Consider the following 549,159-nt stretch of genomic DNA (forward strand, 5'->3'; position numbering starts at 1 on the left):
CTGGAGCCTGCTTCGGATTATGTGTCTCCCTCTCTCTCCACCCCTCCCCTGCTCACACTGTCTCTCTCTCCCTCAAAAATAAATAAACATTAAAAAAATTTTTTTAAAGAACGAGGACCGGGGTGCCTGGGTGGCTCAGTCGGTTAAGCATCCAACTTCAGCTCAGGTCATGATCTCGCAGTTTGTGAGTTCGAGCCCCACGTGGGGCTCTGTGCTGACAGCTCAGAGCCTGGAGCCTGTTTCAGATTCTCCCCCTCTCTCTGCCCCTTCCCTTCCCTGTTCATGCTCTGTGTCTCTCTGTCCCTCAATAGTAAATAAATGTTAAAAAAATTTTTATAGGGGCGCCTGGGTGGCTTGGTCGGTTAAGCGTCCGACTTCGGCTCAGGTCATGATCTCAGGGTCCGTGAGTTTGAGCCCCGCATCAGGCTCTGTGCTGACAGCTCGGAGCCTCGAGCCTGTCTCAGATTCTGTGTCTCCCTCTCTCTCTGCTCCTCCCCTGTTCATGCTCTGTCTCTCTCTGTCTCAAAAATAAATAACGTTAAAAAAAAAAAAAAAAGATTAAAAAAAAATTTTTATAAAAAAAAAAAAAAGAATGAGGACCCTCGGTATGTAGTGATTCATAATCATCTCCAGTATGTATCATTAAATGAAGAAAGTAATGGACAGGACAGTGTGCACAATATGCCACTCTTTTATAATAAGGAGTTACAGCTACACAAGTACGATTTATAAATGTCCATAGCTGCTCATACATGCACAAAATCTTGCTGAAATGATAGGTAAAAAACTAACCGGTAACACTGGTTGCCACTGGAGGGAAACCCAGAGGCCGGTGGAGGGGAGCGGGAGGGAGACTGAGAACGAACCAACCACCAAACCAAACAACAACTACACCAAACCACCACCATCATCCTCCCATCTCCATAGAATGGAAAAACTGTCGAGGGGCGCCTGGGTGGCTCAGTCAGTTAGGCGTCCGACTTCAGCTCAGGTCATGATCTCAGGGTTCGTGAGCTGGAGCCCCGCATCAGGCTCCGTGCTGACAGCTCAGAACCTGGAGCCTGCTTCGGATTCTCTGCCCCACCCCTGCTCGTGCTCTCTTTCTCTCTCTCTCAAAAAAAAAAAAAGTTAAAAAAAAAAAAAGAAAAAAACTGTAGAGATAATTGGCAAAACTGAGAGCTGGTTCTTTTTTTTTTTTTTTTTTTTTTTTTTTGGAAAGAGAGAGAGGGAGAACACACATGAGCATGTGAGCAGCAGGGGAAGGGGAAAAGGGCAGAGGGAGAGAGAGAATCTCAAGCAGGTTCCACGCTCAGCACAGGAGCCCAACCCAGGGCTCGATCCCACCATGGGATCATGACCTAAGCCAAAATCAAGGGTCAGACGCTCAGCTCACTGAGCCACCCAGGTGCACCAGGGCTGGTTCTTTGAAAATGACTGATAAATAGAAAAACCTATGGGAAAAGCTGATCAAGGAAAAGAGAGAATGTACAAATAGTATTTGGTGAGCTGTGTTCATTGTTGGTCCCCACCTATTGTGTGTCAAGGCTGTGGGTGACTTCCATGTCACCTAGAACAGGTCAAGGCTTTCTTGGTAAAGGGATCACTTCCAAAGCCAAGCTGTCAAGAGAAGGCAGGAGTCCCCTCTTCATCCCACAGAGGCATGCCTCAGTCCCCACAGTGTGCATCTCTTCCCCTTGTAACCTTCCCTTAAAAATGCAAATGTAGGAGCAACCTTATCAGTGAAAGAACAAACGGATCATTCGGCATCAGGAAAACTTGAAAAAATAAAAAATTATTAGAGAAAAGGAATCAATAGTTAATCAAACTCTGTCTTCTGTCCTCTCTCAATAAAAGGAGAGATGGTTTTAGAGATGTGTTTTACAAACTAGAAATGGATCATTAAAAAAAAAAATGGAAACTGTTTTAGAGAAGAGATGGAGTCAGAGAGAGAGAGAGAGAACTATGATACTCATTTATATCCCCCCAATTTTGACATATTGTGTTTTCATTTTCATTCAATTAAAATTTTTCTAATGTCTCTTGTAAATCACTGTTGATGTGTGAGTATTTAGCAGAGCATTGTTTCATTTCAAGATGTTTAGAGATTTTCCAAATACCTTTGTTATTTACTTCTAGCTTAATCCTGTCGAGGAGGCCAGAGGACATGCTTGTAATATTTCAGTCTTGTTAAATGTGTTGGGATTTGTCTTATGGTCCAGGATATGGTCTATCATGATGAATGTTTCATGTGTGCTTGGGGAAAAAAATGTATATTTTGCTCTTGTTGAGCGGAGTGTTCTATATATGTCAACAAGGTCAAGTTAGTTGATAGTATTGTTCAGGTCTTCCATATCCTCATTGATTTTCTGTTTACTTGCTCTATCAATTACTGAGAGAGGGGTGTTGAGGTCTTCAACTATAAATGCATATTATCCTATTTCTCTTTCTAATTCTAACAGTTTTTACTTTATCTATTTTGAAGTTCTGTTTTTAGATGCATACACATTTAGGACAGTTACATCTTCTTGCTAATGTGATCCCTTTTTCATTGTGTAATGTTCCTCTTTATCCCTGGCTTTGTTCTGAAGTCTATTTTTTTTTTTTTTAATACTAATATAGCTCCTCCAGCTTTCTTTTGAGCAGTGCTTGCATGATTTTCCTTTTCCACCTTTTTACTTTTAAACCATTTCTTGTTTTTAGAATGAGTTTCTTGTAGACAACATATTTGTTTTGTCAGAGATCTGGCAATCTCTGTTTTTTAATTTAGGGTTCTCTCTGTCACTGTCCTTTACATCAGTACTAGGTGAAGGCCCTTGGAAAAGAGCTTGTGAGACACCCTGTGTCTGGGTGTCCACTGTTCTAAACCACTGGCTCTCAATCAGGGGCATTTTGCCCCCCAAGGGATATTTGGTAATGTCTGAAGACACTTTTGATTATCACAACTAGGGGAGTGGGTACCACTGGCATCTAGGAGGTAGACACCAGGAATGCTGCTAAATATTCTACAATGCCTGGGACAACCTTTGACAACAAATAATTATCCTCCCCAAAATATCAATAGTGCTAACGCTGAGAAACCCTGTTCTAAACTGCATGTTAGCCCACACTAGGCCTTAAGGAATTCATTAACATTTTAGCTGCTTTCTTCCTACCCACTTTCATGGCAGCCACCTCTTCCTCCCCTGCTTTAACAAAAGTGAAACAGTTCATGTATCCCATGTTTCTTTCGAGGGTCTTCTCAGTCTTCAGACTTCAGTTTGCATGGTTGCTTCAGCTTTCTGATGGAGTCTAGGAAAGTTATGATTCTGTAGATGATCTATATTTTTTCATTCCTAGGGTGGGGATTGATATTTTCTTGTGCCTTTGTGCATTCTAAGTGGAAGCTAAACTTCCATTTGTTTGTTTTGAGAGAGAGATGGCACAAGTGAGCGAGGGGCAGAGAGAGAGAGAGAGAATCCCACAAGAGGCAGAAAGAGAGAGACAGTGAGAGAGAGGGAGAGAGAGGGAGAGCGACGTGGGGCTCATGTGAAGCAGGACTCTAACTCATGAGCCATGAGATCATGACCTGAGCTGAAGTCAGATGCTTAACTGACTGAGCCACCCAGGTACTCCCCCGCCATTTGTTTCTTAAATAATCAATTCTATACCAGGATAAGGACAATTATCAACCAGTCTCAATGAGGAACATAGATGTAAAAATTCCAAAGTTGTAGTAGCAGTATATAGTATATACAAAATCGAGAACAGCAGCTGGAAGTTGATCTCATCCCACGTTCAGAGATAAAAGGCTTAACCATTAATTCCATTATTTTCTGTGGATGAGTCCTTTTTTCATACTGAAATCTGATGGCAATTAAATTCTGATATTTTTCCAAGCTACTGTATGAAGGGGACGCTGAAGGCCATCACTATACAGTATACTGCAACGTAAGGACTCTGCTGTTCACCAGTCCCGGTGCAGTAGTATGTACAAAATAAATCTTGGCCATGTAGAGAGTATCCCAAGAATACAAGGATGTTCACCAACAGAAAATTTATCACCATAATCCAGTTTCTTAGGAGATCAGAGGAGCAATCAATATGATCATTTCAATAGAAGCAAAAACATTTTTTCTATAGAATTTAGTATCTATTCAGGATGAAAAAAAAAAAAAACCTCTTAGCAGACTAGGACTAGAAGGGAATTTTATTAACCCAATATAGAATCCTAACAAACATCTATAATAAATAGCATTTAAAAATGAATCCTAACTATATTCCCATTGAAGTCAGTAATAAGACAAGGATGCCTGTGTCACCCCTACTATTCAACTATACTGGAGGTTTTAATCAATATAATAAAATAAGTGGAGGTAAGATGTAAGAATTCATAAGGAAGAGAAAAACTCAATATTTGCCGATGCATAAAATCTATGACAAGATATTAGAATAAGTCAGCAGTTTTCTAGGTGTAAGATCAACATGCAAAATCAGTAATGTCCTACAACATAATAACCACTTAAAAATATTAAAGAGAAAAGGTACCATTCATAAAATCTTTAAGATATCTAAGAATAAAAATAACATAGAATTTTCTCTTTAAAAAATATACATATAGAGAGAGTAAGCATGAGTGGGGAAGAGGGGCAGAGGGAGAAGGAGAGAGAAAAATCTCAATAGTCTCCACACCCAGCGCACAGCCCCAAGTGGGGATTGATCTCACAACCCTGGGATCATGATATGTGCCAACTGGACACTCAACCGACTAAGCCACCTGGGTGCCCCAGAACTTATTCTATCTTTATGGAGAAACATATAAAATCTTTTCGAAGAATAAAACGAAGATCTGAGTAAGAGGGGAGATATGTGTGGAAAGGCTTGGTAACATGAAGATGTCCATTTGACCCCATTTTAATTTATGAAGTCAATGTAATTCTGATCAAAATTTCAATAGGTTTTTTTAAGTGGAATTCAAATGGAAGAATGAAACTTCAAGAATAGCAAAAACAATTTGATGAAGAAAAAAAGATGGGAATACTTGCCTTACTGTATATCAAGACTTACTAAAATGCTGTGGTAAATAAAATAGACAAATAGACCAATAGAACAGCATAGAGAGCCCAGCAACAAACTTTCAGATGGATGAAAATTTGGGAAATGACATGAGTGAGCTTATACAAGTTTATGGAGGAAAGGAAAGACTAGCCAATAAATACCAATGGCATGATTCGTTTTCCACACAAAAACAAATTAGATCCTTATTTCAAATCATATACAAAAATAAAGTCGAATTGAAACTACATTTGAGAATACAAAACTGTAAAACCTTTCTATCTTCCTTCCTTCCTTCCTTTCTTTCTTTTCCTATTTATTATGTTTTAATTTACAGCCAAGTTAGTTAGCATATAGTGCAATAATGATTTCAGGAGAGGAATCCAGTGATTCATCCCCTACATATATCACCCAATGCTCATCCCAACAAATGTCCTCCTTAATGACCCTTGCCCATTTAGCCCTTCACCCCACCCAAAACCCCTCCAGCAACCCTCAGTTTGTTCTTTGTATTTAAGAGTCTCATACACTTTGTGCCCCTTCCTATTTTTATGTTACTTTTGCTTCCCTTCCCTTATGTTCATGTGTTTTTTATCTTACATTCCACATATAAGTGAAGTCGTATGATATTTTTTTTCTCTAATTTCACTTAGCATAATACACTCTAGTTCCATCCACGTTTTGCAAATGGCAAGATTTCATTCACTTTGATTGCTGAGTAATACTCCATTGTGTTTGTGTGTGTATGTATGTGTGTGTGTGTGTGTGTGTGTGTGTACACACACACACACACACACACACATACATACATACACACACACACCACATCTTCTTTATCCATTCATCCATTGATGGACATTTGGGCTCTTTCCATACTTTGGCTATTGTCGATAGTGTTGCTATAAACATTGGGGTGCATGTGCCCCTTCAAAACAGCACACCTGTATCCTTTGGATAAATACCTAGTAGTGCAATTGATGGATTATAGGGTAGTTCTATTTTTTATTTTTTTTAGGCACTTCCATATTGTTTTCCAGAGTGGCTGCACCAGTTCGCATTTCCACCAGCAGCACAAAAGGGTTTCTCTTTTTCCACATCCTCGCCAACATCTGTTGTTGAATGAGTTGTTAATTTTAGCCATTCTGACAGGTGTGAGGTGGTATCTCATTGTGGTTTTGATTTGTATTTCCCTGATGATGAGTGATGTTGAGCATTTTTTTCATGTGTCTATTAGCCATCTGGATGTCTTCTTTGGAGAAGTGTCTATTCATGTCTTTTGCCCACTTCTTCACTGGGTTATTTGGTTTTTGGGTGTTGAGTTTGAAAAGTTCTTTATAGATTTTGGATACTAACCCTTTATCCAATATGTCATTTGCAAATATCCTCTCCCATTCTGTTGGTTTCCTTTTAGTTTTGCTGATTGTTTCCTTCACTGTGCAGAAGCTTTTTATATGGATGAGGTCCCAATAGTTCATTTTTGCTTTTGTTTCCCTTGCCTCCAGAGACATGTTGAGTAAGAAGTCGCTGCAGCTGAGGTCAAAGAGGTTTTTGCCTGCTTTCTCCTCTAGGATTTTGATGGCTTCCTGTATTATCTTTAGGTCTTTCATCCATTTTGAGCTTATTTTTGTGTATGGAGTAAGAAAGTGGTTCAGGTTCATTTTTCTTCATGTTGCTGTCCAGTTTTCCCAGCACCATTTGCTGGAGAGACTGTCTTTATTCCATTAGATATTCTTCTTGCTTTGTCAAAGCTTAGTTGGCCCTACATTTGTGGGTCTATTTCTGGGTTCTCTTTTCTGTTCCACTGATCTATGTGTCTGTTTTTGTGCCAGTACCATACTGTCTTGATGATCTCAGTTTTGTAATACATCTTGGAGTCTGGAATTGTGATGCCTCCAGGTTTGGTTTTCTTTTTCAGGATTGCTTTGGATATTTGGGGTCTTTTCTGGTTCCATACAAATTTTAGGATTGTTTGTTCTAGCTCTGTGAAGAATGCTGGTGTTTTTTTTATAGGGATTGAATTGAATATGCAGATTGCTTTGGGTAGTATCGATATTTTAACAATATTTGCTCTTCCAATCCATGAGCACAGAATATTTTTCCATCTTTTTTTGCCTTCTTCAATTTCTTTCATAAGCTTTCTATAGTTTCCAGTGTATAGATTTTTTTACCTCTTTGATTAGGTTTATTATGAAGTACTTTATGGTTTTTGTGCAATTGTAAATGGGATCGATTCCTTGATTTCTCTTTCCGCTGCTTCATTATTGGTGTATAGAAATGCAACCTATTTCTGTGCATTGATTTTATATCCTGTGACTTTGCTGAATTCATGGATCAGTTTTAGCATTTTTTTGTTGGAATCTTCTGGGTTTTCCATATAGAGTACCATGTCGTCTGTGAAGAGTGAAAGTCTGACTTCTTCCTTGCCACTTTGGATACCTTTTATTTCTTTGTGTTGTCTGATTGCTGAGGCTAGGACTTCCAAGACTATGTTGAATAACAGTGGTGAGGGTGGACATCCTTGTTGTGTTCCTGACCTTAGCAGGAAAGCTCTCAAAAAACTGTAAGAAAAATAATTTGTCCATTTGTTCATTCATTCAGCAAATATTTATTGAGCTTCTGTTACATACCTAGCCTCGTACTGAAGATATAGCAGTGAATAAAGTAAAGTCGATGCTCTTGTGATTGTTTGCATTCCCAACAAACAAATAAATATATGTCAGGTGATGGTAAGTGCCAGGGGAAAAAGAAAGTAGGATAATGGGATAGAGTATAGAGTGGGGCTGCTATTTTATAGGGGTGGCTGGGGAAGGCCATCCTGATAAGGTGAGTCTGGCATGTGGGAATCCAGGAAGAAATTTTCAGGCAGAATGCCCAGGCTGAGTGGTAGCTCTGAAGCAGGAGTATACCTGGTCTTGAGGAACAAGAAGGCCAGCGTATCTGGAGGAGGTAGGGGGAAAGAGTGATAGAAGATGAGGTAAAAGAGGAAATAGGGGGACTGGGTATGCAGAATCTTGAAGGCCATTGATAAGGACATCTGAAAAGTGTGGGAAACCACTGGAGGATCTGAGCTAAGGGATGACAAGATACAGCCAACAGTTTATAGATATTACTTTAGCTACCGTGTGGAGGGTGGACTAGGGAGGGGTAACGGTGGGGTAACGGCGAGTAAGTCATTCTAATAATCCAGGCAAGAGACAATGACTTGCCTCTGGATGATGGTGGTAGAAGTAATAACAAGTGCATGTGTTCTGATGTAATTTGAAGGTAGAGAAGACAGAATTTGCTGACACAGGGTGGGAGAGAAGGGGAGAAGTCCAAGTGTGGAGACTCCCAGGCCTCAGCAACTGGGTTAACAGTGGTGTTTTTTTTTTTTTAATGTTTATTTATTTTTGAGACAGAGAGAGACAGAGCATGAACGGGGGAGGGTCAGAGAGAGAGGGAGACAGAATCTGAAGCAGGGTCCAGGCTCTGAGCTGTCAGCACAGAGCCCAATGTGGGGCTTGAACTCACAGACTGTGATATCATGACCCGAGCCGAAGTCGGACGCTTAACCGACAGCCACCCAGGCACCCCAATAGTGGTGCTTTTTAATAAGATGGTGAACTCTGCAGGAGGAAGAGGCTTGTGGGAGAGAGCATTAAGAACCTGACTGTAAGAGAGGTTAACCTGGTTAAGTTAGAGATGCTTATCAGACATCAAGTATAAGTATCAAGTAGGCCGCTAAATAGTATGTGAGTCTGGAGTTCAGGCAAGAAGATGAAGCCAGAGATGTCAATCTGAGTGGTCAAATTCACACACATATGGTGTGTGAAACCATGGGCTGGATGAGATCCCCTAATGAAATACTGTTCATAGAAGACAGGAGGTCTGAGGCCTGAGCTCCAGGGTACTTTAGTTTTATATTTTTATTTTTGTATAAAGCTTATTTATTTTGAGAGACAGTGCAAGCAGGGTAGGGGCAGACAGAGAGGCAGAGAGAGAGGATCCCAAGCAGACTCTGCACTGGCATCACATAGCCCGATGTGGGGCTCGAACCCATGAACTGTGAGATTATGACTTGAGCTGAAACCAAGAGTTGGACACTTAACCGACTGAGCCACCCAGGTGCCCTGGGATACTTTTGTTTCAGACCTGAAAAGGAAGAGAAGGAACCAGTGAAGGAATATTCAATGCATTTTGAAGAGAACCAAAGAGAAGGAGGCATTTCAAGAAGGAGGGAACAACTATGTCACATGCTGCTGAGAGGCTGAGTAAGATGAGGATGGAGCATTTGTCATTAGCTGTGGCAAAGGGGAGGTCACCCACAGCACTGCTGATACTTGCAGCGAGTAGCAGTAATGAAAGCCCATTGGGACTAGTTTCAAGGAAGGACAGAAGACCAAGCAGAGAGGATGAGTATAGATGATCTTTTTGAGGAGTTTCCCTGTAGAGGGAGGAGGGAAAATGGGATGGTAGTTGAGAGAGGACATGTATTAAAGGAATTTGGGGTCTTGTTTTTCATTTTTTAACATAGGAGACATACAGAGTGTATGCCAATGGGAATGATCAGTACAGACAGTATCTTTGAGGAAGTGAGAAGGAAAAGGACCCAGGGCAAAAGTGTAAGCATTGGCTTTGCATGGGAGCGCTGACAGTTTATCCAATGTAAGAGAAGGGAAAGAAGAGGATTGGGGTTGGTAATACATTTTAGATTGCTTCTATATGCTTCGTACATTCAGAAGCAAGGTCATCAGCTAAAAGTGAGGACATGGAAGGAGTTGGAAATTTGAGGGAAGGGGAAAAGTTATGAAGTAATAGTCCATGAGGATTCGAGACAGTGAATCAATTAGGGAAGTGGAGCAGGACTGAAGGACAGCACTGAAGACCCTCCTGAGGGAGGTCATGAATTCACTGTGATTGTGTGTTTTTCCCTAGCAAATATCATTTGCTGTTGTGCTATTGGGGAGTGAGTGGAGAGTTATATTTGTTCAGTGTTGGGGGTTTTCCAGAAAAGTTCAAGGGAGAAAAAGAGAAGAAAGGGAACAACCACACAAATAGGGAATGGACTATAATGATGGATGGTGGATTCTAAGCCAGACAAGATCAGAGGTAAGTACTTGAAGGGGTGTGGGATATTAAAAACTGGCACGTCAATGGATACCAGGTTCCATTAGAGTTGAAGAATTATTGAAGCCACTCTTTTGGAGGCCATGTGCTGAAACATAAGTACTGAAAAAGGGGGATGCTTGTCATCAAGACAACGGAGGGAATGTGATTATTGATAATTGGCGAGGTCAGGCATGACTGGAAAGGGGTGACTTAGGAAAGGGTGAAGACAGGATCACTGGGAGCGAGGGGATCAGGAACCAAGAACATCCTCATAGGTATTGAAATCCCTAGTAATTGAGTACTGGAAAGAGACAAGGAACCAGGTACTAAAACCTTCAAGGAATAAGGAGTGACAACCTGGAGGTCAGATGACTGCCAAAAGTAGGAGTAAAGTGAGTAGTCTACTAAAACTAGCACTCAGAATGTGCAAATAACCCTTAGAAATGAATGAGAAACAGCGGCGCCTGGGTGGCGCAGTCGGTTAAGCGTCCGACTTCAGCCAGGTCACGATCTCGCGGTCTGTGAGTTCGAGCCCCGCGTCGGGCTCTGGGCTGATGGCTCAGAGCCTGGAGCCTGTTTCCGATTCTGTGTCTCCCTCTCTCTCTGCCCCTCCCCCGTTCATGCTCTGTCTCTCTCTGTCCCAAAAATAAATAAACGTTGAAAAAAAAAATTAAAAAAAAAAAAAAAAAGAAATGAATGAGAAACAAACAGCCCAATAAACAGCCCAATAAACAGTGGACAGGGAATGAACAGCCCATCAATTTACAAAAGAGTTACCCTGAATGGACATTGAACATGTAAAGAGGACCAACTGCATTGGTAATCAGGAAAATGCAAACCAAAATGAGATGCTATTTCACATCTAGGAGAATGATGAAAATGGAAATGTCTGAGAATACAACCATTAAGAATGATGTGGAGGAATAGGTGCTCTCATACAGGTGTAAGTTGGTACAACGGTTTTGGAAAACAAATTGGTAATATACAGTAAAGATCAAGATGTGCGTGCTCTCTGGCCCATCTTCCCCTTCCAATATAAACTCTATGGTGTGGGGGTGCCTGGGTGGCTCAGTGGGTTTGAGCCCTGCATCCAGCCCTGCGCTGACAGCTCAGAGCCTGAAGCCTGCTTCGGATTCTGTGTCTCCCTCTCTCTCTGCCCCTCCTCCACTCGTGCTCTGTCTCTCTCTCTCAAAAATAAATAAGCATTAAAAAAAATTTTAAACTCTATGGTGTGTGTGGAGATGTGCGCAGGATGTAAGGAGATGTGCACAGGATGTTGACAGCAGCATTTATGGAATAGGTAAACATTAAAGCAATGCAAATGTCCATCAACATGAAAATGGATAATTGTGTCTGTTCATACAATAAGATGCTCTGCTGTATGCAGTGAAAGTGAGTGGACTAGAGACGTGAGTGTTGCGTATGGTACAATTCCAAAAATGTAAAGTTGATGAAAACCAACAATTTGCAGCATGATAGGTACAGTGTGGTAATACTGTTTTTGTTAAAGTGTAAAAACAAGCAAAACAATCCATATGATTTATGAATGTAAGTGTAATAAAAATGTAAAAACGTGGACAAGAAGTATGCACACAATTTTAGGATGGCATCCTCTTCTGGGGAGAGTGGAGGGAGGGGAACAGTATCTTAGAGAAGCACAAAAGGGGATTTCTACTCAATTTGTAATATTTTACTTTTTTTTTTTTAAGTAGGCTTGATGCCCAGTGTGGAGTCCAACACAGGGATTAAACTCATAACCCTGAGATCCAGACCTGAGCTGAGATCAAGAGTCAGACACTTCACCAAATGAGCCATCCAGGCACCCCTGTAATGTTTTACTTTTTTAAAAAAATATATGAAATAGGGAAAAATACTAATATTTGTGAAATATGGGTGTTGGTTGTATTACACTGTTCTTTTCCATTCATTTGAAATATTTTACAATAGAAAAGTCCATGGCATATGTAAGATGACAGCACTTTCAGAGATCAGATAAACATATTTTTAAGGCTCATGTAATCCCGCTGTTCAGCAACAATCTGTCAATTTGTAAGGACTTCTGGAGCACCTAAAAATTGCATAACAGTGCTCCTGGTGTCAGGACAGCCACAGAGGATGAGCAGAATTTGCAAACAGATGTCAGGAATATGAACCTGCCACTTGTGGAAACATAGAATTCATCATGACAAATGTACATAAAGAGGAGATGGTACTGGTAGCTTGGTCTAAAATGGGCTGAAATTGACAAAAACCTACTGAAAGATTTCTCTGTGGCCACAGCTCTCCAGTGCTCCAGTCTGTGACTCTCCTTTCCCCTCAGGCTCTCTCTAGGCCATTCACGGGCATTTGGATACTTGCCTCTCCTTTTTCTGTGTGACATATAAATATTTATTTAACAAATAGATACTTTTGGCTTCCTGTCAGTCTTGTGCGTGTGCACACACACAGCCCATGTACTGTGCACTCCCCTTCCTGGGTCCTCTCCCTATTACTGCAACTATTACCCCATGCCCCCTGTCTGCACTCTCCTGGGAATGTGAAACCTTGTCTTCCTCCTGGACTTTTTGCTACTAGGAATCTAGTTGGAGATGCAGGACCTTGCCTTAGGAGGGGTTATTCAGGGATATTACAGGTGACACTAAGGATATCACATTTTGATTAGCGTTTTCATGACTCAAAAAAGGGCTAGGGAATGTGGTGGGCAGGGAACAGGGTGAGCTTAAGGGGAGTGTCCCAAAAGGTGAGAGGAAATGGGATGAAGCTCTTTTTTTTTTTTTTAAATGAAATTTATTGTCAAATTGGTTTCCATACAACACCCAGTGCTCATCCCAACAGGTGCCCTCCTCAATACCCATCACTCACCCACCCCTCCCTCCCACCCCCCCATAAACCCTCAGTTTGTTCTCAGTTTTTAGGAGTCTCTTATGTTTTGGCTCCCTCCCTCTCTAACCATTTTTTTTTCTTCTCCTCCCCCATGGTCTTCTGTTAAGTTTCTCAGGATCCACATAGAAGTGAAAACGTATGGAATCTGTCCTTCTCTGTATGACTTATTTCACTTAGCATAACACTCTCCAGTTCCATCCATGTTGCTACTCAAGGCCATATTTCATTCTTTCTCATTGCCACGTAGTATTCCATTGTGTATATAAACCACAATTTCTTTATCCATTCATCAGTTGATGGACATTTAGGCTCTTTCCATAATTTAGCTATTGTTGAGAGTGCTGCTATAAACATTGGGGTACAAGTGGCCCTATGTATCAGTACTCCTGTATCCCTTGGGTAAATTCCTAGCAGTGCTACTGCTGGGTCATAGGGTAGGTCTATTTTTAATTTTTTGAGGAACCTCCACACTGTTTTCCAGAGCAACTGCACCAGTTTGCATTCCCACCAACAGTGCAAGAGGGTTCCCATTTCTCCACATCCTCTCTAGCATCTATAGTCTCCTGTTTTGTTCATTTTAGCCACTCTGACTGGCGTGAGGTGATATCTGAGTGTGGTTTTGATTTGTATTTCCCTGATGAGGAGCGATGTTGAGCATCTTTTCATGTGCCTGATGGCCATCTGGATGTCTTCTTTAGAGAAGTGTCTATTCATGTTTTCTGCTCATTTCTTCACTGGATTATTTGTTTTTCGGGTGTGGAGTTTGGTGAGCTCTTTATAGGTTTTGGATACTAGCCCTTTGTCTGATATGTCATTTGCAAATATCTTTTCCCATTCTTCTGGTTGCCTTTTAGTTTTGTTGATTGTTTCCTTTGCTGTGCAGAAGCTTTTTATCTTCATGAGGTCCCAAGAGTTCATTTTTGCTTTTAATTCCCTTGCCTTTGGGGATGTGTCAAGTAAGAAATTGCTGTGGCTGAGGTCAGAGAGGTTTTTCCCTGCTTTCTCCTCTAGAGTTTTGATGGTTTCCTGTCTCACATTTAGGTCCTTTATCCATTTTGAGTTTGTTTTTGTGAATGGTGTGAGAAAGTGGTCTAGTTTCATCCTTCTGCATGTTGCTGTTCAGTTCTCCCAGCACCATTTGTTAAAGAGACTGTCTTTTCTCCATTGATGTTCTTTCCTGCTTTGTCAAAGGTTAGTTGGCCATACTTTTGTGGGTCTAGTTCTGGGGTTTCTATTCTATTCCATTGGTCTATGTGTCTGTTTTTGTGCCAATACCATGCTGTCTTGATGATTACAGCTTTGTAGGAGAGGTTAAAGTCTGGGATTGTGATGCTTCCTGCTTTGGTCTTCTTCTTCAAAATTACTTTGGCTATTCGGGGCCTTTTGTGGTTCCATACAAATTTTAGGATTGCTTGTTCTAGCTTCGAGAAGAATGCTGGTGCAATTTTGATTGGGATTGCATTGAATGTGTAGATACCATGCATACTTTCAGACCATAATGCGATGAAGCTTGAAATCAACCACAAGAAAAAGTCTGGAAAACCTCCAAAAGCATGGAGGTTAACACCCTACTACAGAATGAATGAGTCAACCAGGCAATTAGAGAAGAAATTAAGAAATATATGGAAACAAATGAAAATGAAAATACAACAATCCAAACACTTTGGCATGCAGCAAAGGCAGCCCTGAAAGGAAAATACATTGCAATCCAGGCCTATCACCAGAAACAAGAAAAACCCCAAATACAAAGTCTAACAGCACACCTAAAGGAAATAGAAGCAGAACAGCAAAGACACCCCAAACCTAGCAGAAGAAGATAAATAATAAAGATCAGAGCAGAAGTAAACCATATAGAATCTAAAAAAAACTATAGAACAGATCAATGAAACCAAGAGTTGTTTTTTTGAAAAAATAAACAAAATTGATAAACTTCTAGCCAGGCTTCTCAAAAAGAAAAGGGAGATGACCCAAATAGATAAAATCATGAATGAAAATGGAATTATTACAACCAATCCCTCAGAAATACAAGCAATTATCAGGGAATACTATGAAAAATTTTATGCCAACAAACTGGACAACCTGGAAGAAATGGACAAATTCCTAAACACCCACACACTTCCAAAACTCAAACAGGAAGAAATAGAAAGCTTTAACAGACCCATAACCAGCAAAGAAATGGAATCAGTTATCAAAAATCTCCCAACAAATAAGAGTCCAGGACCAGATGGCTTCCCAGGGGAATTCTACCAGACATTTAAAGCAGAGATAATACCTATCCTTCTCAAGCTATTCCAAAAAATAGAAAGGGAAGGAAAACTTCCAGACTCATTCTATGAAGCCAGCATTACTTTGATTCCTAAACCAGACAGAGACCTAGTAAAAAAAGAGAACTACAGGCCAATATCCCTGATGAATATGGATGAAAAAATTCTTGATAAGATACTAGCAAATCGAATTCAAAAGCATATAAAAAGAATTATTCACCATGATCAAGTGGGATTCATTCCTGGGCTGCAGGGCTGGTTCAACATTTGCAAATCAATCAATGTTATACATCACATTAATAAAAGAAAAGATAAGAACCATATGATCCTGTTAATCGATGCAGAAAAAGCATTTGACAAAATTCAGCATCCTTTCTTAATAAAAGCCCTCAAGAAAGTCGGGATAGAAGGAACATACTTAAACATCATAAAAGCCATTTATGAAAAGCCCACAGCTAATATCATCCTCAATGGGGAAAAACTGAGAACTTTCTCCCTGAGATCAGGAACACGACAGGGATGTCCATTCTCACCGCTGTTGTTTAACATAGTGTTGGAGGTTCTAGCATCAGCAATCAGACAACAAACAAATCAGACAACAAAAAGACAACAAAAAAATCAAAGGCATCAAAATTGGCAAAGATGGAAGTTAAGCTTTCACTTTTTGCAGATGACATGATATTATACATGGAAAACCCAATAGACTCCACCAAAAGTCTGCTAGAACTGATACATGAATTCAGCAAAGTCGCAGGATACAAAATCAATATACAGAAGTCAGTTGCATTCTTATACACTAATAATGAAGCAACAGAAAGACAAGTAAAGAAACTGATCCCGGGGCGCCTGGGTGGCGCAGTCGGTTAAGCGTCCGACTTCAGCCAGGTCACGATCTCGCGGTCCGGGAGTTCGAGCCCCGCGTCAGGCTCTGGGCTGATGGCTCAGAGCCTGGAGCCTGTTTCCGATTCTGTGTCTCCCTCTCTCTCTGCCCCTCCCCCGTTCATGCTCTGTCTCTCTCTGTCCCAAAAATAAATAAACGTTGAAAAAAAAAAAATTAAAAAAAAAAAAAAAAAAAGAAAAAAAAAAAAAGAAACTGATCCCATTCGCAGTTGCACCAAGAATCATAAAATACCTAGGAATAAACCTGACCAAAGATGTAAAAGATCTGTATACTGAAAACTATAGAAAGCTTATGAAGGAAATTGAAGAAGATATAAAGAAATGGAAAAACATTCCGTGCTCATGGATTGGAAGAATAAACATTGTTAAAATGTCAATACTACCCAAAGCTATCTACACACTGAATGCAATCCCAATCAAAATTGCACCGGGATGAAGCTCTTTTTTTTTTTTTTTTTTTTCAACGTTTATTCATTTTTGGGACAGAGAGAGACAGAGCATGAACGGGGGAGGGGCAGAGAGAGAGGGAGACACAGAATCGGAAACAGGCTTCAGGTTCTGAGCCATCAGCCCAGAGCCCGGCGCGGGGCTCGAACTCACGGACCGCGAGATCGTGACCTGGCTGAAGTCGGACGCTTAACCGACTGCGCCACCCAGGCGCCCCAGGGGGATGAAGCTCTTAAATAGCAGAATACTCAGGGTGATCAGCAGAGTTTCATGACTGCCATAGCCCCAGGCTTCCGTTCAAGGATCAGAGAAAGGCACCTGAGTTCATCGGCCCCAGGAGCCTCTATTTCATCCACCAATATCCCTGAAGACAAAGGGCTATAGAGACTGGAGAGGCCAGAACCTCATCTCAGCACAACCCCTGCTTTGAAACGCTTAAGATTGGCTGGGTTGGTGGGTGGGCTGGTGGGCACTGGTCACCACCAGGAGGGCCAGACTCAAGTCCTTATCAGAGGAAGAGCTAACCTCCTTATTTCTAGTGTACCCAGAGATATCAGCTCAAAACCCTACTCCCTGTTGTGGCAGCAAGTATCAGCCATGCCAGAGACACCACAGGGCCAATTGTCCCCATCCTCAGCATGCCAGGAGGGCTCCTGCATGGGAGGAAGGAGAAGGTTCCATCTAAGCCCTTCTGTGAATCCTGCCACCTTGGAATTATGTCTAGATGTTTCCACGGTGTAACGGGAGCATATTATTTCAGAAAGTTTAGGAACAGTCCAATTTTCATGAAAGTTACCTAGAATCTCTAAATGTACAGCTAATTTAAAGTTGTAAAATTTTAGTAACAGATTTTTACTATTCATAGCTTTAATAATCATTGCCAAATTCTATATTCAAAATCCTCTAAGGTATGTATAGTTGGTAAAAAAAAGTTTTTTTTAATTAACTTCTTATTTTGGAATAATTTTAGATTTACGGAAAAGTTGCAAAGCTAGTACACAGAGTTCCTGTACACTCTTCATTTGGTTCCTCTAATGTTAACATTTTATGTAAAACAATGGCACATTCATAAAAATTAAGAAATTCACACTGGTACAGTATCACACTAAACTACCTGCTTTATAGGTAGCTCTCCAATTTTTCCACTAATGTCCTTTAATTATGCCAGGATCGGATCCAGGATGCCACATTGTATTTAATCCACATGTCTCCTTAGTCCTCTCCTTTCCCAGACATTTCCTCAGTCTTATTTTTCATGACCTTAACAGTTTTGAAGAGTATTGTTCAAGACATTGTAGAATGTACCTCAGTTTGGGTTTGTGTGATGTTTTCCTCATCATTAGGCAGAGATGATGGGCTTGGGGGAAGAATACCCCGAAGGTGAAGTGCCCTTCATATCTCATCATATCAGGGAGTACATGACAGCGCATAACTTACATGATGATGTTAACCTTGATCACTTGGTTAGGGCAGTGTCTGCTGTGTTTCTGCACCGTGAAGTTAATATTGTTCCTTTTCTACATTTGATTCTTTGGAAGCAAGACTCCAAGTCCAGCCTATCATCAAGCTGGGGGAGGAGGGATTCCTCTCCAACTCATGCAAAGGAAATATTATTTAGAATTCCCCTAGATAAGGGTGCCTGGGTGGCTCAGTCGGATGAGCATCTGACTTCAACTCAGGTCATGATCTCATGGTTAGAGAGTTTGAGCCCCACGTTGGGCTCTGTGCTGACAGCTCGGAGCCTGGATCCTGCTTCGGATTCTGTGTCTCCCTCTCTCTCTGCCCCTCCTCCACTCATAGTCTGTCTCTCTCTCAAAAATAAATCAACATTAAAAAAAATGTTTAAAAAATAATTCCTCTAGATAGAAGTCTTTTTCTTCTTCATCATTTAGTTATTTACTTAGTCATTTTTTGGTTTCAATATGGACACATATATATATTTATTTTATATGTTAGATTAAAATTCAATACATTATTTAAAAAAATTTTTTTAATGTTTATTTATTTTTGAGACAGAGAGAGACAGAGTGTGAGCAGGGGAGGGGCAGAGAGAGAGGGAGACAGAATCCAAAGCAGGCTCCAGGCTCTGAGCTGTCAGTGCAGAGCCCGATGCGGGACTTGAACTCACAAACCGCAAGATCATGACCTGAGCCGAAGTTGGACACTCAGCTGATGGAGCCACCCAGGCGCCCCAATACTACATGATTTATTTTGTTGCTCATCTGTTTCAGCTTTGCTCACTGGGGGCTCTTTCAATTTGACTCCTTTGCCCTTTGACATCCCTCCAACCTTTTTTTCTTACTTTCCCTTTTTTTTTCCCTCTCTTTTTATTTTATTATTATTTTTTGCAATTGTTTACTTTCTGACAGAACACAATGCTGCAGGCTCACCTTGTATTTTTCTTGCTCCAGCCCTAGCATCAGCCATTTCTCTAAGAAGGAACTGGGTATTTTATTTTATTATTATTTTTAGTGTTTATATGTATTTTTGAGACAGAGACAGAGATAGAGCACAAGTGAGGGAGGGGCAGAAAGAGAGGGAGACACAGAACCCGAAGCAGGCTCCAGGCTCTGAGCTGTCAGCACAGAGACTGACGTAAGGCTCGAACCCTGAACCGTGAGATCATGACCTGAGCCAAAGTTGGACACTCAACCAATTGAGCCACCCAGGCGCCCTAGAACTGGGCATTTAAAAATAGTCGACTTCGGGGCGCCTGGGTGGCGCAGTCGGTTAAGCGTCCGACTTCAGCCAGGTCACGATCTCCCGGTCCGGGAGTTCGAGCCCCGCGTCAGGCTCTGGGCTGATGGCTCAGAGCCTGGAGCCTGTTTCCGATTCTGTGTCTCCCTCTCTCTCTGCCCCTCCCCTGTTCATGCTCTGTCTCTCTCTGTCCCAAAAATAAATAAACGTCGAAAAAAAAAAAAATTTAAAAAAATAGTCGACTTCTAAATATAAAAGCAACGTATACTTTTTATAAAAAATTCTGGGAAGTAGATAAGAGTAAAAAATTCAAGGGGAAAAAAAAATCACAGTCCTACTACCAAAGGAAAACCATCTTTAGAATTTGGTGTATTTCTTTTCCATTCACTTGTTGATTTTCTTTGTTTTCAATTTCATAATTTCTGCTTTTGTTTATTTATTTTTGCTTTTTTTAATTTATTTTTTATTCTTGCCACTTTGGGTTTATTGGTGTTTTTCTTTTACTATCTTCTTGAGTTGAAAGCTCATGCCATTATTTTCAACTATCTCCTGTCTGAAAAATTGTGCTTTGTCCTCCGACTAATGCTTTGACCATACTCCAGGGTTTTGTTCTTCTGCAAAGTGCTGATGTTATTGTTCATTTCTAAATAGTGATTTCTGCTTTGATTTCCCCATTTTTTTTTTTTAAGGAACACATTTTATTGAAGTTTATGGATTATTTTATGGAAGACAAAGATAGGAAGGTCTTTCAAGGGATGGAGCCAGATCCTGGAAAATCCTTTTTTTTTTTTTTTTTTTTAATGAATTCTTCTTTACTAGTGTTTTCCTTTTCCTTTTATTTTAATTTTAATTTTATTTTTTATTTTTTAAAATTTACATCCAAATTAGTTAGCATATAGTGCAATAATGATTTCAGGAGTAGATTCCTTAATGGCCCTTACCCATTTAGCCCATCCCCCCCTCCCACAACCCCTCCAGTAACCCTCAGTTTGTTCTCCATATTTATGAGTCTCTTCTGTTTTGTCCCCCTCCCTGTTTTTATATTATTTTTGTTTCTCTTCCCTTATGTTCATCTGTTTTGTCTCTTAAAGTCTTCACATGAGTGAAGTCATATGACTTTTGTCTTTCTCTGACTAATTTCACTTAGCATTATACCCTCCAGTTCCATCCATGTAGTTGCAAATGGCAAGATTTTATTCTTTCTGATTGCCGAATAATACTCCATTGTGTGTGCGTGTGTGTGTATGTGTGTGTGTGTGTATATATGTGTGTGTGTGTGTGTGTGTATATATATATATATATATATATATATATATATATATATATATATACCACATCTTTACCCATTCATCCATCGATGGACATTTGGACTCTTTCCATACTTTGGCTATTGTTGATAGTGCTGCTATAAACATGGGGGAGCATGTGTCCCTTCGAAACAGCACACCTGTATCCCTTGGATAAATGCCTAGTAGTGCAATTACTGGGTTGTAGGGTAGTTCTATTTTTAGTTTTTTGAGGAACCTCCATGCTGTTTTCCAGAGTGGCTACACCAGCTTGCATTCCCAGATTTCCTCTTCTGAAAGTCATTTTAAAAGGGGACTTAAAATTGTTATCTATATAATATTTGGGGGGGTGGTTAATTTCTGTATTTATTGCATGTAGTGAATGTGGATGACCCACATGATTTCTGCTCTTCAGAATTTATTAAGATTTCTCTGTCAATTATTATTTAAATTCCTCTATATTTTCTTACTTATATCTTGTCTGTTGAAGTGTGATTTCAGAAACATACATGTTACAGTTAATAACCTTGTGAATTTGCCAATTTTAAACTTACATGTTAAGGACATAAAGGTTAATGACTATTATAATTTTTATTTCTTATATATTGTATTAATATCAATTATTAATCAGTTTCCATCTTAATGTTTTTTGCCTTGAATTATATTTTGTCTAATTATACTATTGTCATACTTGTTTGCCTTTTGATATTTGCCTACTATTCCTTTCTTGTCAGTCTTGTGTCAATCACGTCAATCTTCCTATGCCATTTTGTTCCAGCTGTGTCTCTTGTGAACTATATTTAGCTGGGTTTCAAAAAGATTTCATATGGGGGGCACCTGGATGGCTCAGTCGGTTAAGTGTCCAACTTCAGCTCAGGTCACAATCTCATGGTTTGTGAGTTTGAGCCCTATGTCAGGCTCTCTGATGTCAGTACAGAGCCCACTTCAGATCCTCTGTCTCCCTTTGTCTCTGCTCCCCCCTCCTCAAGGATAAATACACATTTAAAAATAAAAAAAAAAGATCTCATTTGAGAAACGTAACTTTTAAATAGAGGAATTTAACCCATGCTCATTTATTGTGAATATTCATATACATTCAGAATTATTCCCTTTTTTTGTTTTTTTGAGAGAGAGAGAGAGAGAGCGAGCATGCGCGAGCATGAGCAGGGAGAGGGGCAGAGGGAAAGAGTGAGAATCCTAAGCAGGTTCCATGCTCAGCACTGAGCCTAATGTAGGGCTTGAACCAATGACCCTGGGATCATGACCTGAGCTGAAATCAAGAGTCAGACACTCAACCCACTGAGGCACCCAGTAGGCCATCCAGGTGCCCCTGGACTTATTCTTAAAATCTTTTTTTTTTTTTTTAATTTATTTATTTTGAGAGAAAGAGAGAGAGCATGAGTCGGGGAGGAGCAGAGAGAGAGGGAGAGAGGGAGAATCCCAAGCAGGCTCCAGCGAGGTCAGTGACTGACAGGGGGCTCTAAACCATGAAACCATGAGATCATGACCTGAGCCGAAATCAAGAATTATAAGCCTAATTGACTGAGCCGCCCAGGTGCCCCTATCTTATTTTGTGCTTTGCATTATGCTTTTTATTTCTTCTTTCATTCCTTTTATTGTGTTAACCAAATTGCTTCTGGCCTTCTTATGATTACCTTCTTAGCATTGATGCTTTTTCTGAAGAGGTGCTTGGCAAAATGGCAGTGATTTGGAGAAGAGATCTAATGGCCTTGCTTCTCCAAATCCAAGTACCTGTGTTGTGACAGTTGCCTAGGCCCCTCCTCCTATGTCTGTTGCCTCTGAGCTTGGAGCTCCTGCAGCTGCTCCTGCTGTTTACTATTGTCCTCCCTGAAGGCAAGTTGGACTGTGGTTTTCACTTGCAAGGTGACCCTATCTATCTTTCAAGAATTCCTCATAATTTTTATACAGTTTTTTTAAACTGTATTGCTTTGGATTTGTTTTCTTTCTTTCTTAAAAATATCTTTTCATCTAGTGATTTGTGGTGAAGGGGAAGGCAAAGTACATATTTAATCTGTCACTTTTATTCCATCACAGCTTATTTACTTCCAAGCCTTTTTCTATGTAGACATTTATGTTAATATAATTTCAGTCATTCTGTACATAAAAGTTTGTGTCGTGATTTTTCAGCTAGCGTTTTAACCGAAGCATTTCCATATTATTATAAACTACTTATAAACACCATTTTTAATGGCTGCATATATCCCATCAAGTGACATACCATATTCAGCATTTAAATTTTATCTATTTTTCACCTGTTACAAATAAGACAATAAATGTTCCTGTTCATAAATCTATTTTTTACATAGAAAATGTTTTGGGTGGATGTCAAGATTTTTGCAGATTCCCAGCAAATCCCAGTTAGGTCATTACAGATCTACTAACAAACAACATGCAAAGACATATCATATATTACACATATTTGTGCATTTATGTACATTACATGTACATAGCATGCATAAAACCTATACACGTATTTCTCAGAACATACAAATCTCTGTATGTTATCATGGTTCTTTTGGATTCTATGTCTTTGAAAACTAACGTAGTAAATCAACTCTATACTAGGCAGAATCCAAGAGTGAGAATGAGAAAGATTATATCGAATGAATGAACCAGCAACCACTGGTTATGTCATTCTCTTTGGGAGGGGGAGATGCAGCAATAGTGACCACATTTTCTGGACCAAAAATGGGGACACATATTTTTATGATCAGTGTCAGAAGATCAGGGATGGAATTTGAAAACACAGATATGTTTGCTTTCTACCACCTCTTGCCATATACCTTTGACATTCTGATCCTATTCTATACTATGGAAGCTCAGTCCATTTTACTTGCATCACCAGAGATACCTTTGCTTCCTTCAAATTTGTGAATCTGAGGCTCACAGTTTCCTTTCTTTCTTTTTTTAAAAAAGTTTATTTATTTATGTTGAGAGAGAGAGGGAGAGGGGCAGCGAGAGAGTCCAAAGCAGGCTCCACACTCTCAGTGCAGAGCCTGAGTCGGGGCTTGAATCCACAAACCATGAGATCATGACCTGAGCTGAAATCAAGAGTCAGACACTTAACTGACTGAGCCACCCAGGAGACCTTCCTTTCTATTCTCTATCTCCTGGATTCTTTTTGTTTGTCAGAAACCTGTAGTGTACCTTTTTCATTAAGAGAAAGGTTGAGGGAGATTAACAGGTAATAACGTAAGGTTATTATAATATTAAGGAATATTACTGAGATTTGTTCTTATATTAGTCTCCTAGGGCCGCCATAATGAAAATGCCACAGATGGGGCTTAAACAACAGAAATTTATTTCTCATAGTTCTGGTGGCTGGAAATCCAAGATCAAGGTGTTGGCAGATTTGGTTTCTCCTGAGGCTCCTCTCCTTGGCTTGCAGATGGCTGCTTCTCACTGTGTCCTCACATGGCCTTTTCTTTGTGTGTGCACACATCCCTGGGGTGTCTCTTTTGTGTGTCCAAATGTCCTCTTCTTACAAGGACAGCAGTCAGATTGGATTAAAGCCTATCCCAGTGGCCCCATTTTAACTTAATCACCTCTTTAAAGACCCCATCTCCAAACACAGTCATACTCTGAGGTAATGGAGGTTAGGGCCTCGATATATGAATTTGGGGGTGGGGGTGGGGGGACACAATTCAGTCCATAACACTTCTTGAAATCAAGATTGTACTTGTTTCAAAACCCAGAGATTTAAGGAGAAAGCGCATGGTTGTTTCAAGCTTTTATGTTGAATACAAATGTGACCTTGTCTGTTCTCAGAGTCCTATGATTTTATTCCCTAAGAAGGGTTAGGTTAGCTATCTGCATTAATGCTCCACTTGTGTAGGAGTTTCATGCTGGTAGAAAGTCTGTGACAAACCACTCAGAAAGTGGAATAAGAATTAAGACTAAAGAAGGAGCACCAGAGAAACAAGTATTAGCTATTTCAGCCACATGCCTCCTTGAGTGTGATCATTTATATAAAATCATTTATCGATTTTTAAAACCTCCATGAGCTTTTTTTTTTGTCCACCAGAGAAAGCCCCAAATCCCATGGCCTTACCTCAGCATCCCACCTTACCTAGGCCCTCTGCTGTATCTCTGCTGGCTGCCTCTCCATCCCACCTCAGGTCCACTCTAACTAGACTCTTCTTGGAGCATTCTCAGCCCTGGCTACCAGGATTAGGTGGCTCATAGCTTCAAGCTCCACCCCATTTCTTTTCACACGTGCTTTCTTACCCCTTCTGGCTCTGGGTGCTCACTCTGAGTCTCACTTCATCTCCTGGAGACCAGGCGCTTGTTTGTATGGTGCTATGTTTCAACAGCCCAGCCTGTGCCTCATTTCCCAGCTCTGTCAAATTGTAAAGACTCACAATTAATGGGGTTCTTCCCCTGTTAAGAGGCAGGGGCTAAATATTGCAGAGTTGATGTCTGCTTTAATAAACTAGTTGCTTTAAAATGATTCTAGAAATATAAAAATAGCCCCGATGGATGAATTTGTATTTTATTCTTCTATAGATCTTAGTTCAGTTGTTTCCTATAAGTCAAAGCCAAGTGCATTTTTTTTTTTTTAATTTTTTTTTCATCGTTTATTTATTTTTGGGACAGAGAGAGACAGAGCATGAACGGGGGAGGGGCAGAGAGAGAGGGAGACACAGAATCAGAAACAGGCTCCAGGCTCTGAGCCATCAGCCCAGAGCCTGACGCGGGGCTTGAACTCACGGACCGCGAGATGGTGACCTGGCTGAAGTCGGACGCTTAACCGACTGTGCCACCCAGGCGCCCCAAGTGCATTTCTTTAGAAGCTTTTAGTTTGAAATAGTTTCAGATTCAGGAGAAGTTGCAAAAATAGTACAGAGAGGTCCTGTGTACACTTCATCCAAAATTTCCTATTTTCTATCCATCTTCTAAATGATAGTACAGTATTTAAAAAAATATTTTTTTAATGTTGGGGTGCCTGGGTGTCTCAGCTGGTTAAGCGTCCGACTTCGGCTCAGGTCATGATCTCACCGTTCGTTTGTGAGTTCAATCCTAGTGTCGGGCTCTGTCCTGACAGCTCGCAGCTCAGAGCCTGGAGCCTGCTTCAGATTCTGTCTCCATCTCTCTGCCCCTCTCCTGCTCGCACTCTCTCTCTCTCGCAAATATAAATAAAACATTAAAAAAAGTTCTGGGGAGATCAAGGAATAATTGTCTTAGGTTGGCCCTGCCAAAAATTTTTAATGTTTTATTTATCTTTGAGGGGGGGAGGGGCAGAGAGAGAGGGAGACAAAGAATCCAAAGCACTCTCCAGGCTCCAAGCTGTCACCACAGAGTCCAACATGGAACTCATGAAGGGTGAGATCATGACCTGAGCCAAAGTCAGATGCTTGACCGAATGAGCCACCCAGGTGCCTAAATGATAGTACAGTATTAAAACCAGGAAATGGACACTGATACAATCCACAGATCTTATTCAGATTTCACCAGCTTCATGTGCAATCATTTGCATGTGTAATGCTGGCCTATTATCACACGCAGATTTGTGAAGCCACCAGTACAAGTGAGATACAGAATTGTTCCAGCAGCACAAAGATCCCTCACGCTACCTCTTTATAGCCATACCCATCTGCCTCATCCTTAACCCCATCCTTAACCTCTGGCAATCACAAATCTCTTCTCCATATGTATAATTTTGTCCTTCGAGAATGCTATATTAATGGGATCATTAATGGAACTGCCTGTTTCACTCAGCATAATTTCCTTGAGCTATATCCAAATTGTTGCTCCTATCAGTAATGTGTTCCTTTTTATTGCTCTGGAGTGTTTTCTCACACCAACCAATTCTGCTGGGTGTCCAATAATCTAATTCAATTGTGACATTAACTAGTTAGTGTCAGATGCCACAGGTTTAAGGGTTTGGTCCCACATAACTGCCTCTAGTTTAGAAACCAACTGCAAGTCCCAAGTCACTCATGCTTCTGACCAACTAGCTATAAATCAGGAATCTCCATAACATCCTCCTCAGGTCTGATGATTTGCTGATATGACCCTGCAAAGCTCAGGAGAACACTTTATTTACTTATGTTTATTGGTTTATTATAAAGGATACAACTTAGGAACAGCCATATGGAATTTATGTACAGGGCAAGGTACAGGTGAGTGAGTGAGTGTTTAGTTTTAATATCTTTTTCTGGAAGCTCTCTGAATCTCATTATTCAAGAGTTTTTATAGAGCTCCTCCTCCAGCTCCCTTCTCTCTCTTCCTGAGGTGGGTGGGTGGAGGTGCCGTTTCCAACTTTCTCATTGTAGATCTTTCTGGTGACCAGCCCCATCCTAAGGCTATCTAGGACCTCCACCTTAAATCACCTGACTAGCATGAACTCAGGTTGTGATTGGAAAGGGACTCCTATGAATAACAAAAGATATCCCTATCACTCAAAAAAAAAAAAAAAAAAAAATCCCAAGGGTTTTAGGAACTCTGTCCCAGAACCAAGGATAGAGACCAAATATATTTTCTTTTTTACCATTGGGTAGATGTACCACACTTGGCTCAACCATTCATTGAAGGACTTTTGAGTCATCTCCAGTTTTGGTTAATACAAATAAAGCTTCTATAAATGTTCATGTGCATGATGTTGTGTGGACATATGTTTTCATTTCTCCGGGATAAATGCCCAGGAGTACAATTGTTGGTCATATGGTAAGGATATGTTCATTTTTAAAGTTTAAGGGTAGCCAAGACAAATATATAAGTTCTGTAGGCTCAGAACAAGTGGCCCCTCCCGTAGAATTTAGATATTAAAATTGCAAACTATATTCAGTAGACTTGGTTTTGAACCTGAGGTTTCTCTTTCTGGTGAGAGATTGAACAATTTATCTCTTTGTTTCTGTTCACAGTTCTGCAACATGTGGAAGATAACTGTCCGTCGCTCAAAATGCTATCATGAGTATTAAATTTAAAAAATCATATAAAGTGCATAGCACTATGCTTATGGTGTAACGATCCATAGATGTGAACTATGTAACAGACGCTGTTGGTGCCCTGCTTACGTCCCCTCAGCACTCACCTTGCTGTACATGGAAGCCCAAAGTCCAACAGCAAGCAGCTGTGACTTTTCCTGAAGGTTTCTGAGCACAGGAGGGGCAGGTTGAAAGTGCTATGGGATTAATGCTGCTCAGGAACAGTCCTCAACAAATGACTGACAGGAGTTGGATATAAACTCTCATGAGATTAACCAAATGTCCTGGTTTGACTAGGACTGAGCAGTTCCATGGAATATGGGTCTTTCCATGCTAAAACTTGCAGTGCTGAGAAACTGGAATGGTTGGTCACCCTAAGTCCCCATTGCCCATGTCTTTTGGGTGGGATAACTCTGAAACTCAAAACTATCGCTCGGAGTTCCTCAGCCCAATTGACTTTCAGATCCCCATCGAGGTAACTCATTTGATAAGGCACCTCTTATGGACAATCTTCCCTTCTCTCTCTCCCTCCATTCCCCTAACATTGCTTCCCCAGGCCATCTGCAGAGCCAACCTAAGACAATTATTCCTTGATCTCCCCAGAAGGGGGTGAAGGATATGGACTGAGCGAAAGTTGTGGGAGAAACGATGTGTTGCTGATGCACTTGCAATGACGTAGGTGTCATGGGATCTTTGGCAGGTGGACCAGAACTGTAATGGAGGAGGGGTGAGGGTAGAGACTCCACAGAAGTTTTGGAACCAGAAGAGAGTGGTTTTATCTACAGTTCAATGAGAGTCATTTGTGATGGGGGGGGGGGTAACCAACTTGCCTGTCAAATGCTGACAAGTTTGGTAAACCTGGTGCAGGGGCTAAAGCTGTTGCTTCAGTCGGGAGCTGAGAAAAGAGGAGGTTGGGGCAGATTGGAGAGATGACAAGAGCTTGGGCCATGTGGTTGCAGCAGGCTGGGGAAAGTTGAGAAAAAGTTCAAAGCTGTTTTTTGTGGAAGAATGGATGTGTGGAGGGAAGTACAGAGGTGACTCTAAGAAAAATACAGTGATATTCCTTGTTTGGGGGTGTGGAGGAGTTAGGCAAGTATCACTCAGGCATCTACCAGGATCCCAGTACCATGGCTAGCCACATGTGCTGTGGAGGTGTGATTCACTATGACGAGGAAGCCCATTAGGGGATAAGTAGTGGAAAGGCATGAGATGCTCTACCACCCTGGGAAGTTTGAAGGATAGGTAGACATCTATCAGAGATGTCAGTGGAGCCCTCCTAATGTATTGCACAATGTGATTGTCTTCCCAGGTTTGTCCTTAGTGTGGGTACAGATGGAGAAAGGCCAATGATCACCATGTTCAGAGAGCTGTGTCGTGGGCCTTCAGGGGTCTTCATTGCTTCTCGATCCCTCTCCCAGCAAGAACAAGCAGCAATATGGCAGACAGGAGCTGTGCTCCAGCTGAGAAAGTGGCTGTGATCACTGGGTCCACAAAGGGGTGAGCAAATAGGAATCCCTCACTGGTGTACTACCACAAGATGTTAGCATCCCCATCCCAGAGCAAGCTCCAAAGTCAATGGCCTTCTCACACATCCCTGCCTGACACCCCCACAGCACTAGCATTTACAATGAACTCTTCCCTTATCACCAGCTCTCACCTCTGAGACCTTACCCCCTCCTCCTTTCCTTCTCACCCTTCCCAGGGAAATCAGAAATTGAGCAGGATACTTTCTATCTGCCCCTGCTTTGCTTATTTTTTATCTTTCAGGTTTCAGATCAAACAGAACCTTCTCTGAGATACTTTCCCTTGATCACCCTATGTAATGTTGCTCTCACTTTCTATGTCACTTTCTATAACATCATCTGCTTTCTTTTCTTCACAGCATTTTTAACTCTTTGACTTTACTTGAATGTTTGCTTGTTTGTTATATACTTTATTCATTCAAATGTAGGTTCTGTAAGACCAGGCATCTTGTCGGTCATGTTCATAGCAATGAACACTTTGCATAAAAAGATGCTCAATAAATATTTGTTGAATGAATTCACTGCCATCTTCCATTCTGGCTCAGGGTTTCTCCTTCTCGTGTTTCAGACTGAGGCTCATCCATCTACTCAAGGTCATCTACTAAAGGTCATCACAAATAGATGAAACACTCATTTCTGGATTGGCCAAGATTTTTCTTTCTCTGATGTCCCACCTTCCAATATAATTTTGACTTCTAATATCATCTGGCAATCTTTCTACATGGTCTTACTCAGGACCATCTCCCTTTCCCTTCAACGTGTATTGAAACAACAGATATTTTTTTCCCCTCACAGTTTTGGAAGTTAAAAGTCTGAGATCAAGGTGTCAGCGGGATTGATTTCTTCGGAGGCCCCTCTCCTTGCCTTGCAAATGGCTGCCTCTTCCCTCTGTCTTCACATAGTCTTTCCTCAGTGCACCGCTGTGTCCTAATCTCTCCTGATAAGGACACTGGTCATCTTGGGTTATGGTCCCCCCCTCCCCGAGACCTCCTTTTACCTTATTTCCCCTTTAAAGACCCTATCTCTGAATATGCTCACACCTAGAGGTGCTAGGGGTTAGGACCTCACCATAGGAATTGGAGGTGGGGACACAGTTTAACCTACAACCTCAATCTCCTCAAGTCCACTGCTGTACCATCCCAACCCCATATGCATACAGGAGGCAGAAACAATGACTTGGGAGCTCCAACTTCTTGTCCCTCCTGCTGCCTTATGAATTTGTCTGTGAGAAGCTCTCTCCCTTCCCCCCTCCCCTCAGTGAAGGGCGCCCTCCCCCATTCCGCCCTAACCCAAGGTGACTCCCGTCTCTGCTCTAGCTGGTCTTCTCTTCCCATCCCCTTGAGGTGAGTGAGCTGCCAGTTACTCTCTTATGTGTTTCTTCAGGACCTCAACTGGCAAATTTCAGCCAGAGTGCTTGATCTACCGCACCTGGCTCCACAGATCTCTGTACCCATGACGGGCCCTTTTCATGTTATTTTGTGTTTGGGACGCTGCTGTGGGCTATGGGCTTCTTGCCTGGAGCAGGTGTTCCATGCAGTTATTTCCCCACAGTGTCTCGGGAGTGGAAGGAAGCTCACCTAATGGCTTTTCCCTTCCAGTGCCTATATTCGCTCTCCCTTTGGGGATGAGGGTAGGTGGGGAGGCCCAGCTGGGCAGTTCAGTAAGTACTAGCTCACTCCTGGTTTGGGGGGCCTCTGGCAGTCACTCTTCTTCCTGAGTCAGGAGGAAGAGCTGTGGGCTCCCAGAACTTTTTGCTCCCTTCTTGGCTTCCTCGTTTCCAGAACCAGCCATACTGTCCCCTCCCGTACAAAACCATGTTCATTCCATGTCAGAAAAATCATTTGAAATTTGCAAATAGGCAGAAGAGCTGGCAGGATATTTTCTGTGCACTGCTGGGCTTGACTTACTGTCATCTCTGAGCAAAGGATAACGTGGAGGTTTTTATCAGAGATGAAAATCATTCTATTAGAACAGATGATTCCAAAAGTTACGGTTTATTGTCTTGTTGGACATCAAGCAGTTTTCTAACCCCAAAATGTTATTCTAACATTCTCTATAAGACCCTAACTTCTCAAATGTTCTTTGAATTAATCTTAACATTTTATTGGTTCTCCCACTAATTGATGAGGTGAAGAAGATTTTGACACCTGTTCATTTTATATTTGTATGAGAGTCATGATATTATTATTTTTTTTTTTTTGGAAAATTACGTTAACACTGTTTTATTGTATTCAGGGATAAACAAAAAGGAGAGGGTTAGACTTTGCAGTATAACCATTTTTATAAATTATGCTGCTGAACTTGTCTCTTCCTATTATTTACTTTTCACATGAAAAATTGTTTAGGGGCGCCTGGGTGGCTCAGTCGGTTAAGCGGCCGACTTCGGCTCAGGTCATGATCTCACGGTCCGTGAGTTCGAGCCCCGCGTCGGGCTCTGTGCTGACAGCTCAGAGCCTGGAGCCTGTTTCAGATTCTGTGTCTCCCTCTCTCTGACCCTCCCCCGTTCATGCTCTGTCTCTCTCTGTCTCAAAAATAAATAAACGTTAAAAAAAAAAAAAAAGAAAAAGAAAAATTGTTTAAATCCTCTTTTCATTTATAAAGAGAAAGCCCCCAGTAATCCTCTACCATTATGTAGCTGCCATATAATACACCCTTTCTTCGACAAAGTGGTTTTAAAAAGTTGTGTGAGTTGTTTAAAAAGTTGTCTCAGACCAAAATCTAAGGCAATCCATGAAAAATATCATTGAATATACAAAGTTAGCGGTAGATGGGTGTGAAAATTTTCATGCCTACGTGAGGTAATTACAACGACAAGAAAGGAGTTCTTAATGCTTTCCCACTGACTCTGCTGCAAAGTTTTGACCTCAGCTGGACAGTTTCAGGATCTCCACTGACCCTTTACCTCAGTCAGTTTTAACTACCTCTCATAGTAAGTGAAAGTTTCCAGTTGCAACACCTCTGCACAGACTTTCTCTTGTATCACCATAGAAACAAGACCCTCACTGTAGGGGAAAAAAGAATCCACATTATAATGAGGAAGATTGCTGTAAGATATGGATTAATGAGCTGAACAGCAAACACAGTGGAAGTTGTAGCAGGAGGGAACCGAGTGACAGCAAGGACGGTTGGAGGAAGGAGACAGGATGTTTTGTTGACCTCGGAAGGGAGAGACAAGATGTAGAGTCTAACTCCTGTTCTGCGCGCCTGAGTTCTCACACATCGCGATACTTACAAGGAGGCTCCCGCTATGGTGATGGACCAGTGATAGCAAGAAGCATACTCATGACCCTGAGTGGCTTCACATTATTTTGGGGGATCCGGCAAAACTGATACATGCGATTTAATAAGTGTTATGGACTGAATGTTTGCGTTCCCCCAAAATTACATGTTGAAATCTAATCCCCAGTGTGGTGGTATTTTGGAGGTGGAGGCTTTCAGAGGTAATTTGGTCCTCCTAGTGAAGCCCCCACAATGGGCTCAGTGCCCTCTAAGAAGAGGACAGAAGGCTAGCTTGTTCTCTTTCCACCCTGTGAAGGCACAATGAGAAGTCAGCAATCCGTAACTGCAAATAGGGTTTTCACCAGAACCTGACCATGCTGGCACCCTGATCTCAGACCAACAGCCTCCAGAAATAGGAGAAGTAAGTTTCTGTTGTTTGTAAGTGACCCAGTCTATAGCTACTTCCTTATGGCAGCCCAAATGAAGACAATAAGCTTAACAAAGAGAGTGTGCAAATTAACAAGAAAAATAATTTTTAAGCAGACAAGTGGGCAAAATTTATGAAAAATAGTGCATAACGAGGAAATGTAACTGGCCAACAAACATATGAAAAAATTCAACTTAATTAATAATTAAGGAACTATAAGTAAAACTCACAATGCCTTACCATTTTGCCCAACAAATCGACAAAGATTTTAAAAGGATAATATTTAACCGTGACGAGGGATGACATGAGTACATTCATACATTTTTGGTGGAGATGGAATCTCTGCAACTTTTTGGGAAAGTGATTTAGTATTATAAGTCAAGAACTTCAATCCACTTATTTGTTTGTTTGTTTAAAAGTTTATTTATTTTGAGGGGCACCTGGGTGGCTTAGTCGGTTGAGCATCCAACTTTGGCTCAGGTCATGATCTCTTCGGTTTGTGAGTTTGAGCCCTGCGTCGAGCTCTGTGCTGATAGCTTGGAGCCTAGAGCCTGCTTAGGATTCTGTGTCTCCTCCTCTCTCTGCCCCTCCCATGCTCACGTTCTGTCTCTGTCTCTCAGTAATCAATAAACGTTAAAAAAAAAAAGGGTTTATTTATTTTGAGAGAGAGAGAGAGAGTGTGTGTGTGTGCATGCACTCGTGCACACATGCAGGGGAAGGATAGAGAGAGGGAGAGAGAGACTCCCAAGCAGGCTCCACTGAGCTGCAAGCGCAGAGTCCAATGTGGGGCTCAAACTCACGAGCCATGAGATCATGACCTGAGTTGCAATCGCTTTGGAGACTCAATCGACTGAGCCACCTAGGCGCCCCCAAAACTTCAATCCATTTAACCTAGGATTTCCACTTATGGGAGCCTATACTAGAGAAATAATTTATGAACTGTTGAGTGTAAAAATTATTTATAAAATCAAAATATTGGTAAAAGCCTGAGTGCTCCCAAATAGGGAAACTGTTCATTGTGTATATTTGCCAGTCTCCCCTTGCTCACTTCACTTCAACCACGTTGCGCCCCAGCTTCTCTGTGAGCAGGACAGGCTTGCTCCAACATTAAGATAATTGCTCTTGCCGTTCGCTTTCCTTGGAATACTCTCCCCCACAGATACCTGCGTGGTTGGCAACCTTCCCTCATCCAGGTCTTCATTCAAATGTCATTTTCTATGTGACACCCTTTTAAAAACTGCACCCCTCTACTATATTCCTTTCCCTGGCTTCATTTTTCTTCCTAGCCTTTATCCCCATCTAACATGCTATGTAGGACTTCGATTACAAGTCAATCTATCTACAAAGTTCATCATTGTCTAGTAGCCTTGAAAAAGGTTTTAAATTTTAAAGCCCAATTAAATTCTACATTTCATTGCACTGCAAGTTATTGCATGTTTCTAAAAATAAGACAGAAAGATGGACCTTTGAGTCAAATCAAGATTTAAAAGGGCAGAGACTCCAAAATGTGAAATTGGCTGAGTGAGAAGCCATCTTTCCTTGTGATGTGATAGTGACGTAGCTGGTTAAACTATTCCTCGCTGCAGTCCAGGATATTAGAAAATACTGGCTGCGTAGAGGAGGAAAAATAAATTTCCCTCTATCCTCCTAGGTTTTCGGCTGAGATACCCCCCTGGAACAAAAGAGAGATTAACAGGAGAAAAACAAATTTAATTTCATACCTACAGGACCCCAGAGATATGAGGCCCAAAGAAGTGACCAAAGCAGGCAGGTTTTATTTTATGTGTTGACAAGTAAAGGATAAATTTGTGAAGAATGGACAAGACAGAGAAGTTAGAGCTTGGGGTAAATTAGAGAGAAAGTAAAAAGGTTTGTTTACACAGTCTTCTCAGCTCCAAATTCCCTGTCTCTGGTGATAAGGACGTTCCCTTTCCTCCTAGCACAAAGAGGGTACATTTCCCAGGGGAGATTTCTTTTCTGCTTTTAGGGAGACAAAGGACGGTCAGAGTGTCCTTCTTATATGGGCTGTTTCTTACGCAACTCTAATTCAAACTAATCAATATGCACATTTTGGGGTGGCCTGCCCTGAATCCCCTCAGCTGTTTCTTGCCGCTTTTAGAAAGGTCTTACAAAACAGAAACAAGCTTTGATCTGAACTGACCTGGTTGAAAGCAGAAAGGAGACAGCACACAGCTTTGTTAATAGAGACCCCTCTGCCCATGGCAAGATTGCTAAGGCTCAGTGAGTTACTTATGCTTCTTGTGGAACTGCAAAACCCAGACTTTCTGCCCTGTTCTAAAATTAGCATAAAAGGCAAGCGGTGGGGGGAACACCACAGGGACACCTGAGAGGCCAGAGAAATGAAGGAAGCCAGATTCCTTGGGCCCTTCCCACAAACCTTCTTCTTGGAATATGATTTAGGTAATCCTTCCTGCTGTCAGGGTCAGACAGTGGGCTATAGCCTGATCACAGGCACAGATTATTCTGCCTCAGCTATTGTTTCACAATGCCAAGAGAGAAACAGTTGGATTTATAAGAGCTCCTCCCAACTCCCCCTTTCCTCCATAAAAGAGTGTTCCTCTCTTTCGTTCTCCAGACTTGCTGATGGTTTTGCTGTAGCTTGCATGTACCAAATTGCAATTCTCTGTTATTCCCCAATAAACCCATCTTGCTGGTCGAATAACTGTCAGTTTTATTTTGATAAATTTTCATAAATTTTATAAACTTATTATTTTCTAATAAATCCCTTTCTTGGTAAATAAATTTGAGTTGGATTTCTGACTTGTAAGAGAAAGGCTCCTGCCTCATACAGTAACTAACCATCCGATCTTCCATGTACCACAACCTGGCTTTGGTCCCAGGATGTCCACAACTGCTCTTGCCATTCACCATTGACTTTCTGGTTTCTAAATCTGATGAACCCTTTTCGATCTTTAACTCCCTGGATCTATTTATTGAGTTTGATGCTATTTATGACTTTTTTTTCTTCCTTGAAATTCTCCTCCATTGACTTTGAAGAGACATTGGCTTTTTTTTTTTGGTGGTTTTTCCTACTTTTTTGTTTCTCCTTAATTTATTTTCCAGACCAGTGCTTTTCTCTAAAATGATTTGCTCCCAGTGTTATGCTCTTGACCTTTTTATTTTTTTATTTTTTTTATTTTTTTTTTCAACGTTTATTTATTTTTGGGACAGAGAGAGACAGAGCTTGAACGGGGGAGGGGCAGAGAGAGAGGGAGACACAGAATCGGAAACAGGCTCCAGGCTCCGAGCCATCAGCCCAGAGCCCGACGCGGGGCTCGAACTCACGGACCGCGAGATCGTGACCTGGCTGAAGTCGGACGCTTAACCGACTGCGCCACCCAGGCGCCCCTCTTGACCTTTTTATTGTCTCATGAGACAAGTTCTCTCTGGGTGACACCGTTCATGTCCAGAGCTTCAGGATCTTTACCTTTTGACTCTTGACTTCTAGACTCATATAGTCCACTGCCAACTGGAGGTCTCCTCTCAACTTGCCTCAGACATCCTCAAAAGTAACATCTCTCAAATCCAATCTCACTGTTTATCAACCCAAATATGCCCTTCTTCTTGCGTTCCAGTCACAGTGACTGGTACCACATTTAAGTATTTGTCTTTGTTAGAAATCTGAGTGTTGTTGCTGGTTCTACCTCTTCTTTAGCCTTTCATCCAATTCTGTCAAATATTTCTCAAATCTGTAGCTGAATCTCTTACTGTTTTTGCCTTAGTTTGGTCCAGGACTATGTAGGCTCTGCATCGCATGACTCCAGGAGCATCAAGGTAACCTCACGGTGAATGGAGTTATGATGGTAATGGCCCTGATTTAGGCCCTCATAATTTCTCACTTGGGCTTCTACTGCTTCTTTCTAATGTGCTCCTCACCTCCAGGCTCATTTCTCTTTAACCCTTTCTCCAGGTGGGGTGAAAGATTTCTTCTAAATGCAAATGGGCGTACATTAATTTTCTGCTACAAACTTCACTGCTTGCCATACTTTTCTACCTTAATCTTTCACCAGTTCAACTTTCTTTCGGTGCTTTAGTCTTACCAAGTATTTGGATTTCCCCAAATGTTCCCTGCTTTTTTCTGCTCGATGCATTTGCATGTATGCCCCCAGTGCTTTGAAAATACATCCTTCCATCTTGCTAACTTATTTAACTACCTTCCTGATTCAGTCAAGGATTAGTGTCCCAGACCACCCCAGTTTGAATTGGTAACTTTTCCTATCTATGTCTTACATTTATCTCCATCATGCACACATCACACTGTGTTGAAATATGTAGTTACTTATCAGTCTTGTCCATTAGATGTAGAAGGAAGAGACCTTGTGTTATTTATCTGAGTTATTTATTCTCAGGTCTTGGTATGTCACTTGGTGCATATTAAATGTTCAATAATTTTTAAAAAATAGTAAAAAGTTAACAATTTTTGGCATCTGGCATCCAGCCAGTCCAGTCACATATGTTGTGAATATATGTATGAAATTATCTATATCTATATATCTATATGACAAAACCCGTAAAATTTAAAGATAAAAATATAAACAAAATTAAAATCTAGAGTAATATTTAGGGATAACCTTAAATTGGATGAGATTTTTTAAAAAAGATTTTATCTTTAAGTAATATCTACACCCAACTTGGGGCTCGAACTCATAACCCCAAGATCAAGAGTCACATGCTTCACTGACTGAGCCAACCAGGCACCTCTGGATGAGATATTCTTTTTTTTTTTTTTTATTTATTTATTTATTTTTTTTTTTCAACGTTTATTTATTTTTGGGACAGAGAGAGACAGAGCATGAACGGGGGAGGGGCAGAGAGAGAGGGAGACACAGAATCGGAAACAGGCTCCAGGCTCTGAGCCATCAGCCCAGAGCCTGACGCGGGGCTCGAACTCACAGACCGCGAGATCGTGACCTGGCTGAAGTCGGACGCTTAACCGACTGTGCCACCCAGGCGCCCCTGGATGAGATATTCTTAAATATGGCATGAAACCCAGAGTTCATGAATGAGAAAGATAAATGCAAAAGATAAATATATTTGGCTACATAACAGTTCAACATTTTTGCATAGCAAAAGACACCATAAACAAAGACAAATGATAGCCCTGGAGCAAATATGTGCAACACATACAATTGATTATATAACGAGCTCCTATAAATCGATTCCCCCCAAACCCCAAACAGTTCAATAGAATAATGGGGAAAATATGAAATAAAAAATTCACAGAAGCATATAATCAAAATGATCAATAAACATGAAAAGATATTAATTTCTAGCAGTAAAGAAAATTCAAATTTAAGTAAATATGCAATACCAGTTTTTTTTTGAGATATATATTTTATTTCTTCTCCTTCCTGATAAAAGCATCCTCCTCCTCAGCCTGCTTTTCTTTTTTTATATTGCCCTTTATCTTATTTTTCCTTCCATTCCCCTATGTTCATCTGTTTTGTTTCTTAAATTTCAGAGATGACTGAAATGATATTTATCTTTCTCTGGCTGACTTATTTTGCTTAGCATAATACCCTCAAGGTTTCATTTTTTTTGATTATGCAATAACACTATTAATGTATGGCATAATCTTCACCCTCTTTCCTAAATCAAAAGGAATCTGAAACTAAAAGCCTGGTGTCTATCTTTTGCAACTTTCTCTATGTTCAAAAATATATGCAAAGTATGATTACAAATACATAGAGTTTTGTTGCTGATTTTTTTTTTAGTCGTAATGATTTATTCGGTGTCTCATATTATCTTTTTTATTGAGGTATGGTCTATATACAATATTATATTAGTTTCAGTGTACAACATAGTGATTCAACTTTTTTTTGAGAGAGAGAGAGAGAAAGAAAGAGAGTACGTGCGAGCATGAGAGGGGCAGAGTCAGAGGTAGAGAGAGAATCTCAAGCAGGCTCTAGCCCAGGGTGGAGCCCAACACAGGGCTTGATCTCATAACCATGAGACCATGGCCTGAGCCAAAATTAGGAGTCAGGCACTTAACTGACTGAGCCGCCCAGGTGCTCCATGATTCAACATTTATATACATTACAAAATGATTCCCATAATAAGGTACATACCATCTGCACCATACAAACTTATTATATTATTGACTATCTTCCTCATGATGTACTTCACATCCTCGTGATTTATTTATTCTATAACTGGAAGTTCATATCCTTTAATCCCCTTCATCTATTTCACACACCTCCCCACATCCTCACATCTGGCAACCACCTGTTTGTCTCTGTATTTATGACTCTGTTTCTGTTTTTTTTGTTTTGTTTTGTTTTTGTTCTTTCAATTCCACATGTAAGTGAAGTCATAATGGTATTTGTCTTTCTCTGTCAGATATTTGTTTTTGTAAAAATGGTACCCATTTCTCTGCAATTTGCTTTTCTCACTTGATAATATATAAGGAACATCCTTATATATAAGGAAATATATAAAGAAATAATATATGCATGATTCATTATTTTGAAATCCTGCATAATAATCTCTTGAGTGGATATGTTACAATGTATTTAGCTTTTTGTTAATTTATCCACAGAAAGAAGAGTAACTAGTTTACAAAAAATAAGAATTAGATTGGCATCAGATTTGTCAGCAATAATGGATGCTAGAAGACAATGTGTTTAAGGAAGGATGTTTTCAACAGATAAAATTTTACAGTTCCTGAAGAAGCTGCAACAGTTATGAACGTTTATGCCCCCAATACAATGGCAGCCTAGTGACTTTTGCAAGGCCATGTAACCCAGACATGACCATACTGGGCTTGCATACTCTGAATTTCTGTGCACATCAATACTAAAATAAGCAAAATTTGAATAGCCAGTGTTACAGATAGTAAAGGAAATGGGTCCTGTTTCCTGTTTTCACTGCTGTTAAGGATAAAATGGTACATGGGGTACCTTGGTGGCTCAGTCGGTTAAGCGTCCGACTTTGGCTCAGGTCATTATCTCACAGTTCCTGGGTTCGAGCCCTGCGTAGGGCTCTGTGCTGACAGCTCAGAGCCTGGAGCCTGTTTCAGATTCTGTGTCTCCTTCTCTATCTCTGCTCCTCCCCTGATCATGCTCTGTCTCTGTCTCAAAAATAAACATAAAAAAACTTTTTTAAAGGATAAAATGGTACAGGCTTTCTGAAAAGTAGTTGGACAGCTGCTTCAAGAATTTAAACTATTCATACCTGTCTCCTAGAAGTTCTACTTATCAGTCTTTAACCTAAAGATTTAATTAGGTGGAGAAGCAAAGCTTTATCAACAAAGATGAGCACAGCATATATGTAATAAGGAAAAACTGAAAAAAATGTAAATAATTCAACAATAGGGCAATTGCTAATTGCAGATCATTTATGAGGTGGCATATACATCTTCTAAAAACCATATTTTTTAAGACTGTCGAATGCTGTGAGGACTGCTCAGGGTACAATATTAATGGTAAAAACAGCAAAACCAAAAACAAACATGGGTTTCATGGCAAAATATTTTGTACCCTGTAAGTATGTTACTGTAATGTCTACTTAATACTTGGTTATAAAATTAAACAAACCATCACAGAACACTAGGACCAACCGCAAACTTAGAAAAACTAGATATTCAAGGAGAAGGTGTTGGAAAATTTCATTGCATATGAAGGTACATTGATTGGTGTTTCTGCAGAGAACAAGAGGGCCCCTTTCACTGAATTGTAGTTTGTTCTGTTAATCTGTTAAGCACCTAGAAGTGCATAACAATATTCTGGGTGTGGTGCTAACACCACACACAAAAAGCAGTCACTGTCTCAAAGGCATTTGATGTCAAATGTCAGAAATACAGATGAGTATGTTACCAACTGAAATAAGTAGTTATAGTCTTTACAAACATGCACTGAGTGAAATAGAGAATTACGGTTGTGTTGGTGGCTTGAACATGAAATGACACTCCTGATGTGGGACTCACATAGCTTCTAAAATCTTCCCATCATTACCATTTTCCTCCCCTAACTTTGCACTTATTCCCACTTGGGGCTCTCCCACTATGAATATGAAGCAGGCTCCAAGCTGTCAGCACATAGCCTGACGTGGGGCTTGAACTCATGAACTGCAAGATCATGACCAGAGCCGAAGTCTGACGCTCAACTGACTGAGCCACCCAGGCACCCCACGAGACAGGCTTCAAGCATAGAATACAGACTAGTTTCCAAGACTCAGTATGCAAAATGAATCATTTTTATATTCATTATATATTTAAATGGTAACATTTTGGATATAATTAAATAAAACATTAAATTTCATATGTTTCTTTTGTTTTTTAATGTAGCTGTCAGAAAAATTTTAATTACATGTGTGTTTGCATTTCTGGATCACATTAATCTATAGCATTTTTAAAATTTGAACTATTAATTTCAGAGATAGGTGTGTTAAATTAATCTGCTAAGATTGGGATTTAACAACTTTGAAGTTACACTGCCAGGTCCCAAAAGATTCATAACATATTACCTTGGGGGGTGTACCTTTTATTAATATAGAAACTATCCTTATTTGTCCCTTTTTAGTGCTTCTTGCCTTGAATTCTGTTTTCTCTGATTTTATCATTTCTATTTGCTTTCTTTTGGTTGGCATTTTACATAGTTATCTTTCCCTATTCCTTTTCAAATGTCCTGCATCATTTTGTTTTAGGTATATGTTTTGTAAACTGCGTACAATTATTATTTTTAAATACAATTTGACAGGCTCTTCTTTTCAATCTATTAATTCAATTCATTTGCCTTTATTGTGATTATTAACGTATTACAACTGGTTCCTGAACATTCCTTTTGTGTTTCTGATTACAGAGGCATTGTTCGCTCTTTCCTGACTTCTGATTTATTGGATCAGTGCCCTTCCCTTCTCATTCTTACATTGGAACTGACACCTGTGCTCCTGGCTGCCTGGCAGAAGGGCAGAGACTAGAGAAGAAACATCCTTCCAATACAGCATCTGCACAGTCACCCTGACTACTGGCCTCTCCTGCTGCCTCCCATGTCTGCTGCTTCCTGGCTCAGAGCACCATAACCTTCTCACCATTTGACAGAGTCCTCTTTTCTGGGACTTGGGACTATGGTTCCATCTTTAAGATGGCTCCTCGTTCCTCACAAATTCTAGATCATCAAGAACACCACTTCATATTTATATGTGCTTCTATTGATTTTGTTAACCTTAAAAATAAAACTGCCAGTTATTTTATCAGCAACAGTGGGTTTATTCAGGAATAGTAGAGAATTGCAACTCAGGACATGTAAACTACTACAAAACCACCGGCAAATCCCAGGAACAAGAGAAGAACACTCTTTTATACAGGAAAGAGGGAAGTTGGGAGCAGTTGGAAGTATCATGGCTTCTCATTGGCTGAGTTGTGACTGTCTCTCATTGGCTGCACCATTACTGGGGGAAAAGAAAATCTTCCTTCTGGTGGGGTTGTAAAGTAGCATAGGCTTGCAAGGTAAGTCTCTTCCTGTTGGTGTCTACAATTGTCAGTGAGTGGTAGGGCTGAGAGTTTCCCTTCTGGCCTCCTGACTCCCCTTTAGTGAGGTTTCCTTTTATTAATTTTCCCAATTTTTTCTTTGTTCTCTTAATATTTTTCACAATATCTAGTGATTTCATGTGGAGAGACAAGCAGAAGTATGGTTTAATTTATTGTCATCTCACTATGATATATTTACTTTCTGCTTTTTTCCTGTATCTGTTTTTTATCTTAATATAATTTTAGTCCAATATTTGCATACATAATTTTGTGTCTTGATTTTCCACTTAGTATTTTAAGTTAAGTATTTTCCCCATACTATTATACATATTTTAAAACTTCATTTTAAATGTCTGTATAATAAATACAGGGCACCTGGGTGGCTCAGTCAGTTAGGCATCTGATTCTTGGTTTCAGCTCAGGTCATGATGTCAAGGTTGGTGAGATTGAGCCCCACATCAGGCTCTGTGCTGACAGCACGGAGCCTGCTTGGGATTCATTCTCTCCCTCCCTCTCTGCCCCTCCCCAGCTCTCAGCTTTTCTCTATCTCTCTCAAAAATAAAAAAATAATAAATGTTTGTCTAATATCTCATTAAGGAAAAATATCCAACATTTCCCTGTTATTAGGAATTAAGGTTATTTGCATTTATCTGCTGTTAAAAATGATAAAGTTACTGGTACATATAGCTATATTTTATATTTTGAATTGCAGTCTTGGGTGGGGTGCTAAGGTTCATATAATTGCTAGCAAAGAGTTTAGGTCTTTCCAGATTTACTCTAATTTTAACAATTAGACAATATATGTGTGTGCTTAGAGCATGCAGGTTTCTCTGTGCTATTGCAGTTCTTTTAGATCACCTGTCACTGAACACCAGGAGACGAGAACAACTCCTCCATAGGCATAGATCTGGATTTGGGATATAGTATTCAATCTATGTGGATGCCCATGGATACAGAGTGTTCTCTGTTTCAAAACTCTCAGAAGGGTGAGTTATAGCAACGTTGACCACATTTTTCTGGACCACAACAGGAACACATCTCATATATTGTCCTGGTCTGGCAAATGTTCTATATCTGTACTATTCAATAGGATAGTCATTAACCACATGTGTCTAGTGAGTGCTTGAAATGTGGCCAGTATGAGTTCAGAACTGGGGTAAATGTAAACTACATACTGGATTTCAAAGACTTGGTATGAAAAAAAGTAAATTGTATCATTAATAACTTTTTACACTGATTACATATTGGAATAATAATATGTGGCTCACCTTGTAGTTCCATTGCCAACATTTTTCTATTTCATGCCATTTGGGATCAGGGATATGTGAAACCATGGATACAGCGGTTTCTTATCTCTTCTTGCCATAACACTTTGTCATTAATTTCCTGAAACTCCCAGTCCACACTGCAGAGGCTCACTCTATCTCACCTGCATCAGGGTCAGCTTCTGCTAGCCCTGCCCCACCCCCACCCCTGATTTTTTTTTTGAGAGAGAGAAAAGCATGCTCACATGCACACACATGCACTTGGGGGGGTGGGCAGAAGAGGGGAGAGGGGAGAGAGAGAGAGAGACAGAGAGAGAGAGAGAGAATCTTAAGCAGGCTCCATGCTCAGTGTGGAGCTTGATGTGGGGCTTGATCCCAAGACCCTTGGGATAATGACCTGAGCCAAAATCAAGAACCAGACACTCAACCAACTGTGCCACGCAGATGCCCCTCTTCTGCTAGCCTTTTAGCTTGAGCATTTGAGAATTTGAGAATCTAAGGATCATGATTTCCCTCCTGCCCTTGACTTCCTAGCATTCCTGCTTGCTGAAGGTCAGTGCAGGAAGTTAGTGGGCCCTAATGTTAGGTGCTGAGAAGCATTCTTAAGTTTTTCTCCCTGAGGTATACAAGTTTGAAATAACTGAAATTGAGAGCTTTAGATTAAAAGTACACAAATACAGAAAGCTCTTGTATAGGAATATGTAGATTGGCCCATTCATTTATTCATTCACTTATTCATTCAACAAATATTTATTGAATGCATACTCTGTGTCAGTCACTGTTCTAGGCACTTGGGATACATCAGTCAACAAGACAAAGAGCTTACTTTCTAGCAGGAGATATAGACAATAAACAGGAGACATTATAAATAAGTAAATTAAATAGTATGTTGGAAATATAGTATAGTGGAAAAGAAAAAGTAAAGCGGTTTAAGAGGAATCCAGTGTGCTAGAAGGAGAGAGGAATACAGAGTGGCCAGGCTTGGCTTCATTGAGAAGTGACATTTAAGCAAAGACTTGCAGAAGAGGAAGGTGATAAGTGTGAAGATATCTTGGGGAATGGCATTTCAGGAAGAGGGAACAGTCAATGAAGCCTTAAGGCAGAAGTATGTTTGTCATGTTTGAGGAACACAAGGCCAGTGTGGCTGGGAGGATAGTAGCAATGAAGTCAGAGAAGTAAGGACACAGCACAGTACATTTAGACCCTTCTAGAACATGGTAAGGATTTGGACTTTGCTATGGTGTGAATGTTTGTGTCTCCTCAAAATTCATATGTTGAGATGAACCCCAAGTTGATGGTATGAGGAGGTGAGGCATTTGGGATGTCCTCAGGTCATGAGGGTAGAGCCCTCACCCTCATGAATGGGACTAGTGCCCTTATGAAAGAAGCCTGAGAAAGCTGTCTATGAACCAGCAGGCTAGCCATTACCAGACACCAAATTTGCCAGCACCTTGATCTTGAACTTCCCAGCATCGAGATGGCAGAAAATGAATGTTTTGTCACTTAGAAGCCACTAGTCAATGGTAATTTTGTTATAGCAGTCCAAGTGGACTAAGACAGACTTCTACCCTGAATGATAAAACTGCAAGTCTTCAAGAAAAGGAATCACCTGGGGGTATCTGGGTGGATCATTTAGTTAAGTGTCTGACTGTTGATTTCAGCTCAGGTCATGATCTCACAGTTCATGGATTAGAGCCCTGCTTTGGGCTCTGTGCTGGTGCTGGTGGCATGCAGCCTGCTTGGGATTTGCTCTCTGCCCCACCCCCACTTACACGTGCCTTTTCTCTCTCTCTCAGAATAAACATTTAAAAGAAAGAAAGAAAGAAAGAAAGAAAGAAAGAAAGAGAAAGAAAGAAAAAGAAAAAGAAAAAAAAGAAAAAGAAAAAGAAAGAAAGGAAGGAAGGAGGGAGGGAGGAAAGAAAGAAAAGGAATCATGTGCTCTGGCTGATGTGTTTAAGGATAACTAGACCCCTGTGTGGAGGAGGGACTTTAGGCAGGCTAGGATAGAAGGGAGAGAGCTAGCGGTGGCTCCCACCAGCTGGTAGCAGTGCAAGTGGTGACAGTATTACATTTCGATAGAGAGAGAGGGGTAGAATCAATAGGATTTCCTGACAGAGTGGATGTGAGGTATGAGACAGAGAGGCTGTTGACATCCTGACGTCCACCTTATAAGAACACCCGAGCCAGAACCACCAGGTCAGCCACTCCTGAATTCTTGCCCCATGAGACTCTGAGATAGTAAATGATTGTTGTCCGAAGTCACCAAATATCAGTGTATTTTGTTATGTGGAAATTGGGTAACTAATACGGTCTCCAGACCAAACTCCTCCTGTTTCCCCCAAACGTGTTCTAGCTGCAGTTTTCTCTACCTCAGATGATGGTGATGTCATTCTTCCAATTGCCCACGCTTCAGACTCTGGAGTCATTCTTGGTCCCTCTCTTTGTAGCTGGCATCTGAAGTGGGGCAGTCTGGTGGGGCCGAGTCCTTACCTCGTAGGGTCTGCGCTAACTCCTGTTCATGTCAAAATTGGATTGAATTGTTGGACACACAGTTGGTGTCAGAGAACTGGAGATTGGTGTGGAAGAATGACAAGTGTTTGGTGTTGGAAAAAACCACAAGTTCAGCGTCAGAAAACATCGCACATTTCCCACCGGGGAAGGGGGAGTCTTTGGTCCCAGCTGGCAATTTGTCCAGGCAGCCAAGAGTGGGGTCCCATGACCATTTTCAGACAATGAACTTGTTATATGACAAGTGTAGCTTTCCTCCTGGGCAGGGTTCTTGAGAGCACTGTAAAAGACTAGGACGGACCATCCAGAATGGGGAAGAAAATTAAATGTATAAAAGATGGACTATAGAAGAAGAGTGATTAGCCACTTCTATTAACTGGGACCTAGAATAAATTTTGAGTATGATGATTTGTCATTTATCACACTGAAGGAGATCAGCGCTTCCCTGACAAGGATCATGCCTTACTTAGTCTGTTCAAGGTGCTATAACAAAATACCATAAACGGGACTGATTAAAAACAGCAGAAATGTATTTCTCACCATTCTGGGGGCTACAAGTCTTGAGATCAGGGGCTAGTGTGGTCGGGTTCCAGCGAGGGCCTACCTCCCCACTGCAGGGGACTGACGTCTCATATCTTCAGAGAGCAGGGAGAGGAAGCAAGCTCTCCCATGACTCTTACTGAGTCAAGGGCACTGATCCCATTCTTTTTTTTTTTTTTTTTTTTTTTCAACGTTTATTTATTTTTGGGACAGAGAGAGACAGAGCATGAACGGGGGAGGGGCAGAGAGAGAGGGAGACACAGAATCGGAAACAGGCTCCAGGCTCTGAGCCATCAGCCCAGAGCCTGACGCGGGGCTCGAACTCACGGACTGCGAGATCGTGACCTGGCTGAAGTCGGACGCTTAACCGACTGCGCCACCCAGGCGCCCCCCATTGAGGGTTTCTACCCTATGACCTTGTCTAATCCTATGACCCCCAAAAGGCACTCCATCCTGATCCCATCATGTTGGGGTAGGTTTCAACATATGACTTGTGGGGGGACACAGACATTCAGCCCACAGCACCCACTCCTCTGTCCTAGCTGGTGAACATTCCCACCTCACCATTCTACAAGTGAATGGTGCCTGGAGGGCCCCACAGCCCTCTCCACCAAAATATATCCTGCTCTTTCCTCAAGCCTCTTCCTGCATAGGCCCTTCCTGCCCTCCATCCCTGGGGGATCACACTTGGCCCTTACACTAGACATTTGGAACATCTGACTAGTTACTGTCACGTTCTTGTTAATCACTTCCCATGGGATCAAATGAGACCATACACGTCCCAAGGGCAGAGAGGAGGCTTTTATGTTGCTTGTCCCCAGGCACCACCTGTTGAATCTCACAGACAAAAGACTGAGCTTGAGCCTGGTTTCTTAAGAAGCAGGAGTTGAATGGTACAAAAGAATAGATGCTTCTTCAAACTAAACAATGGCTTAAATAGATTTTAGAAATATCAGTCAACCCTTTAAATGAAATTTTATAAGGATTTTCTTTGATAGATTTTTTCTTTTTTTTTTTTACCCACAAGTGTTCTACAGGTCAAAAGTAAGTGACTTCTTAGGGTAACAAGGATAGAAAGATCATTTGTAGGTCTTCAGGAAAGGTCGACCCAAGGATTGCACTGCCAGGAGTGAGAGGCCGTATTGAACCTGAATTCTGACTGGCCTCTGGCTGAGTCAGTGCTCCTCCCCTTATGGCTTTGAGAGCTTGAGCAAGTTAGCAAACTTCTCTGAGCCTCAGTATCCTCATCTTTGAAATGGGAGTGATAATGACAATGTCTACTTCACAGGACCAAGGAGAAGATGACAGAAGAAAATGCGTGTGGAATGCTTAGCACGACGGCCCCTCCCAGGGAAAATGCTCAATAGAAGAGAGCCTTTATTATCATTATTACTGTTTTCCAATCTTCTCCAGGAGGCAGGGGAAGCTGGAAGGAGAGGGAGCGGAGCCAGGGCGGCATTAGGAGGGAGACTTGTTTTGAGACAAAGCTGTGAGAAGGACAGCAAACTCCCAGTGGGATCTTGGAGCAATGGGCCTGAGCTGTTCCAAGGGCATGGCCTGGGGTCAGTGGGGGTGGGGGTAGGGAGGAGAGGCCTGGAGGGCTGCCTGGAGCACCCCTAGGAAAGTCTACAAGCCAAGGGGAGTGGCTGGGCTTTGTCCACAGCTGGATGAGAGCCATCAGAGAGGAGGGGATAACGTGGCCCCTGAGGCCCATAGAGAAGACACGTCTGGGGTCCGGGCTGAGGTGAGGATGGTGGGAAGAGGAAGTTGCCATAACATGAGGAGAAAATGAAGACAGGGGCTGGGGCGATGGCTACACAATGTAGAGGAAGGATAGAAACAAGAGATAAGCAGAACAAGGGATGTGGTCAGGTAATGCGGTGGGGGGGTGGCGGGGGTGGGGGGCAAGGAATGGAGAAGTGAGCTCTGCTCCTTGCATGGGACTTTGGTGACCCTCTAAACAAGAACCACTCGGGTGTGACCATGTTCACTCTGATGATGGAGTGGTCCACTGAGAAGTGGGAAGCTGGTCTGAGGGCTGGGTTGAGGACCACTCTGCATATTCCCTGTGAGACTGCAGGGAGTTTAGGGGATCCATGGGAGATACCACAGAGACACCACCATAAAGACACAGCTTCCACCATGCCAACTGCCTTCCTGGGGTTGGGTTCAGCAAGAGGGAGGCCTGACAACTGGCCACCATGCCTGGGGCTGCGTCACAGACTTTAGGGCTCTTCGTTGCTCCTTGGCCTCTCTCTCAGTGAGCATGCACAGCAGCAAGGCAGGCAGGAGTGGTGTGCTGGCTGATAAAGTGGCTGTGGTCACTGGGCCCACAAAGGGGTGAGTAAATGGGAGACCCTGGCTGGCGTGTGCCAAAGGATGCAGTGTCCCCATTACAGGGTGGGCTCTGCCATCAACTCCCTTCTCCCACGTCCCTGTCCAATCCCCCCATTCCATCACCAGCTCTGGTAATCATCATCTTTCCAAGGGTGAGCTCTCTCATTAAACTCTCCTGTATCCCAGGAGCCAAGTAAGAAGGTGGAAAGAGCAGGTGCTTCGGACTCAGACCTGGATTTGAATGGGCTCCACGTTTATTTACCTGAGCAATTTTGACTTTACTTAATCACTTCTGTAAAATATGATAGTAATTGGATAATAATGCCTTTATGATAGAGTGGATAATAGGATGGTATGAAGGCCTATAAATGTTAGTTCTTCTTTCCTGCTCAAAAGATTTGGAGGCTGGGACGCAGGAGAATGTATTAAGATCAGGATCCCAGGAGGAGGGTGGGAGGGGTTTTGTACATGGCTTGGGATGGGTCACGTGGTGGTCAGCAGCCGGAAGCAGCAGAACGTGGACCGGGCAGTGGCGGCACTGCAGGAGGAGGGGCTGAGCGTGGTGGGCACCATGTGCCACGTGGGGAAGGCCAAAGGCTGGGAGCAGCTGATGGCCACGGTGAGGGGCCACAGGGGCCTGGGGGTTGAGATGAAAACACACAGATCCAGTCTGGGGGAGGAGGGCTCTAAGTTAAAATGCTCCTCTCCTTAACATATTTTTGAATATTTACTATGTGCCAGGCATATACTAACACCCTGTCACATTAGTATGTGAAGCACTCGATGTTGTTATAACAGCTTTATGGTGGGAAACAGACCTGGAAAGGTTAAGTGGCAGGGATAATTTTGAACCAAGGTCTGCCTGACTCCCAAATCCACATTCCTAACCACCACTGTGGCTCTGCACCTGGGGGACACTGCAGGGAACCGACACTGGAAGCCCAGTGAAGCTGGGACGACGTCCGTGACAGGGGCAGGTCTGTGGGCTGGACCAAGGGAGATGCCAGGTTGGGGAGCCCATCGTGGTCACTGCAGGAGTGGGGATTGTCCAGATATGTTTTCCAGAGAAGAGGCTCCAGGTGTATGGGGCTTGGAGAGTGAAGATTTTCAGAAATGAGGGAGAGTTAAGAAGAGCCGTCTGCCTGGAAGGACAGAGGGGGAGAGGAGAGAGCTCAGCAGGGCTGGGAACACGGAGCTCAGGTCAAGTACAGGGTGGTGACTTAGGCACTGTCCATTTTTCTCTCAGAGTTAAGTGTTAGGGTGAGAGAAATCAGCATGAGGCCCCATTGGAGGCTGCAGAAATGCTGCTCAGTGTTCTAGGACCCATCCGACAGGGAGCCTTCTCAGATGATTGTGGAGGGAAGGAGAAGGTTTCTGGTCCAGAGTTTCGACTCTTCCTCATCCTCTGTGCTTCCTCTGCCTCGTCCCAGGCCCAGGAGCACTGTGGGGGTGTGTAACACTGAGGTCAACCCCCTGGTGTGGGGGTACCCTGGGGGCCATGGGCAAGTATGGGACAAATTGAGGCCTGGGGAGCATGGAGCTGGGAGGTTTTTCCCTGTCTCCCATCTCTGCTCACACACCTGCAATGTTCCCAGCTGCTACCCGTGTATCTTGGGAGCCCACAGTCCCTGGTTCCGTTGGGTGGAGCGCACCTGGGTCAGTCTGCCCAGGTGGCCAATGATACCGCAGATCTCTTCCAAGATCTGAAGGGACACACCCTGCTCTGGGCCAGAGCTTCTCTGCTGCCTCAGGGTTCTGAGGCTGTCTCAGTCTGGACTCACTGACACCCACTCTGATCTACCCTGGCTGTCCCAGGGACGCCTTACCCATCCACAGACACAGCAGAGAGGAGGGACCCCCATCCACACCTGCCATCCCACTGGAGCCCACCAAGCATTCTAGGGGCTCCTGCTGCTCCTGCTGTCTGAAGGCCCCCTGAAGGGGGTCTGCACAGTCCTGGCCCACCCCCTCTCCGGACCCTGTCAGTAGAGATGGGTCCAATGGTCAGGGTGAGCCATTTCCTCCTCATGGAGTTTTGTTCTTCTGACCAGCCCTGCTGTTCTGTCCTTAGACCCTGACCCACCTTCTCTGTTCAGTTCTCACATTCCCTGGCCTTCCTGGCTTAGCTTCTTGCTCACCCTCCTCAGCCCAGCCTCCAGCTTCTTTAAAAAAAAAAAATTTTTTTTTCAACGTTTATTTATTTTTGGGACAGAGAGAGACAGAGCATGAACGGGGGAGGGGCAGAGAGAGAGGGAGACACAGAATCGGAAACAGGCTCCAGGCTCTGAGCCATCAGCCCAGAGCCCGACGCGGGGCTCGAACTCACGGACCGCGAGATCGTGACCTGGCTGAAGTCGGACGCTTAACCGACTGCGCCACCCAGGCGCCCCATCCCAGCCTCCAGCTTCTATAGGACACTCAAATTTCAGCACCAGCCTTGAACAGTGCCCCACACAGAACTGGTATTTACAGTGTGAATTCTCACTCTCCTTATGAAAGCAGACGTTAATACACCAGCTTTCCTAATGTCCTTTCCTGATACTATTTTCACCGATGTGCTTTTCTGGAGAGTGATGTGCCCTGCAGAGAATCTGTGCAGTGAATAACAGTGAGGGGATTCTTAGGCTAAGAATTCCTGGTGGACAGAGCAGGCCCCTCAGCCCCCTTCTCTTCTTCCACTCTGGGGCCACATGGAGAAGAGCAGTGCACACCCCCAGCTCCCTTCCACAGCCAATCTGGCCTGTGGAACTGCAGGACAGAGAGGCCAGGGTACCTCACAGATCCCCTCTGCCCCCTCCTCTGATTTCAGATCCCAGACATGAAGGTGAAAGCCCAGTCCCGCTGCCGAGCTGGCTGCTGCCATACATGGACAAGAGGAAGTAAGGGTAGGGAGGGTCCATGGAGTTGGGGTGACTGCCTTGATTTCCTCTACGCTAAGGGGACCCTTGGAGAAGGGGCCACTAAGTAGAGTAGCCCAAAGATAGCAGGTCTGGATGCCAGACCCGTCTCCTGTCACCTCCTGAACCACATCTTTAGGGTCCCCAGGGGATGTGGCCAACACAGTGAAAGGGAACATTTGGAGGGAACGTGGAGGGAAGATTCCAAACCCACAGAGGAGCCCCTGGTCATCTCTGATGTGCTCTGTCCTTGAGAATGGCAGAGGCAGCTGCAAGAGACAGGGGCCTCATGGTATAACCCAGAGTGCTTAACCCCTCCAAAGAGGCCAGAGGAAGTATTTCCCCTGCTCGCCAACTTTCTCCCTACTTTTGCTCTTCATCTCTTCCTGTGACCATCAGCAACTAGTTCCTGCTCTTGCTCTCAATTCAGACTTGGAACTTGGGTGACTCTACATGCATTTCCCTCCTATGGGAGTGGCCTTCCCTAGGGCTACTCTGACCTTGTACATGGCTGGCTCCATGTTCCTGGATCTGTTCTCCAGAGATCTAGCTGCTTATTGATCTCTGCTCACAGGACTGGTTCCAGCGAGTCCTGGATTTCCCAGCCAGGGAAACTGTGGCAGCACCCTCCCAGGTCCTACCTCCCCAGAGACCCTGGCACCATCTCCACTCTCCCTTCTTCTCATGCCTCAGTTCTGCCTCCTCAGCACTTGGGAGCCCATTTTCTGGAAGCATTGGGCTTCTCGGTTATGCCTACCTTCTACCTCGTCACACCTGTCTGTCTCCTCACAGGGAAGGCTCTGTGGTGCTGATCACCACTGCTCACCTCAAACAGTGAGTGGGGAGCTTTGGAAAGGGCGGTGTGGTAGATGCCATGGCATAGGGGAAGTGAATACTAATCCTGTGTTGTAATAAAATTCAAATGAATTGAATGCCATCCTGCCCACATTTAAAATTATGCTCACTGCCTTTATCTCATCCAGTCCCCACAACCCCAGGACGACTACATATGATTATGAGGCTGTTCACCATGCAAGAGAATCAAACCCAGGGACAAGCCGGGGCTGAAATCCAGTCTACGCTCTCCCTGCTGAGCCATGCACTGTGACCGGGCACTACATTTGCCAGAAGAAAGGAGATGTCTTTAACATTTGTATTTACCAAGTCAGGCTTCTGTGGAGCTGTAGTGTACATTAGAGAGTTCTTTTTAAAATTCACACGAGGGGAAAAACAGGAAAAAAAAAAAAAAAAAAGGAAAGGAAAGGAAAAGAAATTCACACCAGGGGGCAGTATAGGCTCTCAGTGTCCCTACAAAACACTCTTGTGACTATCTGTAGCAGAGCTCACATATTCCATGTGGCAGATGAGGAAATTGAGCCCTAGTTTGGCTGGTTCCTGGTACAGCAGGGATCCGGCCTCAGGGCTTTGCAGCCCAATTTCCCCGACCTGGCCCGGAAGCTCCTCTCTCTGGGTCAAGGAAACACGGGCAAACATGGCCTCTGCCTGGCTGACTTTTCTTTAAGCCCAGGCTTCACCCAGCTCCTGCTCAGATTTTGTTCCTTGGTACTTCCCAGGGGCAGATTGGGAGAAAGGTCTGAGCAGGGCCTAGAAGTGAGCAGGTTCATCCTCCACAGCCCAGGAGGTCTGGCCGGAGCCTCTCCTCCCACCTCTTGTGTATTTGTTCCGATTCACGTTCCTTCCTAGATGTTGGGGGCATGCACTGCCAGCAAAACTGCCCTGCTATTTACCAAGTCCTTGGCTGTGGAGCTGGCACCAAAGGGGATGCCGGTGAACTGCCCATCTCTAGGACTTCAGCCTTGCTGTGAGGATTCAGTAGCTCCCAGGTCAAACACCCTGTGCGTTTCCCGGCCTAGCCACGCTCCCCGAGACACACGCTTAGGCTGCTCACTCTGAGACCAAGGCCTGCAGACACTGAGACCGGCCACTTCTCACTTCTCTGTACAGAATCACACTTCTGCCAAGGGCAGTCTCTCTTTTGCCCTTCACAACCTTATCTAGTACTGACCCTCTGAATTTTTTCAGGTTGAAGATAACCTGGCACTGCAAAATTCTTTTAAAGAAAAATCTCTATAGATGTAGTAGGGGGGTGCCTGGGTGGCTCAGTCGGTTAAAGCATCCGATTTTGGCTCAGGGTCATGATCTCGTGGTTTGTGAGTTCAAGTCCTGCATGGGGCTCTGTGCCGACAGCTCAGAGCCTGGAGCCTGCTTTGGACTCTGTGTCTTCCTCTCTCTCTGCCCCTCTCCTGCTCGCACTCTGTGTCTCTCAAAAATAAACAAACATTAAAAAAAAAATCTCTATGGATGCAGTGGAAGGTGGTCTCTGCAGAGGAGACAGGACTGTCTGACTGCATGCTTGTTCATTGGCCCTTCCTCTCACGGTATCTGGGGTTGCACAGCCCAGGATCTGGAATCTGGAGGGCAGGAAGGGCCCCACTATATCCCTTGAAATGGGATCCAGGGGTGGAGGGTATGCTGGACCTCCAGCCAAGTTAGCGGGGCCACAGGTCAGAGTTCATTAGCACAAGAGCCAAGACCTCAGGGCTGTCCTCCTTCCATGGAGGCAGGGCAGCCAGAGGACCATGGGGACTTATGCCCTTCCTGGGCTCTCTAGGCACCAGCTACATCATCTGTAGAACATTGTGGGGGTTGGCTTCTCCTTGAGGCCTTGATGTCCCCCACCAGGACTGGAAGCTCTCACTCTGGGTATAGATACCACATTTTGCCCTGGGAACCAGATGGTGATTGGATAGGAGAACAAAGTCCACCTAGGGGGTGTCCCAGCCCCAGGTGCTAGTTGACAAACAGAATTCTGAGACAGATTAGTGTAGGGCATGATAGGTTATGGGACAGAATTGCTGCTGAGCAGTTACTGAGGTATAATCTACCTGATCTTTTTTTACTGGCCATTAACTTGTTTTGAAACTCTTAACCTTGTCTTCCTGTGAGGCTGGCAAATACAAGCAGCTGCTTTGCCTACAAATGCTGGCCCTACGTCAGTGTTCCCTTTCCTCCACTGTCCCCATCCTTAGGAAGCCCTTCCTCCACCCTTGTTACCAGCACTTGAGCATCCTGAGAAGTGGGAGAAGAGAGGTTTTTTTGTTTGTTTGTTTTTTGTTTTTTTTTGTGTGTGTGTGGTTTTGTGTTTTTTGTTTGTTTGTTTGTTTGTTTGTTTTTTGTTTTTTTGGCCTGAGAAGCTGAGGCATGGATAAGTAAATGTCATGCCCACTGGCCCACCCAGGAGCATGAACAAGAGCTTGTCCCTTGGAAGGCTGGTGGCTCTAAGAAGAGATTCATCCAGTTCTCTCCCTCCCCATGCCCAGCCTGGGAGCCATAGAAATAATCCTGGGTTAGGAAAGGGCCATCTTCTGGGAGTCCCTTCTGCTACCACCTTTACCTCTCTGGGCCTCAGTGTCCTCAGCTCTCAAATAAGGGGATTGATTGATAACCTCCATGCCCTCTTCTCTGGCTTTCTGTCAGACTCACTCAGTGTTGCCTGATCCTGTAACCTCTAGGTCATGATAGTCTCAGTTCTGGCTCCCTTTGGCACATGCCACTTAGTCTTGCCATCATTATGAGGTGATGGCCTCTCTCAGAATCAGGTTTCTGTCAGCCTCACCCCACATAGGATTGCCCTTCTGGTCCAGTCGCTGTGAAACTCCAGCCCTTGTCCAGTTCCTCCCCTGAGCTCTCACCACCGGCCCCACCACTTTGCACTAATGCCTTGCTGTGACCCTTCCTTCACGCCCTCCCTTGGCTGGCTCAGCCCCTCAGGTCTCTCACTGTTTTCCCCAATGGCCTTTTAAAACTGCCATCGCTTCCCCACAGCTTCACTTCTGTTCACTTTAAGCAATGACCTTGTTGCATACTTCACAGAGAGAACAGTGGCAATAAGATGCTACGTGTCAACTTTCCCCACTCTGTTCAAGACATACTGGTGTTTGCTTCTATTCTTCTGTGGAAGGCATCGGTGGGAATAGGTGTATCTTTCCTCTGCAAGGGAACCCTTCCATATCCCCTGGGGATCCTACCCTCTCCCACCCCCTCTGCACACCTCATTCCACAAACCATCTTCTCCCTTATCTGCAACTTGATTGATCGATTGATTGGTTTCACTTTAGAGAGAGAGCTCAAGCAGGGGAGGGGCAGAGGGAGAAGAAAAGGGAGAATCCTAAACAGGCTCCATGTTCCACAGAGCCCAAGGCAGGGCTCAATTCCATGCATTACCTGAGCTGAAATCAAGAGTTGGACAATCAACCGACTGAGCCGCCCACACGCCACCCCCGTCCCCACATCTGTAGCTTTAAAGACAAAAGCAACCAACAAACAAAATTCAGACTCTCATCTCTCTATCCTAGAGCTGCTATATTGCTTCCCCCCTTCTTGTAAGTAGTCCCTCTCTCTTGTGCCTCTGTAGGTTTTTTCATTATCAACGCACATGCTGAGGTTCCATTTTCCTGCCTTTGGGGCATTTAGGAATTTAACAAGCAGGTCCTTGCTGCTCTCCACATGCTCAAATACTCAGTAGGGTCTTCAAGGACTCTTCCCCAATTGTAGCCTCCATCTAGCCTCCAAGCCTGTTGCTCTCTTATTTTTTTTTTCTCTTCCATCCCCCAAATTGGTCATTTCTGCACTATGTCTACAGTGTGGCTGCTATCATGGGCGTAACTGCCTGCCCAATCGCCTATTCTATCATTTCAGTCCCACTCCGAGGAAACTTTTCCTAGGTCTCTGGGGAGTGAGGGAGAGGATGTCTGCAAAGGATTTCCTTTGTGGAGACAAGTTAGTGTCCATAAATGTCACTTTCCAGATGAGCTTCCAAGATATACTCCTGATCCTTCTGAAGAGAGTGTAAATCATCCCACCCTTTAGCTCAGTAGGCTCCTCTGCCTGATGTTTCAGGGCCTCAGTGGTCCATCCCTGGGCTCCAACTAGGCAAAGAGGTTTCCCCTACTCTCCCCTGGTTGGTATCTTGAGACTCATGAAAGGGCAGTCTGAATCCTAGGGCCCCAGTGATAAAACATTTTGTCACCATGATTAGGAGTCATGCCTGAAACTGAGAAGCAGGAAATCTCACAGCCACCTGGGAAGCACCGGAATTTACAATGTTAGAATCCCTTCGGTAGGGCCTCCAAAATATGGACTGGGATTTCGAAGCTATCTAGAAGTCTGTGTGTAGAAGAAGGGTCATAACAAGAGTCACAAATCATTATTTCTTGGGCTCTACCCTATCAGCTCCCAAGACGCTCCATGGGCCTCACAGACTTATACAGGAAGGACCTTTCTCATCTTTTCTACATACTCCTGCTTTTGTTCATAAAAGAGGACACATTGTACAGTAATTCAGCCCTTTCACAAATGTTGGTGAGGAAACATCCACCCTTCACTCCACTGCCTTGTTTATCTCTCCCTGTAGTCTGAGGAATAGCTAAACTGATTGGTCCACTTTACTGGTGGGGGCTTACACAAGCAAGGCAGAGTGCCCTGTCTCCTTCCCTTGGGCCACCTGCACTTAGACGTGGCAGGCTCAAGTAACATTTCGAGTCTCCAGCCAGCAGGGTTTGCTTCTGCTCTATCCATCCAGGTCTCTGCTCTGGGTTAGAGACATTTTACCTAAAACTTGCTGGGTACATCAGGTCAACTCTACTCTGCCAATTACCTTCAATTTAGAGAGGCAGTGGTAGCAAGCTTTGCTCTCCAATTCAGTACTAACGGTGTGAAGGTGACCTTGGCTTTGATTCCGTCTCCTCTTAGCTACTTAGAACCCACTAGGGAAGGAGGTAAGTGACTAGCTCCTTCTATGATTATCCTGTGGTAGGACACATTCCTCTCTGCTCCATTTTGATGTTGTAAGAACTCCTGGCTCTGCCAAGGTTGTCCAAAGATGAAACTCCTGCTGGAGCCACCTCTGCTTGTGGCCACAGGCATTGGCACAAATGTGAGGTATGCATGTCTGAGCTAAGTGGTTCTACTTCTCATTTGCTGCCAAAACGTTTCATGCAGTCTCTTATTTTTGCAAAAGCCAAAGGACTTGGCTTCCATTGTCAATGGATACCAGTTCTTGGGAGGGATTGTGTTCTCACACACGGCACCTCGATTTATTTTTTTGTTTCTTTATTTGTTATCACATTACTTCAGAAATTATATAGCTTCGTTTTTGGAATTCCTTGAAGTTTTCAGGAGTGTTTGGACTTAGATTGGAGGAAAGCTAATCAGTGCCGCGCAGGATCAGTGGGAAGTCAAAGTTCTTCTAAGACTGCTTGTTCAACTGGGGATAATCATTGCTCTTTTTTTTTTTTTTTAATTTTTTTAACGTTTTATTTATTTTTGAGACAGGGAGAGACAGAGCATGAACAGGAGAGGGTCAGAGAGAGGGAGACACAGAATCTGAAACAGGCCCCAGGCTCCGAGCTGTCAGCACAGAGCCCGACGTGGGGCTCGAACCCACGGACCGCAAGATCATGACCCGAGCCGAAGTTGACCGCTCAACCGACTGAGCCACCCAGGCGCCCCAATCATTGCTCTTTAGATGATGCGTCTGCTTCCTTTGGGCTGGCCTGCTTGCTTTTCCAGAATTATATGTTAATCTGAATGTTTTTAACAACAAGGATGTACCAGCTCCATCTTGATTTTTCTGTCCTGTAAGGCAGCACTTGGAGAAGCTATGATTCTTGCAGTAAAATACAATGAAATGCAATGAGCTGCAGGGATGTTGCAGAGGCACATATGAACACATGGTGCTGAGAAAAATAAGAAGCAGAGTGAAATCTATATCACTGTATCATTTATGTAATAAAAAATATGGATAGAAAGTGACAATACAGATTTTAATAAGAATGTATACAAATCCAGAGCTACAAATCAAGTATATTAGATTAGAATCCTACGGGTGCCTAGGTGGCTGATTCCTGTTAAGTGTCCTGCTCTTGATTTTAGCTCGGGTCATGATCTTATGGTCAGTCATGAGATTGAACTCTGTGACACTTAAGATTCTCTCTCTCCCTCTACCCTCCCTCTGCTTGCACATGCATTCATGCTCTCGGAAGAAAGAAAGAAAGAAAGAAAGAAAGAAAGAAAGAAAGAAAGAAAGAAAGAAAGAAAGAAAGAAGAGAAGAGAAGAAAAGAAAAGAAAGAAAGAAAGAAGAAACAGAATGGAATCGTTTGAGGAGAGGGAAATGGGAGTGGAGGTTGGGGATAAAAAAAAAGAAGTAAATAAGTAAAAGAACAGTGGAGCCGTGGACAGACCAGTGGTAAGAATGCACCCCAAAGTCAGGAAAATGAATGATAACCCTCTCTTCCTGTGATTTAAAAAAGTTGGAAAGACAGAATAAACCCTGAGTCCTGGGATTGGACATTACAGCCAAATGAGGTCCCCAAACAGTGGAACCATAGAACTTACAACTCCTCCCCTCAGTCCCTCAGGAAGTAAGGATCCTGTTGCTTGGCTGTGGGGCCACTGCTGTACCATGAGAGTTCTAGCAGAACTGTGAAGTGAGAGGAGACAGACTGTCCCATAAACAGAAGGCAGGGAGCTACTGGAGAAATAAAAGCAAACAGCCAGCCGTTGAGAAAAGTTCGTGGGGAATAGGGAGGGGAGAGAGAGAGAGAGAGAGAGAGAGAGAGAGAGAGTTGTGTATATGTGAGAGAGAGCCATCAGTTGTACATATGTGAGAAAATACTGATATGAAGAACTTGAAGTTGCTGGGCCCCAGAGAGCAAGGACCCCAGGAGCATTCTGGGAGGAGAGCAGTAAGACCCACATTCCTTCTTGATGGATTTAAAATCAGGTTACCCAAGACAACTTAATCAAAGCCCAATAAAGCTTCTAGCATGTAATATAGGAGAATATATTCATGATCTCCTGGTAAGAAAAGATTTCTTTAATGGGATAGAAGAATACCAACCATACAGAAAAGACTAAAACATCTGATTACGTTAAAAGTGAGAACTTCTTTTCATCGAAAGACAGTAGTAAGACGGTAAAAAATAAGCCCCTGTATGGGAGAAAACACAACCAAGAAACAACTCAAGGGGCACCTGGGTGGCTCAGTCAGTTAAGCATCCAACGTCAGCTCAGGTCATGATCTCACAGTCTGGTCTGTGGGTTCGAGCCCACATCAGGCTCTGTGCTGACAGCTCAGAGCCTGGAACCTGCTTTGTATTCTGTGTCTGCCTCTCTCTCTGCCCCTCCCCTGCTCATGTTCTGTCCCTGTCTCTCTCAAAAATAAATAAACACTAAGAAACAACTCAAAAGAAAATGGGCAAAAGATTCAAACATTTTACAAACTAGGATTTCCAAATGACCCACAAACATATGGAAAAGTACTCAGCCACATTGGTAATCAGGAAAATTCAAATAAAAAAAACACAATGAGGGGCACCTGGAAGGCTCTGTCGGTTGCACGTCAGACTCTTGATATCAGCTCAGGTCATGATCTCATGGTTGTGAGATGAAGCCCACTGTTAGGCTCCATGCTTGGTATTCTCTCTCCCTCCTCTCTGCCCCTCCCTCCCTCCCTGCCTCTCTCTCTCTCAAACTAAATAAATAAACTTAAAAAAAAAAAAAACGCACACAATGAGATGAAAGTTAGAAAAAACTTGACAATTTCAAGTGTTGGTAGAGCAACCAGAATGCAAATACACTTGGGCCAGTTTAAATTGATGCCACCATGGAAAACAATATAGCATTGTCCACGAAAGTTGAACATTCCTTATGGAACAGTGATTCCACTTCTAGGTACATAAACAACAGAAATGTGTGCACCTATGTAGCTTCGTCTGTAATAGGCTTAAACTGAAACAACCCATGCCCATCAAGATTGGAATGTAGAAACCAATTGTGGTCTAGCCATATAATGGCATACTCCACAGACATGAAATGAAATGAACATGGACTGTTCCTTAACAAGGAAAGAACATATAGTAACATGGACTCTGTATTTTCTCAAATGTAACATTGAGTCGAATTAGTGAGTCACAAAAGAGTACATATTGTATGATTCCATTTATGTGAAGTTAAAAGAAAAAATGCAAAACTAAACCATAGGGTTTAAAGATGCACTGAGGGCTTAGATGGTGGAAATATAAAGAGAAGCAAGTCAGGGCACCTGGGTGGCTCAGTCTGTTAAGCGCCCACCTTCAGCTCACGTCATGATCTCACATTTCGTGAGTTTGAGCCCCACATTGGGCTCTCTGCTGTCAGCACAGAGCCTGCTTTCGATCCTCTGCTCCCCCTTCTCTCTCTCTGCCCCCCACTCCTGGTACCCTCTCTCTCAGGACAAAACAAATAAATTAAAAAAAAGAGAAGCAAGGTAATGACTGCTATAGCCCTCAGAACACTGAGGGAGTTGTTGTGGAAAGAAGGGGTGCAAAGTGCTTAGGAAGGAAGATTCAAGGGCTTTTGGGGTGCTGGCAATTTCTGTTTATTGGCCTGGGTGGTAGTTGTTTGAACTTGATTGTTCATTGTGCTTGCTGTGTATTTTTATCTTGGGCTCTCCTTTTGTATGTGTGCTCTACTTGGCAATTTAAAAGTTAAAAAAATTACCTTAATAACAAAGGAAATACAGTTGCTTGTAGTGGACCTGCTTACAAAACTCTGGTAGTTGTAGGTTTTTGTTTTTTGTTTTTCTTGCGGATTGGTAGGAGAAAGTGGTGGCACTTTATTCTTGGGAGCTGCAGTTGGAGTCACTTTTCTCTCCACCATCTTTCTGTTGGGGCTTTTCAGCACCCATTTGTGGCCTGGAAATCTGGCTCTGAGTGAGCATAAAGGACCTGGTTATTCACCTAAAGAAAATGATCCATTCTGACCATGTTCAGAGTATACATCAAGGATTCAAGTTCTCTAGACATGGCATTATACTCCATAAATGCTGCTCCAAAGTGTCTATAAAGAAACCAAAGCCATTCTCCCAGAGCCCAAGAATAGTGTATGGACATGGAAGCTTGTTGCCTTATAGCATGGCTGCAAATGTTGATTCTGTTGGTTTACATTGGGTCTATGATCTGGTGCTCTGAGACAACAGACTTTGAAATCAAAACTGCTAAAGAAGAAGATGGTAAATCATTCTTAAAGGCTGTACGGTATAGGATTCTTGGAAGTATGGGCTAGCTTTCATGTTTGTCCCGAATGACAAATTGTAGAAAGTAGATATGGAAAGAGAGCAAATTGATTGGGTTTAATACTTACCATACATCATTAGGAACCACTGACCAAAAAGAAATTCCTCTGTGTCTTTATTCCGGTCATATCATGTTTACACAGTGTTTAGGGGAAACTCCATAAGAGAGGACTGTTATCAATTGTTTATACATTTTAACTAATGGCCCGGAATACTTCTTATATTTCACTTTGGGAGAAAGTGATAAATAATAACTGTGACTCCATGGGGGCAGATTAGCTCAGGCAAGATGATAAGCCATCACATTTATGAGCTATTTTACAAAACTCTAAGATGTACTTATAGATTATTTAAAAATAAAATATCCTATTTGTACTTAAGTGGTATATACAATTTTGTACAGTTCAATTACTAACAGTTCAGTACTATTAGAGATTTTGTTATAAATGTTGAAGTGAGAGTAGGTTAGGAATAGGGTTGGTGGCATGGACTGGCTGTCATGAGTGCTGATGTCGTTCTCATGGACTTCTGCCCATCTCATTTTTTGGTCCTTGATCTCCCTCAGACCAGCCTTTGCTACTAGAAAGAGGCACATGTGCCTTAAATAACTGATGTATTGTCAAAATAAATATAATTGATCTGTACATGCCTAACTTACCACTTCTTTGTTTTTATATCTACCTACCTATGCATATTTCTTTTGTTTTTTTTAATTTTTTTTAATGTTTATTTATTTTTGAGACAGAGGGAGACAGAACGCGAGAGGGGGAGGGGCAGAGAGAGAGGGAGACACAGAATCTGAAACAGGCTCCAGGCTCTGAGTGGTCAGCACAGAGCCCAATGTGGAGCTCGAACCCATGAACTGTGAGATCATGACCTGAGCTGAAGTCAGACGCTTAACCGACTGAGCCACCCAGGAGCCCCAGCATATTTCTTTTTTAATTTTTTTTAATTAAAAAAAAATTTTTTTAAACAGGCCTCAAGCCCAGCATAAGCCCAACACAGGCCTCTGAGATCAAGACCTGAGCTGAGATCAAGAGTTGAATGCTTAACTGACTGAGCCACCCAGGCACTCTTACCCAACAATCATATCTATCTTTTTATCTATTTATCTTCTAGATAACTGGCAACTTCCTATGGTTCAGCTAAATGTCTATCCTTAATCCATCCTGCTATTTGTTCAGATAAGGACCTGTTCCCTTTAGGACCCACATGCTCCAAACAGCCATCTCATCCCCTCCTAAGAGGGGTTGTGGAGGGGGGTGATAAAGGCCTGTCTGAGTCTGAGCTCCAGGGCCGCTGCACCTGTCCGTCTTACACCTCACCCTGCCAAGCATGTGTTTGGCACTGAGGGTGACAAGTAATCCACCAGAAGTACCCAGAACAAGTGGGGAGGGATTCACAGGCTGGATGGCTCTGGGAAGAGGAAGTGAGGGTATGTGTGAAAGGAAAAGGGGTGGGTGGAAATGTCTCCAAACTTCAATTCTGTTCCTGAATGGCTTACCCTGTGGGGTCCAGGTCCTAATTAGAGGCTCTCTTTGCTTCCTTCTCTTCTGCTCCTGGCTATTCCTGGAGGCAGGCAGTCACATCCCCAACAGCAGCCAGATGAACGAACAGGAGCCACTACCCATCCCCCTCCCCAAGTATCCCGTCTTCCTAACCTGACCTGGGGCTCCCACCACATGAGCACTGGGAATGTTGTTGTTGTAACATTTGGAGGTGAAGATACCTCAGTCTTAAGCGTCCTCCTATCTTTCTTGCTAAAAGTAAGGTCAAATATTCCATTATGATTTTGGGTAAGAGGCAAAAGACTAGCCCTATTTGTGCCAAATTAGTCAGAATGAGTAGCTGATTGACAATGAGGTTTTTTGTTGTTTTTTGTTTTTTAATGTTTATTTATTTTTGAGAGAGAGAAAGACAAAGCACGAGCAGGGGAGGGGCAGAGAGAGGAGGGTAAGATACAGAATCTGAAGCAGGCTCCAGGCCCTGAGCCATCAGCACAGAGCCCAATGCGGGGCTCGAACTCACGAACCGAATGGTGAGATCATGACCTGAGCCAGTCAGATGCTCAACGGACTGAGCCACTCAGGTGCCCCAAGACAAGCCCCAAGTTTAAGGAAGGCATTTTACTCATCTTTACTAATACAACTTCAACAATTGCAGTTAAATCTTACATGTAGTCAAATGGAGATACAAACTTTAAAAATTGTAGGTGCTGTGAAATTTCTAAATGTTTACAATAGTGATACATTTTTAAACGTTTTTAGGTCAGATGCTTGGTTAAATATAAGGCTGCTTATCATGAACCTAACATAGCATTCAGGGCTGAAACTGGATATTTAACAACACTCACATTTTCTTAAACAAAATAGAGACATATGGTTCAAAAACTGTATGCTTATTTGTGGAGAAAATGGAACAAACACTGGAAAGTGGAACTTTTCTGGGAAAACTGGGTCATATAGTTGTGTATTTTTTAGAGGATCCAGGTGCCATCAGCAGAACCCAAATGGTCTAAGAACTGAGCCTTCCCACTTGGCTTTGTGCTGAGCAAGCCCAAGTGCTCCTGCTGCTCTGGGCTAAGGTGCAGCTGATGATAGGTTGGCTTCAAAGGCGAAAGAAATTAACATTCTCTACCCGCTACTAAAAATTCAAATCCAATATAAGTTATATGTAGTTCTTTTAAATCAAACATCCATAAATAAGAGTAAAACAACTCTTCTACACATGTAGTTGTTGTTATATTCACTAGGGCTTGGATTCTTAGCAATTCACTGAGCGATTTACCAGTTTCTATTGAGAACCAAATTAAGTGCCAAGTACTGCCATGAGGTTTAGGGATATGGAATACAGACTGGTCCCTGACCCTGGGGTGCACCCAATGCACTAGGTAAACAGATATCTTGGCACATCAGAGTAAGTGCTGCAACTGAGGAGTGTGCTGGGTTTGAAGGACAAGCACATAGGAGGGAGTGCCACCTCCTAATCCAGGTGGGACAAGAAGAGTTGGAAGGTAAAAGGTGCAGGCATTCAGCCAGGGAAACAAGGCAGAGAATGGCACTCCTACAGAGGAAATATCACGTGTGAAATCACGAGGCATTTATGGAACTTGCTTTGGTATACCTGGGGCTCAAACACAATGTAAAAGGGGCAGTGGGAAATAAGGATACAGATGAGAGCAGAGGCCAGAGCAAGAAATCCCTTAATGTCAAGCCAGGGATGTTGGACCCAGTCTTGAGGACAATGAAGAGCCAATGGAGGGTTTCTCTTATCTTTGTTTTATGCATGAGACAACCCTCTGTGGCTCCCAGCTTTATGCAAGGAGCTCAGATTGAGTTCTTGGCCATGCTCAGGCCTGAAACATGATCTTCTGCCCCATAGGGTTGTTAAAGCACTAGCCTCTATGTTTCTAGGCTCTCCATTCATTCATCATTGAGTATCTACTCTGTGCTTGGCATCACACTGGATACTGTTGATACAAGATTAATAAGAAAAGTGAATTGACTAATGTAGTACTCTGCTATAGCATATAAACTCTAAAACTGTAATAGCTTTTTTTTAAAAAAAAAATTTTTTTTTTCAACGTTTATTTATTTTTGGGACAGAGAGAGACAGAGCATGAACGGGGGAGGGGCAGAGAGAGAGGGAGACACAGAATCGGAAACAGGCTCCAGGCTCTGAGCCATCAGCCCAGAGCCTGACGCGGGGCTCGAACTCACGGACCGCGAGATCGTGACCTGGCTGAAGTCGCACGCTTAACCGACTGCGCCACCCAGGCGCCCCTGTAATAGCTTTTTTAAAAAAATGTTTGTATATTTTTCAGAGACAGAGCATGAGTGGGACAGGAGCAGAGAGACAGGGAGACAGAATTCGAAGCAAGCCCCAGGCTCTGAGCTGTCGGCACAGAGCCCAGCACGGGGCTTAAACCCATGAACTACAAGATCGTGACCTGAGCCGAAGTTGGACACATAACCGACTGAGCCACCCAGGCACTCTGAACACTGCAGTAGCTTAATACAGGGGTCTGTCTATTTCTATAGATAAAGATTTATGGAACATGGCCATCTATGCTCATGCATTTATGTAATGTCTGTGGTTGTTTTCACATGATGATGGCAGAGTTGAGTAGTTGCAGCTGAGATTGCATAGCTTGCAAAACCTAAATATTTACCATCTGGCCCTTTACAGAAAAAGGTTGCTAACCCTAGCCTTAATATGATCTTAATATGACAGAAGTTTATTTTTCTTTCATGGAAAGTCCAATTGGAGTCAGAGAGTAGTTCTGCTCCACAAAATCACTCAGAGATCAACTGGGCTGATGGGAGCCATTGTCAACATGTCAACACTTCCAAGCTAGCACTGACACCAACGTCTGGGAAGCCAAGAAGTGAGAAGGGGAGAGGAGGACAACGTGTGAAGGTTTTATAGGCCCTCCCCTGATAGGTGCTTCTGGGGTGAAGCTGACTCAAGCTGAGAAGGGAAGAAGCGTTCACTTGGAATAGATTCCAGAAGTTTTATTATTATATTGGACTGAAGCAATCAATTACTAAAGTGAGACTATGCTGTGACTGAAGGGGACTGGAGGGCTTTATTAAGAGGCACTCCATCCAGCATCATCAATGCTGTGCCTCTGAAAGCCAGCTGTCTCTGCAGCCACAGTAGCGGCAAAATGAGGAACTTGTGCGTGCTTATTTCATTCACATCTGGATGGAAGTCTTGCATGGGGTCCTCTGATTGGCAGAGCCAATGCCCATGTCCTACTGCAAAGGAGGCAGGGACGTTGTTTTCTGGCTCATTGGTCAGAAATTCTCCAAACATTAGAAGAGTCTTCAAAAGGTGCCAGGCATCCAGAAAGACTTCAGTGGTCCAAGTTTTAATATGAGTTTAAAAAAATAAGTGTTTATCCAGGATATGTTGAACACAGTTGGTATAGTACAAAGATCAGTGACTCTGCACTCAGGAAGTAGTTTAATCTATTAAAGGAGAGACTGAGCTAAATAATTTCATCCTATCTTCAGAAGGAAAGAGCTGTATGTGCACTTGTCAAACACTTTTAAGCCAATCAGAACCTGAGGACAGGCTTGTGTCCTCCCACAAGTTTGAAAAGGGGACTTGGGGCCTAATGCAGAAATGGGGACAACTTCATCAAAGATTAGTCTAATCTCAGAGAATACGACAGTGAATTATAAGGACTCACCAAATTCTGATTTGCACTTTGAGATGTCACTTAATTTGCATTTGGGCATATCTTTACTGCACTTTTTTTTTTAATTTCTTATTTACTTTTGACATGTGGAGAGAGAGAGAGAGAGAGAGAGAGAGAGAGGGAGAGAGAGAGAAAGGAGGTGAGGGGCAGAGAGAGAGAGGGAGACACAGAATATGAAGCAGAGTCCAGGCTCTAAGCTGTCAGCACAGAGTCTGACACGGCACCGAACCCACAAACCGTGAGATCATGACCTGAGCCGAAGTCAGACGCTTAACCGACTGAGTCACCCAGGCGCCCCTGCAGTGTCTCTTCCATTCACTGCTGGTGAAGACGGTGGTGGCTAACCCACTGAAAACAGAATCAGACTGAACCTTGTTGAGCTTGGTTTTCTCCTCCTCCATCCCCACTCCACCTCCCAGTTTCCGTCACCTTCTCCCACTCCCCAGGAGACCTCTGTTCCCTCAGGTAATTTTAGCTGTTGATTGCTAGAAACTCAGAATTATATGACATGTCGCCTTCAAAGATTATCTTAAAGCAGTATAGCAGAATTCCTTAGGAATAGGGGCAAGAGCTCCTATAAATGCCAGTGGTATCCCAGAAAGGGCTGACCTTTGATTTTGTTTTTGTTTTTTAAATAAAATCATGCTGGACCTTCCTGGTTCTAGAACAGTTCCCTTAGGTCAACAATGGTGATGCACATTGGTCTCTGAGTCTTTGGACAGGAGGGTACTGATGTGGCAAATGAGTTTCTGACATGCAGTCCCCATCCTCCCTCATGTACCTTCAATTTCACACTTGAACTATGGGTCTAGAGGAGTAAGTGCATTGAATGTGCAAGGGGAAGGCACAAGTGACCAAGACTCACTTTTTATGGTCAGGAGGACATTTAATGTTCTGAGTAAGGATGAGATGTCAAACTAATTTTTACCATCAAATCAGTTGCCCAGCAGTGTGGGAAGCAGCAGAGAAGTAATGTTGGAATATGTAAAAGCCTCTTAGGAAGGTGGAAGTCCATTTTAAAAACGAGTTAATTGGGGGTGCCTGGTGGCTCACTCTGTTGATCATCTGACTTCAGCTCAGGTCATGATCTCATGGGTGAGTTCAAGCCCCACATTGGGCTTGCTGCTGTCGGCATAGAGCTCACTTCATATCCTCTGTCCCCCTCTTTCTCTGCCCCTCCTCTGCTCATGCTCTGTCTCTCAAAAATTAAAAAATAAATAAACAGTGAATTCGAATAACTTAGTGGCAAGTGGGGACCTTAGAATTATAAGACACAGAGATGAATTTAGCAAACCACTTTCCTTGATGAAAGTAACTGTAGTAATTTATGTTCAATGCATTTCGAATGAGTAGAAATCTAGTAATACCGTTTAAGATATCATGTCCACAGGAAAGTCATGGGAACTAGAAATCCAAGACTCCATAGTTAATTGGGCTCAAATTATTTCTACATTTTTTGCACTTCCAATGAAAGGCCCTTAGATAAAAAAGAGGAGCTTAGTGGATTTGGGGTTTGCAAAGAATGGACAAATATATATGCTGGGAGCATTGGTAAATGCAAGGGGTTGTTGGTACTTCCTCTGAAGTCATATTTGTCTTTGAAAGAATTTATCATATGACTCAAACCAATGGCAAGAGATATGTCATTGACAATGTCCTCAAGGAAAGATTCCTACAAGAAATACAGTATCTGGTTTCATAACCCCCAGTCTGCTGATTGATCACAGAAGAAAGACCAGATCTGAAGTATAAACATAGAAAAGATATATGCTTATTAGAGGTGTTTGTCAAACAATTCTGGTAGGGAGATAAAATAGGTGAAAGGTGGGATAAGTCCTTCCACACTCATAAAACTGGTCGTTGTGCTCCCAATGATTTCTGTTACTCAGCTCTTTCTGGCTGGTCGGGCAATGCTTGTCAGTCCCTGCCCAATCTCAACCATTCCCATCTTCCCTCCCATGTCTCAATCCTGCTGGTCCATGGATGCGTGTGGCCAGCTCTCCCACCATCTTTCAACCCTCCAAGTTGGCTCAGCCACCAGCCAGGGCCTCTAGGTTCAGGATCGAAATCTAGGACTTGCCCTGAACCCCACATAGGTAGATAAGTTCCTTCTGCCCATGGATAGATAGCCTAGGTCACAATCATGTGACCCATGAAACAATGAAAACAATCAAGATAATCCCTACTGATGACCGTCCCCCAACCACCGCCCCCCCCCCAACTAGAAATGCCACCGCAAGCCCTGGTGTGACTCACATCTTCATTTGCTGTGTTCTTTGCACACTTTACTTCACACACGGAGCTGAACTTTCAGAGTGCCCTTTGGACAGTTTGGTCATGTCAAGAACTTACCCATCATTGCCTTCTAATTACATCAGATATATTTTGCAGGCTTATGAAAAATTTCTTAAAGACTATGGAGAAGTGAGATCTGCAACAGATTCCACCTGCTCTGTGTTTACCTACAGTTGTTCACCACCTTTAGCAAAGGAGGAACCTGTAAATCCTCTGCCCTGTTTGAGAAATGGATCAATGGCCCAGCTGCCAGCATCATTCCAGATTGAGCCAAACAGGTGTCAGCTGGTAGTCATTAAAATAAGGCCTCCCTGTTTGACAATTGTCATTCTATGTAGCTGCTTTCTATTAAAGAATCCATTTGCCCTCTCTCCTCTTATCCATAATTCCAATATTCAGAATTGAAAAGGAATGGAAAAAGCAAGAAAACAATTCAAGAGAAGCTGTTAAATTTGGAGACTGAATTCTCAAATATAAGGGGTTTCCAACAGTGGTGGGGGGAAAGGATCAAAATCAATACTCAAAGAAAACAAGAGAAAACATATTATGTTTGAAAAAAATTCAGAGGGTATGTCCAAAGTCCCAGGCAAAATCAATAACAAAAGCAACACTATGACATAGTTTCATAAAAATTTTAAACTATAAGGGGAAAGAAAAGAATTCTGCAAGTCTCCAAGCAGAAAAAGTAGGTCATTTTCAAAGAGCAAAATATGAGACTAGCTTTGGCTTTTTCCACTGCACTGAGCAATACCAGATGACAATGCGATGACATCTTCCATGGGAGGGGTAAGCTGCAGCTCAAGAATAATGGGCAACATCAAGCCCCTTGTACAGGGAGGCAACAGAAGGACATTCTCAGACAAGCCCGGTTTCAAAAACTGTGGCAGCTGGGGGCCCTTTTTTGAAAAGATTGCTCAAAGCTACAATACATATAGTATGCAAGGCTAAAATTCGAGAAAGAAATTTGAATGGATAATGGCTAGAAAAATGAACCCATGATAATTATTGATACCAACTATTGTTTAAGAAGTAAGGATAACAGTGGAAGAGTTATTTCTGATACCAGGGCAATCATTTGAAGAAAAGTAAGACACAGAAAGCATGAAAGAAACATGAAAGAGAAAAAAGTGAGAACTATCACATTTAATTATGAATGTGAAATTAGAGTAGGCAGTTAAAAGAGCCGACAAAGAGCAGTGTCCTTTGTCTTCTGTACAGGAAAGCAGAGGAGGCTTTTGATTAGGAAAAGAGACCTAGAATACTTATAGAATGTTTTAAGATATTGAACACATATGGCTTTAAAATGGGGGCTTTTTTGGGGCACCTGGGTGGTTCAGTCGGTTAAGTGTCCAACTTTGGCTTGGGTTGTGATCTACAGTTAGCGGGTTAGAGCCCCGCACTGGGCTCTGCTCACAGCTCAGAGCCTGGAGCTTGCTTTGGATTCTGTGTTTCCCTTGCTCTCTGCTCCTCCCCCACTCGTGCTCTGTTTGTCTCTGTCTTTCAAAATAAATAAACATTAAAATTTTTTTTAAAATAGGAGCTTTTTGTCCTCCAAAACATATTAAAAGATAAAGGGGAAAATAGAGTCCATATAACTTAAGAGATAATAAAGATACCTATTATACTTCAAAAGGATCAAAGCCAAGTATACCAAATACTAGATTTACTATAAATAATTAAAACTCACCATTAACAGGCTGCTTCTGCCTAAATCATAAGCAAAATTAATACCCCAAAAGGTGATAGCTAGAAAGGCTGGTGCAAGATAGGTGGTTTCAAAACAGTAAAGAAAGTAACAACAGAGAAAAAAAGAAATTAAAGTTGATAAAAAAAATATCAGATAATAGAGCTGAGAACAAAACTGATTAAACACGATGGAAAGTTTCAATAATGAAAGCTACAAATATCCAATTAAATGCAACTGTAAGACAACAAACGTTAGGAATACAAGAAATTTTCCATTGCTATATTCTACCCTATAGTAAACTAAACCAAGCACAGCAAAAGATTGCTTTTTACTTTCATTGGTCTGTTATATACCTCTTTTGTGATTCTATGGGCAGAAACTAATTATATGAACAAGATGTTATTCTTGGCTATTAATATTTCTACAAACTTGTATGCTAAGCTCAATACAGTTGTGAGGGTCAGGAGGTGGACACACATAAAGACTACAATTGAGTCACGTTGATTAAAGATGGTTAATTTTATAAACTATTAAAAACATCATAGAGTGATGTTCACCAGGCTTTTGGTAAACTTGATAAGTATTTCCATGAACTCTGGTTTAGTTTAGTGCAATGGCCAAAGTGAATATTGAGGTTAGAAATAGATCTTTCTTGTGTATCATTGTATAGGCACTAATTTTCTCATTTGGGTTAATATTAAGGTAACTGGAAAGACAGTATCACTCATTCATAGCTTTTTTGTGTTTTTCTGGGTGGGTGGGGTGGTTGGATAGGAGAATAATATATCTTCACAGGAACAACCCCATTCCATTTACAGAGATTACCAGAAAATAGAGACTCTGCAAAAGAATGACCCTGCTTCTCAAATAAGAAAAACTTTAATTTGAAAGGATAAATGGTTCTGAAACCCATCATTTATCAAGCCCTGAGGCATGTTCCGAAAGAAGAAGTGTGAACAAAGGGGACCATCCAGGGTTCTATATAACAAAGAGCCAGGTCTGGCTTGGGTCAGGGTGAAGGAGCTAAGGGAAACATTCTGCTTAAGAATCTTCATTTAGGCTGTAAAGTCTTGAGCTATAATGTCTGTCCTTGGTAGGTGTGTGTGTGTGTGTGTGTGTGTGTGTGTGTGTGTGTGTGTATGTGTGTGCGCGCGTGCATGCACGTGTGGTCAGTAGTTACCCATGGCATGGTTAGCATTAATGAGAAGATATATAGGCTTCCCAATGCAAGAGCCTCTGGGAGGACAGGCTTTGGAGGTGAATCTCACCCAGACATTTCTACTAGACTTCCTGCTACTAGAAGTGCTTGTGATTATTGACACAGCATAGCCAGCCTTTGGAAAGTGGGCTGTGGGGTTATTACTGTGTCTCACTGATAGGGGGAGAGGGAGTTAGGCCATTAGACCCGGCTTTCTAACAAACATTAAAAATCCAGAGGTAGTGGGGCGCCTGGGTGGCGCAGTCGGTTAAGTGTCCGACTTCAGCCAGGTCACGATCTCGCGGTCCGTGGGTTCGAGCCCCGCGTCAGGCTCTGGGCTGATGGCTTGGAGCCTGGAGCCTGTTTCCGATTCTGTGTCTCCCTCTCTCTCTGCCCCTCCCCCGTTCATGCTCTGTCTCTCTCTGTCCCAAAAATAAATAAAAAAACGTTGAAAAAAAAAAATTAAAAAAAAAAAAATCCAGAGGTAGTAAAAAGATACCAAAAAACAAGCAAACCAGGGCTCCCAGGAGAAATGGTTGATTCCAGGACCGGGATAGGGAAAATACACAATGATCCTGTAATATGTTGCTGGGACAGTAAGTAAGAAAGTTATTAAAAAAAAATTTTTTTTTCAACTTTTTTTTTTGGGGGGGGGGACAGAGAGAGACAGAGCATGAACGGGGGAGGGGCAGAGAGAGAGGGAGACACAGAATCGGAAACAGGCTCCAGGCTCCGAGCCATCAGCCCAGAGCCTGACGCAGGGCTCGAAATCACGGACCGCGAGATCGTGACCTGGCTGAAGTCGGACGCTTAACCGACTGCGCCACCCAGGCGCCCCAGAAAGTTATTAAATAAAAGAAAGTTGGAAATATTTTGAAAGGACACAGAAGCCCACCTGAAGGGGCTCCCAGTGGCCAAAGCTGGATTAATTTGAACAAGAACATCAATGCTGATAGCATTAGATTACAACCCATAGTATAAAATATATGTCCATGAGTCCATATTGATACCAATGAATGACTGAATAAATAAATTAGGGGGGAGAAAAGGAAAGTGCAATTATTAAATGTAGGAATGAAGAAATAGAGACTTATCACCAGGCAAACAGCACAGTATAATTGTTGCAGGCATGATCCGTTTACAGATTCTAAAATTAGTGGGGCGCCTGGGTGGCTCAGTCGGTTAAGCGTCCGACTTCGGCTCAGGTCATGATCTCGCGGTCCGGGAGTTCGATCCCCACCTCGGGCTCTGTGTTGACCGCTCAGAGCCTGGAGCCTGTTTCAGATTCTGTGTCTCCCTCTCTCTCTGCCCCTCCCCCGTTCATGCTCTGTCTCTCTCTGTCTCAAAAATAAATAAAACGTTAAAAAAAAAAAATTAGTGAGCAAGAGTTTCAAGAAAAACTGGATATTTGCATAGTTTCAAAGTATTTCTGCACAAGACAACCGTGAATTACAAAGGGGAAAATATTCTCTGTAATTGGAGAGAAATTTGGCAGACACCATCTTAACCAAGTGATCAAGGTTAACATCACCAGTAACAAGACATTGACATCACACACAACCTGTTAGGATGCACTGGAAAGGGCACAACATCACATCCATGGTATTCTTGCTAAAAAGCATAACTTCAGCCTAAGAAAGCATCAGACAGACCCAAACTGATAGGCATTCTACAAAACCACTGAACAGTACTCTTCAAAAGTATCAAGGTTGTGAAAGGCCAAGAAAGACTGAGGAATTGTTAGAGAGTATAAGACACTAAGGAAACTAGATCAACTGAATGCAGTATGGGATCCTGAGTAGGATCCTGGGCCAGAAAAATCTGGTAAATTTTGAATAAGCTATGTGGTTTAGTGAATAGTATTGCATCAATGACAATTTCTTAGTATCGATCCTTGTACCATGGTTATGTAAGATGTTAAGATCAGGAAAAGGTAGGTACGGGCATATATGAATTCTGTAATAGTCTTGCAATTCTTCTGAAAATTTGAAATAATTTGAAAATAAAAAGTTAGAAATCTAAAGGCATAAACTCTTCTAACTGGCTTTTAAAAACAGCATTAATATATTAAGCACCTATAAATGAGAAGAACAAGAAATTCAAAGATTTATAAAAATCCTTTCTATTTCTTATACTTTAAATATGTAGTTCTTTAAGGAAATTTATCTCCATAAAGCTGTAACAAAAAAGAGATTTTAATTGAGTTTAATTAAAAGTCTCTGTTACTAAAGAAGTAAATATAAATAACTTTAAAGCTTTAATATCTGCTATATAATTGCACACAAAACATGCAATATTCCTAATTGAGGTATCTCTCTGGACAAATTAAACTGATTTACTAATTTTGATTTAAAAGCTATTCTACATCTTCTCCCTGACTTACACCCTGTCAAAATGTTAACACATTCTAGTTTACGAAAGTCCTGGGTTTATTTTCTCATGAAAAGCTTTAGTAATTTGAATTTCCTGAATTTCCTCTACTAATTTTGCTGGTCAAATAAACTAACATCATTTTACATTTATAAAACTGCAAAAGTATGTGTTCAACTCAATTACTTCATAATATGTAATGTCCTAAAAAGAGGTTAATTTTTATGATTCTACAAATGACTCAACACGTCAACTAAAACTGTAGATTCTAAGTTAATTTTCAGTCCTTAAGCCAATGTAAATTTGTGTTAACTAATAAATAATCTTTGGACAACATAATTTTAATAAACCTGTGCTCTTTAATTCTTTATATGGTAGCATCAATCACTAGATTTAAAAGGATGTTAAAATACCTTTGTTAAAAACAGATACTTGTTTTTATAATGGGCCTTCTTGGGGCGCCTGGGTGGCTCAGTCGGTTGAGCATCTGACTTTGGCTCAGGCCATGATCTCATGGTTCATGGGTTCGAGTCCCGTGTCGGGCTCTGTGCTGAATGCTTGCTTAGAGCCTGGAGCCAGCTTCGGATTCTGTGTCTCCTTCTCTCTCTGCCCTTCCCCTGCTCATGCTCTGTCTCACTGTATCTCTCAAAAATAAATAAATGTATAATGGACCTTGTTCGTCACTGCGAGTTAGTACCTGAGAATAGATCTGCCCCATCTTTCATTTATATTTCTGACTAGAATGTAAAACAGTCTGTATAACTTGAGATTTTTGATGTGTGGAGGCTGGATTTGGGAGGACACACAAGTATTTAAAATAATACATGATATCAGGAAGTTTGTAGTGATTGGAGATATTTGGAAGCAAATTTTGGCTTTTGCTTCATTAGAGTATCAAAGAAGAGTTAAGGCTCCTACTACATGAATACCAAGAGCTTCTCTTCCTGAAAACAGGTGCTACACACCCCAGTGCTGGAGGGAAGGTGGTATAGCGTTTGTGGGGAGTCATTTGGCAATATTTATTCTAACCGGTTTGTTGAGTATGCTGGTCTTAGTGGGGTACAAGCTGCAGGAGAAAAATCATGATATTTATTTATTTACAACACTAACTTCCTTCCATGCTACATTGAATCTCCATTCTGTCCACTCTCCACTCTAATGAAATCTTGGGTAGATCCAATAGCTTTTCCAATCACTTCCAGTTATTAGTTGAAATAGTCTCATTTTCCAGGTGTTAACAGGTTTGGTCCAGTTTCATATCAAAGCTTTAATCTTGTCCAGCTTAAAATTTCTCCTCAAGCTCTGGCTTAGTCCTGACTCAGGCTCAGATACCTGAAGCCAAAAAAGGGGGTCTTGGTCTGCTTTTCACTCTTTCCCTCTTGTCATTTTCCTCTATTTCTTCCTTACTCACTCTGTGACCTCTGGCTCCCTGAGGGTTGGTGCCCGGGGAGCAGGACAAGCAAAGGGCGGGAAATGTCCTCAGTGACTGGGATAGGCATGGTGTGGCTCTGGTGCCCTTTGGGTGTGGCCAGCGTCCAAATGCTTCTCTTTTTATGGGATGATTTTGGGTTCGTTGGAGATGGACATTCACCTGAATGTTCCTGACCCTTCCAACACACCACCCTGTTGATTGTTAATGACTCTCACACTCAAACCTTGGCACTCTGCTCCCCTCCCCACACGAACGCCCCTAGTCTGTTCTTGGTGGGATCCTTGGTGATTCCAGCTCCCTTTCGTAGCACCCACATCAGGTCACAGGAAACACACACCTTGGCCCCATGGTTGGAGGAGATACAGCTGCTCCCACACTGCCCACAGAGGTAGCTTTACCACAGATCATGGCCATAGGGTATTCACACAGCAGTGACTCAGGCACTAGTCCCTACATTCCCCACATTCCACGGGAAACACAACAAGTTCTCTGAGTGGCTCTTATGAACCCCCTCCTTGAGTTTAAACTAAGAGGGCAACAAGCTCTGGAGAGGAGAAAGAGCACATTCCTGACAGCTCTCCAGTGTCTCCTCTCTCCTTCTAACCTTCCGCCCTCCAGGAATTCCTAGCCTTGTCTTAGGTAAGCTGGAGGCAGAGGGGACGCTAAGGGTGGAGGCAGAACTGGTACAGGTACCCCCCGCTTTTTGAAAGTTCACCTTACAGTCCCTTACATATATGAAAGATCTACATTAGTATCTGTTTTCACTAAATGACAGAAATAGGTGGTCTGTTAGTTTGGTCTTTGACACCTTTGCTGTAAATCTAAAACAACAGGAAAAGTCACGACTAATATCCTATCACTCTATGAAAATTTAAAATGCGCACTTCCAGGGCACCTGGGTGGCTCAGTTGGTTGAGTGTTGAGTGTCAACTCTTGATTTTGGCTCAGGTCATGATCCCAGGGTCATGGGATTGAGCCCTTCCTCCCCGCCCCTCTCCCCCACTCATGCCCTCTTTCTCTAAAGTAAAAAAATAGATTAAAAAAAAAAAAAAGAAAAATTAAAATGCATATCCTTGAGTATAACAAGGATAAAATGTTATCCTTGAGTATAACAATTCTACTATGCATTTATATTACAGACACATATGTATATGTATGGAAAGACATATGTACAAAGATACTCATTGTAGAGACACCTGGCTGGCTCAGTTGGTAAAACATGTGACTCTTGATCTCAGGGTTGTGAGTTCAAGCCCCACGCTGGGCATAGAGATTACTTTAAAAAAAAAAAAAGTATATTTACTGTAGCTCTATTTATAAAATCAAGTGTTTGGAAACAATGTGAATGTCTATTGATAGAGAATGTATTCAATAGAGAACAATAGAGAATGTTCAATAGAATACTATGTATGCATTAAAAAGAAAGAGGCAGCCTTAGCTTTTGTCTGGGCTGCCCACACGCCATCCAGACTGAGGAAGACCCAGAAACTTCAGGGCCACCAGAGCCACAGCCACATCAGCAAGCGCCAGAAGCACGCAGGAGGCCAGGGTAATGCTGGTAGCGTGCATCACTACAGGATCACCCAGGTTACTGTGGAAAAGTTGGTATAAGGCATCACCACTCAAACAGGAACCAGAGCTTCTGCTCATCTCTCAACCTTGACAATCAAAACTGTGGACCTTGGTCAGTGAGCAGACATGCGTAAACACTGCTCCTATCACTGATGTGGTGATATCCAGCTACTGCAAAGTTTGGGGTAAGGGAAAGCTCCCCCAACAGCCTGTCATTGTGGAGGCCAAGTTCTTGAGTAGAAGAGCTGAGGAGAGGGGCACCTGGGTGGCTCAGTTGGTTAAGTGTCCGACTTCGGCTCAGGTCATGATCTCATGGTTTGTGAGTTTGAGCTCCACATCAGGATCTGCTCAGCAAAAAGCCTACTTCACTTTGGTTCTTCTGCCCCTCCCCCACTTGTGTGCACACGCACGTGTGCACGCTCTCTCTCTCAAAAAAAATTAAATTAAAAAAAAAAAAAGAGCTGAGGAGAGGATTAAGAGGGGTGGGGGGCTGTGTCCTGGTAGGCTGAAGCCAGGTGGAGGGAGGTCCATTAAATGCTAACAAGAGAAACAAATGAACAAACAAATAGAAAAGAAAAAAGCAGCTTTAACCTACCAATATAGTATAATCTCCAAGATACATATTAAGTGGAAAAAGCAAGAGAGTAACAGGAAAACATTTGTGCAACCACCTGTGTATATGAGTGTATGTTGGTAAATACACAGAAAATCATTGAAAAGATAAATAAGAATTTGGTAACAGAGCTTGTCACTGAAAGAGGGAAATAGGGAGGATGTAAAAAGGTGATTTATTTTTCACAATGTACAGTTTGTTATGTTTTAAATTTTTTACCATGTACATCTATTACCCTTTTAACATCTAAATTAATGGCTTCCCCTCCTGTCCCTTGCTAAGCTAACCCTTATAAGGTTCTGCACTCTATTTAGTAGCAGAACTGTTTGCTTATGATTACTGTTTATTTTCCTACCCTCCTGACCTAAGCCAGGTAATGTAGAAAGAGGCCTCAAAGTCCACTTCTTCCTTCTGTCTAAAAGCCTAGATTCTAGGACAATTATAATCAACCCAGTTGGTGGGTTCCCCTGCTACATTCCAGAGTTCTACAGATCTGTGTATCCCTAAATTGTCCCCTCTCCCCATACTTTATCACTCCAGAAGGCAAAGAGAAGGAAAGAAAGTAGAGAAGGTCCTTATAATCTCTTGCTCCAAGGGTGTCCAACTCTCAACTCTTCAGGCTGTCATTGTCCATTAGTGACTTTCCTGTACGTTCTGGATGCCAGAATAATTCTTTCCTCCTCTCCTTAGGAAGGAAGGAAGGTAGAGGATGAAGGAATAGACTAGGAAGCCAAGTCTTGGTTCTAGTCCTGGCTCTGTCTTGAGTTAGCGACAAGTCCTCGTTAGTAACAGTAATAATAGCACATTGTCACAGAAACCCACCCGGGCCAAGCAGTACACCAGGTGTCTTATATATATTACTCACTGAATCCTCACATGGACCCCATGAAATAGGCACCATTATTAATTCTGTGTCATAGACAAGTTGACGACCTTGCCCAGGGTCGCAAGGCAGAGGTACTCATCAGACGTCTGAAACTGTTTCCCCACACTCTCTTGTACTGTCATCGTGTTTGTATGATGCCAGCCTTCTGGGCTGAGCAGGAGAGTCCCATATCTAATATTTGGGAGGCCTCCAGGGACAGAGAAGCGAGACAAAGCCCAAGCTCTAGGGGTCTTTGCATTAAGGTCTTGGCATCGTCTGGGCCAGGAAGGGCCAGGGAAAGCCCTAATGGCTCAGCCCAGACTTCATTCCTCTGACACTTCCCTCTGCACTGCTGACTCTCAGTTTAGAACTCCAGCTTGGCTTGTTTGTTAACTGTGTCTCGGTGGCTTTTTCTTCCCTTTCCCACCAGGTCTGCGGCAGATCTCACATCCCCTCAAGCCTCCCAACCCTCTCCTGTATGGGCCCTGGGTGTGTGGAGATGTTTGAGGCAATCCCCTGGGAGGTGCTTCAAGGACCTCCTCCCCTGAACTTCTCCATGAATTTTTCTGATTACCCAGGCAGAATTAGGTGTTCCTTCCTCTATGACATTTGGCACGTCTCATTCTGTAAGGAAGACCCTAGAGATCATTCCCTGTATCACAGTGAATTCTGGCTGTTTGTCTTTGTCTTCATCAGATTAAGAGATAATTGAGGGCAGACACAGGGTCATGTTTACCATCCTATCACAGCAAATTAGCACGGGGCCCCATACATGGCACAGCCTCAACGGTTGTGGCAGGGATTTGTGCAGCATAAAAAAAGCTCAGTAATAAATGTGTCTTAGAAGAATCATTCTGGCTGCAACGTGGAGAGTGAAATGAGAGGAGATGAGAGACAAGAACAGCCAAAAGGCCATCACCCAGACCCCACATACCTGGACCTGATTAGGTTAGTGAAACGAGGGAGAAGAGTAGAGGGTAGATATAGCAGGATGGAAACATTGACAATTCTTGGAATTAATTTGATTTTGAGGCTGAGGGAGGTGGAACTTTCTACACTGATGCTGTGGTCTCTAGTTTGTGCATTGGATGGATGTGGTTGTCACTAATTGAGATAAGAGAAAGCAAATTTACAAAAAATATCAAATTCAGTTTTAGTCAGGTTGATTTTGAAGTTACCTTTTCAGTAGAAAATTAGCTATTTGGATTTAAAACAGGAGGGGCACCTGGTGGCTCAGTCAGTTAAGCATCTGACTCTTAATTTCAGCTCAGGTCATAATTTCAGAGTTCGTGGGATTGAGCCCTGCATTGGGCTCCACACTGACAGTGCAGGACCTGCTTGGGATTCTCTCTCTCTTCCTCTCTCTCTCTGCCTCTTCCCTGTTCATGCTCTCTCTGTCTTTCTCAAAATAAACTTTAAAAATAAAAATAAAAATAAAACAGGAGAGAGGTTCAGGTTAATATATTTGAAAGTCACCAGTACCTGCAAAAATAATGCTATCAGTAAGAATTTTTAAGGCAGAAGAAAACAAAACCATGAAGAAGTCATGATTGATAGTATTTGATGAAAAAACAAAAAACTAGGCCCTTAGGAAGAGTTTTCTGTTGCCTTATTCCTTTATTGGACAGTCTGCCATTCCTATAAGCTTCTGGCATAAATCATCTAAAACTATGAGAAATGGGTGTCTCTCACCTGAAACAGTTCTTCAGGGACCCAGTCAGATTCCCTTTGCTGGATAGGAGATGTCAGACAGTAACCCAGAGCTCCAGTGAAAAGGCACTTGTCACTAGAGATTCAAAGAATCTCCTTCACAAAAGGAAGGAAGCTAGATTCTGATAAACCAAGTAAGCTTTAATGCTGAAAAGGTTTTTCTGGCTATAAATGTGAAGAAAATGAAAGGATAAATCCTGGCTGACCGTGTGGTTACTTTGCAACGACGACACAATATTGTAGCCAGCGGGTTGTCCCAGACACTTTGTGTACCCTGGACTGTAGCAAGCTTTAAAATGTACTCAAAAAACTTAAATTCCAGTCTTAGCAAATCTGTCTAAAATTAGGCCCATCATTTAGAAGTTGTTGGGACAGACGTCTCCTATCAGTAAGTGGTATCTTGGTTCCAGTACAGAAAAAGTTCAGAGTATTTGACTTTGGCCAGAATGGACCACCACCCCCAACAAAATGCCCATGACATTTCCTTGCATGTATGGGACAGAACACCCACATTTCCAGAATCTGAAGATAGGGAAGTAGATGAGTTGTTAGAAAACAATGCACATAATCTTTTGAATGTCTACACCAATACCCACTTATCTGTCCATCCTCCACAAAGGGAAGTTAAGTCATCAGTTAAGAGGAAGAGGATCCTGACTAGCTAGAAGACTCTTAAAATTGCAGAATTTTGAAGCACAGAGAAATGATGAGATTGTGGGCTCTCTTTGCCATGAATCATGGATGAACTACTGAAAATTGAATCATCTCTTGGAACTGTTTGTAAAAAAGTTAAGGACAGAGAATTTATTTATTTAAGGAGAATTTATTTAGAAATTTTAAACAGCCAACATGCATGGCCTTAATTTTATTACTATAATGTCAGTAGACAAAGTAGCAAAACTCGAAGAAAGAAGAATTTGATGCACCAATGGATGATTTTGGTGGAAAGCAAGATGTGACAACAAATGTGTATTGTTAAATTATTGTGAGAGGAATTTTCAGAAGCAGATCATTTCACTAGCAGAACATTATAAGCACCAACATCCGAAAAGAAATGGCAAATATGGTGCCAGGCACAAATACTGGAATGGCATTCCAAGTGCAGTTTCTAGAGCTGTTATTTCTTTTAATTTTTTTAATATTTAAATTTTTAAAAATGTTTATTTTTGAGATAGAGAGAGAGAGAGAGAGCACAAGCAGGGTAGGGGCAGAGAGAGAGGGAGACACAGAATTGGAAGCAGGCTCCAGGCTCTGAGCTGTCAGCACAGAGCCAGATGTGGGGCTAGAACTCACGAACTGTTAGATCATGACCTGAGCCAAAGCCTGACACTTAACCAACTGAGCCACCCAGGAGCCTCCTGTTATTTCTTTCAAATTACAAGTTTCTCTTATGGTCTCATGTACAACAGTTCAAGTATTCTTAGTGCCAGCTGATACCCCTTCCACACAGGGACACACCTAGCTTGAGCTGCCCATATTTTACTACAAAAGAGGTCTTGCCCTCTATAAGGCTGAAATGACTTTCATCTTGTTACATTCTGTATATACAAAGGATGGTTTCTGGTGTTTCTTCAGCTTTACCCCCCCAACAAATGGATACAAGTAAACATATTGCTTTGCAACTTGATTATGTAGTATCTGGCTACATGGATACCTTAAGTTACTAAAACTTTTATCCATTGTTACATGTTCAGGTTGTTTCTATATTCTGCTATTGTGAAAAAGCTGCCATGAATATCCTCATATATACATCTTTACACACACACACACACACACACACACACACACACACAGACACACACACACGCATGCACACATGCAAGCACCTGCGTGTGCATTACTGTAGGATAAATTCTGAGATGGGGCGCTTGGGTGGCTCAGTTGGTTAAGCATCTGACTTCAGCTCAGGTCATGATTTCACGGTTTGTGAGTTCCAGCCCTGCATCAGGCCCCGGTGCTGACGGCTCAGAGCCTGAAGCCTGCTTGGGATTCTGTGTCTCCCTCTCTCTCTGCCCCTCCCCCGCTTGTTCTCTGTCTCTGTCTCTCTGTCTCTCTCTCTAAAAAATAAATATTTTAAAATAAATAAATAAATTCTGAGAACAGAGATTCTGAGTGACATGTTAGTCACATGCATTTTGACACAAAATAACTGAGTAATATTTGCTTTAAATTCTTTAAGGATTTTGGCATTTGAAATATTCTTTGTTTATATAAGGACTTTGCTGCTATAAATACAAGTGGGTTTTTTTTTCACTCACTCCCATGCCCTAGTTTTGACTAATTAAGAATTATACAAACTTTCTAATAGTATACTCAGAAATATGTAAAACGTGTATTTTTCTTTTAAGAAATACTTAAAAAACAAGACTATTAAAACAACGACAGAGATATGATTTGTCATTTGGTATTAAGCTTATGGCCTATTATGTTTTGTTTTTAAATGTAAAAAAGAAAAATAACAGCTTTAGTTGTACATGCATTAATTAAATAATTCTCCAATGAGGAGCTGCAATAAATTCTAATAATACCTCCAGATTGAAGGTCTCAAACAGTTTTCTCTAACTTCATTTTTCCAAAGCTTACACATTTTACTTGATTTACTTTTACTTGATTTAAAATTAAGTAAATAGGGGGGCCTGGGTGGCTCAGTCAGTTAAGCATCTGACTTTGGCTCAGGTCATGATCTCACAGTTTGTGAGTTCAAACCCCACATCTGGTTCTGTGCTGACAGCTCAGAGCCTGGAGCCTGCTTCAGATTTCATGTCTCCCTCCCACTCTCTCTCTGACTCTCCCCAGCCCACACTCTGTCTCTCTCTCTCTCAAAATTAAATAAACATTAAAAAAATTTTTTTAATAAAACAAGTAAATAAATTCAGGGGAGATACAGGTCCAGAATTACTGGCATTTAGTGTTTAAACAAAAGCTGATACAATACAAATATTGTTGATTGTCTTCATCAACAATAATGAAATTGCTTTCAGTAATTAAAGTATATTATCCTATAATAAATCCAAAAACTACCTCTATTTACATTTATAAAAAGATGACTTTTCTAGTAGTACCCTTGAAAGGAGATGCTGAAGAAATAGTGGTAGCAGGTAGATATGTGAATGTTGCAGTATAAAAATATTCACATGCTTAAATTAATCTTTCATTGCACAGGAAATGCAAAAGTGAAATCATGTTATTTCATACATAAATTTCAATAAGTAAGATTGAGGGGCTAAACTTTTAAATGGAAGAAATCACAGTAAAAGTTTAACTTTTAAAATATTCAAAACTTCTATATGTCAAAAACCCATAAATAATAAAACAGTCTGATATTGGTAGAGAAATAGAAAAGTATAACTATCAGAACAGTCAAGAAACAGACCCAGGTGGATATGGGAATCTAACAAATGATGAAAGTAGTATTTTAAATCAGTGAGGCAGGAATGAGTTCTTTGGGGAAACTGACCACTGAATGGAAAATCAATGGAGTTAGATCCTTACCTCACATCATTTGTACAAGTAAGTCCAAATAGATTAAATATTTAAATGTAAAAAAATCATAGATGTGCTAGGTAAAAATATAGGAAATGTTTTTATAATCCTCAAATGGGCAAGAAATTTCTAAGTATAAATTCAACCCCCAAAATCAAAAAAAGAAAAGATGTATAAGATTTGATTGTAACAAAATTTAAAACTTCTACATATTAGAAAATAGGCAAAATAAAAAGACAAATGACCAACCTGTAACACATGTAAGTGTTAGCTACTATTATAATATAGAAAAGTCATCCTCATTAGTGCTCACAGCAAGTCAAAAGGAGATGAGACATGCAAACTCATTGCAATTTCCATGTACACTTACTTGCTTGGTGTATGCTAAGTGCCAATCATGGTCCAAGGCACTGGTGATACACACCTTGTTAAGACATTGAACTGTATGGTGAGGGCAATAGGGTACCATTAAAGGATTTAAAGGATTCAGCGAGCTTCATGTTTGGATTCGAATTTTAGAACAATTGTGCTGGCTGTGGTGTGGAGAACCAATCAGAGGGCGGTTAGGAAAGGAGGTTTGAGGATTGGAAAACCAACTGAGAAGCTGTGACAATAACCTAGGTGGAGATGATGGTGGCTTATATGGGACTAAGTATGGGATGTGGGGGTGGGGAGAGAATGGTGTGAGCTGTTTAGATGGTAAACTAGACAAGACCTTGTGGATTGCATATGGGGGTTGACGTAGACCCAGGAAGAAAATATGATACACAAGTTTCTGGCTTGAGCAACTGGGAGAAAGTGGTGCTGTTTTATTAAGATGAGGAAGCCGGGTGGAGAAGCGTGTAGGGGAAGATAATGAGTCCAATTGCTGCCCTGTTGAGTTTTTGGTCATGTGGAACATCTAAGTAGACAGGTCCCGAGTATCGCTTAGTAGAGAATCTGGGCTGGAGAGTGATATATCCCAAGTGTCTCAGGTTTCAGCATCCAGGGGGAATAGATTTAGTCCCATTATTATTATTTCCCAAGTTTCATGTGTTCTATCATACACATCTATCATCTGTATGCTTATAGGAATTCTAGGCTCCAGTACTAACTCTGTCTCCAAGAATCTCCAGGAATTCTCATGGGATGCTTACAAGTGCCCAATAATTAAACTGTTCTCATTACCCACTCCTACCACACATACAGTTGGCTGATAGGGAATTCACAACACACAATGCTGGAGAAACTGGGAACTCCAAGGGCTACACTGCAACACGGTCCACACTCAGGCTGCGACTGGGTATTTGAGCATGTCTGTTTCAGTGTCCACACTGAATTATTCAGTGTTTCAGTGTCTCTCCTATAGCACACGCACTCTGGAAAGGTGATCAGATGAGGAGTTCCAGTGTCACCTGCTATTCTCCTCCCAGACCCAGCCCTTCCCTCTGATCTGAGGCACCAATACTGATCCCACTCCTCTTTGCCTGACTCCATGCTATATACAGTGAATTCTCTTCTGGCTTTCTTGATGTCTGTCCCTGCAAACTTCCTCTGAGGCTCCCCTGGCCGTCAGACATTTTTTTATATATCTGAATCAGGGAGCCCTTCAGTCCTTACGGAAATAAATGGCTACAAGTAGATAGGGGAAGAACTGTCATTCAATCTACTTCACCTGCAACATCTGAGCTCAGACTGTTGCCAGGACAACATTGTTTTGTAATTAGTATGACAATGCCTTTGTCTAAGAGTCCTGCTTAAAAACTTCGGAGCCTCCAAAAGTTTCATTCAAGAACTTCCACATTCTGGGGGTCCCTGGTGGCCCAGTCGGTTAAGCATCTGATTTGGGCTCGGGTCATGACCTCCCAGTTTGTGAGTTCGAGCCCCGCATCAGGCTCTCTGCTGTCAGTACAGAGCCAGCTTCAGAGCCTTTGTCTCCCTCTCCCTCTGTCCCTCCCCTGCACTCTCTCTCACTCTTTCTCAAAAACAAATAAAAACATTAAAAACAAAAAAAGAACTTCCACATTCTGGCAGGGGTCTATGTTTACAACCATCCATCCATTTCACATCCATCTGCTGTCCATCAACCCCAGATAACATCCTTTTCACTAATGTGTCTCAGACTCTTGATGTGTCCACGGCCATGGACAGCATCATCCTACTGTGTCTGTTCCTCTGACAGCTACATATAGAGCCAAACGCTCTCATTTCATAGGTCTACAGCACTTAGCTTGAACTTGAGTCACCTTCTCATTTATTCGTGCCACAAATATTCATCAAACAAAATTATTAAAGGCAATTAGTATAGCGGCCAAGAACGCTGTAGTAACATTGTCTGGGTCCACAGCCTGATTTTGCCAATTGCTGGTTATATAAGGTCTGGCAAGTTCTTCATCTCTCTGTGCCTCAGTTTCCTGATATGTAAAAATGGGAATAACAAAACACTTCCCTTTCTGGGTTATTATGAGAATTAAATCAATTCATTCATGCAAAGCACTTACAGTAGTGCCCACACAACTAAGTACTCAGCAAATTTTAGTTGTTGTTATATATTGTATGTTTAAAATACAGCACAGCACCTGCTATACTAAATTGCCCCTTGGTCACTTTCTCTGGGTCAGCATGTAGGACAAATACAAAAGCTTAACATCTGCCTCTGATTGTACTGAACCTGACATGCTTTCTTGAGGAATCCTGTGACACCTTCATTTTTAACAATTTTTACCCTGCAGAGAATTGTCCCAGAATGAGCTGATTTTTTTTTTTTTGTTCTGACTGCATCAACTTTTTCTGGCTTCAATTCTCATTGAATGATAATTATTTGAAACATGCTACATGCCAGGGCTCTGCCAAGACTAGATATGCCATTATTGCAAAACGTCTGTGATCCTGTCCTCTGTAACACTTAAGGGAGACAAGCATCAAATAAATATAAAAATAATCACACAAATAAATATATAACAAAACTGTAGTGAGCACTTGAAGCAACAGGGTAAGAAGGGAGCAAAAGAAGGAGCAACTAATTTATGTCGGTAGAGGTAGGGGGGTTAGGCTTAGGTCATGATCTCAGGGTTTGTGAGTTCAAGCCCCACTTCGGGCTCTCTGCTGTCAAGCCTGTCAGTGCAAAGCCCTCCAGATCTTCTGTCTCGTCTCTCTGCCCCTCCCCCACTCGTGCTTTCCAATCAGTAAATAAGTAAGTAAGTAAGTAAATAAATAAATAAATGTTTAATAAGAAACCTGAAGTTTGAGCAGGAATAGCCAGGTGAGGAACGAAAAGGGGCATCCAGGCATGCGGGAAGTCCATAAGGAAAACAAGAGCTTACTGGGATCAAGGAAATGGATCTCAGCCCAGGGAGTGAGATGAGACCCTAGAGGGAGGTGGGGTCAGATGACATGGGGGCTCTGGGCCATGCCAGGGATTTGTGGTTCTATTCTAAGGGTTTTGGAATGCCTGAAGGGTTTTATGCAGAGGAGTACCAAATAATTGGGTTTAAATCTTTAGAAATTGCTCTGGCTCTGGTATGGAATATGGATTGGAAAGCAGGGAAAACAGATGAATTACAGCTCCCTGCAACAATGGATATGGCTTCCAAGACATATAGCTAAGAAAAAAAGCAAATCACAAAATGCATTCAGATTGACCCCATTTATATAAAGAGCAAAAAACAAAAAACCATCAAGGATCTGTATATATATGCTAAAAATCTAAAGAAATGCAAGGAAACAGTTATCTCAAAAATCAGGATAGTGGTCACTTCTGAGAGGACATGGCAGAGTTCCCGATTTGGAAGGGGCATATGGGAAAGTTTAAAGGCATGGAAATATCCTATTTCTTAAGCTGAGTAGAGAGCACAGGAGTATTTGTTCTTTAAAGTGTTCATTCACACTATATATACTCTTCTCTATGAGTGATATATTTCATAATAAACATTTAGGTTACCTAACTCCAAAAATTTGTGTAAAATGTTAAAATACAAAAAAGTTTGGCAATGGACACATGAGTATATGTTATATTACTCTTTATAGTTGTCTCTGGGCTTGAAATATTCCAAAAATTATAGTAAATAGCAAAGGGAAAATAGATACAAGAAGGGAGAGCAGCAGGAGCAGTGTTGCTCAACTCCCACGGCACCTTGTTGTTGTAACCATTGTGCAGGTGGAGGTGTGAGCCCGGAGTGCTGACACAGGCTGTACGATGTCAGTGCTGCTCCCCGGGGCTCTGCCAGGCAATGGCTCTTTTCACTAGTGAGGATGCCACTAGTGAAGACTAGACTAGAAGTCTAGTCTTTAAATAACAATGACTTGGGTTGGAATGGCAGCATAGAGAAAGAGAGCCATATCCCAGTTATATTTAGGAGGTAGAAGAATGGAATTGATAACAAGTTGGATGTCTCACTATATCAAAGGGGCAGGAGACACACCTGCTTTGTGTCACCTGGCTTTGCATAAAATGTTATTCCAAGAGCTGGGAGCTACTAGGTCACGAATGCTTCACAGAGGCTACCTTGGAGACTTTGAAACTTTGATACAACTCTCCCAGGCTGTGGCTTTTCCAGTCACCCCCAAAACCTGTGAATTCTGTCCTTGGGCCAGATTTCCCAAAAGCAACTGCCAAACAGTTGTGGAGGGAGTGTGAAACAGAGAAGGGACTCCCACAGGACCCCAGAGGCTGGACCGACTTCAAAATACCTCTGGAACTCCACCTGCGTGTCCATTCCTGCTAAGCACCATAGTTTATACTCACATACTTACATCATTAGGTTGTAGGCTTCAATCATTCATACAGGCATGTACTGCAATTCCTGCCCCCCGCCCCCCACTCCGCATGTGCACCCCACAGTTGGTTATCACCTAGTCCTGCTTCCTGAGCCCAAGGCAGCCAGCCCTAGCAGCCATTCCATTAAAGTCAAGACAAAGACACTGAAGGCTACTATCACTGCTATTTAAATTGTGCATGTTCACAGGCTGGAAGACTCAGAATGTCATTTCTTCCCAAACTGATCTATAGACTCAATGCAATCCAATAAAAATCCCAACAGCTTTTTTGGTAGAAATTGACAAGCTGACTCTAAAGTCCATATGGAAATGCAAATGACCTGGAAAGCCTAACAACTTTGTAAAAGAACAAAATTGGAGGACTAACACTACCAGATTTCAAGGCTTACATAAAGCTATAGTAATTAATACAGTGTGGAGTCAGTGTAAAGATAAACAAATAGATCAGTGGAGCAGACTAGAGAGTCCAGAAATAGACCCACTTATACGAAGACAACTGCTTTTTGACCAAGATGTAAAGGCAATATAGAGGGAAAAGGGTAGCCTTTTGGCAAATTGTGTTGGAACAAGTAGATACCTATATGCAAAAAAAAAAAAAAAAAAAGGAAGGAAGGAAAGAAGGAAGAAAGAAAAAGAACTCTAAGCCATACTTCACAACATATGCAAACATTAACTCAAAATGGATCACAGACCTAAGTGTAAGGCCTAAAACTATATCATTCTAAAAGGAAATATTCTAAATTCTAAAAGAAAATCCCTGGGATCTTGGGTTAGGCAAAGATTTCTTAGATACATGCCCCAAGTACTTACAATAATCATCTCTTCTGGGAAGCCCTGACTCATTCCTGGACAGTTTTTTGTTGTTGTTCCATTCTGTTCTTCCTTAGCACTTTATATATGACAGCCATCAAATTATATTGCAAATATCTGTTCATATTTCCCTCCTCCACAGAGCACATGTGGAATAAAGATTATGTCTTAATTATTTTAACATCTCCAGAGTCCAATAATGCTACCTACATGATGTCCCCAACTCCAAGCTTAATCAGGGAGAAAATCTTTCCTAGAAGCCATCCAGTATAACTCCCTATTGTCCCATTGGCCAAAACCAGGTCATGGGGTTACCTCTAAGCAAATCACTAGTTAATGGAATGACCATGATTTACTTGGAACAATTATGCTTCACCCTTTTGGGATAGGTTTCCTTTCCCCAAGGAGCGATGGCTGTTGGGCAGGCTAGCTGCTTAGAACTCAGCAAAAGTATGGTGATGGTGGAGTCGGTAACACTAACCAGGCTGCTTCACTTTCCATGTGAAAGTGTAATTCACAAGCAACCTTGCCTTATGTCTAGATTTCGGAAGGAAAAACTGTTAGATATTACTTTATTTAAAAATAAAAAGAACAACATAGCTCCACTACAGTAGGAAGGAGGAAATTATTCATCTGAAACAGCAAAATTTTGCACGGAGCTTTTTATAGCTTTTTAGATAATGCATCTATAGAAAGAAGCAGGGTAAGCTTTACTGCTGAATCATTTACATGAACTCATACCATTTTGAATATTCATTATTTTTCACAATAGCCATTGTCTTAGAACATATGCTATTATATAAACATTCTTCACAAACCTTAAAGCTAATTCAAATAGAAGTATTTTTATTGTAAGTGTCAGCAGCAAAAAAAAAAAAAGAAAGAAAAAAAAAATCTAGCCAGTGTTGTGAGTATGGGAGTTTGTATTTTCTCTGTGAATATAGGAGCTTAGAGAAAACAGAGTGCAAGAAAAAAAAAATGTGTACATGTTGAGAGTTGTTTCTAGCCTCACAAATCTGGCCAGCAAGCATTTCCCTGAGAAAAACTGGTTTCTTAAAGGAAAAATTCTTATTTCTGATTTTATGTGTTTTTGTTAGTTGGTTTTGTTTTGTTAAATAGGATCTTATATTTTTCTTCCACACTCTGAATCTCAGGCATTATCTCAACCAGCTCAGGCTACGGAAGCACCGGAAACAACCTCTCAGACCAGAGAACAGAAAGAACAGTTTTCAACTCTGGGAACAAGCAAATGCGGGAGAAGAAAAGACTCTGGAGCTCCATTTTCCATCCCCTCGTTCTACAATGATTTACATTTTTGTGCCTTGAGAAAAAAATGTGGATAATCTGTATTCAGCTGCTCTTCCTCCAAGACACATGTCAAAGGGAAATTTCCTAGCTCCAAGACTGAACTTCCTGGCTACTTAGTTCTCCTCAGAACCATCTGGAAGCTCGCAGATGGGTTGAAACTGCCATCAGATTCACCCTAGTGGATCCGCAAGGTTTGACAGGCCCTCCTTGTTTTGACCTGAGCAGCATCAGTAGCCAGGAGTGCTGACCTCACAACAGGTCTATATGCAGCACCACTCTAGAGTGGTCCTCTTGGGACTAAAGGGTCAGCAGTAAGTAGGGTATGTAGCTTCAGCTGTCTCTGAGGAGTTGGGAGAAGGCACAACCTCAAGTAGGAAGACCATGGAAGACTTTCTAGCTTACTGGCCATTCCTTTTGCTGAAGTTCAGGACAGCATTATCTGAGGCTGGAGTCTAGAGGACAAAAGTGGTACTGCCGAGTACCATGTTTCTCCATTGACCCCAGCCAGTGCCATGAGATTTGGGGCCCAAAAGTTGAATGTGTGCTAGACCCTTCACCCAGAGCAGCAGAGCCAGGGGCCAGACCTCATCAGTTATCAGTTTATTCACTGATCATCCAGGATTAGGAAATGGTAGACTGATCATATCATACTCTCCAGATGCTTACAAAGCATCACTGTGGCTGCATTTTTTTCAAAGCTCTAAGGCTTTCAGGATGTCATACTGAAGGATCCTGGGTTCTGGAGGGAAGATGGACTGGACAATGAATCTGGAAAGCCCTGGACAATGATATCCGGACAGGTGTAATTGGTTGTAATTGTTGTGCAGTTATCTTATATTCCCTACGGTAACCAAAGGCTTGTAAAAATAATTTGCAGTATTTGCATAATCCAGATGTAAGATGAAATAACTCTGCCGTTTCAGAGGAAAATAAAATTATATCGAGGGTCACAGCATAAAAACTTGCCTCATCCCTAAAACTATAGTTCTCAATAAAGGTGACTCAGTCAGTGAAAACAAAAACAAAAACTTCCCTCAAATCCTTGGCTATCTCTAGAACTGTGCATGAACAACGCAAAAATCTAAGAAACTCAATGGAAATCAACCACTTGGGTTTATGGCACAGATTTCAACAGTTGTCTGGTGCTCAGGAGAGGGGTTTTCCATTGACCTCCAGAAAGGCCATGTCTTAAGAATATGCTCAAAGACTAAGGACTTTACTCTAGGACAAAGGGTAAAACTGAAATAGCCTTATCCCAATAAAGTTTAAAACCAAACTTCCATAAGATCAAGGTAATCTTCCAATGACTTAACTGCTACTAGAACAAACCCAGCGCTCTTCAAAAACCATAAGAGAATCCACAGTCTCTTACAATATATCACCCATAATGTAAAATAATATTCAGTCAAAAGTTAGCAGATACGTGAAGAAGCAGAATGTGACCCATAGTGAAAAGAAAAAGTGGAAAAAGTCATTAGAAATGGACCCACGGACAACCCAGATGTTTGGATTAGCAGATAAAAATTTTGAAATGACTATGAAAAGTATGTCAAAGAACTTATGGAAAAAGGTGAATAGAATGGGTGAAAACTGGGAACTCTAAAAAAGAATCAAATAGAACTCTTGGTACTGAAAGATACAATATATAAATTTTAAAAATAATTTCATGGATGAGATTAGCATCAGATTAAACAATGCAGAGGAACAGACTGATAACCTTAAAGATAAATCAATAAAAATCATTCCAATTGAAGTACAGAAAGAAAAAAACATTGAAAAAAAAAAAAAAAAGAAGACATGTCTCAAAGACCCGTGGAACAATCTTAAGTAGTCATAACTGGACTCTCAGAAGGAGAAGAGAAAATATATTTGAAGAAATAATAGACAAAATTTTAGAAATTTGATGAAAAACATCAAGTCATAGATCCAAGAAGTTTGATAAACTCCAAGCACAATAATTACAAAGAAAATGACATCTATGCACATCATAACCAAACTACTAAAAACCAAAGATCAAGAGAAAACCTTGAAAGCAGCCAGAGGAAAAAAACACATTATGTACAAAGAAACAACAATAAGAATTAAAGCTGACTTCTTTTTTTTTTAATTTTTGAAGTTTATTTATTTTTGAGAGAGAGAGAGAGAGAGAGAGAGAGAGCACGAGTGCCAGAGCGTGAGTGGAGAGGGGCAGAGAGAAAAGGGAGACACAGAAACTGCAGCAGGCTCCAGGCTCTGAGCTGTCAGCACAGAGCCCGATACAGGGCTCAAACCCACAAACCGCACATGACCTGAGCCCAAGTTGGACGTTTAACTGACTGAGCCATCTAGGCACCCCAAAGTTGACTTCTCATCAGAAATAACAGAGGCCAGAAGAACAGCCTCCTCAGAGACCTGAACAAAAAACAACAGCAAAACTATCAACTTAGAAGTAAAAACACCCTTTGAAATGGAGGGAAAAGTAAAGACATCCAGATAGTCAAAAGCTGAGAATTCATCCCTGGAAAACTTGTACTACAAGAAATGCTAAGGAAAATTCTGGCTGAAGGCAAACAGTACCAGATGGAAACTTAGCACTACAGGAAGGAAAGAAGATCACTGGAAATTATAGATATATGGGTAAATATAAAGACTATTTTTTCTTACTTTTGTTCAATTCTTTATGAAGTAGTTGAGCTCTCGAAGGAAAACAAAAAACAATAACCTGAGGTTTATGATTTATGTAGAAGTAAAATACATGATCACAATTGCACAGAGGATGGAAGGATAAGTTAAATAAATTATAAATAAAATTACACAGTAAAGTGGAATAATATAAAATTAAGCTACACTATAATAAGTTAATACAGAGTATAATCACTATAGCAATCACTAAAAACATAATACAAAAAAATTTTTTTGGGGGCGCCTGGGTGGCGCAGTCGGTTAAGCGTCCGACCTCAACCAGGTCACGATCTCGCGGTCCGTGAGTTCGAGCCCCGCGTCGGGCTCTGGGCTGATGGCTCAGAGCCTGGAGCCTGTTTCCGATTCTGTGTCTCCCTCTCTCTCTGCCCCTCCCCCGTTCATGCTCTGTCTCTCTCTGTCCCAAAAATAAAAATTTAAAAAAAAAAAAAAATTTTTTTTTCTGGTAGGTTCTACACTCAATATGGGACCTGAACTCACAACCCTTAGATCAAGAGCTGCATGCTCTACTGACTGAGCCAGCCAGGCATCTCCCCTTACCCCCCTGCCAAAAAAATGTTTTTGTTTAAAAGCTAATAGAAGAAATAGAATTGAATAGTTTAAAAAAATACTTGACTAACCCAAGATACGGGGGAAGGAGGAAAGTAGGCAGGAACAGAAAGGACAAATAGAAATCAAACAGTGAGTTGGCAGACTTGACTCCAGTCATTTCTATATCTATGTTAAATGTATAGGAATTAGTCACACCATTTAAAAAGCAGAGATGGTCAGATAAAAAAAAAAAACAAAAACAAAAACAAAAACAAAAAACCCACAAGACCCAATTATACATTTATAAAAGACACAAATACAAAGGCAAAATTACATTGAAAGCAAAAGGATAGCAAAAGATATATCTTTAAAATACTAAGCCTAAGAAAGCTGGTGTGGCAATGTTAATGTCATACAAAGTAGACTTCAAAATAAAGAGTATTATAAGAAATAAAAAGATTATTTCACAGTGATAAAAGGATCCATTTATTCAGTAAACATAACAACCCTAAATTATATGAACCTAAAAACAGCTTCACAATACATGGAAATAAAAGCCATAAAGCTACTTGAATTAATAACTAAAAATTAAGTCAATGTTTATGGAATCTCTGGATGGTAAAGCCTTTTAAACAAACAAGCATAGACAGACACTCCATAAAGGAAGATCTGACCTCAAATATTTAAACTCTGATAATAAAAAATAACCATAAACAACAGAAGAAAAATTACGAATTAGGTGGGAAAACTGTAACATCTATAAATGGCAAAAGATCTATGAGCAAAGTCTAGGGATATTGCCAAATGTAGGCTTTTGTCATTTTAGGAAAAATAAATTTCAAAGTGAAGATCTGCACCTGATTCCATCTTAGGCAGGTAATGTCATTACTTCTTTAGTGGTGACAGTACTCACTTGACCACCTAAGAATCATCACAAAAATTTTATCAGTTAGCTACTGCCATGTAACAGACCATCCCAAAACTTAGTCACTTAAAACAACAATCATTTATTATTTCTCAGGAATATACAGCATGAATGAGTGATTCTGCAAGTCTGGGCTGGTGTGACTGATCTTACCGAGGCTCATTCACATGTCTGTAGTCATTTGGCAGGTCATTTGTGAGCCATCCTGGATCATTGAGCCCCAGCCAAATCAGCAGAGACTGGAATGGCCAATCCAGCAAACACACAAAATTGTGAGATAAATCATAAATGTTTATTGGCTAAAGCCACTTAGTTTTGAGATGGTGTGTTATGCAGCAACAGTTAACTAATACACCCTGTCAGAAAAAGCTTTTTGACTATCCACAAGTTATATGATGAACAGGATGATGATACATGAGAGAAAATAAGCATGTCCCTTCTTTAAAGACCCTTACAACATTCCAGGAGACATAAGAATTAACATGTAGTTAGCTGAGATATTTTATTAGAGTCTTTACAAAAGTACATTCTAGAGATAGAAGTGAGCCAGAGATTCTCTTGATTACTTGGAGTATGGGTTAGACTTTATAGAACCATCCATAGGCCGCTAATATATTTCATGCTGGGCTCCCCGCAACCTCACTTGAAGCCCTGCAAACTTCTTTTAGAATAGGAAGAGCTAAGTAAACTCAGGAGAGACGTAAAATCATCCATTAGAATGCAGAGAAAACTACAACTCCTTTTTTACATTTATTTTTATTGCATCTCTTTAAAATTTATGTTTTTGATTAAATTTCATTATATACAAAATGTATCAGTACAGTACTATAAACATAAAATGTAAAAATTTATAAATGCTCAAAATAACTTTAATTGATAGCATTATAGACATCCAGAGACCCCTAATATAGACACATCCCTAAATTTTTATATTCCAGACATCCCAGCACATAGAATATATAGCTTGCTGTAATCTATCTTCGAGAAAATGCTCTTCAGTTACTATAGCCATCACATACCGCCCTCCTGTGCACCTTCTTCTTCTCATGGGTCTTAGAGCTTTTCCTTTATCAGTAATTAATTGAACACATGTTATGTGCTACGCATTGGGTAATGGTGAGTAAGAGTCACAGCCTCTACCCTAATGGAACTTATAAGCTGTTTAGCCTGTTTGGGCTACTATAACAGAATACAGCAGAAAGAGTGGCTTATAAACAACAGAAAATTATTGATCACAGTTCTGGAGGTGGGGAAGTCCAAGATCAAGTCTCCAGAAGATTCAGTGTCTGGTGAGGTTCTGCTTCCTGGTTCATAGACCAGTCTTCTCACTGTTTCCTCACATGACAGGAGGGCAAAGAAGAAGAAAGCATTCTTGTGGCCTTTATACAGGGTACACATTCATCCACGAGGGCCCCACCCTAATGACCTCATTCAATCTTAATCACTTCCCAAAGGCACCACCTCCTAATACCATCATATTGGAGGTAGGGTTTCAATATAGGACTTCGGGAGGGACATGAGAATTCAGACTGTCTCTGATCACAGAACCCCATGTCTCTTCCTGGGAAAGGCAATATATCCATCTTCGTGATGCAGAATTGTGCCTTCTGATCTCTGATCCTGAGAGGGAAGAACACCACATGGTTTCTGTGGAAAATTCAGATCAATTTTGATGCTCTAATGAACCAGCAAACAGGATGCAGAGAGAAAACATAAAGGAAAATTGCCTGAAGGAAGAGAGCAAATAAAACACTCTCACTGTCTGACACTGTCTCACTGTATACCTGGAAGCAGGCTTTCCCTGGTTGCTGTGGACAGGCAGGGGGCAGGGGAATGTTAGGGTTGTCAGAGGACAAGCAAAGATGCTAGCTCCCCCACTCCCATTTCTTTCTGCTCTCATGGGAGGGTGATGCCAGAGGAGCTCACTGAGCACCTGAGTATACCCACAAGCTGAATACCCGATGGTGAAAGATAACTCATACGTGCACATAACTGAGTAGAAGAAAGGAAAGATATGAACGTGGTACCATGAAAGAAGGAGAAAAGTGCTTCCCTTTTTGATGGCGTCAATTTTACTGTCTCTTTTTGAAGGTCAAATGGCTTCTGAGCCACTCAATCACTTCTTCCCTCTCTTCCTTGCCTTTTACCTGTTACTTTCCTTTCTTCTGTATTGTCCCCCAAACCCAAAGCTATACAGGAATGGAAGAAGGAAAACATGGGTTTTATAGGATGCATTTAATGAATATTGGTAGGAAAAAAGACAAATCACTTTGTTTCATTTTCTTCCCACATGCCAAGGGGAGTAAACAACAGAGCAGAGGTGACTTTATATTATAGTATTTAAGTACTGTTAACTTTACATCATGGTGTTTGATTTACAGAGTATCAAAGAGAAGAGTAAACATCAGCCAGGGACTTTGCATCCTCTTCTGGGTAAACAATTAGTTGTGTTTTTGATTATACACAGGATAGTTGTGTCATGTCAGGTGGAAGTATGACCTTGTCATTGTCTTTATTTAGAGATTAAGTATGGTTAAAGGAGACCTGTATGGGGTACCAAGTTAACAAAAGACAGGCTTGTGATTATTAATTGTATGTGTCATCTTGGTTGGGCCATGGTGTCCAGATATTTGGTCAAATATCATTCTGGATGTTTCTGTGAAGGTGTCTTTTGGATGAGATTAACAGTTAAATTGGTGGACTTTAAGTAAGGCGTATTACTCTCCATAATATGGGTGGGCCTTGTCCAATCAGTTGAAGGTCTTGATAGAACAAAGCAACAAGGGATTCTGCCAGCAGACAACATTTGAACTTAAACAGCAATTCTTCCCTGGGTCTCTAGCCTGCTTGCCTACCTCATCAAATTTTAACTTTCCAAGCTCCACAATCATGTGAGTATATTCCATAAAATAAATCTCCTTTTGACATACTTGGCAAGATGCGTAAAGAATTTCTGAAAACCCCACACTTGTGTGAGCTGCCCTCCCAGTCTGCACTGGGTTGCAGGTGCCCACCTGTCTTCACCAAAGGAGAGGTAAGCCTTGGGGTCTGCATGGAAAGAAGACAAGATAGGTCAATTCTCAACCCCTTCTAATTTCTTGTCTTGCCAGTCAAATATCAACAAATGATTCTTAAAATAAAGCTTCTTGCTTATCCATTACAAATCTGCCAAGTTTCACCATTTCCTAACCATTTCAGAATTTTTTAAGAAATTAATAAAGGATACAAAAATATTTTGGGAGACGTTGTCAACATAGAAATACAACAAAAAGGGGAACCTGAGTGGTTTGGTCAGTTAAGCATCTGACTCTTGATCTTGGCTCAGGTCATGGACTCACAGTTTGTGAGATCAAGTCCCACGTTGGGTTCTGCACTGACAGCGCAGAGCCTGCTTGCAATTGTCTCTCTTTCCCTCTCTGCCCCTTCCCTGCTTGCACTCTGTCTCTCAAAATAAATAAATAAACTTAAAAAAAAACAACAAAAAGATGAATCATCAATCAGCAGAAGCTTGCAAAAAGATAACACAGGAACAAAAGAAGTAGAACTTCCTTAAATAAAAAAAAGAAAAACTCCAGAATTGCAAAAAAGAGATCACAAACTGAAAATCATACTAACAGAGTCTCTGGAAAAGTTAACATCACAAGAAATGCTAAGACATAATTTGTTCAACATTTTAAACTTCAAGGAAAGATAAACTGACACAATTCCAGGCAGGAAAATAGGGGTCATGTTCAAAGGAGCAAGCCCTCAGGCTTAGCTGTGGATTTCCCACCTCTCACAGCAATGCCAGAAGATGGTGAGTGATATCTTCCACTCAGGACTGAGTGCCAAGGTGTGACCCACTATACCTAGTTTACATTTTTGTTGGAAGGCAACAGAGAGAGTCTTCATACTGTCTTAACAGAACCTTGGTTGCCTAGCAGCCTTATGCCAAGGGTGCTCAAAGAAGCACGATAAGATACTTAAGTTTGTAATTAGTTAGATAACATACCTTGGCATAGTTATTTTTACTGAAAAGAATGTGCTGGTTCAGTCAGTGGAGCATGCAACTCTTGATCTCCGGGTTGTGGGTTTGAGCCCCACACTGGATGTAGAGATTGCTTAAAAAAATAATATCTTTTAAAAAAAATAAAGGAAAGAATGTGTAATAACTTCCAAATACCATCAGAAAAGGAATTGATTTTGCTTTAAATGTTGAAATCAGTAAAGGTGAAAGGCAAATAAACCAATTTAAAGAAGGGGCGCCTGGCTGATTCAGCTGGAAGAGTGCTGGACTCTTGATCTCAGGGTCTTGAGCTCAAGCTCCACGTGGGGTGTAGAAATTACTTAAATGAATAAAACTTAAAAAAAAAGGCAACCTAAAGGAGAAAAAAAAGGGAGATGAGGAGATACTCAGGTTCTTTTTAAATGTTTTTTTTTTTTGAGAGAGAGACAGAATGTGAATGGGGGAGGGGCAGAGAGAGGGAGACAGAATCTGAAGCAGCCTCCAGGTTCTGAGCGTCAGCACAGAAACCAACCAGGGGCTCCATCTCATGAACCGTGAGATCATGACCTGAGCGGAAATCAAGAGTTGGACGCTTAACCAACTAAGCCACCCCGGTACCCCAATACTCAGGTTCTTAAATCATAAACAGGAAAGTGAAGAGGAGTGACAAAGTGTTGACCAAATGGGCAATGTTGCTTGTATTCCTAAAAAGAAGTGCCCCAGATTGCAACTAATTCAGTAGCTATAAAATTAAGATGATTATGAAATATTTTAAGATATTAATCAGAATTTGGAGGATTTTTTTCTTCAAATGCTTCATAAGGCTAAAGGGAACAGCCAGTCAATGCCCAGCCTAAGAGTCCAAAAGTGAGCAGGAGGGTGGCCTCAAAGCCACTGCTGGTAGCTTCACTTTACAGACAAGAAACATCACCAGATTTGCATTTTAAAATGTCGTAAGTGTGCAGAAGAATGAAACTGGACCACTTTCTTACACCACACACAAAAATAAACTCAAAATGGATGAAAGACCTAAATGTGAGACAGGAAACCATCAAAACCCTAGGAGGAGAAAATAGGCAACAACCTCTTTGACCTCAGCCATAGCAATTTCTTGCTTGACATGTCTTCAAACAAGGGAAATAAAAGCTTTTAATGAACTATTGGGACCTCATCAAGATAAAAAGCTTCTGCACTGCAAAGAAAACAATCAACAGAACTAAAAGGCAACCGGGGCGCCTGGGTGGCGCAGTCGGTTAAGCGTCCGACTTCAGCCAGGTCATGATCTCGCGGTCCGGGAGTTCGAGCCCCGCGTCAGGCTCTGGGCTGATGGCTCAGAGCCTGGAGCCTGTTTCCGATTCTGTGTCTCCCTCTCTCTCTGCCCCTCCCCCGTTCATGCTCTGTCTCTCTCTGTCCCAAAAATAAATAAACGTTGAAAAAAAATAAAAAAAATAAAAAAAAAATTAAAAAAAAAAAAGAACTAAAAGGCAACCAATGGAATAGGAAAAGATATTAGCAAATGACATATCGCATAAAGATTTAGTATCCAAAATCTATAAAGAACTTACCAAACTCACCACTCAAAAAACAAATAATCCAGTGAAGAAATGGGCAGAAGACACGAATAGACATTTTTCCAAAGGAGACATCCATATGGCCAAGACACATGAAAACATGCTCAATGTCACTCATCATCAGAGAAATACAAATGAAAACCACACTGAGGTACCACCTCACACTGGTCAGAGTGGCTAAAATTAACAATTCAGGAAACAACAGATGCTGGTGAGGATGTAGAGAAATGGAAACCCTCTTGCACTGTTGGTGGGAATGCAGACTGGTGCAGCCACTCTGGAAAAGTGTGGAGTTTCCTCAAAAAATTAACAATAGAACTACTTTACAACCCAGCAATAGCACTACTAGCAATTTATCCAAAGGATACAGGAGTGCTGATTCATAGGGGCACACGTACCCCAATGTTAATAGCAGTGCTTTCAACAATAGCCTAATTATGGAAAGAGCCTAAATGTACATCAACTGATGAATGGATAAAGAAAATGTGGTTAATATATACAATGGAATACTACTTTGGCAATGAGAAAGAATGAAATCCTGCCATTTGCAGCAACATGGATGGAACTGGAGGTTTTTATGCTAAGTGAAATAAGTCAGTCAGAGAAAGACAGATATCATGTTTCACTCATATGTGGAACTTGAGACACTTAACAGAAGACCTTGGAGGAAGGGAAGGGGAAAAATAGTTTCAGAGAGGGAGGGAGGCAAACCATAAGAGACTCTTAAATGAGAACAAACTGAGGGTTGACGGCGGGGGGGGGGCGCGGGGAAGAGGGGGAAATGGGTGATGGGCATTGAGGAAGGCACTTGTTGGGATGAGCACTGGATATTGTATGTAAGCAATGAATCACGGAATCTACACCCAAAACCAAGAGCACACTGTGTACACTGTATGTTAGCTAACTTGACAATTAATTATACTTTAAAAATAAATAAATAAAATGTCACAAGTGGACACCGATCATTCCTATTGCTTCATTCATGCTCCTGGTCTCTCACTTGAGCTAATATTGAGATAAGCATGTTTCCTGAATCAGAACATGTATGCATGTTGGCAGCATATCTCTGGGAAAGGAACCCTCTGCCAGTCTGTGGGGCAGCAGTGTCCTTATTGTCACAAAAGATATACAGTAAAACCTCGGATTGCAAGTAACTTGTTCTGCAAAACAAGCAAACATTTCTAATAAATTTTAACTTGATAAATGAGTGATATCTTGTAATACGAGTAGTTATATGACACCAAATGTCACATGATCACAACTGAGCCAATGGTTCTCCTCTCTCTCTCTCTCTCTCTCTCTCTCCCTCTCTCTCGCTGAGGAATTGTGGGTGATCATCTACCATGCTCAGATGCTCAGTCTCAGGCTGTGGTGTTTGGCAGAAATCAGTGATTTTTCAGAAGGTTGGAAGGTGCCCACAACTAGCACTAGTGTATTTTTTGTCACTTCAAAGCACCTATGGGCAGTCCTTTGCTTTTCCATATAAGAGTGAGCTTAGGAATGCTGCGCTTCATTCTAGGTCAGGCTGCCTGCAGATATAGACCTTTTCCTCTGCTGCCTTATTGCAAGTTACATTAAATACAGTATGTGACAAGAGTTTATTAATACTGTACTGTAGTCAACATCCCTGCGAGCATATACAATGGCCCCCATGCAGAAAAAGATTCCATTGAGCCAATAGATTGCAATGATTCCATTAGTGATAATGAAAGTTATCCTACACAATAACCCTCCTCTCTCTTATCTGCCTCATACCTGCCATGAAGGTTTCCAAAGGTAAGTGCAGATTAATTTGTTTTTCTTTATATTTTGTATTTTCTTTATTATTTTGTATTATATTACAGTATTGTGATCATTTTTATATGAACATTTTTGGGTTGTGGAATGAATCCTCTCAGTTTCCATTATTTCTTATGGGGAAATTCACTTTGATATACAAGTGCTTTAGATGATAAACCTGTTTCTGGAAAGAATTATGCTCACAAACCAAGGTTTTACTGTATTGCCTTTAACAACATTGGCCAGTAAGATCTGATTCCAAGATCACCAAACAACCTTTGGATTATAACTAACTTCCCTTATAGATTTGTCCCTACCAAGATAGTAAACTGATCAATAAACATTATTTTTCACTGTAAATCAAAACATAGCATTATGGTTTTATTTTTTTTAAGTGGGCATTTCTATAAATCCCCAATCTGCTGTTTTTCTTTATTATTTTGATACAGGGCTATAATCTCTTATCCACTACTCTGAAATCCAAAAAGAAAGTTGTTTTTTTCATTTGGCAGCAAATCTTGACATGAACAGATGCAAAGCTATTTATAGTCTCTATCCTACTCAATGAGAATACTGGTATATTTTGCTGCAGAAATATAATGTGTTTGATTACAAAGTATCTTTAATCTGTATATACTGAGACATGGCTTTTGTCTTTTTTTCTGCATCTATTGAGATAATGTAGTGTTTGTCCTTTATTATGCTTCATGGTAAATTATGTTGATCAATTTCTTAATGTTTGACTGCACCCTTCCCCCAATTTTTGCCTCTTCTACACCTCTATAGTCCATCAATTGTAGTGAATGTTCTTGAATTAAAGGTACAAATGTGTTTAATGAGACTTCTCACAATACCTGAGTCAGATGCCTTTTCGGTCCAAATCTAGCCTGCTTCTAATGGGGGCTGCATCATCAAGGAACAGGATGTGGCTGTGATTCAGGAAGGCTAGGGATGCGCCTGAGCATCTCTATACAAAACTCTACAGGCATTGCTGACATGCTCCTCCAGCTGAGAACCACTGCTCCAGAGAACTCTGTATCTACTTCTCCCTGTGTCTCTGCTCCAGCCCCTCACTACCAATCAGACATTCCCACATTCCATCTAGCAAAGGACATTCCTTCAAGCAAAGTGGGCAAAAGACTCACCATCCAAGAACCACCTTGGTTCTGGGGTAAATCCCACACTGGGTGAAAGTGTCCTTTGCAATCAGAAGAGCTTAAGTAACACAACTAGTATGCTGTGATGGCTAATTTTATGTGTCAGCTTGGTTAGGCCATGGTACCCAGATATTTGGTCAAACACCAGTCTGGATGTTGCTGTGAAGGCATTTGGACATGGGAGTAACATTTGAGTTAACGGTACTGTGGCTACAGGCTCTATGTATTCCCAGAATAACCGTGTGGGAGACTTGCTGCCTCCAACACTCAGGAACCTGTCCCTAGCTTCTCAGCCCGATGGGGAATGCTGGGGAAGCAAGGAATCCGCTGTATGTGTCTGCTTCTCACTGACCTCCCTAGAGCTCCCACTGCAGACGATAGCACTTCTCACCTCACTCAGTGATTCAGTCATCATGAAGTCCAATCTACCTGCATGAAACACTTTGTCAAAAGGGCAAGGAAGACAAAACTCTCCATTTTTTATTTCCGTTTGAACAGGGTCATAAACATTCCAACTTCTAGCCTTCCTAGTTAAGTGCAGTGAGTTAGTGTTCTGATGATTTAGACAGAAGCTCATTTGTACCTAAATCAAGTCAATTTAGGTACCTAAATTTAGGTACCTAAATCCAGCACCTTCACCATCACACTTTTAAAACAAAAACCTGGCCTTTCTATGACCTCAACTATTTTGATGCAGTAGCAAGAAAATTGTGACTCACACTAAAAGCTACCTTCACATACATCAGATATGTTTACCTTCACCCATTCCTGCCACAATGAGGCTTTGGGAGTTGAGTTGTGGTCCTGTGATATCTAATGCATACATGACCTGGAAATTTAAAACAAAGCCCTTTGAGGAAGGGATTGCATGATAGGTTTGGAAAGCCAAGGCTTTAGGGGAAAGCAGTGCTTGCTTAAATTACAAAAAAAAAAAAAAAAAAAAAAAAAAGATGAAGAACCTCCTTCCTCTTCCTAAGATTCAGGGTGGTTTGGGTATTAACAGTAAGGGATCATCTCTTTTAAAGAAACATCTTCACGAATCTCGTTAGAAATGGAGTATTTGCCTCCCCATACTCTGATCCCTTTTTTATGTCCTCAAACTCGGAGAAAGCTTTTTAAAGTCACAGAACAGGTTTTTGATTAAACATTTTTAAAAAAATATTTGCATATGCTGACCTGGCTTTGGAATTTCTCATCTGCATTATCTTGGTGCCTTGATCAAAATCTCAATTTTAATATCCTGTTAGATAGATAGATAGATAGATAGATATAAACAGATACAGATATATAGAACCTATCTATAAATAAAGGCAAATCCATAAACATAGGAGGAGATCTTAACACATTTTTTGGAAACTGACATCAAGTAGACAACATCAATAAATATATATAAAATATTTAGAAATAACCTTAACAAAATATGCACAAAATATTTATAGGAACAAATAAAAAACCTTATCAAAAGATATAGAACAAAAGGTGAGTGTAAACAGATGTTTCTGGATGAGAAAACTTAACGTTGTAAAGATATCAATTATCCCTCACGTTAGTCTATTAATTCAATGCATTATCAATTGAAACCTCAGCAGGATTTTTAGGGAACTTAATTAGACTGTTCTAAAATGGCAGTGGGAGGGAAAAGGCACATTAATAGTTTAGACAACATTAAAAGAGAAGAACACAGGTATGTGTGTGGAAGGGAGGTCTGCGTGCCCCATTACACCAGACATATTGAAGGCTCTAGAATTTAAAACAGAGCAGTATCATCATGAGAGAAGAGAAATAGTTTAGTGGAACAAAATAGCCTGATGTGGGGCTCAAACTCACAAACTGAGATCATGACCCGAGCCAAAGTCGGAAGCTTAACTGACAGAGCCACCCAGGTGCCCCTAGAATGACCAAAATTTAAAAGATTGCTACTACAAATGCTGGCAAAGATATGGCAGTTATGGCCTCAAATTAATACAATATTTTTGGAAAACAATTTGACACCACTTAAAACTTTAAATGTTTTTACCCTTCAATAGAAGGAGCCATCCATTCTATGAACATCTAGTTAATTCCTCGTCCAAACCAGGACACCCTTGAAGGCCTGCTGACTCTCTTCTTTCAATTTCTGTGACTCAACCTAGACCAGTGGAACTTGATACCTTTCCTTACCTGTCCTGGCCCTGGCCCAGGGCCTTGGAAAGTATAGAACTGTGTCTGGCCTTCACCTGCCCGAAATGCAAAGCACCGTTTGTCTGTATGATTCCAGGCCTGATAGCCACAAAGGTGTCTTCCTGTTGATCAAAAGTATGACCTGGTTCTCTATTCTCAGATCCTAAGCATTAAGGGGAATGTTATCAGGTAATTGGTTTACCTCTCTCTAGACTAGGCAGGGACAGGGTGTTTACATCACCCCCATTCTGCCTCTCTACTCCAAATTCTTCTCTTACACCTGCTCATGGGAGTTTTCTAGCCTATTCTATTGGCTTGCATCTTTTTTTGATCTTTTCTAGGTCTAAGACCAGGATGATCAGCCAGAGTCTAAAAACGTGGTGCTTTATTCACTGAACCTTCCTAATTTCTACTTCCTCACTAGGTGCTGTTTCAAAATATGTTCATAGTTTCATTGACACACCTTCCCTCAAATGGTAAAGCAGAATTCCCAACCCTTCAAGTGTGGGCTGGGCTTAGTAACTTGCTCCTAATGAATGGAATAAAGTGGAAGACAATGTGCAAATTGGGAGAGCAGGTCACAAAAAGTAGAGCCACTTTCTGCTCACTCTCCTTTGGATAACTTATTCTGCAGCCAGCCACCTGCCATATTGTAAAGTCATTCATTCAAGCAGCCTATGACAAAGGCCATGTGGTGAGAACTGAGGCCTCCTCCCAACAGCCATGAGAGCGAGCCATCTTGGAGCACATTACTTTAACTCCTTTTAGTCCCAGTGGTCATCCTGATCGCAATAACACAAGAGATTATGAGGCAGACTACACAGATAAATTGACCTACAGAAACAGTGAGCTAATAAATATTCTTTTAATCCACTAAATTTGGGAGTAATTTGTTATGCAACAATATATAACTAATAACACTGGGGGAATTGGCAACATCTTGTCTCATGGCCAGAATGGAGGTAATCAAAAGGAGACGAGAACCCAGACTGATATTTTTTATGAGCTGGATTGCGTTCTCCCTCCAAATTCATAGTTTGAAGTTCTAACCCCCAGTACCTTAGAATGTGACTACATTTGAAGACAGGGTCTCTAAAGAGGTAATTAAAGTTAAATGAGGTCTTTGAGGTGAGTCATAATCCAGTGTGACTTATAAGTGTCACTTATAGTGTCCTTATAAGGAGAGATTAGGACACAGATACACACAGAGGAAAGACCATGTGAAGACACAGGGAGAAGACTGCCATTTCCAAGCCAAGAGAGAGACCTCTGAATGAAACTAAACCTGCTGGTGCCTTGATCTTGGACTTCTAAGCTTCCAGAACTGTGAGGAAATAAATTTCTGTTAAGACACCCAGTCCATGGTATTTTATTATGGCAGCTCTAGAAAACTGATAGAATATTTCAAATTGTTATTATATCATATTCTCCTATTGGTAAATTTTTGCCTCACAATGTAAAGAACACTTATTCTCATACAGAAAGTTCTAAACTACCTTCCAAATAATTAAAAATTAAGTCTTTGTCTAAAACTGTACTGTCTAATAGATTAGCCACTAACCACATGACTACTGAGAACCTGAACTGTGCTCAGTTTAACTGAGAAACTAAATTTTTAATTTTAATTAATTTTAATTTTAACTTATAACTGACAGTTGTTATTGGAAAACTTTTAGGTGTGTTTGGAACAGCTTGGGTATGTGAATCTACTTTTTCAACAATAGATTTTATTAAATTTAAACACATGCCAAGTATTCCCGGTGAAATTTAGCATCTGAATTGAGATGTACTGTAAGTATAAAATATATCCTAGATTTCAAAAAATTAAGATGAAAAAAATAAATGTGAAGTACCCCATTAAAATTTTTATTTGATTACATGTTGAAATAATATTTTAGATAAATTAAGTGAAACAACATGTATTCTTTTATTTTATTTTGTATTCCTTTAATTCTGTAAATTATCATCTGTTTCTTTTTAATTTTTTTAATATGACCACTAGAAAATTGTAAATTATATATGCAGTTTATGTTATATTTACATTTTTCTCATTGGTTAAATATTGCCCCACAGGGCATAATCTCCCTCCACTTCTTACTAGTAATTGTGTCACTTGGTTCCTCTGGGCAGTGGCACAGCAATACAGCACTTTATCTGGGTCCAGAAGTGATGAGTAAAGCCAGGGCTGTGTTTAGTCATAACCCGGAAATCTCTTGGCAGAAGCAGAGCATCAGAAGGCAGAAACGAGAAGTTGGGATTAGAGTTCAACCCAGAGAATCTTCTGGCCATAGACTAGAACATAGAACTGTGGACCCTGGTGCAGGTCAAGTTGCAGCTGCTCATCACACTGGGTGTAGGAGGTGTGGTGCATCTGCCCAAATTTGCTACCCACCTGCTGCTTGAGAAGCCACTGCCCAGCCACAGCCCTCACGCGCTGGCAGTACCCTCCATGCAGCTGATGGGTATTCACCCAACTTGGTGTGGGATGAGATGAGGAGGACAGTATTTCATTTAGCAGAGGCCTAGGTCTGCAGACAGTGAGACTGAATGAGTCCTGGAGGGGGGTGCCTAACTGGCTGTAGTACGTCCTATGACACATCAATTCCATTTAGAGGCATATACTCTAAAGAATTCTTCATACATATGCATGAAATAGTATGTTAATTACAATATTACTACAATAAAGGGAAGCTGGAAACATTTATCTTTGTCCATCAATAGATAAATGCATAAATAAATTGTGTGTATTCATACAATGAACACTATACAGCAGCTCAAATAAGCAAATTAACCAAATGGAAATTTTAGAACCAAAAAATCAATAAATGGAGACTAAAAACTCATTTTGATGGATTCAATAGCAGAATGGTGATAACAGAGGAAAGAATCAAGGAACTTGAAGACAGTCCTGGAAGGAAAAGAGAAAGAGATCAGTGCTAGGAAAAAAAAAATGTTTAAAGAAATAATGGCTAAAAATTTCCCAGATTTGACCAGAGACATAAATCCACAGATTCAGGAAGATGAGAGAATCCACAAATAGGAAACCAGCAAACAACAAACAAGGAAATCTACACTCAGGCACATCATAATCCAACTGATGTAAACTAGACAAAGAAACAAATTCTGAAAGCAGCCAGAAGAAAACAATGTATTTATTACCTAGAGGGGACAACAACTCAAATAACCATAGATTTCTCATCAGAAACCATGGAGCCAAAGGAAGTGAAACAGCATTTTTAAAGTGCTGAAGAGTGTAACCATCAACCCAGAATTCTGTTTTCAGTGAAAACATCTTTCAGGAACAAAGGTGAAATAAAGATATTCTCAGATGAAGAAAAACTAAGAATTCACAGCCTGCAGATTGGCTCTAAGAGAATTTTGAAAGAAGTTCTTCAGACAGAAGATAAATTATGTAAGAAGGAAACCTGGAACATCAGGAATGAAGTAAGAGCAACAGGAAAGATACTGTGTAAATATATTAGACTATTCTTCTTTTAAATTCTGCAAAATATGTTTGGGGTGCCTGGGTGGCTCAGTTGGTTGAGCATCTGACTTCAGCTCAGGTCATGATCTCACAGTTTGTGAGTTATAACCCCATGTCAGGCTTTGTGCTGACAGCATGGAGCTTCAGATTCTCAGTCTCGCTCTCTCTCTCTGCCTCTCCCCACCCCCCCACTCTCTCTCTCTCTCACTCAAAAGTAAATAAACATTTTAAAAATTCTGCAAAATATGTTTGATGGCTGAAAGCATAAATCATAACATTGTTTAGTGGGATTTTTCATGTATATACAAGTAATACATAAGGCAACTATAGCATAAAGTAAGGAGGGTAGGGGTCTTGTAAGGTAGTAAGTTTTCTACATTCCAATTAATGTGGTAAAATAATGATTCTAAGTAGAGCAAAAGAAGTTATGTATTTTGTAATCCTTAGAGCAACCAAAAAAAAATACAAGGAGATATAATCAAAATCATGATAGAGGAACTGAAATAGAATATTTAAAAGATATTCAAATAACTCAAAAGAAGATAAATATAAGAAAACTAGTTTCTTCCACATGCAGACCATTCTGACAAAATGTATGATGTTTTGTCTCCAATCAGTTTTCCAATTCTCTGGGAATGCCAACTGGGTATCCTACAATTTAATTCAATTCAGACATTAACTACCCCAAATAAGTAAGTGCAGACCCTACAGGTTAAAGACTCAGTCCTACAAACTGCCCCACTTGGGATGCAGACCACAAGTTGAGCCCTCCCATACTTCTGACCGACTGGCTATAAGTCAGGGGTTCCCACATTCCTCTCCCAAGTTTCAGAAATTTGCTGTAATAGTTCATAGAACTCAGGCGAAAACTTTACAATTACTGGTTTATTATAAAGGAGACAACTCAGGAATAGTCAAATGGGAGGGCAAGGTATGTGGGAAGGAGCATGGAGCTTCCATGCCCTCTCAGGGCATGCCACCGTCCTAGCACCTTCATGGATTCACCAACCAGGAAGTTCTCTGAACCCTTTTGGTTAGGGTTTTTATGAAAGTCCCATTATGTAGGCACAATCAATTAAATCATTGGCCACTGGTGATTAAGTCAACTTCCTCCAATCCCCCTCCAGGTGTTGGGTGGGACTGAAAGTTTCAATCCTCTAATCACTAGGTTGTTCCACTGGCAACCAGTCCCCAACCTCCAAGGGTGATCTCATTAGCACACAAAAAGACACTTATCACCATGGAGATCCCCAAGAGTTTTAGGAGCTCTGAGCCGAGAACTGGGGAAGATGATCAACTTTGTATTTCTTACATCACAACATCACAGCAAAGAGGGGGAGACAGAACAAGCAAAAACACATTTATAAAATGATATACCTAAGCCCAAACATATCAATAATTACATTAAAAAGAGTGACATATGTCTATATGCACTAATGCAGAAAAATCTCTATGACATATAATGTAAAAAACTAGTTACAAAACAAAATGTTATAACAAATTTTTAACATATTCCTATATATTCATGTACATGTATATTTTCAGCACAACACAAATGTATTTGAAAAGGTCTGGAAATAGGGCGTCTAGGTGGCTCAGTCAGTTAAGTGTCCGACTTCGGCCCCGGTCATGATCTCACAGTTTGTGTTTGAGCCCCACATCAGGCTCTGTGCTGACAGCTTGGAGCCTGGAGCCTGCTTCGGATTTTGTGTCTGCCTCTCTCTCTGCCCTCCCCAGCTCATACTCGCACTCTGTCTCTGTCAAAAATAAACTTAAAAAAAATTTTTTTTTTTAAAAGAAAAGGTCTGGAAGTATCTTCAAATTGAAATCATTCTTGAAAAGTCAGTGTGATTGAAGAGAAACAGTATCAAGAGGAACTTTTTTCTGTATAATTTTAATTTTTAGGACAAGAATGTATTTATGTATTACTTTGTCAATGAAAATAAATGAAATTGAATTAAATTTAAAAGAACATATTGTTTCACAGTGTGCTGGTGATACCATCTGGGAATCAGACATTTTTAGGTCCCCTGACTCAGGAATGTACCCAACTGTTATCAGCAGAATTTGTGAAATGGAGTTATCAGTGTTTCAATCTATTTCCTGTCTGTGCCATTTATCTTCTATTCCCATTCTTATTCCCCTTCCCAGATTTAAACCCTACAACCCAAGGGTGATGGGTTTGATCTTCCTTTCCTTCACCCACCCCAACATCATGCCACTTTTCTAGAATTTAATATATTCAAAATTTTAAATATTCCTAGGTATGGCATTTATATTAAATACATTAAGCAGTCTTCCACTAACATTTTTAAAGTAACTTTAGAACAGTGTTTTTCAAATTGTAGGCCTTGATCAGTAGTGGGTCATAAAACTAATGTAGTAGGTCTCAATTCACATTTATTTCTAAGAAATGAAATAGAATAGAAAATATCCAAGTTAACTGAAACTGTAGTGAAGCTGAAAATTGTTTTGTGAAATGTTTGTTTCCTTGGTGTAGGTGTGTGTGGTTGTGTGTGTGAGGGGGGCTGGGGGGTGTGGAGGGTGAGGGTAGGGCTGGGGGGTGAGGGGTGGGGGTAGGGGTGTGTGTGAGGTGGCTGTAGAGGAGGGGAGATGTGTGGGGTGGGGGTGTGTAGGGGTGGGGGAGGTAGGGATGGGGAGTGTGGATGTGTGTGTGGGGTGGGTTGCAGTAGAAAATGTACTTCTTTCTCTGGGTTGAGGTAAAGGAGGAAGGAGAAGGAAAAAGGTGAAAAAAAACACTGTTTCAGTGAAAACATTTTATTTATTTATTTATTTGCTTATTTAAGAGGGGGAGAGAGAGAGAGAGAGAGTGAGTGAGAGTGAGAGAGAGAGAAAACATACTGTCAGTGCGGAGCCCAATGGGGGGCTTGATCCCAATGAACCATGAGATCCTGAGCCAAAATCAAGAGTCTGACATTTAACCCACTGAGTCAGTGAGGCAACCGTTAGTGAAAGCATTTAAAAGGTACTTGATGTGGGGTGCCTGGGTGGCTCAGTTAGTTAAGTATCAGACTCTTGATTTTGGCTCAGGTCAGGATCCCAGAGTCATGGGACTGAGCCTCACATAAGGCTCTGCACTGGGTGTGGAGCCTGCTTGGGATTCTCTCTCTGTCTCCCTCTGCCCCTCCCCCGCTCATGCTCTTGTGTTCTCTCTCTCTCTCAATAAATAAAAATTAAAAAAAAAAGAAATAAACTTTATGCAATTTACCTTTCCTTCTGATACTGGCACAATTGTAGATACTCAAACGTTAAACAAATGGCTAGCCAAAAGATTCTTGTTTGTGGGGACCTACAGATGTTAAGCAACTGAAATTTTTATGAACAATGCCATTTAGTCATTCTTACATTCAACATTTATTTAGCATCTATTATGTGATAGGCCTAAGTGAAAGAATCTTTGGAAATTTCAGGGGGAGAAAATAAATCTCCTGAATAGAATAATGAACAAAAATAAATAAGGAGTTTGCATAGGGATTTAAGCTGGTTTTGTTTTGGTTTTTTGTAAATGGATGTTTTTAGGATGTAGTCTAATTCTTGTGTTTTTTTTTTATGTTTATTTATTTATTTTTGAGAGAGAGAGCACAAGCTGAAGAGGGGCAGAGAGAGGGTGACACAAAATCCGAAGTGGGCTCCGGGCTGTCATCACAAAGCCCAACGAGGGACTCAAAGTCACGAACTGTGAGATCATGACCTGAGCCAAAGTTGATGCTTAACTGACTGAGCCACTCAGGTGCCCCATAAGCTAGTTTTGTAATACAGATGTAGCACAGTGAGCAGAGGCATGACCCCTGAGAGAAAAAAGGAGCAATCAAGCATTCATACCCAGACTCCCTGTCTCTGCATGGAACAGGTGGGTGGCCAGAAAGGACTGTGGGAGAAGAACAGGTGCCATGGTGGAACCGCAGCTCCACGCAGCATAGACCCCCTGGGCCAGGATATGGATCTGCTGGAGCCAGAAAAGATTCTCTTCACCAGGGCAGGTGTGGCTCTTGCTTACAAGGCTGACTCAAAAGGGTGAGAAACCATGATGATTGGGACCATCATTTGGAGAGGTGAGTTTTGAAAAGAAAGGAAAGGTGAGGGTAGTGAAGAAAGGGAGACAAACCCACTAGGGAGGTAATGTTGTAGTGATGTGGAAAAGAATTACTCCTGAGAATGGCCTGTGTCATGCCACCATTGTTCTCCCACGGTGACCCAAGGTGAGCCATTATGAGGTTGGCAAAATATGCCAGCTCGTAGCTGAGTTGAAAGATATAGAAAAGGGACGGTCTTGGAATGACTTCAGTGGGGGAAGACGAAAGAAGTTCTGGAGAAGGACGGGGGTGATGGTTGCACAGCAATGTGAATATACTTCATGCCCCTGAACCAAACACCTAAGAATCATGCTACAATAGCAACCATAAAAAAACAATGAGATCTTGCCATTTGTGAGAGCATGGTTCGACCTAGAGGGGATTATGCTAAGTGAAATAAGTCAGACTGAGAAAGACAAATACCATATAAGTTCACTCATATGTGGACTCAAAAAAACAAAACAAACAAACAAAAAGCAGAATCAGACCTATAAATACAGAGAACTGATGGTTGCCAGAAGGAAGTGGGAGGATGGACAAAATGGAGAAGGGGAGTGGGAGACACAAGCTCCCAGTCATGGAATGAACAAGCCATGGGAATGAAAGGCACAGCATAGGGAAGAGACTCAATGATTTTCAAATAACTTTGCATGGTGACAGATGGCAGCTACACTTATGGTGAGTACAACATAACAGAGACTTGTCTGATCACTGCGTTGTACATCTGAAATGAATGTAACACTGTATGTCAACTATACTGAAATTTTAAAAAACTTAATCATTACTATAGTAAATTTTATGTTCTATGTATCTTGCTACAACAACAAAAAAATAATTTAAGTTGAGGCTTGAAAGATGAAAGTGTAAGGCAGACAAGGAAGGGGGACACAAAGAGACTTTTAGGCAGGGGAACGGAATATGCAGCCTTGCGTGTAGAAGTCTTTCAATTATGAGAAGAAAAAAAAAAAAAAAAAGGCTAGTGCCACTGGAGGGTGGTGTTGGCAGAAGGCAGGGGATAAGGTGACAAATGAGGCTGGGAGGTAGTTACTCTTGGAACCAATCAGTCACTAAACCTCACAGACCAAACCAGAGAAACATACCCTGGATCCCTGCTGCCCCTGCTTTAATGGGGACCCTAAACAGTTTTTGGTGGTAGAAATAAAACCATCTCTTAACTGGGCCCTTCCTGCCTTCCAGTCTCCCCTCACTTGGCTACCAGTGGATGTGACCACAGGCTCTGGAGGCAGATGGCCTGGGCTCGAATCCTGGATTTACCACTTGCTAACTATGACCTTGGGCAAATCACTTGGCATTCTTAAATGGCCATGGGTAAGAGTGGCAAATATTAGTTCCTGTGCCATAGTGGTTTTGTGAAGACTCAAAAGCCAATACAGGGGCGCCTGGGTGGCGCAGTCGGTTAAGCGTCCGACTTCAGCCAGGTCACGATCTCGCGGTCTGTGAGTTCGAGCCCCGCGTCGGGCTCTGGGCTGATGGCTCAGAGCCTGGAGCCTGTTTCCGATTCTGTGTCTCCCTCTCTCTCTGCCCCTCCCCCGTTCATGCTCTGTCTCTCTCTGTCTCAAAAATAAATAAACGTTGAAAAAAAAAAATTAAAAAAAAAAAAGCCAACACAAACATATATAAAACTCCGGCCACAAATTCAGGTCTACAAAAAATACAACTTTATTCTCCTGTCATCAAACTTCTTATCTTAAGCAATCATTCTAATAGTTGCCAGAAAGTTAAGTTGTCAATACAAGGCATCCCCGAGGCTTTCATTTCAGAGACTTCCCAGAGCCACAGCATTGGTCTGGCAGAAGCCATCTGATCACACTCTTGAGAGCAGGACTGAGGGAGAGAGGTGACTTCCCTGGAAGAACCGACAAGTGAGGGTGATGTGGGTCATGGAAAGGAAGAAAGGGTGCCCCAATGAGCAAGTAACTGCTTTGGGCTCCTAGTAGGTTTTGCCAGATAAAATACAGAACTCTCAGTTAAATTTGAATTTTGGATAAACCATAAATAAGTTTTTAGTATGTGCGTGTTCCAAATATTGCAAGGGACATAATTTTTTAAAAAAAAAATTTTTTTAACGTTTATTTATTTTTGAGACAGAGAGAGACAGAGCATGAACGGGGGAGGGTCAGAGAGAGAGGGAGACACAGAATCTGAAACAGGCTCCAGGCTCTGAGCCGTCAGCACAGAGCCCGACGCAGGGCTCAAACTCACAGACCGTGAGATCATGACTTGAGCCGAAGTCGGCCGCTTAACCGACTGAGCCACCCAGGCGCCCCGCAAGGGACATAATTTTACAAAAAAGATATTTATCATTTATCTGAAATTAAAATTTAACTGGATGTCCTGTATTTTTATCTGCTAAATCTGGCAACCTTAGCTACTGGGGCTCAGTCCCCATGAGAACCTCTCATGGGGTATGCTGCAGAGATGGAATATGACCCAGAGTTGTCCTCAGTGAAAGGTAAAGCAGATGGGGGTATTTATCCCCCCCAGCCCCATTCACCTTTGTTTGAAGACTCCCCCAGCATTTCTGGCCTCCCTTGCTCCCAAGCTGAACATCCTCTGGTTGGCCAAAGCTGTCAGGCGTCATCACCAGTGCTTGCCTTAGACTGCTGTCTGAGAATGCTGGGTGCTGCCACAATGGTCCTTACAATGTGACAAGGCACTGAGTCATTGCATCCCTATGTTTTCCTTTGGCCCCCAAGGCCAACTTACCCATATGTTTGTGCTAAAATATATATATAAATAAATAAATATTTAGAAAGGAATTGTGGGCCCATGATAATGGACAAGAGTTCTTGCATGACACATACATTCACACCTGTTCTCTCGAGGAAGCAGTCCCCATCCCACCCAGACACTAGCAGTGGCCGTCTGTCCCTTTCCTTCGGTATCATCCACTGCAGTAATCTTAGACTACAGCCACATCACGCATCAGCCAATCAGCCCATCTTAAGTAGAGGGCCTCAGTCAGGCTGGGATCCAGCAAAACAAAGAAGGCTATGAGAGGAGAGGCAGTAGGAACTGACTCTAGTTGTCCTGTTCCATTAGAAGTGACTGTCATTGTACAAGAAGGACCTCTGGTCACAGAGCTGGAGGAATTATCCAGAAGCTGCCTGGCCTGCTATATTAATCAATCTGTCAGGAATGAGGGTTGCCCTCTACGACCCTGGGACCACCCTCATGGAAGACAAGGGGGCACTGCAGCATTGGTCATTAGTCAGGGCTCTCGGCAGAGGAGAAGCACCTCTGTATCCCAAGGAGAAAGGTCTTAGAAGCTTGCACAATGGTTGGAAGGTGTGGGGAAGCAATATGGAGACTGTGGCTGGTTCATGAAATCAGGAAGGGGGTTAGCCTAGGGAAGCTGCTGACAGTAATCCAGCTGTCTACACCAAAGCAGGTGCTTCTTAGGAGGTAGCTGGAGGCTACAGCAAATCATATGTCTACCATATGTCCAAGCATCTGTTCACAATGGCCAACAGAGACACTGACTTGTCTTCTGCCTTCCAAATGTCCTGTGTGTACCTTTAATCGGCAGACTCTAACTCAGAGGCACATAGGAAAGTGATAGGGGAGAACGGAGCTCCAGACTTCCCTGAAGTGCCGAGGACAACGGGGAAAGGGACAGGGATGACACCAAGTTGACCAAGAAAACTTGGTGCAAATAAATTAAGCCATATACCCATATCAAGGGTGGAATGCACTCAGGATGCCGTCAAAGCCCATGGCTCCTCATGTATTAGGGCAGAATCCCTAGAGCAAATTAAGCCCAGGCCAATGTGGTGGCTTTGTAATTCTGCCAGTTTCTATTTCCCTCTCAAATGTCAAACTGCCTGAAAGTCTCAGATATGGATCTACCACACACATAATTCCCATGTGGCACAGGCCTTCTTTCCCTCGGCCTGGTAGTGATCTCAAGTATGACTAGACTCTTCAAAGCCCGGGCCCAAGAGACCAAGGTCCAGAAAGAGAAAGGAGTTTTCTTCTCCCCCACCTAAGTACTCCCTAGGGCATCCCTTTGCAGGGCCCAGAGCCTCCCTGATAATTGACGTAAATACCCAAAGCCATCTGCTCTCAGTAACACCAGAGGGGTATGGCCTGAACCCATGGCCACACAGGACAGCCACGTCATTGTGCAAACACATAACAAGTCACCATAGAAGACATAAGCATACACAGTAGCAGGGAGTTTATTTTGCTACTCTCTCAGAGGTCTCACAGGGAAGACGGTGGAAAATGAGCCCAAGAGAGGAAGGAGATTCAGAGGAGGAAGGTGAATTCAGGGAGCATGCTGAGATACAGCTGTCTGCAGAAGAGCCAGGCAGGTATTAGCAGCAATAGCTTTCTGGAGCCGGGATTCTGGGCATTCTTCTTGCTGAGAATGCACAGTAAGCTCACTCACCACCTTTCAAGTTCCTTAGTCTTCCAGATTCCCTCTTGTTCCTCCAGGAGTTTCCCACCCTAGGGGAGCCCCTGCGGATCTGTCTCATCTCCACCACCCCTTCCCCCATCTCCCCTGGGGGAGAACAACAATAGCCATTCACGGATGCACTGAGTACGTGCTAGGCCTAGGGTACTGAGTATGATAACTTGGTCATCAAAGACCGGCCACTTGATAAATATTAGTTGATTGAATTGAACTGATGGGAAAGGCTCAAGTTGATTAAATTATTTTTATTTAAAAAAAATTTTTTTTAATGAAATTTATTGTCAAATTGGTTTCCATACAACACTCAGTGCTCATCCCAACAGGTGACCTCCTCAATGCCCATCACCCACTTTCCCCTCTCTCCCACCCCCCATCAACCCTCAGTTTGTTCTCAGTTATTAAGAGTCTCTTATGGTTTGGCTCCCTCCCTAACTTTTTTTTTCCTTCCCCTCCCCCATGGTCTTCTGTTCAGTTTCTCAGGATCCACATAAGAGTGGATTTGGTATCTGTTCAAACATATGGTATCTGTTCAAGTTGTTTAAATTATTATACCTTATGCTGTTTCCAGTCAGGGTCAGACTGAACCAAAAGCAGGAAGAGACCAGTTACGCCTGGGATGTAGGCCCTGTACTCTCAAAGTTCCCGTTTGTGCTGCCACATCCAAATCTACCAGCTAGCTGGTCCTAATCCACCAGCTAACTGCTGTGATGTCAAGAGAAGAATGACATCAGGTGACACCAAGGACTGTGGTCATTTCTAGAGTCATGAAGTTCTGGCTCGGGAGGAAGCAAGTCACTCCTCCCCCTCCCCTGCCATACACACTGGCCTGGTTATGCTTTCTCCATGCCTGAGACAAAATGTGGTTAGTAATCTTGGTCCTCTGCCTCCCTTTTAACTTGATTAGAAGGCCATCTCTGTGGTTCTGGTCTGGCTTTTCCTCCCTGAATATAATCAAGAGAAAAGATCCTTACTGGTCTCCACTGTAGGAAGGCAAACCCCAGAGGCCTGAGCTAGACTGAGACTGGCTAGGCTGAGCTCCCACTGTGAGCCTGGCCCTTGGAGGTACAGACGCACTGACCATCTAGTACCTCTCTGCCTCTTTTGGGCGTCTGAAACTCACAGGACAGAACTGAGCAGGACAGAACTTGAAGGCTGTGATTGTGCTTTGTCATTATGTTGAGAATCCAAATCCCAGCCAATACCTGTTATCCCACTATGTCTTGATGGGAGCCTTAGAAATCGGAACTCAAGGCAAAGCTTACATGCTAACACTTTATTGAATGGCAAGGCAGAGAAAGTGAAGGACAAAGGGCAGTGAACGGGGGACGGAGGGCAAGCAAACTCAAGACGGTGTGTTGCAGAACTGTCCACAGCCTCACAGAGAACATTGACAGTTGCTCAGTCATGCACGACAATTGGAAGAGGCTGCAGAGAATCACAATGCTTCAGAACCATCTGTCTGGGACAGAAAGGACAACAACTTTATCTGTCAGCTCCTGTCTCTTACTGGTCCAAGTTCACCCCAAGAGGTATGAACTCTCCTCTATTTCCTGGTTTGTTAGCAGCTTCTGGGGAAGCCAGAGCACCGCCCCCCCCCCCGCCAGGTCTGATAGAATCAGGTTGATTTTCTAGAATTCTTGTGGTCATATAATATGGGACAAAGAACAACACAGTCTTGCTTCCCTTTGCTTTCACCATATTTTTTAACTGAGCATAATATGGGGTGTGCTTGTGATGATATAAGAATCATTCTCCAATAGATCCTTGGTCTAAAGTGTCTGGAGTATTTCTCAAGTACTTGAAAGTACTTAAGTTTTAAGTAACAGGAGAAAATATTAAAGAATCTATTATTTTATAGTACATTTAGGTATTTTTAAATTATACGTATTAAAGAAATTTTTTTTTAAGTACAAAGATGGGGCACCTGGGTGGCTCAGTCGGTTAAGCATCTGACTTCAGCTCAGGTCACGATCTCATGGGTCATGAGCCCCACATCAGGCTTTGTGTTGACAGCTCGGAGCCTGGAGCTGCTTCAGATTCTGGGTCTCCCTCTCTCTCTGCCCCTCCCCCACTCATGCTCTGTCTCTGTCTCAAAAATAAATAAATGTTAAAAAAAAAATTTTTTTAAGTATAAAGATAACCACAAAGTGCCAGAGAGCTGGACACAAGCTCTTAACTCCCCTTTATTCTTTCCGTTGCTGCAGCAATAAGTGTCATGCAGGTGTAAACTGACACCACCTCCCTCAGCTGCACCACATCCCTCTTGCTCTCTTCCCAGTGTGTTCCTAATGCTGTGGCATGGGACTCATGGGTAGTCTGAAACTGCAAGGAGGTTAACAAGCCCTGGGACAACCCTTAATCCATGGGGAAGGGAGCTGGTGGATAACTGATCCTGCTCCCAGCTTTTGAGTGGAGATTCAGTGGATCCCAGTGGCTCAAGCCCCAGCCTCCCACAGTATAATCTGGGAGACTATGTATAAGTGGCTCTTGAGGGTGTTGGACCAAGAGGAGAAAGACAACGTTGGACAGGGGGCAGTTTATGGATTTGGGAGCACTCTTCCATAACTCAGATTTAACATCCTGGCAAGGTCACCTAGTGCTGATTCTATACATTGCTGGGATGGCTCCTTGAAGCTTGGACATGACAATTAGCCTACAATAAGTGTGGTGAAGATGCTGGAACTGCTTGGCCAGTACTGAGAAAGGAGTCAGAGGCTCTGATAGGTGGGAATTTGAGAACAGATTATTACATGAGGCCAGAGAACTACCACCTAGCATCCCAAGCCAAAGTGTGAGTAACTAACGGGGCTTGACTGAGAGTTCTGCGTCAATAGCTAATAGCTATAGTGTCCTGTGGTCAATAGAGATAAACATCCAAGTAGAGTGTTATTTGTCCTGTATAATTCAGCAGGGAGTGTGGGGTGGGATGGAGGAAGGAAGAGGGAAGAACTGTTGAGCAATCACCACAGTGAAAAATCACAATCACTTATTAGTTTCTAGACCCAAAGCCCATTGATTGAAGGGATGACCCATTGTGGAAAGACATGCCATAGCATGCAAACATACATAAGTATTTCCTAAATTCTTCCCCAGTAGAAACTGCAACCATTTACAAAAAGAAAAAAAAAAGGCACTGACAAAAAGGGAATATCCACAACTTTTGAGGGCTATTGAATTCAAGGGGTGAGCTGACACTGAACCAGGGAATCCAAAATACCATCATGGTACTCCTGTTAGAGGGGGAGAACATCTGCTGTAGAGAAGCATTATGGAGGCCAGGTGATACATTGGTGACCACCACCTCACTGTGTCGCCCTTCAGGACAGTGGTGAGGGATGTTCTCCCAGCGGACAGTTCTTCAAACAATACTCTTGGATGTCAATTTGGTATAGACAGAGAAGTGTCATGAGGTAAGATTCCTGGATGATGAATGGCCTGCCTAGTTGGTCAGGGACCTGGAGGTCCCTGTTCATTGTTCTTTGTTCAGCCCTTCCAGAGCAAACTGTCTCAACAACTCTCCTTTTCTCCCTTCACTGAAGACATTTTAATCAATGATCTCAAGACTAAAATATCTAATCTTCCAAGCCACGAAAGACTGGGCAATTTGTGAAAAAATGTAGAATTTCTGATTGGTAATGACAAAACAAACTGAGACAGAATATTCAAAATGCGGACGATAAAAGGACTAATTTCTTCAATGTACGGAAGTGAGGCAAGTGGAAAGCATTAACAGCAATGTAGTAATGCACTATGAACTGAAGTACCACATTGTGGTTTAAGGGGCCATTCTACATGTCACAAAGTGGCAAATCTAAGTACAACCCAAATTTTTATATACAAACTTGAAAAATTATAACAAGTTATGAAGTATTGAAAGACATGGTTGATAGTGGGAAAAATGCAAAAGATTCTCAAGCAATCTGTAAGGAGGAAGACAATAGAAACATGTGGTCCCCATGGAAAATCTCTTACTTGAAATGGATGACAAACTGGCATTCAATTTGAACAAAATGTCTCCTAAAATAATCCAATCCCATATAGTAAGTTCATATTTCCCAAACAAATTTCTGATTAGAATTAGGTTCTCAGGGGTAAAAGGCTCTGACTTGGCTGACATGACATCATCAACCCTTTAGTTGGTAAATTTACGGGAGCAAAATATCCTGCCACAAATCCATTTCAGTAAATTTATAAGCCGGGGCATTTGCCAATGGTCTGAACATCATGAGTAAGAGGACAGTGAGGACCTGGGCCTGCTGAGCTAAAGACTTCAGACTGGTAGTAATCCTACTAAGGTAAGATGTTTCAGGAATCCCAGCGCCAAGCAGAGCAGGTGGTCCCACGTGCTCATGACTTCTCCCTTGGAGATATTTTAGTTCATTCTGTTGCCGTTATGAGAGAAGGCAGGAAGTCCAGGCTCTCTTTCCAGCCACATGCCTTTCCCATCAGATGGAAGTACAGCTTCTTCACATAGGGGAATGGCCAGTGAGGCTTTGCAGAGGTAAGAAAGGTGATAGGAGTAAGCACTGATGATAGTGAAAAGGGACAGGAAGAGGATAACCACTCTGAACCTCTTCTTTGTATTTGTTTTATGGGCCACATTCATATAAACCAAAATACATTTTCAGGTGATTCTGAAAGATGAAATGGTAATCCCAAGGGCTTTCAGGTACAATGACCTAGCATGTGTCACAATATCTGAAGGAGTAACTGTAACAGTGCCAAAGTCTCCATGGACTATGAGAAAGGAGTATCTCTGTATATTGGGTGTGTATGGACATAAGGATTGGGGACAGTAGAGTTCTTCTCTAGGGGAGACACTAGAAGACATTTGTATTAGTTGCCCTGAGACAAGTTCTAGGACATTTTACCACTACAGTGGATTATTATCTAATATAAATTCAAATATCTGAAAGTACAAGATGTCAAGAACATGATTCATGCCATCAACTCCAAACATCCTTGCAGTAGAAAACAAATATTCACACCCTCTATGCCTGAGACTGAGCAGTGGAAGACAGGAAGTTTTCCCAATACTACCTATTTACAAGCTATAACAGAAGAACACAGATTCTCTTCCTTCCTCTAAAACTAGATCTGTGTCCTCCTCTGACACACTCTCTTAGTACACGGGCACCTCCTTTCTCCTCCTCCCCTTTCCCTTCCTCAAACAGACCCCTAGACTGGCAGTATGTCAATCAGATGTGTTTTGTAGACCCAAACAATGGTTTTAAAAGTTGAATTGGTTGTCAACATTTTAGAAAGCACATGAACCCCCATAAAACTCTAGATTTCCAGCCCATTTTATTTTTTAGAATACCTGCCTGAACCCTCTGAAATATTGGAGTTTGAAATCTCTACCCCTGTGGCCGTGTTTGCCTCACCCAAAAGACAAAGTCTGCCTTGTTGTTTTGTTTTGGGTTTTTTTTTTTTTTCCTACTTACTGTTAGCATCATAGACCATTGGGATGGGACAAGACTCTAGAATATTTGTCATCACTCTTTACTTCTTTTAACAGATGAGGAAATTGATGGGTAGGAGATCAGAGAACATGGTCAAGGTTATACACTGATTGGGAGTAAAAGCAGGGGAGAATTTAGAACCTTGTTTTCTGAGTCCATAGCATGTTCCTTAATGTACCCATCATGTTTCAGAGGTGGGAAGTAAGGAAACATTTTTCATATCTCTCTTCATCTGTTATATCCATTTGACATCTGCTGTGCCCCAACCCAAAGCTACCTTTGCTGCCAAATTTAGGCACCAATAATCTACCAGCATATGGCCCACTATTGGGTAATTAAGCAATTATTTTTAGATGTAACCCAGATATTCCTACCTTCTCTAGCTACCAGGGATCATGCTTCCCTCGGTATGAGAACCCTGAATCCCCATCCTGCTTACTTATAGAAAAATCCCATCTTTTACCATGTTTCCAAAACCTTCCTAAATATTTCTGATTATGCCCAAAGAATGCTTAAAGATGCCACAAATCCATCCCAATTGTCCCTTGTCCCCCTTGCCTGTGTCTGGACTCCTGCCCATCTCTGCCACAGGTCCGTCTTTTCATATTATCACTAGCTTCTCCACATAGATAATTCTCCCCTCAAATCACTTTCTTCCAAGTCTGTGTCTCTGTCCACTATTACATTCCTCAGGTATAACACAAAATTATTCCTCAGGTATAATTTCACAAAACTATGCTTTTTATGAAAACAAGATCCAGTAACACTGCAGAAAAGAAAATATAAACTAGTAACTAGTTGCATCTTCTCTAGATTCCCTAGGTTAACCATTCAGAGGAGATTACCCATTGACCAGTGCTCTTCTTTGCACCCCCACCCCCCACCCCGCCCACCTGCAGTACAGTTGCAGGGGCCAATGATTTCTCTGCCTGGGAACTAGAGCTAGAAGGTCAGCCCAGTGAAAAAGAAAATCTAAGTTTAAGGCCAGCTTTCCACCAAATATGGTCATCTGCAATAAGAAGTCTACCCACAAGGAAAACAAACTGCAGAGTTACTTGCTTAAGTTTGTTTCTTTGCTCTCTTGTACCTCTCCACTCCAGAATGGTATTTTAGCTTGGCTTCACAGAATCAAAAAGCCCACTGAAATTTTTTCACAATATCAAACAAGCAAGCCCTCTGCTTCCCAAAGATGAATTCTAACTTGCACCTTTAACAGAACAGAAAAATTGCTGGCATTTTAAAATATTTTCCTTTATACTTCTAGCCAATTAGTTTTGTTGTTGTTGTTGCTTTTCAATTTAGGGTTTGAACCTTAACTAGAAGAACCAAGAAAAAAAACATCTTACACAATTTCCTGGGAAGCAAAAGTTTATATTTTTAATATTTCAAGGTCAACATGGTTTGTGGGGAGTGAGTGATCCCTGAAAGAAATAATCAATAAGGTGGACTTAGTTAAAATAAAAAATTTCTGCTCCACAAAACACAATATCAAGAGAATTAGAAGACAAGGCACCCACTGGGAGAAAATATTTGCAAAAGCACATCTGATAGAGGACTGTTATCCAAAATATACAAAGAACTCTTAAAATTCAACAGTAAGAAAACAAACAACCCAATTAAAAATGGACCAGGGAGGAGCCAAGATGGCAGAACAGCATGGAAGTTTTTTGTGTGTCTCGCATGCATGAAATACAGCCAGATCAACATTAAACCATCCTGCACACCTAGAAAACTGATTTGAGGATTAACACAATAATCTGCACAACCTGAACCACAGAACTCACCAGGTACACGGTGCGGAGAGGTGAACTGGGGGAGAGAGAAGCCATGGAAGACAGGGACAGTTTTTGCATGTGGAGAAAGGACTGAGCCGGTGGGGAGAATATGGGAAAAGCAACCCCCCCCGCGCCCCCCCCCAAAAGCAGTTGGAGAGAAAGTGGAAAAGTTGAAACAGCCTCAGGGACTGAACTAAAAAAGGAGAAAGGAGAAAGGAGAGGGTTTAAGTTCCATTAAGACTCTATAAACCGGGAGCGCAAAGCCTGAAACTCCACAGCACAATACCTGGTGGTGCTCTGGTGGGAAGGGCGAATCCCCAGGAGCAGAGTGAAGTCTGGTGGTCTTCAGGCCACGCGGGGACAGGTGATTCTCCTGCTGGGAGCACATCTGGTAGAGGCTGTGTGGACCCCACAGGAAAAGGCCCCAGTGAACCCTGGAGAACAACCACATTTGCTGGTGCTGGAACAAAGTCGTTGGGGGTGAAGCCTGATGCCAGATGCATGTTGTGATTTGCCATAATCCCTGAAACACTGCTGCTATACTGTCTCACAAACTTTTTCTGGGGTGGGCTGGCACCCGGCCACAGTCTCTGGGCACTGGCAGCAGCCCGGTCCCGCAAATATTCCTGGGTGCAGCTGGCAGACGGCCATTTCTCGGTGAGACCCTCCCGCAGGAGGGCAGAACGGGTCAAAACCGCAGTCCCTCACAAGTAAGGGGCCGGGGGAAAACAGCCGCACCGGAGACAAAAATCAGGAGGGAGGTGCTGCCTGGGGCTTGGTCAGGGACAGTGTAAAAGCGCGGAGTGGACGGAAGACAAAGGATGGGTGCGCTATTGCTGGGGCGGGGAGAGCACGGTTCCAATACTAGAGAACGGGTAGCTGGGCGGCGCCATGTTCATCGGTCCCACGCATGCGCATACGCACCTACAAGCGCCACAAGAATCCACCCCAGTAAGCTAAGCAGCGCCATCTACTGGAGAACAAAGTTGTTACACTAAGCCCCGCCCAACTAGGCCAACCTCTCTCTTCAGGAACAAGTCTCTCCGCCTGCTTAGTTTATGGACTATAAAGCATTTCATAGTTTGACTTCTAGGGGAAAACGAAGTAATTTCAGTAGTATTTCAGTCTGTTCGCCGGTCCATCTACACAACTTTGTTTCTTTTCTTTTTTTTTCTTTTTATTTCTCTTTTGTATTTCTTTTCTTTTTCCTGAATACAGAAAGAGAAAAAATTCATTTTTATTTCCAGTTTTTATTAAAAATATTTTTCTTTAATTTTTTTCCACTGTATTTTTTACTTTTGTGTAAATTTTTTCAAATTCTATGTTACTGCCATCATTTCATTTTAGTCTACTTCAGTGTATTCAATTTTCAAATTCTCAAACGATTTCCTTTTTTTCTCCCCCCCCTTTTTTTTTCCTCTAATCTCTCAAACCACTTTCAACACCCACACCAAAACACACCTAGGATCTACCATCATTTATTTGATTTTTGTGTGTGTGTGTGTGTTTTTAATTTTTTAATTTTAATATTTTTAAAATTTTAATTGTTTTTAATTTTAGGGTTTTTTTTTTACCTCATTAATTCCTTTTCTCCCTTCAAAATGAGGAAACGAAGTAATTCACCCCAAAAGAAAGAGCAGGAAGAAACGACAGCCAGGGACTTAACTAACACAGACACAAGCAACATGTCTGAACCAGAATTTAGAATCATGATAATAAGAATACTAGCAGGAGTCGAAAATAGATTAGAATCCTTTTCTGTGTAGATAAAAGAAGTAAAAGCTAGTCAGAATGAAATAAAAAATGCTATAACTGAGCTGCAATCTCAGTTGCCACGGCGGCGAGGATGGATGAGGCAGAGAATCAGTGACATAGAGGACAAACTTATGGAGAATAATGAAGCAGAAAAAAAGAGGGAGACTAAGGCAAAAAAGCACGATTTAAGAATTAGAGAAATCAGTGACTCATTAAAAAGGAACAACATCAGAATAATAGGGGTCTCAGAAGATGAAGAGAGATAAAAGGGGTAGAAGGGTTATGAAAGCAAATCATAGCAGAAAACTTTCCTAACCTGGGGAAAGACACAGACATCAAAATCCAGGAAGCACAGAGGACCCCCATTAGATTCAACAAAAACTGACCATCAACAAGGCATATCACAGTCAACTTCACAAAATACTCAGGCAAGAAAGAATCATGAAAGCAGCAAGGGAAAAAAAAGTCCTTAACCTGCAAGGGAAGACAGATCAGGCTTTCAGCAGACCTATCCACAGAAACTTGGCAGGCCAGAAAGGAGTGGCAGGATATATTCAATGTGCTGAATCAGAAAAATATGCAGCCAAGAATTCTTTATCCAGCAAGGCTGTCATTCAAAATAAAAGGAGAGATTAAAAGTTTCCCAGACAAACAAAAATTAAAGGAGTTTCTGAGTCAGGGGCGCCTGGGTGGCGCAGTCGGTTAAGCGTCCGACTTCAGCCAGGTCACGATCTCGCGGTCCGTGAGTTCGAGCCCCGCGTCGGGCTCTGGGCTGATGGCTCAGAGCCTGGAGCCTGTTTCCGATTCTGTGTCTCCCTCTCTCTCTGCCCCTCCCCCGTTCATGCTCTGTCTCTCTCTGTCCCAAAAATAAATAAACGTTGAAAAAAAAAAAATTTAAAGGAGTTTCTGACCACTAAACCAACCCTGCAAGAAATTTTAAGGGGGACTCTCTGAGGGGAGAAAAGATGAAAATAAATAAGTAAATAAATAAATAAATAAATACCAAAAGCAACAAAGACTAGAAACGACCAGAGAACACCACCAGAAACTCCAACTCTACAAGCAACATAATGGTAATAAATTCATATCTTTCAGTACTCACTCTAAAGTCAGTGGACTAAATGCTCCAATCAAAAGACATAGGGTAACAGAATGGATAAGAAAACAAGATCCATCTATATGCTGTTTACAAGAGATCCACCTTAGACCTAAAGACACCTTCAGATTGAAAGTAAGGGGAAGGAGAACCATCTATCATGCTAATGGTTGACAAAAGAAAGCCAGAGTAGCCATGCTAATATCACAAAATCTAGACCTTAAAATAAAGACTGTTACAAGAGATGAAGAAGGGCATTATATCATAATTAAGGAGTCTATCCACCAAGAAGACCTAACAATTGTAAACATTTATGCGCCAAATGTGGCAGCACCCAAATATGTAAGTCAATTAATCACAAACATAAAGAAACTCATTGATAATAATACCGTAATAGTAGGGGACTTCAACACTCCACTTATAGCAATGCACAGATCATCTAGTCAGAAAATCAACAAGGAAACAATGGCTTTGAATGACACACTGGACCAGATAGATTTAACAGATATATTCAGAACATTTCATCCTAAAGCAGCAGAATATACATTCTTCTCCAGTGCAATGGAATATTCTCCAGAATAGACAACATACTGGGACACAAATCAGGCCTCAACAAGTACAAAAAGATGGAGATGATACCGTGCATATTTTCAGACCACAATGCTATGAAGCTCAAAATCAACCACAAGAAAAAATTTGGAAAAGTAACAAATACTTGGAGACTAAAGAACATCATCCTACTAGAGAATGAATGGGTTAACCAAGAAGTTAAAGAGGAAATTAAAAAGTACATGGAAACCAATGAAAATGATAACACCACAACCCAAAACCTCCGGGACACAGCAAAGGCAGTCATAAGAGGAAAGTATATAGCAATCCAGGCCTTCCTAAAGAAGGAAGAAAGGTCTCAGGTACACAACCTAAACTTACACCTTAAAGAGCTGGAAAAAGAACAGCAAATAAAACCCAAAACCAGCAGAAGACAAGAAATAATAAAGATTACAGCAGAAATTAATGCTATCAAAATGAAAAAAAGAAAAAAAAAAAACAGTAGAACAGATCAATGAAACCAGAAACTGGTTCTTTGAAAGAATTAACAAAATTGATAAACCATTAGCCAGTCTGATCAAAAAGAAAAAGGAAAGGACCCAAATAAGTAAAATCAAGAATGAAAGAGGAGAGATCACAACCAACACAGCAGAAATAAAAACAATAATAAGAGAATATTATGATAAATTATACACCAATAAAATGGGCAATCTGGAAGAAATGGACAAATTCCTAGAAACATATACATTACCAAAACTGAAACAGGAAGAAATAGAAAATTTGAATAGACCCATAACCAGTAAGAAAATCGAATTAGTAATAAAAAAAGCTCCCAAGAAACAAGAGTCCAAGGCCAGATGGCTTTCCGGGGGAATTCTACCAAACATTTAAGGAAGAGTTAACACCTATTCTCTTGAAGCTATTCCAAAAAATAGAAATGGAAGGAAAACTTCCAAACTCTTTCTATGAAGGCAGCATTACCTTGATTTCAAAACCAGACAAAGACCACACTAAAAAGGAGAAATTTGGGGCGCCTGGGTGGCGCAGTCGGTTAAGCGTCCGACTTCAGCCAGGTCACGATCTCGCGGTCCGTGAGTTCGAGCCCCGCGTCAGGCTCTGGGCTGATGGCTCGGAGCCTGGAGCCTGTTTCCGATTCTGTGTCTCCCTCTCTCTCTGCCCCTCCCCCGTTCATGCTCTGTCTCTCTCTGTCCCCCCAAAAAATAAATAAACGTTGAAAAAAAAAATTAAAAAAAAAAAAAAAAGAGAAATTTCCCCGATGAACGTGGATGCAAAAATCCTCAATAAGATATTAGCCAACCGGCACCAACAATACATTAAAAAAATTATTCACCATGACCAAGTGGGATTTATACCTGGGATGCAGGGCTGGTTCAATATCTGCAAAACAATCAATGTGATTCATCACATCAATAAAAGAAAGGACAAGAACCACATGATCCTCTCAATAGATGCAGAGAAAGCATTTGACAAAATACAACATCCTTTCTTTAAAAATCCCTTCAAGAAAGTAGGGATAGAAGGATCATACCCCAAGATCATAAAAGCCATATATGAAAGACCCAATGCTAATATCATCCTCAATGGGGAAAAACTGAGAGCTTTCCCCCTAAGGTCAGGAACAAGACAGGGATGTCCACTGTCACCACTGTTATTCAACATAGTATTGGAAGTCTTAACCTCTGCAATCAGACAACACAAAGAAATAAAAGGCATCCAAATCGGCCAGGAGGAGGTCAAACTTTCATACTTTGCAGATGACAGGATACTGTATATGGAAAACCCAAAATATTCCACCAAAAAACTGTTTGAACTGATTCATGAATTCAGCAAAGTTGCAGGATATAAAATCAATGCACAAAAAATTGGTTGCATTCCTATACACCAACAATGAAGCAACAGAAAGAGAAATCAAGGAATCCATCCTATTTACAATTGCACCAAAAACCATAAAGTACCCAGGAATAAATCTAGCCAAAGAGGTGAAAAATCTATACACTGAAAACTATAGAAAGCTTATGAAAGAAATTGAAGAAGACACACAAAAAAATGGAAAAATATTCCAGGCTCCTGGATGAAAAGGACAAATATTGTTAAAATGTCAATACTATCCAAAGCAATCTATATATTCAATACAATCCCTATCAAATTAACACCAGCATTCTTCACAAAGCTAGAACAAGCAATCCTAAATTTGTATGGAACCAGAAAAGACCCCAAATAGCCAAAGCAATCTTGAAAAAGAAAACCAAAGCAAGAGGTATCACAACCCCAGAGTTCAAGCTGTATTACACAGCTATAATTATCAAGACAGTATGGTACTGGCACAAAAACAGACACTCAGATCAATGGAACAGAATAGAGAACCCAGAAATGGACGCACAAACATATGGCCAACTCATCTTTGACAAAGTAGGAAAGAATATTCAGTGGAATAAAGACAGTCTCTCCAGCAAATGGTGCTGGGAAAACTGGACAGCGACATGCAGAAAAATGAACCTGGACCACTTTCTTACACCAGACACAAAATAAACTCAAAATGGATGAAAGGCCTAAATGTAAGATAGGAAGCATCAAAATCCTCGAGGAGAAAGCAGGCAAAAACCTCTTTGATCTTGGCCGCAGCAACTTCTTACTCAACACGTCTCCAGAGGCAAGGGAAACAAAAGCAAAAATGAACTATTGGGACCTGATCAAAATAAAAAGCTTCTGCACAGCAAAGGAAACAATCAGCAAAACTAAAAGGCAACCGACAGAATAGGAGAAGATATTTGCAAACAACATATCAGACAAAGGGTTACTATCCAAAATCTATAAAGAACTTATCAAACTCAAAACCCAAAAAACAAATAATCCAGTGAAGAAATGGGCAAAAGACATGAATAGACACTTCTCCAAAGAAGGCATCCAGATGGCCAACCGACACATGAAAAAATGCTCAACATCACTCATCATCAGGGAAATAACAAATCAAAACCACAATGAGATACCACCTCACACCTGTCAGAATGCCTAACATTAACAACTCAGGCAACAAAAGATGTTGGTGAGGATGCAGAGAAAGGATCTCTTTTGGACTGCTGGTGGGAATGCAAACTGGTGCAGCCACTCTGGAAAACAGTATGGAGGTTCCTCAAAAAATTAAAAATAGAACTACCCTACAACCCTGCAATTGTACTACTAGGTATTTATCCACGAGATACAGGTATGCTATTTCCAAGATACACATGCACGCCCATATTTATAGCAGCACTATCAACAATAGCCAAAGTATGGAAAGAGCCCAAATGTCCACTGATGGATGAATGGATAAAGAAGATGTGGTATATATATATATATATATATATATATATATATATATATATATACACACACACACAATGGAGTATTATTCGGCAATCAAAAAGAATGAAATCTTGCCATTTGCAACTATGTGGATGGAACTAGAGGTTATTATGCTAAGTGAAATTAGTCAGAGAAAGACAAATATCACATGACTTCACTCATATGAGGACTTTTAAGACACAGAACAGATGAACACAAGGGAAGGGAAGCAAAAGTAATGTAAAAACAGGGAGGGGGACAAAACATAAGAGATTCTTAAATATGGAGAACAGAGGGTTACTGGAGGGGTTGTGGGAGGGGGGATGGGCTAAATGGGTAAGGGGCATTAAGGAATCTACCCCTGAAATCATTATTGCACTATATGCTAACTGGGGTGTAATTTTTTTTAATTTATATTAAATTTTTAAAAAACATTAAAGAAAATAAAGTTGAAAAATCTAAAAAAGAAAAAAAAAAAACAAAATGGACCAAAGATCTTAACAGACCCCTCACCAAAGAAGATATAGAGAAGGCAAATAAGCAAATGAAAAGATGCTCCACATCGTGTATCATCAGGGAAATGCAAATTAAAACAATGAGACACCACTATACACCTTTTAGAATGGCCAAAATCTGGAACACTGACCATAGCAAATGCTGGAAGGATATGGGATAACAGGAACTCTCATTGCTGGAAGACCGCAAAATGGAACAGCCACTTTGGAAGACAGTTTGGCAGTCGCTTGCAAAACTAAACATACTCTTACGATATGATCCAGCAACTGTACTCCTTGATATTTACCCAGAGGAGCTGAAAACTTATGTCCACACAAAAACTTGACCATAGGTGTTTAAAGCAGATTTATTTATTATTGCCAAAACTTGGAAGCAACCAAGATATTCTTCTGTAGGTGAATGGATAAATAAACAGTGGCATATCCAGACAATGGAATATTAGCCAGTGTTAAAAAGAAATGAGCTATCAATTTATAAAAAGGCAGGAAGGATCCTTAGAGGAATATTACTAAAGGAAAGAAGCCAATTTGAAAAGGCTACATACTGTATAATTCCAATAATAGGACATCCTGGGGGCGCCTGGGTGGCTCAGTCGGTTAAGCGTTGGACTTCGGCTCAGGTCATGATCTCACAGTTTGTGAGTTTGAGCCCCACATCAGGTTCCATGCTGATAGCTCAGAGCCTGGAGCCTACTTTGGGTTCTGTCTCCCTCTCTCTCTGCCCCTCCCCCATTCATGCTCTGTCTCTCTATCTCCCTCAAAATTAAATAAACAGTAAGAAAAAAAATTTTTTTTAAATAGGACATTCTGGAAAAGGCAAAACTATGGAGATAATAAAAAGATCAGCAGTTGTCAGGGCTTAAGGGTTGGGAGAGATATGAACAGGCAGAGCACAGAGAATTTTTAGGGCAATGAAAATACTCTATAGGACATTATAATGATGGATACATATCATACTTTTGTCCAAATCCATTAAATGTACAACACCAAGAGTTAACTCTAAGGTAAACCATGGACTTTGGGTGCTTAGAATGTGTCAAGGTAGGTTCATCCTTGGATGAAAAAAAAAGTAACATTATGATAAGTGAGGCTGATAATTGGAGAGGCCATGCAAGTGTGGGGTCAGAAGCTATATACGAAATCTCTGATTCTTCCTCTCAACTTTATTGTAAACCTAAAACTGCTCTAAAAAAATAAAATCTTTTTTTAAAAAAACCAACCAATATAATTTACCATATGATTCAAGGAGAAAAATCACATTATAAAAATTAATGTAGAAAAATCATTTGCTAGAATTCAACATTTATTCATGACAAATAGCAAACTAAGAATACAACTTCCTTAACCTCATAAATAGTATCTACAAAAAAAAAAAAAAAGAAAAACAACACACAGATAATGAAGCCATTGGAAAGCTTTCCATTTGAAGTCAGAATAAGACAGATACCTGATATTATCACTTCTATTTGAAATTATAATAGAAAAAGTAGAAGGCAAAAATAGATAAATATGAAATATGATATGGTCAAATGTATCAGCCTTTCCTTTTATGGCTTCAGTTATTGAGTCATGCTTAGGAAAGTGTCACACATTAAGAATATTTTTCAAAATATCTTTTTTCTTTTGTTTTCCTCTAGTACTTTTATAGTTTCATTTTTATGCCAACTTGACTTATGCGTAATTAATTTTGCTATAAAACAATGAAGTAGTGATCCAGCTTTCTTGTTTTTCCTAATCTCTAGCCTCTGGAAGAACTGAAAATATAAGGGGGCTGGAGATTTTATTTTTCTTTCTTTTAAAAAAAATTTTTTTAATGTCTATTTTTGAAGGAGAAAGAGACAGCGTGAGCAGGGGAGGGGCAGAGAGAGAGGAAGACAGAATCCAAAGCAGGCTCCAAGTTCTGAGCTGTCCACACAGAGCCTGATGTGGGCTCAAACTCATGAGAGCATGGCCTGAGCCAAAGTCCGACCCTTAACCGACTGAGACACCCAGGTGCCCCGAGATTTTACTTTTCATTTGATATTTTTCTGGATTATTTCATTTTTTATTTAAAAAAACATTTTTTTTTTTTAAGTAGGCTCCATTCCCAGCGTGGAGCCCAACACAGGGCCTGAACTCATGACACTGAGATCAGGACCTGAGCTGAGATCAAGAATCTGACGCTTAACTGACTATGACACCCAGATGCCCCATGGGCTATTTCATTTTTAAAACTGGATATATATATCTTTTATAATTTTTAAACCCAATTTTTAAAAGTGATTCCCATGCTTTTCATATTCTTTACTTGAATGTGGCTAATCTAAGATTTTACATCTCCTGTGACAGTTTTAAAAAGTTTTTTCCATACCTCCTCTCACATGATGGATCTACTAGTTCCCCTGACTCCTTTCATTAGCCCTCCTACTAATGTGAATGCTGAGAAGATGTAGATGAGAGAGATCCGGATGGAAGTCAGGTGGAGGAGAATGAGTCAGGTAGAGGTAGAGGGCCAGAATGCAGATACCATGTCCTAAATCAGGGGTGGGAGGTGCATGCTATTTCCATGGACATGAAACAAAGGCAGAGCTAGGAACTTTCCCCAGATTTTTTCTGCAGGGAGCCGAGAAGGCCAACTTCAGCATGGTTGACTTGCTCAAAGGTTGTGCTAACTCAGGAAGAAAGATGCATCCAGAAGAACTGAGAAAATTTTCCATGAGACACATAAATTCACCTCCTCTTGATGAAGCAAGCAGCTGCAAAGGACTAAGAGTCATGGGAACAGGCCACTGCAACTGCACGCAGTAACATTCATTCTAGTTAAACAGCAGAAAACCCTAGATCGCAAGGTAGTGGAGTGGTTTGAAATATGTGAAGCACTTCAGTCAGCTGGAGCTTCAGTACAGAGAAGAGGATGTTTGTGACAGAGGATTAAAGCATTTAGCCCTATTGTCTTATTCTTCGCAGAAGCTGGTTTTGGTACAATGTGGTCTCACGTCACAGAGCTGAAAAAATGAATCATCAAGAAAGTGCCCCAGTTGTGGTGGCACTAAATGTGGCCTCAGCACCCATAACAACACTGGTGAATTTGTGGACCTGTACATTCAGCAGAAATGGTCAGCCAGCAACCACATCATCGGCACCAAGGGCCATGTGTCCATCCCAATGAATTAGGCCAAGGTTGACAAGCTGATGGGCAGGTTCCAAAGCCAGATTAAACCCTATGCTATCTGTGGGGCCATTCACAGGATGAATGCGTCAGATGACTTCATTCTCCAACTACCCAAGGCCAACAGCTCTCATTCTGACTGGAGAGGATCACAGATGTGGAATACTTGTCAATAAATAAATAGTGAGACACCCTCCGCCAACAAAAGACAAGAAACTGCTCAGTTCATCACACTAACAAATATTCCAGGAATAATGAGAGACACCCTTCCCCAGACTACAACCATTAGCAGCAGACAGGAGGAGGTGAGTGAATAGTATACAGAAGCAAAGGCCACACCAAGGAGAGGTAAACAGGACCTCATCAAGTCCCAGGGTTTTACATTTATTGGTAAAGCTCCTTATTGACAATAATGGTAAAGAAGCAGGAAGCACAGGAATAGCAGGAAGCAGGAGCAGGACTATCAGATGTGTTGATAATTCAGGCAGCCACTAAATGGTTTATAACTCAGCACCTATTGGGGTCAGGTTTATGCTGGGACCCCAGCCTGGCCAGGCTCAGGCTACATCAGGCCTCAGATACCCACCCTCTCTCTGCAGTGACGATGACCAGCAAGGATCCAGAGAAGCAAGGCCAGGTCAACACACAGAGAGACAAACAGAATCAAACAGAGGGCTGAGGACTGCTGTAATTAACCCTAGGTTGGCTCAAACACAGGAAATCTTCACCAGGCCCATGTGCAAGGCTGGCAAGGAAAAAAGTTGCCACCTTTAAGCCATAACTCCATGCTTCTATAGTTGACCACAGTTCTTCATGTTCTGTGGACTCACTGTACCACAGCCAGATTCCAATCTGGGGGCATCTGGGGGCACAGACAGAACTGAAAGTCTCTTCTTGCCTTTAGCTCAGTCTGACCCCTGAGACTGGCTTTTCTTCAAATCTGATATGGAGACACCTAAATCCAAACATCCTTAGCCTTCTCCATTAATTCAATTAAATATTATGGAACAACAACTATGTGGTGGCCATGTTGAGACCTCAGATCTCAATTGTTTATGTGCCACTAGTAAACTAGTACCTTTAAGGTTTGAAAACATCAAGAAAGCTGGTAGACTGTGATGGGGAGAGAGAGAGAGAGCTGCATGAGTGCCTGAAAAACTGGAAGCAGTTGCAGTAACCATGGGGGGTAAAGCCCTGCGTGAACATGACAAAGACTGGATCTGCACTCACCAATCCCATTTCTTCTCCTGCAGAGGTACAAAGGATAGAGCTCCAGCCTTCGGGGCAATTCTGTTGAAGCTATAACAATTTCTGCCTGTGCCTGACCTCTAAAATTTCCTACAAAAACCTTGGCTCATCTTCTCCCTCCTATTAGTGTGGTTGGAAGTGAAGGATTCTGAAATGACTAAGTTGCAAGATGGAAGCAGCCAGAGTCCTTGAGTTGGTATTTGAAGAAAAGCTGCCTAGGAGTGCCACAGAGCCTGCACTGACACAGGCAATCAATTCTTACTGAGTTAAGTCACTAAGATTTGGGGATTGTTGATTACCCAGCACAACCTGGCCTGCCCTTTTACCATGGACAAGTGTAGAGCAGGGAGGGTCAGGCAGCCACTTTCCCCCACCAGTGGTAGTGACTTCAAGAATAAATAGACTCCTTGAAGCCCAGAAAAAGGAAGGAATTAGATTCCCTAGGCAGGTCTTAGAGGGCAGGCACCTCTGCATGGCCATTGCCATGAGCCTCCATGGTCATTGTCACTGGGATGGTCATGGCTTCTCCTCCTGTTTATAGGGCTATGGACTCCTTAATTGCCCTCACTGATATATGGCAGCACCACCTGCCACCAACTGCAGGAGAGAGAACAGCTTTAGGGGAGAAGCAAATTCAGAGACTCAAATGCCGTACTACTACAATGGACAGCTATCCACCAGAACACTGTAGCTAGGAGGCTATTTCCAGAGGTCATCCGAGGCATAAATTAAGTAGATTTCTTTCTTTTTTTTTTTTTTTTCAGCGTTTATTTATTTTTGGGACAGAGAGAGACAGAGCATGAACGGGGGAGGGGCAGAGAGAGAGGGAGACACAGAATCGGAAACAGGCTCCAGGCTCTGAGCCATCAGCCCAGAGCCTGACGCGGGGCTCGAACTCACGGACCGCGAGATCGTGACCTGGCTGAAGTCGGACGCTTAACCGACTGCGCCACCCAGGCGCCCCTAGATTTCTTTATTCCACCTGTTTAGAACTTTCCCTGATCCTCCCAGCTCCATCCTAACTATCCTGTGACTTCATGCCCTGTAGGCATTGGAGCTATAAACAGATTCTCAAGTACACTCCGATGTCCCTGGACACCTGCCTGGTTCTTTTCACTGTTTACCAATAGCATATATACTTTCTAAGCTTAAGGCAGTGTGGGATCATTTGACCATCGTAGAGTTGACAATCCTGTTAAGTTAATATGGACAACTGAGAGAGCATGAGTTAGAAGCACACCCTTAGTACCTTCAAATCAAATCTGAAGAGGAGTCACTGGCCATACTAATCCCAAGGCAGAAAGAGAATAGCCCAGACCCACAATAGGACCAGGGGTACCATGGTCAACTGCAGAGTCATGAAGTTCTGGGTTAGAAGGAAAAAAATGCTCTTCCTTTCCCCAGCCCCTTACACAGTCCTCTTGCATTTTCTGTGTCTGAACCAAAATGCTGGAGATGTAGCATCATTAATACCCTGTGTTCCTGAAAAATTGGCACTTTCTGGGAAGACATGACTTTTCCAGGGAGAGTAAGAGAGACAGAACCCAAAGGCACTGCCCAAACCTGGTAATTTTGTGAGGAACCAATCTTGGTTACCAGGAACGTAACAAGATTTGACAGTGGAGCGATCCATCCCTTTGTGAGTTATTTGCATAGCAGTAAAAGGGTATTAAACTGAATGGGGGCTTGGGTTCAGACTCTATAGACAAATGGAGTTGCATCAGCCCTCCCCAGATGTACCAAATGGAATATGACATATGGTTCCTGAACGCTACCCAGAATCCAAACAAACCCAAACATAACTCTCTTTGCTCTCATACATTTACATGGAAACAGAGCTCCTAAGAGGGGAAAACCAGAGTCCCTCTGACAGCCGAAGTCACTACAGCATGCCTGAGCAGCTGGAGTATCCCTGACTGAGACCAGCTGGCAGGACCACTACTGAGACCATGACAGAGATCTAGAGTGGAAAACAAGGAGGAGGAGCCACTGGGGAGCTCAGTCGGTTAAGCGGTTAAGCGTTCAACTTCGGCTCAGGTCATGATCTCGCAGTTCACAGGTTCCAGCCCCACACCGGGTTCTGTGCTGACTGCTCAGAGCTTGGATCCTGCTTTGGATTCTGTGTCTCCCTCTCTCTCTCTGTTCCTCCCCCACTCACACTCTGTCTCTCTGTCTGAAAAATAAATAAAGAATAAAAAAATTAAAAAAAAAAAAAAGAAAGAAAGAAAGAAAACAAGGAGGAAGTCACGGTGATTCTGACAGCCCGAAATCAGGCTTATTCCTGAGGCTCAGGGCTGCTCTGAGTGGTAATATGGGAAGACTGTGCCCATTGTTATATGCTACTCCTTTGGCCAGGTATAATCCAGGACACACACACACACATAACTATACATAACCCAGTAAGAAGTGGCTCCTCTTACTGGGAATGCGGAGGTGGTGAGGTAAGGGATTAAGGAGTTTCCGGGCAATGACACGTAAATGGATTCTTCACTAGGCTGCTTTTTCTGAAGTCCTACAATGTAATTCACAAATGATTTGAAGCCCAAAAGCGGGGAGAAAGTATTAACCTACTCTCCACTTCTTTTCCTGATTTCTGGATGTTAAGTAGCATGCAATAATTTGTAAGACAAAAATTGGAAAGAATAAAATTTTAATGGCCTACCACTTCTCAGACATTTGCTATTATGTATAAGTGAAAGCAATAAAATACATGGATATGGTTAGATAAGTCAAATATTACAGAAAGATATAAAAAAAAATTTTTTTAACCTGCCAATTTCGCTCCCTAAAGGCAACCACTACTTTCAAAAAACGTTTATGTATCACTCGGAAAAATATTGTGTGTGCCTATATCAGCATGCATATTTATATTTTTTTCTTTATATCAAAAGATTTATGTAGACTACTCTGCACATTACTTTTTGCACTTACTAAATATGTCTTGGGAGATGAACACACAGAGATCTACTTCATTCTGTTAATAGATGCATATGATCCATAATAAGAGTAGATATAATCTACTTAACTAACTCCCTATTAATTAGTATTAGTTATTCTGTTTTGTTCTGAGTCTTGCAATATAAATAATTCTAACATATATAAAAGAATGTATATATAAGGTAAATTTCTGTAACAAATAGAGTAAGGTTTGTATTTGAAGAGATTTCCCATTGCCTCTCAATGTGATCCTTCCCACTCCCACTGTGTAACAGTAGCTCTGTCTTGCCTAATGATCAGGATCAGTTAGTCCTGTTAGGATGGTGAATCCTCTATTTGCCTGCTGTTCCTTGTCACAAGTAGCCCAAAGTTTCCAGATGGCAGCCATAACTTACAGTTCAATAGAATGTTTGCCTTTTCCCAAATCGAAGCATTTCCTCCTTGGGAATGCTTTATATTCACAGAAGCCAGAGGTGTAGGAGTGGGAAAGAGATTGTCCCCAAGTTGGTCACCAAGAGTGATGGCAAAAAGGGCCACTCCTGCTTCTACCCATTGGTTCCCAGGGAAAAATGAGGATTCATAATTCTGGGCTATCACCTCTGACAGCCTATCTCATGTACAGAGTCCCATTCTTTCCCATCAAAGGTCTGTCCTTGGCATAGCAGACTTTCCTCAGTTGGGAGTCAAACCTTCTTTGGAGCTCCTCTACTCTTGTGGTTAAGCTTCAAGCCTGATTCTCAGCTTTCTCTGCCCTCTCACTGCAGGAGATAAGAGCCTCTTTACATGCCTCCAAAGAGGTCCTCCAGGTCTGACACTTAGCTTTTAATAACAACTGACTGATTACCCTCAGCTTTTGTATCCTTCTCCAGAGCATCCATATAGTTGCTATTTTCCCTATGTGTGTCAAATGGCTTGCAACAGCTGACGCATTCCCTTCCACCAGCACACGATCACAGTTCATAACCAGAGGACGATTGCACTGCTACCTCCTATCAGTGCTCTGTCTACCACACGTGACACCAGCTGGGTGCCAGTCATCCAACTCTAAAACCTCACCTCATCCTCATCTGCTTTCTTAGAATATTCCATCCCTGCTTGGGTTTCCCAGGAAGCAGACTCTAAGATTGAGACTAACATGCAGGAGGTTTATTAGCAAGTCCTTCCAGTACCAATACCTGTTAAAGGGATGAGTGGGGAGGCAGAGTGGGCAGAGGATGGAGTCTAGCTGCAATGCAGTCTTAGCGGAATGCCTCAGGCAATCCTGCAGGGGAATCTGAAGATGCTATACCCTGCAGAGCTCTCCTGAGCTGGGGAAAGAGGGCTGGGCTCCATACCACTCATTCGTCAATCATCAGATGTGGGCTGTGAGAAGGGGTCAAGACCTTGGGCATGGTGTCTCCTTCAGCTAAAGAAATCCTGAAGTGTTTGACTGTTGAGGGTTTTCTGCCAGTAGCACTCCCAGCAACTGAAGTAATAAATCCTCTCCTCCTGGAGGATAGTACTAGCAGCAAGTATCAGAAACCACCACATAACCCGAGCTCTGGAAGTAGACATGCCTATTATATAAACCCTTAGGGACTCTTTATCAATAGAAAAGCACACCTGGGGAACATGTGCTCTTATTTCCAAGAGAGGAAAACCCTGAGGAGCACAGTGCCTGACATCAGAGAGCCTGTACCCTCAGAGGTGGTAGAATCTATTAGAGTCATTTCTTAATGGCTCAATCATATGGCTGTTGGCAGGAGGCCTCAGTTCCCCACCATGGGCCTCTCGTTAGGTCCACTGGAGTGTCCTCACAACAGAACAACTGGCTTGCCCCAGAGCAGGTGGTCCAAGAGAGTGACAAAGAGAAAGACCTAATAACACTCAAGTCCTAATCTCAGACATCACAAACCATCATTTCCACCATATTTCATGCTTTAAAAGCAAGTCACTAAGTACATCCTCCACTTAAGGTGAGGAGAATTAGGCTCCACCATTTGAAGGAAGTAGGATCAAATATTGTGGACATATTTTCAAACCACCACATATACAGAGAAGGATATTTCCCAAACCAACAATAATAGATTCTCCCTTCTTAGGAAGGGGTAGACTGGAGGAGTCAAGTAAAATAGGTTTTTGTTCTTTCTTCTGTTTTTTTTTTTTTTTTAATAATAACAGTGTGTATTCTTGTCATACTTTTGTAATTAAACAACAGAAACATTATTGACAATTGAAAATATGGCAACCAGTGAGACTGGAAAAGAAGCCAGATGCTCATCAAAGGGTCAGACTGTGATGAGCTGCCCACCTCTGTCAAGGTCTCTTCTGCCTATCCCCACTCAAATAGACACAGACAACAAGGAACAAAACAATCATTGCTAAGAGCCTCTCAGAGAAGTCATCATTTCCTAGCACACAAACAAAGAGTCAGATGACTGTACTTTATTGAGTAGTGAAAGTTGAGGAAAAAGCATTAGAACCATTAATCTGTTTCCTGCATCCCCATTCTTCATCCACAATTTCATTTTATGCGGAAATCATCCTATTAGCTTTGATGGCTTGATTACAGGCTCTGGCTAGGACATGGACATCCCAGGGGAAGTATCCAAGAGGGCAGAGCTGGGGGATTCTACACCGACGTGGCTCTCCTCAGTCGGGGGCCTTGGGCCCACTGCCTTTCCCGTATCCCACACAGACTCCCATTCTCCAACATCCAAGGCCTGCCTCAATATCTCCAGGCAGTTAGGGGAACACTGTGGGAGGATCTGTCTATGTGCAAGCAGAAAAACTAATAACACAGCAGCTCAGTAGGGACTGTGTCCTGGACCTGATGGCCTATTAGGAATGGTCTCTCCTGGGAGTCAAGATGTCTCTACCCTTCCTGGGCCTTTGCTGACCCCTTCAGGCAAGGGAAGGAACTTCAGCTGTGTCCACACTAGGATAACATTTTCATCTCCCTTACCTGACCCTTTGCATAGGAGAGACCACCAGAATCCCCAGGCTACATGCTGCATGGAGGAAATCCAGCACGTTAGGGCAGCAAAAGGAACAAATAGGATCATCTCCCATGCTTTAGGAGAGTATTTTGTAGATGGAAGCTACCCCTCTCATTTTACAGCCTGAGAACCATCCTCTGGGCCCCAAAGGCATTGCTAGAGGCACCCAAGTTTCAACCACAAACTTCCTAGTCCAGATTCAAGTCTTGCCATTTGTCTGCCTTTTGGAGGCAATCGTACATTGGAGAACTCCCAGTTTGGAGATATTTTTGATTGAGTAGATTTGGGCCTCCTGTGGGTGTAGGCCAGAGTGCAGATCTGAGGCAGCCACTCCAGAGGCTGTGAGCAGCAAGCAACAGCATCTCTCTGATTCCATCCGCTGCCCCGTGGGGGGTGGGGGGGCAGGGCGGGGGAGGGGCTTCTTAAAAGGCAAAGTCTCTTCCTGACCTCATTCCCTAGCACACCAAACCCTATCCACAGCCTCTCCACTCCTCTGAGAAAGCTCCAAGAGGCTAGGGTTGAGGGTCAGCAAAGCCCAAGGGTCCATCCTTTTTTAGGAATGACAGCTCCATCTCAGCAGCTTCTCTAGAAGCATCTCTACAAATGGGACCTGATGTCTGCTTCCTACAGAGAGTGAGGTGGTGAGCATTTTCCTAGCACCTCACCAGTCAGACTGGAAAAGATAGTATGTTAAAGAGAGGGGTGTGATTAGAGACAAGTTAACAAAGGGCAGGTAGGAGCCTGTAAAATAGGGAATAGCTTTGGGCAGAATGGCAACATTTGTCTAAAGGATCATCCTTCCCCTAGCCATCCGAGCCCCTCTCTGCAACAATGCATGGCCCACGCAAGAATGGGTTTGAGAGGTTTAGGCTGCTACACTGGGGATGCCTAGTATTGTGCACAGAAGTAACACAGTTAGTGATTCCCGCCCAGTGCGATTTTCAGGGAGTATCCAACCTGGAAATTATCCTCTTCAAGAGCCAGGGCTACTTATAAATACTTCAGTGCAAAACAGAAAGAGAGAAGCTATTCCCAGACACTAAGCAACATGAATTTTTGCAGAGGAAACAGTACACCATCTGAGGCAGGCTTAGTAATAGTCCCCAAAGATATGGATGTCCTAATCCCCAGAACCTGTAAATGTTTCCTTATATGGCAAAGATCACATTGCAGATGTGATTAAGAATCTTGAGATGAGGAAGCGCCTGGGTGGCTCAGTTGGTTAAGCATCCAACTCTTGATTCCAGCTTAGGTCATGATCTCATAGTTCATGGGATTGAGCCCCACATGGGGCTCTGTGCTCTGTACTGACAGTGTGGAGCCTGCTTGGGATTATCTCTCTCCCTCTCTCTCCACCCCTTTTCCACTCATGTGCGTGCACATGCACTCTCTCTCACACAAAATAAGTAAATAAATAAATTTTTTAAAAAAGGATCCTGGGCACCTGGGTGGCTCAGTGTGTTAAGCATCTGACTCTTGATTTTTGCTCAGGTCATGATCTCACAGTTTGTGAGTTCCAGCCCCGCACTGGACTCTGTGCTGACAGTGCAGAGCCTGCTTGGTATTTTCTCTCTCCCCACTGCTCACGTTCTCTCTCTCTCTCTCTCTCAATGAATAAATAAACTTAAAAAAAATTTTTTTAAAGGATCTTGAGAAGGGGAGATTATCCTGAGTTATCGGGATGGGCCCTAAATGTGATCACAAGTGTACTTATAAGAGGGAGGCAAAAGGAGCTCTTACTACAGAGGAGAAGGTGATGTGATGATGATAGCAGAGATTGGAGCGATGCCCTTTGATAGTGGAGGAAGGGGCCACAAGTCAAGAGACACAGATGACCATTAGAAGCTGAAAAACACAAGGAAATGGATTCTCCTCTGAAAACCTCCAAAAGGAACCAACTATCTGAAACCACCAGAACTATCAGAGAATAAATTTATACTATTTTAAACCACTACATCTATGGTAATTGGTTAATAATAGACCATCTTTAAGCCCATCACTGTGTGTTATTTTTAACAGCTTTATTGAGGTATAACCGCACATATTTAAAGTGCACAATTTGATAAGTTTTGACATGTATACATTTGTGAAACCATCATAAAAAGTTGGTGAACATATTCATTACTTCCAAAAGTTAACCCATGCACCTCTATAATCCCTCTCTCCTGGCCTCTCTCAGCCCCCTGCCACCTTCAGGCAACCACCAATCTGTTTTCTGTCACTTAGTTCATTTTATATAGATTAAATCCTACAGGATGCACCTTTTTTGTCTGGCTTCTTTCACTCCACCTAGTTATTTCTAAAATTTTTTTTAAATGTTTATTTATTTTTGAGACACACACACACACACACACACACACACACACACACAGAGCGCAAGTGGGGAGGGGCAGAGAGAGAAGACACAGAATCCAAAGCAGGCTCCAGGCTCTGAACTGTCAGCACAGAGCCTAATGCGGCACTCGAACCCACGATCATGACCTGAGCCAAAGCTGGACGCTCCACCAACTGAGCCACCCAGGTGCCCCTCAACCTAGTTACTTCAAGACTCATCCGTGTTGTGTATATCTCAATGGTTCATTCCCTTTGGCTGCTAAGTAGTATTCCATTGCATAGATATCCTACAATTTGTTATACACTCACCTACTGGCAGATATTTGAGTTGTTTCCATTTTTGGCTATTATAAGTAAAAATGCTATGGATACTCATGTAAAATCCTTTGTATGCTTTCAATTTGGGGTGAGGGTGGCAAATAACTATCAATGGAATGGCTAGATCATATTATAAATGTGTGTTCTACTTTTCAGGAAACCGCCAGACTGCTTCTCAAAGTGGTTACACCATTTTACATACCCGGTAGCAAGAACAGCTTGCTTTTATATTTTTCAAAACTATTTAAGATTTCATTAAGTGAAACTCATCTCCACCCCCCAAAATAATAAGGTAAATAATGCAGTATTACTGTAATGAAAAGCATGAATATAAATGTCAGAGAGAAAATGAAGATCAGGGAAAAGAGATATACATAGAAATTAAGAATGGTAGTCAGAGGGAGGAAATTAGGGAAGAGGAAAAGGTCAAAGGTGAATGAGAGACAGCAAAAAGAGAGAGAGAGGAACACAAAGAATGGTATCAGACCCATCTAGAAACAGATGGCTCATGCAAACCAGGCTAGTTGAGATTTTGATAAAGGGACTATTTGCAGAGGCTTAGGCAGGGCTTATGAAACCAACAATGGAAACTTCCTACCTTGGTTACCACCTTCTAGGCCTGAAGGGTCTCAGGAAAGGGAGATTCTGAGTACCCACAGAGCACAGCTACAGGGAAAGGGCCACTCATTGGAAGCAGGATGCAGCCATCCCTCTTGAACTAGAAGGAAGCAAGCATCTGGAATACACCTCCACCTCTTTTGCACCCATCATCTCTGTCTCCTGATGATGGCTTCCTTTAGCCAAACCCACCCAGAGCCAGAAGGCATCAGAGTATGTTGATGACATCCATATGGACCAGCCTCCCTGGTTGGGAATGGATAGGTCTGGAGGGGCAAAAAGAAGACCCCGGGTATAGGAGCCAACAGAAGAAAGGGACAAGGAGCTAAGCTGCTTTTCCATCTTCCTCTATTAATGACACGCACAAACTGAGAACACCATCTATAACTATTTAGAAATATGGCAAGGGAAGACAGCGCCTTGTGATGTGCAGGGCTGTGCACCAGAATTTTGAGTACAATTGGTCCATTCCATTTTGAGATCTATTTTGAAGGGGCTATTAACTTGGGCTTTAAAAACAAAACAAACAAAATGATTAATTCTAAAACTGCTGCTGTTGCTGATCTTATTCTGATTGGATCCTTGTTAAAAAGGGAAAAACTCTTCTAAATCATGAAACACAGTACCTGTGGATTTGTGTGAATATGAACAAAGGAAGCAGGTATCTCCAGCATGAAGGCTTGAGTCTGAAGACTCTGGAGAGGCTTCATGAGAAAGACACAAATGTCTTTAAACCTTAGAGGAGATGCAGAAGGTTTAGTAGGACAGGTCCTCTTGGCAGATGGTTATTCCTCCTCTTTGTCAGATGACCTGCCTATTTCTGAGTTAATCATCTCCATTCTATTCGTTTCAACATGAGGACTGCTGGCTAAAGAACAAGATAATCAAGGGAAGAACTCAAGCATCCATCAGATTGACTGGAAGAGCTGGAGGCTTTCTGTGCATCGTTATTTTTTAATCTCATAAAACTTGGAACTACATCTCCCTTAAATTATATCCACATCCCATCTTTTATGGAATCTTTTGGGTGTCCATAAGCAAGTAATTTAAAATAAGATGTTTTTAGAACACTCTCTTTTCTCAGAAGGGAAAACTGAGGTCTTCTTTCTCACTCATTTTTAAAATAGAAGGTATAAACATCAGCGCCTGGTATGGATGAATTCACCAGCCACTTTTTACAAAGTGGACACTGAAGAGAAACCTCTGGATAATTGGTAGCAGTTTTGTTATCTGGATATGCACTCAAGTTCCCTTAATTGGCACTTTTGGGTGATCTGGATCCTTTGCTGTCTTTGCTCAGAACCTCTAAAGGGGAACGTTAAGAAAAATCGAGCTTATTGCTATTAAGTTCTTCTTCCGTTTCTTGCAGTTCCCAGAATCTAATGAGGTGACACTAACAGGACAAGTAGTTTGCTCTGGTTCCACACATTTTGAGAGAGGTGGGAAGACTGTCAACAAAATGTTTCTGTTCATTTAACTCACAAATGTGAGACAGTTCACGGGTAGAGTGGAAAGCAGAGTTAAACACGAGGTAAGAGCTTGATATTCAAATTTCACGTATTTTACCAACTAGCTATATGTGCTCAGGTAGAATTTACCTAATTCCTCTGCATCTGTTTCCTTTAGCTTCCCAACAGAATGATTATACTTGACAAAGCTAATCCACCTGACAGTTGACATAAGACCATTTAATGAAAGCAGCCCCGGGGCAGCTCCAGACAGGACAGATTTAATGGGATGAACAAGAAGTCTCACAAAATTCAGGTAAGAAATAGCCTCAGATAGCACAGCCGTTAAAAAAAAAAAAAAAAAAAAAAAAAAAAAAAGGATAGAATCCAGCACAGAAGGGTCAATGCAGAATAGCAGCATGGGCAGAGTCCTCACACCTACAAAGAGTCAGAAACCATCCCCACGCTGACAAATTAGCAGCAGGCATCTTGTAGAACATCTTAGAGTCTCCTCAGGAATACAACTGGCAAAGACTCTAGAAAAGCAAACTCTGAGGAAGTGCATAAGCAAAGGCACTGTATTAGTCTGCTAAGGCTGCCATAATAAAATATCACAGACTGGGTCCTTAAATAACAGAAATTGTATTTCTCACAGTTCCAGATGCTGGAAGTCCAAGATCAGGGTATTAGAAGGTCTCGTTTTCCCTGACACCTCTTCCTTGGCTTGCAGATGGCCCTCTTCTTGCTGGGTCATCATATGGACTTTTCTCTGTGTGCTGGCTACAGTTTAGAAGACCTATCGGAACCCTCTGTATATCATTTGAAGTTCATTATACAGAAACATGCCCATATCACCTGTCTTCTCATGCTATAACAGAGTTTGTCTGGTCTTTGTCCCAGGTTCCTGACACAGAGCTTCTACAATCCTGGGAATTTCCCAAGTAATAGAAGTGTACTTGTTAGTCATGAGCCCTGGATCACACCTGAGTTTATGCTAATAAGATGACAAGCTGCGGGGGGGGGGGGGGGGGGGGGGGGGGGGAGCGGGGCGCAGGGGCAGCTTGTGGATAGCTTCAGGATGAAGGTTAGTCACTAGAAAGACCAACCACCTCATTAGAAGGTTGGGACTTTGAATAATAGCCCTACCTCCAGGGTGAGGAGGAGGGCTGCAGATCACATTCAATCACTTGGTCAATGATTTAATCAATCACACCTACGTAATAAAATCCCAATAAAAACTGTACACTGAAGCTCAGGAGGGCTTCCTGGCTGATGAGCACATGGCTGGGCCAGGAGGGTGACAGCTTCTGATTCTCCCAGAGAAGGCAGGGAAACTGAATTCAGGACCCTCTAGACCTTGCACCACATGTCTCCTCATTTGGCTGGTCTTGCTCTATATCCTTTTATAATAAATGTGTAGTCCTTAATTATAGTGCTTTGGGCAAATTATCAAGCCTGAGGGGGCTGTGGGAACCTCCCAAATTTGTAACCGGTTGGTCAATAGCGCGGGTGGCCTGGGAACCCCAAAGTGTGCCTGGCGTCTGAAGTGGGAGCACCCTTATGGAGGATCGAGCCCTCAACTCATGGAGTCTGCACTAATTCTGGGTGGCGGGTGCCAGAACTGGATGATAGTACACCAGGTGGGGTCAGACTAATAGGGGATGAAACAGAATCCAGGCCATATTTTGTTTTAGTTATCCTTAATTTCAAATCAAAGAACCTCTTGTCAAAGGGAGTAAAACATCTTGTCCCAAAACTAAGATATAGGCAGATGTGTCCACATTTGAGAAAAACCACTGGCTTTGGGCAGCTCAAAATTCAGATCTTGTTACCTGGTGGCCAGGTAGACTCCATGTAGCCCCCAGAGACTTAGTGCCATTCACGCTTTCTGCATCGGCCCTAACACCACTTGAGGGTGAAGCCTTGATATTCCCACTCCTCGGCACAGTGCAGCCACTGGTCATGTGTGTCTGGGAAGCATCGCCTTCCCTGACCTCAACGTCAGCACATCTGTCACCTCATAATATCCTGCCACAAACTTCCTCCTCAACAACCAATGTGCGCTCGATGTTTAGTGACTTCTGAAATGAAACCACAGCCTTTTATACTTTTCCAAAACCAGCTGATGACAGAAGCAGCATTCACCAACACAAACCCCTGCTTTCACACCCCTTCTGGATCAGCACACTCCGTAGCTTCCCTGCTAACAAACTAGCAAACGTTGAGTTGCGCTTGAGATCGGTTCATCTAAGAAATTTTGTTGAGTAGGGGCGCCTGGGTGGCGCAGTCGGTTAAGCGTCCGACTTCAGCCAGGTCACGATCTCGCGGTCCGTGAGTTCAAGCCCCGCGTCAGGCTCTGGGCTGATGGCTCAGAGCCTGGAGCCTGTTTCCGATTCTGTGTCTCCCTCTCTCTCTGCCCCTCCCCCGTTCATGCTCTGTCTCTCTCTGTCCCAAAAATAAATAAACGTTGAAAAAAAAATTAAATAAATAAAAAAGAAATTTTGTTGAGTATATTTTAGGATTGATTACAGTAAAACTTCAAGTCAGGGGTGCCTGACTGGCTCAGTCAGTGAAGCGTCTGACTCTTGATCTCAGAGTTGTGGTTTCAAGCCCCACAATGGGTGTAAAGATTACTTAAATTTTTTTTAAAAATCTAAAAAACAGACAAACAAAAACTTCAAAGCAGTAGTGAGCAGGGGGAAACCTCCTTTTCCAAAATGCTGTCTTAATAAGGCCTGTTTGGAGTCCAGATGGATCATAGTTTACATATTCAATATTGCCCAAGCAAGGCACATGAACTAGAAAGATCTGGTATTCATGAATACATCATTTACCAAATTCTGCCATTAACACTCTTTAGGCCTTTTTAATCATTTGTATTGTGAATTTGGTTATCAAATTTTTTATAACCAGAAGTAAAATCCCATTACAAATGACTCTTAATAATGCTTCTCTTTCAAGCCATCCACAAGTGGCAATGCTTTGGATCCCACTGGTAGTCTGTGTAATAGTAATTGTCCAGGAGGAAAATCCCCAATTGTGTATTCTCTTTATCATAGATACAGCTGGAAGAACTCAACCAGCCATGCACAGAGCAATTCAATTTTTCTCCCATCGCTTTGTAGCAAATGCTTTCTTAACCACTTTCCTCTGTCCCTGACCACATCAGGCATCCCAACCATTCCTCCAAGAAAAACACATAAAAACCAAATGTGTTTCAATGTTCAGAAGTTGGAGAAAGAAAAGACATGGTGTGGCTAGCACTTTCCTCCTTGTCGTACTGGGTGCTGAGCTCCTGATCATGCACTTCAGGGTCTGAAGCCTCGTCCTGATTCAGCCCCAGGTTCTATAACCCTGTCACCGCTGTCTTCTGCCTGAGCTGGTTTTATAAGAACCACATAAAACCACAGGGTACAGAAAGAGCTAGCAGACCCTCCCCGAGCTTCTCGAAATCTCTCCTTTATTTTGTATAAAGATGAAGTTTATCTACAGGTTCCCATTCTTGGTTGACCTTATCAAGATGTCTAGGGCTCTTTAAAAATCCATCATTACTAATTGTGTTCCTGAGTATATAAGAATAATATTCTCTATTGCAGAGTGGATGGCAGAAAACATATGGCATATATAATTTACACACACACACACACACACACACACACACACACAATCTTATTTACATATTTTGCCTCTGTTTTATTTCTATGAGATTTGGGATTATGCACCTTCTCATATAACTTTCCACTTTTTTCAAAACATTTTCCCTTAACATAGTATTCAGAGATATTTTTAGGTAGCAGTTGCCAGAAAAAAAGGAAGTCAAAGTGCTTTAATAAGCATTTACAGTTTTCATCAAAATGAGTGTTTTTATATACAACTGGTCCTTCTAAGTATATAAATGTAGTCATACTAAACCTGAAAATGTCATTGATGAGATTTTTTTATCCCCCAATAATTGGACCCACTACGAAGCCAACTCAGATTGTTAAGCATAATTTTTTATTCTCAAAGAAAAAAGAATTTTTTTTAAAGATAAAAACCTCTTGGTCACAGCAAGAACCCAAAGGACTACTCCACCTGCCTCTTTGCATGTATTTTCCCTCAAACACACACATACAGAAACCTACTTCAAACAAACCACTACCATTAACTCAAACCTGATCAATAAAGTCAGCAGAAGAGGGCCTCTGTCCATGCCATTAGAGAGAAAATACACCACCATTATTTGGGAGGCCTGGGGAGAAAAAGATCTAAAAAATTCCCCTCCCCCCTGGAAATAGTTAGAAAAGTAAATACCAGTCTCTTAGATTCTGGGAATGGGGCAATGTGGGGTGGAACTTATTATACAGGATCTTCATAAAATCCTTGTGCTACTTTAAATTTAACGTTAGAGTTTTGTTAAGTCTGGTGGTAGAAAGAGCTAAAACACATGCATTGTGAGATGAAACAGTAAATTTTGCTCTGCTCGCTGCAGTGGACTTCAGAGCTGTCGGCCACAGGCCAATTTGTCTTTTCATCTACAGAAAGCACTTGTTATTTCCTCAGGAGCTGGAATAAGACAACATAGCAGTTCTGTAAAGGGCTCAGGATGGACACCAACCAGCATCATTCGATGCAGGTGGAACAGGGGGTGGAGTCAGCAGGGCCAGCGGCCTGCTCTGCCAGCCTCCTGTCCTGCCAGCCTCCTGTTGGAGCAATGTGTGTTGGCGCCAGACGAATGGAATGTGCTGTGGAGATGTCCAGCACAGTGCCCACCCCTTGTTCTCTGCCATTTTAGGAGAGGTGTATAAAAGTGGCAGCATGTGGGGAAATAAACATTTTTTTTCTGAGAGAGAGAGAGAGAGAGAGACAGAGCACAAGGAGGGGAGGGGCAGAAAAAGAGGGAGACACAGAATCCGAAGCAAGCTCCAGGCTCTGAGCCATCAGCACAGAGCCCAATGTGGGGCTCTAACTCAGGAAGCACAAGATCATAACCTGAACTGAAGTCAGACGCTTAACCCACTGAGTCACCCAGGCAACCCAGAATAAATACTTTAGATACGCACACCAAACAGTTTTCATCTTAAGTGCCTACTGTTTAGGGGGATTCTCTAATATGCCTCAGCTTCCTTTGAAAACTTGAGAGCCCTCAGTCCTGTGAACAGTGAGTCTGCGAGCTGGCTCATTGCCACACAACTTAGAGATTCCAGAGGCAGGATCCCACCCTAGATGGTCTTGTTTGTCTCCACTGCAGATAGCTGTACACAGTTGTATATGCATATAATCACAATATATACTAGTATACACTTGTATCGAGTTTTTTTAACAGATTTTATATTTTAGAGTAATTTTAGATTCACGAGTTGTAACAAATGTGCTACTCTGGTGGCTGATGTTGACAGTGGGAAAGGTTGTGGCAGGGGGGACGGGGTGGGGAAGTAGGGGGTATAAGGGAAATCTCCGGACTTTCCATTCAGTTGTGTATTCGTAATGTTCATAGTTCAATAGTTAAACACATATGCTTATACTTGCCCCTTCCAGAGATGTCCCATCATACACATGACCTAAAATAATACAGGTGATCATTGCAACGTGATTTCTTTAATCCTACCTTGAAACTGAAACTCTGGGTCCCCTCAAAGACTCAGAAGAGTTGATCAGCAGCATTAACGATGACAGCCTTGCTTTCAGGCAAAATTCTGAGAGAAGAAAAATTCATTTATGCCCACTGAGCACTTCATACTGTGGTGGTGTCCTAGATGTTAGCATATTGGTTCTTCCCCCTTGTTTCTTTCAATTTTTAATAGCTTTGCCATCACCCTAGCTAGAAATCATAAAGCCATCTTTGCTTTGTCTTCATTCATCAGTACCCCCACCACAGCCAGTCACCTAAAGGTCTAATTTTACAAGTCTCAAATGTGGTCACCTCCTCCCAAGCCCCAATGCTCCCCTTGCTCACACGCTCAGCGCGCCCACCTGGCCTCCTTAATGGTCTCCCTCAGACCCATCTATCCTCCATAGCCACCACTGCTGTCTTTCATTCATTTACCAAATGTGGATTTCTTACCATGAATAAAATTGTACGTCTCTTACTAAAGACACAAGGGTAGATAAGACACTTCCTCTGCTCTCAAGACACCTGGGTGGTTCAATTGGTTGAGTGGCCAACTCTTGATTTCAGTTCAGGTGATGATCTTAGGGTCACAGGATCGAGGCACACATTGGGCTCCGCACTGGCCATGGAGCCTCCTTGGGATTCTCTCCCTCTACTCCTCCCTCTACCTCTGTCTCTCACTTTCTCTCTCTTTCTCAAAAAGAAAAAAAAAAAAACAAAAACACCTCTCAGACTCTCAAGGATCTCGCATCTAAAATGCAAATTCCTGGGGCGCCTGGGTGGCTCAGTCAGTTAAGTGTCCAACTTCCGCTCAGGTCATGATCTCACATGATCATGAAGCCTGCTTTGGATTCTGTGTTTCCCTTTCTCTCTCTCTGCCCCTCCCCTGCTCACGCTCTGTCTCTCTCAAAAATAACTAAACATTTAAAAAACTAACTAAATAAATAAAATGCAAATTCCTTTTTGTCACTCACCTGCCTGAAATTCTTCAGGGGATCCCCATTGCCTGTAGGATGAAATCAAAACCTATTAGCACAGCACAATTTGTCATTGTTCATACTCATGGGATCTGGCCCCCATCAGATGGTTCTGCCTCATCTCCCAGCATTCTGCCACACACACCCAGGCTGCAGCCACCTCAGCTCCCTGTAGCCTGTTCACCCCTCCAAGACTCACGAAAACCACCTCCTCCATCTGGAAGCTCCTCCCTCTAGGAAACTCCTGGAATTTTCTTCAAAACAAACAAAATCTCCCCCCTGCCTCCCTCCTCTGATACAATAGAGTCCTCCTTCCTCTTCATATGTGGCTGTACAATTTCCGCACATGTCTGTCTCCCTGGGGACTGCCAGCCCCGGAAGAAGGGATGAGCAGGCAATTTCATTCATTCATTTATCATGTATCATTTATGCCTGCTGTCTGCAAGGGCTTACAGACATCCCGTCCAGCCCTCTCAACAGTCCCGAGTGGCATTAAGATGTGGAAGAAAGGAAAGAACGCAGGAGGTAAGCAGAGGCAGCCCTCTGGGTCACTGCCTAAGGTCCCCACAAGGCATTACTTTGGAGAAGTCACCATGGCTGAATGTCTTCCTCAGACTTATAGGCTCAGAAACCTGATTCTACCAGCACAGAGAGAATGGGACAGCCTCTCAGGGGTGCCAGCATCTCCGAGACTCTAAGCTCCCAGAGTGCAATGTGGATAAACAAGAGTGCCAAGTCAGTCATTTCCCACATGTACCATAGCATGTGCACAGCACCTACTATGTGCCACGCGCTGAGTACTCTTACATGATTTACCACACTATTCCTCACAAGTAGAAGCCAAGTACTATTAACATCTCCATTTTATAGATGAGAAAACTGAGGCACAGGAAGGTCCAGTCACCTGTCCAAGGTCACCAGCTAGGAAGAAGCAGAGCCAGAACTTTTTTTTTTTAACACTTCCGCTTCTTACTGAACAGGCTACAGAAGAAGTTTAGTCAGACAGACCAAAGCACACGTCCTCCTCAGACTCCTCAGCTTCTTCTTCTTTGCTTCCACTCCCTCCTCAGCTGAGACGGCAGCAGTGCAGGGCACAGGTCCACCAGCCCTGAACTACGCAGATGGGGCTCCAGATGTTGACATCAGCCAGGGCCTTTGCAGACAAGCCTGGCCAAAAAGGTTGAAACCTTTACACCCGCTGCTTCAATAAGGGCACTGATCCTCTCCTCCATGACTGTCACCTCATTGTCATGCAGGATGAGGGCCGAGTACATTCAGGGGAGCTCCCAGATGAAGGCCTTGGTGCAGGTGTGCTAGGCCAGTGTACCTGGCCCAGTGCTAGTCACAGAATGAGGCAACGCCCTCACCCAACGCAGCCTTAGTTTAACTTCCTCACAAAGACCAAGCACCTTGGTGGCAGCTGAAGAAAGCAGCGAGTAGAGCTAGAACTTGAACGTGGTCCCGAAGTTGCTGTTTTTAACTATTTTAGTGAACAATGAGAAACAACTTTCAAAGGGACCGGGTATTTTCCTCCTCTAATGGAAAGGCTTATGCCTGTGGGGCAGGCTATGTGGGAAGCAAACAGTGCCACACAGAGGGTCACAAGAGGGTTACCGTGACTCAAGGCTTTGAGGGGGTCAGAGAAGCCTAATGCATCCCTGTCAGCAAAAAAAAAACACTACACCTCTCCCTCACCCGAGCAGTGCTGAGCCAGTGTAGACACCTGCCACTCTTCAGGGCTCTGCGGTTCCTCAAATCCTGTTCTAACAAGTTAAGGTCTTTATTCAGGCTTCAGTCCATCTCAAGTGGCCTTTCTGCCTCCTTCATGTGACATGGCACTTCTCTGCTTCGAGCTGTTTTGTGCTGATTGTAGGTACAGCTCAGAGAGCACGTAGCTCCCCATTCCCCGGCTCACTGTTGTCCCCTCATTCTGCCTCCAGGTAATATGACCCATATTTGAGGATGACAGAACAATGATCAAGGTCACAGAGCTGGTCCACAAAGCAAGACCTGAACCTAGGCCTTCTGAATGCTAATCCTACTCTTTCTCCCTTGCCAACTATGTAAGAGAAGAAACTGTTAAGATCTGCAGCTACCCTAGCACCACTGGCCCCGGATCCTTGGACCCAGTCAGGTGCATCTGCTTCCTCCCACCTTGCCCTGGCCTCAGCAGCCCACCTCAGAAGGCTCCCCTTGTTCCGAGCCTCTGTGGTGTCCCCCACCTCATACCCCCAGAGGCTCTGGCCCCACTCCATGCCCTACCCTTGGTTTCCATCTGCACCATACCTCATGGGGTAGTCTTGCCTCCCTTGCCACTCGGCCCACACCTCCCTCACCTCCCTCTCCTGCCACCTGCAACACAAGCACTTTGTCACTGGCTCTGCTCACCTTCAACCTCCGCACTGCAGGTCTCTGTTCCCTGGCCTTCAACCCCGAGATTCCCAGATCTCCGCCACTTCAACTGGACTCCCAGGCGGACCCACCCCCTACCTGTTGCCCTCTGTCTACCTTCAGGATGGCTTCAACTGCTCACCCTTCCAATTATTTGGCACACTGACTGAATGCTCTGGATTTTCCAAGGCCACCCTGATTTTAACTATTCTGTCCCATCATCCGACCATTTGGCCCAATTCTGGAATCAGAAACATAGTCAATGGAGATTTGTCGCACCTGGATATCATTTTCAAAATTGGTACCACATGCATAGGATACAAAATTCAAAAGGCATCAAAGAAGATAGAGGATGGGGTGCCTGGGTGGCCTGGTCAGTTAAGCATCCGACTTCGGCTCAGGTCATGATCTTGAGGTTCATGAGTTCAAGTCCTGCATTGGGCTCTGCTATCAGAGCAGAGCCTGCTTTGGATCCTCTCTCTCCCTCTCTCTCTCTGCTCCTCCCCTGCTCGTGTGCACATGCTCTCTCTCTCTGAAAAATAAACAAACATTTAAAAATATTTTTAAAAAGAAGAAGAAGACGACGATGACGACGGAGGGTAAATTAGGTCTCTTCTCAGCCCCGGTCCCCAGGCCCACGGGCCTCAGCTCTCCTACTCAGACACCATGCCTACGAGCACTTTCTCATCCTTCCAAAGAGGCCACAGATCTCTGACCTGGATGGGACTGGCCATGTTTCAGCAACAGCATTGGTCATTTCTTATTTATAAATTAAAAAATTATTTAAAGAATGAAATTAGAAAGATCAGCTTCAATCGCACTCCCTAAATGAATTCATGTCGTTTCTCTGAATGGCATTCCACTTTTTATCTATGTGCACACGGTTTTCATTGTTTAATCAGGGTAATGTGAAAAGTTTAGTTCTACTCCCATCGCTAATTTCATACACACATTTAATTTTCATTATTTTTTAATAGCTTACATAATATTCATGTGGGCTAAAACCCAATTACTGGGTTTTTATTTCAAGTTTTAACAACTATAAATAATATCAGTATAGCCACCTATATAACTTTTTCTTCTTTGCATTATTGCTTTAGGATAAGTTCCCAGACTGGTAGTATTAAGTGTAGGGGATAGTTCCTGTCATATTTAGCCAAATAATTCTTAGAAAGTTGACAGCAGTTTGTAATGCCTCACACAGGAATGAGGATACATCTTACTCTCATTCCATCAAATACAATAATTGTACTTTATCAACAAAAAAATGCTTTCTCATACTGTTCTCATTTACATATTTTTGTAATAGATAATGTAAAAGATAAGAATAGATAATTCAGGTCACTGCCACCTATTTAGGTTTCTGTGTTTAATGCAGACTTCTGTTAGAAGCAGTCCTCAGAACTAATTGGAAAAAGATGACTGGTTGGGTTTCTAGGACCTTGAAGAGGTCTTTGTGGCATCCCACATGGAGGGCAGTTTGGCAAGGTTATGAATGAATGGACACATTCTCTCTCACTCTGTCTCTCTCTCTCTCTCCACCCACCCCCATCCTTGGTGATTATCTTTCCATATTCACCACGCTATTTTTATGTTACTAGAAAGGGCAATAGTCTTTCCAATTTGCATTCTTTTAAAAGTGATCTTTTCCAGGGGTGCCTGGGTGGCTCAGTCAATTGAGCATCTGACTTCAGCTCAGGTCACGATCTCACAGTTCGAGAGCTCAACACCCACACTGGGCCCTGCGCTGACAGCTCCGAGGCTGGAGCCTGGGGCCTGCTTCAGAGTCTGTGTTTGCCTCTCTCTCTCTCTCTGCCCCTCCCCTGCTCATGCTCTGTCTCTCTCTCTCTCTCTCTCTCAAAAATATCTAAACATTTTTAAAAACATTTTTAAGTGATCTTTTCTTTTTGCATGTTATTGTAGATGTTTTTTCCTTAGTATGCAAAATGTACATAAGATCCTCCCACTTCGGAGAGCAAAGCTTGGACTCTTCACTCACTAGTTATATCCCTTGGACAAACCACTCAGTCTCTCAGAGGCTAATTTCTGTCAGCAAAATGAGGGAATAATATTATCTGTCTACCTCATACAGTTGTTGTGAAGGGCAAATGAGAACACGCACGAGTGTGAGAGCTATCTTGTAAATCACAAGTCGCTCTTGAAATGTTGTAAGGACTCTATGAGACCATAGGTTCTTCTCATTTCAAATCTACCCTCTTATTGGTTCTGGGGAATATATTACTGCATCTTTAATTATTGATTTAGTCCCTTTTATTTTGTCTACTTATCCGGAAAATCTAACTATGAAGAAATTGCAATGCTGAGCTCTATTCCCCAGAATGGCCCTCCTGAACTGTTTAATTTCTTAGTTTAGTTTCTTGAAATTCTGGATATATCGCTGAAAGTTTTTTTAGTGTTTTTTAAACTGATTTAAGTGCAATTTCTTCTTTGTACAACTTAAACAACAACCTCAGTTTGTCTTTTGCAATGATCGTTACCTTCATTCTTTTTAATTCTGACCTTCTCTCACTTGAGAGGATATTGTTATTCGTTTCTTTGAAAAGGGGCTCCAACTGTTTTCTGAATTCTTTGTGTGGTTCCCTGTGGTTGCTCTTTTTCAGGATTAATTAAAATAAAGTTTTTTGTACCTCCTTTCTTCTTTTTTGAGTGATGACACTTTTTCAGGGAGGCCACATTAATTTTTCCAGTTTAATGCATTCTCCCTTAAGTTACCTTAGTGACTGATCTCTGTGGTACTGCTGAAATTTCTTTAGTAAAATTTCTGATTGATTTTAATACAATTTGTGATGAGGAGTTTGGCTGGGTTTCTACTCACTCCACCATCTTCCTGGATAATTTTCCTACAATGTCAGGTCTTTCTATCCTCTGGTTCGATCTTTCTTTCCAGAAAGAACACAAAGACCAAAGATGGGATTAGAACCAGAAAGCCAAACATTTTCAACAGAAAACTGGAAAATGTCTTTTTGTGCTTTGTTGCTGCTGTCTTAACAGTTCAGGTGGAACCTAAGAAAAGGGGAGCAAGCATGGAATACTGAAAATCTTACCACAAACCCCTTAATAACTAGACGTATTAACTACATTCCTAAAATTTCTGAACCTTCCAGGCATCTTGCAAGCAGCAAAGTCTCTGTTGGTTTCTCCAGCTATAAATGAGGGAGGTGCTAAATTATTTCGAAGCTCTTTTTCCAGCTCTGAATTTCTTCAACATTAAATAATATTTAAGCTGTAGGTTTAGGCATTGATTGATGTGACCACAATTATCCCCACTCCCTGCTACCTCACCTTCAAAATAACCACATGTGGGGGCTCAGTCCATTGGGCAACTGACTTCTGCTCAGGTCATGATCTCACGGTTGGTGGGTTCGAGCCCCGTGTTGGACTCTGCGCCGACAGCCTGGAGCCTGCTTCGGATTCTCTGTCTCCCTCTCTCTCTCTGCTCCTCCTACACTGGCACTCTGTCTCTCTCTGTCTCTTGAAAATAAATAAATGATTAAAAAAAATTCAAAAGAGCCACATGTATTTATGAACATGCGCAGGAGTGTACACACACACACACACACACACACACACTTCCTACTTTGATTTCTTCATTTGTAAATGTTTTAAATCAACTGTTATTAAATGTAAAATGAACCAGCAAAAGGGACAGTGAGGAAACTGAATAGGAAATTCCTATCTCTGAATCATGGCATCTCTGCTACTCCAGATCAGCTCCAACACATGAGGTGCCTAAGTCTAGACCCCACATAGCAGCGCCCCCATGGAATATGGGTGAGGTACCAAGACTCCACCCAGTCTGGACTCTGAGGGGAGGCCCTGTGGCCCTCTAGTGGACACACTGTAGAATTGCAGCCTTCCATGTCTCCAAAAGGGTGCAGGAGCCCAAAAGAGAAGAAAGCCTCTCAGCCCCATTGACCTGAAACCCTAACCACGCACCTACCTGTGAGGGACAGGCTAGGTCTTTGCCTCAGAAATGGTGACCTGTGTCATTTTGAGGCACGCTATCCCTGTAGCTGCTAGATTTGAGGCTCAAGAAAACCAGGCTGGATTTCAAACTGGGTAATGTTAAACAGCCTACATCTTTACTAGTATTTTGGGTAACCCCTGCAGAAGAACATTTTTTTAACTCAGGCAATTCAGAATGAACTAGGGCTCTTGTCTATCCTTTGAACTTCAGTTACACTTAGCTTACACTGTCCAAACTTGCGGCTCAAGAAGACATCTGTAGCAGCTAGTGGCAGAAAAGTGAGGGGTGGGATAGTTTTGACAGGTTGTGAATGGGAGGGTGTGGCTCCCTTAAATATTGATCAGCCAATACTTAATGCATGTCTCTTTGCCTATTCATTCGTTTTTTCTATTAAAAATTTTTTCATTTGTTTTTGAGACACAGAGAGACAGAGCACAAGCAGGGGAGGGGCAGAGAGAGAGAGGAACACACAGAACCTGAAGCAGGCTCCAGGCCCTGAGCTGTCAGCACAGAGCCTGATACGGGACTCCAACTCACAAACCACAAGATCATGACCTGAACCAAAGTCAGACGCTCAACCGACTGAGCCACCCAGGCACCCATGCCTATTCATTCATGTAAGCAACGAGTATTTGTTACTTCATATTGTGCCAGTCATTGACTATTTGCTCTCAGATCTCTTCCCTGCCCTTCTCCTGCAAATCCTGTTCCCTCTTTACCCTCTCCAATTGCCTTCCAGTTAGAATGGCCCATGGAAGGCAACAGTAACAGGTTGGACATTGGGAAGCAAGAGAAGCCAGGTTATTTTTCCCATCCCTCTGTACCTTGAGTATCATTTGCCTGCAATGGACCCAGCTCCTCACCACACAGCTCCTCCCATCAGGGTCCTTGGCAGTCCTCGCCATGGCACAGCCTCAGTTTCTGATTCTAGTGACACCATCCCTCTCCTGTGTCCTTCGAGTCTCCATGGTAGCAGCAGCTTTCTGCTGGCACTAATACCTGATTATTTCTCCAGCCCATTCAGCTTCTCACGGCTGTCCATTACATGTAATCAACTCCCTGGTTTGTTTTGTTTTGTTTTTTTAATGTTTATTTACTTATTTTGAGAGAGAGCAGAGGAGAGGCAGAAAGAGGGGGACAGAGAACCCCAAGCAGGCCCCATGTGGTCAGCACAGAGCCCAACACAGGGCTCGAACTCATGAACCGTGAAATCATGAGCTGAGCCAAAGTGGACTGAGCCACCCAGGCACCCCTCAATTCCATTTTAAGTCCCCTCTTTGAAGTGTCCAGGAGGAATCTGTTGTACTTGGTAATAGGGATACAACAGTGAGCAAGACAGGCTCAGTTCCTGATCTCATGCTGCTCATAGTCTACAGCAGAAAACCAGTTTAAATAAACAATCTTAGTTTAAGTATTTCAAAAGGGAAGTACATAAGAACATACAGCAAAGAGACCTGATCTAAAATAAGGATACATTTTGTAGCTCCACACTAGAAACTCTAAGTGAATCTTTACACAGAGATGCAGTCCTATAAGCTACGGTTGCAGCATGGCAAGTCTGAATGCTACTTCTCAGCCTCCCCGGATCCAGCCAGGAAGAAAGGAAGGGTCTCTAGCCAAAGAGGGAAGCTGGGGGTTTCAAGCAAGAATGCAGTTATTCTCACAGCCTGCAGGGGCCCAAGAAAACTAGGCTCTGCCTGGTCCATTAAGAGTAGAAACCAGATTCTCAAAGGAATGTATTGTCCCCTGGCAACCTCCAAAACACGGGAGTCAGACAATGTACAGGCCAAGCCTGCATCAGAGAAAATGTTTTCCCGAACATTTAAACTCCAGCATGATAGTATTTCCTAGGCATCCTCCCAACCCAGCCCTGCATGGTGAGAGTGAGGACAGGAGAGCCAGTGGCTCCTGTGCTCTTCTGTACCGACAGGTCCCTATGCTTATCTTGTTGAGCTCAAGGCACCCTTACCTTCTCTGTCTACCCCATCAATTCTGACACATTCCAGACTCACTCAATACCCTGACTCCCTCCCCTTGCCAAATCAGAAGATCTCTTGTATATCAGATGGGGCAGACATACTTCCTTCTCCTTTGTTATTTAAATCACTGTTTATAAGATCTAAAGTGTGCTTTTTCTTGAAATGGAGGTTTTCCAATTCCGTACTACAGAGAAGAGTCATTACTCAAATGTACAGCCATTCCAAGCCACCCTGCCTTGCAGAGCTCCCTGATACAGGAGGGAGAGAGCATGTCTGAGAGTCTTCTCTTTCCAAGCTCACTGCCTAATCTAGGTTCATATTAGACCTTAGTACAGCTAACAACATTATAACTCAACATAATACTACCCACAGGGCTCTGGTCTCACCTTTGAACTCCAATTACTTATGGTCTACATCGTCCAAACTCATGACTCAAGAAGTCATTATGGGTCACTTATGGTAACGGAGTCAGGCCAAGAAAAGGAAGGAGCTCAGGTGTTGCTTGAGACCCTGGTCTCCATGAGAAACCTAAGTCCTAATGCCCTAGGGCAACAATTGTATGTAATAAATTAACTTGTATCTCTTTTGCTTCTAGACTGGTACTAGCTATATACCATCCTTGAGAGAACTGAGAAAATAATCCTTCAAATACTATGCTACAGGCCTCGATTCTCTTCTGGAGCCCCTGTTGAGAAAGGCCAGCACAATAGCAGAAGCTGGTTCCAGTAATACTTCTGTCACTCTCTTGAACCTGCCTTGTTCAAAGGACCACACCCAAATGATGACACTCACAGCATTAGCACTAGTCTGGGAGGAATGTTTATTTTAAGAATATGGGTATAAAGACAGAGTGTCAGAACCTGGAAAAGCAACCAAAGAAGCCCCCAAGACGTCCACACCCTGATCTCCTGATGGCCTTTTATCTTCTTTCAGCATGTGTGAGACTTCGCAGATGCTCATCAATTTAATAAGGTACGTCTGACCCATCCAACGAACCAAACTCATTCAATTTTAACAGAAAACGATAAAAAAACATGAGATCTATTTTTGTCCGACCCATTCACCTTTGCAGGGTCCATTTTCTGGAGATCTCTCCATACGAACCCCTACTCCCAGCCACCCCCCACAGAGCCTTATGGGAAGGGAGGGGACAAAGACAGGTGGACTGAGGAGCGGGTGGGGCACAGGAGGAAGGCTTGTGTTTTGTGCCTAGAGCCTCCAGAGTCCCGCCCCCTGGGGCAGGGGAGAGCTTCCCTGTGGGGAGACTCAATGGAAGGGTAGGAAGAGGTGCAGATAAATAACACTTAGTTTAGCTCTTTTTTTCAGCGGTTGTTTTCTGGATGTTTCATTGACCTGTCGTAGCTCCTCAGTTAGATTGTAAATTCCTTGAGTGCAAGGACTAAGTTCATGCTGTAAATCTTTAATATCCTACAGCGTTTAGCACAATGCTTCTCCTGCAGATGCTTAATCAGCATACTGTTGATTAATTAGAATCTGCTTTGGGGAAAAAATTGTGTATCTTTGCAACAATTACGGTATGAGGTTTATGTGAAAGTACTGTATGAATATTATAAAGCTTAAAATATTTAATACTTGTGCACTATGAGCCAAGGAGCCCCCCACATCCCACCCCACCATGCGTCATAGGAGCCACTCCACCCCACCCTGAATGTCAGACAGAGATAGAACCCCTGAGCTAGGGAGCCTGTCATCACCACTGGAATTGAGCACAGCTTCCCCTGGAGACAGAGCCCAAAAGCTTCTTTCTCACTTAATTTTCCAGAAACAGTGGTCAAGACAGAAACTGAAGACAAAACTGACCCTCGCCCAACACACCTCCAATTCCACCCCTGCTCAGCTCCCTCGAGCCAAAGCTCTCTCTCACCCCACCTGCCATGTGAATGTCCTCTTATGGCTGAATTCTAGAGTCTTACCAACTGTCAGGAACCAGCTTGTACTGCCTGCCCCCAGGTTTTCAGGTCAGCTGGGCAGGGGTCTGATGCTCTTCTATGGTCTGGGAACCTATGAGATCTGACTGCACATTTCAGGCTGGGCCTCTCAGGGTCCTGACCCCTGGTGTGGCTCTCAGACCAATCAGCCAGGAACTTGGATAGTCAACATCTTAGTTCTTTTCTAAAACTTGTGGGGGAATATGATACTGACTCTCACAACTCAAACTCACATGAAATTGATTTAGTCTCAAAAGCCAATGGACTAGGTTTCGGTGGGGAACATTACCTCCCAGTAATGAGAAAATGTATCATCTATGATCCACACCTCCTACCTGGAGTAAGAATCGGAAAGCAATGGAATGAATATGTAATCAGCTGGAAGGGAGTTGGCTGATACTGAAGGATCCTTCAACCAGACCTTGATGGTGCTAATAAGCACCCACCTCCCACACTGCAGCACACCTTTGTGGTGACCAGAATGGCCACATCTACCAGAAAGCATGGCTCTTCCCTGGGACAATAACCAGAGACCCTATAAATTCTTTTTTTTTTTTTTTTTTTTTTTTAAACTACACATACTCTTTTTTTTTTTTTTTTTTTTCAACGTTTATTTATTTTTGGGACAGAGAGAGACAGAGCATGAACGGGGGAGGGGCAGAGAGAGAGGGAGACACAGAATCGGAAACAGGCTCCAGGCTCTGAGCCATCAGCCCAGAGCCCGACGCGGGGCTCGAACTCACGGACCGCGAGATCGTGACCTGGCTGAAGTCGGACGCTTAACCGACTGCGCCACCCAGGCGCCCCGAGACCCTATAAATTCTTAACTCATGGCCATCTTCATCCAAAACTTGATAAGCTGAGCTCTCTTTCCTTTTTTCTTAATCATTCCATTGAATTTTCAACACGTTAGTTCTTTTCTAAATATGGAACCAATCTTATATCATGTACTAACAAATAAAGGTCTTCAATTGACACCATCATGGCAGGGCTCCTGAGGCTTTTCTGGGAAGGTGGGTCTCTTGCCCTTTCTTTGCACTGCCTTCCAGATTTCATGTCTGCTATACTTTGGGAATTGGTGCTTCCTTCTCTCCACTCATGGCCTCCCTCCAGTGGATTCTGGAAGCCACGTCTGCCCTGGGATCGCTACTGATAGGACCAGCAGAAACTTGCCTGATCTCTTTGCTAGGTCTCATTGGCTGTTAGTGAGTATTGTGATATGTTATCTTCCCTTCCTTTAACTGCACTGTCTTGAGGGGTAAATGCAGAGCAATTTTGTACACCCCACCTCTCTCCACCAAAGCCAGACTTAGGGCCAGAGCTCTGGGCTGACTATCCCACCGTATGGTCAGGTATACTGTCTGGCTCTGTTACAAGGCAAACTTGGTCTTCCTATTCCTGCTAGCAGAAAATTAACAATCAAACATCATGACCTTTATACCACATTTGTCAACCTTAGCAAAGGGAAACCTGGACTTTGAAAGCTGTTCGGCAGGCTTGATGGCCCAAAGAAGTTCAAAGAACAGCCTAGTCAATTGTGTCAAAGTTGATGGTGTTCTCTAGACCCATGACTAATACATTTTTATTCAATGTATTTTAAGTCACTGTACTCAAATAGGCAGTAAGACCTGGAAAATTATCTGCAGTTGTGATTGGAGCACCCAGGAAACTTTCCAGTTCAGTGAATTCTACACAAATAGAGACAGTTTAATGTGGTATAGGACAGTGGCTTTCAAGCTTTTTGCCTCCCTCCCCAGTAAGAAATGCAAGTTAAATGGCAACCCAATACACAGACACACAGACAGACAGACAGACAGACACACACACACACACACACACACAAAGACACACACACACACACACACACAGACACACACACACACACACACCTCTATATCACTAAAAGTTTTCTTGGAACAATAATGCCTTAGAGAAAGATACATGTGAAAAAGATTTATTAAGAAATATTTCCAGGGAGGGGTGCCTGGGTGGCTCAGTCGGTTAAGCATCCAACTCTTGATTTCATCTCAGGTCATGATCTCCAGGTCATGATCTCATGTTTATCAGGCTCTGTGCTGACAGCGTGGAGCCTGCTTGGGACTCTCTGTCTCCCCCCTCTCTCTGCCCCTCTCCTTCTCATCCTCTCTCCATTTCAAAAACAAATAAATGAACATTAAAAAAAAGAAGAAAAAAAGAAATATTTTCAGGAAAAAGTTAGAGTAAATGAGGAAGTTGGGCTACATAAGGTGCAATATCAAGCCAAGTCACACAGAGGGTAATTTACACTCATTCCCACATAGGGCTTGGGAGGCACTGTGGGTCACACCTCAAAAGCATCCCAGAGAGAGGACAAGATCTAAAGTATGTGTATCTCATCCCCATCAGTCATTGGTTAAGGGCTGTGGAGGGAGGGAAGGGACACAAATTCTTAGGCCCCTCTGGCTCTCCTGTACCTTCCAATAATATGCTGGCTTTGGGGAATGAGCTCACACTGGAATTCACCTGCTGTGCACAGAAGCAAAGGGATCCCAGGTGATGTGGGCAGAGCTATATTTTCTATTCTAGTTTCTCGTAGGTGTGACTGGTTTTTTATTTGCTGGCTATGGATTTGAATCTCAGTACAGCCATTTATGATCTGTTATTTAACCTGAGTGAGGCTTTTCCTCATTGCTAAAAGAGAATAATAATAACAATCTTGCTTATCGTGGTGAGAATCAGAATTGACACAGATATTCCTAGCAAATAGTAGGTGCTCAACTTGTAGCTATTATGGTTAATAAACATATCCTCAAAATGATTCAAGTAAGGGGCGCCTGGGTGGCGCAGTAGGTTAAGCGTCCGACTTCAGCCAGGTCACGATCTCGCAGTCCGTGAGTTCGAGCCCCGCGTCAGGCACTGGGCTGAGCCTGTTTCCGATTCTGTGTCTCCCTCTCTCTCTGCCCCTCCCCCGTTCATGCTCTGTCTCTCTCTGTCCCAAAAATAAAATAAAATGTTGAAAAAAAAAAAAAGATTCAAGTAAGTAGTACAAAAATTTATTTATGCTCTTGACTGTATTCAAGACATGCATGCATAAACTCCCAAGTGGTGGAGTATGGGCTCCTTCGCAGAGATACAACAGGCATCGGCACAAATATTCACCACCTCCTCCCTCCAAGTCTTTGTTTTTTTATTTCCTTTGACTAAAGAAGCTCATTTAAGCTCCATCTTAAATGTCTCTCTTTCATAAAGCTTTTCTAGACCACCTGAACTAAAAATACCTTCTCCCTCCTCTGAACTGCCATGCCATTCTACTTGAAATTATTTGATGGTACTTTTTCCACTTTCTTTTTTCCTCTCTGCAATAGCTATTAAAATCCCGACTTGAGAGCAGATAGACAAATCAATGGAATGAAACAGAATCCAGAAATAAGCTCAAATACATATGGGAATAATAAAGAAATCAAGGCATGGGGGAATATCTCCAACAATGCTGAGATAACTGGCTAACCATTGGGGAAAACTTTTTTCCACAAAGTTAACCTGGACGTCCATCTCACTTCTCATACAAGAGCAAATATCATATGGCCCAAAGATTTAAATTTTTTTACTGATGTTTATTTATTTTTGAGAGAGAGAGAGAGACAGAGACAGAGACTGAGACAGAGTGCGGGCAGGGAAGGGGCAGAGAGTAAGGGAGACGCAGAATTTGAAACAGGCTCCAGGCTCTGAGCTGTCACAGCACAGAGCCCAATGCAAGGCTCCAACCCATAAGCTGCAAGATCATGACCTGAGCTGAAGTCAGACGCTTAACCGACTGAGCCACCCAGGCGCCCCCATATGGCCCAAATACACACACGAGCGTGCACACACACAAATATTAAATAACTACATGAAAACATGAGTGAATTTTTAATACTGTTAGAGTAAGAAAGGCCTTTCTAAGAACGACATAAAACTCAGAAGCCATCAGAGAAAAGATACAGTTGATTCCATAAAAATGTAAAACATCTAAATGACATTAAAAAGACAAATTCATTAGGGCACCTGGATGGCTCAGTCGGTTAAGCGTCCACCTTTGGCTCAGAGCATGATGTCAAGGTTCGTGGGTTTGAGCCCCGCATTGGGCTCTGTGCTGACAGATCAGAGCCGGGAGCCTGCTTTGTATTCTGTGTTTCCCTCTGCCTCTGCCCCTCCCCTGCTTGCACCCTCTCTGTGTCTCTGTCTCTCTCTCTCTCTGTCTCTCTCTCAAAAATAAATAAACATTTTTTTAAAAAGACATAAATTCAAAAGTCAAACTGAGAAAAATATTTGCAACACATCACAGTCAAATGGTTAACTTCCTTTCATAAAGAATTTATAAGAATAAATAAAAAAACAAAGTAAACAACCTAATAAAAGTGGACAAAGGACATGAATAAGCTGTTTATGAAACAAGAAATACAAATACCTGTAAACATATGAAAATATACTCAATCATCTTAATAAAGAAATGTAAATTTAAAAAAAATTTATTTTCACCCAGACTGGCAAAAATTAAAATGTTTGGTGAAACTATGTGCCGTGAGGTTGTGATGAAATGGACACCTGCACAATGAATTGCCCTTTTGGAAGGTTCCCTGAGACCGGAGAAGGGCAAGCTTTTCTGGAGGTCAACCGCCAATTTCTATCAAATGTCAAAGGCACATACCCTTTGCTTTATGACTTAACTATTTACCTGGGCTTAGTACAAGGTCTTCTAGTTATGTGGACAAAGACACTATTGCATCATCAGCTGTATTAGAGAAAGGCCAAAAACAAGTAAAGCAGACATCAATAGGGGACCGACAAATGACAGTTCATCCAGATAATAAAAGAAGGAACAAGAATGAAATAAATCTATACTGCTCACTAGTCAAAGATCTCCAAAATACACCAACAAGTTAAGGAGCATGTGCACACACTGACACACACACTGACGCACATAAAAATGAGTGCACATAAAAAATGAACACTGTATAGGATCTTTGTCCTAGTTAGCAGTATTGTATCAATGTCAATGTCCTGGTCTTGATATTGTATTACAGATGTCACCTCTGTAAGGTGTCATCATTGGGGGAAGTTGAAGGAAGTGTACACGGAGACACTGTGTACTACTTTTGAGTCTATAATTGCTTTAAAACAAAAGGTTTAAATTTTTTTTTTCAACGTTTATTTATTTTTGGGACAGAGAGAGACAGAGCATGAACGGGGGAGAGGCAGAGAGAGAGGGAGACACAGAATCAGAAACAGGCTCCAGGCTCTGAGCCATCAGCCCAGAGCCTGACGCGGGGCTCGAACTCACGGACCGCGAGATCGTGACCTAGCTGAAGTCGGACGCTTAACCGACTGCGCCACCCAGGCGCCCCTAAAACAAAAGGTTTAAAAAAAAAAAAGGTGCAGAACGTGTGTAGTGTATGATTCTTGGGGGTTTTTTATAAAATATCAAAAGGTATGAACAGTCCCTATGTCCTGACATTCAAAATGAGCGGGTAGAGCACATGTACCCGGAAGGACAAAAACACCCATCCCCTTCACTCCCGAGGGTTTGCTTGAGGTGGAAGGACAATAAATTCTTAAACTACCCCCATTTCCTTTGCAGAGATTAAAAGAAGTACAGTTGTGCTCAAGAATTTGATCTGGCCCAATAAGGAGAAAGCCCTCAGAAGTACACTGCTCTGTCCCTTGGCAAGGCTTGTGACAGGGCTTATTCATGTCATACCATGGGCCTCTCACACAGTTCAAAAAGCAGGGCAAAAGGACTGAAACTGCTTTTGCATAATAATGTCCCATGTAATCTCCAGAGGGTAAGCTGGCACCTCTAGGGACACAGTCCTCTTTCTAAGTGTAGCTCGGACTGCATTATCCCTAAGAATTGCTGTTGGTTCTTGGAAGCTCTGTGTGTGTGTGTGTGTGTGTGTGTGTGTGTGTGTGTGTGTGTGTGTTCAGTTCCTCACAGGAAAATGGAGTATCTCAGGAGAGGCAAGAAAACACACGGAGCTTCAGAACAGGACTTGCACTATTGTACTGGCTTGAGACAGTCAAAGCCCACCCTGCAAGTTTCTACTAATGCCCCCCCATCAGAAAAGTCAAACTGGCAGGAATTAATAGCTTCAGGAAACTTGCTTCAGAGTGCCCTGATGCTCTGATTCTAGGGCAAGGACAGATTCTCTGGGAGAACAACTGTTGTTGCATTGGAAAGATTCTGAAGACAATGTAACTATGCTTTCAGCAGCCCTAAAGGCTATCTATCTTTAACCCATTGACCTGTGCCCTCTAGTTTATAGCTTGACTAATTGTAGCTTCTTAGAGATTTCAACAGAACACTCACTCTAAGGAAATAAGGAACCAGATGTTCTAAGAAGATCAAGTTTGACCACACTAGAAATTAGCCTTCCCTGATGCTAGCCAGTCTGCTTGAGATCATATCAAGAATAATTAACTGCTGTACCATTGCTTGTGGACTCTCACCACTTCCCGGAGCTTTCCCCTTAAAAAAACCCCCCTTTGGAGATGGTCTTTGGACATTAGTCTGCCATCTTCTCAGGTTACCCGCTTCCTAAATAAAGCAACCTTTCCTTTCCATCCAACACTTGTCTCTAGAATATGGGCTTTCAAATGCCAAGCAGCCAAACTTGGGTTTTGGTAACAAAAGAGACTGCCAGTGAGACCTCAGCAAAGCAAACGCCTGGTTGGAGTCAGGAGTCAGAAGGGTTGAGTTGGAGTAATACATGTGAAAGGAGAAGGGGAGGAGGAGGAGCTGTTAGACCTCATGCAGATCTGACAGCAATGCCAGCCCAACAGGAAGCTCTAAAGCAAAGATGGCCTGTTAGAGGAGCCCCGTGTTAGGCAGAAATGGGAAGATCTTTTTCTGGTTCCCAGAAATGTCTGGGGCCAGCCTAAGAAGGTGTTAACTGTCAGCTGAAGGCTGACAGCTAATCAAGCTCCCAAGAGCCAGCACGAGTGCTTTCTAGAAAGAGGATCTGAGCTGTTTTCCGCATCTCTGTATCTGCCACAGGGACTGTCTCTGTGGGAGGAGAGGGGGAAACAACAATTTCGAAAACAGGGCTAGGAATTTGATTGTGCCCATAAGGGACCCAAGAGGAAATCATATGAGGCATCCCTTTTGCAGGATCTGTCCCTTTTTTTATATTGTAATTTGCACTACCCACAATTCCCCAGTGAATTTCTTGGTACAAAGTAATCATGACGAATGAAGGATAAGACATCTGGGGAAGTGCAGCATTCCCCATCTTGTCCCTGTCCCAAAGCCAGCATCTCAGCACCTACATGGAAACCACAGGAAAGCTATAATCCTGGAGTTCCCAGAAGTGACCAGCTGCAGGGAGCCCTGAAGCCCAGGATAGAACCAACTGCTACTTGCTGATAAGACTGGGGACCACCACCACCACCTGTTGCCAAACACAGCAGCAGAAAGCAATCCTGGGCATGAGGGAAAAACGAAGCCAATGCCTGTCTTACAAGAACCTTTTGCCCACTGCCGCAGAGTCCCTGAAAATGATCTGTACAGTGACTGCATGAATGAAACTAAAAGGCGTTCATGAACAATTGCCTAAATACAGAGCCATCAGGGACAAAAACCGAAAAACCAGAAATTGAATAAGCTATACAATAGAGTTATGAGATTCTAGATAAATCAATTATCTCACAAAATTAATAAGCCATTGCATGTATACTTTTTTTTTAGTTTTTTTCTTTAATGTAAGCTCTACACCCAACATGGGGCTTGAACTTACAACCCTGAAATCAAGAGTCATATGCTCTACCAACTGAACCAGCCAGGTACCCCAAGACATTGCTTTTAAACAGGCACAGACCAAGTCAGTCTCTGGCACAGACAGATACATTCATTGCTTTAGTTTGGGGGTTTTTGTTTTGTTTTACCTTTTAAAAAAATAAATAAATAAATTAGTTGCCAACATTCAAAAATCAAACAGTTCATATTAAAATCCAGATTTCTACCTTCTGTTTAAAAAATCCTAAGATCTGGCAACACTGGCTGGCATCTTCAGTGGCAAATATGGACGGAACTGAGTATGCCTCAGGTCTGCAAGTCACAGGTCAGGAGTGCTACAGGATTTTTTTTACCTCAATATCCGGGATTCATTGTCTCACTACTTCAAAAAAGAAGAGGTGGACACAAAATAAACAGTAGGCAAAAGTTTATTAGAGAAATAGATTAGAAAGGAAGAATAGTAGGAAAGCTCTCTTTACAGAGAGGAGACATTCGAAAGCGAATGCCTGAGGACTCCAGGTGAGAGTTCTTGTTTTATAAGGTTCTGGTTGCCCACCGCCCCCCCTTGCCCCCTTGTTCCTTCTCAGGTTCTATCTACCCTTACTGACTGGATAACTCTAGGTGCTGGGTTGGCTCAACTCCATTGTATGAAGGGTGGTCTATGGCCATACAGTTCCTTGTGGGTCATAGGCTTTACTCCTACCTAGTATTAATCAGGTCTTTTGTCAAAGCCCTGATGGGAACATGAGGGGGAGTAAGTGGGACCTGTTACATTCTTAAGAGGAACCTTAAGCCTGAGGGGGTTTGCTGTTCAGACACTCCCAGCATTGTTCCAAAATATGTGTTTTTCCCCACCCAGGGACCTCAAGTCCTAGTGTTTCCCTCTCTGCCTACTGAATTCTACCTTTTACTATCACAGCAGGACCCACCAATCTCTATGGGCTCCCAGCCACTTAGGCCAGGGTCTATTGCCATAATTACTGAGTTTTATGCCATCAACCAAGGTTTAAACCATTCTATATACTATGTGCAAGAGGGTAAGACAACAGGCAAACTCACTTTAGAAAAACAAATCCATCAGATCTGGTCAAACCATTTTTAAGGTAATTTGACCTTGGCCATCAATTTAAAACATTTGACCCAGGGTACAAACGCATTTGCACCAAACACAAAAAATACAGACACCCAAGGTTGTATATTATTTGAAATAGCACACGACTGAAAGTGACTTAAATGTTCATCAGTAGGAGGCTGGCTAAATAAATTATGGAATATCCACATAATGGAATACTGTACAGCTATTTTTAAAAGGGAGAGAGAGAATAAAGTAGATCTATTGTGTACCACTCAGAACATTTTCTAAGAATGTATTTTAAGAAATGAAAGAAAGGTAGAAAAAGGGAGAAAGGAAAGAAGCAAGCAATTTGAAGGACAGCATATACAGTGTTATTCCATTCATGGGAAACATTTTTAAGGGAAAAATATACGTAACTGCATAGAAACTTCTAGAAGGATACACAAGACCAGGAGCTATATGGGGAGCAGGCAGAAGCATAGGGAAGAGTCACTTGTTTACTTTTCACTTTAAAACCTGTCTCTTTTTAAAATCATGAACATGTGTTATTTTTATAATTTAAAGACTAGATATTTAATGATTAAAACAACAGTGCACTGGTGCTGACAGTAAAATTCCAACTCAGAGGAAATTAATTTCTATGAAATCTGTCATTCCCCAACAAAGTCAGAAAAATGAAGCATAGCTATTCAACATACACAGCAGGTTGGCTTGTCATGACTCACTCTGATTTCACAAATGGAGATAAAAATGCCTACCTTACCAGATTAGAAATGGTCTACAAAATGTATAAAAAGCACCAAACACTTGCCACACTTAGTAAGTGTTCAGTAAAGGTGGTTGTTATCCCACAGCCCTCCCCTGCTGCCCAGTCCTGACTAGTGTCAATGACCAATCGAGGATGATTATTGCAAATGGAAGATTTAAATTCCATCCCAGGTGGGGGCACCTGGGTGGCTTAGTCTGTTAAGCATCCGACTTTGGCTCAGGTCATGATCTTATGGTTCATGAGTTTGAGCCCCACATCAGGCTCTGTGCTGACAGCTCAGAACCTGGAGCCTGCTTCGGATTCTGTGTCTCCTCCTCTCTCTCTCTGCCCCACCCCCCACCCCCACTTGCGCTCTTTCTCTCTCCCAAAAATAAATAAACATTAAAAAATATGTCAAAAAAAATTGCATCCCAAGTGAATGTCAGCCCTCGAGGAAGATCAGAATATACTCCTCAATAATGAAGGCATTTCCTCAGGATCTGCACATGGTATTGATGGGGTTTTGGAGTGACTGGGGATTGGAGCTGCCAGCCAAGAAAGAATTCTTGAGCTGTCTTTGGTATCAAAAAGGTGATTTTATGAAAGCACGGGAACAGGACCCGTGAGCAGAAAGAGCCTCACTGGGGTTGTGAAGAGTGACTGGCTATATACATACTATGGAGTTTGGGGAGGTAAAGGCAAAAGTGAGGTCTCCAGAAGGACTTTCATATGCTAAAGAAGACTCCTGAAATACCACAGGCCTAGCTATTGTCAAGCTAAGGTTGTTTTCCCTCTATCAAGGCATTAACATTATGACTGTAGGGGGTGCCTGGAGAAATGCTGTACCCCATATTGGCCTCAAAGTAATTGTCAATGGGCTGCAGGTTAAAAGGAAATTTAGTTTTATGTGCCATTTCCTTTTGCCTTTGTTCCCCACATCACTACTGGGGCTCCAGGAAACTGAGTCCATATTGATGAGGGAGCATAAGGCAGGCTGAGGGCAGAGTACAAGCTAGCATCCCCCCCTCCCCAGTACCTCCAGGTGGGATATGTGTGACAACTCCTCAGGCACTCCTGGCTACCCAAGAACAAAGCAAAGGACAGAAAACAGATGGTTAAACTATTAAGAGTCTCCATCAGTTTACAAATATTTTAGGACAATGACAAAAATAAGGGGGGGCAATCTTATCAATAGCCGAAAGTCCACGAACTCCCTACTGTCTTAATATGAAGGCTCTGCCAGAGGGAAAAACAACCTTAGCTTGACAACAGCTAGGCCTCCAGTAATCTGTGAGTCTTTAGCATATGAAAATCTCTTTGGAAACTTCCCTTTGGACTTTACCTCCCCCAAGTCCATAGTACATAACCAGTCATTCTTCACAACCCCAATGCAGCTCTTTCTGCCCACGGGTCCTGTCCCCATGCTTTAATAAAATCACTTTTGTACCAAAGACGTCTTTAAGAATTCTTTGTTGACCATCAGCTCCAAACCCCCACCATCACCCCAAAGCCCCATTAATAGGTCTTGGAGATTAGCCTATTGATAAGATTGCTTTTTTTCTTATAATTTACTAAGATATTTGTAAGCTGATGGAGACTCCTGTCCTGCATGACTGTGATCTCTATCAGTTAACCGTTTGTTTTCTCCTTTCCTTTGTTCTTGGGCAGCCAAGAGTGCCTGAGGAAATGTCATAGGTATCCCACATGGGGGGGGGGGGTAGCTCTGCTTTGCCCTCAGCTTGCCTTATCCTCCCTCATCAGTACCACCTCCATACATACAAAAGCAATCCCATTGCCTATTAAAGTTCCCCATTTAAAGAGACTCCTACACACCCATGTTTTTCCCCCAAAAGATTTCCTGTCCCCATCTCCAACAAATCAGCTTGATGAAGAGTAGCAGCTAGAGACTCCCACACTCCTTGCCTTCCCTCTACCCTTTTCAGTTCACGGATCCTCTCGCTAATGTCCCAAAAGAAATAGTGCCAGAGGTCATATATCAACCCTGACCAGACAAGGAGGGGTCATGTGATATTCACCAAGTTTCCTGACCAGAATTCTCTTTTCAAGACCCTTTGCTCTTTGAAGTATGGTCTCCCTCACTCTCTACCCAACCTCAGCCCCTCTGAGCATGAGGTGAAGAGAGATCAGATATGCCCTGAAGGCCTGTCCCTTTGAATCCAAAGCCCTGAGAACCCTTCTCCAGTCCTACATACCCTCCCCACAGGCCCACAGGTGGAGAGCACTGGGAAGGGTTCCCACAGTGCATTAGCTCTGAACAGGGGAGGAGGAAGAGGAGTGTCACGCTATCCAGCCTCTGTCATCAATAATTCATGAGGTTCAGACACAGGGGCACCAGTCAGAGAGTCAGTTTTCCCCGGGCATGGGGAAAATTAGACGTAAGCTCTCTTATCTCATCAGGATATGCTGAGTACCAAAGCTGAGTACCGCAGCTGTAGCTTCTTGGTTGAGGAATATACTATAAATCCAGTGAGTGCCTGATAGATCACTCGCTACCCATACATCCCCTTCTGAATGTTGAAATCCTTTATTAGCTGCTCTGCAGAACTATACATATACTAAGTGAATCTCTAGCAAGCATGAATTCTATTAAACAGCGATCACCAGAATTTCACAGACGAGGATTCTCTCTCCTCTAACTGTATGGACTGACACAGAGTTGCCAAACTGGTGATTTCACCAGATAACAATACATTTTTCAACTTACCCATCTGCTTTCATCATCTTTTCTTAACAAAAAGATGAACCCCCCCTCAAAAAAGGAGCAAAATAAAGAACTATTAAATTAAATAATATTAGCTTTATGAAACTCACTATATTATCTTTATTTGTCTCAATTTGCCTTGAACGAGTGAAAACTTTGCCATGGATCAGCACATCTCAGCCTGGCATTTTGGAGGCCACTGGGTTAAACCAATTCAGACACTAACACTTGGATCTGTTGGGGCCTTTGTACAGCATCCCACAAGCCATCCAGATTTATTAATTCTCCCAGACACCCAGAAGGGAGATCATTTCAGCCTGCTCCGCAGAAGGGTGGGGTGAAGTCTTGGAACAGAATTTACAGCTAGAGAGGACTTTATTCATCATCTCCTCCAGCATCCTCTGTTTACAGATGAAGAGCCTGGCCTGTAGCAACAATAATAATTACTCTATGGTGGCAATAATCACTATGTGTTTAGTAGTTTCCAGTTTTTAAAGTGCTTTTACATTCAATAAATATTTGTTGAACTAGGATGGAGGCTAAGACCAGGGGACATGGTGATTATGGAGAATTGAGTACTCCTGAGTTTGTATTTCCACCACTGGCTGGGAGATCCTCTCACCTCTTGCTACCACTTAGGCCCTGTACAATGGGGCAGTCCTCTTACGGTAGAGGGTATGAAAAGTCCTGTCCAGTCAGGATCTTTTTCCCTGCATGCTGGTTACCACAGTGATCAGAGTCAGCCCTCCAGGACTGTGAGCATGGAGGAGACCCTGAGCCAGTGTGAAGTGCTAGACCCAGCCCAGCTACTCCTCCCCATCACATCTGTCTCCCAGGCTCTTCCACCCTCATCTGAGACCCTCACCTGGTGACTCTGAGAGGACCACAGGCTTCACTTCCATGGGCAATGTCAAAGCATTTGCCCTCTTGTGAGCTATCACACACGTAGACTCAGACTTTCTTGGAGAAGGAGGTCCATCTTGAAGTTCTGGGAAAGAAAAGCAATCAATTCAAAGCTCTCTCCGCCACCCCGACAAATAATAGGGTCAAGCAGATAGGGGTGGAGAGCGTTGCCAAGGGTGGGGAAGTCTGTGCGGAAGTCTGAACGGGCCCCTGGAGGAAACCCTGGCAGACAGCACTGTTCCACAGCCGCCGAGGACGGCGGGGCGCGGCGGCCGTGCGCCAGCAGGGGGCGCCCGCAGCCACAACCGGCTCCGGGTGTGAAGGGCCCACGCTGAGCGGGACTTGCCGGGCGGGGGGCGGAGAGCGGGGCGGGGAGCGGGGCGGGCAGTCACCTATCCTGAGAGGCGCAGAGCCTTCTAAGGTCCGGCGGCCATGCAGCAGGCGAGGCTGCTGCTGAACTGCTGCGCGCCGGCGTGGGAGTCCGTGCGGAAGGCCAGCTCAGGGATGGCACGCCGGGGCCCGCTCGCCAATAAGGTGGCCCTAGTAACGGCCTCCACAGACGGGTGAGTGCCCGGGCCGGAGTCTCTGAGACCCCCACTATCTGGAAACAGGTACTATCCCCTTGACCTTTGCTTCCCGGCCCAAGTCCTCAAGCGTCACTCCCGGGAAGAGTCCGACCCCAGAAGAAAAGAACCACGTGGTCGGCCTGCAGCCTGACCGAATCCTCCCCTTCTGCCAGTCTCCTTCCACTGTTGCCTCTGGCTCAACTGCGCCACCTCAGTACTGCCTGCATAAATCCAGTGTCCCAGTAACTCCGGGCTCCCCCAATCAAACGGCCCCCCCTAGAGTCTGGGAAGACCAAACACCAGAAATCCAAGACAGTCCAGATTTCAAAAATCCGGTCCCTCTGCCTCCATCAACTATGGAAATGTTCCAGACTCCCCATTTGGAGCCCTTCACCTAGATGGGACACAAGACCCATGCGTCCAGGTTTTTGTTTAGCTCAGTACATTTTGCCCTTGCCCAGCCTGTTTCTCACCCACCGTTCTTGTCTATCCCTGTTTCTCATCCCCACAGGACTTTGCTAGATGCCAGCAAATCTAAAATGCAATGTATGCGAAATGCTAATAGCCAACAGTTGCAAAATGTGTAACTCTTACTCCCAGGAGAGTATTGTAAAAAATTTACATTTTTTTACTAGAGACCCACCCTCTCACATACACCCCAAAACATAATTAACAACAGAATTTTAAGATGATGTAGACTAGTAAGGAAGGTATCGGGGGGGGCAGGGGCTCTTTCGAGTGAGACCCTCTAATCATTGAAGTGGCTGTTGCTACTCCCCTAGCTCATTTCTCTCCCTTCAGTCCCTACAGGGCATGGGGACTGTCACTGTGAAGGTGCCTGTGGAAGGTAATGTCAGTGCCTGGGAACGTAGCCTGACAGCCAAAACCATAGGAAAAACAAGTAAATGAGTGTTAAAAACATGTGAAGCATGTCCATCTGTATGGTAATGGCTATGCCATTAGCCCTCTTACACGTAAGGTAGACACCAGGTCATACAGATGGAGAGCTGGGCATTCTGACTCCAGGGCCCATCTCTCAACCATTTCCCCCATACTGGCATTGACTCTCTCTCTGCCCATAGGATTGGCTTTGCCATCGCCGGGCGCCTGGCCCGGGACGGGGCCCACGTGGTGGTCAGCAGCCGGAAGCAACAGAACGTAGACCGGGCAGTGGCGGCGCTGCAGGGGGAGGGGCTGAGCGTGGTGGGCACCGTGTGCCATGTGGGGAAGGCCGAGGACCGGGAGCGACTGGTGGCCACGGTGAGCAGCAAGGGTATGGGCAGAGAGCCAGGAGGTGGCAGAAGGGAGCCAGTCTAAGCTTACTTCCCTGCTTTCCTAGACAACACTGGTGTGATCCAAGCCCGCATTATTAACTAAAACATAACCATGCGTTATGCACCAATCCACCAGCACATTTTTGTGTGCCTTTCTATTATGTCTCTGAGAATCATCCCATCCCAGTCAGAGAATCAAAAACCACTCTAATGTTTCAACTCTGCATCATCCCTTGGGTCCCCCAGAAAGCCAGCTGGTCCTGGGTCTCCAGTAGTTTCCAATCTAATTGGGCAGACGAGAAAGGTAAATACAATCACAAAATAGATGTTCCCACCCTTGGGCCAATAATCAATCCCATGATCTTTAGTTTATAGATTCGAGTGCCTTCTCTAGGAGGAACCCCACCATGTTTCAACCACCTACTGTGTGCCATTCACTTTGTTCAGAGCCTTCATGGGTTATCTCTAAACCTGACAACAACCCAAGCAAGGCAAGGACTATTCTCCCTGTTTTGGAACATTCAGAACATTCTGCTCTGAAAGCTGGAGCGACATCCCAAGTTCCCACAGCCAGTTAGGAAGAGCTGTAAGTCAACCCAGACCAGCCAAGCTGACTACAGACCACCAGGCATTTCTCCATTAGCATCAGGTCAGGCCTTTGGTGCACAGTTGGACTTTAGTCTCAGAGAAAGTGTCTAAGGGGTACCTGGGTGGCTCAGTCAGTTGAGCATAAGACTCTTGGTATTGGCTCAGGTCATGATCTCAGGGATCATGAGTTTGAGCCCCGCCTCAGGCTCCTCGCTGACAGCACAGAGCCTGCTTAGGATTCTCTCACTCTCCCTCCCTCTCTGCCCCTCCCCTGCTCGCATGTGCTCTCTCTCTCAAAATAAATAAATAAACTTGGAAAAAAAGAAAAAGAGTCTAAGCCAGTGTCAGAATTGGTATTTGGCACCAACCTTCCAGCTACCCAAGAAAATAGGAATATCTGGCAAAGGAGGCCACTCTTCCGTCAGGCTCAGGGCACATGCTTTATTCCCTAGAGTAGAAGGGAGAATCTACCCTAGATGGAAAGTAAGGGATTGTGTGAACAAATAGGAAGGCTGGAAGAAATAATTTGGTAATCTTAGAAGAGGGATACCTTAAACAATGGTAAACCGTGATATAATAGACCATATAAAGTCATTCCATTTTTAAGGAACCATCTGGCAGATACTCGAATGAGCATTGGAGAGAGCCAAATGTGTGTCCAAGAAAGTCACCTTTCCTGGAATAGGCTGCTGGACAGTGTCTGAGATTAGGACCTTGATCCCAAGGGTGAAGGGAGCCATCTAGAATCCTGGGCCAGTTGCTGACTGGCCATATGAAATGTGCATAGCAATTTAATGTCCAGATCCTGTCAGGGAAACAACCTCTCACCCTGACCAGCTCCACTTAACCAGTCCTACAGCCCTGGCTCAGAAGTGGGGTTTGAGCTAGACCTCGAGGAGGGCGTGAGACTGGATAGATGGAGTTGGGACAGGATTTCAAATGACCCTGCAAAATGAGCAGCCAACCAAGGAGGGACTGAAGGGTAGAGGGAGCCCTGTGAATTCACAGCAGAGAGCATAGGCTCAGGAGTGCTGGTGGGAAGGGCAAGCGACAGGGGCCTCCAGAGCTTGCCAAAGGTGCTTGGATGTTCTTGGAGGAAATAAGAAGCCACATGAGGTTTGAGCAAGATGAAAATGGTTACATTTTAAAAAGATAATCTGGCACTGGTAAGAGGATATATTAGAGTAGAAAAGACTCTGAGCCAAGGATGTTAGCAAGGAAGCTGTTTCTGTCATTCAGGTCTGGAGCAGCAGCAGTGGGACCAGAATGGATATGCCCAAGAGACCTCTAGTGGGAACCAACCAAGATTTTTTTTCTTCCTAACCCAGTGTCAAGAAATGGGAAATAGGAAGGATGAGTCAAAAACAACTCTTCGGTGGAGAACAGGATAGGGTACTTGTTAGCAATCTGAGATGGGTTCTGCCTGTTAAGAACTGTTAGCCTGCATTGGGAAAAGCTCCTCCCTTAAGGATGGTTACTATCCAGCAGCTTCTAAATCTGCACAGCGAAGCTTCTCAAAGGTGTGGGGAGCAGAAACTAGATCGGCTGCTTCTCCACTTGATGGTATTTTTTCTAAAAAATATATCTATCAGAAAACAGCACCCAACTCCTAATCACTTCTGTGTAGTGATCACACAATTTAGAACAGGCTTAAGAGACACCTGGGTAGTCATAATGCCTTTCTCATTAATCTTCTATGGTTCTCTGTCTGTTTGGGCAAAACCTAGACTTCTCCCCTCTCCAAGCTGCTAGGCTTCCCACCCCCAACATCCCTTTCTAGCTTATTCTGCACTTTGCTCGTCCAAAATCCATAGGCGAAACTTACACAGAGCCAAAGCAGGTGGCTGGGGCCTTGTGCCGGGACACCAAAAGTTACAGAGCACCAGATAGTATTCATACTGATTTTAAAAGCTTAGGTGGTTTTAAATTTTGTTAAATTTACATGTTGACAGCCCAAGCATTCCTTCAGCAGTGTAGAAGCAACTGAGCTTAGCACCTAGTTAGCAAGAATAATTAGTTAAAACGGGAGCTAGCAGATGGTACACATTGTTAATAACACCCCTCTGTGCGCCAAATCATGAAGCACAAAGTTGATTGAGGGCCCGTTTAGTGCTGCTCGCCCAAGGCATCAGAATTGCCCATTCTGGGCAAATGCATCGTCTGGTTTCAGAGTCATGTATTGTTGGCAGATTCTGTTTGGCCACTCATTACTCTGGCACATGCCTTCGCCATCTACTTACAATTTATTAGCGAGGTGAAATGTTCCCTTTCTTGGCTTTCCCTGTTTAAATCTCAGTTTCTGCCTTGAATCTTCCATGCCTGTAAGCCAAAAGTGGGGGGGGGGCGGGGAGAGAAAATGACATCATAACCAAGTGTGAAACCGCTTTAAACCCAAGCTGGTACCTTCCCCAGCGTGGCTCCTGGGTAGTCAGTTTCATAGAGAGCTCAACTCACTTTCAGAGGACTCTTATGTATTACCTCTGTGGTAGAAGGGATGCTGACCTCAGATCTGCCCCCACTAACTAGCTTTGTGCCCTGAGCAGAGCACTTGCCCTCTCCCAAAGTCCCAGGGAGCAGGCCTCCTGTTCCTGGCCAGCCCTCTTATATCATTACTGAGAAATTCACTTCCCTAGACTACAGTTTGTTACCTTCACCATGAGGACACTGGGCTGGGTGGTCTAAAGGCCCTTCCAGGGGTGACTTTCTGTTGGCCTATTTAAAACCGTTTCTCTATTCAAGTAGGTGTGGACAGGTTGAGTTTGAGATAACGGTAACTCAGTCAAGGAGAACTGGACAGTAAACTGGAGAAATGGGGCTGGGACTGGGTGTGAAATGAGAAAGCGTCTAGAAATGGATTTTGAGGTGGGACTGAAGAAGCCATGAGCATCGAGGAGCTCCCCAAAGGGAAAGTGTGAAGAGTAAAAGGTCAGCAGCAGCCCTAGAAGTGGGGGCAGGAAGAAAGAAACTAGACAACCTGAAACATTTAGCGGCAGAGCTTAGGGTAGCTTGGGAGAGAAATGTTTCATGAAAAAGAGACATCATTTTGACATCATTTCATTCCTAAGAAGGAATTCTTCATCAGCATTGATAAGTGCACCTCCCTTACTGACCTGCAGTCCTAATTCAGACCTTACTCCTCCTTCTAGGCTGTGAACCTCCATGGGGGCATTGACATCCTAGTCTCCAATGCCGCCGTCAACCCTTTCTTTGGAAACATAATGGATGCCACCGAGGAGATGTGGGACAAGGTGAGAGGGGATTAAAGGAGCAGGGGACAGGCCTCAGAAAATGGCCAGAACAAACTCAGTCTGCTTTTAGAATTCATTTGTCAAGTTCACTGTAAATGTGAGGAATCCTTGTGATTTGCACACACCTGGAGTGCACCTGGTAAAGGGCAAGTGGGGGGTGGCTTCTTCTATCCTTGCCCTTCTTTCATTTCTGCTTCTCCCCAGTTTTGTTCTTCCATTTGCTCCTTGCTAGCCTTCTTGTGATTCATTCCCCAGCTCTCTCCCCCTACATGCTTATCCAGGCTCTTCCTGGTTTATTTCCAGCAGAGACATGGCAACTATATGCCAATAGCTAATACACCTAAACTTATCCACACCCCATTCCCCTTTCCAGCTTCTAAAAAAGAACTATTTCTCATTAGCTGGAAAATGTTAATAGCTGCTAGTTAAGTGAAATATCAATTCTGGTGAAATGACCTAAGTTACCGCTTTATAACTTATAATCTTGGCAAAAGACCTGTGCCCTTTTCTTCTTAACTGCAGTGTCAAGAAAATCTGAGATCCAGATGTCTAAATTCAAGTGTGGAATATTGGTTTTAATGTGAGCGTGTATAATTATATTTGTGATATATTTCACACACTACAGTTTTTAATTATAAAGCCTTAATTAAAATATTTGTCTTTGTTTACTAAGGTTAATATTCGCACATGATTTGGAAATGCTAAATTTTTTATGATCTCCCATGGTTTTGCTTTTTACTCTGATGTCATCAATAATTTCTCAACACTGAAGTTTAAGGATACTAAAATATTATAGTTTGTTTATCAGTGTTTCACAGACATAAAGACCAAAGTGCCAAATGCTCTTCAGTGACTCAGTTCCTGATTGATATTCTTTAAAGTAGAGAAACATCTTTCATGAGCAGTCTGAATAAAGACCACATGAAAATCAGTTTTAAACCAAGTAATTTTTCTTTTTAATTTGCATTTTTTAAAATGTCACAGTACATCAAATATAAATTCAGTGGTTGATCCTTGATTAAACTCTGGATTTTTTAAATAAGGACATTTGGGGAGACAACTGGGGAAATTTTATTATGGACAGCGTATTAGGTAAAATCATTATTACAAATGTTAAATTTCTTGGTGTGATAATGGATGGTAGTGTGTAAGAATGTCCTTATTCTTTGGGAAAAAATGCTAAAGTTTTTACTGATAGAGCATTGTGATGACTGTAACTTATCTTCAGTGGTTCAGGGGGAAAAAACTACATAGATACACAGATAGGACAAATCGGGCAAAATGTGATCAATTGGTGAATCTAAAGTGTACCTTCTGGATATTCATTGTTTTTCTATTTCAACTTTTCTGTAAGATTAAAATTTTCAAAATAAGAAGTCAGCATGGGGCACGGGAGAGGAATATCCCAGCAGTGCCTAGAACTACATAAATGAGGGTTATGCATTTGTTTCAAATTATGGATGCAGGGTTTTGACTGTAGCTTGTGCTCCAGCTCCTGCAAAAGTGCTCCCGTCATGATCCCACTTTCCAATAAATATCCAGCCAGACAGTCCATCCTGGAGGGCCAAAAACATCTCACTCCTTAAGCTCAGAAGCCAGGGAAATGCTAAAACAATCCCGAGTGCCCAAGGTCAGGCCACATTTTCCCTGAGCAGCATGGCCCACTCTGGGGCAGGTCCAGTAAGCCAACCCAATTCCGAGTTCTCCCTAGTTGGAAGGAACACAGAAAATCCAGCTCAAGTCCAAAGCAGCCCTGTTAATATAGGTCAAATCATACTTGGCTGGTTAGGAGACAAGAAGAACCAGGTTCCTTTCCTTCTCACCCGAACCTAATGCATCATTCTCTAGCTGAATAAGCCGGTGAGAGGTGCTTTTCCCCAGGCCTTGGCCTCTGTACTTGTATGGTCCAAGTAAACCATCTGAGCTCTGCACCAGGCCCAACAAACATCCCAGGAACCCTGCTATAAGTCCTCCTTGCCCTGCCTTCTCCAGCTCTTCCCTCATGCTCTTTCTCCTTCTCTCTCTGTTTCAGATTCTGAACATTAACGTGAAGGCCACAGCCCTCATGACAAAGGCAGTGGTGCCAGAGATGGAGAAACGAGGGTACAGACAGTGAGAGGGAGCGTGGATGTGATGGACCTCATATGGGCTGAGGGCCAGGGTTCCCATTGGGAAGAGGTTCATTCTCTTCTTCTTCCAGAGGCGGCTCAGTGGTGATTGTGGCCTCCATAGCAGCCTACACCCCATTTCCTGTAAGATCCCCCCTTCTTTGCTACTTCCATCCCTCCCCAGTCCTGCATTTTTCCACTCCCCCAGTGATCCTAATTAGTATGTGTCCCCTTTTGGAGTCACACCACCAAGCCCCCTCCCACAAAATAGATGCCTTGCCCCCACAAATCCTAACCTAGGGGCGGGTTAGCCACAAGACAGTTTTGTAGCTGGGGACCCTCCCTTATAGGAGATGCCCTATTATCTACTGCACTTGGTCCTGTCTTACTATAAGAACCAAGAATGAACTGTAAACAAAGATACTAATGCATTGTCTCCTTTCCCCAGGGCCTGGGCCCCTACAATGTTAGTAAAACAGCCTTGCTAGGCCTCACCAAGAACCTGGCCAAAGAGCTGGTCCAAAGGAACATCAGGGTAAACTGCCTGGCACCAGGACTCATCAAGACTAGCTTCAGCCGTGTGGTGAGGACCCCTGGGACCCCTAGGGGCATCTTCCCAGATGGGGAAGCCCAGTACCTTCCGCCCTGATCCCTGCACTTTTTTTGACATTCCCCCCCCCCCATACCAGCCACTGGTCCAGATCAGACCCCACATGCGCTTTTCTTGAGGTGTGCACTAGAGACAGGAATTCAGCCTCTGCTCATGCGGTTTCGTTTTTCCTTAAGTGGATGAGAACTGGGGACACCCAGCAACAACCTCACTAGCACCTGAAAAGAATGGAACAGAGGAGGGAAACAACTGGGAACTGAGGAGGACTAAGAAGTAAAAGGGTGTCCTCTACAGCCTTCCTCTCAGCTGACATAAGGGTGGCACTTTCTCCTCTCCCTGTCCTCTTCTTCTGCCACATAAAGAGATGTCCCTTTTTCCTGCAGTTTTGGATGGACAAGGAAAGGGAGGAGAGCATAAAAGAAACCATGCAGATAACAAGGTAAGACTGTCACAGGGGAGGGTTAGGAAGGACAAAGACAAAAGTTCCAGTCCTTCACACAGCCTACAGCTTGCTGTCTTTTGGTCCCACAGACAACATGAGCGTGCCCTCTTCGGTGGCACACACAGACTTCCCAAGTCCATGAACACTGTGTCACTATGGTGGCATGTGCTAGGGATCCACCTGCATTGCAAAAACCAAACACAGGCATCTGGGTTTCAGCAGAGCACCATTCTGAGAAAAACCCTGACTCCTCTTTCCACCTGGGTGTTCCCTCCATCTCTGGGCATCCCTAGCACCCAGGGACCAAGACCAAGACCAAAACCCTGCTTTTTAGTTCCCCTTGAATAAAAAGCCATGTTTCCAGAGCTCAGGTTGATGATCCTACAATCCAAATAAAAGGAATGAAGAGCTTTACTAAGTCCCAAAACTCCCCTTGCTAAGAAAACTCGCCTCTTCCCCATAGGGCTAGCCAAACTGTTCAGGTATCTTTGTCTGGTTCCCTTTCCTCTAATTTCCCTGCCTCTCTCCAGCTTGTGGCTTCTGGAAACTCTCTTCTCTTTAGCTTCTCCATCTTGTTCTCTCAAGAACACATGCCAGCAAGGCCTACTCTTTGCTGGTCCAAACATTTCAGATCCCCTCAGGTGCACCCAAAGCTGTTCTGATGTCAGGCATAAGCTGCACGCCTACTTCACAACTCACTAACAAGTCAGGGCATTGTCATCCTGGAGCCTCAGTGAATGTCTACACCCATGCTTCTTGATCTTGGATGTGCTTTAGAATCAGCTGGGCACTTGTGAAACTACAAATGCTCAGGCTCCACTCCCAGAGATTCTTTTTTAATTGGTCCAATATAGGACCTAGGCTTTTTTTTTTTTTTTCCCTTCGCGAGGTGAGAGGCCAGGGTGGGGAGGAAGTTAAGCCTCCAAGATGATTATAGTGTGCAGCTATGATGGAGAACCACTAATCCAGGCCTTCTAAGTTTGAGGTACCTACTCTACCCCCACCTCTAGAGCATTCTTTGGTTAGGTTACAGTGTTCCCTAACTATGCAATCACTGATACAGACACCGAGAATTAGCACATTCTCACAAAACAAACCTGACTTTAAGGGACAAAAACAGATTCCTGAAAAAGTTGTCTGTGAATTGAAGCAATATAAATGGAATCATTTTAAACAAACCATTTACTGTCTTACAGACTACCTGACACTTGAATAGTATACACACGTGTGAAACAAAATAGCTGCTCACCAGATTATCTGTATGACTTTGGATCGTGGTGTCCTGATTCTCTAAAACACAGAGTGTCTCTGTATTATTTGAATATAATGTGTGGTGGTTTTTACAGCATGCAGTATTTAGGCAGTATTTATTATGACAGCTTATCTTCATGGTAACCCTTTTTGATTGACAAGAAGCTTATACACTGGTCCTGATAAATCATCTGATACTTTTTGAATAAGCACATTCATGCCCTGAGGGCCAGGTCAGGGGGTCTGGCCTGTTTGATATTTACTCCGTTCCTTGTTTCTCTTATTCCTCAGGATAGGCAAACCAGATGAGTGTGCAGGCATCGTGTCTTTCCTGTGCTCTGAAGACGCCAGCTACATCACTGGGGAAACAGTGGTAGTGGGTGGAGGGACCCCATCCCGTCTCTGAGGACCTGGAGAGAACTCACCAGGGCAGAAATTGGGCTCTAACTCCTGAGTACTGTTCCAGCACTTATCAGTCTTTCCCACCTCTGCCTAATATACTGCTCACCTTACACCCTGCCTCACCCCCAAAATCAATTCTGCCCTCTGAAAAGATCCAGCCTTCCTTCTGGTCAAGGTGTGGTCCTATGAGGATTCACCCTGTTGCTGTAGCTTTAGATAAAGACTTCCCCTGAGAACATAGGGCAGGCCTGCTGAGAAAGCTGAGTCTACCTTGGCAAAAACTAATATTTTTTTCCTGGGCATGGGGGAATTTGAGGGAGATGGGATTGAAGGAACCCGGGTGGAAAGAGCAGTTGGAAAATCAACAACTTGCAAAGGGAGGTGCAAATAAAATGCAGATGACTGTATTGCTTTGAGTAGGTGTGTTCATTTGTCATTGCAGGGTACATAGATGTGGTAGCCAAGCAGAGATTGAGTGAGCTACAACCCTGGATCCCCTTAATCCTCCTCCCTGTCTCCAGGACCTAAGCGTGATGCTCAGGGGTGGATGTGTCTACAGAACTGCCAGCTGGAAGGAGGTGGCACGGGAACTCCCGGGTGATACTCTCGGCCTCACACCCGTGGGGATGGTGCCAAAGACGCTGCAGGGATCCCCGAGGCTGGGCAAGCTGGAGGAAGGACGAACACCCCCAGATCTAGCCAGGACCTCTCCTGGCATCGCCCTCGGCCCTGAGTTTCCTTGCCAGTCAGCAAGTAGGAGCTGGACGCTTCCCAAGCAGTAGGGCAAAAGGGAGGGGTATTGCAAGGATGACCCGGGGAGGGGTACCCAGGCCCACAAACAAAAGAAATGGGTTCTGCTCACGGTGCCCGAGGAGTGGGTGGCACGGAAAGTGGACGCTAGTCCCGCCCGGGAGATGGCCCAGGCTCCAGGCGACACGCACAGGGCGTCGCACGCGGGAGCCGGCGGGAGGGGTGGGCGCGAGCGCGCGCGGGGTCTCACGCGGAAGGGAGGCGCGGCGCGCATGCTCAATCCCACACCTCACCGGGCGGGGCGGGAGACCCGGGCTCCTAGGCGGGGGGAGGAGCGCTCGCGCAGCCGCCCCTGACAGGAGCGGGCTCGGCGGCTGCTGCAGCGCTCAGCGCCGGGGCCCTGCCGGAGCCGGGTCTAGCATGTGCCGCGGCTCCCCGGCGGCGGCGGCTCCTCTGCAGCAACGGCAGCAGCAGCGGCCGCCATGGCCAAGCCCAGCGCGGAGCTCACCCGCGAGCTGCAAGGTACGAGGCTGCGGTGGTCTCCGGGACGCCCCGTCCGGGAGCATCCCAGACCCAGTGCGTTCCTCCCCGCGGTACACCCCAGCCCCGCTGCCTCCTGCCCTCCCCGCGCCCCATGCATTCCGGCTCCAAGGCGGTCCCCTGCCCCTGCATCCTAGCTAGGGGCATCGCTGTCCCCCGAGCATCCTCCGCTGCCCGCCTCGCCTCACCCTGTCAGGACCTTCCAGTCCCAGAGCCGCCCGTCCCGATCTTCGGTGACAGGTGCAGTCCCCTGGCGCTCCGTGGGGCTGACTCTCATTGATCCTAGCCCATCCCTCGGCGAGACGTCCAGTCTCCCCTCCAGAGAGTCCCCGTTTCCCCGCCGGGCGGGGCCCGGTCCGCCCGGCCGGGCCATGGGAGCTGCCCCTGGTCCTGACCGCCTCTTGGCTCAGCACCCTCCCTCCTCCCGGCCCCGCCCCGGAACTGGCCCTGAAAGCCCCTTTGGCAGCCTGGCAGCTCCCAGGCCAGTGGGGCAAAGAAGGGAGTCAGGGAAGAGGGCCCGGATTGGAGCTACAACCAAGAGCAGTGTCTCTGCAGCTCGCCTCCCACAGCCCCCGTCTTAGCCTGCCCCTTCTCCCTACTCACACTCACACCTCAAGGTCTCTCCTGTTTGCATGGTTCTCAGACTCAGCCCAAACCAAGGCCTGACACCACACCCCCCACCCAGCACTACCACAACCCTCACTGGCCCCCCGCCCCAGGCAGGAGCACAGGCTAGCCCACACAGAGACCAGGACGCTCAAGGATACTCAGAGGCATGCTGCACCATGGCAATTTCCCATACCTACACACACACATAAATACAATAATCAGATATGTGTACACACATCTTTACAGAAAATGCACCCCCACCACACACACACATACACATATACACACTGGGATATCCGGATGGGTTCTCCTAGGAAGTGGGTATTGGGCTCATTTAAACACTAACTCTTTCTCACCCCCCACTTCCCACCCCCACCCCCACACCAGGGCTGTCTTTCACAACTACAAGCACAGCATACTCATTCACCTATCCAGTCCTACCAATGCCACACACAGGCTCCCTGGCATCTTCAGAAGGCGTGCACAAATGCATAGTAAAAGGCAGACACTCACACCCAGACCACCTAGAATATAGTCAGAGGGACACCCCCACGCCCCCACACACTGACTCACTATGTATATGTCGATGGCTGCTGGAGTGCATGGGTTGGAAAAATCCTTCACACCCTCAGAAGTGTAAGACACACCCTCCCACAGACAGTGTCACTCAGCAACTGTCCCCTGACTCAGGGACATCAGCAGCCAGAGTTTTCTCCACACCCCCCTCCCTCTCTAATAGGAAGAGAAAAGCCACCCAAGAAGGAAAGCTCTCTCTATGCTTATTTCTCCTCTCATCTGACCCCACCCCTGGAAAGCCCTGGGGAGGTAGGGGTGGCCAGGGTAAGGGGAGCTCTGAGCAGGCCCCCCACCCACCTGCAGACAGCATCAGGAGGTGCTTAAGCCAAGGGGCTGTGCTCCAACAACATCGGGTGAAGCTGGAGACGAAGCCCAAGAAGTTTGAGGATCGAGTTCTGGTGAGGGTACTGGGCTTCAGCGAGTGGGGGGAGGGGGAGCAGCTGAGGGGGTGTCATCAAGGGCAGCTGGGCTGCTGAGAGCAAGGAGCCTGGGAGGCAGGGGAGACTGGGGGTGGGGGTGGGGGGAGAGCTGAGGACACCAAGCCTGGGGAAGGGGCAGGCTAGACTGAGTGGATGTCCAGGAGCCCAGGGTGGGGCATGAGAGAGAAGGAGGATACCGGGAGCAGAGGGCCACTGCTGACAGGGCTTGCACACAGGCTGAGGGGGGTGAAGGAGGGCAGGTAGCCTAGGGCCCAGGAGCGGCCATTTGCTGCTGATGTTCTTTTCCTCTCTCTGAAGGCCCTGACCTCCTGGCGCCTCCACCTCTTCCCCCTTAAAGTCCCAGCCAAGGTGAGTTGGGCTGAGGAGCAGAAGTACACCTGGCATACTCCCTCCAGAGCCAGGCAGCCAGGCTCTTACCTTAAGATGAGCACCCCCATGCCCCTCCCACAGGTGGAGAGCTCCTTCAATGTCCTAGAAATCCGCGCCTTCAATACGCTCAGTCAGAACCAGGTGAGGACCCCAACTTGGGCCCTACTATTGGGCCAGCAGGAGGACGGACTTGATGTCTAACGCCCTGATGCTCCCTTTCCTCTAGATCCTAGTGGAGACAGAGCGTGGCCTGGTGAGCATGCGGCTCCCATCGGCTGAGAGTGTGGACCAGGTGACACGACATGTGAGCTCTGCCCTCTCCAAGGTCTGCCCTGGCCCTGGGTGAGTGGCAAAGGAGGAGTCTCTCAAAGGGTTAGACAACAAAGAGACTTCTTCCTCCTTCCCTCCTTCCCCTGGACCTGGGCTCCTGGAACACCGAGAGCAAGAGCCCTTATGTCCCCACTGCTGCTTCTTCCTAGGGGCCCAGAAGCTATAACAGGGGAAGAATGGAGAGTTTCTTTACACCCCTCTCTGAGATGGATTTGGTCATTTTCCAGGTGTCTAATCCGTCGTGGAAATGCTGACACCCCAGAAGGGCCCCGAGACACGTCCCCTAACTCTGAGACTTCCACATCGACCACTCACAGTGTCTGTGGTGAGCAGGGGCAAACTTGGCGGAAGTGGGGCCTAAACTACCCTGCCCTTGTCCAGAGTCCTTTGTGCATGGGGCTGTGTCTGCCCTGAGGACTCCATAGCTCCTAGACCTCAGAGGTTCATGGTATAGCAGGAACCCAGGACACGGGCCACATAAAATGACCTTGACCTTTCCTTGAACTCCAAGCCTATTCTCCACACCCTTACTCCTCATGGAACCAGCTCACATCCTGCCCCACAGGTGGCTTTTCCGAGACCTATGCCGCCCTGTGTGACTACAATGGACTGCACTGCCGTGAGGAGGTGCAATGGGTACGTTGGGCAGGGACCCAGCAGGTGGGCAGGTGGGACCCAGAGGGAGGGGGCGGGGGAGGAGGGGAGCAGGTGTGAGCCAGTTCCACCTCTCCAAGGATGTGGACACCATCTATCATGCTGAGGATAACCGGGAGTTCAATCTTTTGGATTTCAGCCACTTGGAAAGCCGGTAAGCAGATGGAGCAGAGACTCAATCCCCCCATTCCAGCCTCAGCCTCCAGGCTCCCTCTTCTGATCCTACCTACAGCCCCAACTCTATCTCCCCAACCCCACCCCCCTTTGCCTTCTACCCATCTAGACTTTCCCCAGTCCATCACCCCATCCTCAAACTCTTCTTTCCTGCCCCAACCACCGGCTCACCACTTTCCTGGCCCTTCAATCTCCCCACAGAGACTTGGCCCTAATGGTGGCAGCCCTGGCCTACAACCAGTGGTTCACCAAACTCTACTGCAAGGATCTGCGGCTGGTAGGGACTACGAGGGGTGGGAGGAGGGGCTGGAGAGTAGTGCCTTCTGTGGCTCCTGATCACAAAACCTCCTCTGTCCTCAGGGCTCTGAAGTGTTAGAACAGGTGCTACATACCCTGAGCAAGTCGGGGAGCCTCGAAGAGCTGGTGCTGGACAATGCCGGGCTTAAGACGTGAGGCCAGCCTCCTCCCTGGGCAGTGGTGCCCCAGTGATGTAGTCTTAGGGTCCCAGAACATCAGAGCATGATACGGATCCCCAAGCTATCTCCTCCAGCTCTTTACTTTACAGAAAAAAAGACTAAGGCCCAACAAGGGCACAAAGCAGGTCAATGGTCAAGCTGGGACTCAGACCTAAGTCTCCTAGCCCCCCAGCTCCATGGCCTCTCCCAGTATGCTCCATGCCCTATCCTCTCCCATCAACTACCCAATGGGGTGGACTGCTCTAATCTCAAGGACCCAAGGCTAGGCTTTGTTTCCGCACAACTTCCCAGGTACTTCATAGTGATGACAAGCTCCCTGGCAGGCCCCAAGCTCGTCCCCACCTATGGAGGCCTCTGACCTTTGCAGCCCCAACCAGGCAGGCAGGTGGAGGAAGAGGGGAAGTCCGGGGCTGGGACAAACAAATCCTTCCTCCCCTTCCCTGAAGGGACTTTGTCCAGAAGCTGGCCGGGGTGTTTGGGGAGAACGGGAGCTGTGTGCTGCATGCCCTCACTCTGTCCCACAACCCCATCGAGGACAAGGGTGAGCCCCAGCCCTGAATCCTACCCCCACCACAATATAGACCCCTGCCCTAGCCCAGAGCCCAACTGGGGCCAAACAGGGACTCTCCAGCCTGATGCCAGCCCTTGCCCCAATACTGCTGTCCTTGACCCCGGGCCTGTACCCCCTTCAAGCCCCCACTCTGACTCTGCACCACCTATGCCCACTGCCCAGCCTCTCACTGGGCCCATTTCTCTCTCTACTCCCAGGTTTCCTCAGTCTGAGTCAACAGCTCCTCTGCTTCCCCACTGGCCTCACCAAACTGTGCCTGGCCAAGACTGCCATTTCCCCTCGAGGTACTTGCACCAGGACCCCTGACCTCTGACCTCTAACCTCCTCCAGCACCCTCTGGATCCTCGAGTCCCAGAGGTGTACCTACCCATTCACACAGCATCCTGGGGATCTGAGGAAGGGAAAGGAGACACACTTGGGGGCTGGGGGGAAGAGTTGTGTGGAAGGGGAAGAGGTGGGGATGGGGGCCAACCCAGCCCAGTGCCCGCTGTGCTCAGGGCTCCAGGCACTGGGCCAGACCTTCGGGGCCAACCCAGCCTTTGCCAGCTCCCTTCGATACCTGGACCTGAGCAAGAACCCTGGGCTGCTCGCCACAGATGAGGCCAATGTGAGTCCGTGGAACCTAGCTCAAGCCCCACAGAAGCACACTCAGGTTTCAGGACCAGGGAGTCTCTGCCCTATAGCTTGGGGGTGGTGGGGCTCTATCACCTCTTCCCTGGCAGCCCCTCTGTCCTTGTTCCCAGGCCCTCTACAGTTTCCTGGCCCAGCCTAATGCTTTGGTGCACCTGGACCTGGCAGGAACCGACTGCGCCATTGACTTGGTGAGGGGTCGGTGATGGGAGAACCAGCCTGAAGTGATTTAGGGAGGCCAGAGTGGCCCCTGTCTCATCGCCCCTGCCTTGAGTGGACAGAGCTGGCAGGATGACTCCAAGTTCAGCTGAATTATAAAGCAAAGCCCACAGCTCACACCTGTGGGGCACGCTATCCCGGTCACTGCCCAAGGTTGTGCTGGCTGTCCCTAAAAGCCAGCCCTCCCTCCGTTCCCCAGCTGTGCTCCTGGCTGAATCCACCAAGAGGAAAGGATTCTTCCCCTGACTTGAACAAGGCACCTTATGAGCCCCTAATGGCTCGCTCTGGCTTTACACATTCACTGCCTGTGAGCCGCTCCGCCACCCCTGGGGGTCAAGCAGGGAGTAGACCCACTTTCCACAGAGTGGAAACTGAGGCATTAAGAGGCGAAGTGGGCATTCATAGAAGGGATCACACTGACTGCCAAGGGTGAAGAGCCAGGACTTTGATGGGGAGGGAGGAGTCCTTGCCAGCCCCTCCCAGCCCATGTGAGACCCACCATGTCTTTCCCCACAGCTTCTGGGAGCCCTGCTCCATGGCTGCTGCTCCCACCTAACCTACCTCAACCTGGCGCGCAACAGCTGCTCCCACAGGTGGGAGCACAAAGGGCACAAGGAGGGATGGGGTGAGCCATGGGCATCCCCCTCCCTTGCTGACCCTGGGAGTCTCTGCAGGAAGGGCCGAGAGGCCCCGCCGGCCTTCAAGCAGTTCTTCAGCAGCGCCTACACACTGAGCCACGTCAACCTGTCGGCCACGAGGCTGCCCCTGGAGGCCCTCAGGTCGGGTGGGTGCAGGGTTGGGGGGCGTCCAAGAGGGAATCATGAGAGAAGAGGGTGAGGGGTAGAGGTGGGCCTGCTGACCTTCCTCCCACAGGGCACTGCTCCAGGGCCTCTCCCTCAACAGTCACCTCAGTGATCTGCACCTGGACCTCAGCAGCTGTGAGGTGAGACCTTGGTCACCTAACGCCCACTGCCGGTCCCCCACCCGGTCGCCTCACTGTTCATTTCTCCAATCTTCATCAAACCCTGGCTCCATCTTACCTCTGTGCTGCGCCTCTGTGACCCCCAGACCCGACCAAACCTCCACTTTCCCTTCTCAGTGTGTCATCTGTGTCCCTCTTTTCCAGAGGTCATTTTCAGTCTCCAGTATGCCCCCTGAAAGCTTTGGGGTGGGAGATACCAGACTTTCCCACCAGAGGGCAGGAGCGAGCTATCTCCGGAGCAGCAGTCTGGAGATATTTCTGGCTAAAGGGAGGAAGGGAGAGAGCCCTAGGAAAGGATCTGGTGGAGAACGGGCCTCCTGATTTTACACCTGAGACCTAGCATGGCCATGAGTCCTGGTGTGACTAATCTCTAAGCATTAAAGGTGCCCCCACCCCTGCCTTCCCCACCCCACCCTCACCCTGTCCCTGCAGCTCCGCTCAGCAGGAGCCCAGGCTTTGCAGGAGCAGCTGGGGGCTGTCACCTGTGTGGGCAGCCTGGATCTGTCAGACAATGGTAAGTAGGGACACTTCCATTCCTGGGGACCAATGGGGCCAGGGGCCTGGAGCACGGCCCCCTCACCCCCTGCCGCCCTCAGGCCTCAAAGCCAGACCTCTCCCATCTATTGGCCAGGGTTCGACTCGGACCTCCTGACACTGGTGCCCGCACTTGGCAAGAACAAGTCCCTCAAGCACCTGTTCCTGGGCAAGAACTTCAATGTCAAGGCCAAGTGAGGTCCCCTCCCCATACCCACAGACCTCACTCCATCATCCACCTATCCTTTTGGCTCACTGTGTTACCTCTGGCCCCTCCCTGCTCAAATCACTTCCTGCTCCTCCAGTAGCATGACCCCAACCCCTCCCCTCCTGCTCTGAGCCCTGACTCCCCACAGGACCCTGGAGGAGATCCTCCACAAGCTGGTGCAACTGATCCAAGAAGAGGACTGTGTGAGTGACTGGGCTTGGGAAGGGATCCACAGTGGCAGGGGCTGCGGGGACTGGGCTCAACCCCACTCTTGCCCACATAGTCCCTGCAGTCACTGTCAGTGGCGGACTCAAGGCTGAAGCTCCGCACCAGCATCCTCATCAATGCCCTGGGCAGCAACACCTGCCTGGCTAAGGTGGATCTGAGTGGCAATGGCATGGAGGACATCGGGGCCAAGATGCTGTCTAAGGCCCTGCAGATAAACTCCTCCCTCAGGTACGGTGCACACCTTGATCTCTGACCTGGAGTCCCAGTACCCCCTCCACACACACACGCACGCACATGCACGCACGCACGCACGCACGCGTCCTGCTTGCTGTGTTGCTCTGTAGCCCAGCTTCCAGAACACCTTCAGGCCCAGAACCATCTTGGAGTCAGCCTCATTACCCAGGAAAGGAGGGAGGACTCCAGAAGGGGGTGCGTGCCTACCCCTAAAAAGGACCCAGAGGGAGGGGTAACCAGCTACTGTTCACTGTCTCCCTAGAACCATCCTATGGGATCGCAACAACACATCTGCCCTGGGCTTTCTGGACATCGCAAGGGCCCTGGAGAGGTGAGTGGACCAGAGCTCTGCCCTGACCCCAGCCCCAGCCTCCCTGGGCCTGGGCCAAGCCTGCTACATTAGCCCCACCCTGGTTCACTCAACTTGTTTGCAGAGATATGTTAGGAAAGGCCCGGGTGACGGAAACGGTTAGCAAGGAGAGTATGGAAAGCAAGGGCCTCTCCCTACCTTTCCCTAACCCAGCTGTGTCACTGTGCCTTACAGCAACCACACACTGCGCTTCATGTCCTTCCCCGTGAGTGACATCTCCCAAGCCTACCGCAGCGCCCCGGAGCGCACCGAGGATGTCTGGCAGAAGGTAGAGGCCTCGGCAGGGTGGAACAGAAAGGGGCAGGGGCCAGCCCATATCCCAGGCCCTGACCCCTCCCACCCCATCGTCTCCAGATCCAGTGGTGCTTGGTGAGGAACAACCACTCCCAGACATGCCCTCAGGAGCAGGCCTTCAGGCTGCAGCAGGGCCTGGTGACCAGCAGCGCCGAGCAAGTAAACGTTTCCCTCTGGGACACGTGGGGCATGCATGGGGCACACAGGGCTCAGGTGTGATGTGATAGAGGGTGCACACACAAGGGTGGGGGCATGAAAGAGGCATTTTGTGGTGTCCACAACTGGACTGAATGCATGGGAGAGCAAAAGACGGGACATTCAGAGTATGGCTTAAACATGAGAGAACGTGTGGGGGGCCCCAGACCAGGAGTCCCTGGGACCGCAGGAACTCCCCTGAGCATTCAAGGGCATCCCAAGAAGAGAGAACAGGCCATCCAGAGACACCACTACTACCCCATCAGTGCCAGCACCAGGAGCACTGCCCAAGGGGACCCAGAAATGGGATGCCTGGGGTCCCACCTGGGAAGATGAGGGTGCGAGGATCCCCCCCGCTGACACTTCTGCCGGCTGTGCTCCAGATGCTGCAGCGGCTGTGTGGCCGGGTGCAGGAGGAGGTTCGGGCCCTGAGGCTGTGCCCCCTGGAGCCTGTGCAGGATGAGCTGCTTTATGCTCGGGACCTGATCAAGGACGCCAAAAACTCACGGGCGGTGAGCCCTCCGCAGCCCCACCCTCCTTCGCAGTCCGAGAGCCCAGGAAGGCCGGCCACACTACCCCAGGAGTATCCGCGCCCTGACCCATGCATCTGTCCTCCCAGCCCAGGGCCCCCAAGGACCTGGTCAGGCCCGATTCTGACCTTCTGATGATAGCCCTTTCCTTCTGCAGCTGTTTCCCAGCCTCTATGAGCTGGGCCATGTGCTGGCCAATGACGGGCCTGTACGGCAGAGGCTGGAGTCAGTTGCCAGTGAGGTGTCCAAGGCTGTGGACAAGGAATTGCAGGCAAGTCCTGAGGGAAGAAGCCCAGTGTTGACCAAGGCTCAAAGCTGAGGGCTGAGGTCAGCATGGGGAAATTACTGGGGACAGGAAGGAAAGGCAGAGTTGAAGCCATCCACACTCCCAATGTTTCTGGCTTTGCTAGAAAACAGGGCTTGGATTTTTTCTGCTAGCTTCCACGTTGACCCCTGAACTCTGACCTCTCCCCTGTCCATATGGCAGGATGGAAGGAACACTTACCAGGATGTGGGGAAGCCTGAATGTCCCAGGCTCTGCTGGTAACCAGCCCCAGAACGTTGGTGGGCCCCTTAGTCTCACCATGGGGGGCTGGTATAGACAGGCTAGAGTCTCTTCCAGTGTGGTGCCAGCCCTGACCCTGCGCCCCGCCCCCCACCCCCCCCCCGGGGCTCTGGCCTCCCCTCCCCCCATACTAGGTGATCCTGGAGTCGATGGTCAGCCTTACGCAGGAGTTATGTCCTGTGGCCATGCGAGTGGCTGAGGGACACAACAAGATGCTGAGCAATGTGGCTGAGCGCGTCACTGTGCCCCGGAACTTCATCCGAGGGGCGCTGCTGGAGCAGGCAGGACAGGACATTCAGAACAAGCTGGAGTGAGAAGTGGAGGGGGTTGGCACTGGGAAGGGGCTGGATTTGTCCCAGAGCACTTAGGAACCTGGGGCCCAGCTACAGCAATGAATAATGAATGGCATAATCTCCATTACAAGGGATAAATCTTTAACTAACTGCAACCTTGCTATTTAGGGTCTAACTGGTCTTTGCCCTAGAAATCTAAGTGCTGAGCCTGGGTTTAGGAGCCTGGCAATGCACATGTAGGTGTACACACACACTCAGCCACACACATCCACCAAGAATGGCCTCCCAGAAACAAAGCACAGCCTCCTCGGAGGCATGGACAAAATCGTGTGAGTAGGGGTGCCTGGACTATGCTCTGCCCTCACTCAGTTCTCATGTTCCCCTCCAGTGCTCTCTCATCCTAGGTGCCACTGCTCACCAAAGCAAAGGAATATTATCACTCATATCCATGAAGTGGCCAGCTCAAGAAGAGCCAGTTTCTGGGCTTCCAGCAGAGACCAGCAGGGTTCACGCAGCACCCCAATTTACCCAGCTCTGTTCCACTGGAACTCCAGGAGCCTGGCCCAGAGCCCCTTTGCTCTTTCTCCTCAATTCCTCTTTGCCCACCCTCCCGATCTACACACACCTATGCAGGGTGTCAGTGGGTGGGACAGAGCATGCCTTTATGGAGACACAAGGGAGACCTAAGGTGCCTCCATGGATGTCCAGGCCAGCTGCCCACTCCCTTAGGCACCTGGGGAAAGGCTTAGGGGCCAGGGAGCAGGATGACTGAGTAGTCCCACCTGTGCCCACAGTGAAGTAAAGCTCTCAGTCGTCACCTACTTGACCAACTCCATAGTGGACGAGATCCTGCAGGAGCTATACCACTCCCACAAGAGCCTGGTAAGGCTTCTGAACCCCAGCCAGGCTCAGGCACACTCTCCACCCCACATCATCCCATCTCCCCCAACCAACCATCCCCCAAAGCCCCGGAAGGTGAGCAGCTTCCTTGGGAACCTGTTCACGTCCGTCCTTCCCCAGGCCCGGCACCTGGCCCAGCTAAAGACACTATCAGATCCACCATCGGGGCCAGGCCAAGGGCAGGATCCGTCCTCCCGGGGCCGAGGCCGGAACCATGACCATGAGGAGACCACAGATGATGAACTTGGGACCAACATCGTGAGTGCCCCAACCCCCACTCCCCACCTTAAACTAGGTCCTGACCCTGAACCTGCAAAACACTGTCCCCATCCATTTCTCTGGACTCCACTTTCCCCTGACACTGGGCCTGGTCTCATCCCCCAGCCCCAATCCAGCCCAGCCTCTTCCCTTGTCCCAATACCTCAGCCACCCAAAGAAAGTGAGGCAGGAAGGGCTCTAAAGAGAAGGCTTTATGAGGAATAAGAGGCTTCAGATGAGGCTCCTGGGACTTTCAACTTGGCTCCACCATTGGTTTCCATTTCTGCAGGACACCATGGCCATCAAAAAGCAGAAACGCTGCCGCAAGATCCGGCCAGTATCCGCCTTCATTAGTGAGTCCCCAGCCTCAATTCTAATGTCCTCCAGGTCCCTACACCCTTCCCAAGCCCTGGCCCCTTTCTTTTTAATTGTCTTTCCAGCCTGCTTTCTCCCTGTGCCTCTTGCTACTCCCTCTAATGCTGCTGTGCCCACAGGTGGGAGCCCTCAGGACATGGAAAGCCAGCTGGGGAGCCTGGGGATCCCCCCTGGCTGGTTCTCAGGACTCGGAAGCAGCCAGCCCACAGGCAGTGGCTCCTGGGAGGGTCTATCTGAGCTGCCCACTCATGGCTATAAACTAAGGCATCAAACACAAGGCAGGCCTCGGCCCCCCAGGACCACACCTCCAGGACCTGGTCGGCCCAGTGTGAGTCCATAAGTCCTTGCAAAAGGACCAACACCACTTAGCAATGCCAGAGCCAGGGGTTCTAGCCTTAGGACCAAAATGCTAGAGACATCAGCCTTGGGGGATCAGGCAGGGGCCCAGGCAGGCCACTGAAAAGAGGATGGGATTAGCCAGTTTTCCCAGATAGGAAATCTGTCTGCCAGTCAGTAGCAGTTCCCATTTGGGTGAGGGATACAGCCAAGAGCCACCATGCCTAGGAAATGCCCAGGCAGACTGAAGTCTAAATTTTCATGGGGCCAACAAGAGGCAAGTCCAAGTCCAAAGGGGAAGGCCCTGAGTGAATGGAGGGAGTAGGGAGGACTTCCTGTTCCAGATGAGATACCCTACAGGACTTTCCTCCCAGCAGGTGCCAATAACTGGGACCCGACAGGAGAATGGGATGGCCACCCGCCTGGATGAGGGGCTGGAGGATTTTTTCAGCCGAAGGGTCATGGATGAAAGCTCCAGGTGTGGCACCTAGGCACAGTCCCATTTTCTGCAGGCCCAGAGGCCCTGAAGGGCTCCTTCCCAGCAGTCATGGAGGCCTCTCCAATGGCAGTGTCCCAAAGCCAGTCTCTCTGAAACATTTCCCCCATGTTCTCGTCCTTCCCCACTCAGCCCTTAACTCCCATGTTCTCTGACTTTCCTCAGGACAGCTGGGAAGCATGGGGCCAGGGTGAACCACCACGGTGGGATGGTTGGGGGGGGGGGGGTCGCAACAGGCACTGGGATGGGATGACAGTGGTAAGAGCCCTGGAGGGTATATTCTCTGTCACAGTCCTGCAGACTCCCCAGCACCTGTCCAGAAGAAACAGAGTCACTGGGAGAAGCTGAGAGAAGGATGGGGGGATGGGGGTACCTGGGAGGAAGGAGTTGCTGGGGAGACAGAGGGAAGGAGGCTGCAGGAGGATGACGGAGAAGGTGAGGAAGCCATGTCTCCTGAGACCTAAGTGGAAAGGGTTACGGGGCAGCAGGAGAGACTGGATGAAAGGAAAGTTGGAGGCTTATTAGACCTAGGGCTAGACTAACACTAGCACCAGCCTGGGCCCTGAGTGACCTCCACATCTGGCATTTTGCACCTGCCTGCGACTTTGTCAGTAACTCACCCCAACTCTGCTCAGCTACCCCCGGACTCTGCGGACCCTGCGGCCGGGCCTCTCAGAGCCGCCACTGCCTCCACTCCAGAAGAAGAGACGCAGAGGCCTGTTTCACTTTCGCCGGCCCCGGAGCTTCAAGGGGGATAGGGGACCAGGGTCCCCCACCACTGGGCTCCTCCTCCCTCCTCCCCCACCCCCACCCCCAACTCAGGAGAGCCCCCCAAGCCCAGATCCCCCCAGCCTTGGCAATAATTCCTCCCCCTGTTGGAGCCCAGAGGAGGAGAGCGGCCCCCTCCCTGGATTTGGGGGGGGCCGGGGGCCTTCCTTCCGCAGGAAGATGGTAAGTGAGGTGAGGTGCTGTATCCTCCCTGGTTGCTGTTCCACACATAGCCCACCCACTTACCCTGTCCCAGGCAGTTAATGGGAAAATGACAGGACTCGAGGTTCTGGGGAACTTTGGTCTTCCCAATGGCCCCACTCCTTGAGTGATCTAAGCCTGGTGACCCAGAGCATGCTGGGAGTGCTGCATGCAAAGAAGGACAGAGGAAGGACTCCTCAGAGGAGGGGTGGAGGGTCAGAGGGTTGCGGCAGGGCAGTCCCAGGGCTGGGGTCTCAGAAGGGTAGGGGCCCTCCCTCACTCTCTTGCAGCCTATGGAGCCCCTTCTCCATCAGGAACTGCTTATAAACCCACGGCCTTGTTCCAGGGCACTGAGGGGGCGGAGCCAGGGGAGGGGGGCCTGGCCCCTGGGACGGCACAGCAGCCAAGGGTCCATGGTGTTGCCCTTCCTGGGTTGGGAAGAGCCAAGGGTTGGAGCTTCGACGGGAAACGAGAGGTGAGGGGAGCCCAGGCACCCAAATGTTTCTATGGATCCCTGTCTGCCTCCCTTCTGTGCCCTGTCCCTGCTTGGGCCAGTGGAGAGAGTGATTCTCTGGTGTTAGAAGGTGTTAGCTGCAAGTCTGCTCATTCCACACACTCACCTGCCGTGAAAGGCTGAGGAGGTCATTTAGCCTCCCGGAGCCTCTACCTCCCTGGAAAATGGGCAGTTGTAAAAATACTTACCTCTAGAGTTCTGTTTCTGAAAGTTTGGTGACTAGATTATCACCTTTATCACCTTTATGACTGATTTTCCCCTTCCCCACATACCACCTGGATTATTATTCACATATTTTTATTTAAATCAACTCACCCTTTTAACTTAGTCTGGTCCTAAGCATTATCATTTTTTAAATCATGGACATATTGTACTAGTCATGTTTTTTTTTTTCTACCACACATAAAATAAACACATAACTGCTAAAATGACAACATGCTCATTCGTGTAAGCCGTTTCTTACACCCCCTAGGGTGGTAGGGGTGTGACTTTTGGGGGATAAGGGTCCAAGTGTCCAGGGACTAATGCCATGAGAATGGCATGAGATGCTAGAGCAGAAGCCCCTTGTTAACTGCAGTCCCCATGTAGAGGGGACTTTTCTTATGACCTGACTCAGCTATCCTTTCAGGGTACAGGCCCAGACCTGGAGGGCAGTGTCCAGGCTTGGCAGAAACGGCGCTCTTCAGACGATGCAGGTGAGACAGTCCCCCTCACTTCCTTCTCTTGACCCCTCTCTCAGGGGCCCCTTCTAATTCGCCTTTCCCCTTCCCCCTTTCTCATCTCCTCCCTGCACCCCAGGGCCGGGAGCCTGGAAGCCCCCACCACCACCCCAAAGTACCAAGCCAAGCTTCAGCGCCATGCGCCGAGCAGAAGCCACATGGCACATAGGTATGGAACGCCTCTTCTCAGGCAGCAGCACTGAAGGCCCAGGGTGTGTCCAAAGAACCAGAAGCCACAGCCCCCATGTTAACAGCCAAGGTGGGGCAGTCAGGAAGTCACCACAGTAAAAATGTTTTGAGGATATTTACAAAGCCTCATCCAAAGGAAAGGAACAACCCAATGCAAAGAAAGATCTTACAGAACAAAAGTGGCTTTGCCAGGATTAGCAGAAAGGAAGAACACTTTGTGGATGGTTCCAGGGAATTCCGTAGAGCAGGGGCCACCTCTGGCCACGGTCAGCAGAGTGGCACCTCTATAAAGAAGGTCTCTCTCTGCACCTCAGCTGGGAAACAGGGTGAGCAAGTACCAGCCATGCCAGACCCACCTCGAACATTCCAGTCTCCTCCAAAAGTAGCTCGCCAAGCCATCCACAGTTCACTCAGAAATGTGCCACAAGAAAAGGGCAAGAGCCATGCCTTGGGGGTCAGAAACCCTGGATGTTGGTCCCGGTTCAACCACCACCAGCAGTGTTGACCTTAAGCAAGTCATTTACCTTCTGGCTTCAGAACTCTGGAGGAGTAAATGAATTGTGGTAGGATGCTTTCTTTCTGCTGGGATCAGAGCACTTAAGGAGCCTCTAAAGGAAAGCTGGTCAGCTCAGCATCAACTCACTTGCCCACAGGCCTGGAACACAACCCTCCGACAACACTGACGTGGACAAATCTCCCCATAGAGGCAGACACTTACTCACCCACCCCCTCCCATCCCAAGGCTGGGGCACAAGGGCATGGTGCAGAGTCCGTGCCCCTGGCCAATCCTCCAAGGCCATCCCAGCACTGAAGGCATCTTTGATGATCATCGCATCCCACTCACAGACTAGTTAAAACACCTAAAGCGAGGCTCCATCCTTCATTTAGGAAAGCACAATAGTCAGATGCTCCACTGGGCACACACCTACCACCAGCACCCTCCAGGTCCCTCTTACTCACACCTCACAGATACACACACAGACAACACCTTCCAGGTAGTGCACCCTCAGGCTCAGATTGCATGAAGCCACAGAGGCAGCGGTGGGAGGGTGCCAGGGCATCTCTCCCCAAGGCTCTCACCATCTAAATCAGACTGGCAGAGTCCTGGGAATGCCAGGCTGCAGCCTTGGCAGGGCCTCGGGGCACTGCGGCCTTGGATGGGCAGCCATGCCTGTGGACCCAGCAGTCCCTGTACCCTGGCTCTGCCCCAGCAGGCATGGGCTCAAGCCCTGCCCTTCAAGAGGAACAGCCACACCAGGGCCCCCTCCAAAGGTGATGGGCTCAGGACAATCCTGGAGACCATACCAAGGAGACAGAAACACTTAGAGCAGAAGGGGACATCCAGGGCAGAGGCAGAGGAGCAAATGGGCTTGGAGGGGAGAAGTCCTGGCCTCCAGGGCTTAATAAGGAAGAAGTTCAGGGAGAGCTATGCAAGAATGCCTTTTCCTACAGCTTCTCCTCTCTTCCCATCCCCCAGCTGAGGAGAGTGCCCCCAACCACAGCTGCCAGAGCCCCAGCCCAGCCTCTCAGGACGGGGAGGAGGAAAAGGAGGGGGCCCAATTCCCAGAGAGGACCGTTCCCACTAGGAATGCCAAGGTGAGGGCCAGCAAGGCGGAGGGGAAGGGCCCTTGGATGAGGTGAAGGGACTAACTGACCCAGTCTTTTCCTTCTTTTGCCAGCTGCAGGACCCCCCTTTAGCTTCACGGCCCCCCAAGCCAGTGGCTGTGCCCCGGGGCCGCCGGCCCCCCCAGGAGCCAGGGGGCAGGGAGGAGGCTGAGGCTGGGGGTGCAGTCCTAGGAATGAACAAACCCCGGCTGAGGCTGGGCTCACAGCAGGATCAAGAGGAGACCGAGGTCCAAGGTCTACCACCTGGCTCGGGGCGGGGTGCTTGGGGTGCCTCTGGGACCTCATTGCCCACCTCAGGACCCCTCCCGGGCTTGGAATGAGTCACAGCTTGGATGAGCACCCAGCCTATGAGCCCTACTCATGTGCCAGGCCCACCTTGACTGTCATTTCAGGGCCCCCAGATCCAGGCCGCCGGACTGCCCCCCTGAAGCCCAAGAGGACGCGGCGGGCACAGTCCTGTGACAAGCTGGAGCCTGACAGAAGGCAGCCCCCTGACCCCACAGGTGCCAGTGGGGTGGGCAAAAGGGCAGTCCCCCTCTGCCAGATATGGTATAGCCCACACCGAGAGGCTGGCTCTCCCTGCCTAGGAAACAGGACTCCCTGGATTTGTCCCCAGCAGGAACCAGTGAGCCAGGAACAGACTGACAGCCGCTACAGCACCCTGCCCAGCCCTCCTCTCAACATGTGCCTCACAAGGACTCAGACCCCCACCCACCCCCCACACCTCCAGGCCCCTCTGCCAGCCCATCCCCCAGGGGCAGGATGGCAGGATGAGGCCTGGGAACAGGAGGTGGGGGACAGGATGGGAGGGAGCAACCTGGAGAGAGGGAGGCAGAGCTTGGGGCAGGGCCGTCTCCTCTCCTGGAAGGGCAGATCTGTCCCTCTATCCCCAGGGACTCTCTCCCTCCTTGTATAGAATAAAAAAAACAAAATCACTGCCTGCTTTGTCTCTGCTGTCTTCCCCATTCACTGCCACCACCCCCCACCATCTGCTCCCCCTCAGTGCTCAGTGCTTGGCCACAGTGGGGAAAAGTAGGGAATACTCCACAGGGATGAGAATGGAGCTCTGACAGGAGAGAGATGGGCCCAAGACGTGCTAAGTGGGAGGGGACTGAAAAGTCCCTAAGTGGGGGGTGGGGGAGTGTATGTGCAGGATCTGGGCCTAGCTGGCTGAAGGAGAGACAAAAATGACACAAATCAGCACCAGTGTGTGTCCAGCTCTGGGGCATGCGGTGGGATTGGAAGGTCCCGGTGTTCAAGAGAAGGTTGAGGGGCAGCGTGCTGTGTGGTGTGTGTGCAAGTTTCCACACAGGCAGGCTCACTAGTGGCAGAATTAAATGATGTTGCATTATCTTAGGGGTACCATCAATAGTCAGAATCTCAACGGTAGAGTGGCCCGAGGGAACAGAAGTGTCCACAGTGAGGGACGATTAAATCAATTGTTTCCCATTGGTGTACTAACAAATACTACCTCAGCATTCGAGGCTCCATTCAGGAACCTCTTCCTCTGGGAAGCCCTTCCGATTGCCTTCTCCTGACTCATCAAAATTAAACCCTCCCTCTCTGTGATCCATCACATCCTGAATAAGTCTGGAACATTGCACCTGTCACATTTCATTGTGCATTTATGTATTAGCTCATCGTCTCTCTGTCTGTGGGTCTGTCTGTTCTTTCTACATGCACCTCCCCCAGGGGCAGGACCTATGTCTCAATCACCTGTGCCGGGTGATTGCCTGTTCAGCCCCAGCCCCTGGCACGCAGATGTTCAACAAATGGCCATTAACTTAGAGCAGCTTAGAGAATGGAGGGTCAAGATGTTCCGGTGAACCCTCTCGTGTACTCATCCCAGGTCACCATGTACCCAAATGTCCTCATGTGTGGATGCAGCTCCCCAGGGAATTGCCTAGTTTCCCGGGTGTCACTGGGGAAGGACTAACGTCTTGTTTCCTCAAGATCTGTGTGTGACATGGCCCCTCCCACAAGGATGTGACCACACGGTTGAATCTTGGGGGGTGAGGGGTGAATTGTGAGCACCAGAAGATGCTTCGGGAATCAGTCCTTTAGCGCATGTCCCTAGTGGCAGCCCTGCCTCAGGATGGGAGACTGTGTGTGTCCTTAAGCAATTGTGTGCATCTCCTTGTGTGTCCCTGTTGAAAAGCAGCGAGGGAACTGGACCTCATTCTCAAAGCTATGAGATTTAGCGTGGTACGGGGTGGTTTTTAAGGAGCACGTGAAGATCTCCATTCTGTTGTATTTGGGTTGGTGTGAATGAGTGTATGTGTGTGTGACAAGTATAGCCCAGTGTTCTTTTATGAGTTACTGTGAATATCCTTCACAAGCGCAATGTGGAGAGTGCTGAGACTGGGTGTGTTTCCTTCTGTGTATCCGTAGGGCTGTAACTGTCGTGGTGTCACAGTGAGTTTATGGTGCTGGCGCCTGTGTGTGTCAGGATACGTGTGAGCCCACGAGCCGTGGGTGCGTGTGTCTCCATCGTCTCCTGGTGTGAATGTGTGTGCGTGCACACACTGCCACAATGTGTGCATGGGTGTGGTGTGAAGGGGAAGATGTGTGTCACTGTGTCTGTGGGGGTCCTGCCTCTGAGCCACCCCCGGCCCGCCCTCCTCCCCCGGCTCTGTGGCTCCCTCCCAGGCAGTGGCCCTGCCCCTCCCCTCTTCTCCCTCCCAACCGGTCTGTGCGGGGGGGAGCTGGTGCTGCGGCCCCCCCACCCCTCCCCATCCAGGCCCCATAAATAGCAGCAGAGCCGGAGCCGGAGCCGGCGCCAGCGGCTGGAGAAGCAAGGGAGTCAGGGCCAGGGCCAGAGAGCCGGAGAGAGGAGCCCCCCGACTAGAGCCCAGGTGAGCCTCCCCTTCCTCCCTAGCCCAGCCCCAGCCTGGCCCAGCCTGGCCCAGTCTCCGTAACAACATCTCCCCCCAGCCCCCAGAGAGCTCTCCAGTCCTGCCCGATCCCCTCACCACCACATGCACCTGCCCATCTCAGGGGCCCTACAAGAACTGGGAGACTTGTGGCAGGAAGGCAGAGACCCCCACCCGCCCACCCAGACCCTCCCTCACATATCCAGAAAGGCACGCGCTATGGGGAGGGGGGGAACCCAGCCAGAGAAGGGTCCCGGTTCTGAGGGAGGTACGGGAACTGGCACACCCTCCTGGAAACAGACACACGACTAGGGCACAGACACACAGGGTGGGGGCATTCAGACACACCAACGCACACTCGCTTGGGGGAAGCACGACATGGGATCAGACAGCCTCACCCTGAGATGTGGACAGACACAGATAGATGGACTGACCAGCCGTGAACTCGGGCCAGCATACCCCTGCCTGCTGCTGCCCGAGGCTTGATACCACTGCTGGGGGAGGGTGGCGTGCGTGCATCCCACGGGCAGCATGGAGGGGGTTGTGGCTCCCCAAAAATCCTGTCGCTAAGAGACAGTGCCAGTGCTGCCAAGAAGTGTGAGAACAGGGGAGGTGGGGAGGGAAGCGGGAGTTGTCATAGTGGGAGCCCCTGCCAGGAACCTGGAGGAGCTCTCAGCGGGGACAGGGCTCTGTCTCTAACTCCCCAAGCCCACCACCCCTCCCTTGCCGTAAGTCACCCAGGAGATGAGTAGGGGGAGGTGGATAAGGACAGCCCCGCAGGGCATCTTACAACCTGCCTCCTCCTGCCCACTGCAGACTCCATTCTTGCAGCCCATCCCCTTCAGACTTCCAGGGGCTCCTCCACCCATGTCCCCACCCCCTTGCCCCAGTTCAGCTCCCTCGTGCCAAGACTGAGTGCAGTGCTGGCTCAAACATCAGTCGGGAAATAGCAGAAGGTGCTGAGGTAGCAGAAAGCATGGATCAATCGATGGCCTAGGAGCCAAGACTGCCAGGAACCCCCCATACCCCAAGCCCTCTCCTACCCCATCCATGCATAGTAGGTCAGCAGGGGTGACAGAGGCATAGGGTTGTGCAAGAGTGGGAAGCTCAGGTCCTCCGCCCTCCTTGTCCACAGCTCCAGCCAAGGAAGCTAAGCTGAGGGCAGGGGTGGGGGTGGGTAGGGGGGAAGCAGGAGATCCATAAGATCCCAGGGCCTCAGGAAGCAGGACAAGGTGGGGCATGGGACCCAGGTTCCCAGAAGACAGACCCCTCCCTTGGCAGATGTTCCCTTTCCAGTGTCCAGGCCATCTGCTCTGTCCCCACAGTGACATGTCGGACCCTGAGATGGGATGGGTGCCTGAGCCCCCAGCCATGACGCTGGGGGCCTCGCGGGTGGAGCTGCGGGTGTCCTGCCATGGCCTCTTGGACCGAGACACACTCACCAAGCCCCACCCCTGCGTGCTGCTCAAGCTCTACTCTGATGAGCAGTGGGTGGAGGTGAGAATGGGCTGGGTTTTATCTTAACTAACCTCCTAGCCTGGGAAGGAGGAGGGGCTGGGAAGGGGCAAGGAAAGCCTCACAGGAGAATGTAAGGACTCTGAGGGGCCTATTCTAGGCTGTGGGGGTAACCTTGGAGACAGGTGGGTCATCATTACAAACACAAACCATTTTAGAGCCACAGAGTCCTACAGGGTCCTGGGATCGGCTGTGGCACAGCTCCCAAAGGCCTTCTCAGAGCCTCAAAGGACTGACGGTCCAGTGGGCTGGCAGCAGCCTGAGCTCGGGGGTCAGCCTAACAAGGGAAGAGCTAGTCCCTGGGGATACAGGAGCCTGAGGAAACCTGGCATGAGCAGGGTGGTCCAGGGCAGGGAAAAGTAGCCTGGGTTCCCAGAGGGCCCTTGCCCCCTGCCGCAGGTGGAGCACACAGAGGTGCTACGCTCCTGCTCCAGCCCTGTCTTCTCTCGGGTGCTGGCCCTCGAGTACTTTTTTGAGGAGAAGCAGCCCCTGCAGTTCCACGTCTTTGACGCTGAGGATGGAGCCACTAGCCCCCGCAATGACACCTTCCTCGGCTCTACAGAATGCACCTTGGGCCAGGTTTGCCTTCTCATCCACCCTACCCCCTTCGGCTTCTGCCTCTGAAAGCCAAAATAACAGAGAATAAGCTCTGGAGCTAGTTCAGTCTGGGCTTGGACCCCATTCCACCATTCACTGGCTGTGCAGCCTTGGGCAAGATGTTTAACCTCTCTGAGTCTTAGTTTCCTCATCTAAACAATGGGGGTCGTATGCCTACCTCTTAATGTTGCTGTGGAAATTACATCCAACCCTAGCCCAAGTATAGCCCCTGTGAGCACTCTAAGGATATTTTTACCCTGTCCCTTGTTCCCTGGCCAAAGCAGGGGGGGGGGGGGGGCGGGTCACAGCTGGATCTCCCTCTACCTTCATCTCCAGATTGTGTCACAAACCAAGGTCACTAAGCCATTGCTGCTGAAGAATGGGAAGACTGCGGGCAAGTCCACCATCACGGTAGGCAAGGTCACCTATACTGACCCTTGGGCACAGCATTCAATGCCCCTGCATGGACATCCATGGTAACATCATGCCCAGGACTGGCTTCCACCTAAGGGAAAGGGCATAAGGTGGCCCTTTGTGTGGTAGGGGGGAGTCCTGCACTTGTTTCCCCTTTGCAGATTGTGGCTGAGGAGGTATCTGGCACCAATGACTATGTGCAACTCACCTTCAGAGCCCACAAGCTGGACAACAAGGTTGGAAACCCAGGGTCCAGGCCCCCATCTTCCCTGTTAGAGAGCCAAGGCCCCCACTCAAGATAAATCAGTGCTGCTCCCTACTCAGTGTTAGCTGCCTCCCCTTGCAGACCTCATCAGGCCCATGGGTCCTTTCCTCTGTTCAGGATCTGTTCAGCAAATCTGACCCTTTCATGGAGATCTATAAGACCAATGGGGACCAGAGTGACCAGCTCGTCTGGAGGACGGAGGTTGGTGCCTGGAGCTGTGGGGAAGGAGGGAGGAAGAGCAGAGCAGGGAAACCTAGAGAGGAGGTGACCAGCTCTCGGGTGCCTCTCCAAGGTGGTGAAGAACAACCTGAATCCCAGCTGGGAGCCATTCCGCCTGTCCCTGCACTCCCTATGCAGCTGTGATGTCCACCGGCCTCTCAAGGTGAGGCCCCCCACCAAGCAAGGGCAGCCTATTGGAGCATCTAGCCTCTGTCTGAGACATTCCTCCTGAGTGTGTCAAGCCCCTTCCCCTCCCTCATGTGATAAGCCGTTCCCACTGTGGGGTAAAGACCCAGTCACAGTTCAGTGTTCCTACAATGTGTGCCTTTTATCAAGGCCAAAGTCCCTGCCAGATTGAGCCAAAGAATAAAGTTCAGCAGGTAGCCTCTTTAGGCAGCTTAAGGACATCTGTTTGGGCCTAGGGACTATTAGCCCCCTACCTCCCTAAGTCCATCCCCTGCCCCCAGGAACCATTGCAAAGCAACCCTGACCCTCTCGCCTCCCCTCCTTGCCTTCTCAGTTCCTGGTGTATGACTATGACTCGAGCGGGAAGCATGACTTCATCGGCGAGTTCACCAGCACATTCCAGGAGATGCAGGAAGGAACGGCAAACCCTGGGCAGGAGGTACAACAAAGACCCTAGCTCCCACAATCCCACCCAGATCCCTGGGAGAATTCTCAGGGTGCTGAAGAGCCCATTACATGCAATAGGACGAGGGGGTGGAAAGTTCCCAGGCTCGGTCTAAGGACTGAGCCATGGGGGTCTTGCTCTGGGAGGCTCTTCTAGAAGGGAGACCAGGGGTTGCCTGATGGAATTGTGACTGTAGATTTGTGGGGTGTGTGGGATCTAGATGCAGTGGGACTGTATCAACCCCAAGTACCGAGACAAGAAGAAGAACTACAAGAGCTCGGGGACCGTGGTACTGGCCCAGTGCACGGTAAATTCCGGTGCCTGCCTCAAGCTGGCTGCTCAGATTCAATCCTTTTTTCAAAGACCAGTGTCTCCTCCTCTGGGAACTGAGAAGGCTTGCCCTATCCCACTGGGAACTTCAACCTCAAACACTTTTGTCCCTTCCACTTTCCCCACAGAAGCCTGCCCCCCTCAGCTCCCTCCTCAAAGGACCATCCTGCTACTTTACCTCTTCCCTCTCCTGCTAGGTGGAGAAGGTGCACACCTTCCTGGATTATATCATGGGCGGCTGCCAGATCAGCTTCACGGTAAAGACCCAGGGGACGGGGGACACAGGCAAGAGGAAGGGGCTAAGCACGTCATGAACAGAAAGAGCCCCAAATCCCCACTGCCCCTGCTGGGGCCGCTCATGAGCCTTAGCATTGTCATCCTGTACTCCTCACCCCACTCCATGATGAAGCTACCTGTGGGCTTGACTGGACTTACCTGGGTCCTCCCCTATAGACCTTAGCTCTGGGCTAGCCTCTGTTAGCTCTCATAGATGCACTGAGACCCTTTTCCACCTCCACTAGGTGGCCATCGACTTCACGGCCTCCAACGGGGACCCAAGGAGCAGTCAGTCCCTACACTGCCTCAGCCCCCGCCAGCCCAACCACTACCTGCAAGCCCTGCGTGCAGTGGGAGGCATCTGCCAAGACTACGACAGGTAGGAGGCGGGGGGAGGCAGGGGAGGGGGGTGATGGGCACAGAGGCCTTGCCTAATGCCCCCCCCCCGGCTTTTCTTCTCCCCAGTGATAAACGGTTTCCAGCATTTGGCTTTGGGGCTCGAATCCCCCCCAACTTCGAGGTAGGCTGGGTTTGAGAGGAAGGGAGGATTTGGTGGGAGAGTCAGAAAGGAAGGAAAGGACATCTTCTCGCTGCCCTCACCTTACCCTCACAGGTGTCCCATGACTTTGCTATCAACTTTGACCCGGAAAACCCTGAATGTGAAGGTAAAGAGGGGAGATTTTCACCAGCCCCGCCTCCCCCATACACCGTACACAGCTGATACACCCCATGCAGGGGGATAGATTCCATCCTCATGGGCCGGCCCCCTGCCCTTTGGCCCACTCAGCTCCTGTCTTCATTTGGGACTCCCAGCTCCTGACCCAGCATCTGCCCACCCTCCTCTCCCAGAGCCTGGACCATCCAACTCTCCTGCTTAGTGAGGAACTTAAGGGGCCAGGCAGTCCTGAGATAGGGAAGGACCTCCTTGGTTGGAAGGGGTGTCAAGAAGGGCTCCCTGCTAATCTCTGCTGGCCTCACCTCCTGACCTACAGAGATCTCGGGGGTCATCGCCTCCTACCGACGGTGCCTACCCCAGATCCAGCTCTATGGCCCCACCAACGTGGCCCCCATCATCAACCGCGTGGCGGAGCCAGCTCAGCGAGAGCAGAGCACCGGCCAAGCCACGGTGAGGAGACGAAGCAGGCAACCAGGCACTGCCCCACTGGGTGTCCTCTGGTGGGCCTGGGGCCAGGGCCAGGGCCAGGGCCGGGCTTGGGGTGGGTGCCAAAGCCCTTACACACAGAGCCTACCCTTCCTCCCTTCTGTCTGCTTTCAGAAGTACTCGGTGCTGCTGGTGCTCACCGACGGCGTGGTGAGTGACATGGCCGAGACACGCACAGCTATCGTGCGCGCCTCCCGCCTGCCCATGTCCATCATCATCGTGGGTGTGGGCAATGCGGACTTCTCAGACATGCGGCTGCTGGATGGCGACGACGGTACCTTGCGCTGCCCCCGAGGGGTGCCCGCGGCCCGCGACATCGTCCAGTTCGTGCCCTTCCGGGACTTCAAGGATGTGAGTGCCTGGTGCCCCCCACTGGCCAAAGGACTCCCCAGCTCCTCAGGCCCTCCAATCTGACCAGCCCCTCCCAAACCGGGTTGAAGGCTTGTGAGGGAGGCTGGATGGAGCCCACTGGCCACCCCGAAGCCCCGCCCCCTCGCCTGGCCTCTCCCCTCCCAATCTTTGCCCCCCCCCAACCACGTCCCGCCCCTACTCCCAGGCCGCACCCTCTGCGCTTGCTAAGTGTGTCCTGGCTGAGGTGCCCAGGCAGGTGGTGGAGTACTACGCCAGCCAGGGCATCAGCCCAGGGGCTCCCAGGCCTTGCACACCGGCCACGACCCCCAGCCCTAGCCCGTGACTGCCTCCTACCGGACCGACACTCCCTCAGCCTCTCAGTGAGTCCTGGGGGCCCAAAAGGGTGGACAGGGGTGCAAGGTGGTGTTTGGTGGAGCCCATCTGGGCTCAATGTTGTGTAGAGGAAGGTGCTTATGACTATCCCCCCCCGTCCCAGGTGCCTGTCCTGACCCTTGTGATTCGAGTGACCAGTGCCTCTCCCTCTTGGACCGGCTGTGCCCCCTAGGTCCTGGAAGTGTGTGGTGAGCCCTGCTCTATCTCTCCAGGCCCCATACCCCTCAGCCTTGTGACTTTCTTCAGTGATCCTGACTTTCTGGCCATTAATAAAGGGAACCACTCCTAGCACCTCAGCCTCTATCCATCATGTCTCAGATGCCCAACACCCACCCAACCATACACGCCATTAAGAAATGAGGACCAGCACCTTTCAAAATCTGAGCCAGAGCTCCCCAGCAGCTTGGTATCTCAGCAGTTTCACCCCAACTGTGTGCCAGTGGGATCTGATGAGCCCTTACCCTCACCTCCCAACCCCAGGGGGCCCAGCACCATGAAGGTTAATTACCAGAGATGGGGGGGTGGGTAATAAGGGGGTGTCAAAGGGGCAGGTTGATGCCCTCTTACAGCTGCCTCCAGAGAAGCCCAGCTGAGTCCCCCATGAGCTGAACTCCAGCCCCCACACAGCTGTGGGGCGGGCCGAGAAGGGGTGTTGGGCGGGGACTGAAGGAGGGCAGCAGGTCTGTTAATGAATTATGAATATAAAGGGAGCATCTAAGGTCTATGCAGCCTGGTTTTCCTGGGTGTGCGAATGTGTGTGCTCATGCACTGCACATCCCTGCCTGTCCACGAGTGTGGTCTTAATGTAATGGTTCAGGAAGTCAGGCTGGGTACTCTTAATAACATTAACAACAGCAGTAAAACGTTATTGTTTGGCATGTGCTAAACTTTGTGCTACGTGCTTTAAATGTACCCACTCTCACAAATCAAGTGACGTTCCATTTAAATTCACCCATCATCAAAGAACTGGTGGGCCTGGAACTTGAGCCCAAACCCATCTGTGCCCACACTCTTAATCACTAGTGTGCAGCTTCTGTGAAGTGTATCCATGTGAGCCTCATCTTGAGATTCAGGTGTATGCTTATGTGGGCTGATTGCGTGTATGGGGGTAGGTGCCTGTGAATGGCATTTCTGCCCATGTGTGTGCTGTGCAGGAACCCAGCCAGTTAAGGAAGGTGTGCAAGAGCGGTGTTGGGTCTGGACTGCAGCTCCAGAGAGCAGGCGAGGACACAGGTGATATCCAGAGCAAGAGAAGAAGAGATGGGACCCTGGAGGGACCCTCCCTGCCCCAGCCTCTTTCTTCAATGATTGCATGTGGAAGGAGATGAAGGAGGAGAGGCTCTGTGAGCCACTCAGATAGAGGAGCCAGAGCCAGAGAGGGTGGCCGGTGGCCAGTGGTAGAGAAGGAGAGGAGAAGAGAAAGAAATCCTGGGGGAGATGGAGGAGATGCCTCCTATTGCAGGCTCCTGAGTGGAAGAGGGATGAGCTGGGCTAGAGGAGGGGGAGGAGAGAACAAGAACTGTGATGGGAAGAGACAGCTGGGGAGGGGGTGGATAGAGGGGGCAGAAAGGAAGAGAGACATATGGGAGCCTCTTCCCCACCCTCGACTGCTTCTCCCTATTTATTATGTCCCTTAGAGGACCTACGACAGTGGCTGGTGAGGTAGCTGCTCCCAGCTCAATGCCTCTGCTCTGCCCAGAGCCCCCGCCTACTCTCTCTGTAGGCAGATGAACCAAAGGGCTGGGTAACCATGGTAACTGTGGGACCTCAGGATAGCCATAGGCAGGCCTGGCCCAGTCACTGATGCTCCTCGGCTTCTGTGCAGTGGTGGTGGGAGGAGGAGGCTCCATCTGGCCCAATCCCCACGCTTCCACCCCATTTTCATTGGGCCTCCGGAACTGAGACACAGTGCGCGCACGTGTGTGTGCGCGCGCGCACACACACACACACACAGGAACCAGGAGCCAGGCTAAAGAATGAACACTTCTTAAATTGCAAGAACATTTAGCCAATAGCGTAAAGTTCTGCCTGAACTTCAAGTTTAATTCACAAAAACCACACTCTTTCAGCATCTTGTCATGCTGGGCAAAGGCTCACCTCAGCCCTCAGCAAGGCAGGAGGTAGCAAGGGTACCCTATGCAGGTCTGGAGGCCAAGGCAGCTTGGAGAGAGCAGCAGAGGAGCAGCACATGGGCTCATCCACCGCCTAGGCTGCAATCAGGAAGCAGGAGCAGGACAGGAAGTCCCTTTGGTGAGGCTGTCTTGGGGGGTTCTTGGGAAGACTCTTGGGGCTCCTACACCAAGGAGATGCCAGAACTGGAAAGGTGTCAGAAGTCATCCAATCCAGGATTAGATGAGGTAACCAAAACCCAGGGAGCAAGTGATTTTCTCAAGGTGACAGAGTTATCCTGTGGCAGAGCTGGGCCTAGCACCCAGGTCTCCAGACTCCTGCCCAGAATTGTCTCCCAGTCGGCACCAACCACCCCTACAGTTCCTCAGGCCTTTGCTGTTCTGGGCCCTGGAGGCCACTGGGTTGGATAGGATGAAAGCCTCATGGATAGAGTTCCTAGTCTGTCTTGTTGGTGATTGAAATCTTGAAAAATGCAGTAGTCTTAAAATGGGGTGTTTACAAGCCTCAGAATGAAAATACTGCTTCATTGCTAATTACCACCTTAATGCACTACAGGTTGAAAACCTTGAATTAAAATCTAAACTGAGGGGGAAGTCACACCACTCCCTCTCCTCCCATTCACTGTCACCCAGCTATCATCCGCGCCTCTTCTTACCCGCCCCCCACCACAACAGTCCGGGCACCGGCTCCTCCAGATCTCAGTGTCCTGGTCAAGTGGGGCTCCTGTTCCAGGAGGTGGAGGGCTGTGTATGCTGCCTGCCTGCGAAGACCTCTCTCCCAGAAAATGACCAGCCTCTAACGTCGGAGCATGCCTTGAGGGTCCAGGAAGTTCGGGCATATTTATGTAGTCATACAACAGAGTGTCTGGCACCAGAAGGCGCTAGTAACCATCTAGTGAATGGCAAAGTGGCCTTCTAGGTGGTGTCCCCCACCCACCTACTACACCACTCGGCGGCCCCTAGCAACTCAGAGGAAGAAGTGGGCGTGGTCCCCGGCCCCGGGGCCGCTCGAGGTCAGCCGGTCACAGCGAGCCTTGTAGAGGTCGCGCTCCCTGGCCAGGCGGGCCACCTCGGCCCGCAGCGCGTCCAGCTGGGCGGCCAGGCGGGCGCGCTCAGCCTCTAGCCCCCGCCGCTGCTGCAGCCGCTTGGAGCGGCAGGCCTGCGCGTAACCGCGGTTTTTCAGCGTGCGGCGCCTCTGCTTCAGCCGCAGCGCCTCGTCGCGCCCGCAGCCCCGCAGCTGCCGGTTTAGCTCCCGCACAGACATCGACACCAGCGCCGCGTCCGAAAACCGCTCCGCCAGCTGCAGAGGGAGAGGGCAGAGAGCGGGTCAGCGCCGGGCCCCTCCCCGCTCCACACTTAGGTCGCGAGCCGGACTACCCCGCCCTCGGGAAGGCTCCGCCCCCGGCCCCCACCTTTACCAGATGCTCGCCCTTCCTCAGAATCTACCCCGCAGTCCAGACCCCGCCCCAGATCCCAACAAGCCCCTCCTCCCCGAGGGGCGCGCTCCCCCTTTGGGTCCGCCCCGCACCGCAGGCCCCGCCTCCCACGGTCAGGCTAGCCGGTCGCGCGCCTGAAATCCGCGCCGCTGCAGCGAGGTCCTTAGCGTCCTGCTCCAGGCTCACCGGGTGTCCGGCGGACACTGCCCAGACGGAACCCGCCCCGCCAATGCACCTCGCTCCCCTGTCCTGAAGGCCGCAACCCTGTGACCCTCAACGGATTTGGATTACATCCTAATGCCCTCAACACCCCCATCTGTGTCTATAATTAATAGGATGAGTCCCAATCCTTCCTGAGAAGGTTGGGGGCTGGGGAAGCACGATGTCTTGAAAAGGCCAACCTCATTCCCGTGCCCGCTGTCTCAACTCCACTCAATTCCAAGCGCAGCTCTTTCCCTGGTTTCCACAGACGGAGTATATTTGCCTCCCGTAATCAACGGCTCTCCTTTAATTCTCAACTCTCCCCTTTTGGTCCTCTTTTAATCTTTTCTCCCTCTTCCTCCTGGTTTAGACTACTCATTTCTCTCCATTTGGGGAAAAGGGAGGGGGCAGAAGATAGTTTTCTCTCTCTGATTTTTTTCAACGGCCCTTGTCTTCTCCTGCCCTCTGTCTCTTGTCCAATCCATAACCCTCTCCAGGAATTCTCCTTCCTCTCTTGGGCTGTCCTCCCTCACCCTGCCTCCCCTCAAACCAACTCACTGATCACTCACCTGGGCATGCTGGGCTCCTGTCTCCTCCGGGCTTCCTGGGTAGTAGCTGTGGGGCCCCTCAACAGGGACTGGCCCCTGACCCTGCAGCAGCTCAACAGCCTCTTCAGGACTCAGGCCCAGTGCCTCCCCAGCCCCCAGCTGCTGCTGCAAGGTGGCCAGCCAGTACAGCTCCTCCAGGCCTGGCCGGGGGACCTCAGTGGCCCCCACCATGCCTGGATCACTGAAGGTGGGTGAAGGAGGCACTGAGCTGTAGGGTGTGGAGCCCAGTGAGGCTGTTGGGGGGCCAGATCGCCCCTCAGAGGGTTCCCGCTTTACCTCAAATTTCATCAAGTCAAAGTCATTGACGTATTCCATAGCCAGGGGGCTGGGAGGCAGTGCCATTCTGCGGCTGGATTGGGAGGGGTGCACCTGCAAAAAAAGAAGAGAGATTTGGAGCACCTGGAGGCTGCCTGCCAGCCTCCTTATGGGAACCTCCTTCTTCCAAAGTCCAAGTGTTCTGGAGAGCCACAGTTCTGGAAAGCAGGGGCGATGGTGCAACCCTGTTCCCTAAATAGTCACCTCTGGACTGAGGCAACTTTTCAGGTTGGCAGGGGCTCCAGCAAGCAGCTTAAAGGCCTGATTGAAGAAGATGAAAGCATGGAGTCTGGTCCCACTGTTGCCTCTGGGAGCTTTGAAAAACAAGAGGAATATGGCAGTACTCCCAACTGTAGTGCTGGGACAGACTGAGAGGCTCTGTCATCTCAAGAGACATCATTCCATTTCCAAGCAATCAAAAATTTTTGCTTAATTAACTGTAACAGAGTAGGTGTCTATTTTAGGACAATGGGAAGGTATGTATGAGGTGAATTTTAATATATAAGGATAACGTTGTTATATCTCTCTCTCAGAACACCTAGGCCAATGCCTTGCACTAGAAGATCCTCAATGCACATCTATTCTGTGGGTTAATCAATGAATTAATCCCTTTCATAGGAGCATGAGACTTTCCAAGGGAAAAAGAAAGGTCCTAGAGTCAGTTCTAGCAAGATCAGGACTGAGTGGTGACCATCTTTCCCCAAGCCAATCTCTCCAAAGAGAACCAACCAAGATTGGTTTTCCTCCTTCTATTCAGAACCTGCTATGTTGTATGAACTTGGACGGATCACCTGACCCCAGTTTCCCCTTCTGTTCAATAAAGGCAATTGGACCTTCACATTTCCCAAAGAGTGTTCCAGGAAACACCAAGTGTGAGAAATACCCAAGAAGAAGTCGATGCTCAGATAAACTTGAGAAATGCTACTCCTATCCCCACGTTTTGCAGATTCACAAAGCACAGCAACATATTAATCTATGAAGTCCTTCAGTAAACCATCTGTTCAACCTCAACCCAGAGCATCCCAAACTTACTTCACCCAGGAGCTCTCCTCCCTGTTATCATGCAGAGTGTGTGCTCACCTGAGGAACCTCAGGCTAGATGACCTCAGGAATCCTTCCTGAGCCAGAAGTCTCACACTCTAGCCCAGCTTCCAGTTCCAATAGCCCCACTGCCAGCCCCCGAAGGGGCAAGGCAGGGAGTGCTTATCCCCAGTGCTTGGCATCTGGTCCCATCTTGATAGCCCAAGCCTACGTAGCTCTCTCTCTAGACATCTCATACCCTCAGGCTCTGCCCAGAGAGTTGAGAGGAAGGACAAGTCCTTGTGTCTTCTTGTCCCAGGGAAGGGTTGTTGCCCTATCTACTGAACCCCTCACCCTTGAGAGGACAGGGGTGGTAGGAACAAAGACACAGATTGAAGGAATGATCCTTGGCAGGGAGGCTATGGTGAAACAGTGAGAGAGGTGTCCAGAGAGAACTGAACGAAGAGATAAGTGAGGAGGGCTATTTATCTTTCTGATGTGATAGCAGTAAGGGACATAAAGCCAGCCAGGGTGGGAGTGGGGCAGGGGAAAGAAGTGTGAGGATTCTTGACAATAGACAGCAGAGAGCAGACAGCAGGTGACAGAGGCGGAGGCTATAGGTGAGAGGCCTGGCACCCAGGTAGGCCCCAAATATACTCACTTGGGGGATGGTAAAGATGATGTGGTCAGTGTCAGAGCCAGGCAGGCACAGTTTCCTCAGAGACTGGAGACCCCATTGATCAGGGCCTGGTGCCTCTGTGCTCAGAACAAGGCGCTGTGGGCACTGAGCCCACAGGGCACTCTTAAAGGGCCAGCTCTCTGAGGTCATCTGTGGTCCTCAGGCCTGCAGCCAATGAGGTAAGGGGATCATTTGCATATCTCATTGGCCTGGGGGGTTGAGGGGGGAATGAGAAGAGGGAAGACGATGAGTATGCCTGTTCTCAAGGAAGGAAAGGGGGCATTTTCCCCGATAAAGTTCCTCATTGATGGTCCATCTCACAGGTGCTCAGTTCCCTGGTACAGAGAGCTGCATTGGCCCAGTCAGCCACCCTCATGTGAATACCACCCGCAGCCCTCAGTGATTGAGAACCTGGGACTGGAAAAGAGGCCCAGAGAAGCTCCCGGCACCCTCACCCTCCAATGCTCTACAGTGCCTTGGCAGTTGTTTTGGGGAATACAAACGGTCTGAACCCACTTTCACCTAGCCAGTTGGGTCAGTGGTTCTGCTTTCAGGAATCTTCACATTTCTGGCCCCCTGCCTCACTCCCACTTGTGACTGGCCACACACTCCTCACAGCTATCCTATTAGAAGGACAGGCAACTGTCCCCACGGTGAATCGCTAGGACTTGGCTACCCAATCCACAGCCTCTCCCACTCTTGATGACCAGTCCCAGGACAGGCAGGCCAGCGGGAAGGAGCAGGAGAAGGGAGAGTGGGGATCTCTGCTCCTTCTTTCCGGGCCACCTCGGGACACTGAAATCTAATCACCACCAATCCATCTGACTTCTGTAACTGCCCTCACACGCCCTCTGCTTCCTCTCGCCTTTTCCCTGCATGTGTCTCCGTCCCTCTCTCTTCCTCTCTCACTCATCATGGTTCCCAGATGGCTAGGGGGTGACCTACATTTTCAGCCTAATCCCCTAACACCTCTTAGAGCTCTTATCCCTGAGTAGAAGTTGGAACAGGGATACTAGGAATTAGCTAAGGAGGTGTTTAAACCTGTCTGAAGCTGTTTAAAACAAGGTGTGTACTAGAATAGAACTTTATTCCCCACCTGGTGAGGATACCCAAATGTTCCTGTGGGGTTCACAAGTCCTCTGTCCCAAGTCAGAGATCTGGGTGTCCATCAGCCCTAAAGACCATCAGTCATAAAAATTAACACGGTCCCAGTCTTAGGTGTTGGGTGAAAAGCTGATAGGTTCAGATGGCCTAAAACAATGGTTCTCAAAGTGTGGGCCCCAACCAGCAGCATTACCTGGGAACTTGCTAGAAATGCATATTCTCTGGCCTCACCTCAAACCTACTGAATCAGAAACTCTGGGCTTGGGACCCCCCCGCCCTCAAAAATCTGTGTGTTAATAAGCCTTTAGGCAACTTTGATGAACACTGAAGTTTGAGAACCACTGGTCTACAGCATACCTACAGTCAATTCAGCTTCCCTGTGTGTGTGCATGGTCTCTCCCATCATGCTCTGTACGCATATATAAGAAGATCTAGATCAGATGACATCATTCTTTTCCCACATGTGTTCTGCATTTCGTGGAGCAGAGACCACGGTCGTTATTCAAGTAGTAAGGCTTCTCAGTGTGATTGCCTGGATCCAGTTGTTTTTGCAGAAGAACAGAGCCTAGGAACAAGGCCACTTAATGGGAATGGGGATCATAGAGACCAGGGAATCTCACATACATGTCCATGGAATGTGGCTTTGAGGCACATAGCCAGGAAAGAGACCCCAGAACTTCCTGTGCTGCAGAAAGAATAGGAAGTGTTGAGTGCAGCCCCTTTCTCATGCCTGGTCTGGCCAGACACTTGCCCCCAAGCAGCTGTCAGGTCTGTGCTGATCTTCTTGTTTACTGGAGGGCTCAAAGGAAAGGTTTGGGGGAGGGGGTGGCTAAGCTGCTAACGGGCTAAAAGAGTCAGACTAAACAAGCTCAGGCAAGCTGAGCCGCTCAGGGCTCAGACCAGGTGCCACTGACTAGGGAAAGGAGTCCGGGAAGTGAGGGCTAGGCCAGAGGAAATGGGCAAGGGCACAGAGACGAGAGGCCGCGGCAGCCAGTGGGGACCCAAGAGGTAGTTAATGGGCCCCCTTGGTGGGGGTGGAACCAGGGCCTGGGAGATGCATACTGAGACTGACTGGCTCGAGGACATCTGGGGACCGGGAAATGAGAGTGAAAAAGATGAAGGCAGGTGGACTTCAGAAATGACAGAACAGAGAAAGGGAGGCAAGAAGGCTTAGCTGAGGGGGCAGTAGGTATAGACCTGGGATGGAAGGCAGAACAAGTCGGTGGCTCCCCACAGATTTGTACGAAAGGAGTTGGAGGGATGTAGGCACGTGGAAGAGGTGGGCAAAGGGCCATGACAAACTAAAAGAGAGAGAAGGTCTTCTGGAGAGCACCAAGAAGGGAGTAGGGGTAAAAAGAGAGGTGGTAGGAACAAGGGACCAGAAGAACAAAGGCAGTAGAAGGAAGGGACAGAGGAAAGTAAGACTGGGGCCCAAGGATTAGAAACAGATGCAGAGGAACAGACAGATAGATGGTCAGGCCATAGAGGAAACACAGCGGGCTGTGGGATGTTGGACAATGAGGGAGAAGGGCCAGGCAGATAAAGGGCCGGGAGAATGGGGATACAAAATGAGAGGGAAGGGAGGAGACGGAGTCAGTAATTCAGGGTGCCATCACTATCTCCTCTGTCCTGCACTCCCATATTTGTCCCATATTTGGAGCCCATAATTCCCTGTAAGCCCTAGAAGTTCTGGCCTTTGGTGTCCAGATCTTCAGTAATGGATTCAAATCTTCAAATCTCTTCCTGGCCTGCCTGGTATGTTCATTTGACAAGTGTTTATTAAGCACCAGGCACTGTGCTAGGCTTTAGCGATACCTTGGTACATCAGACTGACACCAGCCCTGCCTTTGTGGAGCATACAGACTGATGAAACAGAGAAGCATCAATTTATTGCCCTTAGGCCCAGGCAAGAGTAGCCCCTGCCCTAAGCCCTGTGCTTTTGGAAGACTCCATTCTGGCTCTCCTCTGGCTGTGTCCCACCCCATGGGGTGAGCAGTTCAGGCCTCCTCTGCCCACACCCAACCCCATTCTGGACCACACTCCAGATACCCAGGAATTCCCTGTCCAAAGGGCTCCAAGCCCACTTCTAGGCCCACATGGACCTCTACCCCAGGTAGGCCCTTCCGGAAGTGGACCACACTACAGTACACACATCCCTAGACCCAAAAGCCGGCTAAGGGTAACTATTTATAGGAGGTCATGGACAGAATTGGGATGTGTAGACAGGGAGGTCCACAGGTATGCACGTGAGGCCCCTCACAGGACAAGACAGTGTCAGGTGTGGGAAGAGAAGAGGGCCCAAAGGCCAGTGGCCCAGTGCATCCTCTCCCCATACCACCCACCACATTCTGCTGCAGAATCCCAAGGACTCCAAATAAAATCCAAATCTGCATTCAATTTTGAACCAAATTCCAGGCCATCGTGTACATATTATCAAGGGATAAGAATAGAACATATTTTATTTAATAGTTTGTTAGCATGAGTTCTACATTTTAAATATTTAAAACACAAGGTTTGTGACCCTCTGTTTGTACTCTTGCCCCAGGCCCCACATATGTTAGGCAGGAGCCTATGTGAAAATAAACCATTATAACTGAGGTGAGTCCTATGAAGGAGAAGGGCAGGCACTATGAAATTGTATTTCATGAAGACCTAATCTAATGAGGGGCAGCATTGCGGGGACAGCTTGCCTAAGGAAGACACATTAAACTGAGACCAGCCAGGTGAGTAAGAAGTGACCATGTCCGGGGGTATGGAGAAGGCAGGGATTCCAAGCTGCAAGAAAAATATATGTAAAGGCTCAGGCAGGAAGGAGACATGAGTACAAAACAAACAGACAAAAAGACCAATATAGCCAGAGAGTAGAAGAAGCCAAGGAAGTGGGAAGAATGGTGGTAGGTGACGGTGGCAATGTCAGCAGGGGCCAGATCCAGCACAGCCTCATGGTCCAAGGTTAGGATTTGGTCTTTATTCAAAGAACAGTGAGAAGTTACTAAAGAATTTTTGGCAGGGCCATGATGAGATCAGATTTTGTTTGGAAAGATCACTTTGGATCTAGAAGGCAAAATGGAATCAGAGTGGGATTAGGGGGCTAATGCAGTATCCACGTTGAGTTTGGGGGATATCTTAAGCTGGAAACAAACTCTGAGATGGAAACCTGTATACAGGTGGTTCACCAAGGAGGATTTTCAAAAGGAGTGAGAAAAGCAGGACTGGGCAGGAGGAAAAGTGGAAATACACTGCATTAGAACAGAGACTTCAGCCGATCCCACAGGAGCTCTGGAGCTCAGATGGACCAAATTGAGGAAAGGGGATCAGGCTTCGTACCCTTGCATCAATCAGTCACTGGATACACACTGCCCCAGGAAAGGGGTATTGTGTTTGGTGACACCACTCCCTTCAGCCACAGGTAGGTCTCAGGGAAGTATTCAGCTGTGAGCCATTAGCAGCCACCACTCCAAGGTTGGGACAATGAAAACCTGGATCCTGAAGCAGGGATCTAGGCAACACACCATAGCATCCACTACAGGAACTCGGGAAGGTGTCCAAGGGCCAGACCCAGAGGGCCTTGGGAAGAAAATGCAGACCAGATCAAGGCTGGTCACACCCTGCCCCCTGGTGGTGTGCTTCAAACACTGGGCCAGCTGGTAGACCTGGGAGGCTGCGAGGAGGGCCAGGGAACTGAATAAAAGTGTAGCAAATAAATGAATAAAGGGAATCGACACTACAAGGAAATCCTCATGGGATCCCCTTAAGCTAAGAAAGGACACAATGGGGGAGAAGTGTTCAGAAACATGAGACTTGTTTATTCTTCATTCAAACAGCATTTATTAGCTGACCAAATAAGGCCAAATTAAGATAAAATAACAACAAGACTAAAATTTGGGCCCTCCTTTCAAGGAGCTAACACTTAAGTGAGGATTATAAAGATACAAAAACAACTATAATAAAGTGTGATAAGTTCAAAAATATAGGTATGTAGGGGCGCCTGAGAGGCTCAGTCAATTGAGCATCCAACTTTGGTTCAGGTCATGATCTCATGGTTCGTGGGTTCAAGCCCGTATTGGGCTCTGTACTGACAGCTCAGAGCCTGGAGCCTGCTTCAGACTCTGTGTCTCCCTCTCTCTCTGCCCCTCCCCCACTCGTCCTCTGTCTCTCAAAAATAAATAAAAACATTAATATATATATATATATATATATATATATATATATATATATACACACACACACACACACACAGTATAAAACCAACACGGATGAGATAGATGTTAATTCTAAGAATCAAACGGACTTCACAAAGGAGGTGATGTTTAATTTAAGTCTGAAGAGCAGAAAAGGTTCACAGAAGTGCTCTGGAAACTGCAGTTTGGTGTATAGGAGAGAAGGTGGCAGGGATAAAGTTTGGATAAATAGGAGTCAGATTATAAAGGACATCAGTTGCCATGTGGTAGGGAGCCTTGAGGGATTTTAAGTCTGAGTGATATGATCTCATTTTCTTTTAATGATAAATCAAGGGAACAGTATAGGATTGGAGGGGGGGAAATAACTTGGTAATTAGAGTCAGAAAGGTTTGGATTCAGATATCATTTCTCCTGCTGACCAGCTATATAACTTTGAGCAAATGACTTAACCTCTCTAAGCCTCAGTGTCCACATCTGTAAAATAGGATGGTTGTGAATCTGAACGAAATAATGCATGTAAAGCTGCTGGCACAGAGCCCAGCCTAGTGTCCACACAATAAAAATTACCCCTCTCTCTCTTAACTCATCAAAGTGAACTTCTGTGAAGAGTTGGAGGGTAGCTTGGTGGGAGGGAGAAGGAGTGGCATTTGGAATGGTGGCAGCCCAAGAGGTGGCTTGGAAGATATCACTTGAAGCCAGGTGAGAGGTAAGTCCTGAACTAAGGCAGTGGCCATGGGGCTAGACACAGATTTGAGAGCTAATTGTGAAGTACAAATCCAAAGGTCCTAGCATCTGATTGGCTATGGAAGAGAAGAAAGGAATAGCCTAGACTGATTCAGGTTCCTCTGGAGCAGCTGCCTAGATGCTGGTGCTATTCACTGAGATAGGGAACCATGAGAGCAGGTGCAGCATTAGGGAAGAGATGATGACCTTCAGTAGATCCATGCTGCGACCAGCATGCACACCTTTAGGCCCAAAGGGTTGCCAAAGAGGCAGTTGTCTGAGGTGGAATAGGTGTGGACGGAGTTTGAATGTAGGAACTGGAGGAAAGAATCCAAACACGTACACATAAGGTTGAGTCCAGGATGGAGCCTGGGTGGAAGAGATAGAGAGCCAATAGCAAGCCCAAGGCTTGAGGCCAGCTCTCCTTTTCCCACTATGTTTTAGCACAGAACTTTGAGAAACCTGAGAATCAGCACTGTTTCTGTTGCAAATGGCAGAAATCCACTTAAAATTAGCTTGAGCGAGAGAAGAAATTAAGAAATTTGTTGAGTCCTATAATCAAAATCAGGAATCTGTAGCTCTCCATCCCTCTGCTGCTTCCTTTGGGCTGGCTTTCATTGAGGGCAGGTTCCTGCTTTGCAGTGCCGAGCTGATACCCTGCAGCTCTATGCTTATATCCCACCAGCTCAGCAAACCCAGCAGAAAGAGCTCATTTTGAAAGTCTACAGAAAAAGCTCCAGAGAGGGATCTCATGCCCATCCCTAAACATTCCCAATTGCTGTGGCCAAAGTGAGGAAGACACAAATTGGTCAAACTGAGAGCCTACCCACGGGAGACCTATATGATTTCCTCCATGGACTGAGGAGGTAGTTCTGTAAAGGAACATCAGGGTGATATTACCAGAAAGGGGGAGTGGATGCTGGGCAGGTGCCTACTACAGGCATGTTGAGTCTCGGGTACTATGGCATTTGGGGTGGTACCCAATGGTATCAAGTTGAAGAGAGATGTCTGGATGGAGACATAACTTGACAAATTACCTGAGGACTTTATGGTGGTGGTTGGGTGGGACAGACTAGTTCTTCAGGGAAATGTGGAGAGAATAGCCAGGGCAGAGGCCCAAAGAAGAGACTCTGGGGTAGAGAGACGCCATCATTTTATGGGAAGGCAGAAGAGAACCCTCATCAGGGGGAGAAGAATCAGGTATTTAGGAGTTGGGGACCAAGAAAACGTTAGCTTTGGGACCCTGGAAAACAGAAAAACATGGGTCTTACGGTGTCCAGTCCCCAGGAGAAGAGAAAAGACAATGCCCAACCCTCGGTTTCTGGACTCCCAGCCTCCGTGGGCCCTCGCCCTGGCCTCCCCCCTCGTTCCTAGCTTGTTTGCCACCCCGTTGTCTCCCAGTCGCTATCTCTCGGGAGCAAGAGTCCTCAAAGTTACATCATATGCAGGGGGCGAGGCGGAGCGGGGGGCGGAGCCTCGCGGAGGCGGGGAGCCGAGTAGGGGGCCCAGCTGTCCAATGAGAGAGATGGGTGTGGGGGCTAGGATGCTGGGGGAGGGGAGGCGTCTGGTCCGGTCGGGGCCTGGTGCCCTGGGGGAGCGGCTGTACGGCTAGGGCGTAGAGAGGGTCGCGCGGGCCCAGCGAGGTTCCGCCCCTGCGCCCTCCCGCCCGCCTCCTTTTTAAGCGCCTCCCGCCCAGTCTTCGCTCCCGCTCGCTTAGCAGCGCACCCTCTTTCCCTGTCTTCCTTATCTCCCCGGCTCCGCTCGGTTCTCGTGGCCACCCCGCAGCCCCAGGTGCCATGGCCGCTGTGTACCGCCCCGGCCTGCGGTGAGTGAGCCCTAGCCCGGGGCCGACCCGCACCTTCCGCCGCGCTCGCCCCCTCGGGGCTGCCAATAGCGCTCTCCTGCCCGCCAGCCTCCGCCGGCTTTCTCAGCCGAGGAGGAGGCGGGCCCGGGGCGAGTGTGTCTCCATCCCCAGCCTCTCCGGCCCGTGTCTCGCGGGAGATCTGGGGCGGCCGCCGCCGCTCCGAGTCTCTCCGCTTCCGTCCCCTCCTCCCCCGTCCCTGCTTTGCTGATCTCTGACCGCGCCGTCTCGATCTGCCACTCACAACTTCCTCCCCTCCTCGCTCGCCCCCACAGAGCCCTGTCTCCTCGTCTCCTCCTTTTCTTTAAGATGTAACTCTTGTACCCCAGTTGCGATTAGAAGCGCGGTAGGACCCTGGGGTCAAGGGTGCATGAACCCCTGGGGGATTGAGCTCAGAACTCCCCAAAGAAGGCACAAGGTAAACCTCCATTTCCGACCTCCCGCGAACTGGAACCTGGAGGGAAGCCTGGCGCAGCCAAGGGACCTGCGGCCAGGGGAAAGAGGGAAACAAGGTGGAGGAGGGGGACAAGTTGCCTTCAATTCTAATAGGTTGGCTTCGTCCTCTGTCTGGGACGGAAGCTCCTAGGCCCTGCTCCCTTTTCACAGCTTCCTGTCGTTCCTCTGTGGCCTCCCTTCTCCCCAGCATGTGTCCCAAAGTCTGAGCTAACCCCCAAGTCTCTCCCACAGCTGGTTCCTCTTGGCCAGCCCATGTGGGTGGCCTCTGGAGCAGAGGAAAAGGAGAGGGTCCCACTGGTAGAGAGTCAGAGAGGATCACCAGAGACTTCCTGAGCCAGGCCCCCTGCGGGGAGAGGGACCTGCCAGGTCCCAGGAGTCCTCTTCCTCTGCCCCTGAGGCCACACTGGGTTTGAATCCTGCCAGCCCAGGTCCACTCTAGCCAGGTTCCAACTCCCATATCCATGGTCCGAGCTGTCTCCCTTCCCCAGGCTTACAGCCTAAGTTTAACTGAGCTTTCTGCAGTCTGATGTTACCACCTACCACCAACACCCAAAACTCTCTAGGCATTTGACCTCTAAGGGGAGGAACAGGGGCATGCAGTCTGATGTGTGGAGCAGTTTCTGGTGGGCGAGGCCCTGGCATCAGAGAAGGGCAACTTCCCTCCCTCGGCCTTTGCTCTCTCTGGGTCACTCCACCCTGGGTCCGGGCCAATCAGAGCAGACCCTGCTTCTCCCTCTCCCAGGGGTGTGAAGGGACAGAGAACAGGGACCCTGCCCTCATGGGAATGGGCATGTACCCCAGCTATTGACATTCCCCAACAGTCAGCCTTCCACCCAGCTCAAAGATACCTACCCAATAGCAATATCTTATGCAACCCTTGTTGGCCCAGGTGGGCAGCCCTAGCTCTGATGCCTGGAACACCAATACCCAGTTACCAACTCTCTGTGCAAGAGCCCTAATCTGGAAACCTGGGACTGTACCAATTCAGAGACTGGGTCCTTTGCTGAGGCTTTCACAGTCTTATACACACCAGAAGAAAAAAGTAAAAGCAGCTGCTTTTTTAACTTATAAAAACTATACTTAAGAATGGAAAGAACAGGGATGAGGGCTTTAACTACCAGACCCATGAAGCTGTCACCAGGGCACAGTTTATCGACACTGGGTCATAGGGCACCTCCTCATTTCCAACCTTGACCAGACAGAGTTAAACGTGGGCATGGGTTAAGACTGCAATAACCTCAGCATGCCGACATATACCCTCCACGCCACCAGGCATGTGCCTTTATGCTCCTTTGGCAATATTCGTCCCTTGCTGACAAGAAAACACCCTCACTGAGACTCATGGAGGCCACAAGGTACATGTGGCCTAAACCCATCCCACACACCTACTCTCACCTGCTCTTCAAGGTGCCTGTGCCAAGACCTGTTTTAGCATGCTCCACGGCAGCCCAAGCTTTCTGTCCCCTTGACTTGCCCATCTTCCATGAGAACACCCAGCCCATTACCTATTTCTTGTCGTAGGCTTAGCCGGCCTGGGCTGAGCCCCTGGGGCTGGTCATCATGGCGCAGCATCCAGACCCTACGAGTACTCAGTGGAGATCTGGGCCAGCTGCCCGCTGGAGTTCGAGACTTTGTGGAGCGCAGTGCCCGCCTGTGCCAACCAGAGGGCATCCACATCTGTGATGGCACCGAGGCTGAGAACACTGCCACACTGGCCCTGCTGGAAAAGCAGGGACTTATCCGAAAGCTCCCCAAGTACAACAACTGGTAAGCCCTGAGCCCCGTGACCCATGGGATGGGAACAGCTTATTGGACAGAGGCCACGTTGGGTTTACCAAGACAAACATCAAATTTAACTAGACCATCCCAATGGAATGAGCAAGAATGGGAGCTCTGGGGGAAACATAATCAGAAATTAGTGGGATTGGTCTATATTTTTTTATGTTAAGGAAAGAAGCTAATACAAATAAAAACCTTTGCTTTTTCCCCCCCCCCCCCTCTTCCAAGTTCAGAGTTTTTGCTGAGGGCAGAGGCCTTTAGAAGGCTGGGCCAAAGGAACTACCCCTTAGATGGGACAAAATCTGGAGCAAGCAACTGAGGTGCAAATGGATGGGCAAAAATAAGACCCACAAAAGACGTAGAGTCAAAGTTGGACTTGAAAGATTGGGTCTGGGGATGAGGGAGATCATCTGGCCACGTCTTCCTGATAATCCTTTCTCCCCCAGCTGGCTGGCCCGCACAGACCCCAAGGATGTGGCACGAGTAGAGAGCAAGACAGTGATTGTAACTCCTTCTCAACGGGACACAGTGCCCCTCCCGGCTGGTGGGGCCCGTGGGCAGCTAGGCAACTGGATGTCCCCAGCTGAGTTCCAGCAAGCTGTGGATGAGAGGTTTCCAGGCTGCATGCAGGGTAACCGGGGCAGGGACACAGAAGCAGGGGCACTGAAGATATTAACAGGTTAGAACCCTTCATCCTGGTGGTATTTTTCCTCCATAGGCCGAACCATGTATGTGCTTCCATTCAGCATGGGTCCCGTGGGCTCCCCACTGTCCCGAATCGGAGTGCAGCTCACTGATTCGGCCTACGTGGTGGCAAGCATGCGCATCATGACCCGGCTGGGGACGCCTGTGCTTCAGGCCCTGGGAGATGGCAACTTTGTCAAGTGTCTGCACTCTGTGGGCCAGCCCCTGACTGGGCAAGGTGAGCGCCTACCCTGCCTAGGGGAGGCCACAGAGACCTGCTTGCATTCAGAGAAAACCCTCAATCCTACCCATCTGAATTAGTGAAACACCTCATTCCCAAAATCTAAAGCAGCAGTCTGGGCTGGGGCAATGCTGTGTTGGCAGAGCAATTTGCACAAGATTGAGAAAAGTCACTTATCCATGTCCTGTCCCAGAACAGGGACGTAGGAGCTGATAGATACTGGGGGTGCGGGGGGGTGTTAAGCTACTCACTGGCACCACCAACGCTCTTCAGTGTCTCTCCTGCCAATCCCAATACCCTCCAGCTCCTAATGCCCCAGTTCCTCATGCCCCTACCAACAGCCGGCCCCATGACCCCATAACCCCATTGTCCCCAGGGGAGCCGGTGAGCCATTGGCCATGCAACCCAGAGAAAACCCTGATTGGCCACGTGCCTGACCAGAGAGAGATCGTCTCCTTCGGCAGCGGCTATGGCGGCAACTCCTTGCTGGGCAAGAAGTGCTTTGCCCTTCGCATCGCCTCTCGGCTGGCCCGGGATGAGGGCTGGCTGGCGGAGCACATGCTGGTGAGGGCCTGGTGAGGACCTAGGCAGCTGCAGGGAGCAGGGCAGGACTGGGGCCTGGCTGGTCAGCCTCACCTCCCCACCGCCAGGTGCCGGGCCGGTTGGGAGGGACTCTGCCCAAATGACCAAAGCTTTGGCCCCAGGCTGCTGAACATTGAGGGGGCTTCAACTTGCTGCCACACCAGCCCTGTGGCAAGGTGGTGCACCTGTTTAGGCAATAATTATTTGTCCCCCCTGTTAACCCCTAGCTGTCCTTTCTGTGCAGACCATAACTGACCTCTTCTTTGTTCCCTCCCTCCTCGACACGCAGATCCTGGGTATCACCAACCCCGCAGGGAAGAAGCGCTACGTGGCAGCCGCCTTCCCCAGCGCCTGTGGCAAGACTAACCTGGCCATGATGCGGCCAGCACTGCCAGGCTGGAAAGTGGAGTGTGTGGGGGATGACATCGCCTGGATGAGGTTTGACAGTGACGGTGAGAGGCCCATGGATCATACTCAGTTCTGGCTCATACCAGAGCATAGGAGTCTCCCCTTCACTGCTCATGATGGACCCTGCCCTATACCTCCTGGCAGTCTACCCACCCTAGAGACAGAAGGGCTTTCTCCATAAGATCTGGGGGCCAGCTCAGGGCAAGAGGGAACAGAATAGGACCTTCCATGGACGCACCTCTCAACTCTTACTGGTTGATCCTTCCTTTCCTTCACTTCTGCTCCTGACAGGTCGACTCCGGGCCATCAACCCTGAGAATGGCTTCTTCGGCGTGGCCCCTGGCACCTCTGCCACCACTAATCCCAATGCCATGGCCACAATCCAGAGTAACACTCTTTTCACCAATGTGGCTGAGACCAGTGATGGTGGAGTGTACTGGGAGGGCATTGACCAGCCTCTTCCACCTGGTGTCACTGTGACCTCCTGGCTGGGAAAACCCTGGAAACCTGGTATGTATGATGGGGGAGTCGTGATACAGCCCCTAGGGCTCAGTACCTTGATGATGTAAAAGGCTTCTCCACAACCTGTGGCTGTCCTCCAGGACCTCTGGGAGTCACAGGAAATTATAAATATTCCCGGTTTCTAACCCCAGGTGAGATCTCAGGTCAAGTCCCAACTCCAGGTATTGGCTTTGGGACCTGGCTAAGCTGCTTACCCTCATGAACTTTAATTGCCCCATCAGCTAAATGGAGGCAGTTACCAAAGTACCTATCTTGGCTGTTGGAGAGTTAAATTAAATAATGCATGCAGGAGTGCCGTTGGTTAAGCGTCCGTGTCTTGATTTCGGCTCAGGTCATGATCTCACAGATCGTGAGTTTGAGCCCCTACTTGGGATTCTCTCTCCTCCCTCTCTCTCTGCCCCTTTCCCCCTCAAACTAAATAAATAAACTTTAAGAAATAATAATGCGTGCAAAGTGTTCAGCATAGTGCTGAATACATAGCAAATTTTCGATAAAAATAAGCTAGAGCTTTTTTTTTTTTAAGTTTATTTGAGAGAGAGAGAGAAAGAGAGAGAACAAGCGGGGAAGCACTGAAGCACAGACCCCAAAGCAGGGCTCGAACTCACAAACCCTGAGATCATGACCTGAGCTGAAATCAAGAGTCAGACACTTAACTGAACCACCCAGGTGCCCTTGGAATTTTTTTAAAAAGGAAAGGGAAGGACTGTTTTGAAAATTTTTACACAAGGACTTGGGCTCAAAGCATAGTCCACAAAGTTTGACCCATTAGGAAGGAGGAAGCCTGCCCCTCCCCCTGCCACTTGGCTCCCACCATCCCTTCTATAATAATTATTGTCTAAAGGTCAGCGTTGTTACCCTCACCCTTCTCTATCCCTCTAACACGCACACCCAAATCCTCCCAGGCGAAATCAGACCAGCTCTTTAGCCTCTTCTAACAGCTAGTTTCTCAACCCTGTCATCACCCCTGGTGCCTAGCAGCCCTGCCCCTCCCCCAACCCTGCACTCTGGACCTTCTGCAGTTAGCCCAGAGACCTAAGAATGGAAGCAAAGAAGGGCATGCTGGGGAGGGTGGCCTTGTGGTCACTGAAGCCTACATTCACGTCTTCTGGACTGACCAAGCATTCTCCCTCCTTATCTAATCACCCCTTGCTTTCTCCACCACCATCATTAAGCCCTCCTTGGCCTTCCCACCCAACTGAGAAACCCAAGAAACTTTCATACTTCCCCGCAGACTAGTTCCCCAACCCTTTCATCATCTCTAGATTCACGGGTATAACTAGGGCATGTTGTGCCCAGCTGCTATTCCCAGAATAATACCCTGTGCCAGGGTCCTAAATTGGGGGCTGCTGGAAGTGCAAGAGGCTCTTATATGCAAGTGGAAGCAGGAGCTGGGCGCGGGGGGGGGGGGGGGGCGCAGCAGGGAGAGATGGGCTGGCTGTAGAACTCCCTTGCCCCCCTTCCCAGGTCTAACCAGCAACCTCCAGCAGAGAAGCTTCTGTGTCCATTTAGGACCCCCATGGTGGTGCTTTATACACATGCCACTGACTTGGTCCCATTCTCTCCCTAGGGACCAAATGTCCTATGCTCCTCAGGTTTCACCTGCCCAGGTTATATGTGAGGTCTTCAAGACATATTATTCCCTCTGGGTCTAAGGAGACCCACATCACCAAAATTCTTCTTGCTTCAAAATCAATTGCTGTTTACATTTTGAAAGCTCAGAAGACCCCATCTTCCTCTATTTGCTGATGGAAAATCAACTGTCTGAAGTACTCATTGACAGCCTCATTTTTGCTTTAGGTTTGAATGTTTGTTTAAATAATAATCCCACAGTGGGGCGCCTGGGTGGTTCAGTTGGTTGGGTGACCGACTTCAGCTCAGGTCATGATCTCACAGTTCGTGGGTTTGAACCTCGCATCAGACTCTGTGCTGACAGCTCAGAGTCTGGAGCCTGCTTCAGAGTCTGTGTCTCCCCCTCTCTCTGCCCCTCCCCTGCTCACACTCTGTGTCTCTGTCTCTCAATAATAAATAAACATTAAAAAAAAAAATTTTATCCCATATATAAGTCATTTCTGGGATAAAATTTCTGCGAAAACCTTACGCCAAAATCTAAGCCCATTCTCTTGAGCACTGGCCAATGCCAAGTAGCTACAGCTTGGCATAGACAGTAGTGTCCTGCTAAACCCCAATTCCTTGCCCATTCTTTCTCACATAGCACAGCTGGTAGCACCGTTATGGATAAATAACCTGATCTTTTGGGAAAGATGTCCTGGCTCCCTTCTCCCTGCTCCTTACCACACAAGGTTGCAGGGAGTTGATGACGCAAACAGAAATTTTGCAAGAGTGCATGCAAATATATGTGTGTGTTGGGGGTGGAAAAGCCCTTGGAACTGAAAGTATTTGTATTTCCCCTGCCAGGAGACAAGGAGCCCTGTGCACATCCCAACTCTCGCTTTTGTGCCCCGGCTCGCCAGTGCCCCATCATGGACCCAGCCTGGGAGGCCCCCGAGGGTGTCCCCATTGATGCCATCATCTTTGGAGGCCGCAGACCCAAAGGTAAGCATTGCGTGGGCTCCATGCCTTCTTGGTAAAAGGTCTGTCTCCATCTCAGGGCCTACCTCCCTCTTATACTTAAAGCTCAGCCTAGATTGCCAACTGTAGCTGTCTGTCTCTAGAACTGTCCCCTGGAGAATGCAAAATATGGGGAGGCATGGGGTTTGAAAACGGGAAAGCAGAGATACTAGGAGAGACCAGGAATCAAGATCACCAGGAGGGAGGGGGTGAGGGCCCACAGACAAAAGCTGCCTGTGACCCTGTTCACTGGTGTTCTAGGAGTACCCTTGGTATATGAGGCCTTCAACTGGCGCCACGGGGTGTTTGTGGGCAGTGCTATGCGCTCTGAGTCCACTGCTGCGGCTGAACACAAAGGTGAGTGCCATCCCTATACACCCACATGGCTGCTTCTCTCCCTTTCTGAGCCAGACCTTCCTCCCTTCCTCCTGCCTGCCCTTTCCACGGGTCTCTTTTCCCAATCCCTTCTCTTCACCCTACTCTTGAGGATCTTCTGGAGCCACCAACATTTCCCAACTTCCTCCAGCTGGATGCAGGGTGCCCTTCTCTTCTCCAGTTAGGAGGAAGATTCCTTACCCATCCTGCTCCCCTCCCCAGGGAAGGTCATCATGCACGACCCATTTGCCATGCGGCCCTTTTTTGGCTACAACTTTGGGCGCTACCTAGAACACTGGCTGAGCATGGAGGAGCGCAAGGGGGCCCGGCTACCCCGCATCTTCCACGTCAACTGGTTCCGGCGGGATGAGGCGGGCCACTTCCTGTGGCCAGGCTTTGGAGAGAACGCTCGGGTGCTAGACTGGATCTGCCGGCGGCTAGAGGGGGAGGACAGTGCCCGAGAGACGCCCATCGGGCTGGTGCCAAAGGAAGGTGCCTTGGATCTCAGTGGTCTGGGAGCCATAGATACCACACAGCTATTCTCACTCCCCAAAGACTTCTGGGAACAGGAGGTGCGTGACATTCGGAGCTACCTGACAGAGCAAGTCAATCAGGATCTGCCCAAGGAGGTGTTGGCTGAACTGGAGGCCCTGGAGGGACGTGTGCGCAGAATGTGACCTGAGGCTCCAGGCTAGCAGGAGAACACAGCACCCCCCCATCTGTCCCAGCCGCCATCTAGGGATAGGAGAGCCACCAGGTTTGCAGAAAGTATGAGCAATTGGATAGAACTAACATCTGGGTGCCATGAGACCAGGCCACAGGCCTTCTCCAACATGCTAATAATAAGAGATGCTCATTTATTTTACACAACTTTTGTGCTGTTTCGTTCCTGCCTGTCTTCACAGGCTTCTCTCTAACACCAATTTCATAGACTTCTTGCAGCTCTCCAAGCAGCCAGCACCCTGGTGCAGCCTGGCCTGGCGCAGCCCGGTGATATCCAGGACCTCTCTCACAGGCAGCGCTACCACTGGGCCATATAAGTGGGAATTTCTGGGAGAAGGCACATCTGCTGTGTGTCCCCAGTTCTTAAAAAGACAGGGGCCTCAACCAGCTACTCCATATAGCCTCCAGGCCTTAAATTTCTGACCTCCCACTTGGAGACCAGAAGCCTCTATAGTCCCATCCCCAGTGAAGCAGTTCCATTGTCAGTCATCAAACCTGTTCTTCTTCCTGCTTGACCTGACACTGGGACTCCAAAGCATTCATGAAAGCTCATTCAATATTAAGAGAGCTAACACTTACAGTACCTTCTGTGCACCAGGTACTGTTCTGAGCACGTTACAAAACAACCCTTTGAAACAAGTACCACATTACAGATGAAGAAACAAAGGCATACAGAGGTCAAGTAATTGCCCAAGCCCACACAGCAAACAGGAGAACCAAAGATAAACAATAACCGCATAGACATCTCTCATAGCAGCATAGACTGGAGAACTATAAGGATTTTAGATGTCCCCTATTCCATGCTTCTCAGACTTAAAAGTGCATGTGAATCACCTGGGGATCTTGATAAAATGCTCATTCAGCAGGTCTGGAGTGGCCAGGAGATTATTTTTCTTACAAGCTCCTAATTGATGTTGATGCTGCTGGTCCAGGGACCATAGTTTAAGTAGCAAGGCCTTGGCCTAAATCCTCAGAAATCAGCTTTATAGGAAGACCACAAAGGGAGCGATGATCCTCCATAAATCAGGGGCACTGGCTGAGGGATAACTTCACCTCTGATCTGAATCAGGCGGAGGGCATGTATAAACAGACTGGTAGGATGGAAGTCCACACCCAGAAAATGAGAATAAACTCCAACAAATAAAATGGAGTTTCTGGGAATTGCTGCAAAAGAAAAAACTGGAGGAGGAAACACCAAGTGTTTCATAGAGAACAGCCAATAACCAGCTATCATGTGTAAGCAGAGAAGAAGCTAAGGTCAGAGTGGATCACGTGTTAATGTATAGTTAGTAATGGAGTCTATTATACTTAAAAATATACAGCCAAATCTTCAGCTTCATGAATGGCATGCAATACCTGAGAAAATGATCAGAGGCGGCACAACAGAGATGTTAGGCACACGGTAGAGTCAGGTGCCTCTAGGTTCCTTCATCTGTAAAACCGGGATGTGCCTGCACCTCGGTGTTGTTAGAAGGATTAAAGGTCAGTGGAGCCAGCACTCAGAACTGTTTCTGGCATGGAGTAACCACTGACTGTATGTTAGCTGCTCTCACCTTTCCACTCTATATTGATTAGAGTGTGTCCTGTAAGTCTGTGTCATATATTGCTGACGCTACAGTTTAAGAGGAGAGTGAGCAATGTAAATAAAATTTAGAAGAGAAAGAAAATTGGTTTGGAAATAAGTCCCTCCAGGAAAGAGGCAGGGAACTGGGGTTCCAGAGCCCTCCAGGTATCTAAATGCCCAGTGATTTAAAGGTATTAGCCTTAAAAATTATTTTGACAATTAGAATAAAATTAGGCTACATGCCCTGCAGAGAAATGATAAAATGTAGTTAACACACTTTTAATTTTTTTTTAAGTTTGTTTATTTTGAGAGAGGGAGAGACGGGCAGAGAGAAAGGGAGAGAGAATCCCAAGCCAGCTCAACACTAAGCACAGAGACCAATGCCAGGGCTCCATCTCACTGAACTGTGAGGTTATGACCTGAGCCAAAATCAAGAGTTCGACACTTAACCGACTGAGCCACTAAGGTGTCCCTAACACATTTTAGTTAATCTTTTTATTTTACTTTAAGTTTTTTATTGATTTAAGTAATGTCTACAGCCACCATGGCGCTTGAATTCACAACCCCAAGATCGAGTCGCATGCTCTTATGACTGAGCCAGCCAGGCATCCCTCATCTTTTTATTTTACGTGAAAACACAGATACAGAAAACCATGAAAAACAAAGGTATAGCTTAATAAACTAACAGAAAGTGAACACTTGTAAACCATCATCCAGAGAAAAAAACAGAACTTTGCAGACACCCAAAGCCCAGCCACCCCCTCCCTACATTCTTCACCTTCATCATAGCCCCTCCTTCCTGGCATAGATGGATATTGTGATGCATGATAATTATGTCCTTTAAGTTTATTTTTGTAGTTTTATCACCCAAGTGTGGATCTGTAGACATTATGGTTCAGCTTTGCCCATTTTTAAGAATTTCATATGCCTTTTAAGTCTCAATCTATAAGTTCCCCCTCCATTCCTTTCTTTTCCCTTAATTTAATCATTGAAGCATCCAGACCTGTATGCCTAATGCCTAGATTCATTAATTTACCAGGGATTTCAAGACAGCTATATTCAAACTGTCATAATTGTTGGAAGTTTTACAAAAGGACACCCTCTTTATATTGTATTTCATTACCTCGAGGTATAGTTTATAGAGAAGCAACAAAGTAACTGATTCTTTTCCTTTATTTACCATCTCCAATATGATTTAATTTTCTATCATCCTGCAAAAGGGCAAACAATTAGTTACTTACACACACACATACACCATTATGAACTCATGGATTTAAACATACTTAATGTTTATGAAGTTACCCTTTTATTTTTTTTTTTTTAAGCTCTATTTATTTTTGAGGGAGAGAGAGAGAGAGAAAGAGCGTGAGCAGGGGAGGAACAGAGTGAGAGGGAGACACAGAATTTGAAGCAGGCTCCAGGCTCTGAGCTGTCAGCACAGAGCCAGACGCAGGGCTCAAACTCATGAACCGCAAGATCATGACCTGAGCCAAAGGTGGACACTTAACCGACTGAGCCACCCAGGCGCCCCAATGAAGTTACCCTTTTAGTGCTCAAATTATCCCATCTTTGGCCATGAGAACTTGGCTCCTGAGTCCTTTTTTTTTTTTTTTTTAAGTTTATTTATTTTTGACAGAGAGCAAGTGGGGGATGGGCAGAGAGAAGAGGCCAACACAGGGCTCAAATCCATGAACCGTGAAATCATGACCTGAGCCAAAATCAAGAGTTGAATGCTTAACCAACCAAGCCACTGAGTCCTTTTGACATTACCCTGATAGTGTTTGCTGGCTTCTTGCTATCTGGTAAGATAAGCTGTTCCGTGTTTGTCTCGTACATTTTCTGCCCCAGACCTGGAATCAGCCATTTCTTTAAGCTCTGGTGGCTTTCCATGGGAAATGGCATTTTAAGATCTACTACTGGTGGGGCGCCTGGGTGGCTCAGTCGGTTGAGCGTCCGACTTCAGCTCAGGTCATGATCTCAGGGTTTGTGGGTTCAAGACCCGCCTCAGGCTCTGTGCTGGTAGCTCGGAGCCTGGAGCCAGCTTCGGATTCTGTGTCTCCCTCTCTCTCTCTGCCCCTCCCCCACTCATTCTCTCTCTCTCTCTCTCTCTCTCAAAAATAAATAAAATATTAAAAAAAAAAAATCTACTACTCGATTGGTCATTGTTTCTAGAACTTTTCAACAGATATAGTAAGATAAAACACTTCATGAGTTCATACTGATAGTTCCTATTCAAATTCCTGGCTAAAGAAAGGGTTTTTAGCTTCTGTATCACATCTGTACCTCCTCTCTGCCACACAAAAATTTCTGATTCTCAAGGTCACAAGACATGAGAGTATTAGAAATCCCATAATTACTCAATTGCTTTTTGGTCAACAGAATTTAAATCCTAGGTAAATTAACATACTTCCCCTTTCCTTCTACACAGAATGCTACAAGAAGATAATGTAATCAGTCGCTTCGGAAGACAACTTTCCCTTGTGTAGCCCAGAGCTGTACACGTATCTGGGAAACTCTGCAGTTGCCAGCCTGCAAGGTGGGGTGGGGAAGAGGGAGGCCAGAGTTAGCCAGAAAAGAAAAATCTGCTCCCCTTCTCTCCTCTCTAGCCCAGCCTGCCCTCTAGTGGGGATGCTAATGAACAGGAAATAGCACAAGGCAGGTCACAAAGAAAGTCAATTAGCTGACATTTACTTAGCAATCACTAGAACGAGTCCTAAAATGGGTGCTGAAGGTAGAAAAGTTCTCTGTGGCATTAAACGGCTTCAAGTGTGGCTAGGAAAACACAAAGCTGCCCAATGAAAAGCACTTCACAAAATGTCACCAAGCAACATACCAAATTTCAAAATCATGAGAGGGAAGGCTAATAGTTTCTCAAAATGACTTAATTATTTTAAAAGAAATGGTATATTTCTTTCAATGGAACACATAGCATATCCTAAGACATAAATGTCCACATGCATTTAAAAAGTATTATAAAGGGCGCCTGGGTGGCTCAGTCAGCTGAGCCTCCAACTCTTTGATTTTGGTTCAGGTCATGATCACAGGGTCATAGGGTAGAGCCTTGAGTCCAGCTCCCACTGAGCGTGGTGCCTGCCTAAGATTCTCTCTTTCCCCTCTGCCCCTCTCCCCCACTCGCACGCTCTCTCTAAAATAAAAAATAAAGGTATTGTAAGTCACAAGTGACAATTACATTCAAAAGCTTAATATTTACATACAAAAATCAATCAATTGGGGCACCTGGGTGGCTCAGTTGGTTATGGTTTTGGCTCAGGTCATGATCTCACGGTTTGTGAATTCCAGCCTTCCAGCCGTGTCAAGCTCTGTGCTGACAGCGCCAAGTCTTCTCGAGATTCTGTCTCCCTCTCTCTGCCCCTCCCCCACTCAGGCGCCCGCACGAGCTCTCTCTCTCCAAATAAACTAAAAAAAATCTATCAATGGATCCAGAGATAAAATCCTATATCCCTTAGTATTTGACTTAATTTTTTTAATGTTTATTTTTGAGAGAGAGACAGAGCACGAGCGGGGGAGGGGCAGAGGGAGGGGGGAGACACAGAATTTGAAGCAGGCTCCAGGCTCTGAGCTGTCAGTACAGAGCCAGGTGCAGAGCTCGAACTCAGGAACTGTGGCATCATGATCTCAGCCAAAGTCAGACACTTAACCGACTGAGCCACCCAGGCGCCCCTTGACTTTTTTAAAGATTTATTTATTTTATTTATGTAATCTCTACACCCAATGTGGGGTTTGAACTCACAACTCCAAGGTCAAGACTCACATGCTCTTCTGACTGAGCCAGCCAGGCACCTCTGACTTAATGTTAAGACTCAGTTTGGTCACAGAATCTCAGATTTTTTTAAATGTTTATTTATTAAAAAAATTTTTTTATATTGTTTATTTATCTTCAAGAGAGAGCGAGAGACAGAGCTCAAGCAGGGGAGGGGCAGAGAGGGAGGGAGACACAGAATCTGAAGCAGGCTCCATGCTCCGAGCTGTCAGCGCAGAGCCCAACGCGGGGCTCGAACTCAAGAACCACGAGATTATGACCTGAGCTGAAGTTGGATGCTCAACCGACTGTGCCACCCAGGCGCCCCTATTTATTTTTGAGACAGAAAGAAAGCACAGGGGAGGGGCAGAGAAAAAAGGAGATAGAGGATCCAAAGCAGGCTCTGTGCTGACAGCAGAGCCCAATGAAGAGCTCAAACTCGGGAGTCACAAGGTCATGACCTGAGCTGAAGTCAGCCACTTAACCAACTGAGCCACCCAGGCACCCCTCAAATTTTTTTTTTTAATATTTAACATGACTTTTAATGCTTTGTTCAATAATGTACAAGTTCTGTATTAAAAAATTTTTTTAATGTTTATTTTTGAGACAGAGACAAAGTGCCCCACAGTTAGGTTTTTTTTAAAAGATGGTATTCCAAGGCACCTGGGTGGCTCAGTTGGTGAAGCATCAACTTTGACTCTGGTAATGACCTCTGAGTCCATGGGTTCCAGCCCTGATTTGGGCTCTGTGCTGATAGCTCAGGGCCTGGAGCCTACTTTGGATTCTTTGTCTCCCTCTCTCTGCCCCTCCCTCCCTCTAAAAAATAAACATTAGGGGCGCCTGGGTGGCGCAGTCGGTTAAGCGTCCGACTTCAGCCAGGTCACGATCTCGCGGTCCGTGAGTTCGAGCCCCGCGTCGGGCTCTGGGCTGATGGCTCAGAGCCTGGAGCCTGTTTCCGATTCTGTGTCTCCCTCTCTCTCTGCCCCTCCCCCGTTCATGCTCTGTCTCTCTCTGTCCCAAAAATAAATAAACGTTGAAAAAAAAAATTTTTTTTTAAATAAAAAAAAAAAATAAACATTAAAAAAAAAAAAAACAAAAACACAAACCTGGGCCACCTGGGTGGCTCGAGCATCTGACTTTGGCTCAGGTCATGATCTCATGGTTGGTGGGTTCGAGCCCCACATCATCAGCCTGTCAGCACAGAGCCCACTTTTGGATCCTCTGTCCTCCTTTCTCTGCCCCTCCCCACTTGCACTTTGCCAAAAAAAAAAAAAAAAAAAAAAAAAAAAATTAAAAAAACACTTAATATAACTTGCACAATTTCCCATAGCAAAAAAAAAAAAAAAGACTACATCATTTTAATGACTACCTGATATTTCTGTGTCTACCACATGGAGCATAATTTGCTTAACCAATATACTCCCATATTACAGTATATTTAGACTATTTTGTTTCCAGTGTTTTACTATTATCATTAATTGATGTGTTGAACATATCCTTTTTTAAATTAATTTATTTTCGAGAGAGAGCAAGCAAGCAGGGGAGGAGCAGAGAGAGGGAGAGAGAGAATCCCAAGCAGGGTCCATGTCAGCACAGAGCCCAAAGTGGGGAGTCGAAATCAAGAGTACAGACTCAGAGCGCCTGGGTGGCTCAGTCGGTTAAGCATCTGGCTTCGGCTCAGGTCATGATCTCACAGTTTGTGGGTTTGAGCCCTGCATGGGGCTCTGTGCTGGTTCTGTGTCTCCCGCTCTCTCTGCCCCTCCCCTGCTCATGCTCTGTCTCTGTCTTTCAAAAGTAAATAAATGTTTAAAAATATTTTTAAAAAGAGTACGGACTCTTTTTTTTTTTTAATGTTTATTTTTGAGAGAGACAGAGTGTGAGCGGGCAAGGGGCAGAGAGAGACAGAATCAGAAGAAGGCTCCGGGCTCTGAACTGTCAGCACAGAGCCAGATGCAGGGCTCAAACCCACGGATGGGAGATCATGACCTGAGCCAGAAGTCCTTTGCTTAACCAACTGAGCCACCCAAGCGCCCCAAGAGTATGGACTTAACTGATTGAGCCACCCAGGCAGCCCAAACATACATCTTAAGGCTAGATTTAGCATATAGGTCCCAGCTAGATTCCTGTAAGTGGTACCATTGGGTCAGGAGGAAGGGAGTCTAAAAAGTTTCCCCCAGGTAAGAAATTCTCCTGGGAAGGTGCAAAGGTGGAAACAGCACAGAATTTATGGGCATATTGCTTGACAGAAGTTACAGTAAAAAGGCCGATAAAAAAATAAGACAACCAGATTTGGAAGTTTGTATCTGAAACAATAAACAAAAGTGAACCACTTGTAGGTTCTTTAGAACTAAATGCTATCAGAGAAAAACACTTCCAGCAGATCAAATAGGAGAGGCATGAAGTAATGAAATTTTGATTTTGGGTGGTGACGGTGAAAACAACTTCAACTAATCTTTAAGACTTGAAGAACTATATTAAAAGGGCAAACAGAAAATAAATTCTTCTTTTAATGATTTCAGATTTTCCAGGCTGGACAGCCCAGAAACGACAGAATCCTAAGGTCGTTTACAGTTACAGGGAAACTGTTAGGAAGCTACCTGACAATCAGAGATGGGGGACCGGCAGAATCTACTACATAATTAGTACAGCCCACAGCAAGATGAAAGTGCGAGGTGCTTGTTCAAAAAGCAGGCATTTCAGTCGGCGAGAGCACACCATTAAACCAAGAGTAGGGTCCAGTACAGAACGCACGCCCGTTAAGATGCCGGCTCTAGCGACCAGAAACGATAAGCTTGTATCTAGCGGTCTAGAGACCTAGAGGCGTCCTCGGGTCTGACCACACCCATTCCTGACCTCAGGGGCCCAGGGAGAGTTAACACTTATAAAACAGCGCGGACTAGAGGCGCTGAAGTGCAGCTTGGACCCCGGACCTTTGCACTTGGCGCGGCGAGTACACTCGACTTCCAGCCTGGGAGAAGATCCCGAGACGTAGCACGTCCTGGCCTTGGACACAGCCGCTAACTCATAAACCCGGAAGAAGGGTAGGAGGCGGCGCTCGTGCACTCGCCGGACTCCCAGAGCGGAGGCGGCACGCCGGAGACCTAGGGTCTAGGGAAGGTCTGCAAATCCCGGAGAGCCGAGAGGCTTCCAAGGGGAACAGACGGAACCGGAAAGGCCCCTAGAAACCCACGGGTGTGTTAGGGAGCGTCTGCAAAGACCGCGAAGGGAAGCCAGGAGTCATCTGAAAAGTTGCCAAAGCAACTAAAGGGTGGTCTAGAAAGGGTAGTCCCCACAAAACAAGGCTTCCGGAAGCTAAACCCGGAAGCGAGGGTGTGGAGGCCTAGATCCCCTTGTGTGACGTGATCACACCCCAAAGGCACCAGTCACCCCTTAGGGCCGGGCTGACTGAAGCTACAGCCAGCAAAATAAGGCTGGAGCCGGGTCGGGAGGAAGGCGAAAGGGAGGCCCTTAGAGATCGTCTGAAAATTGCGAAGGCAAAAGAACTTTAGGGGCCGACGGCAAATGGTATCCCTCGGTAAGACACCTCTAGGTAGCAAACCACCAATTTATTGCAAGCCCCGCCCCTCACCCATCAAGCCTAGTTCCGTTGTCTCGGAATCAGGAAGTAGCCGGTTCCCCACTACTCCTCCCAAGGAAGAGCGAACGCCCCTCCTCGGTCGCGCGCTTTTTCTCCCCTCCCACCCTTCACGCACTTTCTCCCGCCCACCTGTCAATCACTGTGCTCAGCTGTCCAGTTGGCGGGCCAAGGGGGCGGGGCCGTCAGGGGCAACGCGTGACGTCTGCAGTCCTCCGGCCGGGAAGCCAGGAGATGCATGACGGAGGAGGCGCGTGACGGAGGAGCAGTTGGCCAACGCTGCGGCCGCAGTCGGTGTAAACAAGGCCTTGCGCCGCTGCGGGTCCTGCGACCGCTCCCGGCTGGTGGGTGGTTTCGCGCGCGGCAGTAACCGCCGGCTTCAGTGGGAGGGGCTTCTCGGCTTCTCCCTGCTTCCCCCACTTGGCGTACACACCCCCAGCACACCACGTGGGCGTGAGGCGAGGAAGGAAGGGGTGTTAGGCTGAATTCTAACTTCATTGGTTGTCGCTGCTGCCGGCTTTCGCAAAGAAGCGCTCTGATTGGTCGGTAAGGGGGGCGTCGGGGGTCTCAGAGCCTTAAGGCTTCTGATTGGTTACATGAGATAAGCTAATGAGGCGCTTTCTTCCGCGAGGGGTTTTGATTGGTCGGCCAGAGAGGCTACCTGGGAATTCACCCACCTACTCCCCCCGGGGACTTTGATAGGTGAGTTTGAGGTAGAAAACTGAGAAATTCCTCTTCAAAGGATTCTCATTGGTGAGCTAGGGTAGCTCCTTAGACTTCACTCTCTGATTTTTTTTTTTTTTTTTGCTTCACAGGATTGGGGAAGGTTTGTGGTCCTGAAGCCTTGGGAGTTGTCACAGGCTAAAGAGAAGGGATCTCAGTCCCTAGGAAGGGTCGCCCTCCTAGAGATAGCTACCGCTCTATCTCAGGAGACACTGGTGTTTCTAGAGCAGGCTTTGCTTTCATCAAACCCAAGGAGGTGACACGAGGAGTCCCTGCACAGGACCTAATGATGCTGTGATCAGAAGATGGGATCACGGAATAGCAGTAGCGCAGGAACTGGGTCCGGAGACCCCTCCGAGGGCTTGCCCCGAAGAGGGGCTAGCCTGCGTCGGAGTGAGGAAGAGGAAGAGGAGGATGAAGATGTGGATCTGGCCCAGGTACTGGCCTATCTCCTCCGCAGGTAACTTACCCTCTGATGTGTCCCCACCAGGGACCACCACAGTCCCTTGATCCCAACTCCAGGCAGTGAAGTTAAAGAGGATAGGGAATGGGATTAGCCCAGACCAGCTGTTCTGTTTGAGCTTCCCTTCTGGACATTCATGGCACTGATCTCAATACACAACAAGAGTAGTTCTTAATTAGGGAGGGTCACGAAGACAAACTCACTTCTGTGTTTGAGGGAACTGTTCAGGGGAGCCTCTCTAGCTGTTTCTACACAAATGTAAGCTATTTTCCAAGTAAGTAAAAAATAAAATGAAAATGGGGCCCTGATGGAAGAGGAGTGATGTGAGGGGTAAAGAGAAGAGCTGGGGAGGTGGGTGTTCAACTTCTGTGAAGTTATTGACATGTGATACGAGGCCATGTGGACTTACTTGAAAAACAAGTTTAAATTAACCTAACTCTAACCCTGTTCTTGAGGAAAGAATGCTTTGAGGAAATTGACCACCAGCACTTAACCAAAAAGGTTTGCCACTGGCTTTGTTGTTTAGCTGTAGCTCCTTGGGAAGAAGACAAGCCTGGGATTCCCTTTAGTTCTATTCTGGACTCCTCAGGCAAGAGGCTCAGAAGGAAATGCTCTTAGAACTTTTAGCTCTCTAGGAAGTCAGTTTAGTAGGTTTGTCAACATCCACGGAATGTTGCGGTTCTCCGCTCCTGCTGTAAGCATGAAGATTCGTTTCCTACTGTATCTTATAGGAGACTGAAAATTACAGCCAAGGTCTAGTCAGCCTCAAACTTCAAAACAGGGACAGTGTAGGGTTTGAGTAGTAGGTGGATAGCCATTGACTCTGAATTTGGTTGGTTTGGGGAAGGGATCCTCCCTTTTATCATGGGCATCTCTCCATAGAGGCCAAGTGAGGTTGGTGCAGGGAGGAGGTGCAGCAAATTTACAACTCATCCAGGCCCTCTCAGACTCGGAGGAAGAGCATGACAGTGCCTGGGATGGCCGTCTTGGGGACCGATACAACCCACCTGGTAAGAGGAAAGGCAGACTGAGACCCTAACATTGGAAGACTTTCATTAGAAAATCCTTTTTCTTTTCTTTTTCTTTTCTTTTTTTTTTTTTTTTTTTTTTTTTGTAAGAACATATGTTAAACTGAAATAAGATGAGATAACTCAGGGAATGAGGGAGCCTTCACAGCTGTAGTATATTCGGCCACATTGAGTGGGCTGGAGCACAGTTCTGCGGCTGCAAAACCTAGGATGAAACTTCTCCTTGATACTCACAGTGGACGCAACTCCTGACACCCGGGAGCTGGAATGCAATGAGATCAAGACACAAGTGGAATTGGCCACAGGGCGGCTGGGGCTTAGACGGGCAGCCCGGGAGCACAGCTTTCCTCAAATGCTGCACCAGGTAGGCCTCTCAACCTCCACCCAGCCTGGCAGCAGGCCTCCTGAGGTAGCCAGAAGCTCTGTCTGCCCCAGAGAAGAGGGAAATAAACTTTCCAAGGAAGCCTCAAGTGCTGGAGCTGGAGACTTCTTAGCCAGTCTACATCGGAGTTTGGTGGGACACACTAGTGTGTGTGGTGTCTATTTCTGTAGCGAGAGCAATCTCTTTGGAGGAGGGGGCTTGGTGTGGCTGCAGTGGCCCTCTGTTTGTGCTAGCAATATTCCCCAATCCCTTCCTTTAGAGAGAACGGGGCCTCTGCCACCGGGGAAGCTTCTCCCTTGGAGAACGGTCTCGAATGATGTCTCAGTGAGTATGGGGCTTGGTGGAGAGACTCTAAGGGCCAGATAGGTTTTATCCCCTAAACTTTGAAGGGACAGGTATAAAAGGATGGTCAGGGATATTAAAGTTAAATGGGGTCAAAGTTTGAGAGTAAACAAACTGGAAAAGCGTAGGAACTGAGAAGACAAACAAATGAATGTAAGAACAGGGATTATACCCCAGGCCAAAAGGGAAGTTCGCCCTCGTACTCACACCCAGCTCTGTTAGGATTCTGCTAACCGGGATAATCCTCATCCTCAGCTCCCTTTACCTTCACTTTCCCTGTCCCTTCCCAGCTTCTTGCCCAACGATCTGGGTTTCACTGATACCTACTCTCAGAAAGCTTTCTGCGGCATCTACAGCAAAGATGGTCAGATCTTCATGTCTGCTTGCCAAGGTACCAGTCCCTGGTCCTACGAACTACCCTGAAACAAGGAATATACCCCCTGACTGAGGCTAGAAAGCCCCAGACTGAGGGAACGCTGACCCTGGGTTAGGATGCTTAGCCAGAACACATTCCCCATGATCAAGAGAAGATTCCACAGATGTACAGAGAAGGAGAGGTCAGATCTAGAGAGGATGCAAGAAGAGGGTTCCCTAATTCTGCCTGATCCCCACTTACCCAGACCAGACAATCCGACTGTATGACTGCCGGTATGGCCGCTTTCATAAATTCAAGAGCATCAAGGCCCGGGATGTAGGCTGGAGCGTACTGGACGTGGCCTTCACCCCTGATGGGAACCACTTCCTATATTCCAGCTGGTCTGATTACAGTGAGTATGCCCCAGACTTCTACTGGCTCTCCAGCCCAGGACCCGAGGTCTCCCGAATGCCCACGTCCATTGTGCCAGGACTTTATCCCTTCTCCTGGGAGGATCACTCCCAGGGTCTGACATCCTTGCCCTTTGTTCCATCTCCTGCCCAGCTTCACTTCCACTCTCCTTCCCCCAGCTCTGAAAGATTCTTGTCTCTCTTGCCTTTCTTAGTTCATATCTGCAACATCTACGGGGAGGGAGACACACACACTGCCCTGGATCTAAGGTACTGGCTTCCCTCCTTGGGCAGACTCATCAGAAACTTCTCAAGAGGAAGGCTTTCCAGGAGCAAACCTCCTGAACTGGAACTCCTGCTTAGAGGGAGAAAGTACACTGGTTGCAAGTGTCTCTGTGCGGGTTCCTGGGAGGGAAGCGCCCATCCTTTTCAGCCAGAGGACCAGGGTAAAACAGATGGTTGCGGGATTATTTCCGCGTCCTCACTGAGGTGATCCACATTCTGGCACGCATTAGCCGGACTTCCTTTTCCCCTTAGAAGTGTGCCTTACAATCCTCGTCAGATTCTGTGCAGATCAACAAAGGCTGAGGGGAGTCCACTTAACCCAGTTCCTTCTATGCTCTTTTCAGGCCAGATGAGCGTCGCTTTGCTGTCTTTTCCATCGCTGTCTCCTCAGATGGACGGGAAGTGTTAGGAGGGTGAGTATTTGTAGGGGATGCACTCCTCAATTAATGAGGTAGGAGTTCTCCCAGAGACTGTACCGGACCCCACTATGGAGAAACAACCAGCCCTTCTCCAAGGTCAGGGTTTACGAGTTGCTTCACCTCTTGCTCACTGTTTCCCCAGCATGAGATGGGACGTCTCAAACTTGCTTGCCAAAACACAGCTAACTTTTTTCCCACCTCCTGTGTAAGAAGAGACCAGGGCTTGCCCCTCAGCAGGACTTTGCAACAGGGACTCTCTAGAGCATACACAGCATAAGTCCTCTTAGTTCTGGCTCCAGGACCCTCTTTATCCCTTCCCTTTCAGGGCCAATGATGGCTGCCTATACGTCTTTGATCGAGAACAGAACCGGCGCACCCTTCAGGTAATGTCCTTGAAACTTAGAGCCTCTGCTTCCTGGTCTTTTGGCCTATTAGAAGACCTAGAAAGAGGTCCTAGGTGTTCTGGCTTCCTTCTTCGCTAGATTGAGTCCCATGAGGATGATGTGAATGCAGTGGCCTTTGCTGACATAAGCTCCCAAATCCTGTTCTCTGGGGGTGATGATGCCATCTGCAAAGTGTGGGATCGACGCACCATGCGGGAGGATGACCCTAAGCCCGTGGGTGCACTGGCTGGACACCAGGACGGCATCACCTTCATTGACAGCAAGGTGGGCAGGGAAGCAGAACCGCACAGCCAGGTTACGGTTGTCAAAGTGGCCTGGCATGGAAACTCACCAAACTCCTTATTAGCTAAGGTTTGCAAGAGCTGGAGTTTAGGGAAGGGACTTAAGCCAAGAAACATGAGCTCCATCTGTATTCACCAGTCCTCAAGGAACAGGGCAGGGCTTTCTGTGGAAGGAAAGAAGACAATTAATCCAGGATAGAATAGGAGGCCCAGCCAGTCCCTGGGCAAAGAAGGGGAAAGCTAGCCAGGGGGTCGGGTCTGTGGTAGAATACCAATGGTGAGCTCACCTGGATGAAGAAAGAGGCAAGCTAAGTCAAAGGACTGACATTCTTCCCCCTCACCTGGAGAAGCAGAGCTGGACTGACAGACCCCGATATTTGCAAACTCTGATACCTTGTTCCCCATCTGGGGATTCACAGGGTGATGCCCGGTATCTCATCTCCAACTCCAAAGACCAGACCATCAAGCTCTGGGATATCCGACGCTTTTCTAGTCGGGAAGGTATGGAAGCCTCACGGCAGGCTGCCACACAGCAAAACTGGGACTACCGCTGGCAGCAGGTACCCAAAAAAGGTGAGAGTGGAAGGTAGAACCTGAGATCTGGAGAATAAAGAGTCAGGGGTGGTAGTTAAAATAATTAACCCCTGGTAAGGCCTGGCATGGGCACAGTGGATGTGACCGTAGCCTGGGTCCCTCCCCCCAACTCCCTCTTGCTAGGCATGAAGTCTTTGCTGAACTCTGGGGAGAGTTGGGGTTCCCGGGGCTGGGGCTCACTCAGAAACAACCAATACAAAAAGTATTTCAGTATCTTCACAACCAGCATGCTGAGCCATATTGGTGAACATCAGGTGGGGAAGGAGCCACCAGTCGGAGACTGGAAAGGCAGTCATCTGTAAGCATCAGTCTTTGCTGAGGACTGATGATACAGGAGAATCCAGACTCCCTAACCTAGGGTTCTCCATACATCCCTACCCAGCCTGGCGGAAACTGAAACTCCCAGGAGACAGCTCCTTGATGACCTACCGGGGCCATGGGGTGCTGCATACCCTTATCCGTTGCCGATTCTCCCCCACCCATAGCACCGGCCAGCAGTTCATCTACAGTGGCTGCTCTACTGGCAAAGTTGTCGGTAAGGATTGTGTCAGAAGAGGGGGCCTTGGGAAAGGCAGGAATATTTCTCTGGCATTTCACCTGTTACCAGTAACCACCTTAAATGTCTTAATGGTGACTATAAGTGAGATTTAATTCAGTTTGGAGCAGGTTAGGCTTAGGGAAGTAGAAAACATTGTATTCACTAGCACTTTTTTTTTTTTTTTAAGAGAGAGTACAAGTGTGGAAGGGGCAGAGGGAGAGGGAGAAAGAGAATCTCCAGCAGGCTCCACGCCCAGCGTGAGCCAGACGCAGGCTCAATCCCATGACCCTGGAATCATGACGTGAGCCGAAATCAAAAGTCAGACACTTAACCGACTGAGCCACCCAGACACCCTAACATGTTAAATTAGGAAAAGGAACATAGGAGCACCTGAATGGCTCAGTCAGTTAAGCGTCTGACTTTCGATTTCGGCTCAGGTCATGATCTCATGGTTCGTGAGTTCGAGCCCCACGTCAGGCTCCGTGCTGACAGCTCGGAGCCTCGAGCCTGCTTCAGCTTCTGTGTCTCCCTCTCTCTCTACCCCTGCCCACTCACCTTCTGTTTCTCTCTCTCTCAAAATAAATAAACATTAAAAGAAGGAACATAGGCTTCTATTTAGTAAATATAATAATAGATTGCCAAAAATATACTTAGTTCTATTTTTTTAGCCTGTCAAGGAAAGAAAGAGATTGCAGATGAAAAGCCGGGGTGGGGGGGGGGGGTGCGGAAATGGAGGGCAGGGACAAATAGGATGACACAAGAAGACAAGCTCATAGTAAAGGACATGCAGTCATTAAAGCAGAAAGTGTGCAGAAAGACACAAATACATGTACAGCTATGAGGAGCCTAAGACAGTGCCATACCTAGGGAGGCACTCAGGGGCCCACTCAGAAAGGAAGATGCACCCCTGTCCAGAAGACTCCAGAAGACTCAGGTGTCTGTGCAGAGAGCCCATTGTTCACTTTTGTTGTGCCTTCCATATCTTATGGGTTTCATAGAAAATTGTTGTAAAGAGCTTTAAAGCCACATTACATTTTCTTAACTTTTGACCCTGTGAAGTTTAGGTAAGGGCCAGGGAGAGGTATCCAAGCTCTGCCAGACCACACACTCAAGCCGAGGTAGGGAAAAGAAAGAGAAATTACATCATCCTCTGGTGTGGGCTTTGCTCCCTGCGAAAGTGGGGAAATTGCCCTAGAGGTAAGCAGTACAGTTCAGGAACTGTGAGGGGTATTTAGAAGGTACTCTGGCAGCCCCGTCTCCACTCTGACCTTCCCTGGACAGTGTACGACCTCCTCAGCGGCCACATCGTGAAGAAGCTGACCAACCACAAGGCCTGCGTGCGTGACGTCAGCTGGCACCCCTTTGAGGAAAAGATTGTCAGCAGTTCGGTGAGGTGGCAGGGGTTGGGGGGCCAGTGCATGTCTGGGACTTGGACCTAGGCAGGGCAGCACCCCCTGACTACTTGCCACCTTCTGCCCTGCAGTGGGATGGGAACCTGCGTCTCTGGCAGTACCGCCAGGCCGAGTACTTCCAGGACGACATGCCAGAATCTGAGGAGCCCCTCAGCGCCCCTGCCCCAGTGCCCCACCCCTCTGCAGCCTTTTCCTCACCCCAGTAGACCTGATCTCCAGCCCCATACACCGGTGAGCCTCTTACAAGCTCTCTGCCTCCTCCCTTCCGGGAGATCTGAGGGGGCATCCCTGGCATTGGATGGGGAGGAGCACAAGCCCAGGCTTTGGGGCCCTAGCTGAGCCCTAGAAGGGCCTCCCCAAGGGGCAGAGTAACTCTGTCTCCTCATGTGCTCACACCCAGTGGCTTGGGCGTCTATCTCTGGCCAGGGTTTGGCAGGACTGCCATTATCTGGGGTGTGGCCTTTGTCAGCAGGAGAACTGTCCTGAGTGTTTTTAATCATGTTTGGATGTTAAGTGTTAGCTCCTAGAATAGATGCCCGGGGCCAGGTCTGAACTGAGCTGTCAGCCAGACCCTTCCCTGGCCTTCATGTTGAGGATTAGACTGGCCAATCCGAGGGCCAGGCATCCTGGCCCTTCTTCCAGAGGTCCTGAAGGCTAGAGCTCTAGCCGTTTAGGGGAGGGTGGGATGAGTAAGGCATATCATTAGCACCCTCCTGGGTGGGAATTAGATCTTCTCTCTCTATGTCTGGGTCTTTGGGGTGGGACAGGTTGTGGTGTGAGAGGCTCCATGTGGCCCCACACAGGGCAGGCCCTCCCTTCCCAGGCTTCCATCATGCTGGAGGCCAGCAGCTTCAAGGAGGGATGTTGAAGTAGGACTCCTTCGTCCTCTCACTGGCTTTGGCTCCCTCAATAAATTCTCTGTGGGAACCTGGCTCAGTGTCTGTTTCTGTCTCATTCTTTTTCCTGTCTAAGGCCTTTTATCCTCTCACTTCAAGAAAGTAGTATCCACAAAGCCTTCAGATATGCTTCTCTGTGGGAGAAAACATCCCTTTGATGCCCCCAAGATGAAGAGAAATGCCAAAATCATTTGTTAACTGTGCTCTGCAACAGGCAACTCCCTCACTGAACTCAGAAACTTCCAGCAAATAGAAATTGAGATAGCAGGAAGTAAGTGCATTTTAGATTAGAACCTGGAACACCCACATCAGCTTTGTTCTGGGGCTGGCCTTGGAGCTGGTCCGGTCTATGAGAAATAGCTCAGAGCCAGAGAGAACTGGATGGGCACTGATGCCAGGCCCCATCTGGGTGCTTCACACCGAGGACCTCATCCACCCTCACAGCCACCCTTTGTACAGGTGAGGAAATGGCAATGTGAAGAGGTCAGGCAACATGCCCCAGATATAATAGATTGCCAAAGATATCTTTGGGGTGGGACAGAGCAAACCCATGGTTTATGGTCAGAAGGAGAGTTGGTTAGGGTCCACACCCAGCTCTGATCTACCCTTCTTTGTGATATTTCATTATCCCTACTGCAATTTGCAAACCAGCATACACACCTCCAAGTGTTCTCAAAGACACAGCAAGGGGTAAAAGGGATTCGTCTTTCACAGCAAAACAGGTAGTTTTAAAAGAGTAGATTCTCCAGCTGCTCGGCCCACATGTGATCTCTTTCCTCTGACTGATCTGCCTAATGTGAAACTATCATGCCTGTCTCCCTTCCTACTGGCCCTCCTCATTCCCCTTCTGTCACTTCACCCCAGAGATGCCACCCATCTCACGCAGAACCTGTATTACCTCCAGAGCGCCAAAACTTAGAAGCAAATTACAATTTTTAATATCCTCAAAGGCTCCTTTAATCAAGGCCTCAAGGACCATCCATTCTTCTTATCAAGAGATGAATTTCCAGGGCGCCTGGGTGGCTCAGTCAGTTAAGCATCTGACTTCGGCTCAGGTCATGATCTCATGGTTCATGGGTTCGAGCCCTGTGTCAGGCTCTGTGCTGACAGCTGAGAGCCTGGAACCTGCTTCAGATTCTGTGTCTCCCTCTCTCTCTGCCACTCTCCTACTTGTGCTCCATCCACCTCTCTCTCTCTCCCCCTCTCTCTCTCTCTCAAAAATAAACATTAAAAATTTTTTAAGAAAAAAGATGAATTTCCAATACAATTTTAGCTTATTAATTATCAGAAATAAGTGAAATCTGACTGATGATTGGATAAAGAAGAGGTATACATATATATACAATGGAATATTACTTGGCGATCAGAAAGAATGAAATCTTGCCATTTGTAATGATGTGGATGGAACTAGAGTGTATTATGCTAAGTGAAATAAATTGGTCAGAGAAAGAAAGACAAATATATGGTTTCACTCATATGTGGAATTTAAGAAACAAAACATGAACATAGGGGAAGGGGTGGGGAGAGAAGAGAGGGAAACCACAAGAGGCTCTTAATGATAGAGAACAAACTATGGATTGATGGAGGTGGGTGGGAGATGGGCTAGATGGGTAATGGGTACTAAGGAGGGCACTTGTTGGGATGAGGACTGGGTGTTGCATGGAAGTGATGACTCACCAAATTCTCCTGAAACCAATATTGTACTGTATGTTAACTAAAAAAAATTTTTTTTAAAAAAATTTTTTTTTAACATTTATTTATTTTTGAGACAGAGAGAGCATGAACAGGGGAGGGGCAGAGAGAGAGGGAGACACAGAATCCGAAGCAGGCTCCAGGCTCTGAGCTGTCAGCACAGAGCCCGACGTGGGGCTCGAACTCACGGACCATGAGATCATGACCTGAGCCGAAGTCGGACGCTTAACCGACCAAGCCACCCAGGCGCCCCTAAAAGAAATTTTTTTTTTTAAGTTTATTTATTTTTGGGACAGAGAGAGACAGAGCATGAACGGGGGAGGGGCAGAGAGAGAGGGAGACACAGAATCGGAAACAGGCTCCAGGCTCTGAGCCGTCAGCCCAGAGTCCAACGCGGGGCTCGAACTCACGGACCGCGAGATCGTGACCTGGCTGAAGTCGGACGCTTAACCGACTGCGCCACCCAGGCGCCCCTAAAAAAATTTTTTTTAACTAAAGTTTAAATTAAAAAAAAACCAAAGCTACAAAAAAAAAAAGTGAAATCTTTGCTGTACTAATTATACATTTTATATTATTAACAATTATTATGAAAACTTTATCCAGAAGAAAAACGTTTTAATTTCAGGGCCTTATGAACACAAGAAATATTTAAAAATTAACTTTCAGGGCACCTGGGTGGTTCAGTCGATTAAGTGTCTCACTCGATTTCGGCTCAGGTCATGATCTCACATTTTCATGGGATTGAGCCTCACATTGGGCTCTGCATTGGCAGCACAGAGGCTGCTTGGGACTCTCGCTCTCAAAATAACTTTAAAAAAATTAAAATTAAGTTTTAAGTTACAGACTTTTTTTGGCAGAGACGTGATCAATAAAAGACTTTCAGAGGGCGACTGGATGACTGAGTCAGTTGAGCATCTGACTTTGGCTCAGGTCATGATCTCACAGCTCGTGAGTTTGAGCCCCGTGTCCGGCTCTGTGCGGACAGCTCGGAGCCTGGAGCCTGCTTCGGATTCTGTGTCTCCCTCTCTCTCAATGTGAAACTATCTCACATTCTGTCTCTCTCTCTCTCAAAAATAAACATTAAAAAAATTAATAAAAAATAAACTTTCAGGCACAAAAACATTAGGATAAATTCTGTAGGGGAAGTCTAATAGAAATATGATTTCTGACTATTAAGATCTTGTCATGTGTTTTTTAAGTGGATAATGGTAAGATATATAGTCACTGTAGGGTTTCGATTCCATTGGGTATATTTAAAAGAGTGATCTATAGAAAATGCGTTGGAAATTATGTTCTGTGCAACTATTTAAAGTTACAATGAGGGGCGCCTGGGTGGCTCAGTCGGTTAAGCGTCCGACTTCGGCTCAGGTCATGATCTCACGGTCCGTGAGTTTGAGCCCTGCATCGGGCTCTGTGCTGACAGCTCGGAGCCTGAAGCCTGCTTCAGATTCTGTGTCTCCCTCTCTCTCTGCCCCTCCCCCGTTCATGCTCTGTCTCTCTCTGTCTCAAAAATAAATAAAACATAAAACAAATTTTTTTTAATTACAATGAAAATTTTTTTGTCAACTTAAAAATGTGTGAGAGGTTCTATAGGTCTTCATGTTGGGGTCCATAAACAGGAACTATGTCGAGGTATGGCTTTAGGATCTGGAAGGAATCAGATTGATTAGTCAATGTTGGTCAGTTTATGAATGAGGGCACGGAGGACCAAGGAAAATTAGTTGATTTTCCCAAAGTCACACAGTTCAGAACCTAGGGGTACTTGCTTGCTCATTCTTTTCACTACTTCATGGGCCTCCACTGTGCTCTGAAAACCCACCACAGTTTTGTGGAATGAGGAAGGCAGACAAAAAAAGTATCCCAGAACAGTTACTGAATAAGAGGGATGTCCCTTGGTTAGGTTGCTCTCCTCCTTGCGGTTCTAGCCCCAGGGGTCAGGCTGGGAGGCCAGTGTGGGGCTTAGGACCCAGGGTAACTGGTAGGTGGACACAACCTAAGGTTTTGATGGACTCCAAGCTGGGGATTTTTGTAAGGTCTCCACTCCCACCCCCATCACATGGTACTAAGCCTAATCTTTGGGGTTCTGAAAGTCCAACCGGGGCTGCCACCATCTTTCATACAGTACGCCTTTCATCAGACATTTGGATTTCATGTGTTGGCCATCATAATAAACACCAAGGAATGGGGGGTGCCTGGGTGGCTCAGTCCATCAAGTGCCAGAATCTTGGTTTTGGCTCAGGTCATGATCTCTCAGCTTCATGGGTCTGAGCCCTGCATCCAGCTCTGCACTGGCAGTGCAGAAACTGCATGGGATTCTCCCTCTCCTTCTCTCTGCCCCTCCCCACTCATGCTGTCTCTCTCTCTCTCAAAATAAATAAACTTCAAGATTCTCCCTCTGCCCCTCTCCCCCCGCTCACAGTCTCTGTAAAATTAAAAAAAAAAAAAAATCTGGGTCTGTTTCATCAGTGGGATCTAGCCCCTCTCCTGAATCAGGATGCATGAGATGTCTGTGCACGGCACAGTGTCCAACTCAGGCAGAGAAGGCACATCAGCAGGGGTATCCACTTAGGTGCACCTTGACCCGAGGGGCTTGACCCAGACCCAGCCCCTGTCTGGTGTGAGGAGCTCTGAGGGGCTAGTTTGGCCCTACATAAACCATGGTGGTTATGCAATGCACCAGACATCAGATCTAAGGTGAGACCATTCTTTGTGGGGGGGGGGGGGGGTTGTTTGTTTTTTAGTTTAAAAAAAAAAACAAAAACAAAAACGTTATCATTTTGAGAGAGAGATCATGCAAGCTAAGCCAGAGCTAGATGGAGGGCTCGATCCCACAACCCTGGGATCATGACTGAACCACAATCAGGAGTCAGACGCTCAACCGACTGAGCCACTGGGGTGCCCCCAGACACAGATATTTTTAATGATTTCCAAAATTTAGTTAATCTGAATCTTCATGACCCCTGATTTCCCTGTGGAGCAAACAAAGTAAGTTTGGGGTGGGGTGGGGGTGACTGGCTGATCAAACAAAGACAGGCAGACCCAGGCAGACTGTGGACAAAGACAACACTGAACAGTAGACCTTACCCTCCAACAAGAACTAGAACAGGGTTGGAGCTGGGGACACAGACCTAGAGAGTCAAGGGGACACAGGGCTAACAGGAAAGGACACAGGCCACTGTCAGGACACACATCTAAGGCTAGGACCCTGCTGACGTGGCAGCCCTCCGCCCTGGCCCCTTGCTGCCCCCCGCCCCTCTCCCCCGCCTGCCAGCTGCCAACAGGGCTCTGCCCTGTGTCTGCCACACCTGTCACTGCCTGTCCTTGTCCAGGGGGGGCCCCATCAGCCCCTCCTCAGCTGCCCAGCAGAGCAAGCAGTTAGTGGGGAGGGGAGGGAACATGGAGCGGGGGCCGGTGGTGGGGGCAGGGCTGGGGGCCGGGGCCCGAATCCGGGCACTGCTGGGCTGCCTGGTCAAGGTGCTGCTCTGGGTGGCCTCTGCCTTGCTGTACTTTGGAAGTGAACAGGCTGCCCGGCTCCTGGGCAGCCCCTGCTTACGGCGCCTCTACCATGCCTGGTTGGCAGCAGTGGTCATCTTTGGGCCCCTTCTGCAGTTCCATGTCAACCCTCGGACTATCTTCGCCAGCCACGGCAACTTCTTCAACATGTGAGTCCACTTGAGGCTGTGGGTGCCGGCTCCCTGTGCTCTGGGATCCCAGCTCCCTCCTCCAGGCTTCTGTCCTCCTGCCAGTCTGGACACTAAAAATAGGCTAGGAGGTTGAGGAGAAGTTGGGAGGAGGGGGAGGGGAACAGAGTTGTGGGGTACAGGGGAAATCAGGAGCAGGGCTGAAGAGGAAATATGGGTCCTAGAAGGCTGAATGGGCCTCTAAGGAGATGGCAAAGTTTAAGTGAATGGGGGTGGGTAGGGGGAGGAAATGGATCCAGAGATGATATGCAAGGACTGGGAACAGCAGTGATGGGAACACAGATGGGGTGGGAGATGGGGCTTGAGGGGTCCCAATAGCCTCCCTTCTCCTGTGCCCACAGAAAGTTTGTGAATTCGGCATGGGGCTGGACGTGCACCTTCCTGGGGGGCTTCGTGTTGCTGGTGGTGTTCCTGGCTACCCGGCGCGTGGCGGTGACTGCCCGGCACCTGAGCCGGCTGGTGGTGGGAGCCGCAGTGTGGCGGGGGGCCGGCAGGGCCTTCCTGCTCATCGAGGACCTGACTGGTTCCTGCTTCGAGCCTCTGCCCCAGGGCCTGCTGCTGCACGAGCTTCCCGACCGCCGCAGCTGCCTGGCAGCCGGCCACCAGTGGCGGGGCTACACGGTCTCCTCCCACACCTTCCTGCTCACCTTCTGCTGTCTGCTCATGGCTGAGGAAGCCGCTGTGTTCGCCAAGTACCTGGCCCATGGGCTGCCAGCCGGTGCGCCCCTACGCCTAGTCTTCCTGCTCAACGTGCTGCTGCTGGGCCTCTGGAACTTCTTGCTGCTCTGTACCGTCATCTATTTCCACCAGTATACTCACAAGGTGGTGGGTGCTGCAGTGGGGACCTTTGCCTGGTACCTCACCTATGGCAGCTGGTATCATCAGCCCTGGTCTCCAGGGAGCCCAGGCCACGGGCTCTTCCCTCGGCCCCACTCCAGCCGCAAGCATAACTGAAAGCAATAAAGGCAAATCAGGCCTAGGTCTGGCTCTTCTCATCATTTGGTTGGGGGGACTCAGAAACAGTGGGAAGGATAAGAAAAGAATCAGGCAGTCTCGCATTCCTCAACCATTCCTTGCTGTTACGGACTTTGAATATCCTTCCTTATGCTTGATCTCCATCCCTCTTGCTGTCCTTTTAGTCTCCCAGTCCTTGCAGACTTCAAGCTACATGGAGGGTTTTGCTGTCAAGGAATGGTGATGTTAGAGCAGGTAAAAGCGCCCTTAGGTATGGGTAGCACTCCTGCTGGGCAGGTGCTTCATCTCTAGCCTGGCTGATTTGTTTTTCCTGCCTCCTGCACTGAATCCCACCCTCCGCCTTCCTCAGGGGCCTATCTGAGCACATTTATTTAACAGGTATTTATTGAGCCAAGCAGAGTTCCATGCCTTATGAATGAGACAAGGTTTCTGGAGGACCTGGGTGGCTTGGTTAGTTAAGCATCCTACTTGACTTCAGCTCGGGTCATGATCTCACAGTTCGTGAGATGGAGCCCTGAGTCGGGCTCTGCACTAACAACACAGAGCCTGCTTGGGATTCTCTCTCTCTCCCTCTCTCTGCCCCTCCCCTGCTCACATTCTCTCTCTCTCAAAATAAACAGACATTTAAAAATAATAATTATAAATCAAAAGCAAAAAAAAAAAAAAAGACAAGTTTTCTGCTCTTTGGAGGCTTATGGGTTAATGGGGGAGGCAGATGATAAACTCACAAATAATAGCAAATGCTTCTATTGCGCTTACTATGTGCCAGGCACAGTTCTAAGTGTTTCTAAGTTCTTCATATAAATTAAGACATTTAGCCCTCATAACAACACCAACACTATCAGGTAGGTTTGGTGGTATTCCTACTGTACATTTGTGAAAACTGAGATACAGAGGTTAAGTAACTTGTTCACAGCTAGTAAATATCAAAGTCAGGATTATAAACCCACACGATGTGGGTCCATTGTCTGTGCTCTAAACTGAGGACCAGCAACTACAGCCCTCCTGTGGCCAGTTTTGTATGGCCTGAGAGTTAAGAAAAGTTTTTACATTAAAAAAATTTTTTATTTAGTTTATTTTTGAGAGAGAGAGATTGAACACAAGCGAGGAAGGGGTGGAGATAGAGGAGACACAGAATCCAAAGCAGGCTCCAGGCTCTGAGCTGTCAGCACAGAGCCCGACGCGGGGCTCAAACTCACAAACCCTGAGATATGATCTGAGCTGAAGTCTGACGCTTAACCAGCTGAGCCACCCAGGCGCCCAGATTTTTAAGTTTTTAATGATTGAAAAAAAGAATATTCCATGATATGAGAAAATTACACAGAATTCAAAATCCATTGTCCATAGATAGTTTTATTGGAACCTAGACATACTGATTCATTTAGGTATTCATTCATTCATACCTGCTGCAATGGCAGAGTTGAGTCATTACTACAGACACCATTGACCCACAAAGCCTAAATTATTTACTATCTGGCTTTTTACAGAAAAAGTTTGCCAACTCCTGGTCTAAACCACACTATCCGTGGAGCACCTGGGTGGCTGAGTCAGTTAAACATCCAACTTCAACTCAGGTCATGATCTCACCAGTTAGGGTCCTGTGTCAGGCTCTGTGCTGACAGCTCAGAGCCTGAGCCTGCTTCAGACTCTGTGCCTCCCTCTCTCTCTGCCCCTCCCCTGCTTGCTCTCTTTCTCTCTCTCTCTTTCAAAAATAAACATTAAAAAAAAAATCTCTTAAACCATCACTATCCTCAAAAAAATAAACTGGCTAATATCAGAGAGCTAAGTGCTATGAATGTACTAAAACAGGCTGGTTTGTAATAAAGACTTACTGGAGAGAGTTCCCTCTGGAGAGGTGACATTTGAACTGAGAACCTAAGGCAGGGAAAGGGTGTGTCAAGCAAAGGGATTACAGTAAGGGCAAAGGCCCTGAGTGTAGGAATGAACACCAGACAGATTTAAGCAACAATGGAAGGCCTAGGTATTTGCAAGTGTAATGAAAGGGGAAAGCAATGGAAAGTCAAGTTGAAAAACAGGTGACTGGCAGGCCAGGCAAGCCTTATGAGCCAGGAAAGCCCTTTAGATTTCATTCTAAGGTCAACAGGAAGCTGAGAAAGGGTTTTAAGCCAAGAGAGGGGTCTCATGCCACTGCTGTGCGGAGAGTATCGAGGGGTGTAGTCCACAACAACGGCCAGGAGAGAGTTGACCGGGGCCTGGGTTGGAGTGGTGACAGTGTCTTATGTCACCGCATGGGCCAGCAGATGCCCATGGAGCCAGGGCTATGTACGGAGGCCAGAAAAGACGAAAGAGCGCCAGGTAAGGATTATCACGGTCCCAGCAGAGCAGGAGCAGAAGACAACCAGCGGAACGCCGAGGCAGGGAGATGGGAGGCGGGCACTGGTCTTGGCCGGCCTATGGGCTCCGGGAGGCGGGGAGGCGGGCCCGCGGTACGTGGGGACGCGAGGGGTTGAAAAAAAGCGGGGGGCGGGGCGGTGGCAGTAGGCTTCGAGTCCAAAGGCGGGAAGCTAGGCGGTGGGGTGGGAGTGGCTGAGCGTCGGGGGGCAGAGTTGCGAAGTGGAGGCGGGCTGGCGCTGGTCGCCCCGCGGAGGTGGCGGTGGCAGTGCTCCTCTCGGCCTCCAGGGGGAGCCCCGCCGCGGCTGCAGCCCTCCCCCGCTCCGCCCTCTCCTCTCCCCGTCTGGCCCCGCCCCCTCCAGTACCTCCACTCCCCGATACCGAGGAAGGCAGTGGTGGGGGCGAGCGTTTGCTTTCGCTTTTCCTTCCCTGTGCGCACTCCGCTTCTCGTGCGGCGCTAGGCCCCCAGCCCCGGCAATGGCCACGCTCAGGGTCCAGCCTGAAGCCCAAGCCAAGGTGAGCGCTGCGGGTTTGAGGAAGGGCCCATTAGGGAGGCGTGGCTCTGAAAGGCTGCAGGCGTCCATGACCTACCCCCCAACCCCCGTCGCGAGTCCAGTCGAGGTCGAATGGAGCCCACGCGAGCCTCTGTGCCAGGAGCACCTGTGCCGGAGGGAGACAGGCGAGGTCCACCTGCCGGGATAAGCTAGGCGGCTGAGGTTCAGTGGGGTGCGGTGAAGTGGAGAGCTGGCGTGGAGGGGAAGTCCGCTGGCGCGGGCCTGGGGCCACACACAGACAGGATGCCGGAGCTGCCCTGCCACCTCATGACCTTTCCCACCGGAGGGCCCCGGGCCCACTCCACAGAGCATGCCGTCCCTGTGCCAGTCGCAGAGGCTCTTAGACCCCTCCTTGTACAGCCCAGGAGACCTGGGTTCTGAGTCTGAGGGATCTGTTCTCACTTGGACCACCTGCCATTCACGGCCAGGAATGTTCTCATCCCCCGCATCCAGCCCCAAGGGAATCCACTTCACCCTCCCCAACCCAACCCCCTTCCCCATGTCAGGCCCTATACAACCCTAAGGGAACGGTCCTCAAATGAACTGGCCGTAAAGCCAGGTGTGTGAAGGGCTGCCTGTGTCCCACAGGTGGATGTATTCCGTGAAGACCTGTGTACCAAGGTAGGTAACCTGGCCCATCAGCACCCCACCCCTACCTAACTCCCACCGCTCAGCCCTTCCTTGCTGGGCAGTGTCAACACTGCTTCACTGCCAGAAGAACATTTTATTCTGACCTCCATCTTCCCCCACCCCCACTTCACACAGACAGAAAACCTGCTGGGGAGCTACTTCCCCAAGAAGATTTCTGAGTTGGATGCATTTTTAAAGGTACTGGGGGCAGCAGGAAGCTAGAGAGTAAGGATCGAGGGGAGAGTCTGGGGGGCCATCAGAGTGAGGTGAGAGGGATGCCCTTGCCTCCAGCCCTCCTCCCACCCTGCACCAGGAGCCAGCTCTCAATGAAGCCAACCTGAGCAATCTGAAGGCCCCATTGGACATCCCAGTGCCTGATCCAGTCAAGGAGAAAGAGAAAGAGGAGCGGAAGAAGCAGCAGGAGGCAAGCCAGGAAGAGCTGGGAGGAGGGACCCAACCATGGGGAAAATCAGCCTTAGACCTGACTCCCAAGAGCCCCTATCTCCCTGCAGAAGGAAGACAAAGATGGAAAGAAGAAAGAGGAAGATGAAGACAAAGGTACCACTATGAAGGGACTTGAGTCTCACATCCCAGGAACTCCTCTATAGGGATTCCTCTTTCCTGCTCCTCACACAGTTCCAGCCTGGTGACTGACCCATTGCCCACTGCGTAGGTCCTCCCTGTGGCCCAGTGAACTGCAACGAGAAGATCGTAGTCCTCCTTCAGCGTCTAAAGCCTGAAATCAAGGATGTCATTGAGCAGCTCAACCTGGTGAGCCCTCCCACTCCCACCCCCAGGCTTCAGATCTAATCCTTTGTCCTCTTTGGTCTGGGCCAGGTAGCACTTGGCACCTGCCAGGTCTTAGCAGGAGAGGGCACAGCAAGTGAAGCCAGAATTTTAGGCCTTGGGGCTCAGGACAGACTTGGCATGCCTTCCCTCGCCATGGGCAGGGAAGCAAAGGACAGAGAGTTAGGTTGGGAGCTGATGTGGCTTTGATACCATTTCCTCCTTCCAGGTCACCACCTGGTTACAGCTTCAGATACCTCGAATTGAAGATGGGAACAATTTTGGAGTGGCTGTACAGGTGAGAGCACTACCCCACTCCTCTGCCCTCCTTACTGCTTCAGTCCGCACTGTTTTCCACTTTTCCCCTTGCATTCTTTCCCCAGGAGAAGGTGTTTGAGCTGATGACTGCCCTTCACACGAAGCTGGAAGGCTTCCACACGCAAATCTCCAAGTGAGTGACTGCCCACTTGCACCTGCATGCATACCCTGCCTTTTCCTTGGACAGAGGCTTGGGCTCCCTCTCTTCCTTCTGCTCCCAACCCTTCTGCTTCCTACAGGTATTTCTCTGAGCGGGGTGATGCTGTGACCAAAGCAGCCAAGCAGCCCCATGTGGTAGGTGAGGCCCAAGTCAGGGTGCATGGTGGGGGAAGGACACATCTGAAGTCAGACCTGATCCAAGTCTCCCACAGGGTGATTATCGACAGCTGGTGCATGAGCTGGATGAGGCAGAGTACCGGGACATCAGGTTGATGGTCATGGAGATCCGCAATGCTTATGTGAGGAAGCAGGGGCAGGGGTGGGCAGAGGCAGCTTTCCCAGGCCACCTACTCCCTGACCCTACAGGCTGGGGGTGAAGGGTGACAGAGCTTAGCCTCTCCACAAGACTAGAAATGGGGTATAGGAGCCACCAGGGGCCTGTGGCTACCCACACTCCTCTCTGGCCCTGTAGGCTGTGTTATATGACATCATCCTGAAGAACTTCGAGAAGCTCAAGAAGCCGAGGGGAGAAACAAAAGGAATGATTTATTGAGAGCCTCTTCTCATCCTGTAATGGGTCCAGCAGAGACCTTCCTATCTTTTACACAGGACTCCAGACTTTCCCCACCTTCAGCCTGTTGAGGTTTCTCCCTCCCCTGCCTCCCAGGACCAATAAATAGTCATACCATTGCCCTTCAGCCCAAGTATCTTTATTGGATCCTGACCCTTTCCCTCCCACCTCCCAGCCCTGACTCAGGTATTTCCATTGGTGGGACCAACCCATTGGGTGATTTGGGTGTTGAGCTGTTGGTTGGTCCAGTCCTGCCGGATGTCGTCAAGGTGGCAGTCAAAGTCCACAAGGTGCTGGTGGGCCCGGCCCTCCAATAGTGCTCCCACCATCTGCCGTGACTCTTCCCAGTCCCTCCACATCACTCTGAAATAATAACCCCCAAACTCAGTAGGCAGTGGGGCCAGATACTTGGCAGAGGTTAGGGTCTAGAGAAGGACCCTTGGGGCAAGATCAAGGACAAAGGAGGCCCAGGAGCTGTGGGTTTCCAAGAAGAGGTGGTGGGAGTGGGGCACTCACAAGTTCTTGTCCTTGGGGACCCAGCGGAGACCATGGTTTTCCAGGACGATGACTGGGGGCACATGAGGCTGAGGCACCAGTTTCTGATTATCCAACTGTATGGACAAGGAATGGCTGGTGAGGGTTTCAAGGACCCCACTTCCTATTTTCTCACCAAGTCCCCACCCTGAAACCCAGGCCTCACCATAATAAGTACTGCATCAGGGAAGAATTCTGCAATCCGCCCAGCAATTTTCAAGGCCAAGGGCCCAGGGCTGTGTAGAGGGAAGATCAGAGGAGTGAGGAGGTGACTAGAGATGGACCCTGTCCATCTGAGCTGGGCCACACAGGTCTCCTAGATGAAGACACAGTGGCGGGTTTTCCCTGTAACTGGTCTGAGGGGTCAGGCCTGCTTGAAGCTTCATACACGACTGCTTAATGCTTGGGTGCTGTGGAAAACAGGTGCTCAGACTGCTGGTCAAGGTGAAAATCAAAGGTGGTCTTTTGGTAGGGTAATTTCGCATAACCACCCAGATTTAAGCAGTATACTATACATATGCTGACCCAGAAATTCCACTTAAGAGAATTTACTGTAATAATTGGACAGTGTGTGTATTAACAAAAAAATGGAAACAACCTCAATGTTTAAGGCATGAAATAAATCATGGTATATCCATCCATACTCCTACTATATAGCTGCCAGGCTAAGGCAAATCTTTAGAGATGGAAAGATGGCACATATTTACTAAGTGAGGAGGGAAAAGCAAATCACAAAACTGTGTATAATTTGATCCAGATAGGGGATTCATATGTAAGTATATAACTTTTTCTATATACAAGGAAATTTCTCCCCTCCCCCCCCCCCCCCCCCGAAATTGCTGGTTGGGCTTCCTCTGTGTTCTGCCAGCGCTTGGCCAGGAGGGGGGTGCACCTCAGTTAAAGCCAGGTGTCAGCTTGTTACTTATACACAGCTATCCCCCCGAACCCCCACTACAGCTCCTCCAGGGATCGCCTTCATATTTCTTTATATGCCTTCACTCCAGTACTCAGCCTAGTGCTTGGTGTATATAGTACCTGCTCCTAAGCATTCGACGAAGGACAGATGGGAGGAACGACCAAGAAGGGTTCTCTTGATCCCTCATCCCATAACCCTTAGCGTTCTGCCTCTGGCTACTCCACTCACCTCTGATCGTCCAGAGCTGCATTGGCATGGTAGTACCCAGCCACTACCAGACCGGCCTGCGCGCCCCACACATCCACCTGCCGTGGGAAAGGGGCCATCAGAAACCCAATCGTGCCGCCCGCCCTGTAGGTGCGCACTGCTGCCCAGAGACCGGGGATGGGCTTGGGCTAGGGGTGTTAGGGGGTTTCCCGGTGGTCAGTGGGAGTCCAGCGACGGCACCTGGTTGAGGGCGACCTCCAGCATGACGGACAGGGCTAGGTGGCTGTGGAACAGGGGCACACAGTCGGTGAGACACAGGCATTCTCCTGACCGCGGCGCGGGCGCCAGCAAGAGCCCGTTGACGGCGGCGTGCGGGTACCGGGCGGCGTGGAGACACATCTTCACGTAGGCCCGAGCCGAAATCTCCACCTCCCCCATGGCGAGCGGGGTCCCAGCTCTCGTCCGCGAAGCTCCCTCCAGTGCCCCGAAGCCTTCCTTGTCCCTTCCCTCTGCCCCCTCACTTAGATTCGGCCGTGACGCTGACTCGGCTCGAAGGCAGCCAGCCGGCTCTGGGGGACTTGGGTCCCAGCGCCCGGTCCCCACCTGGCCTGGGGCGCAGGCGGTGGGAATTGCACGCTGCAAAGCCGAGCTCCGCCTCCGCCCGCCCGCTTGGGGAGGCCGCAGATCCCCGCCAGTCTGGGGGTTCAGAGCCTGCTGCAGAGAGCAGTACCAGCTTCTGGAGTCCCGCCCACGTGGTGCCCTTTGATAGGCTTAGAGGTTCTCATTTTGCCCAATCATCGGCCGCGTCCACACTTTGCCCCACCTTGGTCGCCCGAGCACTGGAAAGAACCCACACCTGAAAACTGAAGAGACCTGCTCTCTCACTGATTGGTTACGCTACTCGACTTCGGCCCAGAATTGCAGGATGGCTGGGTGTGATACCTGTGCATCTTCCCCCACAGACCCCGCGAAGCCAGAGGGGGTGGAGCGCGCGCCCGGCGTCGGGTGTCTCCGAGCGCTGGATCTCCGAACGTGGGCACGAAGCGGACTGCCTTGCTCCTACTATGGAATGAATGGATTTGTACTCTAGACCAGCTCCTTCACCAAAGACCCGTGTTACCTTTGCCACTACAGGATATATGCCCCTTGGTTTCCTTAATGGATTCTCTGCAGAAATAAAGACGGCAATCGGCTGAAGGAAGGGGGAAAGAGAACAAAAAGGAAAATTTACCGACCCATCCTTCCCTTAATGAATGTCCTGCAGTATAATTTCCTTCAACATAATGCCTTGGGAGCGTTTTTCTCCATCATCCCTTGAGGAGTCCCACCATTCACCCCTAATTCTCCCAGTGAAACTCACCCCCTCTTCAGGCTTGCTCTGAGCTAATGACAAGTGTTGTTCCTTCCTTCATTCTCAGATCTCAGCCAGAGCTTTCTACTTGTCTGTTCAAAGCCTGATTATTCCTATAAGGGGTCTTCGCAAAAGCCATTTCTTCCAGTAGGCACTCATGAGCCCCCTAGATGGAAATAATCTTGTGAAATCCCCAAATACGGGCTATCTGTGTAGCTGTCATGACATGTCACAATTTCCACTCTGTTCTTTAGGATGACTTCTGAAGAACAGGATGGGCTTCCCATTCATCTTTGCCATTATGGCATCCCCTCTCTTTCCCACCACCACATTCACATCCAGTGGCTGCATAGGTGGCACTCAATAAATGCTTTTTGAATGAATGACACACACCAGAGATAATCCACACAAAGCATAGATCATTTATTTCCCTTCTGGCCCTGGGCTCAGTACATAGATGGCTTCTCTTCACCCTTTGGGTTGATAATTTTCTCTAGGTTGCTGCTGATGATATGATAAAGCTCAGCCTGGAAGAAGGTCAGAAGGGTGGCAGTCAGGTTCTTGGCCTTTCCCCTATCCCCTTCAACCATCTCCCCTAGGGGCTTACTCCACACTCACGTAGAAGGCCCTCAGGTCCAGCACCATGGCCCTGAGCTCCCCATAGGCTGCCTCATCTCGCTCATGTACCAGGGCCCGGTAATCCATCTGGGATGTGGGAGGCAAAGCTGAGTCAGCCCCATGGGAGATTGGGACATTAATCTGGTTTCCCCATATAGGGAATAGGTAACTTGAGGATGAGTCCCTTCTCAGCACCAAGAAATGGAATCCCACAGGATCAAGCAGAGAAAAGGGTCAAGGTTTTGAAGCCAAATCAGTTTTTCTAGCCAATTCTCTTGGTTTAATATTCTCTACATTGGGAAGATCAGAAAACAGACAAGGAAGACCTCTATCCCCTCTTCCTTGCCCCACCTCAGCTAAAAGACTGGTGGACTATCCACTCACTACATGAGTCTCCTTAGAGGCCTTGGCCACAGCATCCCCGCGTTCTGAGAAGTACCTGTCAAAAGCAAGGGGATAATGACAAGAATGGGTAATGAGAGAGAGATATACCCTTAGAACCTTCCCAAAGCCCTCCATCATCCTGATGGAACCGCCCAGCTTTGGCAATCCCAAAGAAATGTTCCTTTAGCCCCTCTTCTGGCCCTCCAGCTGCCCTCACTTGGAAATGGTTGTTTGGAAGGCTTCCACTTTAGTCTTGACTGCATTCACCCTCTCCAGCACCTTCTCCTATGGTAACAAAAGAGATGGGAGGCAAGAAAAACACTTCATTTCCTCTGTCCTTCACTCACCATCTTCCTCCTCTTCCTAGTTCATGTCTAGCTCCTATCCCTCACTCCCCAAGTCTCTCCCTGCTCTCAATGTCCTCACATACAGTTTTCTTACCTGGATTGCCACCCCAAAGTCATTTCCATCCTCAATCTTGGGGATCAGGTGCTGGATCCATGTGATCACCTATATTAATGATCAGGTAGGAATCATTCAACAAACGTACTGGGTTCTTACTTTTACCACCACTTCCTAATAACAGCTATATTTAGTTGAACACTTATTATATGCCAGCTACTGTGATATACATACATATATATATATATATATATATGTAATTTAATCTTCACAGCAGTCTTAGGGTGCCTGGGTGGTTCAGTTAAGCATCCGACTTTGGCTCAGGTCATGATCTCACAGTTGGTGAGTTCGGGCTCTTTATTGGGCTCTCTGCTGTCAGAGTGGAGCCTGCTTCAGATCCCCTTTCCCCTTCTCTCTCTGCCCCTCCCCCACTCTCTCTATATCTCAAAAATAAATAAACATTAAAAAATATTCAGGGGTGCCTGGATGGCTCAGTCAGTTGAGCGTCCAACTTCGGCTCAGGTCACCATCTCACAGTTCATGGGTTCAAGCCTTGCGTCGGACTCTGTGCTGACAGCTTGGAGGCTGTTTGGGATTCTTTGTCTCCTCTCTCTCTGCCCTTCCCCCACTCATGCTGTGTCTCTCTCATTCCCTCCCCCAAATAAATAAACATTAAAAAGTTAAAAAAAAATCTTCACAGCAGTCTTCCAAAATATTCTTATTGTACCCGCTTAGCCGATGAAAAAGCTGAGTTGCAAAATGTCCAAGGAACTTATTTAAGGTCACCAGCTAGGTAAATGATAGTCAGGCTTTGAACCCAAGCAGTCTCCCTCGAGGGCCCAAGCCCCCAACTCACTATAGCATAGCACCTGCATGGTGTACCTGGTACAGAGGTGGGTTCTGACACTATGGAGGTGGATACAGCACAGTCTCTGATTACAGAGACACCACTGTGGTATCAGAGGTCTAGCAGAATGAGAACACAAAGTATCTAACCCCAAGACACAGAGGAAGTTTCCTATTTCAGCAAGAGGAAGGTTGAAGGACTGGTTGAGGGACTTGTATCTCTGAAGACTAGGGTCTAGCCTGGCTTTTCTTCCCTTTCTCTTTCCCCCAGTTCCCAGGCTTACCAGAATGCATTTTTCTTTGAGAGTCCACACTTCTGGCTTAACCAGGGCAAGTAGGGCGAGAACCTTCTCATTTCCAGGGAGAAAGCCACACTTAGGTACTGTAAAAAAGAGGGCATTCAGGCCCCTTCTCATCCAACAGTCAATGTGCCATTTCCTCTTCCCTAGCCACCCCTTCCTCTCTTACCTTCTTTCTTCTCCTGCTTATCTGTTTCCATCTAAGGTAAAAAGGGGGACAGCAGCTTTAGAAATGTCTTGGAGGTTGCAGGGTTATCCTCCCCACCTGGATTATAGTTTGACCCCTGCACACTGAGTGCCTCACCTCATCATCCTTGGGTGGGGGGTCTGGGATGGGGATGTCTAGTGGGGCCCGGAGAGAGGTCAGGTCAGCCACATTGAGGGAGTCCTCCTGCACAGAGCTCAGCGTCAGCAGATGCCCAGCCTATTCCCCTCATTCTGAGTCACAATCTTCCCTCCACACAGCACACCCACCCACTGTCTAGGCTCAGGCCTCACCCCATCCTACCATTTCCAGTCCACTACTCATAACTGTTCTCTGCAGGCTGAGCCCAGTTGTTCGCTGGAGGGGTTGGGTGGAGAGGAGAGAGGCCTTGGGATGGAGTGAGAAGGGCCCACACTACTCACTTGCAAGAGTTGATTCAGGTATATGATTTTCTGTGGTAAGAATCTGTAGAGGAATTCCTCTGCCTGTGGGTTACATTGCAAGGGTGGGGAATCTCAGAAGATGCTCAAGAGATGTCTGAGAAGTAGGACTGGAAGGGCCCTTGTAAATCATTGACTCCAATAATCACAAATAAGGAAACTGAAGCCATAAGAAGTGAAGGGACTTGCCCAAGCTGGGAAGTGGCAGAAACAAGGTTAGGACTTTGGGGCCACAGCTTTTCCCTTCTACACCAAAAGAGGGGAGAGGAAGTGGCAGAAGTGGAGAGAACATTAAGAGGGGTCAAATTAAAGGGGGAGATGAATAATTAGCCTTAGGTAAAGGTTTGAGAAGGGAAGGAAGGAGGGCCCAGGGTGGGTCTGGGGGTCAGTCTGAGAGGTTGCGGCCCTCAAGTACTGGTCTAAGATTCCGAGTCAAACCGCTTGAATCTAGAAGACTTACCTCCTGAAAAAGATTTTGCCTGAAGATATCCACCTGCACAGAGAGCAGTACCCGGATGTTGGTTAAGGGTCTCAGTTGTCAAGAGTAAGATCCCACCCACAAAGGGATGCCCTCCAACTTGGCTCAGGCCTTTCCTACCACAAGCCAGATTTCCCTGGAAGCTCATGCTCAGTGCAGAGACTGGTCAGAGGACAGGAATCTGGGAATCCCCCAGCAGAAGTGAAAGCACTAAGAAAAGGTTGGGGGAGTTCTCTGGCACGGCCTTGGTCCCCTGGAGCACCCAGACTGGCCTCCAGCCAGGAGGGCTCCCCGACCCTTTCCTGGCTTCCCGATCCCCCATTACCTGTTTGCGGGCTTCCCCGCTCAGGCGCACCCCACAAGGCTTGGCCATGCTGCTCCAGTTGCAAGATCTCCGGTCTCCCGGCTCTCTGCCCGGCCTTTCGCTTTCACTCCGCACGTCCAGGCCCGCCCCCCTCGGCCCCGCCCCCTTCCTTCTTTTCCCCCTCCCTCTGGCAGTCTGCAAACTGTAGGGAGCCCCTCAGTCATTCTCAGCCTGCTGCGACTAGTAAAGGCGGTACGGACTCGGTCACAAGCCCAGGGGCTGTCCGAGGGAGGGGTTAGTATAAAAGTGGGACCGCGGAGACGGTACCGGGGCTGTCCCTCGGAGAAGGGGAGGGGCTTGCAGGGAAGGGCAAGGGCGGTCCGGGGAAAATCCAGGGTTGAGGTGGGATGGGTAGGAGAGTGGGGAAAAGGGGGTGTTCAGTGGTGGGGCTCCCTCTAGAAGGCTCAACTGCAAGGAAGGCCCAGAGAGGGATCAGGATGGGAGAAGTGGGAGGGCGGGCCTGGGGCTGAAAAGGGATAGCAGGATATGGAAGGGAGCAGTCTCGGAGGATTCCTCCGGGAGGGTTCCCTGCCTTGAAGGGCGGCTGGAGAAAAGGGCAGGACTCGCTTGAGTGGGGCCCAGACCGGCCAGAGTGGAGTCCCTACAGAGTGGGGCTTTCCCGGTGGGGACCAGAGCAAAGCCGACTGGTCTAAATAGAGAAGGCTTTGAGGGAAATAAGGTAACCCCTCGCCTAGGGCTACCCGGAAAGGGGCGGAACCAGCCTAGAGGAAGGCGGGGAGGGGCGCTAGTTTGGAATTTAAGGCCGAGAAGCCCTGGGGGCGGAGTCAGGGACCATTTGCCCTTTTCATTGGCTGGGACCTGACTTCCCTCCTGCCCACGCCCCCTGATTTCCTGACCCCAGCCTGTCCTAAACTTAAACCCCTCCCCTTCCCCTGAAACCAGGTTGCAATCCCGCCCTCTTTGCTAGTACTTCCTGTTCCCGACTAACACTGGCGCGGGGCCCGGGGCCAAAGAGTGACCGTGGCCTGAGTGACCTGGGGTGGCTTCGTCGACCTAGTCAGGCCACGAAGCCCGACACCGGGCGGGAGGGGCAGCGCTCAGGCAGCGCACAGCCTGCGCCAGGTCCTGGCGGGCGGCGGGGCTGGGGCTGACTCCTGTCTCAGGATGCCGGGGGAGGAGGAGGAGAGGGCCTTCCTGGCGGCCCGCGAGGAGCTGGCGAGCGCCCTGAGGAAGGATTCCGGGCAGGTGTTTTCCCTGGAGCAACTCCAGCCGCTACTGGTCACGTCTTTACCGCCAGCAGCCCGTTACCTGCAGCTGGACGCCGCACGCCTGGTCCGCTGCAATGCTCTTGGGGAGGTGAGGCCCGGCCCCCGCTCGGGAGGGGGACGTAGGACTTGAGGCCTGGGCGGGGCTCACAGCTCTCCGCTCTCTGACTGCTCCCAGCCCCGAAACTACCTCAACACCCTGTCCACGGCCCTGAACATCCTGGAGAAATACGGCCGCAACCTCCTCAGCCCTCAGCGGCCCCGGTACTGGCGCGGGGTCAAGTTTAATAACCCTGTCTTTCGCAGTACGGTGGATGCTGTTCAGGTGAAGCCCCTGGGCCCCTTATGGGAGAAAGGGACTTGGCCTGGGCTGGGGGGTTGGTAAGAAAGGGCCTGACGCTGTGCTTAATGGGGAGGGCTCCAGCCCTAGTGGGAAGGGGGCCTGCCTGGTGGTGACTGGTTTGCATGTGTGGTAGGGGGGCCGGGATGTTCTGCGATTATACGGCTACACTGAGGAGCAGCCAGATGGGTTGAGTTTCCCTGAGGGGCAGAAGGAGCCAGATGAGCATCAAGTCGCTACAGTCACACTGGAAGTACTGCTGCTTCGGACAGAGCTCAGCCTGTTGTTACAGGTGAGATGTTGAGGTGTCTCTAGTCCTGAGGACTTAAACACCAGGCCTGGGGAGCCCAGCCTAACTCCACAAGCAGTCTTGCGGACCCTCATGCTGCTGAACCATGGGCATAGTCCACATAGCAACCTGAAAACTCCCCATACTCTTCTTCCTGTGGATGTTGGGAGACCAGGACCTTGTCCTAGGGCTCTAGGTGGGAACTCTTCTTACCTTGCTTGCAGAATACTCACCCAAGACAACAAGCACTGGAGCAGCTGCTGGAAGAAAAGGTTGAAGATGATGTAAAAAAGGTAGGGATGGGGCTCTTAAGACCTGATGAACAAAGGGGATAGGGGTTGTGGGACTGTGTGTCCCCAAACTCTTGCCCATTCCCTGCCCTTTATTTCTCAGATACTGAAGCTCTCTGAGTTTGCCCCCTTGCTGAGAGAGATTGCTCCTGGCCCCCTCAACACGCCCTCTGCCCCAGGTATTATTCATCCTGTAATGGGAGGTGGGGGGCAGTTTCTAGTAGACCATATTGATGGAAATTTGGGGCCCTCCTCTGTTTATCCTTTTTGCCTTTAAAAAGAGATTAAAATTGTTTCCTTGGGTCTGGATATGTTGAATAGTAGTCTGTAATTTGTTCCCTTCAGCAAATTCAGAGTAACTTGGTCTCTTTCAAAAGGATGTTCAGTTTTTCCTCTCCTGTTCTCTAGGCTCCACTCCTGGTCCCTGCTTCCTTTGTGGCTCTGCGCCAGGCACACTGCACTGTTCAACTTGTAAACAGGCCTTGTGCCCGGCTTGTGATCGTCTATTCCATGGACACCCATCCCGTGCCCATCACCTCCGCCAGACCCTGCCTGGGGCCCCACAGACCACCTGCCTGACCCCCAGGTAAGAGATCTTCTCTTCTGAGTGGGAATGAAGTTAAGAGAACTTAGAATTACTTATGTACTGTGTGTCAGTTTCTCTGCTAAAAGCTGCTTCATAGAAGGCAGTTAGTTACTGCTTTGCAATAGGTCACAGACATACATATGAAGCAAGTAGCAGTCACAGCCAGATATTGTGCAAATAGGTAGGAAGAGGAGGAACCTAGCCTAAAGGATCAGCTCAATCAGTAGGATTTTAAGCACCTAGTGTGGGTCAGGCCCTATGTTAGGGGGATAGCTATCACAAGATATGAACTTTAAGATATAATTTTTTTTTAAGTTTATTTATTTTGAGAGAGCACAAACAGGTGAGGGACAGAGAGAGAGGGAGAGAAAGAGAGAATCTCAAGCAGGCTCCATGCTGTCAACACAGAGCCCAACACGGTGCTCAAACTCACAGACTGTGAGCCAAAATCAAGAGTCCGAGGCTCAACCAACTGAGCCACCCAGGTGCCCCTAAGATAAAATTAAATGTTGAACAGTCTATGGGTATGGAGCATTCCAGACAGAGAACAACATGCACAAAGGACAGGGCTTGTATTGTCACACAGAGAATGAGGGATGCCTGGGAATAAGGGACCCAGGCACCAGGGCCCCCTCAGCAGACCATCTCTGCTTTTTCGTTACAGCTTACCTGCCTCAGCATCACCACGGCCTCAGTCAGCCTCCTTGCTGGCCCTGGGAGACAGCTCTCTCGTGCTTCCCCTGAAAGCTTCCTCTGATCCTGCAAATGCCCGTCTGCCCTGGCACTGTGCTGCCTGTGCCATGCTAAATGAATCTTGGGCAGTGCTCTGTGTGGCCTGTGATCGGCCCCGAGGCTGTAAGGGGTTGGGGCTGACAATGGAGGGTTCCCAAGGAGCTGGGGGCCTAGAATCTGAACTTGCACGGGGTCGGTGGGCCTGCCAAAGCTGCACCTTTGAGAATGAGGCGGCAGCTGTGCTGTGTGCCATATGTGAGCGACCTCGGCTGGCTCAGCCTCCTAGCTTGGTGGTGGATTCTCGGGATACTGGCATTTGCCTGCAGCCCCTTCAGGTAACCTGTTCCTGGCCTTCCCAGCCGTCCCCGTTCTTTATTTGCACCTGTTACCACAGGCCATTCTCAACCTCTTCATCTTCTGTTCTCCTTCAGTTCTTCTGAATCTTCCACCCTCCCCGCCCCCCAAACCTGTCTGTATTTCCATCTTGAGCCTCAGCCAGCTTTCAGTTGGATAATTCTTTTTGCATTCCCAGCAGGGGGATACTTTGCTCTCCTCTGCCCAGAGTCCAGTCTGGTACTGTATCCACTGTACCTTCTGCAACTCTGGCCCTGGCTGGGTGTGTGCTATGTGCAATCGGACCAGCAGCCCCATCCCAGTACCGCACGCCCCCCAGCCCCAGGCCAGCTCTTTGGAAGAGCAACTCCCTGAGCCAGGGCCTCCACGACGCCTCAGTGCCCCCCTGCCCAGTTCCTGTGGGGACCCTGAGAAGCAGCGTCAAGACAAGATGCGTGAGGAAGGTCTCCAACTAGTGATCAAGATCCGGGTGAGGATTTGGGCCTGGGATGAGGTAGGGTTGAACTAATGGGGGAAAGGAGGGGCTGCAGTTGATTAATACAAGTTCTTGTAAACCTAATCATTAGCAGCAGCTGCCTCTTATTGAACACCGCCCATATGCTGTGCGTTGCTCACGTGATCCATATGTCTGAGCTCAACCACTGTCAGCGTTTTGGTTTGGGCTGAGGGTGGGTGGAAGGTGCCCTTCCTGATGGGCCATCTGTCTGGGTGGGACTGTGCCTTAGGAAGGGGAAGCTGCAGGTGCCTGTCCAGAGGAGGTTTTCTCGGCTCTACAGTACTCAGGCACTGAGGTGCCCCTGCAGTGGTTGCGCTCAGAGCTGCCCTACGTGCTGGAGATGGTGGCCGAGCTGGCTGCACAGCAGGACCCGGGCCTGGGTGCCTTTTCCTGTCAGGAAGCCCGGAAAGCCTGGTTGGATCGTCATGGCAATCTTGATGAAGCTGTGGAAGAGTGTGTGAGGGCCCGGCGCAGGAAGGTACCGGCTGTGCTGACAGGGCAGGCAGGGTTGTGGGTCTCAGAGCCTCTCACACTCTCTTGCTTGCCATTTCCCTCTTCACTCCTTCTCTCTACACCCAACTTTCAGGTGCAGGAGCTCCGGTCCCTGGGCTTTGGGCCTGAAGAGGGGTCTCTTCAAGCATTGTTCCAACATGGTGGTGATGTAGCACGGGCCCTGACTGAGCTACAGCGCCAGCGCCTAGAGCCCTTCCATCAGCGTCTCTGGGACAAGGGCCCTGATCCCACCCCTTCCTGGGATGGGCCAGACAAGCAGGTGCTGGGAGGAGGTGAAGAATCCACTTAGAGGAGCCGGGGAAAGGCCCAAGGGTAGGACTCCTGGGGCCTGACAGCCACTTCTTCCCTCTCCACCTGAATCACCTTGCAGAGTCTGGTCAGACGGCTTTTGGCAGTCTATGCGCTCCCCAGCTGGGGTCGGGCAGAATTGGCACTGTCACTGCTGCAGGAGACACCCAGGAACTATGAGCTGGGCGATGTGGTGGAAGCTGTGAGGCACAGCCAGGACCGGGCCTTCCTGCGCCGCTTGCTGGCCCAGGAGTGTGCTGTGTGTGGCTGGACCCTGCCTCGCAACCGGGTAAGCCTCTTCCCTCTGGGACGGCCTTAGAATGACTCTTCCCTTTGGGCCCTGCTCCACTTCTCTTGTCTCCCCTGTCTCTTGTCCTGTCTTTTGCTCTGCAGTTGCCCATGTGCTCCCAGCAGTTTCTAGGAAGGGGAGGGCAGGAAAAGGCTACATCTCCCCACCCCAATTTTTTTTTTTTTTTTTTTTTTACTGTTACACTATAGGAAGTTTCATACGTAGAATAGTATATTTCTTCTCCGTTGCCACCTCCCCTGCCCCCATGTATCATTACTAAGATTCTGCAATTATCAGTGTATGGCCAGTCTTTATTCCACTTACAGAGAAGATTATTTTGAAACAACTCTTACAGTCTATTTATAAATACTTCAGTATATATTTCTGAAAGGTAAAAGTCTTTGAAAACATACCCACAAATACCATTGGCACACCAAAAAAAATTACCAATAATTTTTTTAATTACCAATTTATTTATGCTGGCTATGTGTGTTTTTTGTTATCCTTTTACTCTTTATTTTTTTTTTTCTTAAAAAAAATTTGTTTTTAAAGTTTACTAATGAATCTTGAGAGAAAGGCAGGGGGTGCCAAGAGAGGAGAGAGAGAATCCCATTGTCAGTGCAGAGCCCAATGCAGGGTGAAGTCAAGGGTGATGAGCTGAAGTCAAGAGTTGGATACTTTGGGGCACCTGGGTGGCTCAGTCAGTTAAGCATCTGACTTTGGCTCAGGTCATGATCTCACAGTTCATGAGTTTGAGCCGCGCATCGGGCTCTGTGCTGAAAGCTCGGAGCCTGGAGCCTACTTCGGATTCTGTGTCTCCCTCTCTCTGATCCTCCCCCGTTCATGCTCTGTCTCTGTCTCAAAAATAAATAAACTATAAATAAATAAAATTAAAAATTAAAAAAAAAAAAGAGTCGGATACTTAACCAAATGAGCCACCCAGGCACCCCTTTACTCTTTATTTTATTTTATTTTATTTATTTTTTTTTTTTTTAATTTTTTTTTTTTCAACGTTTTTATTATTTATTTTTGGGACAGAGAGAGACAGAGCATGAACGGGGGAGGGGCAGAGAGAGAGGGAGACACAGAATTGGAAACAGGCTCCAGGCTCTGAGCCATCAGCCCAGAGCCTGACGCAGGGCTCGAACTCACGGACCGCGAGATCGTGACCTGGCTGAAGTCGGAAGCTTAACCGACTGCGCCACCCAGGCGCCCCTTTACTCTTTATTTTAAAATAATTGTAGAGGTGCCTGGGCTGGCTCAGTTGGTTAGGCGTCCGACTTTGGCTCAGGTCATGATCTTGTGGTTGGTGTGTGTCAGGTTGGTGGGTGCTGACAGCTCAGAGCCTGGAGCCTGCTTTGGATCTGTGTCTCCCTCTCTCTCTGCCCCTCCCCTGCTCGTGCTCTGTCTCTCTCAGAAATAAACATTAAAAACAATAATAATAAAATAAAATAATTTTAGATTCACAGGAAGTTGTAAAAATAGTAGAGTCCTGTGTGTGTGTGTTTTAATAATTTATTTTTTAATTTATATCCAAGGTAGCATATAGCGCAACAGTGATTTCAGGAATAGATTCCATAATGCCCCTTACCCATTTAGCCCATCCCCCCTCCCTACAATCCCTCCAGTAACCCTCAATTTGTTCTCCATATTTAAGAGTCTCTTATGTTTTGTCCCTCTCCCTGTTTTTATATTATTTTTGCTTCCCTTCCCTTATGCTCATCTGTTCTGTATCTTAAAGTCCTCATATGAGTGAAGTCATATGATATTTGTCTTTCTCTTTCTCTAATTTCACTTAGCATAATGCCCTCTCGTTCCCTCCAATAGTTGCAAATGGCAAGATTTCATTCTTTTTGATTCCCGAGTAATACTCCATTGTATATATATATACCACATCTTCTTTATCCATTCATTCATTGACGGACATCTGGGCTCTTTCCATACCTTGGCTGTTGTTGGTGGTGGTGCTATAAACATTGGAGTGCATGTGCCCCTTTGAAACAGCATACCTGTATCCCTTGGATAAATACCTAGTAGTGCAATTGCTGGGTCATAGGGTAGTTCTATTTTTAATTTTTTGAGGAAACTTCATACTGTTTTCCAGAGTGGCTGCACCAGTCTGCATTCCCACCAGCAGTGCAAAGAGATCCTCTTTCTCTGCATCCTCTCTAACATCTGTTATTGCCTGAGTTATTAATGTTAGCCATTCTGGTAGGTTGAGGTGGTATCTTATTGTGGTTTTGATTTGTATTTCCCTGATGATGAGTGATATTGAGCATTTTTTCATGTGTTGGTGGCCATCTGGATGTCTTTGGAGAAGTGTCTATTCATGTCTTTTGCCCATTTCTTCACCAAGTATTGAGTTTGATAAGTTCTTTATAGATTTTGGATACTAACCCTTTATCTGAATTGTCATTTGCAAATATCTTCTCCCATTCCATCGGTTGCCTTTAAGTTTTGCTGATTGTTTCCTTCACTGTGCAAAAACTTTTCATTTTGATGAGGTCCCAATAGTTCATTATGTCCCAAGTCCTGTGTGTTCTTTACCCACCTTCCCCCAATGATGACATCTTATATAATTATATAATATATATATATATAAATATAAATATATAATCTTATATAATTATTGTACTGTATCAAGACCAGGAAATAAACATTGGCACAATGTTAGCAAGATTGCAGATCTTGTTCATTTTTCACATGGGTGTGTGAGTGTGGCTCTGCAGTTTTATTCCACTTACAGGTTCATGTAACCACTGAGACACAGATTGTTCCATCACCACAAAGGAACTCCCTCATGCAACCTCTTTATAGTTGTAACTTTCTTCCCTTTCTCCTATCACCTGACAATATCTAGCCTGTTCTCCATCTGTATGGTTTTGTCAATTCAGAAATGTTATTTGTTTGTTTCCTTTTAATTGAATGTGAATGCCTTTGGAGGGCAGTCTTCCATTTACTTTAGGCCTCACCGTTCTCTTTTCTTCCAACTAATGACAGTCTTTAGACATTTGGATTGCCTGCCAGGCACTTGTTGGCATTAAGGGTTGCTACCTTGCCCGGTTGTTAATTAGACCCTGGTTTCTCAGTGGACACCTGGCTAATGCCTCTTCCCCAGGCTGGCGGCTATGGCTTCAGACCCCCTCCTCTCCCTGCCTCACCCTATAGATGCAGGCCCTGACTTCCTGTGAGTGCACCATCTGTCCTGACTGCTTTCGCCAGCACTTCACCATCGCCTTGAAGGAGAAGCACATCACAGACATGGTGTGCCCTGCCTGTGGCCGCCCTGACCTCACCGATGACACACAGTTGCTCAGCTACTTCTCTACCCTTGACATTCAGGTACTTCAGTCCCTAGGACTTGGGGTGCCCTGGGCTTTGAACAGGAACCCTGCCCATCCACCACTTCTGCATCCTGTCCTCAGCTTCGGGAGAGCCTGGAGCCAGATGCCTATGCACTATTTCACAAGAAGCTGACTGAGGGTGTGCTGATGCGAGACCCCAAGTTCTTGTGGTGTGCCCAAGTAAGTGGCCTACCCAGGGCAGCTGACTGGAGGGATGGAGGAGGGATGGAGGTGCCAGGTCAGGCCTGAGATAGCTTTATGCTCTTGCACCCACAGTGCTCCTTTGGCTTCATATATGAACGAGAGCAGCTGGAGGCGACATGTCCCCAGTGTCACCAGACCTTCTGTGTGCGCTGTAAGCGCCAGGTGAGGCACATTCATCCTTTCAGAAATAACTTGCTAAAGCTGCTAGCAGGTCCTATGTCAGACTTGGGGTGTGCTGAAGCACAGAACAGACATGAACTCCGGGCTCAAAGAGCTTACAGACTCCAGGAAAGGAGGGAGGGAGGCTGAGGAGGAGGGGCAGTGAAAGAAAGGTAAGGTAAAGGAGGAAGGAAGGGAGAGAGCATAAGTACACGTGGCATTAAATTCTACAAAGAAAACACAGGACTCTGAGATTAGGAATAACAGAATGGACCTACTTAGGATGGAGAGGTCAGACAAGTCTTCTCTCAAATGGTTTAATTTAAGCTCAGGCCTGAAAGTTAAGAAGAAGCCAATTATGCAAAGGATATTCAGGACAAAAAGAGCAACACATGGAAAGGCCAAAGTCAGAAAAAGTGGTGTGTGGTTGGAGCCCCAAGATCAAGGGTGAGAGTGGTGGGTGGTCAGAGAGGAGCTAGCTGCCAGATCAGGAGAGGCCATGGGGCCAAGTGAGGAAGGTATTTGCCTTTTATTCTAAGACGAAGCTAGGGGTGATACTCTTTCATTTACCTGTTAAAAAGTTTAATATCTGAAAAAAGTTTAATATTTGAGTGCTCACTTTGGCAGCACATATTCTAAAAAGTTTAATGTTTGATACCAAAAAGTTCTATTACAAAACACGTTAATAAAATGAACACCTGAGACCCTACCACTAGACCTTAAGACTAGAACACTCCAAAAAAACCCCAAACAAACCACACACACAACTAGAACACTCCCAGTACTGCTGAAGCTGCCTGCCTTACACTCTGAAAGACATTTTGGCTGCAGGGTGGAGCATGCACCATAGGGGAGCAGGAATGGAGGAAGAGAGACCACTAATTGAGGCAACACCTGACCTGGCCTGGAGTAGAATGGCCAGAGGAGGGATGAAGAAAAAGGGGACAGGGTTGAGATAGGCCTGGGTGGTGGGAATAAGACCTGCCGGTGAACGTGTGCTGGTATGAGGAGGCCAAAGAACCAAGGCTGGCCCCTCAGTTTGAGATTGGAGCAAATGGTGAATGGCAGTGCCATAAACGAAGCCAGGGACCTCTAGATCTGAGAGGAGGGGTGGCCCTTAAGAAGGGCCCGGGGTGGGGTTTTCATGTGAAGCTTGCTTTCCCTCCTGCAGTGGGAGGAGCAGCACCGAGGCCGGAGCTGTGAGGATTTCCAGAACTGGAAACGCACCAACGACCCAGAGTACCAGGCCCAGGGCCTGGCCATGTATCTTCAGGAGAACGGCATTGGTAAGGTCCTGTTAGGCCTGTGTGCCCACTCATATGTCACTGCCAGTGGCTCTCTTCCTGAGGACCTTGTGGAGCAGTGACAGCCCCAGCCCTGACCTGCTGTACCTTACAGATTGCCCCAAGTGCAAGTTCTCGTACGCTCTGGCCCGAGGAGGCTGCATGCACTTTCACTGCACCCAGTGCCGCCACCAGTTCTGCAGTGGCTGCTACAATGCCTTTTACGCCAAGAATGTGAGCCCAGAGAATGGGGGTGGAAGGGATAGAAGGGTGGGAGGCTGCTACTGGGTGTGAGGGGCAAAGACATTGAGGAGTTGCCTAGGGGAAGAGAAGAGGAAGCCAATGGGGTGTAAAGCACCTCTCTCTGTCCCCTCTCCCCTTTCACTTGCTCCAGACCCTCCAATGTCTCCATCTTCCCCTATCCCTACACCCCTCATGCAGGGGTTCTGAGAAGCCAGGACCCCAACAGTCTCCAACTTCCTCTCTCCCATCTGGGTTTCCGCCAGAAATGTCCAGACCCTAACTGCAGGGTGAAAAAGTCCCTACATGGCCACCACCCACGAGACTGCCTCTTCTACCTGCGGGACTGGACTGCTCTCCGGCTTCAGAAGCTGTTACAGGTCAGGGCTGGCCAGCCTGGCTGGGTTTGTGAGTTGCCCAGGGTAGGAGGCAGGGCTCAGGGTGGCAAGAAAGGAAAGGTTCTGTGCTGGGAAATTCAGTGGGCTGGCATCAAGGGGATCCTAATGCCCATCCATCTGCCCCTCCTCAGGACAATAATGTCATGTTCAACACAGAGCCCCCAGCAGGAGCCCGGGCAGTTCCTGGTGGTGAGTGTCAGGACAAGCCTTGGAGAAGGGGTGAGGGTGGGCTGGGCTTCCACTGTATGGTGGGTAAAGGGGACAGTTGGGTCTGTGGTCAGAGTCCATCCTGTGCTTACTTGTGGGCTTCTTAGCGAGTTAACCTCTCTGGACCTTGTTTCTTCCTCTGTGACATGGGAGTAATATCTCCTTTGCAGCTAAGCTATTTTACCTGAGGGCCTAGCAGTTGATACTGATTTTCTTCTCCCATTCCCAAAGGATGATGATTCATTAGTTAACTCAAGCAGTATTTAATGAGACTTGCTAGTTGCACTGTTTTAGGTTCCATGAGGGTGACAGGAAGATGTTACATATGGTTCTAACCTACCCCACCACTTATTTCCATAAAGTAAGACCTTCACAGACTAAGTTAACTGGGCAAGAGCTAAATCGCAACCAGAAGAGTTGTCCCAAGAGAGTATGTGATAATAAAAAAAGAGAGAGAGTATGTGATTATGGACCCAAAGCAAGCCTAGATAAAAGCAGGGCCAGGGGCGCCTGGGTGGCGCAGTCGGTTGAGCGTCCGACTTCAGCTCAGGTCACGATCTCACAGTTCGTGAGTTCGAGCCCCGCGTCCGGCTCTGGGCTGATGGCCCAGAGCCTGGAGCCTGCTTCCGATTCTGTGTCCCCCTCTCTCTCTGCCCCTCCCCCATTCATGCTCTGTCTCTCTCTGTCTCAAAAATAAAATAAACATTAAAAAAAAAAAAAAAAAAAAAAAAAAAAAAGCAGGGCCAGCAAGGCCCCTGCTTCTGTTATCAGACTTGGTCTGTTGCGATGGTATCTCTAAGTGCATCCCTCCCCACCACTACCACTGTTAAAGCAATCCCTTCCCTGGAGGCTGCCTCCCACGCCTCCATTGATACCCCAGTTCTCCCGGGGCTTTGTGGTCAGTGACCTCCTCCCAACAAAAGGGTCCCTTCCTTCCCTTACCCTTAGGTGGCTGCCGAGTGATGGAGCAGAAGGAGGTTCCTAATGGGTTCCGGGATGAAGCCTGTGGCAAGGAGACTCCAGCTGGCCATGCTGGCCTCTGCCAGTGAGTATCAGCAGGAGCATAGTGTTGGGCGGGGCGGTGAGGGGGGGGCGGTGCGGGACGTGCAGGAGGGCTGAGGATACACATGGGTAGTAAAGGAGGTCTCTGGGAGTAGTAGGTCCTGCAGGGAAAGTGAGGGAAGGGCTCTCTGGGCAAGGGCATGGCTAGGTAATAGCAGGCAGTGTGCACAGGGGGACAGTGCCTACAAGTGCAACTGGGAAGAGTTGTCAGTCTTGTTCATCTGAGTATGCCAGTGCCCAGCAAGGTGTTGGGCACACTCAGTTAATACTAGCCAAATGGAAGAACAAATATTCCACCCTGTCATCTCCCCAGGGCACACTACAAAGAGTATCTTGTGAGTCTCATCAATGCCCACTCACTGGACCCAGCCACCCTGTATGAGGTGGAGGAGCTGGAGACGGCTGCTGAGCGCTACCTGCATGTGCGCCCTCAGCCAGCAGCTGGGGAAGATGCCCCTGCCTACCACGCCCGCCTGTTACAGGTAAGGCTTCCCTCCAGCCTCACCTCTGACCCCACACTCTAGAAAGAAGTCCCCTGTCCAGCTTGTGTCTGAGTTTTAAACTTCCAGTATCATCTCTCTCCTTCTGCAGAAGCTGATGGAAGAAGTGCCCTTGGGACAAAGTATCCCTCGCAGGAGGAAGTAGCTGAGGGCAAGGATCCTCTTGAAGGTCTCATGGCCCAGCCTCCTCAGGAACAGCTCCAGCACCAATAAAGAGGCATCTCCTTGCCCAGGCTTCTTGGTGGTCCTTCTTCCTGGCCCCATCATCTGGGGCACCAGGGAAAGAGGGGGGTGAACACAGCTTTGCCGAAAGGGTCACCTGCAGCCTACCGCCTGACCATTCTTGGACTCAGGGCTAGGAAGGAATTGACACCATGGATGGCCAAGGAGCCCCTCTCCCCAGCCAGCCCCTTGGCCTGGGCATTCTCCTTCCCTGCCTCCTTTGTTCTTTCTTGGAATTCAGTTGATATTTGAGGTCACCTAATAGACACCAAGCAGGCACGATGGGGGAACACAGATGCACCGGTGGTACAGGGCTAGCCAGAGGCCTCAGGCCAGACTCCACAACACTGGCCTCCCTGGGAAGCAGTAGTGTTAACAGAGATCAAAGAGCATCTAAGGGAATAGGGGACTGAGCCTGAGCGGGAAGGGGGCCCTCTTGTGTCCGACAGCGGGATTCCAACAGTGAAGTTCTCAGATGCTGCTTCCCCCTGGCGGGAAGCCGTTGCCCTGCAGCTCAAGCCACGTGATTTCTGAGAAAAGGCCCTTCCTGGAGGAGAACTGAAACTTAGGGTGGGGACTGTAGAAAGGGGCGGAGAGATCAGGAAGCTGCCTAGACGGCTGCCGAGCTGAGGTCAGCTGGGTCCTGGGACAGCCAGCAAGCCGCTCAGGTAAGATCAGCGGACATCCGGATGTCAGCGCGGGTCTAGAGCTAGAGGGCCCGGCCGGAATGGAGGTGGGGGGGCGGGGGCTCCTGGGGCCCCTCTGCCAAACAGGAATATACAGACCGCCTGTGAGCCAGGACATAGGGGGTTTGGCCTGAGTGAGAGAGTGACTGGGGACCACTGTCCCCAGCCCTATAGGCAAAGAACAGGAGGTCCCTGCTGTGGGTTGTTCAGGGAAGTCAGCCCCGGCTCCAGCTGACCCTGTTTGTTTTCTTGCTTTCTGGCCCTGCCCACTTCCGCTGGAGCTCTGCCCCACCTACCCTAGAGGCAAGAGGAGGGGACAGATGGGGGTCAAAGGATAGGTTGTGGGGGTGGTGGGTGAGGGATCTATGAAGCATCTTGCAAACAGATACTGCCTTCGCAGATGCTTGGGGCAGAGACCGGGCCTCGCCCCAGGAACCACACCAAGGGAGTTCTCTTCCAGACAACAGATTCCTGAAAAGTCAGTTTTAAGACAGTTTTAAGACCAGCGCCTAGGGTTTCCTTCCAGTTGTTGGAGCTTGGGGCAGAGACCGGGCCTCGCCCCAGGAACCACACCAAGGGAGTTCTCTTCCAGACAACAGATTCCTGAAAAGTCAGTTTTAAGACAGTTTTAAGACCAGCGCCTAGGGTTTCCTTCCAGTTGTCGGAGCTTGGGATGTTAGGGTGTGTTTTTTGGTTACTAGTGGTGGCAGAAAGAAACGGTTTGGCCTCAGGGAATTGTGAGAAGTGTCCACAGGCAAAAGGTGGATGGGGTCTCTGGGGGCCCTTGCCAGAATCCAACCCCAGTGGTCAGGATCTCTGCAAATGTTCCCTCCTGAAGTATCAGTTCCACTGATGCTGCCTGCTGCTCTTGTCCCCAGGATGGCATCGGGCCGGGCACGCTGCACCCGAAAGCTGCGGAACTGGGTGGTGGAGCAAGTGGAGAGCGGGCAGTTCCCTGGGGTGTGCTGGGACGATGCAGCTAAGACCATGTTCCGGATTCCTTGGAAGCATGCAGGCAAGCAGGACTTCCGGGAGGACCAGGATGCCGCTTTCTTCAAGGTGAATGGGCCTGGAAACCAGCCCCTCCGAGGGAGGGGTGGAGTAGACACAATCTCTCACCCTCAAGAGGTCTGCCTGGGTTTCAGATAAAGGGGAGATGGGAGGGTAGAGCCAGCCGCATTGTCGTCACAGCCCAAGACAAAATGAAAATTCAAAAATTGTTGAGGATTTCAAGACAGCAGCAGCAGAGCGGGGACCTGAGCACTGGCCTTCTGTGCAGGTGCTCAGGCCGCAGGTGCCCACAGCCGGCTGTAGGAGAGGGTCAGCTGGGCAGGGTAACGTGCTGTCTCCTCTTTACTTCCTGTGTTTCTCAGGCATGGGCGATATTTAAGGGGAAGTACAAGGAGGGAGACACAGAAGGCCCTGCTATCTGGAAGACTCGTCTGCGCTGTGCTCTCAACAAGAGCCCCGAATTTGAGGAGGTTCCTGAAAATGGCCATAGGGATGGAGCTGAGCCCTACAAGGTGTATCGGCTGCTGCCATCGGGGACCCTCCCTGGTGGGTGTCCCCTTGCCCAGCCGCTCCTAGAATCAGCAGATGTGGACAGGGGGAGGATGGAGATAGGAGGTTTCTGGGAGGGTGGTGGGCCTCCCTCCAGGTCCCTCAGTCAGAGTTCTGCCCTGTCCCTGGGGTACTCCTACCCACGTTCCCCTGCCTGGTCCTGCACATTCTTTCACTGTCTCCTCTCTCCCTTACCCTCTGTTCCCACTTAAGGCTCTGACCTTTCTCCCCCTCCACAATATTCCACAGCCCAGCCAGGGACCCAGAAATCACCATCAAAGCGACATTACAGTTCTGTGTCCTCTGAGAGGGAAGAGGATGAGGGTACCACAAAGAACTGCATACTCAGTCCCTCTTTGATTGAGGACCCCCTCAAAAACGTAAGAGCTGGGGAGGGAACGGAGTGGGCCTGAGGGCAGGAGAGTAAACTAGGGGAGAGGTCAGCCAACGAATAGACACTGTGTCTGCAGGAGGAGGTGGGGGCCAGTGGGGAAGCAGGCCATTCAGAATTTGGGAGCAGCAGCAGCAGCAACAGCCCTGAGCCTCAGGAAGGTACCACCTCCCCTGCCTCTGTGTTGTTCCCCTACAGCCACTCCCTCTGGCCCTTGGATTCCCCAGTCCCCATCTGAATGACATGCCTCTGCTTCCCTTATAGGTACAGACACAACAGAAGCCCCTTTCCAAGGAGATCAGGTGTCATTGGAGAGTCTGCCTCCTCCAGACTCAGGTGTGTGGTGTTTCTGACTCCTCTCTGCTCTCTGTCCCCCCAGGTTGTCTCCCTGTAGCTACACATGCATTATCAAGGATGTCGGGGCTTGCAGGAAACAGGGCCCACCTTATCCAGACAGAGGCATTGCTTTCCAGGCGGGACACCTGGGCAGACCCCAACCTCCCAACAGCTCACTTCTCAAAAATACTCCTCGTGTTCTCTCTCTCTCCCTCCCTCCCCCCCCCCTCTCTTTTTTCTCAAAATGAATAAATAAACTTAAAAAAGGGGGGGGATGGGTGAAGGGAGCGCTTGGGTGGCTCGGTTGGTTAAGCGTCCCACTCTTGGTTTTGGCTCAGGTCATGATCTCACGGTTTGTGGGATTGAGCCTGGCGTTGGGCTCTGAGTTGAGAGCGTCTAGCCTGCTTGGGATTCTCTCTCTGCAGCCCCCCTCAAAATGAATAAATAAACTTTTAAAAAAGTATCCCCTATGCACTCTGTTCCCTGGAAATTCACTTTGAGACATTCATTTCTGTGGGTCAAGTGGAGACCTAGTCTTCGGGACCTTCTTATAAACCGTAAGACCCTGGGCATTAAGCCTTGAGGCCTCAGTGGGCATCAGCTACCCTTGTGAGTGATGGCAAAGCCTCACAGGATGCCCCCTGGCTGGTAGGGTTGGTGAGAGGGCAGATGGGGAGGGAAGTGCCTTCTCTAACCACAGAAGGTCAGACTGCTACCCCTGCCCTTGCTTGTGTTCCCTCTGGGCCTCACGTTTCTCACCAGCAAAATGAGGATGTGGGGTTTGCCAGTGGCCCCTCCTCCTTCCCCAGGACCTGGTGCTGGCCGGGTGGACCCCTGCACTGGTGCAGCTGGCCGTTCTCTGTTCACAGACTACTCGCTGCTGCTTACCTTCATCTACGGTGGGCGCGTGGTGGGCGAAGCCCAGGTGCAGAGCCTGGACTGCCGCCTTGTGGCTGAGCCCTCAGGCTCCCAGTATGGGATGGAGCAGGTGGTGTTTCCCAAGCCTGACCCACGAGAGCCCACCCAGCGCCTGCTGAGCCAGATCGAGAGAGGTGTCCTAGTGGCCAGCAACTCCAGAGGCCTCTTTGTGCAGCGTCTCTGCCCCATCCCCATCTCCTGGAACGCGCCCCAGTCGCCACCCGGTCCAGGCCCGCATCTGCTGCCCAGCAATGAGTGCGTGGAGCTCTTCAGAACCACCTACTTCTGCAGAGGTGAGGCTGTTCCAGTTGAGCTGAGCCCCTGCCCCCATCTCTTAGGAACCCCTGGGACCTTGCAGGCTCTGCCACCACCCTGTGTTCCTTCCAGTAGATCCTTCGTTACAGCCCAGGCATGGCACCCTGCACTTGAGCGGTGCACACACATCCTGTGGGGCCCTGTGCTCAGCCCTGGCAGCTGTCTGGCAGCCAGCCTTCCCCAGCCAAGGTCTCGGAAGATGAGGCTCTGATGCAGCTCAGCACACGAGTCACATGTTGGGGACTGCCACCACATGGCAGCATGCAGTAACGGGAAGGTGCACCTCGCGGCCCTCTCCTGCATATGCACTTGCACGGGCCAACCCCATATTTGGGAGAGCTCGCACACCTCCCACACACTAGCCCTGCTGCACCCCGGGCAGCTCCTCGGGTTGTCCTTCTCCCGTCCGCCCCTGCCTGGGACTCCACTTCCTGCCTCCATTCACCTCTAAATCTCACCTTGGGAGTGGAGGCCAGGAGTACAGGGGACGCAGAGTGGGAGTGTTGCAGGGCCACGCATGCCCTCCTCGGCAGGGAGGGTGCGAGCAGACAATAGAGGTGGGGACACTTCTGTGTTAGCAGCCCAGGCTGCTGCCTTGAGGACTCTAAGCTCTTCCAGCAGAGAGCTTTGAGGGTGTATAAAAATCGGTTACCTCTAAATACTTCTTACTTGAAAAAGGGGCACCTTTTCCTACTTGCACATGGGTGAGTAGCAGCTTAGTTGCTGGCATCCCTCCTGGTATGAGGCAACAGGCGTGACCCTGAAGCTCCCGCTCTGGCCTTGGTCTCCAATTGGCCCCACACCCACCCCTCTTTCTCCATGATGGGTCCCTCTCTATTCCCTCCCTGCCTGTGGCCTCTGCCTTCTTTCTTCCAACCCTTGATCCTTTCTCTTTCATCAGACCTGGCCAGGTACTTCCAGGGCCTGGGCCCCCCACCCAAGTTCCAGGTGACTCTGAACTTCTGGGAGGAGAGCCCTGGCCCCAGCCACACCCCGAAGAGTCTTATCACAGTGCAGGTGAGTTCAGGGCAAGCGAAGACTAGCCTGCCTGTGTGAGTGGGGTGTAGGGGGTTCCAGGTGGAGAAGGGCCTTTGGTTGGCGGGGAGGAACTCCTGGGGGTATGTCTGCCCCACCTGTGCTCATGATACTCTCCCCCACCTTTCCTGGCACAGATGGAGCAGGCCTTTGCCCGACGTTTACTGGAGGAGACTCCTGAGGAGCAGACAGCCACTCTGTCCCTGCTGCAGAGCCTGGGAGACCCGCCTTCCTCCTCTTCGCTCTGTTCCTCCTATCTCCTTTGAAAGAAACTCATTCTCCACACTGTTGACCTGGCTCCCTTGGTGATCATTCTTGGTGGTTGTCTGTGATGGTTGTGTCCTTGAACTGCTCGTGTACCTGGCTGGTGGAGAACTGAAGGATGATTTTTATCCTTTTTTTAAGTTTGAGATATACCCTCTTTCATTTCTGAGAAACTGAATTGGGAAAAGTCCAAATGGTGTGAACTCAGAGGACCTTTCCTGCTTCCCCCAACCCTAAAGCCAAGCACTTTATATTTTCTTCTTAGATGTTCACTGGGAATTTAAAATAAAACTTTATTGAAAGAGGAGTCATTATCTTCTTTGTTGGGATGAAAAGGTAGGTAGCAGGGGTCACAGGGAAGTGATAGAGATGTAATTTCAGAGCGGTGTACTTGGGTTTTCTTCCTGCTGACCTCTCCAGGCCCCTTTCCCCTCCTCCACCCGCAGCTTCTGGCTAGGAAGCTGTCTGGCCTCTGTGGGTTCTGAGTTTGGGGAGAGGATTGAGGTTAGCCACCCAGAAGAGCACAGCCTACAGCTGCTGTAGCCACCAACTTCACATGGAAAAATCTGGGCTCCACGGTTCTTGGCTAGCGGCCTCTGATTCGGGCCTTACAAGCGGCTTAGGGTTGGACTCTGGCTGGAGGTCTAAATGAACAGGAGAACTTGAAGTTGACCTCAAACTATGGACTAGAGGTGCTGGGGTCTGGGAGGGGAGGGGAAATCAGAGGGAAGAAAGAGCTTCTGTGCCTCCTGTGCCGAGGGCAGACCAGGCCCTGGTATCTCTTCTCCCAGTATATGGGGCACTGTCGCCCCAACATAAGGGGACTCCCAAACTGGTTTCCTCGCTCTACCTAGACCCCACCAAAGACCATGTGGCCTAGACTGCCATGTCACCAACACTCTGTTCGCTGAGATGTGAGGGCCCTAAAGCAACTGACACTTCTTTCCCATACCCCCTGTGTTTATTTTGCCACCAAACTGGAAGTTCTTCCTTTACAGGCAACTTGTCATCTTACCTCTCCATTCACATCCAGCAGATTAGTTCAGACATAAGTCCCCACTTAACCAACTGCCACAGCATCCAGCTTCCCCCCTCCTATATGTGACACCAGCTTGGAGGAAGAGGAGCCTCCCAGCCAGACTTTCCTGTCCTTTCGCTCTTATAAGCCTTCCCTGGCTCACCTATGTGATCAAGCCTAGGTGCCTAGATCCTCGAGGATCTTCTTGCTGTCTCACTTGACAAACTTCAGTGCTGCTTTTGAGCCTTTCTGCCTCCTTGGACCTTCGTTCTCTTCAGTCTTGCCCATCATCCTCCAGAGAAGCCAAGAGTCCAAACAGGAATCTGCATTAGACCGGAAGAAAGCAGGTACTGGGTGCACAGGTATGCAAGGCCTATTGTGCCCTTGATTTTCTAAGATTCCTCCTGGCCTTTCTTCTTTGCACTTGCTGTCTCCTTGACTTCCATTTTATTTCTTTTCTTTATAATTTTAATTCCAGTCTAATTAACATACAGTGTTAAATTAGTTTCAGGGGTACAATATAGTGATTCAACAGTGCTATACATTGCTCAGTGCTCATTGTGATAAGTGTACTTTTTTTTTTTTAATTTTTTATTTGATGTTTATTTTTGAAGGAGAGAGAGGCAGAGCATGAGTGGGGGAAGTGCAGAGAGAGAGGGAGACACAGAATCCAAAGCAGGCTGCAGGCTCTGAGCTGTCAACACAGAGCCCGACATGGGGCTCGAACCCACAAACTGTGAGATCATGACCTGAGCCGAAGTCGGATGCTTAACCGACTGAGCCACCCAGGCACCTGTGATAAGTGTACTCTTAATCTCCACCTAGTTCACCCATCCCCTCACCCTCCTCCCCTCTGGGAACCATCTGTTCTCTATAGTTAAGAGTCTGTTTTTTGGTTTGTCTTTTTTTCCCCCTTTGTTCATTTGTTTCTCAAAATTGCACATATGAGTGAAATCAAATGATATTTGTCTTTCTCTGACTCACTTATTTCATTTAGCATATATTCTAGATCCATGTGTGTTGTTGGAAATGGCAAGATTTCATTGTTTTTTCTGGATGAATAATATACCAATGTATAGGTATACCACTTCTTTATCCATTCATCTATTGATGGACACCTAGTCTGCTCCGTATCTTGGCTATTGTAAATAATGCTACAATAAACATAGGGGTGCACACATCCTTTTGAATTAGTGCTTTTGTATTCTTTGTAGTAGTGGAATTACTGGATCATATAGTAGTTCTATTTTTAATTTTTTTTTTTTTTTTTTTTTTTGAGACAGAGAGAGACAGACAGAGCATGAACGAGGGAGGGAGACACAGAATCCGAAACAGGCTCCAGGCTCTGAGCTGTCAGCACAGAGCCCGATGCGGGGCTTGAACTCACGGACCACGAGATCATGACCTGAGCTGAAGTCGGCCACCCAACCGACTGAGCCACCCAGGCGCCCCTCTATTTTTAATTTTTTAAGGAACTTCCATACTGCTTTCCACAGTGGCTGCATGAGTTTGCATTCTCACCAACAGGGACGGTGGGTTCCTTTTCCTCTACGTCCTTTCCTTGTTTCTTGTGTTTTTGACTTTAGCAATACTGACAGGTGTGAGGTGAGATCTCATTGTGGTTTTGATATGCATTTTCCTGATGATGAGTGATGCTGAGCATCTTTTCATGTATTTGTTGACCATCTGGATGTCTTTGGAGAAATGTCTGCTCATGTCTTCTATTTTTTTAACTAGATTATTTTTTTGGTGTTGTATCAGTTCTTTATATTTCATTTTCATTGTCTCCATGTATTTTTTTAATTTCCTCTTTGATTTCTTGGTTGACCCATTCATTGTTTAATAGCATGTTATTTAACCTCCATGTATTTGTGGTCTTTCCAGATTTTTTCTTGTGGTTGGTTTCTAGTTTCATAGTGTTGTTGTTAGAAAAGATACTAAAAAGACTTTGATGTTTTCGAATTTGTTAAGGCTTGTTTTGTGGCCTAATATGTGATCTGTTCTGGAGAATGTTCCATGTGCACTTGAAAAGAATGTATTCTGCTGTTTTAGGACGGAATGTTCTGACTATACCTGTTAAATCCATCTGGTCCAATGTGTCATTCAAAGCCACTGTTTTCGTATTGATTTTTTGTTTAGATGATCTGTCCATTGGTGTGAGGGTTAAAGTCCCCTACTATTATTGTATTACTATTGATCACTTCATTTATGTTTGTTATTAACTGCTTTATGTACTTGGGTCCTCGCATGCCAGGTGCATCAATATTTATAATTGTTATATTTTCTGGTTGGATTATCCCATTTATGATTATATCATGTCCTCTCACATTTTCTGTCATAACCCACATCCAGGCCATCAGCAAATCCTGTCATTATTCCTTTAGAATCTATTCAGAATCTGACCACTTTTCTCTGTTTCTACCACTAACACTTTTTTTTTTAATGTTTTCTTATTTATTTTTGAGATAGTGAGAGTGCAGGGGAGGGACAGAGAGGGAGAGAGAATCCCAAGTAGGCTCTGTGCTATCAGCACAGAGCCCAAATTAGGGCTTGAACTCACAAACTGTGAGATCATGACCTGAGCCGAAATCAAGAGTCAGACGATGGGGTGCTAGAGTGGCTCAGTTGGTTAAACATCTGACTTTGGCTCAGGTCATGATTTCACAGTTCATGAGTTCGAGCCCCACATCGGGTTCTGTGCTGACAGCTCAGAGCCTGGAGCCTGCTTCGGGTTCTGTATCTCCCTTTCTGCCCCTCCCCTGCCCCTGCGCTGTCTCTCTCTCTCTCAAAAATAAACATGTAAAAAATTGTTTTAAAGAGTCAGATGCTTAACCTGAGCCACCCCTACCACTAACACTTTGGAACAAGCTACTATCATCTCTCACACCTCTTTCTGCTTCCTTCCACATCTTCTTTTCTTCCTCCACTCTTGTCCACCTTCAGCCTATTTCCAACACAATAGAGATCCCCTTAACACATAAATCTCATCATGTCAGTCAAAACCCTCCATTGGCTCTTAACTCATTCAGAGTTAAAGCCCAGATCCTTAAAGTGGCCTCCAAGGTCCTTGTGCTTTGGCCCCTATCCTCCTCTCTAACCTCACCGCTTGCCATTCTTGTTCCAGGCTCTTGAACCCACCACATTTCTGCCTCAGGACCTTTGCACTTGCTGGTTCTTTTGTCTAAAATATTCTTCCTTTAGGTAGGTGCATGTTGTCTCCTCTCTTCAGAGGGGGCTTCCCTAAGCACTCTACCTAAATAGCAGCCCTCACTACTCTCTATTCTCCTATGCGGCCTCATTCTCATAGCACTGATCACCATTTCACATATTTCTGTTTGTCTCCTTGCTTATCATCTCTCTTTCCCTAATGCATTAGAACAGGGACTTGTTTTGTTCACTGCTCTATCTCCAGTGCCTCTATAGAGGAGTGTGTGGCATGTAGTAGGCATCTCATAAATGCTTGTTGAATGGAGGGATGGATGAACAAATTACTCAGTCTATTGCTTATCTCCTAAACTAGGTTCTAAGTACCTTAAGGGTAGATGCCCCCACCTTATCATCTCTGTGCTCTAATGTGAACTTATAAACACTGACAACATATGTACAGTGACTGAAACAATTTGTATTATGCAGAAACCATCTTAAACAAGCACAAGTTGACTAGGTACTGGAAATGCTGGAATTCGAGAGAGCAGAGTTCCCAGCCAGGCTGTCGTTAAAAAGCTGTGTGGTCTGGGAAAACCTGTCTTATATGGGCCTCTGTTTTCTCATCTGAAAGGCAAGTCTTAGACTAGATCTTGAAATCCCAGTCAGCCTTGAATTTTTGTGGTTGTAAATTTAGGGTAATTGCATATTCACTTGACAAATGTTTTTGGTTTTTTTAAATATTTATTTTTGAGAGAGAGAGAGACAGACAGACAGAATGCAGGCAGGGGAGGGGCAGAGAGAGAGGGAGACACAGAATGCAAAGCAGGCTCAAGGCTCTGAACAGTCAGCACAAAGCCTGACTCAGGGCTCGAACTCATGAACCACAAGATCAGGACCTGAGCTGAAGTCAAATGTTTAACCAACTGAGTCACCCAGGCGCCCCAACCACTTGACAAATGTTTACTGAGCTGAGTTCCAGGAACTAGTTGGGGGTAAAAAAAATAAAATAAAATAAAAAATAAATAGGGGTGCCTGGGTGGCTCAGTCGGTTAAGCGGCCGACTTCAGCTCAGGTCACGATCTCACGGTCTGTGAGTTCGAGCCCCGCGTCGGGCTCTGGGCTGATGGCTCAGAGCCTGGAGCCTGCTTCCGATTCTGTGTCTCCCTCTCTCTCTGCCCCTCCCCCATTCATGCTCTGTCTCTCTCTGTCTCAAAAATAAATAAAACGTTAAAAAATAAATAAATAAATAAATAAATCTCAATCTCAAGAGCTCCCAGACTGAAGGAACAAAACAAAATAGGGTCAGCTCAGCCACAATAATTGAGTGTTAAAGAGGCAGAGAAGCATGCCCTGGGGAAGGGCATTCTAAGCCAAAGAAATGGCTGTACAAAGGCAGGAGGCATGGAGACAAAGAATTGTTGGAGCCAAATGGCTTTTGTATGCAGAGAGGTATGCCCTACATCCGACAAAGCTGAAATCTATTCCAGCCAGGGGAACATTCACAACTGGAAAATAGCCAGATGGGGCAGGCCCAGAGCCTAAACTGTTCAAATTTAGGAAAGGACCCAGCAAGTTCTCTCAGGGATTCCTGTGAGATCTTTTTCCTCACCGGTCTGTGGCGCCTCCAAGGCCACCCACACCGTTTCCACCTCCCCAGCTCACGACAGGCCCAAGTCTGGGCACAAAAGGCAGACCAATTTTTGGTATTTTGTTGGTACCTGGTTGGATTTGGGGGAAAGGGCACGTTCTAACTGCAGATGGGGCGCCCAGAGTGGGGTAGGGCAGTTGCCCCCGGCATGACCCCGTCTAGTAGTTGAAGTGCCCTTGTTACCAAGCTTGCTGAGAGGGGGCGAGACTGGGACTTGCTCCACTCTCATTGGTCAGCAGAGAAGTGCCACCGAGGAACCCTTGTTGCCAGAGGCAAGAACGAGAGCCCATTGGTCAGGACACCTCATAATGGCCCCGGCAGCGCACAGGATTCTTCCGATTGGTTCGCTGTCTGCCTCGGGAGACCCCTGTTGCCTCGACGCCCAGCAGGCTCCTTGGCGCCCTGGAAAGAGCACTTCCCAAGCCCACCCCCGTTCCCCATTGGCTGTCGTGGGGGCCGCCGCCATCTAATGACGGAGGCGCAAAGCACCCGTGGGCGCGCTCCCTGCGGCAGGATCTAGTCCCGCGGGAGGGCGACCCTGCCGGGACTATAGGTGCCGAAGCTGAGTGCAAGACTCAGGCGCCCGGCACTCCTGCGGAGGACCCCCGTTCTCCCTCGGGACCTGGTCTGGAGCCCATCCCGGACCTGCCCTCGGGGAGCTCTGCACCTCCAACCTGGAACCCAACCCGAAACCCAACCCGAAAGGCCCCAGTAAGTTCGAAGCACCCACGCGGCGTGTGAACCCGCTCAGGGCAGACGGAGAGGGGAATCCCAACTGTTGTGTGTGCGGTCCGCGCCTCCATTTGCTTCTTGCCTTAATCGTTTATCCACCGATTATTGGCTCCTTTATTTGGCATTCGGGGTCCACCTCGGTGCCACCTCTCCAAACCCTTCGTTCCAACGGTGTTGGGAAGTCCCTCGCCGCAAAGAATTCCGATTGAGATCCGAACGGAGGAGTGGCGGAGACGGGGGTGAAACCCCTGTGGGACAATGTTCTACTACCCCAACGTGCTTCAGCGCCACACTGGCTGCTTCGCCACCATCTGGTAAGAGCAGGGCCCTGCGCGCCGGGAGGGGCACCCAGGGATCCCAGCCTGACACCCCCTCCCCACCGTCCATTCACACCCCTGACCCCTCCAGGCTGGCAGCGACGCGTGGCAGCCGGCTGGTGAAGCGTGAGTACTTGAAGGTGAACGTGGTGAAGACCTGGTAAGGCCCAGGAAGGGGAGGAGCGGCCGGGCCTGTGCGGGCAGGGTGGCAGGGCAACTGGATGGATCCGGTTGGCCAGGCTACGGGGTTGGTTCTGGGCGCAGGGGTGAGTAGGGCGTTTTGTACCCCCAGTGAGGAAATCCTCGATTACGTGCTGGTACGAGTGCAGCCCCCGCTGCCCGGTCTACCGCGGCCCCGCTTCTCCCTGTATCTCTCAGCCCAGCTGCAGATTGGCGTGATCCGGGTCTACTCCCAGCAATGCCAATACCTCGTAGGTAAGTCTGGGAAGGCTCGGAGATGGGGCAGAGCTGAGTGGCCCTCGGCAAGGCGGGCTCTCTACCTTGCCCTCCCTGCCCACAGAGGACATCCAGCACATTCTGGAGCGCCTGCACCGTGCCCAGCTGCAGATCCGCATTGATATGGTAGAGACTGACCTGTGAGTGCCCCCCTGGGACCAGCCCGTTAAGCTTTTTTTTTTTTTCTTAAATTTTTAAAATCTTTTTTGAGAGAGAGAGAGCACATGAGCAGGGGACAGGCAGAGAGAGAGACACACACAGAATCTGAAGCAGGCTCCAGGCTCTGAGCTGTCAGCACAGAGGCCAACACGGGGTTCAAACTCACCAGCTGTGAGATCATGACCTGAGCGGAAGTCAGAGGCTTAACTGACTGAGCCACCCGACACCCCCCACCCCTGCCCTTCAGCCTTTAGAGGGCAACCTTAGCCCTCTGCCTCAGTACCTGACAGCCCACACTCTCTCTCAGACCCAGCCTGCTGCTTCCTAACCGCCTGGCCATGATGGAGACCCTGGAAGATGCTCCAGACCCCTTTTTTGGAATGATGTCTGTGGATCCCACACTTCCCAGCCCCTTCAGTATCCCTCAGGTAGGGCTCCCCAGAGACAGCTCAGGGGGACTGTCGTGGTGGACCCACCCAGACAAAACCAATTCTACTTGTCTATTCAAGGCCAACTTAGAAGCAGCTCTTATCCGAACTTATTTCCACACAGTTCCCACTGCCAAGGCTCTAATCCAGGCCCTCATTGTTTCTCAGCCCTGGGTTTCCCTATCTATGTCCTCCTCTGTCCACATTCTAACACCTCTACAGCTTAATACAATGCTACTTCCTTCCTTCAGACACCTCCTGTGGCTCCCCACTGCAGATAGAGTACTAGCATTAGAGCTCTCCATGCCCAGGTCTAGAACTAGCTACCGTCTCTTAGCATATCCCTTAAGCATCTTTGGCTCCCAGACACTGGTCTGGCCCCCATGTCCCAAAGATGCCATGTTCACTTCTTTTCTTGTGCTGTTTCCCTAGTCCATAAGGGTCATCGTCATTTTCTACTAGTTAAGTCTTACACATCCTTAACAGACCTGGCTCAAATACTATCCTTTTCTATGAGACTTTATCACTGGCCAGAACCAAATGTTGTTTTGGAACTCAGCGCATCGCTAAAGGGCTTGTTTCACCCTTTGTGTTGACTCTTGCCCAGGTCCTATACAAACTTGTCATCATGTTGGACCATAAGCTCCTTAAGACCAGGAATCTTTTCTGTTCCTCTGTCCCCAACACTTGACATAAGGGTGCAGTGCTTCGTGTACAGACAGATGGACAAAGAGTAGATAATGGCAGGAATGGGAGGAAAGGCGTGCATATGGTGAGTGAGTTCACCGCATACAACTGTCAGTGCCACAGGGCTTAGGCATGAAGGAATATTTTCGTCCATTGTCTGAATAAGGCTGTGGAAGTGAGAAAACAGCAGCTAAAGATGAACCCTTCCTTTTGTCCTCAATCCTCCCCAAAGATTCGACACCTTCTTGAGGCTGCAACCCCAGAGAGACTTCTTGAGGAGATCCCTCCTGAAGTCCCTATGGAGCCAACGAAGCCAGGTGAGCAGAGAGGGTTCTTTCCGGGGAGAGGCATAGGAAGGCCCCAAAACTGAAGACCATCATTGAGCTTCTCTTAAGAGCCATGCCCTTTGTGTAACCTCATCTCTGCCTCACAGGAGTCCTATGAGATCAGAATCTTACCCCTTTTTACAGAGGAGGAAAGTGAGGCCCCTAGTGGTTAAGCAGCATAGTCAGGTTCAGATTGGCAGTGACTGGCCTGGGCCTGACCAGAACCCAGGTTGACTTGATTGTAGAGTCCATGTTTTTGCCTCACCACATGGGGTGGGAACCTGGAAAGCAGTAGAGGGGCTGGGGTGACTTTCCTGCCCCTCCAGACAGGATCCCGGTCACTGTGGTGTCCCCAGAGGCCATCACCCTCCTAGAGGCAGAGCCCATACGCATGCTGCAGATTGAGGTGAGTTGTACCCCTACAGTGGGGCCTGAGGCCTGCCTCTGGCGGCCCAGCCCACCTTGCATTTATCCACTCCTGTCTGCCCCGAGTCCTGCCTTCTTGTTTCCATTTCACCACTCCCTGCCCCTGTTCCTTGAGCGCCCAGTGGGCCTCCTGCTGCCTGTCTTTCAGACCCAGTCTCCTAGATCCACTTGCCTTTTTCAGAAATGGAACTGTGTCCTCTTTCCCCTCTCCTTACTCTCCCTCTTTGGACAGGGTGAACGGGACCTTCCGGAGGTCAGCCGGCGAGACTTGGAGCTGCTGATTGCCGAGGAAGAAGAAGCTATCTTATTAGAGGAACGTGAAGGTAGGCCTATCTGGCTGCGTAGGGCCCGTGCGGCACTGGATGGTCAGAGCCCTGACATGGGCAGTCTGGGCCTGGGCAGTGCTCCCATCTCCTCTCTTCTGTGCTCTGAGACCTGATCTTCTCTCTGCAGAGTACAAGGAGGAGCCCCGGGCCCTGGAGGGAGACACCATATTACCCTCGCTTTCACCTCCAGCTCTTGCACCGTAAGGGCAGGACCCTCTGGGCCAGGTAGGGGGTCAGTGCTGGGAGGGGTGTCTTCATTTCTCACCCATTTTCCCTCAGGGTGGAAGGGGCAGCAGAGCCACTTCCGGTCCCAGTCCCTGAGGAACTGAAGCCAGCAGGCTGGGAGCCTGAGGCCCTACTTACTGGTGAGTGCCCATCGTGCCTGTATAGCTACTGCACACAAGGGCCCTGGATTCCAACTTGCTGAAGGGAGGCCTTCTAGCTGGTGGCTGGGTGGCTGTAAGGGCAAAGGTTGTGTGGCAGAGCCGGGACCTAGAGTGTTTTTGCAGAGGTGACCCCTCCACCGGAGCTGCGTTTGCCAGCCCCTCCCAGCCCAGAGGTGAGTAGTGCCCCTTCCAAGTCTCTTCCCCTCCCAGAGCTGCTCATCTGTATTCGGCTTCCCCAAGCCCTGGGCCACTGCTAGCCTGCCTGGGCCTTTGGGCAAATGGGTAGAAGGTACCCCTGCTCACACTCCATTTATCTAGACTGCCCTTCTCAGCTGGGCCCCTCACATGAGGTTGGAACTGCATGTACTCAGAGGCCGTGTCCAGCTCTTTCTCGGGGCACCTCCGGGGTGGGGATATGGGGCTTGTACCACTAAGGTGGTGGGAAAGGGAATCATGGGTAGCCTTGCCCCCACTTCCCCTCCGACTCAGCAGAGGAGGCCCCCAGTTGCCCTATATCCTGGGGGCCCACCTGCTCGTCGCCGTCGCCGCCGCCAGTTACTGTTCTGGGACAAGGAGACTCAGATTTCCCGGGAGAAATTCCGGGAACAACTGCAAACCAGAGCCCACTGCTGGGAGTGTGTGAGTGCAGCCTAGGCTCTGCTGGGGATGGAGGGAGGCAGGGCGGGCCTGGGGCAACGCATGCTGGGCCTTCTAAACTCTGGGGGGATGGGGGGTTACACAGGGAACAATCCCCAAAGTGCACGTGTTCCGGGGGTTTGCAGGTACACAGCTCTGTGTTCCTTGAGTGACTCCACCTAGCATATCCACAGGCCCCAGTTAGTAGTGAGTAGGGCAGGCACGGGCATGAACTTGAGAGTTGGAAGGTCAGAGGCCTTGGAACAAAGTATTGCAAAGAAGTGGAGGAGGGGCGGTGAGGAGTGGCTCCCTCCTAACTGGGCTTCTGGTCCTCCCTGCCATGCAGCCAAAGGCGCAGCCTCCTGAGAGGACCATCAGAAGCCCCACGGAGCTATTCCAAACCCCAACTCACTGTAAGGAGCGGTGGGAGTTGGCATGTGGGATCTTCTGAACCCACATTCCTCACTTGGTGTTCCTCACACCTCAGACCCCATCCCCACTGCCCACCCCCTCCCCAGCTGGCTGGTTACCCCCAGAACTGCTGTCTTTCTGGACCCGCTGTGCCCAGCCACCCCCAGAAGCACTCAGGCGAAGGCCACCCCTGGAGCCTGAAGAGGAGGCTGAGGAGGAAAGGAGGAGGACTGAAGCTCTGAGCGATATTGAGGTAACTGCACCCTTCCTCCTTCATCAAGAGGCTGCCTTCTCCCTCCACGCCCCCCCCCCCCCCCCCATGGGAGCCATTGGTGCTGGGTCCGTCCCCTAGCACAGGCCGGTTCAGGGCTGGGACTGCTTCACCCTACCCCAGGTGTTTCTGACACCGGGTCTTAGTTCTCGCTCTCCCACCCCCAGGTCCTGAGAGAGGCCCAGGAGCCCAGCGGGCCCCTCATGCTGTCTTCAGGTAGGTACCTGGAGAAGGGAGAGGACCACCACCCCAGCCCCGGTCCCGGAGAACTGGTACCCCGATGCTCTTATTAGAAGGGAGTGATTAACATGAGGGAGCATAGATCTCTTCAGCTCACCCACTGGGCACTTTTAATAAGTCACTGCACAGCCACGGCATCTGGGTCAATCAGGTGGCCTCAAGGTCCCGATTGCTCAGATCTAAGCAGATCCACTCATGACCTCCCCCTCCCCCAACAGAACTCTCTCTAGAAGCGGCTGAGGAGGAGAAGACCCGCATCAGCCTCATCCCTTCGGAAGAACGGTGGTAAGCCCCCAGCCCCGGCGAACTCAAGTATTCCCCTTGTTGCTGTCACAGCTGCCACCTTCCCTGTTCCACCTGACTCCCATGTTCTCCCAGGGCCTGGGCCGAGGCAGAGCAGCCAGAGGCCCCTGCACTGCCTGTGGTACCCGAACTCCCTGAAGTGCCTATGGAGTTGCCTTTGGAGCTGCCCCTGGAGCCCGAACTACTGTCGCTGGAGGCTGTGTATAGGTATCAGACAGACGGTGTCTCGGTGGGGCGGGCCCAGGCTGAGACTTCAGCTGACAGTCCTTGATCCCTACAGGGCAGTGGCCCAGGAGCTGCAGGCCAACAGGGAGCCCGATTTCAGCAGCCTGGTGTCCCCTCTCAGCCCTCGCAGGGTGGCTGCCCGGGCCTTCTATCTGCTGCTAGGTGAGTGTGGGCACGAGGTGCAACGTGGGGGGCGAGGACACACAGGCCCTACGCGGACTCCCCCTGACTGGCCCTGTCTTCTCCCCTTGAGCAGTGCTTGCAGCACAACAGATCCTTCGCGTGGAACAAGAGAAGCCGTACGGGCGCCTCCTGCTCCAGCCGGGGCCCCGATTCCACTGCGGTTAGAACTAATTCACAAGCTGCCAGGATACTGGTTACATTAAATATGTCTTGCCTGCCTCATTTCTGAACATCTATCTCTATGCTTTCTGCTGTCAGAGCTACTGTTTTTCAAGCAGAAATTGAACTGCCTTTATTAGGGTAGGATGTCAAGCCTTCATTCATGTTGTTCCACAGCAGAACAGATCCAGAGACGCCTCTGCAGGGCAGCGGGCAGGGCTGAGACTCCAAATGGCCATGAGGCCCCGAATCTTTGGTAAGGCATGAGCTGCACTGGGCTGAGAGGTGCTCTCGGGGTCTGGGCAGGCTCTGTTCTCTCTGGCCTGGCTGCAGCTCAGTCTAGGTGAGGCCCAGGACGGCCTGGAGCTCCTGAGCTTTGTCACCAGGCAACGAGCCCAGTGCTGAGTGGAAGCTGTCGGTGTGCTGTCTGGCCAAGAATGTCAGGAGCAGCAGCAATGCGGCCTTGGTATCTGGGTGGAAAGTGCAGAGGGAGAGATCCCACAAGGACTGGCCCTCCCCCGCCCCCAGCTGCCCCAGGCCCTGTGACCCCTGGCCCTGCCCACTACTGCCACCCTCACCTGGTGGGATCTTATTGTCGGCCAGAATGAGGCTGCAGATGCGCAGGAGCTCAGGAGCCACATCTACAACCTGTGAGAAGAGAAAGGCTGACTTAAGGGTGGCAGCACCCTTGGGCCCAGGTCCAGGGGGGCAGTGGTAGAGACCAAAGAGAGGGAGAATCTCCCACCAGGGATACTTTGAGTGTGATACCAATTCACATCCAAGACAACTGTGAAACATGAGAAGGACCCAAGAAACATGGTAGTAGTAATTGTTTTTTTTGAAGGAGACAGGATTGTGACCAAAGAGGAATGAAGTTAAGAACAAAAGAATCCCCTGGTTTCTCTTCAGATCTATTAAGTCTTTCACCTTTTATTTTAAAGAAAGACCAAAAGAATCCCAGACACTTGGGAGCTCCACCAACAGAAGTCTCTACAGAAGCACTGGAACAGGAGTCCAAACCTAGGTGGTCAGTTCAGACGAATTCAGGAAGCAGGGCTGCTCTAAGTGGAAGGGATGGTGGGGCAGCCCAGGGATACCCACGCTCCATGAGCATCCTGAAGGAGCGCTGGTATAGGAAGTTAGCCTAGGGAAGCTGTGATTTCTAGCTCCCCCCAGAGTGTGCAAATGGCCAGGCACGATGGAGCCTCCCTAGGAAAAAGCACTAAGGAGCGTCACAGGACAGTTTAAACTGTTACTCTGTGTCAGCTACAAGCAAGGCCAATTCTGCCTGACAAGCAGCAAGCTCCCCTGAGGGCCGCCAGCATCAGCATTACCTGGTCAGGGCTGCTCTGGTACAGGAAGCTGAAGAGGTGCCCTATGGTGACCCATTCCTCCAAGTCCTCCTTCAGTGGCAGGGCATGCAGCAGGGCAGCCAGCACCTGGACACAGAGATGCCTCAGGCCCCTTGTTCCGCACCCTCGCACCCTCCTCAGCTTCCTGGCTGTGCCTGATGCCCCTGGGTCTCACCTGGGGCTCCGGTTTCCTTGTGGGACTGGCCATCAGCAGGCGGGCAAGTGCCCCACAGATGTTGTCACGGACACGATCATGGCGCTCCCGTGCCAGGAGGGGCAACAGAAGCCCCAGCAGCTTGGGGAAGTGTCTGGTTCCACAGTCAAGGAACAGGCACGTGGGCAGACCTCTCCCGTCCTCGAGTTCCAGGGATATTCCCAACCCCACCCAGGCCCTTTCTGCAAACTAAGGATACTCCTGAGCGGGGCGGCCCCCATGTTCTGCCAGCACCCCCAGCCCAAAGATGGCATTGCTCCGCACCTCAGGGTCTGCCTCCCGGGCGGTACTCAACAGCACAGGGAGCAGCCGAGACACAAACTGGGCTGAGGCACCACCCAGGCCCTGAATGGACTCCGCCAGGGTCCCCACTGCAAAAGACTTCTCTGCCACTGTGCAGCCTTGCTTCTGGTGGGGGGAGGAGTGAAGTCAGCAGGGACAGAGTACGGGGCTGGACACAGGGTGCACGGATAGAACGGGGTTCGAAGCCAGAGCACAGAGCACTCACCGTCTTGCACAGCAGCAGTGGCAGGAAGCCGGCAAAGAAGGGGGCGAAGGCATCTCCCCCGGCTGCAGCTGCCAGGGCTGGGATGGCCTCTCCCGCATGCTCCAGCAACATGGCATCATACTCAGCCTGCGGAACCAGGTCAGGGGCTATAGCACCAGAGCTAGCTCTGTAACCTGGGTGCCTCCCACAATGCCCCTTCCAAGCTGGCCATGTTTGAAACACAGCTTTTTCTCCTGGTACACCTACTCTTAGCTATTGATCCAAGCCCACCCCAATCCCCACCTGCCAGAAGCCTTTCCTGAACCTCCACTGCCTTAGTGGGAGCAGGGCTGCATCATTTGGAGCCATTATCAGCCTTTTAGTGCCCCTGGCCTCCCTAGGCCAAGCCCAGGTGCACTGTCCATCTCTGCCCTGTGCAGACTACCCGGACAGCCTGGTCCCACAGTTTGCATCCATGGCCCTTACCTGGTCCTCCTCTTCTTCCTCCTCGTCGGTGTCCTGACAAGCTATCTGCAGGAAGAGAGTTCAGCTCAGCCTGGCTCTCCTGCCCCTTCCCCTTTCCATGGAGGGGAGACAGGGAAACCTGGACCTGTAGTAGCCTCAGACTATCCCCACTTAGGGCTGAGCCATCTCCTCAGCCCACAGTCCACCCATCCTGCTCACCTTCCTTTGCAGCACCGCCTTGAGCATGTTGCAGAGCTCACCAAGACGCCCAGGGGGCTGCAACGCGAGGGGCCCGCAGCTGCGCAGCACCCCCGTCAGCGCCTCCAACACGGCCATCACCACCTGGCGCTCCCGCTCCACATTCACTGCCTGCATGTAGGATGGCACCACCCGGGCGAGGGCAGTCTGCAGAGCTGGGGACATTATTAGCTGAAGCCCCGATCAGACCCTGTCCCTCCCTCCAATCGCCCCCTGCTTCCAGGGGCCCTAGCCTCCCCTGCTCACCTGCAGTGTTGGGTTCTAAGGGGCAGCTCTGACAGGCCTTGTGCAATGCGCAGCAGAACTGACCCAGGGCCTCGTGGGCTGCCTTCCGCACGTTCAGGTGAGGGCACTGCAGGGTGAGGAGGGGCAGGATGTGCCTGCTGTGTTCATGGCCAACGCTGGGCCCTGAGCCCTCGGATCCCACCCACTCTACCAGCCCTCTCACCTCTAGCAGCTTGAACACTTCTTCAAAGACAGTCTCCATGTAGGGAAGGAAGGCCACACTGTGGACAGACATATGGCCATTGGGTAAGGAACTCCCAGGCAGGGTTCCCGGTGCTGGGGAAGGCCGAGGCTCACCTGGTGTTCACGGAGATCTCCCCCAGAGCAGCACAGGTGTCTTCCTTCTCATCGAAAAAGGCATTTTCCACGCTGTACCTAGGGTCAGGTGGGGAGGCAGCAGCCATCAGGCACCAGGAGGGGCAGATTTGGCACTGGGCCCTTGCAAAGCCAGGATTCCTCTGACCAGAATGGCAGCCCTCCGCACCCTGAGATCTCTGAGTCCTCCTCCTCTTCCTCATCCTTGTCCATGAGCTCCTCCTCTTCCTCCCCACCGCTCTCGTCAAACAAAAGGAAGGAGGCGCTTCCATCGTACTGAGGCTGGACAGAGGAGGCACAGCAGGGACTCGAGCTTAGCTGAGCCTGGGAGATAAATGCCAGTCCCGGGCTGCCCTTACCCAACTGGCCCCGCCCACTCGTTCTCTGCTCACCACAATGCCTTCAGTGGAACGCAGTGACAACAGCATAAGTGTGGTGATTTGTGGCAGGTATGGCGCCAGGCCCTCACCCATGAGCCCTGATAAGGCTGCAAACAGGCTGTACCTGGGGGAGGCAGGCAGAAGCTGTACAGACAGAATGGGGAAGCCCAGGAAAACCCCTGATCCAGAAACAGAGAGGACAGGGTTCTCAGGTCAGGGCTGTGGATCCAGTGGGTGGGCAGGAGACATGGGACAGGGGTGGGGTGAGGGCTCACTCACGTGCAGCGCCGCAAGTCAGGGTCGTCTACCTGGTCACACAGGCCCAGCCCTAGCTGGCAGCATTCCTCAGCCAGGGGCCTCATGGGCTCCCCCACTGCTCGAGCCAGCACCCCCAGTGTCTCTGTGGGGACAAGGACTTGGTTAACACTAGGATGCGAAGATGGGTCAGAGGTGTGCGAGGCCAAGACCTGGGGGACCAAAGATGGCAGCTGGGGGGTGATTCAGGAATCCCACTTGTGTTTCTAGGCACAGTGGGAAGGGTGCTTCCTTCGATGAAAAGGAAAAAACCTGTGTTTCCCGGGGGGAGATCTCTGTGAACACCTTGGCCCTTCCCCTGCACTGGGAACCTTGCCTGAGAGCCCCTTACTCACCCAGGCTCTGGATCTGCACAGGCTGAAGGTCCTCATGGCCAGTTAACAGGAATTCCCGCAGGTGCTCCATAATGGTGGGGAAGTAGGGCAGCAGGGAGGCCTGGGCAGCTGTGGCTGGGGAATGGAAGGCCAGTATCAGAGCTGGAGTGAGGACCACCAGTCCATCTGTCACAGACACCCTAAGGAAACCCTGTGCCCTGCCTCCTGCCTCCTTGTCCTCACCAATGGCCCCCAGGGCGCTCACAGCCAGCTCCTTGGCCCGGGAGCTGCTGGGATTCCTCAGAGGCTGCAGCATACATTCCATCAGCTCCGGAAGGTAGGGCTGCACTTTAGGCCCTGTAGGAAAAAGCATTCCTCTAACACCCAGGCCAGGTCTCCTACTTTCTGGGGGACCACCTCCCTCCAGGCTGACCTCTAACATCTAGCCCAGACCTCTTTGGGTGCCTGCCACACCCCTTTCTCTGCCCCAGACAGTGGTTCAGGGAGTTGCACATCCCGTCCCCTTCATCCAAAGCTACAGCTCCGTCCCCTCCCTCACATACCCGATTGCCATCACCTACCCAGGTTCTCCACGAAATTCTCCAGGGCATAACAGGCCTTGGCTAGGTGGTTTGTGTGCCCAGAAGGCACCGATTTCAGGTAGGCGAGGAGCAGTGGCATCACCTCCCCTGAATAGCTGCTGATATGGGGCTGAAAGAAGGGGAAAGGAGACCCCGATTCAGCAAAACCGCGGGTATGCCCTCAAAGCACGCACCTAAGTACCAATGGCAGCAGGGATGCCTGAGGAGGGGAAGCTGGCCCCCGGGAGGGGTGGGGACTCTGAAACGCTGACTGCCCATTCAGCCTTGCTGACCTGTAGGTTCTCTGAGAACTGGCCCAGGGCAAACAATGCAGCATTGCGTACAACTTGTGATGGGTCCTCCAGGCCCTTGCACACGATCTGCAGCAGTGGGGACAGCAGTCTGGGTGGGGCAGAACAAGAGAATGTAGTCTGAGGGGCAACACCAGAAAGCCCTAGGCTGGGCCATTCTCATTTCCCCTGGGAAAAAGGCTTTCTCTGTCACCAGACAGTAGGCGCCACCCCTGGTCCCTATAGCTGGGGAAGCCATTTAAATTATTTTCCAAATCAGGACGCCTTTTAGAGTGGCAGAAAGCACTACTGATAATTAAGCTCCAACAATGAGCACAGACCAGGACTGCCATGCGCTGTGTGGTGGTTCTCTCCACTGCCCAGCCTCCCTCTAGGAAAAAGGAATAGACACCTACCTCTGTCTGATGTGGTCACCAGCTCCATCGGACAGTACGGCCAGCACCAGGAGCCCAGCCTTGCGCTGGTATGGTCTCTCACTCCGCAAGGCCTCTTCCAGCATGGGCATCTAAGGGAGCAGATGGTACTCTCCAGAAACCCTGGCATAAGCCTGCCATTCCTCTGGCAACTGGCCCTCCACACCTACTAGGACCCAAACATCTTCAGCAATGGGAGACTAGGCACACCTGGGGGTAGGGGCGCCAGAAGGGCAGAGCCACACTTACCAGCAAGGGACAGAGCTTCTCAGGGGGCAAATGTAGTGCCAGCATGTCCACGACCTGAAAATGGACAGGAAGACTTTGCTGGACTCCATCTCTGCCCCACAACTACCTAACACCCTGTTACTACCCCTGTAGCATATCTCACCTGTACAGCAAAGTGCTTGGGAGTCTCCCCCACCAGCCCAATCTCCACCTCTTCCTCTTCTGAATCCTGGTCCTCAGGATCCAGCTGGCCCAGTGGGGGCTCGGCAGCCATAATGGGGAAAAGGGTGTGTAGTAAGGGTGGCAGAAGACGATTCTTCAACAAAGCCTTGAAAGGAAGGTGGAATGGTGTCCATGAGAATCTGCTCTCAAGATGGACTCACATTAAAAATTCTAGCCTTCTAGGGGGCGCCTGGGTGGTGCAGTCGGTTAAGCGTCCGACTTCAGCCAGGTCACGATCTCGCGGTCCGTGAGTTCGAGCCCCGCGTCGGGCTCTGGGCTGATGGCTCAGAGCCTGGAGCCTGTTTCCGATTCTGTGTCTCCCTCTCTCTCTGCCCCTCCCCCGTTCATGCTCTGTCTCCCTCTGTCCCAAAAATAAATAAACGTTGGAAAAAAAAAAAAAAAAAAAAATTCTAGCCTTCTAGGCCATAAAGGGTCTAACAGAAGATACCCAGACTCCCAGCTAGGAGCTGGGGTGAGGCCAGATCAATTTTAATATCTAAAGATACCCGGAGATAGACAGAAAGCCCCAACAGTGAAGTAAGGGATGGAAATGGGGGTGCACTAATGTGCGTCACAGAGTACTCACCTTGCTCTTGACTTTAACCAAGAAAGTGAGGCAGCAGAGAATACGAACACGTATTGCATCACCCAGAGCCACGTTTTTAGCCACCTGCCGAGAGACTAACTTGAATCAGAGACAGGCAAAGAAACTCCCAGCAATATAAGCAGCAGAGGCTGTGCCTGTCCCCAGCTCACCTCCAGGCAAAATGTGAGGACCTCAGAGAGGTGGGAGGTGATGATGGGCACCTCTGACTCTAGCAATTCATCCAGGGCCTCCACAGCCTCACAGGCCTTTGCCTGCCAGACAAACAAGTCATAGGGTTACCATGCTCTTCTTCAGTGGACCAAGCTGGGTGCTCCTACACTCTCCTTCCAATAGACCTCTTGCCCACATGTCCTCACCTCATCTACAGGGATCAGAGTCTGCATGGCCACAATGAGCTTGGGCACCAACATCCGCGCAAGAGGCTAGAGGACAGAAAGCATAATACGGGCTCATCTCAGGCCCCAGAAGCTGGCAGCTTCCTCAAAGCCTGGGCACAAGATGAGCCCAGGTACAGCCACCCATAGTATCCCCTCTCAAGTGTTAGGAAGCACAAATGGCAGAGAATCTGAAGTAGTTCTGCATCCTGCAAGAATGAGAATATGAAGACCCAAGAATAGGGAACCAAGAAAGGTGAGGACCCACATCTTACCACGTCATCGGTGCCCAGGTAAGGGGCCATGGTGGTCAGCGTGCGCAGGGAGTAAAAGAGGAGCCCAGGAGAGCCCACCTCACCAAGGGTCTCATTCAGAAGCCGAAGAAGCTCCCGGTGGTGGGGTTGGAAGGCCTCAGGCCGGGAGGTCACCACCACACTTAGCAGCAAAAGCCCCATCTGTTCAGGAGTAGGGGACGAGAGGAAAGCTTACATGGTCTATCCAGCTTCTCGGTCCCTCCATCCCTCCCTCCCACCGACAATGTGCTAATACCTCTCTCTCTGGTATGTGAGGGCTGTGGGTACTGTGCTGAAGAAGTTGCATGAGCTGAGGCCAGGCCTCCAGGCCTTCCTTTCGAAAAATGGTGGCTGAGAGCTGGGCCAGGCTAAGGCTCACAGAGTGCCTGCAAACAGGAGAGATTCCCCCGCCACCCCCAATCATCCTCCAGTACCCTCCCCAGCACACGCTGGGCCTGCCTCAATGGGCTGGCCAGGAAAGAAACCTTCAAGTGTGGGCAGAGTGTTTGCCAAGTTGGGACACATAAGACCACTAGTGGCTAACAGGGAGACCAGCAGCATGGTGGGTATGTGATCTGGTGAGCCTGGTTTCATGCAGACTGAATTTCAGTTCTGTTCTTCTGAATAGGATATGGCAGACCATCACAGCCCATTCTTATGAAGTTTAGTCTTCAACACGGCCTTAGAACCCTTGCTCCACCCTTGGTCTAGAACTGAAATCTTCCCTTCTCCCTGCCCCAGGCCCTGCCTGGAGCTGAAAAACAAGGCAGAAACCCAAAGAGGGTCTCAGTAGGGGGTCAGTCAGGATCCCAAGAGGAGGCAGGCAGGCACTTACTGGGTCTCTCTCTGGAAGGCCGACAGGACCAGGGACTTGAGGCTGGAACACAGGTGGCAGGTGTTGGCACTTGGCCGGCCCAGGAGCCGCCTCCGCCTGGCCCCGCCCCGCCCCTGGCCCTGCCCACCTCTCCCGATGCTCAGCTGTCAGCCGTCGCCAGTGGGTGCTCAGTCGTCTGCGGGTCAGCACTGCCGCGAACTGGCGGATCTGGGACGAGGAAGCACGCACATGAGGGTTTGGGCAGGAAGGTGCTGAACGGGCCGCAGGGGGCAAGCTGGGGGCGTGACCAATGGCGTACTATGGGACGCTCAGCGGAAGGGGCAGGAGCCTCACCTGAGGATCGGCCGCGGAGGCCAGCAGGTCGCAGAGCGCCGGCAGGGCGGCCGGGTCTCGAAGAACGGTCTGGAGCTGCTCAGTGGCCTGGCGGATAGTTTGGGGGTCAGAGTAGGGCTTTTCCCGCAACCTCCCGCTCGCCCCGGCCGGGTCTACCCTGTCCGTACCCGGCGGATACGCTCGGTGTCCGGCAGCAGCAGCTCCCCCAGGATCTGCTCCAGGCCGGCGGGCTCCATGGCAGCAGCCGAGGAGCCGCTACTGGGTCGGGAGGGGGGAGGGACAGCACGTGGAGGCCCCGAAACCCATTTCCGGCGGAAAGGGCGTTGCTCCGAGCCCCTCCCGTCACCAGGGTGATTCAACTCGCTTCCTACCCGGAGCTCCGGCTTTGCCACTTCCGTTGGCCTCAGCGCCGGCTGAGCCGCGGAAACAGGCCCTGGCAGTGAAGGTTCCCACAGTCGAGAGTTCCGAAGCTCCGCGTAAAACTCGAGTTCCGTGCGTGCCGGGCCGACCCGGTTTTCTAAAGGGACACTACCCTTAACCGCAGGGCTCGAGTTCCTATATCCAGACCAAACCCTCCAACTACAGGATCCTTTTTCTTAATAAATTTTATTTTGATAATTGTAAAAAGAAAAATCAGGACCAAAACTAAAGGCAACTTAAAAAGTTCAAATATATACTCCTTATATAATAGAGATTTGTAATTTCCAGGCCCTCCGGGGGGAAGAGGGGCCCAAAGGGCAAAGGGAAGTAGATAATGCCATCACACAATTCAGTCAATCAGAAGAGACGTTGGTAAGAGATCAGTGGGCCTCTGGACGTGAAGAATGGGAGAAAAGATCAATAGTTTTGCCACCCAAAACTTAGTCCATCTTGAGGTTAACATAGATATAACGGATGAACTTTAGGGAAGAAAAAAAGGAGATGGTGCCTAGCATGAGGAAGAAGACATAACCAGTGAGTAAGGAGTAGCCAAAAAACTCTACTGTCTGTACTGCCCCTGACATGTTGGAGCGCCGAGCATAGTAGAAAACCGAGTAGAGGAAGATGAAGAGCCCAGTGGAGCCAACACTCAGCACAGATCGCCACCACCAGCGGTAATCCTCCCCAGACAACTGGAAGTAGGTGAGCGCAATGGAGATGCAAGCCCCCACACTCAGCAGGATGGCGAAGACAAAGAAGAGGATGCCATACAAAGTGTACTGTTCCCGACCCCATACTGTGGCAAAGATGTAGTACAGCTCCACAGAGATGGCACTGTGAAGAGAAGAGAGGATACACAGCATTAAAGGGCTGTGCACTGCCAGCACAGTGGCCAGGTCAAAATCCAGCCACCCCCTCCATGTTACCGGGTCACTGTGGAAAGTGGGTCCACTCCACTCCCTGCCCTACAGTTCCTGGCTCCGTGGGGACTCTTTTACCCATGACTAGCTGTGCTCATTTCAAGAACAGCTTCCCTGATAGGTTGAGAGCAAGGATCCTGTCTGTTTTATTTTCTGCTCTATATTATCTGCCTGGCACTAGAGGTACTCAAAAAATTGGACAGGCAATCACATGGGCTTTAAGCCCCAGCTGGTGCCTGTGGACACTAAAATCAGAAACCAGGAAGGCAGTGAACGGAGCAATGTCTTTGGAGAGCTTTATAAGTGAGCCACCCTCATCTTTGAGTTGATTTAAGCTGAGTCCTGCTTGGATACAGGAGGAACTATTTAATGATCTCTTAATTGTGCACCCGAACCAGGGATCATCACTCTTGTTGGGTCAGGGTACTGAGAAAGGCAGTTAAAGTCGGGAACCTGAGAGTGATGGCCAGAGCATAAAGGGAGGATACCTGAAAGGCAGGAAGCCTCCAACCGTCATGTGGATGAGCGTAGACTTGTACCAGGGCTGGGGCGGGATTTCCCGGGCGATGTTCTTGGTGCGACAAGGTGCATCAAAGGGGCTAGCGTTGTTCTTCCCGAAGATGCCTCCAATGACAGTAAGGGGGAAGCCCACCAGCAGCCAAACCGTCAGAAGCAGCAGGATGGTGGTGGCTGGCAGAGCCTGTGTCGAACCATTAGCCCAGTGCACTGAGTTCACCACACTCCATGTCAGGAAGAAAGGCACTGCAGGGATGGGCCCCCAGAAGGAGGGTCAGCTGTAGGAACATCCCTGGGGCCACCCACTCTGACTAGACCTAACAGGGAGAGAGGTGAAGCATCCTGCTCCCAGGCTGACCTCCCCTTTTCACATCCCATAGTTCTCAGTTCCTTATCTTACCAACATCCCTTCCCCCATCCATTATCATTAAGGGTCAAGGCAGCTGTTACATAATGATCAAAGAGAAACACAATCCACCTGCCTCCAAGGGCTTGTTCTGCTGTAACATTGGTGATTCCTAGCATGACCCATTCCTTTGGCTTAAGGCCCTATTTTCAGAAAATCCTCTTCAAACATAAATGTGACGGAGTATAAATCAGACACTCAAGATTGGGAACACGAAAGGTTCAAAATGCATACTACTGCTGCTGCCTTTGAAAGGACAAGCTGGCTTGTAAGGCTAGAGTGGGGTAGCCGCTTGCAAATAAAAAAAAACAAACAAACTTATTTTGGCGGGGACACCTGGGTGACTCAGTCAGTTAAGCGTCCGACTTTGGCTCAGGTCATGATCTCATGCTTTGTGGGTTCAAGCCGCATATCAGGCTCTCTACTCAGTGCAAAGCCCACTTCAGATCTTCTGTCCTCCTCTCTCTACCCCTCCCCCACTGATGTGTGCACATGTTCTCTCTCAAAAATAAACGTTAATGGGGCGCCTGGGTGGCGCCGTCGGTTGGGCGTCCGACTTCAGCCAGGTCACGATCTCCCGGTCCGGGAGTTCGAGCCCCGCGTCAGGCTCTGGGCTGATGGCTCAGAGCCTGGAGCCTGTTTCCGATTCTGTGTCTCCCTCTCTCTCTGCCCCTCCCCTGTTCATGCTCTGTCTCTCTCTGTCCCAAAAATAAATAAACGTCGAAAAAAAATAAAAAATAAAAAAAATAAATAAATAAACATTAAAAAAAATTTTTTTTTTTAAGTAGGCTCTAAGCCCAGCGCAGAGCCCAATGTGGGGCTTGAACTCACAACCCTGAGATCATAACCTGAACCAAGATCAAGAGGGGGACACCTAACCGACTGAGCCATCCAGGTGCCCCCAAAAAACCTTTTAAAAAGTGACTATCAAGAAATATGTTCAAGAAAGAGTGTTATTTCACTCTTAACATAATGGTTAAGAATACAGGCTCTAGAGTCAGACTGCCTGCATCTGAAACCTGGTTTGCTTCCTCTTAGGAGTGTAATTTCAGGCAAATTGCTTAACCAGCCTTCAATTTCCTCATCTGTAAAAATGGGGACAATATTAACTACCGCATAGGGCTATTGTGGAGATTACATGCGATGAAAGCATGCAGAGTGCTTACCATGCTGCCTAGAATATTTTAAGGACTTAATTTTTAAACTATGCAAAAGAAATGCAGTCTTGTCTTTTGAATGGTTTTCTTGTTTCTTTTGCCCATTTTCATTCCCTTAAGGCCTTACTCTAACTCTATCCCAGGTTCCATGATGTGTTGTAAGTTCCTAAACCCTCAGTCGCCAGGCCAGCCCACCAGGGAAAGGGCAGTCCTCACCAGAGAAGAGGCTGGTGGTGAGAATGATGTTCCACACCCAACGCTCGCCTCCAATCTGCCGGTAGAAGTGGCTGGACACGTAGCCAGAGATGCAGCAGGTCAGGGCATACAACAAGATGGCTGCCGAGTTAATGGCCCCATGACGGTGCACATTGAACATGCCCAGCAGCGCCATGACAATAATGCCTGTAGGGTAGTAGTGGAAAGCCTGTGTCAGGTCTCCCCTGTCCCTTTTCTGACAACTTCAGAGGAATCATCCCTCTTTCTCCCAGACCCAAGGAAAACAATATCCCCTAATTCTGTTGTTCAGCAAACCCACAACTGAATATACACATGCTTGTTAAAGCCACCCACCCCTTAGGTTTGCCTCTCACCTTGGAAAGAAGAGAAGATCTGCAGATCTTTCCAGAACAAACCACCAACTTAGTTCTACCCCTTGAGAGAAATCCCTGATTAATTTTTATCACCTCACCAGTGCCAAGGGCCAGGAACTGGGCACCCACACCAAGCACAGCACAGAGCAGACCACGGTATGGAGGGAAGCGGAAGACATCTGTATGGATAATTTTCCAGCCATTGTCACCTTGATCAAAGTCATCACCAGAACCTGCAGAGGTAGTCTCCTCATCCAAGTTGTACCGAGCCAGGTCGTTTCGAAGCACACGCATGAGAATGACAGCCACAAAACCCACCAGTAAAAACACAAGCACCATGGAATTGATGATGGACAACCAATGGATTTCCAGTGTTCGGGGAAAGAAACCACTGTCATCGCCACGGCGCCTGTCACTCCGACGTTCCACTGAAGTCTCAGACCAGCGCACGCTGTAGGTGTGGGTGAGGCCTAAGAACTCATCAGGTCGTAACCCATCTAAGCTGTGGGGCTTGACGTCCCGCACAGAGACATTGGCAAATATAATTCGGTCTCCGTGGAATTCTAGGTGGAAGTCCAGATGGGTCCAAAGCCCTATCTTGTGGCTGTGAGGCAGGAAGCCACTCTCCTCCATGTAGCCCACAAAGCCACGGATTGGCAAATCATCCACTACAAATTCAAAGTAATACAGTTCCTCAATGGCCTGGCGCAGTTGCTCCACCTACAAAGAGCAAGTCAGGAGTCAGATATGGCCTCCCCAGGCATAGCGTTAGATCAAGGTTCCACAGCCTGGACACTTCTGACATTCTGGGCTGGATAATTTTTATTGTGGGGAGCTGTCCTGTGCACTGTAATATGTACCATCCCTGGGTTCTTCCCACTAGGTGTCAGTAGCACCCCCCCCCCAGCCCCCCTCCCGGCAGTGACAACCAAAATTATCTCCGGACATTGCCAAATATCCCTTGGGAGACAAAACTGCCCCCTGCTGAGAACCACTAGGTTAGAACCTAGTATGCTGGGATTCTCCAAAACGAGCAATGTGACTTGACAGGGTTAAGGTGTAGAAAAAGGAGAAAGGCAAGGTGTCAGAAGGTCTGGAGTAGACTAAAGAAAAGTGCCCTAAGATAGGATTTGCTAAAGAAAAAAAAGCATCACAGGAAAGATTAGAGTGTAAAGGAGCCAGCTAAGAAAGCCAAGAGGTAAGTATGGAAGGAAACAACTATATAGGAGTGATAGTTGGGACCTTATTACCAACAGAGCAGCCTGGAGTCCGGAGCCCTGGGCTCTAACATCACCTCTGCAATTCAGTATCCATGTGGTCTTGGAAAGTCACTTTTGAGCAAGTGTGTTTCTTCCTCAACTGAATGCAAATAATACCACCTGTCCTGACTACCTGGTGGGATTGTAGTTAGAGTTAAGTCAGATCATTTCCATAAAGGTGCTATAAGACCATAAATTGTAAGACACTGTTTAGTCCCTGGGAGGGAGGGCTGACTTCTAGCCAATGTGGAGAGGCTGACCTGTGCAGAACTGAGCTGCATGTGGCACAGGATTCTCTTCTCCACATTCTCCCGAAAACGTATCTCGTACAAAGACTCAGCCATTCGGTCCCCATCCAACACTTCACCCAGGCTAAGGCTTTTGTGTCGTATCTTCTCAGGGCAGCAGACCGGAAGCTGATAGTAGTGGTAAGTCTCCTGAGGGTTGTGGTAGGGTCCCACTTTGTTGACATATAGAATGACGGGGTCACCGGCCTTGTAGTGTGTCACACCTTCCACCCCAGGCTCATGGCCTGTGCCCAGCAGCAGCATCAGAAGTGACAACCACTGGTAGCTCCAACTCCGCGGGTGCCCTAGGACTGTCATCCTTAAGGCAGCAGAACCTGTTTGGGGGAGTCCTGCAGTTATGGAAACCAATTCCTGACGCCCCAGGTCAAGTCGTTCGAACCGCTTCAATTCCTCCCCTTGGGTTCTCCAACCCTCCTTCGGGAGGCCGCCTCCCGACCCCCAGACAACACTGTCACACTGTCCTCCTTTGCTCTCCTGTTCTCTCAGTCTGGGGCCCCCCTCCCGCAGCCCGCCTGCCGGGGACCTCCCCGCGCCCCAGCCCGTTTCCATGGCAACGCCACGCGGCCTCGCACCTCAGGCACCTTCCCGCGGCCCCCGCGGGGTCCTCACCGCACGGGAAGGGCTGGCCGAGGCGGCGCCCGCGGCCTCTGCGGCCCCGTAGCTGCCCTTGGGTTCCTGCCGGGGTCTCCCCCCTGAGCGGCGCGCTAGCGGCGGCCCGGGAAGGACCTGACGACCGACCTCCACGGGGTTGGCCGCCGCGGTGCCTGATCGCAGCGGCTGTTGTCACACCGTACGGTAGATCGCACTGAGTTCAGTTAAGTGTTCGCCGACTAGCTTCTCCAGTCGGGAGCCCGGCCCAGCTCTGGAGAGCCCGCAAGGCCCGGCTAGCCCGTCCCCCGGCGGTGGGCCCTCCCGGCGATCTGGAGAGCAGCCCGAGACACGTCAGTCTTACCACTTCCGCCTCACCCGCGGGGACCTCAGCCGGGCGGAAAGCTCCTTTTCTGGAGCCTAGTGGGGACCACGCCCCCGATGCTGCGGCCCGTGCGCTCCTCCGCCGATGGTCTTTCGGGCAGGGACTGAGGCTGAGGCCTGGCTGCGGGGACGCGGACGCCACTTTGGGGTAAGAGTCGCTGCTGGGCCGCTCACCCGTCCCAGGGAAGACTTGGGGGCACCTGCCGGCAGAGGCCGGAGAGCCGTGCCCGCCGCACGCGCCCAGTAACTGTCCAGGAAACGGAGCCCGGTTGGTGGCTGGGCCTACACCTAGTGGACGCCCAGGAGCATTTGCCGGCTGAACCGGTGGGTCTCGCCACCGAATGCAGAGGGCGAGCTCAGAGAGGCGGTTGATGGCCCCCAACCCGGGCGGAGGTGAGACTTTGGGCGTCGCTGTGCTGGGACATCGAGGGCACAGTACGCGCAAGTGTCCTGGAATCTGCATCTCATCTCACTGCTCCTCTTCCAACCCGTCACGAGTGGCCTCCCGCCAAAAAATAAATACATAAGTAAAAATGTCTTCCCGAGGCTGTGCTGGAAGCCTCCCGGCCAAATAATGACAGTCCCATGTTCGAAGACAGGCAAGCCTGAGGCAGGTCTGGTGCGGAGACACGCAAAGAGACGGGGTGTCAGCCCTTTTATCGGGTGAGTTGGGCAGCCTGGCAGGGTTATTGTTAACCTGCAGGCAAAGAATCTTGGCATACGTTCGACTCTTTCGGTGTTCTTGTTATTTACGTGTGTGTGTGTGTGTGTGTGTGTGTGTGTGTGTGTGTGTACGCGCGCGCACATGCGTTTGGGCTTCTCAATTTTATATTGCAGATTACTCTGGAAAAGTTTACCCTTGCCTGTCTTGGCTATTTTAAGGGTATCTGCCATTGGGAGAGTTTTGAAGCTCAGACCCAGGGGCAGTGACTTCCGTTTGGCCACTTGGGGGCAACATGTAAGGATGCAGATTTAAGGTTCCCTTTCCCTGGGTAAAGAAGTAGTGCCTCACCTCCCTGTAGGAGGAGGTGAGGTTCCAGGAAGTAGGGGATTGAGTTTTTTAGATAATCAGTGGATTTTGTAATTAGAAAAGTAATTTAGAGAAGCCGGAAACCTGGGACTCTCTCACTCCCCTGTCCCCAGGGGACATCCTCTTCAGATCAGTGCCACCAAGCCCCCCTGCTTATTTCCTGAATATTTTCCAATACTTGCCCTCATTGCAGCTGCCTTGGTTCAGGTCCCACCCTCTCTCACCTAAATTACCATGATAGCCACCTTGCTAGTGTCCTGGTAACCTCCCAACTTGGATCCATTTTCCATACTGCTGCTATAAAGATTTTTTTAAAAATATGTGTCCTATTTCCAGCAACAGTGGTTCTGAAATCTCGGTGCTCATCGGATTGAACCAAAAGGTTATTTAAAACATAGAGACCTTGGGGCGCCTGGGTGGCGCAGTCGGTTAAGCGTCCGACTTCAGCCAGGTCACGATCTCGGGGTGCGTGAGTTCGAGCCCCGCGTCGGGCTCTGGGCTGATGGCTCAGAGCCTGGAGCTTGTTTCCCATTCTGTGTCTCCCTCTCTCTCTGCCCCTCCCCCGTTCATGCTCTGTCTCTCTCTGTCCCAAAAATAAATAAACGTTGAAAAAAAAAATTTTTTTTTAAACATAGAGACCTGGGTCCCACCAAATCAGAATCTTAGAGGAGGGAGTGACTGGTCATTATTTTTTAACAGGCTTTGATTTTGACTAAAATTTGACCATGAGTACATAGGATAAATTCTTAAAAGCTTGGCATATGAGACCTGTCAGACCTGGATCTTTACTTCTCCAGGTACATAACCCTTTTGGAACCCTGTCCTGTGTTCAAACTGGAATCTTGAATGTCGTGTTCTCTCAAGTCTACAAGCTTATGTAGCTCCTTTTGCCTAGACTGCCCAGTCTACCATTCTCTACTTACCTGCCTGGAGACTTCTAACAGCGCAAATGCTTCCCCTATAAAGCCTGCTTTTACATCTTCCAGTCTTTGATTATAGCACTTTACCTCACTGGACTGTTATTTTACTTCTTATGTGTCTGTCTTCCTTGTTAATTGCTAACTACTCACAGGAAGACTAAGTTATACATCTTGATATCCTTAGCAGTGCTTTCGTATACAGTCGGCAGCTTAATACATGTTTTTCAAATGAACTGGTTTACCCCCTGCACATGCCCCTGCACAATGATAACACAGCTGCCAACAGGCTGCCCATCCAAGGGCCAGCCAACTATCCAGAGGGTGGGGCTGTGTGGCCCGCCTTACCATGGTGTGCCCTGGACAACTCATCTTGGTAGATTGAGGATGTAGATTAGGCTTCCAACAAACTTTGGAACCATCCTGCCAGCAGGATCAGCAGGCTGTCAGTAAATAGGAATTTACCAGTAGTCTATGGCATAATCTGTTGTTGGGAGTTGTTTTGCTTTGGAAGATAGAAATGTGATTCTTCCCTTGTTCTTTCCTGAGTGCCACTCCCCAAACCCACCCCACCCCCTCATCCTCCCCCCCACCCCAGTCCCCCAGTCTTAAATCCAGGTTAACCCTTCAATGACCACAATCTCTGTCATTCCCTGCAACCTGCATTTTTCTAGCTTGTCTTCCTTACCCATGCAGCTTAGATTTGGCATTCCATCATTTCAGCCACATTCTTGACTGTGTTCTTGATGCCTCTCTTCCATTATTGTTTCATTCCAGCTGCCAAGTGAAACCTTAATCTTGGGTTCATATTCAAGAACTGTCAGTATTCAAGCACCTATACCCAAGATGAATCTTAACACTGTGTTAAAATGTGTCTATAAATTGTGTTTTTAACCTCAGTTGGACCCCCAGTGCTGCTCAGTGATCCTGTTCATTTTCCAGATCAGCTCTCTTATTCTGCACAACCCATTCTTCTCAAACCTCTGACTTCATCTCCCTCTTCTTGCCAGTTGACCTCCCTGACAGCCTAGTGGGAGATGCAAGCAGAAAAAAAACACAGTTACAGGCACTGTGACAGAGAAAGTATTGGGGCTCTGGGAGCACCCAGGAGGGAGGAACATCCAATTTGCTCTTGAACAGTTGGTAAAGGTGTCCTTAAAACAGCTTATGAGCTAAGTCCTGAAGGGAGAGTAGGGGTTTGCCAGACAGAGAAAGCAATGAAGGAAAAGTAATTCTGTTTGACTGTAGCATTGCATGTAGGTTAAAAGATAAAATTGGAGAAGTAAGCAGGGTCAGATATATAAATATATAAATATAAATAAATAAATAAATAAATAAATTTTTAAATTTGGACTTGATCCTGAGGAAATGGGGAGACACTGAATTGTTTTAAGTGGGCATAAAATCAGATTTACACCTTGGAGTTGAGGGTGAAGACTGGAGGGGAGCAGAAAGCTTGCCAGAGCGATCAGTTGAGAACTGAAAGAGGCTTCAGCTAAGGCAGTGACAGCTGCTCCGGGAGCCTGAAACATATTGTTAAAAATACTTAGGAGGTAGGGGGGCGCCTGGGTGGCGCAGTCGGTTAAGCGTCCGACTTCAGCCAGGTCACGATCTCGCGGTCCGTGAGTTCGAGCCCCGCGTCGGGCTCTGGGCTGATGGCTCAGAGCCTGGAGCCTGTTTCCCATTCTGTGTCTCCCTCTCTCTCTGCCCCTCCCCCGTTCATGCTCTGTCTCTCTCTGTCCCAAAAATAAATAAACGTTGAAAAAAAAAAATTAAAAAAAAAAAATACTTAGGAGGTAGAAGAGACAGAATTTGGTGACAGATTGGATGTAGGGGCCGAGGTAGAGGGAAGGGTCCAGGTGACATTTGGGTGTGTGAACTGAAAACAACTAGTATAGAACTTACAGAAAGAGGAAATCTAGGGCAAGAACATACAGACTTCACTTTTGGACATGGCACATTGAAGATACAAACATGTCCATGTGAATCCAGCAAGCAGTTGGATGCTGGATCTGGAACTCCAGAGACATCTGAGATAGAGACAAGATTAGGAGCAGTCAGAATGGATGTAATAAATAAGGTGTTGGGAATGGGGGAGATCCTAAAGGATGAGGACATAAGACCTATGGTAGAAACTTCGCGGTATGATTAAGGGACAGACAGAGAAGATAAGGCTCCAGTGAAGTGTGAGGAGTGGCCAGAGGGATAGGAGGAATACTACAGAATTTAAGGTCATGGAAAGCAAGATAAGAATGCATTTCAAGGTTCAGAGGTGGAATCAGGTGGAATCTATTCCACCCTTTCAATCCGAGTGATCCTTGTAATCTTGTAACTGTCTTTACTGGTGTAAAGCTATGGAAGTGATGCTTTGTGGTTTTGGAGCCTAGGTTTCAGTTGATCATACAATTTCTGATTTTTTTTTTTTTTCTCTTGAAATTCAGTGCTACTGTGTGAAGGAACTCTGGCTAGTCTGCTGGATAGTGAGACCATATGCAGCAGGAACAAACGATCCCAGCAAAGATGAGACCACTGGAAGAACCACCCAACTGAGCCCAGCTCAACTTGCAAAAAAAAAAAAAAAAAAAAAAAAGGTGGTTGTTTTAAGCCAGAAAAACATTTTAAGGTTAAGATTCCTTAGAATATGTTTCTACAACACCTTATAATGCTCTGTAATATTCTCACACGTGTGTTTCTCATGCTGGATAATAAAACTCTAGGAGCATAGGGTCTCTATTGGTCTTATTATTTTATCCCAGTACTCAGCCTGGTACATAGTGGGTGCTCAATAAACATGAATGGTTGAAGGGATTAGATCTACGGCGGGGGCAGGCAGGGTGGGGGGAGTCTCACCAAATTGCAGAAGTTGCCTCTAGGAATATGTTCCAAAGTGCACTTCATTCTCAAGTCTTATGGCCAGTGGTGGAAAGAAGGTGAATTGTGATGTATGTGGAACATGGGACCTTGAGGAGTTCCGTAACCAGGAGGAGAAAGAAGTAACAACAGCTAGTGGAGACAAAAAGAACTGCTTCTCCCTTCTTCCCCCTCCACGTTTCTAGTGAGAGTTGAGCCCAGCATCCCAGGCTTGTGTGACTATATAGGCAAGCTTTCAAAGACTAACTTTACTTTGGTACCCTAGCCCTCATGGCTTTCTGAGCAGATAATAGGCTTTTAAGTAGCAAAGCTCCCTGCTCTCAGAAAGCCCAACACCATGCGGAAGGGAGACACCCTGGAGGTAGCACCACCCACTTCAGCCTACCGCTCTGTCATGGAGGAGTATGGTTACGAGGTGGGCAAGGTCATTGGCAATGGCTCCTATGGGATGGTTTATGAGGCTTACTACACAAAGCAGAAGATCACGGTGGCTGTCAAGATCATCTCAAAGAAGAAGGCCTCTGAGGACTACCTTAACAAGTTCCTGCCCCGTGAGATACAGGTTGGAAAGGGGGCTAGAAGAGGGAACTGGTACCAAGCTCGTTAAGACTTCTGAGCATGGTCTGGAGGGGGTAGAGCCAGAACCCCACCCCCAACCCCAAATCGGGTGAATGTCTTACTATGCAGCAGGAAGATGACTTGATACAAATTCAACCTCTTTCCACCCACCCACTCACCTCCAGCGCCTCACAAAGTAGAAGTACAAAGCATAGGGTCTGCCCACAAACCACCAGCCCTCTGGGGTTTAATCCTGCTGCAAAGTTCTAAGTAAGTTAGCAGCGGGACAGTAGGAGGGCTGGGAGCACAGCCAGGGTTCTCCCTTCCCAGGTTTGATGGGTCCCTCTTCCGGGGCCAGGTAATGAAGGTCCTGCGGCACAAGTACCTCATCAACTTCTATCAGGCCATCGAAACCACATCCCGAGTATACATCATTCTGGAGCTGGCTCAGGGTGGTGACGTCCTTGAATGGATCCAGCACTATGGGGCTTGCTCTGAGCCCCATGCTGGCAAGTGGTTCTCCCAGATGACCCTGGGCATCGCCTACCTGCACAGCAAGGGCATCGTGCACCGGTGAGGGCGCTGCCACCCAGGCTGGGGCCTTTGGGCTCTCAAGGGGGTTTTATGCATATTTTCCATTTTCTGCCCTCTTTTTCCCTCCCTTGGCCTTCCTCAGTTATCTAGGCCCATCCATCCCCTCTATTTTAATTGTCTGGTCAAGAACATTTATGTAGTACCCACCGTGAACACAGCACTCTGTGAACTACAATGATGAGCCCTCGCTGGTCCCCAGGTACCATCCTCTCTCACCTTTGGGCCCTGCTCATTAACTCCATGGTTCCTTCCTCTCAACCTTGTGACCTCATAATGGCACCTGTCTCCCACTTTGCCTTTTCCATCTCTAGCCTCTGACCCCTGGCCCTTCAGCTCCTGGTCTAATACTAAGCCCTCTCCCCAGCCTGACCCCCAGCCTTTCTGCTGCTGGTAGGGACTTAAAGTTGGAGAACCTGTTGCTGGACAAGTGGGAGAATGTGAAGATATCGGACTTTGGCTTCGCCAAGATGGTGCCTTCTAACCAGACTGTGCGTGGTAGCTCTTCTTACCGCCATATGAACTGCTTTACCCACCTCAGCCGGACCTACTGTGGCAGCTTTGCTTATGCCTGCCCGGAGATCTTGCTGGGCTTGCCCTACAACCCTTTCCTGTCTGACACCTGGAGCATGGGCGTCATCCTCTACACTCTAGTGGTGGCCCGGCTGCCCTTTGATGACACCAATCTCTTAAAGCTGCTGAAAGAGACTCAAAAGGAGGTCACTTTTCCACCTAACTACTCCATCTCCCAGGAGTGCAAGGTGCTGGCTCCCCCAGGAGGGCTGAGGCCTCAGGGATGACCCACAGGGAGGGAATACCTAATGTAGGCCTCCCCACCCTGGGGGAGGCTCTTCCCCACCATCACTGTCTCACACTGTAGCCCCTGCCCCAGAGTAGTTGGTGGGGAGGGAGCTTAAAGGGCCATTCCTGGGCTCCACACCTTAGATGTGAGTGATGAGCTGGTTTCAGCAGGATAAGGCAAGGATTTCCCCCCAAGGAACCCTTCCTTCCCTTCTGCTCCAGGGAGTTACATGCCAGGCTCAACAGGATAAAATCAGGGCCACACCCCCTTTTACCAGAGTGGTGTGATGGGCTATCCTGCTTCTCTCTCAGGTCCAACTGCTCATTGCCTGTGTGGCACAATGGGAGGCAAGCTCAGCCAAGACCTCTCTCTCCCCTGCCCTAGAACCTGGTCTTCCAGACGCTATGCCAAGCCACCAAGCGTGCCACCATCCTGGACATCATCAAGGATCCTTGGGTGCTCAAGTTCCAGCCTGAGCAACCCACCCATGAGATCAGGCTGCTTGAGGCCATGTGCCAACCCCCCAGCACCACTAATCGGCACCAGTCCTTGGAAATCAATACCTAAAAGTGGTTAAGGGAGGGAGTTGAGAGAGGAGCAAAGCAGGAGGGTCTGGGGCTAACGATCTTTTCTACCAAAAATAAATCTATACCTGATTTAGTTTCATCAGCTGGAGTCAAAGACACTCTTTCCTCAAGGGAACTAGCAGGGAACACTACTGAGTCCAAGAGGTGGATTTCTAACCAGTCTGTAACTGGTCATCTTGACACCTATTAAAGTCAACACTGTAATTCAGTATATAGCTCACATGTGGCTCAGGGGGAGAGGGTGCTCAGATGAACATCACTTTCGGGAAGTTTCATTATTCTAAGTAAATGCTTATTATTACACATCTCTGTGCATTCTAAAATTTTTTTTTTTTTTTTTTTTTTTTCCAACGTTTATTTAGTTTTGGGACAGAGAGAGACAGAGCATGAACGGGGGAGGGGCAGAGAGAGAGGGAGACACAGAATCGGAAACAGGCTCCAGGCTCTGAGCCATCAGCCCAGAGCCCGACGCGGGGCTCAAACTCACGGACCGCGAGATCGTGACCCGGCTGAAGTCGGACGCTTAACCGACTGCGCCACCCAGGCGCCCCTCTGTGCATTCTAAATGTTCAAGCAGTGGGGCAGAGGCCCTGGTTGCTGTTTGGCCATGGCTCTCCCTGTTTATAACCAAAGGGATGGCATTATTTGCTCTCTTAGAAATGGGTATCAGGATGTGTGAAATGCCTTGGTTTCTTCTCCTTCCTTCAAATGCCACCTTAACCACGACTGAAACGATCTGAGTGAATCATGCACACTATTGCTCTTAGAAACAGAAATGACAGTTCAAACCAAGCCTGTTAGCTATGAGTTCTGAATAATGGAAAGCTCCTTGCTCCTTTATCCCTGTATTCTCCCTCCCTGCCCTTGAAAATGGGCTTTGCAAAGGGAAAATGAGTAGTAAGTCATGGGGCTGTCTTGGCAGAGGCATGACTGGGGGAAAGCAATGAGAGAAGACTCAGAGACAGCTCCACATGGTCCCAAGATAAATAATAGGTGGCAGTTTAACCTTAACCTCAGCACCAGGCAACTCTAGGACAAACCAATGTGAAAGATGAAACAGTACATGCCTGGAACATAGTAGGTCAAGATATTGTCAGTGCCCACTTTCTCTATGTTCCAATGCCCCTTCTTACTCCCACTATGACTCATCGCTTGAAACAAAGCTCCAAAGACCAGGGAAGAGTTTCAGGTGTAGATGAGGCAGTATAAACACTAGGGTTCCATCTGCCTGATTTTATTGGGAACAAGGGCACTGTAACTGTTATCAAAGAGAAGGAAGCCAAGGGGCTCCTCTTGCACCAACATTCTCTTTCAGAGTTGAGCCAGGGAGGGGAGGGCAACAACCCTTTTTCAGGCAGGGTCACTATCACCCTCAGCAGGACCCCCCCCCAAAAGGCTACGTTTCTTTGCTTAGCACTTGGCACTTAAGGAAAAGAGACCAATGAAGTCAGCGCCAGGAAAACAAGCCCAGACACATCAGGACACCCACTCAGCCAACTGCTTTAGTGCTTCTTCATCTTCATCCGCTTTGGGAGCTTGGGGGACAAGGATACCCGGAGAAAGAAAGAAGTATTAGGGCTTTGGCAACATCAATAATCCCCTGCTGTGACACTGAGAGTCTGCTGAAACATCTCTCCCTCAGCAAAGAACGTAAAGGAGTGGTCCTTCCGCTTGCTGGGCTGCTGCAAATTCCCAGAGCAGCTCTGTACAAACTGGGAAGATGTGCTTCTTTCTCCCAGCACTTGCAGCCCCACACCAGGGTACACAGCTTGCTGAGTGAGGCAGAGGCTGGACTTAGTCTTCATTCCCCCTCAGCCAGGTACCCTTATGCAGTCAACAACCTGTGCAACTGTAGCAGCAGCCTTCTCTGCCTGGCTCCTTTGAGGCAGGATGTAAGAAGGATATAATCTTTCCCCATATCTATCCCACCCTCTCAAGTCCTTGAGACAAGAGCATAACCCTGAGTACCTGGCTCTTCAGGTAGATGTGTGGAAGGTACACCGGGCAGTTTGATGGGGGGTTCTTCCTCCTTGTCACCTACATGTAACAACTCCTGGGCCAATTCCTCCTGCTCCAGCTTCTCTAGCTCCTCCAACAGTTCATCCTGGACATGGAACAAGAAGACTGTTAAACATGAAGAAAGGAAATGTCTACTTCCAAAAACATACCATTTTTGAATCCCCCCTCCCAAATTTGCCCCACGATTCTCTTGGGCATTCCTTCCGGCTAGTCTCATGCTTTCTCCAATATTCCCTGACCCCTTGCTCCAATCACCTCATCCACATCAAAGCCCACAGGCCGAGAAATGGCATCTGAGATCTGCTGGGCCACCTCCTGTTGTTCTGTAATGTCGGCCATCAGTTCATCCACCTTGTCAATGTCCCTGAGAACAAGATATACAGCTATGAAATCAGGCAACAACGCTCCTGACTTTCCCATCTTGCATGGATGAAAACCCTCCTGTCTGTGGCCTCAGACTGATAAATCCATGGCTATCAGAAGAGATCCCTGGGAAATTATGTGGAAGCAAGTCTGGGCTGAGAATTGGCAAGAAGCCACTTTGGGGAGAATAGGCTGTACTCCTCTTCCTGAAGGATCTTTAAAAATTAGGAAAATCCTGGGGCGCCTGGGTGGCGCAGTCGGTTAAGCGTCCGACTTCAGCCAGGTCATGATCTCGCGGTCCGGGAGTTCGAGCCCCGCGTCAGGCTCTGGGCTGATGGCTCAGAGCCTGGAGCCTGTTTCCGATTCTGTGTCTCCCTCTCTCTCTGCCCCTCCCCCGTTCATGCTCTGTCTCTCTCTGTCCCAAAAATAAATAAACGTTGAAAAAAAAATTAAAAAAAAAAAAAAAATTAGGAAAATCCTGGGGCGCCTGGGTGGCGCAGTCGGTTAAGCGTCCGACTTCAGCCAGGTCACGATCTCGCGGTCCGTGAGTTCGAGCCCCGCGTCGGGCTCTGGGCTGATGGCTCAGAGCCTGGAGCCTGTTTCCGATTCTGTGTCTCCCTCTCTCTCTGCCCCTCCCCCATTCATGCTCTGTCTCTCTCTGTCCCAAAAATAAATAAACGTTGAAAAATTAGGAAAATCCCTCCTTCTCTCTCTGCCCTTCTCCAACTCACACTCTTTCTTTCTCTCAAAAATAAATAAACATTAAAAAAAAATTTAAAAAAAAAAAAAAAAAAGGAGCACCTGGATGGCTCAGTCAGTTGAGTGTCTGACTTCAGCTCAGGTCATGATCTTACTGCTTTTGAGTTTGAGCCCTGCGTCGGGCTCTGTGCTGACAGCTCGGAGCCTGGAGCCTGCTTCCGATTCTGTGTCTCCTTCTCTCTCTGCCCCTCTCTCACTCACACTGTTTCTTTCTCTCAAAAATAAACATTAAAAAAAAATTGTTTTTAATTAGGAAAATCCTCTTTCCTCCCTAGAATGCTTCAGCCAGCAAAGAGATCTTCCAAGAAGCAAGGAGACTGACAGAGGTCTAGCTGTCACAAACATCTATAAATTTACATTCTGAGAGGTTTTAAGATTCAAGAGAAAATACCAAGCTACTTTCCCCAGTGCCTGGGCCCCCTGCTTCCCTCCCCCCGTACCCACATGTCCTGGTAGGCCTTCTTCATGCCTTGGGCAGCAAGCTCCATGGTCCGAAGCACTTCTGCATTGGTGGTGGCATTCTCAATGGCCTCACGCTGAAACTCCAGGGTAGATAATGTCCCATCGGTTTGTGCCAGCTGCTGTTCGAATCTTTTCTTCCTCCGCAAAGCCTGTAGGGCAGCTGACCCAGCCCACACCCTGAGCATCAGAGCGAGAATCCCTTATGCTTCCCACCTGGGCCCGCCCAGTTGGCACCTCTCCCCCATTACCTCTCTTATTCTTGGTCCCATGCTTCTTGGCCATTTGTAGCTCCTGTTGAATCTTCTGCTCCAGAAACTCTTGTTTCTTGATCAATATCTTCTCTGTCTCCTTCAGTTTCTGTATTGCCTCTTCAGGGGTTGGCCCCTTCTCCTTCTTCCCTGGAGTGCAATCAAGCAGGCCCATATTGTGTGGAGGAAATAGATTAGCCACCAATCACTGAGCGCAGAGTGTGTGCTAGGCACCTGTCTTACTCTTAATCCCAAAATGACTCTCTATAATGAATATACTATCTTCACTTTACAAATGTGAAAAACAGGCATATATGTGTTAAATAATCATTTGTTTAAAATCACAGCTAGAGAGAATTGAGCAGGAATTGAAATGTGGCAGTATGACTTCCAAATCCAGTATTCTTTGCTATTTCAAATTGCCTTTCGGGGCGCCTAGGTGGCTCAGTCGGTTAAGCGGCCGACTTCGGCTCAGGTCATGATCTCGTGGTCCGTGAGTTCAAGTCCCGCGTCAGGCTCTGTGCTGACAGCTCAGAGCCTGGAGCCTGTCTCAGATTCTGTGTCTCCCTCTCTCTGACCCTCCCCCATTGATGCTCTGTCTCTCTCTGTCTGAAAAATAAATAAACGTTAAAAAATAAATAAATCAATTAATTAAAAAAACCCAAAAAACAAAAAACAAGTTGCCTTTCAAGTCATTCCCAGGCTTCCCCCCCAACCCCCGCCCCCGAGAAGTTTTAGGTTCACAGCAAATCTGAGTGGAAGATACAAAGTTCCCATATACCCCTGCTGCCACATATGCATGGCCCTCCTATGAGCACATCCCCACTGGAGTTTGGTCACTTTTTATAATCGCTGTTCCACTTGCTGTCCTAGGAGATGCCCAAGGTCCTAACTCCACACCCTCAAACTGAACGAAGTGCAGGGGGTAGAGAAAAAAAAAAAAAAAAATCTGATCTCCATTTTCCCCTTCATCTTCTGCACTTCTGACAGTAATTAAAATTAATAAGGCAGGCCCTTGCCTGCTTAAAATCCTTTCACACTCTCCATTGCCTGCAAGATAAAATCTAAAACTTTAATGAGACATACAAGGCCCTTCTTGACCTGGCCCTTGTTCACCTCTCCATCCACACTTCTACTTTCCCCTTCTTCAGCTGGCGTGGGCATGTGCGCGCGCGCGCACACCCACGCACACGCACACACACACCCACCAGCCAGAACTCCTCTTTCCCCTAAGTATTACTACCATACTCGTTCCTGCCTGTTTTGCACACAGTTACCTCCCCCCTGGAGTACCTCAATTCTCCACCTGGCATACCTTAGCCCTCTGGATCACAACGCCTCACGCCTCTTCTGTGCTCCCCCTAGTTTTTAGGAACATCTCCATCATGGAGTTCCCACACTACACTATTACCAGTTTTTGCTGGTCTCCCCCACCAGATGGGAGTTTTAAGTAGACAATCTTTTTTCATCACCTCGGATTCCCCCCTTGGCCAGCATAGAGGAAGCACCAGTGTTTTGGAAAGGACTAGATGATGACAGTCGGAAACTCAACTCCCCAGCCTAAACAGTGGGGACCCTCCATTCACGTTCCGGCCCGACCCAGAGCTCTTCTCCCTGGGGCGGGGGAAGGAAGACAGCCAGAGCCAGACAGCCTGACAAGGCGGGGCCTCCTGGCACGTGAGGAGGCCTGGGCCCTGGACCGGGTTTTCGCGACAGCCGGGGGCCATGGCCTTCCCCACGCCCCCTTGGCCAGCACCACCAGCCCACCGGGCTCACCCGGGCTCACCCCGCCCGAAGAGTCTGCCGAGACCACTCATCTCCACCACCCTTGCCTCTCCTGCCTCCTCTCCGCGGCTTCTTGCAACTTCCGCCTGGCTCCCGGGAGGGTGCGGTCTCATCGCTCAGAGACCGGCCTGGGCCAATCCCTCCATGGGGCACCGCGGCGACATCATCAACATGAGCCAACGAGGCCACTTCTGCCACGTGACCCGAGCCACCAGCCCCCAACCCATTCGCTCCTCTTAAAGCGGCCGCTCCGTTTTTGATTCTTTAAAAAGGCCGCCCACCCCCACCCCCCAAAAAAGCACAGTATTTGTTTTCCTGAAAGGCAATGTGCAGGGTCTTACATCCCACTTCTTGGGGCCAGTGGAAGAGTTCTCCCGGCCCTTGACAGAGTTCAGGAATTGGGGCGCGGATGGTGTGAGCACAAGGGGGCCACAGTCGGGTGTGCCACAAGTTTCTTTGGCAGAGGCGGATGAAGTCTAATTCCACTCGCTCTGGTCTTGGCACCTCGGAAAAGCCAATACCGGCTACAAAGCTAGAAAAACAAAAACCAGCCAGAAGATTTCTGTCACACACAAACATACTTTAATAATTTACAAATACACCTGAAAATGCCTTCATGATTTCCTTTCAGTTTTATGCTTCAAATGAGGCTCATCCACAGGACTGGACCTCAGGGCCCAGCTTGGGCCTTTGCAAATGTCTCCAGTCCCTGACTTAGGGTTTGAAGATTCATTCCATTCTGGACATGAATGCAGGTAACTCCTAGAAAGAAAAGAAGCCACATTTCATCAGGCCTGTTGTTACTCTCACCTTTTTTGGGTGCACCCAAAAATTGCATGCAAGCTACCCATCCTGGACCTATCTATCTAACTGCTCCTAGGAACTTTCTCCTCATTCCCCAAAAGGCTAATCTCACCACTCTGTACCCAGTTTGCTGACGTCTAGGATATTCCGCTTCTCGTCATCAAAGAAGATCATCTGGGAGAAGACAACTCCAGTCTTCTGCTGCAACCTGTGCAAGGCGGGGCAGGGGGTGACCACACTGGCTTCTTAGCTCCTGCAGCCTCTCTGGCCTCCCAGCTTCTACCTTATCTCTGCATACCTCTCAAAGTGGGTGACCTTGCTGCCTGGGTAGATTTCCCGATGAACAAAGTATCTGTCAAGGTCAAAGAGCTCCAGTAGCTGGTTGGCCCCTTCAATCTCCCCTGTTCTGCAAAAAGGTGTAATAATAGATGGGATCAGCAGGGCCAGGGGCTGCAAGCCAAGTTATGTTTAACCAAGGGGAAATCAACTTGCTGTTTTTCCAGGATAAGTAGGCACCCTCGGTCCTTATTCGATTCCCCAGGCTTCCCGTCTGACACAGGCGGCGCTAAGCCAGTCAAGGTTTAATAAATAAAAGGCACAGGAAAGGGTACAATTAGAAAAATATGCAAATACGTGCAAATCTGCACCGCCAAAGTTTTTGTAGCCAAGGGGTTACACGAGACGCCTCCTCATGCATGCGTCTCTCAGCATGAGACCGACAGCTTTTTTTCAGTCGCTCTCCTTACCGTGAAGCGGCCGCGACGGGTACCTCAAGGCCCTGCAACCTTTCCAGGACGTCACGCACCTCTGGATACAGTCGGACGGTCTGGCCCCGCCTATCCCGGACGGCCCCGTCGCTGGAGGGCGAGAGCGCGCTCAGCGGAGGCCGGCCCCGCCCGGACCCGGTCTCCCCGGCGCCGCCTCACCTGCCCTTGTGGAACGGGGGGTCTACGTGCGTATCCACCCAGAACGGCCAGAGCGTGTAATCTGCGGGAGGACGGAGGGAGGGCTCAGGCTCGGAGCGCGCAGGGCCCCGAGAACTGCAGCGGGGCTTTGGAAAAGGAGAGCACGCCGCAAATCTCCCCGGGCCGGTTCCTCACCCAGATCGAAAACCGCCAGCTTTGGGAGCCGCGTCATGACCGGCGCTGGCAGGCTGCGCGATGCGAGGCGAGGCCTTGCGGCTGCAAACCGCCCCTCCTGCCTTAGAGAAACAGCGACTAGAGCGTCGCCGTGCGGAGCTGCGGCCGTGGGTCTGGAGGCCGCGCAAGAGCGCCTCCTGACGGCGGAGCGGGGGAAGGACTGTAGCTAAGTGCCCACGCCACCACCCACGGGACCGCAGTGGTCCATCTCTCCGAGACACCTTCTTCCCTTTCTTCTCCACCCAGCGTGGCGGGAATCGGCTAGAGACGCCAGGGAAGGGAGCCCTTTCATCCGACACCTCTCTCATTTTATCTTACCAGCTGAGACCTAAGTTATCCGTAGCTTTGTCACTCACTCTTCACTCAACCTTTCTCCGAATCCGCCTCTCTCCAGAACCCAGAGCCCTCCCCCGCATTCCAGCCATAAACATCGTAGGGTCTGTGAAGCCCTTGAGGCCTTTCTTGAACCGGGCCCAAATGGCCAGTAGGGCTACAATGGGATAGAATTCACTCTTCTGGTTTCTACTACCTACATCAGTAGTACACTGGTAAATGTGTAACAACCAGTTTGGGGGGAGGGGCTGATTTGTATTGTTTGGCTTCTGTAAATATTCCTATCATGGCCAATTTCAAGCTACAAGCAGGAAACCAATTATGGGGTTGGGAAGAGATGACAATAATTAGATCTCCTGAGCTGATAAGAACTGGCTCCACACCACTTAGAGCGGACTTTCCAACAGTCTGATAATCCCCCTAAGGGCACATTTACTTCCGTTGTCCTTCAGAAATGTAAAAGAGTATATACTGTGATGTGCACTTTTGTGCAATACAAGAAAGATTCCAGGAGGTCAGGAAATATTTTATTGGCAACTAGGGACATAGCCGTAAGAGAGGGAAGCACACAGGACTGCAAACTAAAACCCAATGGCCACCAAGGGCCCTTTGGGTCAGGAACACCACATCCTGGGGTCCTCACGGTCTTCTGCCAAACAAGACTGGGCATCCAGGAGAGGGGGCAGTGGCTCTGGTGTCCCACAGAGTGAGAGGACATATGATGCCTCATTAGGAGCGACAAGGTAAGGAGGTAAAACAGAGGGAGGGTCCATCACTGCCTAAGGCCACCTCCTCCTCTCAGAGCCAACACCAGGTGGAGGACTGAACCACCTAGGATCTTGTAATCAGCTGCTGTCTTCTCATCATTCCTGCAGGAAAAGGCGGCAAAAAAAAAAAGGGGGGGGGGATTAGAAATACCATCTAGAACAAGATTCTTATGCTTAGTTTTTTGAGTCTTTCTGGGGGGTCTATGAATGCAGAAAGAATTTACATCTTTATTTTTACTAACCCCTTAAATGAAATTTGATAATTTTTTTTTAATGTTTATTTATTTTTGAGACAATGTGGGAAATAGAGTGCAAGCGGCGGAGGGGCAGACAGAGGGAGACACAGAATCTGAAGTGGGCTCCAAGCTCTGAGCTGTTAGCACAGAGCCTGATGCAGGGCTCGAACTCACAAACCGTGAGATCATGACCTGAGCAGAAGTTGGAAGCTTAACTGACTGAGCCACTCTGGCACCCCTATATTTCTTTTAATTTTGAACACAGACAAAAAACCCACAGAGGTATTAGCAACATGGGTGACCTGTGGAAAGAAATTTCATAACATAACTGTTTGCAAGTATTTTGAAAATATATCAAAATTATGGTAATTATTCCTACCATTAGACCTTAATGTATTAATAAACCACATATATTATTTTTTCACAAATTTGTTTTTAGTATCTTGAGAACCGTATCTCATTATCATTAGTTTCCTTTGTAAATCTATGTATTTTATTTTATGTGTGCAAAAATCTTATCCGAGAAGGAGTTCATAGGATTCACCAAATCACCAAAGGATCTCAGGCTCCTCCTCCAGTATTTGCTCCCTCAACCTCACAACTATGTCCAACTTACATCTGTTTTCCACTGTAGATGAGCCGCTGCTGCTGTGGGGGAATTCCCTCTTTCTCCTCCACACGCTCCTTGATTCGCTCCACCTTTAGGGGTACAAGTAGTCAGGGGCTGCTAAGGGGTAGAACCATGGAAGTGGAAAGAACAAGAGCTATGCAGATAGCATGAGAGTGAAAGGACTAAGTTCATCAGCACATCCAAACAAATGTGCGTGTAGGGAGACAGGCATGAAAAAGTATTGGCCATACATTACCTTGTCTGTGGGTTCAATGTCAATCTCAATCTCCTTTCCGGTCAGCGTCTGCAACAGGCAAGGGTTTCATGAGTCCTACAGCCTAATATACAACTGGTTTTCTAGGTAAAACACCCTGTCTTAATCTCTGGGGAATCTACATCTTCTGAAAGAAGCACATTGTCAGCAAAGCTGCTTTGAAGAATCAGAAGGCTTTGACCATATCCGTATTTATCAAACACTTTTAGGCAGTAGACAGCTTTGAGAGGGCATTTGACCATTTGACCCTCTTAATCCCACATGTCATTTTACCCATCTTCCCACGCCCACCCCATTAGAATCCATGAGAATACTGGCATTCCCTTGGATGAGATAGCAATAAGAGATGTCCTAAGGAAAGCATGCCTTTGTTCCCTGTATCAAAGTCAGAAATTAACATTCAGATAATTCAAAGAATTCTCAAGGACCCCAGAGACCACTTATGACCAGTGTTTTCAATTAACACTAAAATTCAACATTCTATTTTGTAACTTCTCCAGACTTCTACCTAAATACTAAATTTCAGCTGTAGCTTCTTGACCTCTTCCACAGGCTAAGGGCTGCTGATAATACACATAATAATTACACTGATCATACACTTACAAATGTGCTTCATCCCATCGAGAATGAGAATGAGAGAGAGAGAGAAGTGGAGCTCACCCGAAGGGGGACTCAAACTCACGAACTGTGAGATCATAGAGCCGAAGTCAAATCCTTAACCAACTGAGCCACCCAGGTGCCCTGTCATAGCCAACGTTAAAAAATTTTTTTTAACGTTTATTCATTTTTTTTTATTTTTTTTTTCAACATTTATTTATTTTTGGGACAGAGAGAGACAGAGCATGAACGGGGGAGGGGCAGAGAGAGAGGGAGACACAGAATCGGAAACAGGCTCCAGGCTCTGAGCCATCAGCCCAGAGCCCGACGCGGGGCTCGAACTCACGGACTGCGAGATCGTGACCTGGCTGAAGTCGGACGCTTAACCGACTGCGCCACCCAGGCGCCCCTAACGTTTATTCATTTTTGAGAGACAGAGAGACATACAGCATGAGCGGGGAAGGGGCAGAGAGAGGGAGACACAGAATCGGAGGTAGGCTCCAGGCTCTGAGCCATCAGCACAGAGCCTGACAGGGCCTCGAACTCACAGACTGCAAGATCATGACCTGAGCCGAAGTCGGTCACTCAACTGACTGAGCCACCCGGGCGCCCCAATCATAGCCAACGTTGAACACTTTCCAACAGTCAGAAACTACACTGAGTGCACCAACACATTTAATCATTGCAACTAAGTTAGGAGATATATGTACTATTGCTATCACCATTTTATAGATGAGGAAAATGGGGTTTGGATAGGTTAAAAAGCATATCCATGAAGTCAAAAGGAGAGTGTGGACCCAAACACAGACTCTCTGGCCCCAGAGCCTGAGGTTTTGTTTGTTTCTTTTCCAGCTCTGTACTCAGTACCGCCTAAGTGTCTCTGGTCTGATATTAAAACCCAATGTATAGGATTGTAATAGGTTCACAAAACAACAAATGGTTTCTACTTACGGTATTCACATAGACCAGAATGATGACAGTACTTAGGACCTAATTTCTCAACTATAAGAATCAGTTCAGTACTAAGAATATTAAAAAAAATATAAGAGTAATTCTTTTAGAGTTACCTCTTTGGGTGCAAAAGAATAAATCACAACAGTGATTCCCAAGTTTCTACCCCAATCCAAGCTGGCTTGTGAAAATTTATGGTAAAATGGAAAAAATAATGACAATAGTGAGATTTTCATAAAACTAAATATATTCAGCTGTTAAGATATCCTTTCATGAAGGGGTGCCTGGCTGGCTTAGCTGGTGGAGCATGTGACTCTTAATCTCGGAATTTTGAGTTTGAGCCCATGTTGAGTGTAGAGGCTACTTAAGAAATTTTTTTAATTTTTTAAAAATTGTTTTTATTTAGGGGCGCCTGGGTGGCGCAGTCGGTTAAGCGTCCGACTTCAGCCAGGTCACGATCTCGCGGTCCGGGAGTTCGAGCCCCGCGTCAGGTTCTGGGCTGATGGCTCAGAGCCTGGAGCCTGTTTCCGATTCTGTGTCTCCCTCTCTCTCTGCCCCTCCCCCGTTCATACTCTGTCTCTCTCTGTCCCAAAAATAAATAAACGTTGAAAAAAAAATTGTTTTTATTTATTTTTGAAGCAGAGAGACAGAGAATGAGTGGGGGAGGAGCAGAGAGAGAGGGAGACACAGAATCTGAAGCAGGCTCCAGGCTGTCAGCATAGAGTCCGACGCGGGGCTCGAACTCACGAACCATGAGATCATGACCTGAGCCAAAGTCGGACACTCAACCGACTGAGCCACCCAGGCGTCCCAAGAAATTTTTTTAAAATGTCCTTTTATGAAATGACAGAAACAATATATGGTGCTTTTTTAAAGCCCTTTCCTGACAAAATGAAAAGTTAGCAATTCTGTGTCATCCATAAATTATTTCACTTTACTGATCTTAATACTTTAAATGCAAAGATTCTTCAAGCAGATAATCTATTTCTAGGTTAACTAACTTGGAGGAAAAACTTGAAACCTGAGCAATGTATTCAAAGAGAAACATGTGTTTACTCAACAGAACAGGTTTACTGTAAAACATTAGGAAAAGCTTAATGCCTGTTAATAAGAAAACTATTAAAACTATGGTACATCCATAGACTGATACACTTACCATGCAACAATTTATACACTAATGTGGAAAGATCTAAAGAATGTATAATTATATATCATTTTCCATATATAGTGATACATATATGTATATGTATAGAAAAAATGATTAAAAGCATACATATCTCCTATAGTAGTGATTATCTTTGAGAAGGAGAATAGGACTAAGGGAAGGGTTTAATCAAGGGTAACTCTCCCTTTATCTGCACTATTAAAGTTTCTAATAAAAATATACCCCTTCATCACATGAATAATAATAAAACAAATATTCATTCTGATTTAATAAAAAATTTTAAAGAGTAAAAAAGACCTTTAGAGAAGGCCTAGAACTGCTCCCCCAAGGGTAAGGTGCTTGGATCTAATGACAGTAAAAAAAAATTACTGGCTTGTAAAATTTAAAACTCTAAGACTGGCCCTTTGTTTCTGACTGTAGAAGCCCATGAATGTATCCAGAGAACAATCTGGTAAAGCGGTGTCCCAGCAGCATCACTTCTGGGAAGATAATCATGACTACACTAAAAAATATACCTATGATAATGGTTATTACAGTCTTTTGACGCTCAAAAATTACAAGCAATCTAACTATTAAATAGTGGGTTAAATAAATTATGACACAAACATAGAAGAAAAATTACGGAGCCCTCAAATAATCTGTGGAATAATGGTATAATTCCAGTTTTGTTAAGGGGCGCCTGGGTGGTTCAGTGGGTTAAGCGTCCGACTTCGGCTCAGGTCACAACCTCACAGTTCATGAGTTTGAGCCCCGCGTCGGGCTCTGTGCTGACAGCTCAGAGCCTGGAGCCTGCTTCACATTCTGTGTCTCCCTCTCTCTCTGCCCCTTCCCTGCTCATGCTGTGTCTTTCTCTGTCTCAAAAATAAATAAACATTAAAAAAAAAAATTTTGTTAAAAAAAAAAACAACACCACAAAACACATACGTGTATTTATACGCTTTCAAACGAGTGTAGAAGGGTATATACGTGAATGTTTTTGGGTTATGACATTATGGATGCTTTTAATTACATTATTTATGCTTTTCTGTATTTTTCATTTTTTATACCATGAATACATTGTAATGAGAAAAACATTATTTTTAAAATAATGTTCTTGATGGGAGTATAAGGAAATGATTCTGTAAAGCAGCACTGTCCAAAAGATATAAATGTAATGCAAACCACATATACAATTTAAAATATACTAGCAGCCACATATTTTAAAAGTGAAATTAGGGGCGCCTGGGTGGCGCAGTCAGTTAAGCGTCCGACTTCAGCCAGGTCACGATCTCGCGGTCCGGGAGTTCGAGCCCCGCGTCGGGCTCTGGGCTGATGGCTCAGAGCCTGGAGCCTGTTTCCGATTCTGTGTCTCCCTCTCTCTCTGCCCCTCCCCCGTTCATGCTTTGTCTCTCTCTGTCCCAAAATAAATAAACGTTGAAAAAAAAAAAAAAAGTGAAATTAATTTTAACACTCTTAAACCCAATATATTCAAAATATTATTACTTCAATGTATAATCAATATAAAAATTAGTATTTTACATTCCTTTGTTCTAACCAAATGTTCAAAATCTTGTGTGCATTTCATACTTATAGCACATCTCAATTCAGATGGTAGATTTCCATCTGAAGTACTGTATTTATACTGTATTTAAATTTCATAACTTACAGTTGAAAAAGTAGATTACATACCTAAACTGTTCCAAGCAGACTTAAAAGTTTTCCCGACAACTGAATAAAGTCTCAGGCTTTATATTTAAATTAAGTAAAATTAAACACAAATAGATAATTCATAAACTTAATTCCTCAGTCTTATTAGCCACATGTCAAGTGTTCAATAGCTCACATGGCTAATAGCTACTGTTGGAGCGTTCCAGCTAATATATCAAGCAAAAATAAAATTAGATATACCCATTTTGTAACCTCCAATGAAATAATAGATCTAGGCAATAATAGGTCTATAACATCATAGAAAGCAAAAAAGGTGACAGAATTACATACCATACACCATCTATGACTTATTCTCCCAAGTACACATACAAAAGACTAATCAAGCCTCTAGATCTTATATACCAATCGACATGAAATATGGGGAAACATGAGAATATAATCAGCAAAATCCAAACTGTGGGAGACTCCACTGGAAAAACCACCTAGTTTATTCAACATGAAAAGGGGGAAAAAGGGGGAATTACAGGTTTTTTAAAGAGGCTTAAAATCCGTATCAACCAACTGCAATGTATGGCTCTTAGTTGGACTCACATTCAAACAAACTGTGTAAAACAAAAGAGAGAATGGGAAAAATTTGATGACAGTGATAAATCACTGTTAATTTTTTAGATGTGATAATTACAGTTCCATTAGGAAAAAAAGAATCCTTTTTTACAGATATATACTGAAACACATACAAATAACATATGCTATCTGGGATTTGCTTCTTAAAACATAAGGTAACGAGAGTTGGTGAATATAAGTAAGATTGGCCATGAGGTGACAGCACTTGAAGCTGGATATGGGGTGCATTATATCCTTCTCTCTCCTGTTGTGTATGTTTGAAACAGTTCATAATTAAAATTCAGAGTCCTGTAAAATAAGCGTCAACCTTTCAAACTGGAAATATCAATCCCATTTTTTCACTCTTGTAACACAATGTATCAGTTGGCAGTGTAGGTGATGGACCCCATTGTTTTATTCTTTATTGGTTGTCATGAATGAAGTGGCTTGAAATGGAGAAAAGTGCTTGTAAACACTGAAATGCTATTCAAATAAAAAGTATGTTTGGGTTTAAAAAAAATCAGAGTAACTGAACAATTTTAAAAGATATTCTTGATATTTCATATTGTGTTTCTTCCTCCAAATCTGGTCATTGTCACCTGGGAATACATTCAATGACGTTTGACAAGTCAATGATGAACCTAAACTCAACATACTGCTTGCTTTAGGCACTTGAGGGGATATAAAAAGAAATTAAGGGATCCAGCCTTTGCCAACAATCTTTTTCAAGTCAAGATTTACTACCAAGAAACGACGAGACATATAATTAATAGAACTAATATAAAAGGAAATGTCATATTGAATATTACTATCCAAACACAAGGTATGACGACAAAGTGCTATGGTGGGTGAAAATCAACATCAATTTAAACCTGAATGAAATTAACATTTCACACCCATTATAATAGCTAAAATAAAAATGACTGATACGACTAAAAGTTAGCTAAGGTACAGAACAGCTGGACTGCTTATTCACTGCAACTGGGAATGTAAAATGGTACAACCCCTTGGAAAACTGGCAGCTTCTTTTAAACTTGCATACATTTACTACATGATCCCAGTAATTTTGTTGCTAGATTTATACCCAAAGGAAATGAAAACATAGGTCTACAAAAAGACTTGTATAACAATGTTCATGGAAGCCTTATTTATAATAGCCAGAAACTGAAACAATCCAAAAGTCCAACAACAGGAGAATGGATAAACAAACTGATATAGTCATTCAATTAAATATTACACAGTAATAAGAAGGAACTACACAGATATAACAGACACAATGCTAAGTGAGAGAAGCCAGACACAAAATTATATATTCTTTAACTCCCTTTATATGAAATTCTAAAACAAGCAAAACTAACCTATGGAAATTTCATAGGGAAGGGGTGAAAATGTTCTAGATCTTGTTACATGGATGTATAACTGTTGTCAAAAACTCATTCAACTGAACCCTTAAGAACTCTGTTGGTTTAAAGTTAAAAATACAAATGTGTTTAAAAAAACAAACAAACCATGAATGAGAAAACTGGGGCTTAGATAGTAAAGAAGACACTAATGCAGAATCTGGGGTTAGGGAGTACTATAATGAGAAAGAACTATAAAGAAAACCTGTACACTATGATTTTTTTTGTACGCCATGTCATGGCTTAGACTCTAAACTTTAGAGGGGGTATGTGGTAGGAAAATCTGGTTAGAAGTATTACAGAGAAATAAAGACATAAATTAATGAGACCTTGGACCAGGATAAGGATAATGGGAATGGAAAGAAAATCAAACAAAAAAGACGTTATCGAAGGAAAAATTTGGTTCTATAAGCAAACAATGATTCTAAAGAATTACGTTCCAGATACCTGCTAGATTGATGGGATCGATACATGAGATGAGTACTGGGAAGATGACCTAAAGCAGAAAATGATGTATTTAATTTTAGAAAGACAGAGACGAGGCATCAAGACAAGATTTAAATCAGGAGGCATTCATTGTAAAGGACTACAAAAAGAGATATGGAAAAAGTCAGCTACGGGGAGAAGACAGTTGAATTCGCAAAGGAACCCTGCTAAATAAAACCTACCATTTGTATACTAAGAGCTAATTGCTTTTGTATATACTTAATATATTAAAAAATGCAGCTAACAAAAAAGAAAGAGAAAGATGAAAGGCATAGGAACCTGTTTGTGGAGGCACAAAGAAAAGCATTTCAGGAAAGGAGACTAACAATTTTAGAGAAACACTAAACAAAAATGGATTCAAAGAGAAAATCTAGAACCCTGCTACTCCGGGTAGTCCCTGACAAGCAGCATCAGCATCACCCGGGAGTATGCTGGAAATACAGAATCTCAGGTCTCATCCCAGACCCACTGAATTAGAATCCGCATAACAAGATCCCCAGGTGATTCTCATGCACTTTTAAATTGAGAAGCCCAACCAGAACACAGTATTTTCTTAAACTGCAGGTCTCAACCCATTGGTGGGTTACGAAATCAACACAGAACAAAACTGGAAATATCAAAGCATATCACACATGGTAAGTTTTTTGTGTTTGTAAGGCACGTGAGGTAAACATTTTTAGAGTAGGTTGAGATTTTTTAAGAAGTTTACAAAACATTGTACAAAGTAACCTCTTCTTTGACTAAAAGGATGTGAGAATTCATATCCAAAAAGCATTTTAGTGTTTCTCAGACTTTGACAGTGACTCACAATAATACATATGTACTAGTAATACATACATGTGTTTAACATACATATAAAACGAAAACCAAAATTCGTGAAATACTCTTATCCAGCAGTATACCCTGATATTTCTATGTTAACGTTGTTTGCGACCCATTAAATGGATTTTATAATTAGTGACTCTTGTAGCCACTACTAAAGGTTTGAAAAACAAAGATTTTCAACAAGCTGGCCTCAATCCTCAGCCAAGAAGTGGTTTGGAAAGAATGAAGAGGTTAACAATGGCTGGTAAGCACGGTAAATTCACTAAAAAGCTGATGAAAGAACAGACTTACTCAGCAGGAAAAGGCCAAACTAACGTTGCACTGCGTCAGTTTTTAGTTTCTGTCTCTCTGAAGGTACGAAAGAAGCAATAGTAGATAGGACTAATGAGTGTTGGCAATTGGTATAAAAACCACGGGAGAGACAGGGATGAAGGAAAACACCACCAGTACCAAGAACTAGGGCAATGATAACTAACCTGCCTCAGTCACAGAAGTGAGGCTGGTCCAGGAGGCCCGGCTCAGAAAGGCAGGTGCTGACTGAACACACTCCCAGCTTTGGTTCCTGAAGGCCGGCTGTCACACTGGCGACAACCAGCAAAGGCTTACAGTCTAGCTCCTAGGGGGCCCTCGGTTCCCCAAGCTAACGTTTTTGTACTGTGCTTGGAGAAGCAGGTAAGCTGGGCAGTGCAAAATGGAGATCAAAGCTTATTCCAAGAATCCGAGAAGGGGAGCCAAGCTGCTGCTAGGTCTTCTCTATGACCACGGGGGTTCGCATACAGCGATACCCCGGACAAAGGCGGCTTCCTTCTGAGTCACGGCACAGTCCTGGCCGAGAAACCAAGACAAGCAGAGACCCTGGGGTGATCTGGCGGGGCCAGTCCCCAGCTCTCAAACCCTTCTTGGGGCCCCCCATTTCCCATCACCCCTCGCGCGGAGCCCTGAGGCTGTCAGCACCCTCCAGGCTAGGGAAAGGCGTGGTTTTCCTTCCCCGCTTCTCCCGTAAGGCACAACGGCCAGCCCAGTACCACAGCGTCTTGGCAAGGCCGGAGGTGCTCCCACCTTCACTTTAATTAGCATCTTCTTCCCAGTTTGGAGCTGCACACAGATAACTTGATGCTTCTACCGCTGCGGTCGCCGCTGCCGTTCCCCAGCAATCGCCTCTGGGAGTCACTTCTGCTTCCGGGTCACTGCCTGGCTCCACCCCTCTCACCCCGCCTCCTTCCTTTCATCGGGTTGCCGAAAGGCTCAAGAATGCTCCTGCGTTTCGTTTTGGTGGTGTCGTAAATAAAAAGAAGGCGGTGGTTTCGTTACGGCAGAGATGATACCTCCGCGATACTTAGAGTCCCTAGCGAGCCAGGGCTTGGAAAGCGGTGGGCGGAACGAACTACTCCCATCATGCCGGGGGACAGCTCCGCGCGTCCCATCCTGGGAATCGTAGTCTCCCGCCCCTAGGGTCCAACGGCAACCTCGGTGTGTGAACTCTGTTACCCAGAAGGCCTCGCACGGCCACCGCCGAAAATAGAATGCCTCAGTTAATCCTTTTCGCCGGCAATTAGCGGAACCTGTTGGCGTGGCCCACAAGGCTCAGCGGGGCTTCACGAGCCTAGTTGCTAAGCAAGGGCGACTTTGGTCAACTGCCACCTGTGCCACGGCGACAGGAAGTGAGTACCCCTATTCCGGAAACTAGTTGTGGGAACCCCCTATTTCTTCTCACCCCCAAATCAGCCTCTTACCCCAAATTGCTCTTTGCAAGGGTGGGAGAAGGAAGAGTAGTGGGGGGAAGGAATACACATTTTTAGGGTCTCTCAAGACTCCATCCCAATTCTTCTCCCCAACAACTGGTACCTGGGATGGAGATACCGGGTAATTGTAACCATGAGACAGATGAGATGACAGTCAATGAGCTTCAGCCAGTGCCCTGACCTTCCACAATTTAAGCAAGGAGAGAGATGAGTTATGCAGTTAGCTCTAAGAGGGCATTAAGGCCTATGGGGAAATTGGTTCAGCTCCCCCCTCCTGACTTTCCCTACCTTCCAGCTCTCAGATTGGTCGCTATCCCGAGGTCCCTGCCATGCCTCACATCGATAACGACGTCAAACTGGACTTCAAGGATGTCTTGTTGAGGCCCAAACGCAGTACCCTTAAGTCTCGAAGTGAGGTGAGACTGCTTTCCTAGTTGCACTTGACCCCAAGCTCCTGATGGGCCAGTACTGAGAAAGAGTCCTAGTTCTTGTCCTCCTGCAGTACTCATTTACCTGATGAATAAAATGCTCAGTTTCCTGTTCATATCTGCAGGTGGATCTCACAAGATCCTTTTCATTTCGGAACTCAAAGCAGATGTATACTGGGATCCCCATCATTGCTGCTAATATGGATACTGTGGGCACCTTTGAGATGGCCAAGGTTCTCTGTAAGGTAGGACTTCCCTCATGAAGGTTCCTCACTGGTGTCCAGTTATATGGGCTGACTACAGAGGTACCTGCATCCCCACCCCCACCCCAAGTCAGCTTTCTGGCAAGTGACAGGATGTTTCAACTTACTATTTTATCCATTTTCTCCAATACTAATGCTCTTTATATGATAAGTTCAAAGGCATGCCTGAAATAGTAAGATTCAAAGCTAAGTTTCCCCCCATTTTTCTGATAGATAACTTTCACTTTTGTTCTGACCAGCAGTTTATATACACCCTGCCAACTTTTTCCACCACCCAGGTCACCCCCTCCAAATCACATTCATCCTTCCAGTTACACCATCGTTCAGGACACTAAATATTCACTGTTTTAGTCCAGAAACTAAATACAGTGTGAGCATTCAAAAATTCCTAGCTAGAAGATCCTAGAGAAGCAGCTTATTGATTTTCTTTCTTTTATATATGCTATCCTTTTTTAATTTTTATTTTTTAATCTTCCTCTTCTTTGAATCCTAGGTTCCTGGGAATTCCTGTGCTCAAAATGGAATGTGTTTGTTTGTTTTTTTTTAATGTGTTTTTCTTACACACAGGTTATTGTTCACTTTGAAAATAGAAGATGCTGCTCCCATCAGTAATATTACCTGCCTCTATACTTGTAGCTGAAAAGGTAGATAGTTATTCTGGGCACTCAAGGAACATATGCATTCTTCTGGTTAATCTATGTAGCCCTGATTGATGGATTCTGCTGCTGCTTGTGGCTCTGTTAGCCTTAAGGACTTCATCTCCCTTTCTCTATTTTTGATTGCTGTAAGTCTTTGTGGAATGTCTGTTGGCACTTCTCTGAAGTTGATAGTTACACAGTTTTAGTACTTTTTTGCTGTTGTCATTCACTAACTGCTTAGGAATCTTCTTGTCCATTGTCCGCCTGCTCTGCCCAGTAGAGTTGAGGAATAGTGACTCTGACTTCAGCATTAACAGACATGCTATATAATACATGGACTTTGTGGGGACTGTTTTAATGCTTTATGTTGAGACTGGCTTTTCAGTACTGCTGATGAGTGCTAAAGAAATCAGGTTTTAGCGACAGAGCCAAGTTTCACAGTAATCATAGAGTTGGATAGAAGCGTCTTTTTTCTAGATCTCTAGCTCGGTACATAATTGGATGTGCTCATCATGTCACACAATATCAGCATATCTCCAAGGTCTACTGACCTTCTAGAGTGATTTTTCTTTATGTATCAGCATGTTGATAGCAGAGTGTTGCTGAGAAAGCGGAATTCAATACCAGCTTTAGCGAGGTAGTGTTGATAAGTATAGCAATAAAATGTCCTTACTGCTGGCTGATACATGACTTCCTTGGATTTCTTATCAGTTGCAAGATTTGGGTTGTCTCTGTCAACTGCTCTCTTGTCTATTTGCATGTCTGGACTTTTAAAGCACAAGCACCAGTATTCACAGCTGTCTTTGAATGCCTTTCTCAAAGCATTGGGATATTGTTTGCAATTTGATGACCTAGGGAATACAAGTCTGAGGAGTTAATTGTATCCTTAAACTTGGTTGACCGAAATAGATGGAATGAAATAGACTTTTTAGGTTGGTCCATGTCTCCAGAAAATTTGTCCTTTACTCCAGTGGAGATGGAGAAAGAATGGGGTAGCACTTTACTGGCTCCATTAAGGTCTGACCTCTTGTGAACATTTAGACTCACTGAATTATTGGACCAGAAGATACCAAAAACTAGGTTAATTCAGTACTGGGTTACCATAGGAGGAGGGGCTGAGCCTGTGCAGGCAGACACTGGCTCCGTCCACCCTCTTCATGGTTATGTTCTTGTCTGCTGCTTGTTCCACTGCAGCAACAGCTCGTCTCTGTCACCTTTTAAGTCAGAAGCCCCTGTATCTTCTGACAGGTGAAATCCAGTCCAGATGACTTAGTACTTGGGTCAGGGTGTAGGACAAGCACTAGCTTATGACAAAATGCCCTACTGGTTATTTATAGGGAGAATAAGGGCTAAACTAAACCCAACTCAACCAGTGGCTTCTTCAAGTTGCTTTCCAAAGTTCATTTTCTTCCTCAGAGAGAATACTTACTATAAAGGTCTATGTCTAGAAAAAGAGTTGCTAGTTCTCTCCTTTTTGATGACTTTCTTCTCCCCAGTTCTCCCTCTTCACAGCTGTCCATAAACACTACAGCCTCGAGCAGTGGAAAGACTTTGCTAGCCAGAATCCTGACTGTCTTCAGGTAATCTTAGTCTTTTCCTGGTCCCTTCTTCATCCCAGTTTTCCAGGAATCTTTTGTTTGTTTGTTTGTTTGAGAGAGCACATGGGTGTGCATGAGTCGGGGAGGGGCAGAGAGAGAGAGAGAGAGAGAGAGAGAGAGAGAGAGAGAATCCCAAGCAGGCTCCACTCTGTCAATGCAGGGCCCAACGTGGGGCTTGATCTCACAAACCGTGAGATCATGACCCGAGCCAAAATCAAGAGTTGGACATTTAACCGACTGAGCCACCCAGGAGCCCTTCTAGGAATCTCTGTTTGGCTTTCTGAGGACTAACCCTCACCTTCCCAGCCTGCCGGCTCCTCACTGGGTCTTTTGTGACATGCCACAGACTGTCTCATGCCTCCCATGCCGTTGGCTCTGTTTCTCTCACAGCATTTGGCTGCCAGCTCAGGCATGGGCTCTTCTGACTTTGAACAACTGGAACAGATCCTGGAAGCTGTTCCCCAAGTGAAATATATATGCCTGGACGTGGCAAATGGCTACTCTGAGCACTTTGTGGAGTTTGTAAAGGATGTACGGAAGCGCTTCCCCAAACACACTATTATGGTATGTTTCTATTACTCTGTAGTTGGTATGTTCCTCTTCCTCCCACTCTTTCCTGACACTCCCATTTTGTTACATCAATTCTCCTCCGTTGCATTTTGATTTTCCTAGACCGCTTAATCATGGCTCTGGGTGATCATCCACGGTCCCACACTTAAAATGTATAGATTCGTTAGTGCAGTTATCTCTGTCCCTTTTCACATGCCTTGTGCCCACCTATGGTGTCCACTGAAGTGGACACGTACTAGAATCGTATTAAAGGAGTCGCATGAAAATAAGTTTTATTTATTTTTTTTTTTTACAAGCTTTGGGGAGTGATAACAAGGCCTTATTTTCTCCACAGCATCAAGGGGTCTCTCTGTACCGTCCACCAAAAATAAATAGAGCTGTGCAAATGGGTATTTAGCTTATATTACCACGTCTTCCCCTTTGCCTGAAGCCAGAGATTTTATGATGTAACAGATGAAGGACAGGATATGTTTGGGTCTCTTGGCAGGGACGGGGAGATAAATCTACTGTAAATCAACTTTGGCCTTGGTCCAGTTGTACCCCAACTTCACCCTAGTGCAACAGTGCCACTGGCCACTCACCTCCTTACCTCAGCTTGGGAAGCAGAGTTCGTTCCCAGTAGAGGGACCCTAGGTACCCTCTTTGTAATACTGTTGGAAGGTCATGGTCCAGGCATACCATATATGAAAGCACGCAGCCTCCTCTCGTTTCCAACCCCAAGAGTGCTCTGTTTTGATTGCTCTGTCTCAGGCAGGGAATGTGGTAACAGGAGAGATGGTGGAAGAGCTGATCCTCTCTGGGGCTGACATCATCAAAGTAGGAATAGGACCAGGTGAGTTGGTTTACGGGGGGCCACTGGCTACCTCTCCAGTGGCGAACGCCTGTGGAGCACGCTACTCTTTTCATTATGTTCTTCTCAGGTTCCGTGTGCACCACTCGGAAGAAAACTGGAGTGGGGTATCCACAGCTCAGTGCAGTGATGGAGTGTGCAGATGCTGCTCATGGCCTCAAAGGCCACATCATTTCAGTAAGGCCAAGGGCAGGGGAGGGAATGAGGCTGCCAGACAGCTGAGTGTTCTGCTGGGTGTGGAGGCTGTGGTAGCGGTGGATCAGAACTCCCGGGTTCCCGTCAGCTTTGAGGTGGGCCATGGGGACATCGCTCCTAGTACTTGGGAAATCCACGTTATCTCTTCACAGTGCTCTTCACTTTGCAGGATGGAGGCTGCAGCTGTCCAGGGGATGTGGCCAAGGCTTTCGGTAAGGGTGCTGGGAGAGTGTGGACGGAGAGTCCTGTAGAAGAGGATAAGTCACCTCTGAGGGCCAAGGATCAGGCTTGGAAAGGCTGAGAAAGCCGTTCAGATTTTTTGACAATACGAACTAATGACCCTGAAGCCTGTGGTGTCACCTGGGGCAAGCCAGCAGGGGAAACCCTGAGACTCTGATACAGACTGCACAGCATGCCAGCTCCATCTGTAGCATCCCTCAGACTGTTGGACTAAAGTTAGAGACCTTTGCCCCTAGGACACTTGGAGTCTCTTGTTTAGCTGCACATAGTACAAAGAAACGACCAGATGGTAAAATGGTAAAAGCAGCAAAAAAAAAAAAAAAAAAAAAAGAGCAAAACCCAGGCAAGGAATCTCCAGAGGCTCTTTTTAAATTCTTGGGGAGATCAGGCTCACTGAGGAGTAGAGGCCAGAGCAGAGCAGGCCTGTGTGGGTTGTGGGTCAGCTAGGGAAACAAAACCAGGAAGATGTTAGAATCATTGTCAGGACTGAGAATTTGGCGTGAGTTGCTTCCAGGGGTGGGCATATGGGCGCGTGGGCCAGATTCAATTCTCTTTTCCCCTTGTTGATGCTGGCAGGGGCAGGAGCTGACTTTGTGATGCTGGGTGGCATGCTGGCTGGGCACAATGAGTCAGGTGGTGAGCTCATCGAGAGGGATGGCAAGAAGTACAAGCTCTTCTACGGGATGAGTTCTGAAATGGCCATGAAGAAGTATGCTGGGGGCGTGGCTGAATACAGGTATGTGCAGAGGTCCAGGAGCTGAGGGTTCCTGGAAATTGTGACTAAGCAGGGTGGTGGCAGAACTCCTGGCTGCTGGGAGATGCTTGGTACACTCTTGGAGGAAAAGTGGTGAACTGGGGCTAAATGCTAGAGACTGGGGAGGTGCTGTTGGGCTTAAGAAATCCAAAAAGAAAAGGTTAGAAAGTTTTTCCTCCTCTAAGGGCCTCAGAGGGAAAGACAGTGGAGGTGCCCTTTAAAGGGGATGTGGACCATACCATCCGAGACATCCTTGGAGGCATCCGTTCCACATGTACCTACGTGGGAGCAGCTAAACTGAAGGAGTTGAGCCGGAGAACCACCTTTATCCGAGTCACCCAGCAGGTGAATCCAATCTTCAGTGATGACAGCTAGACCTGAGCAGCTGTGCCCTCTCAAAGCACTAGCAGCCTCGCACAGGGCCTCCCGATGGGCTCCTCACACACGCCAGCTACTATGGCTATTTAGCACTCGGTTATTTCCTGTTGCCTTACTCCTGAGGGCTAATGCAATAAATCTGTACTCTGTACGCACAAAATGCCCAGGGTACTCACTGGGGAGGAAGGAAAGCAGGCTGAGAAAATGAAGTAAGGTAATCAAATGCAAATCTGGGGACGCAGCATCTGGAAGATTATGGAAAGGAAAAGATAATGACTCCTGCCTAAATGTTTAATATGGCCTTGGTCTGGACGAGTTACTCTCCTGATACCATGTTTTGTTAATGAACTTTATTAAATAGTATCTTTGAACACCTAAAAAGCTCAGAAATGTTGATGTATTTTAAGTATCTCAGTAAAGAGATCCCAATGACTATAAGAGATTCTGTATCTTTCTGCACAAGGCTGGCATCTGGGTGCTGCTCCGGGACAAGTGGAAGTGGAGTTGGCACTGACCCAGTAGAGTCAAAGACAGGGAGTATTTTTCCATGAAGTATCTCCATTTCAGTGCCACCACCCCCAGGTAACCTGGCAGCATGAGAATTCACAAAGTACATTCTGGTATCAGGGCACATAGATATTTTTAGAATAGCAAAGGGAAATTTCTCTTCCAGGCTATCAACCCTTCTTGGCACATCTGAACAACATTTTCCATCGGAAATAAAAAGGCAAAGGAATTCCTCCAGCCCTGGAGAAGCCAGTTCTAAGGAATGACCTACACTGACTTTATAGAAGCCTTAATTCCCCTTTCTCACACCAAGACAGTATTTTAATAAATCCAAATCTTAATTAACAAGTATTACAAAGTAATTTTAGCAAGGCAGTCAGGGAACCCAAACCTGGGCTTCCACTTTATTTCCACTAAACTGTGTGTAGAGCTCAGGGAGACAGGTGGAGTGCAGAGAGAATTCCAGTCCTATCATAAGTGTCTAGACCTGTCTGCATGGTCATGGAAGGGACAGACACAGCACTGGGGCCAGAAGTAGGGAGGTATTCATAGAAGGTGGGGATCAAGGTGTCAAACTTTGTCTTCTGATAGTTTTCCAGAGACTCCTGCAGAGAAGGGAGCAGGGAGATCCTATCATCGTCTTATTCCCTGAGCCCTTCATATTCTGGAGCATGTGGGGTTTCTCTGTCTTGTTCTGCTCATCCTCTTCCCCAGCTTTCTGTTCCTTCCTACTCACCCTTCCTTCCCTCTGGTCATTTTCTTCTTCATCAGAGTCCAAAACCAAGTCCCCTATGGTAATGACAGAGCTGCACAGAGATGGGGGACACACTGCAAGAAGGAAACCAGAGTCAAAGTACCCTTCTAGGTGAACAGGCCCTGAAGAATCCCCAGGAGAGGAGGCTGGCTCCTGACCCAAGATACTTACCTGGCTTCCTAGCCTTAGGAGGTGATAATGACAGTCTCAGGGGGTCCATGGGGCAAACCAAGCAATTCCTGAAGTGGGAGCAAGCAAAGAAGATAAGGTAACGGGAAAACAGGCAAAGAATGGGCTGTTTGCAGGGAGAAGCAACTGTTCCACTCACTCTTCTTTCTCTGAAGCAAACAAGTCAACTGGGTTCTCCTTCAGAGCTCTTCCCCCCAGGGTCTGGGATGGACTCTTAGACTTTCCAGTGGAAGCTGCTCTCATGCCCGCAGCACCTGCCAGATCTGCCGTGTGTGTTTCACGTTCTTCCCTGCTCTCAGGCTCAGATATGATCTGGCTTGGTGAACCCAGATTCCTAAAGGGGAACAGCATGACTGTAGGGCGCTCCTTATGGTCTCCCTTAGTGGATGCCCATCGGGACTGGATTCTTCGCCGGCCTAGAGGGGCCAGATTGAAGTGGTGGCCAGCCAAAGGTTCTGGGTTCTTCCTTGAGGCTAGTCCCCGAGAAAGGTATGAGCTAGGCCTGGCTTTTGGCGATGGATCATGAAGTACTAGCTTTGGTTGCTGAGGAGGACTCTGCTCCATGGGCTCTGTCACGCTCACTGAATCAGTAACCAAGCGCTCTGAAAAAGAAAATGAAGCTCCTTATAAATAAGAGATAGTAACACAGCTCCATCTGGTTTCTTATGCCTCAGGCCCATGTAACCCTTCAAATAGCCCATCTCAAAAGGTCTCCGGCCAAACAGTTTACCCCCAAGTTCCTAGTTCTCCCAGATGGTCCTAGTACCTGGAAGTGGCCACCCCATGTCCACACCATATTGGCTCAAGGCAAAAGAAGAGGTGATAGAAACTCCAGGCTGCATCCAGCTCAGCACATCTTGAAGCTGTGGGCAGAGGGTGAGAGGCATGAAGACCACAGTCCTTGATACAACCATCCCACACTCTGCCCTTATTTGGCCCCAACAAAACCTGCTGTGCCTGCAATGCAGGCAGTGCTTTTTCCAGCTGACACAGGTATTCAAAAAACAGCTTTTCCATGGCAGCCAAAAAGGGTTCCCCATACTCTTGTTCAAGTTCCTGCAGTGAGGAGAGAAGCAAGTCAGAAGAGGGCTAGGGAAATTAGCCACATAACAGCTTCCAAACCAGCCAGTCTCACCTGCAGCTTGGAAGCCAAGTCCACTGGGGTCTCTGCTAGTTGCTTCACCTGTTGGCAAAAGGTTTTCTGTGCCTCTGAGATCTTCCTCAGATCCTGCTTTGTCTGTTGAGGATAAGGAAAAGCAGAAAACTTAGGGTCACCAGGATCCAGTGGCCGGGAGAAGCCACTTTGTGGCACCGTGTTAACGGGAAAGGGCTCGTACCAGGGATTACTCACAGCTTTCGGGTCCCGCACTACAGGTCCAGACTCTGGGAAGTGGTGATGTAGGGCATTCAGAACTTGGGCCCACGGCCGGCCCTGCAAGATCAGCTCCACCACTACCTGTGAAGGGTACTAAACTCAGAATCTCAGGGCAAGCTGCCCTTTTCCAACCAGTCCCAACGCCAAGCAGTCGGCCCCGTCTGGTCCCCTCGCATCCCGCCACTTTCCCGTCTTCCAGTTCCTAATGGCTCCAATACCTTGGCCTTTAGGCCCATACACAGGCGTTCATGGTGGCGGTAGCGAACCAAGCCAGGGGCAGCAGCGCGCAGTGATCGCAAAAACTCTAATACCCGGGGGAAATGGTCCACGCGGCGTCCCCGCACCACTTGCCAGGTGGCCGCGGCTGCGAAGCGCAGAGCCGCTGGACCGGCCCCCGGGGGCGTGGCCATGGCCGGCGGGCTCCGCCCCGGGGGCAGTCCCTATGGGTTCCTTCTTCCAAGGCGAGCCTTCTCCACTCCTCCTAGAGGCGAAGCTTCCGGTGCCTCTCAGCGGCTAGGCTGTTTGGATCTGCGCCGGATAATTCACGATCCGATCCCTTCCATAGGTCACCAGAATCGTGGAGGTCTTCAACTCGGGATGGAGCCTGAATGGAGAAGCTGGCCAGCTACAATAGCACCAGATTCGCTGTTTTCCACACCGCCGCCCCTGCAGCCGAGGGCTACCCCACTTCCGGTCCCTGCGGCCAGTCTATCGGCCCCGGAAAAGGGCGGTAATGGAGAACCAATAGGACATCAGACAGGGAGACGTGACATCGCGTCATAAGGCCACGCCCCAACAGATAGGGCGTCCCTTCCGCCCCCGCTATCTCCGTCCGGTGCCACAGCTGATCGTGGCTCTCCGGACCCCCGCCTTTCTTCGCGGAGCGTACAAAGTCACGTCCTTCGCTAAGGCGTGGCTTGGTTGTGTGGAAAGCGAGGATCATGCCTTGCCCTTCCCCGTCGTCTTCTCCATTGAAATACGATTCTTCAAATCCTGGCCTCAAAGCAGCGCCAGCAAAGCCTTCCCGGCGACGAGCCACCTCCAGTAAAAATTCGACTGTTTCTTTCACAAAACAGGAGAGGGCGCCCGTCTTTAAAAAATAAAGTACTGAACAAAGTTTGAAAATATACATCAGGTTGTTAACTTGGTTTTCTCTGGATGGTCAGACTGTGCTTTTCTGTGTTTGATATCTTTTTTATTTTTTTGTACCCTGTAATTTTAAAATAAATGAAAAATTAGTTTTCCTTTTTCGGATTTCTGTTGTTGGCTTACTCCAGTCAGCCCCTCAATGTGATCGACTTACTTGTCTGTCTCCTTGTCACTCTTCCTGGTGCCTCTCCTTTATTTTCATCACCAAGTACAGAACCTGGCACACAGGTTGTATTCTTTAAATGTTGGTTGAATGAGATGCACCTGGGTGGCTCATTCCGTTAAGCGTCTGACTTCTGCTCAGGTCATAATCTCACAGTTTGTGAGTTCCAGCCCCATACTGGGCTCTCTTGCTGTCAGCACGGAACCTGCTTGGGATCTGTCTCTCTCTCTCTGCCCCTTCCCCGTCACACTCTCTTTCTCTCAAAAATAAATAAACATTAACATTTTTTCTTAAAAAAAAAAAAAAAGTTGGTTGAATGAATTACCTTCCCTGACTACATTGTAGGGATTTAGTGGAACTACTCTTGTCTTGGACCATCTCCTCTCTTAGAGGTAGTACCTGCAGGATCCCTCCTTGAGCCACCCAAGGTCATTCTGCTGAGGTGATCCACAGAGATTTCTGGACAGAACACTGGACATTATCTTCCCTTTTAAATTCTGCTCTTCCTCCTGGGCTTTATATTTCTGTGCAGGGCACCTCTCCTCACCTGTGGGTTAGAAACCCAGACCATAGCCCTTAACTCATTCCTCCCTCCTCTCCACATCCAATCCATCATCAAGTCTAATCAGTTCTACTTCCTATGGAAACTTCCAACCCACCCCCATTTTCATTCTCACTCCCTCTTTCCTATTTCAAGTTTTTCTGTCTCTCACCAACCTCTCATCTTCAGTCCAACTCCTTTCTAATTTCTTTTCCACGTTGCTTTCATCATGAATCTAGTGAAATGCAAAACTGATCGTATCATTCCTAACTGAAAGCCCTCTCTTACATTCAAAAAGAAAGCCCAAGCTCTGAAATATGGCAAAAGGATTTTTAATGATCTGGCCAAACTTCTCTTCATCCATACTCCTTGCCACTTTGCCCTTATGCACCTATATGCCAGACTTCGTCAAATTGTTTTCATTTTCCAAATATACCGTGTTGTCTTACATTTCTGTGCATGGTGCATACTGGATGATTCCTCTGTCCTCCATGCCTCTTGGACTTCACTTTTTCTCATCTTTTGTGGTTCATCCACCTCCATGAAGCCCATCATAGTTCTCTTCTTGGGATCCTCAATACATCTTTTTATCACCACCATTGTCACACAGAACCTATCTTGGAAGGTTGTTGTAAGGGTTAAATAAATTAGTAAATATAAAGCACTCGAAACAGTTCCTTGGGGCACCTGGGTGGATCAGTCAGTTGAGCGCCTGGCTTCAGCTCAGGTCATGATCTCTCTGTGGGTTTGAGCCCCACATTGGGCTCTGTGCTGACAACTCAGAGTCTGGAGCCTGCTTCGGGTTCTGTGTTTCCCTCTCTCTCTGCCTTTCCCCCACTCACACTGTCTCTCTCTGTCTCTCAAAAATAAATAAACGTTAAACAAAAAAACAACTAAAAAAGAAAAGAAAAGAAAGGAAACAGTGCCCGGCTCATAGTAAGTACTACATATGCATTGTATTCTGAATGTTTTTATGTCCGTCACCCCCACTGGGTGGGAGCCTCTTGAGGGAAGACCTTGTTTCTTTCTTGTACATACAGCACCTTGTTTGTATGTTTACAGCTAATACAAACAGCTCCTTTTTTAGCCTTCTCTTTTACTGCCTTAGAAAACCCCTTGTCTTACAAGTCTTCTTAAATTCGAAGGTTCAAGAAGACAAGTGGTCAGAACTGAGAACTTTGGGCACATAGTCTCATGGCTACTGCTGGCCCCAGAAGGGTGTGGGCAGGGAGAACAGTACAGCGGAGAAGAAAAAGAGAAGGTGATTGTTCTCAGTCCTTACCGTGCATAGGAGTCAACCTCTTAGTGATCTTGTTAAAATACAGACTTCTTGGCCTCTGCTCCAGGGATTCGGGTTCATGAGGTTTATGCTGGCACCCAGAAATCTGAATTCTTGATTAATGTCTCAGTTGATTCTAATATAAGTGGTCTAGAGACTATGCTCAAAGAACCCCAGGGTAAGGGAACAGTTTCATTCAAACCAAAACCAAATCTTCCAAGTCACCTGAAGGAAAATTTCCAGGTAGAAGAGAGCTATACAAAGGAGAGATACAAAGGAGATGACTCTGTATCTCCGAACCTCAACTTCCCCTGCAGTTTCCTGTCTCTGATGAGGGACACCTGTCCCTGTATCAGTGGATGGCACTCAGTTGGTCCTCTTCCACAAACCTGAAACCCGGGGGTTTTCTTATTACTGCTCCTCTCCACCCTCCACGCAGCTACATCCCATCCTTCCCCAAGTCGTGTAAATTCGATCTCCTAGGGACTCCTCCAAGCTTTCCACTCTGTCTCCAGCACCACCACGCTGGCCCAAACTACCATCTCTAGCATAAACAACTAGAGTTGCCTTCCAGTCTGTGTCTCTGCTTCCACACTAACCCTGTTCCAATCTATTCTTGACACTACAAGCAGAGTAATCTGTTCAAACCACAATCTGGCCATGTCATCTCCAATTCCTTAAAGCTTTCAAAGGTTTCTTACTGCTCCAGGGAAGACAAAGATCCTGAATCTGACCTATGAGGTGCCTTGTGTGGCCCTGAGCCCCTCAACTCCTTAACTCTACCTCCTCCACTCTGCCCTTTGCTCCTCTGCCTTGGCCACATTATCCTTCTTTGAGTCTTGCTTACTCTTCCAGACTCCCTTCCACCACAGGATCTTTGCAGAGGCTATTCCTTTTGTCTGTAGTGATCTCCCTTCCCTTTCTGCCTAAATATGGTCCAGGGTCACCTATTTGGGGAAAGCTTTCCTAACCACCACAACCAGGCTAGGTCACATGCCTTTACTATAAACTTCAGAGCTACTTACTTTGTCTCATGCAGTTATTCAGTTAATCTGTTTCTTTCTCAGACTGCAAGCTCCACAGGGCAAGAACTAGGGTTGTCCTGTGCGCCACCACTTAGTTAATTGCTTGACACACATCATTAAATGCTTGTTTAGTAAGTGAAGGAATGGGTCCATTAGCCACCACTATGGCTGGACCCTGCCAGTCAATGTCTCCTGTAAAACTCGGGTCCAACTGTGGACAAACATTCCCTTTCCAATGTAGACCTTAGAACAGTTGAAGGTAGCCATTATTTTAAAAAATTAACTTTATTTTAAATAAAGTCTGGGTGGCTCACAGTCAGTTAAGTGACTCTTGGTTTTGGCTCAGGTCATGATCTCACAGTTTGTGAGTTCGAGCCCCCAAGTCGGGCTCTGAACTGACAGCCACAGAGCCTGCTTGGGATTCTCTGTCTCCCTCCCCTGCTTGCTCTCTATCTCTCTTTCTCAAAATAAATAAATAAACATTTAAAAATAAAATAAAAGTGCAGGGGCAACTGGGTGGCTCAGTCAGTTAAAGCCTCTCTTGATTTCAGCTCAGGTCATGATCTCACAGTTTGTGAGATTCGAGCCCCGTGTCAGGCTTGTGCTGACAGCAGGGAGCCTGCTTGGGATTCTCTCTCTCTCCCTCTCTCTCAAAATAAATAAAAAAGCTTTAACAAAAAAGAAAGAAAAAGGTAGGAAGGGAGGGAGGGAGGGAAGAAGAGCAACCATTATGGTCTTATCCATAAATCTGGGAAACATTTATAAGTCACATCTTGTAAATTTTTGCTTTTGTATTCGTAATTAGCTACACCTGGCTTACTATCCAGAAAATAAAATCTTCCTTTTGGTGTTTTTACTTCTTTTAGAATTTTCCAAGCACTCCGTCCAAAAGGCCCAGCCTTCTAGCCTCCACGTTTATCTGGGTAGAGCCCTGCTGTCCACAGGGTCTGCCATACTTCTATCTCCTCAATGGCCTCTTACAAAATCAAGTACAGAGGTTGGTACATGTACTCTCAGGCTTCAACACCGAGGTCCGGACTTTGCTCTCTGGGCCAGGGGGCTGTAGGAGCTTCTAGCATTAGCCATCAGCCTTGCCAAATCAAACCCACTCAGCTGGGATTCAGGGACCCTGATATCAAGCCTGGTTCTCCAAGCCTGGGATGGTCCCCTCCCCTGCTTTTAGGCCTCAGTTGAAGCTACCACATTAATGTTTCCAGCTGTAAATGTTAGGGCAGAAGGAATTAAAGAGAATACTGGTTCTTTACACTGGGTTACTGATGCAAAGAATCCACGTCCTCCCTAGTGATCAGCTTTGTATACCAGGTGTCCCAGGAGAACCAAAACAGGTCACAAAGACTCTGAGACAATGACCTGCCTCATTGGTGCTGGGGCACCAACTAAGAGGGCAACTCTAGTGGATTTTGCAAAACCAAGACTCATAACACCTTCTTGTTATTTAAAAACAAAACAAGACACTCTGTAATACAGAGGATGATGTCAAGGAAATAATCATATAAACGAATATAAACTAGCAGGAAACAGGGTTCCCTAGTACAATTTTCTGAGGTACAGTCTCAGTAGGAGTCTGTACTGATGGTTATTACTCAGCTCCCCAGGTGCCCACTGATCTTGCTTTTCTAGAGCTGGTCCAGTCATGCACCATGCATTCTTCCGACAAATGCTCCAAAACACAATCCTCCACTGCTCCCCCAAGCCCTCAGACTCCCCATCACCGTCAAATTTAGTTCATCCTCCATTCGACAGATATTTATTGAGCACCTGCCGCATGTCATGGACTGTGTGAATCCGCTGTAAGTAAGAGAGAGGTGGTCCCTGTCCTCAGGGACTTACATTCCAGTGGAGGAGAGCTAAAGGTCCAGGGCCAGAGCACAGTAAGCCAAGACACTAGGGATTCTAATGCCTAACTCCACAGAATTAAAGGAGATGCCCCTATCAAGCACCCAATTTGAACTTAACTCACAGTAGGACCTCGGTAGGTATGTATTCGCTTTCTTCCCCCAAGTGTTTGGAGAACAGCTGGCCCTCCCCCTTTTTTTGTGTTTGTATTTTCCTTTTTGAGGATTTCAAGTATGTTTCAGCTCTAACAAACCACAGGACACCAGGGTAAAATGAACAAATGTGAAGCAAGTTACAAAGTTGTTAAAAATCTTAAACTGGCCAGGTGTTCAATAAAAAGATACTATTGTGTTGCTGTTCTTTCTGGAAACCAATTAACAAAATGTTTCGACCACCTTACAGATGCTCAATCCCTTTCCCCCAATAACTCTCACTGTAAGAAGTTATTTTAGGGAAATAAAAAATGAGCACAAAGATAAATGCACTTGTACAAGGATATTTATCCCAGCTCTGCATGTAAGAGCAGAACACTGGGAAGACTGAAATTTCCAGCAAGGAGGGATTAATCAAATAAATCATGGCATTCTATGGTAGACAGTGTTCATTTGTTATTAAAAATGTAGGGATACCACTGGAGTTTGCTCCATAAATTCAAGGAACAATTAAAGATCACATCTTGCAAGTTGTTACTTTAAAAAAAATTTTTTTTTGGAGGGGGGTGGTGCCTGGGTGTTTCGGTGGGTTAAGCATCCAACTTCAGCTCACATCATGATGTTCTGGTTTGTGGGTTGGACTCCTGCCTTGGGGTCTGTGCTGACAGCTCAGAGCCTACAGCCTGCTTTGGATTCTGTGTCTCCCTCTCTCTCTGCTCCTCCCCTTGCTAACATACACACATACTCTCTCTTTCTCTCAAAAATAAATAAACATAAAAAACATTTTTTTTTAATGTTTATTTTTGAGAGACAGAGAGCAAGCTGGAGGGGAACAGAGACAGAGAGGGAGACACAGAATCCAAAGCAGGTTCCAGGCTCTGACCTTGTCAGCACAGAGCCCAATGTGGGGCTCAAAGTCATGAACTGTGAGATCACGACCTGAACTGAAGTCAGATGCTCAACAGACTGAGCCACCCAGGCGCCCCCTTTTATTATTATTATTATTATTATTATTATTATTATTAATGACAAGTTGTTGCTTAAATGTCAAGGAGCAAATATCTCTTGTGCAGTCCTGTGATTGGCCCTGTTATAAGTCCTGGGACAGGGGTGTGAACCAGACAGATAAAGTCTCAGTTCTTACTAAACTCACATTTCAGAGAAAAGAGACAATTTAATAAATAAACAAACATGCTAATGCCAAGAAGTGCTTGGCAGGACGTGAAATAAAATTGGGTGATACGCTAAAGAGACCAGGGGACAGGAAAACAAATTAGATTGAAGGTCAGGGAAGAGCTCCCTGAGGAGATGGACCTGTGAGCTGAGGCCTGAATAACAGGAGGGGACTGGGCTTGCAACCTGGGGGCAGTGTTCTTCCAGAAGGAAAGTCAGGGGCCAGGCCCGTAGAAGGTTGTTGGGTTTTATTTGTTTGTTTTTAATGTTTATTTATTTTGAGAGAGAGTGCCAGTGGGGGAGAGGGGCAGAGAGAGGGAGATAGAATTCCAAGCAGGTTCTACGCTGTTAGCACAGAGCCCAACACGGGGATGGGTCTCACAAACCTTGAGATCATGACCTGAGCTGAAATCAAGAGTCAGATGCTTAACTGACTGAGCTACCCAGGTGCCACCCCCCGCCCCCGCAAAGGTTTTGAGCAGAGGACTGACACGATTGGATTCACCCACCCATTCTGCACAGCAGAGTATCAGAGGGCACGAACGGAAGTGGGGGAAATGATTAGGAGACTGGGGCAACAATCCAGGTGAGAGGTGAAGGGAGTTCTGGGAGCTGAAGAGGTGATGGGTGGTCAGACTCTGGACATCTGTATATGGGAGACAGAACATCAAGACTTGCTGGGAGGGGCGCCTGGGTGGCTCAGTCGGTCAAGCGTCCGGCTTCAGCTCAGGTCACGATCTCACGGTTGGTGAGTTCAAGCCCCACATTGGGCTCTGTGCTGACAGCTCAGAGCCTGGAGCCTGCTTTGGATTCTGTGTCTCCCTCTCTCTGCCCCTCCTCTGCTCGTGCTCTCTTTCTCTCAAATATAAGTAAACATTAAAAAAAAAGGAGAGAGACAGAGAGAATAACATTAAAAGACTGGCTGATAGACCAGAAGTGGGATATGAGAGAAGGAAAGAAGCCAAGAGTGACTTCATGCTTTGGGGCCCATGAAACTTGGAAAGATGGAGTTGCCATTTACAGATATGGGGAGGCCGTGGGATATGCTGGAGGAGGTCAGGAGTTTGATCTCAGACAGTACATGGGGGGCATCTGTGAGTCTCCAGCAGATGCGCTAAGAAGGCAATAGATAAGGGAGTTTAAAGTTCAAGGGAAACAGATGCAATTTGGGGAGCCAGTGGTCCTTAAGACCACGTGACCGGCAGGACTCACCTAGGCAGAGTGTAGCTGGTTGGGGGAGCGCCTGGCTGGAGGCCTGAGTCACTCTGACACCCCAAGGCTGAGCAGGGGCTTCAGGAGGACCAAGAGGATGGCCTGGAAGTCAAGACTACTGCCCAGTCTGTAAACATGATGGTTTCAAAGATTATTTAATGCTTTGAGAAAATGCTCACCACGGGTTACACCGTGTGGGGGGTGAGAGGGGATCGGCATATGAAACACAATGTTAACGGCTGTCTGTTTTCTGTACCTGGTGGTAGTTGAAGCTTATTGTTCTTTTCTCCTTTACAGTTTTCCGTGTCTTCTGAATTCTCAACATTGAACATGTGTTGCTTTTATAAATATTCTTAGCCAAACACATTTGAAAACAAATTTTGAAAAGTGGTTTTTGCTGCTCAGAGAGGACTCCAGCCTAGTTCTACCTCAAACGTGTGCCTACAAGAGGACACTTCGATCCTTCTCACCCACCGTGGGTGCCATGGAAGGGAGGCAGTCCCGCCTCACTCCGGGGGCCTTCAGAAGGGTTTTTGGTCAGCTAGAAGCATCCTGGAGTGGGGAAAGACCAGTCAAATGTTCAAGGTCGTCCTGACGCCAAGCAGGCCCTATCTCAAGAGCTGCTGCGCTGGCAGCAGGGACAGACGAACTGGTAGATGGACAGAACGGTTTCATTAAAAACGGTTCATTAAAAAACAGTTTATTAGCATCTGTGCTGCCCAGTGCAACTGAAGAGCAGCCCCCTTCCCAGGTGCCCCGGCCTCCCCACCTGAACCTACGGAGAGCAGCTCTGCGCTGGGTCCCTGCGAGGCAATGTCCTTGCTCCTCTGACTCCAGTCCCATTGCTCTTGGCCAGGGGTTAAGCTCCACCTCGAGATGCCATAGGGATGGTCTCCCCTGAGTGACTGTCGCCTCCAGCATCTGAGAAGAAGCCTCCGCTCCCAGGGGCCGGAGCCACGTCCACCTGGATGACACCATGCACCTGGGAGAGCTGGGGGCTGTCCAAGCTGGCGATGAGCTGGCGGGGGCCTGGTCGCACAGGCACAAACTTCTGGTGCAGCGTCACTGTCTCGTTGCCCCCAATGTCCCTATGGGCAAAGATAGAGTCATGGACCTGGGTGACTGGGGGTGGAGTGGGGAGGAAGGACTGATGGGGCTGCCAGGAAGGAAGGAGCAGAAGGTGGAGCCCTTTGGGCATTTCTGGACTCAGCTGGAATCTCCACACCAGCGGCCAGGACGAAGCCGGAGCCCCAAGGCCTCCTTGCCCTCGCCTCTGCATAGCCAGGTCAGTGGCCACCCACCGAGCTGCCTGAGCTGGAAATCTTCCCGTCATCTGTCATCCAGGGATCCATCCCTCCCTCCCCACCCCCACAAACACCTGGACAAAGACTGCATGTTGTGTCCCCCACCTCTCCATCGCCAATGCTCCTGCCCTAACCAGACCAGCCACCCCATCTCATCTGGGGGTTCCAGGACCAAGGAAACTTTAAAATGAGACTTCGGGGCTCAACGCAGTGTTGCCAAATAATTTCAGTTTTGCCAAGAAAAAAAGTGGAAGATAATTAATCAGCCTCTGCAATATAATCATCTTACCAAAGAGGAAGGAGCATCTTTAATACCTCCAAACACTGGAAAGATGTTATCTCAGAGAAAAAGGAAAGTCCTTCCCAAGAATAGACAATTGGCATCTTTAAAGGGACAACTGTGTGTGTGTGTGTGTGTGTGTGTGTGTGAGAGAGAGAGAGAGAGAGAGAGAGAGAGAGAGATACATGTGTACATGTGCACACATACATACGATGGTGTCTTCATTTCCCCCCTTCTCCATGGACCTCTGGAAATTTAGTCCCAGACCCTCCCTCTAGGATTCACAATTTCACTAGCCTTCCAACTGGCCTCCTTGCCTCCTAATGTCCTATCTTATTTTCCCACTCTAGTTTCTAGTCACTTGGAGGTGAACTGAATCCGTCAAGGGTTTGGCTTCCTCGGTGCTTCTGGGATGAGACGGCAGCTCCCTAACCCGACACGCAGGCTCACTCTGACTCAGCCCCGCCTGCAAGGCCTCATCATCCCCCACCATTCCTCCTGCCCACCAGCCCCAACAATGAGCTCCTTCCCCTCCCCGAACTCATCTCTGTTTTCATGCTTTGCTCCTGGGCTGGCTCCAGGCCCAGCTCACACCACCCCTTGAGCACCTCCTGCCCTCAGGGAAGTGAACCTTGTCCTGCTCTGAGCTCCTGCAGTAATCGGCCTGTGCACTGTATACACTGAACACGATTGCATTTCTATCACACCTGCTTGTGCCTGTTAGCATCTGTCCTTTCCTGCCTCTGCCTGAACCCTTGCCTCTGGCCCCCTCTTCAATCCAAGCCTGTCTTGGGGGATCCACTCTGGAGCCGGACTTTGTGCAGACATCTCAGGCTTCTAAGGGAAAGAGCCAACACCCCAACTTCAAAGATGGGCTCTCCTTGGGGCAAAACATTTAGCTTGGAGCCTGCTTCCAAAGGGCTGCCCTGGACCACATTGGACTCTTTCTTCTACTGCTGTTAGCTGTGTGGTTTAGGACAAATTATTAAACTTCTGACTCTCACTTTTTGGTCTGTAAAATGGGAATGAATATAAAATGAGGGGGTGGAATCAGATGGCCTTGAAGGTGACTCTAAGCTCCACAAAGGAGGGAATAAGTGGAAGGCAGGGAGATATAGATGGTCTCCCCATTAAGTTACAGACCTAATTTCTAGACTTACTATAATATATAACTAGACATTAAGTCTATAACTTAACAGGTAGGCTATACTGTGGCTGGTTACAAATTCTCATTTTTAACTCATGCCCATTTTTCCAGAGATACAAACTTCAAGCTGTTTAGGCTCAGGTCAGCCTTCAACACTGTACTTAATTCATACAAGAATTGAACTGTACTAGATCGGAATACAGCCTTTACTTGTAAACGTTATTTCTAAGAGAAATTGCTTTTCAGCTTCCAGCTAGGAATGTCAAGATCTCTCCCGGCTCCGGCCTCAGTGTCAGGCAAGACCTGACACACCCAGGTCTGCTGGTTGAAGTTGAGCGCATCAGCTGCTACAGCTGGAATGGGCCTGAAACAGTGCAGGTAATGAAACCGGCTCTCTGACAAGGACACCAGAAATTAGACACCCAAATGAGCATCGTGCTTCACTTATGGATTGGTTCAATCACGTTATGAAGCCTTGAAACGAATTTAAAAACTCCTCTCAGATTTGTCTTCAGAGCCACGGAAAACCACACGTACACCACGTCTGTCTCTCTCTCCCTCTCCCTGACACGCGCCGGGTGCATCCTGTTCCTCCCTCACAGCCGAACCTCATTTCTGATGGAAAAGGGCACACTACCCACCTTTTCCACCTACCTTCTTAATTAGTCTTAGCTTTGAATGGCTTCAGGCTGTTTCTCCAAAGTCAAGTCTACCCCAGAAGGCCACCCTTAAGGACATTCTAGAGAATATGATTCAGGCTGTGGAGCAAATTCCCCAGAAGGGTTTGGAATAGACTTCAGCCTCCCCTGGTGACTGGCTTGGTGGTGAGTGACAACAGCCATCTGGAGGAGTAAGTTTGGAATGTTTATTAAGTGGCCAGTCACCCCACTGGGTGGCACACCTATGCTTAATGGGGTTTCCATACCACAGCTTTTGATGTGCAAACGAGAGCAAAGTAATATCTGTCTTGGAATCTAATATATCTGAACCAACAGCCCAGGGACTTCCCCTTCTCAATTGCTCTGTAGACCCCCACCTGGGCTTGTAGCAGAGAAGAGCCACAGAATGTCTAAGGAGGACCTCCCTTGAGAAACCATCATCCAACCTTCTCATTTACTGGAGAGAAGACTAGGGCCTTTAAGGTGGGGGGTGGGGGGTGGGGTGTCACACAAGCCCCACAGCTACAGAGCAGGGCTGGATCTCCCCATGCTCAGCACAGGGGTCCTCTTGCCCTCCCAGGCAGGGGCAAGAATCAAAGATGTGGTGGAGTTGCTGAGGACAGTCCAGCTCTGGGGAGCCCTCTGAACAGGGGAAACCCTCGTCATCTGCAGGTGAGAGATGCCCACAGAGTGAGCTCACTGGGAGCCCCAAGCTGCACAGTCTAAGCTGCTGGACACTCTTGCAAGGTGAAATGGGGAAGGCACTCCTTTGTGGCATATCACGTCACGCAGGGTCAAGGTGGGGCAAGGCTCAGGATAGCAACCTTTCAGCTTTGACCTATTGGCAAAAGCGGGGGCCACCACTGGGCGGAGCCTGCTATATGTCCGGGGGAAGGAAGGGGAAGGGTGGGCAGGGACCCTCTGCTTCCCCCACCCAATCCCTCCACAGGGGCCATCCCTTTCCCTCAGGCACTCTTTGTCAAAAGAGGAAAACACCTGCCCCTGTCACCAGAAGTCTGATCTTAAAGGTCAGCCAGCCTCTGGCCTTCTCTGCTTTCCCTCTGTGCTATTCCAGGGAGGGTCACAGCAGCATGTGTGGCTCTGTGTCAGAGATGACAGCCCAGGCCTAGGCACACAAGCGCTGGGTGTGCCCTCCCTGGGTGCAGAGCCTCTCTGAGCCCGGGGTGAGGCCCAGGTGGGCTGGCAGAGGACCTACGGGACAGGGCCCTCTCCTTGGGAACCGCTGCTTGAGCCCTCCTGGCACAAACGAAGCCACAGGCCTGAGAGCCTGCGTGTTGGGTGGGCCATGGTGGGAAGAGCAGAGTCTGCCCCTTACGGGCTGGGAGACCTCATGAGACACGGCCACCAGCTTCCCTGTCATAAAGCGGAGGTGACGGTAGCAATAATCAAAGTAAGAACTACCAACAGAGGCTCACGTTGTGCCAAGCCCAACACCAGATGCTTTATATGCATAGCTCACCGAATTCTCACAACCTCCCTTGGAGCCAGTGACGGTTGCTATCCCCACTTTCCAGCTGAGAAAACAGGCTTAAAGGAGATAAGTCACTTGCCCAAGGGCACATAGCTAGTGAATGTTGGAGCTGAGACTTGAGCCTAAGTTTTCAGGATCCCAAAGCTTTGCTTTTAATCATAACGATGCTCTCTAATGTACTTTAAAGGGTTTTTTGTGGTCTGCAAATGGGATAATAATCCTGAAATGCCTGGTCAATTCCTGAGTGGTGGGCGCATGTTAGTGATGAGCTGCTACGGATTCCTAGGTGAAGTGTTGGTTCCGCAGCGGGACAGTGAGGAAGGACAGGCCCCACACTAGGCACATGGCGGGTCTTAAATGCTGCTCCCACTGAACTAAGTTAGAAGGCCTTGCTGGCTGGCTCCAGGCTGCTGTGTTGGGTCCTGACTGACTACTGTCCTGACCCAAGACAGGAAGCAATTTGGGACCCCTGGCAGTCTGGGAGAGCAGAAAAGGGCAGGGGTGGGGGCGGGGAGAGGCCAGACTCACCCCACATTGAGGATCTTGGGTCTCTGTAGCCCGGAGCCCTCAAGCCGGAAGACGACATTGGTGAGGGTTATAGGCAGCGGGTTCTTGAAGACAATCTGTACTTCGCACTCCTGACCAACCACGGCTGCCCCCAACAACTAAGAGAAAAAGAGACATCCCCCTCCGCATCAGAGACCCTGGCCAAATACAAGGGAATCATACACTCCACCAGAGAGGGGAAAATTCCAGAATCAAAACCTCCCCCCAAGTCCCACATGGGCACCCCGGAGAAGAATGGGGCTCCGCGGATGCCAGAGAAGAAACTCCCACCCACTCCCCCACTGAAGCATCTGCAGGATCGGGAATAGGAGATCTGATTTTACAGGGGAGGACATTGGGGCCCAAGAACCCACAGCCAGTCCCTGACCTTCTCCGGAACTGGTGGCCAGGCTTAGCATCCTCTCCCCTCCCCCTCCGACTTCCCTTAGCCCCAGGGCATCCCTCGTGCCCAGCCCAGCAGGCTGCACTCACGGTGAGGGAAAGGTCAGGGGTGCGCAGACGGAAGGTGTGCTGCTTGGCCAGCACCTGCCCGTTCTCCTTGACGTGGCCCGAGACGTTGAGCAGCATGGACCCCTGATCTACCAGGTGGGGCCGGTATTCCTTGTAGGCCACAGGCATGGACACGCGGTCCGCTGGGGGAAGAGGCAAGGTGTCACCTAGGCCCGCTCGCCCAGACACGGCCTCCTGGGGCCTCCATGTCCACAGCCCGGGGTGCCTGGCCATCAGCGGGGCAGGGTGGGAAAGGAGCACTCACAGGCCCCTGGTGCCAGCACCACTTCTTTCTTGCTCTCCTTGAAGACAGACCCGGTGACACCGGTGTAGAAGGTGACCGAGAGGTAGAGGTGCAGCTTCACGGTGCGGCGGCTGCTGCTGCGATTGGTCAGCACCACGCAGACGGTCAGGTCCTGCCCCATCACCGCGTCCTGTGCCTCCACCTGCATCGCCACATCCTCTGCTGAGTCACGCATGGAGTACACGTTGGGTTTGCTGCCGTGGGCGGCTGCTGTCTCCACTGCCTTCCGCTCTGCTTCCGAGCCTGGGGGTTGAGGGTAAGGGTGAGGTTACAGCCACTGCCGGAGCGGGCAAGTGCTCAGTGGGAACCCTTGGTGTGGGCCAGAGCTGGCCAGGTTCAGGGAACGGTACCTTCTGGGTGTTTATAAATGTGGGTGACATCATCTCGCATGTTGGATCCAATGGCCTTTGTTATGATGAGTGTACCAATGGCCTTCTCTTCCACATACACGATCTTAAAGCTGCCATCATCCTGTCGCTGCCAGTAAACTTTGTCACTGTTGACCTGTTGGGGGATTGTGGGGGGTGTGAGCCAAGAATTAGATAACCAGAGGGTCTGAGGCTGGGCCTGACCCCCTGCTCCCCCTTCCCCCCGCCACTCCCCCCCCCCCCCCCCACTGCCTTCCCCTGAACCTAGGAGCTGCAGGGAGGGCTGGATCCAAGGGTTAGGAACTTCCTGGCACAGCCAACCTGGGAGACTTTCCAAGCTGAGCCAGATGAGGCCAGAGAGAAGGGAAGAAGTTGGGAGGCTCCTTGCAGTGCATTTTGGCATTAATAACAGTAATCCCTTATGCTCATTCATGGACTTTATGACTTATAAAGCAGATTCATACCCATTATTTCTTTTGATCCTGAGTACAGGAAGCACAGCGGCCATTATTATCACCCTTTTACAGATGAGGAAACCTAGACTCTAAATGAGTGACTTTCCCAAGGTCACACAGCTACTCAGTCAGCGGTGAAGTCAGGACCAGAGAACCGAGGCCTGACACTTGTGCTCTGGTCTCTCCAGACCACCCAAGAAGGCACCTGGAACACAGTCCTTACCTCAGCAAAAATGAAGGGCGTGTCGTATTTCATGTATACCAGGCCATTCTTGATGGACTCCACAGAGCAGGGGCCGCAGCAGAAGATGCCTAGGGGACCAGGACAGAGGTGAGAGATCCCAGGAGGCTGAGGGGAGCCTCTGATCCTAGGGAGAGGCCCACCCACCCAAACCCTGGTGCCTTGGGTCAGCTGCCACCTGGTCCAACCCAGGGAAGGAACACAAAGAAAAGCACAGTTCCATTTGGTTTCAGTCAACAAGAGTGAGGCCAAACGTGGGACAAGCTGGCCTTGATAACCAAGTTATCAACACATCTTTCCTCTACTGGGCGAAGCTGGATATCAACTGTGACCCCTAGAAGTCAGGAAACCCATCCTGCATCAAGACAAACCCAGACCCCAGGGTGACTCTGTTTACTGGCTGGGAAAGCAGCCACCATTCCAGAAAGATCCAGAACAAACCCTCAGCTCTACAGCCTGCAGTGTGTCTTCTCTGTGGGGAGGTGAGAGGGGAGCTGGTGGGAAACAGAGTCTTCTCTTGGCATGCTTGGAGGGTTTTCTGGAGGAGATGGGCTGACAAGGAAAAGGCTTGACAAGAGAGGGCACAAAACAGGAAGTGAGGGCCACCCAACAGGAAAGATTCTTAGAAAACACCTAACTATGGTTTCCTTTTACAGATAGGGACATAGGCTCAGGGAAGCCAAATAAATGTCAAGATCTGCAAGACAGTCAGACAAAGAAAGAATGGAAGAAGCTACTATTTACTGAAGAGCTACTGTTCCAGGCATGCTGCTATCCTCTCTGATATATGATGATCTCACTTAATTCCCCCAACAACCCCATCTGGTATATATTATCCCCATATTATAGAGAAGTGATCAAGCTAGAATCAGACCTGGGTCTGGCTGGCCTCAGAACCCCTGCCTGCTGTCCACCCTGTTACTTCCCAGAGTGGGGACAAGAGCTCAGATCCCCCAGTATCCCGGGCCAGGCTGTTCCAGCATCATGGGCAGTGCCTGGCTGCACAAGGCAGGGGGCACCATTCACAGAGATGATTGAGAGGGAGGAATGCAGGCAAGGCAAGGGCTATCTGGCATGGGGTGAGGAAGGGAGAGGTGGGGAGGAAGGCAGCAGGAGGGGCAGGCCCAGCTGCCTGGTGCTGGAACGTAAAGGTGGAAGTGGACGGCTGTTTGAGAACAGCGTGTACAGCAGGTCTGGTGTTCGAGGGAATGTGTGTGCTGTGGCAAACACATCAGCAGGTCATGCCATCAGTGATGATCTCTTAGGGCTCGGTTATGGGGCCTAGTTTCTTCCTCCGACCTATCCGAACTCTGGCATTTTCCATCCTGTACACACAACTCATAATGAGCAACAGAACAGACAAGAGAAGAACTTGGTGAAAGTCAGAATGCATAAAGGGAGTCAAGGCCTGGTGAGACTCTGCTGCTGACCTGATGCCCCTTGCCCTGGAGAAAGTCACTCCACCTCTCTGGGCCACCCCTTCTCATGTATCCCACAAGGGCCTGCAGTGGTCCTAAACCCAGCTCATCTTCAGTGTCACCAAGGGAGCTTTCAAAAATGTAGATCTAGGGGCGCCTGGGTGTGGCTCACTCGGTTAAGTGTCCAACTCTTGAGTTTGGCACAGGTCGTAATCTTCCGGTTCATGAGTTCAAGCCCTGCATTGAGCTCTGTGCTGACAGTGTGGAGCCTGCTTGGGATTCTCTCTCTCTCTCTCTCTCTCTCTCTCTCTCTGCCCTTCCCCTGCTCATACTCTCTAAATAAATAAATAAATAAATAAATAAATAAATAAATAAATAAATATGTACATCTATCCCTGGAATGTCTGAAATGTCAGGTCTGGGGTGGGACCTAGACATTTACTCAAACAAAACAAAAACAGGGATGTCTAGGTGGCTCAATCAATTAAGTGTCTGACTCTTGATTTCAGCTCAGGTCATGATCTCACTATTTGTGAGTTTTGAGCCCTGTGTCAGACTCTGTGCTGATAGAGCAGAGCCTGCTTGGGACTCTCTCTCCCTCTCTCCCTGCCCCTCCCTGCTTATCTCTCTCTCTCTCTCTCAAAAATAAATAAGCATTTAGGGGCATCTGGGTGGCTTAGTCAGTTATGCGTCCAATTTCAGCTCAGGTCATTCATAATCCCCCAATTTGTGGGTTCGAGCCCCAGGTTGGGCTCTGTGCTGACAGCTCAGAGCCTGGAGCCTGCTTTGGATTCTGTGTCCCCTCTCTCTTGTCCCTCCCCCACTCACACTCTGTCTCTCCCCCCAAAATAAACATATAAATAAATAAATAAATATTTTAAAAAAGAAAGAAAGAAATAAAACCAGAAACATCCTGAGAGAGAATAGGGAAATTTTATATTTTATCTTATTCAATTCTGTACTTCCCCCCAACTTCTAAACATGTACTACTTATGATAATGACCTTTTTTAACTTAAAAAAGGTAGATAAATAAAATGGTCCTTCGATTAATTACCTCCAGGATGTGTAAGTAAAAGAGCAAAGGAGAAGAGCAGGTGTGCTAGGGAGGAAAAGCTCTCACCAAATTTTCCTACATCTTTTGCCTTTTGAGCCATCTGAATATATTAGTCATTGTAAATAAAGAAGATTTAGGCAAATAGAGAGTTATGCGGAAAGGCAAAAATAGTGAAAGGCTGGACAGTGATCCCATTGGTGAGCCTGTTTAAAGAAACACTGGGGTCTATAATAAACTTCAAGAAAATAAACTGAATGTGTAACATCTCTAAAAAAAAAAAAAGAAGAAAAGAAACATGGGGGCTAAAGGGCCAGTTCTACCGCCCAGATGGTGCTGACACTTGGGGCTTGTTACCCAGGTTGGGAGATGGGGATGGGGCCAAGGGGGGCAAAGGAGCCAGGTGGGGCCCATCTCACCGCTGCTGGTTTCCTGGGGTGTGGCATCCACCACCTGCCACCCACCAAAGCCAGAGGGCAGATCTGGCCTCTTCATCCAGCAGTCGTTCCACACGTGGAAGTTCCTGGATGGACACGGAGGGAGGGCTGGGTCTGAGCAGCCTGCCCAGGGCCTCCCTGTGCCCTCAGTGTCCAAGTCTTGGTCACCATCCCTTGGTCACCAAGGATGGGCAGCCCAGCCCTGGCCCCAGCCTCACCAAACAGAATCATGGTTCAGGTGCTCGAGAGGCTTCATATTCTCGTCAAAGTAGATGTCCATGGTGAGGGATGTGTCTGTGTCATGTGCCGAGTTGAAATTGGTGACAGTGCGGGTGGCCAGGCCCAAGCAACGCAGCACTATGGAGGAGCCAGGGTTAGAGGTCAGGGCTCCGGTAGGAGTGGGGTGGTGGGCAGGTGAGGTATCACGTGAGGAATAGCAGGGGGACAAGGGCTACTGGGTTGCCAAGCTGGGTCAGGGCTCAGGAGGCCTTTGGGCCAGGGAGCGTTGCGGGTTAGGGGAAGCCAGGCCACCTGCCTGGCCTTGTCCCTGCCCAGTGCTTCTCCCTCCTCTCCCCTAGGCCTCCCTAGGTAGTTAACACTAATTAATGATAATTAAGGTCAGCCTACCATCCAACCCCCACCTGTCCCTGCACTGTAGCCACTGCTGGGTGGGGTTCTCGTTTCCTTCCCTCTTCCTTGTAGGGCCCAGGAAGCTCCTGTCCCAGTCCCTCCACTACCTGTTGTGGTCACACCGGCGAAGACCCAGCACTGGCCATAGGGGACGGAATAGCCGGTGCGTAGGTAGCTGAGTAGGATCTCCACGCTGCCCACCCAAGCTGATGGGTTGGTGCCTCGGGAGTAATCACCAGACCAGTTTCCAATCAGGACGCCATTGTCATCCAAGGAGTTCACCTGCCCAGGACAGGATGGAGTTGGGTGGAGTTGAGGGAGAGGCTCAGGGCCTTCCATGTAGTCCCCAGCCCTGCCCCTGCCACCACCCCTTACCCCTAAATGCCTCAGAATCTAGCCAACCTGAGCCCCGCCCAGGCCTCCCAAAGACATCTGCCCCCCCCTCCACTCCCTACCCCCCCACTGCCGGATCTGACACAGTAATGTGAATCCTGGGTGTGCCAAGTTTTGGGTTTGGCCCTACATTCCACAAGAGCTGGGACAGAAGCCAGAAAGGGTAGGGTGGGGCCAGGTGAGGAGAAGAGAGGGAGTGAGACCCCTCCTACAATACCCTTTGCAAGGGCAGGACAGGGCTGAGTTCCTGGAGAAATCAGAAAGGGCAGGAGCAGGGGGCAGGGAAGGTGGGAGGCAGGAGGCAGACACGTCATAGCACTCAGAGACGTGCGGGTGCTCACCATGGCAGAGATGACCCGGGAGACACTGACCGGGTCCCCGCGGCCTCCATATGGCATGCCCCGCCTGTCTAGGATGTACAGGCAGGCATCCAGCACTCCATGGTCAAACTGGAGGGAGGGAGGGCAGAGGTGACCCTTAGGTCAGCACGCGCTTCCTCACCCCACCCCACCTGCCTCTTACTTCCCCAAGTGCACGTGGCCCTGGCCAGCCATACCTGCCCATAGTTCCAGGTCCGCTCGCCAATCTGCGCTTCAGTCCCATAGTAAATTCTCCCGGATTCATTAAGCACGTACTCCTGTCGCCAATCCTCATGCTCCACGTACACGATGTCCTCTGTGTCCCCAAAACACATATGCCTGGTCCCCTCTAGACCTCTCCCTGGGCCCCACCTGTCCGTGGGCCAACTCTAGAGGACTCCTGTACACAGAGCAGGAGTGGGGACACCCCTAGCCCGACAGCACTTCTCCCTGGAAGGTCAGAGGGAGTGTGACAGAGATGGTGGGAGAAGGTGGCTGTAACCAGGGCCCTGGAGAGGTGAGGCCATGTGACCTTGGGCGGCCACCATTCTACACCGGAGCTAGGTCCCCTCACCTGAACAATAGAAGGCCGGCTTCTACTAGGCACATAGGCAACTAGCCAGATTCGAGGAAGGGGAGCTCTGAGCCCCCCTCCTTCCTGTCCACGTCCTACTCCTGACTCCAGCAGGCTCACCTGGACACCATGGATTGAAGAGGATGTAGATCTCGTTGTGGGGGTCAAAAGGCAACTGGAACTCGCCAGCCTCTGAATGTGTGCGGACCGTGAATTGAAACTTGCCGATGATGGCGTTGGGGGAGGTGTGGACACGTAGGTCCAGATTCTGCCCACTGGCCTTGGTCACCTGGGCTTTCCAGCCTCCGCTGCCCCCCTTCCCCACTGGGATGATCACGTGCGTGCCCTTCCCCACCTCGGGGCTGTTTCCTGGAGCAGGAGAAGCAGCAATTAGCTGGTGAGGCTTCTCTGAGGGGAGATAGAGCCTTGGACTTCTCCCAGCCCAACCCAGAATGTGTATGACACACATCGGTGTGTGTGTGTGTGTGTGTGTGTGTGTGTGTGTGTGTGTCCCTGAGTTGGGCCATCACCTTAGTCTGTGACAGACTCTGAAAGCAGCTCTGTCCCCACCCGATGCTTGCCCACATGCCAGGGCAGAGCAGTCCAACATCCCAAACCTGTTCCCCTGACCCTGAACTCAGAGGTGGGTAGAAGAGACAAGGCCACCGTCACCGTCTGCCTGTCTGCCTGTCCCAGTGCCTGGGCTGGAGGGGCAGAGCTGCCCTGGCTGGGTCCGGATGCCCCTACCCCCTGGTGAAAGGACAGCCCAGATCCTGAAGGCCAACCCTGCCTACCCCCTGGGGCTGAAGCTTCCAGAGCCTTGAACATCCCTGGTGGCAGTGGTGGGGGTACCTGGGAAATTAGAGGCTGGGGTGGGCACGGCTAGGCCTTAATCAAAGGGTATGAGGAGTCGCCCGCCCCCGGCAGCAGCATAATCACCAGCCTGGGCAGTCAACGGCCACTAAGCAACGCGGTGAGAAAGGCACCTGCCCTGGGTCATGGGGACAGAGAGACAGAGTTGGACAGAGAGGAGAGAGCCAGCCACACCCTGGGGAAGGAGAACAGACCCAGAAAGAAAGACACACAGAGGCAGCAGCAATGAAGGAGTAGCTGAAGCAAGCACCTGAAGAGAAAGTATTTTGAGACAGACGCCCCAGGAGCCCTGAAGAGGGTGAGCTTAGGAACATGGGACACCAAGACCCTCCCTGAGACACACTCCTGTGCTTGCACCCGTCTTGTCCGGCAGAGGTGAGAAGTGGGGTGAGGGTAGGAGCTTAAAGATGTCCCTCTGATCCTAATACCAGGGCTGGAGGCCCTGCCAGCCAGCACTCCCCAATTCTCGGGCTTTCACCCTCCCCACTGCAGGCCCCACTGACCGATAAGCAGCTCCAGGGCAACATGATCAGAGGACTCATAGGGCCGAGAGAGGTGGAGGACCATGTCGAAAGGCTGCCCACGGCGTAAAATCAGCTCGTCGTACTCAAACTCATCTGTGTGGTGCTCTCGGCGATTCTGGTCCGAGCGTGAACTCAGCAGATCCACACCGGTCACCACCAGCATGCCCTCTGCAAGGCCACAGCTCTGGGTCAGCGAGGCCCCATGGGAAGCCCAGGCCCCCAGAGATGTCAGGATGAGTCTCAGGCCCCATTAAGGCCTTTCAGCTCTCAGATAAGGTGGCTAGGAGACCCTCACCTCTGATGGTGCCGTCTCCAGCTGCGTTCACACCACTGGCCCGGGAGCCAGGCCGGCGGGAATCTGAGCCCCGGGAATCTGGTCTTCGACCCCCAGAGCTGGATCCTCGACCCCTGCCAGACCCTCGGTCTCCGTGGGGCTCAGGTCCCCAGTCAGCATCTGTTTCATTTCGGCATGAGCAGCAGCCACAGCAGCGAGCCCAGAAGGAACGGCCTCCTCGACGAGATCGTCTGTCCGGCTCTGGCTCCGGCTCCGGAGAAGGTGTGGTGGGGGGCTGCCAAGGGTTCCCGCCCCAGCGGCCCACATCTGAACGAGGACCGTCCATCATGCCTGTGTGGAAGAGGTAGGGAGGCTCTTATCACCCACTCAGACCTCCTATACTCAGAACGCCCCAGCTGGCCCACCCAGAAGCCCTCCACCTGGAGAGCTGGTTGGAGAGCCCAACCAGATGACTGAGATGATCTGATCTTGCCCCAGAGATTCCCCTAGACCCATCCAGGGACCCTCCCCAAAGACTCCCTTCAGACTCACCTAGAGAAACTTCCCACACTGCAGAGAAATCTTTCCCCTCTTACCCCCACAGCCACATCCACCAAACTAGATGACCCACTGAGAAACCTGCTCTTAAGGGCCCATCCCAGAAATGAGTAGACACTTGTCACAGCCTCGGGACCCAGGGCACAGACCATCCCCGAAACCCGCTCCCTCCCACCTGCCAGCTACTCTGCCTAGAGGTCCACGAAGCTGCCTGCCTCTAGAACCCATTCTTGGCAGAGATCCCCCACCCAAGGCTCCTTGTAGGAGATGGGCAGGTGATATGCAGGATTTGGGGTCCTTGGCATTCCCACGTTAGGTCAAACACCCACGCGGAGTGGTGGGTGCTGTGGGTTCAGGAGCCCGACGTCCCTGGGGTGCGGAGCCTGGGTGTCGGGGGCAGCCTGACCTGGGCTGGCAGGCTCCGGCTGGCCCACACCCCACCTTGCCGGGGCCTGCCAGAGCCTCACCTGGCGGTGGTGGCGACAGCAGGGCTGAGTCCGGCAGCCGGGCTGGGACAGGTTGGGACTGCTGGGACCCAGGACGGTCGAGGAGGCACGAGTGGAAGGTGTGGGATGGGCAGGTAAGTGGTTTATGAGGGGGGAGGGCGGAGCCAAGCTGCAGGGAAGGGGAAGCCTGATTGCTTCATCCCCTCACTCTGGGGAAGAGGCCCGGCCTCTGGGGGCTGTCTCCAGAGGTAGGGGCGGGAAAGGAGACCTGGCCGCATCCCCTTTCCCCTTTCGAGGAACTGTGGAAATGAGCCAAAGCGGGGCGGGGCCGGGGTCTGTCAGGATTCAAAGCTGTGGTGAAAGTGGAAGGCCTTGTGAGACTGCCCCCACGGACAGACCCCACTCCAGGCTGGTTCCTGCCAGATCGGTGCACAAGGGGCCCCCTCTCCTGGGTGAGAAGACCCCACAGCTGTGGGGCAGAGTGTCCCTTCACCAAAGACCCTAGGCAGCGGGCCCCCTGTTCCCAAGCTCACATTGCCTGCCTCTGCTCCCATAAGACCCCGGGTCCCTCTGCCTCTGCCAGGGTCTGGTACAGCCTGGGCCAGGCTCAGCCCTGTGAAACTGGCCCATGGGCCTGGTCCTGCCCAGGGAGGTCCTGGGATCCGAAGCTGCAGACTGGTGACATCAGCAGCCAGGCCCTCAGACTGGCTCCACCAGCCAGCCCCTGACCTGCCGGCTCTACCAGATCCTCTGATCCCCCCCACCCATCTGTCCTTCCTCCTTCCTCCAGCTGCTTCACAACCCTTGGCATGAATGAACTGCCCCCAGCTTCCTGTGTCCCTACAAGCTTGGGATTGGCAGGGGTGTGGGGGGGGGGGTGTGGGGGGGGAGTGAGGGTCAGAGTAGGAGCAATTTCTTGTTTTCTGCCCCCAGCCTGGCAGCTTGGGGAAGGTTTGGGCCCTCGCTCTGAGGCTCAGGTGGGAAATGAGGCCCTCTCCCCAGGCTGCAGACTACCCCTTTTCTCTCAGAGAGGGGTGGCTGGTCAGCTGGAGTCCAGGATTCTCCAACTTGGAATTCTTCCCAGAAATCCTGACCGACCGGCTCCAGGCACCTGCCCTGTGTGTATCCCAACTCCACCCTGGCACTGGAGGAACACCAGGGATGCCACTGAGGGAACCCTAAGGCAAAGAGGAGGTCAGACATCTCTGGGAGGCTCTCCTGAAAGTTCTTTAGGAAGGTTGGGGCCATTTCTTGGGGTCTCTTCCCTCCATCCTGCTGTTGTCCTTGCTCTGCCCATAGGCCACCGAAGAGAAGACAGTGAAAACAGGGTTGCAAGAAGACACATGGAAACCGACTAGAGGAGAGGCTGAACTTGGTGATGCATCAGGCAGGGAGGGGCCTTGGGGAATGGGGACTGAGACTCCAGGACCTGGCAGGGAGCTCTCCACACCCACAGTGACCTTTCCCTGTCTAGCTCCAAACCCTTGACCTGGCAGAGGGTCTGTCCCCACCTCTAACACCCGCAAAGGACACACAAGTAAAAATCAAAATCCCAGGCAGGCAGGTCAGCCAAAGGGCTTTGTTGAGGGGCTGTATGTATCACCATGAACATGGGAAGGGGCAGGGCCCTAAGGGACCGGATGTGTGTGAACATTTCCCAGGGAACCAGAAAAGTACCTTGTCACTCTCTCTTTTGTTTTGGTCTTCTTCCCCACCTAGCCAGATTTGACTCAGTGCCCTAACCCCTGAGCCACTCCCCTCTCCTCCCTCTAGGAGGCTCAAGTGCCTTGGGGCTCTAAAGTCAGGACAAGGGGTGTGTATAGCAGGGCACCATGGGAACAGATACCCAGCTCGGTACCTCGGGAGCTGAGGCCAGTCTTGACCTATCATCCCATATCAATACAGAACGGACACAAGTAGAATCCCAGACCAAGGTGCAGAGACGGCTTTGGTGCAGTTTCCTCATCAGTACAATGGGCCTCACCATCTCATCCCGAAGCACTTGTGAGGGTCAGCTGAGATATAGTACTTTCGAGGGCTGTTCAACCACAGAATGCTACTCATGAGGATCAATACTATAGTCACCAGAGGGCGGAGCAAAGGCACCCTGACCAGCTCCTCGTGGGAACAGCCCTCTCAGCTGTAGTGAATGAGCTGGGGCACAGAGGGCATCTGGAAGGGGCAGGAGTCATGGGAGAAACTTTTATGAGTCCTTCTAGTTGGCGACTTACAGCTGCTTTGTAGCCCAGCCCCAACCAGAACCTGGACCCAAACTCGATTGCAGCCCCAGCCCCAACCAGAAGGTAAACTCTAATACAGCCCTTGCATTTAAGGCATCTGGGGCAATTCTGCCCCAAAACAGAGACTCTGGTTCCCCATGGGAGGAAACGGCAGGACTGAGCATGAAATGAAAGGGTGAGGATGAGGTGACACACCCTAACTCTCTCCTTTCCTCTTCCAAAATAGGTGGCAGTAGTAATGGTGGTGGTGGTGGTGGTGGCGGTGGCGGTGGCGGCAGCATAGCAGCCTGGGGGGCCTCTCCATTGTTTATTCAGTCCCAATAAGTTAAAGAACAGGGGTGGGGAAGGATCTCCTAGGTGACGATGCTGTTAACTGAAGGCAACAGCTCGGCCAGGTGCTCAGAGATGCCCGCTGCTTGGCACAGGGGGTTGCCCTGCAGGTTGAGGAGGACCAGCCTGGGGCAGGAGGCAAGAGGCTGGAGCGCTGTGGGCTGCTGGAGGCCTTGGGCAGAAGAGTCAAGGCAAATGAGGCACGTTCCCCCAGATCCACGAGCTCCCGTGTATCTATTCCTGTTCTCCCTCAAGACCAGGGGCTGCTGCCTGGCAGTCTGGCTGGCAGGCATCTTGCACACTTCCCTGGAGGGAATAAGACTATAGACTGCAAACACCTGCCCACGGGGCCAGGCCGGAAGCCCAAGAGGCAGGCCAGATGTGGTACGAGAAGGAGCGGTGGGCTATGGCCAACAAGAAAGCTAGCTCTGGCTCCAGAGACATCCATGACTCAACAACGGCCAAGGGTTGCTGAGTGGAAATGCAGGCCAAGGGTTGCTTTAACTTCCAATTTTTTTAAAAGTAGGCTCCACACCCAACATGGGGCTTGAACTCATGACCCCAAGATCAAGTGTCTCGTGCTCTACCAACTGAGCCAGCCAGGTGTCCCTAACTTCCAGTTTTTAAGTAGAATCAGAATTCTCAAGTTTTTAAATATGAAGCTTCCTGATTTTTAAAGTACCATGGGGTACCCAAGAACATCTGGAGGCTGCTGATTTATGAACTCTGGCTTGAGGAAGTCACTTCTACCCCGCAAAACGACCAGTGCAAGTCAATGATGGCCCACACAGCCCCTAGCTATCCTCTCTCCTTAGCTTAGACCACCAGTGGCCCCTCTCCCACCCACCCTGCTTGCTGTCTGTCCCTTCCCAGCCCGGCAGCTCACCCTACCCGCTGTCTGAAAGGCACCCAGAAAGAAGGATACGGTTGTTGCACAGTGAGAGCTCCTGTAGTCGGGGCAGGTTGGTGACACCGTCCAGGGACTCTATGGCATTATCATTGGCCTGAAGGACCTGGGGAGCAGGGAGGGCAGGGAAGACAAGGCCGGGCAGGCAGCTGTCAGCCTGGGACTGGTACAAGCAAGTAGGGAGCCTGGGGTGATCGGCTTACAGTGCAAGGAAAGGCTCCTGGGGAAGTCTAGGTGACCGAGGCAGAGAAGGCACAGGGTCATTTGCAGGGGCTGGGAGGATCTGGACACCTCTTTGTAGGGTGGGCAGACTTCTGAGGTGGAGGAAAGGGAAGAGGGCCACCCAGGACAGTGGTGAAGGAGTGCTTTACCTCAAGGCAGCGCAAGGCAGCCAGGGCAGGGGGCAGGGCTCGGAGACGATTGTGTGACAGGTCAAGATGAGTGACCAAGAGCAGCTGTTCCAGATGGCAGAGTACTGTCAGATCCTGAGGAGGGGAACGAGATACCCGATGAGGCTTGGGGGAGGGGCCTCAGCCATCAGTCACGAGGCACTTACCCTCTGTGTTCCACACAGGCCCCTGGCGAGGAGAGGACGGGTAAGCTTACCTTACAACCACCACCCCCCCCACCCCGACAGTATACACTCCCCATCAAGCACATGGGACAGACAGGGGTGCAGGGGTGGGGTGGCCAGTGAGTGGATGGGGAGGAGGCAGCCTCCGGCAGGGACAGGAAATGCAGGAGGGCGCTGGGGTGGGCACAGACACTGGCAAGAGCGGGACTGATGCGGCTGGGGGATCAGTCTGGTGGCAGGGGAGGCGGGCTGTGAGGACATGCTGAAGCCGCTGTGTTGGGAATACTGGCTGGGAAAGACCCCAAGGAGAGGAAACACAGAGTCTGGGAAGTTTGTCAAACATCTCCAGAAACTACTCAGGCTTTAGGTGCCGCGGCCTGCTCCAGGGAGGGAAGCATCGGAGTGAGTGGGGGTGAGTGAGGGCTCGCTCTGAGGGAAGAAGGAAGATGTGACCGGTCCCGAAGAAGGGACGGCACGAAGAGGCCCTGATGACTCAGGATTTGAAACTGCGTAACAAGAATGATGGGGCAAGTGACGGAAAACAAGGCCAGGAAGAACAGGCTTGAAGGAAGAGGAGTTCAATCTCGGCTAAGAAAAAAGTCCAGAAAGGCACCTGAGACTGGGCCAAAGCCAGGGGTATGGTGAGACCAGACTGAGGGCCTCAGCTGAGCCCATAGAGGAGACACAAGAGCTGGCCAGGGGATGAGGAGGAAGGGAAGGCCAGCAGGGCGAGGGCCCGGGGAAGGTGCGCACAGCAGTCCCTACCTTGTGACCCAGGTGCAGCACGCGCACCTCAGCATACTCCATCTTGAGCACACTGTTCTCCAGCAAGAACTTGCTGCGTAGGTCATCCAAGTACGCTGCCCGCATCGGGTCCACGGCCTGGCGGGGACGGGGAAGGCGAGCAAGGCCCGTCAGTTGTCTTCCTGCGGCCCACCAGGCCTCCCCCTTACCTGTTCCTCCAGGTCCAACTTGCCTTGAGGGTCTGGAAGTACTGGAGCGTCTCTTTCTCATACAGCAGAGGATCCAGTGCCCGCATCAGCAGGATGATAGTGAGCAGGCACCCTGAGGAGGGGAGGGGGGAGGGCTGTCTCTTCTAGATCCCCTGCTCCCATCTCTTGAGACCCTTCCTGCTCTCCCCAAGAGGCCCTCCTGGAAAGGGGCCTCCTTAGAGGAGCAGGACCTCAGGGAATGGGGCCTCACACTTATTCTCCGGCTCCAGCTCCTGCAGCTCCTTACAGGATTCAAGTTCGGACTGTAGCACCGTGGACTTCTCCACCGACAGCTCACACCTGAGGATAAGCAAGGCGGGGGATGGGATGGCGTCCACTCAGGGTGCTAGTCACCCCCAGTATCCAGTCTGAGACCATATGCCCGAGCCTCCAGCCTCCCGCCCCAGAGTCCAGACCCCCTCTCCTTGTCTGTGTGCTTCCCTGTCATCACCTGAAGAGCTGCTCATCCGTGGCCGAGTCCCGGCACCAGCCCTCCTGGCGGCCTGAGAGAAGAAATGGGTGGTAGAAGGGGGCAACCATGAGAGGAGGAGAGGGACAGGGATACTGCTGCGAGGGGATAAAAACGTACAGCTTGTGTCACCTTTTAAAAGCACACACTCCTTGTGGGCATCGCCTTCTGTCCAAATGACACGAAATGTATGCTGGGGCAATTGGTCATTGAGGGAGGCAGCAGGCAAGTCACAGAGCTGGGAGCACCAGGTTAAGGAAATGCTCGAGCCTCACCACTTTTCTGACTGTCCCACTCCAGCCCCACCCCAGTCCCCCACTCTGCCCCATCAATCCTGGGATACCCAGACGTGGCTAGGCCGGTTCCTGCCATCTGGGGTCCTCCACTCCACAGCCAGGGGTGACTCATCAACCAAGAGCAGCAAGGTCTCTGTCCTGGACCCCACCTGGCCCAGGAGACAAAGAGAGACCCGTCAGCCCCAACAGCACCGGGCCCACATCCATGATGCTCTCCGGCAAAAGCTGCAGGACTCACTAGGAGGGGCCGAGAGAAGGAGACAGTCAGACAGGCCTCATCCCGGCTCACGTGCAGGCAGCGCAGGGCATCCTGGGGGTCAGCTGGGGGGGAGACACAACCTCAGGTCTCCTTAAATCCTCTTCCATTCCTTCCAAGCCCTAAACACCCAGCCTCTTTCCCCACTGCTCACCTCGTCCCAGGAGCCAGCGGTGATAGAACCAGGCACTCTGATCATTGGGGTCGGTGAAAAAGGCATTCTGTACCAGCTCCAGCTCTGCAGGGGCCAAGGAGGCACAGGATCCTAGTGGGCTCCTGGCCGCCCCAACATCCCACCCTCACCCAGGAGTACCTCCAGCCCTCAGTTTCATCTATCTGTGGGCCTTGCACAGTGGCTACATATATCAGCTGTATCTTTCCCACTGCAGACGGATTGACTCTTATGTACCCCCAAAGCCAGGCACAAACTAGGTGCTCAGTAAGCCCAAGTAGCAGGTTCAGGAACAGGGTTAGGCATCAAGGCTGGAAAGGAATCACTGCAGAGTCCTCCCCAGCACCCTCTGACCCTCCTTACCTTTGAGTAGCACATCCTCAGGGAGGCGTCCCTGTGGTCCAGAGTCCGGCGGGGGGTGCAGCTGGGGCAAGAGACAGGAGCGGTAATGCCAAGAGGAGTAGTTGGAAAAGTTTCGGGTGATGAGACTGTCAGTGAAGGCTAGCTCCTCTGCAGGGGGTACGGCTGCCTGTGCAGCCACAAACCGCCGGTAGTCCCAGCAGTGAACTAGGAAGAAGGGTGACAGCACATCTCAGAAGTCGGGCAAGAGGAGCTTCATAGCTAGAATCCCCAGAGTTCCCTTGGAGGCCCTTAAAAACACCTCTGTGTGTTCCACAGAGCATGCATTTGTCTCCAGCATCCCTTCTGCCATCAGCTCAGTGGGCCTGTCCTGGTCATCCTTCCCAACTCTGGGCTTTACTGAGGCCCCAGGACCACGAGGTGGGACACAATCAGCAGGCACGTACAGTTCCGCTCATCGACCTCGAGGAAGCGGGCACATAACTCCAGCTCCCGGGCCCAGTTGGGCTCTGGCAGGCGGCCCAGCAGCCAGCAGCGGTGGTGCCAGGTACCATAGGACTTGGGGTTCACCCGCAGGCAACTCTCCAGGAAGCCCAGTTCTGTTTTCACCAGAGAAGCCAACTCCTCAGGGGACCTGCACTCAAAGGGAAATGGGGCTCAGGGCCCTACAACACCCAATCTCAGCTCACTCCTGACTTTCTGCACTCAGCCCTCCACTCCCCTCTGCCTATGCTCCTCGCTGTCCCATTCTTCCTCCATCACTGGACCTGGGCAGGAGAGGGCTAATGCCATCTTCCTGGAGCCCTTAACTCCTACGCACTTTTGGGCCTCCAGCTGCTGAAGCACCTCTCGTCGACAGTTCCAGAGGGTGGCAAAGTCAGGATTGGCTCCCAGAATCTGGCTTGTCAGTTCCAGGACAGACTCATCCAGCTCACCAGCCTGGCGCTTAGAAGGCAGGCAGCAGGGTCAGAGGTCATAGGCAAATAACAAATAGAACTACTGAATATTCTCGGAATGCCTTTCTATACAATAGGTAGCATGCAGAACGCTTTATGGGTTTACGTGTATTCTCTCATTTAATTTTCACAACAACCTTATGCAGTAAGCCCCATTTAACAGATGAACAAACTGAAACTTAAAGAAATTCAGTAACTTGCCCAAGATCACATAGCTTGTAAGTGACAGAACCCACATATGCAGCCAGGCAGTCCAACTCTAAGGCCCAGCTCTTGGCCTCTGTACTATCCTAAGAAGGCCACCTGGTAAAGGGGCTACCTCTGAGGGCCCCACCTTCTGGAAGACAGTCTGGGTGGCTGACTGGTATAGCTTCAGCTTCTGCTCCCGCTCTAGCCTTTTGGCCTCCGCCTGCTCTTCCGATGTCTTCACCTTCAGGCGCCCGTGCTACAGGGATGAACGGGTTGGAAAGGCGCAGGCTGCCTTGCAGGGGCTGACCCACCGAAACCCCCAATGCGGAACCCCAGGTTTATACAGGGCAACGGAGGCAACGCCACGCGGGGCATGGGCATGGGGAGGTGAGGGGCTTTGCTCACAGTTCTCACCATGGTGCCGGCTCAGGGTTCAGGACCGGGGAGGGGTCCCTTGGAAGCCTGAGAAACCTGGGAAAAAAAGTGTCAATCATGGGAGCTCCGCCCCCATTAGCCCCGCCCCCAGCTAGTCCCCGGAAGCCGCACGCGAGCCTCGGAGGAGACCCCTGCGGTGTGAAAGGGTCGAGGAAGAGCAGCGCCCGTCCTGGAGGAGCGCTCACCCACACTGGGATTCGTACCCGTGCCGCCCTGCCCACAGCCCGATCTTCCGGGACCGGACCCGATCCAGGGCACTGAAGCAATAGGGACGACTCCGCGCCTAGAGACTGCCGCTACCCGCCCACCCCACAGATCCCAGACACTCCCGCCCCGCGCGGGCCGACCCACCTGCGCCGAGGGGAGGCGTGGGGGACGCTAAGCTGCCGCGCCTGCCAGGGAGTCCGGGCGCAGGCTAGAGCGGCGCCACGCCCGGTCTCTTCAAGGCGCAGCGCCCTCTGCAGGCGTGGAGAGGGGCCGGCGGCGGAGTAGGCGGGCTCGGTAGACGCGTGCGCCGGTACTCTCTAGAAAGGCTAAATCCCTGTTTTACTTCTTGTGCTTACGAGTGCGCGTGCGCAACGGCGCGCGCAAGCAGTAGGGGCTGCAATTTCAGTCAGCTGGTAGAACTGCAGTCTAGTTGCGTAAGTTTTTTCTACAGCCGGGAACTCACGCACTAGCCATCCTGCTGACCTCATTCTGGCCACTGGCCATCTAGTTGCCACATCTAACTGGTGGAGTTTCCTGTCCTTATCTACACTGATCCCCGAAGCTTTCATGTAGCCGACTTCCTTCCACTTGACACCCTTTCCTGGCTTCTCCTGCGCCTCTGCCCCAATCTTCTCATCTGTTCACCTTCTTCTCCCCTAAATGGTGATGTCCAGGGCCCTTTCACCACTCTCTTTCACATCACACATTGTTCCTGGGAGAACATTTACAAATCCAAGCCTTCTCCTGCTTGGAGTTGGAGCTCCCCAGAGCTCTGTCCTGGGCCCACAGATTTTCTGGCCCCACACTTTCTCTGGGTGAAGTCATACACACTCATAGTTTTAATTACCAGCTGGGAGTTGATAACACTCAAACTTGTGTCTCCAGCCCAGATGTCTCGCGAGCTGTAATAATAAACATATATATGTGCACACCTATTCAAAAGACTATTGGATATCACCTGGGTGTTCCAGAGACACCTCAAACTCCGAAAGTAAAGAGGTATTGTTGTCTCCCATTCATTCTTTTCTAAAAAATTAATTATTTTTCAAAATTTATACCCAAGTTAGTTAGCATATAGTGCAACAATCATTTCAGGGGTAGATTCCTTGATGCCCCTTACCCATTGACTCATCCCCCCTCCCACAACCCCTCCGGTAACCCTCTGTTCTCCATATTTAAAAGTGTCTTACGTTTTGTCCCTCTCCCAGTTTTTATATTATTTTTGCTTCCCTTCCCTATGTTCATCTGTTCTGTGTCTTAAAGCCCTCATATGAATGAAGTCATATGGTATTTGTCTTTCTTTGACTAATTTCGCTTCGCATAATACCCTCTAGTTTCATCCATGTAGTTGTAAATGGCAAGATTTCATTCTTTGGATTACCAAGTAATACTCCATTGTATATATATATCACCTTTTCTTCATCCATTCATCCATCAATGGACATTTAGGCTCTTTCCATACTTTGGCTATTGTTGAGAGTGCTGCTATAAACATGGGGGTGCATGTGCCCCTTCGAAACAGCACACCTGTATCCCGTGGATAAATGCCTAGTAGTGCAATTACTGGGTCGTAGGGTATGTCTCCCATTCATTCTTAAACTTTGGCCTTTATGTTTTCCTATTGTAGTGAATGGTACTACTCCTTCCCCATTTTGCCTTAGTATCTCTTAAATACTCTTTCCATTCCCACTGCACTAGAATTTAAGCTCATTTCTTCCCAGATTGTTGAAAGTCTTTTCCATGTCCCCCGTCTCCACTCTGAACTCTCCATTATGAGTTCATTCTCGGTGCTGTTGGATCAACTTTCCTAGAATGCAGGTTTGATTATATCACATCTCTGCCTAAAAGCCTTCTGTGGCTCCTGGGCCAGCTCAGAAAGGTTTCCTGGAGAGCCTTCATGGGGTTCAAGGTGGCCAGTGAGTGCATATGCATGAGTGAGCATATGTGATGTATTTGTGAGAAGTGTGTGTCCATGTGGCATGTGTTCATAGCTCATATTTAAGAATGCATGGCTTTAAATTCTTTATATTTCTTCCACATTTTTCTCAGGTCCTGGAAATGTATACAAACTGCCCACTATATAGTCTGTCCTTTCCTGGGCTCTGTAACAAATGACAGAGGAGAAGAGACACTTTTACTGGCCTCGTGTACTTGTGGTCCCAGTGAGGAAAGAGTCCCACCACTTCTTGGTTGTCTTTGTGCAGGAGTTTTGCATGCACAAAGGATCACATGTGGAGGCAGTAAGCAGAGTGCTTATAAACATGGACTGTTGGGTGCCTGGGTGCAGATCCGGGTTTGGCCACTTACTAGCTGTGTGATCTGGGAAAGGTACTTAACCCTCTGTGTTGAGTTTCCCTTGTGTCTCCGTTTCTTCAGTAGTAACATAGAAAAAATATCACTACCGGTGACAGTTCAAGTGAAGATTAGATAAAAGGACCTAATGTGAATGCTTAGCTTAGAACAGTGTCTATACCGAGTAAGGGCTCAGTAAATAGTAATAGTAGTAATATTATTATTATTATTTCTAATTTTTATGATAAATATTCAGGACATTAAGGCACAGAAAGACTAAGTAACTTGCTAAGGGCCATCCATGTCGTAAGTGGCCAAATGGGACCTGTGTCTGGTCTAGTCCAGCTCTCCCACCTCACCAGCCCTTTGTTTGCTTCTATACACACTCACATATGCAACCAGACAGCTGGGAACACAGATGCCCACAGACGCAGATTTGCCAGTCTTATATCCTAGTCACCAAGGGAGGAGGAAAGGGGATGGTTGAAAGCCGAAGTAGGAATGAAATACTTCCTAGTGATTAGCAATCTTGAAACTGGGAAGGTTGAATCAAGTAGGCTTAAGAGAGGAAGTGAGTCTCATGACAGAATCTGCTTCTGAGAAGGTAGGGCCTGGTTTAGGAAAGAGAGGGCAGGAAGGGCATTTCAGGCATGCACTGTGACGTGAAGGAGGGGGAGAACAGACTTGGCCAGCTGGCAGATAGCAGTAGAGCCAGGTGCCTTTGGAGATAAGAGCAATGGAATGAATGACAGGCCTCTTGCTTTAAGGCAAAGGGAGCTGTCGGGAGTTATATTTGGTCTCCTGTGTGTGATAAGTGGGAACCACACAGGTGCCTGAGGGTTATGATCTGAAAGATGTTTAAGGAAGAGATTTTACCGCCCTCTATGTAGAAAAAGGAATAAGCAATAATTGAATACCAACTGAACCCTTAGACATCTTATTTAATGTAATCACTACCTATATGAAGTTGGTATTAGTATCCATATTTTATAATGAGAAAAGAATGCATACAGTGGTTTCACAGAGGTTAAGAGGCTTGCCCAAGGTCATACAGCTGGGAGGAAACACAGCCAGAATTCAACCCAAAGCCTGGGTGGCTGCTCCCACCTATGTAGTGGGCATTACCAGAAGCTCAAATTTCAGCTTCTTGAGGCCTGGAAGCCTGGTTCTCTTCATGCTGACCACCTCTTCCCCTGCCGATTATTTCTCTGCAACCACTCCCCAATGCGCGCGCGCGCATGCGCGCACACACACACACACACACACACACACACACACACACACATACATATTTACAATGTCCCTAGAACCCTGAGCCAGTCATGGACCAGAGATGGTTTGGAGGGAGGAAGCAGACCATGAGCCCTGGGTCGGGGCCCCATTTAAATCTTGGCTAGGAGCTAGACTTAGTGCAGTGCTGGGCTAGACTAGACAACTTTCTGCTGTGTTGAAACGTTCAATGTCTGTGCCATCCAGTATGGTCACCACTAGCCCTATGTGGCTAGTGAGCCCTTGAAATGTGGCTAGTGCAACTGTGGAAACACATTTTTAATCTAATTCAATTTTAATTTATTTCCATTTAAACAGCCACATGGGGCTAGTGGCTAGTACTGGACAGAACAGTTCTCATGGGTGAGACAGACATGCCAGTATGTAAGCTAAAGTAGGATAGGGGCCCAGGGGCCCACAGAAGGAACATTGACTCAGATTGAGGTCAAGGGGAGTTTGTTCTAGATCTGGTGATATATAACGTTTTACAATTTCTTTTCTTAAACTCCTAATGTTTCTTTTTTCTTCTTGTAAAACTTGTCAATGAAGCACAACATATATACTAAAAGCGTACAGCTTTGATCTTCCTACTGTAAACTCTCCAGCCACAGGTACGGGGAAGGAGGTTATCATCTCCTAGAAATACAGGGAGTAGAGAGGACTGTGAGGAGGAGTGGGGGTGGTCAATGGGTGGATATAGACTCGTTATAAGGAAGGACTTTCTCATAATTAAAGCTTTCGAAAAATGGAGTGAGTGAGTTGTGAGCTTACCATCATGGGAGATAATCAAGCATATGTTGTTCAACCACTTTTTGACAATGTGGTAGAGGGCATTCAAGGACCCGCCCCAAAGTTCTGAAAGGTTCTGACCCTTGGGATGGAGCAGGGATCAGATGATTCAAAACCCAAGAAGATCCTCTATACTGCCCATTCCCCCAGAGTCCTGGGTTTCCTTGGGCACTTGGTCTGAGCGATTGGATTTTTTTCTCTTTTCCCTCTTCCCCAGTTGCTTCTGCCAGGCTGGGAGAATTCCTCAATGGCCAGCAGTGCCACCATATAGCACACTTCTGGGCTGGGGGAAAGGGGGGAACCAGCTAGCTGATGAGAAGGGAGAGCAGGCCCAAAAGACAGAATGGCCTCAAAGGGAAAGTCCCTATGATAGAGCCAGGGCACAGTGGATGCTGACTCATGTTGGTGTTTTATGGGGGAAGAGATGCAGGGAAAGCAACCAGGAAGTGGGGCTGAGAAGCTGGAAAAACTCCCTGAGCCAGAACTGGAGCCTTTCTTTCTTACAGGAGTCAGGCACTGCACAGGTTTGGTGAAGAGGACAGCATTGCCTTAAAATTGCTCAGAGTGAGATAGGAAGCTGAAAGGACTCCACTTTAGAAAGGCTCCATTTCTGCTGTTTCTGTGCTAGACCCCACTTACTCATGCTCTATATTTCCCCTTGCATTTGAGTAAACCAAAGAAGCTGTGCTCCCTTTCCAAGAGGGAGGCTAGAAAGTTAATCATTCTTTGACTTTCATCCTAGACCCCTGCACACCTGATAACATCTGAGAAGAACCAGATCCTAAACATGTTCCAGGACATTAGCTTCAAACAAACTTCCACGGACACTGGCGTCAATACTTGCTACCTTCTGTGGTTTATGGAATAACGCCTGACACTTGCCTTTGATGGGCCCCTACCCTGGATGCCTGAAAGAACATGTCCCTTGGACTCCTTTCCAATATAAACCCCTAAGCCCAGGCGATGGAGAGACTCACTTCTTCTTTTCTGAGTCTCACAGATACCCCATCTGCTATACTCTATCACTTACACTGTTCAGTAAACTCTGCTCTTACCTCCTCCAGGCTCAACTTTGAATTCAATCCTATGTGAGGCCAAGGACCCTCTTAGCTGGTCCTGTGGAACCCCCTCTGGGTCCTGGGACCGGGCATGCCTATGTCAAGAGCATGGGTGGAGTTGGGAATATGGCCAAGAAGCTCGCAAGTGGCAACCATCACTGCACAACTCCAGGGGGTGCTTTGGGTGTAGGGCATAGGAAATGTGAGTAGTGCCAGGAGGCAGCAGCCCTGAGGTTCTATGCCTGCGTGAGAAACAGAAGCCTTGACTGTGAGTGTCTGGACCAAGAAGGTAAATGAATACAGAGGGTGAACAAGTAGTCCCAGAAAGAAGGTGGTGGGCGGACCTTGGGGTAGATCCAACCCTTACTCCTTCCCTGTCCCATTCATTCATTCAACAGATAGCAACTGAGTGCCCTCTGTGCTGGACACAATGATAGGCATGGGGGCCGTGGCGGTGAGGCAAACACCGGCGCAGCCCCTACCCTCATGGAGTTAATGGCTCAGAGTAGGGCTGTCCAGTAAAACTTTCTGGATGATGGAAATGGTGTAGAGAGGCAGTCACGTAACTGTATAAGCAAGTGTAAGGCTACAGTTATGCCCTTAAAGAGAGGGATGTAGTGCTGGGTATGTCCCATGGGTGGGGGAACCTGCCCTATCCAGGGAAGGGGGTAAGATTTCCCAGGGGAGGAGCTTAGAGCTGGGGCTGTTGGTGTGGGGCAGGAGCCCTGGCTTGGGCCTGGTGGCACACTTCCTCTATGCTTCTCCAGCAGTGGGGCCTGTGGTGCCTGCATTCTAGCTCATTCTGTGGGGTGAAACAACCCCATTTCTACTCTCACTGTGAACTACCCAAGGAGGATAGTTGGACTGCATGTCCCCTCACCTAGCCTGGTGCCACAGTGGTTGCTCAACATTTACATAATCCAGCCAATCATGAAGCAATAATCACGGAGCCTCAGAACAATTTACCCCATAGCAGTGACCAAGACTGCCAAGGCCCCTGCTCTCATTGAGCTTATACTTGAATCTGGGAGACAAACCCTGTAGAGGCAAATACATACAAGAGATGATTTTAGCCAGTCATAAGTGCCCCAAGGAGAATTAAACAAGGTATTGACCTAGAGTTGGTGGTGGTGATGGGAATCCTGGGAGAGAATGAATGACTGAATGAATGAATGGTGAGCAGTGAAGGTCAGATCAAGCACACTGAACCCCACTGGGCTGGGGCAGGGATTAGGAGAGGAGCCAAGACTCTTAGATCCCAGGGTGGGGGAGCTTAGGGCAAGGTGGTAGGGAGGGGTGGTCAGGGATGGCTGCACTTCAGGCCTCATGGGCAGGTCTGAGTGACAGGGCAGGAAATGGACAGGGAGTGCTGTGGAACCTCAGAATTTCAAGCAAGGAAAGAGAATATGTGGAATTGCTGACAGGAGCAGTATTGTGTGCCAGTCCCCTTGTGCACTCAATCATGACTCAGGTTTGAGTTCAGCAGGGGGCGGGGGGGTGGGGGGTGGGGGACGGGTGCGGAGGGCAGGGAGGTCCTGGAGTAGAGGTTTCGGGAACTTGTCTTGGGTTGGCCAGCCTCCAAGGGGCCTGCCCCCGCAGAGGTCCCCAGGACCCCCACAGCTGGCAGCCCTGAGCACAGGGCATGGAGGCTGAGGTGTGTGTTGTGAGTGGGACGAGGCCAAGTGCTGAGGAATACTAGAGAGCAGCAGTCTGGGGAGGGTCGGTCCTGGGCACATAGGCTGGCCCAGTCCACCTGACTCCAGGTAGGGAAGTGGGGTCCTCACCTGTGGCTCCCATCAGGCTTGTGAGCTCAGCCACACACTGGGTGGTGTGGACACTCCAGGCGCTATTCTGTTCTGTCTGCAGGGTTCAAACATTCTGTGAATATGTGTGTGTGTGTGTGTGTGTGTGTGTGTAGGAGGTGTTAAGTGTCTAAGACCCAACCCCTGACCTGGGGGGGCTGTCAGCCTTATCTAGGGGATGGTATGAGGACATCTATGGCTCTGACACTAGTCAAGAGGCAAGTGATTGTCATAGGTCCCCCAGAAAAGGGCAGGAGCAATGGAAGAGGGTAGAAGTTTCTAGGAGGTTGAGACGAGCCTCGTGAGAAAAAATTCTGGCAGGTAGAAATGGGGCTGGGGTTGGGGGGAGGTGGCACCTCAGGGACCAGAACAGCTGGAGCAGAGGCATGGAAGGAAATATAGTCAAAATGAGAGAAGGGCAACTCTAAATTTGGCCAGGACACCTTTGGGTTGAGTGAACTTGGGAACGCTTTCACCATTCTGCCCAATCTCCAACCCTCTTTGCCAAAAAGAAAAGGTCCTCCAAAACCAAAATGAAACCAACTCCCAAAAAAATGAAGCAGCAGAGACAGGGGAATGTGGGGGAAAGATCTCGCCCTCTAGAGTCATACGTTGAAGCCAGACTCTTTTCCTATAAAGACTTGCAACCCAAGGTGCCTGGGTGGCTCAGTCGGCTATCTCTTTCTCTCTCTCTCTCTTTAAAAAAATTTTTTTAATGTTTATTTTTGAGACAGAGAGAGACAAAGCATGAATGGGGGAGGGTCAGGGAGAGATGGAGACACAGAATCCAAAGCAGGCTCCAGGCTCTGAGCTGTTAGCACAGAGCCCAATGCGGGGCTTGAACTCACAGACCGTAATATCATGACCTGAGCCGGTCAGATGCTCAACCGACTGAGCCACCCAGGCGCCCCTCTCTCTCTTATAAAGAAAGTTTATTTATTTGCAAGAGATAGCATGAGCGGAGGAGGGGCAGAGAGAGAGAGGGAGAGAGAGAATTCCAAGCAGGCTCCACACTGTCAGCACGGAGCCTGATGTGGGGCTTGAATTCACAAACTGTGAGATCATGACCTGAGTTGAAATCAAGAGTTGGACGCCTAACCAGCTGAGCCACCCAGGGGCCCCAAAGTGTCTGACTCTTGACTTCAGCTCAGGTCATGGGTTTGAGCCCCATGTTAAACTCCACCCTGACAGTGAGGACTCTGCTTGGGATTCTCTCTCTCCCTTTCTCTCTGCCCCTCTCCTGCCTTCTCTCTCTCGAAATAAATAATCTTAAAACAAAACAAAACAAAACAAAAAAACCTTGTAATCTGGACAAGTACCTCAACTTTTCTGAGCCTCAGTTTCTAAAGCTATAAGAGAATACTTACCTCATATGGCAGATGTGGAAAGATTAAGTAAGACAGGCAGAGCAGTTAGCTGGTGCTCAACAAACACGAATTCTCTCAGCCCCAACAATAACACAAGTCTCTGGCTGTCTCAGCTGTGTTAAAGGGACAGTGAAGGTCCAGAGCTAAGTCACCTTTGCTCCCTCCTACACGAGCCCCTCTGGGGATGCCGGGCGCTGTTTGTTTATGGAGTTCTGGCTTTGCTTGTTTCTTCTGGAACCACCTCTTCAAGAAGGGGGGAGCCAAGATCTGCTCACTGGAGTACAGGTGCATACGTGTCTGTAGTTGCTAACAGAAACTGCACCAAGCTGACCCTACTTCCTCCCTCTGCCTCTTACCCAACATTTCTCACAGGCTCCTCCATGTCCAAGGGCCTTAAAAGGGGCCCTTTTCTTGCCTAGATTCTCCCATTATCAAGGTAAGCAAAAGCAGCTTCCAGTTCCTCTGCTCTTCTGTCACACAAGTCGAGGCAGACTCTGGACCCCTTGACCTTACTCCAAGCAAGCTGGCCCACTTCTAAGCACCCTGGGGCACCTTGGTACAAGGCCAGTGGGACTCACCCAGAGAAGGGCCAGCCTGTTCCTGTCCTTAGGCCCCGCTCAGGGCAGATTCTGTCTCTGCAGCTCAACATGAGCTTAACATGGGCCAGGTCAGCCTGGTCAAACAGTAAGCCCCAAGGCTCTGTGAAGGTCCCTGGGCAGGGGCACCTGGGATTGCGTGTGGCGTGGGCGGCTGGCTGAGGCATACGTCAGGAAGGGATCAGGGCTGAGATGAGCAACAGTGCCCCTGGATACCTGGTGGCAGGAACTGAGACAGAGATGAGGTTTTGCAGGGAAAGGCAGGGATGACAATGTTGTAATACTCCCCGGAAGGTGAAACCTGAAAGGAATTGGAGTTGGGTGTGGCCTCGCAGGGGCAGCTGGCTATGCTGACCCCTCCTGCTTCTTTGAGTCCCCACTCTGGGGCTCCCCGTGGTTGTCTGATTGTCTCCTGATGATAACCAAAAGCACTTTGAGAGCCAGACCTGTGTGTTACAGGCCTACCTGTACCCATCTGCCCTTCCCTGCCCAGGGCAGGGCACGGAGGAGGCTGCAACCGACGCCAGCTGCCTAGGAGATGGAAGGGTAGGGAGAAGACTCAGCACAGGGCCTAAGGAGAGGGCCGGGGAGGATGGGCCAGAGGGGCAGCAAGAGCAGTGGAAGGATGGGGTGGGGGGCTGAGAGGGCATAGGCAGAGAGACCCAGGAGAGGAGCTTTGTGGGGGGGTAGACCAGCCAAGGGGACAAGGACCAGGAACCAGACGGGATGGGGGGCAGGCTGCAATGAAGCAATTTCTGAGCTCACTGTGGGGGCTCTGCCCAGGGATGGGGGGGCCAAGGAGCTGAAGGGCCTCAGGAAATGTCTCAGAGAGAGTGCCAAGGCCTCTGGTTAGGACAGGGTGGGTAGGAGCCAGGATGAGGAAGGAAAAAGGGCAGGCCTGGGCCCAACCACCTCATCTTGATTTGTCCACTGAGCTTGGGCTCCTGTGGGGCCCTCATGTGGGCTTTTCTTTCACCTTGCCTGGATCCCCACCCCACTCTCACGTCACCCAAAGGGGCCTTTAGGGGTTGATGGGAACTCTTCCTCAGTGACTTGTCCTGAAAGCTGGAATCCACCCCTTGGTCCAGCCCTTGCTGGAGGAAGTCTCTGGCCAATATCACTTCCGTCCAGTTCTCTAGTTGCTTCTTCCTGTATTTTCAGGGTACTCTGTGTAAACTTGGCTATAGCACTGTTCTCACAGACTTAAATAGTCTTCCCTGGTGCCTGGCATGTTGCTGGGAAGAGGATGGGCATTAAATAAACTTTTTTTTGAATGAACATTGATCCCCCCTCAATGTCCTGAGCCTCTCTACTATTGAGTTTCTTAGATCTTGTTTCTCTTCTACCTCCAATCAAAACTCACTGTCCACGTTTCATGCCCTCAGAGCTCTGTACTCTTGCTTATGTTTCCAAGCTTGTTGGAGAGAAGCAGGGTGGTGTTCTGGAGAGAACACTGTACCCTCTGTTTTCTGGGGATACCAGGACTGAGGTCTAACTCCACACAATGTGGACCCTTGGGGCCTCAGTTCACTCACTTCCTCCCATCAGTGGAAGGTCTAGATGACTTCTAAGGTCTTCCAGGGCTGAAGTGGAAGTCCTTTGTGGGCCAGGACCTGGTTTGTCTTATGCTCTGTGACCCCAGAACCAAGAATGGTGACTGGTGCAGAGCACGCTCTTAAATATTTGTTGTGAGAAGAAACTGACAACTTCGATGGCTACCTAGTGCCTGGCGTTTTATACATGTTATTTCATTTCATTCCCAGAGTGATGGAGTTAAAATTTATATATACATTTGCATGACTCTGAAGCCCATACTCTTCCCATAATACTTTGCGGCCTTTAGGAGACGATGCCATTGCACAAAGATTTGTTCTAATGATGGCTGTGAAAGGCTGCAGGAGATCTGGAGGCCCTTATTCTTATCATAACATATAGGCAATGCCTCTGCCCCTCACAGACCTTAGGAGATAATAGGAACTTAGGGTGGTAAGTGGAAGAGAGGGTGGTGAGGTTATCTGATCACTGTCATCTAAATGGGGTGCTTGCGGGGCGTCTGGATGGCTGTCAGTTGAGCAACTGACTTCGGCATGGGTTGTGATCTCGCAGTTGGGGGGGTTCAAGCCCCACATCAGGCTCACTGCTGTCAGCGTGGAGCCTGCTTTGGAGCCTCTGCCCGCCCCCACCCCCTGCATCTCCCCCACTCACACTTTCTCTCAAAAATAAATAAACATTGAAAAAAATAATAGATGGGTGTTTGGTTAGTTCCAGTCACGTGCTAAGCCAGCTCTCTCTAAAAAACAAAACAAAACAAAAAGCCCTAATTAGTAGCTTTTGTTGGTTTCTACGGCATATACACTCTCACTGTGGCTAAATTCAAGCAACAAATAAGAAGTCACCACTGACTGCAGAGCTAGAAGAGAAGCACATAGTCAGCTCTTTTGCAAGCCAGTGAGCTGCCCTTCGCACACAACTGGAACAGTAAGCAGCGCTGTCCCCAGAAAGCTACAGGAAGGTCATGGCTTCTGCACACGCTATGGGCAGCTTTGGGAAATGTCAGCTCTCACTTTGCCTTTTTCAAAGATTAGAAAGACTAGACTGACAGCAGCTGTCCCATTACGTGGATGGCCCTCTAGGCTGCTGCCAGGAAGTCTCCCTCAGAACGGTCCTGGGCTCCCCTTTGGAACACACCCCCTGTTGCCTTGCCTCAGGCTGGGACAGTCCCTGGAGCAGGCAAGGCTATTCCTTGCAGTCAATTCCTCAGGGAGCACTTCAGGTGGAACCATCCTGCAAGGAAGGATGGGTGTGTCGGTGCCATCGGCCTCTGCCTCTCACTTGGATTCGGCCAGTACTTTCCTCCCAAATTCCAGGAAATCATAAATACCAAGGAATCTGCCCTTGCTGTGCCAAAAGCAGGCCCAGCTGGAAGGCAGCAGGCATCCCTAAAGAGATGGTGGAATGAGGGGGTGGAAAAGTACTGAGAGATAGGGGTGTGCCAGCTTCTGGTTGGGGAGGGACCCTGCTCCCCAGCTGAGGTGTGGAAACGGGCCTCGCAGCTGAAGAGCAGGTGCCCTTGAGCTGGGCAGCTCTAGAGGGAAGAGTAGGAACAGATGTGGAAGAAAGGGGCCTTGTCCTAGCAACTCCTTGAGGACCTAAACAGCTTGCATGTATGTCTTGGAGTCTTTCTCTCAAGTACTTAACACTGGCTAAGCACAGACAGAACCAGCAGTCAAAAATTTGTTGAAAGAGAAATGAGACTTTTATTAGCCTGCAGGATGTTTTTCAATACTAAGGCAAAAAGTAAAAGGTAGGGGCAAGTAAAATTAAGGCATAAAAAAGTATCTAAGGGCCCCGAGGGCTCACCCAGGACATACAGTGGAGGTCTTCTCTTCATATCAAGGGTATGAGGTAGGCAGGAGAGGCTGACTTGTTTCATGGAGTCAGGCCCTACCACATAGCCCAAGGGAGAACAGTTGTGAGGTCAGGCCAGGAGGGTTAGAATTTGCTAGTGTAGAGGGTCATAATCCACTTGGGCATACGGAGGAAGCCAGGCAAGTAGGAGGCCAGCCAGCCCATGGTGGAGACACGAGAGAGAACTGAGCTCAAAGACAAATAGTCTTGGACGGGGCGGCCTGTGGACCACAGGAAGAAGAGAAGGGTTACACTGTCATTTCCCACTCCTCAGACACCTCCGCCTAGGCTAAAGAGCCTGAGTGGGATGTGAGGGAGGAATGGGGAGAAAGTGTGGGAAAAGGTGAAGTGAGCAGGAAACGGCGGAAGGGAGGTCCAGGCTGGCTGCTGGGCCAGAGCTCTTACCATCCACATCCTGAAGCCCATAGCGTCGAGCAAGGTCACAAGATGGCAGCACCTTCCCACTCAGGCTCAGGATATTGGGGTCTGTGGGCACAAATACAGCTGAGAAGGCATGGCAGTGATGCAGTGTGACAAGGTTTGGGCCCAGTGGGACAGGGCACCACTGAAAAAGGCTTCGGTGCCCAGAATTCTTTCTTTCTATTCCTAGGCCTCTGACTCTTGGCTATACTTCCTGCGGCTCCCAAACCTCAAACTGGGCCCACATAGGGTCTCCAGAAGCCAGAGAAAAGAAGGGCATATTCCTCAACCACCTCCTGAGCCAGGACCCAGAACTGGCTACCACCACCCTGCAGATTCTCCATGCCCTTTCTTGTTACCACCTGCCCCCAACCGCTTTACCTGTTGCCAAAGCCACCACACATTTGCCACTCATTTCTGTGGTCTCTGCAGAGCTGAAATCAGATCTGAACTGAAACACAGGGGCAGAGAAGTGAAGGGTTAATTTCCAAGAGAACTGCCTGAATTTCTTTCCCACTTTTAGCTTCTATTCCAAGAGAAACAGGCCCTCATCACTGCACCTGCAGGACCCAGAATCTTAGAAGATGCTTGAGCCACTCTTCCCTACATCCAGGTACATCCTGTACCTTGGCACCAGGACCCACTGCCTTTCCTAAGTGGAAGGATCTTGGGATGTCAACTATGTCTGGACCTTCTAGGTTAATTCAGGGCAGGGGTCAACAGCATGGGCTTCGGGGAAGGAAGCTTTTCCATTTATGGCATACATGACCTTGAGCAAGTTTCTAACCTTTCCAGGTTTCAGAATTGCCATCTGCAAAATGGAGATAATATCTCCTTTGCTGGATGAAAGGACATAATGTATGTATGCTGCTCGGCCCTGCTCCTGCCACAGTAGGCACCTGGGTATTTCCTCTTTGTTACTGTCTTGTCATTGAGGATGGAGAAGCTGATTCCTTTGCGTTCCCTGCCTCCCTTGCCCTCCCCCTGCCAACCTGCTTCAACAGGGGATCATCAGCATTGTTGTTTTTCATCACAACCTCCTTCAGTAGTTCTGTCTGCACCAACCCTGGCCACAGAGACACATAGCTGACCCCGTGGCGCCGCAGCTCCTGGGCACAGTCAGCAGCCAGCCTGTCGCACTGTAGAAGGACAGAAGGCAGGGGAGAGCCAGGGCGCCCGGCCACGTCACCTTCCTCCCCTGCCTTCCTTGCTTCTGCTGAGGATGCCCCAGCCCTTCTCAGGAGCCCTGTCTCAGCTGTCCACCTTCCCCAGTGTGCTGCCTACCCTGGCCACCCAAGGGGAGCCCAGGCAAAGGAACTGTTTATGAAGGGGCAGAGGGAGAGGTGGGGGCCAGTGGGCCTTACTACTCTGATCATTGGGGATCAGATCTCCTGAGCTATGGGTACCATCACTGTCTGATGCCTCCCTAACCCCTGTGCTCCTGGGTCCTCACCGCAGCTTTGCCAACACCATAGGGGACATTGAAGAGATACTGCAGCCCCCCAATGGAGGAGATGACCACGATGAGTCCCCGGCCAGCTGGTACCATGAGCCGTGCTCCATACACTGAGCACAAGTAGTGACCTCTAGAAGGTGGGGCAAGGAAGGAGAAGGAATACATGACGTTCACTGCTGGCCTGGCTGCTGTAGCCCTGGCAGCTTCCTCTGCCCTCTAGGGCTAGAGGCCACTTCCTGAGAGAAACAGTGGTAAAAGGAACCACCAATGGATGCGTGTAAAGGAAAAACTCAGTTTTCCATTCTCCTATGTAGGGAAAACCCAGAACACATATACTCGGTAACCAGAAAAACATTTCATTTGCATGGGAAACAGGATCCTCCGAGTGAAAACAGATAGAGAGAATTATAGTTTCAAAAGGAAAGCCCAATCTAAGGTAATGCAAAGGAAAGGCACAGTAAATGTGTACGTGAGTTGGGGGGGGGAGGTGAGGACATGTTGGCAGGCTTCCCAGAGGCTCACAAAATGGCCTTTATCTTGGAAAATTCATCATGGCTCAGGGACCAAGGCCTGGGCCTCTGCCCAGGCTCAAAACTCTGACCTGCAAGAGATGAGGGAGTGGAAGGCCTCTCTTTGGAAGGCTAAGCATGTGGGCCATAATTGCCAATTATCAGCATTTTAGGTTTTCTTTTCTTGCCTCTTGGCTGACCATCCCTCTCTGTCCTCATAATCTTTCTTCTGCCTTGGAAATCACAACTGGATTCTAATCCTGCTTCCTTGGTATTTCCACAAGAAGCTGTGGGTGTTCTTAAAATGCTTTAGGCACAGATTTTCAGATAATCTCTTAGTTACTCCCACAGGTGGCTGATCACACCCCCATGGAATGCAGTTTCTGAGAGGGCACTACCGTTCCAACAATAAAAAAGAGACACAAGTGGTGCGTCATGCTAAGTGAACTCTTCGTGCTGTGTTTCATCTCACTCCCATGCAGATGTATGTGTAACTCTGATGTTGGAGTGCCCTTGCCTGTGGATCTGGAGTGAGGATGTGGAGGCTAACATGGCTGGCACTCACCCTCATTGACCTTCTCTTGATCTAAGACAAAATAATTTCTTTTTTTTTTTTTTGTTAATATCAACTACAGGTGGTGTGCATTATTCAAAGAGGGAGGCTTCCTTCCGATCACACACTTGGATGTGCAGAGTGAGGCCGGAGAGAGGCCAAGAGCAAGTGCAGTTGTGTCAGTTCTGACAGAAACAAGGTAAAAGTCAATGTTCCCAGGTACAGATTCACCTGGATGGAAATTTTCCAGAGGCGTGAGACAAACGGGACAAAAAGGAGAAGAAAGAGATGGGGAGGTCAGAGAACAAGGGCGGGCATATGAGGAACGGTCCAGGCCCTCAGCTGAGTGAATGAGGGGAACCCAGACCCTGGGACAAAGGGAACACTTACCTGAGTCCAACATTGTTGATATCATCCCAGATGGAGGCAGGGCTTTCCCAGAATGCCTTCTTAGTGTTCTTTATAATTGCCTGGAAGGCAAAGGGAGTGTTGTAAATTGGATGATCTAAAGACAGGCAGGTATGAGGGGCTGGATAATGAAAGGGACATGAGTGGGGATAAGGACTCAGGACTCAGGGGTCAGAGGGGGAGGTTAGGGATGTGGAGCTGGAATGAAAGTGTAAAGGGTACCAGGACCCCAGCGTAGGCGTTGTTGACCAGCACATCCAGACGCCCCTGCTGTTCCCGATCCACTTGCTCAAACAGGCTTTGCACTTCACTCTCCTGGCTTGAATCGCATACCACAGGCACACACTGGCCCCCTCGAGACTGTGCCTGGAGAGACAGAGGGGATATGAGCTTATAGTTGCACATGAGTGTGAGACATAAGGCAACCCTCTTCAACTCCCAGCTTGGGAGGAGCTGAGAAGGGGAGGGGGCACTGAGAAGGCAAAAGTAGGAATCAAAGCCAGCAGCTGAGGGAATATGGTGAGCAATACCGCCCTCTGGTGTCTGAGGAATTTCAGGAATACTAGGTCCTTTCTCTATAGAGGGAAACAGATTGGGATCTCAAGCTTAAAATCTACATTTACGGAGGCCTACCAGGTGCAAGTTGTTGTATACTCTTAGTGGAAGGCAAGGGACAAATAGGGAAGGGGGGATGCTCCTGGGAAAGGAATATCTCTCTTCTTCCTCATCCTTGGTCATTTCCAACGTTCACACCCTAAGCTCCCACTCTTCACCACTCACGTGTAACCTCTCCTCTGTCCTGGCCCTCTTACCCTCACATCACCAATGCTCCTGCCTAGTTACTGAAAAATCAAAAACTCTCAGGCACGAACTATTTCTACTTTCCGTTCTACCTCACCCTTCACAAATGAGTCCCCATCCTCTAACTTCAAAAGAAGAAGAAATACCTTATTCAGGACCAATCCTCCTATTCTCCAGATCCATGCTCTAGTTCCCACCCTCTTACCTTCTTGCCTCCTAACTGCTCCCCCGTGCTCCCAGAGCATTCTGTGTCTGCCTCTGATTTCCTGCTGGGTCCTATCTTTCCAAAGCAGAAGTGACATCTTATTTATCTTGGTAACCCCAGTGCTTCACCCAGTGCCTAGCAAACCAAATGTATTTTTTTAAACTGAAATCCAGTTAAAAAAAAAAAGTCAAGTGAAAGCGTACAGCTCAATAAAGTCTTCCTAAAATAAAGGAAAGCACAGGTCCACAACCCTTCAGCTGCAATTCCAAAATCCCTGAAGGTTTCAAACAGAAGGCTTTTTTCATAAAACTCACTTATTGGCAAAATTTGACCTGATCTGAAGTCATTTATGGGCTTCGTTTATTCCAGTCTGAATAAATATTCACATTTCGTGGAGGAATATAATGGTTTCAGGTAAGGAATTAGTGGAAGGAGTGGTTAATGGGAAGGGCTACCTCAGGTGGTGTGTGTCCCACTTGTTCCAGAGGAAGCACCCACCTCCTCAGCAGTGGCCCGCAGCGTGTCCATATGGCGGCCAGTGATGTAAACTGTGGCACCTGCCTGGCAGAGTTGCAAGGCGATGCCGCGGCCAATACCTCTGGAAGCACCGGTCACCACGCACACTTGGCCCTTCATGGGAGCTGCCATGACTCATATGCAAAGGGGGGAAAATCTGTGGAAGCAAAGACTTGCTCTGAGGGAAGCCTGCATCTTGTGTATGTGGAAGGGGGACCCGGATAGCGGGAGGGAGGGGGAGCCAAGGTTGGGATCCTCTGAGAAGAAAGAAGTTTCAGAGCGGGACAACGGTGCAAACCCCAGGGCAAGGCTGTTCGTCCTTTTTGGCAGGCCAAGAAGTAAATAAGGGGGCTCGGTGGGACTGTCCAGGGCTACCCACCTATAAGGACTCTCTGAAAGGGGTTGACCGGGTGGGGGGCGCTCAGCGCGGCAGCCCCTCAACGGCGGGTCCACGCAGCGTCCTGGGCTATCCAGAGCTCTGGCCTCTGGCGTGGCCCTGTTGGGCTGAGCCCGGAGGGGCGGCTTCCGGATCGGGGGTAAGAGCGGGGCCCGGGCACGCAGGAGGGAGCTCGCGCCCTTTACCTGCGCTCCTGCAGTCCCGGCGCCGTCTAGCCGGCAAAGTCCTTGGACTCTAGCACTTCGATTCTGGCTGCGGGGGCGGGACCAGGTGACTGCAACTGGATCAGAGTGTGAGGCTGGGGTGCCAGCCCGCGTTCCCGTCCGGGATCAGCGGAGGGCTTGGAGGAGAGGGTCAGAGAGCACGGGAGGCGGTGCTGGGGCCCAGGACTGGCGACTGGAGGCGGGGCGACCTGGGGACACACACAGTCACTCGGCTAGGGGCTGTCGCCAATACCGTGACGTATATGCTGCGCGCCGAGCACGCCGGCCTTCCTAAACTCCGTCTGGATCCGGCACGCTCCTACGTGCGTGACGTTCCTCTGCGACTGGAGACGCTTTCGCGGACGGACACGGCCTTGAGCACTCATGGCTCTGGGTCCGCGCTCCCTCCACAAGGCTGGGCGCAGGTTTCCAGCTGGTGACAAACGGGGGCGCGGGGCCAAGGGGTCGGGGCGCCCCCCACCAGGCCGCCAGCGGCCTCCGGACAGGAGCTCGGAGCCAGCCCCAGACGCGCACCCTCACCTGAGCCCCGAAGCTCTGGGGTATTTCCGCCAGGCGCTGTCAGCCCTGAAAGAGGCTCCTGAGACCGGAGAAGAGCGAGGTGGGGAGACTTCAGGGTGAGACTAAGAGAGGGATTCGCTGGACATAAGTTCTGGGATAGGCAGAATTTTCATGGGTCCCCAGGGCATAGGGACTTAGTCTATGTCTCCCATATCCTCTTCATTGCTCCCCTCTCCCTCCTTTAGTTAACTAATGGAACATAACCATCCTCCTCTTAGTCTCTAAAATATTTCTTTTCTTGTCTGTTCAGAACTGATGGTGCACAATGTTTTGAAGGAAGTGGAAGCTGAGGCCCTAGCCTTGGCCACAAACAGGACTGGCAGTGAGATTATGCAGGAACTGCTGGGATTTAGTCCCCTGAAACCGCTGTGTCGAGTATGGGCTACTTTGCGCTCCAACTTCCGCTTTGTGGCCTGTCATCGATGCGGGGTGCATGTATTGCAAAGTGCTTTGCTGCAGTTGCCTCGATTGCTGGGGAGCCCTGCAGAGAAAGAGGAGGAGGACGTGGAAGAGGAGGAGGATGGCAAGGGTGGTCCCTTGGAGACTCTGGAGGAGCTGGTTTTGGGACTAGCCTCCGAGGTGTGTGATGATTTTCTTTTCTACTGTGGAGACACACATGGCAGCTTCGTGGTCAGAACTCTGCTACAGGTGTTGGGAGGGACTCTTCTGGAGTCTGAGAGAGCCAGGCACCGTGGCTCTCAGTCACCTGGTAAGTATTACAAGAGGGAAGTGGACGTAGAGGAGAGAAGAGTTTAGGAAGTCCAGTAGAAAAGAGTAAGCAGAAGAGTAATTCTTGCTGACCTTAAAGAATTAGCAGAGAAATTAGGACAAGACTTAACAGGCCAAAGATTAGTGCACACAGAGGCCCAGACGTGAGGATGCATAGGTGTGTTTGGGGGACAGCTAGTAGAATAGGCCAGGGGTAAGAGGTGATTCATGAGGAATGGGTGTCAAATTTTTTTTAAATCACAACTCACAGATTTTTTTTTTGTTTTAAACATCACTGAACATGCGTCTGTGTATGTATACATATATTGGACTCAAGCAGAACTTTGAGAAGTTAATATATATACAACCCATTCTGATATTTTCTTTTCTGTTTTATTCTATTCTATTGAAAAATTGCTGGTTAAGATCCACTAAAGTGATTTTATGATGCATTTGTAGGCAGTGACCTACAGTTTGAAAAACTCTGGGAAATAAGGTTAGAGAGTTTAGATGAGGCCTTGAAGTCCTGAGAGTTTGGCCTATCTTCTACGGACCACTGGGGAGCTGTTGAAATTTCTTAGAAAAATTAAAACAGAAACATAGTCTCTGTTTAGTCATCCAGATGAGAAGAGGTATTCATATGTGTTCTGCATCTCCAAGCTGAATCCTTGCTCGTCTATGGGATTATTCTCCCTCCTGGATGGTAGTTTGTGATCCCAGCACTGCACGTGTTCTTGGTCTTCTTTCAGAAGCACAAAGGGCCCCAGCTCGGGAAGGTAAGCCATCTGATTTTGAGGTCCCTGAAACCTTCTTGAATCGCCTTCAGGACCTGAGCTCCTGCTTTCTGAAGGACATTGCTGGTAAGGAGGGAAAAAGGAGGAGGGTCTAGGACCTGCTTTTCTGGAGGTGACTGTCATCATCTGAGTCCCTTACTTCGATCAGTCTTATTCCTTTTCAAATCTGATCTGGTATGATATTGCAAAGACTCTGTATATAGCTTTTACGTCCAAAGTCCCTGATATCTTTTGCTTGAGGTTTGAGGTTGTACAGGTTGTCTGGATTTTGGAAGAGCTGCTTTTATTATTTCTGCCCTCTCCCTCAGTATTTATCACTGACAAGATCTCCAGCTTCTGCCTTCAAGTGGCCTTACAAATCTTACACCGCAAACTGCCCCAGTTTTGTGCTCAGCTCTGCAGTGCTGTGATTGGCTATCTGAGTAGCCGCAATTCTTCAGCAGATGGCAGGTATGGCCTAGGCCTCAGAGTCCACCAAAGTTGATGAGGCTGTGTGAAGTGAATGAAGTGATACGGGTATTTTAGATGCAGTAAAGGCTGCTTGATCACCTTCTCCTTGTCCCTAGCCCCCTACTGCTGTTTCTGCGGGATCAGACGAGCTCCAGACTCCTGGAGCAAGTGCTGCTGGTGCTGGAGCCCCCGAGGCTCCAGAGCCTCTTTGAGGATCACTTCCAAGGGCAGCTGCAGACCCTGGCCGCACACCCCATTGCCAACTTCCCTTTGCAGCGTTTACTGGATGTTGTTACTACCCCTGAGCTGGTGAGTTGAGAGTGGGGCTGGATCTGTTTCTGTGCTCTGTTATTTCTGCTAGTTTTTGTTCATTGTGCCTTATTTTATTGTGTGCCTGCCTCTGCATCTCTTGAGTGTGTACTGGCCATTCCCCTTGAAGTTATTCCTGGGGGTTACTCAGAGCTTATGACGAAAGTGCCTTCTCAGAAAGGATTTGTTTTGGCTTCTCTGGTTCCAATACCAGCAGGCGACTGGCTTAATCCAAATATGCAGCTTGAGGTTCCATGACCCGTGTTTGTGGTCAACTATCTATAGCAATACAGAGTTGGGAGTTGGGGTAGAAGGGTAGATTTTTTTTTTTTTTTTAAGATTTTATTTTTAAGTAATCTCTACACCAAATGTGGGGCTTGAACTCACAACCCAAGATCAAGAGCTGTGTGCTCTGCTGATGGAGATAGCTAGGCGCCCCTAGAAGGGCTGATTTAATTCCAGTATCCCCTTATCTTGAGAGTGTGGCCATTTAAATTTTTTTTTTTTTCAACGTTTTATTTATTTTTGGGACAGAGAGAGACAGAGCATGAACGGGGGAGGGGCAGAGAGAGAGGGAGACACAGAGTCGGAAACAGGCTCCAGGCTCTGAGCCATCAGCCCAGAGCCCGACGCGGGGCTCGAACTCACGGACCGCGAGATCGTGACCTGGCTGAAGTCGGACGCTTAACCGACTGCACCACCCAGGCGCCCCTTTTTTTTTTAATTTTTTTTTTTCAACGTTTTATTTATTTTTGGGACAGAGAGAGTGAGAGTGTGGCCATTTAAAGTATTGCTGCTTCCCTCATGTGAGGCAGCACCTCTAAGACTGCCCCCTTGTCCTAGACTTTATCTGGCCAAACCCAAATTCTGATATTGGCGGTGCTTATCTAGCACTTTTAGTTGTTTTCAGCAGGAAGATTTCTCTGAATAACTCAGTCCACTGGTACAGAATGCCAAAGATTCCTCATTCTGTGTCTCCCCTCAGCTATCCCCCGTGTTTGAGGAGCTGAGTCCTGCCCTGGAAGCTGTGCTGGCTCAAGGTCACCCAGGGGTGGTCATTGCCCTGGTGGGGGCCTGCCGCAGAGTTGGGGCCCACCAAGCCCAGGTCCTGCAGCTGTTGTTGGAGGTGAGTAGGTGTTGCCCCCAACCTGTTTATGCCCTCAGTTCAAATTCCGCCTGTTAGGACCTCTCTAATCTTCAGTGGTTGTATCTCTGGACTCAAGAGGTCTAATGTCCAGGGAGTTCACAGATCCAGGGAGAAATGAGGCCAAACCCATCTCATAGCCCTGGAATGAAAATTGTCTCCCAGAACTAAGAGAGCAGTTTATTTAAGGAATAAATGTTTATTCAACCCCTGTTATGTGTATAGGGGCTGGGGATACAGCAAGGCAGATGAGATCCTGCCCTTATGCAGCTTACATTCTCACATCTCCTGAATGCTTTCCTCTGTCTAGAGAGTCGGGGTTAGGGATGAGGTAGCTCTCCGATTCATCATGTTTTGTCTCCTCCTCTAGGCATTCCACTGTGCGGAGCCCCCTTCCCGGCAAGTGGCTTGTGTGCCTCTCTTTGCCACTTTGACGGCTTATGAGGTATACTATAGACTGGCAGAGGAGGAAGGGGCAGTGCCCGCAGAGCACCAGGTGAGGTAGGAGAGGGGCCAAGTCAGTGACTAATTGGGGCCAGGGTTTAAAAAGTCCTTCACCCTTGTGGTGAGGGTGTGGGGATCTCTGGCTTCATCCAGGTGGGGGTGGCACTTTGGTGGCTGCCTCCTAAATCCCTGTTTCTGTCCTACCAGGTGGAAATGGCCACGGCCAGGGCTCTGGGGGAAGTGACAGTCCTTGGGTCTCTTCTGCTTCAGCATCTGCTGCACTTCTCTAGCCCTGGTATCGTACTTCGAAGTCTGGGTGCCTTGACGGGACCACAACTTCTGACTCTCGCCCAGAACCCTGCTGGCTCCCACGTGCTTGATGCCGTCCTGACCAGCCCCTCCGTGACGCGCAAGCAGCGTCGCCGTCTGCTTAGGACCCTAAAGGTTCTGGTTTCTGCTTTGATTCCCCCACCAACATCCATTTAAGAGAACATGAGCTTGTCCTGAGACTGTCCTTCAGAATCAGAGAGGATATATCGTTCCCAGCCTCTTTCGACTCAGCCCATAAACTTCTGAAACTTCACTTCCCCGTTGCCCTCCCCAGTGCACTTTTGTGGAATGCCCTAGAGGGACCTACCTTGCTTGTTTCACTGCAGGGACAATACGTGGCTCTGGCCTGTAGTCGTCATGGCAGCCGAGTGCTAGATGCCATCTGGAGTGGAGCAGCCTTGGGGGCCCGGAAGGAAATTGCTGCCGAGCTGGGTGAGTACCTGCACCTCTCTCTAACCTTTCCAAACTTCCCTCACTCCAGATGGCTGAGTGGCTGGGGAGGGGACTTAAATACAGCAGAGACTTCAGTTCAAAAGGGTGGTGTTGGCCATGGGTTCTTAGCAGTCTGCCCTCCTTTCCTCTGCTGATTATGCAGCCCTGTGCTCCCGCCCTCTCCTGGCTTCCGTTCTTTGGAGACTGAGGTATTATCCCTGAGGCCAACCCAGGGCCCAGGGAAAATGGAGGGACCTTCACCCAGGGAGTGTCCCTTTGAGCACGGGGGGTGACTGCATGATGATACTGAACATGAGTGATTCCCTTTGCAGGGGAGCGGAACCAGGAGCTGATAAGAGACCCTTTTGGCCACCATGTGGCTCGAAATGTGGCCCTGACTACTTTCCTGAAGCGCCGAGAGGCTTGGGAACAGCAGCAGGGGGCAGTGGCCAAGCGGAGGAGGGCTTTGAACTCAATACTTGAAGACTGAGGCCTTTGGACCTGGGACTGGGTGATGGGGAGGGTAGCGGGAGTATCTGTCCTGTCCCCTTCTTAGTTTAAGTTGGAATCAAAAGTCTTATTAATAAACATTTTTATATTTTTATTGGAAATGTTTTTGTTATTTTGGGGAAAAGGGTATAAAGAAATAGAGATCTCAAGGTAAAATCAGAAAGGGCTGAATTCAGTGCACTAGGAAGCTTAGGGACAGGAGGAGTTGCAAGGAATCTAGATGTAGCAATGATCAGGGTGGGATCAAGATACTTGGGGACAGGCTTGTGGCCTTTCCAGGTAAGTGGGATGCTGGAAAGATGGCTAGGAAGGGACAGCATTCTTCAGGAAAGGGTATAGGCTAGGGGTGTAAGGTGTTATGCTGATGGGGCCTGTCACAATGGGGTCAGAAGGCATTGGGGAAATCAGGTGAGTTACCTAATCTGCACTGTCTTCAGATCTCCAAAGCTGATGCTGTCACAATCCTCACAGTGTGTCTCGGAATGAATCTAGGGGCAGAAAGCAGCTTGGAGCCCCTTCTCAGTAGGGATGAAGGCGACCCTGCCGCTGCCAATGCCATTGTTCGGCCCCTTCTATTAAATGGCGAAGGCTGGAGGAAATTCCCAGCAACATATGGCCCAGCCCTTGCAGCAGTGCAGAGGTCCAACGGAGGAGCTCCCTGAAGGGCAGAGACAAGATGAAGTCGGATGGGTGGGGGAACGTGGGAGGAGGCTATAGAGGGGGTTTTCCACAAGGGAGAGATTATGGATAGGGGAGTATAGAAGAAGGAATTAAGGGCGCTGCAACTTTAAGGGGATGAGGAAATACGATATGTTGGTCTCTGACCTGAGTACTTTCTTTGGGCCGAGTCCTTGAAAGTCACAACTCATGGAGTAGAGCCCATAGAATGTGGCTTTGATATTGAGGCTGCCAAAGAGGTCTCGAGGGTTTTGCTTGTATACATCAAAGGTGATACGGGCGATGTCCTTGCTGTGCTTGGGCTTCTCCCGGCCCAGGCCGTATGACAGCACCCCACTCTGTAGGGTACACTCATCAGTGCCACGCACCCTCACACCCTGACACCAACGGTGTGCACTGGGCACACAGTTCCCCACCAGCACTGGGTCAGACCCACCCTTGCCTGGACTCTTTGTCCCCTGTATGGTGTCCTTGGCAACCCTTTACCTCTCCCAGTGTCTCTGCCCCCAAGATCACGGTTGGGCTAGAGAAGCTTGGGAGAGATATAAAGGATTGGTGGCCTACAGCAAGCCCCACTATGGGCCTCTCACCCTGCTGGGGGTCCAGCTCTGCCCATACTCCAGCACCATCAGGCACGTGTCATCCTCCAAAAGCTGGAAGAAGTCCTCACTCTCCACGGCGGTCCCATCCTCCTCCAGCACCAGTGTTAGCATTCCACTCAGCAGCAGGGCCTCCAGTGCCTGCCCAGCCACAGGAAGCAGGAGGGAAGGGGCAGGGCTTATCCATGCCCCTCCCTCTCCAGCTGCCCCACATCCACTGGTTGGCTCTGGATGCTGGTTGACACCCCAACTCTACTTCCTGGGAAACTGCCATTCTTCAAATGGCTCCAGCTCTTGGTGCTTAGTTGCTGGGGGACCCTCGCTAAGGGCTGACTTTTTTTAACCTAGTTGCTCCTCTGTCATTGTCCTCTTTCCCTGTTACCCTCTGAGCCAATCCTAGTGGTTTGGAATTGAAAAACTAGTCAGGTTCTCTTGAGGTCCATCCTTCTGTCTTCTCTCCAGTGTCTTACCTCACTGTCCCCCACTCTCAGAGAACTGTTTTCAGTAACAATGACCCTTAGCCTTTTTGAGTCTTCACTAGTGCCAGGTATCTATGTAGACTTTACATACATGTCCTCTTTGACTCCTTTCCACAACCCTAGGAGAAAGGTGTAACATTATTCCCTTTTTGTAGATCAAGAAACTAAAGTTTTGATAGGTTGAACAACTTCCTATGGTGTGACACTAGCAAGTGGTAGGATCTGGACTTGAACTTGACTTGTCATATGAGTCACCATTCCATACTGACTTCTGAATGCCATTCCCCCAACCCTCCCTAGCTATTCCTCCTCCTACCCCCTGGAAAAGAAATAACCTAAATACAGCATTGGTCATTGGGCTGAACCGCACCATCCCCCACCCCCCACTTTAGCCCTCAGAGGGAGGAGCAGCCATGTAACTAACCTCAGCCTTTCTGCTCACTCACTGTAAGTTCTCACTCTTCTCTAGCCCCTGCAGTAGGAACTTAGGGATTTGGCTCACTTACCTTGTCTAGCAGTTCCTGGCGGGTGGCAGCTGTCAAACCTTTCCGGGTGGTTCGCTTGTGATCACAGACACGGAAAGGTCGCTGGGGTGGTGGAGGTGAAGTCCAGACTTTCCTGCCAAACTCAGAGCTCATACTGGATACTGACCTGGTAGTTGGGAAGAAAGGTCAAGAAGTGAGGAGTTTGGTGAATGCAGTAGGGATGATGGGGTGGGGTGCCTGAGGAGTTAGGGAGGGATCTAGGTTTGCAGATCAGAGTAGCCTAGGGAGAGACCATGGAGTGGGGGTGGTGAGTGGTGGTTCCATAGCTGGACAAGCCCGTTGTGGAAAGTGGGGGCAGGGAAGAGAAGGGGTGAGTATCAGAGTCTCCTGGGGGCCGAATGGAATTTTGTTGCCATGCCCTATCCTCAGAGTTGGAGGGTAGAAAGGAGGGTTAAAAATCACCTGAGCAGGCCGCTGGGGTTCAGGGCTGAGAGGTACTCCATGGTGGAGGGAAGGAGCAGGGGAGTTGCCTCTCCCACTGAGTTCTGGGCTGTGTGGTTCTCCGCTGTGCTGGGGCTGAAATGGTGGTGTTTTCAGCTATACAGCTGGGATCTCAGCTCCAGTGATGTGGGAGATGAGTCAACCCGGACTCTGGTCCCCCCTGCCTGGCCAGTAAGAAGGGCAAAGTCCAAGGGGAGGGAGAGAAGGAGGGGCCTAGATGGGATAGTGGAGGAGAGATTGAGGCCCAGAGTTGCCCGCAAAAGTCATGAGGCTTTTGTGCGTGTGTGTGTGTGTGTGTGTGTGTGTGTGTCTGTCTGTCTGATGGCAGTGTGTGCTGAGGATAAATGGGAACTAGGTAAGGATGGAATGTGGTCTCTGGTGTTTTTCTTTCTATGGAGAGAATTTCTAGGAATAGTTCCTGGCTCCCAACCCTAGAGAAGCTGCGTTATACATGATTTGCACTGTACTTGCTGCCACCTACTGTGAAAGCCATAAACTGCAGCATTAGGAAAGGGGAAGCCAGGCTGCGGGTGGGATCATGGGCAGAGCTTGGAGGAAATGAAGGGTGAGACAGTGTGCCAGGGTGGCGTGTGAGGAGAGGATGGATCCTGCTCCCTGGATCCAGGATCACCAGGATCCTGTCTGCGACCCTGGCCTTCCTGCTTTCCTGCTTCTTCCTCTGTCTAGGGGAGGGGCCGGCTCAACATTTCTCTGGCTTCAATCTCCAGAACTGCTCACTTCAGCTACACTACATTAGTCACTTTCTCTCTCACCTTTCTCTTTTGGCCACTGAATGGGCGTGAAGGAGATGTGAAGGGGAAGGGGGTTGTCTTTTGATGGCATCAAGACTGGCTTTGGGTACCCTGAGTCCCATCTCTGATTTCAGCTATAGTTGTGGATAGTTGTATGGCAGCTCAGACTCTCACTAAGACTGAACCCCTCACATGAGTGTAAATCTCTGCTTTCCTGCCTAGGTGTTTGAGGCTGCAGCAGCCCACTCAGCCTCCTGACACGTATAGGCTGCAAGTGTGTATAATGCCTCTAGGACAGCCCTCAAACAGTGAAGAAGGCAAGCTGGGCATCAGTGCCCCAGTCTTCTGTCTTTCTGGAAGGCATTCTGTGTAATTCTGAGAGCTTCCTAATCCCTACTGAAGAGACTCAATAACACACTTATTTGGCTCTCTTTTTCCCTCTCCTCCCCTGCTCCCTCACTTCTACTTCCTGAGCTGACTTCCCAGATGCAGAATTACCTGTACCCATGCTAATTCAGGCTGTGCTTTGGAAGTAACCCAAACTGAGACAATACTGGTGTCCTGGCTCCCAAGGAGTGCCCAGTTCTAGCTGGTAACTGGGCAGGGGCCTTTCCCCTTAGCTCAACTTTATCAGTGTACTAGGTCCCCCTCAAATTTCTGCATTTCCAGGCTTTGCCTGATCTCTTCACCCAGAGAACGCTTCTTTTCAGTATGTCTCTACCAATGCATCCTTTCCTACCTTATCTCGTAGCTCCGTAGGATGGTCTCTTTGTGGTTGTGTGTTAGGATTCCTCAAAGAGCTGATAAGTCCCTTGTACCTCCAATGCATCCCCCAGAACTCAGCACTGTGACTGAAAGCTGTCATTGGTAGCCCTTTGAGAACCCTGGGAGTAGAAAGAATGGAGCAGGGCATAAGGTAAGAGATGAGAGTGATGTGGGTGCATAAGGCAAGCTAAAGGCAGAGCACAAACTAACAACTCCCCTGCCCCCAGGTGGGATATGTGTGATATTCCTCAGGCACTCCTAGCTGTGCAAGAACAAAGATAAGAACAGAAAACAATGGTTAAACTGATAGAGATCACAGGACCTGAGTCTCCATCAGTTTACAAATATCTTAGTAAATTACAAGAAAAGGGCAATCTCATCAATAGTCCAATCTCCAGGAGCTCCCTACTGTCTTAATGATAATACTTTGCTAGAGGGCAAAACAGCCTTAGCTTGGCAATAGCTAGGCCCCCAACAATCTGTAACTCGTCTTTAGCGTATGGAAATCCCTTCAAGAAACTTCCTCTTGACTTTATCTCCTTCAGCTCCACAGTATATAAAGGATCACCCCCTCACACTTATAAACTGCTCTTCCTGCCCACAGGTTCTGTCCCCATGCTTTAATAAAGTCACCTTTTTGTACCAAGGACATCTTCAAGAATTCTTTCTTGGCCGTCGGCTCTGGACATCACCCCCATAACCTCAAAACCTCATCAAGAGGAGTAGGTAGCAGGCTGAAGAAAAAGAGGGCTCAGCAGGATCAGAAGTCAGGAAATAGGTCAAAATAGAGCAGTTGGGGGAACGAGTAGTTTGGGTCACCTTCTCTGCTGAGTGTAGGCCAGGGAAGCCTCAGCACGTGGTGACAACTGTCCCAACAACTGGGGCCAGAACTGCCCGAGGGATGAGGGCAGATGCAGGACCCAGGATTTTGTAGTGTCCCTACTCACCTACACAATCAGGGAACCTTATCTGTATACCTGCAGATAGTCCTGTTTCCTAGGGAAGCAGCCTGTCACATGCCTGGACCTGTTAGTGATGGGAAAGGGTAGAGTGCGGGAGGAGCCCCAGGAAAGGCCTGAGAAGAACTCCACCTCGTCCCTCCCTATTCCTAGTCTCACACTGCAAATCTAACTGGCAGAGGACAGGAGTAGGCACCTCACTCACTGCTGCTGTGCCTTTCAGCTTCTCCAGCCCCCTCGTGGGCCTGATCCTACTAGCTCCCAGGTGGGTAAGTAGATCTGCGCATGCACCTTTACTTCCCACCACTCATTTTGCCCTAAGGTATAAGGAATGGGGCTGGACAGAGAAGAAGCCCAGCTAAAGGGGTAGAGGTGGAGGTAGTGGCAGCCTGGGAGTCAGGACTGGGGAGGTCGGCTGACTGACAGCAGGGGATTTGGGTTCCAAGAAGTAGTGATTGAGTAGGGGCCAGGGTAGGTCAGGAAGTCAGTCAAGGCTCTTAGAAGAGAGGAAAGTGGGAGGAAACGCAGTCCCTTCTCACCTGGCATGAGGGGTACCCCGGGCTTTTGCCCCACCCCCTAAATGCCCTCCATGGCCTTTTCCATCTCCCGGTAGGCACAGAATGCTGGCCTGTTACCGACCCCCGGGGAACGAGACGCTGCTGAGCTGGAAGGCCTCGCGGGTCACAGGCACGGCCTTCCTGCTGCTGGCGGCGCTGCTGGGACTGCCGGGCAATGCCTTCGTAGTGTGGAGCTTGGCAGGCTGGCGGCCCGCAAAGGGGCGACCGCTGGCGGCCACGCTGGTGCTGCACCTGGCGCTGGCCGACGGGGCGGTGCTGCTGCTCACGCCTCTCTTCGCGACCTTCCTGGCGGGGCAGGCGTGGCCGCTGGGCCAGGCGGGCTGCAAGGCGGTGTACTACGTGTGCGCGCTCAGCATGTACGCCAGCGTCCTGCTCACCAGCCTGCTCAGCCTGCAGCGCTGCCTCGCGGTCACCCGCCCTTTCCTGGCGCCCCGGCTGCGCAGTCCGGCCCTGGCCCGCCGCTTGCTGCTGGCCGTCTGGCTGGCCGCTCTGCTGCTCGCCGCCCCGGCCGCCGTCTACCGCCACCTGTGGGGAGACCGCGTGTGCCAGCTGTGCCACCCGTCGCCGGCCCACGCCGCGGCCCACCTGAGCCTGGAGACGCTGACCGCCTTCGTGCTTCCTTTCGGGCTGGTGCTCGGCTGCTACGGCTTGACGCTGGCGCGGCTGCGGGGCGCCCGCTGGGGCGCCGGGCGGCGCAGGACGCGGGTGGGCCGGCTGGTGACCGCCATCGTGCTCGCCTTCGGCTTGCTCTGGGCGCCCTACCACGTGGTCAACATTCTGCAGGTGGTCGCCGCGCTGGCTCCGCCTGAAGGGGCCTTGGCCAGGCTGGGCGGGGCGGGCCAGGCAGCGAGAGCTGGAACTACAGCTTTGGCCTTCTTCAGCTCCAGCGTCAACCCGGTGCTCTACGTCTTCACCGCAGGGGATCTGCTGCCCCGGGCAGGTCCCCGCTTCCTTACAAGACTCTTTGAGGGCTCTGGAGAGGCCCGAGGCGGGGGCCGCTCTAGGGAGGGGACCATGGAGCTCCGAACTACCCCTCGGCTTAAAGTGGTGGGGCAGGGCCGGGGCGATGGAGACCCTGGGGGCGGGGTGGAGAAGGACAGTCAGGGATGGGACCCTTGACACCAAACCCTACCAACCCGGCCTGCTCTTCCCTATCCCCTTCCGTCGTCCCTCCCCCAGAACTCAGGGAACAACTGGAGCGTTTGGGGAGCCTTCTCTGGCCACAGTTTGGATCTTTCTGGGCAGGCCCAGGTTCCTCCAAACTGAGGGATTGCAAGTGGTGGTGGTCCTTGTTAGTGAATATTGTGTGCCTGCAGGTAGGCATGGGCCTACGTGCCAGAACTGCTTACTTGTTGCCAATAGCTACTGTGAAATACACTGAGGAGGGGGGCATTACATGATGGGTTAAGCATGCCCACACTGGTAGTTCATTATGCCTGAGTTGTACTGAAGCCACCTGGTTCTCTGCTGGGTCAGTCCAAGGCTGGGCGCTGCCAGCCTTCAGTGGCATCTTGACTTGTCCTCCCGAGTCTGGGTGGCCTGGTTCCCTCCAGCCAAGCCATAGACCGCTCCGGAAATAAAGGGAGAAAGAGGAAGGAAAGGTATGGGGGCTTGAATGAGAAAATGGGGATGGGAGCCACTTTCTGCAGTCTGAAAGAGTTGAGTGGAGAAAAAGTCAGCTCTGGAAGGGGAAAGACAATGTGTGGGGTTAGAAAGGAAAGTTTTCCTGTCTTGTGGTTGGTGCAGTGTGGGGAGGGAGGCTGGGAGCCCTGTCTTCCTCTCTGAATCCAACTCTTCCCCCCAAAGGTCACCTGACTCAAAAAGGAGCCCAGGAGCAGGCACAGGCTCACCCAGGGGACATTTGGGGCTTGGGGTGAGGGGTACGGGGACTGTGTGGATGACTGGAGGACAGGAAGTTCTCAGGGAGGTGACATCTCTCCTTGGTCTCCTTTTTCTCTCTGCCAAGTCTTGACTCCTCCCAAGACTGCTAGCTGTTGCTCACTGCCCCCCATACCCCTTGGCCCCCATCGTTTGGAATCTCTCTATCGCTAGGTCCCCAAACTGTTCTGAATCCTGACGCTTTTGAGTTTGAGGATGTAGGATGGAGTTCAGAGGACGTCCACATGCACACACATGTGGTCGCTAGGGTGACTAACATCCCCATTTGCCCAAGACTTTCCCAGTTTCACCACCAACAGTTTCTTGTCCCAATCCTCAGTCCCTGGCAAACCTAGATGGCTGGTGACCTGAGTGCTCACCCGGACCACCATCCCAGGTTCTGCTTTAGTGACTGTTCACATCACTCAGACAGAGGCCAAGAAAGAGTAAAGGAAATTCAGTCTGCAGGGTCACGCCAGGGGCACCCAAACTGGGGCAGGGTGGAGCTCTGGATCCGGGGGGCAGGAAGTATGCTTAGAGTATCTAGCCTGGGGTGGAGGAAGAAAGGCTGTTGAGAGACATAGAAGTGGGGAGCAGTTTGGGAGAGGAGGCGAAGACAACCCAGTTTCTGTCAGGAGGGGCCTCTGGTTGACCCCTGAGCTCTGGGCCAGAACTTGCATCCTCTGACACTGACAACGGGAACTTCTTTCTGTTCTCATGTGTCAGGGCAGAAGCTCCCTAACTTCCTCCCTTCCATAGTCCCTGTCTTACAACCTCTGTGGTCAGAAAGCCCTTCCTCAACTCTGCCTTCCTGCTGTGGTTTCAGCCCATTTCTTTGCATCACATCCTCTGTCTCACAGCTACTGGGTCAGCTCTGCACTGGCCCTTCTCAAAGCAGAGAGGGTAAAGGACCTCAGTGACCACCAAAGATGGACCAAAGTGCATCTTTCCTGGGAAGTGACAGAGTTGGAAAGGAAGCAGAAAGGCTCATGGTCAGATTGAAGGAAAGACTTTTCAGTTCTCAGTCCCTGCAGAAGAGGTCAAAGGGAGAGACTGCACTCCTTCCAGGAAGGGAGAAGAGTGACCATTCTTTTTTTTTATTAAAAATATTTTTTTTAACGTTTATTCATTTTTAAGAGACAGAGAGAGACAGAGCATGAGCGGGGAAGGGGCAGAGAGAGAGGGAGACACGGAATCCAAAGCAGGCTCCAGGCTCCAAGCCGTCAGCACAGAGCCCGATGCGGGGCTCGAACCCACCAACTGCGAGATCATGACCTGAGCCGAAGTCGGACGCTCAACCGACTGAGCCACCCAGGCGCCCCGAAGAGTGACCATTCTTGGGGCTGTTCCTCCCTGTACATTCCTGGTTTCCCCTCCTGGCAGGGCAAGCATAACGCATCACTGCCCCTACTTCCTCTCCCTATGCTCAGCCTCCACTTTCTCTGTGTGTCTGAGGTGGGACTGGACAGCCAACTATGAGAAGGTAGGAAAGAGGTGATGCTGACCTCCTTGCCCAGCGCCCAGATCTTCAATCCAAATTCATGTGGCAGGGTAGCCACACGTCCAAGCACAAGAGAAGTGGTTGGGGAAGGGGAAGAAATTGGCATTCTGTATAATACAAAGGAGGTCCTTTGGACTTTGGCTTCTGCCAAGAAGAAGAATTGAACCAATCTTTTTACATGAGGGAAGGGATGGGGGGGTTCTGGAAGAGCCCCGCCCCCCAACTCTGCTCATGGCTTGAACCCAAGCCAAGGACAGAGTGCTGTCCTCTTCAAGTCCTGATGTTACCTAAACCCAAAGCCATAACCTAGCCACATCTTCCTGGAGGACAGGAAGTTCCCAGGGAGGTGGCATCTCTCCTTTGTCTCTCTGCCAAGTCTTGATGCCTCCCAAGACTGTTAGTTGTTGCTCACTTCCTATTAATCTAAAAATTATTACATGATATTATTTACATGACATGTAAAGATATCCAACATTCTGGCCTCTCAGTCTGAGCCCATTTCCCTTCTCCAGCTTCCTTCCCTCCTTCTCCTGTATGACCCAGTGCAGTTCTCCAGTCTAGACCTGCATCTGAGGCCACACCCCAGCCTACTCACTCCCCTCACCCCTCTTTCCTCTCCCTGCACCTTCTTGGGCTCTTCTCATCTGGTCCCACCCCTGAGGAGTCCTCCTCCCTGCTAGGCTCTTCTGGAACACAAAGACCATCCCTCCCCCCCTCCCCAGTGAAGGGAGGGCTAGGAGTTTCAGCCCCACCCTCAGGAAGATGTGTCTTCCCCCTCCTCTGCTTCTTGGTACTTCCTCTCTGGCCAACGTAGCTGACAGCACGCAGACCTGGGGCCAGGACCCTGGAACTGGGACAGATCTGGTAATAGGCTACGCCACTCTGCCCTGGCCTTGGGATTGGCACCAGCTTCCAACCAGTACGTGGCAAAGTCTATAAGTAAGTACCCTGGGAGTAGGGAGGTAGTGGTGGGGCAGGTTACAGCCATGATTGAAAAGGCAAAGGAATTTCCAAAGAAAGCCTGGCTGGGGAGGATTTGTTCCTGTCTCCTATCCACAAACTCCTCCCCATCCCTGTTATTCCTGGTGGGCCCTGGGCACCTCTGGAGAGAGTGAGGTGATTGGTGGAAATCATTGGAACTGAGGGGGCTCGGGGCCTGGCAGGTGACCGAGAAGCTAGCCTTTTGAAGGGTGTGTCCTTATTAAGGAAAGCATCCCCCCACCCGCCCCTGCCATTTGGTTCTGGGTTTCAGAAGGGAAGGAGGCAGAAAGGGTCTGCTGTTGTTGCTCTGTATTTTGCAAATGGGTCTGTGGGCAGGAAGGAGCCCCGGGGCCTAGTTAGGAAATCAGTGTTACTACTCAGCCAGATCCCCTTAAGACAAGGTCTGTTGACAGTGGTGAGGACAGTATATTGCAGAGGTGCAATTGATGCTGCTGATTTGGAGACGGCTACAGCACTCAGGCTAGGTGTGTCCAGGGTGTCGGGAAACCTTGGTTCCCCACCCTCATGCCTGTGTTCACCCTCACCTTCCAGGTCCTTGCAGTGGCCCCGGACGCTACATCTTCTGCAGCACCTCCTCACTAGGTGTCATGTTCATCGCTCTGCTGACGATCATCCTCCTGTCGGTGGCACTGGTTGTGGGGCTTCCCGGCAACAGCTTTGTGGTGTGGAGCATCCTGGTAAAGATGCAGAAGCGCTCTGTCACTGCCTTGTTGGTGCTGAACTTGGCCCTGGCCGACTTAGCTGTATTGCTTACTGCCCCCTTTTTCCTCCACAACGTGGCCCAACGCACCTGGGTGTTCGGACTGGCTGGCTGCCGCCTGTTTCACTATGTCTGTGGAGTCAGCATGTACGCGAGCGTCCTGCTGATCACGACCATGAGTCTGGACCGCTCGCTGGCGGTGGCCCTCCCCTTTGTGTCCCAGAAGGTTCGTACCAAGGCCGTTGCCTGGTGGGTGCTGGCAGGCATCTGGGTGATGTCCCTTCTGCTGGCCACGCCCGTCGTCGTGTACCGCACGGTGACCTTGGCACCGAACAACTGGAGCCTGGTGTGCTTCCTGAAGTACCCCAGCGAACGACTCAACGCCTTCCATCTACTCTTCGAGGCCCTCACCGGCTTCCTGCTGCCCTTCCTTGTGGTGGTGGCCAGCTACTCCGACATCGGCCGCAGGCTGCAGGCCCGGCGCTTCCGCCGCAGCCGCCGCACGGGCCGCCTGGTAGCGCTCATCATCCTGACCTTCGCCGCCTTCTGGCTGCCCTACCACGTGGTGAACTTGGCCGAGGCGGGCCGGTTGCTGGCCGGCGGAGAGGGGGAGCCGTTGCGGAAACGGCTGCTCCTGGCGCGCTACGTATTCATCGCGCTGGCCTTCCTGAGCAGTAGCGTGAACCCCGTGCTGTACGCGTGCGCCGGCGGTGGCCTGCTACGCTCGGCCGGCGTGGGCTTCGTCGCCAAGCTTTTGGAGGCCACCGGCTCCGAGGCGTCCAGCACCCGCCGCGGGGGCACCCTGGCCCAGACGGTGAGGGGCGCCCCCGCCACTCCCGAGAATGGCACCACCGAGAGCCTCACCGTCTCCAACCCTCTCCAGTGAAGCGAACTGAACTAGGTCTGGGTGGTGGTGGTGGTGGTGCTGCCACTGTTGGTGGAAGGTCGGCTTTCCTCCTGGCGGAATGCCCCCACGTTGGCCTGGCCCAGTGCTGTACCCCTAGGAGGAGAACGCCAGTGGGGTGGAGCAGAAGAGGAGGGAGGGGCGGGGCAGGTAAGGGCCCAGTGAAAGCCTGGGGCAGCTTTGCTATTAAAACTGAAGCCTCAAATTGGGTCAACCCTGTGTGTGGGGCGTGCGTGTATAATGGGGAATTAGGGTTGCTGCTGGGCGCTCTTCTGGGGATCCTTCTCAACAGTTGAGAGGCACATCACATCCTGTGCTTTTCAGTTTTGGAAGGGACACAAAGATACAGAAACCAGAAGCCCCTCTCCTCCCCTATTCTGAGGCAGGTGCCCTGCCCATCATACTTAGAGCACAGGTCTTACAGACTCCTGAAGGAGCAGATGGAAGAAGGCCACCCATGTGGGCTTATCATGCCAGACTCCCTGAATCGGCAGATGAGCTGAGAAAACAGTACAGCTCTGGGACCTTTACCCTGAAGCTTATGATAGGTATCGCTGTTACCATGACTCCAACTTCCTGCCACTCAGCTTTGTCCTTTCAGTGGGCAATGTTCTAGGGCACTGCCTCCCCTCCCCTCATCTCCCAAGGAGGCCTCACTTAAGAACCAAGTCATCAGATCTTAGCCCCTGGAATTCTGGACATTAACATTCTGCCAGGCCCTAAAATCAACTCAGAAGCAGGTTGAGGCTGAGGGCCCTCTGTGCCAGTCATCATTCTTAGGAAATTAAGATTCCTGTAAGTGAGAGGGATGAGTCATTCTTTCCTAGGGATGACTGTTTTAGAGAGCCTTGGACTGGCTCTGTCCTGACGGCATTTTAGGAAGATGGTAGCAGAAATGGCAGCGGAGTACTTTTTGAATCTCTCCCATAAACGAAGACCAACTAGGAGAAAGACCAAAAATCCAAAATGTGCAGTATCTGTAACAAACCTAGGGTGTCAAGATACCTCCCACAGACTGCTAAAAATGTGTGGGGAATAAGCTTAGGAATTCCCTGAGCTTGCACCTATGGGTTAACAAAGTCACAGGAAGAAAGCATCCAAGATTAGGTAAACAGGGCAAAAGCGCCCCCAGTATAGAACAAAGGCATAGAGGAATAGGAAGCCACAGGATGAAAGCATCCAACATTAGGCAATCAGGGCGGAAGTGCCCCAAAATAGTGCAAAAGCAGAAAGCTGTTCTCACAGGAGGGAAGGACCAGAATAGGTAAGCAAGTAAACAAGGTTATAGACCTCAGCAGGGTGAAGTTGCCTGGAGCGGAGCTAATTAGCAAAAGAAAGGAGCCTTGTTGACCCTGAGGTAGCCTGCTCGGTCTTATCCCCCAGGCAAGCTAAGATAAACAGACACGTTGCCTTGTGCCTGCCATAAACAACCATCTGCCCGGCTCTGGGATTTTGTTTTGTATTGACCCAAACCCTAACACCGCATATCCTCAAAAACCCCTTTTCTTTCACACACATGAATTAATGTTCACGGTTTCATTGTCTCTTTGTGCACGTCCATCACATTTGTAAGCCTTCTGATCCTAATAAAAACAGAGCAAGGATCTTTACTTAGGGCTCTTGTCTCCTCCCCAACATTAGCCTCTCTCACTTTTTAATTCTGCATTCTCTCTCTTGCTGGACAAGAGAGAACTCCAGACCCAGAGTCTACGACAAATAGGAGGTAGGCGTGAACCTTGGATGCTTCAAGACCTACATAGTATCAGCATCTGCACAGAAGGATGCAGAAGGAAGCAAGAGGGCATTTGAGGGATCTGTGAACAAGAGAATCCCAAAACCGTCTACAGGTCCTGGCTGGAAAGTATGCGCCAACTTGACAACAGCAGCTGAAACAGGGAGGGCCTGATAGATCATCTCCTAAGCCTTTCATCCATGCTGTATAGTAAGTACATAATAGGTGCTTATTTAGTATATAGAGAATGAATAAAGGTCAAATGACATTCTCAGCTATTCCTTTCCAATATTTGTGGGTGGGGAGCAGGAAAAGACAAATCCCTATTTTGAGCCATGTGGCTAAATTTCTTTATGCTTCCAAGGTGTACAAAATACTGGAATCAGGCAGGGAGGCTGAGGCAGTCCTCTTCTTGAGCTTGTGAAAAAGAATCACTCCTCTCCAGCACACTCATGATCACCCTTGCATATACACAAACACTCACTTTAGCTTGGGAAGAAGCAAGTTTAGCTTGCTGAGAGGCAAGGAGAAGGTGATCTGCAGCTATACCAGAAGCTTCTGACACCAATTGGCTCCCATCATACCAGAGTCTTTTTATTGAGGATCTTAGGATGATGGGGGTCTCAGCCTAGGGTGGCCGAGGGAGGTCCAGTTCGTGCCAAATCTGTGTTCAGAAAGTAGGTGCAGAGCTGCCCTTTGCCTTTGACCTTGATGATACCCCGGCTGTAGCAGGTGTAGCCTAAGGACTGCAGCACCCGGGCCGTCTCTTCAGTCACCTGGGATTGAAAGGGTGTGAGTCATAAGTGTGGGGGTGGCCCTATCCTTATCCCTCCACCCCATGCCTCCAATGCAGCCTCCTCACCTGGATCTTGCCCAGGACTCCTGTACTCTCCATGCGGCTGGCCACGTTCACTGTGTTGCCCCAGATGTCATACTGCGGCTTCTGGGCCCCGATCACTCCAGCCACTACAGGTCCGTGGTTCAACCCTGACAAGAGGTATGGTAGAGAGAAGCCCTGGGTGGGCGGATTTGAGGAGGGAGAGGGGAAGAGGACACTCCAGGAATTAGGGTGAAGGGCCTGGAGGCCTTAGAGGAAAGGGCCTGGAGGGGTGTGGCTTAGGGAAGGGGTGGCTGAGCCTCAGAGCTCCTGGCCCAGCAGCTTCATGCTCCATCCCCAGGGATGAGGCTGGAGGGGGTCCAGGGTGAGCTGGGGAGTAGCTAACAAAGAGCCTAAAGGAGCCAGAGCTTGGGAAGGTGAGGAGGAGGTTCCAGACTGCCCCAGCGAGGGAGGGTCCTCACCCACACGCAAGCGGAAGTTGTTGAAAGAGTGCTTATTGATGACGTCCAGCTTTGATCCAAGAGCCACCGCAAACTCCACCATGGTGCCAAGGTGGCTGCAGCTGCGCTCAGCGTCCTAGCAACGGGGCCGGCCCACCAGGATGGGTCAATGAGGACCCCCCCAGTGAGAGCCCAGACGAAGGTTGGTAGGTAAAGAAGGGATTCTGTACCTGCTGTGCATCCTGTCCGGAGGTGGCATTTAAGCCTGTAGCTGCCATGTAGGTGCTACCGATGGTTTTGATCTTCTCCACCCCGCTAAACTTGGGCTTTGAGAGCAGCTGTATAGAAAGGAAGCTGTGTCCCCAGTCTTTCTTGCTCTGTCCTGCCTCCCTCTCAGAGGCCCAGCCCCAGGCCTTTGGAGACTAAAGGACCAGGTTGTGAGGACAGGGATGGTGGCAGGAGGGAGAGTGGATAGTGAGCAGAGTTTCCAGAGAGCTAGGGGATTGGAGGAGGAGTGGCAGGGCCGGGGAGAGGGGGATGGACCCCTGGCTGGAGACTAAATTGGCAGGAGGGACTGGTGGGAAATTCTAGCATCCAGGACAAAGGGTCCAGGGGAAGCTTGGAGTTGTCACCTCATCAAAATCAGCAATTATCTCATTGAGCAGCCGCAGACACTCTAGACCCTCGTGGTTTATGTTGGACTCAGAGTAAAACTCCTTGAAGTCTGGAACTGAGGCGAACAGGACACAGACACACTCATAGGACTGGTGGTAGAGGTCCTGGAGGGTGGGATGCTGGGTTGAGGGAGCAAGCCATGGTCTTCCCCCTTCTGAGCCTGCATGGGCCCTCCTCCCTGTGTCCATACTCCTACCCCTCTATTTAAGAAGGATCGGAAAGGAGGGAGAGGGGTAGGGCCAGGTTACCCCAGGGATGTGTGACTCGGGAGTCAAAGATTGGGTCTCATTATGATTCCAGGAGAGACAGGGGTTTGGAGTCAGGATCACCTCATAGCCACGTGAAGGGAGTCTCTTCAAGAGCTGGGATCCTGTCAGCGGGAACCATCTTTCTATCATATCTCATTGCCAAAAGGTGTTAAGTCAACTAAGTCAGCTTACAAAGATAGCTACAACTTGGAAGATAAAGTAAGAGGGAAAAGGGGCCAAAAGGAAAATAAAGGTAAGATAAGGTAAGAAAAGGTAAGAAAATAAAGGTAAGATTTGAAGTTGGTTCACAAAATGGGTGCCATAAAGTCCCCGTGAGTCCTAGATTCTGGCTCTGAGCTTTCTAGTAGCCAATGTGAAGCTAGAAACAGGAGCAGTGACAAGATTCCCAGTGTCTGTAAGAGAAGGAGGCAGGAGATGTAGACCTACTGCTGATCTTGAGAGCAGAGAGCAAGCGGTGGGGGCAGGAAGCTGTGAAGTAGCCCCTGGCCTGTTTCTTTTAACATTCCTCAAGATGGACCAAGAGCATTTCCACAGCAGACACGGTGAAGTAGTGGTGGAAAAAATAAAATGGTGCAACTATGTGGGTGACCTTCTGATGGTCTATGGCAAGATGTTTAAGGATATAGATTAGCATCTTCCAATGGGAAACCCTGTGGTGATGGAAAGTTCTACATATGGGATGCCCAATACGGCATCTACTAGCCATAGGCAGCTGTTAGATCCTTGAAATGTGGCCAGTGAGACAGAGGAATTGAATTTTCCATTTTAATTCACTTAAATTTAAAGGGCCACACATGGCTAATGGCTACCATCCCGGATAGTGCAGGTCCAGAGAGATGGATGGACTGTGTCCTCCACACAACTCCCATCAACACTTGAAGAAGCTTCAGGAAGGCATGGAGTGGTCATGAGTTGGAGAGGACGTTCCTTCTAAGTAAGAACTTGGAACACAGAGGCTCTGTGCTCAGCAGACAAAGACTAAGAGCTTATGAAAATGTCAGGCACCTATGTGACAGGGACAGAGACTTGGGTGGCCACTTAACTACTGTGGGGGAGGGCCAAGGTTTGCATCCAAAATTGGTCCCTGTGGCATCTGAGGCTGAGGAGTCAGGGGTGAGGAGTCACCTCGTTGCGCCGGTTCTGGCCAATGAACTGGGGGGCCACATGTGCAGGGAGCACATTCTCCAACAGCAGCCGAGTCAGGTTCTCCATGGTCTCTGTCTCCTCCTGCTCCTGCCGCAGCTTCTTCTTCCACAGGAAGTCCAGCCGGCAGTAATACTCATTCTGGCAGGGTCAGCAGGGGCCCAAGGGGAGACACAGTGCACGGGAAACCTCAGCTCCTGTGTGTTCCCCTTTCCCCCCATTCCTTGATGCTTAAACCACACCCCCTCCCCCCAGTCTAGAGAGAAGCCTCAAGGTGCAACTATCCCTGGGGAGGCTACCTTGAAAATAGATTCAAACTAGGGTAGACAGAATTGGCAGCAGATTCTTTCTTATAAGTGGGTTTTCCTAGGTTGGGGTGGGAGGGATGAGGGAGGGAGAATTTGAAGGCACTTCCCTTGGCGGTGGGGGGGGGGTGAAGGAGAAAGAAAGGGAGCAGGAAGGTTCACTGAGAAGCTTCCAATGGGCACACTATTTCGGCTCAACCCCGAAGGCGTAAGATTTGAGGGAAAGAGTGAGAGAGAGACCAAGTCACAAATATGGGGACCCCCACCTCACCCTTCAAAGGGAGGCCCTGGAGGGCTGAGATGGGTGACTTACCTGCCGAGCCAGGACCAGGAGGGTGAAGAAGAAGATGAAGAAGGAGATAGCTCCCATCAGTTTGGGCTCCTTCAGCACCCCTGGCCTGAGGAGGCCACGGATCAGGATTGCCCCTGCCCTGCACCTTCCCGATGGCCTCCTCCCTACCCTCAGTGCCCATTTAGCCCACAGCCACCTTCCCCCTTTGCCCTGTGGGTGGATGGTTCAGGTTAGGGAGGTAAGGACAGCTCTGCTCCACTCCCAGGGGGCCTGAGCACCTCTGTCCAGTGGCCGTGCACACCTGGAGTCCGAGGGATCCGGATAGAGGCGGGCGATGAGACAGTCGGACAGCCAGGCGTGGGAGTGCAGGAAGAGGGAGCAGGAGGCCCCCAGCCATAGCAGGAGCAGCAGCAACTTCAGCTCGAAGCTCATGTGCAAAAAGAGGGAGCAGGACAGGAACCCCAGCACGCAGCAGTGCATAGAGTACTGTGGGGCCAAGTAGGGTGGTCAAGAGGCGGGGCATATCCCACAGGTAGGGGTGGGAGAATATCCCGGGGCTCCTGGCCTGCCCCTCCCCGGGCCCACGACCTATCTGGGGAGTAGGCGGTGTCATACACACACACACCGAGTGTAATTTACGTCTGTCCCAATCCACAGGATGGAACGTTCAACCAAGGAGGTGGGGGAGGGGCCAAGGAAGGCTCTGGAGAGAGAGTTTCAGGGCTGTGAGGAATACTCACGGGGATGCTGATGAGAGGCAGGGACCCAGGGAGCTCCCAGGAGATGTTGAAAGCCATGGAGGACACATTGAGAGTCCCAAAAGGGCAGTTTGATGCTGCCGGTAAGAAGAACTGCAGAAGGAGGTGAAGAACTGAGGTGGGCAGGCAGCTCCCTGGGCACGATGGTGGCTTGTGCTGGGGTTCAGCTGACTTAGGGATGGGTCAGGGCCAGACCCCTCCAAAGAGGGGGATTCTGCTATTCCTGGCTGGTGAGGGAGGCTTAGTGCAGGGGTCCTCGCTGGGGGGTCAGGGATGGCAGGAGCAGGTGTCCTGAGCATGAGTCTGCCACGGATCCACTGTGTGATCTCTTGCCAGCCACTTAGCCTCTCTGGGCCTCAGCTTCCTCTTCTGTTACTTGGCTGGCGGGGGGGCGGGTGGTGATTCCTAAGGTGTCTTTCAGGGATAGAATTCTAGGAATGACTATAAATTCTGAAAACTCAGGGGCGCCTGGGTGGCTCAGTCAGTTAAGTGTCTGACTTCGGCTCAGGTAATGATCTCGCGGTTCGTGGGATCGAGTCCTGCGTCAGGCTCTGAGCTGTCAGCACAGCTCGGATTCTGCCTCCCTTTCTTGCTCTCTGCCCCTCCCCCACCCATACTCTGTCTCTCAAAAATAATAAACGTTCAAAATAATCAAAACAAAACAAATTCTGAAAACTCAGCCAAACTCAGCTACAAGATCATAATGAGCGAGCTAAACAGTGAAGATCTGCCTCCACAGAATAGATATGCTCAGGTGGCAGATTAATTTTTTTCTTTTATACTTGTCCAACATTGCCAGAATGTTGGCCTTACTCCGGCTGTCCTCCCAAATCCCAGGGGTCCCCTTTCAGCTTCTGACAGCTCGAACAGGCCCTGATGGGGGTACATAGGGCCCCCCACTGCCCTCACCAGGCTGGGAATGGCCATCACAAAAACCAGGAGGATGGTAGCTGTGCCCAGGGCAACTCGCAGTCCGGGCCGTGTGGCCACCAAGCCAGACAGTGCCGGCAGCCAGTGCAGCATCTTGGGGCCTTTCAAGACACACCTCTGCAGAAGGAGCACAGGAATCTTAGCCGTGGGGCTGGGACACCCAGGTCACAGTGAGGGCCCAGCTCACCACTTCCACCCCCCAGCCCACCTCACCGTCAGGTGCTCTGAGAAGCAGACGAAAAGGAGGAGGAGGAAGAGGAGGAAGGTGATGCTATAGGTGATGGCCAGAGCTGGGGGCCTAAAGGGAGATAAGAGTGAGGCCTTGAAAGTCAGAATCGGCTCTGTGTGCTGGGAGGGTGCTGTGCCACCCAGCTGGGAGATGTGGGGAGGAGGAGTCCTGGGGATCTGAACTGGCTACCAGTGGGGACTGGGCTGATGAAAAAGGCATTGCCTGCTGATGCTCTGGGAAAGTTGAGGGGTCTAGGGCAGTGGTGGGGTAGGGCAGGAACTATAAAGTGGGGACAATACTGGAAGGGGGCAGGAGGCTCACAAAGGGGCCAAGGCCACATCAGGCCAGTCTCTGGGCCTTCAGGCCAAAGCTCTTCTTCTACCTGGCTGAGTTCTGGACAAGTCCCTGCAGCCCCTCCTAGCCATGGACTAAAAACAAGGACCTACTTTCTAAGCTCATTTCCTGTGAGATTTGGGCTTCTCAATGAAAACAGAACCTGCTTCACTGAAAAGTTGTTTGAATTGAGAGACAGGCTTGTGAAAGTGCTTGGGTTATGTAGAAAGCCCACGAGATGTATGATAGTAAAATGAGGGCTGTGATTATCACTGTTTCTCCAGAACACATGTTTCCTCTGTGGGTCAGTGTCCGAAACTAAGGGAAAGTCGGTAAAGAAGAAAATGTGGGTCAAGGATCAAAAAGTCTATACATGGGAATCAGGGCCCCTCTTGCCTGGGGCTCTCACCTGTTTGTCACCAGCATCTGGATGATGAAATTGGAAAGGAAAACCAGGAAGGTGCAGGCTGCATAGTATTTGAAGGCGGGGAGTGCAGAGAGTCGGTACTGGAAGGGAAGGGGGGGTCAGTGTGGAGACAGGGGCCACTAGGGCTGCCCATCATCTCGGAGGTGTCAATTCCAGGCAAGAACAGGTGTCTCAGCCTCCCCACCCACCCTCCAGTTAAGTCTCAGGTAGCCCCTACTGGTTCTCCAAGGAACTGCCCTCCTCCCTCCCATCCCCACCTAGAAACTCAATCTATAGGGTGACAGCCATTTGGAGAGAGGTACAAGCCCCTCACCCCAGGATCACAAACTGAGCAGACCTTGGAGGTGAGGTGGGATCACAGGGCTTGCCCCCTTCCCAAGGCCAAGGCACTAAGATTGGAAAATTCTCTAACCTTGTGCCACCCCCCACCCACCCCAGCCCACCTCTTTCTCCAGTTCCTTCTTTCTGAAGTACAGTGTCAGTGGGTTGAAGTCCTTTGACTGCCTCCACTGTCTGGTAGGAGGTGGGGGGCCATGAGCCCCGGAGAGGAAAGGGCAGGGCAGGGTGGGTGGAGGGGTGGTCAGGTGCATGTTTCCCTGGAGTAGAGTAGGGAAGCCCCCCACCTTCCCTCTGGGTCATTAGGGGAGCACATCCCTCCTGTACCACAGAAGCCCAGCTCCCAACCCCTCCCAGTCCTCTTCTGTTCTCCATACTTCTGAGAGTTGAGCTGTTCGATGACCTGGAAGAACTTGGCATCCCCAGTGTCCAGGTCATCATCTAGCCCCCGGGGGGTACGGCTCCTGCAGAGTGACAGCCCAGCCTGTCACCACAGGAGGCCCTCAACATATCTGGGTGAAGCAGGTACAGCCCCCCCACCCCCAGGAAGGATGGGGGCAGGTCACCCCAGGGACTCCTCACCGGTCCAGGCTCCACTGGGGGCTGAAGGAAGCCAGGGCCTTCTCCTGTTGGGAGAACACAGCAAAGAGGGGGATGAGGCGATGCTGAGCATCCCTGAAGCCTCTCTGCAGTGAGGGGTTCCATATCTACACATGTCCTTGGCCTTGAGCATTTGGCATGAGTGTTTTCCCTGCCTCTAATGACTTCCCTCTCCATCAAATCCCATCTGCCCTTAAGGGAAGGATCAAACCACATTTATTCTTTAAATTTCTTGTGGACTTGGGGCGCCTGGGTGGCTCAGTCATTTAAGAGTCTGACTTCAGCTCAGGTCATGATCTCACAGTTCGTGGGTTCGAGCCCCGCATCGGGCTCTGTGCTGTCAGTGTGGAGTCTGCTTTGGATTCTCCGTCCCCCTCTCTCTCTGCCCCTCCCTGCCTGCACTTCTGTCTGTCTCTCTCAAAATAAATAAATAAATAAACTTTAAAAAACAGTTTCTTCTGGACTCTTTAGACACCCAGGGTCTTTATACTTTTATTTCCTCAGTCTCTACCCCCTGTGAGGCAACCCTGTATCTTCTGTAAGCTTGAGCGCCTGTCATCTTCCCTGAGGACTGAACAAATCCCAAAAGTCCTTGGTTTAAACTGAAGTGACAGTGAGAAAGTTCTGACTCGCTTGTGGTCAGGCTGAGCTGGGAAGTGGTGGGGGCAGAAGACAAAAAGTCTAGAAGAAAGGGAAAGAGAAAGGAAGAGAGACAAACCTGGTCACAGTCATTCTTTCCTGCACCAAAACAAATGCGCACCGTGAGCAAACATATGAAAATAAGCAGGCAAGTAAAGCAGGTGAGACAAGCCCCAAAGAAGAGAACGAAGCCAACGGCCACTGCCCAGGGCCAGGAGTCTGTGGCTGTTCTTTTCTGCTGCCCTGGCTCATGTGAAGGAAGCAGGGTCGCAGGGGGCCACGTCATCCCCCCAAACCAAAACCTGGTGTATGGGGAGGGAGGGAGATTAAGGGGTGTGTTCTAGGTATGAGCCCATCTATGCATCCAGGACTGAGCCTAACGTTCTTCAAACTACCTACCTACTACCTCTCCACCTTGCTCAATGACTGTTTTTTGAAAACAGGGAAAACCATTTATTCATTTCTGTCTTCTCTAGAACTAGACTAGTGCCTGCCACATTGTAGGTGCTTTAAAAGTGTAGAAGGAACAGGGTGCCTGGGTGGCTCAGTCAGTTGAACGACCGACTTCAGCTCAGGTCATGATCTTGTGGTTCGTGGGTTCTACCCACGTGGGGATGGATGGATGGATGGATGGATGGATGGATGGATGTTATATACTAGCACCAACACTGCCCCACCACCCCAAGGCTCCCCATTGTTTAAATGTAAGCTGATGTGATTCTCAGGATTTCTAACATTTGACTGAGGGCCTCGTACTTCACGGGCTTGGAAGTGAATTTCTGGGCTGGTGAGGTCCTGCCTTGGGAGCTACCCTCGAACCAGAAGTTCCTACTGGTTCACCCTGACACTTCTTAGCCTGCACACGAGTGGGGTTTCAGGGAGGTCTGGCATGGGTTCTAGGGGGCCTCTCACCATGGGGATTGCACTTGCACCGAACATTGTCTCACAATTCCTGGGCTCCCAGCAAAGCCCACCCTCTACTCTGCCTCCATGCTGGAGACTCTATCCTGCAATAGTCAGCAGAGTCTTGGATTCTTTCTTCTTCTCCCTCCTGCCCGCTTAACCCTTCTGACGTCTCCCCTACCCCATGTTAAGGATTGGAATTAGGTACTCTCCTAAACCACTGCTGCCAATGTCCCCCCATACCACAGTGTTTCACAGATCTCTGGCCTGCTTTCCTGCTGGGTGGGTGGGGAGGGGAGATGGAACACAGAAAGGGTGCTCTGAAGTCATCCCATATATCCAACTGGGTCTGGCAGAGAAGATTCAGAGAGAAAGATCTGCAGAAAGGTGGCTGGGAAAGTTTGGAGAAGATCAGATAAAATGGAGAAGAGCAGGCTGAGGACCCTAATCTTGGGGCAAGCCTTTGGGGACACAGCCTCAGTAACTGTATGCGTGGGTGTTCTGGCTGCTTGTCACCAAGCACCAACACGAAGAGCCAGCTGGTGGGAGAGATCCAGGCTCCTCCACCAGCTAGTGGGTCATGATTACCGGAAGGTGCTATGCACAAGGTCAGCCAACCAAGTCCTGGTTACCTCTCTTCCCTCCCTCCTCAATCCCTGCCTGCTCAGAGTGACTTCTTTCAAGACCACATGCGATTTTCACTGTTACCTCATTTAATCCTTGTATAAACGCTGAGAGTAGGGGCAACAACTGATTTGCCTCCACCTTCCCAATTCTAGTGGGGATTAAAAAAGAGAGTGTGCGGTTTCAGGAAGGGAATTCAACAGAGACATTTCCTGGTGGGACTGGGTGTGAGCGCTGGCTTCAGAGCCAAGAGGAAGTATGGTCTATACCTTTGGGGTACTGAGGGAAGGCTTCCTGAGTGGAGTTTGGGGAACAGTGAACATGGTGCCTATAGGATTTTGCATCTCAAGTGAGCTCAGAGGGCAGTGACCTTTGCCCTTTCTCTGGAAAGAAGGGTAAGGAAAGGCCTGAACCAGTGACTGGGGCAACCAGACAGTTCAGGACCTTAGGAGGTCATCAAGTGACTCACTGGATGGGTGGGGGGAGGTTGGGAGAGGCAGTGGGGTGGGGTTATGTAAGTGCTAGGGCTCGCAATGGAGTGCACTTACCGGGAGAGGGGTAGAGGTGGACACAGGGCTCTCTAGGTGGCTCAGATGGGCAAAAGGCTTGGCGGCGCCCCAGGACTCCAGGTAGCGGGTCATCAGCAGCGACGGACGCATCTTGGGGCCCTCGAGAGAGGACAGCAACCCTCCTGCAGTGCCCTTCTCATCCTCCTCCTCAGCCTGGGGCATAGGAGGGCTGAAAGTCAATTTCACAAATGCTTTCCACATTCTCCCCACACCTCTTGGAAGGTTGTGTCACCTCCCCCTTGACGCACACACTGGGACCCAGGAATTCAGTCTCTGGTGTAGGAAAAGAGATGAGGCCTGTTGGCTGTGGGTGGTTAGGATGGGCCAGCCCATGGGGTCCAGGCTGGGCTTTTACCCGGGGATCGATGACTAGGTAGGTAGGCTCCCCTAGCTCCCGAAGGTATGGGTCCCGGTGTTCCATGGCTGCATCCTCCACAGCATAAGCCCCGGCCAGCAGGGTCAGGGTAGCCCCTGTAATATGCACTCGTCTGGAAGGAGGGGGCAGTGGGAGTCAGGATGGAGGGCTTGCAAACCTCTCCTTTCTTTCAAGGAGCCTTCCTGGAGGTCTGACTTTAAGCAAGGCCCTGTGCTACCAGAGGTGTCTCCCGACCCCACTCCCTGCACGCCAGGATCTCCTTAAGCCCCACGTGGGATTGTGCTCATTTTAGGAAACTATGAACAGGATGACAGCATGTGGGAGGCCCGGTTGGTTTCCTCCTGTGGCCTCCTGCAGCCCCACATCTCACCCTGGCACGCCACCCGCCTCCATGTGGTTGGCCAGTGTGACATCATGGGACCAGACATCATACTGCCACTTCTGCAGCCCAATGACTCCGCAGAGCACACTGCCCGAATGCACGCCCACACGCATGTTGATGTCCACGCCAGTGGCTGCCCGGAGCTTCCTGAGCAGGGTATGTAGGGGACAATCTGAATGCTGCCTTCATCCCTACCCATGCCACACCCCTCCCTCCCTCTAAGAGGACTTCCACTACCCTGTCTGCTCCTCCCCAATATCCATCCCTTGTTACCCCTCCTGCCCGTCCACCTGAGCTGACCTGATGGCCCGGCACATGTCCAGCCCCATGCGCACGCAGTTGATGGCGTGGTCTGGCAGGGAAAGCGGTAGCCCAGAGACACAGTAGTAACAGTCTCCCAGGATCTTGATCCGCATGCATTCATGCTCCTGGGAGTGTGTGTGTGTGTGCAGGGGAAAGGGGGCACCTGGTTAGAGGCCAGAGGTATGAGGGAGCTGGGAGGAGTGGGAGCAAATGTGGCATTCCTGAAGAACCTCTGAGGCCAGAAGTCTCTGGGTCAGATCTAGGGACTCTCTCAACTTGCTATGGGACTGGCTGAGGTCTGTGGCTCTCCCCCAGCTCTGGCATGTGGAGGGTGTATTCAGATTTGAGCATATGAAAGTAGCCTCAAGACTGAGGTTTTCTGGGTGACACCCAAGATTAGGTTTGTTGGGGGCATCCCTGGGGGTCTGAACAGGTGGCTGGACTGGGCTGAGGTTACACAGGGCAGACATTTCCCTTGGAAGGGCTCCCTAAGGTTAGAACATCTGAACATCCCCCTAGATTTGGCTGTGGTGTCCAGAGACACCTACGTCGGGGCTCTGAGCATATCTGGGGGTGTTGTGGTTGGGACATTTGTGGAGTTGTTGACAAGTCTCTTCCAGGTTTGAGGTATGTGGTGAGCAGCTCCACAGCTGGGGTTGTTTGGGAGGGTTTCCTACTTCCATTGGAATATCTTCCATTGGAATACATGGGCTCTGAAGTGGGACTGGGATCTGAGGAGGCAGGTGTTTCCCTTGGAAGGGGCTCTCCAGGGTGGGGCACTTGAAGATCCCTGGGTGGGGAGGGAGGCCCCCTCTGACCTTGGCGATCTGGTCGAACTTGCCAAAGAGCTCGTTGAGCATGAGCACCAACTCCTTAGGAGAGCACTCACTGGCCAGCCGGGTGAAGCCCACGATGTCAGCATACAGCACACTGGGCAGGGCAGATGTGTCGGTGGGGGCCAGGATCTCAGCCCACAGCCCCCTTCCCTGTGGCCATCCTTTCTCATACCTGACTCCCTGGTGCCTCTTGACATAGAGGCTGTGGAAGTTGTTGGTGCTTTCTGGCCGTGACCCCTGTCCAGCCTGCAGTCGTGCCATGATCTCTGCCTTCATCTCTCGGGCCAAGTAGGCAGGGAGGATGGACAAGAGAAGGTGTTCCTGGAGGAGGTCACAATGAACACCAACCCTCCTGCAACCCACAGCCAGAAGTACCAGCCTCCCAACGAACTAGGAACCCAGCACTTCCCCAGTCCCACTAGGTGTTCCCCAAAGTACTCCCCCAAGATCCTTCCCATCACATAGAGCTGGGGCTCCAACATCCCACCCTGCACTAATCACCTTTGGGGACTGAACTCCCAGAACCAATGCCAGAATTAAGAGTTCTTTGTTTACTATCATAAAAGTGCTTTCATAGGCTTCAGTTTGTTTGAGACTTAACACAACTTTCCAAGGTGGGCGGTAGCCACATTTTACAAAGGAGGAAAGAGAAGGGTAAGTGACCTGCCGAAAGTCATTCGGCTTGCAAAGGGGCCCGGCTGAATGATATAAACAACCCCTTTTCACACCACAGTCTGGCCCAGCCTCCCAGGCCCAGAGAACCTGGTGCTTCTTCTCGGTGTCCAGCCGCCGGCGCGAGTGCAGGGAGCTAAGTGCCTCGCGGAACGTGGCGCGCAGCGCGCGCTCCATCAGCGCCTTGTGATACGCTCCCGCCACGTTCCCGCACAGGAACAACACCGCGTTCGCTGCCAGCTGTGGGTGAGGGTCAGCCTCAGAGGATGCTGGCCATGGGTGGCGGTGGGGGTGATTAAGTGCATACCTGGAGTTGGTCTCCAAGACGCTTGAGGAGGACTCCACAGTTAGAGACCCAAGAATTTCCAGGCAATCTGTGCTACACTGTGGGGTCCGTAGGGGGCGCTTCTCCTCCCCCAATACCCCTGCTCTAGACTTGGCTGTGCACCAACATGGCCTCTTAGGTCTAGAAATCGTTCACATATGTTTCCTCTGCCTGGAATACTACTCCAGTATTTACCCCCCACCTCCACCCCCCGCCCCTCGCAGCGCAAAACCACTCAATCTCCGACTTTTACATTCTCTGTGAAGGTTCCATCATCCGCATCTGTCCCCACTACTCTGGTCCCCAGGTGAGCTCACTTGCCCATGGACCCAGAGGCCTCTTCTGGTTTCTGCAGGCATCGGGCTGCTCTGGTGTACCAGCCCCATGAGCGCACTCTCTGGGTGTGTATGTGTTTGTCCTCTGTGCTTAGCGGGCGCCTCACCCTGGAGTCCCAGCTCAGCAAGAAGTTGGTGGACGCTCAGAGGAACTAACGGCGCGCGCGCAACGGGGCCGCCCCCTCCACCCGCTGCGCAGCAGGTACTATGGGTGTGCTCACCTGTGGCAGCAGCGCCGGCTTTGAGTCCGGCTGAGGCCCAAGGTACAGCCCAAGGACCAGCAAGTGGGAGAGCGATGAGGCAAGGCCCGCAGCAGCGGCATCCCGCATGCCCAAGGGCAACATGGCATACACGGTGAAGATGACAAAGAGGAAAAAGGACACCTGGGGGCGGGAGGGCACAGGAAGCTGCTGGCTTCGGCCAGCCCAGCAGCTGGGCTGCTCCCTCCTCTTGGCCTGGCTGTCCTGCTGCCCCTTGCTCCACCTGCCGCTCCTCTCACCTGGTCCCAGGCGCTCACCAGGCCCCCGGTGAACAGGAAGCCGTGGCCTAGCCCGAGTAGCGCTGCCCATACGAGGCCCGACAGGGGACGTGTCCAGCGCTGCAGTCGTTGCTCCCGGGAAGCCAGGCCCAGGAGCAGCGAGAAGCCACCCAGCGCGCACAGCACAGTGGTCAGGAAGCCTGGGTCTGAAGCTAGCTCCTGCGAGGAGATGGTGCTTGCAGCAAGACTGGAGTGTGGAGTATGGGGGAGCACCTCCGAGCCTCCAGGCAGCTCCCCCAGGCCACTTCTGAAATGTGTCTCAAACTCAAGTAGCAAAAGGAGACAGGGCACCTCGACTTGCCATTCGTAGTAGGTTGAACCATAGGAAGTCACTAATAATCTGTTTTTAATCTACAGAGCCTGGGGTCTCATAGGGTTCAACCTAATATCTCACTTGCATGCTGCAGGGCTGGTTGAGCCTTAGGCCATCTATCCAGAGTCCCTGGCTCAGAACCCATACTGCCCATTTGTGAATCCATGACCTTTCTGAACTTCAGCTTTCTCATCTGTCAAATAGGGTCTGTCAAATAGGAATTCCAGCACCAGCCAGGGGTCCTGAAGCAACCAAAGAATCCTACCTTACAGAAGGCACTTAGGAATGAACCAGTTTGCTCAGGAGATTCCCTGCCCTGGGGACAAGTCTGGGAGTTGATCCCCACCCACCCACCCAAGAAGTGCTCCAGCAGCAGGGGGCACCTGGAACCTCCCTCCTGTCAGGCTAGGGGGGAGCACTACACTTTTGCCACCCACCTCTGGGTGTAGGCCTCCCACCGCTGTCCCTGCCCTGTGTCTCCACTTCTTCCTGGACTTCGAGGACCAGCAAGAATTGGTCTGTTTATTGGCTTTCCCAACTTGCCTCCAAAAAGTGAAAAGAAAACTTGGAGCAGGATATTTCCAGAAATGGAATTGAATTGAAGACCCCCTTTCTCAAAAAAAAAAAAAAAAAAAAAAAAAGATAAAGAAAGAAAAAGAAACTGGAAATGGGTTTATTTTGGGACTAAATGTGAGCGGGAGGGAGGGTGCCTTCTGGGAGACTATGGGTACAACTGCCCCACAACCCCTATGAAAGAAAGAAAACCAGGAAACGGATTCCCACAGGGCCCAGTGTAATTTCCCCTCTGGAAAATTGGAAAATCCGGTGTTGCATTTACTCTAGAACCAGTAGATCACAGAAGCTCAGAAGGCCTGTCAGTACCCTGAGAGAAATTAGAAGCACCCCCAGGGCTCAGCCTTCTCCCAGCAGCCCAGCGAATGTGGCCCCAGAGGTGGAGTGACTTGTCCAGGGTCACTACATTTCCTAGTAAGGCTTTCCTGGATTCCAGCAAAGAAGGCATATGGAAAAGCAGGCCCCTCCCGAGCCCTAACTCCGAAAACGCCCCCTAGGCAGTGACCCTCCCACCACCCTCCAGAAGGCGCCCCTCACCAGAGCCGCCCCCCTCCCCGCTCACCCGGCCGCTGGCGGAGGCGACAGCCAGCAGCGCCAGGAGCGCGCATAGCACGATCACCAGCAGCAGTAGCAGCAGCGGGTACTGCTGGCTCAGGCTGTAGTAGGTTTCGTAGAAGAGGTCTTCGCTGGGGGGCGGCCGGGGGCTGAAGAGGCGGGCCATGGTCTTCCCTGCCCCCCGCCTCGTCGCCCGGGTGGAGGGCGGGCCCCGGGGCTGGGGAGGGCCAGGGGCCGCGTTACCGCCTGCGGCCCCAGCCGGCCCCAACTGTGCCCCTCTCACTGGGTCCAAGCCACTTCCATCCCGTTTCCCCAACCTCGCGGCAATCCCACCTTCCAGGCACTCCCTGTAGCCTCTCAGCCTTTTCCCAGTTGGCGGTGAGGGGACTGCCCCATCCCTCGCTCCTCCTCCCTCGAACCCAGACTGCCTGAGGTGCCCTAGCAAAAGCCTCATGGCCGGGTGGGACGGGATTTGCGGTTGAAGCAAAGGAGCCTCGGGTTCCCCCTTTCCCCAAACTCACTGCCCGCGATGCTGCCGCAGCTGAATGGGTTACGCCCGAGGAGGGAGCTCGGGCAGCTTGTCGCGGAGTCCCGATCCCCGAGAAGCTAGTGGCTCAGAGCCCCGGGCGGCAGGCGCTTCCCTCCCGGCGCCTGGGGACCCCTCCCACTTCCCCCGATGGGACTGCCCGGCCCCTTCCCGTGCCGAGTAGAGTCGGACTCCTCAGGCCTCCTCCCTCCCTCATTGTCTCCCCTAACACCGTCACCTTCCCCCTTCTGCCGTCTCAAGAAGGGAATGCAGACCGTGGGAGATGCGAAGGGGTGGCGTAGGCCGGGCTGAAGAGCAAGTGTGGAAATCGGAGTGGAACCCTTGGACGTGGGAAGAATGCAGGACAGCTGGAGTGAAAGCTGGCAAGAATGTAAGGAAGAATGTGGGGGCGAATGGGGGGTAGGATTCAGGCCAGGATGGAAGAGTGTTCCCATTCTCCTCTCCTCCTGCCTGTATGAGCTGCTGTGGTGGAGTCTGAACTGTCCATGCTCCCATGGAGTCCAGCTCCATGGGAGGAGGCACGTCTGTGTGTAGCTTTGTGGGGTCATGGCTTTCTACTCCCGACACCAGCTGGGAGTCAAAGGGCTCGGAAGCAAGGAGCAGGTGAGTGTAGGTGGTGAGTAATTGTGGTGGAGGCAAATAAGTACGGTGGCTGATCTCCAAGAGTCTGGGGGGTTTCTTGCAGGGCAAGAGATGTGCCTGGGTCTGCGGATGCCCGTAGAGAGCCCTCTTCCCAAGACCCCACTGCGGAGTCTCCATAGCCCAGAAGAAAAGTAGGCAGGGAGACTATCACCAGAATTTTGGTTTAGGGTGGGCTCTTGCCTGATGTAGAGGAAGTGCTCCACCCAGAGATTAGAGCAGCCCCAGGAGCCAGGCGACCGGGATTCCTTCCTGCCGCCAGCTGGGCCCTGACCTTGTGTGCCATGACACTGCCCACCCCCAGTCCTGAGCATCCCGCTTCCGGCCTCTGCTAGACAGCAGTGCTTTGGGTTCCCTCTCTGTCAACTCCCGGATCTCCCAGCCACATTTCAGCTGCCAGGGCCTGGCCTAAGCATTAGCCTCCCAAGTATGACGCTTTGGTTAAAAATCCACCATGCGTGGGGGTGCCTGGCTGGTTCAGTTGGTTAAGCTTCTGATTCTTGATTGCTGCTCAGGTCATGACCTTGTGAGATGGAGCCCCCCCCCTCAGCGCGGACAGCACAGAGCCTGCTTGGGATTCTCTCTCTCCTTCTGTCTCTGCCCCTCCCCTCCTCACGTGTTCTCTCTCTTAAAATAAATAAACTTAAAAAAAATTCACCACGTTTATTGACTCCTCTTTGCACGAAGTCAGTATGGCTGCAGACCAGATGGCCCTTAAAGAAAGTCTCAGTTAATTGCTTCAAGTCCAAGAGGTAGCTCAGAACCTGCTTTGTACTGGCCCTGCAGCCCACTCCAGGCTTCTTGGTTCTTGTGGCCCTTCTTCCCCACCTACTTGTGGGGGGCACGCTGCCAGCCTCTACCCATGCCCCAAGGTGCCTGTCCCTGTGTGGATAAGGCAGTTCCTCCTTGTATAATCAAGTAGTTGTTGTCTCCCACCTGTACCGCATGGCTGTCACTTATGATAACAGATGGCGGCCCTTTAAGAGAAATTTGCAGGGTTAGTGGAAGGGTTAAGTAGTGAGGACCTCAAAATTAGGAGGAGCAGCAGGGTGGAGGGGCAGCGGCACCTTGTGTCCATCCTGGGGAATTGTAAGTATGGGGTCTCTAGGCTGGCCTGTGACTGGGTCAAGGCATGCCTTGGCCTTCCCCTTCCTGCTGCCCCTTCAGAACCAATTCGCAGAAGTTCAAAAGGAGTGGCAACTAATGTCTGAGACCCTGATATTTGGGTCTTTTCTTCCAGGAGCCCCTCTGGACCAGTATAGCAACAACGGAAGTTAGGGGTTCACAGAGCTGGTGCCGGGGAAAGTCAGGAAGCTCAGGGCAAATCCAGGCTTTGCTGTGTGACCTCAGTGGGATCTAGTCCCAGTGGGTGTCAGTTTCTTCATTTTATGAAACGAGAAGTTTGGGGTAGTTGACCACTAGCCCTTTCTCTCCCCTGCTACCCAAGGTACCCTGGATCTATATATGGTCTTGAGGAAGAAGCCAGTGGAAGAATTAAGCAGGAGAAAGGAAGGAGTGGGGAGTGGGGAGTGGGTACCTGGTATTGGATTTAGCCCTGGTGCCCTGATTGGCCGGTTGGTGCCATGTCTCTCAGCCCCCTGCGAACAACACAGCTCTCTTAGGCTCCCTGTCCTGGGGCCTATTCCCCTGCTGTATCCCCTTCAGCCCCAAATTTTCCCTGGCGAGGGGGACAGGATTCACAGGATTCCTAGTGCATCCTCTAGTTCTGCCAGGGTCTCACCTGATTCCCTTTGGGTCCAGGACCTGGGGTCCAAGCCAACTTGGGGCTGGGGGTATGATTTCTGAAAGGTGAGGTCTCTGGAGTTTGGGGAGATGGGGCTGTTGAGGCTGAAGGTATCCCTGCTCTCCGGGAAGGCTGAACCTTGTCTCCCTGTGTCCTGATCCTCTCAGGAAGATTTGTACATTTCTTAGGAACACAGCCGGGGGCCTCCTTCAGATTTAGTTTGTTCAACATTTCAGAGGCTATAGAATCATGGCTTCCTGTGGTTCCCCTAGGCTCATCCGTTTCTGTCCCTCCTGGGCCTGGCTTGGGGGCAGACAACATCCTGTTGCTACCCCTGTGCTCAGACAGGAACTTCTTCACCTGCAAGGATAAAAGGAGCGTTCTGGGCATGGAAGTGGGAGAGCCAGTGTAAACCCAAGGAAAGAATCTCTTGGTCCATAATCCATTACCTGGGAACTCAGTGGTGAGGTGGGGAGAGTGGGGCCAAAGATTAAGGCATGCATAAAGAACAGTGGTCAATGGGGAGTCATTGGGTGGCCAAGAGAGCCATGTTGTGCCACCCTTGCTCCGCTCTGGGGTTGGGGGTGGCATTGGACACTCACCATAGAGACTGCGGCATCCATCTCCTTGTTTACCAGATTGAGGGCTTCCTCGGTATTTGGTCGGCATTCTGGAAACAAGCAGAGTGGGGTGGCAGATGAGCCAAACCTTCCCAGGGAGAAGCCCCCTGCTGACAGATCCAGGCCTACCCTGGCTGACAGCTAAATGGCCAGTTCACCTTGGAAGGAGGGCCTGTCCTTGGGTTCATGGCTCCAGCAGTGTTGCATTAACCTCTTCAGCCCTTCCAAACCAGGAGTCTCCGGGCCGGGCTGAGGCAGCTTGTTCAATGGGGGCCGGATCTGCCTCTTACACACTGCTTCCTGTACTGCTGATTTCTGGGCCACTACTGGGGTGGGGGTGGAGGATGTGAAGAAAAGACATTCAGGGTATGAGGGGCCACTTGCTCCACCATGGGAAGGGGAAAGGAGTGTAGTCCAAGGCAAGGTGAGGACAAAGTCAGGCAGTCTGAGCAGGTAAGCTGGAAGAAGAGGGTTTGGAGGCTTGCAGGAGGAGGGCACCTGGAGTTAAGGATCCCAGTGTCTGCCTAGAGTCTTACTCTCAGCTTCTCTTCCAGCTAGCACTGCCCACATTAGGATCCCGAAGCTGCAGGAGACACAAAGCTGAGACCTGAGCAAACTGCTGGCAAGACTACTTTCCCATATACTGGCCCCTAGAAGGGTCCAGAGAGGTATAGAAATTTGGAATGTGTGTTTAGAGTGGGTACCTTACCTGTAGACATCGCTAGCCATGGAGGCTCTCCGGTTTACATCAGCCAACAGTTCGGGGGCCAAGTAGGCTAGGGCTAACTCCTCAGATCTTGCCAGTGACGTTGAGCCTCCTTGAAATGTGAATAGGCCAAAATCTGCCAGCTGGAAAGGGAGGGAGGAAGGAGAATGTTGGGGATGGACAGGTAAGGCAACTTTCAGAATTCCCTCTCCCACCACAAGGTGCAGGTCCAGCCTTGTAAAGGGGGTTTTGAGGGTTAGGGGAATGGGAGGACCAGTAGGGCCCTTGGGCTGGAGGTCTGGGTACCCTCTCATGGGGCTGGGTCAAAGTCTGAGTCTCCTCAGCTAGGTCAGCCATGAGGCTTTTGATGGACTGGTGGGTGGGCCTGTGGAACTGACCGTGTTGGTCAGGGTCTCAAACACCTGGTATGGTAGGGGCCATGGCTCCTGGGTGGGCTTTGACACCTGTGTCCCAAGGGAAATGCTGAGAGTGTGCAGCAGACAGAGCTGAAGCAGTTTCTGTGTCTAGTGGGTGGGGCTAGAACAGTTCTGAGACAGGACTGTGTCCAGAGGCTGGGCTGGGCTATGGGTGGGCTGACCTTGGCGTGCAGGTCTGAGTCCAGCAGGACGTTGGAGGGCTTGAGGTTCCGGTGCAGAAGCACGGGATTCTGGCTATGCAGGTAACACATCCCCAGCACCAACTCCTGCAGCAGGCGACAGAGGAGCGGCCAGGGCCGAGGACAGTGGGGCTGCAGCAGCCCCACCAGGGAACCGTTTTCCATGAACTGAGTCACCAGAGCCGGCCCACGCACATGTTCCCATTCTAGCTTCCCGGTGACCCCCAGCAGGTGCAGTACATGCTGGCCCCGCAGACTTGCCATGGCCTTCACCTCCCTGGATATCGTCTCCCTACATTCCAGGAAAGAGTTGGAGTGGGGTTCTGCTCTTGGAAGATCCCTCTTTTACCCAATCAGGCCCACAGCACAGCGACCCCTCCTTCTGGGCCAGACCCCAGGAAGCCCCAGCCCCACTGCTCAGGTCACTCACCTGTTCATGATCTTGACTGCCACATCTAAATCCCACGTCCTGTGTCGCGCCCGCAACACCGCCCCGAACCCACCTTCACCGATGAACTTCAGGTTCTCCAATTCCTCTAGGGGAACCAGGGAGGCTGGGGTACCGCTGGGCCTGAAAGAGGGGGCCTGGTCTTCCAGACCGCACCCCCTCCCCTGCCCCGTGACACCGGTGACTCTGCACGTTCACTTCAAACCCCAGCTCCCACCCCTGCCCACCCCCAGGGTCCCACTGTGCTCTGGCCTCAGTAAGGGGCTCAATGGCATTCCCGGAGCTAGTCTGAGGAGGGGAGGGGAGGGGAGGGGAGGGCTGCGTGGCTGCGTGTGTCAGGCTGCATATCCGTATCCGTATCCTGCTCTCCACTGACCATAACTTGACGCCAACATCAGACATCAGGCTGGAAGGTGCGAGTCCACACGGATGGAGTGACTTCTGGGAGCGGGGGGGGGGGGGGGGGGGGGGGGGGGTTTGTGGCAGAGAGAGACAGGGGGTCGCGAGAGGAGTCACTGCAAGGATTCCACTTCCCGGTTTGCTCCTCCTCTACCCGGAGTGACTAAACCACTTCCTTCATTCGCTGGTGCATCTAGGGTCCCGCCCCAGGGGCGCGTGTCTAGGGTGCCGCCCCAAGGAGGCAGGGAGGCAGAACCGAAAGTTAGTCTTTTTCCTTCCTAACTCATATTTCCTGAGCACCTGCGGCGTGTCACAGCCAGGTTAGGTGTCACTGAGACCTTAGGATGCCACACAAGTAATCCTCATCTTTCAGGGACCCACAATCCACTCCTGCAGCCTGTGTCTCTCCCTTCTCCCACAGGATTTCCGTCTCCACCACCTACCAGGCCTGCTGTGGGGAGGGGATGAGGCTGAGGAGGATTTTATGGTCCAAGCATTTAGCCCTCCCCCAAATGCCCTACGATCACCGCTAACAATTCTGTAAAGCTCGAATGTGCCAGGTACATGTATTAGCTTATTTAATTCTCACATCCACCCTAGGGGGATTGGTACTACTTTTATTACTTCTTTGTGGATGAGGAAACAGGCACAGGTAGCTTAAATACCTTGCCCAAGCCAGTATGGAGCTGACTTCAGGCCTAGCTCAGAACCATCAGGTTTGACGGGCTGACGGAACCATCAGTCTGTACCTCTTAACTGGTTGTGAATGTGGCTAAAGAAGGTGTGAAGCATCTAATAGTGTAGTGAAGGGTCCCTGTCTGTATTTCTGCCCAGTCCCTGACAGCTGCTCTTGCTGAGGCAAGCCCTTGGCATTGGTAGTGATTTGACTCTCAGGGCGTGGTGGTCAGCTAGATGAATTGACCCAGCCAAGGGCAACTGACATTGTGGTAGACATTGGAGGGGAAACACATCCTTGCCCTCTCCCTGCCACACCAATACCTCCACACAAATTCCCTGGTTAACACATGTGCCCAGCAAGCATGTACTCTGGACAAGGGCCTTTGGAAATGCAGGAATTTGGGGAGCCTTAAGGATTTAGGGTAGACAAAAGGTGTCTATGAAGACATACCCACTCCTTACTCTCCACTCTTGAGCTGGATACCGAAGGCCTCACCGTGGCTGGAGGCTGTGGAAACTATATGTGGCCAGTCCTAGCACTCAGTCCTTTATGGGGAGACCTGACTCTCACTGGAACGTGCTCACCTTGGTATGCACTTTCCATTCTGTCCAGTGGTCCATGCACTCTGCTGGGTGGAGCAAACGTGGCCAGCAGTTAACTGTGATTTTTAGATCCATACCATGAATTCTGGTAGAGTCAGTTTGTGCTTTTTTTGAGCTATTTAGGGAATTCTAGGACTGTAGTCTCTTTATTTTTTTTTCAAGTTTATTCATTTTGAGAGAGAGAGAGAGAGAGAGAGAGAGAGAGAGAGAGTGTGTGTGTGTGCTCTGATGTGGTGCACACATGCAAGTGGGGAAGGAGCACAGAGAGAGGGAGAGAAAGAATCCCAAACAGGCTCCATGCTGTCAGTGCAGAGCCCAATAAGAGGCTTGAACTCATGAACCGTGAGATCATGACCTGAGCTGAAATCAAGAGTCAGATGCTTGGGGTGCCTGGGTGGCTCAGTTGACTTCGGCTCAGGTCATGATCTCATGGTTCATGAGTTCAGGCCGGCATCAGACTATGTGGTGACAGCTGAAGCCTGGAGCCTGCTTCAGATTCTGTCTGTCTGTCTGTCTGTCTCTCTCTCTCTCTCTTTCTGCGCCCCTCCCCCACTCATCCTCCATCTCTCAAAAATAAATAAACATTAGAAAAAAAAAAAAAGAGTCAGATGCTTAAAAGACAGAGCCACCCAGGTGCCCCTGTAGTCTCTTTAAAAACCAGTACATGGTAGGCACCCAGTAAATATTTGTTGAATTGAATTAAGTGAACAACGAAGACTTTTGGGGATTCCTTACAACTTTGATCACTCCTGCTGGAGCTCCAAACTCATTGGGAGGAAAAAAGGAGGTTGCACTTTGTTAAGGTTTGGGGGCTCTCACCTGCACCTTCATGGCTGACAGAACCCACATGAAATCGACTTTATTGTTGAGACAGGATGGCATTTCACAGAATATAAAGGCAAGTGCAGCAGCTCCTCAAAAAAGTCTAGTCAGGAGTCAAGAGCCACCAGAGCGGGCAGCCATCTTGTTCATGAGTCTTTTGGGAGAAGACCCCAGGCTCCCCTTGAGGGGAAGCAGGCAGAAAGGCATTAGAAGGGTGCTTAAAGACCTTTTTATGGCTGAATATGTTTAGATTGGGCTAAGGCCCTGAGACTCAGGGGTAAGCCACTATAAAGTGTGGATTTGGGGATAGTGTCAGAGCCTGTACTACTTTTTGACTCAAAACAAACCAAACCCCTTTAAAAGAAGGAGGAGCAGGGAGAGGAGCCTGGAGTGAGTGCCTGAGAAGACCCTCTGCTTCTAGGTGGGGGGACCTGGCAAAACAGAGCTGATCCCTAGATTTTGGAGCTGTGGCCTTTCCTGAGGCCTAGTGCTGCTGACCCCTAACAGAGGCTCTGCCCCTGTCCCAGGCTTTTGGAGAATTTGGGTGTTTCTCATCTCTTCAGTTTTTTGCTCATGATGGTCTTTGGTCACCTTCAGCACATTCCTAGTACCTGCTCTGGTTCCCTATCCTTAGTTGTGGGGGTGGGAGGGCAGAGGGTGTGGTTTCTCTTCTTACATATTCTAGCCGGAACTAATTCTGATCTGTTGTTTGATGAAGAGATTCCAGTTATAGATCAAATGGTATTAATTGAGGGGATGGTAAAAAGGATTATGGAGAATTTTCATTTTCCTTAGTGTTTGAACAGTTTATGTTAGCGTATATTACTTTTATAAACAGTTAAAGAAGGAAGAAGATCATGTGTATGCAATAACTCAGCTCTAAGGATATTCACTGAAGTGTTGTCTGACATAGTGAAGAAAACAGAACCCTAAATATCCCATAACACGAAAAGGTTATACATAAATAAATATATATTACAAAGATTATAAATAAATTATGCAGTGGATGACTATGTAGCCATTAAAATGGTGCTCTAGACCCATATTTATTATCATGGCAGGTGTCTATCATATATCAAGTGGGGAAAAAAACAGCTTATAAGGCAATAGGTACCATACAATCACATTTTTGTTTGATTGTTTCGGAAATTCTATCTACTCCAGTAGTGTGACAGAATTCCCATAACAGGATAGCTAAATGCTATGTAAAGCATAACGAACACATTTTTTTCTTTTAAAATGTTTATTTATTTTTGAGAGAAAGAGAGAGATAGAGAGAGAGAAAGAGAGAGGCAGAGCATGAGCGTGGGTGGGACAGAGACAGAGGGAGACATAGAATCTAAAGCAGGCTCCAGGCTCCGAGATGTCAGCACAGAGTCTGATGCTCTGGGAACTCACAGACCTTGAGATCATGACCTGGGCTGAAGTCAGACCCTTAACCCACTGAGCCACCCAGGCGCCCCATAACAAACACATTTTAAAAATTCCTTAGTGAGCTCCCAAGAAAAGAAAGGTAACCTCCCAATGGCTTCCCCCGAGACTAATACAATAAAACAATACAAATCAAAAAGTAAACAGTAAGTAAACAGAGAGTCAACTAACTTGAAGCCTAGAGTTTTGGGGACTGGGAAGGGGGTATGGAAGGTTGGGAGAGAACCACAGAGTGAGCCCTAAGGCCTAGGAAGATGAAAGCTAAAATGTGAGACACCCCTATTCCCCACAAAGCTAGGACCCTCAACTAGGCTACATTCTCAGTGGAAAGGAAAAATATTATCTGCTTACAGAGGGATCTTACAGGGAAAATTGTCTAGGCTGCAGATGTTAAAATTAATAAAAATGTTAGTTTCCATGTGAGATCTGCTCTAACAAGGATCTATGGTTGGAATTTTTACTTTCCCTTTGATCAATAAACCATAAGCTGAAAATTTTAACTGCCCCCAGATTATTAATGCCCTCTGGAATCCAACAGAAGGAAACTGAATCCTCCTTAGAGGAAAGCATCATCCACCCAAGCTTCTAGATTAAATTCTGCCAAATATAGACTTACACAAAAATAATTTTATTTTAATTTATTTTTTTAAATTTTTATTTATTTTTGAGAAAGAGAGAGAGCACGAGCAGGGGAGGGGCAGAGAGAGAGGGAGACACAGAATCCGAAGCAGGCTCCAGGCTCTGAGCTGGCAGCACAGAGCCCGAAGTGGGGCTCCAGCCCACAAACTGTGAGATCATGACCTAAGCCGAAGTCAGATGCCTAACCGACTAAGCTACCCAGGCACCCCTATTTTATTTTTTAGTGTTTATTTATTTTTTTTTTAATTTTTTTTTCAACGTTTATTTATTTTTCGGACAGAGAGAGACAGAGCATGAACGGGGGAGGGGCAGAGAGAGAGGGAGACACAGAATCGGAAACAGGCTCCAGGCTCTGAGCCATCAGCCCAGAGCCTGACGCGGGGCTCGAACTCACGGACCGCCAGATCGTGACCTGGCTGAAGTCGGACGCTTAACCGACTGCGCCACCCAGGCGCTCCTAGTGTTTATTTATTTTTGACAGAGAGACAGAGTGTGAGCAGAAGAGCGAGACACAGAATCTGAAGCAGGCTGCAGGCTCTGAGCTGTCAGCACAGAGCCTGACGCAGGGCTCGAACTCATGGACCTCAAAATCATGACCTGAGCCAAAGTTGAAGTCGCATGCTCAACCAACTGAGCCACCCAGGCACCCCACAAAAAGAATTTTAAATATGTAAGGATTCAAAGCACCATGAGAGAGAATCAGCAAGAACAAAAATCAACAGGTTTGTTGATTTTTTTTTTTTAATTTTTTTTTTTTCAACGTTTATTTATTTTTGGGACAGAGAGAGACACAGCATGAACGGGGGAGGGGCAGAGAGAGAGGGAGACACAGAATCAGAAACAGGCTCCAGGCTCTGAGCCATCAGCCCAGAGCCCGACGCGGGGCTCGAACTCACGGACCGCGAGATCGTGACCTGGCTGAAGTCGGACGCTCAACCGACTGCGCCACCCAGGCGCCCCTTGTTGATTTTTTTTTTAAGGACTTCAGAGTTTGGAATAATCATATGAAGGATCTAAAGATGCTTCTGTGAACTGTTTAAAGAAATAAAAGATGGAATAGAAAAAAGTAAGCAAGGAATAAGTGATTATAAAAAATGCCCAGATAGATTTAGAAAAAAAAAAAAAAAAAAAAAGAATATCAAGAGAGAAAAAAAGTATGTAACGTTTAAGTTGAAATTGCAACGCTTGGTTAAATAGAAAACACAGCTGAGGGGCTCCTGGGTGTCTCAGTCCATCCAGTGTCTGACTCTCAATGTGGGTTCAGGTCATGATCTCATGGTTTGATTGAGTGTAAGATCCAGCCCTGCATCGGGCTCTGTGCTGACAGCATGGAGCCTGCTTGGGATTCTCTGTAGGGTGGGGAGGGAAGGGGGAGTTACCATTTAATGAGTACAGAGTTTTAGCTTGGGAAGATGAAAAAGTTCTGGAGACGGTGATGGTGGCACAGCAATGTGAATATACTTAATGCCATTGAACTGTACACTTGAAAATTATTAAAGTGGCAGATTTTATGTTATGTGTGTTTTACCACAACAAAGACCTGCTAAGATTATGATTCCATGTTTTAGATAGAGAGATGTGAAGGTTTATGTTAATAAACATTTAGTTATTTGATTTGAACATTAAATTTTACTGGGGAAAAAGAAAAATAAATATTTATATATAATATATATTTAGAGGGGCTCCTGGGTGGCTCAGTTTGTTAAGCATCTGACTTCAGCTCAGGTCATGATCTCACAGTTTGAGAGTTCAAGCCCCTAGAGTTCAAGTCCACTTCTTATCCTCTGTCCCCCTTTCTCCCTGCCCTTCCCCTTCTTGCGGTCTCCCTCTCTCTCTCAAAAATAAATAAACACTAAAAAATATTTAATGTAGGGGTGCCTGGGTGTCTCAGTGGGCTAGGCATCTGACTTCTGCTCAGGTCATGACCTCACAGTTCGTGGGTTCGAGCCCCGTGTTGGGCTCTGTGTTAACAGTTCAGAGCTTGGAGCCTGCTTCAGATTCTGTGTCTCCCTCTCTCTCTGGCCCTCCCCTGGTCACACTCTGTCTCTCTCTTTCTCTCTCAGAAATGGATAAAAATTTTTTAAAATTAAAAAAATATTTAATGTATATTTAGAAAAATATAATATGTATACATTTTATATATTATAATATATAATACATATTTAGAAAAATACCTAAATGGACAAATAAAAAACTAATTTAAGTTATGGCTGGTAAGTTTACAGGTGATTTTTATTTTCTTATGTCTTATATTTGTATTTTTGGGGGGCACCTGGCTGGCTGAGTCGGTTAGGCATCTGACTTTGGCTCAGATCATAATCTCACAGTTTGTGGGTTCGAGCCCCATTCAGGCTCTGTGCTCTCAGAGCAGCCTGCTTCGGATCCTCCGTCTCTCTCTCTCTCTCTGCCCCTCCTTCGTTCACGCACTTTTTCTCTCCCCAAAATAAACATTTATATTTGTGTTATTTATCTGTATTCCCTAATTTTCCTAAAATGAATTCCCAGATACTACATTTCGGTCTCTTTTCCCCTCAGCACATCAACCAGAGGTGCGGAGACTTCCCTCTGCCACCTGCCTCCTACCCTAACCCGGAAATCTACTCAGCGAGCAGCTCGCTCTTGGTTTCTTGAAGCTATTTTTTTTTTTAATATCTTTCTTTTTTTTTAATTTTTTTTAATGTTTATTCATTTTTTTGAGAGACAGAGCCCGAGCAGGAGAGGGGCAGAGAGAGAAGGAGACACAGAATCTGAAGCAGGCTCCAGGCTGTGAGCTGTCAGCACAGAGCACCATGCAGGGCTCCAACTCACGGACCAGATCGTGAGCTCATGACCTGAGCCGAAGTCGGACACTTAACCGACTGAGCCACCCAAGCGCCCCTCTTGAATCTTGGATAGCTGGTTGAAGTTAGCCCTTGGCAGTCCAATGATGAGCAGGATTTTGACAGACGTAAACCTGGGGAGAGCGGATTCCAGTCAGAGGATGTTATGAGCAAAGGTGCAAAGTCATCAATGATGATAAAAGCTGATCTTTTTTACACTTGATAGTACACAAAGCACTCACTGAAAGTCACCGCAATTCTGTGAGGTTCGACGTATTGTCAAGCTCTGCAGATGAAAGAAATTAAAAGGCTTCCTTTTTTGTCTGAATGTGAAAAACAAACATAAAGGGATCAGAAACCTTTTTACAGTGACAGTGCAGACCAGTCTCCCAGACACAAAGCTGCTCCAGCTCCTGGTTGGGGGGAGGGGACCCTTATCTCGGCTCCCAGCTGCTGAAAAACAAACCTTTACGGTAGGGTAAGCGTGAACTATGGGCAACTGAACTTTTGGGGACTGGGCTGCACTCAGCTTGGAAAGGTCACAAGAAAACCCAGGGTTTGAGCGGAGTTACGGGGAAAGTGTTCCACTTGGAAAGGGTCGTGATATTGTGATTTACAATAAGAAATATATTAAAATACATTCGACCCCATTCCTGGAACAGAGCTCCTAAAACCTTGGAATTTCCTGTGAGGAAAGCGGAAAAGGTGCCTTTTGTTATGTTAATGAGGTGACCTTCGGAAAGCCCTGAGATAACCTAAGGAGGGGAGCTAGTTGCCAACCTGTAATTGAAGGATTGATTGAAACTTCCAGTCCTGCCCCTGACCTCTGTGGGAGGGGAGATGAGCTGGAGGTTGAATCAATTACCAGCTCCTGTTTAATTCAGTCATGACTCTGTAATGAAGCCCCATAAAACCTAAAAGGTTGGAGTTTGGAGAGCTTCTGCGTTGGGGAACAGGAGGTGCTGGGATAGTGGTGCTCTCACAGCGCACGGAAGTTCTGTGCCCTTTTCCACATAACCTGCCCTATGTATCTCTTCTATCTGGCTGTTCTTGAGTTATATCCTTTATAATAAACCAGTAATCTAGGGGCGCCTGGGTGGCTCAGTCAGTTGACCATCTGACTCTGGATTTCAGCTCAAGTCATAATCCCAGGGTTGTGGAATCGACCCCATGTCGGGCTCTGCTCAGAGCATGGAGTCTGCTTAAAATTCTCTCTCCTTCCCCTCTCCCCTGTTCGAGTGTGTGTACTTTTGAGTGGTCTCTCTCTTTAAAAAAACAACAAAATAAACACAGTAATCTAGTAAGTAACCTGATTCTCCATGCTCTGTGAACTGCTCAAGCAAATTAATTGAACCCAAGGTAGGGTGCACGGGAACCTCCAATCTATAGCTGGTCAGAAACACAAATGACAACCTGGATTTGCAATTGGTGTCTTGAAGGGTGTGTGCTGTGTGTCAGTCTTGTGGGACTGAGCCCGTAACCTGTGAGATCTGATACTGTCTCCAGGTAGATAGTGTCAGAATTGGGTTGAATTGTAAGACACACTGTTGGTGTCCAAGAATTTCTTGGTGGTGTGGGAACCTCGTCTTGCTACACGCATTGTGGAAATGGGTCCAGAACTTTAGGATCCCACCTGCTGTGGCCCCAGCTGCCCTCTACCCTTGGGGTTCTTGTTTTGGGAGCCCCTTCCAGTGCCCAGGATGCGCTCTTCTTCTCTTCTAGCATTCCAAGCAGGTCAAAAGCCCCTTGTAACTTGTTTTTCCTTAGCAAAGCTGAAAGAATGATGATTTCACAAAGAGCCATGCTGCCCCTAGGGCCATCTGCCCCAGCAAAATGGAATACCTGCTCATTTGTCATCTGTTTCTACTAGAAGGCATGGAATGGTGTCCCCTTGGCAGAATGTAAGTTGCTGTTCTGCACCCTCAAGGCAGGGGAGCCTTGGAAGGGCAACTTCTTTTTATTCTTTCTACCTTAGTGAGATGGGGTGAAAAAGATTTTGAGCAGCCATCAATGATAAGTATCCGCCCACATGCAACAATCATAACGCACCCCGATCAGTGTGGAGTCCTTCTTTGCTTACCGTGTCTAGTTAATGCTTAAGATCTAATTTTGATACTCTCCCAGCCCCCCTCATCCCAGGCAGGGCAGGGGGGACAGGCCACTGCTTCAAATTGCTTCTCTAGCTGGATGTTCTCCTTGTTTGTTTGTTCGTTTGTTTGTTTATTATGGGGAAATTGAGTATAGCCTAATGGTCAACAGTACAGGCTCTGAGGTCAGACTATGTGGGATTGAATTCTGGCTCTGAAAGTTACTGTTTGACATTCAGTGAGTTGCTCAATGTCTCTGAGCTTCAGTTAATTATAGTACTTACTGGCTAGGATTGGCTGTGAGGATGAAGTGAAATAGGCATGAGAGAACACACATTTCCAAGCACATATTATGTGCTTCATTAGTGATAGGCATTAATGCAATAAACATTATTGTGTTTCCAACCTGAGGAACATTTCCAGTTCACAAGGTATTTGTACAGCAGAGAAAAAAACGATTTAACTCATGCTCAGTTAAATAACTTTTCCTTCTTCGGGTAAATTCCCAGCCCCACCCTTTCCTCCCAGGGCCCCTTTAATGACTGACTCACCCTTCAGGTATTCTCTCTTCTGCCCAGACAAATGTCCTGAGGGAGTGATTGAGGAAATCAGTTGTGTCCAGGCCTGTACTCTTGGGGAGAGAGGACTTTAATCCTGGGTTTCTAGTTTCTGGTACTTGAGTTGTCTGCCTGGCACAGAGGTGCTCAACGAGGTGGAAAATCTCACATTGTTGACCTGAGGATGGGCTTTGGGCCTGAGGCAGCTACTTTTGGTGCCCCATGCCACATGTCTTCAGGCCACCTTTGATTTGAGCTAAGGTTGTATGGATAGTTCCATGACCCTGCCAGTGCCTCAAGTAAGAGGTACTCTCTGTTTGCCTCCCTCAGTTGACAGAAGTCAAGGAGAGGAGAGGGGAGGAACTAGGAGAGGAACTAATGCTGAGGGCAGAGGTCATGCAGTAGAGGACATGGGCCAGTGCCCCAGCCTCCTGTCCTTGGGAGGGTCAATCCTGAGGTGCGTGTGTTCTACAGTTCTGCAGAGGGTCTCTGGCTGGACTGAGCTACATATCAGTAGCTAGAACAACATGTACCTTTCTCCTCTGACTCACATTTTCTGCTCCTTCCCTCCTGATCCCTGGGACCACCCTCCAGGAAGTCTCCAGTTCTGTCCTCAGGCATTGTTTTCAAGAGAACACAATCCAAGCCCTCTGCCCTGTTTCCTCCCCATTGTTTCTCTTCTGATTGTCTTTGAGACTAGGATCCCTCCCTGTCTGTAAGGAAAGAGGAAAGAAGGGGAAAGAAAGGGAACAGAAGGAATCTATTTACCTCAGAGATAAGGCCTAATTGTATTCTGGCATCTGGGATGTGCTAGGGATTCTCTGTCATCTCCCTCAGATTTAGGCAACAACCTGTGAGGCAGATTATTATTAGACCCATTTTATGGATGAAGAAACTGAGGAGGCTGTGAGAATTTAAATAACCATCCTAAGGTCATACAACAACTTTATGGCTGTTAAACCCAGATTTGTGCCCTTTTAGCTACTTGCCTTATTGAGGGAGGTCCTTTGATAGAATCTGGAAGCAGAACTTTGAATCAAGTGAGACTATTAGTATATATATATATATATATATATACACACACACACACACACATATATGTACATATATATGCATATATGTATATTATGTGTATATATACACATATATGTGTATATATACACATAATATACATATGTATATGTATGTGTATATACACATATATGTATATATATATGTATATATATGTATATATGTATATATACACACATATATGTATATGTATATATACATATATGTGTGTATATATACATATATGTGTATATGTATATACATGTATATATGTATATGTATATATACATATATGTGTATATATATATACATATACATATATGTGTGTGTGTCTATATATATATATTTTTTTTGTTTGTTTGTTTGTTTGTTTGTTTGTTTGTTTTAGTAGCAGAGCTTGAACTCAAAATCCGAGTTCAAGACCTGAGCTGAGATCAAGAGTTGGATGCTTAACTGACTGAGCCACCCAGGTGCCCAGAGACTCTTAGTGTTTTTAAATTAAATATTTTAACAGCTTTATCAATGTAGAATTGACATTCAATAAACTGAACTTATTTAAGGTGTACAATGTGATGAATTTTGACATATGTATATGCCCATGAATCCATCCCCATAATTAGGATGGTGAACGTATTTATCACACCACAAAGTTCCTTTTCAATTTTTTCCTTCCACTCTTCTATGCCATTCCCTATTTCCTGGCAACCACTCATCTCCTTTCTGTCACATTAGTTTGGTGTGCATTTTCTATCTATCTATCATCTATCTATCTATCTATCTATCTATCCAAGCTCTATGCCCAACATGGGTCTTGAACTCACAACCCCAAGATCAAGAGCTGCATGCTCTACCTACTGAGCCAGCAAGTCACCCTGCATTTTCTATTTTATATAAGTGGATCACATAATTTGTATTCATTTTTGTCTGGCTTTTCACTCAATGTGATTATTTTGAGATTCACCCATATTGTTGGGTGTACCAGTGGTTCATTCTTTTTTATTGCTTTGTAGTATTCCATTGTACCACAATTTCTTCATCCATCCACTTGTTCCTGGACAAAATTTCTGGCTATTACAAATAAAACCTCTATGAATATTAGTGTAACAAGTCTTTGTATGGGTATATACTTTCACTTCTCTTGGATAAATACCCAGGAGTGGAAAGACTCAGTCATATGGTAGTATACATTTAACTTCTGAAGAAATTGATAAATGGTTTTCCAGAGTGGTTGTACCGTTTTACATTCCCACTAGCAATGTGAGAGCTCCAGTTCTTCTGTATCTTTTCCAGCATTTGGTATATTGAAGTCTTTTTTGTTTCTTTCTCTTTTTTTTTTTTTTTTTTTAAGTAGGTCACGCCCAGCGAGGAGCCCAATGCTGGGCTTGAACTAACAACCTTGAGATCAAGATCTGAGCTGAGATCAAGAGTCAGATGCCTAACCGACTGAGCTACCCAGCCATTTGGCTATATTGAAGCATTAAAACATTTTTTAAATGTTTATTTATTTATTTATTTATTTTTAATTAAAAAAAATTTTTTTTAATGTTTATTTATTTTTGAGAGACAGAGAGAAACAGAGCACAAGAGGGGCAGGGGCAGAGAGAAAGAGACGCAGGCACAGAATCCAAAGCAGGCTCCAGGCTCTGAGCTGTCAGCACAGAGCCTGACAAGGGGCTCGAACCCACGAACCGCGAGATCATGACCTGAGCCATAGTCGGACGCTTATCTGACTGAGCCACCCAGGTGCCCCTTAAAATTTTTTTTAATGTTTATTTATTATTATTATTATTTATTTTTTTAATTAAAATTTTTTCTTAATGTTTTTATTTATTTTTGAAGGAGAGAGAGAGAGAGAGAGAGAGACAGCATGAGCAGGGGAGGAACAGAGACAGAGGGAGACACAGAATTCGAAGCAGACTCCAGGCTGTAAGCTGTCAGCACAGAGCCTGACACAGGGCTTAAACTCACGAACTGCGAGCTCCTGACCTGAGCAGAAGTCGGACACTTAACTGACTGAGCCACCCAGGCGCCCCATTAAAAAAAATTTTTTTTTAATGTTTTTATTATTTTTGAGACAGACAGACATACACACAGACAGAATGTGAGCAGGGGAGGGGCAGAGAGAGAGGGAGACACAGAATCCGAAGCAGGCTCCAGGCCCTGAGCTGTCAGCACAAAGCCCGCTACAAGTCTCGAACCCACAGCTGTGAGATCATGACCAGAGCCGAAGTGGAACACTTAACTAACTGAACCACCCAGGTGCTCCTGAAGTATTTTTAATACTAGCTATTCTGATGGTATCACAAAGCACAATGGATTTTAATTTCCATTTCCCTAATGAGTAATGATATTGAGCCTCTTTTCATGTACTTATTTGCCATTTGTAAATCTTAGAGGAAGTATCTGTTAAAGTTTTTGTCTACCTTTTATTGGGTTGTTTGTTTTCTTATTATTGAGTTTTGAAATTTATGTATTCTGCTTTTTGTTTCTCTAGTGGATTGTGCTTTTGGTGTCATCAATAAGAAATCTTTGCCTAATCCAAGGTCACAATGATTTTTCTCTTGTTTTCTTCTACAAGTTTTGTAATTCAGGTTTTACATTTATATCTGTTACTTTTGTTTTGTTCTGTTTTGTTTTAAAATAGATCTATTAATTTAAAAAAGTTCAGGGGTGCCTGTTTGGCTCAGTTGGTTAAGCATTGGACACTTTTTTTTTCCTTTAAATTTTTTTTTTTTTAAGTTCGTTTATTTTGAGACACAGACATCACAAGTTGGGGAAGGGCAGAGAGAAAGGGAGAGAGAATCCCAAGCAGGCTCCACACGGTCAGCACAGGGCTCAACCCAGGGGCTTGAACCCACAAAACCATGAGATCACGACCTGAGCCGAAACCAAGAATAGAAGGCTTAACTGACTGAGCCACCCAGGCGTCCCATTTGTTGGACTCTTGGTTGCCCAGGTCATGATTTCAAGGTTCATGAGTTCAAGCCCTGCATTGGGCTCTGAACTGACAGTGCGGAGCCTGCTTGGGATTCTCTCTCTGCCTCTCTCTAATACCTCCCCTGCTCATGCGCTCTCTCTCTCTCTCTCTCTCTCTCTGTCTCTCTCCTCTCTAGAAATAAATGAATAAACTTAAAAAAAATAATAAAATAAATAAAATAAAAAGTTCAGACATCCCTGATTTGAGTTTGTGTGTGTGTTTCTTTTCTTTGACATTTTCACTTACTTTCTAAGGAAATTCACTTAAAAAGTGTTAAGTTCAGGGCACCTGGGTGGCTCAGTCAGTTAAGTGTCCGACTCTTGGTTTCAGCTCAGGTTGTGATCTCACAGTTCATGGGATGTAGCCTTGGGCTCCATGCTGACAGCACACAGCCTGCTTGGGATTCTCTAAGACCAGTGGTTGCTTGGGGCACAGGTTGAACTGGAAAGGCCTGGAAGCAGAGGAAACAGGAGATCACAGAGCAATTTAAGAGGTAGATGATGAGGACCTGAATGGAGATAATGCCAGTAGGGATGGAGAGGAGGGAAACCAGTCTGCAGATATTTTCTGAAGTATTAGTAGAAGGATCTGGGAGATGAGAGAAGGGATATTTGAAGTTTCTATTCTGGGACATTGAGAGAATTGTAATGCCATGAACTGAGATATGGAACATAAAAGGGACACAGATTGAGTGGGCATGGATTATGTTCAGCTGTGGGCACATTTGGGTGAGAGCCCTGTGCTTCAGACTCAGGGGATCCCCAGCAGGCAGGAGAAAACATGAGACTGAAGCAGGGAAGGAGGAAAGTACTAGGCTAAAATGGAAGGCATCAAGCAGGAGAGTCGATGGAGGAAGAAAGAAAGAAGGCAAAGGACAGCGAACCCTGCATAGTCAAGGTCAGGCCAACAGAAGAGAAATGGGTCAGAGAGGCAGAAGCAGAATCAGGAGAGAATCCGAATCCACTGCTTATTGAGAAGGCATCTAAATTTGGGGTTCCCCAGAAGAAGCCCCTGAGCATGGTTTTAGGTGCAGGTAGATTTTTGAGGAGGGATCACAGGAAGCAGGAGTGAGGGAACAGAGAGTGAGACAGGAAGGGAAGAAAAGCCAACTGAAGGGTGTTTTATTGAGATTGCAGTTGAAGGTTGGGGCTCCTGGGTGGCTCAGTCAGTTGAGCATCCAACTTCAACTCAGGTCATGATCTCGCGGTTTGTGGGTTTGAGCCCCATGTCAAGGCTCTGTGCTGACAGCTTGAGCCCGGATCCTGCTTCAGATTCTGTGTTTCCCTCTCTTTCTCTGTCCCCCTCCCACTTGTGCACTCATGCTCTCTCCCTCTCTCTCTATCTCAAAAGTAAGTAAATATTAAACATTAAAAACAAACAAACAAACAAAAAGACAGTGCAGTCGAAGGCAATGGAAGGTGAATTTCAGTAGAACCTCCAAATTTAGAGAATGCCTCTAGGATTGTCCGCAAGAAAGATGGGAGGCTGGAATATTCATCCACCAAGGTCTATAGCCATTGGTTGAAGATTGCACCTGGGGGCACTAATTACCTTGCATTTCCTGGCTGTGTTTGCATCAGAGTGGGCAAAGAGAGGGGTGATGAGCAAGCGCCCAGCCCATCGTGTGGAAAAATGACCAGTGATGGTTAATTTTATGTGTCAACTTGGAGGGTGTTTTGGATGAGATTAACATTCAAGTCAGTGAATTTTGAGTAAGGCAGCCTTCATGATGTGGGTAGGTGTCATCTTATCAGTTGAAGCAATTACCCAACAGCAGGAATTCATCAGCACTCCTGGGTCTTCAGTCTGTTGGCCTTTGGGCTGAACTGGGATCTCAGCTCTCCTGGGTCTCTACCTATTGGCCTCTAGACTGGCTCACACTGCAGATTCCGGACTTGGCAGTCTCCATAATTGTGTGAGCCACTTCCTTGTAATAAATCTCTATTGGCTCTGTTTCTCTGGAGAACCATGACTAATATGGCCCTGAAGCAGAACGTAAGTCAGGGTTCAGCCTCGAGATAGGATGCTGGCAGCGCAAGGTGAGTCTGGCCTCACACATGACTGTCCGCCACAGCTGTGGCTGAACTCAGAGATGTGATGAGCACAACCAGGGGCATCTGCTGGAAATGATAAACAAGGTGAAGACAGCCCGCGGGTTTGGTAGCAAAGAGGACTTTGGTGATCTTTGTGAGAGGAGTTTTAGGTTTCATTTTGAGTGAGTTAATGAGTGAAGGATCTGAGGAAGTAGAAGCAGAGAGCAGACATGACTGTTGAGAAATTTGGTAGTGAAGGAAGGAAAAGAGGAGAAGATGTTAGATTAAGCAAGCAGAGTATCAAGGGATTCTTTTCTCTGTTTCAAGGCGGGGAGGACTTTGGGCTGTGGAGAAGAGAGAATGGCAGTAGGGAGGGAAGAGTCACAGGCCTAAGAGAGGGAACAAGGACCCTGAGTCGGGACTAAGTATGGATTTCAGGGGCTCAGGTAGAAGGATTAGGTTCACACAGGGATAAAGATGTAATTTTATAAAAAGGAGAAATACCAAATAGGAATTAGGTGAAGATATTACATTGTGTTGAAGAGATAGAAAGGAAAGTAATTTCTATCTGCTCAGATAAGTAGGGAGGAGAGACATAGTGTAGAGTAGTGGGTAGAACACGGATTTGGAGTCAGACTGGTAGATCTGGGCTGGGATTTAAGCTTCACCATTTCTGAGTTGTTTGTCTTTGGGAAAACTCCTTAATCTGTATCAATTTCCTTATGTATAAAATGGGGAAACTAGTATTTACCTAGGTGAACAGGTGGATGGAAGTATATGATGCATATGTTACTGTACTTGACACATAATAGGCATTCAAAGATAATCATTGTTAAGTAAAGCAATTTTCTAAATGGGAAAAATTAAATGGGACTTGGTCATGGATCAGTTCCTGTGGGAAGTGAGAATAAAGGTGATCGTTTATTGGATTTTTTCAGTTCTAGATTTTACATTTGGCTAATAGATTTCATTTCTCTGCTGAAAATTTCCATCATAGCATCTATTTTCTCAAACTTATTGGTTGCAATTATTTCAAAATCCATGTCTTGTAATTCTAATATCTTGTTCAGCTGTGGGTCTGTTTCTGTTGAGGTTTTTTTTTTCCTCTTTGTTTCCAGCCATTTGGTGATATCTTCTGGTATGCTTTGTTAAGTTTCGATTGAATGACAGGTATTTGTATGAAAAACTGTAGAGACAGTTTGTCTTCCAGGATAGTTCTTGTATTTCTGACAGGCAATTAGAATAGAGGAAAATCTCTTTCATCCAATGTAGGCTCTAGCTGATTTGAAACTGTGTTTCAGTCTTCCTCTGGGCTCTTCTGTTTCTAAATTATCCTTTGTGCCAATGATCGATGAACTCTCAGCTCCAAACCCACGCTTCACTTCCTGTTTTGCAATACTGGAGCTAGATTCTGTAAATGTTTCTTTTGCCAGCTGGCACAGTGTTAAGCATTGTCAGTAGAGGGTGCTGGAGGAACACTGGAGGAGGAGGAAGTCTCTTCCTAGTTTTTGTGTTCCTTTGGCAAGGCTCTAGTGGCATGTACAACTTCTCCAGTGCAGGCTCCTGCAAAGTAAGGCAATCAACGGTGCCCAGTGGCCAACAGCCTCGCCTGGCACCTTCTTGGGTGGCTTCTCGGTGAATTGCAGGTGATGAGGCACTTTCCCCTAAAGGACTTCCCTTGGTGCCTCCTTGGACAGTTTTGCAGTGATATCTGCGGTGCAGTATCTCAGTGACTCCTCCACCAGCCAGTGAGTCACAGGTCTCTTAAATTAGGTCAGAATCTCAGCTCTGGGAGTTTGAAGCAGGGTAGGTGGTCTTCCCTGACATTTTATTTTATTTATTTATTTTTAAAGTTTATTTGGGTGGGGGGGGGGGGGCGGAGAGAGAGAGAGAGAGAGAGAGAGAGAGAGAGAGAGGGAATCCCAAGCAGGCTCCATGCAGTCGGCGTAGAGCCCAGTGTGGGGCTCGAACTCATGAACCATGAGATCATGACCTGAGCTGAAATTAAGAGTCGCTTAACCGACTGAGCCACCGAGGTGCCCCTCTTCCTTGGTGTTTTATTTTAGCCTTGAGGGAATGTTTTTTCTCGTATCTGTTATTCCTGTCTTCTTTAGAGTTCTCTTTTTTTCTTACAAGCCAATCTCTCATTACTCTAATACCCCATTATAGTTGATATTTTATATTCAAGTTTCCTGGTTCAAATTCTTGTGTGATTTCTGTCTCTTGTGTGAACACTTACTGATTACAGCTTTAGTCTGAGAGTATAGTTCTTCAGGGGCCCTAACTGAAATCCAGGAGTGTTAATCAGGGTCCTCCTTCTCAACAGGTCTTGAACTCCAACATTTGTTTTCTTGGTACCATGAGACTGGTGAAATTTCTTCTCAGACCCTTACCTAATAATTGGGGACCATCACTCTGCCTACAACATCTTGTTTCTCAAAACCATCTATTCTGGTATTGGATGAACAATACCATATATTAGCCACCAGGTCAAAGTACAAAGAGCTCTTAACTTCAATATGGTATCTCAGTAGTGGCGAATGAGATGATTGTTCAATAAGTCTTTTCATTAATCTATAGGTAGGACTGTATGCAGAGAATACGTGGGACATATGGAATTGGATATAGAGTAAAGACGGAGCAAAAGGAAATGAGACTCCTTCCATATGCTATAGCAAAGCAAGCTAGATATGATTCTAAGGGGCCAGGTAGCAGTTCCTATAGAACAAGTTAAGGTAATGAGAACAAGTTAAAGGTAAATGGTAATGAGGAATCCAATTTTAGGGTTGGATTTTGCTTCCTATGGTAGCTAAAGGGGGGGATAGCTAAAGGTTGGAGAATAAAAATCTCAGAATACAGAATATTCCATCTCAAAGCCCAGAAGAAAACACAGCACAGCTGTATGCATCTTTCCCTGTAGATGTCAGATGTAAACTGAATTCTGAAGCTGATCTTGCACGTTGTTGAATTGCAGATAAGTTTACAACCTCATCAAGATCATGCAGTGAAAGTAAGAATAATGATCCGGAAAAAGATCAAGATCTTGACAATCCAAATATGGCCATAAGAAAAGAACTAGGGGTCTTGGTTAAAACCCAATCCCACAGTCTCCTTTGAAACAGTTTTTCATTGTGTCCCCCTGACAGAGGGGAGAGTGATTTACTATTTCCTACCCCACACCTCATGTCCTTACACTCGTCCTGTGACCAGGATGAACCAGAGAGTGAGAAGCAATAACATACCAGAGTAAATAGGAATGATACTCATAAGAAGCTGCAGGAAATTTCTGGGGCAAAATCTGGGGATTCCATGTGATTATAAAATTTAATGCATGTGATCATGAATTTATGAAAGACGACAGGGGGCGCCTGGGTGGCTCAGTCGGTTAAGTGACTGACTCTTGGTTTCGGCTCAGGTCATGATCACAAGGTTCATGAGTCCCAGCCCTGCATCGGGCTCCGTGCTAACAGTGTGGAGCCTGCTTGGGATTCTCTCTCTGCCCCTCCCCAGCTTGCTCTCTCTGTCTCTCAAAAATAAAAATAAATAAATTTTTAAAAAATTAAAAAAAAGAAAAATGGCAGAAGATAATTTTAGATTGCACCAAATTAATTGAAGTAATGATCTACAATGTATATTGTGAGTGCTTAGCAGCCCACAAAAAGCTCAGCATCTGCCATTTTTTTCTTATTTTAAATGTTTTGTTTATTTTTGAGAGAGCACAAGTGGGGGAGGGGCAGAGAGGAAGGGACAGAGGATCTGAAGCAGGCTCTGTGATGTGGGGCTTGAACTCATGCACCAGGAGATCATGACCTGAGCCAAAGTCAAGATGCTCAACCAACTGAGCCACCCAGGTGCCCCAGGATTGGCCATTTTAAATGTCTCTATAGTTTTGCCTTTTGCATGATGATTCAGGAGAAGCATAGTTGTTGTTGAGACTTGAGAGAACAGTGTCCCTGGTTGTAGAATGAGGGCTCTGTTGCTGTAAACAACATCATGGATAGCATCCCTAAAATAGGATAACCAGAAATCTCATAAAGTTGTTTCTTCTTAACTATAAAATGAACTTTATTTGTTCTGTATAATGCTTAATGAGGATAATTATGTGGTAAGTCAAGAAAATATCCTATATTATTTAAAATTTTTAAAAAATATTTATTTATTTTTGAGAGAGACAGAGTGTGAGCTGGGGGAGGGGCAGAGAGAGAGGGAGACACAGAATCTGAAGCAGGCTTCAGGCTCTGAGCTGTCAGTACAGAGCCTGATGTGGGGCTTGAATTCACAAGCTGTGAGATCATGACCTGAGCCGAAGTCAGATGCTTAACTGACTGAGCCACCCAGGCACCCCCAAAATATCTTATATTAGGGGAAAGAGACAACATGTGTAACTGGAATTTATGGATAATCCCCGAATCCGTTTCTCTAGTTTGCAGAGGCTGCTAATTGGCCCCAGTAGTCTTTCTCCCTATCTTTCTTAGTAACAGAATATGACATTTTTAGCTAGACTTATGTCCACTTGGAATAAATACATTTCCCAGCCTCCCTCACAGCTGTATGTGGCCATATGACTAAATTCTGGCCAATTGGAGTATATATGATGTGGGTAGGGAGAGGGTATATATTCTTTGGCTTTTCTTTTTTCTTGTTTGTTTAAATATGGACATGATGGTTGGATCTTGAGCTGGATCCTTTATGGATCTTCTGTGAAGTGGAATGCTAGGGATGGTGGAACAGGAAGACAGAAGGAGCTTGGAAGCCAGATAGCTGTGGAGCTGCCATACTGAGACTTTGCATGCCTACCTGTAGAGCTTTTATATGAGAGAAAAATAAACTCCCATCTCATTTAAGCCACCATTATGTCAGGTTTTATGTCATATACGGCCCATGCCTAATTCTAATGGATGCACTTAGTTATCTAAACACCATCTCTTACCAAGTCTTCAATCGGTCAACAACTATCTCCTATGAATCTATGTATCCTAGAGCTTAGCATGGTTTCTGACACATAATAGATGTTTGACAAAGGCTCCTATCTATCTGCTCCACAGTGTCTGGTGGGGGACTTGAAGGCTGGGAGCTAGAATCCTCACATGTGTAGCAGTTGATATTGACTGTTGGCTGAGACTTTAGCTAGGGCAACTGGCTGTACCACATACATGTGACTTCTCCATGTGTCTCGGGCTTCCTGGAAATATGGCAAGCATTGAGAAAGAGAGACAGAGAGAGAGAGAGAGAGAGAGAGAGAGAGAGAAGAGAGCACACTCCAGACAGAATGTATATTCTTTTTATGACCTAGCCTCGAAAGTTATTGTATGCCATTGGTTAAGGCAGTCACAAGCCCCTGGTTACAATCAAGGGGGAGAACACAGACCTCCCATCTCTGGGTGGCAGGACTAGCAGTTACACTGTAAGAAGGGCATGTTGAATGGGATAAATACCTACATCTTTAGAAGATAAAGTCTATCACAGTCTGCCTACTGGTCATAGCAATTCACATCCCTCCCACACTCATCCCCTGCCCTTAAAATCTTCAAGTCTCATCCCATCATGGCACAAAGCTCAGGTGCAAGGGCCCAGATCTCATCCTAGCTCCTGGACCTCAAGCCTGAGCAAATGTTACATAACAAATCATCCCAAAACTTAGTAGCTCCTTCTGGGTATATATTATCTAATTGGGAGATAAGATGTAAACATGTGAAAAGTTATATACTAATAAAAGGGTTTAACAATAATCAATGAAATAATGTTTTTTTCTAGCTATTGATATATCTGTTGCTTTGTGTGAAGAAAAATTTCAAAATTAAAATTGACATTTAGCCACAAAAAAGAACAGGTCTTTTTAATGATATCTACAACATGGATGAACCTTGAAAACATTATGCTAAGTAAAAGAAGACAGGCACAAAAGTTGACGTATTATGTTATTCCATTTGTATGAAATGTCCAGAATAGGCAATCTATGGAGACAGGAAGTTGATTAGTGGTTTCCAGCAATTACAGGAACGGGGGAATAGAGAATGGCTACTAACCGCCCTTTTGAGGTGTTGGAAATATCCTGGAATTAGATATATACGGTGAAGGCTGCACGACTCTGTGAATATACTAAAATCTACCGAGTTGTGTGCTTTCAAAGAGTGAATTTTGTGGTAAGTGAATTATGTTTCAAAAACATGTAAAATTATTAAAAATTTTTCTTTGATCAATCATGAATGAAATAGAAGAACAAATTTGGCTCTGTTGTCTATATGGGAAGATCAATTTTTACAAAGTCATTGACAAATTTGTAAAAATTAAGACCTGGAACAGAAATTGTCATGTCATAATTCATTCCTATAGCAGATCAATATGTAAATATGTTTTTCCTTTTTATTTAAGATAAAAAATATATGTATATAATTATAATTATTAACCCATTGCTTTTTCTTTTCTTGTTCTGTAACATGTATATGTTACTGGCATTATTATGAACATATTAGGTCAGTAAAAGAAAATTTGTACTCTGTATTTCTTTTCTGGTCATGATTATGTTTCATATCATCATTAATACTGAAAATAATCTTTTGTTACAGAAGAGATGGGCTTTGAAAATCATATACTTCAGTTGTCAAATATGTAAGGTATTTGTTGTTACTGACAGTCTCAGTCAGGAAAAATCAGTCAGGAAAAAATCAAGGTCTAAACCGGGGTAGCAATGAAGGGAATAAAAAGGAGGTAGATACTGCATGAATAAAACATACTTTTCTATGGGGTACCTGAGTGGCTCGGTTGGTTGGGTGTCTGACTTCAGCACAGGTCATGATCTCACCATCTCATGGTTCATGGGTTTGAGCCCCGCATCGGGCTCTGTGCTGACAGAGTCTGGAGCCTGCTTCAGATTCTGTGTCTCTTTCTCTCTCTGCCTCTCCCCTGCTCACACTCTGTCTCTCAAAAATGAATAAACGTTAAAAAAATTAAAAAACAAAAACATACTTTTCTACGGTTATTGGAGCAAAGAAGAGGGAGATGTCAAGTGCGAAATATATTTCCAGCTTGACAATAACTGGAAATCTTGGGGGCTTGGTTTATAAGTATAGGTACCCAATGCCTAGAACTGCCTCTGAACATAAAGGTACTTACTTCAATACATATTTTTTGTTTGAATGAATGATCTTGTACAGGCACATCTTAGCTGCCTCATATACTCTCCACCCATCTTTTTACTGTAGCTATTACTGCGGCAACTAACTGCTTGCAGGCATCACCTGACAGTATCTGCTCCCAACTACAGCACCTAGCTTTTGCCTTTTCCCTGGGGAATTCTTCACTGCAGCCTTGTGAGACTCCTATCATTTCTGACACTTGTGTAAACTTGGAAGGGTGAGGGAATTAACAATTCAAGGGGCAACTTTTGACCATTGGGGGTAAGAGTCAGTGGGTAAATATTCCTCTCTTTGTCTCTTGACGCATATTCTATGTGGCTCCACAGAAAGTCCCAGTGGGATAATGTTCCAGTTGCTCAGAGCAGTGACCAGCTTAGTACCACATCCTTGGACCTGCTTTCCCTCGTTCCCACTTTCCCTCTTCCCATTCCTCACCTGCCTTTTCCCTTGTGATTGCTTTCCACAATAAACTACCTGCATGTTATTCTTGTCTCAGCCTCAACTTTTGGGGGGAGTTCAGCCTAACACGGATTCCTATGTAAAATATGGCATGGGCCATATTAGCACTGGTAAAGGACCCACAGACCTAGCTGTGTCACTAACCTCACATGAAGAGATGGGCACTTTTGTCACCATTTTCAGATGCACATGTACCGACAGGAAAAGATCTCCAAGCCATTTGTTAAAATGAGGGGGAAAAAAAAGAGCAAATCATGAAAAATGCTTGCAGCATGGTCTCATGTTCCTGAAAAGAGCAGGTGTGTGTACGTGTTAGGAAATGTACACAAAACGGTGGACTGTCACGGTTTACTATATAGTTTTCTACGGCTTGAGTCATTTACAAGGAGAATGTATCTGTGATTAAAAAAAATAATAACGTCCACCTCCAAGGCCGTTCAATCAAGGTTGTGAAAGTGCAGAGCACTAGGCAAAGCGTTCCACTAACACAAGGTGAAAGAGAGCCGAACGGCGCTCAGGTTTGCCCGCTAGGGGGCAGCGGAGCGAGGACAAAGGTTAGGCGCGCGAGAAACCTGGGACTGCTGGAGCGAGGGAGGCTGGGTCTTTATGGGCGCCGGGGAGCAGAAGTGTACAGCAACCTAAACCTACAAATACTCGGTCTTCCCCAGGCGGGACGTTGCAGAAGTCATAAATTCCATCCCTCTGCTGTAGCCCAGGCAGATCGGAGGGTTTTCAGAATCTAGGGGATGCCCCGCTCCACTCCCCCCAGAGAAGCTTGGCACTCTGAACAGTCTTCAGGCTCGTTCGTACTACTTTTCCTCTCAACAACTCTCCCCTCTGTTCCCCGCCCCCGCCCCCCCCCCCCCGCCCGACACCCGCAGAGGGGAAATTGAGTCACTGGAAGGCGAGGCCAGAGTCGCGGGGGGAATGTGCGCCGACGCCAGCCTCGAGGGCCTTCCAGATGCTTGGAGGAGGGGAAGAGTTCTCCAGGAAAATATACAAAGGGGGGTGAGAGGAGGAGGTGGCTGGCTGGGCAGGAGCTGAGCCAGACACATGGAGAAACGCTGCCCAGGATCAAAGGAAATATGACATTTGAAAAGAATGTGCGCGTCTGCGTGTGTAGCAGAGGGGTGGGGGGCGCGGGGGCGACGTGTGGGGAAGCAGGGGCTGGGTTGGGGTCTCTTCCCCTGCCCTTCTAGCCTCCGCTTCCCTCCTCTCTCTGCAGCCCCCTCGGGTGGAAGCTGGTCGCGCGAGTCTCAGGGTGTTCCTCGCTCTCCCTCCCTGTAGGTCTCTCCTTCCTTTATTTCCGAGATGAAGCTGGAAGGGAAATGTAATTTGAGGAGATCAACCAAAGGGGGAGAAAAAAAAAAAAAAAAAAAAAGAAAAGAAAAAGAAAAAGAAAAAGAAAAATCAAACCAGGCCGCCACCCTGCTCGGCCTCGGAACATTCTTCTCTCCCCGCCGGCCCAGCCTCTTATCCCCGCCCCTCCAGCGTCGCGGTCTTGGGCTCGGAGCCGGAGCAGCTCCGCACGTCACTGGGGTCCCCGGGGGCTGGAGGGGGGGGTCCCCAGGGCGGGCCAGCGGGAGGACGGGAGGGAAGGGAGGGGAGCCGCCTGCGCCGCTGCGGAGCTCCGGCCCGCCGGGCCAGCCCTCCCCTCTTCCCCAGCCCCGCAGAGCCTGTTTCTCATTAGAGTAACGGGCGCGGTCCCCGCCCGGCTCCCGAGTGTTTGTAAACGTCTGACCCGAGGGGCGTCGCTTAACCCTTTAGGTGCGGGGCTGGGGCGCCGCTGAGGGCGCAGCCTGAGCTGGAGGGATTTAGATGAAAAATCGCTGCGGCCTGTTAGAGAACTTTGAAGTACACATTCTTGCTTGGGGGTCGGGGGCGGGGATGGTACCCCGGACGCCTGCTGAATCAAGAATCTCTGATCTAACTCCCTCTCACCCAACCAGGCCCCACCATACCTGCCCTTCCTTGAAACTCCAGTCCGAGTCTTCCTTCCTCCCCCCCCGCCCAGGTGACAGGTGTCCAACCCCGGGGCCCACAAGGTCGCCCGGCTCTGGGCTCCTAGAAAATCTGGCCAGGATTTTCAGGCGAGCCGGAGCGGGATGCCATCGGATCCGAGATTCATTCCAGACTGCATTTCTAGGGAGGAGGGAGCCGACTTCCCGCGGAGGCTAATTAATGGCCCCTCTGGGTGGCTGGGACAAGGGCAGCGGTAAAGTCCGGCCTGGATCACCGCTCGTCAGAGGCTGTGGACCTTTGAACAGTTCCCCAAGACGGCTAAAAGTTCTTCACCTTTGAGGGTTGGGCAGAGACGGTAGCTGGAAGGGCTGATTCTGCAGGGCAAAGGCTTCCAGGCAGGGCGGCCTCAGACGATGGAAGACTTTTTCCTTTTCAGAGCAGGCTGTAGCCGCTCTGCACCCCAGAGCCCGCTGGGCCCGAAGGCTTGGAGGCGAAGGAGAGAGGAGGTGTCCTTGCTTGAGAGTTGCTGGCTGCACAACTCTTCAGAACTTAAGAAAGGGTCTGCCTGGGCTCTCTACACGGTGGACCCAGGATATGGCCCCTTTAAGGCTCTCGGACCCGGAGCCCCAACTTAGACTAACAAGAGGGTGGTGGTGGTGGTGGAAATGCTCCCGGAGGGATATGATTGTCTCCAATGCGGGCCTATAGGCTTCAGTGAGGTCGCACCAAGCCTGAGGGACCGTTTTCCAATTAAGTTTTGTTCCTTTTTTTTTTTTTTTTTTTTTTTTTTTGAGGGGGAGGGACTGGAGAGAGGACAGAGGGAGGGAGGGTGGGGGAGGACGAGGGGCGCGTGGTTTTCTCATCTCATCCCTGGAGGAGGGGCTGGAGCATCCCGGGCAGCCAATCAGGGACAGGCTGGGGGGGGCGCTTTGAAGAAGTTTGGGGGAAAAAAGTTTGGAAAAGTTTCTATAATAACGAGGGGGCGTCCGGAGGGAGGAGGCAGCAGCGGAGGAGGGGGCGTCACGGAGAAGGGGAGGGAGGGAGCCACGGGTGAAGATACGGCAGCCTCCTGAGCTCCCCCCCTCCCACCCAGACCGGGACCTGGGGGCTCTGGCCGGCTCCATGGGGGCAGCGAGCTGCGAGGATGAGGAGCTGGAATTTAAGCTGGTGTTCGGGGAGGAAAAGGAGACCCCCCCTCTGGGCGCGGGGGGGTCGGGGGAAGGTTAGTGCGGGGCTGGGAAGTGGTCTTGGGGTCAAGAAAGGAAGGGCCCGGAGATCCTGAGACTGGGGATTTTAGGGCAGCGAGCCTGGGGTGGAGGATAAGGGGCTCAGAGGTGGGGGGAAGTCGCAGAGGCTCAGGGGTCTGCGGAGGTGAGGCTGGGGGCCGGGCACCACTTTCTCCTTTTTAGGTCGTGACTGGGGTGGGGGTGGGGGTGCCGTTGGCCGCGCGCCGCCTCTCGGCTGGGCCGTCTGTCACCGGGCTGGGGGGCAGGCGGGAACAGCGGCCCCGGGAGCCCCGGGCGCTGCCAGGGGAAGGGGAAGGGGGCCCCGGAGTGTGTCCCTCGCGGTCCCGGCCCTGGGCCGGCGGACCCGACGCCCGGGGCTGGGGGAGCTCTCCGGGCCCGCCAGGGCGCCCCTCCCCTCCCCCTCCCCCGCCGGCCGCAATGAGAGGCAGATGGCGGGGACTGAGCCGGGGGCGGCGGCCGCCGCTCTCACGGAATTCGCGCTGCCCGCGGCCCCCTCCCCCGGGCCGGGCCCGGCACGCAGCATCCCCTCGGCTGTACCCCCGCCCCCAGATGGGGGGAGCAAGGGAGGAGCCACCTCCCCTCGTTGCCACAGCCCTGGAGCCCCCCTCCCTTGGCCACTGTTGCGATGGCAACTGGGGCTCCTGCCAGCACCGTTTGGGGGTTTGGGAGCCGCTGCTAATTGGGTTCATGTGTGAGTCGCCCCCAGCCCAGCCCTGCGCTTCCCTAAACACGCCTCCAGGCCCAAATCCAGCTCCTCTCGAGTCGACTTCCTCACCTTAAGACCCGCCCCGTCTGGTACCCCTGGTTCCAGGGCCAGGGGCTCAGGTTATCCCAGTGGGAAAAGGCCTGGGACGTCTGGATCTGTGCACTCCACCTTCTGAGGTCCAACTTTGCCTTTGTCTTCGTGGCTCTGAAGGGCATCTCAGGACCCAGCCCCCTTATACTGAGGAGGGGGTGGGATACGGGGCGTGGAGGGCTGGCCACTCGAGGAACCCAGACATCTCACCTGCTTCTCTTTGTCCCCATCTCCTGTGGCATCCCTCTCTCTGTTCCCCTCCCTTCCCATTTCGACAGAACTGGACTCAGAGGACGCCCCGCCATGCTGCCGTCTGGCCCTGGGGGAGCCCCCTCCCTATGGCGCTGCCCCTATTGGCATTCCTCGGCCTCCACCCCCTCGGCCTGGCATGCATTCGCCACCACCCCGCCCGGCCCCCTCACCTGGCACTTGGGAGAGCCAGCCCGCCCGGTCAGTGAGGCTGGGGGGGCCGGGAGGGGCTTCCGGGGGGGTTGGGGGGGGCCGTGTTCTTGAGTGCCCTAGCATCCGCATCACCTCCATCTCTCCCACGCCCGACCCGCCGGCCACGCTGGAGGACAACCCTGATGCCTGGGGGGACGGCTCCCCCAGGGATTACCCACCACCAGAAGGCTTTGGGGGCTACCGAGAGACCGGGGGCCAGGGCGGGGGCCCCTTCTTCAGCCCCAGCCCTGGCAGCAGCAGCCTGTCCTCGTGGAGCTTCTTCTCCGACGCTTCAGACGAGGCAGCCCTGTATGCGGCCTGCGACGAGGTGGAGTCTGAGCTAAATGAGGCGGCCTCCCGCTTTGGCCTGGGCTCCCCCCTGCCCTCGCCTAGGGCCTCCCCTAGGCCATGGACCCCTGACGATCCCTGGAACCTGTATGGTCCGAGCCCCGGAGGTCGGGGGCCAGAGGATAGCTGGCTACTCCTCAGCGCTCCTGGGCCCACCCCAGCCTCCCCGCGGCCCGCCTCTCCCTGTGGCAAGCGGCGCTATTCCAGCTCTGGGACCCCGTCTTCGGCCTCCCCAGCTCTGTCCCGCCGCGGCAGCCTGGGGGAGGAGGGGCCCGAGCCACCTCCACCACCCCCATTGCCTCTGGCCCGTGACCCTGGCTCCCCTGGCCCTTTTGACTACGTGGGAGCCCCACCAGCGGAGAGCATCCCGCAGAAGACCCGGCGGACCTCCAGCGAGCAGGCAGTGGCTCTGCCTCGGCCTGAGGAGCCTGCCCCGTGCAATGGAAAGCTGCAGTCAGGAGCAGAGGAGGCCGTGGCTCCTCCCGGGGGTCCTCGGAAGGAGGTGGCGGGAATGGACTACCTGGCAGTGCCCTCCCCACTGGCTTGGTCCAAGGCCCGGATTGGGGGACACAGCCCCATCTTCAGGTGAGGATTGTGCCTAGCACCGCCTGTGTCTCCAGCCATCTCACTTAGAGGAGGAGGGTGACGGGATGGGTTTGAAGAAAGGTCCTAGTTCTGTGTCCTTGGCATTTCAGAAGAGAATCTGCAACCAGCTTGGCTGCTGCCATCTACCCAGTTTTGGAGAGCATTAAAAAACAAAACAAAACAAAACAAAAACCCCACCCCCTCCAGACAGATAATTTACAAAAGGACAATCACTCCCTGGGGACCAATAAGGAAAAACCTCTCCCCCACCCCCACCAAGAGGACCACTTAGGTAAAGAAGGAGCATCTCTAGGGTGTTCCCCATCCTTAGCTCTATGCTGGCACTGGCTGGGCATGGAACCTGGCTGGATTTCTGCCCTACACCCAGTAGCAGGGAGTCTCCCTTCTCTTAATTTCTAGGGCCCTGACTTACTGATTAAAAGTGTAGCTGCTAATTTGAATAACATAGCTTGCAAGTCAAGGAATTCATACTGAAACAAGCAGTTCTTGAAGTTCGTCCACCCTTTTCATTCAAGAACCCTGCACATTTCAATAATCCTAAATCTTGGGATGTCAGATTGAGTTGGCTCTACGCAGAAAAGTTTCCTGGGGAAAGAAACCTTTACACCTGCTCTCATGGGTTCCTGCAGGGCAGGGTTTCACTTCCGCAGCATGGTTGATATTTTGAGCAGGATGATGGTTGTATGGGGCTGTGGTGGGCGCTGTAGGATAGTTTAGCAACATCCCTGGCCTCTTCTTTCTGGATGGTACCCTCTCCCCTAGTTTCGACTACTCAGAGTGTCTCCAGACGATGCCAGCCACCACCTGGGGGAGGGGGGGTATCTTTGAGTTCAGGACAGGAAAGTTACCCATCTGTAACCCCCAGCTTTCTGGAACTGACCTGTCCAGCCCCAACTAGTGGAGAGGGTGCTGGCTTGGAAACAATCCTGGCTTCTGTCAGTCACTGGCTTGCTTGGCTTGCTGGATTCTACTCCCTGGGCCTCAGTTTCTTTATTTGAAAAACAAAGGGGTAACCTCTGAGGACTTTTCTGGCCTGAAGAATTTCTTTACTTGACTCTTCCCATCCAGGTCTGGGGATTAGGATTAGGTCTAGGTTCACCTCTGCCTCCCCATGAAGGAACCCTCGCCACCCCAAACCCTGTGCTCAGAACTGGAAAGAAAGGAGTCTCAGGCCTTGTGTCATCTTCCACACCCTCATCTCAAGGGGCTCTGAGAGGGCTGTCTCCTATCTCCCCTTGCTTTGGGGCTGGTGGACTGTTTTATTTCTGCTGTGACTTCCTTTCTCCCACACTCACACCCCCTCCTCCCTCACATCCCAGGGAGCTGGGCCCAGCGCTGCTCCGACTGAGGTCTGAGACTGCATATGATCAGTGCTTTTCTCTCCTACCCAGGACCTCTGCCTTACCCCCGCTGGACTGGCCTCTGCCCAGCCAGTATGAGCAGCTGGAGCTGAGGATTGAGGTGCAGCCTAGAGCCCACCACCGGGCCCATTACGAGACCGAGGGCAGCCGAGGGGCTGTCAAAGCTGCCCCTGGTGGTCACCCTGTAGTCAAGGTAAGGGGCAGAGGGCAGTCCTGATAGCCTTTCTCTTCTCCAGTCCCAGATCCCTGCAGATGGGCTCCAGCTGTGCAGACCCATGGCACTGCCCTTTCCCACACTCCCTCTCAGCAATGACCCTGCAGGCAGCCTGGGGGAGGGGCTGGAGTTAAGGGAGGAAGGGTGCACTTCCAGGACCCGGATATACTCTCTCCTTCTCTGTCCCTCCACCCCCGCTCCACTCTTCCCATGGGACACCCGCCTCATGTCTACTCTGGAAAATGGTAGCCTGCCAGATATGGGGGAGGGGTTAGGCTGAGGCCAAAGTTCACTGGGAGTTAGGTTGTCTGTTGAGTTGGGCCAGTCTCTCTTGGAAGATTTCCCCCTTTGCCCAGCTCAGTTTGGGCCTTATTCCAAGAGTAACACTGTAAACTCCAGGCCACGTTTTCTCCACAGCTGGTGCCCAATTCCCCCTGGGAATCCCTTTCAGGACATCCTTTATCTTTCACCATCCTCATCCCCTGGCGGACTGAAAGCCCAGGGATGGATGAAGGATGAGACAGTGGGGGTTTCAGTTGGGTGGCCTCTCTTTCCGTCTGCCAGCTCCTAGGCTACAGTGAGAAGCCACTGACCCTACAGATGTTCATTGGCACTGCAGATGAAAGGAACCTGCGGCCTCATGCCTTCTATCAGGTGCACCGTATCACAGGCAAGATGGTGGCCACAGCTAGCTATGAAGCTGTAGTCAGTGGTACCAAAGTGTTGGAGATGACCCTGCTTCCTGAGAACAACATGGCAGCCAAGTAGGTCCCCACTTCACTTCCCCTCAGTCTTCAGGCTTTAGGACCAGCCTTTTCCATGAGGTCTAAGCTAGGCCCACTCTTCCTCTTCCCAGAAGAGCTAGCTGGACATCACTTCTAGGAACAGGTTCCGGGCCTTCTCATGATCTAGAAGAGGACTTGGGGCCTAGGGAGCACCTTGGAGAGACCACCTGTGATTAGAAAATACCCCCCTAGGTTCCCAGAGAAAGTCATTCAGGGCTTTGGATGAAGCGTGGGGCTTCCTCCTTACAGGGGCCTCGCCATTTGGCTTCAGCTGGGTCGGGGCTTGCCTTCCATTCTCTGCCTTCAGCATTGACTGTGCTGGAATCCTGAAGCTCCGGAACTCAGACATTGAGCTGCGGAAGGGGGAGACAGACATTGGGCGCAAGAACACCCGTGTGCGGCTCGTCTTCCGGGTGCACGTGCCCCAGGGCAGCGGGAAGGTCGTCTCAGTGCAGACAGCATCAGTGCCCATTGAGTGCTGTGAGCAAAGAGGCCCTGTGCCATCTCTATGTCTCTTGCCACTCCCTGTTTGCGTGTGTGTCTGGCATCCCATCTCTTCTGCATAGTGTTTTGTGTCCTGTCCTAGGTAGCCCTGTAAAGGACTCAGCGCTTATTTCTATTATGGAGGGGTTGGGGGCAGTGTTCTAATTTGTCCCTGCCACAGACTCTGTCTCTGGGCTGGACTGTCTCTGGCCTGTCCTCCATCTGTCTCTGGGTGGCCCTGTGTACTTGTTTGGGTAGCTCTGCCCTTAGGTGACGCTGTTCATCTCTGTCTCTGCCCAAGCTCCTCACCTGGTGTGTGTGACCCCAGGGATACTGTTGATTTACTTGTATGTCTGCTACCGAGGAGGACTCCTCCAGGGTCCCGTGGCAGTTATTCCAAGAAGGGTGGGGTCCTCTTGGACTCAGCCCAGCCAGCCTCCTTTCTGCACTGCTCTGCAGCCCAGCGCTCGGCCCAGGAGCTGCCCCAGGTAGAGGCCTACAGCCCCAGTGCCTGTTCTGTGAGAGGAGGAGAGGAACTAGTGCTCACTGGCTCCAACTTCCTGCCAGACTCCAAGGTGGTGTTCATCGAGAGGGGCCCTGGTGAGCACTCATGGGGGCGGGGGGCAGGCAGGAGGAGTTTGGAACGGGCAAGTGAGAGATCTCTGGCTCTGTCATTAAACTAGCAAGTTGAACCTCAGTTTCCTTATCTGTGAAAGGGAACAGATGGACTGCCCTTCCTATTGTCCTGTCTGCTTCCCATGGGGAGATGGGTGTGACAGCAATCTGAAATGCTCAAGATGATGAACAGATGTGAGAAATCACATTCATTTTATTAAAGAGGAGTCAGCTTTGACACAGTTTACTCCCATGTAGATAGTCCATAGAGGAGAGAGGAAGAGGGGACTTATATCCTCCCAGACCCCAAGCCCCTCCTGAGTTATGGACCTGGTAGCACAACTGTGATTACAAAGCCTGTGAGGGGCCTCGGGTCAGTTGTGGGGCTGGAGAAGGGGACATTTAGGGGTCCAAGTAAACCCACCAACCTGAGCCCTTTGCCCTCCCCCCACCCCTGCCCACCAAGAACCCCAGCACCTACACTCAAATGGAGCACCCTGGGACCATGTCAGAGAAGGTTCAGAGATTCTGGATCTTGAGATCAGGGTCTCATTGCCTTCCTTCAAACTAGGACCTTTCTTACTCTTGAACTTCCTCCCAGCACTGTCATGGCAGGGGATGTTTGGAACTGAATGGGAGGGTTCCAGAGTCACCTCTGTCATGAACTCTCTCTGGTTCCCCGGGCTGGCCCTGCCACTTCTCTTGTTTCAGTTTGCTGCCTCTTCCATCCAATTGAGTAAACACGCAGTGGGCTCCTCTGTGAGCCAGGCCTTGTAGGGGCCTTCTGAGTGTGGCCCTGACTCTAGCAGGAGGGGAAGTGGCAGGGGACTGGGCAAGGGGCACGGGCCCTGGAATTGGGCTGGAGCTCTCTGTTCCTCCTGCACAGATGGAAAGCTGCAGTGGGAGGAGGAGGCCACAGTGAACCGGTTGCAGAGCAATGAGGTACCAGTGTCACCTAGGGCACCCACCCCGGGCGGGTGGTGGGAGAAGTCAGGAAATTCACAGCTATGTCCCTTGCCCATGGGAATGGACTCCAGAAGCTACCTCTTCTTTTCTGGAGGAGGCAGTCTGGTCACTCTGGGAGCAGGTTCATCTCTAGGAAATGAAGTTTGCTGTCTAGCAAATGGAAAAAGCCAGGAGGTGGAGTTTGGGTCCTTGAAAGGGCTATGCCGAGCCAGATCCCCGAGGGCTCCCTGCCTCATCCTGTGTTCTTCCCCAGGTGACGCTGACCCTGACTGTCCCTGAGTACAGCAACAAGCGGGTGTCCCGGCCAGTCCAGGTCTACTTTTATGTCTCCAATGGGCGGAGGAAGCGCAGTCCTACCCAGAGTTTCAAGTTCCTGCCTGGTACGTTCTGGGAAAGCCCACGGTGGGGGTGTGGGGATACGGGGAGCTGAGGCAGGGGCAGAGGGATGCGGTGCCCTATCGTGAGGATCCAAGGGATGGATGGAGCCTGGGGACAGAGAAGTGGGCAGAGGCTGTGCAGTGGGGAGACTGCCAGCCCTCTCACCAGTGTGTCCTGCTTTCTCATCTACCCAGTGATCTTCAAGGAGGAGCCTTTACCGGACTCCTCTCTCCGCGGCTTCCCTTCAGCACCTGGCCCCCCCTTTGGCACTGACATGGACTTCTCACCACCCAGGCCCCCATACCCCTCCTATCCCCACGAAGACCCTGCTTACGAAGCTCCTTACCTGTCAGAAGGCTTCAGCTATGGCACACCCCCTCTGTACCCCCAGACGGGGCCCCCACCATCCTACAGAGCTGGCCTACGGATGTTCCCTGAGACTGGGGGTACCGCAGGTTGTGCCCGCCCGCCTCCAGTCTCCTTCCTTCCCCGGCCCTTCCCTAGTGACCCCTATGGAGGACGGGGCTCCCCATTTCCCTTGGGGCTGCCGTTCCCTCCTCCAGCTCCCTTTCGACCTCCACTGCCTTCATCCCCACCGCTCGAAGGCCCCTTCCCTCCCCAGAGTGGTGTTCATCCCCCACCTGCTGAGGGATACAATGAGGTAGGGCCGAGCTATGGCCCTGGGGAGGGGGCTCCGGAGCAGGAGAAATCCAGGGGTGGCTACGGCAGCGGCTTCCGAGACAGTGTCCCTATCCAGGGTATCACGCTGGAGGAAGGTGGGTGTGGGGCTGGGGGTTGTGAGTGTGAGTGTGTGCAAGAGATTGCTCTGCATGTTTGCTGAGGGCTGGAGTTTGGCTTCCCAGAGATGGGGCATCCTGGGGCCTTCAGGGCCAATTGGAGGGTCTCAGGAGGCAAGTGTTTGGTGCATGTGGCCACCTAAATCTGGTTAAACTCAGTTCTGAAGGGTGCAGAGAGTTTCTGCCCCAGCCCTTCTCCTGCCTCTACCCTCTGTCCCAGATCACAGAATTTCCGGGCTAGAAGTACTTTGAAGACCATTCGGCCTAGCTCCCTCAATTGTCAGAGTCACACACTGAATTTCAGAGCGGGGCAGGGGCTTGCTGAGGTCCCAGTCAGGCACATTTTCCCTTGCCTCAGCGTCCCCCCACACATGGTGACTGTAGTCAAGTTTGGTGGTGAGGAGCCTTCGTATTTTGCATCTCCTTCCTCCCACTGGCTACACCCACCTCTGGCCCCAATGACAGTGACTGCCCAAACACCGCAGGCCGAGCCAGCAGGAAAGGGCTAAGATGGGGGCCTGGGAGCCCACATGGATGGAATTGAGTGAGATTTGATTGGGGACAGGTATCAAGACACATTGGGGAAACTGAGGCCCTGTGGAAGAGAAGCCAGTGGAGGAGGAGCCTAGAAGCATCCTAGACTGAGGCCTGCCTGGAATGGATTGGGAATTTCTGGAAAAGGTGGGGACCAGTCCCTAGCCCAATCTTTCAACTGCACCTCCTTTACAGTGAGTGAGATCATTGGCCGAGACCTGAGTGGCTTCCCTGCACCTCCTGGAGAAGAGCCTCCTGCCTGAAGCATCACCTGGCAACCCCAGCCCCCCTGCCCAAGCCCTGCCCACTTTCCCTTCATCCTGGGGTGGCGGTTCCAGAAGCTTGGGGCCAATCTGGATCCTCTTTCTCCAGCTTTTGCCTCCTCTCCCCTGCCCTTAGCTGAGGTGTGGCCCCTGGGCCTGGTGCTGCCTTGGAGGGGCTAAGATGGGGGTGGGGACCAAGGCTGGGTGTGAGGAAAGACTGGAGTGAAGGCTGTGTCTAGTTGTGTACAGGCCATGGTGCTGGGAGGCTGGGGACAGCTTGATGGATAATAAACTGCTCACTGACTAGTGCTTCAGGCTCCAGAAGTCTTTGGACAGAGAGATGGGGCAGCTTACTCTAGCCCTGTATCCCAAAGAGTTTCTCAGTGGAGGGGTGCTGGGGAGGGTTTGAAGGGACTCCAGAGGCTCCCCAGCTGGAGTGAGGTTGGGGGCTTGAGTAGGCCTCTCCTCCCTGGGGATTCAGATTCCTTTAGGAGCTTTGGGATGGGGCCTAGGAATCTGTGTATTTTCAAGTTTCTTTCTCTTACCGCCACTCAGATGATTCGGATTCATAGCCAAGGTCACGAAAACCAGTCTGATCCCTTTTCCCCATTTATAAAGGAGAAATCCCCGGCTCAGAGAGGGAAAAGGGCTTGTCCAAGGTCACACAGCTAATCAACTAACAGGTTGAATGCCAGCCACACTCCTGGCCTCCTGCCTAGCCCACCCTCCCCAACCCACCCTCAGATACCTTTGGGCTCGGGCCTGAGGCTTATCTCCCTCGAGTATGGTTAGGGGTGAGGGAGGGCTGGCATGGACCCATCCACACCGGATTCTCCCACCTTTGAGGACTGTGAAGACGTTCTGGAAACATCTGTGCTTCAGAGGTAGACTATAGGAAACCATCCACACCGGATTCTCCCACCTTTGAGGACTGTGAAGACGTTCTGGAAACATCTGTGCTTCAGAGGTAGACTATAGGAAACCAAGCAGCTCCCCACAGCTCTGGTCACCACTTGCCCGGGTTCAGGGCATTGTATGATCTCCTGGTCTATCCTGCAGGTACACCCACATGTCCCCACTGACAGGCCGGGGTTGGAAACCTGGTTTGCCCCAGTTAACAGGCCATGGGAGGGACCAAGTCTCCACTGGGCTGGGGAAAGTCAGACCTTATCTGCCCTGCTCACCTGGCGCCGCCTGGTACACAGTAGGCACTGGGTACCACCAAGCTGAGTTGGAGAGGCCTGGCTGCAGGCAGCCATACTCAAAAGATATTCAGGGAATTCGTACTTGGGAAACTTGCCTCACCTAAGGCTGGTGGGGCCTCTCTATGCCCAGTGGGTCTAGGCAGGCCTGGCAAGTACCTGTGTGTTCCAGGGCAGGTGTGACAGAAGCTGGCTCTAGATTGGAGGCCCAGGAAATGGGGATAATACCTTCCCCCCACCCACCCCTCTCCATCTGGTTGCTGCTCTGCAATGAATTTCCTCTGTCTTCCTGAATTCAAATTTTTGTGAACCAAACTGACCTCAAGTGATCAGATCACTGGGCTTTGGCTGCTCTTTTAAAGATACCCTCAGGGTGCCTGGCTAGCTCAGTTGGTAGAGCTTGCAACTCTTGATCTTGGGGTTGTAACTTTGAGTTCCACATTGGGTGTAGAGATTACTTAAAAATAAAATCTTAAAAAAAAAAAAAAAAAAAGTATCCTCCAGCAGAGGCCAGAGTCATTGCCCTGTAATCTCAATGTCAGGAGGGACCCTGGGGCACATGAGTCACAGGGAGCATTCTTTGGCTCCATCCCCAAGATCTCTGACGAGGGGTAGGTCAGCCTCTGTGAATGGAAAGCTGCAGATAGCGGGCACTCACTGCCTCCCAAGGCAGACCATTTCATTTTCTGTCAGGGCACTGCTATTCATTCATTGCCACACATTTCTTGAGCAGCTATAACTGCCAGCCAGTGGGTCCTGGAGGACTTCTTAGCCTCAGGGCAACAGTAAGGAAAGAGCTCACTATAAAAATTCAAACAGTTCAACTCCAAAAATATTTCTTATACAGACAGTATGTTGGATCTTGTTGTGGAGGAGGGCGGTGAGTAGTTTTAATATGGGGTGTAGAAGGAGCAGAGATCAGGGGCATGTCATCCAGTTGTGGGGGTGAGAGGGAACTAACTTCAGGGTGACAGAATTGCCCAGGCTGATTAGGGGAAGGGCAGGTTAGGCAGAGCTACCAGCATGGCAGAGAGACCCTGGAGAGAGGCAAACAAGGAAGGCTAACAGATGGAAGGCTTGGCATTCTTGGAGGAGCAGGAGAGGTTCTGTTTGGTGGGGATGGGGTACAGGTTAAATTCTGGAAGTAGAGGGCTGTGAGGAGGGTTTGGAGAAGGCAGCAGTGGGTAAGTTCTGAGGGCCCTTGTAGCTGTGCCGGGGAATTTAGTTATTCGAGGATTGTGGGAGCTTTCCTACTAGATGGTAGGTCTTAAGCCTGGGGTGATACAATCGATCTGCCATGAAGGTCTTCCTGGGGTTGAGCTGACATCTGCCTCCCTGTGACTTGCTCTGCCAGGGCCTGTTCCGCCTTTTGGGCCCATTCTTTGTAGGCCTAACCCCTCTTCCTACTGGAATCCTGTTGTGAGTCAGCCTCCCAGGGTCACTGTCTCTTCCCAGGATCCCTACAGACATCTAGGTCCCTGAGGCTGGGGTTGAGAGAGAGAGAGAGAGAGAGGGGAGGAGGCCAGATCTTCAGCTGGTGCCAGAAAAGACTTTCTTGGCCAGGGTTTCTCCAAGTGTGGTCTGAGGATTTCTTGTATTTGAATCACTAGGGAGAGTTTTTTTGTTTTGTTTTGTTTAAAGGTTTTATTTTTAAGTAATCTCTACATCCAATGTGGGCTTCAAACCCACAACCCTGAGATACAGTTGCAAGCTCTGACTTAGCCAGCCAGGTCCCCCTGTTTTGGTTTTTAATGTAGATTCCTAGGCAACCCTTGACCTACTCAATTATATTCTTTGGGGCCAGGGCCTAGTATCTGCATTTTAAGGAGTGCCCTAGGTGATTATTCAGCACAAGAATGCTTGAGATCTAGAGTCATTTGTCAATTAAGTGTCACCCCTTCCCACTCCAGACTCTAAAATAGCTCCCTTCTCCCAGATCTTGCCTGGGCTGTCCTGGGTGGAGCCTCACCTGGAAAAGTGTTCCTAAGGGGAGGGGAAGGGCACACACATTCATGACATTGCAACTCATCTCTCTCTATACCTGGCTCCATCTTGCTGTGTAGATAATCTCAGTTGTCTTGAAGGTTGCAAAAAAAAAACCCAAAAAACAAAAAAAACCCCTGCAACATAGGGCACTTCCTGGAAGTTCCAGATGTAGGAAGTGCAAAGGGGTTTGGCTACTTTTTTTGGGAGCTGGTTTTAGTGGCCTCAGTGTCTGGTTGCTCACTTAGCCAACGGTCCACAAAGTCCCCCAGGGCCCCTGCTCTGTGCTGAGTCCTGTGCTAGGCACATAGGATACGGGAATCACACCGGGGCCTTGCTGTGGAGGAGCAGACAATCCAGGCACTAGAAGCGGACACTTTCCTGCCTGGAGACGGGGGTGAGGTGATTTTATCTGAGCTGTCCAAGAGGCAGAAATGGTACGTTGCTATGGAAACACAGGGAGCAGAGCTTGAGAGGGAGGGTCAAAGAACATTTTACAGAGGTGGGTGATTTTGAGCTAGGTCTTCAAGGAGAAGTGGGAGTTTTCTGGATAAACAAGGTAGGCATGCGAGAGGGGGTCATGCCTGAGAGTTAAAACATATGAGGTCAAGACCACACTGGGGGGAAGGAATCAGACTTTTGATGCTTTAATAGGTCATGCGAAGGAGTGTGGATAATAGGCAGTCTTTTACTCATTTGGTCAGAGGGTCTACAGGCATGAGTGTGGGTGTGTGAGCACATGTGATTTAGGATTTAGAAACTGTTTCGAGAAATAGTGGCAGGGAGACCAGAATGGGTTTTGCAGTAGTTGAGGCAAGAGAAGTCTGGGCTCTATCTACTGCTTAGCTTAGCTAAACAGGCTCAGCTAGGGTGGGGGGTCAGGGAATAGAAAAGGTCCTGGCCTGGGGTCCTAACTCAGCCATCAACTCTCTGTGTAATCTCTAGCACGTCCCTGGCCTAACTGGGCTTTAGCTGCCTCATCTGTACATGTTTACTGACGTCCTTCTCTGTAGCAGCCTCTGTGATAGCTCGTGGGGATAGAACAATGAGTGAGACAAACACAGTTCCTTCTCTCACAGAACTCAAAGTTTATGATAAGCAGTTGCAGAACAAAGTGTAATGGTGGAGAAGTACTGGGGGCTGTGGGATCTTTCAGAAAGGTCACTGAACCTGTCCTCTCCCACTGTTTGCATATCTCTTCGAGTAATGATGGACAACTATATTTTGAGAGCATCTATTGAATCTGTCCCATTTAGGGGGGGAACAAAACATTCCCTGAAAGGAATGGATATTCAGTGATTGCACCCTGGGTCAGGAAATGTGGATTTGTCACTCAGGCCTTGGGTAGAGTGAGAAGGAGCATCTCTTTATGCTTTTCTCTCTTAGACCTCAACTCTGAGAGACCTAGTTAGAGCAGAGTGTGTCCCAGTCGTCTCTACCACAGTGAGGCAGGATCCTGGCAGGGCAGGAAGTCAGGGGCCAAGGTTGGGCAAGGTGGAAGCTCTGTGGTAGGTAGTACTACGTTTTATCTTCCTGAGTAATTCCTTTTGGCCCCCTCACCTTTTCTTAAGTTTATTTTGCTTTCTTTCTTCTAACAACAACAACAACAACAACAAAATATATATATATATATTTAAAATATTTATTTTTGAGAGAGAGAGACAGAGTGCGAGTGGGGGAGGGACAGAGAGAGAGAGGGAGACACAGAATTCGAAGCAGCCTCCAGGCTCTGAGCTGTCAGCACAGAGTCCGACACGGGGCTCAAACTCACAAACCAGAAGATCATGACCTAAGCTGAAGTCAGATACTTAACTGACTTAGCCATCCAGGAGTCCCTTCCTTCCTTCCTTCTCTTTCTTTTTATTTATTTATTTATTTATTTAAATTTTTTTTTTTTAACATTTATTTATTTTTGAGACAGAGAGAGACAGAGCATGAACGGGGGAGGGTCAGAGAGAGAGAGACACAGAATCTGAAACAAGCTCCAGGCTCTGAGCAGTCAGCACAGAGCCCGACACGGGGCTCGAACCCACGGACAGTGAGATCGTGACCTGAGGCGAAGTCGGATGCTTAACTGACTGAGCCACCCAGACTCCCCATCTTTCTTTTTAAAGATGTATTTGTTTATTTAAGTAAATCTCTACACCCAACATTGGGCTCGAACTCACGACCCTGAGGTCAAGAGTCACACTCTTCCTACTGAGCCAGTCAGGTGCCCCTCTTTTTAGGTCTTTTTTAATGTATTAGTTTCCTAGGGGTTGTCATAACAAAGCACCACTAACTAGGTGGCTTAAAACAATAGAAACTTCTCTCATAATTCAAGAGGCCAGAAGTCTGAAATCAAGTTGTTAGCAGAGTTGGTTCCTTCTGGAAGCTCTGAGGGAGAATCTATTCTAGTCCTTTCTCCTAGTTTCTCATGGTTGCTGGCAATCTTTGGTGTTCCTTAACTTGTAGAAACATCATTCCAGTCTCTGTCTCTATCATTACATGGAATTCTTCCCTGTGTCTCCTCTGTGTCTCTGTGTCCAAATTTCTCTTATAAAGATACCAGGCATTGAATTTAGGTCCCACCCTAATCCAGTATGACCATATCTGCAAAGACCCTATTTCCAAATAAGATCACATTCAAAGTGCCAGAGATTAGGACAGCATATCTTTTTTGGTGACCCAGTCCAATCTACTACACTGAATTTCATGTAAAGTTTTGTCAATCATTCTGATCTCAGTTGTGTTATGGCCCAAAATGTCCACTTTGGGCCCCAGCAGTGCAAGGGAGAAAAGTGTCCTTTGATGCCAGCTTGGTGGATGCAGCCATGAAGTGTGGGAGTCCCAAAGGAAAGGTGATTTTGAAGTAGCTTCTTGACATAGTGAAGAGCAGGCATTTTAAGGCCAACTCCCTCAATCCTCAGGAGATTCTCCTTTTCCTGCTGTTCTTGGACAATCTCCATTTTACTTGGGATGCTGAGAGATTATGTGGATTTACTTACAACTACACTTCCAAACTGGAAAGGGTTAACAAAATGAACAAAGAGTAACCAGCTAAATGAGAATGGAAATTCTCAATGAGCTTTTAGCATATTAAAAGCTCTGAAGATTCCTCCTGTATATGAATTCCTTTAACTGTATAATCCGACGTTTCCTAAATGCAGTTGATCATGAAGATCTTTTTTTTTTTTGAAGATATTTAAAAAAAAATTTTTTTTTTCAACGTTTATTTATTTTTGGGACAGAGAGAGACAGAGCATGAACGGGGGAGGGGTAGAGAGAGAGGGAGACACAGAACCGGAAGCAGGCTCCAGGCTCTGAGCCATCAGCCCAGAGCCCGACGCGGGGCTCGAACTCACGGACCGCGAGATCGTGACCTGGCTGAAGTCGGACGCTTAACCGACTGCGCCACCCAGGCGCCCCGAAGATATTTTTTTAAAAAATATTTATTTATTCTTGAGAGAGAGACACACACAGTGAGAGTGGGGGAGGGGCATAGAGCAGGAGACACGGAATCCAAAGCAGACTCCAGGTTCCCAGCCTCAGAGCCTGACACGAGGCTCTAACTCATAAACTGTGAGATCATGACTTGAGCTGAAGTTGGACGCTCAACCAACTGAGCCACCCAGGCACCCTGATCATGAAGCTCTTTTATTTAGGACAATACTATATTAGTTATCTGTTCCTGTGTAACATATTATTCCAAAACTTTGTGGCTTAACAAATAAAAAGTTATCTTTCACAGTTTCCAAGGGTCAGAGATTTGGGAGTGGCTTGCCTGAGCAGTTTTGCCTTGGAGTTTTTCCTGAAGCTGCAGTCATATGAAGGCTTTGTTGGAACTAGTGGAAGGTCTCAGTTCTACATTTCATGGGCCTCCCCACTGGGCTGCTTGAGTGTTCTCATGACATGGCAGCTGGCTTTCCCCAGCATCAGCAACCCAAGAAGCCAAGGTGGAAACTTTATAACCTAGCTTTGGAAGTCTCACACTGTTATCTCCATCATACTCTATTGGTTACACAAACCAGACTTGATTTACCGTGGGAAGAGCAGGAGGTGAGGGTCATATGGGACATCTGGGAGGCTGGTACCACAAATATGAATATTCATTTATTCATTCATTCAGCAAATATTTACTGGTGCCTGCTATATGCCAGACACTGCTCTAGACACCAAAAAATACAACCTCAAACACAACAGACACATCCCTATCCTCATGGAGCTCACATTCTAGTGACACCTCACTCAACATCTGCTTGAGAAATTTGGGAAATATTGCTTCACAGGGACACAGAAGAGTGAGAAGTGTGAATACAGAATAGTTAATGCCAAGGTAGGGGGAAACTCACAACACCATGGAAACTGGGGCTCCTGACCTCGGTTTGACATTCTGGAAAAGGCAAAATGATAGGGACAGAAAACAAATCAGTGGTTGCCAGGAGAAATAATTGGAGAACAAGGAGTGGTTGACTATAAAGGGGCAGCACACAGGAATTTTTAGCGTGATGGAACCGTTCTGTATGGTATGGTGGTCAATATATGACTATGCCATTGTCAAAATCCATAGGACTCTACAAAGACCAAACTTAATTGTATGCAAATAAAAAAACCCATATGTAACATATGAATTTAACTGTATTACAAATATATATGAAAAAGGTAGTGCGGGTGGGGTGGGGGTGGGGGGAAAGCTAAAATAAGTAAATTTGGAAAACAATGTTTTGACTGGATGCTTTAAGGCTATAGACAAAAGGAACCATAGGTTAAAAAAAAAAAGAAAAGATCAATATTATAGTTGGTAAATTTGTTACAGTTTAACAATTCTGAAACTATTTAACATATATATTAGTTTTGAACAAATAAGTAAATGGTACGTAAGTTAGATGAATTGTAGCTATGGGATAGAAGTTTCTTATTGTCAGAGAAAGTGCGGAGAAAAGCTAAACAGAATAAACACTGTAGTGCTGGATTTGAATTGGGGGTACCAGTATGAACTCATGCTTGTTTTCTATACATATTTACATGGTATTATAGAATATATGTAATAGATCTATATATGTAGATATCATTCTATATAGAGCCATAAGCTACAGATATCTGTATAATATACATATGTATGTATGTGTATAGACATACAAATAATACAGAGATAAATATAAGGTGTGTATATGTGAGCTAATACACATACATGTATTTGCTAGTTTTGCCTGCTAAGAATCCCGAAGGAAGGTGGCACCACATTAGCAATGAGCACATGCAACAACCAGATGTTAGGTTTCTAAATACCATTCTTCAATAAAAGGAACCAGGGTTCCTTGAAAAAATGACAAATTCTAGGGTTGGGTTATCATAATGCAAGATAATCCTGCAGCAAATTGCATTTCTAGAAAGTTAGGGCAAAAAAAAAAATAAAAATAAAATAAGGAGGGGATATCAAAAGGATGCAGGAGCCAAATCAAAAATGTCCCAATGGCCAGGGTGTCTGGGTGACTCAGTCAGTTAAGTGTCTGACTTCAGGTCATGATCTCGCAGTTCATGAGTTCGAGCCCTTTGTTGGGCTCTGTGCTAACAGGTCAGAGCCTGGAGCCTGCTTCACGTTCTGTGTCTTCCAATCTCTCTCTGCCCCTCCCCCACTCATGCTCTGTCTCTCATTCTCAAAAATGAATAAATGTTAAAAAAACCATTAAAAAATGTCCTAATGGCCAAAGTTGAAACAATTTGAGCAAATTAATAAATAAGAATATTAGATTATAACACAAGGAATAAAATAGGAGCATCTGGGTGGGTCAGACAGTTAAGCATCCAACTCCTGATTTTGGCTCAGGTCATGATCTCACTGAGCCCAGCATCAAGCTCTACGCTGAGCATGAAGCCCGCTTGAAATTCTCTGTCTCTTCCTCTCTCTCTCAAAAACAAAACAAAACACAACACACACACACACACGCACACACACACACACACACACAAACCTCTGTAATGGTTGAATAAGTCACTCACTGGAGGAGAAGGGACAAGTTTCCTTTAAAGAGAATTTCAATTAATAAATGCATAAGGAGGGGCGCCTGACCGGCTCAGTGGGTAGAGCATGCAACTCCTGATCACGGGGTTGTAAGTTCAAGCCCCATGTTGGGTGGAGAGTTTACTAGGGGCACCTGGTAGCTCAGTCGGTTGGGCGTCTGACTCTTGATTTCAGCTCAGGTCATGATCTTGCAGTTCATGGGATCGGGTTCTGTGCTGATGGCCAGAGTCTGCTTGGGATCTCTCTTTCTGCCACTCCTGCACCCATGCTCTCTCTCTCTCTCAAAATAAAGAAACATTTAAAATAGATAAATAAAATCTTTAAAAAAAAGTAAATGTAGATGGACTGAGTTGTAATAGAAAATCACCATTAGACCATCACAGTAATAATTGCTACAGGCAAGATCCATTGATGAATGCTAAAATCAATAGGTAAAACTTCAAGGAAGAACAAGATATTTGCAGGCCTCAAAGTATCTGTTCCAAAATGTACTAATTACTGTGAGAGTTTTAAAATACAGTCCTGGGGCGCCTGGGTGACTCAGTCGGGTAAGCTTCCAACTTCGGCTCAGGTCACAATCTCACAGTTTGTGAGTTCTAGCCCAGTGTCGGGTTCTGCGTTGACAGCTCAGAGCCTACTTTGGATTCTGTGTCTCCCATTCTCTCTCTGCCCCTCCCCCACTTGTGCTCCCATGCGCGCGCACTCTCTCTCTGTCTCTCTCAAAAATAAGTAAATAAACATTAAGAAAAATACAGTCCCCAATTCTTTGATACCCCTTGCTCTAGGAAATAGAGCTGACTTAATTCCTCTGAGCTGAGAGGAATTAAAAAAATGATTATTTATTTATTTTGAGAGAATGAGAGGGTGGGAACGGGGAAGGGACAGAGAGAGAGGGAGAGAGAGAGAGAATCCCAAGCAGGCTCCGCACTGTCAGCATAGAGCCAGACATGGGGCTTGATCCCATGAACTGTGAGATCATGACTTGAGCCAAAATCAAGAGTCAGACGCTTAACCGGCTAAGCCACTCAGGGGCCCCAGCTTGTATTCTGGACTTAGCAACTTGTTCTAACGAATAGAGTATGGAAAGGGAAAAATAGCCACTTAACAGTAGAGAAACCAAACACCACTGTAACCGAGCAATCAAGGTTAACATCATGGGCAATAATTTATGTTGATATCTGAGGCCCCTGATATGATACATTGAGAAGCCCACATTACCTTTGTGATATTCTTTCCCAAGGCCCATAACCTCAGTCTAACCTAAACTGTGCAACATTGTACGAAAGACCTAATCACAAAATTTGAAAGGGGTTGAGATTTCAGGTTTCGTTTTGAGGAAAAACACATGCATATTTACATATTGGTGCCAGCAAGGGCAGGGAGGGGCAGTGCGTTTTAAAGTTTTGTGATTCTGAACTTGGGGAGATGCAACCCACGTACGTGCAATGCTCAGACCCTGAATCCATTCAAATGTGTCACAGGCATTCCACTCTCCACTGGACAGTAATCCTTATTTTTTCCCTTGCCTCCACCTCCGCAGTTGCTGTTTGTGTCCTGGTCCAGGCTGGAGAATCTGAAGAAGAGACCTCCTTTCTTCCCAGTGGGACCCGGCTGAGCTTCAAGTCCTTTCCGGCTGTGTCCTGGGTGGGTGTCTGCCTCCTCTTCCAGACTGCCCCAGAGGTGAACAGTGTCCAGATTGCCATGCAGGATTTCTGGGAAGGCGACTGACACCAGGGGGCAGCAGTAACAAAGTGGAAGGTGGGGTGGGCAGGAGGGAGGAGGAAAAAGCTTAGAAAAACAGGGCCCCTGTTCCTTTGTGAACTTCACATCTGATTCTCTTGTACATTTATTTATTTATTTTTTATTTTTTTAATGTTTATTTTTGAGAGAGAGAGAGAGAGAGACAGAGTGTGAGCAGAGGAGGGGCAGAGAAAGAGGTAGACACAGAATCGGAAGCAGGCTCTAGGCTCCAAGCTGTCAGCACATAGCCGGACGCCGGGCTCAAACCCGTGGACTGCGAGATCATGACCTGAGCTGAAGTGAGACACTAACCAACTGAGCCACCCAGGTGCTCCTCTTGTGCATTTTCTCAGACCACCGTTCACCAATTGGCTCCCACTTCTCAGAATCGTCAGTCATTTGGCCCTTAGTAATTATAGATTTGCCTTGTTAACTGTATTTTTAGGGTGCTTTCCCTGTTTCCCCTGCCAGATTGTAAGGTCCTGAAGAGCAGATTCCATGTTTGTATTTATAACTCTTCGTGCCTCCTTGTCCAGTGAATAATAAGAGCTGCAATTTTGTGATGCTTATTAGGGAAGTGCTTTATGTGTTTTAACTCCAAGTTTGCTGCAATCCCAAACCAAGGCTCAGAGATGTTCACTGAGGATAGTAGCGACAGAAATAGATAACAGGGGTGCTCACTCTGTTCTGAGCACCTCGTCAAGCAAGCCCTTCACATAGCTCATCTCATTTAATCTTCTCCCAACAGTCCTGGCAAGTTGTTCCTATTATTATCCCTATTTCATAGATGAGGAAACTGAGGCACAGAGGGCTTACGTAATGTCTACAGTCACAGCCTCCCAGGGACAACATGGGGATTATCCTGGGAGGGACCCACCTCTAGGTCCAGTGACCTTTCCCACCATACTACAGCCAATTCCCTATCACATGGGTGAAATCAGATACAAAATAAACATCCAGGTGGGGTGCCTGGGTGACTCAGTTAAGTGTCTGACTCTTGATCTCAGCTCAGGTCTTGATATCAGGGTTGTGAGAGTTCATTCCCTGTGTTGGTCTCCCTGCTGGGCATGAAGCCTACTTTAAAAAAAAAAAAAAAAAGCTGTGGTTTGGGGCATCTGGGTGGCTCAGTCAGTTAAGCATCCGACTTCGGCCCAGGTCATGATCTCACGGTTCGTGAGTTCAAGCCCTGTGTCAGGCTCTGAACTGTCAGCACAGAGCTGGGAGCCTGCCTTGGATTCTGTGTCTTCCTCTCTCTCTGCCCCTCCCTAGCTCATGCTCACACTCTCTTTCTCTCTGTCAAAATAAACAAACTTAAAAAAAAAAAAAGTAAATATCCAGGGCTCCCTTTGAATGAGGCAGCCAGACAGTCCAGAGATTGAACTTCAGACTTTTAATCAAAGGCCTTGGGATTCATGCTCCCTTTTGGATGTCATTCACTTCTTCTTCTTCTTCTTCCTCCTCTTCTTTTTCTTCTCCTCCTCCTCCTTCTTCTTTTTTAATATTTATTTATTTTTGAGAGAGACAGAGTGTGAGCGGGGCAGGGGCAGAGAGAGAGGGAGACACAGAATCCAAGGCAGGATCCAGGCTCCAAGCTGTCAGCACAGAGCCCAACACGGAGCTCGAACTCACGAATGGTGAGATCATGACCTGAGCTGAAGTCGGACACTTAACCGACCGAGCCACCTAGGCGCCCTGGATATTGATCACTTTGTAAGTAGTAAAATGCAGGAGTTGGACTGGTCCAAGCAGTGCCTGAAACCTCTTCTGATTCTAACACTCCAGGAGTTTATGTTGCAAATGGCTGTGTGCGGAGGGGAGCCTGCAGAAGGAGACCACTCACTTAGGGTTGTTGAATAAATGACCGGACTTCCTTGCCCTTCTGAAGGGGTGGGGAGGGGAAGGGGTATACAGGCTGGTGTATGTAGAGATGAGACACAGAATTTGTTCTGAGCCCCCCATTGAGCCCTTTCCCCTCCATTCTTTAAGTCCTTTTAGGATGTTGCTCAGCCTCAGAGAGAGGTCTTCTTCATTCTTTGTCCCCCTGGTGGCAAAGGGCAGAGGAAGAAAGCTGCCAATGCCTTTGCCTGTGTGGGTGTCTGACCAGCCCCACACCCTGGCTGTGGTGACAAAGCCGTGGTACTTAGATTCAACCAGGTGTTGGCATGCTTTATGACCTCTAGCATGAATGATGCTATAGAGCATAAAAGGTTTTTCTAAGGCAAAGAAAGTTAAGTTTCTATTCCATTTTGGATTATTTTTGTATATTTTCACCATCCTGAAAATCCCAGCTCCTCCTAACTTAGCACCCCATTGGCAGCTGACCATAACCTTGCCTAGTTTTGGGGTCTCCCGGTTTTGGGTGGCCCTGGCTCCACTCTGTTTCCTGCCTCCGTCAAGACTCCCCATGATTTCTTTGAGGTTGTGGTTGGTCAGGGAACTTCTCTTGCTCTCCCAAGATATAACACACTATCACCAAAATTCTTGTTGGTTTCACTGTTCCTTAGCCACCCAAAATTCCATCCTAAGTATGCAGTTTACACTACTAATCCATCATCTAGCAAACATTGTTTTTACAAGGAATATAGAACTGAGGGAGAAGTGTTGGTCTCCGTAGGGATTTAAAAGGCATATGTAAGGGCGCCTGGGTGGCTCAATCAGTTAAGCGTCCAACTCTTGATTTTAGCTCAGGTCATGATCTCATAGTTTGTGAGATAAGAGCCCTGAGTTGGGCCCCACGATGACTGCGTGGAGCCTGCTTAGGATTCTGTGTCTCCCTCCCTCTCTGTCCCTCCCCCGCTTGAGCTCTCTCTCTCTCTCTCAAAATGAATAAATAAACATTAAAAAAAACTAAAGACAGAGGCTACCAAGATATTTTGCTTTTATTTTTAATTTTTGATACAAAACATAGAAAACTCAAACTAAACTACACATTTTAAAAAGCTGACAAATAGGGGCGCCTGGGTGGCGCAGTCGGTTAAGCGTCCGACTTCAGCCAGGTCACGATCTCGCGGTCCGTGAGTTCGAGCCCCGCGTCGGGCTCTGGGCTGATGGCTCAGAGCCTGGAGCCTGCTTCTGATTCTGTGTCTCCCTCTCTCTCTGCCCCTCCCCCGTTCATGCTCTGTCTCTCTCTGTCCCCAAAAAAATAAATAAACGTTGAAAAAAAATTAAAAAAAAAAAAGCTGACAAATAACCACAAACACTCCAAAACCCAGAAAAATAGCACGGTATTAAATAAATCATTAACTGCTTAATGTACAGTCTGTATGACTTATAGCTTTGTGTGGCCATCCCAGGTGAGGTAAAAGGAAAATTTTTGAAAGCCTTTTGGCACAGGGATAGCAAACAATAACTCAATTTGGTGTGGAAGTTACCTCAAGCCACATAAATCTATCACAATTAATGTATCTCCAACCCACCTTCCCTTTTGCTAGACCCCAAAACTGCCCTTAGGCAGTCACCTGCCACAACGTCACCAATGTCACCTGCCACCAGCGGAAGGGTGACAGAGGGAAGTCTGAAGGAAAAGACACAGTAGTCTTACACACTGGGGTTAAAATATCTTTTGCACATTTCACAAAAACCTAAGACCATCTGAATACACGACAGGGGTCTGTGCTCTGGAGCGCCCCCTCCAGCCTCAGCTCCCTTAGACACATAGCACATGTGCCTCTGGTGGGTGCTGGCTGGTGCGCAGGGGCAATCAGCAACTGGATGGTTCACCCCAGCCCTCCCTCTCTTGCACTAGGCTTTATAAAGTTCCCTTTTACATGTCTTGGACCTAGTTGCATATTAGGACAATTCTATCCCCTACTTCTTTTGAATGATAGCATTCCACTGCATGAATGAACATCCACATTTAGATGATTTCTAATGTGCCGTGACAAATGATGCTGCAAAGAATACTCATGCTCCTATTTTTTTATGCGCATGTGAGAATATATTTGTAAAACAGATTCTTAGAGTGTGATTGCTGGGCTCCAGAGCATATCCATTCACAATTTAATGGACACTGCTAATTGCTGTCCTTGGAGGTTGTGAAGATATGCCAGCAGGGTCCAAGCATGGCCAACACTGTGTGTTAGCAAACATTGCTAATTCTTGCCACTCTGTAGGTGAAAAATCTTGCTATAGTTTAAATTTGCATTTCTCTTATTAAGAATGAAAGGGAGGGGCGCCTGGGTGGCTCAGTCAGTTGAGCAGCAGACTTCAGCTCTGTCATGATCTCCCAGTTTGTGAGTTTGAGCCCCACATTGGGCTCTCTGCTGTCAGCACAGAGCCTGCTTAGGATCCTCTACCCCTTCTATGCCCCTCCCTGCTTACATGCTCTCTCTCTCTCTCTCTCTAAATGAAACATTAAAAAAAAATGAAAGGGAGCATCTTTTCATGTATTTGAGAACCATTTATATTTCTTCTTTTGTGAATTGTTTATATCTTTGTCCATTTTTTGGCTGAGTCGATCTTTTTCTTATTGGTTTAAAAGAGCTGTTTGAATATGAAGGAAATCAGGGGCGTCTGGGTGGCTCAGTTGGTTAAGCAACTTCAGCTCAGGTCATGATCTCATGGTTCGTTAAGTTTGAGCCCCACGTGGGGCTCTGCTGACAGCTCGGAGCCAGGAACCTGCTTGGATTCTGTGTCTCTATCTCTCTCTGCCTCTCCCCCACTCGTGTGTGTGTGTGTGTGTGTGTGTGTGTGGGTTCTCTCTCTCTCTCTCTCTCTCTCTAGAAATAAATAAACCTTAAGAAAGAAATTAAAAAAAATAGGGGTGCCTGGGTGGCTCAGTTGGTTGAGTGTCTGACTTCGGCTTAGGTCATGATCCCAAGGTTTGTGGGTTCGAGCCCCACATTGGGCTTACTGCTGTGAGCGCAGAGCCTGCTTCTGATCATCTGACCCCCTTCCCCTCTCTGCCCTTCCCCTGTTTCTGCGCTCTCTCTCTCGAAAATAAATAAAATGTTTTTAAAAATTAAAAAAAAATAACTATGAAGGAAATCAGTTCTTGGTTTGAGATGATTGGCAAATCAATTTTCTCAGCTTTTCATTTGTCTATTGACTCTGCTTATGGGGCTTACATTCCAATGGAAAAAAATTCTGTATTTATGCAACTGAATATATATATATATATATATATATATATATATATATATGATTTTCTTTTTTTTTTCTTTTTTTTTTTAACGTTTATTTATTTAAAAAAATTTTTTTTTTCAACGTTTATTTATTTTTGGGACAGAGAGAGACAGAGCATGAACGGGGGAGGGGCAGAGAGAGAGGGAGACACAGAATCGGAAACAGGCTCCAGGCTCTGAGCCATCAGCCCAGAGCCTGATGCGGGGCTCGAACTCACGGACCGCGAGATCGTGACCTGGCTGAAGTCGGACGCTTAACCGACTGCGCCACCCAGGCGCCCCATAACGTTTATTTATTTTTGAGACAGAGAGAGACAAAGCATGAATGGGGGAGGGACAGAGAGAGAGGGAGACACAGAATCGAAAGCAGGCTCCAGGCTCTGAGCCATCAGCCCAGAGCCCGACGCGGGGCTCGAACTCACGGACCGTGAGATCGTGACCTGAGCTGAAGTCGGACGCTTAACTGACTGAGCCACCCAGGCGCCCCTATGATTTTCTTTTTAAGTAATCTCTACATCCAACTTTGGACTTGAACTCACAAACCTGAGTTCAAGAGCTGTACGCTCCACCAACTAAGCTGGCCAGGCATCCCTATGTGACTGAATGTATTAAACAAGTTTTGTTTTTTTTTAATGTTTATTTATTTTTGAGAGAGAGAGAAACAGACTGTGAGCAGGGGAGGGGCAGAGAGAGAGGGAGACACCAATTCTGAAGCAGGCTCCAGGCTCTAAGCTGTCAGCACAGAGCCCAATATGGGACTCCAACTCACAAAGCATGAGATCATGACCTGAGCCAAAGTTGGATGCTTAACCAACTGAGCCACCCAGATGCCCCTAAACAAGTTTTTAATGACTTCTGATCTGGTGTCATTCTTAGAAAGGCCTGCTTCTTCCAAATACAATATTTAAAAAATTCTCCCATGGTTATGATATTTTTATGATTTCATTTTTAATATTTAAATATTTGATTTTTCAGGAATTTATTTTCCTGTATGAGGTGAGGTGTGGATATTTTATCTCAGAAGGCTACCCCATTGTCCCAAGACCTTTATTGAAAAATACATCCTAGGGGTGCCTGGGTAGCTCAGCTGGTTAAGCGTTTGACTCTAGATTTCAGCTCAAGTCATGATCTTGTGGTCATGGAATCGAACCCCCGGTTGGGCTCTGAGTTGATAGTGTGAGCCCTGCTTGGGATTCTCTCTCTCCCTCTCCCTGTCCCTCTCCTGCTTGTGCAAAGGAGCTCTCTCTCCTTCAAAATAAATAAATAAACATTAAAAAAAAGAGAGAAACATACATCTTATCTTCACTGAAAAGCTATCTTTGTCATATACTAAATTTCTGTATGTAGTTGCTCTTCTTTTCTACATTTTTGGTCTCTTCCACTCAACAGTTTGTCTATTCATGTGCCAAGTTGCTAATAGTAGCTTTATATGTTTTGATTTCAGACTTCTAATTTCCGGAACTGTGAAAGAATACACATCCGTTGTTTTAAGCCACTCCCTGGCTCCATTCCCTGCTCCCCCCATTGGTGGCAACTTGCTGATACAGTGACAGAGCTGGGATTTGAAGGAGAGTCTAAGTGTGCTCCTGAGCCTGAGTGCTGTGTTCTGAATGGGAGTGCACAGGTATTCAGCCCTGCTCCTGTGAGAGTGTGTGAGGGGAAAAGTAGGGGAAATTAGTGAATCCCCAATTTCCTTGGGCCTTATCAGCCTGTGGGTATAGGTATGGGATGAAGGGGCATGCTGGCCATTCTGTGTCCCTTCCAGTTCTCCTCTTTGCTCTTCAGTACCCTGCTCTGTGTCCAGGAGGCTGACCTCAATGCCCTGCCTCAACCCTACTTCCCTGCCCTTTGGCTTCTGATTGGGTGTGGCCAATGCCGGGCACTGGCAGCAGGTTGGAAGTCTGCTCCCTCCGTCCTGGGTCGCAGCTTGTCAGTGGCTGTGTATCTTCATCTGAGGCCACAGCTCCTTCTGGTGGCCCTCTACAGCTCCAGCTCTGGTCCATTAGTTGGTTCCAGTAATCACATCTTTCCCTTTCCCTTTCAGGCCTCTGGTGGTAATGGCTTTCCCCACACTAGCCCTAGAGTCTCTTACTGGTTTTCCTTAACCCTGCCCACATCCCATACAGATCCATTCTTTAGATGTCCTTCAGCCATCCCTTTTGAAAGGACCACGTGCTTCCTACTGAGATCCTGACCAATATGGGGAGCCATCACTCTCTCCCGGGGTAACTCCAGTTTTTTGGCTCCTGCCTCTACTTGCTTGTTTGGAACGGGCCCGACCATTCTTGGTGCCTCTGGGAAGCCACTTCTATTCCAATGGGAGCCCACCAGGCCAAGCTGCTCTGGATTCTGGCAAAGTCAGGGAAGTGCCTGTCTCCCCACTGGGTTATTCCCACAAGCAGATCCCAAGCAGGCTGCCTGGGTCCCAGGGCTCCCCACCCCCCATCTCCAGAAACTGGAATAGTCCTGTCTGTCAAGCTTACAGGGCAGGCCCCTCCTTTAATCTCCAAGAGCTTTCTCTGGAGGCTTCTCATTCTTTATGCAAACAGACTCCAGGCTCCAGGGTCCCCTGTTGCCAGACATGCCGAGACATATCGCATTCTCCTTAGACTTGAGCTGGGATCCTTCCATACAAGGTTGGGAAGGTAAGTTTGGGCCAGGGCAAGGAAAGCCTCCAACACAACTGAACAAATTTTAACCTAATGTTACAGGCAAGGAATCACCAAACATATTCATGCTGGGAGAGGCTTGGATCAAAAATTAAGAACTTTGCACATTGCCATCCCCATGCTCTTCCTGTTCTCCCTCTAGCTGAAATATCACCTTGCCAGAGAGTCCCCATCAAGGCACTCTACATCACCACACCTTGCTTTATTTCCAGTACAACATTTGTCATTCCCTGAAATCACAGCTGTTTTCTTCTTTCTTCACCCATTCCGCGAGGGCCAGAAGTCATGTTAGTCAATGCTATACTGCCAAGGCCTGGCTTATAGTAAACACTTAATAAATGTGTGTGGAATTTGTTGAATGAATGAATGAATTTGGCCAAGTGAATGAATTTAGATGAGGAAGCCCAGAGAGGTCAAGGACTTAGCTACCTGCTTAACCATGCACAACTTATCACTGGCAAAGTCGGGACTAGAGCCAGGCTCTTTAACTAAATCCGATACATCCAGGAGGAGAGGGGGGAGGAGGAGGGCACTGGTTAGCAGGGAGGGTGAGGAGAGCCTGGTCTAGGAGCCAGGCTGGTGGCAATGGGAAAGAGGGCGTCTCTGGGAAGGTATGGTGACATATTGGCCAGAGGTGAGGTGGGGACGAGAGACAAGATCTAGGAAGGGAAAATTAAAATGTATAGGGTATCTCTTCTGTGCCAGAACATGTGCTAGGCATGGTACCTGTATCTGTGCATCTGTGTGGTCTGATTTACAACCTGTGCGGTCTGATTTACGACCTGTGCTGTAGGTATTATCAGCCCCATTTTTATGAGCTGAAGAAATGGAGGCACAAGAGTTTAAATAAATTACCCTCTTTTATCCATTTATCAAGTACCTGACTCTTCCGCCCTCTTTCCATCCTCCTTTGAATTTAGGATTAAACCAGAGAGTTTTCCTTGAAGATGCCACTGTGTGTGGGGTCCACAGTCCGTTAGAAAAGGGCAACAAGAGTTATGTATTTATTCAGGGAAGAGCAGGAAACAGGGGTAGTGGCTCTCACCTTGCTTCAGAGGAGAAACTGAAACACAAGAAGGCGGGAGCCTCTTCTGATACCGGGAGAGCAGACAGAGGTGGCAAGAGGGGAGAGGACCTGAAGTTCGTCCTGAGGGTCTTTTGCTTCAAGGTACTATAAAGAGTCAGGACCGGGACACAGATGGGGCAGAGCAGAAGATTGTGGAGCCAGAGATGACACAGATCACCTTTTCCTTTTCTGGATTCCAGTCTAGGGAGAAGCAGGGGTGGGACAGGATGGGCTGGATTCCAGTCTAGGAATAGTATGAGGATACTGGGAGTAGTATGAGAGTATGAGCCCCCTCCTCTCCCCAGTTGGGCCTCTTCCTTGCAGTGGGGTGCTCTTGGCCCCTTGCCTGCCTAGACACAAACACACCATGGCCCGACAGCCCAGATGTTCCTGGGCAGGCTTAAATTACAGTCCACTGCCCTTTGTCCCCGTAGGTACTACACTTGTGCCTGTCAGAATGCGGGGCTCATTTTGGGTTTGTAAAATAAAGGGCACTGGAGCCCAAGACCCAGACTGTGCCCTCCACAGAGCCAGGTTCTGTTCAGGCCCCAGGGCTGCATAAGGTGTTCTTTGTGCCGGGGATGCCTTCGGGGCCGGGTGTTGGAGGCGGGCCCCCAGCCCAGAGCTAGTCCCTGACCACTGATGCCAAGCGGTTGGCTGTGGATCAAGGGTTGAGGGAACCCTCAAAGCCTGCGTTACGGACCAGACCCTCACTCCCATCCTGAAGCCCCGCCCCTCCCCCCCCCCCCCCCCCCCCCCCCCCCCGCCCGGCATTACTCAAACTTGCTAAAAGGGGCTTTCATTAACCACCCCAGTCTGAAAATTCAGGCGGCTCTCCCCGCCCCTCCAGCCCTGGGGGCTTCAGGAGGGTCTGGGCTGCCTGCCAGCCCCGGCAGTCCCCAGACTTGGGGGTGGGGTGGGGAGGCGGTGCTGTTACCCTCTGCTTCCTGCTAGGTTTCCAGCCCGGAGTTTCCTCAGGCCCCGGCCTCCCCCGCTCCCCACCCTGCTCTTCCTTAACCCTTTCCTCCGGGGAAGGAGTGGCCCAGGTCCGGTTCTCTGCCTCCTCGGGGAGGGCTGGGAGGGGCGCGGTGGGAGGAGCTGGGAGAAAGTCCCCGAAACCAAGCCCCCTCTCCCCCACCGGAACGCCCCTCCTTCCCCTTCCTCTTCCTTCCACCCAGGAAAGGGGAACGTGGAAGGAAATTAACTTTGACCCCTGATTCTGGCTTCGGGCCTAAAACTTGGGTGGAAGGCGGAGGTTTCCAGGACCCTCTCGCGCCCTCCCCCCGCCCTGTCGCCCCCTCCTTCGGCCCTCCGCGCCCCTTCAAGCCACCAGGCAGACGGAGAAAGGGTTCATCCTGCAGGGGCTGGCGCAGTGGTGAAGGGGGAAGGCTGGGGGCGGAGGGAAGGGCGGCGGGAGCCCAAGTGGTCCCACCCCCAGCTGCAGCCCCTGGCAGGAAGAGATTGTCGCGGGAGCCGCCGCCAAAAGCGACGGAACTCGGGCGGACGGGCGCTGTGGCCGTGGCTGGTGGGTCCGTAAGCTGAGAGGACCAGGCTGAGGCTGGGGGCGCGCCGCTCGGCGGAGGGGGCGTGGCCTGGACTCCTCCCGCACCCTGCTGGGGCGCCTCCCGCGCTGGGACCCGGTTGACACCGTCGGCGCCCTTCTAACAGGGGCGCCGGGGCAGCCATGCTCCTGTCCGGGGGCGACCCTCCGGCGCAGGAATGGTTCATGGTGCAGACCAAATCGAAGCCCCGGGTGCAGCGGCAGCGGCTGCAAGTGCAGCGCATCTTCAGGGTCAAGCTGAACGCCTTCCAGAGCCGCCCAGACACCCCCTACTTCTGGCTGCAGCTGGAGGGGCCCAAGGAGAACATGAGCAAAGCCAAGGTAAACAGCTTGTCCCCACCCCCACCCGCCCCTTCCAGCCAGAGCCCTCTCGCTCTCCCCTGCCCGGGGGAGACAGGGGTCCCCAGAGATCCCTCGACCTGGATTCGGCACTATGGCGGGCAGGTAGTGGGCCAACGTCCTGCCTTTCCAGATCTGCAGGCTTGACTCCTTCCTCTGGTTCCTTTTTTCTTTTCTGCCTCACCCCTCTTTGGCTTGTCACTTCTGTCCCTCAAGTGCGCTGCGAGACCCTCCATGGTACGTGTTCCCTCATGAGCCTTCCAGCATCCACAGTCTGCTCCTCCATCTGGGGAACAGCTTAAGGTCCTTCTATGGCCTCTGCAACACCTCTTTGTTCTCCACCAAGACACTGGAAGGCCCAGGTCCTTCTGTCTCTTTTTACGTCTCCTTAAATCCTGGGTTGCCCCTTGGAGGCTCTCAGAGTGCTGGACTGGAGGGGCCCTTAGAGATGCTTCTAGAGCAATGCAGGCATTTTACAAATCAGGCATTGGGGATTGGAGAGGGTAAGAGGCTTGCCTGAGCACACAGTGTCAGGTAGGCAGGAGGGTGGCAGGTGCTGGGACCAGAACCCAGGGCTCTGGGCTCCCTGCCCCACACTCTTGATGCCCTAGGTAGCCTCTTGCAGGGGCTGGTGCGGGCGCGCGCGTCCATGCACAGCTGCTCTGGAAGGCAGCCGTCCCTGGGGATGGGTGGGAATCTTGGAGGAGGGTTGTGGGCTTTCAGATGAAAGGGCCTGCTGTGTGGGGCTGCGCACTGGACAGACCAGGTCACAGTGTACCTCTCTTGCATACTCCCTGGCTTCTCTTAACAAGGTTCTCTCTGGCCTCCAGTCATGGCCAAGGTCTCCCTCTTCCCCCAGATTCCCTTATCTTTTCCTAGTAGGAATGCTACAGTTTCTTCCCTGGGCCCCAGGCCATTCGCTTCCTGTGTATCTCTCACCCCTGCACCCTGCCCAACACACACCCCTTCCCCAGCTGGGTCTATACCAATATCCTAATTGGTCAAGGCCATGGGTGGGGGAGCCCAGAGTACACTGGCGAGTGGCAGGCAGGCAGGCAGGCAGGCTGGAAAGTTCCTCCCTCAGCCCCTCCACTGAGTTGCTTGGTCAGCAGTTTTTCCAGTTCTGACAGAGGTGCTGGGGGGTGGAGGTGGGGGGAGGGGTGCCTGCCCAAAGAATGGATTGGCAGGCACCCCTCAGATTCAGACTTTTCAGTAGCTGGAATAGGGTTGGTTAACAACAGCAACCTTTGGGGGTGTTTTGGGTTCTTAATCTTTTTATTAATTTGAAACACAACAACTCACACTTTTATGGGATTTGCACTTTCAGAGGTGCCCAGCTCCCCTGCCCCCTGCTTAGATCCCAGATCAGATTCTCTAGGCCTGTCTGCTCCTGCTCCTACTGCTGCCTCAGGGTTCCTTGGGCCACTGATCCCTCCCTTACACTCCAGGCCCTGCTAAGGTAACCAGTGGTTCCTTCAATTCCCCCACCCTGTCACCTCAATCCTCTTTGTCTTCCTCTGGGGAAAGGCCCTGTTTAAGATGGAGACAAGGTGAGGGGCTTCTGGGTAACTCCCTCTCTTATTGCACAGAATTTGCAGAAAGAAGAGATAGTTGGAGGTTTGGAGCAGGGGAGCAGGGTAGGTGGGAAGATAAGGCTCTGTCCCAGGAGTCAGGAGATCCGGGCTTAACCTGCTGTCACCAAGCTATGTCTGGGACAGAGGGGTGTGGCAGAGAGAGTTTGAGATTGAGATTTGCTACTCTCTAACTGGGTGACCTGGGGCAAACAATTTACTCTCTCTTGAGTTTATTTCCTCATCTATAAAATAATATAACACCCACATCACAGAGGGATTGTGAGTCAGCTGAAATAATGCATGCTTAAGCACGTTTGCAGATGTGGAGAGCTATGGGGGATAGATGTCAGTTATTATTGTATAACTTTGAACGAGTGCTTTTGTTTCTGATTCTGGGTCTCCTTCTTTGTAAAGTGAAAAGCTTAAATTAGAGTAAGAAGATTAAATGCTCTCTAAATTCCAGCAATCTGATACGTGACAATTTCTCAAGTATAAGGATGTCTTGTGGCTTCCATGGGGAGATGCTGTGGCTGACCCCAATCCCAGCTGCAGGGACATAGAATCCTGCACTTTGATAATGTCGCACTATACACAGGCCACCTGGCAGAGAAGACCTAGCGAGATCGGAGACTGAAGGATGGGAATGGGGTGAGCATGGGGATGGCTGGCTTGTGAGGGGAGGGGAGGTGAAGGACACAGGCTTATCTGGAGAAGGAACTGGGTATGTTTCTAAATTATATGCACTGGTTTTTCAGGAAAATCTCTGTAGAATTCGAGTGCTTTTATTTTATTTATTTAAAAAAATTTTTAATGTTTTTTTTAATGTGTATTTATTTTTGAGAGAGAGAGAGAGACAGAGAGACAGAGCGTGAGCAGGGGAGGGGCAGAGAGAGAGGGAGACACAGAATCTAAAGCAGACTCCAGGCTCTGAGCTGTCAGCAAAGAACCTGATGCGGGGCTCAAACTCATGAGCTGTGAGATCATGACCTGAGACGAAGTTGGACACTTAGCCGACTGAACCACCCAAGCGCCCCTCAAGAGTGCTTTTAATTGTTATCTTGTAGTGGGATTTAAGAAGTAATGAGGACAGGGGCACTTGGGTGGCTCGGTTGGTTAAGTGTTCGACTCTTGATTTTGACTGAGGTCATGATCTCATGGCTTGGTTCTTGAGAACGAGCACCACATCGGGCTCAGTGCTGACAGTGCAGATCCTGCTTGGGATTCTGTCTCTGTCTTTCTCTGTCTCTGCCCCTCCCCTGCTTGCATTCTCTCTCCCTCTCTCAAAATAAATAAATAAACATTAAAAAAAGAAATAATAAAGACACTGCTGGAAATCACCTTCCCAGGCAGCAAAAACAAACACTGGGGTAGCCTCACCTCTCTAAGGTGAAATCAACAAGTGGAAAGGAGGGTTTTAATAGTGACAGAGTTGCCCAGGGACAAGCCCTGCTCAGCTCTCTGTTCTTGGCAACAATGTGAGGAAGGGTTGAGCACAGAGAGGAGAGGTGACATTTCACTTTTCCCCTTTTTGGAGATGATGGAGGGAGATGAGGGGGAGCCAGAGACTGGGTTCAGGGAGCTGTGGGACAGGGCATGATTTGCTGACTTTTGGTTTGGCTTGTCAGATGGAAGCCGATCTGTCCCTGCTCCACACTGAGCAGTAACATGTAAGTTGGTGGCCAGGGGCATGCTGGAGCTGGCTGCTACTTAACCCACTGTTAAAATTTCAGGAAGTTTGGAAGCCAGTGGAGTCCCATTGGTAATTTGAAATTAGCCATGGTGGGAATATTAATGCCACAGAAACTGTCAAATGCTACAAATCATGTCTATCCCCCCACCTGGCTGATTGCTAAACACTTCCCGGCACATCTAATTGTGTTTTGGGCAACTGATCCTTCTCCCTTTTAAATTTTTATTTAAAAAAGTTTTTCTTTAAAAATGTGTTTGAGAGAGAGAGAGAGAGAGCACTCAAGCAGGGGAAAGGGGCAGAGGGAGAGGGAGAGAGGATCTTAAGCAGGCTCCATGCTCAGTGCAGAGCCCAACTCGAGGCTTGATTCCACGACTATGGGATCATGACCTGAGCTGAAATCAAGAATCGGATGCTCAACCGACTGAGCCACCCAGGCACCCCTTCTCCTTTTTTTAAAACTTAATTTTTTCTTTTATCAAAGTAATGCACAGTGTAAAAGTCTAATAGTTTTTAAAAAGCTCACACTAGGACACCATGATTGCCTGCCTTGTCCCTCCCAACTCCCTCTTTGGTGCTCTTCCTTGTAGGCAGTATTTCCTTTGGCATTTCCTCATCTCCACATTCCTAAAAACGTATATAGGTACTGTTATATTTTGACTATTCAATTTTAGACATCTTTTTTTTTTTTTTCAACGTTTATTTATTTTTGGGACAGAGAGAGACAGAGCATGAACGGGGGAGGGGCAGAGAGAGAGGGAGACACAGAATCGGAAACAGGCTCCAGGCTCTGAGCCATCAGCCCAGAGCCCGACGTGGGGCTCGAACTCCCGGACCGCGAGATCGTGACCTGGCTGAAGTCGGACGCTTAACCGACTGCGCCACCCAGGCGCCCCTTAGACATCTTTTTTAAAAAGTTTGTATTTATGATTTATTTATTTATTTATTTATTTATTTATTTATTTATATTTTTATGTTTTACTTTTGTTTTTATTATTTTAAATGTTTATTTATTTATTTTGGAGAGAGAGAGAGAGAGAGAGAGAGAGAGGGAGAGAAATTTAATCCCAAGCAGGCTCTGCATGGTCATCACAGAGCCCGACTCTGGGCTGGATTCCATGAACCGTGAGGTCATGACCTGAGCCAAAATCAAGAGTTGGATGCTCAACCAGACTGAGCTACCCAGGAGCCCCTTATTTTTTATTTTGAGAGAGAGAGAGAGAGAGAGAGAGACTGAGAATTAGGGTGGAGGAGAGGGGCAGCGGGAGAGAGGGAGGGAAGCTGACACAGCGTCCATGTTCCGCGTTAAGATTTTATTTTGACATAATCTCTACATCCAACATGGGGCTTGAACTCACAATCCTAAAATCAAGAGTCACATGTTCTACCGACTGAGCCAGCCAGGTGCCCCAGTTTTAGATACCTTTTGACATACCATTATTGTAGGTGAGCCTTTAGTCTCTTCTATCACCATCCCTTCTTTTTTTCTCAGTATAGTTCTATTTCAGTTTTCTCTCAAACCTGTATTTACTGTTTGCATCATTATGCCTGTGCAAGCATCACACGTATTTGAGCACTGCCATGTGCCCTGCTTATGTTTTCTTACTTTTATTTCAGTGACGTTAAGAACTCCGTGTTTTTTTTAATGTACTTGTTTTTCTTAGTACCTGTAGCCAATTCTAACAACTTCAGTGGCTTCTCACTACAGTTTTCTAGGAGGTCAGTCTATGGCTTTAGGATGTCCTTGCAGTTCTAGATGTTTTCCTGGAGACATCCTTCTTTCTGTCTAGTCAGGACTGCACAGTTGTCTTCCTAGACTTCAATTTGCTGTCATTCTTGGTAGCCCTTTGCGTTTTTTCTTTGTTAAATGCCTTATTTCCTGGACCGAATGCCTTTCTCTTTCTTGGGTTGGTGGAGCACATCCACCAGTTGGGTCGTAAGTTAAAAAGATGGTGCAGTGCATGGGGCTCCTGGGTGGCTCAGTTGATTGAGCCTCCAACTCTTGGATCTCAGCTCAGGTCTTGATCTGAGGGTTGTGAGTTCAAGCCCCACGTTGGCTCCATGCTGGGTGTGGAGCCTGTTTAAAAAAAAAAGAAAAATAAGTAAAAGATGGTGCAGTGCTGAAGAATATACTAGTAACATGCTTGCCTCTTGAGTCTTACCCTCCAGTCTGAACTAGTTGTCCCCCGTGCCTGACGATGCTTTTGGTCCTAAAACAGTGCCTAGCAAATAGTGGGTGCTCAATGATGATTTGCTGAATGATGAATACATTCTGAGATTTCTCTTCACTGTCATCCTGGAGATTGTCTTTGCTTTCTTCCTCTATCGGATCTCCTTTCTTAGTTTCCATTGTTGATTTGCTGGAGAATGCTCTCCAGCAGCTTCCTGAGAAAGGGTTTATAGGAGGTAAAATGTTGGAGGAGGTAAAATACTATGCATATTTGCATATCTACATTGCATAGCTGAAGGTCGCTTGATTGACAGTTTGGTTGGTATTGAATCATAAATGGAAAATTATTGGTGAGATTGGGCCCTGTTTCGGGTGAGCACGAGCCTTGCATCGAGTGAACATGAGCCCCACTTTGGGTGAACTCCGCTTCTCTTTCTCTCTCTCTGTCTGCCCCTCACTCACTTGCACCTTCTCTCTGTCTCAAATAAATAAATAAATGGAAAATTATTTTCCTTCAGAAGTGTGGAGGCATTATGCCATTGATTTCTTGCTTTAGGACTTTGGAAGCTCTTTAGGTCCCAGGTCCTTTGTGTGTGAAGTGTTTTCTCTGGAAGTATGTTGTTTTCCCCACTGTTTTGAGGTTTCTCAGTGAGACTCCTCTGTGTGGGTCTGTCTTCATCCATCATTGCTTATTATTGCTATATTCTGGGGGCCCGTCTATCTGGACACTTGTGTTCTTCAGATCTAGACAATTTTCTAGATTGGTGACTAGATTGACTAGATTGGTGACTAGATTGGTGATTGGAAAGTTGGTGACTTTCCTCCTTGTGTTTTCTCTGTTCTCCTTTTCTGGAACTCCTTTTTAGACATTAATGTCCCAATGTACTGGCCCAATGTACTTTTGCTTATTTTTTCTCCTGTTCTCCAATTCTGACTTTTTGCTTTGTTTTCTGGAAAATTCCTGAAGTTTATCGTCCAAACTTTTTATTGGGTCTTCCATTTCTGCCGTTTTATATATATGTGTGTATATATATATAATGTATATATTATATATATACATTATATATATTATAAATATATATTTATAATATTCATATATATTAGTGTTTATTTATTTCTGAGAGAGAGAGTGGGCACTCGTGCTCGTGCTAGTAGGGGAGGGGCAGAGAGAGAGGGAGACAGAGGATCCAAAGCAGGCTCTGCTGGGCTCTGCGATGACAGCAGACAGCCCCAATGCAGGGCTCAAACCCACAAGCCGCTAGATCATTACCCAAGCCGAAGTTGGACACCTAACTGATTGAGCCACCCAGGCGCCCCTGCCATCATATTTCTAATATCTAAAGTCATTTGTGGGGGTACCTGGCTGACTCATTCATTGGAGCATGTGACTTATTCTCGGGGTTGTGGGTTCAAGCCCCACATTTGGGTGTAGGGATTACTTAAGAATAAAGTCTTTTTTATTTTTTATTTTTTTAAAAAAATTTTTAATGTTTATTTTCGAGAGAGAGAGAGAGAGTGGGGGAAGGACAGAGAAAGATGGAGACACAGAATCCAAAGCAGGCTCCAGGCTCTGAGCGTCAGCACAGAGCCTGATGTGGGGCTAGAACTCAGGAAATGTGGGATCATGACCTGAGCTGAAGTCAGTCGCTTAACTGACTGAGCCACCCAGCTGCCTCAAGAATAAAGTATTTTTGTAAAAAACCACTTATGTTTTTTGAATTCTCTTTTCAAAAATAACACCGTATTCTTGTTTAATGTGTGCAATGTTCTCTATCATCTCTCTGAGACAGCAATGGTAGTAAACTTTTTTTTTTTTTTTTAAAGTAGATGCCATGTCTAGCATGGAGCTCAAGGCAGAGCTTGAATTGATGTCCCTGAGATCAAGACCTAAGCTGAGATCAAGAGTAGGAGGCTTAACTGACTGAGCCACCAAGGCGCCCCAATAGTAAACTTTTTAAAGTTTTCTTCTCCCTCCCGAGTTTCTCTTCCTTCAAATTGTTCCCCACCCGTTTCCGTATGTTTTCTGTATATTTATTTCACATTAGAAGTTTTCCTTATCTATCATGATAATCCTTGCTTGAGGCTGACACTTGTTGATTTAGAGCTTGGTTGTACAGAGATCTGAGGGTACTGTCTGTTAGGAAACTTGTTTGGTGATCTTTAGGCCTTGGCTCTCCAGCTGGCCAGATTTCCAGAATGTATTTCTCTTATTCTCTGTCCTGGCTGCTAAATTGCTGAATGGGAAGAATGAATTTCTTGGCATTCAGCTTCCATTGTAGACTTCATTATTCATCTCTCCTCCCTTCCTTCATGTTTTTTGTATGATACCCACACCCTCAAGTACGGCGATCCACCTCTAATCCTGGGACCTTGTTTCCCGCCGTCTAGAGAACAAACCTCACAGCCTTTGTGTAGGGGGGCAGTTGGTCTCCCGTCTCGAGCTGCTCTTCAAACAACTTGACCTCAGTCTGCCTTTTATTTATTTATTTTAGTTTAATTATTATTATTATTATTTTAGATCTTATTTTTAAGTAATCTACACCCAACGTGGGGCTCAAACTCACAATCCCAAGATCAAGAGTTGCATGCTCTACCGACAGAGCCAGCCAGGAGTCCCTTGGTCTGCCTTTTTAAAGGTTTCTCATCACTCTAGGGGCGCCTGGGTGGCGCAGTCGGTTAAGCGTCCGACTTCAGCCAGGTCACGATCTCGCGGTCCGTGAGTTCGAGCCCCGCGTCAGGCTCTGGGCTGATAGCTCGGAGCCTGGAGTCTGTTTCCGATTCTGTGTCTCCCTCTCTCTCTGGCCCTCCCCCGTTCATGCTCTGTCTCTCTCTGTCCCAAAAATAAAATAAACGAAAAAAAAATTTTTTTTTCTTTTTTTTTTTTTTTTTAATTTTTTTTTTTTCAACGTTTATTTATTTTTGGGACAGAGAGAGACAGAGCATGAATGGGGGAGGGCCAGAGAGAGAGGGAGACACAGAATCGGAAACAGACTCCAGGCTCCGAGCTATCAGCCCAGGCGGGGCTCGAACTCACGGACCACGAGATCGTGACCTGGCTGAAGTCGGACGCTTAACCGACTGCGCCACCCAGGCGCCCCACGAAAAAAAATTTTTTTTAAGGTTTCCCATCACTCTCAATTCCAGAGTTTCTTGGTGCTGCCATTTTCTGAGCCTTTTGACTATTCTGCAGGGTAATTTAGGGGTGGTTCTGGAAAGCAGACAATAAATGGTAACTGCCTTAGGAAAAAGGAGATTTCTAAGTCAGGTGTTAAATGCTAGAACACCTTGATCAAGTATAGACCAATATTAAACTGTTTCGTGTTACTGTTTTTATTTAACTTACTAATTGACAGAGGACCTGTGGACACTGCACAATGTATTTTGACAAATACACAACTCTTTTTCTGTGCTTATTTTGTTCCTGCCTCTTCTCTCCTTTTTTCCTTCTGGAGGAAAAAGATTGGGGTGGGCTTTAAGCAGGCAGATTGCTCCAGAATTTTCTGGATGTCATTGCCTGTTGTTTCTTTACATTTTCTTGCTGTAAGGTACAGACGGCACTATGGTTAAGACCCCAGACTTTGGAGTCAGAGTGCCTGAGTATCCCAGCCGACAATCTGTTTAACCTTGGACATGTGCCCTTCCTTGCTTGTCTAAAATGGGGATGATAGCAAATTCCTTATAGGGCTGAGAGACGAATAAATGAGATCATGTGTCTAAAGAGCCTGACACACAATAAGTATTCAATAAATATTAGTTCACACTTATTATTTGGAAAACGATTTTAGTTTTTATATACCTGTTAGTTAAAAAATATTGAACAGTGAATGGCACAATAAATATTTTCAGCTCTTTGCACAAAGAGAAAGAAACCACCGACAATCTTCCTCAGCACCTCTCTTCATTTCTACATGTTGTTTTCAAGTAATCGGAATATAGGGTGCTGGGGTGGGGATTTGTTAAGGTCTATGACAGTTATCCTGCACCTGGTCAGATTCACCCTCGCCAGACAGTGGACCAGATGAGGTTCTTGGTGGGAGGGTTTGGCTTGGGGTGTCTGTCAGGTTTTGAGCTAGTTTTGGACTGATCGAAAAGGGGTTAGACCTGGGCCTAAGCCTAGGTGTATTTTAGACCCTTTGGGGAAGGGGCTGGAGGTCTGTGGCCTGGTCCTGGTGGAAGAGGTAAACATAGGCCTGAAGGAGAGGCAGGGTACTGAGCAGAGGGGCTGGAGCCGTCTTCAGGATGGCTTTTGGTGATCTAAGAGGGAGCCTTTGTTCCCTGTTAGGGGGAAACAGGAAGAGGGGTGACCTTCAGAGACACGGGGATGTGAAGGGATAGGAGGGACATGAGGGCAAATACAATCGACATGGGTTGACTGATTAAGAGGGAGCGCCCACGCTCCCTTGGAGCTCACGGGGGTCATGCTGGTGCAACTCAGTCATATTGGGGAGAAACCCAACCTCTTCCATCCCAGTGACTGCCAAAGACTGAGTGGTTGAGCCCTGTAAACATGAGGACTTGGTCTGCCCAGAGTGCCAGAGGCCTTCCTTTTGGTTCAGCCACTGTGCATGTCTGCGGGGTTCTCCTGGATGCTGGCCCAGTGACTTACCTCCTCCTCTGTTCCCTCTGGGCAACAGAGTTACCATGGTTACAGGTACAGGTTGTGCTAGAGACCTTCTGGAGGGGGATTAAGCCAGAATCCCACAGGATTACCCTATAGTCACTCTGCAGTCTGAGGAGGTAGAAAGAACTCTGGTTTCGGAGTCAGACACATGTGGGCTGTGGTCCTGGCCCATTGCCCTCTAGCTGTGTGCCCTTGGGCAAGCTACACAGCCCCTTCTGGGCAAGCAAAATGGGAATAGGATGGGCAGACGTCAGGCTAAGCGCTTCCTTCGTATTAACTCATTGAAGCTTCATAATAGCCTGATGAGGTGGGAAACTGTTGTCCCCATTTTACAGATGAGGAATCCAGACACAAGGAAGGGTAAATAACTTGCCCCCTGGTCACATAAGTTCCTGGCACATGGAGGATTCTCAGTAGTATGCAATTCCCCTCCCCTAGCTGTCTCACAGTTCTAGAATGCCAGGGTAGGACTGGACCCTAGGGGTATGTCACTGTCACTTAACCTGCCATCTTACAGGGGAAAAGACAGAGGCCCTGAGAAGAAGGTAAATTTCCCACAGTTGACCTAACCTGTTGCAGTCAAGTTGGAACCAGAATCAGGTCCCTCGACTCCAAGCCTAGGTGCTTCCCCCTTCCCCCCCAGGCCTCCCTCATTCAGTCAGAGAGCTCCCTGAAAAGAAATGAGTGTGTGAGGAGGCAGGCCTAGAGAGAGGGGCTGGCTGTGTGTGTGTGTGGGCGGGGGGAGGGTGCAAGCCAGTGGCAGGCCCATAAAGGAATGACTTCCTTTGTGTTCTCCCCACTGTGACTTCAGGAGTATCTGAAGGGCCTGTGTAGCCCGGAGCTGTGGAAGGAGGTTCGCTACCCGCAGGCCCTGCACTGCGCCTTCCTTGGGGCCCAGGGCCTCTTCCTCGACTGCCTCTGCTGGAGCACCCTGGCCTACCTGGTGCCTGGTCCCCCCGGCTCCCTGATGGTGGGGGGACTGACCGAGTCTTTCATCATGACCCAGAACTGGCTGGAGGAGCTGGTGGGGCGGCTGCGCTGGGGCCCTGCCGCTCTGCTCACCCCCCGGGGAATCTGGGAGGCTGAAGTGACCAGGGCTTTTGGGGCCCTGGTCTGGATCCGTGGTGACCAGTATGCAGGGGATCTGCTGCAGCTGCCCCCAGCGGTCCAAGAGCTGCTGCTGAGCCTGGTGCGGGACGCTGCAGGCAAGGAAGACATCATCGAGTGGCTCGGCCGCATCGGCACCTCTGAGTCCTGCTCTGACCCCGAGGTGCTGATCTGCCCTCCCCACCACCAGAAGGAAGGCCCGGCCATGGTGTCTGTGGGAGACGGTCCTGGGCCCTTCCTGGAGGTGGGGACTCTCCAGAACAGGAGCCCAGAACATTCAAAGAGATTAACCGGCCTGGGAGCCACCAGGGCCCTGGTCTCGGGCACCCCAGGCCAGAACACACAGCAGGAAACAACCAGCCAGCTGGTAAGGTAAGTTCTGAAGAATCAGTTTGGTTTCTCTAGACCCTGTCCCTGTTCCCCCCGCACCACGGAAATGGTTTGGGATTTACCTGGCCTAACCACCTTTCCAACAAACTTGGATTTCCTCCAGGGTCGATTCCAACAGCCAAGGTAGTACCAACAGTGCTCGAGAGGAAGGGCCCGCGCAAGCCACCAGCAGCCAGGACTCTGCAAACCACACACAAGCCCCGTCACAGCAAAGGCAGGTCCAGAGAGTGGAAGATAAACGCCCCTTCCAGCCTCCCGTGTCAGCCCTGAGCATGTGCCCGCCCTGGAAGGCCTGGACCCCGGGGCCAGCGTTTGGGCCCTTGTGGCCAGGGGCTATCGCCGCAACCTTCTGGAGGATCAATGAACTGCACTCTCTCCACCTGGCCTGGCTCCTGTCCCAGGCGTGCTTCAGTTTTCCCTTCTGGCAGAGGCCCCTGGGCCCCATTCAGTTCAAGCTACCAGGGCAGAATCCTTTGCCTTTAAATCTAGAGTGGAAGCAGAAGGAGCTGGTTCCTTTGCCCAGCATGGAAAGCCCAGACTGCAGACCAGATGGGGGACCAGGAGGAGATGCAACCCTACAGAATTGCCCGAGGCCAGAGACCCCCCAAAAAGTCATGAGTTTATTGGTGGTCTCAGGGGGCTCGGGTGTAAAGGACAAGACTAGCCCAGGACTTCCACAGATAGGGCCCCCCTTGACCTCTGCGCCCCAAATGCAAGCTGGAAGCGAGCCAGGGGATCAAGGAAGTGTGCAGTGGGATTGTAAGGGGCCAGAAGAGGGCCCTTCTGTGCTGCCAACAGGGCAAGGCGTGCCTACAGCTCAGGGGGGGTCCGTGGCTCAAGAGGGGCTGACAGGTCAGTCAGCACCCGATGCTCAAACAGTGCCTGAAACTCTCGAAGTGCCCGTGGCTGCGGCAGTGCCCACAGCTCAAACCCCACCCACAGATCAGGGGCTGCCTGCAGTCCCCAAAGTGCCTACAGCGGAGATGATGCTGGCAGTCCCCACAGAACCTGCAGCTCTCAAAGTGCCTTCGGTTCCGACAAAGCCAGCAGCTCAAGGGGGGCCTGCAGCTCAGAAGGCAGCCGCGGGTCAACCGGCATCAGCAGCTCAAATCGTACCTGCGACTCCCAAAACTGCCACAGCTCAGAAAACGCCTGCAGCAAAAACGCCACCTGCAGCAAAAACACCCAAAGCTCAAACTGGGCCTGCAGCTAAAACAGGGTCTATGGCCCCCAAGGGACCTATGGCCCCCAAAGCACCTGCAGCTTCCAAAGCCTCCAGAGGCCCCAAAACACCTGCAGCTCAGAAGACGCCCACAGATCCAGGGCCAAGCCTGGATGCCGCCAAACTCCTGAGCGAGGTGCAGCCTTCGTCAAGGGGCAATGCCTCCTTGCCAAAGGGCCATGGGGAGTCCAGAAGGCAGGGTCCTCAGTCCAGCAGCACCTTGACTTCTGGTAGTCAGCACCAACCTCAGATGGAAGGGCTCCTGGGGGCTTGGGAGGGGGCCCCGAGGCAGCCGCCTCGTCACCCACAGGCAAACAGCACAGTGACCAGCTTCCAGAGGTACCACGAGGCCCTGAATACACCCTTCGAGCTGAACCTGTCGGGGGAACCCGGGAACCAGGGGTTACGGCGAGTGGTCATTGATGGCAGCAGTGTGGCCATGGTGTGAGTAGCTACAGGCGTGGCGTGGGCTGGGAAGTCTGGGGAGCTGGGGCAGGGCATCCCCGGGGGGGACAGAGCGTGGGCATCCCCTCGGTATGTGGGTGACATGGGTTCAAATGGGGAAACGATAGGATGGAAGTGGCAGTGGTGGGTGACTGGGGCATGGTAGGAATGTGCATGGAATCATGCAGACAGTCCTGCCAAGGGACGTTTCTTTCTCTCTCTTTGATAGAAACAGAAACAGGCTCACAGAGGTAAGGCATCTGGCCCAAGATTCCAGAGCCTCGTAAGGGACCTGGCTGGCCTTTGAGTTCAGATCTGTCCACTGCCAAGGCCCGTGCTCTTCCCACCACAGCCTGCCTGTCTCACATAGCACGGCGTCTGTCAACCCCAGGCCAGCTACCAATGTTTAGCCTGAACCTTAAGGCCCAGCCCAGGTGTCCTTTATGGAGCTTTTCCTGAGTGCCAGTCAATCCTTAGAGACTGTCCTCCTGCATTGTGCTTACTGCTCTACACATGCTAGCATAAATGTATGCAAGACCACTGAATTTGTCCCCACGGGACAGTAGTTATCTGTGCTGAGCACACTCGTGGCCCACAGTAGGTGGTATGAATGTTTGTTTGCTTCTAGCCCTGACTTAAGTTCTTTGGGTGCAGAGGTTGCCTTTTTCCTGTTGCCCTGGAGTTTCCTGCACACACACACACACACAACACATTCACCCCACACATGTGCACACAGCTGATCACATGCACATAGCCCCCTGACATGTGTGCACACACATGCACACGCAGAGTAGGTGAGTGAGCCCAGTAGGTGCTTACAGAATGTTCGATGATGGAGGAGAGGGAGAAGGGCATTGCCGGTTGCTGACGCAGGCGTGTGGCATTGTCTGAGGGAGGAGCAGAAAGGCAGGGCCACTCGTCAGGAGGAGGCTGCTCCCTCACTTCCCACCACCCCCCACAGGCATGGCCTCCAGCACTTCTTCTCCTGCCGTGGCATTGCCATGGCGGTGCAGTATTTCTGGAACCGGGGACACCGAGAGGTCACTGTGTTTGTACCCACCTGGCAGCTGAAGAAGAACCGGAGGGTGAGAGGTGAGCTGTCCACTGCCCACCCCCTCCTCCAGCCCCTGCAGCATCACCAAGCTTTGCCTTTCCCTGCCTCTCTGTCCCTGCCGTGGCCTCTTCCACTTCGCCCTTCCTCTGAGCATCTCTGTCTTCTGTCTTTCACCTCCAGAGAGCCACTTCCTGACGAAGCTGCACTCCCTCAAGATGCTTTCAATCACCCCCTCCCAGCTCGAGAACGGCAAGAAGATCACCACCTACGATTATAGGTGTGCCAGTCCCAGGCCTTTCTGGAGGGTTCCAGGGGCTGGGCTGGTGTGTCGGGTGGAGTCCAGCCTCACCTGCTCTGGGGAGATGGAGGCCACCATGTCAGAGGGTCATGTCAGAGAGGATGGCGTGGTGCACAGGCCCTCTGTAGGCAGAGGGAGGCACACAGTGAGGAGAGGGCTCCAGGATCGGCTCTACCCAAGGCTAAGGGGGATTCCTGACTTTGGGACTCTCCAGCTCCATTCCCTCAGTCTACAGGCTTTCTGACCTATGGGCTGGAACCCACTACTTTGGATAGGACCCGCCCAGGTGACTCCTGGTGTTTCCAGTGAGCTGCTTGCCCAAGTGACTGATTTGGGGCCTCGGTTTGGGCTAAAGTTCAAGTCTCCAGGAACTGCTTCAGTTTTTTTCCTCCCCCCCAGCCCTGGCACTGGGAGGAGGTATGTGTGTGGCTGTATGTGGTTGGACCCCTGGCAGGGCTCTGAAAATGGAGTTAGACTGGCCTTGTCTCCTCGCTAAAGCCCCAGTGCCTTCCTACTTCCCTAGGCACTGTCAATCCTAAGCACCTAGTCCCCAACATGGCTGCAGGACCAGTATGCACAGGGGGAGCCTGTGATGCTGCCTCTGTTGGGGCAGGGAAGGCCCTGCCATAGTCACTGGTCCCAGGCTGGAGCTGGAGTCTGTGCCCGGTCTCGGCTGCACTTAGGCACCTCCTATGCTGGCCAATGAGAAGTTCTGTTCTTCCCCACTTTTCTCAAGACCTGGCATCCATTCAGCTGGAAGGGCCAGGCATGGCAGCTCAGGCATCCCTCCTTCAAGAGCTAGGCCCCCTGGTAAGGTCTTTAAGTGCCTCTAAAATTTCGGGTCTGGGTTTGAGGGAAGATGGTTGTTCTGCAAAGGTCCCCTGCTGGGCACTTGTGGAATAGCATGCTTGGGGCCGCCGGAATGGCAACCTTTCGGGGAATGCCGAGAAGTAGGTGGCCTTTGCTTTCTTTCCTGGTCACAGCCCTCTTTCAAGGAGAGGTGATCCTTGGAAAAGTGGATTTGTTTATTCAGGTATGTGATTTTATATATGTTTTATATGTATATACATACATACATTACATACATATCGGTGTATGTATGTAGTGTGTATATGTACATATGGATGTATGTATGTATGTCTTGGCATGTATGGGAATGTGGTGCATTGGTGAAGAATAGTAATGGAACATGTGTGTGCATGCTGTGTGGCAGGCACCGAGGTAGGCACTTCAATGTACTGTTTGTCTCATTTAGTTTAATCCTCACAGCAATATAGGGTAGGTATTTTATGTCCATTTTACAGATGTGGAAACTGAGCTAGTAAAAATGCATGTGTGAATGTGGGCGAGTGTGCAGGTTTCAGCGTGTGTGTCTGTGCATGTGTATGTGAATGCCTGTGTGCTAGATAGGGGCGTGTGTTTGTATCTGTAGATGGGGGTGTGCATCCAAGTTCACCCTCCCGGGGACTAGTGGTGATCCCGGATGGCTGCACAGACGGACGAGGAGATGGGCTCCTGAGCCCTGGCTCCCCGACCACCAAGGGCAGCATTTTTGTTCAGCACATCTCCACGTGAAACTGCAAGTTCATTTTCCCCAAAGACCTGGGAAGTAAGGGTTTCTGGGTGGCTAGCAGCAACCCCTCTCCCTGCAGGTTCATGGTAAAGCTGGCAGAGGAGACAGACGGCATCATTGTCACCAATGAGCAGCTCCACATCCTGATGAATAATTCCAAGAAACTGATGGTCAAAGATCGGTGAGGTGATCCCAGGGACTTGAGCTGTTCCTTCCCCGTGGATGGATGTCAGCCAGCCCCTGGCAGGGGGTGCTGGGCTTGGGAGAGGGCCCTTAGAGCTGTGCTCACCAGACGTTGGTCTCAATTCCTGTTCAGACATCCAGGGGTTAACGGGCTGTATGAATCAAGGGCTCCTCTATGACCATATCTCCTCTCTCCCGGGTCCAGCCTACTGCCCTTCACCTTTGCGGGGAATCTCTTCATGGTGCCGGATGACCCCCTGGGCCGTGATGGCCCCACCCTGGACGAATTTCTGAAGAAGCCAAACAGGTAATGGGCCAAGCCTCTGCCGCCTCCCAGTTCCTCTTGGGACTGACCAGAAACTTCCCCTCGGTGCTAACCAACATTTGTCTAGTGCTTAACCATGAGCAGAGTGATTCGATTTTTCAGGTTTATGCTTTTACAACATATTTTTAAAAAATATTTATTGATTTTTGAGAGAGAGAGAATGCACGTGAGTGGGGGAGGCAGAGCGAGAGGGAGAGAGAATCTTAAGCAGGCTCTGCGCAGAGCCTGACGCGGGGCTGGAGCCCATGAACCGTGAGCTTGTGACCTGAGCCAAAACCAAGAGTCAGACACTCAGCTGACTGCGCCACCTAGGCGCCCTAACCTCTACCACATATCGATGCATCCATAAGCCAGTTACAGTATGGTTTTGCAGCTTTACAGTTTTGCACATGTGCATCTTTCCACGGTTGGCATTTGTACTCAGCATTTTATGGCTCCCCCCCGCCCCGCCCAGATACATGCCATGTTAATTCATGTGGCTCACTTTAACGGCTGCGCGGTATTCCATTCTAGAAGTACCCAGGGGATTTATCGAATCTCTTGTCAAGGGCCGTTTGACATTTTCCATATTATGCTGTTGGCAGCAGTGCTCCAGGGGACAGCCTCATTCTTGCTGCTGTGGGAATAAAGGGAGCTGGGCTAGGGGACGTACTACTGCTGAATTTTTTCCATATTTATTGTCTCCTTGGATTCTCACAACCTGGGTTAGACATACATGACTTCTGTCCTGGACCAGGTTTGCAGCAACTCAGACGCTCTGGCCTCCTCCTGCTCTGAGCTGCCTTACTGCCCCCCTCTTCCTAGTTCCCAGCAGAGGATGGTGGCAAGGACCTTATGGACAGGGCATTGCTTTCTGGACCGGGTCCCTCAGTTTCATTTCCCTGGTTTGAGAAAAAGTGCTGTGGAGGTTTGTCTGCTGTGCCCTCTCTCAAGTGCGTTGTCAGGCTGCCTTCCTTCTTGACCTCCCCCTGGCTTGCTCGTCCTAGGGACAGGTTGGAAGTGCCAGTCATCTAACTCGTACCAAGTCATTGGCTTAGAAGTGGTTGAAAATGTTGCTTGGTCAACAAGGGTTTGATTGGGTGAGGCTTCACATATGGATGAATCTCCAATATGGAGGCCTGGGACGTGCTGGAGATAGAGGAGGTACCTGCGGGCAGGGTCCTGACGGAGGCTCTGGCGCTTGGCCCAGCCTCAGGGGGACTTAGCAGTGGGGTGAGGCTCCGCAGATGTGGTTTCCCCCTTGGGTGCCCCTCCCTCCTCCAGCAGGCCCCTGAGCCCCTCCGCTCTGCTCTTCTGGGGTAGGCTAGACACCGACATCGGCAACTTCCTGAAGGTGTGGAAGACGCTTCCTCCCAGCTCGGCCAGCGCCTCTGAGCCAAGTGATGGTGCTGACCCTGCACCTCCGGAGGGTCTGCGGAATATGGAAGAAGTCCGGGAGGAGAAGGAGGAGAGGCAGGACGATGAGCAGAGGGAGGGGCAAGGGGTGCAGGAGCCGCCTGAAGAAGATGCCCTGGACTCCTCACTGGCATCAGTGTTCAGGGCCGAGTGCCCTTCCCTTTCAGAGGAAATCCTCCGGTGCCTCAGCCTCCAGGACCCTCCTGACGGTGCCCTAGACATCGATCTCCTGCCGGCGCCGGCGTCTCCCTATCTGGGCATCCCCTGGGACGAGAAGGCTCCCTGCCAACAGGTTCTTGCCCACCTGGCCCAGCTGACCATCCCCAGCAACTTCACTGCACTCTCCTTCTTCGTGGGGTTCATGGACTCCCACCAGGATGTCATCCCTGACTATGAAGCCCTCGTGGGCCCCCTGCACAGCCTCCTCAAGCAGAAGCCGGACTGGCAGTGGGACTGGGAGCATGAGAAGGCCTTCTTGGCTCTGAAGCGAGCCCTGGTGTCTGCCCTCTGCCTGACGGCCCCCAACACCCAGCTGCCCTTCCGCCTGGAGGTGACAGTGAGCCAAGTGGCCCTCACGGCCGTTGTCTATCAGGAGCACTCGGGGAGGAAGCACCCCGTAGCCTATACCTCGAAGCCCCTCCTTCCCGATGAGGAGAGCGAGGGCCCCCAGTCAGGGGGAGACAGCCCCTATGCGGTGGCCTGGGCCCTCAAACATTTTTCCCGCTGCATTGGAGACACCCCAGTGGTCCTGGACCTTTCCTATGCCTCCCGGGCCACGGTGGACCCCGAGGCACCAGAGGGCCGCAGACTTTCCAAAGCATGGTTGATCCGATGGTCCCTCTTGGTACAGGACAAAGGCAAGAGAGCCCTGGAATTGACCCTTCTCCAGGGCCTGCTGGGAGAAAACCGACTGCTGACGCCTGCATCCTCGATGCCTCGTTTTTTCCAGGTTCTGCCTCCTTTTTCCGACCTGTCCACTTTTGTCTGCATCCACATGTCGGGCTATTGCTTTTACCGTGAGGACGAGTGGTGTGCTGGCTTTGGTCTCTATGTCCTGTCTCCCACCAGCGCCCCTGTCTCCCTTTCCTTCTCTTGCTCCCCGTACACGCCAACCTATGCCCACCTGGCGGCCGTGGCCTGTGGCCTGGAGCGCTTTGGCCAGTCCCACCTCCCTGTGGTTTTCCTCACGCATTGCAACTGGATCTTCAGCCTCCTCTGGGAGCTCCTGCCCCTGTGGAGGGCTCGAGGCTTCCTCTCCTCGGACGGGGCCCCGCTACCTCACCCGAGCCTGCTGTCCTACATCATCTCGCTCACCTCTGACCTCTCGTCCCTTCCATTCATCTACCGAACCTCCTACCGGGGCTCCCTGTTTGCTGTGACAGTGGACACCCTGGCCAAGCAGGGAGCACAGGGGGGCGGGGAGTGGTGGAACTTGCCAAAGGACGTGCCGATCCCTGTAGTATCTCCTCACACCATGGGCAAGAGGCCCGACTTGCTGGCATTACAGCTGAGCGACAGCACTCTGGCCGATATCATCGCCAAGCTGCAGGCCGGGCAGAAATTGTCTGGCTCCTCACCCTTCAGTTCTGTCTTTAACTCACTCAGCCTCGACAAAGAGAGTGGCCTGCTTATGTTCAAGGGGGATAAGAGGCCCAAGGTCTGGGTAGTCCCGAGGCAACTCCGGAGGGACCTGATTTTCTCCGTGCATGACCTTCCCCTGGGCGCCCACCAGAGGCCCGAGGAGACCTACAAGAAGTTGCGTTTGCTGGGGTGGTGGCCCGGGATGCAGGAGCATGTGAGGGACTACTGCCGAAGCTGCCTGTTCTGCATCCCCCGAAATCTCATAGGCAGTGAGCTGAAGGTTATCGAGTCCGTGTGGCCCCTCAGGTCTACCGCCCCCTGGTCCAACCTGCAGATTGAGGTGGTGGGCCCAGTCACCATAAGCGAGGAGGGCCACAAGCACGTGCTGATTGTGGCTGACCCCAACACCAGATGGGTGGAGGCATTCCCCCTGAAGCCCTACACGCACACGGCAGTGGCCCAGGTGCTGCTCCAGCACGTGTTTGCCAGGTGGGGCGTTCCCGTGAGGCTGGAGGCTGCCCAGGGCCCCCAGTTTGCTCGGCATGTCCTGGTGAGCTGTGGGCTGGCCCTGGGAGCCCAGGCAGCCTCCCTGAGCAGGGACCTCCAGTTCCCCTGCCTGACCAGCTCAGACGCCTACTGGGAATTCAAGAGGGCCCTCAAGGAGTTCATCTTCCTGCACGGCAAGAAGTGGGCGGCTTCCCTGCCCCTGCTGCACTTGGCCTTCAGGGCCTCCTCCACCCAGGCCACGCCGGTCCAGATCCTGACGGGGGATGAAGTGAGGCTGAGCGAGCCGCTGTGGTGGGAGATGAGCAGTGCCAATATCGAAGGGCTCAAGATGGATGTCTTCTTGTTGCAGCTCATTGGGGAGCTCTTGGAGCTACACTGGCGGGTGACCGACAAGGCTAGCGAAAAGGCGGAGAATAGGCGTTTCAAGCGGGAGAGTCAGGAGAAGGAGTGGAATGTGGGCGACCAGGTCCTCTTGCTGTCGCTCCCCAGGAACGGCAGCAGTGCCAAATGGGTGGGCCCCTTCTATATCGGGGACCGGCTGAGCCTGTCTCTCTACAGGGTCTGGGGCTTCCCGACTCCAGAGAAGCTTGGGTGCATCTATCCCAGCAGCCTGATGAAGGCCTTTGCCAAGAGCGGCACACCCCTGTCCTTCAAGGTCTTAGAGCAATGACTGGGGTGCCGGGAAAGCCCCCACTTCAGGGTCCTGGGCTTTTGCTGCTAGGCCTCCCCCAGCCTCGAGAAGTGGTCTCATAGCCCCCTGGGGGCCTCGGTTGTGCCTTTTGCGGAGAAGTCAATTCACAAAGCTTTGCTGAATTGCCTTGAACTGGGGATCAGCGTCCCTATGGAAGCATCCCCAGTTTGGGATATCGGGAGAGTCTGTCAAAGGCTGTGAGATATGGGCTTCTGGCAGTTTTACCCTGGGGGGCAGAAAGTCCCCTTTTTAAGGTAGGCCAGGCTCATTGTCTTTCCCCGGGTATCCCTATCGTCCTGTCACACGTGTGCAGGTACATACACACGTCCCCCCAGAATGTTACTCCTGCCTGTCCTAACGGTCAAACGGTGTTGGCCCTGGGCCTCAAAATCGGAACCACATTCCCTTATCAAACAGAAATCTCGAATATGGACTCTTCCCCTGAACTGTCCACCTGGGGACCCTTTGCTCTTCTCGCTGTCACAGCTGACCCAAGTCCATGAGGGCTGTGGAGAGGCAGCCCATTCCCAGTCTCACAGCCACCTTCCTCAGGCCAGCCTAGGCCTGTCCAGTTGTCAAGGAGGGACTGGCAGTTCTGGGCCCAAGGCTCAGAGCTGGGGTAGAAGTACGGCCAGCCACATAGAGCATCCCGATTGTCAGCAGGGGAAGGGCAAGGAGAGACAGCCTACCTCAACTGGCTCTAGCCAACGAAGACAACCCGTCCCCTGCTTCAACGGCATCAACCAGAACAGGAATCAAGGATCTCGATGCCGAGTGTGGCATCTCTACCTGACAAGCTACTTCAACTAGACCGAGGGGCCCAGGCCTCTGTTTGAAGGGGGCAGGGCGTCTGAAATGAGCAGTGCGGCACGCGGTGAGGTACTGGCACGGCTCTACTTTCCAACCCTGCCCCAAAGTCCACAGCCCTCTCTTCCCATGTCTACTGTACCCCGTATCCCCAGACCCCGCACAATGTGTGACTGCTTTGGTTGGATCGTCCCCTTCCCCTGCACCTGCCTTCTGCGTAGAGCAAAACCCAGCTCCCTCGCAGCCACTTCCTGCAAAGATCATCTTGTAGGGACAGTGAATTCCTCATAGGTGTGTGCACTTACACTCGTCCTCTGAGTGGCTGCTGCTTCTGCTGACTGTAGTTTCCTGGTGAAGGCTAGCACTGTGTCACTCTCCTCTAAGTAGTTTTATTTTTCCAAAGCTGAGCCAGACTCCTGGCCCAGCTCAGGTTGCCAAAGCGCTTGGCATTGCTAGAGCCAGAGTAGGACCCACCATCGAGTCCAGTTTGCTTGTTTCACAGCCAAGGTGAGAGGCCCGGAGGGGAAGTGACGTGCCCAAAGTCACACAGCTGGTTCACTGGTGGCTGAGTTGGGACCAAGACTAAGCTTCCTAGCTCTCAGTTCACCCTAAACGGGTTTCTGGCGACAGGTTCAAGGGAGAGACTCCCTCAGAACCCTATCCCATCCCCCATCTCCCAGTTCTTGTAGATAAACTGCTTCGTTGTTGCCCTTAAATCATTTCCAGCTGTTAATCCTGTCCAGGAGAGAATGGTTGGGTGACAGCTGAAAAACTGAAAGGTGAGCTGTGGGATTGTTAGCAGACACCTCCTTTCCTCCTCTTTCCCCCTTTCTCCCCCTCTTCTCTGCTTCTCCCTTTAGTGGTATGCCCAGCCTCCTCCCTCCCCATGCGGTACCCACATCCCAACTGCCCTCCTCCGCCCGCTCCACGTGTTAACCACATTTATGGTCTTATATCCTTTTATATGATTGTTTTTCATTCGATTTGTCAATAAACGGATCCGAATGGAACCAAGGTCTAGTTCTCTTTAGCTGCAGGCTCACTTATGGGTGGGGAGGGTGGGGGGCAGTTGTGGGGTGCTGCTGCTGCATGTTTCCCAGGCTGAGTTGAAGATTTGAAGGCCTGGGTAGTACCCTTTCAAGCTCATCTGACACATGGTCTCATTTTTTTTTTTTTTTTAATTTTTTTTTTTTCAACGTTTATTTATTTTTGGGACAGAGAGAGACAGAGCATGAACGGGGGAGGGGCAGAGAGAGAGGGAGACACAGAATCGGAAACAGGCTCCAGGCTCTGAGCCATCAGCCCAGAGCCTGACGCGGGGCTCGAACTCCCGGACCGCGAGATCGTGACCTGGCTGAAGTCGGACGCTTAACCGACTGCGCCACCCAGGCGCCCCACATGGTCTCATTTTATAGATGAGGAGACTGGCACCCAGGTAGTGAGATACATAAGGCCCACGGCTGGTTTGTGGCAGGGCTGGGAGGGGAGCCCAGGCTATGGGCTCCCACGCAGCTGCTCTTTCCAGTCCCTGTCATGGAAGAACTGGGTGAATGAAGCCTGGCGTGAGAGAATGGCATCAGCGCTGACCCAGCTTAGTTGTATTGGAAACATGCCAGAATTGGGGCGCCGGGGTGGCTCAGTTGGTTAGGCAACACACTTCGGCTCAGGTCATGATCTCACAGTTTGTGGGTTCGAGCCCCACATTGGGCTCTGTGCTGACAGCTCAGAGCCTGGAGCCTGCTTCGGATCCTGTGTCTCCCCCTCTCTCTACCCCTCCCCTGCTCGTGCTCTGTGTCTGTCTCTCAATAATAAATAAACGTCAAAAAAAAATTAAAAAAAAAAAAAGAAACATGACAGAATTAGGTTTGGATATTTACTCTATATCTGCTACCTGTGTGGCTTGTTTCTCGAGGCCTCGGTTTCCCCATCTGTGAGATGCAGGGTGATGACTCCCAAGTTATGGGATGGCACAAGGATTACATGAAATAATCTGTGCAAAGAGGCTACTGTGGTGCTGAGTATGGTGTGAGCTTTCATCTCTGCCGTGGACTGTATGTTTGTGTGCCCACCAAATTCATATGCTAAAATCTTAAACCCCAGGAGGATGCTATTAGGAGGTATTAGGAAGGCCCTTGGGAGATAATCAGGTTTAGATGAGGTCATCAGGGTGGAGCCTCCATGGTGGGATGAATGTCCTTTTAAGGGAAAGGGGCCACTCCTTGCTCTGTCTCCACCATGTGGGGTACAATGAAAAGATGGCCATCTGCAAGCCAGGAAGTGGGCTCTCACCAGACACTGGATCTGTCAGCACCTTGATCTTGAATGTCCAGCTCCAGAATTATGAGAAATAGGTGACTGTTGTTTAAGCCCCGCCCCGCCCCGGTCTATGGCATTTTGTTATAGCAGCCTGAGCTGCCTGAGACAATCACGTACTAGCTAACATTTCTCTTCTTCCTGCCCCTGGAACTCTTGCCGTTTTTGATCCTCAGGTTCAGAGACCTTACTAATGTTGGCCAAGCTTCCCGACTCTGGGTCTCTGCTTCTTGGTGCCTTCCTCACCTGCCCAAACTTCTGTTCAGCACAGGCAGGGGTATGGAGCAGCAGGAAGGAAACTTCTTTCCTGAGAACTCCCCAGTGTGTGTCATTCATTATTCATGGATTATTCAATCCATTATTCATGGATTCAACGCTGTCATTCATTATTCATGGAGCACCTACTATGTGCCGGGCCCTGTCTAGGTGTGGGCTGGTAGCAGGTCATGTGAGTCATAGGGTCTCTGCCCCTTGGAATCCTCAGTTAGGTGAAGAAGACAATTCAACAAGCAAATGCAGTGCAGGGGAGTAAGAGAGAGAGAGGGAGAGAGAGCATGGTACATGAGCTTGGGGCTCAGGCACCTGGGATCTCAGCTCACATGCCATTCAGACAGGTCATGGTCTTCCCTGACCCCCTTCACCAGGAATAATGCACATGCCCTTAGTACAAGGCAGCAAGGGAAAGGCTCAGAACTCCTAAGTGGAAAGCCGAGCAGAACGCTGGCTCAGCAAAACCTCTTTAGTTTTTACTCAGGATGACTTTAAGCAATAATCAGATTTTACCCACATTGGCTTCTGAGCGCTGGGATGGTGAGATTTTTCTTCTTCGCTGTTGAACAATTCTGAGCAGGATTTGAGATTCCTCCTACCTTTAGGGGAGGGCATAGTAAAAGTTTGTGTAGAGTTGACCATTATGGGCATCACAGCCTACCAGTCACTGCTTCTCTCGTTTATGCCCATCACGATTTTCCCTTCTCATATGGGGCACTGGAAGGTGGGCTTTCCCCAGAGAAATTACAAAGCAGCCCGTATGCAGATAGTTCTGTGACATAACACAAGTCATAAAGACAAAGCATGTTCCACACTGTATCCTGTTCTCACGTTAAAACTTAACATAAACTAGCTGGTGAGATTAAGACCCCTAAGCTTTGTGACACCACGCTTTCCCAGCAACCATTTACTAAGTTCTTGCGTTCACAGGTAAAAGTGAACACATTTGAATGAAAGAAGCATTGTAACAGGTAAATGGCCACTATAAAACCAAATAAAAATCCTACATGCCTTTTAGTTTTTAATTTTTATAAGCTTATTTATTTAATTTGGCAGAGACAGAGACAGTGTAAGTGGGCGAGGGGCAGAGAGAAAGAGAGAGTCCCAAGCAGGCTGCTAGCACAGAGTCTGTTGCAGGGCTCGAATTCATGAAACTGTAAGATCATGATCTGAGCCAAAACTAAGAGTCAAACGCTTAACTGACTGAGCCACCCAGGTGCCTCCCTACATGCTTTAAAATTATTTTTCAGTTAATTAATTTATTTTGAGAGACAGAGAGACAGGGAACAAGAGAGAGAGAGAGTAGTACAAGCAGGGGAGGGGCAGAGAGAAGGAGAGACGTGCGCCAGTGCAGCCCCTGATGCGGGGCTCAAGTCACACACTGAGATCATGACCCGAGCTGAGCTCAAGAGTCAGATGTTTAACCAACAGCGCCACCCAGACGTCCCACCACCCCCTACATGCTTTTTAAAGATTGCCAGAGAATCCTTGGGACATGCACCCTTTTTAATTTATTTACCAATCCAAACAGTAACAGTAACCTACACATATTGAGTACTTGCCTTGTGCCAGGCACTGTTCTAAGTGTTTTCCAACCCTGTGGGGTAGATACAATTCTTTTCTCCATTTTATAGAGGAAGAAGATGGGGCACAGAGAGGTTCAGTCATGGAAGGTCATGTGCAGCCACTAAGTGAGATGCTCCTGTGCCACCGTCTTAACCACTATGCTCACTGCTTCTCCTGTGAGCATATTCACTTCGTTGCTACGGTTACTCTGCCTTGCCCCCCTTCAATCTATGGCCGTCTTTCCTTAACGTGTTACACTGTGTTGGTTAAGATTTCTCCATTTCAGGTTGGTCTGGATCAGACTGCTGTACAAACTAAAACCCGTCCCGATTTACCTTAGGTGGGTCCAAGAACGATTCCCTTGGCCTTGATAAATTTTGACTTGAAGGCCTGGCCTTCTTTTCTCTGAGGTGTGATGAGAAAACAATGATGCTCATTACCCTGCTCTCTACATCCTGTTCATTCACTCGTGACCGGGGACAAATGCCTGCCCTTCCCTTGGTTCATTGTGTGCACCCCCACCCCCGTTTCTGGGATCTGTAATAAATCTTGTGTCGCTACTTCCTTTGTGTGCACGTACCGAAACTGCACCTTTAATGAAAACGGCCCTGGGGTTTTCACTTTCCTGATGTGAGAGCTCGGTGGAGAGCGGGCTACCTGCCTACAGTGCCCTGTGTGAGGCTTGTGCCTCCTCATTATGACCTCCTCAGCAGGTCATGAGCCGCATATTCTTTTTTTTTTTTTTAATGTTTATTTATTTTTGAGAGACAGAAGGACAGAGTATGAGCAGGGAAGGGGCAGAGAAAGAGGGAGACACAGAATCCAAAGCAGGCTCCAGGCTCTGAGCTGTCAGCACAAAGCCCAACATGGGGCTCGAACTCATGAAGTGTGAGGTCATGACCTGAACCTAAATCGGATGCTTAACCGACTGAGCCACCCAGATGCCCCATAAACTGCATATTCTTGACTTAATACACCAGCTCCGGGTCCCCCAACACAGGATGGTGTCACTTTCCCTGATCTAGTACCTGGTGCTACTTTGTAAGCTTCCACAAACTTGTAGATGGTCAACATGAAGCAGGAGCTTGTAGCGGCTGGATTGCCAAGGATCTCAAAACCACACTAGGTAATGTCTCATTCTGAGACTCACCGATCCCCTAAAGGGCTATGCAAGGAAGTTCACTTATATAGATCAGTATGGCAGCCCCAGTGTGGAGAATGGACTGAGGGAGGCAAAACTGGAGGCCAAATGGTCAGTTAGAAAGCTTCTGGAGAATTCTATCTAGGAGACTGGTAGTTTGAGTCAGGGGGGTGGAACACAATAGACAGGGCTCCTGGTTGTGATTGGCTATGAGGTATAAGGGAGAGGGAAGAACTGAGGACAACGGCTAGTGTTGGGTTGGGGAAACAGTGAGGTTTCATTCATGGAGGACAGAGACACACAGAAAGAGAACAGATGTAGGGAGGAAAGAGTATAGTTGACTATAAGGTGGGGCGTCCAATGTATGCATCAGGGATAGAGATAACAAGTGTGGAAGCTGTCAGCACATGGATGGAAATTCAAGCTTTTGAGAATGTATCAGGCCAGAAAGAATCGTAGGGCAGAACCTTGAGGAAAAACATTTAAGACTTGAACAAAGGGGTAGAGGAGCCCGAAAAAGAAACTGAAGCCTGGGCAGAGAGTGGAGGGCAAGCCCAGAAGGTGCACAGTCGGGGAAATTGGCACAAAGAGTTCTGGTAGGAAGATGTGGCCAACAGGGTCAAATGTTAGGGAGGACTTGAGTAACAGAAGGACTGGAAATGTGCGTTGACTTTACTGACACCAAAGTTGGGAGTGATCAGGCTGAGAGCAGTTTAGGTGGAGCAGTGGAGGCCACAGTTGACTTAGGAGGTGAGAAACTGACGAGCATAAATATTTGACTCTAAAGAGGAGGAGAGATGACGTGAACATAGAGCCGGGGACAAATAGAGCTCTGTATCTACAACTATTTCCACACCTATCATTTTCTTTTTCAGAGTCAAGAGTCTTTAGTCTATTTAACTACTAAAGGGAAGGAGTAGAGAGGGAGAGGTTGAACCTTAAGAGAGAAGTGAGACTAAGGAAAGGGGATGTTTGGAAGAAGTGAGATCCGTGACTGGTGGATGCAGGTAGCTGCCTTGACAAGAAGAGGGACACGTCTTCTACTGAACCAGACAGGAGGGAGCAGAGATGAGAATGGTGAGTTTCCAGATGTGGTGGTGGGAAGGGTTCCTACCTGGTATTTCTGCTTCTTCAGTCAGGTTGAGGGTGAGCCCGTTTGCTGCTGATGACAGGGGCAGACCTGGCGGTGTAAAACATTTAAGGAAAGAACAGAAAGCTTCAGTTGGATGCTGGGGAGGATGAAGAAAAAAGCTGACAGAGGAAACCACAAAAGATTTGCACAGAGGATTGGGGACAGGGGTGACTGGACACCATGGGCTTAAAAAAATTTTTTTTTAATGTTTATTTATTTCTGAGAGAGAGAGAGAGACAGAGTGTGAGCGAGGGAGGGGCAGAGAGAGAGGGAGACGCAGAATCCAAAGCAGGGTCCAAGCTCTGAGCTGTCAGCACAGAACCCGACGAGGGGCTCAAACCCACGAGTTGTGAGATCATGACCTGAGTTGAAGTTGGATACTTAACTGACTGAGCCGCCCAGGTGCCCCTGGACACCAATGGATTTAGATCCACAGTGCATCCTTCAGTGGTGGGACTTTCTCTGCTGAGATTGGCTGCCAGGGTGTGGGCACAGGGAGGCAGGACAGCTGCATTCTTTTTTTTTTTTTTTTTTTTTTAATGTTTCTTTTTGACACTGAGAGAGACAGAGCATGAGCGGGGAGGGGCAGACAGAGAGGGAGACACAGAATCTGAAGCAGGCTCCAGGCTCTGAGCTGTCAGCACAGAGCCTGATGCGGGGCTCGAACTCACGACCGCGAGATCATGACCTGAGCCGGAGTCAGATGCTCAGCTGACTGAGCCACCCAGGCGCCCCAGGACAGCTGCATTCTAGTCTTAGGATTCTTAAAGTCTGAGGAGCTTTTTGTACCTGGAGAGGAACACTAACCACCATTGGTGTTTATTTATCGTTTAATCTATTTACCTCATAAACCTACTTAAGCAAAATTGTTTAAACATTTAAACACGGTTTGTATACCCAATAAATCAAAACCTACCTATTTTACAAATCAAATTATTTAAACATTTCCTGTAAACTTAAAACCTCCTACATATTTTGATAGGATCACCAGTAATATATTAATTTCTCTAAAAGCATGATTTTGGTAAACCACACACATCTTACAAGGACCATGAAATTTATTACACCTATACTATGTGTATACACATATTATAAAAATGGGTTTGTAGACCCAAGAGATGGACACTATCTCAGTTCAGACCAATTTCTGAATTTAGATAATCTCAAAGAACATTATCTCAGGGCAGATGAAGTTTTATATGATTAATCAATGAATGATTGGCTGGGACCTGGGAACTGGAGCATCTTCTGAAATGACTAAAATTTGGGGCGCCTGGGTGGCTCAGTCGGTTGAGCGTCTGTCCAACTTTGGCTCAGGTCATGATCTCACGGTTCATGAGTTTGAGCCCTGCATGGGGCTCTGTGCTGACAGCTCAGAGCCTGGAGCCTACTTCGGGTTCTGTGTCTCCCTCTCTCTCTCCGACCCTCCCCCACTCTCACTCTGTGTCTGTCTCTCTCTCTCTCAAAAATAAACATTAAAAAAAATTTTTTTAATTAAATAAAATGACTAAAATCTGAGCCAGTGTTTACCTTGTATACCATGGGAATTTCTTAAACCCATGCTTTTTCCATGTGATTTGTGTGTTGTAACTGGATGCCTTTATTTTATTTTTAAATTAAATTCAATTCAATTATTTTATTTTATAATACATTAAAAAAATCTTTTTTTAACATTTACTTATTTTGAGAGAGAGACAGAGTGAGAGTGGGGAAGGGGCAGAGAGAGAGGGAGACACAGAATTTGAAGCAGGCTGCAGGCTCTGAGCTGTCAGCACAGAGCTTGACATAGGCTCGGACTCACAAACCACGAGATTATGACCTGAGCCGAAATCGTGCGCTTAACCGACTGAGCCACTCAGGCGCCCCAACACATTCTTTAGATGTTTATTTATCTTTGAGAGAGAGAGAGAGAGAGCGCAGAGGAGGGGCGGAGAGAGAGGGAGGCAGGAGACAGAGAATCCCAAGCAGGCTCTGTGATGTCAGTGCAGAGCCCAACACTGGGCTTGAACTCACAAATCTCCAAGTCATGACCTGAGCCGAAACCAAAAGTTGGCTGCTTCATCAATCGAACCACCCAGATGCCCCAGGATGCCTTTCCTTTAGATGATGCCATCTTTTTTTTTTATTTTTTCAACATTTATTTATTTTTGAGAGACAGAGACAGAGCATGAGCAGGGGAGGGGCAGAGAGAGAGGGAGTCACAGAAGCTGATGCAGGTTCCAGTCTCTGAGCTGTCAGCACAGAGCCTGATGTGGGGCTTGAACCCACAAACCGTGAGATCATGGCCCCGGGCCGAAGTCAGACACTCAACTGACTGAGCCACCCAGGCGCCCCTAGATGATGCCATCTTAAAACTTAATGACTAGGATATTTCAAACATGTCCATGTTCCCTGCAGATGTTCCAAAAATGTCCATGCCCTGATCCCTGGAGCCTCTGAATTATGTTTCATAGCAAAAGGGACATTTTCATATGTAATTAAGGTTATTTATTTATTTATGCTTTGAGAGAGAGAGAGCGAGCAAATGAGGGAGAGGGGCAGAGAATCTTTTTCTAAATTAAAATTTTTTTTTTTAATTTTAGAGAGAGAGTGAGCAAGTGAGTGGGGAAGGGGCAGAGAAAGAGAGAGAGAGAGAGAGAGAATCTGCGCTCAGCGCAGAGCCTGAGGCACAGGGCTTGATGCACAGGGCTCCAACCCAGGACCATGAGATCATGACCATGCGATCTTGACCTGAACTGAAGTCAAGAGTCGGATGCTTAACTGACTGAGCCACCCAGATGTCTCATGTAATTAAGGTCAAAAGAGGAAGATTAGCCTGGATTATCTGGGCAGGCCCAATTGAATCACATGAGCACTTAAAATCAGAGAAATTTCTCCACTGAAGTCAGAGACTTCTGACTCTCAGAGGATAGGTCAGAGAGATTCAAAGTGTGAGAAGGACTTGGCCTGACATTGCTGGCCTAAAGATGGTGGGTGCCAGGGATCTCAGTCCTACAGCCATAAGGAACTGAATTCTAAATGTTGTTGAAAGTGGATTCTTCCCCTTCAGCAGGGAAGGCAGCCCTTGCTTTCACCCTTATGAAACCCCAAGTAGAGAAGCCAGTCACGCTCTGCTGGACTCTGACCTACAGAAAACTGTGAGATAATAAATAGGTGTTGTGTCAAGCTGCTGAAGTTGTTATATAGCAATAGAAAACCAACACAATAACTTCCCTGCCATTATTTACGAATTTATGTAGCCCATTTGCACGTTCAAAAACATCTAGTTGTTTTTCCTCAATATCCAGTCTCCTCTTTTTCCACATTATAAAACTCACGATGTTTAGCTCAGCATGGCTGTCTGGAATAAAGACTCGCTTTCCTAGCCTCTCTCCTTGGCCTGGTGTGGCCAGGTGTGACTAAATTCTAGCCAATGAGATGTAATCAGCATGTTGGGGGCAACTTTCAGAAGGCTTCTATAAAGGAAGGTGGTGTGCTCTTTCTTCCTTCCTGCTTCCTGGGGGGCTGTAAGGCTAATGTAATGGCTGGAGTGCAAGGAGCCATCTTGGGCCATGATATGGCATGCTAAAGATGGTAGAACAGCAAGAAGGGAAACTTGGCTGCAATCATCATAAAACTGTGATCCAGCCCTACTCTTTATTTGTGAATTCTTCTATGTGAGACAGAAATAATCTTCTTTGTTGGTTAACCCATTATTATTTTGGGTTTGCTGTTACTGCAATCTCATTGAAATTAGTTTAGTGACACAGAGGCTCCCTTTCCCAAGAAATGAAGGATCAAATTTGAGCTGTGAGCAGTTATCTTTTGGACGTTTGACTAATTCATCATCTTGCAACACACTGTTGGGCTCCCTTTCTTCCTGGTTGTAATATATGACCAGATGGTGCCAATCAGTCTCCTCCATTCTTGATACAGTTCCAACTTTTTCTGGAATCACTCACAGCTCTATGTGTCCACCCTTCCCTACTTATACAGATAAAGAAAAATAAGTATTCTTTACGAAGAGATAAAATACTCACTATATTTACACTCTTCTACTTATCAGAATTAGCTAAATATATATGATTATATTTGTTCTTCTTCGCTTGATAAATTAACTATCTTTTTGCACACTTTATAGTGACTTTTTCCCTTTTAAATATCACTACAGAGTCATGGATTTTAAAAATTCACCTTGTTCCAATTAACTGTATTATTTTCCTTTCGATGATCAAATTGTCACAGCATGTCAAGGGGTGGGAGAATTTGAAAATGGATTCCTTTGCCTTTTCGGCTCTACCCGATACAGTTTAAAAAGTATCCTTGTGTTTTGTCATTAACAATATGTTCCAGGCATAGAGTTATTTAAGAGATGGAGTTCTGTTCTTTTTATTTTATTTTATTTTATTTATTTATTTATTTATTTATTTATGACTTTTATTTTTAAGTAATCTCTACACCCAATGTGGGGCTCTAAACTGCAACCCCTAGATCAAGGGTCACACGTTCTACCAACTGAGCAAGCCAGGCGCCCCGCCCCAAGTTCTCTTAAAGGTGAATCATATTTGAGGCAAAGATCCAGGTGCTCAGAATGCATATCAGATTTTTTCTAATATTGTTTCTAGGCTACTTTAGTGACAAATTTTGAAAAAGTTTCTTCTTTTGAAAACCACAAATCCGCGTTGGTGTTTCCTATGTAATTGAAGCATTACTAATTTCCTTTTGTATTTGACTCAACCACACAATTTTATATTTCTCTTCTCTAAACATACCTGCTTGTATCCTGTAACCCCTGATCCAAATTGTAAATGGCATCTTGTCTTTTCAGGGCTCCTGTGGTTTCTCATTGACCGTCATTCTCTAGTTGCTTTACTGATAGGTTTATCCATGCTGGGAGAATGGGACAGCGTGCGGTAAGACATAGAGATTTTATAACACTGGCAGGAGAGTGGCTGAAGGGATGAATCATAGCATCTAAGACAATAGGAAGTTTAAGAAGGAGGACAAAACAGCACAAATCAGGAGAAAGGAGAGAGGCTAGGACTAGTTTGGGACAGGTACAGTGAAGGTAGCTGAGAGAGCTGGGAGGGTGGCGGTGGCAGTCAGAATGTGGAGTCGTTGAAGTTCAGATCACAAAGGTTCTAGGAGGTGGCCGCATCATTGACGTGTGTCATGCTTGGAGATCAATACTTGCCCACGTGTGACTGTCTACCCCTACCTCCAGCTGTCCAAGGAAGCTCAGTGCACCCACTCTTGGCTGCAGCAAACACACACACCCCACGTCTTAGGTGGGGAGGTGAGGGCCAGAGTCCATCGGGGACCTTGCACAGATGGATGCCCAGATTCACTGTCTGCTGGCTGCCCCAGTGTACATGAAAAGTGTGTACCATGTTCAGTCTGGGCACATGGCCTTCCTGCCCCACCAGCCACAGGCTTTGGGCTGTCCTGTGGTCCTCCCCACACTTCTGCTGGTCGCTAAGCCTCCTGCCCTAGCCCACACTGTGCTGGCTCGGCTTCTGACTGTGCTGGCCAAGATCCGTGATGCTGGCACACCTCATAGGAAGGAGCCTGCAGGGTACACTGAGGCTGGTCCATCTGGGTCCCTGTGGGGGGGCCTGTCAGGCTCACCTGTGCCACCTGTCCCCAAATAGCACTGAGCAGAAGGCTGGGGGTGGAGGAACAGGAAGAACAGAGTCTGCAAAGTAGCACAGGCCTTGCCACCTGCCATACCTTGCAGGCACAAAGAGACGCAGTGGGAGGATGGGGGTGGGAGGGTAGGTGAGGGGGGCCAGGTCCCCAGACACCACAGCTCTACTCTTCACCTTGGGTGTTAGGCACAGGGTTCCATGCAAGAAGGTGGAATACAGGCAGCCAGAGGGAGCCTCTCTCCTACTCCAAAGATGCTGCTTCTGGGGCAGGAGAGGGCAGAGGGCAGAGGGCAGAAGGCAGGGGTTAGATTCCAGTCCTTGAAAGGCCTGAACCCTTAGAGTGGGAAAATGAGGAAGCCAGAGAAGCTTGAGTATTTCCAGCCCCCTAGTAGGTTCCCCCGACGCAGGCGCAGGGACACTCGGTCCCCAGGGTCCAGGGGCAGTAACACAGAGCTGGTGGCTGCCTCTCGGGTCACATCAGGGTCGTTGGCAAAGGCTGAGATGACGGGCCACGTGTTCAGCATCAGGCTCACCTGGTGAGATGAGCCCAGTTAGCACTTCTCCCTTTATCCCAAGATCCCCCACTTGCCCGAGGGCTTCTTCTTTTCTCCAGCTCCCAAGGGATACTCTGCAATCCTGGGAACTTGGGGCTCAGCACACGCTCAGTGGGGGGCTGAGGGATGGCCAGGGTTGGACTCAGTACCTCCTCCACACTCTCTGCTAGACAGGTCCTTTCCTCTCTTCCTCCTGCCAGCCGCACCACCCCCACCCCCCACCCCCACCCAAGGACACCGTCAAGGGAGGGACTGCCTAGGAGTCAGCAGGACTCTACTTATCCCCTCTCCCTTCCCTCCCCTCCTGAGCCAGGACAGGGCCCCAGTACACAGGTCACCTGGACAGTCTGGCGGTTGTACACCTTCACCACATGGAACCGGAAGCTATAGACACCACGAACAGGGGCCACAAAAGAGCCCGAGGCCCGGTCAAAGCCACCACCCTCATTCACCAGGACCTGTGGGAAGCAGACTCTGCTGAGTGGGGATTGAGGGAAACTACTGGCTTATGGGACAGGGCAGTGAGTAAGGAAAAGAAGGGGTGGCAGGTAGATAAGAACAGGAGGAATGCACAGATTCACAAGAAATGATGAGAACGGGCAAGGAGGAGTGTGGGTAGGGGTGTAGGGAAGGGAGACAGGCAGCAGGGCAGAGGAGCGGAGGAGCACCTAGTCACAGTAGGGGGATTATCCTTAAGAGCCAAGGGGGTTTGAGTAGTTGATTTCAGGTCATTACACGTCCCCTGGACAAGGGTAGGGGGGTTACCTGGTCAAAGTAGATGGCCCCACTGGTGCCATTGCTGATCTCCCCTGCTGGCTCGTGGTGGTGGCTTCGGACTGCAGCAAATGCCACTCTTCCTGGGGGGGCCTCTCCCAGGGCTGCTCCCCCAGGCCCCCCTGCAGCAGCTCGGCCAGGCTCACAGACCACCAGGCATTCCCCCTCCAGGAGGACAGGCTCTGCCCCCTCTTGGGCCCACCCATTCCCTAGGGTCAGAAGTATCAGGGCCAAGGGCAGCCTGGGGCTGGGTGGGAGTCTTGGTCGCCAGTGTCGCTTTGCTCCTGGCATAGCTGAGTTGTTCTGTGACCCACAAGTCTTCCTGTCTTGTCCCCTCTTGCCGCTCCTTTCAGTTCCTGCTTCCCCTGGGGCTCTCACCACCCCTCACCCTGCTCCTCAGCCCCTCTCTGGGTCTCACTGTTAACCTGGTCTCAGCATCTCCCTCTCCATACCTCTCTGTACCCCACGACTCTGTCCTGCCTCTCTCTCCTGCTGTCACTGCAGTTCCCTCCTCCTTGGCAGGGCACGAAGTGACAGCAGTTGGGCACTAGGAGGGAGAGGAGGGATGAAGCAGAGAGACAGAAGGGCTACAGCCAGAACCCAGGGCAGCCCCTCTGGAGAGCACTGAAGGCTGGATCTGGGACCATAGAGAACTTGGTGTGTAAAAGTGTACCTGTGCCTGTGAGAATGTGTGAGAGCCTGTAGGTGTATGCCGGTGAGCGTGCATCTATGCGCCAGACAGCTCGTACAGCCCCTCCTTTTCCTCATTCCTCTCCTCTTAAAATCCCTCACTAGTCAACAGCCCTATCAGTGGCCCCTTTCCGCCATTAGAAGAAAGCGGGTGACCTTGTCTTTCCCTACGATCGTGGTGGAAAGTGCTTGGGCCAACCGTGTCAGTATCTTGTGACCGTGGGCCAGTCTCTTTCTCTCCTTGATCTTCCACATCTTCATCCGAAGGGATCCTCTTCACCTCCAGCTCTCAATGAGTGGTTCCTCTCTCCCGAGAAACAACTGCGCAGAACGAGCGAGAACCCAGATTTACCGGGAGAGGTGAACCCATCAGGCAGGCTTGGAAGCTGAGCCCAAGCGAACCCCGGGCGAGTGGGCGGGGCCGGGAGGCGGGCCGGGGGCGGGTCAGGGAGGGTCCCGGCGGCAGGCGCGCGCTAGGGCCCGGAGCCCGCCCTGCGCCGGGTGGGGCCTGGCTGACTCCGCCCCGGGCCAGGAAGTGACTCAAAAAACTGTTCGAGATGTGGCGAAGACAGGTCCCCGTTGGGTGAGGACTTCGGGAAGGCCCGCCCAGTTTCGGGCTCCCAGCCCTTCTCCGCTGGGCCTGGGGCGCGGGTGAAGCTGGGGCCTGCAGGCACCGAGAGGCGCCCGCTGTACTGAGGCCGAAGCAGGCGGCCAAGGCGGGTAGGCGCACTCTGCCCCGTGCCCCCGGCGGCGGGAGCCGAGCCGGAGGCCCCTGTGCTGAGCGCGGCCGGGGGAAGGGCGCCGGGGGCGGTGGCAGCTGGCGGCTGTGGGCGGGACCCGGCTTGACCCCTGGGCCCCGGGTGGGGCCTTGGCGCTACCTAGAAGAGCGGCGGACGGCGGAGGGAGGGGGAGAGGTGGGAGGGGCTAGAACCTTGGAAATGGCAGACCAGGGACTCCAGAGGACATCCCAGTTCAAGCCCTGGTGCGGATTCATCTTTAAGAGGCCGTCTTGGACGCGGAGACTGCAGAGATCCTGAGGAGAGGGACTCTTTTGTCATCTATCCACTTCTGGCCTCCAGACCGAGCTGGAGCCCCCACTCTTCCTGCTTAGGGCTGTGGTCAGCCTTTTCCAAAGGCCAGATGCCCATCCCCAGTAGGCAGCCTTGTTTGCCCATGACTTCCTCTCCGGAGAGAAGACCTGGTTCCGGATAATCTGACATTCTCTTCCTACCCCCAGGATGGACCCAGGTTGTTTACTAGATCGGTATCGCGACCTGTTGATAGCTGGTGTAGGGTGGGAGACCCAAGATTTGGGTTAAGGGGACAAGGAGGCTCTGAGCTGCCTTCCCTCCTTCCAGGGCTGGGTGGCCAAGCAGCCATGCCCACCTGGGGGGCCGGCTCCCCGTCCCCTGACCGCTTTGCCGTGTCTGCGGAGGCTGAGGACAAGGTGCGGGAGCAGCAACCCTACGTGGAGCGCATCTTCAGCGTGGGGATGAGTGTCCTCCCAAAGGACTGTCCTGAAAACCCTCACATCTGGCTGCAGCTGGAGGGCCCCAAGGAGAACGCCAGCAGAGCCAAGGTGAACACCCCTCTCTGACCCTTTGGGGAACAAAGTCTCCCTCCCCTACAGGGAGGCAGAGCAGAGGAGGGGCCGCTGGGGAGGAGCTCCACTCACTCCTTGGTTGTCTTACTGGCAACCTCAGTGACTGTCATCTTTTGAGGAACTTTGCAAATCTGTATTTGTCTGGAGTTTTGGTTTCATTTGAGCTATGTTGAGCCAGGTTCTGCCAGGACTTAGAGACAGGTGATTCCACTCAAATCAGTTGTGCTGTTTTTGAAGACTAGAGATAATCCGGTTGGGCAAGCAGGCCCCACCAAGGAATTCACTGGGGGATGGGAAGCCAGGCCCCATTGCTTCCTGCTGTCAGAGGTTCTAGTACAGCTCCACTTACCTCATGGGGTGGTCTCATGACCGAGTCTCCCTTTCCTTATCTATGAAATGTGAATAATAGCAGTATCCACTTCATTGGACTTATTGTGAATGAGATAAAGCATGAGTCCAGCAAAAGTTAGCAAATGACAGTCCTTGTGATGGAAATCTACAACACGCATACGCACGCATACATATTTAGCACGAATACATATTTAGAGAGATGGCCTTGTGATCAGTTTATTATAATAATATCTTAAGTTGAGTCAGGTTCTAAGTGGAAATATTAGCCGTAGCCCTATCAGCTGAAAAGGGAAAAGAAGTGAGATTCTTGATCCCTTTTTAACCCTCACCTTTGTCAGGCTCTGTGGGGCTCCATTGCTCTGCCCAGGCATCCTGGAACTCAGGGATGGGGTGGTGATGGTGTGCAATGGGCCTGAAGAGGCTACTGGGCCATGTAGAATTCCAGAAGTCTCCTTTTTTTCCTATCCCCTATCCCCATTCCTCCCCCAGGAGTTCCTGAAGGGTCTCTGCAGCCCAGAGTTGCAGAATGAAATCCACTACCCACCCAAACTGCACTGCATCTTCCTGGGAGCCCAGGGCTTCTTCCTTGATTGTCTGGTCTGGAGCACATCAGCCCACCTGGTGCCTGGGCTGCCCGGCTCGCTAATGGTCAGTGGCCTGACTGAGGCCTTCGTCATGGCTCAGAGCAGAGTGGAGGAGCTGGTGGAGCGGCTGAGCTGGGACTTTCAGCCAGGGCGATCCCCCAGAGTCTCTCAGTGTGCTGGAGTGCTGAGAGACTTCTCCGCCCTGCTGCAGCCCTATGGGGATGCCCACAGAGAGGCCCTGCTACAGCTGCCCCTGGCTGTCCAGGAGGAACTGTTGAGTCTGGTGCAGGAGGCATCCAGAGGGCAGGGGCCCCATGTAATACCCCCCTGGGTGGGGGGGAGCCCGGGCCCACTGGGTGCTCAGTACCAGGGAGTCAGAGCTCTCTCGAGTGAAGGCAGGGAGTCCCTGCACACTGGACCTACAAGGTGGCAAGAGTCAAGGGGAGAGAGACATGTTATGGAGAAGGAGGGAGGGAAGCAGGGTGGTCCCAGGGAGATGGATTTGGGGTGGAAGGAGCTGCCTGGGCAAGAGGCCTGGGAGAAAGAAGGGGCCTTCAGATCACAGCCAGGAGGAGGAGAGGCAGGGCAGGTAGGGCCCCTGACAGGAAAGGGCCTGGGGAAGGAGGGGGTGCCTCAGGACAGAGGACGGTTCTGTGTCCAGAGTGAGCCTCCTGGTGCCCAGGGTCCCTATCCAAGGGCCGCTCAGCCCCGGGGAGCCTCCCTCCTCCAGCGGTTACACAATGGGAAGGCCTCACCTCCAAGGGTGCCTAGCCCTCCACCTGCTCCCGAACCCCCGTGGCACTGCGGAGACCGAGGAGACAGGGGAGACAAGCAGCAGGTCGTGGCTCGAGGCCGTGGGTCTCCGTGGAAACGAGGTACCCGCGGGGGCAACTTGGTGACTGGCACGCAGCGTTTCCAGGAGGCCCTGCAGGACCCTTTCACCCTGTGCCTTGCCAATGTGCCTGGCCAGCCAGACCTCCGTCACATTGTCATTGATGGCAGCAATGTGGCCATGGTGTGAGTACCTGGTGGGCCTGAGGATCCCAGGGAGGGGGATGATATGAACAGTTTTATGGACCTTGGGGACACATGCTGAGAGTCCCCGTCTCTGGGGCCCTAGAGCGCTGACCCCTTCCCACTGCAGGCATGGCCTCCAACACTACTTCTCCAGCCGGGGCATTGCCATTGCTGTGCAGTACTTCTGGGACAGGGGCCACCGTGACATAACTGTCTTTGTGCCTCAGTGGCGCTTCAGTAAGGATGCCAAGGTCAGAGGTGAGTTGGGCACAATGTTTTGTAACCCGGGATAGGCCCCGCTTCAACTTGAGGATAACCCCATTGTGCTCCTCTGTTTCTCTAGAGGGCCACTTCCTGCAAAAGCTATACTCCCTCAGCCTGCTCTCTCTCACTCCCTCCCGAGTCATGGATGGCAAGAGGATCTCCTCCTACGATGATAGGTACTTGCTTCTCTCCTGGCCCCAGTATTGGGATTCAAGAAGCACAGTGGGGGCAGCCGAGTCGGGGATGGAAGCCCCTGACCCTTTGTGCGGTCTCTAAGTCTGGGCAGCGGGAAAATGGCCAGTTATTCCTCCGCGTACCTGGATGAATCCAGGCCAGAGGAGACAGAAGGTAGACAACTGTGTTTGCCCATTCATTCATTTTTGATTCATCAGACTAAATGATGCCTTGTATTTATATAGTGCCTTACTGTCTAGTACATACTAGTTTAATGGGAAGCTGGGAAAGCTGGTGACATAAATAACTTCTTACAGCCCAAATTTCCAAACATGTAGAGAAATCCCCCTGGAAGTACCGGTGTAGCTGTTCAAAATAACAAAGGCAAAGGAAGAAACACAACGCGGCCATACTAAGATGATACAAAACGTGTTACAATAGGAACATCACTGGAGTTAGAAGTTGAAGATCTGAATTTGAGCCCCAAGTTGTACCTACTCCTTGACTCTGACTACAGACCAGTCTCTTAACGGGTTAACCTCTTTGTCCCAGGGTCCTCTTCTATCTGTTCACCCTCCTTGTGAATATCAAAAGAAGCTAAGGTATGTGCTTGCCTCACTCAAGGTGCCAGGCAAGTGTACAGTGATAGTCCTTGACTTGTCATGGACCCCCTCAACTATGGCAGTAGGTCTCATGTCTATCACACAGAAATGCAGACATAGGGTAAGAGTGGTTACCTTTTTAAAAAATTTTTATGTTTTGTTTTTGAGAGACAGAGACTGAGCGTGAGTGGGGGAGGTGCAGAGGGAGGGAGACACAGAATCCAAAGCAGGCGCCAGGCTCCGAGCTGTCGGTGCAGAGCCCGATGTGGGGCTTGAACTCATGAGCTGTGAGATCACGACCTAAGCTGAAGTCAGATGCTTAACCGACTGAACCACCCAGGCGCCCCAAGAGTGGTGGTTAACTCTTAACAAACAAAGGCTATACTACATGGCAAAGGCAAAGTGAGAAGTTAAAGCTGTCAAATTGTTTAAATAAAAAATCCAGGGCACATTCCCTCCCCAGGGTACACACATAGAGGGGGAAATGGGCAGATTTTAAAAGCCAATTAGTTATTTGCAATTACAAGTTCTTAATTCCCTAGGATTTTCAGTCTTTAAAAAAAAAATGAGTTTCCAAGCCACAGTGATTATATATTTTGTCTTTTCAAATATTTTTTCTCCCTAACGAACAAATGGTATTCTACAAAAAGGCAGTTCACTTTCTCCCAGTGCTCTTCTGTTTTATGTCTAGATTTCACAGATTATCCAAGACATGGAACCTTTCCACACCAGCACTGACACAGAATTGAAACTGAAGAGCGAGTCAGTTGTAATGAATGTTAAAGGCACGTGTCTGTTATGTAGGTCCCGGTAGGCGGACAGCACAATATGAATTTGGAATTTTGTCTAGTTACAGTGAGTAGTAGAGTGGTGCATAGCATAGGCCTACTGAATGAATACTGCTGAGCAACAGAAGAAGTAACATGACAGTAAAATACCCGTAACCTGCAAATACCTTTTCTATTATCATATGATACCATGTACATTTATATGTCGTCTCCTTCATGCGTTTCCCAGACAGAAACTGAGAACCAGTCATGTTACACCTAATGCTTATCACTCGTTCCCTGTTCACCACACTGTCTTTCAAATACTGCCTGCCCACTTAGCACCTAGCAGTAGGCACATGGCCTGTATAAGGAGGTGGGGTGCTGGGAATTAGGGAAGGCCTGATTATTGATTTCAGAGCCCAAACAAACCATAAACCAAACACTATGGCATCTCGGAGGAAAGGGAGCCCCCTTCTGGTGGGGATTTTGTGGGAAGGGAGAGATTAGCAAGTTTTTTTGTTGATTGAGGACGTGGGCTGGGCCCCAGTTTTTTGGTTTCTAAACCTGTTATAAAAGACCCCCACCCATTGCCTCAAGAGTCCTATCCCATCTTGTGGAATCAGAATTACTAAAGTGAGGCCCAGGCATCTCTTTTTTATTTATTTATTTATTTATTTTTTTAATTTTTTTTTTTTTCAATGTTTATTTATTTTTGGGACAGAGAGAGACAGAGCATGAACAAGGGAGGGTCAGAGAAAGAGGGAGACACAGAATCGGAAACAGGCTCCAGGCTCCGAGCCATCAGCCCAGAGCCTGACGCGGGGCTCGAACTCACGGACCGCGAGATCGTGACCTGGCTGAAGTCGGACGCTTAACCGACTGCGCCACCCAGGTGCCCCAGGCATCTCTTTTTTAAAAGTTCCCTGGTGATCCTGTTCATCCAGTGAGGTTTGGGAAGCGCCTCCAGGTGGAGGGAATCGTCTGAGAAGCACGGTGGCAGTCAGACAGCACAGGGCATGTTTGGAGAAGAGGGTGTTATCTGATCATTGATTTTGTCAGAGTTGAGAGTACATTAGAGAATACCAGAAGAGATACAGCTGTACAGGTAGATTGAGCTGGGTTCTAGAAGGCCGTAGCTGCCAGCCCTGTGGACTTTATTCGGTAGATAAATGGCAAGGAGGGAAGAGTTTTGTTTGGGGGAAACGCGTGTTCTTTTAGGGGAGGGCAGGAGAGACTTGAGGGTGGTAAATGGCTGGGGTCAGGGCACCCCTTATCAGGAGGCTATGCAGTATCTCCGGTGCAATGTTCAAATAGCTAAGGGTAATGGTAGGACTGGAAAGGAAGGGGGCAGAGTGGAAGGCTCTTCAGAGGAAGAGCATGATGGATTTGTGACTGATGGGGGAGGATGGAAGGAGACAGAGCTGGAGCCAGATCTCACGGTCTCTCATGAATGAGGCACAAAGTGTTGGGTGGAGATTTATGGTGGATAGAGGGGATGCTCTTGGGAGACCATGCGGATTTTTCTCTGTTTTCTCTCTTAACTATGGCACCCGAATTTGGCAGTCACCTAGTGACTGGGTCAAGGTGAGGTGGGGGGGTCAGATCTCCATGCCCAGAAGTGGGTCATGGAAGTCGATGATACTCTGGGGTTGGGGCCTTGAGAGTATCTCAGAACGGCTGCCGTGGTTTTTGAGACAGGTTCATGGTGAAGCTGGCTGAAGAGACCGACGGGGTCATTGTCTCCAATGACCAGTTCCGGGACCTGGCGGAGGAGTCTGAGAAGTGGATGGCGATCATCAGGGAGCGGTGAGGGAACCCTCCCCTGAGAACAGGGCGCATACTCGGACCTTTCTCTAAACCAGTTCTGTTCTGCCATCGGGTGAAGACTCTGGGAAGGGGCTTGATATTGCCTTGAAGGATACGGTGGCCAGTAATTTTCTGGTGGTGCTGGTCTCAGCTGTCTGGGAGGTTCTTAAGGGTCCCTCTGTGACCATACATTCTCTGTCCCCATCCAGCCTACTGCCCTTCACCTTTGTGGGAAACCTCTTCATGGTTCCTGACGATCCATTGGGGCGAAATGGCCCCACGCTGGATGAGTTCCTGAAGAAGCCAGTCAGGTAACGCCCCAGCTTCTCCTAGACAGCCCCCAGCCCTGGCCCTCTGTCTGAAGGGCTTTGTGGACCTGGAGACTTGGGGGGAAGTGTGACCTCAATCTGGGCCAGCTTAATTCTTCAGTGGTTCAGGTTGCGGTGGGCTTGGCCGTATTTAATTGCTTTTCAGGGAATCCTGACATAGACCCTCCAGGCTGGGAGGGAAGCTTCCCCTGATCCATGTTTGGTGGATTATTTGGAACATGGTTGCTTTTACTTATAGCCAGTTGTATTTAGCACATCTGTGCCGAACCATGAAGTGGTCAATGTATTAGACTAAAACTAGATCATACCAGTGGCAGGGTTCATCTTCCTGGCTCCAAAGGAAATGTCCTCCCCTTCAGAAGTGGGTTGATACTGCCACTCAGTGGTCATCTTGGGGAACTTCAGGACCAATTCCCCCCTCCCCCCTCCCTCCAAGCCAGGAATAGGCCAGGCAGTTAACTGGGATGCCCCCTGGGCTCTAACTTCCCTCCGTGATGCTCATCAGCTTTTCTTGTTCTGTTTCTTCCCAGGGCTCAGGGGTCTTCTAAGGCTCAGCATCCTTCCAGGGCCTTCACAGAACACGGTCATCAACAGCAGGGGAGAGAAGAGGAGGAAAAAGGTGGTGGTGGCATTCGGAAGACTCGGGAGACAGAGCGGCTCCGGCGCCAGCTGCTGGAGGTGTTTTGGGGCCAGGATCACAAGGTGGACTTCATCCTGCAGCGGGAGCCATACTGCCGGGACATCAACCAGCTCTCGGAGGCCCTACTGAGCCTCAACTTTTGAGTCTCACCTGTCTGAGTGGCTGCTATACCGTCAGCTCCAGCCTCACCCAGCTCAGCATTTTCTGTGAGGGTCCTTGTGCTGCTCAGATCCTGACCTAGACTCACTCTGAGTTGGTGCGACTTGATCTCATCTGGAGTCAGGACCTCAAATAGCTCTCAGGAGGTTCTGCTCAGCCTTAACTTCTCAACCTTGCCATAGCACAGGGTTTCTGTAGGGAGTGGGGGCTGCTGGGAAGAGTAGGTCCTGGAGATTGGGACTGCTAGCTCCTCCTTCAAATTGAGTTGGGGATGGAGACTGGGGGGTGGGGAACGAAGAACAGGTGGCAAGAAAGCTAAGCCTTTCCTTGCCCTGGCTTTGGCAGGTCAGAGGACAGGTTGCTTCCTAGGCCTGGCTGGGAAGGGGGATGCTGGGCCCATGGGAGGCTAGTGTTACGGGGTCTGGGTCACAGTGGGGCAGCAGGGAGCTGGTGAAGGCAGAGGGAGACTTGGCTTCCGGTCTCAGCTATGCCTGTCTGTGACCTTGATTGAGCTGCTTGGCCTTTACTTCTGTGTATAAATCAGGAGCAAAAATGCCAGCTGGGAAGAGAAATGAGAATGTGGGGGAAAGCTCCTTGGAGGAAAGGTACTTGCATCAAGTCTCAGGTGTGTCTGTCTGTGGCTGCACAGGCTTCCTAACCAAAACCTCACTTTCAGAGAGCTGAGGATCCTCAGTCCCCAGGGCCCATGCCCTAGATTTTAACACTGCGTCCTCAGTATAATGTGCCCTATCATGGCTGCATCCCTTTTGGGCAACCCCCCCAAATCCACATTTATAAAACAGTTAATTAGGGGTGGCTGTTTGCATTACCAAAATACTCTCAGGGTTCCTATAAATGGCAGCTCTCCTGTTGCATTCAATTGTTTGTTTACAGATTAACGAATGTGTCAGAAAGTCCCCGTTGAGATGCACTTGCTGAAGTGTTGAGCGTTTGCCAAACTGATGAAGCCATGCTCTGTCTGCAATGACAATGTTAATGTGATCTGACCCCAGCATTTTCTCTACAGAACACATTTACTGCATAAAGTGAGGCCCCCTTCTGCTCTGTGTGCATGTGTATGGGGATGGAAGGGTTTATAGAGGTGGTATTGAGATGAACCAATTATCTGGAAAATGAAAACCAAAGGGTCCAAGTCAGAAGGCACCTGACTGGCCACCAGATCGACCACTGTCATCCTGATTCCTACATCCTGTCCTTTATCTGCTTCAAGTCCTCCTGTGCCAGAAAATTGACTACTCCAAGGTTGCACATTTCATCTGTGGACAGTATTGGTTGCAGTCCCCAAATATGCTTTTCTGGTTACATCTACCTTTGGGTGGGTCATTCTCTCAGGAACAATACAGAGCCCGTCAACTTCCTGAAGAGTCCAAGACCAGATAAAGAAGTAGGACAAGTGCCCCTGGATTCTGTGCTGTCCGGGCTCTGCAGCAAGTCCCTGGACATGGTTCTTTTACGGCTGTGGACATCTCCCTGAGTGGCACACAGCGAGTTAAGTACTACCATCTCCGTTCTTCATTCCAGAAATTAGTGTTGGGGAGCTGGATGATGGAGAGTGTCTTCAGCTCTTCTCCCATTAGGGCTTTATAGCACTAGCCTGTATGGACCTGACCTAGGGGCAGGTGTGTGGCAAAGAGGCTAGTTGTGGGGTAACTGACTCATAGACAACTCCTAGTCCTCTGGGAAGAAAGGAGATTGGGTAATCTGGCCCCAAACTGGGGGCTAGGGGGAACTACTTCTGGTCAAGGCGTGGCACACAATCAGGACAGTAGGCCAGAAGGACCCAACTGTCCTTTCGTGCTAGGGACTCTGGTTGCTTGAAGTCAGCCCAATCAGATGAGAGGCAAGTCCCAAGCTTCTTACAGGTGGGGATGTTGGCTTTGTCCTACTGCAGCTTCATGAACTAGGGCCAGCAGGATTGCTTTATTAATTCACTGCTGTTCAGTGACAGACTGAAGGCTGTCCTAGACTGAAGCCTTGTCTCTTCCTCTGCTGGCACCCTAACGGCACTGTGTGAACAAGTACACAGGGTGACCATAGAACCCACTGGAAATGGATGATCACTGCGCTCGTTTTCTGGTCTCTACCTTTATAATAACCTCATGCCCCAAATTTGTTACTGGCTCTTGGCAAGGGAGGGACCAAGAAGAGAGATGCCCGGTATAACTTTCAAAACCCCAACGTAGGGAAAAGAATCATCTGGCATTTCCTTAGAAATAAATTCCAGAAGAATCTAGGCCAAAGAGGTGAACGAAGCCTGTAAGATAATTTCTCTTTATTGCCTCAATCACAGAGAATTCTCTACACAACATAAAGGGTAACTCGGACAGTAATGGGACACACAGGGAAACCAATCTGGAAATTCTTTTCCAAGGAGTTGAAGAGTTTAAGGATCCAACTTGATGAGACTGCAACCTTGAGACACTGGACAGTCTCTCAGTTAAATCAGGTGGAGCAAAGGAACCATGAGGAGGGCAGGGAGAGGAATCTCTAAGGACTAGATGGTTTCAGGTCTCAGTACCTGAGCCTACTACCTGAGTCTCCAACCAGGAAGCCTCTGTTGAGGGACAGGACTCCGGCCCTGCCAGAGGCCTCCCCACTTAGGCTACGACTTCTTTCAAGGCGGCCTCTAGCTCTGGGAAGGAATACTGGTAGCCTGTGGCCAGTGTCCGCCGTGGGATCACCTTCTGGCCCTCCAGCAGCATGATGGCACGCTCTTGCCCAAAGACAGCTTGCACCACCATGCTGGGGAGAGGGATGAAGGCTGGGCGGCCTAGGGCAGCGCCCAAAGCCTTGGCAAACTCAGCATTTGTAGTAGTGGGGGCTGGAGCCACTCCATTCAGGACCCCCTGCACGTGGCTTGCTTCAAGGGCATGGGCCAGGATTCCTGTCAGGTCTCTGATGTGAATCCAGGGGAAGAACTGGTGGCCCGAGCCGATGGGGCCCCCCAGGCCCAGGCGGAAGGGCAGCAGCATCTGACCGATGGCACCGCCCCCACGACCCAGCACAACCCCTAGAGCAGGCAAGAGATATGGTCAGATATGGTCGGGGAGGCTCCTCAGCCTCCAGCAGTTCCATAGTTCCTCCTGGTTTCCTCTTCCTCCCTTTTCCCAGGCCACCTTAGCTCTGTAGTAGCTCAGAGGTATGGCTCTCTCTGGGACTTCCTGTCCTCCCATCCACAGCTTGGCCACAAATCTGCCACTCCCCGAGCCCAGGAAGACATTCCAAACCTGTCTGATACCCAGGCCCCTGGTTCTCACCGGAACGCACCACCACCTGGCGTGTAGACTCTCCAGGAAGCCTGGCTGCAGTTTCCCATTTGGTTACCAGGTTGGAGAAAAAGTCAAAATCCCCTCCTGGGCTGTCCTCATCGTACTCTGCAGTCGGGCTGGGCTGGTAGTAAGCTGCCGGTGGAATAGCACTGGTTTGCCCCAACATCCTTGGTCCTGCCTGGCCCTTTGCACCTGATGTTTCCCTTGGTCTTGCCCTCCTAGGTCTTTGGGATCTTCCCATGGAAAGACAGAGCCCTAGTTTTCCTTTGAACTACTCCACGAGTTGACCTGT

General features: G+C 48.3%; 35 protein-coding genes, 4 long non-coding RNA genes and 1 other non-coding gene across 114 annotated transcripts in view; 22 read left to right on the forward strand and 18 right to left on the reverse strand.

Moving 5' to 3' along the window:
• The first annotated feature begins 75,098 nt into the window (after positions 1 to 75,098).
• On the forward strand, positions 75,099 to 75,183 carry TRNAQ-UUG. Its single transcript has one exon. It is a non-coding gene; the product is annotated as a tRNA-Gln (tRNA).
• A 74,366-nt stretch (positions 75,184 to 149,549) lies between these two features.
• Positions 149,550 to 173,362, forward strand: LOC123583434. The gene is made up of 3 exons (XR_006704873.1): positions 149,550 to 149,756; positions 163,722 to 163,727; positions 173,351 to 173,362. It is a non-coding gene; the product is annotated as an uncharacterized LOC123583434 (long non-coding RNA).
• Positions 173,363 to 177,948: 4,586 nt separating this feature from the next.
• LOC123583432 (dehydrogenase/reductase SDR family member 4-like) lies at positions 177,949 to 188,483 on the forward strand. Of its 2 annotated transcripts, XM_045450490.1 has the most exons (8): positions 177,949 to 178,150; positions 179,236 to 179,413; positions 183,162 to 183,263; positions 185,296 to 185,366; positions 185,464 to 185,515; positions 185,820 to 185,954; positions 186,365 to 186,420; positions 187,966 to 188,483. In XM_045450490.1, exons 1-8 carry the CDS (start codon positions 178,020 to 178,022, stop codon positions 188,078 to 188,080), a joined length of 840 nt encoding a protein of 279 aa, XP_045306446.1. In that variant the 5' UTR covers positions 177,949 to 178,019; the 3' UTR covers positions 188,081 to 188,483. The 2 variants fall into 2 exon arrangements, with proteins under 2 accessions (XP_045306446.1, XP_045306447.1); XM_045450491.1 differs by lacking the exons at positions 185,296 to 185,366; positions 185,464 to 185,515 and having other exon boundaries at positions 177,985 to 178,150.
• A 130-nt stretch (positions 188,484 to 188,613) lies between these two features.
• On the forward strand, positions 188,614 to 206,164 carry CARMIL3 (capping protein regulator and myosin 1 linker 3). Of its 14 annotated transcripts, none has more exons than XR_006704871.1 (41): positions 188,614 to 189,348; positions 190,855 to 190,949; positions 191,289 to 191,339; positions 191,442 to 191,501; positions 191,587 to 191,702; positions 191,918 to 192,015; positions 192,256 to 192,326; positions 192,425 to 192,498; positions 192,720 to 192,795; positions 192,879 to 192,967; positions 193,441 to 193,535; positions 193,763 to 193,849; positions 194,063 to 194,172; positions 194,309 to 194,386; positions 194,614 to 194,721; positions 194,931 to 195,007; positions 195,089 to 195,193; positions 195,288 to 195,357; positions 195,829 to 195,910; positions 196,028 to 196,124; positions 196,287 to 196,341; positions 196,422 to 196,594; positions 196,863 to 196,931; positions 197,145 to 197,238; positions 197,325 to 197,423; positions 197,843 to 197,971; positions 198,147 to 198,260; positions 198,689 to 198,864; positions 199,642 to 199,729; positions 199,868 to 200,005; positions 200,295 to 200,358; positions 200,500 to 200,708; positions 201,091 to 201,194; positions 201,848 to 202,163; positions 202,528 to 202,656; positions 203,324 to 203,390; positions 203,494 to 203,583; positions 205,081 to 205,199; positions 205,283 to 205,456; positions 205,622 to 205,732; positions 205,846 to 206,164. XR_006704871.1 is itself a non-coding variant. In XM_045450462.1 (41 exons), the coding sequence occupies exons 1-41, from the start codon at positions 189,309 to 189,311 to the stop codon at positions 205,872 to 205,874; spliced, it is 4,233 nt and encodes a 1,410-aa protein (XP_045306418.1). In that variant the 5' UTR covers positions 188,614 to 189,308; the 3' UTR covers positions 205,875 to 206,164. The 14 variants fall into 14 exon arrangements, 12 of the variants coding, with proteins under 12 accessions (XP_045306418.1, XP_045306419.1, XP_045306421.1 ...); XR_006704870.1 differs by having other exon boundaries at positions 205,849 to 206,164; XM_045450462.1 differs by having other exon boundaries at positions 205,283 to 205,463.
• A 1,791-nt stretch (positions 206,165 to 207,955) lies between these two features.
• Positions 207,956 to 214,546, forward strand: CPNE6 (copine 6). The gene is made up of 17 exons (XM_045450485.1): positions 207,956 to 208,084; positions 209,428 to 209,599; positions 210,017 to 210,196; positions 210,551 to 210,625; positions 210,790 to 210,864; positions 211,011 to 211,094; positions 211,186 to 211,275; positions 211,633 to 211,737; positions 211,964 to 212,050; positions 212,271 to 212,330; positions 212,595 to 212,728; positions 212,815 to 212,869; positions 212,963 to 213,014; positions 213,342 to 213,475; positions 213,626 to 213,862; positions 214,068 to 214,242; positions 214,359 to 214,546. The coding sequence occupies exons 2-16, from the start codon at positions 209,432 to 209,434 to the stop codon at positions 214,203 to 214,205; spliced, it is 1,674 nt and encodes a 557-aa protein (XP_045306441.1). The 5' UTR covers positions 207,956 to 208,084; positions 209,428 to 209,431; the 3' UTR covers positions 214,206 to 214,242; positions 214,359 to 214,546.
• A 1,726-nt stretch (positions 214,547 to 216,272) lies between these two features.
• NRL (neural retina leucine zipper) lies at positions 216,273 to 246,004 on the reverse strand. 4 transcript variants are annotated; one of them, XM_045450487.1, is made up of 3 exons: positions 245,902 to 246,004; positions 218,591 to 218,998; positions 216,273 to 217,684 (listed from the first exon to the last, which is right to left on the reverse strand). In XM_045450487.1, exons 2-3 carry the CDS (start codon positions 218,969 to 218,971, stop codon positions 217,352 to 217,354), a joined length of 714 nt encoding a protein of 237 aa, XP_045306443.1. In that variant the 5' UTR covers positions 218,972 to 218,998; positions 245,902 to 246,004; the 3' UTR covers positions 216,273 to 217,351. The 4 variants fall into 4 exon arrangements, with proteins under 4 accessions (XP_045306443.1, XP_045306444.1, XP_045306445.1 ...); XM_045450488.1 differs by lacking the exon at positions 245,902 to 246,004 and adding an exon at positions 230,474 to 230,585; XM_045450489.1 differs by lacking the exon at positions 245,902 to 246,004 and adding an exon at positions 221,740 to 221,823.
• Positions 228,184 to 236,997, forward strand: PCK2 (phosphoenolpyruvate carboxykinase 2, mitochondrial). 2 transcript variants are annotated; one of them, XM_045450475.1, is made up of 10 exons: positions 228,184 to 228,476; positions 230,490 to 230,735; positions 231,194 to 231,378; positions 231,466 to 231,669; positions 232,049 to 232,236; positions 232,544 to 232,706; positions 232,954 to 233,172; positions 235,600 to 235,737; positions 236,014 to 236,109; positions 236,350 to 236,997. In XM_045450475.1, exons 1-10 carry the CDS (start codon positions 228,448 to 228,450, stop codon positions 236,802 to 236,804), a joined length of 1,923 nt encoding a protein of 640 aa, XP_045306431.1. In that variant the 5' UTR covers positions 228,184 to 228,447; the 3' UTR covers positions 236,805 to 236,997. The 2 variants fall into 2 exon arrangements, with proteins under 2 accessions (XP_045306431.1, XP_045306432.1); XM_045450476.1 differs by having other exon boundaries at positions 228,227 to 228,476; positions 236,309 to 236,997.
• Positions 245,071 to 254,336, forward strand: DCAF11 (DDB1 and CUL4 associated factor 11). 9 transcript variants are annotated; one of them, XM_045450478.1, is made up of 15 exons: positions 245,071 to 245,215; positions 246,585 to 246,952; positions 247,838 to 247,965; positions 248,220 to 248,347; positions 248,625 to 248,689; positions 248,998 to 249,098; positions 249,328 to 249,474; positions 249,688 to 249,742; positions 250,102 to 250,170; positions 250,502 to 250,559; positions 250,659 to 250,844; positions 251,281 to 251,434; positions 251,838 to 251,990; positions 253,275 to 253,381; positions 253,477 to 254,336. In XM_045450478.1, the coding sequence occupies exons 2-15, from the start codon at positions 246,798 to 246,800 to the stop codon at positions 253,609 to 253,611; spliced, it is 1,641 nt and encodes a 546-aa protein (XP_045306434.1). In that variant the 5' UTR covers positions 245,071 to 245,215; positions 246,585 to 246,797; the 3' UTR covers positions 253,612 to 254,336. The 9 variants fall into 9 exon arrangements, 8 of the variants coding, with proteins under 8 accessions (XP_045306434.1, XP_045306439.1, XP_045306438.1 ...); XM_045450483.1 differs by having other exon boundaries at positions 246,585 to 246,929; XM_045450482.1 differs by having other exon boundaries at positions 246,746 to 246,952.
• A 4,135-nt stretch (positions 254,337 to 258,471) lies between these two features.
• On the forward strand, positions 258,472 to 260,673 carry FITM1 (fat storage inducing transmembrane protein 1). Its single transcript, XM_045450492.1, has 2 exons — positions 258,472 to 259,655; positions 260,036 to 260,673. The coding sequence occupies exons 1-2, from the start codon at positions 259,390 to 259,392 to the stop codon at positions 260,646 to 260,648; spliced, it is 879 nt and encodes a 292-aa protein (XP_045306448.1). The 5' UTR covers positions 258,472 to 259,389; the 3' UTR covers positions 260,649 to 260,673.
• Positions 260,674 to 263,353: 2,680 nt separating this feature from the next.
• PSME1 (proteasome activator subunit 1) lies at positions 263,354 to 266,166 on the forward strand. 2 transcript variants are annotated; one of them, XM_045450499.1, is made up of 11 exons: positions 263,356 to 263,537; positions 264,164 to 264,196; positions 264,341 to 264,403; positions 264,519 to 264,629; positions 264,718 to 264,763; positions 264,879 to 264,976; positions 265,221 to 265,289; positions 265,375 to 265,442; positions 265,549 to 265,603; positions 265,681 to 265,767; positions 265,941 to 266,166. In XM_045450499.1, exons 1-11 carry the CDS (start codon positions 263,499 to 263,501, stop codon positions 266,019 to 266,021), a joined length of 750 nt encoding a protein of 249 aa, XP_045306455.1. In that variant the 5' UTR covers positions 263,356 to 263,498; the 3' UTR covers positions 266,022 to 266,166. The 2 variants fall into 2 exon arrangements, with proteins under 2 accessions (XP_045306456.1, XP_045306455.1); XM_045450500.1 differs by lacking the exon at positions 264,164 to 264,196 and having other exon boundaries at positions 263,354 to 263,537.
• Positions 266,163 to 269,531, reverse strand: EMC9 (ER membrane protein complex subunit 9). Its single transcript, XM_045450503.1, has 7 exons — positions 269,441 to 269,531; positions 269,057 to 269,213; positions 267,937 to 268,888; positions 267,718 to 267,794; positions 266,740 to 266,809; positions 266,556 to 266,650; positions 266,163 to 266,402 (listed from the first exon to the last, which is right to left on the reverse strand). Exons 3-7 carry the CDS (start codon positions 268,132 to 268,134, stop codon positions 266,222 to 266,224), a joined length of 621 nt encoding a protein of 206 aa, XP_045306459.1. The 5' UTR covers positions 268,135 to 268,888; positions 269,057 to 269,213; positions 269,441 to 269,531; the 3' UTR covers positions 266,163 to 266,221.
• On the reverse strand, positions 269,450 to 273,988 carry PSME2 (proteasome activator subunit 2). Of its 2 annotated transcripts, XM_045450501.1 has the most exons (11): positions 273,045 to 273,988; positions 272,702 to 272,734; positions 272,224 to 272,286; positions 271,901 to 271,987; positions 271,766 to 271,796; positions 271,582 to 271,679; positions 270,491 to 270,559; positions 270,267 to 270,334; positions 270,050 to 270,104; positions 269,666 to 269,752; positions 269,450 to 269,574 (listed from the first exon to the last, which is right to left on the reverse strand). In XM_045450501.1, the coding sequence occupies exons 1-11, from the start codon at positions 273,090 to 273,092 to the stop codon at positions 269,494 to 269,496; spliced, it is 720 nt and encodes a 239-aa protein (XP_045306457.1). In that variant the 5' UTR covers positions 273,093 to 273,988; the 3' UTR covers positions 269,450 to 269,493. The 2 variants fall into 2 exon arrangements, with proteins under 2 accessions (XP_045306457.1, XP_045306458.1); XM_045450502.1 differs by lacking the exon at positions 272,224 to 272,286 and having other exon boundaries at positions 273,045 to 273,180.
• A 220-nt stretch (positions 273,989 to 274,208) lies between these two features.
• Positions 274,209 to 286,111, forward strand: RNF31 (ring finger protein 31). Of its 3 annotated transcripts, none has more exons than XM_045450493.1 (21): positions 274,209 to 274,400; positions 274,488 to 274,634; positions 274,786 to 274,941; positions 275,163 to 275,231; positions 275,332 to 275,407; positions 275,637 to 275,814; positions 276,479 to 276,881; positions 277,079 to 277,369; positions 277,626 to 277,874; positions 277,983 to 278,168; positions 278,280 to 278,486; positions 281,655 to 281,828; positions 281,912 to 282,010; positions 282,107 to 282,196; positions 283,365 to 283,479; positions 283,592 to 283,710; positions 283,983 to 284,096; positions 284,246 to 284,303; positions 285,270 to 285,366; positions 285,697 to 285,865; positions 285,975 to 286,111. In XM_045450493.1, the coding sequence occupies exons 1-21, from the start codon at positions 274,209 to 274,211 to the stop codon at positions 286,026 to 286,028; spliced, it is 3,243 nt and encodes a 1,080-aa protein (XP_045306449.1). In that variant the 3' UTR covers positions 286,029 to 286,111. The 3 variants fall into 3 exon arrangements, 2 of the variants coding, with proteins under 2 accessions (XP_045306449.1, XP_045306450.1); XM_045450494.1 differs by having other exon boundaries at positions 277,082 to 277,369; XR_006704875.1 differs by lacking the exons at positions 285,270 to 285,366; positions 285,697 to 285,865; positions 285,975 to 286,111 and having other exon boundaries at positions 283,871 to 284,096.
• Positions 286,112 to 286,736: 625 nt separating this feature from the next.
• Positions 286,737 to 291,917, forward strand: IRF9 (interferon regulatory factor 9). 4 transcript variants are annotated; one of them, XM_045450497.1, is made up of 9 exons: positions 286,737 to 286,773; positions 287,670 to 287,850; positions 288,165 to 288,348; positions 288,601 to 288,731; positions 288,822 to 288,903; positions 289,007 to 289,078; positions 289,948 to 290,289; positions 291,213 to 291,328; positions 291,484 to 291,917. In XM_045450497.1, exons 2-9 carry the CDS (start codon positions 287,671 to 287,673, stop codon positions 291,610 to 291,612), a joined length of 1,236 nt encoding a protein of 411 aa, XP_045306453.1. In that variant the 5' UTR covers positions 286,737 to 286,773; position 287,670; the 3' UTR covers positions 291,613 to 291,917. The 4 variants fall into 4 exon arrangements, with proteins under 4 accessions (XP_045306453.1, XP_045306454.1, XP_045306452.1 ...); XM_045450495.1 differs by lacking the exon at positions 286,737 to 286,773 and adding an exon at positions 287,451 to 287,472; XM_045450496.1 differs by lacking the exons at positions 286,737 to 286,773; positions 291,213 to 291,328; positions 291,484 to 291,917 and adding exons at positions 287,449 to 287,472; positions 290,387 to 291,206.
• A 5,111-nt stretch (positions 291,918 to 297,028) lies between these two features.
• Positions 297,029 to 304,157, forward strand: REC8 (REC8 meiotic recombination protein). 2 transcript variants are annotated; one of them, XM_045450508.1, is made up of 19 exons: positions 297,029 to 298,469; positions 298,564 to 298,632; positions 298,765 to 298,907; positions 298,993 to 299,068; positions 299,395 to 299,515; positions 300,435 to 300,519; positions 300,855 to 300,934; positions 301,187 to 301,277; positions 301,408 to 301,480; positions 301,560 to 301,645; positions 301,790 to 301,839; positions 302,156 to 302,305; positions 302,649 to 302,715; positions 302,821 to 302,966; positions 303,152 to 303,200; positions 303,443 to 303,509; positions 303,603 to 303,734; positions 303,808 to 303,914; positions 304,009 to 304,157. In XM_045450508.1, the coding sequence occupies exons 1-19, from the start codon at positions 298,414 to 298,416 to the stop codon at positions 304,098 to 304,100; spliced, it is 1,740 nt and encodes a 579-aa protein (XP_045306464.1). In that variant the 5' UTR covers positions 297,029 to 298,413; the 3' UTR covers positions 304,101 to 304,157. The 2 variants fall into 2 exon arrangements, with proteins under 2 accessions (XP_045306464.1, XP_045306465.1); XM_045450509.1 differs by having other exon boundaries at positions 302,159 to 302,305.
• Positions 300,329 to 301,191, reverse strand: LOC123583454. Its single transcript, XR_006704880.1, has 2 exons — positions 300,661 to 301,191; positions 300,329 to 300,369 (listed from the first exon to the last, which is right to left on the reverse strand). It is a non-coding gene; the product is annotated as an uncharacterized LOC123583454 (long non-coding RNA).
• A 44-nt stretch (positions 304,158 to 304,201) lies between the features above and the next one.
• On the reverse strand, positions 304,202 to 313,141 carry IPO4 (importin 4). Its single transcript, XM_045450504.1, has 30 exons — positions 312,844 to 313,141; positions 312,677 to 312,763; positions 312,471 to 312,550; positions 312,344 to 312,385; positions 311,765 to 311,894; positions 311,491 to 311,670; positions 311,198 to 311,263; positions 310,991 to 311,092; positions 310,821 to 310,904; positions 310,176 to 310,340; positions 310,034 to 310,087; positions 309,767 to 309,876; positions 309,354 to 309,462; positions 309,061 to 309,190; positions 308,723 to 308,836; positions 308,501 to 308,614; positions 308,130 to 308,250; positions 307,863 to 307,974; positions 307,640 to 307,752; positions 307,453 to 307,530; positions 307,319 to 307,376; positions 307,117 to 307,222; positions 306,832 to 307,025; positions 306,634 to 306,678; positions 306,169 to 306,294; positions 305,860 to 306,068; positions 305,622 to 305,754; positions 305,429 to 305,533; positions 304,673 to 304,742; positions 304,202 to 304,564 (listed from the first exon to the last, which is right to left on the reverse strand). Exons 1-30 carry the CDS (start codon positions 312,910 to 312,912, stop codon positions 304,434 to 304,436), a joined length of 3,237 nt encoding a protein of 1,078 aa, XP_045306460.1. The 5' UTR covers positions 312,913 to 313,141; the 3' UTR covers positions 304,202 to 304,433.
• Positions 313,142 to 313,263: 122 nt separating this feature from the next.
• TM9SF1 (transmembrane 9 superfamily member 1) lies at positions 313,264 to 319,100 on the reverse strand. 3 transcript variants are annotated; one of them, XM_045450507.1, is made up of 6 exons: positions 318,991 to 319,100; positions 318,205 to 318,566; positions 316,784 to 317,405; positions 316,312 to 316,497; positions 314,505 to 314,778; positions 313,264 to 313,930 (listed from the first exon to the last, which is right to left on the reverse strand). In XM_045450507.1, the coding sequence occupies exons 2-6, from the start codon at positions 318,547 to 318,549 to the stop codon at positions 313,537 to 313,539; spliced, it is 1,821 nt and encodes a 606-aa protein (XP_045306463.1). In that variant the 5' UTR covers positions 318,550 to 318,566; positions 318,991 to 319,100; the 3' UTR covers positions 313,264 to 313,536. The 3 variants fall into 3 exon arrangements, with proteins under 3 accessions (XP_045306463.1, XP_045306462.1, XP_045306461.1); XM_045450506.1 differs by lacking the exon at positions 318,991 to 319,100 and adding an exon at positions 318,862 to 318,964; XM_045450505.1 differs by lacking the exon at positions 318,991 to 319,100 and adding an exon at positions 318,825 to 318,941.
• A 222-nt stretch (positions 319,101 to 319,322) lies between these two features.
• On the forward strand, positions 319,323 to 323,892 carry LOC123583453. The gene is made up of 2 exons (XR_006704879.1): positions 319,323 to 319,887; positions 323,613 to 323,892. It is a non-coding gene; the product is annotated as an uncharacterized LOC123583453 (long non-coding RNA).
• Positions 323,893 to 324,364: 472 nt separating this feature from the next.
• TSSK4 (testis specific serine kinase 4) lies at positions 324,365 to 326,659 on the forward strand. Of its 3 annotated transcripts, none has more exons than XM_045450517.1 (4): positions 324,365 to 324,604; positions 324,959 to 325,173; positions 325,559 to 325,952; positions 326,378 to 326,659. In XM_045450517.1, exons 1-4 carry the CDS (start codon positions 324,380 to 324,382, stop codon positions 326,558 to 326,560), a joined length of 1,017 nt encoding a protein of 338 aa, XP_045306473.1. In that variant the 5' UTR covers positions 324,365 to 324,379; the 3' UTR covers positions 326,561 to 326,659. The 3 variants fall into 3 exon arrangements, with proteins under 3 accessions (XP_045306473.1, XP_045306474.1, XP_045306475.1); XM_045450518.1 differs by having other exon boundaries at positions 325,589 to 325,952; XM_045450519.1 differs by having other exon boundaries at positions 324,495 to 324,604; positions 324,931 to 325,173; positions 325,589 to 325,952.
• A 1,104-nt stretch (positions 326,660 to 327,763) lies between these two features.
• Positions 327,764 to 332,795, reverse strand: CHMP4A (charged multivesicular body protein 4A). 8 transcript variants are annotated; one of them, XM_045450523.1, is made up of 7 exons: positions 332,558 to 332,674; positions 332,218 to 332,356; positions 330,432 to 330,581; positions 330,166 to 330,343; positions 328,855 to 328,963; positions 328,549 to 328,684; positions 328,079 to 328,352 (listed from the first exon to the last, which is right to left on the reverse strand). In XM_045450523.1, exons 2-7 carry the CDS (start codon positions 332,327 to 332,329, stop codon positions 328,219 to 328,221), a joined length of 819 nt encoding a protein of 272 aa, XP_045306479.1. In that variant the 5' UTR covers positions 332,330 to 332,356; positions 332,558 to 332,674; the 3' UTR covers positions 328,079 to 328,218. The 8 variants fall into 8 exon arrangements, with proteins under 8 accessions (XP_045306477.1, XP_045306480.1, XP_045306483.1 ...); XM_045450526.1 differs by lacking the exon at positions 332,218 to 332,356 and adding an exon at positions 331,904 to 331,991 and having other exon boundaries at positions 332,558 to 332,656; XM_045450525.1 differs by lacking the exon at positions 332,558 to 332,674 and adding an exon at positions 331,904 to 331,991 and having other exon boundaries at positions 332,218 to 332,334.
• On the reverse strand, positions 332,776 to 334,882 carry LOC123583451 (magnesium-dependent phosphatase 1). The gene is made up of 6 exons (XM_045450528.1): positions 334,121 to 334,882; positions 333,947 to 334,007; positions 333,767 to 333,877; positions 333,319 to 333,426; positions 333,143 to 333,228; positions 332,776 to 332,978 (listed from the first exon to the last, which is right to left on the reverse strand). Exons 1-6 carry the CDS (start codon positions 334,155 to 334,157, stop codon positions 332,887 to 332,889), a joined length of 495 nt encoding a protein of 164 aa, XP_045306484.1. The 5' UTR covers positions 334,158 to 334,882; the 3' UTR covers positions 332,776 to 332,886.
• Positions 334,883 to 334,997: 115 nt separating this feature from the next.
• On the reverse strand, positions 334,998 to 345,227 carry NEDD8 (NEDD8 ubiquitin like modifier). Its single transcript, XM_045450529.1, has 4 exons — positions 345,113 to 345,227; positions 336,362 to 336,409; positions 336,112 to 336,194; positions 334,998 to 335,361 (listed from the first exon to the last, which is right to left on the reverse strand). Exons 1-4 carry the CDS (start codon positions 345,128 to 345,130, stop codon positions 335,265 to 335,267), a joined length of 246 nt encoding a protein of 81 aa, XP_045306485.1. The 5' UTR covers positions 345,131 to 345,227; the 3' UTR covers positions 334,998 to 335,264.
• A 257-nt stretch (positions 345,228 to 345,484) lies between these two features.
• On the forward strand, positions 345,485 to 352,147 carry GMPR2 (guanosine monophosphate reductase 2). Of its 4 annotated transcripts, XM_045450513.1 has the most exons (10): positions 345,485 to 345,714; positions 346,091 to 346,211; positions 346,349 to 346,468; positions 348,621 to 348,704; positions 349,113 to 349,286; positions 350,043 to 350,124; positions 350,213 to 350,319; positions 350,507 to 350,549; positions 351,154 to 351,313; positions 351,517 to 352,147. In XM_045450513.1, the coding sequence occupies exons 2-10, from the start codon at positions 346,125 to 346,127 to the stop codon at positions 351,704 to 351,706; spliced, it is 1,047 nt and encodes a 348-aa protein (XP_045306469.1). In that variant the 5' UTR covers positions 345,485 to 345,714; positions 346,091 to 346,124; the 3' UTR covers positions 351,707 to 352,147. The 4 variants fall into 4 exon arrangements, with proteins under 4 accessions (XP_045306469.1, XP_045306470.1, XP_045306472.1 ...); XM_045450514.1 differs by lacking the exon at positions 346,349 to 346,468; XM_045450516.1 differs by lacking the exons at positions 345,485 to 345,714; positions 346,091 to 346,211 and adding an exon at positions 347,054 to 347,130 and having other exon boundaries at positions 346,357 to 346,468.
• Positions 349,548 to 355,300, reverse strand: TINF2 (TERF1 interacting nuclear factor 2). 3 transcript variants are annotated; one of them, XM_045450511.1, is made up of 9 exons: positions 354,753 to 355,297; positions 354,511 to 354,615; positions 354,295 to 354,396; positions 354,108 to 354,215; positions 353,926 to 354,022; positions 353,299 to 353,761; positions 353,142 to 353,209; positions 352,953 to 353,044; positions 349,548 to 350,582 (listed from the first exon to the last, which is right to left on the reverse strand). In XM_045450511.1, exons 1-9 carry the CDS (start codon positions 354,942 to 354,944, stop codon positions 350,496 to 350,498), a joined length of 1,314 nt encoding a protein of 437 aa, XP_045306467.1. In that variant the 5' UTR covers positions 354,945 to 355,297; the 3' UTR covers positions 349,548 to 350,495. The 3 variants fall into 3 exon arrangements, with proteins under 3 accessions (XP_045306467.1, XP_045306468.1, XP_045306466.1); XM_045450510.1 differs by lacking the exon at positions 349,548 to 350,582 and adding an exon at positions 352,593 to 352,821 and having other exon boundaries at positions 354,753 to 355,300; XM_045450512.1 differs by lacking the exon at positions 352,953 to 353,044 and having other exon boundaries at positions 354,753 to 355,298.
• Positions 355,301 to 363,769: 8,469 nt separating this feature from the next.
• TGM1 (transglutaminase 1) lies at positions 363,770 to 378,055 on the reverse strand. 2 transcript variants are annotated; one of them, XM_045450537.1, is made up of 15 exons: positions 377,951 to 378,055; positions 376,947 to 377,276; positions 376,631 to 376,819; positions 375,375 to 375,623; positions 374,878 to 374,996; positions 374,663 to 374,770; positions 374,036 to 374,210; positions 373,517 to 373,655; positions 373,281 to 373,384; positions 370,374 to 370,462; positions 369,678 to 369,831; positions 369,289 to 369,570; positions 369,006 to 369,166; positions 368,496 to 368,632; positions 363,770 to 364,173 (listed from the first exon to the last, which is right to left on the reverse strand). In XM_045450537.1, exons 2-15 carry the CDS (start codon positions 377,272 to 377,274, stop codon positions 363,945 to 363,947), a joined length of 2,463 nt encoding a protein of 820 aa, XP_045306493.1. In that variant the 5' UTR covers positions 377,275 to 377,276; positions 377,951 to 378,055; the 3' UTR covers positions 363,770 to 363,944. The 2 variants fall into 2 exon arrangements, with proteins under 2 accessions (XP_045306493.1, XP_045306494.1); XM_045450538.1 differs by having other exon boundaries at positions 377,890 to 377,993.
• LOC123583467 lies at positions 377,193 to 379,616 on the forward strand. Its single transcript, XR_006704884.1, has 4 exons — positions 377,193 to 377,278; positions 377,943 to 378,063; positions 379,014 to 379,123; positions 379,229 to 379,616. It is a non-coding gene; the product is annotated as an uncharacterized LOC123583467 (long non-coding RNA).
• An 846-nt stretch (positions 379,617 to 380,462) lies between these two features.
• On the reverse strand, positions 380,463 to 386,683 carry RABGGTA (Rab geranylgeranyltransferase subunit alpha). Of its 5 annotated transcripts, none has more exons than XM_045450543.1 (17): positions 386,457 to 386,683; positions 386,085 to 386,141; positions 385,816 to 385,926; positions 385,346 to 385,470; positions 384,972 to 385,159; positions 384,529 to 384,732; positions 384,148 to 384,231; positions 383,976 to 384,058; positions 383,785 to 383,886; positions 383,574 to 383,679; positions 383,424 to 383,475; positions 383,184 to 383,272; positions 382,957 to 383,045; positions 382,746 to 382,862; positions 381,778 to 381,891; positions 381,425 to 381,512; positions 380,463 to 380,671 (listed from the first exon to the last, which is right to left on the reverse strand). In XM_045450543.1, the coding sequence occupies exons 2-17, from the start codon at positions 386,085 to 386,087 to the stop codon at positions 380,523 to 380,525; spliced, it is 1,704 nt and encodes a 567-aa protein (XP_045306499.1). In that variant the 5' UTR covers positions 386,088 to 386,141; positions 386,457 to 386,683; the 3' UTR covers positions 380,463 to 380,522. The 5 variants fall into 5 exon arrangements, with proteins under 5 accessions (XP_045306499.1, XP_045306498.1, XP_045306501.1 ...); XM_045450542.1 differs by having other exon boundaries at positions 386,076 to 386,141; positions 386,457 to 386,592; XM_045450545.1 differs by having other exon boundaries at positions 386,309 to 386,460.
• A 12,035-nt stretch (positions 386,684 to 398,718) lies between these two features.
• DHRS1 (dehydrogenase/reductase 1) lies at positions 398,719 to 404,628 on the reverse strand. Of its 2 annotated transcripts, none has more exons than XM_045450553.1 (9): positions 404,344 to 404,628; positions 403,744 to 403,918; positions 402,462 to 402,605; positions 402,222 to 402,301; positions 400,767 to 400,899; positions 400,306 to 400,452; positions 399,695 to 399,764; positions 399,299 to 399,379; positions 398,719 to 399,114 (listed from the first exon to the last, which is right to left on the reverse strand). In XM_045450553.1, exons 2-9 carry the CDS (start codon positions 403,891 to 403,893, stop codon positions 398,978 to 398,980), a joined length of 942 nt encoding a protein of 313 aa, XP_045306509.1. In that variant the 5' UTR covers positions 403,894 to 403,918; positions 404,344 to 404,628; the 3' UTR covers positions 398,719 to 398,977. The 2 variants fall into 2 exon arrangements, with proteins under 2 accessions (XP_045306509.1, XP_045306508.1); XM_045450552.1 differs by having other exon boundaries at positions 404,141 to 404,591.
• NOP9 (NOP9 nucleolar protein) lies at positions 404,626 to 410,155 on the forward strand. Of its 2 annotated transcripts, none has more exons than XM_045450539.1 (10): positions 404,626 to 404,980; positions 405,191 to 405,649; positions 406,398 to 406,508; positions 406,751 to 406,892; positions 407,009 to 407,201; positions 408,187 to 408,327; positions 408,716 to 408,841; positions 408,997 to 409,233; positions 409,446 to 409,551; positions 409,884 to 410,155. In XM_045450539.1, the coding sequence occupies exons 1-10, from the start codon at positions 404,746 to 404,748 to the stop codon at positions 410,039 to 410,041; spliced, it is 1,908 nt and encodes a 635-aa protein (XP_045306495.1). In that variant the 5' UTR covers positions 404,626 to 404,745; the 3' UTR covers positions 410,042 to 410,155. The 2 variants fall into 2 exon arrangements, with proteins under 2 accessions (XP_045306495.1, XP_045306496.1); XM_045450540.1 differs by having other exon boundaries at positions 404,881 to 404,996.
• Positions 410,138 to 412,965, reverse strand: CIDEB (cell death inducing DFFA like effector b). Its single transcript, XM_045450554.1, has 5 exons — positions 412,765 to 412,965; positions 412,324 to 412,468; positions 411,330 to 411,479; positions 410,887 to 411,077; positions 410,138 to 410,719 (listed from the first exon to the last, which is right to left on the reverse strand). Exons 1-5 carry the CDS (start codon positions 412,803 to 412,805, stop codon positions 410,581 to 410,583), a joined length of 666 nt encoding a protein of 221 aa, XP_045306510.1. The 5' UTR covers positions 412,806 to 412,965; the 3' UTR covers positions 410,138 to 410,580.
• A 2,467-nt stretch (positions 412,966 to 415,432) lies between these two features.
• Positions 415,433 to 417,270, forward strand: LTB4R2 (leukotriene B4 receptor 2). Of its 2 annotated transcripts, none has more exons than XM_045450546.1 (2): positions 415,433 to 415,548; positions 415,893 to 417,270. In XM_045450546.1, exon 2 carries the CDS (start codon positions 415,900 to 415,902, stop codon positions 416,974 to 416,976), a length of 1,077 nt encoding a protein of 358 aa, XP_045306502.1. In that variant the 5' UTR covers positions 415,433 to 415,548; positions 415,893 to 415,899; the 3' UTR covers positions 416,977 to 417,270. The 2 variants fall into 2 exon arrangements, with proteins under 2 accessions (XP_045306502.1, XP_045306503.1); XM_045450547.1 differs by having other exon boundaries at positions 415,442 to 415,544.
• On the forward strand, positions 415,441 to 422,056 carry LTB4R (leukotriene B4 receptor). 4 transcript variants are annotated; one of them, XM_045450550.1, is made up of 2 exons: positions 415,441 to 415,548; positions 420,770 to 422,056. In XM_045450550.1, exon 2 carries the CDS (start codon positions 420,826 to 420,828, stop codon positions 421,822 to 421,824), a length of 999 nt encoding a protein of 332 aa, XP_045306506.1. In that variant the 5' UTR covers positions 415,441 to 415,548; positions 420,770 to 420,825; the 3' UTR covers positions 421,825 to 422,056. The 4 variants fall into 4 exon arrangements, with proteins under 4 accessions (XP_045306506.1, XP_045306507.1, XP_045306505.1 ...); XM_045450551.1 differs by having other exon boundaries at positions 415,442 to 415,544; XM_045450549.1 differs by lacking the exon at positions 415,441 to 415,548 and adding an exon at positions 418,961 to 420,175.
• Positions 422,057 to 424,142: 2,086 nt separating this feature from the next.
• On the reverse strand, positions 424,143 to 439,849 carry ADCY4 (adenylate cyclase 4). Of its 8 annotated transcripts, XM_045450530.1 has the most exons (26): positions 439,614 to 439,849; positions 439,100 to 439,309; positions 437,613 to 437,810; positions 437,335 to 437,496; positions 436,544 to 436,693; positions 435,954 to 436,102; positions 435,764 to 435,875; positions 434,943 to 435,070; positions 434,631 to 434,789; positions 434,240 to 434,372; positions 433,864 to 434,037; positions 431,132 to 431,175; positions 430,927 to 431,013; positions 430,657 to 430,726; positions 430,196 to 430,293; positions 429,438 to 429,522; positions 429,204 to 429,341; positions 428,277 to 428,387; positions 427,838 to 428,022; positions 427,558 to 427,642; positions 426,922 to 427,080; positions 425,485 to 425,631; positions 425,083 to 425,190; positions 424,874 to 424,988; positions 424,437 to 424,561; positions 424,143 to 424,350 (listed from the first exon to the last, which is right to left on the reverse strand). In XM_045450530.1, exons 2-26 carry the CDS (start codon positions 439,256 to 439,258, stop codon positions 424,198 to 424,200), a joined length of 3,234 nt encoding a protein of 1,077 aa, XP_045306486.1. In that variant the 5' UTR covers positions 439,259 to 439,309; positions 439,614 to 439,849; the 3' UTR covers positions 424,143 to 424,197. The 8 variants fall into 8 exon arrangements, 7 of the variants coding, with proteins under 7 accessions (XP_045306486.1, XP_045306487.1, XP_045306489.1 ...); XM_045450531.1 differs by lacking the exon at positions 425,485 to 425,631 and having other exon boundaries at positions 439,614 to 439,740; XM_045450533.1 differs by lacking the exon at positions 437,613 to 437,810 and having other exon boundaries at positions 439,614 to 439,739.
• A 1,077-nt stretch (positions 439,850 to 440,926) lies between these two features.
• On the reverse strand, positions 440,927 to 444,983 carry RIPK3 (receptor interacting serine/threonine kinase 3). 2 transcript variants are annotated; one of them, XM_045450555.1, is made up of 10 exons: positions 444,789 to 444,983; positions 444,395 to 444,535; positions 443,947 to 444,256; positions 443,352 to 443,491; positions 443,179 to 443,225; positions 442,801 to 442,968; positions 442,625 to 442,692; positions 442,020 to 442,382; positions 441,816 to 441,876; positions 440,927 to 441,255 (listed from the first exon to the last, which is right to left on the reverse strand). In XM_045450555.1, the coding sequence occupies exons 1-10, from the start codon at positions 444,812 to 444,814 to the stop codon at positions 441,107 to 441,109; spliced, it is 1,473 nt and encodes a 490-aa protein (XP_045306511.1). In that variant the 5' UTR covers positions 444,815 to 444,983; the 3' UTR covers positions 440,927 to 441,106. The 2 variants fall into 2 exon arrangements, with proteins under 2 accessions (XP_045306511.1, XP_045306512.1); XM_045450556.1 differs by having other exon boundaries at positions 442,161 to 442,382; positions 444,789 to 444,981.
• A 25,980-nt stretch (positions 444,984 to 470,963) lies between these two features.
• Positions 470,964 to 480,207, forward strand: NFATC4 (nuclear factor of activated T cells 4). The gene is made up of 10 exons (XM_045450557.1): positions 470,964 to 471,286; positions 472,386 to 473,481; positions 474,894 to 475,056; positions 475,642 to 475,841; positions 476,170 to 476,342; positions 476,805 to 476,945; positions 477,847 to 477,902; positions 478,180 to 478,306; positions 478,499 to 479,080; positions 479,831 to 480,207. Exons 1-10 carry the CDS (start codon positions 471,187 to 471,189, stop codon positions 479,896 to 479,898), a joined length of 2,706 nt encoding a protein of 901 aa, XP_045306513.1. The 5' UTR covers positions 470,964 to 471,186; the 3' UTR covers positions 479,899 to 480,207.
• Positions 480,208 to 500,710: 20,503 nt separating this feature from the next.
• On the forward strand, positions 500,711 to 524,221 carry NYNRIN (NYN domain and retroviral integrase containing). 2 transcript variants are annotated; one of them, XM_045450559.1, is made up of 9 exons: positions 500,711 to 500,728; positions 501,351 to 501,564; positions 512,446 to 513,113; positions 513,235 to 514,797; positions 515,759 to 515,889; positions 516,032 to 516,128; positions 517,802 to 517,903; positions 518,111 to 518,212; positions 519,533 to 524,221. In XM_045450559.1, exons 2-9 carry the CDS (start codon positions 501,367 to 501,369, stop codon positions 522,381 to 522,383), a joined length of 5,712 nt encoding a protein of 1,903 aa, XP_045306515.1. In that variant the 5' UTR covers positions 500,711 to 500,728; positions 501,351 to 501,366; the 3' UTR covers positions 522,384 to 524,221. The 2 variants fall into 2 exon arrangements, with proteins under 2 accessions (XP_045306515.1, XP_045306514.1); XM_045450558.1 differs by lacking the exon at positions 500,711 to 500,728 and adding an exon at positions 500,798 to 501,207.
• An 8,909-nt stretch (positions 524,222 to 533,130) lies between these two features.
• On the reverse strand, positions 533,131 to 537,689 carry CBLN3 (cerebellin 3 precursor). Its single transcript, XM_045450570.1, has 3 exons — positions 536,580 to 537,689; positions 536,153 to 536,272; positions 533,131 to 535,793 (listed from the first exon to the last, which is right to left on the reverse strand). The coding sequence occupies exons 1-3, from the start codon at positions 536,877 to 536,879 to the stop codon at positions 535,596 to 535,598; spliced, it is 618 nt and encodes a 205-aa protein (XP_045306526.1). The 5' UTR covers positions 536,880 to 537,689; the 3' UTR covers positions 533,131 to 535,595.
• Positions 537,690 to 537,797: 108 nt separating this feature from the next.
• KHNYN (KH and NYN domain containing) lies at positions 537,798 to 546,637 on the forward strand. Of its 4 annotated transcripts, none has more exons than XM_045450562.1 (8): positions 537,798 to 537,861; positions 538,637 to 538,857; positions 539,722 to 540,833; positions 540,961 to 541,091; positions 541,177 to 541,273; positions 544,342 to 544,449; positions 544,659 to 544,760; positions 545,309 to 546,637. In XM_045450562.1, exons 2-8 carry the CDS (start codon positions 538,657 to 538,659, stop codon positions 545,559 to 545,561), a joined length of 2,004 nt encoding a protein of 667 aa, XP_045306518.1. In that variant the 5' UTR covers positions 537,798 to 537,861; positions 538,637 to 538,656; the 3' UTR covers positions 545,562 to 546,637. The 4 variants fall into 4 exon arrangements, with proteins under 4 accessions (XP_045306518.1, XP_045306517.1, XP_045306516.1 ...); XM_045450561.1 differs by having other exon boundaries at positions 537,844 to 537,998; XM_045450560.1 differs by having other exon boundaries at positions 537,846 to 538,526.
• A 1,220-nt stretch (positions 546,638 to 547,857) lies between these two features.
• Positions 547,858 to 549,159, reverse strand: part of SDR39U1 (short chain dehydrogenase/reductase family 39U member 1) — a 3,118-nt gene continuing 1,816 nt past the window's right edge. For both annotated transcript variants that reach the window (XM_045450564.1, XM_045450565.1), the window contains 2 exons: positions 548,856 to 548,999; positions 547,858 to 548,608 (listed from right to left, as the gene is read on the reverse strand). In XM_045450564.1, the coding sequence (XP_045306520.1) occupies positions 548,196 to 548,608; positions 548,856 to 548,999 (557 nt within the window). In that variant the 3' untranslated portion in view covers positions 547,858 to 548,195. The remainder of the gene's footprint in view (positions 548,609 to 548,855; positions 549,000 to 549,159) is intronic.

This window comes from Leopardus geoffroyi, chromosome B3 (genome assembly GCF_018350155.1).
Source record: "Leopardus geoffroyi isolate Oge1 chromosome B3, O.geoffroyi_Oge1_pat1.0, whole genome shotgun sequence".
In the NCBI taxonomy this organism is placed as follows: domain Eukaryota; kingdom Metazoa; phylum Chordata; class Mammalia; order Carnivora; family Felidae; genus Leopardus; species Leopardus geoffroyi.

What these genes read in the sequence shown, in the direction of transcription:
- IPO4 (XM_045450504.1), bottom strand. Translation starts at nt 312,912, where the DNA reads ATGGAGCCCGCCGGCCTGGAGCAGATCCTGGGGGAGCTGCTGCTGCCG. An exon ending in CACTGCTGCTGTGCAAGACG is followed by an intron (nt 306,069 to 306,168) that starts GTGAGTGCTCTG and finishes TCCCCCCACCAG; the next exon opens with AAGCAAGGCTGCACAGTGGC. An exon ending in CGACAATAAGATCCCACCAG is followed by an intron (nt 304,565 to 304,672) that starts GTGAGGGTGGCA and finishes CTTTCCACCCAG; the next exon opens with ATACCAAGGCCGCATTGCTG.
- PCK2 (XM_045450475.1), top strand. Translation starts at nt 228,448, where the DNA reads ATGGCCGCTGTGTACCGCCCCGGCCTGCG. An exon ending in CTCCCCAAGTACAACAACTG is followed by an intron (nt 230,736 to 231,193) that starts GTAAGCCCTGAG and finishes TTTCTCCCCCAG; the next exon opens with CTGGCTGGCCCGCACAGACC. An exon ending in GATGAGGTTTGACAGTGACG is followed by an intron (nt 232,707 to 232,953) that starts GTGAGAGGCCCA and finishes TGCTCCTGACAG; the next exon opens with GTCGACTCCGGGCCATCAAC.
- CIDEB (XM_045450554.1), bottom strand. Translation starts at nt 412,805, where the DNA reads ATGGAGTACCTCTCAGCCCTGAACCCCAGCGGCCTGCTCAG. An exon ending in AGAGCTGGACCCCCAGCAGG is followed by an intron (nt 411,078 to 411,329) that starts GTGAGAGGCCCA and finishes TGTACCCTACAG; the next exon opens with AGTGGGGTGCTGTCATACGG. An exon ending in GGCCCAAAGAAAGTACTCAG is followed by an intron (nt 410,720 to 410,886) that starts GTCAGAGACCAA and finishes TCTGCCCTTCAG; the next exon opens with GGAGCTCCTCCGTTGGACCT.
- NFATC4 (XM_045450557.1), top strand. Translation starts at nt 471,187, where the DNA reads ATGGGGGCAGCGAGCTGCGAGGATGAGGAGCTGGAATTTAAGCTGGTG. An exon ending in CGCGGGGGGGTCGGGGGAAG is followed by an intron (nt 471,287 to 472,385) that starts GTTAGTGCGGGG and finishes CCATTTCGACAG; the next exon opens with AACTGGACTCAGAGGACGCC. An exon ending in GTTCATCGAGAGGGGCCCTG is followed by an intron (nt 476,946 to 477,846) that starts GTGAGCACTCAT and finishes CCTCCTGCACAG; the next exon opens with ATGGAAAGCTGCAGTGGGAG.
- CBLN3 (XM_045450570.1), bottom strand. Translation starts at nt 536,879, where the DNA reads ATGCCAGGAGCAAAGCGACACTGGCGACCAAGACTCCCACCCAGCCCC. An exon ending in GGGCCATCTACTTTGACCAG is followed by an intron (nt 536,273 to 536,579) that starts GTAACCCCCCTA and finishes TGCTTCCCACAG; the next exon opens with GTCCTGGTGAATGAGGGTGG. An exon ending in ACAACCGCCAGACTGTCCAG is followed by an intron (nt 535,794 to 536,152) that starts GTGACCTGTGTA and finishes TCATCTCACCAG; the next exon opens with GTGAGCCTGATGCTGAACAC.
- LOC123583451 (XM_045450528.1), bottom strand. Translation starts at nt 334,157, where the DNA reads ATGACGCGGCTCCCAAAGCTGGCGGTTTTCGATCTGG. An exon ending in CCCCCGTTCCACAAGGGCAG is followed by an intron (nt 333,878 to 333,946) that starts GTGAGGCGGCGC and finishes CTCGCCCTCCAG; the next exon opens with CGACGGGGCCGTCCGGGATA. An exon ending in AAGGTCACCCACTTTGAGAG is followed by an intron (nt 333,229 to 333,318) that starts GTATGCAGAGAT and finishes CGCCTTGCACAG; the next exon opens with GTTGCAGCAGAAGACTGGAG.
- CPNE6 (XM_045450485.1), top strand. Translation starts at nt 209,432, where the DNA reads ATGTCGGACCCTGAGATGGGATGGGTGCCTGAGCCCCCAGCCATGACG. An exon ending in ATCTGCCAAGACTACGACAG is followed by an intron (nt 212,729 to 212,814) that starts GTAGGAGGCGGG and finishes TCTTCTCCCCAG; the next exon opens with TGATAAACGGTTTCCAGCAT. An exon ending in GAATCCCCCCCAACTTCGAG is followed by an intron (nt 212,870 to 212,962) that starts GTAGGCTGGGTT and finishes TTACCCTCACAG; the next exon opens with GTGTCCCATGACTTTGCTAT.
- TM9SF1 (XM_045450507.1), bottom strand. Translation starts at nt 318,549, where the DNA reads ATGACAGTCCTAGGGCACCCGCGGAGTTGGAGCTACCAGTGGTTGTCA. An exon ending in GTTCCTGGCCCTTGGCACTG is followed by an intron (nt 316,498 to 316,783) that starts GTGAGGTGATAA and finishes ACTACCCTACAG; the next exon opens with GCATTATTGTCATGGCGCTG. An exon ending in GGAGGCTTCCTGCCTTTCAG is followed by an intron (nt 313,931 to 314,504) that starts GTATCCTCCCTT and finishes TTCTCTTCACAG; the next exon opens with TGCCATCTCTGTGGAGCTGT.
- DHRS1 (XM_045450553.1), bottom strand. Translation starts at nt 403,893, where the DNA reads ATGGCAGCTCCCATGAAGGGCCAAGTGTGCGTGGTGACCGGTGCTTCC. An exon ending in ACGCCTACGCTGGGGTCCTG is followed by an intron (nt 402,302 to 402,461) that starts GTACCCTTTACA and finishes TTTGCCTTCCAG; the next exon opens with GCAATTATAAAGAACACTAA. An exon ending in ATGATCCCCTGTTGAAGCAG is followed by an intron (nt 399,765 to 400,305) that starts GTTGGCAGGGGG and finishes CCTGTGTTTCAG; the next exon opens with TTCAGATCTGATTTCAGCTC.
- RABGGTA (XM_045450542.1), bottom strand. An exon ending in CCCAGACTGTCTTCCAGAAG is followed by an intron (nt 385,471 to 385,815) that starts GTGGGGCCCTCA and finishes CTGCCTTCTAAG; the next exon opens with CGCCAGGCTGGTGAGCTGGA. An exon ending in CGAGGTCGATGAGCGGAACT is followed by an intron (nt 384,733 to 384,971) that starts GTACGTGCCTGC and finishes CCTTCTTCCTAG; the next exon opens with TTCACTGCTGGGACTACCGG.
- NYNRIN (XM_045450559.1), top strand. Translation starts at nt 501,367, where the DNA reads ATGCTCCTGTCCGGGGGCGACCCTCCGGCGCAGGAATGGTTCATGGTG. An exon ending in AGAACATGAGCAAAGCCAAG is followed by an intron (nt 501,565 to 512,445) that starts GTAAACAGCTTG and finishes CTGTGACTTCAG; the next exon opens with GAGTATCTGAAGGGCCTGTG. An exon ending in ACAACCAGCCAGCTGGTAAG is followed by an intron (nt 513,114 to 513,234) that starts GTAAGTTCTGAA and finishes GATTTCCTCCAG; the next exon opens with GGTCGATTCCAACAGCCAAG.
- CHMP4A (XM_045450520.1), bottom strand. Translation starts at nt 332,795, where the DNA reads ATGTTTGTGTGTGACAGAAATCTTCTGGCTGGTTTTTGTTTTTCTAGC. An exon ending in TGGGACCAAGAATAAGAGAG is followed by an intron (nt 330,344 to 330,431) that starts GTAATGGGGGAG and finishes GGGCTGGGTCAG; the next exon opens with CTGCCCTACAGGCTTTGCGG. An exon ending in ACATCTACCTGAAGAGCCAG is followed by an intron (nt 328,353 to 328,548) that starts GTACTCAGGGTT and finishes TGCCTCACTCAG; the next exon opens with CAAGCTGTGTACCCTGGTGT.
- RNF31 (XM_045450493.1), top strand. Translation starts at nt 274,209, where the DNA reads ATGCCGGGGGAGGAGGAGGAGAGGGCCTTCCTGGCGGCCCGCGAGGAG. An exon ending in GCTGCAATGCTCTTGGGGAG is followed by an intron (nt 274,401 to 274,487) that starts GTGAGGCCCGGC and finishes GACTGCTCCCAG; the next exon opens with CCCCGAAACTACCTCAACAC. An exon ending in GGCTTCAGAAGCTGTTACAG is followed by an intron (nt 284,097 to 284,245) that starts GTCAGGGCTGGC and finishes GCCCCTCCTCAG; the next exon opens with GACAATAATGTCATGTTCAA.
- LTB4R2 (XM_045450546.1), top strand. Translation starts at nt 415,900, where the DNA reads ATGCTGGCCTGTTACCGACCCCCGGGGAACGAGACGCTGCTGAGCTGG.
- LTB4R (XM_045450550.1), top strand. Translation starts at nt 420,826, where the DNA reads ATGTTCATCGCTCTGCTGACGATCATCCTCCTGTCGGTGGCACTGGTT.
- GMPR2 (XM_045450513.1), top strand. Translation starts at nt 346,125, where the DNA reads ATGCCTCACATCGATAACGACGTCAAACTGGACTTCAAGGATGTCTTG. An exon ending in TCCCCAAACACACTATTATG is followed by an intron (nt 349,287 to 350,042) that starts GTATGTTTCTAT and finishes GCTCTGTCTCAG; the next exon opens with GCAGGGAATGTGGTAACAGG. An exon ending in GGGGGCGTGGCTGAATACAG is followed by an intron (nt 351,314 to 351,516) that starts GTATGTGCAGAG and finishes TCCTCCTCTAAG; the next exon opens with GGCCTCAGAGGGAAAGACAG.
- TSSK4 (XM_045450517.1), top strand. Translation starts at nt 324,380, where the DNA reads ATGCGGAAGGGAGACACCCTGGAGGTAGCACCACCCACTTCAGCCTAC. An exon ending in AGCAAGGGCATCGTGCACCG is followed by an intron (nt 325,174 to 325,558) that starts GTGAGGGCGCTG and finishes CCCTCTCCCCAG; the next exon opens with CCTGACCCCCAGCCTTTCTG. An exon ending in CCATCTCCCAGGAGTGCAAG is followed by an intron (nt 325,953 to 326,377) that starts GTGCTGGCTCCC and finishes CCCCTGCCCTAG; the next exon opens with AACCTGGTCTTCCAGACGCT.
- ADCY4 (XM_045450530.1), bottom strand. Translation starts at nt 439,258, where the DNA reads ATGGCCCGCCTCTTCAGCCCCCGGCCGCCCCCCAGCGAAGACCTCTTC. An exon ending in ACCTAGTCATCGATCCCCGG is followed by an intron (nt 434,038 to 434,239) that starts GTAAAAGCCCAG and finishes CCTATGCCCCAG; the next exon opens with GCTGAGGAGGAGGATGAGAA. An exon ending in TGATGGCCATTCCCAGCCTG is followed by an intron (nt 428,388 to 429,203) that starts GTGAGGGCAGTG and finishes CTCCTTCTGCAG; the next exon opens with TTCTTCTTACCGGCAGCATC.
- RIPK3 (XM_045450555.1), bottom strand. Translation starts at nt 444,814, where the DNA reads ATGTCTGATGTTGGCGTCAAGTTATG. An exon ending in GCAGTCAAGATCATGAACAG is followed by an intron (nt 444,257 to 444,394) that starts GTGAGTGACCTG and finishes CCTGGAATGTAG; the next exon opens with GGAGACGATATCCAGGGAGG. An exon ending in ACTCAGACCTGCACGCCAAG is followed by an intron (nt 443,492 to 443,946) that starts GTCAGCCCACCC and finishes CTCCCTTTCCAG; the next exon opens with CTGGCAGATTTTGGCCTATT.
- NOP9 (XM_045450539.1), top strand. Translation starts at nt 404,746, where the DNA reads ATGGCTCTGGGTCCGCGCTCCCTCCACAAGGCTGGGCGCAGGTTTCCA. An exon ending in AATTCTTCAGCAGATGGCAG is followed by an intron (nt 406,893 to 407,008) that starts GTATGGCCTAGG and finishes CCTTGTCCCTAG; the next exon opens with CCCCCTACTGCTGTTTCTGC. An exon ending in CAGTGCCCGCAGAGCACCAG is followed by an intron (nt 408,842 to 408,996) that starts GTGAGGTAGGAG and finishes CTGTCCTACCAG; the next exon opens with GTGGAAATGGCCACGGCCAG.
- DCAF11 (XM_045450477.1), top strand. Translation starts at nt 246,008, where the DNA reads ATGACGGAGGAGGCGCGTGACGGAGGAGCAGTTGGCCAACGCTGCGGC. An exon ending in TCACCTTCATTGACAGCAAG is followed by an intron (nt 250,845 to 251,280) that starts GTGGGCAGGGAA and finishes GGGGATTCACAG; the next exon opens with GGTGATGCCCGGTATCTCAT. An exon ending in AAAAGATTGTCAGCAGTTCG is followed by an intron (nt 253,382 to 253,476) that starts GTGAGGTGGCAG and finishes TCTGCCCTGCAG; the next exon opens with TGGGATGGGAACCTGCGTCT.
- PSME1 (XM_045450499.1), top strand. Translation starts at nt 263,499, where the DNA reads ATGGCCACGCTCAGGGTCCAGCCTGAAGCCCAAGCCAAG. An exon ending in AGTTGGATGCATTTTTAAAG is followed by an intron (nt 264,404 to 264,518) that starts GTACTGGGGGCA and finishes ACCCTGCACCAG; the next exon opens with GAGCCAGCTCTCAATGAAGC. An exon ending in CAGCCAAGCAGCCCCATGTG is followed by an intron (nt 265,604 to 265,680) that starts GTAGGTGAGGCC and finishes AGTCTCCCACAG; the next exon opens with GGTGATTATCGACAGCTGGT.
- EMC9 (XM_045450503.1), bottom strand. Translation starts at nt 268,134, where the DNA reads ATGGGGGAGGTGGAGATTTCGGCTCGGGCCTACGTGAAGATGTGTCTC. An exon ending in TGGAGGTCGCCCTCAACCAG is followed by an intron (nt 267,795 to 267,936) that starts GTGCCGTCGCTG and finishes TTCCCACGGCAG; the next exon opens with GTGGATGTGTGGGGCGCGCA. An exon ending in GTCCCCAAGGACAAGAACTT is followed by an intron (nt 266,403 to 266,555) that starts GTGAGTGCCCCA and finishes TTATTATTTCAG; the next exon opens with AGTGATGTGGAGGGACTGGG.
- REC8 (XM_045450508.1), top strand. Translation starts at nt 298,414, where the DNA reads ATGTTCTACTACCCCAACGTGCTTCAGCGCCACACTGGCTGCTTCGCC. An exon ending in GCCCCTTCAGTATCCCTCAG is followed by an intron (nt 299,516 to 300,434) that starts GTAGGGCTCCCC and finishes TCCTCCCCAAAG; the next exon opens with ATTCGACACCTTCTTGAGGC. An exon ending in GAGCCCACTGCTGGGAGTGT is followed by an intron (nt 302,306 to 302,648) that starts GTGAGTGCAGCC and finishes CCTGCCATGCAG; the next exon opens with CCAAAGGCGCAGCCTCCTGA.
- LOC123583432 (XM_045450490.1), top strand. Translation starts at nt 178,020, where the DNA reads ATGCAGCAGGCGAGGCTGCTGCTGAACTGCTGCGCGCCGGCGTGGGAG. An exon ending in GGGAGCGACTGGTGGCCACG is followed by an intron (nt 179,414 to 183,161) that starts GTGAGCAGCAAG and finishes TCCTCCTTCTAG; the next exon opens with GCTGTGAACCTCCATGGGGG. An exon ending in GAAACCATGCAGATAACAAG is followed by an intron (nt 186,421 to 187,965) that starts GTAAGACTGTCA and finishes CTTATTCCTCAG; the next exon opens with GATAGGCAAACCAGATGAGT.
- KHNYN (XM_045450560.1), top strand. An exon ending in TAAGGATGCCAAGGTCAGAG is followed by an intron (nt 541,092 to 541,176) that starts GTGAGTTGGGCA and finishes CTGTTTCTCTAG; the next exon opens with AGGGCCACTTCCTGCAAAAG. An exon ending in TTCCTGAAGAAGCCAGTCAG is followed by an intron (nt 544,761 to 545,308) that starts GTAACGCCCCAG and finishes GTTTCTTCCCAG; the next exon opens with GGCTCAGGGGTCTTCTAAGG.
- TGM1 (XM_045450537.1), bottom strand. Translation starts at nt 377,274, where the DNA reads ATGATGGACGGTCCTCGTTCAGATGTGGGCCGCTGGGGCGGGAACCCT. An exon ending in TGCCCTGGAGCTGCTTATCG is followed by an intron (nt 375,624 to 376,630) that starts GTCAGTGGGGCC and finishes CTCCTGCTCCAG; the next exon opens with GAAACAGCCCCGAGGTGGGG. An exon ending in CCCAAGATCCTCAATGTGGG is followed by an intron (nt 364,174 to 368,495) that starts GTGAGTCTGGCC and finishes CTTTGCCCATAG; the next exon opens with GGACATTGGGGGCAACGAGA.
- CARMIL3 (XM_045450462.1), top strand. Translation starts at nt 189,309, where the DNA reads ATGGCCAAGCCCAGCGCGGAGCTCACCCGCGAGCTGCAAG. An exon ending in GACCACTCACAGTGTCTGTG is followed by an intron (nt 192,016 to 192,255) that starts GTGAGCAGGGGC and finishes CCTGCCCCACAG; the next exon opens with GTGGCTTTTCCGAGACCTAT. An exon ending in CAGATAAACTCCTCCCTCAG is followed by an intron (nt 196,595 to 196,862) that starts GTACGGTGCACA and finishes CTGTCTCCCTAG; the next exon opens with AACCATCCTATGGGATCGCA.
- FITM1 (XM_045450492.1), top strand. Translation starts at nt 259,390, where the DNA reads ATGGAGCGGGGGCCGGTGGTGGGGGCAGGGCTGGGGGCCGGGGCCCGA. An exon ending in CACGGCAACTTCTTCAACAT is followed by an intron (nt 259,656 to 260,035) that starts GTGAGTCCACTT and finishes CTGTGCCCACAG; the next exon opens with AAAGTTTGTGAATTCGGCAT.
- TINF2 (XM_045450510.1), bottom strand. Translation starts at nt 354,944, where the DNA reads ATGGCCACGCCCCCGGGGGCCGGTCCAGCGGCTCTGCGCTTCGCAGCC. An exon ending in GTATGGGCCTAAAGGCCAAG is followed by an intron (nt 354,616 to 354,752) that starts GTATTGGAGCCA and finishes TACCCTTCACAG; the next exon opens with GTAGTGGTGGAGCTGATCTT. An exon ending in CTGCATTGCAGGCACAGCAG is followed by an intron (nt 354,023 to 354,107) that starts GTTTTGTTGGGG and finishes CTCTGCCCACAG; the next exon opens with CTTCAAGATGTGCTGAGCTG.
- NEDD8 (XM_045450529.1), bottom strand. An exon ending in ACATTGAACCCACAGACAAG is followed by an intron (nt 336,195 to 336,361) that starts GTAATGTATGGC and finishes GTACCCCTAAAG; the next exon opens with GTGGAGCGAATCAAGGAGCG. An exon ending in ATCTACAGTGGAAAACAGAT is followed by an intron (nt 335,362 to 336,111) that starts GTAAGTTGGACA and finishes CTTTTCCTGCAG; the next exon opens with GAATGATGAGAAGACAGCAG.
- NRL (XM_045450487.1), bottom strand. Translation starts at nt 218,971, where the DNA reads ATGGCACTGCCTCCCAGCCCCCTGGCTATGGAATACGTCAATGACTTT. An exon ending in CAGGAGCCCAGCATGCCCAG is followed by an intron (nt 217,685 to 218,590) that starts GTGAGTGATCAG and finishes CTCCCTCTGCAG; the next exon opens with CTGGCGGAGCGGTTTTCGGA.
- IRF9 (XM_045450495.1), top strand. An exon ending in GCCATCGGGGACCCTCCCTG is followed by an intron (nt 288,349 to 288,600) that starts GTGGGTGTCCCC and finishes AATATTCCACAG; the next exon opens with CCCAGCCAGGGACCCAGAAA. An exon ending in AGAGTCTTATCACAGTGCAG is followed by an intron (nt 291,329 to 291,483) that starts GTGAGTTCAGGG and finishes TTCCTGGCACAG; the next exon opens with ATGGAGCAGGCCTTTGCCCG.
- PSME2 (XM_045450501.1), bottom strand. Translation starts at nt 273,092, where the DNA reads ATGGCCAAGCCTTGTGGGGTGCGCCTGAGCGGGGAAGCCCGCAAACAG. An exon ending in ACTTTGGGGTGGCAATCCAG is followed by an intron (nt 270,335 to 270,490) that starts GTAAGAAAACTG and finishes TTGTTACCATAG; the next exon opens with GAGAAGGTGCTGGAGAGGGT. An exon ending in TTCCAAACAACCATTTCCAA is followed by an intron (nt 270,105 to 270,266) that starts GTGAGGGCAGCT and finishes TGCTTTTGACAG; the next exon opens with GTACTTCTCAGAACGCGGGG.